The sequence below is a fragment of the Pseudopodoces humilis genome, chromosome 1 (assembly GCF_049639895.1).
Source record: "Pseudopodoces humilis isolate 2021_Gansu_Grassland_sample_001 chromosome 1, ASM4963989v1, whole genome shotgun sequence".
NCBI classification, from domain to species: domain Eukaryota; kingdom Metazoa; phylum Chordata; class Aves; order Passeriformes; family Paridae; genus Pseudopodoces; species Pseudopodoces humilis.
In genome coordinates this window covers 107,118,736-107,695,451 of record NC_142200.1, presented here as the reverse complement: position 1 = coordinate 107,695,451, position 576,716 = coordinate 107,118,736, and the positions used below count along the sequence as shown (strand labels likewise).

The 576,716-nt window shown below is 38.7% G+C and overlaps 5 protein-coding genes and 1 long non-coding RNA gene across 16 annotated transcripts in view; 3 read left to right on the top strand and 3 right to left on the bottom strand.

The window, feature by feature from the left end:
* EIF1B (eukaryotic translation initiation factor 1B) overlaps positions 1-6,793 on the top strand; it is a 9,579-nt gene extending 2,786 nt beyond the window's left edge. The window contains exons 3-5 of one of the 2 annotated variants that reach the window (XR_001331210.2): positions 305-406; positions 966-1,147; positions 2,502-6,792. Coding sequence is in view for 1 of the 2 variants with exons in the window: in XM_005519031.3 (XP_005519088.1) it covers positions 305-406; positions 966-1,010 (147 nt within the window). In the remaining variant the exon portion in view is untranslated. Of the gene's footprint in view, positions 1-304; positions 407-965 lie in introns of both variants that reach the window. The other variant, XM_005519031.3, reaches the window with a different exon arrangement.
* A 95,173-nt stretch (positions 6,794-101,966) lies between these two features.
* On the bottom strand, positions 101,967-107,279 carry LOC148185189 (uncharacterized). The gene is made up of 3 exons (XR_015774388.1): positions 107,221-107,279; positions 106,476-106,591; positions 101,967-102,251 (listed from the first exon to the last, which is right to left on the bottom strand). It is a non-coding gene; the product is annotated as an uncharacterized LOC148185189 (long non-coding RNA).
* Positions 107,280-135,111: 27,832 nt separating this feature from the next.
* CCK (cholecystokinin) lies at positions 135,112-141,767 on the top strand. Its single transcript, XM_005519032.2, has 3 exons — positions 135,112-135,219; positions 136,679-136,936; positions 140,981-141,767. Exons 2-3 carry the CDS (start codon positions 136,681-136,683, stop codon positions 141,115-141,117), a joined length of 393 nt encoding a protein of 130 aa, XP_005519089.1. The 5' UTR covers positions 135,112-135,219; positions 136,679-136,680; the 3' UTR covers positions 141,118-141,767.
* Positions 141,768-146,277: 4,510 nt separating this feature from the next.
* TRAK1 (trafficking kinesin protein 1) lies at positions 146,278-245,063 on the bottom strand. 4 transcript variants are annotated; one of them, XM_014248532.2, is made up of 17 exons: positions 244,957-245,063; positions 223,412-223,704; positions 208,631-208,825; positions 185,937-186,013; positions 182,602-182,718; positions 176,932-177,032; positions 176,038-176,146; positions 174,180-174,258; positions 173,666-173,796; positions 173,083-173,157; positions 171,730-171,867; positions 170,017-170,093; positions 167,746-167,982; positions 166,504-166,820; positions 161,932-162,261; positions 153,241-153,343; positions 146,278-149,250 (listed from the first exon to the last, which is right to left on the bottom strand). In XM_014248532.2, exons 1-17 carry the CDS (start codon positions 245,040-245,042, stop codon positions 148,452-148,454), a joined length of 3,264 nt encoding a protein of 1,087 aa, XP_014104007.1. In that variant the 5' UTR covers positions 245,043-245,063; the 3' UTR covers positions 146,278-148,451. The 4 variants fall into 4 exon arrangements, with proteins under 4 accessions (XP_014104007.1, XP_087920279.1, XP_087920276.1 ...); XM_088064153.1 differs by lacking the exons at positions 208,631-208,825; positions 223,412-223,704; positions 244,957-245,063 and adding an exon at positions 201,559-201,856 and having other exon boundaries at positions 162,046-162,261; XM_088064150.1 differs by lacking the exons at positions 208,631-208,825; positions 223,412-223,704; positions 244,957-245,063 and adding an exon at positions 194,149-194,483.
* Positions 245,064-277,708: 32,645 nt separating this feature from the next.
* On the top strand, positions 277,709-492,380 carry ULK4 (unc-51 like kinase 4). Of its 5 annotated transcripts, none has more exons than XM_088055074.1 (37): positions 277,709-277,907; positions 279,182-279,383; positions 281,633-281,732; positions 283,566-283,705; positions 285,017-285,176; positions 286,662-286,763; positions 287,585-287,668; positions 288,305-288,380; positions 289,001-289,096; positions 290,902-291,023; positions 291,141-291,210; positions 293,522-293,621; positions 294,065-294,169; positions 296,276-296,336; positions 298,234-298,415; positions 299,924-299,970; positions 300,758-300,836; positions 312,359-312,466; positions 316,799-316,882; positions 324,223-324,384; positions 331,010-331,192; positions 335,998-336,125; positions 343,039-343,172; positions 346,014-346,135; positions 346,450-346,506; positions 349,528-349,579; positions 349,673-349,767; positions 358,408-358,459; positions 358,559-358,703; positions 364,191-364,283; positions 374,549-374,597; positions 402,889-402,994; positions 425,639-425,805; positions 429,037-429,135; positions 437,133-437,318; positions 489,176-489,264; positions 492,161-492,380. In XM_088055074.1, exons 2-37 carry the CDS (start codon positions 279,246-279,248, stop codon positions 492,237-492,239), a joined length of 3,852 nt encoding a protein of 1,283 aa, XP_087911200.1. In that variant the 5' UTR covers positions 277,709-277,907; positions 279,182-279,245; the 3' UTR covers positions 492,240-492,380. The 5 variants fall into 5 exon arrangements, 4 of the variants coding, with proteins under 4 accessions (XP_087911200.1, XP_087911196.1, XP_087911211.1 ...); XM_088055070.1 differs by having other exon boundaries at positions 290,899-291,023; XM_088055085.1 differs by lacking the exon at positions 331,010-331,192 and having other exon boundaries at positions 290,899-291,023.
* Positions 492,381-494,027: 1,647 nt separating this feature from the next.
* CTNNB1 (catenin beta 1) lies at positions 494,028-515,774 on the bottom strand. Of its 3 annotated transcripts, none has more exons than XM_014248525.2 (16): positions 515,499-515,773; positions 502,385-502,445; positions 501,773-502,056; positions 501,380-501,633; positions 501,051-501,289; positions 500,760-500,961; positions 500,288-500,432; positions 499,707-499,810; positions 499,284-499,622; positions 498,862-499,020; positions 497,843-497,962; positions 497,539-497,689; positions 497,328-497,449; positions 496,075-496,135; positions 495,096-495,316; positions 494,028-494,804 (listed from the first exon to the last, which is right to left on the bottom strand). In XM_014248525.2, exons 3-15 carry the CDS (start codon positions 501,990-501,992, stop codon positions 495,108-495,110), a joined length of 2,325 nt encoding a protein of 774 aa, XP_014104000.1. In that variant the 5' UTR covers positions 501,993-502,056; positions 502,385-502,445; positions 515,499-515,773; the 3' UTR covers positions 494,028-494,804; positions 495,096-495,107. The 3 variants fall into 3 exon arrangements, with proteins under 3 accessions (XP_014104000.1, XP_005519091.1, XP_014104001.1); XM_005519034.3 differs by having other exon boundaries at positions 501,773-502,000; positions 515,499-515,772; XM_014248526.2 differs by lacking the exon at positions 495,096-495,316 and having other exon boundaries at positions 501,773-502,000; positions 515,499-515,774.
* Between the last annotated feature and the right edge of the window lie 60,942 nt (positions 515,775-576,716).

The window sequence follows — 576,716 nt, the reverse complement described above, 5'->3', positions numbered from 1 at the left end:
AATAGTGTGAAGTTGAGAGGCCATATCTTATGACTTTGTTTTTCATTATTGCAATAATTGTTGACCATTTCCTTCTGCACAGTAGCTAATCCTGTCACTGCCAAATCAGCAGTTTAGTTTGTGTATGTTTGTATCAGCAGATATATTCCATTTCCTCTCAGAGCCAGTAAAATTGATTTAACCTTTGCCTGGCTTGGTATCAAAATAGTAAGCAGCTTCTGAGACAAAGTTCTTCTGAGAAGACTGACTAAGCAAAATCACGACTTACGTCAGATGTCTTATAATATGGATGTTTCTCTCTTAGAAATTCGCTTGTAATGGTACTGTGATTGAACATCCTGAATACGGCGAAGTTATCCAGCTGCAAGGTGACCAGAGGAAAAACATTTGCCAATTCCTCTTGGAGGTGAGGGACTGCAGATAAATATCTAAACCTCTCTGGAAGCACTAGGGTGACAGGTGGTACTGATGCTAATTAACCAGCTAAAGATGGCCACTGTAGTTCTTTTGTATTTTCAGCCAGAAAGTAAAATGATACTTGCAGAATGAGAGTAAGCCTCTGGTAAGAATCAAAGCACTGTAAAATGCCTTTGCACGGTTACAACACGCCTCTTGTTCTCTGACAGTGCAACTTGAGCTCTGTGCTTGTAAAATCAAGTGTTCAATGCAAACCATAATCGTGAGACTGAAAACACTGTAGAGGAAAGAGGCTTACTCTGATGCAAATGATGATGCAGAGTTGTTACACCGTCAAAGAATAACGGATGTCTGATAAGATTTTCTTTTTGTTTAGTCAGTTCTTCCGCTTGGCCCAGAAACATTCTGTAAACTAAAAAAATGTTTCATTGAGTGTATACATTGTATAGCAATTTCTTTAATCAGAGTGTGAGATTAGGGTAACTTGATTTCGCTGTAAGAGCCTAAATATGTAAGCTTTACTAAAATGCATTGTTTCTCTCCTTTAGATTGGCATTGTCAAGGAAGAACAACTGAAAGTTCATGGTTTCTAACCTGTACTCTTGTGAAGAATCCTGCAGTATTGGTCTTACCTATCCTGGCTCTTCAGTGAAGAATGCGTCTTTGCAGTGAATGGACTTCCCTGCTACCTGAACATTTACAATTTGATTTGCATGACTGCATGAAACAGGTGGTGTATAGGCTAGAAACACATAAGAAAACTTCAGTAAGATGGTAATGAAGACCCTTGAGAACTTTAACACATTTCCAATGGAAATGTATTAGCGATGATTGTTCAGTTTAGTACTCTCCACCTGAGTTAAATGTGTGAGTTTTATTCAAATAGTGTGTGTTGTTGCTTAAAAATAAAAGTTTATTCATATAATTTCTGGGATATTTGAAATGCTTTAGCTTAAGTTTTAAACTAGCACTGTAGCCTTGCTGAGGAATGGCTAAACTGTTTTGTGGCAAGTGTTAACTCACTGCTGATTGAAGAAATTGGAAAATTGACATGATTAAGTACTAGCTGATTAATCAGTAGATTAGCTTGATGTGACCTTACCCTGTAGCTGTAAGACTAGTGTTTTAAAAGCCTGTACTGTAGGTGTACCTTAGTAGCAGCATAATAAGACATCAGTTGTTTGCTGTGTAAGTAACTGGATCTTCTCTAAAATTTATTGCAGTGATTATGAGGAATTAATGTGAAGCAAAGTAGGGGTAAAACAAGCTGAGCTCCTCAAAGCAAAACATTTGGGCAAAAGTCCCAAAACATTTAAAGGAAGTGGATGAGGTGTTGTATCTCCTCTGTCACTGAGTACAGGGAAAAGGGAATGTGTTGGCTTCTGCCATGACTGTGCCATGGCAAGCAGAATGCTTGACTGAGCTGGTAGTGCTAGCTGCAGGAGCAGGGAAGGGAGCAGGACCTACACTAACCTCTTCCCTGTTATGAAAAGTCTTCCTAGGACTGATGGTTGACATGGAGGGTTTTGTAATAGAGTTTAGGTGTTGCTACAAAAAGCTGGTTCTTCTAGAAGGCAATTATTTCAGCATTACTGGAGGTTACATTAGGTTTGTTCCACCATGCCTTTCAGCTAGCTTTAGTTAGCTGTAGGCATTTCTTGTTCTGCTTGTAGGATATGTCTCATGAAGAATGAAATTAATTCACTTGGTGAAACAAGCAGATGTTGTCTTCCTTTTGAGGTGGACATGGAATTTTTTTCTGAAACAATTCAGAACATGCTGAGTTGCAAAACCATTACAATAGTGGGAAATGTTTAAAAAACTTCATGTCATATCATGTATTCTCTGGAAAGAAAGAAAGAGATATTTCTTTACTTCTAAGACTTAGTAATAACTTAGCCAGAAAAGGAAAATTATTAAATTGATAAAATAATTGTTTACTACCTAAAGTAGTAAAGAATTATGCAAAACTTATTATTTAATATCACATGTTTATACTTCATTTCCTATTCATATTTGCCTTTCTAAACAGAAATGTTTCAAATTTAACTTATTTGAACTGGGTTTTTTTTCTTTTTTTTTAGATTTTTGAGTTCAGAAATGAACCCTTAAGGCACTAGCAACAATTAGGGGAGCATTATATGACGATTCCTTTCTCCGCCTGGTCTAGACAATTCCACTTGTAAAATTCCAGTCACTCAATCTCCACAAATTCTGCCTGATGTTACAGATCTTATCTGTTCCAGAGAAAGGATGCTCCAGAAGATTGTATACAGTTAAGGTGCAATTCGTTCAGGAGGAGGAAATGCCTCATGCAAAGCTCAAAATACCCACATACCAAATGGAAATCCAAAAATAAATCTTATGCAAGTCTTGCAGATGAGCAGAATAAAGGCATTCTACTGCAAGTTTACCTAGTCCTGATTCTTAACTACTAAAGTAATCAGTCTTTTGGGGGTACATAGAAATTAGTGGTTATCTTTTTATCACATGCCAGAAAAACTGATGTTCTTATTTAAAGCTTGTTCTCCTGCCCAAGAGGAAAAGCAAGCAGTACCTTCTATTTTGCTGGTATTATACAAGTTCTTCTAGTGGGCTTTGAATTGAAGATTAATGACTAGCAGGTCTCATGTTACTGAGTCAGTCTTCATTTCATATGGCATCCCATTAACTTTTACTACCTAAGCTTGAGTCATTTCTCCATAGTCATTCTGCTTGGAATAAGTAAGAAAAATATTTGGTTTTCTTCCTCCTCATTTAAAAATCCTTTATAATAAGAAGAACCTCGCAATTCATGGGTGGCTTGGGTGAAGATGCTTGTGTTTTGACCTTTGAAAGGCAAAAGTATAGGGAGATGGAGTAAGACGTAACACATTTGAAGTTTCTAGAAGGAAATTCTTTTCTTTCTAGAAGGAAAGCAGAAATTTTTGTCCATGAGTGTTTTAAACTAAAACAGTGTTTCTAAGATTGTAATTAGCTTTGTTACAAGCCCAAATCTTTTTGTATGTTGTAGATGAAAGGCTTCAAGAATATCATGTTTTGTCATCTTATTCTGAAACTTCTTTGTCAAAGCTAAACTTCCTTGGAATACATATCTATGTTTTAAAAATGCTGAAAATGAAGGCTTTGGAAAATAACTGTTTAAAGTGCTGCCACAGAAATCTGTTTTCAGAATGAAGGCAGGTTTCAATCTTTTTATCTATTCCAAAATAAGGTAAAAAATGTTGAAGGATGTGGCCCATAATTGTCAAGGCAGAAAAAAGGAGCTTATAGTAGAAACTCTTTTGAAGTCCACTAGTAGGACTTGAGGCTGGCCAGGCTCAGACTGCAAAAAAATGGTGGTTTTTTGTTGGACTGTTGTGAAGTCTGTGTCCTTCATACCTACCAATCAAGATTTCCTTCTTAGTGATACTTAGGCTTAATCTCAAGGTGTTATTGGATGCAGAAACTTGTTTTGAATTCACAGCCTTGTGCATAGTTTTATTGGACTGTTCTAGCTGACTCTGAGCTGATACCTTGGAGTAAGGTGTTGCATAAATAAATTCACTAAATTGTCTGTTCTGAGTCTACATCTGCTTAAAGCAGCTAGGAGCAATGCAACCCTCGCTTCCCAAATGCTGCTGGCAGCTCTTGTTTGTAGAATATGAAATTTAATAATTTAAGTCTGTAAGATGCCTACTTCTTACTGTCTGAGCTATCAGGCCCTTGACTGTCACCTATGGTCTGCTAAATCTGACTCTGTGTCTCAGAGATGAGCATGAGGAGCACGATTATGGCCAGATAATTCTCAAGTGGAGTAACCTCTGAAAAGGAATGCCTGGGCTGTGTGTGCATGCTAATCATTGCTTCAGTGGCTTTGCTTGAACCTTTATTCCTGAACTCCATTTTTTGCACAGCCAAAATTAATAACATTTTGTTTTGGAGAGCTTCTTTGGAGGGGGAGGAGGGAACTAGTAAATAGTCTTAGGAAATAAGTTTATATCTGAAGTTTGTTTCCATTAACTTAGATCCCTGGACTGAAGACCTCCGTAACATCATTGTTTCTCTCTCTCTCTGTATCTTTAAAAATCTTAGTTAGATATCCTTGAAAGTTTGGCATTTAAGGCTCTATGTACATCCAAAGCCGTTATAAAACTCTAAAATACAAAGTCATTGAACTTAAGTTTCAAATATTTGAAATACAATTAGACAGAACACCTCATTTTTTCCTATACTGCCATCCTGCTTATAGTTGGTACATCTTCAGTTGCCCTGAAGATGCATGTGTTATTTACAGTCAGGCAGTAATCAGATATCCTCTCCTGTAATGCCATACCCTGTTTGTAGGCTTTTTAATTTTATCTGATGTGCTGCGCTCTTACAGGCTGTAGTACTCTAATTTTGCAGTATAGGCCAGATGTACCTTGAGTTCCAGTCAGAAATTAATTCCTTAATCCTTCTGCTAGGCTCTCGTGTACAGAATCTATGTGTTACATCTTTAAGTGGCTGAATAGTTCCTCACACTCTGTAAATATGTATACAAGATTGATATTTAGGCTGTTAAAGCAGGAGGGAGGTGTTCTTTACAGCTCACCCTAAGACACTGTAGGAGTTACTGTCCCTTGTATCTGTTCAGTGTTGATCAGTATTACTGAGCATTCCTTTAACTAATGTGCTGCTGACACTGGGGAGTTGGAAGTGGGCTTAGAGGGTTGTGTGTATTTAAGTACCTATGACTTTCTACATCCATACTCAATCAGGAATCTGTCCCCTGGGCATGGCAACACGAAGGTTGTTTTCCAGTTGCCAGATTAAAAGCTCTTGAGATCATTAAGGGAAAAATGGCATAGCCATTTCATGTTTGCTGTATAGATGTTTCATGCCTACTGTTTCCCATTTAGATTAAAAATACAAAAATAATCTCAAAAGAGGATTTGTACTTGGCTTGCCTTTTTTAAGTTTGCTACATGCCTGTCATTGATCTCTTAATGAACAACGTGTATTGGAGTATTGCTACAGAGCTGAGACAAAAAAAGTCTTTTAAAATAAAGTGTGCCAGTGTTATTTTATGTATGCTTTTCTAAAACAAATGGAATTTTATGCTGTTAAGGAGGAATTTTTTTTTTTTTTTTTGTGGAAGATAAAAGTAGCAATCTAATAGAAATGTGTGTGATCCTCTTGTAAAATCAGCTTTGATTTTATATTTACTCCCTTAAATTTCTAACATAATCTGTATTAACCAACTTAAAAATACTTTGACTTGTCCTACAATGTTGTGGCTCTAAAACAAGATGATTGGCTTCTATTGGCTTGAGGTGCAAAACTTTGGGTAGAAAAGGATCATCTGATTTCTTGAATAAACAGAATGTATGGTATTTTAGGATAAAATCAGAAATGTGCTCAAGTTTGGTTTCAGCTCTTTCAGAATATCTTGCATCTGTGAAATGTGACAGCACATTTCTGAAATGAATTTGGGGCCTGATTAAAAGGACTTGTGTATACAATAAATGGGGTTATTTTTATTTTTCTCTTTATTTTATTTACAACCCATCTTTGCTGTGATTATGACAAAAAAAAATAAATTAAAATCCCCAAATCAGAAAACCCACACAACACATGATCCAGGCTCAGCTCTCTGGCTTCTGAGTAGCTGAATTCAGCAGATGTGGTTCCAAGTGGAATGGTCCTGCTCCTCACTGAGAGGATTTAGCTGTCAGCAGTGTTTGTGATCCCTCTCACCATCAGGCATGGACACAGCTCTGTTCCCGCAGTACTCTCAGACAAGCCCTGGCTATCACAGGATTGCTGACCCCAGGGAAGGGGTTGTACTAGAGCTGTTTAAATGGTTCTCCCACAAATGGAAGGTTGCCCTTTTAGGTAAAGTCAGCAAATTACATAAATGCACTGATGTGTAATTGGACAATAATTTGGGGGTAAGAAGGGTTAAAATTGTCTATTCCCAAGGATCCTGCTGGAAAGCTTTATTGAGGAGCAGCCCCTGTCATAGAGGAAGCAGCCTTTAGCTGCTCTCTGCCAGAGAAATTTCTGTGAAGGGATGGCTCCTGGCTACACCCCAGTGAGCAGACATCGGTGTGAGCACACCTGTACTCGGTAACTCCAGAGAAAGATGGCCCTGCAAATTGATACTTGTCACTTTCTGACACTGTGTCTGTGACCTACACCTGCAACCGAGAGTGCACATCTGGAGATGAATTTCAAGGTACAGAACAAAAACACTGTCCAGGTTCCTTTAGTAAATAGTAACCCATAAATTAATCCATACATTAGTTAAAATAAACTATGTGAGTGAGAATTCAGTATGAATTGCTTACATGCAATATTGAGCAGAGTATTTTCTGTGCTTAAATGCCTTTCTTTTCAGAAAGATTGCTGCAGTGACATGGAGAAACTTTCTGATTGTCTAGTAATGGCCTTACTTCATTAAAAATATTGTGAACTTTGTTCTGTTTGAAACTAGCTGGACCTGGAGTCATCACTCATCGCTGCCATTTGTGCTAAGTTGTGTTTGAGGATACTGAGGGGAGGGACATCTCTTGGGGTCATCAAATTGTTTCAGTTGTCCTGGTAATAGAAGTCAGTTCCAGTACTGATTTAAATCAGCCTACAACTAGATCATCCTTTGGTAACCCTATGGAAGATTAAAATCAGATCTGGAGAGTTTGAGGGAAGGCGGTGTTTGCACCCTGCTTCCATGCAGAGCAAGGCAGAGCCCTTCAAGTTGCTGCCACCTGAAGCCAAGCCTGAACGTGGCAGCATCTGCTGCCTTATGTTTACACTGTGCAAAAGCACCAGTGCTATTTCCGAGTCTTGGCTGCTGCTTCAAGTGGTTCAGATTGATACTCAGCTGAGCCTCTGGTGGTAAATTCAAAGTATCAGTGTTCTGGTCATGGGATGTGACCTGGCCACCCAGAAAGGGACATTATTGTGTCCCTCTAATAATTAAATTACTTTTTTTTGTTTGATAAAAGTAACATTCTAACTTCAGGGCAGTACCCTCTGAAGAGGGAAAATTGTAATTTGTTTGCTGTAGAGATTACAGGAATAAAACCACAAATCATCAAGGCCAACATTCACCTAAATCACAGGAGGTGATCTTTAGTCTCCTATTAGTTTCTAGTATTTTCTTGGCTGTCTCAATTTGATTTCAGACTAATAATATTCACATTGTGGTATGTTTTCAGGAGGAAGACCTTAGGAGAGCTTTAAAGGAAAGCTTAGCTTAAACAACTGAGTATAAAGAGACAACAAAGTAAGGATCTTCCAAGTTAATGAGTTAGTTGTTATATTTCTGCAATGAGTCTTTTAAAATTGATGCCTGTCTTATATTCCCCTAAGAGGCATTTCCTGCCCACAAGAGTTCCTACTGCATTCATTTCAGTTCCCTTTCAGTGGTTTCTCCCAAGTCCTCATCTGGAAGCTTTTTGAGACCCTGCTGCAACTGGTGGTGTTTTGATGGGCACTAGGAAAATGCAAATTGCCTATGACACCCCAGGACAGGCCACCAGCTCTGACTGCTGAGCAACACAGCTGTTGGATAGAAACAACAGCCATGGCAAAACCAGAAACAAAAGGGTTGGTGCTTTCTCTAGTGGTTTAGTGGTCTGACAAAGTGATTGCTGGGAGCAAAGGGATGGGTTTTTTCTCAGTTATTTCGCATACACTTACCAAGAGAAATTGCCCTGGATTTAATAGCATTCGATAGACCCTATTCTCAGGATTGTGTCTTGTGGTGCTGATACTGGCAAAGCATCCACTGACTTTTATTTTTAAAAATTTAACTTGACCTCTACTTTTGAGCTGAATTTTTTCTATTCACTGAATTTGGGCCATAGGTGGCACAGTTTCATTTGCTCAGACCAAAAGTTCTTAGAAAACCAGCAGCTAGCCTCTGTCCTCACTCTCTCCACACATTTTTGCCCATGTGAGCATATTTAAATACTTTGATTTTGGACATGAAGACCTCTTATGCATGTATAAACACTTCTCTTGATGTCATTTTTCTGATATGTTCTGCATTTCCTTCTGCCATCAAAGAGGTGTATTTTTTTTAGGTTCTGCAAAGGTCCAGGCATGAATTAGCTCAGAATTCTTTTTGTTGTTGGGCTGGAAATACCTAGGAAATCTAGATTTTCAGGGAAAATCCAGAGCAGATGTGGACTATACAGTCATACAAAGCCTGTTTTGAAAGAGTCACCTTATACATTTCTGCATCTTTCATGTGATATATTACACAGGCATATAGTGGGTTTCTGTCTAATGCTGCTTGGCTGTCCCTGGTTATGCTCTGGAGGAAGTCTGCCTGTGTTCCATAAAGAAATGAAGGTACAGTGGGAAAACTTGCTGCTGCTTCTGCTTTGATCCTGCATGGGTAAGCTGTTGAACACTGTGAACTGAAGTCTAACACAAAGCCAGGCTGCAAAGCAGTGTAGATTGGGCCACCATTCCCTCTGCTCTACTGCCTCCATCCTTCAGTTCTGCCTTGTCCTGCTGGTAAGGTCTCCCGATCAGGGGCCATATCTTAGCCCTGTGTAGGTGAATCACCAAGCACAGTGACTCTCTGCAATCAGGGGACTGATACATAAATGTAATGAGTAATTTAGTAGTGATAGCACTAAGTAAATAATGGATCCAGCTACTAAAGAAACTTGTTTGATCTTTTGACCTCAAAAGTGTTTTTGTCCTCCTGATGACATTTTCCCTTTCATGTGTTTTGTCATTAGTACTAAAGTACCTTCACCTTGCTTGTATTCTTTGTACCAGAGCAAAATGTTATGCCAGTTAATGCCATGTCTCTGTAGACACTTCATGCAATTAATGATGATGCGTATGAGTCAAGGAATGGGCCCCGGAGCATCAATTCAATCCTGCAAAACATGGAAGATTCTTTTCACCTGATATTAATTACAATTGTTCCTTAAGTTTTTTGGCTTATTAAACAAGCAAGTTTTATCAGTTTGAAATATGTTTTAAGCAATGCCTATGTAAGCGTCCAGCTTGCGATTTCCAGTCCCTATCCCTAGATGTCACTGGAAGACAGCATATGCTGAAAATAGTGACCCTGAAGCCAGGAGATACAACTAGAGTTTAGATAGGGGAAAGTGGAAGTCTGGATTTGGTAAAATTCACAGGTGGTTGCAGGCATTACCCATGTGCAGCTGTTTCCCAACCTCTGTATGAGAGGTAGAGGATCCAAAAACTTGTTCTTAGATACCTTCCATACAGAGGCTGCACCTCATGGATGACTCCTAGCTGTGCAGGACTACCACAGAGCCCTGTGCAAGAGATGTGTGGAAGAGTCCCAGTGCATCAATTCAGAGAGAAGAAAGAAATACAATGGGAGAAGCAGGGGATGACAGCTACAGCTTCATAACAGGGGAAAGTCAGCTCATGGCAAAGTGTCCCAGAAAGAGGCAGACCTGCCTTAGTGCATCTCCACAGCTTCCACCAACTAGTGCTGCCCATCCTCAGACAGCAAGCCAGTGCTAGGGGGTGAATCATCAGTAAATTACCTGCTTTTGGGGCTTAAACAGTCACTCCTTCTCCACCCAATTCTCTGCTGGCTGAGAGAAGGAATGGTCTTGAGTCTGATGTAATGAGTGGAGAAGAGCTCAGTGTTTGTGTGCATGAAGGCAAGAAGAGTGACTGTGTGCCAGACCCAGCTGTATACAGGAAAGAGTTGTGATGATCCAGCTGTTCAAAGCCATTCAAAAGACATGGCAGAATTCAAAGAAAGAACCTTTAGGAATCAAATGTTTGTACATGATTGTCCCCTCCAGTGCTACTTCAGGCTGGCTGGTCCCATAAGGGTGTTTGTGTGGATCTGGGTATGGACAATGTCTGGGAACCTGCTCCCTTCCTTCAGCTGTAAGAGTTTGAGGCAGCCCATTAGAGATGGGCTCCTCAAGTGCTCTCAGCCATTTGAATTTCAGTGGAATTTTTTTTTTTTCTTGAAAGGAGGCTGAAACCAGTTTTTAACATCTATGGAATCAAAACTATAACTGACTTTTATTAAAACTCTTATAGAAGAGAAAAATGCTATGATTTGGTGAATACACCTAGGACTTTTGCTAAGAAAGGATAAAAGTTGTTACTACATGATCTTTAAGGAAGTCAATTCCTTCCTGAGCTGAAATTGTACAAAGTGTGAAGTGTATTCAGCACTTGATTCAAATGTTGTTATGAGTCAGAAGCAGACTTTCTCTTGACCTTAGCAGGATTCAGGTAGATAAAGGGAGCTTTGTAAAACTGAACCTTCCTTTTGTACTTTAACCTTTTTTATTATTCTTATCATTATTAGGAGTGAAGAATCAGCTACAGTACAATGACTTTACAAGATTCTGTGATTAGAAAGTATGCTGTGCCCACGAGGCCAGAATTTCTGAAACTCTGGAGCCAAGTTACATACGATTGGAGTTGACTTGCATTGAGTGAGAACCTGGTTCATGGGCATGTGATTGCAGTCAATACCAAGATACAGCTCCAGAGAAATGTGTTGGTAATTGGAACCTGTTTTCCTAAAATAATGTATGTCTTTCTGATTAAAGCAGGGATGTGTTTCCTGTCTTTGCAGAGAGTGTACAGGAGTGTAAGCCAGGCTCAGTGATGGAAGGAAACAAATTGGCCTTTCACCAGCACCTGCTGGAGTAACTTGGTTCGTTCCACCCCCACAGAACTGAGGGTGCATTCCATGAGAGTAATTCCCTACCATGCAGCTGTAAGGGCTCATTCCTGCCCAAGAATGATGATTCCTGCCCCTGCCTGATCTCATTGTCAGTAAGACCTCAAACCACAAGTAGCATGCATAAGTAGCTTGGCTCCTGCAGCCTCCCTGCTGACATCCTTGCAGCTGTATTACAGAGCAAGCTCTGCTCCAAAATGTAGCGTAACATCCTCAATTCACATGTGGAGGGACTTGCTGATACTCTGCAGGAAATCTTCCACATAAATAAATAAATAAATATACATAGCATTTCCTGCAACGTAAGAAGGTACTGAATGATTTTTTTATTTTTATTTTTTTTTTCCTGGTATTGTGATATACTGGTTCTGTTAAGGACAGCTATATGGAAAGTTCTAGCTGCTGATGGAAATATTAGCCCTGAAGTAAGGGGACTTGTTGAGATGCCTTATTGCCTCTTTCTTTTGAGGCTTGTAGAGTAGGCCAGGTCATTCTGCATTGTCACTGTCAGATATGGCAACTGTAGCCTACTGCATGCTGTGATCCCATGGACACTTAGTTCTCTGGAATAATGACAGCTGCTGCAGCCAACAGGCAGCAGCTCATTGTTTCTGGGACAGGAGCAGTGATCTTTCTAGCACAAAGTGCTATAACCCATGACTTGAAAAGAGGAAAAGGAGAGCAAAGCAGCCAGCAGCAGAAAACTGTCACTGAGTTCACACCACTGAGACAGATACTGTTCCCAGTTGCATTCAGCCTGGTCTTGAGGAACAGTGGTCATTTCAGGTGAGTGCTTCACAGTAGTATTTAACCTTCATATACATTAATTGAAGTATGTCAGGCATGAAAGAGATTTAAGAGTCAGGTGGTCTTATGTGAGCTATGGTGGTCCAGTCCACATACCTTGCTGTATAGGCATGGCAGGCTCAGACATGTAAATCACAGAATGACTAGGTTGGAAGAGTCCTTCAAGATCATTAAGTCCAACCCATGCCCCAACACCTCAACGAAACCATGGCACAAAGTGCTACATCCAATCTTTTCTTTAAACACATCCAAGAATGGTGACTCCACCACCTCCCTGTGCAGACCATTCCAATACTTTGTCACTCTTCCCATAAAAAACATTTTCCTAATATCCAACCTGTATTTCCCATGGTGCAGCTTGAGACTGTGTCCTCTGGTTCTGTCAGTTGCTGCCTTAAGAAAGAGACCAACCCCCACCTGACTACAGCCACCTTTCAGGGAGTTGTAGAGAGTGATAAGGTCACCTCTGAGTCTCCTTTTCTCCAGACCGAACAACCCCAGCTCCCTCAGCCGTTCCTCACAGGGCTTGTGTTCCAAGTGCTACAAATCTACAGCTGAGACTCCTCTCACTCAGACAGAGCTCAGACAAAGCCTAAAGGGGTTTTCTACTTTTCTGTATGAAAATACATGAAGAGAAAGCTTTATGTTTATCTGTTTCCCACAAAGATGTACATGAGGAAGAGTCTGGCTGAGCTACTTCATAGGGAAAAAAGGTCGTCTATCAACAATGCTGGGAAACAGGCTATGAATTTGTGACTGAGGAGGATCTGCTAATGAACATACCACTGAAATTAAAGTTGCTTTTAATTAAAGTGAGTTGCTTCTACTAAGAGTAAACATGCTAGTTACAATACTAGGAATTGCCATCAGGCCAGGAGCCTATGGTAGTCAACACTGTGTGATATTACAAGATAGTGCTCCTCTCCGAATGACTTGAACAGTCATCATCGTTTGTGGGTGTAGAAACAGAATTTCAGAACCCCAGGCTTGATGGTATAGGCCTTACATGATTCCCAGCTGCCTCCAAATGTGAATTGAGAGATGACAAAGTAAGCAGGCACAAAATCCTGATTCAGGAGTCAGTCTTCTCCCACTGACTTCACTAGTGGCTATGCACACCCAGGCATGGATACAGCCCACATGTCCAGCCAGCTGCTGCACCACCTTGGGGAACTACCAGTATTAATTAAGAATAGGTTCCAGCGAGTCTCTTAGGTGCCTGAGTGCCCATTGATTCCTGTGGGACTGCAGGCAACTAAATATATGTCTCTATTTGACCCAAAATTTTCCTAATCCTCTCACTGCCTTCCCTTTCAGGAAACTGAATGAGTGGAATCAGCTTGTTTGTTTGGGAAGCAGAGAGGGTCCCTAGGAAGAAAGGACATGCAGACATGTTACCCAATTCTGGAACATATTCATTACAAGGTACAGAATCCCAAGCCAAATAGTTTTCAGGTCAGATAGATTAGAATATAATCCTTAACAATTTCATTCCTGGTCTAGATTAAAACTATAAATATAACTTGAGCATTGCAACTGCTGCAAGCAACAACTTGACAGGGACCAAGTCCATCAGTCTAGATATCAGAAAACCATTTGGAATTACATTTAAGCAAATTGTTTTGGGTCAGTTTAATTGAAGTATTGCCCTTTTAAATGTTGTGTGGTCTCAGTGTTACTTTATCAATATAAACATTTTATGTAAGCTTTCTCTCTCCTTGCTAAAGACAGAAAGATACTTTAATTCTTTCTATAAAAGGTGAACTTGGTCATGCACCGAAAGTATGGATCTCTTATCTCCTGGGTAAGATCTGGCTGGTTTCAACTTTGTTACAGAGATTCCCACCAGAGACCAGCTGTAAGTCTCTCCTGAGGTCAGGAGCTGCATGATAGAACCCAGCCCATGGCTGACTTTGAGACCAGTAGACCTGGTGAGCAGGTATCCTGAAAAGAAGTTTGTCTCTAGGGTAAGTTATAATGCTGGAAAACATAGATACGAGGCTCAATTGGTCTTTTGGAGTCTTATCCATTGAATTCTGGAAGATATCATCCATAATTTTACAGTCATTTCTTTTGAATGCAAAATAGTAAAGATTTCAGGTTTGGATTCACAGCTGGGAACACAGAGCTAAATCAGTGTTATTTCTGTCTCCAAATTGGCAGTTATACAACAATTTTGACAACTGGGGAAAAGGTAGCACTAAAGCTGTTTGCTCCAACTGAAGAACTGGACTGATTTGTATTGCATTATAGAGGGGTTGTTCTGAAGACTTGTGGCATTGCTTTTAATTAAATTTTGATGATTGAGACCCAGCTGGAAATTGATTCCCTGATCAGCTCTATTTTAAGGAAAGAAATTAGGTCTGCCTGTTGTTTGGATGAAAAATTGAGGTTTCATGGCAGTGGTAACTGTTCTGGAGGCATGGAATGGAGTTCTTCTGGAGGTTAGATCTGAAAGTCATGAATAGTTCATATATTTAAGAAAATACCTTTTACAAGTAAAACTGGATACTTTTAATAACCCAGACAGGCAAGGCCTAGAGTTATTTTAAAGGCATCTTTGCATTTTTTCAAACTTCCAAGATTTCGCTCCTTCCTCTACCAGCAGCAAGTATCCCTCCCCAGCATGTTGCCAATGTCCTGTCTTCTTACCAAAACCAGCAGTTTTTATTGGGGATTTTTCCTGCTGAAATACAGTGTTTATCTGGTCATCTTTTCAGCTCCTCTGACTCCTTGTTGTCTTCCTCAAACCTCAATCCTGTTCCTCCAGCCCCTTTTCAGCAGGAAAATCAGAGCTCAAAAGCAACTTCCCGATAGTTCCTTGGTGCTGTGCCAGGACTGGAAATTCAGACTTATGGGTTCAGGAAAAAGGATGACCCCAGGTGTCTGCAGATCACTCCTAAGGAACCATGGAGTTGGGAAAAAAGGTGCAGGGCTGACATTTTCATATTGCTGGAGGGAGAGCATCAAGCAAGGTGATGGAAGAGGTGGGAGGGAAGGGTCTGGTCAGCTCTGTCCATTATACAAATTCTGGAAACAAAATGAATGCTTGGTGAACCAATAAATGCACCCCTCTTCAGCATTAACAAAATACTTCATTCTAGACAAACCCAGTCTCTCTGTACACCCCCATCAAAGAAACCAATTAACTGAAATCATCTTGCAGAGCATGAAATTTCCTTGGAATAAATTGTTTAATATCTATTTCTGCTCTTACTTTGTTGTAAGCCACTTTTCCCAGAGGTGAGTAATTGAAAAGCTACTGGTAGTTTAGCAATAATGTTTAATGAACTGAGAAATTATCTGCTTGTAGGAGGAGTAGTAGCTCCCTGCATATTAACCTCATGAGCTGGTTAGTGAGAAAAGAAAATATGTTATGGCATGGACCTGCAGCTTTCAGTCTTCAGATCCTGGGCTGAAGTAATTTCTACCATAGCTAAGCCAGGCACTCAGAGAAATATTGCCTGGGTCTGTCAGGCTAATAACAAAACCAGGCTCCTTCTCAGTGGGTTCTCTGTTTGAGCATTAAAGCATTACTCAACTTTTTATCTCTCCTCAGAATGCCTAGCCATGGAAGTTACTGCATACCTGGGATTTTAGCTTCATTGTTGAAAATGATATGTTTAATCACAGGGAAAACAAGGGCTTGTGAGGTTATCCTGTGCTTTAGAGCAAAATCCTGGAGTGACTAGAGGCATTTTACCACAGCATAAACTCAGCAGTGGCTGAAGCTGATGAAGTTACCATTAGGGAGTTATTTCCAGGTAAAAGCCATAGTGCCTTGTCACCCCTACAGCACCACAAGGAGAATAATATCAGGCATTGGTGAGTGTAAAAGCTTACACCCCGAGATAGTATTTGATTTACTGGCTGACAGGGGAGATGGCAGAAGGGATGGACACAAAGGGAGTATTCCCTAATATTAATGCTGTTGGGGCAGTATGTGGTCCCTGTTATGTATAGAGAGAGGTTGATATAATTTTCAGCTACCCTCCTGAAATGTAGCTCTTGGAAATATGTGAATGAACAATTGCTTTAGAAAAGCAAAATCTCTGCAAAGAACCTGGCATGACAACGGGGACCTCCAAATGTTTTCTCTCCAGCATTAAATAGAGCTTTTTCTCATACTTTTGCTTGGGCTGAAGTGTTGGCAGCTTTCATTTCAATGCCCAGAGAATGTAAAAAGCCACCTCCATTGCAGGTTCATTAGTACAAAAGAGAAAGAAGATTAAATCTGGAAGGGGAACTGAATGACCTAGTTCTAGGCCTTCACAATGAACACCCTTGGTATTTTATCTGCACAATAGGCAGACTTTTCTACAACACACTAAATAAAATAGTTGGTCTGGCAAGAGGGAAAAAATATGACAGTAGAAAAATGGCTAGTATAAGTATGAGCTTCAGCTCCCCCAGTAAACCCAACAGTAAATCTCCAGTCAACATACCTGAAATGAGTGTCATCTGACAATGTCAGCTTTTTTTCCATTTAACTGAAATCCAAATTCTATTTTAGAGTGATGGATGTGGGGAAAACACACACTACAAAGCTATTTTAGATTCACTTGGGCCCCAAATATTAATTTCTATAAATAGTGTCAGCTGTGGTAGTGGTCTGTTGCCACATTTGTTCAGTCTAATATTCTCGCCCGTGGTTACTGCTGTTTCCTTTTGATGTAGTTTAATTTCTGTAGCTTTGTGTTCTATCAGTTATAGCTAAGTAAAATTAGATTGCAATTCACTTATAACACAACTAGCAGTTCTGGTCAATTAGAATGCAGTTAAGTAATGTGCAAATCTGTTATGGTAGAAAGCAATGCTGAAAGAAAAACTTGGAATCTCAAGTGAAAGGACGCTGCTGTGCCTGTGCAGTCCTCTCCAGGCAATTTGAATTCTGCATATATATGATGTAGACAAAGACCTTCCCTGCTGTTTGCCAGGATGGTGATACCTGAGTCCATTTCTCCCTTTTGCCAAAGACCAGGGATTTGTGGTCCACTGTTGTTGATGGCTGTACCAGGTGGACTTTTCTCCTGTCACTCCAAATCTGGCTGGCGAGAGGAGGCCTGGATCACTCCTTGATGTTGTGTCATGGATTGTGTAACCCACAAGCCATCAAGGAATAGGTACCACACAGCCATGGCAATAGCCCTCAACCTTCTCCTGCAGGACCTTTGGCATGAGACCTCTCCAAGGGGCTGGGACAATGCAGCAGATTTAGTTTGCTGCTACCAGCTGGACCCCCAAAACAGTCACACCCACTCAGCCTAGAGCTGAGCTTCTCCCTCTCCTGGATGCTCCTGGGTACCATGGCAAGTGTCAGCTGCTGGATCCAGAAAGCATTAGAACTGACTGCTGGCCCCAGTGTCTGAGAAAACACTGTTGGTAGTTTTGACCTTTTGCCTCTGCACCACTAGCCAGCAGCCACAGGGGACACTGGCACTTGTGGGACCCTCAGACTGCAGGGTGATGCTGAGATGAGATGAGATGAGCTGAGCTGAGCTGAGCTGGGAAGGAGGACTTAGCAATGAGGGCAGGCAACTGGTAATGAACAGGGAGTCCTGCTGTAGATCAGCAGGTCCAGGAGAGTCCATGCTCTAATGGAATTAGTCTAATACACTGTACCAGCAGGAGGTTATGCAGTCTGGGCAGACATTATATGGCAATAAAAACTGCACTTTTCAGGAGCTCGTTCAAGCAGAAATAGGATTAAGACCTGCCACTGCTTGCAGGTCACTGGGAAGCACCCTGTACAACTGAAAACTATAAGCACAGCCTGAAAAACAATTACCTAAGACACCTTCACAGTCTATTTGCTCAAACAAGTTCATTTTCATTAGGCCACTATCTGGAAAATCTGTGAAAGTATTTTCAAGTGGTCACTGACCACTGGTGGTAAATTGCTGCAGATGCAAGGTGCTTGTGAATATCTTCAGACTTTACATTGCAGGGCTCCTGTTGCAGGCACCTCTGGAACTACAGGGGTTTTGAAATGTCCCCGTGGCACTGAATAAAAAAGATGCTTATTGAATTGCTCTCACAGTTGTAAATCATGATGATTGCTAGTTCAGAGACATTATTGTGGGTCCCACTGAGAGTGAAACTGGGAGTGTTAAGTGAGAGCTTGAAAACAGAAACACTCAACCAATAGCAGAGTATATGCATTGCATGCTTTGCTTGAAAATGAGGAAGGGCTTCTCAGCAGATAAAGCAGATCTTTTAATATCATATAAGCCATTTATTCACTTAGCCATGTCAGAGCTAACAAAACCAAATGTTGTCAACTCACAGTTTAATTGCAATGCTGGTAAGCCTCGTGGTAGCTCTTAGGGTTTGGTTTGGACAAAAGAGAGCTGCTTTATTGAAAAAATTAGGCCTTTTTCAGCTGTTAGTCCATTATCAGTTACACAGTTTTAAGTTTTATAACAAACATAATTCAATCAACCTCCATACACCCCGATGTGAACATGCAATGGTTATGTAACTTGTTTTTCTATCTCTAATTCAGCTGAGTCACTTTCCCATAGTCCTCTTCTACTTAGCCAAAGTAACAGGCCTGAACCATGATTTTAAAAGGCCTTCCTTTTTTAAAGTTTTACTTATTGGTAACAGGTTTGTTTGATCTATTTTGAAGTCAAAACAGCTTGTAAAGGTAATCAAGTAGATTTTGATTCTTTTGTTTACCTTGTTTTGCTTTTAAATAAGTGGTTTACTCCTTCTGCTTGAATGAATGAATTCTTGAATGAATGTAAATTCCTTACCCAAGAACCTGGCAGAGTGTATTTGAAAGACAGAATTGTACAAGGTTTTGTAGGCAAGCCAATGTAATCTGCTCTCTGAGGTGCCTGATGGGGATCTCAGGGCAGTCTAATTTAAGGAATGTGGTTGGGGATAGAATGTTTAAAGGCACATCATATGTCTGAACTCTTTTCACTCTCAGAAACATCCCCTGACAGAAGGGTTACACTACTCTTTGTGTTCAAAGGGGTTGCATACTGTTTTTTTTTTGCATTCATTCACCTCTGGCAGTTTGCTTTCTGTAATTCTTCGCATGAGTTTCAACCTGTCTGCCCATATTTAGGGGAGTATTTGCTGGTAAACAGCACAAGTGGAAAAGGCAGTGGAACACTGAGGAGCTGGTGTTTTCTAGCAAAGTAAGCCCTGGAAGTTTGTTACCAGTGTGTTCATGATCTGTTCAGGGCTGAGAAAAGCCTTTAGCTGTCTGCCCCTTAGTGAATTAGATGGAAATGAGAGAACTCTCAATCTCTGCAAAACAAACCTTGAAGTTTTCCCAAACACTCTGAGCCTGGCTTTTCACAGGAGGCTGCTCAGATGATGCAGTCATGGAAACTCACTTTTATTCCATCTGAGAAGTCCTGTATTGGGTAGCCGGAACAACCAGATGTGACCCAGATGTGATACAGTTGGTGCAATGTCCCATGGGAGACACAGGTGGACAACACAAAACAGGAACCTGCAGACTCCACTGCCCCATGCTGTGGGGCTCTGGAGGACTCTGCAAATTGTCTGCTTGAACCTTATTTCAGTGAGGGTTATGATGAGGTTTGTGTGAGTCTACATATTAATGAGGCATGCAATCACTGTCAGTAATCAGTCAACATTATATATACAGATATCAAGTGTTTGCTGTCATGTTGGAGAGCTCTAAAATGAGCATATGTGTCTTTTAATTTTATTCAGCCAAGCAGACTTCTATCTCACATGAAATCTCTTAGGAGAAATCCTTAAATCTGTCACTAAGCTGATGGTCAGTTTAAGGTGTTTGTGTTGTTATATTTTTTTCCCTCAAGTATGCATTTAAAGCATCTTTAAGTAGAAATTAGTTTTCTGTGTTAATAGTTTCAAGCAGCAGTTTCAACTACAAATCTTCTTTTCTCATCCAGACCTGTTCCTGTACAGCAGAAAGCTGCATCAATATTCTTATGTACTGCAGCAGGCCAGCTGGATAAATGAGTGCATCTATGAGAATGAAGTAACCATTAAATTTTAATGTTGCTAAAAGAACAGCAGGAAGCAAAAATAATGACAATTTGTTATCATAGCTGTCCTGGCAATATTTTGCACAATTAATACTACTTTTATCAATACTTTGGGTGTCCCTTTCCTGCTAATGGGGCCCTTCTGGTAACAGCTGCACATTGAGAGCAATGAAAGCCGAGAGTAAGAGCTGATCTGAAGGTAGGAAAAGAGGGGGTTCAGAGGCAGAAGATTGTGAAATGAGCCACGAATACTTGATCTACTTAGGATGAAGGGCTCGCACTGAGGTCTCTTTGACTTGCTCCAGTGTTTTCCTTTTATGTCCATATTATCACACCAGGCATTTAAAAATACAAGCACACAACAGAAAGATGGCAGAGGCCTTCCCTCTGTAAGCTGTGTTGAGACAAATATGTCTTCCCTTGTTTGGATGTGCACAGTAACTACTCAGTACATTTCGATATAGATAGTTGTGAGTGGCTCTTTCCCAGGGTTACAACAGAACATGAATTTAGGTGGCCACACTGATTCATTACCAGCTTCCAGTAAGATAATGTATGAAGCGAACATGAAAATCAATAAGACAAGCAAAATAAAATAGCTTGAGATAAGCAGGGGAGACAGAAGAAATCAATGCCATTCAGCTACTATATGATGGTGAAACAGAGTCCATAGAAGATTATATTAAATTCCAAAGTCAAATATTTCAAATACTGATCTGTAACATCTCCTGTGACAATAACTGTAACAGAGATTGGCATCAGTATATTCACATGATTGCAGTGAAAATCTCCTGACAATCAGTGATCTCTTCATCCTACAAACTATCACAGTAAGTTTATGGCTATGCCAGGTTGTGTTTTCCAGGAATAACTTTTATATGTTTAGTATAGGGAGATTTATTGATAGAAGATCAAATATTAACCTGCATTTCATGACCTGGAAAAAATACATCACATTCGAAATAAAGACATTGACTCTCTTCTAATTGCAGTTGTGAGTGTGCAACAGATACACAAATAAATAAATAGATAATACAGCAAGGTCCTCGGACCAAAAGTGATTATTAATTTCATTCAGGCCACTTGCTCAGACTTTTTGGAAAGGCTGTGTATTGTCAATAGGAAAACAAACTGAATGTTTTCTTTCTCCACTTTTTTTTGCATAGTTTCTTATTTTTGTAAGTAAGCAGCTTGGCACTGTGAGAGTGAAGGCTTCTATTTCTTTTCCCACCTAGGACCATATCATACAGTACATTATCAACATCTGATTTTAAATGCATAATGCAGATGGTATTTTTCACAGTATTTCTCCACTGGCCATGGGGTCTCTCTCTCTCTTGTTCAACATTTTTGGGCCACACCCCTGAACAGTGGTTATTAGAGTTTATTAGATTCTGTTTGCATTTTGAAACCTCTCTTTAAACATTCTTTGGAGAAAAGACATAGAACATGATTTAGCTTAGCTCAAGAAGTATAATATGAAGGCAAAAGTAGTGTATTACCATTAAAGAAAGTATTTTTTTCAGGAGGCAGTAGGGGCAGCAAAGGTCTGTTCCACAGCCCTGTGAAAGAGCCTGGCTGCTAAAGCCAGTGACCCTTGCACCAGCTGCCCAGGACACCTGCACCTGTAGGGCTGAGATGATTTACTAACACTGTAAAGAAGATGGAGACATTTGCCTTTTTGCACTCATTTGCTAGTGAAGGGGAATTCCTGAGAATATAAAAATTTTCTGCATGGGTCGCCACTAATTCTGGGGGCTTTTTTTTTTTTGTTACCTTTTTTAGTTTTGCAAATAAGAAGTCAGCCTTTATTTCCTCTGGCTTTTTACTCATCATCATCATCATCATAATCATCATTATCATCATCAGTCCTTTTAAATCTGTCAGCCACTCCAACCTTGGGCTTAACAGCTGAAACTGATAAAATGTCCTAAAACCCTAGGGGCTGTCTTACTAGGACCTTGCAGCAGCAGAAAAACTAAACTCATAATGTGTATTATTTTCTTCTCTTGAAGTCTGCAGCCAGACAGTTTACACCTGATTTATTTCTAATAGCACTTGCTGTTAGTGTTTTTCCCTTCCACTGGGATGTAGCTGACATTTTTCCCGTGGAAATGGATTAACATATTTTTCTACACTGAGCAATATTTTAGTACCTAGATGTAACAGCCTCCTTCTGTGTTGACTTTGCTCCAATCATCAGAGAAATGAATACTTGTTTATGCTGAGGTTCCCATCTGGAGATATATCGAAATTCTCTTTGAGGTTTGTCTTTTGAAACTCAGGAGAGTCCTGCCTAGGCTGGTCACTCTGTAGTAAAGGCTGAGGTTGCCTTTTCTTGAGTTTGTAGTGTGAAGTATTGGAAGATACAATCCCTTGTCTTTTTGTATCATTTCTTGTGTTGCTCATTGTGTTACTTAACTGTTTGCATGCTTACGACTCATTTAGTTTCTTAAGGAAAAGAAAAACATCCTGACAACATTGACTTGCTTCTTTTCTGGGGCAGGTTTGCTAAGCTTCCCTGCATTCCCACCTTATGTCCTGGGGGACTCTAAATATAAGAATTAATCTGGTGATGTGACCCAGCTCAGAATGCCAAATTGGAATTTTCACCCTTAAATGTAGAGCTATCTGGGATGATGCTTCCAAATGCAGTATCTTAGTTTTCAGACAAATACACAAAAGTGTGTCCCAGCTAAATTTTGTTTTTCAAGGAGGAGATCATAACTTCTTACAGACTACACCTTATGAAAACCTTGCACTACATAATAACCTTTGTGAATAATTGGATTGTACTTTAAACAACTTTTTCAATGAAATTTTTCCAGGAGACCAGTTTTCGTTTATAAGGCATCAGTGAATGTATTTGTGAGGAATTCACTACTGTTACAGATTTGGCACCTTATTCATTTGTGTTAGAATGCTTTTTCTTTATGTCCCATGTTATCTAAAGTATTTCCAAATATTGCCTTCAAATTGTCTTCCTGTAGTCATAGAGAGAGTAAAACTGCCTTTTTTATGCAGATACAAAAGTAATAATTTATCTAAGCAAGAAGAAAGCACCAACCATTCCAAATAGGTCTTTTAAATCAATTTTCCTTCTTCCATTGCCCAAATAATGCAATTCCTCAGATTTTCATTGCTGTAAATAGACATGCACTCAAATGTCACTGCATTCATTTCAGCTGCATTACTCTGATCTGATGCAACCCAATGACAGGACAGCACTTGCACTGTGTGAGACATGAGGCAAAAATGGGAGCATTTCCATCAGCAAATGCATTCATTTAGCAGCAGATGTGAAATGTGGCATTTACAGGAAATTTAAATAGATCTCTTCTTTGGAGAAGGTGTATCTTTGTATGTGTGTTTTAAGTGTGTTTTAATTTATCTCTGGTGACATTTGTAATTCTACCTATTCTAGATTTAGTATAAGAAGATCATATGAAAGCCAGTTAATCTTGTCTTTCTTTCTCTTTCTTGGGGGAATGTATGGTCTTGGTGTATTTTAGGCAATTGTCTGAAAGTGAGACAACTAAAAAATTTGTCTATCTGTTCTATGCACCAGAAGCCACCTATCTGTGACTTGCTATTTGCAGTCTCCCATCTCATGCTGGCAATTTTCAGGAAGGGAGCCAAGTCAGAAACCAGCCCTTATTTCTATCACAGCAAAAGGAAGACATCACTCCCATCCTTCTCCTCCTTCACCTCTGCATCATGCACTGGAAATTAAGAGGATGTCAGGAGTGAGTCAGTGTTCCCAACTCTGCAAAAGTCAGTCCTTCCAGAATATCTTTTGAGTGTAACTCTCCTGTTAGTTACTGTGGGGAAATAATGCATTGGCCTTAAAATAAATCATCTCTCAACCTATCCCCACGCACACATATGGTCTGCAGTCTCCTACATCTTGCTGGGGTTTACAATACTGCAAGGAGAGCTGTGACAAAGCAGAGCCAAAAACCTCAGGGCTTTTAGTCCAACCAGCAGGACAGATAGAGGTAGAAATGGAAGCAGGAGCATCTGAAGTCTAATGTGCCCATGAAGGTCAGAAAAGTCTTTGTTAGTGGCTTTCTTGCTTGCCACAAAGGACCTTGTAAGAGTATGATTCTGCAGTGAGTTTCTTGAGTATTTTGACAGAATGTTTTCCTGTCTTGATTAAGGAGGAGCCTTAATCCAGAATCACACAGATAGGTTTTTACGGGGTAGAACAGGAGCTCCTGTAAGTCTGACAGAGGCCATGACTGAAAGTTTATTTGCTTTCATTCTCTTTCCAGAGATGTAGTGTTTTCACTTTTCAGAAGCATACATTAGTTCTTTCATTTCAAAGATCACAGACAAGTGATTTCTTTGAGGCTTCTCTGCAGAGCAGAAGAGGCATCACTAATTGAAGTTATAACTGTGAATCATGATTTTTTTGCTCCTCTGATTCAGGTACAATATATTTTAGGCTTTCAGCTCCTATGGCCTGTACTGCTCTCTCCGTACGTGCAGGCTTTCCAATGGTGTGAACACCTTGTGCTTAGGGTGGGCAGCACTTCAAGGCTACCCGTCAGTGCCATGGATGGAGACAAGTGTGCCCTCCAAAAAAATACTAGTTTTGGGCTAAAGAAAATTTCCAGCTGCAATAAAAATGGGCCTCACTTTGTTACCTGTGATGGAGCCAGGCTGTTTTATACCAGTAAAGAAATTACGAACCAAGGACAAAGCAGCCTTAGGAAAAGACATGTGGAAGGTAATCACTCCTGTTTTGCCAGTAACACAGTCTGGTTTAGAGCTCTTTTTATATGGAGGCTCCTTGCTCTTTCCAGTTTAACTGGAAATCAGAAGACTCCATATTCTATTATATCAGATCTACACAATGTTTGCTATCCTTGGGGAGGATCTTCATCACACAAAACTACTGCCATTTCAGATACCTCTGTGCATTCTCTGGGATGTCCTAGGCAACCACAAAGCTCCAGTACCTGAGCATCCATAAGCTTCTCATAATTTCATTAAACATTCATTACATCTTCAATGTGCATTTTCTACAATTCTTTGTCCTACCTTGTGCTTCATCTTATAGTAATAAGGCTTTTTAAATACTCTATTTTGGAAGATATTTGTTGCCTTCTTTTTTCTTCCAGAAGAGGGAAGGAAGGCGAGAAAATAAAGGCAAAGATTCACAAGAGCCCTTTAGCTAGGTATGCTTGGCATAACCTTATCAATAAAAATTATGAGAAATGAGAAGGATGATGGGGAAGGCATTGTTGAGAATATTTTGGATGTGGTGTTAACTGTGGTGTAAAAACTGTTGTCTTGTCCCGTGGTGAAAGCAAGAGGATGTTTATCCTTCAGCTGAGCCCCCCAGCTTGTCCATCCCACTCGCCATCCTGCACCAAGGAGGCAAAGGCTTGGCAACAAGCAACAAGTACCCCAGTCCTGTGGTTTGCCCTGCTGCTCACCAGTTGTGGATCCTTATGTTGCTTTAGAGGGAAATTAAAGCAGCTCCCTCCTGTGGGACATGACCCTGTGTCCCCTCAGGCTCACTTTCTCGTGGTGCTCAGCAGCTTTGCCGACTGCACAGGTTTTGTTGGGCCACACCATCAGCACTGGGAAGCGGAGCACAAAGTAAATCACAGAGGGCAGATTAGACAACTTTTGGCATTCAGTTCTTATCCCTATAACGATTCCACTTTGGAAAATAAAGTTCTGCACATACCTTGTATATGCACTGTGTTAAGACACCTCTGATGAGGTGTAATTTAGTTGCTCCTACAGCAGAGTGATGTGCAGGCTACTTTGCTCTTTCCAGGAAGCATCAGCCAGCAAGGAGGTGCAGCAGAATTCCCTTTGCCCAGCCCAAGGGTACCCCTTGTGCATCTGGCCCACTTAGGTAAGTTTGAGCAGCCTGTGGTGCCTCTTCTGGCCTTTTGTGATGGTGAGGAGAGTCCGAAAACTGCATGCAGGCAAGTATGCAAAGACAACAACCACTCCTAAGAAGCCCTAGAAAAGAAATGCTGTTCTGAAAAGAAATAAAAGTATGTTATATAAAAAATGGCATTGTTCTTGAGTTTTCCTGCTCTATGTGAAATTGTCTCTTTTTTTCCAAAGAGGAAACACAGTCCTTAAATTAGATCTCACAGAGATGCTGGCTCCAGAATTGTGAAAATTAATACACAAGCAATTAAATTTGAAAACAAAAAAATCCCAACAATGAATCAGGAAAGAAGTCACTGGCATTAAAACCAGAGTTATGCAAATTAAGCCATAAACTCTCAGCCAAATTTAGGAAATTTTTTGATCTTTAATTCACTTCACTCTGCCATCAGAATCCTTCTTGCCTACTTTCCCTCAGGATAGAAGTCCATCATTAAATAATGGATGCATAAGCCCCTCTTTTTATTTCTTCCTCTAAATAAAATTCTTTATTGGAAATACTGGAGAGGAGCAAAAATTAAGGATGAAAAGAAACTACAGTGATGGTAAGTGACAAACAAAGCCAGGGCTTGAAGAATTAATTTCATTCTCTGAATTACACTGATCTAATTTGCAAGGTCATTATATGCATCTTTGTTTAAGAATTCTGGAGAGTCCTACACATAGAGAAAGGAGTAAAATACAGTCTTCATTTGATGTGAAGTTTTGATTTACCTGTTTTTTTATAAACAGCTGGACCCTTGCAGTATTACCTTGCAGGATCAGTAGATCTATCACTGTGCCATTGCCAAAAAAAACCCTCTGAAGCCACACCATCCATGGGAAAATGGAGTCGTGACGTCTTCAGGTAACTCATCAAAATTTGTTATATGAAATCAAGGGAGAGCTGCAACTTTTCAGGGTGGCTGGTGAGCTGTGAAATTTGTACTTTGGCTTTAATAATGTTGTGTACTTTTATTAATTTACCCTAAACACTTCAAGTGATCAGTACACATGTTACAGCCTGGACCGTGCTGCTCAGTACTGAGATTGCCCTGCTCTGAGCAGGCCTTCATGGCTCCCAGGCAAGGTGTTCCCTTCTCCCTGGGAAGGGATTTAGTGGCAGACTGATTGGTATTTAAGTCATGGCCCATAGAGATGTTCACAATTATCTAGAAAATATATCCACAGCTGTTAGTGCAGCTAGCTAGTTAGAAACATGGAAAGGCAAAGTCAAGTAGGTATAGATTAGAAAAAATCACAAAAAACTTCTTCAGTAATCTTGGCTCAGTTTGTCATGGATATGGGTTATGAGACAACCACATCTTTGGCATGAAGTTTAGTGGGCTCAACACCTTTTGCTTTTGCAGCCACTTGATTTCCAGGAAAGTGGTGATGGAGAAAGGGAAGTGGTGATGGAGAAAGGGAACTGCTGTCTCTTTGTCAATAGAGGACTATTCAGGGCAGAGTTACAGCTGTTCATTTTAACTTCAGGAAGACCTCTATACTTTTCAGCAGCTCAGCTGTAATTAAAAGTAGTAATTGATAGGGGATTAAAGGCTATATCATTAAAAATTACTTGACCTTACCACTACAGATTATTAGATTACTGAAGATAAGGAGGCACTTTCCAATAAGACTCTTTTACTCTTCCAGATTATTCTTGACAGCTCCTTCAATGAAAACGTCAAGATAGCTATGTCGAATGCCCTTGAATTAGCAAGGCACATTATCATGTTTGCAAATTGTTGCCAAATTACACTCATCAAAGGGGTATTTTACTCCACTGATTGTTCCCCTCAAAGTAATACAGAACTAAGACTCTAGAGATGGATGTCCTTGTGCAGTGGCATTTTTGTCGTGTTGCCAAATCCCATTAATCTTCCTTCGGTTCATCTGTGCTTCTAAAATACCTGTGGTATTACTTGCATTTCTGTACTATTATGTATTATACTTGTCAAACACATATTATCTATACAAGCAATAAACCTTGAAAGTGGCATAGAATTACAGGCCCTTTGTAGAGGGGATGAAGGCTTTATTGTCATTCATTATACAAAAAGATTAATTAAAGGACTGCTGAAAGAAATGGTTTGAGAGCCTCTTCAAAGTAATTAATGTAGGGAGTCCTGCATTAGCAACAGGCTGATTATGTTAGACCAGAACAATATCTGTGGAGTTTTGGGTTTGATTTTTTTTAATCTTTCTAAGTAGCGCAAAAATAACAAGTGCTGCCAATTAATAACATTTTCACAGTCTGTCTTATGAGACAGAGATAGCTATCTAGCTAACTGGCTAGATGCATAAAAAAAAAATCATACCTATTTTATTTGTTTGGAGACTGCATAGAAATTTCACAAAAATATGCATAGATAGTAGTTATATGTATTACTTAAAGCCCTATTTTGGCATCTGAGATTTGTGTGAACATCTCAGTTTTAGTATCAAAAATATTAATGGTCCATGAGATCATGTTCTTCCTCTTCCTTTTTTACTTTCCCTTTTTTTTAAAAAAAAAAAGGGAAAGTAGAATGCAAATAAAAGAATAAAATTTCTTTCTTTTCATATTTCATAATCCATAAATTGGTCTCACTTTCTTTAAGTCTTTGTAAATACAAAACTCAGTATGCAAAACTGCTCTCCACAGCAGAGATGTAGTTGTTTACTATGTGTCATCTCTTCAGCTTGTAGCAAAGAACAAACTCAAAGTAAGCATTATAATGCTGATAACTGAAACAGGAAGAAGCACAACATGCTTTTTTATCTAGAGCAAAGTGGAAGGAGTGCTGGTGCTCAGAGACACAGACTAGAACAGAAAAATACACTATTTGAAGTGCCCTGCTTGGAAACTTCCTTTAAGAAACTGAAACTTCACTTTTCCTGGGTAATCTGACCTTTGGAAGGAAGGTGGAACTTTCTTCAGAGATGACGTTGACATCAGTAGGAGGTAGGAGGGTTGAGCTCCCTTTTTTCATCTTTGTTTCCTGTGTGCAAGGTAGATTTAGAGGCTCCTCTTAAGAAACTTAAGTTTTAAATTGCCTTCCTGTGCCAAATTTTAGATTCAAGAAAGCACATACATCATTTCACAAATGAGGGCCTGTATGTGGGGCCTTAATCATACAACAAAGTGTGGAGAACCTTGCATGGAGCTGGGGAAAAAAAATTACAAAGATGTACATGCACCATATGTTCATAAAAATAATTTCTTCATTCATTTCAATTTACCTTCTTATTCTGAAAGTCCTGGGCCTGGAGAAACAATGTATCTTCTGCAGTATTCCAAGATATGCCTATTTTCTCACTGAAAATTCATGTTCCAGATTTGCCATACAATGCCTAAGATAAAATGTAAATGGTGATTATCAGAGCCAGCATGTAATCAGGAAGAAATTTTATTCAGGCGAAAATCAAGGACTGGTGCTGTACTGTCTTACCCCAACTGGTGTGCATCTGCATCAAGGAGATGCTTGAATACCTGGATTTCACAGCTCTTTACACCTCCATGGTGGCAGGAACCCACAGCCAGTTCTGATTCATAAAGCACAACCAAAACAATAAGAAGAAGCTGCACCAGCCTTTTTTTCCCCTCTAGGTGCTCAGCATTTGAAGTGACCCAGTTCAGCCAGGTTAGTGGGGAACCTGGGATCAGCGCCTTCCACAGAGCACATTGTGTTCCAATATGTTCAGATAAGTGCAGGTGCCTTCTCTTCCCCTAGGTTACAGATTTGCAGAGATTCAGCACAGAGAAAATTAAAAGGTGCAAGTGGCATTCCTTGCTGGCCCTGTCAGAATTGTTGGGGCTTTTTCTTAACCTTATATCGATCCTAATGAATGCAAACCTTGAAATAAATAGAAATACAAAAATCACCATTTCAGCTTGATGTGTGGGGTCTCTGATAAGTAGTCTTCTGTGAAACCCTGCCATTCACTTCCTGACTAACTGCTATTTTACAACACTTTCAAAAGCTGGCTTTTATAAGCCATTTCTTATCATTATCCACTTATATTTTTCCTGTACTTGAAGCACCAAAGAAGCCACTCACTCTGTAGTCCCTGCATCCCCTCTGCCAGCATCCCAGCAGCACACAGCATGCATATGTATATTAACCAAGTGGAAAATTCCACTGAATGGGAGCTTTCATAGTACTCTTCCAGGCTTATACCAGTTTCTGTAAGACAGGGGAGTAGAGGTATTCACTTTTAATGCAGCAGTTTGCCAAGGTCATTCATTATTCACTGATTCCTGCACTCCTTCCATATTCTGTGGGAAAGCCACATGTGAAGATGGGCAGGACTCCTATTTGATGCACGTCCAGGTGTGGGAATTAAGAGCCCTGGTTTGCTCCATGACACCTACTGTCCGAGGTCTGATTTATCTTCCTCTCTCAGTTACAACTCTTAGAGATTACTCCTCCTTAGCCTACTTATCTTTTCCTTCCTTCCAGTAACAATTCATATGATCTCACCCTATCTCCCAGGAGTCATTGCAAACCACCAAACACTGACAGATAAAAATGTTTGGATGGAAAGGGAGCAGCTCAGACTTAGCAAATGACCAAGGAAGGGATGCACTGTGGCAGTGATGGAGATGCAGAGTATCAGTCGGGATGGATAGGCACCATGTCCCACTGGCCCAGCCACAGGGAGGTTGAGAATGCTCATGGATGCAGGTGTGTGCTTGCTGTCCCCACAGAGCTGACACTGGTTTTGATTTTAAGGACTTGAGGAAGTGCCACATCTGAGGAGATAAAAAGGCAGGCAGTGAATCATGTTAGAGGAACATTAGGGTTGCTGAGAGGTCTACATGCAAACATCTAGAAACTCCGACATTATGTTACTCTGCAGAAGTGTGACAGGATCCTTCTGAGCACATGCACAGCAGTGTGAACTTAAATATTCTGTTTGTCAGTGATCGCTCTGCAGCATTCCTATCCTACACAAGCAGCTGCTTTAATACTGGACCCAGGCTGAAGGATAAGAAGGGATTGCAAGTGCATAAAATACACCACACAGGAAGCATAGCAGAGCCTATTAAAAGCTTCTTCATTCCCCTTCTTGCAGTACAGATCCAAGAGAAGTATGTGCCTCTAAAACCAATTAACGGTAGAAGAAGCTACCAACAGCATGAAAATAAGCTGCTTAAAAACCCTGCTTATAAAGAGACACAAGCTGGGTGCAGCCCTGTGCTGTGATTGCACACAAGATAATGCCTGACTTAGCTGATGGGCAGCTGCAACCCAACACAATCCCTACAGTAAATAACTGCACTCAGCCAGTGCCACCCCGTGCCCCAGTCAATGCAGATGGTAGCAGTAAGGCAAGCAAGTGCCATGGCAAGCACAGAGCCTGCAGATTAATAGCTACACAGTAATAACAGCTATAAATTCAATCTAGCACGTGCCAATCCAATCTGTCATTATCTTGAACCCTTTGAGCCCCACACTTGACACCAAGAAGAGCTGTTGTAGTTTAACCCCAGCTGGCAGCTAAATACCACACCCCTGCAGGGATGGGAGTGGGAATCAGAAGAGTAAAAGTGAGAAAATATTTTTGGCTGAATTAAAGTCAGCTGAACAGGTAAAGTAATAGCTGCACATACAAGCTAAGTAGAGCAAGAAATTTATTCCCCACTTTGTATGGCAGGCAGGTGTTCAGCCACCTCCAAGAAAGCAGAATTCCATCACAAGTAAGAGTTACTTGGGAAGACAAAAGTCATCACTCCAAACATGACCCCTTTCCTTCTCCCCCTGCTTTATGAAGCCACATGGCACCAAAAACCCTCCTCATTTTTCATGAGCATGGGAAAGCTGTCTGATGCTACAGTACTGGCAACAGAGAATGATCTAGAAGAACAGGATTAATGTTGTAGCATGATGTTGCAAAAAACCACAAAAAAAACCCCCCAAACACCAGTGAATCTGTAGCAAATGGGAATCAGGAAAGTTATGAAGCTGCCTCTGTATTTATGAAACTAATCATAATTTCTGGGTATTATTATTATTTTCACTTCATGGTCAGCAGTTTAGTGTTTTCCTGATTGCATGAAGACTGCATGCAATGTATCTCTGATACAGATCTGTGCACCAAATTCATGCCATTCCTATGTCTCATACTGTCAGCCTATAGCTCAGCCTAGCTTTGGTAAAAATCACATTTTTAATATAACAATGGAAGAAAAGGTACTTGTCTTGCAGTCTGGCCTTCTCACTGAGCTCTTATATAACCACAAGTGAAAGCAATGCTCTCTGCCAATTTTCTGGTATGGTCTAACTATATCTTCCTGGCTCAAAATAATTACTGTGTGACCCATATCATCACCCCCAATAGCTGCACTATTTCTGGCTAGGTTTGACACTCAACTGTAGTGCATCCCTTTCCCCCCATTCTTTTTCAACAATGAGAAAATGGAATCTGGATTAATCAAACCCTGCTGCTCACCACCTGCAGCACTTGCAATTTCCAGCTTTCAAGGCTACAGTGGCAACAGGAAAGGCTCATCAGGGCATGGTAACAATACGATTGCTTGGAACCAAGGGTACAAATACTGGCCACATCATCACAGGAACAGGGAGGCTGCTTCTTCTAAAATGAACTCAAGGCTAAATACCATCCCCTTGTAATTACTTACAAAATTATTAACTGGGAACAGATGTGGGACAGATCAAGGCTAAATTCTCAGAAATATAGCTATCGCTCTGCTGGGTCCAGTTTATGGGAAAGCATACGTAGAGCACATATTACCAGTGCCACTTGCTACTCTGATCATTGACAGAGCTAAAGGGGCAAGCTAAGAGTGATACCAGCCCAACAACCCTAAATCTTTTTCCTTTTCTTCAGTGCTTAAGATACACGTTGGTTGTAGTTACAACAGAGCCTTCTCACTTTTCTCTGATCCACTGGGAGGGAAGATGCATAAAAAGTACTTGGAGAGCTTCTTCAGGCATCAATTTCCAGCTGATGAAGCAAGTCCTGACTTCACTTGAACAGATGAGTTTATTGTCTGTAATCATTACAGCAACTGGGCAAGAAGTAAGCCCAAGCTTACTACACAGGCTTCTAGGTGAACAAAAATGTTCTTGACAAAAATCAGGTGAAACTTAAACTCTTAAAATTTTCTAATGAACTTAAAACCCAAAGAAAATTACAGTATAGGGAAACAGATAAAAATTTCAATTTTTTAAATTTCAAGTTCTAGATACTTTTTGAAGTATCCTATTTGTCCAGATGAAAACTTTTTGCTTTGGAAAACAGCATTGTTTGCATTTTACTGATGATGTAGTGAGGCATACAAGGGTGTTGAATCTCATTGGGTTTTAAAGCTGAAATTTATTTCAGTTGATGCCTCCTTATAGTAGGTTTTGTTTACTATAGATTGGCCCTTCCAAACAAAATATCATAAAAACTTTTCTCATCTCTACATAAAATATCAAAACAGAATTCATCACAAGTTCCTAGTTTTAGAAGGAAGCAACATTCAACTCAGTTTTGTATAACTCTTCTAAAACAGCTACATTTGTTTAGATACACCTGAAAATTTGGTTTCCAGGTAAGTGATGGGAATACTGAAGTCCAGAGAAGCACCCTGGTGGTGCCTGCTGCTGCACCCTGTAACAAAACTTGACTGTTTCTGGTTTCTGAGTGACAGGTTACTCGATATTGAGAGGGATTCTAATAAGCTCCGCAACTGATGGCACGTCTGGAGAATGAGCTTTGTTTCCGCTCTGACTAATCTGAAGGGAAAGTTCCCTTCAGCTCCAAATGCTGTGCCTCTGTTCTTCTCAGCCAGTTACCTAACAAGGATGAGCTCCCTCAACTATATTTTTTTCAATCAGGTAGTCAGTATTATGCCAATATTTCCTTATTCCCCAAAATCTTGAACACTGGAGAAGTTAATTTTTGCCTCTTAGGAAAAAAAACTTCCTCTTTCTCACTTCTCTCTTCTCCTCTCTTGCCCTTTCTCTTTTTATACAGTGTAATGTAAACTTTTTCTCATTGCATCCACACACAAAAGAGATGAGGATCTATTGCACAGCTCTAAGCTAATTTACACTAGTTAAAATTCTAGCACTGCTAGACCATAAAACTCCTTCTTAAATTTAACAACAAACACATCCTTAAGGCTTAAAAATGAAATTATATTTGACTTTGAATAAATATCTTTCTTCTGACAGTCTACTAACAGGAAACAGCGGGAAATCACAAGAGTTTATCTCAGTCAATGCAAAAAGTAAGAAAAAGTCTGAGCTGACGTTTTCCTCCAGCACAAGCACACAGACACACGCTTTTGCTTACGCACAGACGCCGGGACTCGCTTTTCATAGCAGAAGGGCCTCACTCACACGAGACGTGTGCAGGAAAGCTCTACAGACTTGCAGTTCCAGGGCAAACGTATTTCTGCATGGATGTGCCTTGCAGCATTTTCAAAGATTTCATTACTCTCAGCCAAGTACAAAAAGAATATTACACATTTGATATTTGTGGTACGTGGTGTCACCTGTTACAGCTAGTGCATTTCAAGCTGCGATTACAGACGCAACCGCCTCCTCTAGGGTTTAGTGTTCTCATCCACAGCATTAAAAAATGTATCAAAGTCCTATGTGTGTAATCTGTTATAAATAATTCTTGCCCTGCAGGTTATTTAACTCAGAACTGCCCTATGCAATTAGTGGTCAAAGATGAAAAAGTAGGAAGCTATCTATTTAAGAGTGCAGCATTTGAAGTACATATACTCTCATGAGTAATTGATTCCCACAACACTTTTGGTTCAGTAGCCATGAAGTCATACACAGAAAATGATACATGCATGCCTACACATGTATAAATCACTGTTGTCCTACATCAAGCAGTTCACAGGAAATGAAGTCTTGCTAAATATTTACGAGATTGTGGAAAGACTCATATTTTAAAAATTAGTAAGGGAAGAATTTTCACAGCAACAGCATGACTAACTTTTACACACAGGTATTGCTGCTGAGGGATTCAATACCTAATTGGCATTTCCTTCATGGTGTGCTCTAACTGCTGGAAATATCTCATTTGGATATAAGAGAAGCATTACTTCCTGGATGCCAGGACATGAGCAAGGCATCATCAAGTAAAATTCAAAAAAGATCCTTTTTAACAGTTTTTTAAGGCTCCAAGACCAGCAAAATAGTTCTACCTGAGAATTTAAGGAGCAATCTTGAATTCTGCAATTTCACGTGGGATAGCTTTAATTTGTTTTTAAACATCCTCGCTATTCCAAAGACTATTTTTTCAGGAATTGTTTAGAGCATATTTTCCAGCAATATCTGATAGGGTTTAGACAGTTGTATTTGACAAGTTCAATTAGCTGGAACTATTTTCGTGGTGATCCATCTGTCCTTTAAATTAGCAATTGAAAGGGCCTGACAGATGGTTTGTGGTCTGGTTAATAAGAGGAAACCCTTAGCACCATACTTCAAGTACTGTAGGTCTCAGTCCCCACCAGGTCCAGAAAGAAGGGAATCTTCCAAATTCTGCAACAAGAAGCAGAAATACACCAGCACTGGGACACGCAGACATTCAGGTGCAGCCTATGGCCATTTCAGCTGCATGAGCCAACTGGTGAAATCATGGTAGCACAAGATACAAAATTTGAACTATGTGATCAAAATTCCCCACTATTACTGTGTGTTTACAAGTCACAATGAAAGGAGAATTTATAAATACCTATGTACCAATTATTTGGCACAGAGAGACTTCAGCAACATTTTGGGGAAGAACTAAACAGTCCAGTCAGAGACAGGGTAAAGAAGGGAATGGCTGTGCCTACTTCAACTGACCTAAGCAATTGCCCCTTGATACATAACCCCATTTCTAGTATGTCTCCAGGGTAATAACTATGGCTCTTACAGGACACATGCTTTTAATGAAGCCTTTTGAAATGTACTGTTTTGAGCACAGCAATCACAAAGCAAATCTATAGCAGATGAAGGTAGGTGAGAGCAAGAAAGCCCTGTTCAAACAAGCTCAGCTCACACAGGAGGTACAAGTGGTGCCACATTTGTGCTGAGAATCAGCCAGAAAGAAACTCCAGGCACCAGCAAATGACACCATGACTGCTGCCAGCATGAACATGTTTCTGGTCATGCCACCAGCAGCTTCCATTCCCTGGGTCCCCTCCAGCCAGGCATTAGCTGCCATCTGCCTCTGAGCAAGACCCAGATATTGCCACCAGCTTTGCTATGGTTGAAAAGAAGGAGGCTCTGCTGGTCTTTCCCCAGAAGTGAGGATATGAGTTCAGAGAGGTAGTGAGGTGAAGGAAGGTAAATTTGTTGATATGCAGCACTTGCTTTGCTTTACAGAGCTTAGAAAACAAGCCCACCAGTACACAGTAGAGTGCCTGTATAAATTCACCCCCTGACAGTGCAGCAACACTGCACTGTCACTGTCAAGTACTGCAGGTGCTTACAAGTTGCAGCAGAAATGGAATTTTCCCATAGAGACTTATAATTCTCTTTAGGTTTCATAGTCCTGATTAATGCAGATACTCAAAAGTGCGATGGCAGCATTCAGACTCCAGTGCAAGGTAAAAATCTGAAAGAGAAATCCCTGACACTATTTCTACACCCCAGCAATGCAGAAGTGTCTTTTTCATGTGAATTTTCCTGTACAACGGGTGAATGCATTTTTACAACATATTTCTTCCAAACTTGTGAAAATAGCAGAGCACATGAGGAAGCAGAAATTTCTCTCAATGTCATTGCCAGTGAAAGGAGGGTGGGTTTCTTGATTAACAGCCATCCTGACTGGCAAAACATGTATGGACACTGCCTGTTCTCTTTGCAGTATGAGGTCATTATGGAACCCCAGGTCTCCTGGAGGACATTCACCATTCTGCTCCATATATCACCCTGGATAGCTCTCAGCTCAGACAATAGACTTCAGGATCTAGAAAATATGTTTTCTGCATTTTCTTTAAGGGTGGGTGTGGCAGATTCTGACCATCTCCTTCTGTAAGGCACCTCTTGGTCCACCTGAGGTAAGGGATACAGGCCCAGCACCTTTCACTGCTTTTTATGGTATGCAGTCAACTCACAACACTTCCATCTAATAAAGGCTCCGGAATGAGCTTTCAGGAAAAAGTCTACCAAGAGTGTAGGGAGCGAGAAAATACCTGAAGTGTGATAGAGGGAGAAAGGTAGCACATAGAAAAGGTAAAAATTAGTTTCAAGATGTTGTGTGCTTTTGGAGATGTAACAGGGGAAAAGCACCAGACAATCCTAACCTCTTTAGGATGAAAAACTGAGGGACTGTAGAAAAGCCAGTCTTTGGTGATGAAGATCCATTCATCTTTGGATTCATTTGGGCTGTGAAGGGCTTCTTTATCAACACAGTACATTGACATAAAAATAAATTAAGTAGGAATGAAACAGAGGAAGAGTGAAAGAAACCCTAACAGGCAGGAAGAGTGAAGGCCTTTTATTACGGCAATTGTTTTCCTCTCTGCAAGTGATGTTCTGCTATAATGCATGGATCAGCAAATGGCAAAGTCCATACTGTGCTGCCATTAGAAAAACCTCCATGCAATTTTAAGTATTTGTAGCAATCAGGTTCCTGAGGGAGAGGAAGGTTGGGAAGAGACAAAAAGGGCAAATGAAAATAACTTATTTGGTTGATTCACTCATCTTTTTTTCTGAATATAATGTCAAATATACTAACCGTGGTTTCCCCTGTAAATGAGTCACTATCCAGTTGTCTCTTCTGCAGTGACTCTAAATGAGGGAAAACTGCATGCAGAGTGAATGAAGTACAACTGTTTAATAGTATCTTGTCTCTTATTGTAACACATACTGGCACTCTTTAGCTCTTTTTCTTCCAAGAACTTTCAGCATGGGAAAATGGTTCCCATTGTCAGAGATGGGTATCTTAATTTACAGGTTTTTGGAAGGATGCAAGTCCATCCCCTTTGCGGTTTGCATGGCAAAATTTTGGTAGTGGTGTAAGGAGCTACAGGGGTGGATTCTGCAAGAAGCTGCTGGAAGCTTCCCCTGTGTCTGGCAGAGCCAATTCCAGCCAGCTCCAAGACAGACCCACTGCTGATAAAAGCTGAAACCATCAGGGATTGTGGCAGTGCCTCTGGGAGAACATATTTTTTTGTGTGTTTGATCCCTGTATGGGTCATTCACTTAAGAACTGGATTTGATGATCCTTGTGGGTCCCTTCCAACTCAGAATAATCTAAGTCTATTAATGAAAGGGAAAAAACAGGACAACAGCAACTGTATCCAGAGAAGAGAGAAGTGAGAATGTGTGAGAGAAGAACTCCTCAGGCACCAAGGCCAATGGAGGAGGGGAAGGAGCAGAAGTTCCCCTGCAGACCGTGGTACAGACCACGGTAAGTCAGGCTGTCCCCTGTGGGGGTCCACAGTGAGGCAGAGATCCACCTGCAGCTCACAGAGAGACCCATGATGGGGCATGATTTCCTGTAGGAAGCGTGCCCTGGAGCAGTTTTGCTGGCAGGACTTGTGATCCCACAGGGGACCCATGCTGGAGAAGTTTGTGTTTGTCTCCCATGGGAAAAGTCCCACTCTGGAGCAGAGGAAGAGTACAGGGAAGGAGTGGCAGAGACAGTGTGTGATTAACTGATGGTAATCCCCCGTTCCCATCCTGCTGCACCTCTGTAGGGGAGGAGGGAAAGAAAATTAGAAGTGAAATTCAGCCTGGGAAGAAGAATGGAGGAGGTTAGGGGCAGAAGGCATTTTTAAGGTTTGGGTTTATTTCTCACCATCCTATCCTGATCTGATTTGATAAATAAAACCTATTTCCCCAAGTCATGCCTGGTTTGCCTTTCATTATATTTTCTTTCCCCCATCTAGCTGAGGAGGAGAGCGATAGAACAACAACTGGCATTCAGTCAGGGTTAACTTGTCACCAGGGAATTTAAAATATTTGTACAGGGTTGCAAACATCTGTTTATCTCAGTTAAGTGGTCAGGTTTTTCATTAGGAATGCTACCTTATTTTGTGAGGTAGTGCCATGACTAGCAGAGCTCTTCTGAACTTTAACAGGGATAAAAGTGCCAGTCTGGGGAGAGGGGATTGTTTCGTTTTTTCACTCCTATCAAGCAATTTTTGCCCCACAGCTTTAAGCTACAATCACGTCAGTGGTGTCTATATGTTGAAGCACAGTGAAAAGAAGGCAGTGCAAGTATGAATTTTCATGGGAGGTTGTTTGAGGTTTTTCAGTTGGTTTGTATATTTTTTATTTTTATTTTTATTTTTTTAGTCTTTTTGGTTCTGTGGTTTTGTTTTATTTTTCTCTAGCAGAAAAGCAACACAGAAACAGCACCAAGCAGAGACAGGGATAAGGAACTAAAAATTAAAAAAAAACAAAACACAAAAACAAAACAAAAAACCCCCAACAAAACTAAACAAAAAACCCAACAGTGACTGAGAACAGAAGGCAGCATTAGTGATAGAGAGCAGAAGGCAGAACAGACATGAGACGATTCATAAGAGAAAATGAGGAACTCACAGGTCAATTGCCAGAGAATGCGAGGCCAAGAATATATCACTGCTAGCCAGGAAAAGGGTGCAAAACACAAGGGGGGAGGGAGGATAGTGTCTGATAATCTTTCATATGGGAAGAGAAAGATGCTGCATTAGAACAGGAAACAGCTCAGAGGAAAAGCAGCACTGTTTGGGGATTTGGCAGGGGGTTGGGTTGTGGGTCTTTTCCAGAAGAAAATAAAACACTTGAGATGAGGAAGGTACAAGTTCCTTTCAGACTGGTGTCATGCATAAGATTTTGATGGAGTTCATTATGGCTTCACTTAGTAAAAGACTGACAGTCTCCAGGAAGAAAACTCCCCAGATCTCCTCTCATCTACAGCCTGACACTGCCACCCCTTCCATTTTGGCCCTGTTTGCCCAGTTCCAGCTCAGTACCTATAGCCAGGGAGGCTGGGCATTTCTTTGGGTAGGAGTGTGGGTAGCCAAAGCCTCTGTGAACAAAGCAGGATGAAAACCCACCTTCCTTCACTCCCTGAGAGAGTGCTCTGAACTTGGGTGGGAGTAGTGTAAAAAGCAAGTGTCCTGCCGTATGCCACACCTTCTCCTCCTTATTTTCTGGTTTGTGTCACCATATTTATGCACTATATAAATACAAAAAAAAACCATCCTGACACCTGCATCCTCAACAGGCAGAGAATTTCTAGCTCAGCTTTGTAAATCCTACCCCCTAACACAAAATACTGGCTACCACCATGCTGATGACTGTAACATCTCTCATGGGCAGGTCCCATACTGTTATTTTAAGTAAAGACAGGGAAGGAAACAATTTCCAAAATAAGAAAAAAATCCTAGGTCTTGTTGCTTGCACTACATTACATCATGCTTCTGTGGAGCAGGCTTGGAATTGCCAAGGAGGGGAGCCTTAAACATAGTGATTTAAATATGACTTCTCAGCCAAGTTCCTGTTGATGATATTAATGACAAGTCTGCATGTTACTGTGCCTCTAAATAAAGGTAGTGTAAGAGTTTCAGCCAGATTACCTTTTTCTGCTTGGAATAGTTATGTTGTATTATAGTTACACTACTCAGCAAATATGACTGCCATGACCAGTAATAGATATTGTAAATAGCTTTTCTGGAATTGTAAGCTCTATACAGCTAGTGTTCCTGAGAGACTACATCTGATGAGTACTAGGAATATGTATTGAATAAGTTATTCAATTAGGGCTATCAGTATTGTGTAATCAAAAATAAAATTTATTAAATACAGGTCATTTCCCCTCCTTGCTTGACCTGCATTAATCATAATGCAATTGTCTGCATACTACTCTGTTGAGCTTATTGGCACAATACCTCATTTCGAGTTATTTTCATATAACATTATTTTTAATTTCTGGTGCATTCTGAACTGAGATCTGATCTGAAGTAACACCTCCACACAAGCCTCTGAGAGCATCTCTCTTCCTTCCATGGGCTGCAAGTGAACTCAAGTGTAATGTAGATGATGCAGTCTATTGTCTAACGCAGCAGCCCACTGACCTCACTGTGTTAGTGACACCAGCCATCAATTTGCTAATTCTAAAGTGAGCAGAGGAACATGACATATATCAAATTATACAGCATGTTAATTATGTGTATGAACAAATGCACTGCCTTGTCTCCCTCTGAGGTCCCGATCTTCAAGTGTCACTTTTTAATGTCAAGAATTAATAAAGGAGATGGTACCTTCTGTCAAAAGATACTGCTACTGACATGACTAGGGGGAAAAAAAACAGAAAAAAAATTAGGAAGTAAAAGCCTTTCTTCAGATTTGAAGTGAATTTATTTGATTTAATGCTAAATAAGGGTGGAGAATGATCATTCTGAGTTTGAGTATGTCAGACCAGTTGAGTGAGGTGGTGGTGTTAAGATGAAGGTGGCAATAAATTCACTATACTCTACAGAAGAGAAAGAGACAGGACTGACACACAAAAAGTTAAAAAAAGAAAGGAAGTATGAATGAATGAATGAATGAATGAATGAATGAATGAATGCTTATGAAACATGAAATTGTGCACAGACACACAGGAAATGCAGTGTGACATAAAATGTGTGACATAAATGCAGTGTGACTACAAAGTCTAAGTGACTGATTTTTTAAAAGGGATTATAAAATGACACTTCAAGCACTTCATTGTAGTCTAAGGCTATGTCTTCTTGTAAGACTTTCTTTTTTAGGCTCTGTCTTGATGTGAACCCAAGCACAACCATGACACAATAATAAACCTTCTAAAGGAGCAGTCACAGTTGCACAGATAATTTAGAGCACAAGGAATGTTTTAATTTTGAACAAATCTATTGCCTGTATAATCCCATTGGATTTAAAAATTCATAGTTTCACTTCAAAAACAATAGTTAACTCTATAAAGCCTTGACAAGTGTACCAGCAGCAGTGTAAAATGATCAATATTGCAACAGAGTCTGCAGTCCTCACAGTTTAGACAGGGAATTAGTGCAGGAAGTAAAATGTTCTCAGAGGCATTGAAAATCAAATGCAAATTACAGTCTAAAGGTCAAGACCAGAGAACATTAAATACAACCTTTTATACGCCATAAATGCACTGAATATATTTCCATCTATTTTCATATAGATAAAGGGACTTGCATTCATTCACATTTTAAAAGCCTTTTTAAAAACAGTAACCCTGTATGGAGTGCTCTGGCTCCATTAACTCTCTTTTGTATAGTTTGGGGCAACAAACCTGGGATGCCAAGGGTGTGGAATAACTCAGCACTTCATATTAACTTCAGAAACACAGAACATTTACCTTTGCTGGGTTTTGACATCTTTTTACACTAAACCTTTCATTTTGACTTAATGATTGCAATATTTTTATGTCCTAAATGGAGAACATTAATGTTGCTAATCTATTTCTTGCCATGCTCTGCTTCTGAACAATTATCACTAAACCTCCACTGGCACCATAAATTTACAAGCAGGGTATTTGGAGGTGGAAACATGGAGGAAGGAACCTTTATAGTGACATTAAAATGATCCCTTAGCCAAACACCACCATAAAAAAAATATATGTTGTTTGATCAGATGATTTCTTTCTCACAAGCTCTGTTCATGACATAGTATTTGGCATATGGTTTCTAAAAAACAAGGGAAGATTTGAAACACACTGCTAGAAAAGCTGGTAAAAAAAAAAATATCTGAAAAACTGCACATTTATCAGTCAGGAACTGTCAGAAGTTGTGAGGTAAGGAAAGCGAAGGAGAAAATGCATAAGAGTCTCAGATGATATATCAATTGTTTGCTTTAATCCCTCTTTAAAAAATAGAAAGAAGAAAGAAGGCTGCTAGTATTATTCCTGTCAAAACTTGGAGGAGCTAGCTGTCTCTTTACATGGCAGCATACATTGTGCAGAGCTCAGTCAGTCAAGCAGAAATTGGAATAATTCCAATTCCTATTGTAATTATTAAAATAATTCCTATTGATACTTCCTGCTGTAAAAAGGGAAAAAGTTTTTCTTTTACAGTATAGTTGGGCTCATATTTCATATGTTCTGTACATAACTATTTTGAAATTTTATTTAATTATATTTGAATTTTCTGTAAAAATGCAACCTGAATAATAAATGATTGAAGCAAAACTTTACATAGAGATAAGTAGGAAATAGAAGAAGTGTTTTTCTTCCACTTCTGCTGGATGATGTTTAACACTACAATCTAACATAATCAATAGAATAAACTTGACATTTTTTATATAAAATTAGTTTCCTCCAGGGACCCGGGGGGAAAAAATTAACAATAGGATTTAATTTTTTTTTCTGTAGTTCTAGCTTTAAAAAGCTGTTAAAAATCATCCAGAGTGGCATTTATTATTATTATTTTCAAATTTTTTAAATAATCCATAAATTCTAAAACAATTTTTATTCTTCTTTCAGGTTTTCTCATCCTGAGAGAGAAACTTAGTTCATATCATTAAAAGAAAATAGGGCATCACACTTGTGCAAACTAATATATTATTGCAGCTAAATGCTTTATTAACAGCCCTCTGTGTATGCTGGTGTCTGAAAATGCTGAAGGAGTATTAGGCAGAGGAATGTGCTAAAATATTAACCTGTTTTCCCTTTTTTCTTTCAACTTGACATGTACACACACACAAAACATGGAAGTAAGTAAAATTTTAAAGTGTCTGCTGTCCTGCCACTTGTAAAATACAGCCCCAAATCCTGCCTGAACATCTAACTTTGTTTCTTGAGTGTAACTGAGGTCTCTTCTCCCGCCTTCTTTCAAGAGCTGCACAGGGATTTCCTGTCATGGGCAGCAGTGTGATCTGCTCCTGCTCAGGTGTGGACATCTCCCAATCCCTGAGCATTCCCAAACCTAGGTCACTCAGGGAAAGAAACTGGATATTTCTCTGCCTAAATATCCTGATGAGGTAGAAGAGGCAGAGACCTTTGCAGAACGTACTATGTGCAGGTCCCCATAGAGGCAGAACATGTTTAGAGGAGAGGAATAGGATGTTTATGTTTGGTTTTGCTCTTCATTTGCCCCTCAGCTGCCTGTTAAGGATCCCTGGCAGACCATTTTTGTACCTAGTCTTCCCTACATGAAATAAAAGCACTCAAGGGACTGATTTGCACCTGTGGATTCTTGTAAGCAGCTGTTGCCTAATACTTGGAGAATGAGCATGGCAAAACTTCCACCTTTTCACAGGGCTGGCAATTACTGGGGAAAACCAGCCAACATTAAGAAAGGAGGGATGCAAAGGAAAAGTGCTCTAAGGACATGTATGGCCAAGATCAGAGCAACCTCCACATTGCAACTAGTAACTACATCAAAGCTCTCCCAAAGTGAGAGGCAGGCATGGGAGAATATGACCAGAAGACATCAGAGCATCATCAGTTTCTTCAGTTTGTGTCTACATCTGCTCACTGGAGATCCAGATTAAACATCTTAGATTAAGTAGAATTTATAGATGTTAATTGAAATTTCCTGGGAGAAAAAAAGTTGGATTTCACCTGAAAAGACACAGTGGAATTTTTTCAGGAGGACTTTCCTTCCTCATAATGACAGGCTAAAAGCGTAGGTCAGGTTGGGACAATATTCCATGGGCAGCAGCTAAATCCCACGAACAGAGATGTTTCTAAAGCTGATACTTGGAGGAACAAGACCTAGCAGTCTGGTGGAGTTCCCTAGCTCTTCAGTGGTGACATGAAGAGAAACCCAGAAGAATTTACCCCTTCACAGTGTTGACAAAACATTAAAGCTGGGGCAGTTTATACAAGCAACAAGACAGGTGCAAAAAAATATAGGAACCTTTCTCACTTGATGAATCCATGTGAGCAAAATAAAATATTTACTAGGAAAATATAAAAGAGACTCACCTCACTTGCTGAAATATTCAGTTGAGTTTCAAGGGTACTTTTAAAACATTCATTTGAAAGGTTTTTCCAGGTGAGAAAGACACAATTGTTTGGCACTCTCTCCCAGAAAACAAATGTAACTTGTGCTTCATCTCCTTTTTCTGCCCTTAGGCCTTCAGCAACTTTTGGACTTGCCCGTCCACACCATCCTTGCTGTTTATTTTAATTTCATCTGAGAAAAAATAAACCATCTCAGTTCACAGAAGAATCAACCCCTGCCTTTAGCTATACTATTCCCGAGATAAATCAATATATCTGCTTCAGCATATCAGTTTCCCCTATACTACCTGTCTGTTATAAATATTTGCATCTATAGATTTCTTTATAGGAATTCTGACTACTTCCTGCCACAAAGGGACTTGTTAATTTATTTGAATGGTTACATACATTCCCACTGGTGTAGGACACAGACAAAGCAGTACAAGCTGTGACTGCCCATAAGCAAGGGAAGAGCTACATCCCCGTCCAGAGAACCTGAAGTTGCCCTCCTTCACCATCAAACCCCAGGGCCACCAAGCCCTGGGCTAGGTAAAATAGTTGCAGTGTTACCATAGCAACACTGGGCCTAGTGCTCCTAACAAGACTCACAGAAATTAAATTGGTCCTGCTTAGACTGTGTGCACAAGAGGCAGAATCATCCCTTCTCCCAGAAGAGTGAAGGATAACCAACAAGCCCAAAGAAGATCTTTCAGCTCCATATATCCATTCAGGTTTACAACAGCACATGTTCCAGTTTCATGACAGGTTTAACACAGGACACTTCTGCACATAAGACCTCAAACAGCACTCAGCCCGCTAACCTTCATCACCACTCACACTACCACCCTTTGTCTCTCTGGCACAGTGCTGTTTATTACACCCCTAATCTTGCTGGAAATGTATTAGCATCTTTAGGTGTTTCTCACCACTTCAACAGACCCATCCCTGAACTGAATCAACCGTAATCAAAAGGGAACATTTAAGACTAAGAGCTACTGCATTTCCAGGAGTGACCTGGAATCACTTCAAGCACAGCAGCAAAGGCTGTATAAAGAAAAGGGCCAGACCATTCCCAAGATCTGTTTCTAGCTAGAGTTGCTGATCTTTTAATTGCACACAATCCCTGGTTACTATTACCAAAGAGAACCCAGTAGCTTTTATTTTAGCTCAGAGTTATTTAGCTTAATTACCCAGCAAAAGACCTCGAGGTAGGTATGTAAAATGTAATTAGCATATTTTACTTGCGGCAGCTGAGTTGTTCAAAGATATTAGGGATTAAAGATTGCAGTGAGGTCTTATGTGTACACATTAAGCAAGCACGTGCAGTCTTCCTTTAAGCAATGCGCACCAGCTCTGCATGAGACTTTAAAAAAGGCATTCTTAAACGTACCTTAAGAAAATCTTAAGAAATAAGAGTTTTGTCTTTGCTGTATTGCAGTCTTAGGCCAGGACAATAAAAGAATGCTGTTTGCTTTCTTTGTGTACTCAGGAGACCAGAGGTAGCACAGCTGCTCCTGTTTCCATTTGGCATTGCAACTCCATCATTTTTTCATGGCAAGGCCAATTCTTAACTCTGAACTGTAAAAACTAGAAAAATAGTTTGAGTAAATTAATGTGTACCCTGAATTGCTCAGCAAGTGAAAATGAGACTGAGACAGAAATATCTTTCTTCCGTCAATGATGTGTCTTTTGCTACAAATCAAGATATGTCTGCATCCAGCTCTTACTGATACTAATAGAGGAGTATCTATTAAATGCCTTACAGGCCCAGACTGTTTTCCTCACCCCCTTTCTGAATTTTGATAGAAAGGATTTGATTTAATGCCCACTGGGATCCACAGGAAGTCTAAAAAGGGAACTGGACACAGCCCCAAAGCTCGACTACTCTGATATGGAAAAATGCTAGAAACATTGCAATAAGCAGTGCTGTTGACAGTGCAGTCATTAAAATAATGAGTATCAGACATCTTGTGGTCTCTTGTGAGACTTGTGGTAAGGTGTCAAGAAGTGGCAGCACTGGAAACTGGTCCCACCTCAAAGACTTGGGGAACTTTGGACAAGATTTATATCAACTTCTATTCTGTGGAGATTCACAGATTTATCATTCCATGGAAAGACATGAATGCTCTTTTCTCTGACAGAAACTGAAATTTGCCACCTGTTAAGAGAGAGTAGCTGCTCAGCCACAGTTAATTCAGTCTCAGTGGTTCAACAAACATATTTGACCAGCTGGGTCATCTTAAGCTAGTGTTTTCTCTATCCAATATGAAAATAAATAAAGTCAGAAAATGTCAATATATTGCACTTGCATCAACTCTGTTCCAAATCATAGAAAACATAGAACTGTAATTTAAGTGCAGTTAGATTTAACAAGACAGAGAAGAAAATGGGAAAAATCCTCAAGCCCAAGTCATAAGCAGTAAAGCTGAAAGCTTAAAAGAGAAATTATTAATAAGGATTAAAAAAAAAAAGTTATTAATGATGCTTTAAATCTTCCTTTACATCTGCTACCAGACATGACTTTCATCTCTTTCTGTGTAAAGCAGTACTACTTTGGAAGATGTCAAGTGATCACTGAGGAATCAAATGTTGATAAATTTGTAATAAGGATACAATAAGTAATTCACAAAAATTGTATTCATTGCCTCAGAGAACTGACTTGGTTCTGTCTTAGTACAAGTCATTGAAAATTAGCATGGCTGTAAATCTTTCAATTCATATTCCACTTAGGGATCCATGTCCATCTTGGAGCAGAAGAGTTATTGCACAGTGACAAATTTGCTTTGTCTACAACATGAATTCAGGAACAGCACAGCAAAATTAGATCTTCCACAAGGTGAAAATCATTAAATACCATGTGAAAATTATTTAATTCACAAGTGCCACATAGCATTCAATTTAATGGGTATGGACAGCTCATTTATTTTAAAATATTTGTGTTTGTCAAGCCTGTCATGAGAGCATGCACCCTTGAGGAAAATTTTCTTTTGCCACTGCTACGGCATCTCAGACAGAATTTGCCATTTGATAGGCAGATATTATTACCTTGGCCTTTTACAATGGCCAAGGACCTGTTTAGCAACCAATCAGTCCAGTGGGGCCCCCCATATCATTGAAACAGACAGGAAAATAAGCCTAAACATGAAGAAAAAAACCCCATTTTGACAGTGAGAGTCACCAACCCTGTCACAGGTTACCCACAGAAGTTGTAGAGTCTCCATTCTTGGAGATATTCAAAACCTGAGTGGCTATGGTCCTGAGAAACCTGCTCTAGCTGACATGCTCTGAGCAGGTGTGTTGCACCAGCTGATTTCCAGAGGTCTCTGTGATTTCAGACAGGTTGTGAGTTTGTGAACAGTTTCTAGCTCATGTTTGGCACCATGAGAAGGCTCTTTTCCTGCTGCCCCCATCCAAGCACACAGCACCATGCACAGGAGACCCTGATATAAGAGCTCAGCAGTAAGCAGGGCTTGTGGTGCCTCCACGACCAGCTGTGATTACACAGGGAAGGAAACATCCCTCTCTAGAGTACACTTCAGAAACTACAGACTGAGATTTGGGACATGCTTTAATAAAAAATTACAAGATTTTTTTTCTCAATCCCCCCAACAAACCAACCAACAAACAAACAAACAAAACCACAACAAAGAAGAAAACAACAGTAGAATCTAGGGCAATTTCTGCCTTGGCTTGCAGCTTTGAAACCTCATATTAACCACCTGTTCCTTACTGCCTTTGCATTCTCTCCAAGATGCTTTTCTACCACATCTATTTTCCATGTTTCTCCTCCCACAGCTTTTCTTATCCTGCATCTTGGGTGATGTGCTCCATGTGAGGACACTTTCCTTCCTAGGTCTACTTCTTGGACCTTACTGTCTCACTGGAATCATTCCTGTATTATAGGCAACTGCGGCTTCTGAATGCAGAGCATATACCTGTGTATCGGTATGTGAATGTATGTCCCATCATAATGGAAGTCGTTCCTGGAGAAAGAGCTTAATCTCATTGAAATTAGGTTAATCTGAAATCAGTTTTTCAGAAAAGACAACATCAAATTGCTAATTTGACCATTTTTAACCTCTTAGGTGAGGTCAAGATTTTCAAGAGAATGACTACTCTGCTGTCTTTGAAGTCAATGGAGATTTATCACCAATTGATCCCTTTGGAAATTATTACCTTAATGGAGATTAATAACAGCAATCAACTCATGATTAAATCATCATACTGAGGAATTGCCCTTACATTCAGCAGACATTTTGGGAGAACAGAAACTCCCTCTGCATCTGCCTCATGTTCTTGGACTGTTGCCAGAAACAGCCCTTGTGTTTATTCTTCTGTCAAACAAACTGAATAAAAAAACCAAAGCTGGGAAGGAAAGAGGCTACAACCTCAGTAATTCCAGAGCCTCAGCCACTAGCCTGTGATCTGGCAGGAGAGACACGTTCTTCTGGACCTCTGCTCACCTCTGCTCTTGCACATGCTCTGTTTGCATCAATGGCACTGCTTATACAAACAGCGCACGGTGGATTAGATCCACTTCAGTATCTGTCCAGGAAAGCAGAAACAACTCAGGAATTCTAATAGTTTCTGCTTTGGGTCATTTGTTAGCAGCCTCTTGAGAGGAAGCAGCACTGCTGAAACACTACAGGTTTCCAAACCTCCCCCAAACCCCAAAACAAACAGCTTGAGAAAATAACAATGCTTTCAGGTGGCAAATCCTTTGCTGGCCCTGCAGAGAGAGAACTCCCTTTTTTTTTTCCATTTATACTCATGTGCCTGTCAAGCAATACTCATGGCCAAATATAAATCTATCTGAAACTGCAGACACTCCACAGAGGTGGAGTGCCAGTCCCAGGACCTGTCTATGCACCCTGGGCACAGATGCAGTTCATTTTCATTCTTTTGGAATCTGCAGTCTGTTTAAATATTAAAAAAAACCCACAAGCATTTGACAGAGGTATCACTGTCCCTAACTGCTGATAATACCGCTGTCAAAGAGATTTCTTTGGCTTTGGGGAAAATTGCAAACATGATTCTTTTAGACTCACCTAGCAGAAAGATCTACAGTGTTGCTAACATTATTTCTTTCTTATACTTTTTAATTTTATTTAACGGTGAACAAACCAAGCAGGGGAATATAATAAAAATGAATGGGTTGGGAGCCTGCTTTGAAAGGGAAGCCAATTCTGAAAAAAACTGCAATGAGATTTCAGCAAGGCCTATGTGCTTCTACTACAATCCATTTATTTTGCTGCTGATTTTGATTGTTCATTCTTATCTGCAAGCTTCCTGAAAGCACAGCTGTGTACAGCTACATTCATCTCGTCTACAGAGCAGCACGTGACTGAGGCACTGAGACAACAGGGGAGTAACTTGGTAGGCACCCCATGGGCAGAGAGCAAGGTGGTCACTGCAGAAGGTGATCAAGAACACCAAGAAACTCTCACTGACTGTGCTGAGAACGTTACAAGGACTCTTTGTAGGAGAAAAATGCAACTTCCTTAGGGGTGCAGATTGCAATTCCCACATTCCACACAAAATAAGCCTCCAGACCACAGAAAATCTTGGCCTTGAGAAGGATCTTTTCGTACATTACACAGATATTTTTAAAAAGTGCACTATATAATGACTGTAGAGTTGCTGTACAAAGTCTCTATATTGTACTGTCTGTACTGAATTTTACCTCTTTATTATCTACACTACTTGTCCATGATAAATTAGATGATAGTGCAGATTAGAATGATTTGCTGCAAATATCCCCTGGTGCTCCATTCAGAAACTTCCTGTTATCTTGTACTTGACCTCCAGATTTCATGGGTGTTTTTCTACTGAAAGGGAATGAAATGGAAAATACCTATCACCATTCACACTTTGTTCTTCTACATCATTTCACTTCCAACTACATCCCTGCTGACACAAAGATACCTCTCAATTCCAGGAAACCTTGATGTCAGAAATAGAATGGATCTTATTCAACAGAACATAAGAAGTTACAGAGAGCTGTTGCTCTGGGGGAATTTCTCTTTTGGGGAAAATTTTATTGTAACATTCATGTTTGTAATTCCTTTTTTTTTTTTTTTTTTTTTTTCATTAAAAGAATTTCTAATCCTGGCATGTTTTCTCTCCTTTTGCACTCTGAATAATGACCCAATGAAAGAGGTGTAAATTCTTCTAGTTTAAACATATTTCTCTGAGTTGTTTTAAATTTGCTGCTTTTATAATTCTACTGGACAAGCATTAGCTCTTTCGAAGAAATGATAGAAAATACTAAAAAAACTTAAAGTTTTTTACTTTAAAATACTTAAAAACTTTCTGTGGTGTTCAAAAAGCAAGTAGACTATGAAGAGTTACGAGAAAGGAACCAAGAAGAAAACAATGTTGCATACCACAGGGTAAATATTTTTCCCCATATTTTAATACATTATCTAGTTTTGATTACCCAATTTACCAAAAAGGTCCAGTAGAAAAATAATTACAGATTATTACAGCAATTACAGCAAACAAGGCTGGCTAAAGATAAGTCACAAAGAGGAAAGCAAACTCAGGTTTTCTAGAAAACACATTTTCTAAGGTAAGTTACACATGGGAAATGTAGAAAACTCACACTACTTCTTAAAAGTGTTCAGAGAACCAAAAGTTACAGACCTTAAAAAGAACTGCTAACAACTTTGCGGACAGCTTTAGATTTCTAATACTTTACTGAAAGAACTACTCTCCCTCTTTTTAAAATTTTTCATTTTAATGGTAATTCTAGCCTGACTTCTCTCCTTATTTATTCCTACATATGCTCATTAATTAGGTACAAAGGTATGACGTATCAGACAGGAGAACCTGGATGTGTTGGCCTCAGTTTAACAGTACATTCTGTGTAACAATGCCATTTTATGCACACTTGCACACCAACACACAGACACACTCCAGCACCATCAGTGCATAGATTTATAGTCAGCCTCTTTGTCTATATGACAATTCACATGAAGATCTGCTCTGCAGAAAAGTTTGGGATTTTTTCTGGTTTATCTCTAAAGACTTTATCTAGGATTGTCAGGACACATAGAAGACTGGAAAATCCATAGAAAATTTAGTCTTGTTTCACACAGGTGGACTTGAAGATAATAAAGCTAAAGACTAGTGTCAAAATAAAATCATTCAATTTGTAGATCTTAGTGTCTGAAAAGGAAAGAAAATATATGCCAGTATTTACTTCTTAATGGCTTTGGACAGTTTGGCTCAAGTCCCTTCTGCAACCCTGAATGACACTGGTTGCTTTTAATGAGCAGTTTAAAGCTGAATTTTTATCTTGTGAATGGATTGCTGACGTCAAGAGCCATAATTCTGTGTACATCTATATTTGAAAATGTGGGGTTTGGCTTTGTTTTTTTAAAGATGTCTTGATGAGATGTTTGTAAACACCAGGCAGTGTATGTCCTTGCCCTAATCTTCATTGACATTCGACCATTTGCTTTGCTGTCTTGCACAAGATGCATGTTGACATTAGGCTGCCATAAACAGTTGATGATTGTGGAATTAATGGGCCAGGAAGAGAAGGCCATGTTGTAAATTTAATCCTCATTCTGGATTACAGGTTGATCAATGGTACTGCATTGTGGCTGCCCTATTGATATGGGAAGCTCAGGATTCAATTTAATACTTTCTTCAGTATTGTGAGTGGCACAATATTTCTTTAATGTTGTGACAGGATTTTTTTTTTTTTTAAACAGGCTGGCACAGCTTTGCTTTCTGTATACTTTCTGATCAATTATATCTGGTGCAGGATTAAGGTATGCCATTTGAAACAATTTAATGATTGAACTGAAAGGCTCTTATTGAAAAGCTTTTTCTTGAAAGGGAAATGAAGAGATGATGTATCTCAGAATGAATTTTGCTGTCTGTAGTAATACCTCATAAACTTGATAGAGCTCTTTTTAGACATTAGAAAGAAGTAGGGTCCCTTTTTTGATTCCATTTAGTTTTTCACTGGTAACAGAGCTCAGGGTGTTAGGTGACAATGGCATCTGTTCCCAGAGGGCAGTCTGTCCTAGCTGCTTCTCCATGAGGCAGAAGGCACAGACCATAATGTGCTTGCCCAGTTTCCGTCTCTCAAACTATGCACAGTGATACCTGTCTTATATTTCTCAGGAGCTCTAGCACATACTTCCATTTTTCTTTGAAGACACTATTAAAAATCCATGTTTGTCAGGTCTTATCTCATTAGCACACCTCAAATTGTTTCCTGAGAAGACAAATATTAGGAAAGAGATCTTTCAGTGTAGTCAATTTTCTATGCATGAATGCACTTGCAAAGGTGCAGGAGAGGCTCAAGGGGAAACTCGCTGGAGCACAGCAGAGAGATTCTAGCCATTCTTAGGGGTCTAGAAGCTTTTAGGTGCTTCTAGCAAAAGGCTACCCAGCAATTAGTGATTTCCTGTGTGCATTAGTCTTTGAACAATATTTCTGCAGATATTCTGCAATAACTCAGGAGATTCCTCAGTTCTTGGGGTTTTTCCAAAGTTTGAAAACAAGGCTGTATGTTTTCAAAAGCGAAACAAGATGTTCAAAGGTGCTGGCCTGTTTTAAATAGTTTATTATGTCTGGGTTTAGGGAAGAAGGATATTACTGAAATGTATCAATTCATCACGAACATAGTATCTAAAGGCTAAAGGGTCACAGCCTGCAGCCTAATGTCACCTCAAAATTGTCACTCACCACAGACCAGAATAAAAGGTTCTGTTTTTACAAAGCTTTATCTTCTCTTGAGGAAGGATTCTCTGGTGTGTTTTATGATCTGCTTCCCCATTATTATCTGTGGAAGGAATGAATTAGTGGTACTGACTTGCAAATATTGGTTGTATCCAACGGAGAAGAATCAGTTCTGATTGCATCACTTTAGGAGGGCAGTTTATTGCACAAAATAGATGAGCTGTGGTCATGGAAGGTGTATTGCTACATGCATAAAGTAGCTCTAATGCATAGGGAAAGAAATTGGGTTTTACACCTGAATGCTGTTTTTAAAGTAACGTAAAAAATTCTTTTTGCTTTGCAATAACAGTTATCTTTCCCTTTAATATTTCATACAGATTTTTTTCTCCTTAATAAACCTGCTGTTGTTGGACTGAAGCAGACTGGAGAGGATTTGCTCTCCTTGGCAGCTGCTGTGTACAGCTCATGCTTGCTCAGGGCCTGGCTCTCCTAGAGATGCCCTGGAGCTGCCCTGGCTCCAGTGAGCACCCTGCCAGTTCCTGTTGGTATGAGGGACAGCAGGGTCCTGCCATCAGCTCTGGACAGAGTGTGTCTGAAGGTGGAGCTGGACACATCCTCGACCCCGCTGATGCCAGCAGCACCTTTAGCAGGTGTCTCAACACGCTCAGCTGAGCATTGTCACTTCCACAGCTGGGATGGAACATGCAACACGCAAAGCTCCCTTCCTCAGGGGTAAGGAAGCTGGGAGGAAAGCGGTGCCTGTGAGGTGCTGGAAGAGCACAGCAACACACTGCACACCTTGCTTTGAACATGCAGGTACAAACCCTGAACGTGAAAATGTCTACTCTAGCTTCCTCATGTCTGTATTAGAGTTAAATTGCTGCTGTGTTTTGGCCCAGTGACAAATCAGCTCTGAAGAAGTAGCCTGAATTCTTGGTTTGGGCCCATTTTAAAAGGAAGATTTGAGTCTTAGAGGCTGGTAGTGTCTCTGAAATATATTCATTTTCAATCTGTTCCTTGCTCTAAACAAACCAGAGAACAGATCAAAGGGGCTACTCGTATTTTCAGGCATTATCTGCATTTTTCCATCTCTGGGAATCCATACACAAAAAACCATGATCCAATAAAAAAGGGAAGAACTGAGAGGTCAATAAGGAGGGAGGGAGGGAAAGAGGAAAATGTATCAAAGGCTTGTTAGAGAAGGATTCCTAAATAGACAGATGAGAATAACATGTTATTTCTGCCAAAGCAGTGAAAAACAGATTGCAAAATAAATTAATAACAAAGGGCAGCATCTGGAGAAAAGTGGCTGCATAAATATCTGATTTATTCCAAGGGGAAATATGGCAAACCCACAAAACTGAATCAGAATATATTAAAATTTTAAGTTTCTCCTCTAATGCTCATCAGCCTGATGAGCTGTCATTTTCCTGTACATTGCTCAAATTTTGTAGACAAAATAAATTGATGTGTGGATAAGATTAATCACAGTTTTTTAACCAAGTTTAACATGTTTTACAAGTTTAATTAATTAAAAGGGAAGAGGCCATTCATAGATGGACACCCATCTCAAAAAGAAAAAAAAAGCTTGCTGTGTGATCTGACCAAACAGGAATCTGATTTCTACATTAGGCAAGCAGGTGGAAATTATAAAAAAGAATCAGATCAGTAGACACAAGGTAAATATTTGAAGTAAAGCAAAATCCTTTATAGAATACAGCTTCATATTAGGAATAACTTGAGTACTATGACCAAAGATGTTTTTGTTATTATAGTTTATAATGCCTTGAGAAGGTTGCTTACTGAGTGCTTTTCAACACCCTGTTTTCATGGAACTAAGTAAAGTTGACTAAGAATTTAGATTAGAAGATTTATATTGCCAGATTGAGAATCTATGAAATGACAATCATAACTTTTAGACAATGATAGAAATTTATGACCAATTTTTAAAATGGAAGAGGTTGTCAATGGCACCAATGCTTTAATCCATGATGATCAGCAAATTAAGCAGTCCTAGAGTAAATAGTGATATAGGATCATTTAGTACTGGACAAAAGTATCCAGGATGTTGAAAATGACTGCAGAAACTCACGATGTTGAAAGGCTGGTGACATCTTGGTAAAACAAAATCATTTAAGAAGAAACATAAATGATACATACACCATGATGGACTCTAAATAGGCTATATTGTCTTAGAAAAAGGACTTGAACTCAGTGTAGATGGGTCCAAAATTTAAAGGAAAAATAGTTACAATTTAGAACCTACCCAGAAGCCTCCAGAGGCTACACATCAGAAATAGTGGCCATTGCTCTAATAGCACACATTGACAAATAACATGAGCAGTTTTCATGACCATAAGTAGGCTATTTAATTTATAGGGAAAAAAAAGAAATTCAGAATATCCCAAGTATTGTTGTCCCAAAACAAGTTCTTTCAGCCAGTGTGCAAGAGGCCAGTCCCCATGCAGAGATGAGGTATTTGATTTATTTACAGTTCTGCACAGAAAGGAATGCTGTGTGCCAAATTCACAAAGCCAGCACCACAATTATCAAAACTTTCACTACTTAAATATTTTAGCAAACAAAGGCATTAATGTTTCCTTGGCTAGAAGTTACATAGTTCTCTTAGTAACTAGTATTCTATATTCTATAGGTTAAATGATTTCTTCTCTTCTCATGATAATTAAGCCACATGTTCAGTGTTTCTCTTGGGTTGGTGGGTTTCTTGAGTCAGGGGTTTGTGAGGCAGTGGTTGTAATCTCCCCTGCCTTTTCAGCTGGAGCTGATTTCAGCACAGCTGCTGAGTTGGCTTTAATAGTTTCTTCCTTATCTTGGGTGTTCTGCCAAATGTCCTTGTGGCCCATGAGTTCTGCATTCTTTGCGTCCACCAGCAGTGGTTCATCCTTCTCCCCAGTCTTTGTCAGCCTCCCCCTAGGTCTGAGATCACTGAGGCACATCAAGCCCTAAACCTTAACCAGGCAATTCTACCAACAGGTAATCTATCTTACAAACACCTGGATATCAGTATGTCCCAGCCTCTGAGCTGATGAAAATCACCTTACACTGTATACCTGCTTAATAACATCCTTCACCTGCAAAATACATTAGATTCCCCAGCACTGGTAATGTACAGACTTAGAAATCAACCACTGCCCGTAAATAAACTATGCCCATGTTTATGTGTAAAAACGACAACAGGACTCATAAAGCTGGCAATGCCATATCTGTAAGCAAGAATTAGATATTAACTGAATATAGTAAAGAAAAAAACACTGATTCCAGAGCAGATGGACATTACGTAGGATGTTTAGTAGCCACTGTATGTCATCCTAAAAAAATAGGAGCTTTGTTCTGGCAGGAATATTTCATGGAGAAAGATAATTAATACATTCTCAACAGGACAACATCTTTCCATTTACTTTCAAAATAAAAAAAAAAATCAAAGTTGTTCTCAGGGGAAACAAAGTAAAAGGGAAAAAAAAGCCTAAAACAGCTCAGAAAACAAATAAACAAAAAACCCACAAACAGATCAAAAAATTATAAATTGCTGGTGCCCCAACTTCCTTCTCTATTTCCATTTTCCCTGCAAGGATTAAGCTTCTCCAGTCTGTTCTGAAGAAAGTGCCCTAGAAATCTTACTTTACTAACAGCACAGAAAGATCATGCATGACAGGACAGCATCAGTTCTAACAGAGGCCTGAATTAAATGAGATTACATCAATTAACATTGGAGAAGATAGTGCTAAAATTCAGGGGTAGTGTCCCTGAACTCTGTGAGGTTGTGCTAATTTAAAGTAGTTCAACTCATTCCGTGTCATCAGAGGAAATGAATACTAACTTATAATTAACATAACTAAATATGAATGCACATGTCAAAAACTGGAAATTAATTTAAAGTAACTTGCATATGTTGCACAGCTATTCCAGTGCCCATTTCCAAGAAATGCTGCCAAAGATTAATTACACAAAAAATAAAACTGCATTAAGGAGCTGGAGGCTTTAGGATTGTATTAAGGTATGCAGTAACCAGTGCTATGGTTTCTCCTTTTCACATCATTTGAAAAAGTGTTTTAAGGGAGATAGTTGTAGAAAGTACCAGACTTGATAGCTACAGGCAAAGAAAACCCTCATCTACAAATGCTATTCAGATGTTCTTCTTTGCTCAGTCTTAGGGCTCTGAGGCTCTTTTTTTTACCTGCCAATCCCTAACTTTACATCTATTCATAACCACTTTTTCCTTGCTTTCCTACTGAAGCTGGAATAAAACATGAAATGGTTATGTGCTTTCAGAAGTTTCTGCATCAAAGACATGAAATATCTCTGCCAATGAACAATAGTGAGCTCCTCCTTCTCATTACACTCACATCTAAATTCCCTGAGGATAACTCCAGAAACAGGAGCTGTTACCATCATAAATATTCCAGTGTAAAGAACATTCTAGAAATATAATTGACTGGGTGTAACTAGTAAATAGAGAGAGAGGTGTATTACATGGTACATTAATCAAAGAGTTCACTAGAACTAAATCCTTGAAGTGGCTAGAATATTGATGAAATCACTGACTGGTTTTTGCTTCTTTGAAGAGACATGACTGTTCTTCAGGGCTTAACCTGACACTGAGCTCCTCAATTTCCTTCTAAGTTGTTAATAACACTAGAAAATCACTGTCACTTCTGGCAGATTGTGTAATATGGACACAAAAGCAGTGTGCTCAAACAAAAAAAATATTTGGGAAATTCCCTCGGGGGCTGGACATTGGTTTCTCTTCCCTAGTTCAGAAATGCAAGAAATTTTTTAGTTCAGTTAGATTTAGACCAAAATAATTTTCTCCTTGACCTTTCTCTCAAAGTCTGCTTTCTACAACCTGCCTCTCTTGGACATATTAAACAAGACTTTTTGGGTACTGTCATGGGGTGACTTTACCTTTAAGGTGGTTTTGGGAGCTAAGGAAGTTGAAGCTGCTGGTGGCTGATGGGAGTCTTTCCTCCTGACCAATTATCAGTCATTTCTAAGAATTGACAGCAGTTTTAACCATTAAAAAGTGAAGTCAACTTGTAAACACCTCCTTAAGATGTAAAGTCAGAGCACTCATGCTCTCTTTGTTTCCTGGCTGTGAAAGGTAGCAGACCTCTGGCTGGCCTCCCGTTCCCTGCCCAGGCCATGCGGCCGGGCGGGGGCTGGGCTGGGCCCAGCGGCTCCCGGCCGGGAGATGGGGCCTGCGGGGCTTGCCCCGGGCTCTGGCTGGGCCAGGCCGGTCCCTGGCTCGGCTGCAGTTTTTTTTTTTGCTGTGACTGAATTCACCAGAGACTGCCGAGTAAAGAAAGGAAAAAGCTCTGGACCTGCGGCGTGCTGAGACAGCGACCACACTCTCCAGAGCAGCCATGAAGAATCTTCCATGCTCCAGCTCCTGCTCCGGCAGAGATCACAGAACCATCTACAAAAGCCTGGGCAAGATTTTAACCCTTTCATTGCCCAGATGAGACTTGCAGATTAATCCTTTTATCCAGAGAAAGAAAAAAGAGAGTAATCAACATGTAAAGAGACTTTATAAAACTATCAGAGACAGTAAAGAAAAGAATTAAGTTTCAGAAAAGGTAGAGAATAAGGAGATGCTTTATGAGCTGAAATACCTTTCTGTTGAGGCTATGGAAATGGACAATAAGGTCTTGAAAAAACCCCTTTAATTCATGACAGCATATAGGGAGGAAGAGAGTGTTTAAAGTGTAAATTTTGAGTAAAAAGTAGAGTGATTGTGATACAGTGAAGTGCTGGAATAGAGTGAAGCGAAGATTTGAAGCCTTGGGGGGCAGTGAGAAAACCTGTTTTCTAGTGAAGCTCACAGAGACAGATGAAGAAGACTTTTGCCTTTGAATAACTCATCCTTAAAATGACATCCCTAGACTCATGGCCCATACACACCTCAGAGTGATGTGAAATGGGAGGAGTGGGCTCTGATAACAGCAGTTCTGGGCAGCTGACATCAGGGCAATAGAAAACTATAGCAGAAATAGTTTTCTTGTGAGAAACTCCATAAATTAGCAGAAAGAGACTTCTGTTTCTCTACAAAGACTGATGAAAAGACTGTAGCAAGAATTGGGACTGTTTTAAACACCAAAGTTCCAAAGTTTTTGTCTCTGTTGTCATGTGAACAAGGGAATGGTGGGTAGTAGGGGATAAAAAGGGTTTTCTAGAAGTTTATTCTGGTGTTCTTATTCTTGAAGTTTGTTAATAAACTTTCTTTATTCCTTTTAAGTTTTAAGCCTGTTTTGCTCTTGTTCTAATCCATATCTCACAGCAAAAATAAGTAATCTTTTTTAGTTACTGGTTTAAAACCACGACAGGTACTCAGAAAAGGCTTTTCAAAATACAAGCTATTGCCTTAGTAAGATGCAGAGATCAAGCAATTCCTTCAGAAAGCTGCAAGGTAGAAATCTGCACTCAGTTTATGAATGTGTCCGTCTCTATCATGAGCTTAAAAAGGAGAAGGGACAATAACAAAATAAGGACCAGGACTTGGAAGAGGTAACCAAGTTCCAGAAAGTCCCTTTATCAGCTACACTCAGTTAAGCCTGAATGCAGCACAGAATTTGCTCCTTTCACATTATTTTCGGAGCCTGCAAATTACAAAGGGCTGAAGAGTGAAACAACCCAAGTGTCAGGAGCTCACAAGTCGTCTGATTTTCTGGACAAAAACTTGGAATTACCAGGTGATGAGTACAGGGACAAGCCTATTCAAAATCTTGGTGAGGCTGTTCTGCTGTTCCTTGTCCCAGCATCCATCTACAGCAAACCTAATGGGGTCACTGCCACACAGATGCAAAATCAAGTATTTCTGTCTTCATGGCATGAACCAGTAAAATCTGTTTAGAAAAGCAGTCCACTAGAATGTATAATGGTCCAATGGCTTAAATGAGAAAAAGAACTGCTAATTTACCCAACCAGACGTTACAGTGCCAAGGCCTAAAATTTATGAGAGTGGTTCTGAAAACAAGGGAAAAGATTACACCTGGCAGCTTCCCTGACAAACCTTGATTGAGCTCCTTGATTGAATGTGAAGAGCTCATTCTTTCACAATTCGAATTCAGAAGCATTAGGAACAGAGCACACACACATTCTTTGAATGCTCTTCTATTTGGTCAGCCTTATCTTTGCTCTCACTTGCTGATCTAAAATAACTTGTAATATTCTGTATTGTAAAGGGATTATTAACTACTCCAGCCACACTGTTTCTGAAAAGCAAGATTCTCCCATCCCTATCCCTTCTGGAAGGATAACAACAGCACTATGGCAAACAGAATGGTTTGAGTAGGAGAGCACAATTTTAAACAAATTCCTGCTGCACTGTATTACACTCTGCAACAGATGGATGAGATATCATTTTACTGAACATAATTTATTTCACAAACTCAAGGGTATGAGCAATCCTCTTCTGCCTGTTCTGCTGTGGGGCTCATCTCTCTCTGGATAATGAGATACATGGATACAGTTTTTATGAGGAAGAGACTTGATTAGACATTAGAAAATGCATTCTTACCTGTGAATGGAACAGATACAGGATTCTGATCTTTAAGGTAGTGGACTAAAATCCAAAACTCAGCTTTTAAAGACTGTAGTGGTACAGATACACTACAATGAAGAATATTTGTCTGGTTTTGCTGTTGCTTAAATCTGGGTAAAAAGAAAGAACTGACAGATACAGATTTCATTTTGCTGATGTCTTCTGCAGGCATTTGGTGGAAGAGAATATTTTTGTTGTGGGATAGTGGTGCGAATATATGTGTTGTAAGATGAGGCTGAACCTGATAGTTTTCCTGTAAAAATTAGTTTCAAATTTTCAGTGGTAATGGTGCAATCTGTAATCTGAATACTTAGAAAACGGGATAGTCCTGACAGAAAAGAAGGATTACAAATACCTTATCTACTACTTCCTCTGTCTTATCAAGAGGTCTTGAGAGGGGGGGAGCTCTGGAAAAATATATGCCATTAGTGAATTGAAAAAGTTCCCCTGGAGCAGGGATAGCCTTTGACCTGTGGAACTGGGTCCTACCAGCTGTATGGAATGAGTGAGACAATCATAATTAAACAGCTATTGTCTCTTTTAAACTCTTTTAAACTGAAGGAGTAGTTTGCATGAAAAAGAAAAGTGGTTTCTCACTATAAAGGGAAAATTATGTTCAAATAAGAGGATTCTCAACTCAGGTTATTATTTTTAATACAGAAAAACTGTCTGATTACTTGAGTCACTAAGGTGTATATTTATACTGTTCAAGATGAAGATACCCCAATTAGTTAGAGTTTGGGTGGTAAAAATCATGTTTTCTGACTTTTCATCCTTGAGGAACTCCATGCTGCCTTTCACATTTCTACTAAACTCACAGGAATGTGGACTTATGTCACTCCTCGGTGAAAGCTGAACTTAATTATGTATTCCTCTTCTTTATGTGGCCTTTCTCCACTCCCTGTCTAATATTTAGTACAGGAATACTAGCACTAAACTAATTTACAGGAAGATACAGGAGGAAAAAATGTTTTCATGACTGTGAGAGGTCTGATACTATACTGGAGAGTTTGGATTTTAGCTAGTTGAAAATGACACTACATTTTGGAAACAATAATGTTACTGAACTTTGCCAGGGAAGCTCTGAAGTGAAATCAGAATTTGTTTCTCCACTGCCCACTTAAACAGATCCTTTCCCTGCCTTGCCCCCAGCTGATGTCAGCACAGACTTGTCATTGCTCTCTTGATCTCTCACATGAGTTAGCTTTCACTCACAGCTTCACTAGCAGTGCAATAGCAGCAGCAGAGAGCTCACAGACTGCTCAGCTCACCAGATGAGATGAGTAAATACTGCTGTGGTCAGGCAGAGCAGAACTTCATGCTGGTACAACTCCAAGCTGTACCAAACCAGCTGCTTTTAAGCCATCCTTGGTATAGGCACACTTGCTATAGCCTGTCACAGAACCTGAAGATTAGTAAAAGTCAAATTCCATGTTGATTTGCATCCTATGCAGTGCCACAACAGGAATAAACTGTGTTGCTGAATTTGAGTCACTGAATATAAGTAGAACGGACATTCTTTGGAAAGCATGGAAATGTTCTTTATTCCCCTGCCACACTTTAATTGGCAATTTGTCATACACATCATAAGGATGGTGATGAATGGGATTCTTTCCCCACATTCAATTTTCTTAGCCAATAACTAGGGAAATAATAAACCAAATTCTACTTGAAGCTACACTTGGCGCTATCTCATTAGGTTGAATTATATTAAAGAACAAGTTCCTGTAAAGCAGCCACTCTTCAAGCTAAAGGCACTACAGTTTTAATTTTTTTTCCCTCCAGGTGTATTTTGGAAGTAATTACTGCATCTCAAAAGTTTCTAAAGTAAATAAACTATTCAATTCTGTTCTCATATTTTTTTTTCCTCTTTTCTATTTTCCTTAATATAGCACAAAACCCACTTTCATTTCAATTTTTTTTCTCCCCATGCTCTCATTATGACTTTTCATTTATTTTCCCCTGTCTGCCTCTCCTTCATCAATCCTGCCTTCACCATTTCTCCCTTCAGATTCTGCTACGCAACCTGCTGTGCCATTGTAGCTTGTGCCATTTTGGATTCACCTTCTCAAAGGTGCGAAGAGAGAAATTCCCAAGTGTGGGTTCATTTCACCCACTTTCAGGTATTGAAGGGCTGAGCCTGAAGCTGATGACCCTTTTAGAAACTCATTTGTCATCCATAAAAGAGAAATGAGCACTTCTAATGACTGATTTCTCCTATCATTAAAAGGACATCCAATGGATTGCCTTCTGCACAATGGTACTACTCCTAGCTAATCTGTGGATAAATATAGCTGAGATGAATTCTCAAACTGCCCAGGTTTGACACTGAGAAGGTCTTGTTGCTGTGCATGGCTCTAGGGAAAAAAGAGAGACTGAAGCAGGTCTTTTGTTGACAGCTAATTGATTGCTGAGCACCAAACAGTAACAGCAATAAAACAGAAGGTGGCAGATGGGTCAGTTCAAAATTCCACAAATTAAATCCAGCTGCAAAGGCATCTACTGCATTTATTTTCTACCTGTAGTCAAAGAAAAAATGTCTAAAAGGAAGAAAATTTGAATTTAACCACATTTATAACTATAGCTAGATTTGGAATACTCAGTTAACTCAGATAGCAATACCTATGAAAAATATTAGAAAGATTCTGCATTTTAACCCCACATACAGAATTGAAATTGGAAAAAAAATTGAAAAACAAGAAGATTCAAAACTGAGAGACACTGAATCCCTTAGAAGAGACTGCACTATTGATAGCAACCACTGTGAGTTCTCTTTTACACAATTCTCTTCTATACCACAAAGGCGGACCATTTGGCAAAGCAGTTCTGATTGGTGAATCAGACATCATCAACTCTGTTCCCATCAAGAATGACATGGAGAAGGGTGTGTATGGTAAGCATAACAGTGTTCAAACTGCTACAAGATCTGAGAGGGTGCAAAGCGTTTGCCATCTCTCCTGGGTACTAATGAGTAGCTGATATCAGCTAGAAACTTGGTATATGTTCAGTAAAAACTTTCTGAAGGACACTTTGGAACATTTACAAGGGCAAAACTTTCAGAAGGTTATTTTCCTCTGCCTTCCTTTCAAAGCTAAACAGATTGTAAATGTTTCTAAGACAAATATTCTGCCAAACACTCTGGTGAAGTAGCCTGATACATCACAACTGATCTTGTCCTTCTCCCCATGCACTCTTCTACCAAATCAACAAAACGTCAAAAAGAAGCCTCTCCAGCTAACACACCTTGAGGACAGTACCCACAGTTTGATGGACATTATATCTCAAACAAATTCAGTCTTGAGGCCAATGGAACAGTTGCACTGAGTTGCTACTGGAGTTTGTACTACAAAGGGAGAACATAAAACAGGTTTTTTGAACCTGGTATCACAAGAAGGCTTAGACCCACCTGGAGTGCTGTATCCAGCTCTTCAGTCCCCAGCACAGGAGGAACACCAGCATGGAGTGAGTCAAGAGGAAGCCACCAGGGTGGTCAGAGGGGTGGAGCACCTCTCCCATGCAGAAAGGCTGAGAAACTTGTGTTTGTTTAACCTGGAAAAGAGAAGACTTAGGAGTGACCTCATTGCAGCCTTCCAGCATCCAAAGGGAGCCTACAAGGAAAATGAAGAGGATCTATGCACAAGGGCATGTAGTGACGGGTCAAGGTGGAATGGCTTCAAACTGAAAGAGAGTAAGTTTAGATTAGATATTAGGAAAAAATTCTTCACTGTGTGGGTGGTAAGGCACTGGAACAGGTTGCCCAGAGAAGTTGTAGATGCCACATCCCTGGCAGTGTTCAAGGCCAGGTTGGATGGGACTCTGAGCAACCAGATCTGGTGGAAGGTATCCCTGCCCAGGTCAGGGGTTTGGAACTGGATGATCTTTAAGATCCCTTCCAACCCAAGCCATTTTATGATTTCCCAATTCTATTCAGGCACTGGGCTTTGAAGCCCTGATGATCTTTTTCCTTTGATTTAGTCTAGGCAATGGGTGTAGATGGCCTGATGCTGGCAGTGGGAGGGCTGTAGGGGTGGCTTCTTTGAGAAAAGACCAGGGTTGCCCTGTGCCAGACACAGCCATTTCCAGCCAATGTCAACATATTCATCACAGGACACAGCTGAAACAAGCAGAGAAATTATATCCTTCATCCCCGGAGACAGATAGAGCTAAGATAAGTGAAAAAAACCATGTGAGTCATAGCCACACAGCCAGTCTTCTTCCAGACACGACTTCTGCCATGTCAGAACACCATCTTTGCCTAGTTCCATCCTGTTGCTTCTTGGGTTCTTCAAGTCTCCCATTTCTGCTTTGTTCTGTGACCACGGTGGGGTGCACCTGCATGGATCTAAGGAGTGTTTCATACTTCAAACTAAATAAAATAAAGTTTTGTAACATGGTGCATTAATTGAATTAACTTTTACTGCAGTATAAATAAGGAGCAGGATCTTTTGCATCTGTACAGTGAAAGACTTTGAAGCAAGTCTAAGATTTAAAGGGGGAAACAGCAAGAGTAATCAGAATACAATTTCATTCATGGGTCGAATTTATTCTTGCCATCTCCCGAGGTTGTCCAGAATTTACTCTGATCCACAAAAGTCTGAAGCAAAAAACCCAAATTTCTATTTCACAGAAGCACCATAAAAGTAGGGAGTCAGGAAAAGAAAAAGCAAAACACAAGCAGCAGAAGTAGACAGCACATCATGAAGGATGTCCTTTATAATTTTTAGTAAAACACCTTTGCAAGAACCTTGCTCTTACTTGAAATATCTGGGAAAAAAAGCACATGTAGCAAATATTTTTATTTCTCAATCTTTTTGCATATAGCTAGTTTAGAGGCAGTTGAAATGCAGTCAGCTAAAGTATAGTCTAAGCGAGTCTTCTGCACTTGAACTTTTATTAACAAGTGGGAAATAACATTAGTTTTAAGATTTCTAAGGGTTCAACAGTAGCTGTGCAGGCAGTGGAAAATTAATTGACTGACAATTAAAAAGTACAGAAAACCAGAGAAAGTTTTAAAATCTCAATTGGAACATGAAACAATGGTCTAAACTGCTTAACTATAGAAAAGATTTTTGAGCATAGATCAGTGTCAGGGAAAAAAAAGATACAAGATCTACTGGTTGCATCTGTGCCAAAGTGAATTGGCATTTATGGACTCTGGACTATGATGGTAATTATCCATTGGATTAATTTACTTGGGGATCTAGAGATTACCTTAAGATGTGTCCAGCTGTCTTTGCAGATGTACTACAGACTGAAGAAGAGCTGGTGGCTGATGCAGAGAGTACTGCTGACATTGTTCATCTTGCACAAGATAAAAGTTGGAGGTCACTAGTCCTAGTGTTTCATGGGATCCTTAACACTAGGAAAAGGCAGGAGGGGGGTTACCCACTTTCTCTATATAGATACAGATGAAAAAAACTTTCCAGTCTAACCAGCAACTTACACTCTGCTCACTTCCCAAAGCTGCATAGCTTGGCCTTCAGCTGCCTCTTTAAGAGTGCTGAAGTTTTATGCTCACTCAAAAACTTAAGCACAACGGATTTATAAAACTGATTTTCTTCACCAGTATTGGTTTTCATGACATCCAACACCATTCCCATCAGGTTCCTATCTCCTTTCTATGTAGCCTTTTTGGGGAGCTCCAAAAAAAGACAAAACTCAGCACAGGCAAGGAAAAAATATAATAGTTAAAATCTTGCTCCAAGCACTTTCCACAGATTGAAAGCCTGACAGATGCAATTAGACTGAAGGTCAGTAACAGATTTGATACTCCCTAGAGACCTATTTTTACCAGGCAGATGACAGTAGAATTTCTGAGGTTTATCACATTAAATCTCCATTTTCATAAACACATCTAAATATAGAAATTAGATGAGCTAAAAATACTACAGCAAAAGGGTTATGAATGAAAGCAAAAGGGCAGCAAACAATTTACTTAACTCTACAGCAATAGCTTCAACCATAACATTTCCCTGAATGACTGACCTGTCTTGCTCTCTGAGGCATCAGTTCACTGAGAAATGTAGAATTTTCATACAGTTTTTCAGATAATTGGTGAAGATGAGACTGAAGAATGTTAAAACCAGAAATTTTTATTTTTACACCTAGGCAAACCAATCCAAAGCTGTCTTACAGAACCAGAAGAGAGCATATAGCAGTGCAGAGGGCTAAGTGAACAGATCTTACCAGTAAATATTTAGGAGAAACCCATTGGATGGTACATCAGCACTGTCAGTGGAGTAAGTCCCCAGGTCAAACAGTTTGGATTATAGAAGTAATATTTTCCTGTGTATTAGTATTTTCAAGATGTGTTTATATGCTACAATGATATAGAATTAAATGATAAATCAGTTAAGTTTGGTTATGCCTTTTTCATTCTTTAAACTTATGTGGCTTTTGCATTATGTGGCGGACCTACTTGCAAACTGCTGTGTTAATGGAGGCCAGTGTTTTGTATTTGTGGAGTGAAAATAACAGCCGATTTTACAGGAATTTGCATTGCCATGAAGCCCTGTAAAGAGCTTTGGGAACAGCTGTTCTGTGAAGCTGAGTTTTGGCTTTATATGCAAAACACGAGACAAAGTTCACAGAGCTTTTTTAATCTGTTCTTCACGAAAAGAGCATTTTACCTGATACAGGGCAAGAAACTGCTGATTTCCAAGTTCTAAATAAAAACTCCTTTTCCATCAATGAATTGTCCAGCCCCTAAGAATAACATATCCTTATGCAGGATGATGCATAACGTGCTGAAGAAAGGAGATGCTGTAGAAAACTAAGGAAAAATTAAAAATACAAAACCTGTTAATTTATGCTCCAGATTATGACACCTCATAGCCATGACAAACTAGGCTTTGACGAAATTACATGATTCAATCTAGGCCAGCAAGACCAGGATAAGATGCAGCGGAGTTTTTTCTAAGGTGAGCCACTGTCTCACTCCATGTGATTAGAGATGTTGGCTCTAAGCTGTTTCTTGAAAAAATTAAAAAGTCAAAGTACTATCACTTATTTAATTTTTAGATCTACAAAGGAGCAACAGATTGGAAAGGCTTTCTTAGAGCTAGTTTTCTATTTCAGTAGCTGTGAATCTAAAATGAAAAAAACAAACATGAAATATGAAATGGAGTACAGGATGGCTTGATGAAAAATTAGTTTTCTACGAAGAGGGCTTACTTCCCTACCCTAGAGCCACCAAGAAGCTCCACACTGGGAAGAGTCCAGAGGAGGAAGAGATGAAGGAGAAGCAGAATAGGAAACATAAGAAGTCTAAGAAATATAAGAAGAGTAAGAAGATAGTAGTAGTAGTAGTAGTAAATAAAAATTACAAGTCAAAGAAAAAGATGAATATGAAGAATAAGAACAAATGAAGGATAAAAAGAAGAACGATAAGAATAAGAAGGATAAGAAGGATAAGGATAAGAAGAAATTGTAGTAGTAGCAAATAATAATAAGTCTAGGAATGAGAAGAATAAGAAGAACAAGAAGAAAAAGAAGATGAAATAGTAGAAGTAGTTATTAAATAAAATAATTTTAATGACAATAATATTAATAGTAATATCATGTAAAGATACACATCTGCACAACATCTACAATCACAGAATCGTTTGGCTTTGAAACGGCCATAAAGATCATCCAGTTCTCCATCTGATTACCTTCTGCTCTCTTGCTGTCTCTCTGAGACCTCTCTCCTATTTCTTTCTTACTCTCTACCTCACATTTCTTTGCACGGGATGCAAAGGGATGCAACAGATCCAGAGGCTGTTGCAAGAGGCTGGGTCAGCCTTGGCCCCTGCCATGGGAGGTACCTGGGCATTCCCGCCTGACCCCAATGTATGTCAGTCACTGAACTCTAGCTTTGCAGGGAACCCTCACCACCAAGAAGGCGTGATGGACAGCATCAATGGGATGCCACTGGCATTCACAGAGTGGTGAGGTTTTCCACTTAATCTGTCTCTGTCACTCTCTCTCTCTCTCTCTGTCTTTCTCAATCATTTCCTGTTCATGAAAACCCATACTGTTGTCGGTAAAGGACACTAAATGATTCACACAAACGCCTCTCAGAGTTAGAACAGGAACGAAGAAACTTTATTCTCTGACTCCAATATTTATAGATTCTCGACAATGACCAGGGATTGGATAACTAAGTTAACACCTTTCCAAACACACTGGTCATGCAAAACGTCCATCAAAAGACGTTTCTTAGAAGGAATGCCATAAACAATTGATGTTTATAGAACTTTCATGGGAAAGTAACTAAAACTATGAAAATATTATCAGAGGGCTTTAGTTTTCAGGGCAACATGCTATTGGCTGGGGCATACGATGTCGTTTGCACCTTAATTTGAGCAGAGGCATTTCGGATCATTTTAATGACCAGATTATAACAAGGGGCTAGAAGCCCCCAAGTCCAAGAGCGGCTCCATGACACTTCCAGAGGGTTCAGCTGTTGCAGGGGTGTGGGTGTGACGCTCTGTGACACAGGCGTGATGTGTCAGGGCCCTCAGGGATACAGAACAGTTGTGGTGCCCGGAGGCCGTTGTGACATGGCAGAGCCACACCCTGCCTACCAGGTGGTAGCTAGGGGATACAGAAGCCTGGAGTGCCCAGTCCCATGAGAGCCGCTGTGTCAGAAGGAAGCAGCTCCTGGGATCTGTGCACTAGAGGACGTGCCAGACACAGAAGGACAAGGTGAAGCCCGATCTCTGCCCCTGCTTCCAGCCCAAGCTGCAGCCAGGCTCACATGAACTTAGACCAGCACATGAGCTCTGAAATCATGAGCCAGGCTTTCCTTGAGGGCCAGGAATCCAGCCAGCAGCCAGAGGAACAGAGGGATATGGAGCAAAGCATGGCTGTGCAATTGGAAGCAGCAGCTCCAGGAGAAAGGGAATTGGTCCCAATCTCTGTCCCACGCAGTCCAAGCTTCCCTCCCAGCCCCTTAGCCAGCCCACTGCCATCCCAGCCCCTCAGTCAACAGCTGGAGGAGGAGACAGAGAGGGTGTCGGTCCAGGCACAGCAAGAGAGTGAGGAGGGACTATTGGCTTGGAAGCTTAAGTTTTCCCAGTGCAAAGATGAGGAAGTCACACAGCTGCTCCAAGCAGATGCCCGTAGCTATGAGGACCTGTCCCAAGGGGAAGCCTGCAGTGAGCAAGAGCTCTCTGACTGGGATGAATGCAAGGAGCAACAGCTGTCCCTGCCAGAAGCCTGGAGCTACAAAGAACTTTCTGATTGGGAAGAATGCTTGGAGCAAAGGCTTTCCCACAGAGAAGTCGCTAGGTCCCCAACACTCTCTGACTGGGAAGAATACAGCGAGCAAGAGCCGTGGCACCAGGAAGTCGGTAGTTTCCACGAAGTGTCCGACTGGGAAGAGTCCATTGGCCAAGAACTTTCCCACGAGGAAGACTCCATTGGCCAGGACGTGCCTAAAGGGAATGTTAAGCGACACTCCTTGCAGTCAAGTTGGGATGATGACAGTGACAAAGAGCTGGAAGAGGACAGCTGGCAAAGTGTGAGCAGCCACAGCATCGGAGACAAGTCCCTGCTGCGCGAGGATGAGGAGTGTGATGGAGTGAGCCTCTTCGAGCTCTTAGAAGAAGTCAGAGAGCAAATACTGGGAGGTTTTGCAGGACACAGGCTGCCAGTGCCCGTCCCTCGGGAGGCTTGGGTTGAGAACCAGCCACTTGAGCTGTGCCCTCAAGGGCCACTTGGTGCCTCGCCTCCCCATGTGGAAGCCCAGGCCCTGGGCTGGCAGCTGGGCCCCCGCAAGAAACGTCCCTCCCTCTTCAGACGGACACTGCGGGCGCTGCGCAGCCTGTTCCACTGGCCCTGCCGGGCACCACAGCCTGAGGATTAGTGTCCGCTGCTGGCACCGTGACAGGCCCCACGGATGCCAGCTGGCCCGCAGAAGAGGAAGAGGATAAAGTAGAAGATTTAGAAAAGAAAAGTAAATAAGAAGAGGAGAAGAAGATTTAGTAGGAGCAGTTAGAAAGATTAAGAAGAATATGAAAGAAGAAACTGTAGCAGTAGTAAATAAGCATAAGTCTAGCAAGAAGTAGAGTAAGAAGAATTAGAAGAGTTAGTAGAGTTAGAAGAGTAAGAAGAGTAAGCAGATTAAGGAAAGAAGAGTAAGAAAAATAAGAAGAGTAAGAAAAATAAGAATAAGAAGAGTTAGAGGAAGAAATTGTCATAGTAGTAGTAAATAGTAAGTCTAGGAATAGGAAGAATAAGAACAAGTAGAAGATAAGAAGATGAAATAATAATAGTCGTGAATAATTTTAATGATAATAATATGAATAGTAATATCGATTTAATATACACATCCACACATACTCCAGAATCGTGGAATTTTTTGGCTCTGTAATGGCTTTTGATGCGGAGTAGGAGCCAGCTAGCTCTTCCTCAGCTCCACACCGTGAGTGGGACACACCTTGGGAGCAGGATGACCTGAGGTGCAGCTTGGAACAATGCTCTACAGCACTTTATAGCTGTCAGGCACAGTGTGGAGGCAAGAACGAGGGGAAGGTCCTCTGTACGGGTTTCAGGGAAAAGATTAATCTCTGAAGGGCCCAGGGACAAAAGACACAGAATACAACGGTACATCGACTTCTGTACGGGGGAGGATCAAGGGGAGGATACAAAACCAATCAGGGCTATCCTTGGGATGAGTACAAGGTGGGACCTTACAATGAATCAACCAATGGGAAAAACATGGGAAGGGGAATAGGTCACGAGGACCAATGGGGCATTAAGGATTAGGGGATTTTCAAAGGGGATGTCCGAGCAGGGGGTTGGCGTAAGGGAGGATTGAAAGGGAACATTCGGGAACAAGGGACAGGATTTATAAGACTGATAGGGAAGGTACTGGAAAAAGGGGTTGGGATACAATGATGGGCAGTGTAAGGGAGTAGAAAACTTTGGGTTAAAGCAACAAAGCAGAGGGGTAACAGAACAAACTACTTCTACAAGGACTTCAAACTTATTAGAAGAAAACACACCACAACAGGCTTTAAAGATCATCTAGTTCTCCATCTGATTACCTTCTACTCTCTTGCTGTCTCTCTGGGACCTCTTTTCTATTTCTTTTCATATCTGTACATCACATTTCTTGTAAATTAAAATTTTTATGTTGTCATCGTATTATCTCTTTTGCACCTTAATTCAGGCAGAGGCACCTCTTCCTCATCAGATCATAATACGTTCTCTATCCAGCCTGCCTTCATAGCAGAGGTGCTGCAGCTCCCTGAGGATCTCCATCACCCTCCCCTGTACTCATTCTAACTAGTCTCCATCCTTCCTGCTCTGGGCTTCCCAGACATGGGTGTAGTGTTCCAAGTGGTCTCTCACAAAAATGGAGTAGAGGGACAGAATCACCTCCCTCGACGCGCTGCTCTTCACTCATTTCCATGCAGCCTAGGACATGGGTGGCTTCCTGGGCTTGGAGCACAGACTGCCAGCTCACCAAATCCCAATTTGTTTTCATTACACTTTAAAATTTGCATCTGGAGGAAGTTATACCACTTGATGTCTTTCACAGCTAAAAATTTTCTTTGCAGGTCATATTGCATTTAAGACAACTATGGTTAACTGCATAAGCAAATTTTTAGGCCATATTTCACCAGCCTAACATGATTTTTCTAAGCCTAGAGGCTGCTAACTTAAATATACTGGCTAAATTCCTGCCTGAAATAGCATCTCTATTTTTTTTTCCCTTGGCAATACCTCACTGAAAATTGAATTCCAGACTAGCTGCTTGTCAGTGCACACTGTCCTGCCATAAGGGCATTTAATTTTGATTTGTATTCCATACTGACAAATAGAGTTTAACATCTTGTCGCTTAAAGATGTCTGAAAAAGCTGCAACTCACTTTGTTACTATTTTAATTAGAATTTTGTCTGGTTACAGATAAGTTTTTCTTCCTCTTCCAGAAGCAAGGTGTTTGTTAGTGCCTCTTCACTCCCAGGCTGTGCTAAGTTCAGCAGCCTTGCTGCAAGGCATGATTTAGCTCTTAGTAAAATCAATGGATGTGTTCCCATATCTATTTGTTGTTACAGAGCCAGGCCATAGTAACATTTAGAGATGGTGAACATATACATCTGCCTCATCAAAAAACACCAGCTTGAACAATATTAGACTTGTTTGAATGACAATAAATTTCAAGTGTATTAACAGTTGTCAGCTCAGGCCTCTCTAAGCAGCCACAGAACTGCTCTACCTTTCACTGTTGTGATGAGATACACATAGTGGAATTTCACAGTCCCAGGCACCTCCAGAAGGCATATTTTAAGTTTATATGTCCAAAACCTTCCCTAGAGTTCCCAGTAACGATAATACAACTATTTTGTAACACATGGTGAAAAATCTGCACAGGAGAAATTAAGAAAAAAAAAAGTACACAGACTTCTTAGTATTTGACTTGTTCCTATCATGTGTTTCCAATATAGCTTTAAAAATACAGACTTTTATCTTACCACTTGCCTGTAACTTCATATAAACTATTTTCCCAATTTGTTGACTCAGAGTCTACCTGTACTCAAACTACTCACAGCCTGTAATGCCATAAAATAAGGTGATTCTAGGATTCTTTCCTCTTGACTGAAGTGTAGATGAGTGCTGATATAAGGTATTACACAAAGCAAGAACAAAGAATGGGCTGTGTGTAATCTGTGGTGGAGTCTTATTTTATAAGCAGAACAGCAACTTTCAAAATAAGGACTCTTCACTCCCTTCTGTGACTTGCCTGTTGGGGTTTTTCTTCTACTTTTCACATGCGGTATAATTTGATCAGTTTTTGAGCAACTCTTCTGACTTCTGCTTCCAAAGGAAATTCAATTCCTTGCTTTCTTGCCTTTTGTGCCAATAGCAGCAAAATATAGCTGTGTTTTCCCCTCCCATTCTCTCCTCTCTTGCTGTTACCTTCCAAGTTACAGCTGAATTACCATACTCTACTGAACATCAAGGCAAGCACTGAGTCATTGGTTTTAATTACCCCAGGGTACAAAAAAAAACTTATATAGAAATTAATTTAATTCAGGCAGGAGAGTCCCATCTTCAGGTTATCTACTTCTTTTAAGTTTTTCTTGTCACTTTGTTCTGCCTGTTTTGCCCCTCCATGACCCCTCAGGAAAAATAAAAGTGGTCCCTCTGGTAACAGAGCAGATCCCTGCTCTGCTAATCAAATGGAATAATCACTTACACTATCTATAGTACAACATTAAAAGGCCAATTAGATCATTACTATCTAAGAGAGTAACCTTTCAGTTTAATGGCATCCTCAGATAGTAGATTATAAGACTAAATAAATTATTCATATTAACAAAATAAGTCAGCTAAGGAGGGGAGCAATTTATTTTCCTGAATGGATGACCTGAGCATCATAGAAACCAAAATTATGAATTCCTATTTAAATACGGGAATTTAAAACAAACAAAAACAATCAGGGCAGCTATGAAAAGAAGCAGATAAATTATTTTAATTTTTAAGTAATTTTAAGCAGAAAATAACTCAAGGCACTATTACTCTAGGTGACAGTGCTGTGATCTCATTGGGAAGCTGATCAGAGAAAAAGCAGCAAGGGACATCATGAAGTAAATCCATTATACGCTTGTGACAGTATCTCCTGAGGGGCTCCCCTAAACTCAAGTGTAATGTACTATTACAAAGTTATGGCATCCTCCCAGCCTTGGGTCTCTTCTAGCTTGTGCCTCCCATCCTTCAAATCTAAGGGCACTTTCAAAATTATATTGCCACAGGGCTGATCCACAGCATTAGCTGCACACCACAGGACTGGACTCTGTCAAAGATTCACATTGCCCTGATGGATGACTGACAGAGGACTGGAGCTTAGACAATTCTGCTGGCTTGAAAGTGGAGGGAGTGAAGCCTATAGCTTGTCAGACATTAGTGTCTGAGTCCAGAAGTTTAAAAGAATCATCATCTTTTCTATGGCTCATTTCTGTCATTACTAATTTTCTAGCCATAAAGCTAACTTCTTCACTATACAACCTTTTAGATTATTTCTATATCTGTTCTTAAAAAACTCTCCTACATAAGGTTCTTCACAGTCACAGAACACGATTTTATGAGACATCAATTGTCTTTTAAAAGAGACATCAAATAAAACTGCAAAATACATCCTTCAATCTTTTCTATCTTTTGCAATTCACAGCAAAATTTCCACTTAAATCAGTTCAGTTGTCACATGTTCATATTTCTTGATCACCATTGCTACCCTGTGCCTGATATTCTATAGCGGGTTAGCATCTTCTGCTGCCACGTTTGCAAACTCTGCCCAAGTTCTGACATCTGCCCTCAGCCTCCTACATGAGCCTCCTTCCTGAGGCAAAACCCCATATTTATATTTGGATTATTAATTTACATTTTTATCTGTCTCACATTGTGCACTGTCATTTCTTGCTGACCGACTCTCTGACACCTTACTCAGCTGCCTTAGCTCTTCTTCACTTTCTAAATTCAAATTCTTATATGTATAAAGAGCCAAACAGTAACATGACAGTTGGTAGAATTGCTCTCCTCACTAGGGATGACGTATGTGTCAGCACTGCAGAACTCAGAGACTCTAAGGCCAAAGGCAGCTTTGTAACTAACCCAAATGATTGACCATACAACAAAGGAACTGTCCAGAAGAAAAGAATACAAGAACAGCCATTTCATATTTGTTCAAAGCCTGAGCCTAATACATGGTCTCCAACACAGGCTAACTTTAAACATACAGGGAGAAACACAAGAACTAGGCAAGTATGAGAGACATTACAGCAGTTTCTGCATTACTCTACTACTGTAATTTTTATTAGCTTGAAAACTTACTGATACTGATACTGAGGGAAGGACTCTCCTCCCCTAATGCATGATTTTATTACATCATTTACAATTCTGGTTTTGTGACACTGAATTTGAGAACATCTTTTCTAGATTCTTTCACAGAGCAAGTAACACTGTAATTTGCTGCTTTTTCTCTCAATCCTAGCCCTGACCACAAGAATGACTGAGTTAATGGAGAATTCAATCCCTGGCAAGCATACCAGCCTTGGAAGTTTATGGGGGAAAAAAAGTGTTTAAATCAAAAAAGAAAAACTACTAAAATCAGGAAAACAAATTAAATAGAAGTCAATAAATACTGTTCCTGTAGTAGACTCCTCATTTTGATTCAACTTTAAAGACTACTGCTCCCCATATAATTAAAATTTTCAATCTGGCAACCATGAAAGGACTTCTTTTTAAAACAGGTTGCAAAAAGATTGTTCAAAGATCATTCCTATTCTATGGACACATACAACACTATAAACAGATTGTATACAGCATGCAGAGGACACCAGTGGCAATGAGAAAAGGTCAGAACTTTCATAGAGCCTACACTAATTCTGGCTACTGGCTTCACAAAGAAAGAAATCTTTCAATTTACTTTCAATTTGATCACTTGTACACAAACCATTGGAGACTATCAAAAAGAAGTGAAAGCTGGAATCCTCCTGTCCTGTTGTCGTGGGTTTAAAGCATTTGTTGAAAAAAAAATTACTAGAAAACTTACTCATTTCTTGCTGTGAGATACGGATTAGAAAAAGAGCAAAACAGGTTTAAAACTTAAAAGGAACAAAGAAAGTTTATTAACAAAAACTACAAGAATAAGAAACCAGAATAAAACTTCCAGAAACCATTTTTCCCCACTATCCAACCATTCCCTTGTTCACATGATAACAAAGAGATAAAAAAACCTGGTGGTTAAAACAGTCTCAATTTGGCTATAGTCTTTTTATCAGTCTTTGTAGAGAAAAAGTAGTTATCTTCTGCCAATCTATGGAGTTTTTCACAAGAAAACCATTTTCTTCATGGCTTTCTATTTCTCTGATGTCAGCTGCCTGGAAACTCTGCCATCAGTTCTCTCCTCCCATTTCACACCACTCTGAGGTGGTTTTTTTGGGCCATGAAGTCAAGGGGTGTCATTTTAAGGATGAGTTATTCAAAGGCAAAAGTTCTCGTCATCTGTCTCTGTAAGCATTTCTGGAAACAGAAATTTTCTCTTTGCCTCTTAAGGGCTATGAATCTTCAACTCTTTTTCTGTTCCAGCATCTCAGAATATCACAACTACTTCACCATTTGCTTAAATCCACACTTTGAAATACTCCATTCCCCCCCAATATACTTTGTCATGAATTAAAGGAGGTTTTTCAGAACACTGTTGTCCATCTCCATAGCTTTAACAGAAAAATATTTCAGCTCATTAAAGCATCTCCTTATTTCTCTCTCCATCTTAAGTTTAATCCCTTTCTTCACTGTCTTTGATAGTTTATGGTGTCTCTTTACATGTTGATCACTCTCTCTCTCTCTCCCCCTCTCTCTGAGAAAAAGGATTAAATCTGCAAGTCTCATCTGGATAGTGAAAGAGTTTTGCTCAAGCCGCAGGTGTTTATGGTGCTAGGTTCCAGCTCAACAGCGCTTAGAGCCAGGGACTCCCCTGGGAAAAACTTTGGCCACCCGGAGGCTTCCCGAGAGGCAGCAGCAGAGCTCGGCCCGGCCTAGGGCCGGGAGAAGCTCTGCAGGCCCCATCTGCTGCCTCAGGAACTGCAGCAGGCCTGGCCCAGCCCCCGCCCGGGCAGGAGCCAGCTGGAGTTCTGCTGCCTTCTACAGCCAGAAACAAAAAGACAAAGAAATGCCCGGGCTTAGGTCTTAAGGTGGTGTTCACAGATTGATCCCATTTTTCAATGGTCAAAATTACTGTCAATTCTCAGAAATGGTCAGTGATTGGCTAGGAGAAAAACTCCCATCAACCTCCAGCAGCCTAAACTTCCTTAGGTGTTTCTCTTTGTTTTCCCTAAATGCCAATCCAACACACCCGTGTAGTGGAGAATAAAATTCTTTATGTTGCTCTCTAACATTTGCCAATGTATCAAAAAAAAGTACTCAAAAATTTGGTGCAGAAGTCAGAATTCAAGCCAGGTACCCTCTGTGGAATGGCAAGAAAAAGATACATACTTCATAAACAGAAATGTCTGGAAAAGGACAAATGTTTATGGAGGTGGAAAAGTATGAGGAGAAGAGGGAGGAAAATGTAACTCCCTTGAGACAGTTTTCACATTTAAAACTACAATTTCTTGAAGGAAATATAAATTACATCTCAATTCCACAGATGGCAACATTCGGTACTAGCAGAGTTTTAAGGTATGTATTTTAAAGGGGTAATTCTTTGGTCCCCAAGTTCCTTGTGCAAATCACATGCAGGCTGAATGGGACAGCTGTTTTATCCTCTAATGATTAGAGCAAGTGCCCAAAAATTATCTCCTTTGCTTGAAGCAAGTTAAAACTTCCTCTCAGTTCGTAAGAAAGCAGATGAAACTGGGCAATGGCACTTCTTACCTCTGCTTTGAGATCAGGCAGCATCGTGCTGTGTAGTGACACTTGTGTTGATTAGAGGGAAACCTTTGGTGGTTACAGAGTCCAGCAATGAATCAAATTCCTGATAGTTCCTCGGAATTTTGTCAGCTTTTTAAATAGTGAGTGAATGTGAGAATCAAGCTCCCAGCACCTGAGTGAGATGAGATTTCTTTTGTGCCAACCTAAAGCCCACAAAAGACCATGAGAAGCACCTGGAAAAGAAAAAAATATCCCAGAAGGCAAGCTATGTTTTACCTCTCTGGTAAACAACATCTCCTGATGATAGCAACAATCTCCTCTAGCAACATCCACAGTTCTAGTATAGAAAACAAAACTAATGTGGGAAACAAATCTCACTACTGGCCCTGATCTAATCCATTATGATCATGAATACTATTCCCTGTAACATTTTCTTTTATGATTTCGCAAGCTCTTGCTTGCTCTAGGCATTTCCTCCTTTATATGGACAAACAGTACCATAAGCTCAGAGTTCCTACTGTCATTACTGTTTCCCTTACTCATTCAGTCCTAGACTTCATCCCAAACCATTTGACACTCTTACAGATTGCAAGGACAAAGGAAAGGTTGTGGTAAGTTGAAACTGCAAAGAGCAGAGGAAATGGTGCAGAGGAAGCAACACCAAAGGAAGAGAAGAAGGAGCAGTTGCAAATGGAAGCACTGTTCTGGAAAGATGTAGGCATAGTAATGATTATCCTGCAGCCATGAGCTTTTGACCGCTACAGAATTTGCACTGTGAAAACCCAAAAGAAGGGTAAGTTTTCAGGCCTCTGTCACATCAAACAGGTGAATCCAGTGTTGGTCCATCTTGTTGAACTTGTCTTTGTCTTCCACTCCCTCTATCTTCACCATCCTGAGGCCTTTGTGTTCTAATATACAACTTCATTGTATACACATTTTCAGTGATCTGAGACAACAGGGCAGGAGGGAAATGGGGAAGAAACTGATGAAGAGAGATGCCTGAAAATAGACCTGTGGAAAAAGAGAGAACAGAAAAAACATGGAAACAGAAGACAAGGAACAGAAGGAATATCGATCCTAGACTATGTGGTGAAAAGGCCCTGCATCAGGCTTCAGATGAGATGTGTTTGAGAACAAATGAGTGGTCAAAGAAAATTGCTCTGGGAGTCCTTGCAAGAGACTATGGGATCAAAGCAAAGAAAAAAAAAAATGGGATGAGAAACAAAATTTGAGAAGCAGACTACAATGAGCTGAATGAGTGAGCTGAAAATAGGTTGATAGGAATCAACCTCAGAAGTCCTCTGAGAGGAAGTCTAATTATGCAATTAGACTACAAAAATCAATCTGGCATTAGAATTTTAAAGAACAGAATCTAATCTATGTAAGCAAAGAGATGGGACAAGAAGAAGGAGACAGAACACACTAGGGAAAACAGGAGTGTAGAAGATCGAGGTACAGCCATAGAACAAAGTTTAAAGCCATAGGGACACAGACGCCTCAGGTAGTTAGAACTGGATACAAGATTCCCCAGTGTGAGTAGTCCTCTCCTGTATAAAGGAAATGTATATTTCATCCCTTGCTAGAGTTGACAAATATTTATTTTTACCAGGTAACTTCAGGAGTGGATGTAAACATAGAGACTACAAGTGAATGGCTGTGTATTTCTGATAAAACACAGAGAAATTCCTAATTTGGTTCAAGGCAAGGGTATGATCTAAAAAATTATTCTTACAAGCTTCTGGTATGCACCATGAATTTTGTCATGTGAATATCCCCAATAGTAGGAAAGTTAAAGATTGAATTTCTTTATAGATATTAGTCACATGAACATAAACACAGGGCAAATGTTGCAAAAATTTTGTGTCTTGATCTGAAACCAAAAAAAGGCTCCAACCAATAGGATAAACACATGGAAACTCAGATTTCTCAACACTAGCAAAGACCAATTAGCTGTTCTTTCAATATTCAAATGTTTTGGAGCACACAAATGCACTAGTGCTATCCCTGCTATCTAAAGTGACACGAAAGTAACTTCCTAGATACGGTTAATCTTTTGTTTAAATTTGATCTACCATACAGTGCCTTTGCCCTTTAACTAATCACTTGCTCTCTGATTAATAATTTAAATACTGTTCCTTAGGGAAAAAAGAAATTATAGTTCCATTTGCTCATGCTGTTTATTGGTAAACATATTGTGCTAGTCTTACAAAGTGAGCTTGAGGTATTTATTTAAAACACTTAAGGGAGAAAGGCTTCAATTGAGGCTGTCCATTTATGCACACAGATGTAACAAAAAGATATCATGTTGTACAAATAGTAGAGTCTTTATTTGTCTTCTTTACATTTAATATTGCTATATAAGCAGTTCATGTAGAGGTGATCCTAATTTATAGCAAGCAAAGGTATTCACCCTAAATCCAACAAGTGACTTGGATCCTAGGGACCTGTTTTGAGACATGCTACATCTAAACAGTATTGTATAGGGACAGTCTTAGGCAAGGTCTTTTTATTACTTCCCCATTCAGATTCACAAGTAAAGGAATGATAGCATTATCAAAACTTCTAGACAGTTTTGGTCCTTACCAGGAGAAAGGTTGGAAAGGAAGTGTACCACTTGCTTCTCCTCTTTGCACTAAACATAGCATCAGCTTTTGAACGTGTTTCAAAGAAAGCCTTTTTCAGACTGAGATGAAAATTTGTCAGTTCTTCTGCATCACCAGCAGATAAATAGGTCAAAAGTACTCTTACTTCATGTCAAAGCAAAGGCATCTTAAGTTACTCGTGGTTTTTAAATTACAAAGGCAAATTTATCTATGACAATGCCAGCTATCCATGATATGCCTACTTCACTTAGTATTTTCCAGTCAATATTACTGATCAGCTGCCAGAACTGCTTAGTCTCTTTCCTTCTTGAGCTCGTTATTACATCATTACCAAACAGCCTTTAATCCTCTCGTGACAAAGCCCACTGTACCAAAAGCTGGAAGCAGTCAGCTGAACTTCTCCAGTGTTGTTTTCCTTTGAAAGCTCACTTTTACCAGGAGAGCTGAGACAGATCTTCACCAATACAACTGTGACAGAACTATGCGTCTGTCTTAGTTTTCAAACTGATTGAGACAAAGTTGACTTTGGCCAAAAAGCAAGTGTGTGTGTGTGTGTGTGTGTGTGTATGTAAGATGCATCTGAAATTAAAAAATCCTAAATGAAAAAAGACAGCCATAGTTTTTACTGTATTCAGATAAATCCATGCTGCAGTGAGAGAGGACTAATGGATCCCAGTACATCCACCTTGTACATGTTTAAGAAATTTTCAATGTTACTTTATTCTGTGTGATGCGCTGTTACTAGAAAAGCATAATATTAGGCCAGGAAAAGCCCTGCAGGCTGGGACTTTCTAGAAAAAATAGGCAACATGGGGGATGAACCATCTGCTTGCTGAGTAGATATCCACATCAAGAACAGTGTTGAAGTAGTTTTACATTTTATAGCTAAAGGAAAATGAAAAGTAGATGTACTATGGCAGGATATACTGAAAAATCCCTTGATCAGGGCTTGAAACCCAAGGAAAATGGGTAAAAAGATTCATAGTGCTGCCTTTCCTCTCTCTCTCTCTGTCCAAGTTAATTGCAAACTCCTGTTGATTTCAATAGGATGGGGTTGTCCGAGGGCAGCAGAGGAACAAACCGTCGAAGATAATAGCCTGGCTTATAGACAGAAATGAAAAAAACTTTAGATTAGTATCTGCCCTCAAATAGTTTAAGCTGGATTTGTCCAGAAACACTGTTAGTGCTAGGAACATTTTACATCCATTAAAGGTAACATCATAACACTGCAGTTGCCTCTTTTAGCATTACATCAGATTAGCATTTGTACTTCACATTCGTAGAAAATGACATTAATTTACAGGAAGCTGAAGTACTACTCACAAATACATGATCTGACTGGAGCACAAAAATCTCTCTGAGGTAACATAGTTTCTGAGTACTTCTCAGCAAAGAATATGAACATTATCAGCAAGATAGTAATCTTATTAAAAATATATGAAAACCCTATTTTTATTTCTATGTGCAGTACATTACCATTTTTTCAGGAGAAAGATTAGGAAATGGATTGCTCTGATACTTATGCTCAACAGGATAGAAAAGCATCAGGTCACTTGAAATCTCAAATGAAAATCAGCCAAAAGCTATTACCAAGAGTAAATTTCAGCACTTCTCTGATCATATTTTGTCTGTCACAAGCATCAATCATCCATCAAACAACATTCGTCTACATGCAAGATTCACAAGACGGTACATAAGGTTGAAATTCTGTGCAGGACCTTTCCAAATTCTGATTCCTGGGGCTACAAGCTGAGCTGATTTTTTCTTTATTGTACACAATATGTTTTCTCTTGTGATGCCTACAGACTGATGATGACACTGTGAAATAGTTTACTACTGCTGTAGGCAGTACCTCAATCCATGAGGACTTTAGCAAGACTCCTCATTGAGTGGTGTGTAATGCTAGGGAGCATGAGACTTGTATAGATTCTCCCACCACCCAACTTTAACTCCCTTAAAGTTTTCTTCAAGGCTTTCCTAGTCTGACTGTCATGCAGTTTAACACAAGGGCAATAATGTCTTTCTGGTAATGCACTGGATCAGTGCATTACCTTATTTCGATGTATGTCATATAGGTCAATTATGTATGCTATATATTATTTTCTTCTAAAAGGAACTAATTTACCACACATATATTTATCGGAACAGACAAGCATTTAACTTCTTTTAGCTAAAGGAGTGTCCTTTTATAAGACCAAACCTCCTGCTGTCATGGCCTCATTTATTCTATCAGTCAGCTTCACACTGCTCACCATTATCCTTTTACTCCACTCTGATGGCTTAAAGGGACTGTAAAGCTGATGTAAATTAACCTTATTTCTAACCTGAAGTTTTTTCTTTGCAGTAAATGAGAATTGGGCCCATTAGGTCTTTTCTTTCTTCATATTCACAGAGCCTGACTTTGGATCTTACTAACCTCATATAAGGTTTGAATATTTTGAACACTAAATGATATTACATAGAAGTAAGTACTTGCAAGGAAACAGGATCCCAGAAAGGTTGCTGGAAAAGTAACTCCAGGAATAAGCTAAAGATAATTTGATTTACTGCTCATTTGTGCATTTTTTTTTTTTATGAGATTTTTCTTTTTGCTGCCATGACTTTAGAATTCATTAGACAAATACTATTTAAAAATAAAAACAAACACTGAATAGCAGATCTCAATTACTGTTATGGATACTGGAATAAAATTACAGGGATTACAAGAAGGTGTCTATGTCCACTCTTCCAAACTGGACATTCACAGGTTATTTGTGGACTATCCTCTGCTCAGATACCACCTGTGAAACAAGTAGTACCATCTCTGCCTAAGGCTCACATGGATCTTCTTTCTGTCTACCCTTAAAGGACATATTACCTTGCCCTAAACAGCACAGAAGCATGTAAATCAAGAGATTTCTGCTGATAAATAACATGAAAAAGAAATACATTTTGCATGATAAAATAATTGGTGAAAATCTTTTCATTGCTGCATTTTCTTTACAGCTTTGTGCCATGGCTACTTCACCACAAGACAAAGTCTTTCAATTTATTTTCACTGTTGCTAAGTCACAACCCAGTGGAATCTTCAGAACCACAGTGCTGCATCTTTAGGCCAAGTGCTTTTCATTATGATTCAGTGTAAAACTACAAGGAAATATGTTGCATCTACTTGTCTACTAATGATCCAGAAAATAATGTAGATGCTTAGAACTCTGCCTGACACATTTGCTACTCTGAAAAAATAGGAAAATAGAAGTGTTTAGTTGGAACTATATTTTATTGTACACAGAAACTATATATATATAAAAAATTAAAAGGGATGGCTTCTGACTGCATGATCATATTAGAATAATTTCACAGTTGCTCTGATTTAATCTCAGGGAGAAGAAAACATTGGCAACAAGCCACAATTTATTTACTGTGCTTACACCAGAAGTGACTATAACATTTTTAGCATGTCCCCTAGGACATACTAAAATAAAATCTATTTTATTTCCACTCTCCTTTTTTTTTTATTTCTTTCTCTTTCTGCAAATTTTAAGAAAGGACATTCTATGAAAGGATGTGACTCAGCCTGTCTCTTTTATCCTTTATCCAATTCATTCCTTTAGGGATTAATACTTTTCACAGAAATGTTGCACAGGAACAACATTTAAGAAGGATGTAGAAAAAGTGCCAGCACTGAGGCAGAATTTAAGCAATATGCTGGTTGATTGTGATGGGTAAGGACCCAATCTTGAGAACAACTGAGGTCATTGCAAATTGCATTGACCTTAATTGAACACAAACCTTGAGTCTGTAAATAGTACTGTCTTCATACTTGCCTAAATATATCTTAACTTAGCATTAGAACATAATCCAAGCAGCTGGTTCTCTAAATGCTTCACTGGCACAAATGAAGCAATTACCTTTGACACAAATAACCTAAGCAAGATGAATTACAGCAGACCCTTTCACATGCAACACCAAACCGACTATGTCAAGTTATGAATAGCACTTCATCAGTTTATCTTCACTCAGAATTGAGCTTTTTCTCTGTGCGGAGTTGATCTCCCCATTCCACACTAAGAATATATCAATTTTCTGCATGTCAAGACCTCCTGAACTCCTGCAGAAGCTATATTATACCTGAACACGCTCAAAAATCCATGTAGATTTAAATTAGTGCTTTATCTCTGACCTTAAGTCCAGTGAACTTTATCTCCATTTCCTCTGCACTCTCACAAGTCCGTCACATAAGGACAGACACACGGCTACACGGAGAGACAGAAGGTTATAAGGTCAGACACACGGCTAGACGGACAGACACACGGATACACAGACAGACAGAAGGTTATAAAAACAGACACACGGTTATAAGGACAGATACTGCTACACGGACAGACACACGGTTATAAGGACAGACACAAGGTTATAAGGACAGACACATGGCCACATGGACAGACACACGGCTACACGGACAGACACAAGGTTATAAGGACAGACACGGCTACAAGGACAGACACAAGGTTATAAGGACAGACACATGGCTTCACGGACAGACACACGGTTATAAGGACAGACACACGTCTGCACGGACAGGCACACTCTTATAAGGACGGACAAAAGGTTATAAGGACAGACACACGGCTTCACGTACAGGCACACGGCTACACGGGCAGACACACGGCTACACGGACAGACACAATGTTATAAGGACAGACACACGGCTACACGGATAGACACACGGCTACATGGACAGACACATGGTTATATAATGCATTTCCTCATTACTAGCCCATCAAATGCCCATGATAGCCACTTTCCTATTGAATGTATTTGAATGAACAATTTTCCATTGTTCAACCAAAACTAATTTCTAATAGTTTTCCCCCTTCTGCTTAACCACTACGTAGTCCTGTAGAACATGCTCTAAGAAGACACTAAATTCAGATGTTTCTTCAGTGCTCCATAAGCATTATTTACATGTTTTTTTTGCCAAAGTTAAGAGATAGAAATTTGTCATTCCCCACATCTTAATTATTTCCTTTTTGTCTGAGATTGGACATTTGAACTGAGGTGATTCCCTGAGCTATGGCACTTTTTTTCCCCAGATCCACCAGAGTAACAGGTGACAGAGACAACTGGTTTTTTTAATAGAAAGCATTACTACAAGAAATCAGGTGAGGGCTGATGATATCAAACAACATGGCAGCTATGCCTTTGGTCCATATTTTGGTTTTGTTCTTCCTAAAGATTTTCTTGGGCTAGAAAATTACATGAGGATTTCTCATCATTAATTCACATCCTCATTTTTGCCCTGGTAAGACCTTACCCCTGTTGAAGCATTTCAAAATATGCCCTGAAGAAGGGCATTTTGCTTAGTTATGTTTTTTTGTTTTAGAGTGCTTTATAGGTCTTTTATCATCCTGACTGAAAGGGAATACAAATGCTAATGAACCGTGCACTGTGACACAGAAAAATAGAAATATGAAATTACAATCATATAACTTTCACTTTCAATTTTAGTGTAGGTTTTCTTTTTTTATGTATAAGACACCTGAAATATTTCTGAGACAAATTATGATATGGAATTTTTAAAAATTCCAATATCTCTAGTATGTTACCATGACACAAAATGCTGGTACTAACCTTGTGCCATACCAATTACTAAAAAATCCCATTTATTCCACATGACTGTGAGCGTGCAGGCCAATGGCTACAGAGGCCTTTATGCCTCCAAGGTCACCACTTAGAGAGGGATCAATACTAAGGCCAGGCCTTTGTTCATGGCAAGAGAACATGCTCTAATCGCAGGATGACCAATGAACACAGGGTAAACACAGAGAAGTCAAAGCACCTAAGATTTTCCACTATATAAATCTTCTGTCATCTGCCACAGAATGAATATAGTGCTGACCTTTGTTTTTTGGGCTAGCTCATCTAATGACTTGGGATAAAAAACAGGAAAACATTTTCGTTACTAACTGTAACAAGGCCTCAAAAATTACACCTGACAACCTCACATCAAAGTAACAGCAAAACAAAACTCATGTAGAGTTGGTATTTTTCTTCTTTCAGATGCAGCTTTGCAGAAAAGGACTTGAGGGTCCTGCAATGTGCTCTTGCTACAAAGGTGGTGAACAGTATCCCAGGCTACATTAGATAAAGTATACAGATAAAACATTAGATAAAGTAATAGATAAAGCAGATCCTCTCTACTCAGCACTGGTGAGGCCACACTTGGTGTGCTGTGTCCAGTTCTGGGCCCCTCAGCACAAGAGAGAGATGAACATACTGGACAGAGTCCAGCAAAGGGGCTACTGTTACTAAGGGAGATGAATAGACACTGGAGCATCTTTCCTAGGAAGAAAGGCTGAGACAGATGGCACTGCTCAGCCTGGAGAAGGCTCAAAGGCATCTTATCATGTATAAACCCATGAAGGGATGTGCAAGGAATACACAAGGGCAGGCTCTGTCAGTGGGATACTCAGTGGGATGTGGTGACAAGAGGTGCCCAGGTGATAGGCACAAACTTAAACATAGGAAGTTTCCCCAGAACAGCAGAAAGCACTTTTTCACTGCAGGGGTAACTGAGTACTGACACAGGTTGCCCATAGAAATGGTGGAATGAATGGTATGAATGTTTCCCCAGAAACATTCATAAGCCAGTTTGAACATGACCATCAGCAACTGGTTCCCAGCAACTTTAATTGAGCAGGGAAGTTGCTCCTAGAGATGCTCACCTAAAGATGACCTCTAGAGGTCCCTTTCATCCTCAACCATTACATGATTTAGGGAAATATAGTCTGAAATTTCCAGTGATCGTTTCCTTAATGTGTTGTGATATCAGCTCAGGTTTTAGCTTGTTAACAGAGATAGTGATGGAAGTGTCACTTCTCATCAACACACCCTTCAGTCTTGGTTTCAGTGCCACCAGCAGTTTAATCATGAAAATAAATGCATTAAGCACCACCAACACCTTTTAACATCTGCTTCCTCTGACAACTCTAAACAACTTTTTATGATGCTATATCCAGACCATTCGAAATGTGAGGTTATGCTGATTGTTAAAGGAGTATGAAGCAGGCACAGTAAAGGAAATAAAAGCAGTTTTTGTCAGTTTGTTCCATTGTAACATTGAAAATATGGCTATTCCCTGCAGAGAAACTCATGACACTATCACTATTACAAATTGCAGACTGAGTTAGACAAAGATAAAGTGACCCATACCAAAACAGCTGGCAGCACCATCATGTGTTGAAGCCTATATCTAATGCTGGTTTCATTGAGAACATAGTGATTCTTACTCCACAGACCTACATTTTGCCTTCAGTGGTTTTGTCTTCTTTATACAGGCTCTTCCTTTGTGAGAGAAAGTTGCATCCAATAACATAAGCAGTTGCACTGCACTTAGCTTTTGAAGCTGGCAATGACTATGACAAATGATGGATAGGAACACATTTTAGCACTAGAATAAATTAAGTCCTTAACAGAGGTGATTATCAGTCTCATTCTGGTTTTTCCTAAACACCATTGACCTCATACTTCAAAAACACTTTAGCGATGCATCTGCACTTAGCCAAATTTGCATTTGGGAGCTGTTTTCAAATACAAGATTAGAAGCAATTGTAACTTCAGCATATGGAAGGCACAGGCAAGTACAGGGTGCTACTTATAGTTGCCATTTTTTATCATTCAGAACTACTAAGACATACAAGTGAGAAAAAAAATTTGAGCTACAGCATAACCTTCCATCAAGTCAAAACCGGAAAAAACAGTGCTCCTGACAGATTTACCTTTTGCAGAAATGTTATGGAGAGGTGCGCTGAAGCTACTGACAGTGTTGTTAGGATGGTTTCTGTGGTCCATGGTGCGATTTCTGTTCAACAGCAGCCTTCTCCCCACAACACAAGACCTTCGACCACTGTGCCACACACTGTGTACTGCAGGCTCAAGCAATTTGGTTGAGTGACAACTAAGCAGCCTCAATTCTCATTCCACTTTGCCAAGAAAGGAAGATATCTTATGTAATGTTTTGAGAGAACTCACTGAACTTAGGAGAACATGAGCCTTCCACACACAAATATCATCCCAAATCACTGTGACTACTGCATATGTGGAATCTCAGAAAAACACAGGAGAGGGAAAAGTTTTTTAAAAATTTAATTTCACTCTATAATAGGATGAAACAAAATATGCAAATTTCTCTGTTTCCATGGCACTGAACTGCTATTTCTAGCTATTTTTATTTTCCAAAGATTGCAAGTCAGATGGGGCTCAATCCACCTAAGGTTACCAATAGAAGTGCTCAGGAAACAATTACCATCAGTCCTGGCTGACCAGTTGACTGGCAGTTAGCAAATGTGACATCCATCTGTAAGAAGTGTTGGAAAGAGGATCTGGAGACCTATAGATCATTCAGCCTGACCTCAGTACCAGGGAAAGTCAAGGAGCATATCGTCTCGAGTGCCATCATGCAGCATGTACAAGACAACCAGGGGATCAGACCCAGCCAGCAGGGCTTTATGAGGGGCAGGTTCTCTCTGGGCAACGTGATCTCCTTCTATGACAAGGTGACCAGCTTAGTGGACAAAGGACAGATTGTAGATGTTGTTTATCTAAACTTCAGAAAAGCCTTTAACAGCATTTCCTACAAAATTCTCCTGGAGAAACTGTCTGCTTATGGCTTGGTCAAGTCCACTTTTTGCTGGGCAAAAAAACAAGCAGATGAATGGCCAAGCCTAGAACTGATGGTGAATGGAGTAACATCCTGTTGATGGCCTGTTCCCGGGGCTTTATCCATGATCTGGACAAGGTGATCAAGTGCACTGTGAGTCACTTTGCAGGCAGCACATTAAGTTGGGTGGGAGTGTTGATCAGCTGGAGGGTGGGAAGGGTCTACAGAGAGATCAGAACAGGCTGGTTCAGTGGGCTGAAGCCAGTTACATGAACTTCAGCAAGGTGAAGTGCCAGGTTCTGCACTTGGGTCACAACCCCATGCAGTACTACAGGCTGGGGGCAGAGTGGCCTGGCAGAAAAGAATCTGGGGTTGCTGCTCAACAGCCACTGAACGTGAGCCAGGGTGTGCCCAGGAGGCCAAGAAAGACAATGGCATCCTGGGCTGGATCAGCAACAGTGTGGCCAGGAGGACCAGGGCAGTGACTCAGCACTGGTGAGTGGTATGTTCAGTTTTGGGCTCCTCCTGAAAAGAAAGAGATTGAGGTGCTGGAGCATGTCCAGAGAAGGGCAACAGAGCTGGAGAAGAGTCTGAAGCACATGTCTGAGCAAATGAGCATTTGAGGGAGCTGGGTGTTTTTAGCTTAGAGGGAAGGAGGCTGAAGGAAGGCCTTATCAACCACCTGAAAGGAGGGTGTAGTGAGGTGGGGGTCAGTCTCTTCTCCCAAGTAACAATCAACAGGACAAAACAAAATGGCCTCAAGTTGTGCCAGGGAAGGTTTGGATCTAATACAAGGAAAAATTTGTTCACCAACAGGGTTGTCAAGTATTGGAACAGGCTACTCAAGGAAGTGGTTGAGACATCATCCCTCAAAAGACATGTAGATGTGGTATTTATCCATGCTTTAGGGATGGACTTGGCATTGTTAAGTTGGACTTTATTCTCCTAGAGGCCAATCTAATTGAGTCTATAAAAATTTTGTGCTTGAAATATACAAAACTGATTCAGTTAACATCTGATAAGGCTGGTGGTTAGACAACATTTAAAACACAGGGACTCTTGGCCCTTTCCTGTACGGTAGATCAATAAAATTGGATAAAAATGCCTACAAGCCAAAGTTTCAAGATTCTCCTTGTTTATCTTCGCAAGTACAGTCAGCACAGTGAGAATGATTCCTCCCTCTCTTGTGGTTTGTACTACATTGTATACTAAGATGAATGTTTGTTTTTTTTTTAATTTACTGGGAAGTCCTATACCTTTTGTCATGACATTTACTTGCTTTGGAGATGATAAATGTCTCTGCCTTAGACCCTTTATGATTGGTTACTTGTCTTTCCACGATGTGAGCAGATTGACAGTGACACAGTCTTACAAGGTTGCTCTTCTCACTAAATCACTGTGTGGGAAGAGTGTCAGAATCAACAGCCAGCAATATGTTCTTGTGTTGGTTTCCTTCTGTCGTGTACACTCACATTTAGAATACAGATGGGGTTTATTATTCTTGAGTTGGACTTTATGCACACATTCTGAGGGGTCATCAGTGAGTATGTAAAACCAATACAGATTACGTCTTTGACATAGTGCAAAATGCCATAAAAGTGTCTTTTTGCAGAGATTTTCTGGGAAAAGTTAGAAATAGTTTATGGAGCCATCCACAAAATAAGGGTCACAAACAGGGCTTCAGAATTTAGATCAAAACTGTGAGAAGTGTGACATTTTTATGCAATGGTGACTTCCAACACAGACATACACGTAAGTGGTTTTTAAAGCTATGAGAGTCTCTTTCCATTTTCTTCAAAGGATTCTACTGGATGCTCAACACAAAGAATTTATGCAACTACAGGCTCCTACTTTTGACACTTCTTGGCTGAACTATTACAACAGAAATTCAGCTCGGCTGAGCACTTTCCTATAAGAGCTTAATTTAGAGAGATTACAGCTTCAATGCCTCAATAATAATAATGTGCAGAAATCTGTCTGGAGACAGGAAAGAATATTTTCAGTGATGTATCATTATTCTTTCCCTAGTTATTGTACTAGAAGCACCAAATATCTCCAAACTTCCTCAACAGTCTCTTTTTAACAAATTTCTTTTTATCTTCAAAGGACCATTTGGAATGAGACAACTGCCTTTCTACACTCTGCTTCCTACATGACACTTTGCTCTCACCTAAGCTACCTTCAAGAGAGCAATTTTTTAACATTCTGAAAGAGAACTCTGTATTTAAGATGAATACATGAACAGAGTTCAAGCTGAAGTTTCTTGCAGAATAAATACATTTCCAGGAATTTTTAGGGTTAACTTGTTATTTAAACACAGAATGCCTTAGAAGAGGTTGTGATTGGCACCACTCATATTATTAAGCCTCACTAAGTTAGATGCAGGTAGATATTTGGTCAGCAAATGTTCACAGCAACTTAAGCCATGCAAGTATCAGAGCTTAACTTAAATCATCTCTTACAACAATCTAAAATAAACTGGCTAAGTGTACACTGAATCACACAAGGAAGACTTGGAAATTCTCTTCTGTTGATAGGTCAAAAGAGGCAAAAAATTCTAGTAAAAGGACAGCTTCAAAATTTTTTGGATGAGTATTACATATTTAGCCACCAGAAGCATCTGCCAAGTAAACTTGTCTCTGCCTTGCTAAACTGTTGTTTCTCTCTTCAGAATAAGACATTGTAGTACTGGGACCTTTCAGTGGCTGCACTCTCATTGCTTCCAGCATAGACTTCAACGTTAAGGCTGATCCTAAGGAAAAATTGGCCCTTGGCATTTTGAGCAAGAATCTCGCCTTGATCGATAAAAAGCAAAGCCAACTGCTCTCTCTGCACCCCAGTAAGACAGTCTGCCAGACATGCAAACTGTGCTTTTCTCAAACACCTACGCATAGTTACCCATTTACTCAGTTCTCTGGGTAATCAAAATAAAGAGTCTTTCATGAGAAAAGTCTATCTGGAGGAATTTCTGCTATAGATAAAGGCAGGAAAGATTTATCTAATGTCTCATGGAAGTCAGGTAATGAGGTTGCCTTCTTCTGCCCTGTTCTTGAACAAATATTCCCACAATAACAAATGTGCTGTAAAGACAGGGAGAATTAATCCTAGTTGAAAAATGGGCTGGTAGGTTCCATGCTCTTTCAAGGAGAAAACTGTTCTTAAATTGGTTCAGCTATACCAAAACCTTGCCTTTGAAGCCAACAGATGCAGATATGAATTCCCAGCTCTTTGATGCATTTGAAATGAAATAGGCAGATAGACAGTGAATACATTCTTATTTTTAGGTCATTTCTTCAGAAAGTTAGAAAAATCTGTGTCCTTTTTAGTTACCAAACTCTCCAACAGTACCTGCTAATGGAATACTTTAGTTAAACTGGGGCAAGAACAAGCCAGACAGCTTATCCTTCTGTTCAAACTTTAATTAAAGGGAAAAGACACTTTTATGGCATTTTGCACTTTAAGTTGTAGAAGCCAGTTACAGTGCTAGTTATGAGACAGGTACTTGCTCTTTTGAGAGCACCAACAACGTTGTCCTTGTACTAGATTAAAGGGCTGCTTATTGGAGTGCAGCAAGAGTAAATCACATTCCAGCCTGCATCGTCTATAGCACACTCAGCTATAGGGTGCCTTACAGTGCCTTTGAGCCCAGGCAGACACCAAGTAAAATGCAAGCTTGTTTGATTTCAATACAACTATTTCACAGGTAGCAGTGTGTGATTCTTTAGAACACCACTGACACAATTACAGAGAATCATCAGTCAAGTTCTTTCCGTGTAGCCTGGTTCTTCAGGCAATGTGCTAACTATTGGAACAAGTCTGACCATAATGTACATAATAAAGTACTAAGTAATTAAACAGATTGCTCAAATAGATAGTATGATTCACAATGTATGGAATAAAAATAGAAATTATCAGAATATATTGTAGTTTTACCATTTTGGCCATATTTAAGTCTTCTCACGCATGAGCTATTCACAAGCATTGTAGGCTGTTTTCTTTTATTCATCAGTCAAGAATGCTGTGTGTCTGGTAGAAAAATAAAAGAGGGAAGAACCACAGTGGAGGCTGGAAGCAACCTTAAAGATTATCTAATTTTGATCTCCCTGCCATGGGCAGGAACACTTTTCACTAGACCAGGTGACTCAGAGCTCCATCCAACCCATTCCTGAACACTTCCAGGGATAGGGCATCCAAAGCTACTCTGCCATGAATAAGAGCAGAGGCAAATGAAAGACTGGGAGGACCCACAGGACCACACCTCCTTAGCAGGCCAGTGTCTTTCTGAGACAAATAAAATAAATACTTTTTCTTCCTCAGCCTTTTGATAGCACATTGTTACTCATTGTGACAGATGAGATTATAGAGACAGTCTCATTCTCCAGCCAAGATCTCACTGGAGAGTCTGAAGAGCTCCATATGACTGAGAAGCGATATTAAACTTGTATTCAGACATTTACTATTGTTTCTATAGGCAGCAGCTACAAGGTCAATTTTAGCAAACCAAGAGAAACTGAAGACATGGGAAATGTCCAAAAACTCTACAAGTGAAAGGTACTAACATCTCCAATTATAAAACTGATACATGAAAGAAGCAACTGGCTGGAAGACATTACCCTCCTTGCAAGGTGAGTGGCCAATATTGATGTGTACAGACTTGCAGAATAGTTGAGGTTGGAAGGATATCCAGAAAGCATCCATCTATATGAAAGTGCCATCCATCTGCTTACACATCCAAAATACACTTACGCATCCAAAATACACTTACGCTTTTCTGAGAGGACTGAGGCTACACAGAACTGCCCACAGTAGACAGAGGTGAGCAAAACAGTGAAGAAAATCTTACATATCTGTGTGTTACTCTGCTGCTGGTAATCTGGGCATATTCTTCCTGAGATTGCATTCTGATGCACTTCCACCAACATCTAAGGAGTCTGTTAGCCCTCATATGGAGACAAAATTCCCTGCTGAAAGGTTCAAGGTAGTGGCCAGAACAGTATTCTGCTGGAAGATTAAGATCAGGCGTGCCTTCTCACCAACCAGTGGTCCTATTTCAAGACAAAACACACCCAGGCTTCTCATTATAGAAACAGTCCCACATTGAAGTAAAATAATGCAATTTTAACCTATTCAGAACACAATTTATGTGACATAATGAATAAATTTCTTCTGGGTGTCAACAGAATATCACAGCCCTTTTTTCTTGAGTTGTCAGCTAGAAACTAGTGAAACAAACTCCAGAGCACCCAGGTTATGCAGCTCCTGACTTACAATGATGAGGTAGACATGAAAAAATCTCAATCAGGTGTATCATCAGCAATGGCATTGTCATCTTGTATCTTCTAGAAAAATACATGAAAAGGCAAATCTAGCAGAACCTTCCAAATAATACCTTCTTAGAACCTTCTGACAGTGAAGCCAAGGCAAAATTTGACTTCAGAATCCAGAACAAAACCATATTTTACAAAGAACTGACATCCCAAAGAAACCAATGGAATAGTTTTTATTATCTTTGATGGGATGACAATGCTTGTCTCTAAACTCCACCTGCCAACAGTCATGAGATTTGAGCTGTGGCTCGTTCCCCACCTCCTCTCCAGAGGTTTCCTAAAGGAGTGCATGAAGCCTGGGAAGTTCATTGCATAGGCCTCTGCCTCAGCACCTTTTCTGTACACACAAGCCAATGTCCAGGCAAGCTTCCTGATGTCCTTATGTGCACATGTATGATGCACCTTCACCTTCTAGTCATAATAATTCATCATATACCCTATAAAAGGGATTATATGGGGTTTTTTCACTGATTATAGGGTCTTAAGATATCCTGCCTAATTTTCCACTAAACTGACATACATTATCTTATTAACTTTGAGCAATATAAACAATGTATTATAAGTATTTTTGCTGTCAAATAATTCAAATGATCATCACTATGTGCCACTAAAATGAGGCTGCTTTTAATACACTTTAAATCTCTTGCACATAACGAGCCTTGTGTGTTACTTTTCAATTTCCAAGACAAGTCATCAGCTTCTATGTCAAAGGCTGGTTCAGGAAAGATAAGTGCTTTGTTTTCCTCTAGTAATTTCTAAAATTGTTTGGGAAAAAGAAGCTGATTCCCATCAACACTATTATTATTCTGTCACACTAATGTTCTGCCATAATCTGTTGGCAAAATTGTTCTGAGAAAAAGGTATGTTGTGTTGATACAACCATTGAGGGGGGAACTGTATTTCGGGTCAGGGAAACAGCAAAAGGGATTTCTCTAGATATAAGAAGTTGTGAGATAGATTCAAGGCATCCCAATCACGCTCACATAATGCTGTAGGGTCACTATGTGTCACTCAGAGAAATTAAAGTGAGATTGTGCATGTCTGTTATTTTTTGGACATGTAGTTTTAAAGCGTACTGCAATGTCTGACAATGACTGTGAAGCCAGACTCAAGCCAGGACTGGCAGAATAATTTAAATATTTAAATCAAGAAATGTGAGTCATGAAGAGAATAAGAATCCATAATTCCTTATGAGACCTTACAATGTGTTACACCTAATAACTAGAAACAAAAAAGCAAAATCCTGCATGAACAAGAACTTTCTATATAAAAACAAGACTAGTTCTTGTCAATGTAGATTAAAAATCACACAGATACCAATGCTTCTCTATTTCTCAGAATGAGAAGAAGGTACATGAGGCCTCTCAGGCAATAAAAACAGGAGCAGTGCCTTCTTAGATAAGAATTCCAGTTTAAATAAAGGATGAGTGTCAGTAGACAGACAACATCCAATAAATTTTAATTCTGACAGAGTGGATCCCTGACCAGGTCCCTTCATTCTCTCATGGCATCAAAAACTTTTTAGCTGAATGAAGCAGAGATTCTCTTAGAGACAAATAACTAATACTCAGGGCTTATTTACATTGATATATAACTGTGTGTGTCTATTTCTCGCTTCGTGCACAAATTTTGTAGTTCTGATCAAAACTCACAGTGTAGTGCAAATCTCAAAAATTCATCACCTCACCTCATGGAGGGGTAGCAAAAGAAAACATATTCTTAGAGTCCTCATTGTGAAAAAAAAAAGTAGCATGAACTCCCTTTTCATTAGACAGCTGTCAATCTAACATTAAATACACAGCCTATACCACTGCACAGATAACACCCACAAGAAACCAGGTTTCCTTCAATCCCCTCTTCATAAAACAGCTTGTCTGATTTGGTGATTGAATACAGCCCACTACTTGATTTATCCATTACAGAGTCAATATGACTACCAGACAGAGAGCTATTTCAAATTTTGTTGACATTTTCCAGGCAAATTACAGAAGAACCCAGTGTTAACTGCATAGACTCAGAGAAAGTGGTCTCACCTCCTGAACCTCCATCATCAAATGAATGAACATTCCAGACCTCAGGAAAGGCTCAGTGAGGACTAATGCAAACTCATGTGAGCTCATGTAGCAGTAAAAGGATCCACATAAATATGTGAAGTCCTTTATCAGTAGGCTTTATTTCACATGATGCTCTTGCCACCCTTATGGTGCTATCAAGCAGCTCTTTGAAGTGTATCAGATTTCTCACAGGGCTGCAACAAAGATAGTAAAGAAACCTGCTTTTGGTCGTAAGGTGGTCTGAACTAGACAAGGAATAAAGCATTGCTTGTAGTGCTCTTACTAGGCTCAATGACTCAGTCAGTATCCTCAAACAAATAGTACAAAAAGCAACTATTTCTATTCCCAAGCGTTAATTGGAAGGAGTAGCAAAGTTGCTGCAGGTTATCATAAGTGTTCTTCAGAGCTACCCACAGCAGGCTTGTCCTACCAGTGAAATAACTGTTCTTAGTTCACAAAGTGGTGTAATAATGACAATTTACTACAGCAGCAAATGGCTTCCTGGAGTTTTTTTCTAATCTTTTAATAGGAGAGATTTTAGTCTCCTTTTGGTCAAATTCACACATAATATGAGGAGTGTTAAGCACATTTGATAGTGTTCTTTCATGTGCAGTTTTATATAGGGGTTCTACTAAATCTCATGCTGGGGAGTTGTCTCTTTTGGCTGAGAAAATGCTCAACACTATGCACAGCATTTCACTTTAGGTAATTTCACTGCTAACCCAGTTTGCACGCAGCCAGACCTGTTAAAGAATGCTGGCCCTGGTCAGCTCTCAGGGCAAAGGTGCCTCCTTACTCCTGCTGCTCCTTTCTGTGCAATGTTTCAGTCTATCAGTTCCTACATTCCTAGGACCAGGAGGGAGCATTTTATGGTAGCCAGAATACTCACAGCTGAGATTAAATAAAAGATTATATAGCAAACCAGCGTCCAATTGCAGCACACCACATTTGTTGAAGAATGGCTTGCTTCTTGAGGTCATAGCTCCTTGGAGCCTGCACAAGCCTGACTTTGAGCTAGCATGAGTCCTTGGCAAAATATTGTATCAAAGAAATGAAGAAGACTAATTGTTAATAAGACAACGAAGAATAAGAATTTAAAATGAGAAATCTGCTAAATGTATCTTGTGAATGTATCTTATGAAGTTTGTCAGGAATTCTGCAGAATGTATCCTATATAACTACTTAATGTATCTTAATAAGTTTCACTAAAAAGTATCTTATAGAGCACGAGTGTTATGAGCTGTACCAATAGAAATGTAGAAGTTAACGCATGAAAAATAGCAATTATCCAATCATAATGGAATACAGATCGCATGTTACCTTTTCAAAATACTATAAAAATGTAGCTAAGATTGTAATAAATTTAGAACAAGCAGCTAAGTCATACTGAGTCGTCTCTTGATTCCTGAACCCATCTCCTACACACATTGGTGCTGAGTTGTCATTTTACTGGTGCTGTTTTCTATTTAGAAAATAGAAAATTTCTATTTCTATTTAGAAAACTATCACCTAGTCTAATGATAAAGGATATCTTTTCTCCACTGTAGAGCAATTGTGAAACTACAAATCATCTGCCCTACCATTAAATTAGCTACAGTTTAAATCTTGTGGTTTTAACTTTTTTCCTACTTTTGGTAACGTTATGCAAACAACGATCCCTGTGCTTCAAAATAAAACGGGTCCTCTGCTTTTTTAGGATTTGACTGTGCATTTGAATCTTGCCAGCAAGAAACATTTATGCTTGAAATTTCTAATGAGGTGTTTAGGACTTAAATGATGAGTGCTGTTATTTCTGTTTTAATGATAGTGATTTTTCAGGAAATTTACTGGATTGTTGGTTTTCCAGAAATTTACTGGAATCTGGAATGAGGATATACTGGAGCCCTATTGTCACTAAGTACCAATGCTGCTGTCTATATGTCTCCTTTTCTATCTATGTTGAGGTCATGTCTGCTTTTGGAGTAAGTAATTTTTGTTCTGTTACAAAAAGGATCACTCTAAATGAAGAGTCTTACATAGCTCCAGGAACATATATACAGAATAATTATCCACCCTCTGAACTTCACTGTGGAAAAGAATCAGGCTTGACTGCCAGCATTGTTGCCAACTCAGAACTCAGTTTAGTTCCACCTGTGCTTAAAAAAGGCTTATCTGTATCTGACCCTAGACTTGAACATCCTCAGATGTAAAAGAACATCCTCAGATGTAAAAGAACTTTATATCAGTGCTTTCTGTCCATATCATATACAATGACACTGCTGTTTCAGACAGGTTCACTGAACTTATTGAAGAGTAAATAACTCATTAAAACTGTATGCCTTCTACAACAGACACACAGTGCTACATTAAAGAGGAAACAGGCTTCATCATATAGTTGTAATTATAAATACTTTTAAAGTGTTGATAAATGTTTAATTTACAATTTAATGATCAATAATTTTTTGGGTTATTAAGGTACAAAAAGTCTATAGCTTTGTTATAGTTTTGTTCTGCTATGCTTACAACTGACACAATGTGCAGTGCTCAGGTTTGTAATAGCTATTATTTGTGTGATTGTCATTGGTAAAGCATTTAGAAATGAAACATTGATACAATATTAAAACTGGGAAACTGTTCTAGTCTAAAGAGCTTCCTCTACCACATCTTTCTTACACCGCTATCAAAGTCCTAACATTTCATGCCTCGTATTGCCTTCACTGTCTCTCCCTTCCTAGGGAAGAATGTTGATCAGTACAGCATTTTGGTTTTCAATAAAAATTTATTCATTTTCTCTCATGCAAATCTTAAAGATCATTTAAGAGAGAAACATTTGCTCTTTCTTTATGAATCTGCTCCTTATCACTTTTATGCATGTGGAAATCCACATCAAGGCCGAAGTGCTATCCTTAGAACACCGTGATCTGTTGCTACACAATGCTACTCTTAAGCATGAGATGAATTCTGACAGAACATGTGCAGACACAGGTCCCACTGGGAAACTGATGTTTACATAAAAGCTAAAACAGTTGGCAAGTCTGAATTTTTTATGATAGGCATGATAAGTTTACTCCTCTTAACTTCCTCATCGTAGAAAAAGGTAATACTAACACTTCAGTCTGGGACTTTGGCCAAGCCTCACCTCTGGTAGTTATACGCTCAAAAAATCACAAAAAAATAAAACAGGTTATGAAAGTTGGTACACAGATACAATGGCTATTATGGAGAATTAGTAATATTGTATAACAGCCTCATTAAATACAAACAAAAAAATATCAGCAGTATGAAGCCTGTGTTAACTGAAGAATGAACTGGTTAATGGAGAAAAAAAATGAGGAAGACAGCCACCAAGCCAACAGAGGTGAGGATCTGACTGAGTGTTTAGTACAGATCTAAAAACCACATATGCTAAAACCATGCAGATGAAAAAGTTTAACAGAGTTCCATAAAGTGCTGGACTGAGTGGAGAGACCCAGACAAGTAAGTGAGCAGAGCTCCTATTGCGCTTGTGGGCAAAAAGGGCTTATTGTGACCATTAAGGGTCACCCTGGGCTCCAAGTAACTGTCTTGTCTTCCTGTACAATATCAGTGTGGTAATTATTGTGTTCTTTTCCCTTTTATTTTCTTGTAGGATGTAAAAAATAATAAAATCATAGAGCAACTTCAGAAATCTATTCATAAATTGAGGGGAATACCTTGCAGTGAAAACCCTGTTGTATAAAGAATATTCTGTGTTTTTGTATTATATTTTCAACTACACAGTGGTTGGCTCTGACAGAAATGAATACAAAATTAAGCTTAAGACCAAATCTCCCTCTGTGAAGAGTGTTAACACATGGACTAAACTAAAAGAGTCAGACCCTATATTTCAGAAGTCATTTTGACTAAAAAAAAGATGCTGCTCAGATGATACACTATTGGTAAGCACTTCAACTCCGTTCAATTGGTGATGTTTTATGGACTAATATACTGAGGAGGGTAGAATAAATAATCTAATGGTTCCATCTCACCTTGAATCCTTCATGTTCTTTTTTACAGCAAGAAGAATGGTTTCAAAGATTAAAATGCCAGTGGATAAGACTGTCACAGTCCTTACTTATTTGTACAAGGATATATGGCCCCATCTCTAACTCCTCATAGCTGCAGTAAGTCTTAATCTGGCAGAGGAATAAACTGCCTCTCTCTTGCTGTAATGAAGAGAAAAGAGAAAAATGTTTCAGCTGCTTTCCCCACTTGTGTAAGACTGGGTGAAGGCAGTCACAGGAAGCTGTGAGGCTTCCCTACATTAATGGAAGATATATTTGGGCTCAAGGCAGGAAAACACCCTTCAAGCAGGCAGCACTCCAATAGTGATTCAGATGCATTTTCACTTTTAAGGATTGTGCTTTCACAAACCAAACACAACATTTCAAGTGCTCCAGAGGGATGTATACTATGACCCCACACTCCTGGAGCTCCATGCTGTGAGGTGCTGAATGCTCTGCACAGTCCTGAAGATGGACAGTGTACAGCACTGACACAAATAGACTCAGCCTGGGCATTTAAATTTCAGCAACAGTGCTCTGCAAAGGTTCCAAGAGCTGCATTTCTGAAGTGCCTGAAGCTGAGTTGAAGATACAGTCATGGATCCCATCAGAGTCTTTTGAGTAATTATGAGATTTCTCACAATTTAGAGCACACTAATGACAGAAGCTTCCACATTAGATTATCAGAATATTTTCCTGGCAGTTATAATGACAGAAAATAAAGAAATATTCACTCCCAGTTGTCAAATAAACAAAACAGGATATTGAAGACACTTCTTTATACATTAATACAATGGCTTAGACAAGTACTTAGCCTAGTGCTCCCCTGCTAACCGACAGTTTCTTTTGCTAAGGTTTTAATTTACCTCCATTTTCCAACTCCTAGGTAAAAAAAAATTAGGAAAAAAAAGCATAAAAATTAAAAAAAATACTTAAATGATATTTTCTATTCCTTTCACTGATGAATAAAATCAAACAAACTCAACAGTAACAAGAACAAAACCCACAGAAACCCAAACAACAACAATAAAAAGAGAGACGGCAAGGAGAAAATAGTAATATTCAAAAATATCAGATATTTATATTGAAAATCAAATGAAAAATACATTTAAGTTTTTGTTCAGTTGCTTTAAATGTCTGTGGATTAATGTCTCTGATTATTCTTCTGGAACTCAAATTTTGATTAAACAACTGTTGTTTCCAGTCTTCATTTCAGTTCTTTAATGCATGACTTTGAAAATTGCTTGATCTTTGTGAGATTTGTAGGTTGGAATACACATGGATGTCAGCTTCATGCTCATATCAGCCTTTAAGTGGAACACTTAAAGGACAGGAAGTCAACTAGAGAAAAAAGATTAAATATAGTTATGGGGCCTAATTTTTTTAAAATGCTTCAATCTTCCTATAGTCCAGTTTCTGCAACTCTCATTCACACCGTAGCAAAATGACATGGATATTAAAGTAATATTAAAATGCTTTAAGACTGAAGTCCTATAAGAGCTGATAGATCCACTTTTACAAGACTCATCATTTAAAATTAGGCCAAACACTGTCAGTAAAGCTTGCATAGCAAGTACACTTTGAACACCCTACAGAGAGTTTGCCTTGCTTTTAACTTTGTGTGAAGGTATTACATCTCAAGGACAGGAAAAACAGCCCTTCCTCCTTAAAAGTTTCTTGAGCAAAATATTCCAGGAGAGTTAAGAAAGACAAGGACCATTATTGAATTGAATTATTTGTCAAGATGGATGTTTGGAAAGAAGATTCCTCTTAGTCCAGGCCTTTGCACTGTGTGCTCAGGGTTGCGTTCACCGTCCCTTCTGACAGATCCATGTAAGGTGACAATCACAGAATCCCAAAAATTCAACAACTTTCACATCTGGCCACAAGCTGCCATTGACACAGAGGCTGAACAGTGCTTTTATGAAGAGCTGCACATCTGGAAAGCATGGAATTACTGATTCACCAAATTTAGGTGAGTTTTAATGGGGAAAAAAAAAAACAACTTTGGAGCTTTAGGAAGGACTCATCTCTAGAAATACCAGCTGGGTATCGTATCAGCCATTCTTATCTTTGGGTGATATAAATGGAAACCAAGAATTTGAGAATCCTATGGAAAGGATGCTATACAATGGATATAGGATAGGCAATGCTCTGTTTTAAAGGTTCATGTGAGCAATAAGTGTGGACATATGAACCACATGTATCAATACAAACACATTTGTTTTCCAATGCTTTCACTTTTTTTTTTTCAAGTGACCCAGCTGTTATGAGCACCTTTGGCATTAAAGGACCTTGGCATTAAGCAGAAAAAAATAAATCCACTGAAATATTTCTTTGTTGAAGCACTTTAATATTTATGTTTTCATATAAAGAAACAAAGCTAAAAATCCCTGCTGGAGGGAACTCTACTTGTTCTTACTCCAAAATTCTACTAATTTTGGTAAAGAATTTTTCTAATCTTGCCAATTAGTTCTTTTTCACTACTGCTACCATCCTTCAAAAAGCTGGCTTGCTACAGTTCAAGACTCTTAAGCAATAGCAAACATAGGGATTTTGTAAATCAGAACACATTTTATTCATGCTGTGTGCGCTTCTAATTGCATAACATTAAAGCAGAACCTGTAGGTAGGTGAACAGATAAAGAAGAAACTCCTAAAAAACCCAAGCAATTAGGCTCTGTTCAAATCAATCCCATAAAACTTAGGGCCCAGAGAACACTGGACTTGTTTAAAATCTGTGTAAGGGATGCTGTCATCTGAACTGTCCCACCGAAAGGCTTCACCTCCACCATTGCACCATTCTTAATTCCTGTGTTTTCAGCTGTTCTATGATATTCATAAATATGGAGTAGATCAGCTCCTTAACAGAAAAATTCTCATCCTCCTCCCTCAAAAAAAGTGAATTTCCTTTATTTATCCACATCCAGATGTGATTCCTTAGTGACCATGAGGGCAAACTGAACTTTGAATTACTTTTGTATGTTATTTATTTGTTCAGTGTATTCCTTAAAGTGAGCCATTAATCAGAAAAATCATGACTCAAATGCCACCCTTGCTAAGCCCAAGGGAGGTTGATGAGTAAATCAGAGGCAGGAATGTGTCTTTCAATTCCCAGATTCTGCAGACACTGACTTAACTATATCAAATTTGCTCATAAGCAATTTACTGGGAGTAACACTCACAAATTCCCTTACATGAATAAAGGATTCATAAGAACACAGTAATATCCATTTCCCAAAACATTTTCCATTCCCTATCAGGGCTAGATGCTACCATTTATTTATCTATAATTTAAGTATGATTTTATTAATGAAGGAAATAAATGTATTCATTCAGGGAGAAAGCTCCCATTTGTATTGATAAGGTTTGAGGTTATCTTCTTGTACACTGTATTTTATCTAGGTCCTTCTCAAAAGGCTTTAAAATGTTCAAATGTAGAAAACAGATATGGAGAACACACTTGCAGAGTCAGAGCACAGCTGAGGTTAGAAGCTCCAAACAACCTACACAAAGCAGGGTGGACTACAATTGGTTGCTCAGGCTTTGAGGATCTCTGAGGACAGAGACTCTACAACCTCTGAGTGACTTATTTCAGTGTTTGATTACAATTTAAAAGCAAAACAGACTATTCTTACATTCAAATACAATTTTCCCTATTTCATTTTTCAGCCATTTCCCCTTGTCTTGTTTTCATGTCCTTCAAGCCACTGGAAAGAATCTGCCTCCATATTTCCTTCTCCCATCAAATGTTTATAAAAAACTTGATAAGTTACCCTTGAGCCTCCTTTTCCCCAGGTTAAACAGTTCCAGCTCTCAGCCTCTCCTTGTATGACAGGTGCTCCAAGCCCTGATTCATACCCATGGACCTTCACTGGTCTTGTTTCATTATGGCTTTTTGTCTCTTGGGCCACAGAACCCAGAACTGTGGTATACCACTCTGGTTGTGTCCTCAGCAGTGGAGCAGGATGACCAGACCAGACTCCTGTTTCAAAATTCAGCCTCCAAAATCAAGAGTCCCTGTGCTCATGCACTTCATGCCAAAATCATTTTTGGTCCCCCAAGCTAGAGAGAGAATTTGCTCCCACTCTCTTTCCCAGAAAAAGTCTTGCTTATGCCTCAGTCCTCTCCTGTAACAAACCTTTTTTCTACCTCTCCCCACCAAGATTCCCTTACCTTCCCCTTCTGCCTCTTGTGGAAGGATGCCCATGTGGAAGTCCATTTGCTATGTACCAGCTTCTCCCCTGCACCAGTTCTACTCCCAAGTGTCTCTCAGAAACTCTAAATCTTTCCCACATAAAGATCACACTCACAGAACTTTGGGAATTTCTCACTTCAAAGTCCCCCAGTATTCCCCAAACCCGTCTTTGCTCTGCCATTCTTTATGTCCTTTCCATAACTGCCCTTTCCCCTTGCATTCCACACAAGTTATCTCCTTCTCCTGCCCAAGAGAAGTCCCTGTGAGGGCTCTATACTCAGCCTCACCAAGGATTCCCTGTCATGCACTTTAAGTTAAGGTTCTGAATTTCTGCAATGCTCCTGGCCCTTTGCTTCTCTGTTTGGAGAATTAAAGTATATTTGAGGTTGCTAAAGCAAATGTTTAGAACACACCTGGGTCCTTCATCATCACTTGAATTTCCCCCCTTTTTCTGCAAAGCAAATTTGTTGGACACCAATCACTCCCTGAAAATTTGCAGTAGAGAAGCAATAGACATTAGTCTAGAGACACAATGAGCTGCACAATTTCCTCACACAATGTCGGTTTTACTGGCAAAATTTGCAGGGATTGGGTTGCAGCACTTAAGCTATACTGATACAGAGTACAATCATTGTCAGAATCTCAAAGTCCAGTATAACCCTTTTGCAGCAGAAAACAACATTCCTGTATCACTACAAGTTCTTTTGTGTGATAAGCTGCACATAGCCCAACTCTGCTTTACCCCTCGACTTCAGTAAGGCAATTAGGCTAATGCTAATTATCTTTGCAAACCTCTCAGGGCAATTTTTGGTAAAAAGCAACTGCACTTCTAAGCACATTCTTGTGCAGCATGTGGCCATTATTTTTTGTAGTTTTCAAGTTAATTCTACTTGAGCTTAATGTCATAGAAACAGCACTTAAGATTCTTTGGTATATATTCTTGCTTCTGTTTTACCACTTAAGGACTAGAGGTTACTTCAGGAACAAGGTTTTACCACCATTATTCTGTCCATCACAGCCTGCAGTCAAAGCTCAAAACTGAAGGCATAAATTGGGTTGCTGCTTTGAACGACTGAGAAATAAGCAAGTTTTGCACAGTAGGCAAGCATTTGAAAAATCATTGGAAAATTTTCAGCATTAAAAAATAAAAGAAACAAACACAAAAGCCAAAAATGAAGGGAGTATGTACTGCATGTTCACAGTATGATCTACTGTATGGTCAGCTTCCCCTGTGAGCCTTACACCACAGACTCATCCTTATCCTCCTCACCTTGCAGGATTCAGGATCTGCCTTTTTTTCTTTTTCAATTAAAAAAACCTCATCTCCTTCAGTGTAGTACAAGTTCTTTCCATAATAATTATCATTACCTTTTACAGAAATAGAATTAAGTATCTCATCCATTACTTTATTCTTGCAAGGCTCTTTTTCCTCCTGGACCATAGCTACGTAGCTCAGAGAGGCTTCTTGCAGGAAATCTTCACACCTGAATAGAAGAACAGAAAAAATGTCTGAAAGGGACTGTTGGGCTACACAGTACTGTCAAAAACCTACTGCCAAAGAATTTTGACAGGTACATAAAAACATATATTCAGATATGAATATCAGACTATATTCAGAGTGGCATGCATGTAACAATTGAAGCTGTTCATTAGCCTTTTTTAGTGTTCTTTATGCTTCACTTAGAGTCACTGTAGTTTTTCTTTTTATATAAAAGGACATCCTAAATTATTTGGACTGCGTACTCACAGATAGAAAAAAAACAGAATAAAACTGACAGCCCTACAGTTTCATTTTATTTGTATGAGAGCAGCAAGAGAAGAGCAGTGCCACAAGGCATAATAAGCCCGGAACCGAAGGTGACCACAACACTGGAAATACCCTCACTCATCAGGGCATGTTCCCAGAGGGTTTGAACATAGCAGGCAGCCATGGTGATAATAACAGAGTCTATTTACAGTCTCAGGCAAAGCAAGGTAATGAGCCAGGGCCAGGGTATGACCTGGAAACCCATACAGCAGATCAGGCCAAAAAGAGCTAGAGATAATGCTGCAAAATGGGTCCAATACCCACCCAAACAAAAGGACTAGGGAAAAAGGCACCTAGAATACTGACCCAGAAATGCTCTAAGAAGCAAGACCAGAGACAAGACTAGAGCTGGATATACCTGTTAGATAGCTCAGAGCAAGAGTGAGTGCCCAAGCCTCAGTTTAAATGGAGCTCCTGGGATTACAGGCAGAAGGCATGGGTGGAGACCCAGGTGAAGCTGGTCAGGGTCACTAAGGGATATTAGCGCCCTCACGTCCCATCCATTGTTCAGTGCCAGATTATCACTGGTGTTAATATTCAGTATCTTTCCCAACAACTTAAAACATGCAACAAGATACAGCCTCAGAAAATATTTCAAAACAGTTTGGGTGTATACTAGTCCCTCGACCAGTCTGAGGCTGTGAGCATCTGCTTGTAAAGTCCAGTGTCTGAAGCACACGCGTTACTCATTCTGGGAGCTGAGCTGCCTGCACTGGAGTTCATAATTTTGAGAAGACAGGGCTGTTTGAGAAGCCTTGGTCATCCTTGGAGCTCAGCTTCAAGGAGTTTGAGTAGAAGCTCTGCTGAGCTTTATCTCAAGGCTCCTGCCACAGCCTGCACTGCAGTTGTGCTTGCTCCCATTTTTTCTCCCTTATGGACACATTGCTGCTTGCAGGCAAAAATCCCAGTCTACCATGAACATGTCCTGGGAGCAACTCAAGGCCAACTCAATTCTTGGTTATTGTATTGCTTTCCCAGTAAGTGCCACAGACATTGTGCCATGGAATCTGAAGAGTGTTTTACTGAAAAATATACAGTGCTCACAGATTATGGCTAAATTGCAGAGCATGGCCATGCTCCCCATCTTCAGGATTTAAGTAGCCCTTGATCTTATGTGGGGTGAGACCCAAGAGGACGCCATATCCCCTTCCCTTTCTGCATTCACAATTTAAAGAGGCAGACAGCAGAAGGAAGCTGTGTGATGCCCTCCACCATGTCTCTCATGTGAGAGTGGGGTGCAGAACAGCGCCCCACAAAATATAATGCTCCACAGCTGATGTAGGACCACTGAGACAAGCCACAGTGAACACTCCAAGCTAGTAAAATGCTCAAGTAACGGTTTAGAGAAAAGACTCCAGACATAGTCAAAGATAAAATATAGACCAGAGTGACAGAATCACTTGGGATGGCATTTAGTCCAGCTTCTCTGCATTGAACAGGGACATCTTCAACTAGATCAGGTTGCTCAGCTTCACCCAATCTGATCTTAAATGTTCTCAGAGCATCTACCATGTCTCTGGGCAACCTGTTGCATTTTCACCACACTCATCATGAAAGTATTCTTATATCTACTCTAAATCTACCCTCTGATATTTTTAAACCATTACCTCTTGTATTGCAACAGGCCCAAGTAAGAAGTTTGTCCCCATCTAAGTACTGAAAGGCCACAATAATGGCTCCCCAATGCCTTCTCTTCTCCAGGCTGAACAACCCCAGTGCTCTCAGCCTTTTCTCATAGGAGAGGTGTTCTGTCCTTCTGATAATTTTTGTTGTCCTCTTCTAGATTCTCTCCAGCTAGTCCAGATCTTTCCTGTACAGAGCTGGATGCAGATCTGCAGCTGAGGTCTCAGCAGGGCAGAGGGGCAGAATCCTGTCCTTTGCCCTGCTGGCCATGCTGCTTTGGATGCAGCCCAGGACTTTCTGGCTCCCAAGTTCACACTGCTGTCTCATGTCCAGCCTCTCACCCACCAGCACCCCCAAGTGCTTTTCCCCAGGGCTGCTCTCAATCTGTTCATCCCCCAGCATGTGCTGATACCAGGGGCTGCCTGGACTGTGGTGCAGCACCTTGCACCTGGTCTTGTTGAACATCATAAGACTCACACAACCCCAATCCTCAAGCTTGTCCAGGTTCCTCTGAATGGCCTCCCACTCCTCAGGTATGTCAGCCACAGTGCACAGCTTGGCGTCATTGGGAAACTTGCCAAGGATACACTAGATCCCAGTTTGTCATTGATGTAGACATTAAACTGTACTGGTCCAAATATGGACCCCTGGGTGACACGACTGATCCCTGGTCTCCATCCAGGCACTGGGCCACTGATCACTACTCTCTGGGTGCATCCATCCAGCCAATTCCTTACCCACTGAACAGTCCACCCATCAAATCCACCTCTCCAATTCAGCAAGAAGGATGTTGTGTGAGACTGTGTCCAAGGCCTTATACGAGTGCAGATAGATGACACCCTTTGCTCTTCCTTATCTACTGATGGAGTCACTCCACACCTGCTGGCTGAGACAGAAAGTTGTGTGGGGAGCTTTCCCAAGCTGCATAGGGTAGTACTAATTGGGAAAGGGAATTCAGCTCCCTTGCTCTTCTGAGAGATATGCCTGAGAAAGTTAGACAGGAGACTGGTGCCTGCACCATACTGAGAATGAATAAACCCAAACAGTTTCTACTCTAAAACAACAGTCTGGTATAATATAAAAGGTCACTGAGCACTGCTCATGTCTTTTGCAATGATTCTCTTAGAAAATGGATGTATTTGCAAATTTCTATGCTTGTTTTATTTGAAACACCAATGGCTTTGCAATCAAATATCAGCCTTTGTAAAACCTCATCAATTTATTCTTCGGATTAAGTACAGCCATATTAATTAGGCTGCATAACAAATGCTTGTGGAATCTGAATACTCTGAAGGACCTGAAAGGAATATCAATTTGGTTTGGACAGGCTATTAAAATCAAGTCACTTGGGAGTGAACTGGAGATTTAAAAGTCTCCACCATGACTTCTGGAGCATATTAGTTCTTTTATGCAAGACAGTTCAGTTTACCTTCCCCACATTCCTTCACTTTTTATCAAAATGTGCTCACTTTCAAGAGTCTGAAGCCTTATCTCACACTGGCATCACAAGTTCTCTGATTATGTTAGACCTCAGATTTAATGCCTCGTTCTTGCATGTAGTTGTGCAATTAAATTAGGCAGATCCCTGGAACAAACTGCTTTACCTGCCATATGCTCATTCTCCCTCCATTTAGCAGCAGCACTAATTTCCTGCTGGTAGCTTTCAGAAATGGAAATACTTGCTAGTACACAGGAATAAGGTACTTCCATTCCAAAAAGGAGACTCTGTTTTCAGCATTTGACAACAGGCAACAACCAGCTAGACTACATTGTGGCACAACAAGAAATTATCCCAGCTAAAGCACTTCATTCTACCTTGACACTGTGTAAAGACCATGGACATGTCATTGAGGGACTGGCCTTTGCTGAGGGGATGATAAGCCAGGTGCAGACCTGTTTTGCAGACTCATTTGAGCTTGATTTTTAGCTCTTCATTTTGAAAACGTTGTTTGGCCCAGCCTTTACTAGGCACCTGAGAATTCACACCAAACTAGAGACACAGGCATTTAGATGTTTTTTGTCTCTGCTGCTCAGACTGTCCAATGGACGGAATCCCTTGCTCTGCAATTTGGGTGGCAAATGGAGATGTTTGGCTTTTTTGGTTGAGCTAATGGGAATAGGAAAAAGGCAGTGCATATCTTCTCATTCCATTCCAAGACTTGCAATGGAAGAAGCAGACTTTTCAGGTTCCATTAATTACATACATCTACAAAGTTTATTTTTCAGCAGAAAAAGGCTGTGATTCAGATACTCAACATTAGCAATTTGTTTGCCTGGAATAGCAACTCTTCTCCCACCAAGCAATACCAGAATAGTTTTGTTTCAGACAGTATTTTGGCACACTGCCTTCACTGGAAGAAAATATAGCTTATTTGGAACAGAGACCCCTTTTAAAATATGGTTTTCATTTCATCTTTTCTCATTTTATCTAAGAAATTACATGGCTGTCTCAGCCTAAAGTAGATATTAGCAGCTAATGTGTCAACAAACATTGCACCACCACTGCTCATTGCTCTGCAAGAGAATGTCAAAGAAAGTGAAAAGGACATCAGTCATTGAGGGCCTGAGATGGAGGATGTAAGAAATGCATCAGGAAAAGTTGAGATTTCAGCACAGACTGTTAGTTCCAGTAGACGAAGGTAGACTTCTGCCTGAAACAGATCTAAATGCCTTAGGAAGAATCCCCTTCATAGCCACATTGTTCTGCTTGTTGCTCAAGAAAACAGCTGGAAGTTAGAAGGGGGTTGTCAGATTTTAGACAAGTTCAAATCAGGTGCCAGAACCCATGAACTTTTGTTTCTCTTCTCTGTGTATTCAAATACAAAGTGCAAACTAGGGAGTGAGAAAGAATTCATATTCTCTTGACATCTAGTTACATTTATTTGTAAATAGTCAGTAAAGTAAAACCTTAATTAGGATCTGCCCAAAAGACCACAAGGGACAATTTCAGGTAAAAGTGATTGGTTAACCTTGGTTGAATGACAGGTGTCCACCAAACCACTCACACCCTCTCCTTAGCAGGAGGAAACAAGATGAAAAATCTTATGAGTTAACAACAGGGAGATCAGTTGTCAGCATCACAGCCAAAACAGTCTTGGCTTGGGAAGATTAATTTAAGTCATTGATAATTAAAAATAGAGTAAGAAGGTAAAAATAATACCACTCCACACACTCCCCCCTCCCCCAAAAAATAAATTAGAACAGAATAAAACCCATTTTCCTTCCACTCCCAGGCTCAGCTTCATTCCTAACTCTTCTACCACTCAGCCTGTCCTGAGAGATGCCAGGGGATGGAGAGTGGGAGTTAGAGTCAGTCAATAATATTTCATTTCTGTTGCCTTTTCCTCCTCACACTGTTCCCTACTCCAGCGTGGGATCCCTCCCACAGGATATAGTCCTTCCCTAAGTGCTCCAGTGTGGATCTTTCTCATGACCTGCAGCTCTTCAGGAACTGGTTCATCATGGGTGTTTTTATGGGGTACAGTATCTCGGGAGCAGAGTGCTCCAGCCTGGGTCCCCCGTGGGTCACAGGCCCTGCGTGTGTTCCTCTGCATGGGTTTCACCTCCTGCCAGGAGAGTGTGGGCTCTGCACAGGCTGCAGCTTTCTTCAGGACACATCCATCTACTCTGTGGGTGCAGGGACACAACCTGCTTCGCTATGGTCCTGCCACAGGCAGCATCAGGAAGGGTAGAAACTTCTGCTCTGGTGGCTGGAACACCTCCTCCCTCTTCATACTTGATCTTGGTGCTGCAGGACTGTTGCTCTTCCATTTAACTCACTCCTCTCTCACAGCTGCTGTACAATGTTTTTTACCCTTTTTTGAAGGTGTACCACACTGGTGCTACCAGTGATGGGCCCAGTTTTGGGCAGCAGTGTGTCCAATTAAGGGCTGGCTGGAACTGTCTCTCTCCAATATAGGGGCAGCCCTGGTCCCTTCTCACAGATTTCAACCCTGTAGCCACCCTGATACCAAAATGTTCCCTCAAAAATCCAGTCAGACAATGCAGGTAGGAAGATACAGCTAGAATAAGATGGATAATATCATATAGATGTGGCTTGTCTCCAGCAGAGAAACACATGCAAATTAAGTGGAGTTTTTATTTAAATGATTGAATATCAGTGGAAAAGTCAAAGAGAAAAGGATGTTCACAAATACAACCATGCAGATCAACTTGCGGCAGCAAGAAATATGCATATGAATTGACAGAGCCAAAAAAGAAAAAGTATTTATGAGTTTGTAGGTAGGGAAATGATTTTGTATGCCAGAGAGAGCTAGAAGGAAAACCACATTAGCACATTGGTAGGGCACTGCAAATCAAAGGTTCCAAGCAGCGACTGTCTAGGCAATCCAATCACTGTCTAGGCAAACCATTAAGAAAGCTTTTGATTCCTTGTGAGAATGTCTCAGTAAAACAAATATGAATTATTCAGTCATGTCCTCATGTTGTTAATGCTGTGAAAGTAAATACAAAAAAAAAAAAAAGCCATAATACACTTACTTAGCTACAAGTAATTTTCAGTACACTAGCAATGTAAATTGTTTCTGTTAAAAACAACCCCAAAACACCAACTAACAAGCAAAGGAGAATGAGCCCTAACAGTACAGAAGAGGACTCTCATTTGAAAACAAAGTGATACAGCCATTGCAGTCAGCCTGTAGCATCAAATTTACCCAGAGATCTACAGTACATTCATGGCTGGTCACAACACCACAATTCTAACTGCCTCCTTGTCTAGGACATCTATTTATTGCAAATCTTCAAAGTGCTATTTCCATAAAGGTGTTGACTTAGAAAGTAATACAGGCAAGAACTAGCTACAGGTCTCATCAGAATTGCACCTTCTGGGAAGGACACAACTAACAGATAGTTTTTCATAGCATACATACTTGATAGAAGCAAAATAAATAAATAGAAGCAAAATAAATAAATTCAAACATCAAAAGTGATAAGTGATAAATTCAAACATTCAAAAGTGATAGGACCCACAATCTGCTATGTGCCTTAAAAAGGCTTGGTATAATTCCCACTGAGAATAGCGGAAAGATTCAAGGGAAATTATTGGCAGCAGCAACTATATTCTGTATGAATTCTCATTCTTTCATATTTAAACACAGCAGGAACAGACACTGTCAGGTTTTGAGTAGGAGAGTTAAAAAATGCCGGAGTTGGGGGTCCAATTTTGTCCCAAAGGGAGTGAGGTTAAAATGTTCATGTGCTTTTGACAACCCTTTCCTATCCAAATACATATATTTTTCCACTGGGCTATTATTTATTTAATAAAACTAATAAATATAATATGGTCCAAAGCCAAATAAAACCCAGACTCTCAAAGGTACTCTGTGGCATTTGTGACCCTCTGACTACAGCTCAGCACCTCTTGGAGAAGGTCTGGAGTGTGTTCCCACCTGCCAAGTCACTCCCACATTGTCTTTAGCTACATCAGCAGAACAGGCCACAGTGTCCACAGCTCCAAGGAAGACCAGAGGTGTCCTGGCCACCTCCTTCCCTTCAAACTACTTGGGCAGGAAGAGCTGTCCCACACAAGCATTCCATTCCACACATATTTTCAGGCTGTGCAGTATAAGCACCTTTGCATCTCGGCAGATTTCCCATATTCCCAAGCTGTTGTTACATTTCCCAATTAACAAAACCAGGACAGAAAAACAGCAGAAACGTGTGCATGGCTATTCACCACACTGGAGGTGACTGCATTTCCAGGACAGCTGGCAATCCCCTTCAAACAAGCAGGCACACAAGAAAATAATCCTGTTAGGCACTTGAAGAGTCTTCAGGAAGAACAACTACATGGAAGGTTTAGTGCAACAGTTTTGGCCTAACAATGCTATCAAGAAATCTTAGAGCTAGACAATTAATGAAATAGTCCCCTTCCTTCAATAAAAACTCAGATATGATGAGCTACCTCATATTCATTTAGTACTCTTAGAAGTTACATAAAGAATAGCTGCCTTGGGAAGTGGGAAGCTTTAACTATTTTTTGTGTTACTGTACCACACAAAGTTCAAATGAACAATACAGTAAGAGTGAAGCGTCTTATCAAAACATGGATTCCTAAAATCTTTGTACGAAAAGTGAGATACATAGAGAAGAGCTTTTTGCTTAAGGGACAGAGAGTATCAGTCCGAATGCCTTGCCTACATCTCTCAGGACTAAAAGACATCATTTTGTAGCTCATAACATTTTTTCACCACAGTAAAAGTGTTTGAAATGGTACAAGGAAGATATTCTCTGAAGGCCTTCCTTATCTGTAGATTCTCTGGATTTGAATTTTGTGTGCACAGGAGTTGAGTTGATTGGTTTTTGGCCAAGCAAGCAGTGAAAAATGGAGGAGGAGATAAATGCAGACTGAAAACCAAGCTCCAGAAACAAACTGGATTAGCACTGAAAGAAGAGCTTGTGCAAAACACAGGCTGCATGAGAGGTTTTGAATTGTAAGCAAATACATAATCTCTCTGTTTCCCCCTTTTTTGAAAGAAACAAAACCTCACACACTCTTCAAAAATGATGAAAACTGTACACAGCATGGATGCAAATATGCAGAATAGGTGCACTCAATAAACTGTCATCTTCTCAGTGCCTTGTTGGTGCCTGGCAAAACATGATGCCTTGTGCAGAAGCTTCTAGCCTATATTTGTATGTAACACAGGAAAGAAAGATTCTGCAGATAAGGCAAAGAAGAGGGAGGTAAAAATACTTATCAATGTGGGTGAGCTTTAAACAGTCAGTAAACTAGCAAAAGATAAACACAGTACCAATGCTCATGCTCACACATTCCAGCTGCAGAGGAAAAGGAAACATAAACGAGAGAGAATACTAGCAGAATATTACCCAAAACTTTACAGGGAAGAGGCCATGTGCAAAATATATGCAGTTTACCAGGAATCACTGCCAAGATGCATTTGCACTTAATCTAGTGGGTGAATGGTACCAAGTAACCCTTCTGCCTTCTGTCAGCAGAACATAGGAAATGTTGAGAGGGCACTGGGGGACATAAAGGGAGAAAAATGCCACAAGCTCCTTCTGCTTCAGCTGAAATACTGTGGAAAGATATAAAATATGTAGAAGAACTACTGCAAAACACAAATCTAGGGATGTGGCTATTCACACAGTTCTTAGAGCAGTGCTGGCATGAAAAAGAATGTCAAGAAAGAACACTTTTTTTTTTTCCCTTTTCCTTCTATTTTTCTGTTCATTCCACCACATTGCTCTGTTTTCTTTCTCTGTTCTGCTAGACACAGGCTTCTTTCTAGAACTACTTTCTTCTTGATAATATTTATTTTTTCTTTTTATTCTTTCTTGTCCTCCTCCTGCTTTTTTATTTGTCTCATTTTCCCATGATTTCTCTTCATTGCCTTTCTCTTCCTGAATTTCTCCCCTCCCCTCTCCCCACGGTGGAGGCAGTACCTAGGAAGCTGTGCCAGCATAAGCCTCCACAGTGAGCACCCATTAGGAATATAATTGGCTTGCTTCACACCTTTGCAACCAATTCCCCACGCTGCAGAAACCATCTACTCAGTCCTGGGGTAGAGCTACACAGCCTCAGGTGCCTGCTAAAGAAACGAGGTGACTCTGCACCAAACTTCCAGCAAGATCTGTTGAACCAAATGATGATTTGTGAAATCCCTGGGCAGGGTCAGGATCAGGAAAGCACCAGGAAGCCCAGGCTAGAGTGGGAGTCAAGAAAGTTGTGAGACAAAGCAGAGTGCAGGATGCTTTTAATATCTATGAATGAGAAGCGAATGCAGAGGGAAGAAACCTGTACATAAAATCTCTTGGTGATTTTGACAATTCCCTTTAATGTGGTTGGACTTTGGAGAATAGGTCTGATAGGCTGTGTTGTTATTAGCAAATTGAACATACACTGACCACAGGCTCAACACAGCCCCATAGTCATGGATACAGTCCAGCTCATTAGTTCACTGCCAGGCAAAGTTTTGGCTCTGGCCACAAACCAGCCACCCTGACCTCTCAGAAGGGAGTGTGCACCAGAGATTGCTCCAGGACACAGCACAGATGAAGGCACTGTGTTCAGCAGGGGAAAGAGAATTCAGCAGGTATGGGCATGACCTATGGCATCCCACTTGCCTAAGAGCCAAAGAACTGCCATGGATCTTTTTATTTACTAGTATAAATCCCAGAATTACAGAAGAGTTGAGGTTGGAAGGGATCTCTGGAGGTCAAATGGCCCAGTCTCCCTGCTCAAGCAAGGCTACCTAGAGCCAACTGCCCAGGTCCATGTCCAGAGGACTTCTGATTATGTTCAAGACTGAATACTTGACAAGATCTCCAGGCAACCTGTGCCCAGTCACCCCAGCAGCAGAAAGAATGTTTCAGTTTGTGCCCGCTGCCACTGATCCTGCTGCTGGGCACCACTGAAAAGAGCCTGTCTCTGTTCTCTGTGTGCCCTCCTTTCAGGTACTCATTGTTTATTAAACCCCCCCTCAAACCATCTCTTCAGCCTGAACCATCCCAGGTCTCTCAGACTTTTTTTCTTAGGAGAGATGCTCTGGTCTCCTAATCCTCTCAGCCACCCTTCAATGGACTATCTCCAGTGTGTCCATCTCGTACTAGAAATCCAGCTGGCAGGCCACCATGTACTGGTACATGGATATGTAGTATAAAAATGTCTTCATTCCTTAGCCCAACCAATAGGCACAAGGGGCAAGATTGCGCCAGTCTGGCTTTATGCCCTACCCAGTCCTCCCAGACTCTGATACTATTCACCATCCTCAGCCTTTGTGCTGCTTTGCAGGCACATGAAACAAGTCTTTGGCTTCATGCTTAGAAACACCACTGTGAGGACTCCAGACCACATCTCCAATATCCACACACCCTGCAGAAAACAAGGAAGAGCAGGGGCAGAGAAGCATCCCATTAGGCCCAGAGAGGATCCAGAGCCTTTATTCCATTTAATTTCAGAATGAAACTGATGACTTGAGGAATTATTATTTTTCCCCAAGTAGAAATCAAGCATCAGAGAGCAAATTTGAATTTTTTTAGAGCTCACAAACAAGTTATTTTGTTTGTTTCTTTGCTGGGAATAGAGCCAAGGTCCAGTGATTAAAGTTAAATTTTAAAAAGCACTCAAGTATTTGCTACTTTAAAAGCTGATTTAAGGCATATAGTGCTATAAGCTGTTAACTAATGGAAACCTCTGTCACTGTGTAGTTTTCTGTCAAGACAGACACCTCTTTCACCGTTCTTTAATGTTTTTATCATATAAGACTTTATAAACTTTTAGAGGTTACTGTCTCTTCCTGATTATTCCTCACTAATATTCATAAAGAATTTTTTTCTCCTTTGAGGGCCTATACAAAAATAAAAGGGAGGACAGGATGGCGGTGGGGGAGCTCACCTGGGACAATTTCACTTGTAGAGGATCAGCAATTGCCCCAAAGAAGGAACCTTCCAAATCCTGCCCTTAACTCACACATAAGATCCAAAACAAAGAATCTGTTTCAATGGGAGATACACAACATTTGCAATATTACAGACCACTAATCAAAATCTTCAATTAGCAAAGATCCTCCAGAACAAGGCCCAGTAAATTCATGAGAGGGGAAGCACAAGAGCAGCTTTCTATCATCATACAACCCTAGTATCTTTGGAAGTAATTTTGCATCCACTGGGCCAGCAGAGATGCATAACAAGGACCCAAGGCAATATGATAGCATTGTCAAACAATAACATTCCTAAAAGGGGGCTTGGGTTTTCCAGCAGTCCCCACACCAACATGGGGCTGCTGCCACTCAGAAGATACAGCTGCACTTCAGCTACGACCCTGTACTGGTGTGATAAGACTGGAAAATACAAAAGCTTTTTCTCCTAGGATATTCCAGGATATCTAAGAGGAAGAAAAAAAATATAGTATCAGTATGGCACTCAGAATTCCCTGGGCAACAGGGCAACAGAAGCTACTAGGTCAAGCTTGTGTTAAGACAAAAACTTTGAAACAGGTCATGTCTATAAAGTATAACGTGTAGAATATTTAAAGGCAAACTCCTAAGGGAAATAAAAAGATAGGTGAAGTTAAACATTTAGTTTTTTACTCAGAAAACAGTGAATTTATAGTGATAAATGGTGGGTATCATACAACATCTTACAGAAAAGAGCTCTGGCCTTGTGTTCTGGTATTGCATCTGGAGTCATGGAGACAAAGCTAACAAAAGATGGTAAGGGAGCAGGTAATCAAGGGTATGCACCCCACTGTGGCATCCAGTCTTTCTCCTTTAAGATGGGTGGAATGTAAAACTCAGACCAGTGCTACAACAAAGTAACGTTGAAAACTAACCTTTTCTTCATGCCATCAGGCTGTAGACACAGAAATCAGCATCTGTTTTGCTTGCATGCCTTTATACTTAGAGTATAGAATTCAGTATATAAAACATGCAGTTTAGCACATGAAGAAAACATGATTAATAACATTTTTACATTCTCTACACATGCTACATTTCAAAACACTTGTCTTTTTCTTGGGTGCAGTATGGTACACAGTAATTAAAACATACTTACCACACCATGGAATTAATTATACGCTCAGTGATTCCAAGAGCAGGACTACTCCAATGTTCCAGAAATAGTTATAGCAGGATTAGTACTGAAATACCACAATAATTAACCAGTAAACTGGGATAATCCTGTAAATCCTGTAAAGGAATGTCATGATACAGAACTAAAGTCATTGAAATATTTGGGTTTTGGCTTACAGTTACTGGAAGATCATACACATACGCAGATACATATAAGGTAGATATCCACTTCTGCAGGAATACCTTTGGCTTTCAAAATTACTCACACACTGTCCCATTGTGGTCTGCAATCTACAGCACTGTAGAGTATTAATGAGGCAAAATAACAATATACACCAAACAGCATGTGAGGGTAGGCCTCACTTTAAGGTGTACAGTCGTCCCTTGCAATGGCATCAAATCTGTCTGGTTTTTTATTTCCCCAGTCATATCTCCAAGGTGAAAAAAATAAAACAGACAGCAATGAGAACAGAAATTGCCCCAGTGGGAGTTTTGTCAGGAACTGTCTGTTTCTAGCTTGTTTCATCTCAAGGCACTGAAAGAACCCTCCATCTTTCTTCCCAAAACCTGGTTTCCAATGGAGGACTTTAGACTAACATGGTCACCACCATCACAAGGGCAGAGAAGTGGTGGCAAGAGGAGAGAGGCTCGGGTATTTGCAGTTAGGGCTAGAGGCAGAGTTTAAGCTAACAACATGGGTTTTTCTTCAGCTTCATGATCTTAAAATATTTGTTTTTACTGATGATAGATTTTTTTCACTTTCTGATTTATTTTAAATCTTTTAAAAACTATTTTCCTTTTTCTGCTCACTGATTTTTTTTGTTTTATCTCATAGAACCTATCTCATTCAGCATGTGAACTTTACATAATATTCAGCTCTCTGTTCAATTCCTGACCCCTGAAGTAACATGTATTTTCTTCACAGCCTTGTTGTGAGCTCCCTAGGACATTTTTTTTCTCTCTTGCATGTGTTTTACCAGAATTTAACAAAAGAGCACTCTAATCTCAGCAAGGGGTCTCTAGTTACCCACCTAATACTATCAGCATTTTATTGGGCAAATAAACTAAATCTTCAGCATTCAAACAGGACCAGAGTTCATTCCACCCATCAAAAAGGTCTAGCTATGAACCTCTTATCTATCTCATTCCCAAATTCTCCACCTTCATCATCTCATTTTATTTCAAAGGAAGTTCTGTGTGTGCATGTATGTGTTTTTGTTCTTGCTTACAAACATATTGGGCCCACAGTCAACCCTAAAAGATGTGTTATTAACTAAGAAAGGGAGACCTCTTCTGTATAACATTGATTTTTCTGATAAACACTCCAATTTATAAAGTCTTTTAAAAACCCCAAAAAAACCCAAACAGAGGTACTTTTCTTTATTATTTGACTATGTAGGAACCAAATTCTAACTTCCCCAGGAAAGAAAGACAAAAAATGTGTGGCAACACATTTAAAATAGTGAGAAGTCCATGAAAAGGGCAGGACTGTGTTTTTTTAATCCTGACTTTCATCTTGATTGTGAATGAATTGAAAAGCAAATAGGAAATGAAACCAACAGGCAAAGACTGGCACTTTAGATCAGGATTGATATGCTATGCAGCTTCTTTCAATAGAGTTTCATTCAATAAGAGAGTGAGAAAGCAAGTTCCACTTACCTCTCATTACAGGTAAATGGGAATTCATTCCCATTTCTGCACTACATCAGTCCAGTGAAAAGTACCCACAAACTGCAGCCTTCAGAAAACACCAGATGCACCCCCTCTCGTTGTCCTTCACTTTTCTGTTACTCAAATGGCATCTTCTCACCTCTTAAAGAAATGCAACATAAAATTTTTCAGGTTACCTTTGGTTTTACTTGCAAAAAAAAAAAGGGAGAAGAAAATCACTGAGTTGAGACACAATCTGGAAAGATGTCCTTGAAAATTCCTTTCAGCTATATTTATTAAACCAGGCTAGGGGAAGATCTGTATTCATATCAACACAGGAAGGATACAAATCCTGCTTTATTTTTTCATGGTAGACAAAAAGGGTTCAGCACACAAAGATGTAATCAATCCTTTTACAACTAATTTTGATATTTGGGTAAGAGACTGGAGTCTAACAAGGAGTTTTGGCGATTTGTGCAAATTTTTCCTTTGCTGTGGAGCAAAAATACACTGCTTCAAACGAGATTTACATGAGCTCTGATTTGGATACAATTAGAGTTCACAAAAAAATAATGACTACACTGTAGAGATAATTACTTCCCACTTTCCAAGTTAGTTGCTTCCCACTGAAAAATGCTGTTCAGTCAAAAATGATGCATATGGAAACATTGTGTTTAATTAAAAGGCTCAAGATCCAGGGTAGAATCTGGAGAAGGACAAAGTAACAAAATAATTCTGCAGCTGGGTCATTCCGTGGGAATGGATAGAAAGTTCCAAACCCATTGCATTTGATTTGAAACACAAGCCGAAAACCAGAGGTTTCTCAAATCTCATGTAAATGACCAAATCATAGCATTGCTCACTATTCTTATAATTTGGAATATTCACTCTCCTAAAATAATCATCTTGTCCCCTTTTATATGTCTTGCCTTTATTTAATGCTAAATTTTATTTTATTTATTTACATTTTCTATTAAATAAAATTAGTGTGGTTGTGTGGTTTTCCAGTCTGTGTCGTAGATACATCTTTTTTAAACTTGACTTTTTAATAGTTTATGACATTGGCAATTTGTGAGGAATAAGAGCCAATATTCAGCTGTTGTAAATCAATGTTCCTGCAGCAGTTTCCCTGCAGGTCCATTGATTCATAGCAGTTGATCTTCTGATGAATGTATTCCAGTCAGAGAATAGACAAGGCAAGGCAGGACCTTAACACAGCAAGAAGCAATAAAGTAACATTGTGCCAAAGCCCAGTAAAAAAAAGGTATCTTGGGAAATGGCTGGGAAAACACTATAAACCTCCTCTGCTTATTAAATAGAATGAGACAGCTCTATCAGTGACTGGAACATCAGGCAATATTTATTCTTTCCTTCAATAAACATCAATTATAGGCTTGGTGGCACATCCTCTGTTCAATAGCAGATATCTGAATGCAGATTTCCTCTTTATACATGCTTCAGTATTCTTTGCACACACACACACACAGAAACCTGAACACGTGCTCCTGGGTGTGGAACTCTTCCTGCATTTAAAACCAAGCTGGCAATTCTTAATATGAAATAGACATAAAAATCAAAGAAAGGAAGATGTTCTCCAGCAAGAAACTACTACCATGATCTTAGACAAGACAGTCCAGGATGTTTGTTTGAAGTGCCAGCTGGGTATTCCTGTTGGATAAGATACTAGTAATTTCCACATCTGAAATACAGAAACCTTTCCTGATGCTTACAGAATTGTAATTCTGCTAGAAAGGGATGGCAAGAGAGGGGAGGCTTTTATTTTCTTCATTATTGTCTAGGTTTTAACAAAACTATCAGAAGTAGTTCTTGTTCTGAAAATTAAAGTTAAGTAATAAATCCCCAACTCTTCTTGTCCTCCAGCAAGGGAAGCACTACATTTAGTTTTGTTTCAGTCATTTGGTATGTCCTCTGTCACTCATGAACCTGCAAGATTACTGAAATAGCTTTGATCAGCTGTCCAACAGAGGCAAATCTTGCCATCAGTCTTAAAATATCAGGGCACATCTAAGATAATCTGGCCTGGTGTTAAAAAAGGCCTAGATTGCCTTCAGCTGTCATTAGTACTAACTGTGAAAGATTGCTATTGGGCTACAAGTGAAGACTGATACAAAAGAAACATTTTTACTTATTTTAATCTTTTAACGTATTTATCCTCAGAGTCAGCAGTGCACTCCTCTTTGTCTTATCATTAATGTACTTTTCCAGTGATTTCCAGTTATTTTTCATGTCCCTCATTAAATGCATTACATTCTGTTCACTAACCCTTCTGATACCTTTATCTCTGCCTACCCACGCTGTACTTTGAGACTTGTCCCAGCTCTCTGACCTTCCCTCCAACTTCTGGTTTTTTATTCCTTGTGTTAAAGTTCAATGAAGAACTTACAATTTAGCCAAGTTAGTTTATTTACACATTTATTTTCCCACTGTACCCTTAAAATTAATCCACCAAAGAGCTGTGAACTAACATCATCTTGTTTTTCTTTCAGACCTGAGCCTCACAAAACACCCCATGAATTCCCAAAGGTAACTGAAATCCACCTTCTCAAACAACTTTTTGATTTTCCTGTTTCTCCTTTGTCCTTCCTGGAAGATGAGAAATACTGTCACTTCGTGACCAAATCCATACCTTTGATCTATATATGAATTTCCAGTTACTCAAAAAGTAACTGCTGAAAAAGTGCTTTTACCCATTTTGGGTTGAAAACATACCAAAACATACCTAGCACTAACTCCTTGTCTCTCAGTCTCAGAGTATGTCTGCGCTGTGAAACTCCTGGCACATTGCTCACCTGTGAAGATTTACCTTTAGCCCCTCTGATCCCTATATGAATACTGTAAAAGAGGAAAGCAGACTTCCAAAGTGAAAGACAAGACCAATTTACCTCACTTCCTTCCACTGCTACAGAATTTGGAAGGAAGAGGTGAAGGTCCACATCCTCTTCCTCAGCTTCCCATGTGCTCCATTTCTGAAAAATGGAGCAATCTCCAGCAGCCAAGGACTTGTGTCATCAGTACAAGGGGGACAGAGCAAATGCAAACAATTTTGTCAGAGCATTCTCAGACATGGCATAAATTCACAGCTCTAAGGATATGAAATATTCATGTAGATACAATTACAAGAGATTTCATTATTTATCATGTCCAATCATTCATATCCTGTTACAGACAAAAGAATAATTTTGCTATCTAATCCATGCAAATCCCAAATTAAACAGAGCAAAATTCCTGTGTAGAAGGGAGAGCAACAATTTTTGTTTTAGCTGAACTTTAAACTTACCCTGGTATCATCTGTTGACTTCAGCCTAGTACAGAATGTTTGATCCAGTAACTACTGACTTGGGTAACTCAAAATGATGCCTCAGAATATTGCTTGATAAAATAGGACATACAATTTCTAGAGAAGAACCTAAAATTCTTAGTGAGATGGCTATCTTCCATTTGGAGATTGCAAAGGAAGCAGACTGTAGCAACCAGAAAGAGTAGAGAGCCATGCAAAGTCAGCATTGTGTTCTTTTGAACATATGAACAACATAATGCAAAAGGACAAGGGTGACTTTTAAATTTTTTTACTTCTCAGAAGTGTCAGACATTGACTTCTGTAGCTTGGCATCTACAGTCCTTACCCAGCTCCTGTCTATGGACTTCATCTCAAAGGCAAGAAGCCAAGATGACATTTTGTGGCAGAGTAGGAGGTGGAAACTCAAATGGCAAATTGAGCCATTTTGTGCAAATTTATACGTGCAGAAGTTGTGTACAGCCTGGATGTGGCAGTGATACCCATTCTTCTTAAGCTTTGGCTAACAAGTAATTCCAGACATATTAAGCTAAGGATGCAGAGTACATTATGTTCAGCAGTCTGTACCAGGGGCAAAGCAAATTACTCCTGATTGACAGAAAGTAACTATGCAAGATCAAAAGAAGAAAATTCATTACTTTTTGGTGAGAAAAAGATGAGCTTCATCATCCTTGGGCTAGCAAGAAATACCAAACTCATCTATAAAGATCTTCCTTCCATTTCTCTCCACTTAGTTCATTCCACTGTGTTAGGTAATTTTATCAATGTATGTGGCATTTTCCCTCTAATTAGCCTGGTTTTAATGAAGTTAAGATGCAAGTCAAAGAACTATGAAAAATATTTTAAAAAAACAAAACATTACATTTGATTTTAGAAAAGCAAAGGGGAAAATAAGAGCTCTCCAGCAAAGGGGTGTGTGAAAATGCACTACAGCCACTGTGAACATGGACAATTCAGAGATTCTCTCCTGCGGCTCACAGCAATATTTAGAGGTGCTCAAATATTTTCAGGGACTCCTGCAAGAGTTACAGCTTTCAGTGGCCATATGAGAAGTGCATAAGAGTGGATATGCCTTGCAGTGTGAGGTCTTACAGACAAGCAGTTGGCTAGGACATATGATTCTGTTTGACCCTAAAAGGGCATAACCAAAACACCCATCGATTCTCTGCCCCTTTACTCAGCAGTATATTGGACAAAATGTATAATGCATGATGCTATGCATACTGTATCTGTCTTCCCAAGGAGTTTTTATTGTTAGGAGGATATTTTTCAGTTTCTTTAATCTATGGGTCTGTCTCATGAATATTGAATGTTTGTTTCCCTGAACAATATTATACTTGGAAGAAAACACCCTAAATCCATCCTAACAGTAAGTGTCCCCAGGGACAGGGAAGAACAGATACAGCTAAAAGCCCAGCAAAACTTTTACAATTGCAAACACTGATGAACTGCAGTATTATCTCTAACATAAGTACATAACAAGGTTAATAATGTCCTCCACTTTTGCTGGTGTTCTGGTTTTCTGGCTGAGGCATAATGAAGAGCCAACACTATTCTCAACACTAAAACTATCATTCCCCTGTGTAAACCACTTGTCAGAGACAATGTAACCACACTGCAAAAATCTTACTCTTGGAATACCTGTTATTCACACTCAAGGTTTGTGTGCAGCTTCTCATAAAGCATGCTGAAACCTTGTCAGCATTTAAAATATCTCCACATTCAAGAAGGCCAACAAAGGTAGTGATTTATGTTAGATCTATCTGTAATTTTTTTACAATTTGATAAACCAAATCAGGCAGAAATTTTCAAGAATGAAGATTCAGAAGCCTCCAATCCATCTGCACTTAACCATCAGTGCCAAAGCTTCAACATGTCTACATCACTGCAACAAATGGTTTGTGGAGCCCTGCTTCACCAGGGCATTCTTTATAACAACTTACTCTAGACACATTGCAGCAGGCCTCAACAAGACAAACTATTATCAGCAAAAAAGTCCAGTTGAGGATTTTTCTTTCCATTTTGTTTTGAATAAAATATTAACTGCCAGACAGTGCTAAAGGCTCTCTACTTGGCCTTAGTGAGGCCTCATCTGGAGTAGTGTCAGTTCTGGGCTCCTCAGTATAAGAAAGACAAGGAGCTACTGGAGAGGGTCCAGTGGATGTCCACAAGGATAATTGGGGGGCTGAAGCATCTCTTATGATGAGAGACTGCAGGGGCTGGGCCTGTTCAGTCTGGAGAAGAGCAGACTGAGAAGAGATCTCATTCATGTATATAAATATCTTAAAGGTAAGTGCCAAGAAGATGGTGTCTGACTTTTTTCAGTGGTGCCCAACAACAGGACAAGGAACAGTAGACATGAACTAAACCACAGGAAGTTCCACCTCAGCGTGAGGAAAAACTTCTTTACATTGAGGGAGGCACAGCACTGAACAGGCTGTCCAGGGAGGGCATGGGATCTCACTCTCTGGAGACACTCAAAACCCTCCTGGATGTGTTCCTGTGTCACCTGCTTGAGGTGACCGTGCCTTGACAGGGGGTTGGACCAGATATCTGCAGAGGTCCCTTCCAACCCTAACAATTCTGTGAAATAGCAATAAAAGCTCTTGCAAAGCTCTCAATTCTATAACCCTTCCCAGTGCATTTTAATATGAAATATCTTGTACTCTCTGTGAAAGTTAAAATCAATTTTGGCATGGAAAAAACATACATACCAGTGTTCAGCTTAAGATGAAAAAAGAAAAGGATGAGGAAAGAATCAGTGACAAGAATGCTCACATGGACTGGAAAGAAAAAATTGTGCCAAGGGAACCTCCATTATCACCTTTCTGACCTCACACACTCACACCCACCCACACACACATATATATAACTTAGCCTTAATGAGCAATTGGCTTTTGCCAGTGTTCTAAAGGAGCAGGATTTGACCCTTAATCAAAATCTGGTCAAATCTTATCCACAAATTATATTAGAAATATATAAAAAAAAAGAATGTAGCATGAAACCTGGCTACTCCGTGCTCCACAGCACAGTCTGGAAGGATCTGTGGTTGCTACTATCCTGACAAGACATCTGTCATGCTGCTCTGGTCATCAACTCCATCACAGAACAGCACACAGATTTTTGCCAGTCTCTTTTTACTCTCTTGGTGGAAATCTCTTGTGAACATATTTCACAGAGAAAAGAAAAGTATACTCACCTGAACTGTAGCATCACTGAAGAGCTGTACTATGTCTGAGCCATGCTTGGGGGCTTGCACAGAAACACTGTTCACTGTTGAATATCACAGTCAAAGAAAGCAGTATAAAAATAAGGAAAATCAAGGTAAATCATAAATAATTAATTTGTACCAAAAAAAAAAATCCAAATTTTGTCTTTCCGGCAAGAGCATAATTGTCATAAAAAATGATCAATTTAATTTTTGTTAGTCTTACAGAAAGTTCTTAGCTCTTTGTTTTAGTTAGCAATGAAGATATAAACAGGTGAATAAACATTCACCAGATAAATAAGTATTCAGGAATTATTCCTGCTTACAAATACAAAAAAATAAATGGATTAAGATCTACATTTCCATTTTATTGTGCAGTTGTAGTAATTATAATAATAGCATTTTTTAATGATTAAAGGATTGTCTTTGAAACAATTTAGGATAGTGACTCAAACTCATAAAAGTAAAGAGTTTTCTTAGGCAAAACCAACAAACCAACCTGAGCTTATCTCTCTGTTATGTTAAAATATATCTGAAGCATTATACATTCATATACATATACATATACATTACATATACATTGTGAAGCGTGGGCTTTATATTCAATAGTGTCCTATGATCTGGTGACCAATTCCACTTCAAAATGTTTTGACCAGTTTATCATTGTATTATTTATGGCTGGAGATGATAGAGTGTTTTCTGATAGACTGGTAACCCACTTGAAATCTTTGCCCCTCAAGCCTGAAGAGATTTGACACAATTTTCCTGGAAATAAGGATCTGAGAGCGCGTTGTTCATGACCTGAACTCTTTCATGAGGATGTTACACATTGCCAGCCCAACAATTCCAGTCGGTGGCATGGATGAGCACTTCAGTATGGGCCATCCTGACCAAGTAGCCAACAACCACATAACAGAGCCTACCTGCATCCAAACAGTGGATGCTGGACTGTACTGCCAGAACAAGAGGACAATATGTACTGCCTTTATGAGGCTGATGGCTATAAAGCACCTGCATTGCTGTCCTCCCACTGGCATTATCTCCCAAAGAACTGTGTCCTCACACAGAACCCCAGCAATCATGTGAGCAGCTAGGTCATGTCACTGAATCCCCAAAAATACAGAATGTATGTCACCATGCAGGCAACCACCACCATTAATCAGATCAGGACAAAGGTGTGATGGCTTCAGTAGGGGACACCCAGTCTGCTCCTCTCAAACACGAATTGGAGCAGGTGCCTGACACCCCTAGCTCAGCTCAACTCCAGCAGGCTGCTCCTAACAGTAAGCAGTGTATATCAAGGCTTGTCTGCTTCCAAAGAATCACTCCCCTTAGCTTTAGTTGTTCTGTCTGGGTGATGATTCTTGTCTGTTGTGGATTCATAGAATTATTAAGGTTGAAAAAGACCTTTAAGATCAAGATATACATCAATATGTGCTCTTAGTCCCCAGTGCTTTCAGAATACATTTATACCTAATAATTCAGAAAAAAAAAAAAAAAAATCTCAGTTTAGAAGAGTTTTGTCTCTTTTTTTTTAAGGGAAGGCTCACTCACTAAGGGACAGTAGGGAGATTTTTTAAGAGCTCTGAGTTAACTGTTTCCTTTTCCCCAGAGTTTGAAGATGTTGGACAGTTTGAAACAATCTGACCTCCTGGAGGTTATGGTCATGATAATGATATGGTGGTCACAGAGGTAAGGTGTTTCTGAACATGGTAATACCAGAGCACAAATAAGAAAGCATTGGACATGGCACACAACACATAACCCTCCCTCACTACATCCAAGAGATATTGCTGGGCAATCAGTGTTAGAGCAGCCTTGTCAAAAGTGGGGAATTTTGGCTTCATCCAGTGGGCAACTTCTAGGACTTCTAATTGTCTTCTATCAAGTTCCTTTCTTCAGCTCACTGCAAGGCAATCAGAGTTGGTATCCAAAGAGCACTGTTATTTTTTAATTCCATTCTAACCAGTCAAAACAACTGTGTGGCACTTATACCTTCCATGGGTGTTTCTGGCATTTCTATTTAAATAGGAATTGTCAGAATAACAATTCATATTTTGCATCCAGGTTAATTCAATTTGCTTCCATATTATGAAGAATAATTTAACAGCAGAAGTGAAATAACAAGACTTTAGCTGTCCTATCTACTTACACATCAAACAAAAACACTGTTTCTTCTGAAGGACACTAAAAAAGCTCTTATTGGCTGTCAGGTCTGTCCAGTGTCAAATTACCTTGCAATTCTTACATCCTGATTCTAGTTTTAGCATAGATGAAAACATGCAAATGTTTGGAAGACAAAATGCTAAAATGTTGTACTTGCTATTTATATAACTTCCCTTTTTTAGGTTTTAAACTGCTTGACAAACTTGATTAGTGAAATATTCACCTTTCCAAAGAGAGTAGTGTTGAACAAACAGTGTCTCCTACAGCATTCTGTTAATTCCAGATGGTGGAAAAGACAATTTTGTCCAGGTCCAGGCAGAGAGGTGGAGAGCACATATGAAAAGCACAAAGTATTTTGAAAGGTACAATAAATTTCCTTTCTGTAGTAGTCTATTTTTATAATAAATTAATTAATACATATATTAAAGTGTGCTGGACTGGCTTCTCCTACATAATTATAGAAAGAAATATTAATTATGGAATAAAGTGTAATTGTCTAAACCATAAACAATGCCATCAGATTCCAGTATCTGTGAATACGTATTTTAGTCACAGTATATAGCACTATCACAGCTCCTTGCTAAAAAAAAATATCTGATGAAGCAGGTACTTCAAGTCTGAACAGCAGAGGACTCAAGGTCTGTTAGAAACTTCTCTGAAGAAGGCCAAGGACTCTCCTGGGATGCATGACATATATCTGAGGTAACAACAAGCAAGAGAAGCTCCAACATAATTCTTAGAGTACTGCTGAAAGCACAGAGAATTTGCCAGCAGCAGGCACTTCGTGTATCTCTGTTACTTTTATCTAGCACATTGATTTCCATTTTCAGCTTGCACAAAAGCTCCTATGCTGCAGTCTGTTTGGAAGATACAAACTGCAAGTTCCCACAGAAAATCAGTTTGGTCATTCAGAGAGGAAAACAAACAAACACATGAGAAAGATATAAAAAAGCAAGTGATTTGGGATTGGGTGGTCTCACAGAAAGTGACTGGGTTTTTTTCTGTTCCACTTTGCCATGCCTTCTGGAAACAACAGGGAACAAAATTTGAAGACATCACAAAATTTTTCCAGTTGATCTATAAGGAGCTTGCATACCAAGCTGCCTGATTATCGTGGGACATGGGTCAAAATCTGATTTTCTAAAAAATCCAGCCCTTCTCCTTGGAAAAGGGATCGTTCCTCTTATTTTCCTTCTTTACACAACTGCAGGATAGTGGGTAATTATAATTACAATCCGTGAATTTACATTAGTGCACATAGTTCACACCAGGGGTACGCTTTTGAAACAGACTTCTTTACTGTGAGGCTGGTGAGGCACTGGCACAGGTGAGAACCTGGTCTAGTGGGAGGTGTCCTTACCCATGGCAGGGGAGTTGGAACAAGATGATCTTCAAGCTCCCTTCCAACCCAAGCTAGTTTATTTTATTATGATTATTCTCACTTGGTGCTCTGTTGACATTGCAGAGCAGTCTGTGAGTGCTCAAACATCCTCAGCACCAGCTCTGCTGATCTGCTTCTATGGGACCCTTCTTTAGGTATATTTGTCAGGGACTAATATATTAGTCTGAGGTACTGCTCTGTGAAAGGAGGTCAGAACTCTTCAGGCAGAGGACCCAGATCCCTTACTGCTGGTCACTTGCCCAAAACCAAAATTTCTCACTTTTTGTGTTGGCTCTAAGTAGAATTCACATTCCTCCCAAGTGGGAGAAAAGAGACTGCCTTTAAAGAATTCACACAGAAATTACTGAATTAAAATTAAAAATATTTGGAAAGACAAAATACCAAAAATTTAACCTCTGAATCAATACCCAAAAAAATAGCAGAATGACATGCTGTCTTACAATATATTCTCTATTTTACATCTACAATTCATGCATTTGGTCCTAATAATCTGTTCACTAATTTGTCTGTTAATTCCAGAAAACCATACTGTTCCCTTCCTTGCTATCCTCTGCCAATTATTCCTACTCATTTTAATCCTCCAGAGTGACACTCCATCGTCTTCACATTAAAAAAGAACAAACAACAAAAAACCAAAAACATTAATTTGACTGAACATAACACAGAATATTACCTATTAGTGTCAGGGTCCAGATGGGAGTAAAAATGCCCTGCATAGTGATAATCAGAAAAAAATGTAATACTTAGGAACAAAAGAATGTATTTCTAGTCATGCACCTGGACATGAAGCCACCTGGTCCCACAAGGTGTCTCCAAGGCTGTGTCTCCAAGCTTGCTGCCAGTGACACTCACCTGCAGGCTCTGCTCCAGCTCTCAGCAGAGGGACAGGGATGTGAGCACCATGGCTTGTGCTCTAACTATTGGTGCCAGCCATTCTCATGGCAGGACAGACATAAGGAAATCTCTCCATCCCTCTGTTCTCATCCTGCCTTCCTACTTCAAAACTCCCAGCTTTGTGCTGGCATAGCACAAAATGTATGCTTAACCATACACAATCTTTTGCCACCTCAGCTAAACAGGAGAAAACCTTTGGCAGATAAATAGAGAAAGCAATTCAGGATAGAGGTGTCTTGATTGTCAGGGGGAAAGGTTAGAGAAACTCAAATCTTTTAAACACACTCTTGCCAGAAAACAAATTTTTAAAAGCCTGCAATATCTAAACTATGGCATCTTTCAGCTTCCTCCTCAGGGAGGTATCTATATTAGCATTACTGCCTTGCAGGGTTCACTTCAGGTTTAAATTTGTTTTGCATATATAGTTGGATTCTTGCAATATCACTCAAGCTTTGGTGCAGTCAAAGAACTTTCCTTCCTGGAGATCTAAGGCTCAAGGCTTGTGTTAGGGCAGCCTCTGTGTCACCCCAGCTGTGATGGTGGCACAAGGCCCTGCTGTGGCTGACACTCTACAATCCATGGCACACACCTAGGCCAAAAACACTGCACCTGGAACCTAGAGGTCACTGCAAACTAAATCCCAATTCTTTCCTTTTGTGCCACATCAAAAAGTAAAGTATTATACAGTCTGAGTTTCCACAGGCAACTCACCTCAGAGTCCTGCTGTCATATTTGGTCGTGCCAAGCAGGCTTTCTGGTCTTCTATCTCTGCTCAAAACAATTCTAAAATGCCATTAATTAACATATATTTACCAAGGACTGAAACTTTCCTACAATTTCAAACTGTCACTGAAGAAAAAATCAGTAAGTCAGAAAATAATCACCAAAGACTGTACATACAGGTATTGAGGAACTCAATTAGGAAAATCCAGTGTTCAAAAGTCAATTACCCAGGCTATATATTGTGCAGCACTGCTAACTTCAACAACTTGACATCATTCCTGTTTTCCTTATTACATTTCATATGGTATTGCCCTTCTGTCTGTTCATGAGCACAGTTAGGGAGTTTGGTTGTAAACCAGCACAGGTTGTCACACATATGCACACACATACACACTCTCTCTCACTCCATTTGTCCAATCCTGGATGTATTTATAAGTGAACTGATACTCCAAATCAGCTCAATGTAAATGTAGTGTGTATTTGTTCAACCAGGCTAATATGTCAGACTTAAATGCCTGCATTTATATCTGTCTGATATGAATTATGCATGAGCATATATTAGCAAGCGCTCTCTTTCTCTTCTGTTAAGCTTTGAGCTGGTCCCTTGGGAACTCATTATCTACAGTGGGTTTCACAAGGGCTTGATGTGACTCTACCAGAATTGTTATTATACCTTCCCAGAAAGCCTGTGATACTCTTCCCAGACACCTACAGTCCAATTCAGAGTCGACTATTCAATTGTCTAATAGCACTGAGTATTTTTCTCACTGAGCCAAAGTAGTGAAATTGAATTATCTGGAATATTACCGGCTTTTTTTTTTTTTTTTTTCCAGAGACAGACAGAGCCATTGGACAGGTACTGCTGGAATAATTTCAGGGCTGTTCCTTTCCCTGGCAACCTGCTTCGACTAACTTTTCCCTTTTCAAAAGAGGTTTTCATTTCGCTTTTTTTTTAAGCACTTCGGGATGGCGACTCTGCCCGATGCCAGCGCCGATGTGGGGGATGAAAGGCAGCCGGCAACTCAGGTGCCTTATCCCGCTCGGCAACACCTTGTCAGCAGCTGGGAGGCGGTGAGAGAACTGCTCCCCCGCCATCCCCGCCACCTCCGAGCCTCCCACCACCAGGGGACCAGAGCCGCTCCATCCCTCTGCCGCCCGTCCCGCTCCATCAACTCCTGCTCCTCAGCTCGGGCACCGCTGGCCATGGGCAGCCAGGGCTGCGGGCGCTGAGGAGGTGGCGGCAGGGTGTCTTTTCCCACGTCCCGCCGCGGGATTTGGTGCCTTTTCCGTGGATCTCCGTCCCTGGCGCCGCTGGATCTCCTCGGGGCCGCGGCGCCCTCTGCGGGCCGCGGCGGGAAGGGCGATGTGAGGCCATGCGCTGCGGGAAGGATGGGAGCAGCGCATTTCCCGCCCAGGAGCCCTGGGTTAAGGGGTTAAGAGCCCACACCACCCCTGTGCCCTGCCTAGGTGGGTCTGAGCCCTCTCAGCTGTCGCTTGGGCACGGCCGGGCCGGCGCTCCGAACCCCCCCCGCACGGTCCGCGCAGCACAGGCGGCTCCCAGCCGAGCCTCGGCGCTGCCCCGCTCCCTTCCCGGACAGGGAAAAGAAACCTACCCACTCGCTTCCCTCCAAACTGTAAACTTTAAGGCACAGATTCGGCACCAAGCCGCCTGAGCCCAGCGCTGGGTCCGAGGAGCGGCTGCTCCCTGGGGATGAGCTGTGCAGAGTTTGGGTGGTACCGCACGGCTGCCCCAGCCGGCCCTGCCCGTCCCTCCGCGGCCTCGGCGTGCCAGCCCGGGCAGCCCGAGCTGGAGGGCGCTTCCTCCATCCCCCGAGAAGCAGGAGGCAGGCAGGGAGGGAGAGTGTCCGGGGCTGCTGCGGACACCTGGCGAGCATCGCCTCAGGGCAGCAGCGGCCCGGCCGAGGGCGCGGGAAGGGACAGCGGTCCCTGCAGCGGCCGGGGGAGACTCTGGTACTTCTGTTCTCAGGGACGGAAAACCACGCCAAAAGCATCTCCATCCATGGCTTTCTGCGGGGATCGTCCATGGCTTTCTATTTTTTTTTTCTTTTTAAACAAAATTAGTGTCCCGTCTTCCCGAGCAGATGTTTGGAAGAGCCTAGGAGAGGAAAGGGAGGATGGAGGAATTTGTGCCTCCGGGCCCAGGTCACAGGAGAACGGAACCCAGCGCCGCAGACCCCGCGCCTGCCACCGCCGGTAAAAGCGCGGCCAGGGCGAGCCCTCCCGCCTGCGGGCGGCTCCCGACGGCCGGAGCTGCCGGCGCTGAGGGCTCCACCTGGAGCCTCTGGCCGGGGCGGGAGGTGCGGGCATACCCCCGGTCAGGAGCATTTTACTTGCCCAGCTGCAGGCCAGCCGGGGTTTCCAGCTCCTTCGTGCCCAGGCGAGCGCTTCCCTCCGGGGGGAGCAGGGAGCGCCCGTCGGGGGCCGGCCCGTGCGGCAGGGGAGCCCCGCGGAGCCCGCACTCCTCCGCACCCCGCGGCACTGCGGCGCCGGCCGGCGATGGGGAGGGAAGGAGCCCCGCTCCCCCCGTGGAGCGCACACAGCCCCGGTGCCGGTCCCCGGGCGGGGGAGGCGGCAGCGGGGGGCTGAGCGGGCGGGGGCCCCGGCTGCGTCAGAGATGTGTAAACACCGCAGCGGTGCCCGCCGCTATTTAAGGGGCCGAAGCTGAGTCTCCCCCGACTTCCCTGCTTGGGCACACACCCAAGGACTCACTGCTCCCAGCTCGAGCGGGACCTTGGAAAAGCGCAGAGGAAAGGTAGGGAGCGCCTCTTCTGAAGGCACCACTGCTGAGGGTGGGGAGGCAAAGGGAGTGGGGATGCCTGGCGCTCACCTGTGCGGCAGCTCCGAGAGCCTGTGCTCTGTGCCGGAGGAAACGCTGCCCGGCGGGGAGGAAGAATTCCAGCCGCTCCCTCCCGATGAGCGCCGACCCCAGCGCGGGGTGCGGCCAGCAGGGCTTCCCACCGCTGGGAGGTTGGGAAGGGAACCGGCCAGCGGTGGGGAGATGTGGGCTTTGGAGAACGTAGCAAGGACATGAATGCTTAGATGTATGTATATTTATTTATATGGATGTGTGTAAAAAATACAGGACTCGACACAGCTGAAAGGGTGCAATGTACCTTCGGTTTCTGAGTACCCAGACCTAGATGGGTACATCGCTAATAACCACGTTGGAGTGACATTTCAACTTTCTTCACTCATCTCCTGAGAATATTTTAAAACCCCCATGTCTTATTTACTGTGAATTATTTCGATCTAGTGTATGTGTTGAGCAAATAAACTTAATTTTATCCCCTTTAAAATTTAAAGGTTGTGTTAAGTGTACTGTTAAAGAACTGAAGCAGCTCAAAAAATCTCACTTAGCTGAAATAATCCATGTGTATATATAAATTAAAATTACTCCCAGAGCATGAAATATTAGGTAGTTTGTTTCCTCTAAGAATTGAGAGTAATTTCACTGTTTCCAGGAAAAAAATATAATTTCAGCTTATGTGATAAAACGATTCAGTAAACCAACATTGTTTTGTTTAGTACCCATTTAAGAAAGCAGTAGAAATCTAAATTCTCTGTTTAATATGAAGATTATTAGTTGCACTTTATTTCTTACAGCTTTTAACTATACAGCTTTTACCACTCCAGCTATTAGATCAAATGCTTTGGGGCAGCAGGAGTATTAGGGTTTTTTTTCTTCCACTGGGGCAAGTTTTTGGTTTTTTCTTCCTTTTGTGTATGATGAGATGAAACCTCTTGAATGCTAAAGTTCAGATCAATGAAGGTTGGTAGAATAAAGGCTCTTCATAGAACTTGTCACAACTGATTATCTGTAGTAACAGCAGGGTTTTAATGCAATAGCAAAATACTGAAATGTTTGAATCATGAGTTTCTTCGCAGAGATGTATTCAAGTCCCTTAAGTTTTTTATGAAATACAGCTTCCAAAGAAAGAAAAGAAGTAAGAATTGGGTAGATCAGGGAGATACAGCACATATACTAGGCTGGAAGAAACAAAGTTAATTACCTGTACCTTCCTCTTTAGCAAGGATATTTAGCTATTCACATATGTGTTTTCCAACTTAAGACAGATCTCGCAGTTAAAAACACCCAACACAAGCCCTGGTTTGCTCCAAAGCCAGCATCCCCAATGGAAGATGGGGTTAGGGATTGCACAAGGTGTAGTAAATCTGGTCACGTAACAGCCCGCTGTCCCTTTTCTCCCCAGCAATGTACAGCGGGCTATGCATCTGCGTGTTCCTCGCTGTGCTCTCGCTGAGCTCCTTTGGACAGCAAACTCGGGGCTCACACGATGGCAATCCTCTGCCTGCTGAGCTGGAGCAGAGCCTGACAGAACATCAGCGGCACTCCCGCGCTCCATCATCTGCCGGGCCCCTGAAATCCCTGCCGCGGCTGGATGCGAGCAGCGACCAAAGAGCCAGCATCGGCGCCTTGCTGGCCAAGTATCTCCAGCAAGCCAGAAAAGGTACCGGTTACAGCCTGCTTCTGTGCCACTGGGATTTCCTGCAGGGGTTCCTAGGATTTGAGATAACCCTGTCATCATCTAACGTGAATTCCTAGAGAAGACAGGATTTAGATTTTGCTTGGTTATCCCTGAAGGAGACAGCATTCCAAATGCTCTCTCCAAAATCCCTCCCAAAAAAAGGATTTATTTGTAGCAGCCTCTGACTGAGAGTCATATAAAGATAAGTGGAGAAAATGTCACCCACCTCTTGGGTTATAGTCCAGCTTTTATTTTTAACTATTTTCATTGCCTTCTTATGTTGGTGGTATTTTCAGTATGCTGTATCTCAGATAAAGTAATTACGTTTTCTTTAAAGTTTTTAATTTACTTAAAATCCTCTCTCCCTCCCTCTATTAAAGCTAGAAGAGCAGGAAAACTTTTCTGAGGATAAATGCAGACCAAAGCTAGTCTTACCTCAGGCAGAAATCCCTGTACCAGGGAAATATTCTGAGTATTGGATTTTTCATACATTTTTTCCCAGAGGAAATTGCAATAGCATGAAAGCTTTCAAAACACAGAATTCATATTTATTAGTGCAATAATTAAAAGCAAGGAGAAGTAAAAGCTTCAACACACATAGATTCCTGGTAGATTATTGGTCTCAGGCAGCCTGGGAGCACAACCTTGCAGTTATCTAAAACCCCCATGGCACTGTGTAATAAGGACATGAAGAATCAGTAGAGCAATGGGATTACAGGGCATCCTTATAATGAGATTTATTAGTCACATGAGGAAACAATTGTATTACATAAGAGAAAGAGTAAAGCTATCCCAGCTGACACCTTACAGAATATATTTTACATAGGCAGAAAAGCATGCCATCAATGCTACCAGTAAAAATGATGGCTTAAAATCACTGACCACTGCAACTTCCCCAGGAAGACATTTTCCCTTTTGAGCTGTCTCATCTCTCTATTGCTCTGTGTCTCAATGGAGTAACACCGTGGGCAGCCTAATTGCTGTGGCCTTTTGGCAGCCAACCTCAACGAGAGCCACCAGAGAAATTTTGTTTACTCATGAGAGCTTCACTCCAGCCTTTGCCTTGTTCTACACAGAAAAGACATCTAAGAAGGAAAGAGGGTTTCAAGAGAAGCCAGTAATTAGGATTAGGATTACCTGGATATATAGACATTGAGAAATAAATTCACACCCAGCCCCAGACTGTGCTTAGGATAAAGTTCACTTTATATAAGTAAGAACTTTCTCCACATAATGCAGATCATTTAACCCTCCCCTCTTGACATCTTCCCTGCTGACCTCTGTGCTAGGCCAAGTTCTGTGCTTATCTGTGATGGTGGTCTGCAATTAAGAGATGCCACATCTGGCTTTGTGCATTACATATGCAGCCATACACACTCCTCTGTGTACTCAGAACACAGCCAAATCAGAAACAGCAGAAAAATGAACCACTGTCAATAGTGCCTGAAGGATTTCATCTCATGTTAGCAATTTGCACAATGTCCATTAAGGAACTTCTAGCTGTTCATGCAATTTAATGAAAAGATAATAAAGATATGAAATTCCACAATTCAGTGCTACACTTAAGGCTGTTACTGAACAAGAATGTCACTGCAGGAGTCTGCAAAGCAGAATCCACATTACCTTTCCCCAGCACAGTCATTGTTGCCCACCCACATGGAAACTGAATTCCTTATAGTTTATGTATCCATTATATTCTCTTAAATATGTGGCTCATATTTCCAAATAGATTAACCAAATAAAGCAAAAAAAAAAAAAAAAAACCCCTTTGGATTTTAGATGGTCTTTTTCTGTAAATATTAATATGAGGGACAATTTCCTGCATATGTGTTATTGACATATATAATTACTCTTAAAAGATTCTGGAAGCAAATTGTGAGATTCTGGTGATGTGACTAGGCTAGTTGGACTCTAGTTTCTAAATGTAGTTGCCGATTACAGGAGAGAAAAATCACAGGAAAAACAGTACTTAACCTTCTTTATAACATACATACAGTGTTCCTGTCAAAACATTATATTCTCATTTAATGTAAGGACTCTGGGCAGTACTTCAGAAATCTCTGCAGAACACTCACAACTACTGTATTAGTCACCTGTCTAAACCATAATAATCACTGGAAAATTCCATCTGGGGGGAAGGAGAAGCTGGGCTTTTGTTAGTGTTAGCAGTCACCTGTAGTGGTGCTTGCCCTCCTGATTAATAGAAAGGCTGGTTTTGTAAAGTATTTCTAGTTAAAACAGCGCAAGAGCTAAATGCTCTCAAGGGCTTAGGGATTGATGGCAGCCCTGTAGCTGAACTGCTACAATTTTGAATATGTTTGTCATACACTGATTCTGCAGTTCCCACATGACATCTCTAGTGGGTTGAGGAAAGGTAATTAAGGTGCTGTTAGGAAATTTGTGACCCAGGCTTTCAATTATGTTCATCTGCAGGCTTTCAGCTTGAATCTGGCACTGTGTAGAAGAGATGTTGTAGCTCTCAAGCCAGTGACAGGCACATTTAATGTCCTCTAAGGAGCCCTTGACTGGCCAGAGAGCCACCAGGGGAGCCTTTACAGCCCTCAGGTCACGGCAGGCTCAGAAGTCTCTTAAGCACCAACATCTGAGTGATGGTTCTGTGCTGCCTGAGCCCTGCCTGGTTATTGTGCTAAGGAGCCATTGTCATTACCTTAATTACACTTTTTGGATTATGAATGTGAACTTCATGGAGTTTGAGCATTTAATGATATACATTCTATTCTAGGGAAAATTAATTTTTTTGTCGGTTTGTAATAGGTAAATGTCTTAAACATGGCTTTTTTAATGTGTGTGTGTACCTTCAACTCCCTGCACCCACTAACAAAGCAATGCAGTTGATTTTTGTATTACTGGGTCATGTTCATTATAAAGCATTATACAAGGAAGACCTTGAAATATAAAAGCACAGAGTCAACAGAGGTTTCTTCAAAACACAGGAAACTGAAAGTAAAGCAATTGTATAGATTTGGATATATGGGATTTAAATTGGGGTCCTTTTCCTTTCTGATAAATTTAAGTATTCCTCAGTCTGCATTGAATGCTAACGTATTTAATCTGTCCCTTCCTCACTCAAAGCTTAACTCCATCTAATCAATTATATCAGTTATATATCAATTTTGTCTGTTTTCAGGGAGTACAGGGAGAAGTAATTTACCTTCCCCTGTATTTTTTACTTACATCATGTGATGCTGTGAAAACAGGATTGCGGCCCATTTTTAAAGCATAAATTCTCCTTGCAAATGGTTTGTGTCTCGTTGATGCCTTAAACAAGGCATACAAAAGGATAAGGCAAGATCAGAAATCAGCATCTGACCCTGCTGTGAAAAGAATTATGAAGGCTTTGGATAAGTAATGAAAAGATCCCTGACATTGTAAAAAAACCCTACATAATTCTAGCAATAGGTATCTCCAACTGTGAATTCCAGACACAACTCTCTCCGTTTCAGGACTATTCCCACTTTTCCGCAAAACCTAAGATTCATAACTCTACCCTGCTTGTTACTAAATTTGCACTGTAAGAGCTCCTGTACTTACATTTATGTCTTTTTAAGCAGCACAGGGCTGTGGTGTCTCAGGCTTGAGCCTTCTCTCAAGAGTTATTTTGCATGTAGAGCAGCTTTCCTAATATGAGCAGGCAAACATGGGGCTTTATAGGAATAGTTAGAAATAGCTTGGACTCTCTCTCTCTCTGTCTAGTAAAATAGGAAGGAAAAAGGAAAAATCTAACTATATTCTTTCCTGTCAGACAGGAGCAGAATGTTCCTGCAGCAGGAGTTAGCAAATGATCTGTTAATTTTGTGCTGAAAAAATCCAAGCTGCTTCCAGGACATTACTTACAAGGTTTCTATTGTTTTCCCCAATGAAAGACAGTGGTGTTACATGGCCTGTATTAGGTCCATCTCAACAATTGCACACATCTGCTAATGAGCACGAGCCAGATCAGAACACAGGTGAACCTGGAAAATGTGTCCTCTTAACTCTCTGCTCTCCCAAATGCTTTTTCCTTAGGTTCCACTGGAAGATTTTCAGTTATGGGAAACAGGGTACAGAGCATTGATCCTACTCACAGGATAAATGACAGAGACTACATGGGCTGGATGGATTTTGGACGCCGCAGTGCTGAAGAATACGAGTATTCTTCCTGAAGAGCACCAAACTATAGCAACAAGCTAAAAAAAATATCACACTCCCATGTCTGTACAGAAAGAGATAAATCAATTTGTTGTCCTCTTCAAATCAGTGTTTTAAAGTATTTAAAATCATGTATTTGGCATAAGTTTATCTGTAAGACTATACAATGCAATATATACATATGCAGAATTTTCCAGAAAATGTTTTCTTTCTTTTGTGGTTTCTCATACATTGATCCTATATTAAAATGATTTCACTTATCCCTCCTTGTCCTGTCACTGCATGTTGCTGGGTGTCTTACTATAAAGAGAGGCAGCATAATGCCTTCATTTGGCACTGTAAATATATTCCATGGGTTGAAGTCAGATTATCCACTTTTCAGAGAGATCTTGTGTCAGTCCCAATAGCTTTGAACTCTAGGGAACTTGTCCAAATATAAACACAGCAGCACAATACTGCCAGAGAAGACCAGCTGTTTTCATGGTCACATTGTTTGCAAAGGACTGAGTTATACATCAAGCTCATATGTTTGCAGTGAACAGCCAACAGTGCTAAAACAGTGAAAAAGAGGAATGACACCAAAATATTTCATCGTCCTGGCTTATTTGTTTTATGTTGTGAATTCAGTGTGAAAGTTCTGCTGATGGCTACAAATCACAGAATAAACAGAGCATTCCCTGCTGTGTGGTGAGCCAAGCATTCATTTGGGAGGGGGTGAGAACAGGTTCCTGAACAGAGCAGAAGGTGATCCTGAGAGGGAGAGGGATTGGAGCAGTCAAGTCACGGCATCCTTTCAAAAAAGTGGTGGCTCCCAACTATCACAGAGGTTGAGCTGGCTATTGCCCACCAATGTGGAGAGAAGGAGGGAGGTTCTGCCCAGCTCTTACCTGGCTCAGAGCAGGGCAGAGGGCCCCAAGTTCAGAGCTGGGCAGTGATCCCAGCTTGTGCAAAACCAGCACCCTGCAGTTGCTGCAGTCATTCCCATCTGCCGCCCCCATGGTGGGCAGGCTGCAAAAAAAAGTTTTACCTGCACGCTCCTCCTCCATCACAGGTAACCAACCTCCCTGCAGCTCCTGGGTCTCCTTCAGCAGCTGGTTCTCACATCTAAGGGATGCCCTAAATTGTAAAAGAGGTGATTTTTTGCATTGCATAATTCAGTTTCTCTCAAATGTGTGCACTAATACAAAAAGGAAAATATTTGTCCCATGCAGGAAACTAGATGCTTGCCAAAGGAAAGAGGCAGTAATTTCTACAGAAGTTGATAGGCAAATGAACTGTAGAAAACAGTGCATAGAAAATACTTGCACTAAACCAAAATTCTACTAAAAACGTTGGGAAACAAACCAAAATCGGTGTGCCAAGGGCCAAGCACAAAAATCCTTTGAGGAGCTACTCCCAGCAGCAACTGGGAGAGCAAACAGCACTGCAGAATCTCCAGTGAGAGTTCAGCAAACAGTATGGGGGGAGTTTTCTTCTCTAGGAACACCAAATGTATTTTTATTGTTGGGTTTGGTTTTTTTTTTGTTTTGTTTTGGGTGGGTTTTTTTGGGTGGGTTTTTTGTTTGTGGATCTCATCCTGGAAACATGGAAATGCTTTTCTGCATTTCTTTCTCTCAAGCTCTTCCCAGTCAACCAGCTTCCAAGCCACCTAGCCTGGCTTTTTTAGGTTCCTTTCCAAGCATAATGAGTCCTAAATTGCCTGAATTCTCTTCTTGGTTTTGGTTATTGCTCACAGCAAAATAGTGCAAAGTGCCCATTTTCCCCAAGACATTGAAACAAGGGACTAAAACCAATTAATCTATATTTTTTTTTTTTAACTGAGGCAAATACAAATAAATCTAAAAATGCATATATTTATACATTTACCACCAAAGTGATGTGTCTTTAAAAGTAACTGGGGAGAAAACTCCATTTCTGCTTTGCTTTCTTTTAAATTCATGTCAGGAACATTCAAGCAATATTTTTAAATTTTTCCATTCCTGGCTTATATTGATGAAGGTTGTAACATTATAATATTGCGGGGGGCTGGGCTTGAGTGATGTTACAAATCAAGCCTTCCTACTGCAGAATGTTGACATCAGGAAAAAACCAAACCTTTTCTTTTTCTCCTTTGTTTCATTTCCTATAGGCAGACGGATGGAGAGACAAAGAGGTTCTTTCCCATTCCTCTCTTCTGAAGGTCTCTGCAGTAGTTATGAAGAAGGACTGTGACTCTGGGACAGAGTGCTGTTCCTTGAGGCAAGGGGGAGCTGGCTGTTAGCAGCTGGCTATTGGCAGCTCAGCAACATCATCCTTATTATCATAAAGATGTCCATCACCTGCTCCTCTGGGAACAGGGGAAATCCCCGAGATGGGAAAGGCTGCTGAGACACCATTCAGCTCTCAGATGACCTGGAAGTGCTAAATTGAGCTAAAGGGGGGAGACAGCAAACCTGGGAAAGTCACACAGCCCTGGTAGCTGCAACCCTTATCCCATGGCATTAGTGAAACCACTCTTCAGGCTGCCCTGTTTTAACCCAAGGGGAACAGCACCTGAGGAATGGAGGCTCTGCAGCTGGGTAGGAGTCCCTTGCATCCAGCAAAGGCTTTGGGCTGAGAAGTGCCCCACAGATTCCAGCACACACAGCAGTGCATTGACACAACCTCCTGGTGCTGTCTGGGAGGTGAGATTTGAAGAACTCTCTCAACATTTAATTTAGCTTGATCCAAATTTATCTTTATGAAAGCATGTGCATAGGTGCTAAATTTACACTGGCAAAATAGCAAATCAATACCTTTTTGTGTTTAATTGCAATTTATTTTCTCTATGCGCTTGATTCAATTAATTCTGTTCCAGCTTTATTAACTTTATTTCAAAAGAGGTGCCGGGCAAATCTCCATGAATGGAGCAGCTTGCTGCAAACTCCACATAAATTATTTGGGAGAAGCTTGTGGTTCTGCTTTTGCAGAGTTGTGCATACAACAGCTGTGAAAATGGTGCAAACACCAAGTGCTCGTTGTGGGAATGAAGGGAAACCCAGGCAAGAGAGGGAGTACCCATGCCTGGTGAGGGGGAAACACTCCCTGGGAGCTGGGGCAGCATGTGAGGGAAACCTCAGCTGCACCGGTGCACCTGACCCTGAACAGTCTCATCTCCCCTGGTATCTCATACAAGATCACGTGCGGAGCCTGCTCTCCTCTCCCTGGCTTTGATGCATCCCCAGCTGCTCCATCCTTGCTGTGTGTGGGCTGGCAACATGCCCCAGCCAGATGTTCCCAGCTGCAGCCCAGCTGTGCACATTCCAGCAAGCCTGACAGCAGACCAGGCAGTCCCCTCTCCAAGACCTGAGCGGACGTATTTGCAAGTCAAACAAGATGAACGTTTAAACGTCCCAGCAGAGCAGAGAAAGGTTTCTCTGTGTGTTCAATTTTTGTATTCCCTAAGTTCATTAAAATTCCCTTAAAGCAAGAAAAAACTGGCTGTGTGCTTGTTAAAGCTTTAATCTTTTCTAAGTACCTGTGTCAATTGAACAGCAATTGGATTCTGCACAGCTTGAAACCTATTTTAGCAGGACAGAAATCTCTGTCATCTTTCAAATACAAACATTACCGGCTTCTCAAGTGTATGCAGTTCCCACATAAAAGCCCACTGCCTACATTAGAGCCAAGGACATTGCTCAGCACCAGTAACTTTCAGGCCTTTTATTTTCCTTACCATTCTGTGGTTCAATTGGCTTGTTAAGTGAATTAAAGCAGGTCTGAGCAGCACCCAGTGAGATGTGGTAGCACAGCTGGACGAGGCTAATTCTTTAGCGTGAATACAAGCCACAGGCAGCAGGTGCTGTCTGTACCAAAGGAAGGCAGGACACATCTCACCGGCATTGCTGGACTTTTCAGTTCAATGTAGAGAGCTGCCAGTAAATGTGTTCAGGGAGATGGAGGAACTCTTAAACCTCTGTGCACAATAGCAGTATGTTGTGGGGCCATCCAGTGCTTAGGATACATGTAAAAGGAAGAGGGGAAGAGTCTCAAAAGGCATTTTTAGCCAGTCCTGGCTCTCCAAAGAATATCCTGTGTTCCAGGATCCATCTACAGCCCAGTCTTAGACACAATCCTCAGTACCTCATCTTTCTCTCGCCTCCAACCCAGCTTTCAGAGGAGAATTACCAGAAACAAAGATACATCCAGCAAAGCTCCTGAGATACTTGAACATTGCAAAGGTGGAGGACAATTTCAACACTCTCTTCTGCACATCTCAGAATCAGCTCTCACCTTCCCCAGTCTGGCACTTCCTTAACTCATCCTGTTCCCAGGCAAGGAGGGCTGGGTGCACAGTGCTTCTCCTCCCTGGATCCCTCCCATTAATCATTAACTTTCTGACCATGAGCTCCCCTCAGCCCCAGAGCTGTGCAGAGGGGAAGGATGAGTGTCTGTACTCATTGGCAGTCCCTGGCTGTGCCCCTGGCACCAGCCCCTCTTGCAGCTGGCATAGGCCACTGCGTCACACTGGTGCAAGCCCTCCATGAGTTTATTTTGGCATTACTGCTGTCCCATTTTCTCTCTGTAGCAAGTATGTGATATAAATGTTATTATTTCCCTCTCCACCTCACACAGAAACACACACACACATCTTTCTCAATGAATCTGTCTAATCTTTCTATGGGTTACTGCCTGATTATTCCCTCCCCCAGGGAGCTTTTTCCATTACTTAGCCTTCACTACATGTGCAGGTATTTTGAGCTCCTCACTACCTGATGTTTCATCACTGTAATGTTCCCTCCCTCAGTAACAAAGATATTGGCTAACAGCAGACCTCAGTCCTGTCTCTGTTGAAAAACACAGGATGTTTCCTCCTTATTCTGTACTTTCACATTTTGTTACTAAAGGTTTTGCACTGCATTAGGCAGGAGAGTGCAAATTCCTCAAAATACAGAAACCATACAACATACAATTCTGCATTCTCAATTCAAATTTAAAAAATCAAAAAGCATACTTGCTTCTCTTTTTTTCTTCTGACTCAAGTTTCACTGATTTCAGCAAACAAAATCTGAAAACTTTTCAACCAGTTCTAAGAATTTAAAAAAAAACAAAGGATGGCCTATTATTTTGCTTTAACTAGGAGTTGAGAGCAAAGGATCAAGGTGGAAGATTTATCACCTTAAAAGAATAGGAAAAAGTTGAATAACACACAACAATGCAACTTTTCTGTTATTTTATTGATATTAGTGAAGAAAAAATTAAATTTCGTCATTCTGATGTGTTACAATTGCTTTCTCTGGTGGGTGGACAGCTCCTACAGCTTATTTAAAGGCTAAATAATACTTCCTGATTGCATGATTAACTTCTACACTTTAAATTCTCTTATGGTATTGCTTTCTTCCTGTGGGTATATAAAATGGTCCATTAAGTCCATGACTTTTTTTCAGAATCAACTGTTATTCTATCTACTGGTTTAAGATACATTCAAATAAAAAGATACTTAAATTTACTTGCAATAAGTGCACACATACAACAGCAAACAGAGCTGATGGCATTTTACTAAAACATTGTAAGTTCATAGAATAAATAGAAGTCTTCAAACACATGCTGTAACTGACCGATGTGTTTTTTTTTTCTTTCTCAAAAAATATCCTCAGTGTCCATAGCACTACCGCAATAACTACTTCATTCAGAAAAAAACAAACCACCCACCTATCTCTCGTCACAAAGACTAAAAGACAGTTTCATTTATACAAGAAATTATCAGTGCTAATAATTTAGTAACAGTCTGGTACAAATGGCAATTCACGGCAATTACATGTAGTGTGACAATGGTAATAAACGGGGAGCTTGATTTTAGATGCCACAAGTGCAAGGAAAAGAAAGTGGATGCTAAACCTTCCCTACTTTACTCTTCTCCAACCCCTCTTCCAAAAAATATTTATGTCTCAGCTCTGCTCTAGAAATGCCCTCCAGTCTGTTCAAGTTCCAAGGTATTTCAATTCCTTCTACAAGCACCCAGTAGAAGGTTGGAAGAAACAGAGAAAAAATTGCTATATAATTAGAATTGCCTGGCAACTAAAGGTTGCGTGAGGTCTTATGTTTCCTTTCTGAAAAAGCAGAGGGTTTTATGTTTGTATGGCAGGTATTTTCCTCATTTTAAAAACACTGCGAAAATAAAGCATTTCCCCTATTTTTACCTATGGTAGGGCCTGACTTTAGATGAAAAAGGTTTCTCTGAAAAAAGAAAACAGAAAATAGGTGGAGAATATTGTCACCCTGTTTACAAGGCCATGGTCTCTGACATGCATGAAACACAAAGATCAGCATGAGGGCTGCAAGCTGCTCTTTCCTGCCTGTACCATTCCATTACTAAATGTTTTCTGTGGTTCTCTGCTGAGGTTTCAAGGACTCACCTTTTCCTAATACTGGTTTTGCTACATGTTCTTTTATAACATTCTTATCTGTCAATCTGTTCCGCAACGTGGACTTCTAGGAAGTCACTGCCATGTTTGCCTCATGAGTTGTGAAAACTGTTTTCTTTGGGCGCACTGACAAAGCATGTTTCAGTGGCAGCAACACATAGTAAAGCATTTTCCCTTCCACAATCCAGTGCAGCATTGAAGAACAAAACAAAACAAAAAAACAACAAAGCAAGAAGTTGCACAAAGTGTAAGTGTGCCAAAGGAAACAGCCGTGGTAGGAATATGTCAATATCCCAGGTACCCAGTAGGCCTGCTGACCTCAACACAGTATTAGTTCAAGTTTATAATCTTGGGGAGGAGGCAAATACAGAACAGGAAAAAAAAAAAAAAAAAGGTTTCATCCATTCAGGCATAATAGCCAGGCACTCCAATAACTCAGCTCAACTCATCTACAGAGGCAAAATTAAAACTACCACGTTAAACTGAGTGCTTTTTTCAGTATTTAACGAAGCACAAATGCTCCCATGCTTCAAGTGATGTAAAGAGAGGTCTCACATAACACATTCAATAGCTTCCCATGCACCTTTGACTCAAGTTAGGCTAGCTACAGAATTCACGTTTTTTCTAGTCAAGTTATTTTTTGTTGGTTTTGCTCTTTTGTTTTTTTTTCAGTGCATCTTAAAAAAAAAAACCTTTTCAAAAGGTTAGCAAGTTAACCTTAATACAGCAATCATAACATAGAGCCTTTTGCACTTGATTGAACAGTAAAATAATCCAATTAGTTACAATAGATCTGGTACATATTTACACATTTTATACAAAGTTTACACATTTCTCCCATTAGGCACGAAGTTGATTTGTCAAACTCAAGAGGCAATGAAGGGGTGGTAGGGAAAGGAAAAGGAGATTGGAGAAAGAATCTGAGTATCTTAATTTAAAAAGACTAGCTGTAAAAATAAAGTCCTTCATCGTAAGCTAGTTTGCTTCGGGAGCTTGGTTCCCATGAGGATCCCTGAAGTGAGGGACGTTGGGCCTTTCATCTGCATGCTGGAACCCACCATGGTGGGGAAGCTCCGATTCCTTCGGATGCCAGTGTTCAGCTGGATGCCCCCAATGGCACTGGTCACGGCAGGGCAGCCCAAGGGGAGACTGTCAGGTGCCAGGCCTCCAGGAACAAGGGCCCTCACTGGTCCCTGTGCCCCACAGAGAAGAGGTCCCTGGTCATCAGTTAAAGGAGGAGCTGACGTTTGCCCTGAACTCACAACTTTGGCAATACCAAACCTCCTGACTTTGTCCACGAGATTAAGGTTGGAAACAGACACGTCAGTTTGGCTCTCACTGTTCCTGATGTTCTTTTTATTCCTCACCTCCTTCAAGATTGAACTAGCAGGCTTTGAAGCCAAGAAGTTGTCATAAGGTGGGCTGGTGCACTTGAACTCAAAAGATGGAGGGGAAGAAGAAGGTGTCTGCATGGGTGAATTTGGTGGAGTGGAAGGAATGATCGCCATTTTCGGGGAGTACGTGTTCAGCAGGGTGCTCCTGCTGGCTCTGTCCCAGCTCTGTGGATTGTACACTGCTGCTGAGATGCCCCTTTCCTTCAGCAGCCACACCAGCCCCAGGGATGTGCTCATTGTCGTCGTGGATTCCCGGAGGTTGGTGAAGGATTCGGCCAAACTCAGACGCCGAGGGGTGCAGGGAGTAGCCACCGGGGTGCCTTTCAAATTGCTAATGCTGCCACAAGCTGGAGTAGGTGCTGCATTAAGGCTGAAAGCAAAGGAGCAGTCAAATTATTCTCTCCACTAGAAAATTAAAATTTACCACAGGCAAGATTTTTAACCCTGAGCAGGGCTTTTTATCCGTTTGGAGAGCGCACAGGACACTGACAGTTCCCAGCCCCCCACAAATGTGATTACAAATTCAAAATTACCAAATCTTACAAAACACATCTCCATTTTGCACACTTCAGAGCCCAGTTTCACAGGATTAATGCCACTGCCAACACCCAGCACCACATTTCCCTGATAAACTATATACAGCTTTGTGATCAACACCTTGACTTTTTCTTCCTGATCAACTGGCTGTCACAACTCCCAGTTGCTCCTAAGAGACAAGGAAATGCAGAAGACTGGACCAATGGTATAAGCAAGACATCTACATTTCAGTGTCACTTCTGAGCACGCAGAACTGAACACTCATTCACTAAGGCATGGTGTACTTAGTTATTCCAGAAACAAGGCATGTGGGATATCTATCACACTCCAAATTCATGTCTGTTTGAGAGAATCCCAAGAGCTACATGCACCTTCAGGAAAAAAAGAAATCCAACTTTTGCTAACCATGCACAAATTATGGTCTTTGCCACAAGCACACACACACAAATTAAAAAAAAAGAAAAAAAAAAAGAAAAAAAAAGAATTCCACAGTAGTATTTTCTAAGCATGGATTCATCCCCTCTAATGGTATTCAAAGGGTCTTGAGCAATGCAACACTTGATGCTAACAAAGGATTTACTGATGTGAGCTCACCACTGTTCAAAGAAGGAAATCTACTCCCTCACCTTGCCAGGTCAGCAAGTAGAAGACACTCAGCAAAGAGTCAGACAGAAAGTAGAGCCAGTGCCAGACAATGGGAAAACTAAGTAGCTGGGAGGGGAAGGAACAAGGGAACTCCCCTTTTCAGCAGAAAAGGGACTTTTCCAGAAAAGGAACTTCCCTTTTCAGCAGAGCCATGCTGCTGGATTGGCTTAGCCATAACGTGCAACTTTAAGTTAAGAGGGATTCTCTGCACCAAGAAAAGCCTCTCAAAGAGCCCTTTGAGACAATCTGATTTGATTTCCAAGAGAAGACCCTGGCCAATGACTAAATTGCATCTCTTTTGCACATATGGACAAAAGGGGCTGAGATGGTGTCTTGACTAGAATTATCAGTCTCATCTCACTTAATATTAATGAACTCTGTGTAGCCAGCACTACTGTGCATATCAGGTTAAACACCCTGGAATGCTTTGAGCTGAAGCTTCCAATGAGCTTAAAACATCATCTAGATCCTTGGTTTACAATGAACAGGTGATGTGAATTCACGCAACACTGGAAACCCTATCCCCTAAAAATCAGCATATCTTTAAGGCACTTCTTAATTAAGAAAATATTAGCCTGATGCTATGAAATCTCAAGTCTTCTTTCCAAGGCTAAATAGGATCTGACCAACATGATCTCTAACTGATTTGGAACTGTACCAACCTCTACCATAAGCAGGTGAAATTGAGGAAGCTGAACTGCAGCTGCAATTCAACAAGAGGAATCCCATATATTCCTCCTGGTATACTGTAGTGGAACACTTATTTGAGAGAAGCAGCAGATGTAATTAGAAATGCAGCCTTGCTAAGTGGCTCTGGACTCAGTCTGCTTGCACCCCCGTGTGTGCTGGGGCTGTCAATGCATGTGGCAGATGTGCTAAGGCACATCCTGATGTCCTGTCCCTTCTGCCTGGGCTGAGGCAGCAGCAGGGGAGAAGGATCTCTCCCAGCAGAGATGAGAAGGCCACACACACTGCAGCAGCACACACACTCTGAAGGCAAGGCTAAGTGGAAAGAAGCTAGTTCACAATTCTTCTCTTAAGCATTGATTAAAGCTGGACCTTCATAGTTCTGATTCCAGTGGAACTAAAGAGCAGTAGCAGCCACTGTGGTGCATCTCTCATACAGCTAAATACAGAAGCCTTGAAAAGCATGAGGGAGAGAAAAGAGAAAGAAGTTACTGCATGAACTGACTTTCTACAAGGTATGACCATATACATTTCAGAAATCCAGACATGTGGTGTAAATTACCAGGCTTCCAAGATATCCTAATCACAAGATGAAAACTATAGCACACCAATGGTTTATTAACTCCAACACCTTCACTCTTTCCAGATACAGGTTTCAGTTGCATAGACATGTAGATTAGTATTTCTACGAGTTTTTCAGCACAGTTATATGCTGCAGCACAATTGAAAAAACAAGCCATCCCTGCAAGAAAGCAGTTGCAGGTGTTGCCTTTTTTTCCATTTGATCATTTTGGCACTGCTTTAACTGGGAAATATATTTCCCATCAAACTGACCAACACCACAGGGCATCCTGGACACAACTGCAGAAACAGACTCAAAGTGGCCTCAGCAACTCAGCCCAGTGACAGTCTCAGAGTTAGATTGAGAAAAGAAACAAATAAAGGAGCATTTCATTTAGCTGGATGAAATTTAGTCAGGTTAGAGCAACACCTGGGGTAGCACAGGTTAAAATGCAACCAGGTAGGTAAATGCCAAATCTCTTGGGGTTAGCTGGTGCCACACACACTAGCATTCCTTGTACATGACCCTGCCAACACAGATGCTGCTGGCAGTGCTGCTCACCCTCGACCACGCTGGGTCACAGTGTCTGCCCTATACCTCCTCTCATCACAAAGAGACATAACGCAGTTTCTCGTCCTCCTCACATGACCTGTGAAGAATCATTTATAGTTGGTAAGGAGGAGCTCCTTAAACATCTGCTGAAAACATCATTTTTTCTTCTCTCTTTGTTCTCCTGAATGAATGATGAACTTCCATTTAACTAAGGCAGCTGAAAATGCACCAAATTTTGCTATCTTTTCTGACTGATTTGTTAGATTTAGTACCCAAAGAGTTTATTAAGATCACAACTGACAGCGATTCAACAATAACAAGAAAATTAAAATAGAACTGCAGCCATGTAAGAGAATCTCTTCGGTAATTGTGCTGAGGGAAAAGACAGAAAAGAGTAAAGAAAAAAATAGCCAGGCCACTAATAACTAACTTAGTTCAGAAAGGGAAGCAAAAAAGTTACATTTAAACATCATATATTTTCTTTCCATTTGACAGGTTTTCATATTCAATACCCTTACTTTTCATGCCTTCATAGGCAGTCAGTGCCTATCTCATGTCTAAATAAATGTAGACACAACACCTCTGCATGGGAACCTACACATTGGTACACTCCCACAGAGGAGCTGGAAGGGGCAGAGAAAGCAATGAGACATTGTCCTTATAAACAGAATAGAACATTCTGTAAATCCCGATTTTCTAAAGGAAGAAAGCTCCCTCTTTAGGTATGAAATTGACACACACACCCCCTCTGGTACTCAGATCTTCACCTTCCATAAGGGCACAGAACTGCCTTCTGTTGGCATGCAGTGTCTACACTACCAATTGCTATTGCATCACCCGCTCATTACTTTCAGTCTGGCAACTATGATTTAATTTCCAACATTTACAGCAAGAAATAAAGTAGACATCTCCCTGTTTCCAATTAAGGAATATGTCCTCCTCCATTCCTCACATAGCTCCTGGATTTCCTTACCTGCGCATCCCTTTTTCTGCTGAGAGGAAGGATTTAGACTTCCTCCCTGGAAAAACCTCTCATCTCTTTTGCTAAGAGATTACATCCTATGCATTCACATATGAGGACTACAATTAATCTAAGATGAGGAGTAGTCAGGTTTGGATATCAGAAGCCAATATAGTTATGTTTGACACTGCAGTATCTTAACTAGAGAAAAAAAATTTAAGAAACTTTGGCTTTTTAAAACATCACACATGCCTCCCAAATTCAGGCTGAGGTAACTCAAAATGGAAGGAATAATTGGTGGGTGTGTTGTAATTCACCAATGCAGTCAATGCCTACGCTTATTCTATTATTTTGCATTTGTTTAGAGCGGAAACTCTGATAGAGCTGGAGGCTTTGCCATCATGAGAATCCCTTACCTTGGCGTGACTCGTGTGAGTTCATCGGAGGGGTGCAGAATGCGGCAGGTGGTGAAGGTGAAGGTGGAGTTGGTTTGTGACATGCACTTCCCAGGATGAGGTACTAAATTAAAAAAAAGCAAATTCTTTGCATTTTACACAGAAAAGGGAAAAACCAAACTTCTGTGTGCTGATAAGACAGATGCAAAAAGTGATGAGGCACCTTGATGGGATCAATGCAAGAAAAGTGAAATGCCCAAGTACTACAGTGTTAAACAAACACTCCTTCTCCAAAAGAAACACCTCTAGGACTCCAAGGCCAGTGCTAAAAAGGTCTGCTGAAACTTGCCCATGATCACAAACACTGCAGATTAAATCTTGTTCAAACCAAATTTAGGCCAGACGGTGCTTGAAATGCTAGCCCAAATCTAAACCAGCAACTAGAATCAATGGGAAATCACAAGCAAAATTTTCTAGTACCAGCTCAGGAGCACCAGGATTTTCTAAATGTTTGTGCCTTTCAGCTTTCAGATTGATCCACAATAAGGTATCCCCATTACTTCTCAGTAATGGATCCATCTGACTAATGCTACAGGAATACAGATTGTTGGGGTGGTGAGGGGAAGGACACAGATTAATTACTGTTTCTCTGACTTTTCATATCCACAATATGGAAAGTGGTAGTTTTTTTGGATCCACTACTGTACATCTGTGATACTTCCCTTGTGCATGTGATTAGGTTCTTTAAAAATGTATGTCCCCAGCTGCACAGTATAGCAGTTTTTGAGTATTTGTAGACAGGGTAGCAAGTAAATTTCATAACAAATGTGGTTGTAAAACTGCCACTCTGTGATAGATCAGTGATTTGGGAAAGAAGCAATATAGCTCAGTTTTAAAAATAAAGGACTTAGGCCAACTTCTTTCTTCTTAGTAGAAATACTTCTGTGGCTGTATTAACCTGCTATATAATGCAGCTGTGGTCACTGCAAAATAACTACAGAATTTGAGCCATGCATCTGAAAAGCTGGTTGGAAAACACCCAGAGTTAAATATTACATCAAAGATATCATGATTGCATAGGTTCTCTTACTTAGTAACCAAATTTAGCAGTGGTCAAAAGACATGCACAATAAAAACCATGTGCAGCTCCCTCCTCACAAGTCCTACCCATCCCTCTGAGCCATTCCCTGATTAAGCCACATTTTAATACCACAGTACACAACTATTTAACATATTGCAAAAGACAGACAGACCGACCAGTTAGACCAGACACCATTCTGAACTCCCAGAGCAGCTCAGCAGAAGCAAGGCAAGTCTTAATTGTGGCTGTGTTCCCTTTTTCACAGTTCACAAGTATCACAGCTCCAAAACAGTGTGTGTGGTTAGGTAGCCCTTTAAGAACACATATAAGCAGTGTGTGAAGGGTAGAGCATGGGCAGTGTGAACAGTGGAAGCAGAAGTGGCTGAGCATACAGTGTGAGGTAACTTCTAGTCAGTGCTGGAATGTAATGTACGGCTGTACATTAGAGAAGGATATTTCCACGGACCCACTGGAGTGTCATGTTAACACACTCAAATGTTAGCACAGCATAACATAACAACAAGCTCTACTTCACCTCCAGAGATGGCAATTAGGATGCTTCAGGAATCCAGTTGCTTTAGAGATTAGTGTGAGCACTACAAAAGCTATTACAAGGGAGCACAGCCTAGCAATCATGATTCTCTCCATATTGTAGAGAGTTATAAGAAAATCTGGAGAAAGAACTCAAATAACTGGACATGAAAAAATTGGTTATTTAGAGAAACACAGGACTTTTAACATAAATCAATTAGAACAAAGCAATTATCCCTGGATGATGAATAGAGAACAGAATAAAGCAATGCTGGTTTGAGATTGCAAGCTCAACCCAAAGCACATAGCTGTAATACAATCAGAGCATTTTCCCCATTTGTAATATCCACTGGGCATCCCCTCAGATTGGAGACAGGCACATTGAAGAAACATAGCTGCATTAGCAAAAGCAAGACTCATTGCTATTAATGAGTCAAAGATAGGAGAAGGCTGCTAAAAGTAGAGAAATCACTAACTCTAATCAGAGGAGACAAAGTGAAATTATGAAAAATATCTATCCATTTCCAAGGATGTATTTCACCCTCAAATACCACTAAGAAAGTCCTGTACCAGCTTCATCCTTCATCAGTCAACAATGGGTTGTACCATACTGCTGTAGCATTTTCCATCCTTTGGGCACAGTAAAAGAGTGAGAACCTGTTGCTGTAAATGAACAAAGTTTATCAAATAGAAACAAAATTATTAATTTCTAACTTGTTAATTTTACATATGAATGGCCATCTCCTGAGTTGGTATAAGTTCATGAAGAAGTAATAGATTTTTCTGTTAAGAAAAACTACATTCACATTTACATTTATCAAAGTATTCTCTTGAATATAAATATCTGCTCCATGTAACTGTCTGAGACCAAATGTTTTACTTATACCCTCTTTTCCAAAGTAGTCATAGTTTAACAACAAGGCTCCATATCTGTATGAAAAAGAATCTATACATAATTCAGAGCATAACAAAATTTACAGAAATATCATGTAATGTCATCCATCAGGAACCCTGTGCAAACTGTTAGTGCATTTTCCCCCTAAATGAAAATTAAATCTAAACTAAGATTTCTCTTGTATCATGTTTTAGCACTTAGGAATTAATGATTCTTCACCTTATTAAGTTCTCTCAAACAATTCATAGGCATTATGGAAAATGCAAACCATCATAGCTGAAAGGGACTCTTCTGTAAGCACAAACACTATTGTAAAAACACCTTTTAAAATACTGAGGGAAAAAAAAAAAAAAGGCAGGTTCCAGTCAAACTGAGCACAGAGAGCTCCATCTTCTGGCAAAACAAACAGGGCTTTCCTCACAAATCACAAAGCTGATTTTATCTATTTCAGAGATGTCTCAGATCCAGCTTCAGGACTCAGAGCCTGTGGGCCATTGTGCTAGGTGTAAACAGCAAAATAGAAATGTTTAGGACATGACCTTCTGCCCAGGGAACTCTCAAAAGACCATTTTATCTGGATTTTCAACCAGCTTGTGCTGGTTACAAAGTTACAAAGCAGGTAAACAAGTGGCCTGCCCCCACCCTCAAGAAGATGTCAAAGCAAATTAAGTTTGAGCAAGATTTGTAAGAGGTAGTTATACTAAAACACCCTTAATTTTTGTACCATTGGATCAAAATTCAAATTTGTTGTTATGCTGAAATAACAGTGAGGAGTTAGAGAGCTTAAGGTGACCAGTATATCTTTGCATTTTTTTACAAACACCTATTCTGGCACATACAGATTTATTAGGAAATTAACCTCAAAAAAGTTGGGAAATCTTTAGAGTATGATTTGATCCAGACTGGCACAAAGTTAACACTTTAGTCCAACGGTGAAGCAAGCCACTCTGCTCCATCATTTTTTTGGCATGTTTCAAGAAAAGGGGGGAACCCGGCTCCCTGCTGTTGGAGCAGGGAGTACACTGGAATTTCTTTAGCACAGGCTGTAGAAACAGGGATGGAATGACAATCAGACTGAGGCATCCTTAGAGCAACAGAGGGTGTTCTAAAGAATTAGAAGTTTATTGCTGCCTGCTTTAAAAGGGAATAATGAAGGAACATTAGGAGACTTTTTTTACTTTCTACAGTGTGATCATCGAGAATACAGGCTGTGGACTTCACTTTTGCCAGTGTGTGTCACTAATTCCATTCTTAGGTGAGGTGAAATTACTGGAAACTAGGTCACAAAACCCCACTAGGATCTATAGGACAATTCAGTGGTTTCATGTAGTGTCTAGATTTAGAAGAGTTCATCCCCTCCAGGTGGCTAAAGGTGAGAGCTCTAATATCCAGTGCTACCTGTACTGAAAATGCCTGGCTGACAGAATAGGAGGAATGTGGAGTAGGCTGGATCTGACGCCTGGGTGAACCACTACAACAAAAAAGGAGATAAGTGATAAAAACGGCTGTAAAATGTTAACATGGTGCTCTGCTAAAGCTGTAACTGTGAATATTCAAAACCTCCAAGAATTCATGTGTCTGCACCAGGAGCATGACTTTTGTTATGTTCCTTATACAACAAAATTATTTTTTGAATACCTGATTTTCCAAAATTCTCATTTATTTTGCCTTTGGAAACAGAAAAAGGAAAAACTGAACAAAGGCAGGTATTCTTTGGACAGGGTGTTCTTCTGGCTAAGATCACTTTCTCTCATGTCTATAACCATTGAGCATAGATGGAAAAAAATATTTAACGTGGCTTCAACATAAGTTTATGCAGGCTAGGATCCCCAAATTAAAATTCAAGCGTTTTAACACCATAGAAAGCAACTGCTGACAGTCTTCTCTTAAAGAAATAATTACTGTGAAATATTCATGCCATTTGAAAATAAAATACATTTAAATATGCATCAATACCTTAGTTCTAAGAAGAGTTACAAAATTTATTGCTTTTTTGTACAATGATAACCTTTTAGAAGCATGTATAGTAATCCTGCTAAAAACAACTCAAACATAATACATTCATTATGTGTTCTTGTGATTTTAGGCCTCTATTTGGAAAGTCCTCCATGTCATGGTTAAGGTCTAAGCATGAAGTACAAGAGTGCTGATCCCGTAATGCTGTGCACTTGTCTATTCAAAGCAATCAATCAGTGGAACTAACAAACACAAATACTGAAAGACCAGTTTATGCACCCAGTACTAGCAGGCAATTAGGCATACACTGCATCAAGTGTAACGCTTCCAACTTCAAAATCAGAACATTCATAACATTATTAAGTGCTTTGAGTGGCTGGTGTTTCATTTGTTTCTTTAAGGGAAACATGAAAGTCAGCGAATTAAAAAACCACAACAAACCAGACAAAAAACCAACCCAAACAGCCCCTCCCTCCAAAACAGATTCTGTACAGTTTTGTAATATACTAGTTTCTTTCACAAAACAAAAAAAAAATATTGAGGTTACTAAAAATTTGTGCTGCAAAAATTACTTGTCCTAGATGATTTTAAGAATGCTTTGTCCTGTAACTTCTCTATAATTCCACTTATGCTGAAAGACTACACAAGTGATACACAAATCTCAACCTACTCCTGTGTATTACGCTAGAACTGTAACTATGGAATTTACAATCCTCCATAAAGTTAATGCTACCCACACACAGCATGTAACTCCAACAGACTAACTTCAGACCATAAAGCATGTGTGCTAACTTCTCCCGAAATGTTCAGTGCCACAGCTGGGATAGAATATGCATTTGTGGTGAAGAAGCTATTTTATAGATCAATAGGTTCTACAGGTTTCAACATAGAGACAAGAAAACACAAGGAATATAACTTTTCCTTTTTCAGTCAGAATGGTTTCTGACTCTAGCTATCCCAAGACCAGAATATCTATCACAATTGTTCTGAAAACATTTGTTTTGGCTACAAGGTATTTTTGGCACCAGCAGAGTTTGCTCTCCTGGGCCTGGAAGTTAAAATAAGCTCCCGGGCTCATTTTGAGCAGCACTCTGCACACACAAAATGGCAATATGAATAGTACTTGTAAGTACTGTGACAGAGGACCGATCCAGTGCAAAAAAGGCAAGATACAAACCTCCAAGCATACAATCAACTGAAGCAGAAACCTGCCCAACAGACTAAGATGACCTGCAGCTGGCTGGGAAGGTCTTTGTAGGCACTGTATTACTAAAGACCTTTTGATCTGAGGCTAGAAGACCTGTAGCTTCACTGACACATTTTATGGCCAACAGCAACTGTGAGATACCTGCTGGCTTTTACAGACCTCTTGAATGAGATTTTTCCACAATGGAGCCATCCTGGCTTATAAGCAAAGGCACTATCGCTAGAGACTGTGTGCAAGTTTTTTCTTTCCTTCCCTTTTTATTTTACTTCCACATTCTCTAGAAAGAATTTATGCTGTATGTTTCCAACTGGAACCAATTCCCAACTGGAATCATGCAAGCAATGATGTCATAACCTTGTACTCATGATGGGGTTGTGATGAGGTGCCACATGTCCATATACACCCCTACCTGCATTGCATTTCCTACAGAGAGATCTAGAAGAAAGAATGCTGAGGAGAAGCAATGAGAAGCATGGCTGCACAATATTTAAATACAAAATAAATTCATAAGCTAAGCATGCACCTCCTCCTCCCAAAAGATAATTCTTCAGTGGGCAGATTGTGGATCCTAAGAAGACTGCTCCATTAGTAAGTGCCAAAATCCACAATCATCTCCTCCTCCTACAATGCCTGACAAATTGTTTCAACAAAAAGCAGATACAGTGTCTTTACACCATTTGAGCAACACAACCAATAATGATATGGTAGCTCATGGATACTCCTAAATCCTATGCAACAGGACAATTTGAAAGAAGGCAAAAGAATGGGAAATTAAAGTTCTCAGTGCACTTGTTCATTCTAAACAAAGTTATTAATTTTGACCCATTTATTTCTGTAATGTATTAAAATGACTCAGCAAATAATACAAGGTGCTAGAGCAATTTAATTGATTTTTATCTTACTTTGTCAGTTTATAAGGTAGGGAATTTGCTTAAAAACCCTGTCTGAGATAGACTTTTCCCAGGAAAAGTCAGCAGTAACAAGTTCATAAACAGTGACCTTATTTCAAATCATAATGGAGACAGAAAATGGAAGGAAATACTAAACTTTCTTACCAGTTTGTAATCATAGAGAAGGCCTACATTTATTGCTCTACTACAAAGAAAGAAGTCTATCAAATTAGTACCCAGAAATGTTAGACTAATTTGTTCTTTAAAAAAAAAAACAAAACCAAGGAACTATATCTATAAACCTTATCTATGTTTAGCCATGACAATGAGTCTTTTACTTTTTTGACATGTTCCTGTGTTGAACATGCTTAGAAAATTCTTAAAAATTCTTAAAAATGTAACCCAAGCAACATTTTTTTGCACATTTATTGTACCCTGAGTACATGAAGAACTGCTTGTTCCCTTCCTCTCTACAGCAACACGTTTTAAAATTAATCATATCTTTTGTTGAATCTTTTATTCCCTAAATCCTAAAAAAGCCAGTTATTTCAGTCTTTGATTATTTCAGTTATTATCTCCAACTTTTCTTGCTGTTGCTACTCAGACTCTTCAAAATTATAAAAACCTGGATAACAGCCAAAATGGTATACAACTGCCTGAAGAGGCATTATTTATTTTCATATTAATTTTAAAAAATAATATAAATTTTCTTTCTGGGATTTCATAGAAGGACAACTTTTGCCAATGGAAAGTTGAAGGGTTTGGATGTTGAAGCACTGGAACAGGCTGCCCAGGGAAGTAGCTGGGTCACTGCCCCAGGAGGTATTTAAAAGATCTGAAGATATGGCACTTAGGGACATGGTTCAGTGGTGGACTTGGCAGTGCTGGGTTAATGCCTGGACTCAATTATCTTAGAGGCCTTTTCCAGCCTTAATGATTCTGTGATTCGAAGTTTAACCTTAATACAACTGACTGTAGAAAGCAGATTATATTCAGTAGCTGAAAGCACTGAACTGCCATTGCAGTGAGAGCTGAAGATACTCTGCATGTCATGATAATAACAGAAATGTTATTGTTTAGCCCTGAGACAATCTAATCTTCCAAAGACCAGCCAAATATTAAATTATGATTTATCCCAGAAAAAGGAGAGGGAAGGAAGTGTCTTCATTTAAAGTAGTTATACAAAAACAAGAAGTCTGGAAAAAAAAGGAGTTCTGGCAATTTTCTGATTCTGGACTAAATATAATTCTTTACCAGAGGCAAATCTTAATGAAGACTGTATAGCTTATTAAAACAAAACCCCCTCAAATCCCAAGAACAAGAGAGAAACCACACAAACTCAAAACACATCTATTGTCTTGAGAATCTGTAATCTTGTGCAATAATAAACTGCTAGTGTCAGTTCAGAATATCTAATAACTCATGCAGTACTGTGTCTCTTAAAAATATTTATGTCTTAATACAGTATAAATAGGAAGGACAGGGTTTAGTAGTGTGGTGGAGAAAGAATTAGGGAAATGTTATTAGTCACTGCATAAAAACATCCCCTTAGTTCTTTATCTCAGAAGGACTTTAAAAACAGGTAACCATACCTGAGGTAAGTGAATTAAACTTTCAGAATTTCTTTGGTGATTTTCAAGGCACTCCGTTTGTTTCAGAAAAGGCAAGATAGAGGCACCTTTAGTGCACCAATCATTTAGTCTTCTTTTTTTCCAAAGTAAAAAAATCTAAGACATGGCATCACCTCTTATGAACTGTCAGAAGAGTATCTGCACTACAGTAATACAAAATATATGTAATCTGTACATTAAACACACTTAACAGCGTGCACTAAATACACACACAAGTTGAATACATGCCACACAAAGGTTTGTGAATGAACCACTTCCTTTTAGCAGCCTTCTCTTATCAAAATAGAGTAAAATATTGACCACAGATGCTGTTACTGAAAAACAAATTAAAAGATTATCAAAGAAATGATTTTTGAGCCAATGTTAGAATGGTTATGTTCTAACCACTGCACGCACTTATCGTGCAGACGCTACACACAAAGCAATATTATGGATGCTGTTCTGAAGAGACGTGAGAATGGCCCAGTAATCAAAATCCTGTAAAGATGTCAGTTTTACTGGACTTAATGAGTTTCCCTCACCAGACCCCTCATCATCGTCAGTCGCGGACTCCTGCATCTCCTCTGTGAAAGCCTGAGATTGGCGGGGGTTATTCTTGTTCTCTGAAACAGTCACTTGTGCTTGTGACCTCTCACCTGAGGTCTCTGTGTGCTGAACTGGCGTCGAGGTAGTTAGGCCCTTGTAAGAAATGTCACCTGTCTCATCTTCCTCATAGTCATTAAGGCAGTACACTTCATCCAGGTCCAGGTCTAGAGTCCTGAAGCCCTTAGTGACAACCCCGGGCCTCGGGTCCAGGATCCCACCCAAGTGCGGCTGAGCCAGCTGCTGCCAGTGGTGCAAAGTGGCAGAACCTTGAAACGGAACAGAAAGACAACCAAAATCAATTAGTTAGCAATCCAGGACCTAAAAGACAAAGTCTCATTTCATTTATCCAGAAGACCAAAGGTTTGGGAGCTCCAAACCTTTAATGTTTCTGGGGGGATATGCTACAGCACAAAACTGCTTCACCTATGCTTCAGCATTTCCACACCAGTGTGAAACAAACTGATCACATCAGCACTTATGCAAAGCCTGGTAGTGAGAAGCAGCACACTTGTGCACATGCACATCCCCTCCCTGTAAATATCCTCATCCTCTTCAATTCACAGGATTAAGCAGGAGTAGAAAGAATTTACATTTTAAAAGTTGATCTGAGCACCATCACAGAAAGCTCTAAGAGGAACATATACCACATATTCCCACATTAAGCTCAAACTAAGACATGTGCTGAAAACATGCCAGAATTTTCTACCAGTGGCTAGCAGGAGGACAAGTAGTCACACAGATTGCACAGCAATTTTAGCTTTGTACCATATGTTAGAAAACCCCATCAACTTCAGGCACATGTAAGCAGACACACAACTCAGAGCTACACGTCAAGTCTAAATACCTGAGTGGGCCCTATGCTACAGGAATTCATCTACTACATAACTAAGTGCTACTGTACCTGTAGCTTTATCCTTGGCAGAGAAATGTTTTGAAAAAGGAGGCTCATTTTACAGAGAAAAGTATTCAATATTCAAGGATTAATAGGAGACAGTTAGGAACAGCAATGGATCAGGAAAAATTGATATATACACCAAGATGGGCCCAGTGAAGTCAGGGGAGGATTTATTTGATTCCTCAAGAAGCAATTAAACACTGCTTGCAAGGGCCTGAATTTTCCTGTGTGCCCACCATCACTGTGTTGAAAAATGTGACTTAAAATCACACATGTCCTATGACACAAACAAAACATCTTTCCCTTCACCTCTGCCAGATCAAATCAGAGCAGTTTTTGATGCCTTATTCCTGTTCCTTCTCTGCAAAGCAGAATACCCACTCATTCAACAAGATGGAACACAAATGTCTCATCTATATTCAAAGACCAAGAATGTTCAATTTGTTGCACAATGTACATAAATACCTAAACAACTGTAATAACTAGACAAGGGGTGGCTCTCATATACATTTTCAATCTGAGAAGAATCCTATGATAGGAGAAAACTGTCATTTCACATATTGCACTTGAAGAAGCTTACTGTTAATAGGAAGTGAACAGGGAAAAACTCTTTCTCTAGAATGACTGGGAACAATGGGTGGCATTTTAATTGAGCCTATCTCACTTTTTAACATCTGTAATTTTTTAGCTCAGAATAAATTGGTCTGCTAGATTGCTTTGGCTAATTACCCTATTTTTTTTTTCCTTTTATTTAAAGTAAGTCTAGAGGGATTAGAGAAAATTTGCACCCTTGAGGCTCAAGAAATAGAAAGTATTACAACCCCAAAATGAGAGAAGAGACATCCTTATAATTTGTATTTGTTTCTGAATTGTCACAAAGGCCAAGTTTTTGTTTTCATATAAAAGAAATACCTCAAAATGAGAAGAAGTGAGAGACATTGTCAAGCCTTAACCTAGGAGTAGAGGTTTTCTGTCAGTCTACTCCAACAATTAAAGAACAAAGGAAATCAAAATTGCTTTCTGCACTATATGCAAGTATAAGAAGTCAATTAACTTCTACAGGCTAGCTTCTGAAGATGTAATCTTTTTCACCTTAAAGCACACCAAAACTTACACTTAAAATAAACTCAGTAGAATATAAGCACTTCATAAAAAACATATTTTCATATATATACCTCATATTTTTCCATAGAAAATATATATACCAAAATATCTGCATTTTGAGCTTTAACGTTTCTATTGAAACTACAGAAATCAAAATGGCCTAAACTCCATCACAAACAGGAGTATATCTGAGCCTAATCTTGATCTTATAAAATGCATGTAAGGGAGCTTTAATTTCCTAAACAGAAAATGAACACAAATGTACAAGGGAATCCAACAATTATAAATCCCCAATAAAAAGAAAAAAGAGAAAGTTGCAGAAGTCAAAAGAAGAGGGAAGTACAACGCTTCTTTGGCCTACATTCAGTCCCAGGCTCCTAGCAGATGGTTTTGTAAATTACCATTACTGTGTAGCAGTGGGGCATGCCACTGAAGGAAGAAGGAATATAAGAACAAAATAAGTATATGAATGGAGTAATTTTTTTCTCTATATTCCTGATATCTTTGCATGATTGCACATAGGTTTTGAGGATCAGAGAAACCTTAGAAATTCACAGAGTGTTGCTCCCACAATTGCAATCAAGTGGATGAAGACATAATCAGTCCAAGTTTTTAGTTTTCCTACAGATAGTATTATTTCATGCTTATGACTGAAGAAGTCACAGGTGCATAGTAAAAAAAAAAAAAAAAAGCAAAACAAAAAAAATCCCACTGGACTGTAACTAAAACAATTCACATCAAGCAATCCTTCTGTTTGACTACAAGAAAGCATGTGTTGTTTTTTAAAGGTGCAAAAGAAAATTAATTTCTTCTCTTCTGTCAAGTGCTTCTGTCACTTTTTTTCTGAGGGATTTAAAAGATTGCTTTAAAGGAGCAGAAGTCATTAACCTATAATAAATTTATTATAGAACTAATTTTTATTTATGTTTTATGACATGAGCACCCAAAACAATAATAAAACCAAAGACACAACTACTAATAGCAGTCTGTAGGTACAGCAGACTATTTTTCCCCAGTAGTCTGAAGGCATCCCTGAAGTTGAAAAAAAAAATTAAGGCTTGTGAAAAATATTTGGAAAAGAAACTAAGATGAAATGAAGAACAAAATCATAAAGATATTTAGTTAATAAAAGTTAACAAACATAAAACTTATGAAACAGGCAGACACAAACATGCTACAAATGAGATCTAAAACCAAACATGAGAAGTACTTTAAAAGGTGCAATAATTTCAAGAGAGAAATGACCCAGTGAAAACATTGAACAAAACCAGGGAAAAAAAAAAAAAACCCAGACAGACAGAAAGATGATAAAGACTTTAAGAGTTTACTGGAAGACAAAAGCAGATATAATGGGATGGTGACAGAAATCTGTTACAGTGGTAGCAACTGGAAACTGAAACAAAGTGGGATCATCCTTTCCCTCATGTGATACAAGAACTTTCATGACCATTTAAAAGCAACCATGAAAACAAACTATTAAAATCTGCTTGACAGTGTGCTATGGCTATGATTTCAGTTCAATAGGTAGATACAGTACATCACTTTCTTCAGGACATAAGAATGCTGATTGTTGCTTCTGAGTACATTTCATGCTATATGCTCCTTATAGATGAAATAAATTTGTTCTAAAAAGATGATAAAAAGCAACTTCTGCAATTAAAACACACACAATGCAATGTAATACGAGGGCGGAGGGGGGAGAGAGGGAGAGAGAGAGAGAGAGAGAGAGAGAGAGAGGGAGGCCAAAGCTAAATGATGTTACCTAGTGTATCTGTGAAGTACTACAGGAAAACCTCATTTGGTTGAAAACCTGGAGGAATTGACTCAACTAACTTCCAGCTACAACCTGAAAGAACTAAAGAAAGCCAGGCAGACTATACTACATGTGCTTTGACAACTTTTTTTAAATAGTCTATTGAAAGGAACTTTGAAATACAGCTCTAGCCCTCACTACCATCTATCTCTATCTCACCTTTTTCTGAGACAATGTATGAAGGAAACTTGACTTAAAAAAACTCCACCTATTTCACATGTGAAACACAAAGCCATAGTGACTTGTGTGACCACTCAAACAACCCATTAAGTCCAGAGATAATTTTGAATCACTGTAATAGTCTTATTAGACCAGCTGGACTAACCCAAGTAAGTAAAGGCCTTTCCAGATATACTAATTTACAAAACTCTGGTTGTTTAGATTTCACAGACTTATCCACCCTCCTTTTCCAATTATGACATGGTAATATTTAGGTCAGATGTAAAACTGCACTGCTGATGTGCACATGTGGCCTGCAATACTCATTTTACTGCCTTGGCTGGGATTGTTTCCTAACACTTTTAAGGCTTGTGGAAGAGCATAGTAGTTAGAAGATCTCAAACCAACAGCGTGGAGTACTGTCTCTAAAGTAAAACGAATATGTATTGCAAAGATTTCCTGCTTTCCGGTGATGGATTAGAGACCACAAAGAGTCACTAATAACAACAGATAAAGGCCGAGGCCCTTTGTTATCACCTTCTAGTGGTTTCACAATCTGAAGCTTTTCTGGCAGGTAGGAGCGACTGCTGATAGACATTCCTGAATATCCAGTGAATTCTGAAAATCTGGAGTGAGTTCCCAGTGACATGATGCTCTCTGTGGGGGTAACGGAACCACTGTGGAGTTCTCCCTTTTCTGCCAGTTCCCGCAACTTCCTTTCCTGCTCTTCCTCAAAGAATTTGCGCTCCGAGAGGTAATTCTCCCGCCTGAGGGAGAGCCTACGAAGGGCAGTCTCTAGGTCACTGGAGCCTGGAGTCCCTGGAGTTCCAGGCTTCTTCATCCTGTCTTCATTTCTAAAACATAAAGTGGGACACAGAAAAAAAATTTTAAAAAAAGTGTGGGAGGGAAAAAAACACATTCTTAAAAAAGTTTAAAACTTCCACATGACAGTTTTGAGACATTCACCAACACCTTTACAATACTGTGTCTGGGAACAACTTGCTACTCATCTGGAGAGCTCAAAGGCAAACACCAAAACTTTTGTAAAAGTTTTGCCTGGAAACTCCTGGTTGGAAACCTGCACTTTACTTAGGAGCTTCCTCCTAAAAAGAGGTGAGAATCGTCTTTGTCTACTCACTGTGTGTCTTTCACAGTCATACAAACTCAGGTAAGCAAGCCCCATGGTAAAGGGCCAATGTTGTACGAACACCACAGTGAATCACAAGAGTATATTATACTAACAAACATACATAATTTTGAGGTATTAAGCCATTTTTACTGGAAAGTATATACACCATAATATGGAACTGTACTGGGGGAAGAGACAAGTAGCTAGAAAAGCAAAGTTCTGACTGGTTTCATTCACAAGTTTTCATATTAGGAAACCTACAGGTGCACACTTTATTTATTTTTAGGATCAAAATGTTAACTGTAGCTGTATCTGGGATCAGAACTCTCTGGCAATTATGCAAAATGGTGAAAATTTAATTCTTTTTAAGTGCAGACCCACAAAAATAAAGGGTGGTTTTACACCATCTGGTGATGTTGCATCTCAGAGCAGGTCTGAGTTGCAGACACTGACTGATACACAAGTGCTTTCTGAAAGCTTTCTTTCTTTAAATAAACTTGAGTGCTCAGAAACTATAAGCACAAAATAGATTTTGAAGATGTATGCCACTGTGGTAACTGCACTACGTAAGACAAAAGGAAGAAAACAGGAACACTTTGCCTTTATGTCAGGAACAAAGCAAAAGCAAATTCCAGCGCTATGGTACTGACCCATTGTCCGAGGACTCTGTCTCTAAGATGATGCTATTGGTCTTGTTGTCTATCACCATGTTAGAGATGTCTCCCCCATAGAAACTGGAACGTGGAGTGCTGACACAGCTAGAAATGACTGAGTTCATAGCAGAGGACTGGTTAGAGCCTGGGATATTCATTGGTGACGGAGTCATGGACCTCTGCTTGACAACTTGATTGACATTTCTCACTGTCTCGAAGACTCGCTTCTGATGGCTGTAAACACACACAGTTAATAATCACTCAATAAATTATTACCATGAGAAGGAACAGAGGAAACAGGTAACAGCTTACTAACAGCCCTTCCTATTCACAGATCTAACAAACACTTTGGTTTTATATACAGTTCTGTAAAGCAGTATGCGTAGGGTCCCATACTAGCTACAGTCTGGTCATTACATTCAATACATCAACATAATTCTTCCATCACCCTAGAATATTTTTGATAGAACATTTGACAATTATGTGCATGGACTCTTACATATATTAATAAAAAATAAGTGAAAGAGCATTTCCATACACAAGCTAAAAGCGCCATAAAGCCCTTATGTAAAAATGAGTTTTTAAAAACCAGACTTTACCTCCATTCAGCTCTTAACTATAAACTGGCTAATCCATTTTAAAAGAGAGTTTGAATTTACTCTCCTGAGTATCTCCATGCAAGCAAGTCTTGTGTCTTTTCTCTTTGAGACCAATTTCCAACCCCCTTCAATAGTACTTTAAAAAAAAGGAAAAAAAATCCCAGAAATATAATGGACCAAGACTTGAGAGAGGCTGCCAAGGCTGGAAACCAAATTTTTAACCTACTTCTACAGTTCATTCTTCATCACCATTGTCTTTATACCACAACAAACACTGTTCACCTGCTTCAAAGACTGACATCAGATGACATTTCAGCAGAAATTTCTTGCCAAAATAAAATTATTCTACATCATGCTGCAAAAGTACCACTGCTGCTTTGTTTTACAGTTCAACAGTGGCTGAACCTAAGAATAACACATTCCTTCTATCTCAAAGGTAACACTGTCAGGTTTTAACAGTGACTGCATGCCTTAGGCTATTTAATGTAATTTAAATTTCTTTCCCTCTGTCCATGGGTGCTCAACAGTTGCACCCTTTGTGTGGAAGCTCCAGGTCTACAGCTGTACATCTTTATGAGGCTGTATCTACGAGTATTTATCAATAAACAGTCCCATGGAGCTTGAAGTTACTACCACTGCACAAATAAATAAAGCCAAGCCAAATCACGCAACCAAAAACAAAAAGTATGCTCCTCTGGTACAGGCAAAGTCAATAAGGCATTCTAAAGAAGTTAAACTAAGTTAGACTATACTGGAAGGATGAAAGGATCCTATGGGGATTGAACATGCTCACAACTTTCTGATCTTATATTTTTCTAACCAACATTTCACTCTGTCAAAGCCTCATTTACAGTTCTTGGCTCAGGCTCAGAAAAGGTCAGTGTATGCGTCAGGCATTTTGTAAATGCAATTAGAAGGTTTCTGGGAAGTGCCTACTGTACCTTCCCTGACTGTCCTGTTTTGTAAACTTGTTTCTGTAACAGACCCTGTAAACTGGATTAACTTATTTCAAATTAAACAATCCATGCTTTGTACAAATCTGTGAGATAAACCTATTGGAGTACACGTGCAACGGGCATCAGTGAGACCATTTCTGCCAAGCTGTATCTATCTATAGCTTTGGGGCTGTTGCAAGCACTTAACTTGTTTCAAACTACTCTCTTGTTGAATTAAACAGAACTTCAGCACAGGCATAATGGGCATCACACTAAGTACCATTCCAAATCCCTTACTGCCCTGATGTTCTTCCTGTAGAAACTGGATTAGATCAATAGTTACCTGGTAACTTAAGTTATAGAACTCACCAAGAGAGAGAAAACCCACTAATTTGAACTCCTCCCCTAACTGGTAACTGGACAAATCTAGCATGGTAACACACAAGAAAACAAACCTTTTCTCATTCTCAGCACTCACCATCGAGAAAAAAAGTTTACAAGACATGGCAAAGCCAAAATATTGATGTTTTCTTTTGGCAGCTTTAGCAGAAAATAAAAACACCCCAAAACCTAGGCAATTTGTTTTCCTTTTTCTCTCTCATTCACATTCAGATAGAAATATTTCTTTCTAAATATCTATTTCAACTATTTCCTGTTTTTTTTCTTTTTTTTCATCAAATAATTAACTTCAGATATAACCAATCAATTTAGGAACCAATTCTTTTCAGTCATACGCCAAGTCAGGAGAGTCGGGTTCATCTAAATGCAGCTCCTTCCTCATTGACCCTTCTATCTCTGCTGCCAAAGAATCCTGTTAAAAATAAGCACAAAAGAGAAACAAATATCATAGTATTAATAGGTTGGCATGACAGAAAATAATAAATTACTTATACAAAATAATAAGTGATGAAGAGTATTTCTAGAAGAAAAAAAGAAGGTTTAAACAAGAAAAATGACGGGAAAACTAATGTAGATATTTAAAGTACTGACAAAACATGGCTTAGTTTAATTTTCCCACAGTATGTACCACCTGATTATGCATAATATCTGCCAAAGAACCTTAAAAAAGCACTGTAGGCAACAACATGATCCAGCTTCCCAGACTGAATCCTATACTCAGTAACACTCACCTTTCATGCATAAAGTTTTGTTCTTTATGTTCTCATTTAAAATAAACATAAAACCCACAGCATTATCCACCCATCAACAAAAATGACATGATTCCTGGCATAAAGTACTATACACTTTCTCCATAAGGTTAGATGTAACAGGCCATCAACTCTCCATAGCTCGTTGCTAAGTTTTACTGCTGGGTGCAAGGTCTGAGTATCAAACAGTAATAAATCTAAATGATCTTTTGTCCCATGATTCAACATTTGAAAATCATTTTAACAGAAAAGACATAAACCTATCTCAGCACAAGCATACTCTCCACAGATTTCAGCCGTATTTGTGCAAGCACGATTTGTATTATTTTTGCAAGCACAACTTATATTACTAAACATCTGCACTTTAATTTGGCCATTGTTCAGTCTCAAAAGGGAGCACAAAAAGGCAAGCTAAGCCTTTGCTGGCAATTTACTTCTTGTGAGCACAAATAAAATGTGTTCTTCTTCAGCAGTAAGACAAGACAAGGCAGGCCAGATTTTGCTACTTGATTACATTAAAGTATTGCAAAAGAAGCCACTGATACCATTGCCTTCAGAAGTAATCTAACTACTCTAGAGATACACAGACAAGCAGAGTAAGTCACTGGACACGTTCTTATCCACTCTTTTTTTCTCATTTCATTGAGGGTACTGCCTACTCCCTGAGCTTTAAATGTCATAGTCACATGAAATCAGGTAAAGAAAGTTGAAAACGCCAGTGAAACCACCATAATTTGTTGCCATAATACAGATTAGCAACTAACATTCTTATAATGAACCACTGAATTTTCAGTCACCATAAAACAAGAAGGAATGCTTTTAACCCTGTTCAAAGGTTTAGACTGAAAAACTAGAATGTATATCATAAATTACTAGAAAGATGCTATGTCTGGAAACTATTGTTACATTATTGGGAAGTTGTATCTCCAAGGATATTGAAGATAAACAAGAAGCTCCTAATGAACATCAGCCACAACAGTACAGGAGATGTTTAACAGAGATGTATAGAACTGTGTAAGAACCTGGTAATGCTACCCAGGTTTCACAGCATGAGCACAGACAGCTGCAGGTGGCATGTAACACAGGAGCAGAGCTACACAGCACCACTGTTTGCCTTTCACCACTGCAAACAACCAGGTATGCAAAACTGATCACTCAGATATCCTTTTAACACCATACAAATACACATTTCATCCATGCTTATGTCAGACCTAGCATCCTATCCCTGAAGCTTTAAGTTAAATGCAAATACACTTCCTTTGCTTGGTGTGTGCTGGTTTTGTCCTTAAATCTGCTTACCATAGGGAAGAGACCAAGAGAGTGGTACCGACGTGATATAGCATTTGGCATTGTCTTGTTCCTAAGGTTTTTCAGCTCTTCTTGAGCCTCATGAAGCATTTCCATGCACTCTGCATACTTGTCTTCCAGCTCTCGCAACTGTAACATAGAGAAAACAGTCCAAGACCTTATGGGGTGCACTATTACCATAAAAATCCTGCAAATTCTTTTAATATTGGTAAAGAATAACGGGGTAGGGAAGAATATCCCACTTTAAAGGAATTGATCTCCAACAATTGAGTATCACTGAAGGATCATTAATAACATGGATTAGGAATGGGAAGGCAGGCAGGGAGGGTCACAATGTGGAAGGAAGGAACTGTTTGCTCCATTTCCTTCCCTACATGAAGATATTGTCAAGGAAAAGACACAGAGCTAAAAAAGTATCTTTAGTCTGATCAGGTTTAGTGCTTAATCACTCATGATGACCACAGTTGCAAACACCATGGTCTGAGGACAAGACTTTCCACAATGGTCTAAAGAACTTAGGAATTTTAAAGCCAGGACTTTCATGCATAAATACATCTACACATATAGCTTTCAACAGCATAAGACCATGACTTATTTTTATCTTTCTCAGGAAACATATCTTATGTAATCATTGTACAGATGTCTGTGTACCCTCAGAGCTGTTGGGGTCATCAGCCACTTCAACTTAGTTTGGCAAAGGGGCAGAAGTCTGGAACACCACATTCCTACAGCTTTCATAAAAATCAGCTATTTGGTTTAGAAAAAAAGATCTGGTTCATTTTCTTTCCTAAGAAAGCAATGGTTTGAGCCCAATCTCTGTTGAGCACCACAAATACAAAAGGTCCACCCATTGGAAACGCTTCTCTGGCCATTCTCACCTTCATCACCAAGTAGTGCAAGTGTAAGAGACATCCTAAAGGGATCAAGCTCTATTCATTCCATCATGTCCATTTTTTTTCATGCAAATGTAGCACCCATAAGACAACCAGAAATACTGGATTGCCTTATGTTTATACACTGAACAAACAGAGCAAAAATGAGCTCTTCCATGTTATGTCACTAGTCAAAATAGGCTGAAATTACTAGCCTAGAGAAGTCAACCTTTAAAGGCATTCCTGTACAGCCCTTAAGTCTCTGTGTTTCAAACTGTGTGTCATTTGAAGGAGCAGAGAATAGGAAAGAAAAGGGTTTGAACTCTACTAGGAATATAAATGTTCCTTCATTCCATATACAAAGGTAAAAATATTTAATATTTCTGATCCAGCTCAGACTAAACCTCTTACAGCAAAGTGAACAGCCATTGCTCTGCTACTAAATTATTGTATTACTAAGTAATGTACTCACCTCTGCTGTGAGCTGTCTCTGGGCATCTTTAGCTGCTCCCAGATGCTGGACAAGTTCCTCATTTTCAACTGCACACTAAAATATGCCAAAAAATGTTAGAAATACTGTGATGTTTTGTCCTGTGATATTCATATCCTATACTACAGGTAAGTAGGAACATTCTAACTTTTCTCACCTCTCCTCTGCAGCAATATTAATCTACACAATGGCTTAAAAATGTTTAAAATGTTAACACAAGAACACACAGCATTAGAATGCACCTTGCTGAATGAACCTCCAAACAGGTATGTGCCCACTGAAGTACCTGCACCGACACTCTTATCTTACCAACACCACTCAGAGCAGAATTTTGTATCTAATATTTAAAATAATTTTAAATATTGCATTTGATAAACCATATATGCATCTTTTAATAAATTGATGGTTTCTAGTTAAGTACACCAGATATTAAACACCAAACAAGGTCATCCACATAAGGAAGGTGGAATATTTCCTTTAGGCTCTATTACAGAGAGAATTTTAATCTGTCCTCCAGTTACATTAGTAGCAAATAACAACAGCAGTCTCTCAACTGGATGCTTACAGCTTTTGCCTTTTTCTGGAGGTCGACTATCTGAGAGAGAAGATGAGTGATTTCTTCTTGCTGCCGGGCAGCATCTTCAGTTTTCTTTGCTAACTCTTCAGAGATATTGGCAATCTGGATGTTTGCATCTCCTTTAAGATAAGTAATTACAATTAACATCACAAACCCAAAATCAGAAAAGTAAGCATAAAGATGTTCTTTTGGAACATCACTTGCTTCAGCAGAATCCTACCCCCAGTTCACAGTAAAGTATTTTTGAAAAATGCAGCAGGACACAAAACCAGACAGGCATCAAGTGCACATGCTGCAGAACATTTTCAATGCAAAACTATTTTTGAATGAGAAAGATTTAGCTTTCAGCCAACATCTTCTGCTGTGAAATTTCAGCCAGGAATTTTTTCCTCATAACCATTTATGAAAGGAAAATAAGTACCACAGAAAAACATGACTGACTGATCTGTTTTGTTTTTTTCACTGAACTATCTCAAAAAAGTATAAAGAAGTAGGGACATACTTAGCTCTTTTACACAGTCATTGACAAGTTGTTGTTCTTTCTCTTCATAAGTAATTGTTTCAGTCTTCAGCTGACAGGCCTGTTCAAGAAATCCACATCAAATATGCTACATTAGCACATTTGGTTTTTGCCAGTCTGTTGATGCACTTCCATCTGCTTCAGAGAGACAAGCTATTCTAATCACTCCTTCAGGAAGACAGTGAGAAACTACAGTTTTTGCCTGCCCTCCCACATGTTCTGAAAAAGAGGCCAGGTGAACATTCCGCAGAGATATTACTGTACGGAGAAACTTGCATCACTATCACCATATCCCCACTAGATGTCACTTGTGTATTTTGCACTAAAAGTAAAAAGAAAAAGAAAGGCTTGGACATACAAAATACTGTCATGCAGAACTTGATCTGCTCACCTAAGCAAAGCTAGGTATCATCAAAAACTACATAAATGCTTGGTTTAAATAACTGAGTTAAAAATTCAAGTATTTAGAAAACATGCTATTTGATCCTATTTGAAAAGTTCTGGCACTGTAAACACATCCCACAAAAAACCTTAGTCCTACCTCTTTCCCTGCTTTGTCTTTTCTACTCTGACTCTAGGAGTGCCAAGAGCAGCATGGCTGGGGCCAGCTGGTGCTGTCTGGCACCACCTCGGTGGGTCTGTAATCTATTCCCAAAGCTAGGGATATGCACAGACACCCAATGACTGCATCTGCAGAGAACCACATAGCTCACAGGTTTCACATTTGGCTTCATCCTGTGCCTTGCTGGCACAGACTAAATCTCCCTGGATGGGAAGGCAGTGCTGCATGGGGTTTCCTACCAGCTCCTCATGCAGTGGCTCTCTCAGTTCTAACGTTCATTACTCTCAGACCATCTATTGCTCATCTTCCTTGTGCAACTTCTCAGTTAAGAGCACAGCAGTCTCCATTACGTGGTGTCTTGTGCAGAGGTATGGCACTACCTATTTACTATGAGCCCTGCATTTGCAGTGGAAAATGGCAGTAACATCCTGTTTTCATATATTCACTCTTAGACCAAAAGTATCTCTTCTGATATACTCTGCTGCATGTTTGCAAAGTGGTAATATGATCCCAATGTTTAAAAGTTGGGTTGAAAATATAAAATTTTTCACTTTGTATTCTATTATTAAATATTAAAAAACTGTGTAATCTGTGAAACAAACAAAAATAAAGAGCAGTACATTCTATTTAAAATGTTAACTGCCTGACTTGAAAAACAAAAGGAAGAAATGTAATGCAGATTTAGGCTAACAATTATTATTTTGACAAACACTGAATTGGTATCAGAGCCATGCCAGCCTAAGAACTTGAGATCTGCAGCTCAAGTCACACATATCTGCCAGGTCAACCCTTTAAAACCTGTTTCAAAGTGCAATCCTGGATTCCAAAATCTGCCCATTCTGCTGCACACTCTCACTGCACAAACACTGCTTTGCATATAGCTTAATTTGGGAAGAATTTCTTCACAGAAAGGGTGACCAGACATTGGAATGGGCTGGAATGACCAACCCAGGAGGTGCTCAAGAAAGGACTGGACATCACACTCAGGGCTCTGATCTAGTTGTAAGGTATTGATTGGCCAAAGGTTGGCCTCAATGACTTTAGAGGTCTTTTCCAACCTAAACAATTCTGTGATTCTATGTAGCTTCCACATTTCAGCCTTTCCTTCATTTAAAAAGATAAAATATGGTGATTAAACAACTATAGAGAGATCTGCAATAGGTGTAATAGCATATATTTTAACTTAGACCCTCAGCTTTTAATACAAGCTTCTCAATACCTGTGTTTTGGCATTTAGATGAACAACTATATTAAGTAAAATAAAGGGAACAATTTCACCTCAGATCTAAGCACAACATTTTCCTCTTCAAGGTCCTTGAGTTTCTTTTGAAGGGAGTCCAAATGAAAGTAGTTCTGGACAGAGGAAGAAGATTCATTCCTCTTCAGCCTTGTAGGAAAAAGCAACAATTTAAAATAATTTTTACATGTATTATGGCCAATCTCACAGAAGCATAGACTGAACACTGGTCTCAAAAGCAAACAGAGACACATGAAATACAGCTTATTCATGCCAATACTTTTGGGCAGCAATAAATTTGCAGTGAATTTCAAAAGAGAACATTTAAAAATTTTATTTATTATTCCACATATTACCTATGAAAAAGTTATTCAGCCAAGGCTATGAGAAAAAAAAACACATTACTAGAGGGAGCAATCCAATAGCTCCTGATTAATGCTGCACATGCTTCATCAGAATGCAGCAATAACTCTGCAAAGTCAGAGAGCCCCCGAGAGCCTGGAATGCTGTTCAGCCAGCTAACTGCCTGGAACCCAGGCTATAAGCCATGCTTTATTTCTTTCCCTTGGCTTGGAATTTTTCCATATTGGCTTCAGAGGTCCTTCAAGCACAAATGCAGCACGTCCTAGCACATGCAGATGTACGTGAAGTACTGGGCTGCTGTCAGTGTGACCCATGGCTGCCCCACCACAACAGTGACTCAGTTCCTCTGAAAGTTGCAGCATCGTGTCAGCAGCCTCCGTATGTACTCTCCTATCTCATGTAGGCACCTGGATAGCCAGCTGGCTCAGTGCAAATCCTTCCAGCTGGAGCCTTGCACCAAGTTCTGAGTCCCATTTATAGTTCCAGCCAATACAGGAGCAATTTTACCACTTTTCAAAGTTATTAAATCATCCAACAGATGACAGTTCAACGCTGCAAATCAATTGACTTACGGGGTGGAACAGACAGACTCCGGTTCACTTTCCTCAGCAGCACTGGTATAGAACTGGAGCAGTTCATCTTTCATGGACAGCTCATGTCGCAACTGAGAAACCTGCACAAAGAAAGAGCTCACAGATCAGTACGCTGATTTTCCAGACACATTTTAAAGCAAACCCACCACAAATTAGCTCATTATTCACCCTCCAGGCACCATCTTGAACTAAATCAAGAGTCCAAGATGGAAACAGACCAGAACCATTTCTTTTACTTCTTAGAAAGAAGGGAAAGTGTATCTTTTAAAGTAGCCACTAATTTATTTTTCTTCCTGACTCACTGTGGCATTAGTCCAGATTCACATGCACGGTAATGGATATATTGCAGTGATACAGCACGAAATTAATGTGGCACCATCAAGTCAAACATTGCTTTTATCCATTCTGTGCGATGACTGTTGCCTCCTGGCTTGGATGCCGACTCACAGGCCTCAGATGCAGACATTTCTTCCTCTCCAAGTGACTTCACATTAAATTACTGAAATGCTTGTGTAGTAAGGTTACAATTGCGATTCAAGTGCCTGTTGAGCTGCAGAACACCACCACACAGTGGGAGGCTGCTGTTCTGAGGCTGTTCCAACAGTGGAGGTTGCAGTCAGTTTCTGGGTTTTTTTAATCTGGCAAAGTAGTGGGATTCCCATACTTAGATCAAAAATTAACAAAATATCAAAAGTAGGTGATTAAGATCCCCTGTAATTGTGAGCTCCACAAACGTAATCTTTGTTACTTTATATTGCTGTTCTCCAAGAAAAAGGTTAAAAGCCCAATTAGACAGCAGGATCTACACAACTTCACAGCTGTGATTTAAGATGCCAGCAGCAGGAGATTACTTTTATTTGCCTTGCGCAACTATAGACAGCATTACTAATCAGACACATCCATTCCCTACCATTTGCACTGCAAGACTTGGCCCTCAGTTTGCACTTTCCCACATAAAAAATGCACAGTACCTTTCTTTTTATTAAACTTCTGCTTTTCATATTGTAAGCATACTTTTCTTTGTAATTATTATTAGAAAAAAACCCAGAGAATATCAATGACATAGATTTAAACTCCATTTTCATTGAACAAAAGAGCAGACACAATCCAAAAAAGCACTTGAATTGTTCAGAATTTGAAGCAAACAAGGTCATTTACTTAAGACAGTTCTGCATAATGAGAAGTGGTAAGGCACCAAGTCCTCCTGAGACATGGGTTCTAAACAGCAAGGGGAAAAAAGCTATCTCCATCCAGCCACATTTTAGAAAACTATTAAATTAAATCTGTGCATTGATTTTTGGAGGCTTACTTTCTCCTTTTCAGGAAGAGCGAAAATGCTGAACCAAAAATAACAATTTACTTCCCTTCAGCACGTTATAACTCAGCCTCTTTAAGAAGCAAGAATTCAGATACTGTCTGTGGGTGGACACTAGATCATCTTCAGCTCTTGCTACTGTTTTTTTTCTATGAATTAAAAAGACTGAGGATACTATTTTTACTGCCATTTCCGAGCATTTCAATCCGCCAAAAGAGGATGAGCAGTCAGAAAGGTTGATCTTTTAATGGAATGGGACCTGAAACAATAGGCACAAACCGAAACATGGGTGGTCCCTCCTAAACATCGGGGGCAACATTTAAATTGTGAGGGTGACTGAGCACTGGCACAGCTTGCCCAGAGAGTCTGCGGGGTTCTCCATCCTTGGATGTAGTCAAACACCATCTGGACACGGTCCTCAGCAATGGACTGTAGGGGGCCCTGCTTGATAGGAGGGTTTGGACAAGAGGACCTCCAGAGCTCACTCCTCATCTTAATCAAGCTGTGAAACTATGAAACACTCACTGCAGTAACTTCCAGCAACGCCTGCCTTTGATGCAACATTTTGTGGTCTGTTAACTTCGGTGAGCAGCTAAGCACCCACCACCTAAGCACACAGTCTGCCCCACAATCCCCATAGGATGAAGGAGAGACTCAGAAGCTCAAGAGCAAGAAAAGCTTCTTCCTGAGACAGTTTAATGAGTGAAGAAAAGCTTCCCATGCAAGCAAAGCAAAATAAGGAATTTATTCACTGTTTTCTATGTGTGTTCAGCCACTTACTAGAAAGTGGAACCTTGGCACATAGAATTGTCACTTGTGAAGACAAACACCATAACTACAAATGTCCCAGATTCTTCCTCCTTTCCCTGACCTTCTATTGTTGAACATAACATATGGTGTAGAACATCCCTTTGATCAGCTTGGGTCAGCTACCAGAGCTGTGCACCTTCCCAGCATCTTGTGCAGATGGTGGACAGAGTGAAGAGAGGAAGAAAAAAAAAAAAAAAACCAGGCTGGGGAGGCTGGGAGAGGCATGAGGGAAAAAGAAAAGAGCCTGGTGGATGCTGTGCAAGCACTGCTTGGCAATAGCCAAAACATTGTTATCAACACTGATTTAGTCCTAAACCCAAAGCACAGCACCATGTGGGCTGGTGAAGAATATTATCAGCATCCCAGACAGACCGAGTACAGATTTGCACGCTGCAAAACACTGGACTTGTTTTATGACCAGAAACAGCCTGTTCTATATTCTCACAAGCCACTGCAACATGTGCCCTCCGGAGCAAACACTGCCACATTAGTGTTGCACTACCTTGGTACTGTTACCGAACAATAGAGACTGAGCCTTGATGTGCATGGAACAAGGCCCACGACACCCCACGAACCAAGCGTGGTGATAATTAATCTTCTCAGGCTTTTAATTGCCTCTGCTGAGCTGACAGCTTTACTCAGCTTCAGAACTAACTCATGAAATAGCTGCACCTATCTTAAAACTATGTAAGTAGAAGATAAAAGTATCCTCATATAGAGAACAATAGTTCAAAGACTTGGGACCTAATTCACAGGAATCATGAAAAACTGTCTCAAGAGTAGAGCTGATTTGTTTTCCTGACAGTAACTAAGTGCTTAACAGGTTAGAATTACTCAAAAGGAAGACACCCTGTTACACTGTATATAAAGAGCACACACAAAAGTACCAAGTCAAAGAGCATTTCTGTCTTTCCAATATTACTTTCTACTCTTGATAGACCAAAAGCAATGATCCCTTTCTTAAACCACCATTCCAGATTATAATTCAACTTTTTCCTTTCCTCTCACTTTACACAGAGCAAAATCAAACCTGGACTTTGAAACCTGCTATCATCAAAACTCAAACTCTGACAGGTGACCTGGAACTCAAATAACAGGTCTAGTGGGCTGTATTACCCAGAAGTTAACACAGGTTTGAGGTGGTGTTATTTGAGGACTGACACTGCATTTTAAGTGCTGCCATTTTAGCTTCCGTATCATAGGACAAAATACATAGAGGAAAAAGAAGCAGAAACTGGGAAATTTAGAAAGATTAGAAGCTAAAACTTAGCTACTCCATTCCAAATACAATTAAAATCGTGCAGATTTATGGTTTACATTTCTTTGATACTGAGCTCTAATGCCAAAGGAGACAATATTAAAGTGTAGGCAGCACCATCCCAGAGAAAAGGAACATGGAGCTGCAGCATTTGTACTGAACAGCAGATAGACACTATACCTGGGAACTACACTCTGCTGCTGAAAAGGCAGACATCCATCTCTGTATGCAAAATACTTTACAATTAAGAACATTTCCTCAGTATAATGTTTATGCTTCTAGAATATAATAGTGAAACAGTAAGCTGAGATTAAAGTGTCTGTGCACACACTAAAGTGCTCGCTTCAGTCCACTCAGTCTTGTGTTCTTTAGTACAGGAAAAATCTCAGTTATATCAGTTTTTACTGAACATGATTACAGCCCCTTCTTAAACTTAGCAGTGCCCAACAACACAAAATCAAAAGGCAAACCCGGGAATCTGATGCACTTTGCACAGGTCTTTATAACTTTGATAGGTACCTATTGACATGGCATGTTACCAGCACACAGGAAAAAACTCAGTCTGCTCAATGGAGTGGACAGAAGGTTTTGTCACAACAAAGGTCAAAGAGATATAAAGCTAAATTATTATTATATATACATATACATATGTATTATTATTATTATTATTAGATAATGATACATATACCTTAAGTAAAATCTTAATTTTACACCACAAAGCAGAAAGAATTTGTCCCTGTATTACAGAAAACACATCTCTCCAAGACAAACCATTTTTAGGCAATTTTCATAGAATTTTAGAAGTATCAAATAAATTCCTTTATCTCTTGCCCTTGACGACAGTTGTCTTGTTACTGTTCTGTTCAAAAATTCAAAATTCAGTTTTAATAGAAAATCTGCAACCTACAAAAGGCAGATTTTCAATACATGGAAGTGTCATGACTAAAGTCTGATGAGCTCTGCTTCAAAAGCATCCGTTTCTGAAGGAGTCAAAATAACAGTGTGAAAGAGGGGTGTTGACAGAACATATGGCCCAACATACCAAGCCACCTGGAAAGGGGCTTATTTCTGGTGGCATTTTTCCTAATGCTGCTCCTCAGTCCCACTAAATAAAAACAGATGTGGACAGAGGCAGCTTGTCCTGTCCTCCACCTTTCTCAATCAAATTTTCCACTCTGGCTGGGTGATATGAATGCACAGTCCTGCTCAGTCACTTTGCACATACCTAGTACATGTCATATTGACCAATATACAAATAAATTGGTCTGCCTCATGATGAGATTTGGCAGCAAGCAACAGCACTCCTTTGGGGGAGAACAGAAATAGTTTTCCATGCTGAAAAGGGTAGGCCACATCAAAGGATATTATTTTATAGTGGGTGCTCCACCACCATTTATCACACATCATCGATTGCTCCATCCATACTTTATCCTTTATGTGAGATGTTTATAATGCAACATCTCACACCCCTGAGCAGTGTTAATTATGAACCATTTTTAAAGGTTTTACTCCACTGTGGTTCATTGTTCTTTTGCTCTCTGTCTTGCTCAAAACCACACATGGGTGAGATTCAAAAAGCAAGGTCACTGCCTCAGAATAGGAGTAACAACACTGGCTCCCAGCTCATTTATTAGGCTGGAGTTTAGTGACAGTGGTATTTAGATAAAGAGCTCTTTCAAAGCACAGGTGCTACTTGAAATGATATAAGCTTTCTGGTGTGTTTTATTGATCACACCACTGTGTGTACTCCCAGCCTAGTAAGTCAACCATATACCCTGGGATGCATCAAAAGAAGTGTGGCCAATAGGCTGAGGGAGGTGATTTTTCTCCTCAACTGTTCTCTGGTAAGCACCCAGCTCTGAAGTCCTCTGGACAAGACAGACATGGACCTGTTCAAGCAGGTCCAGAGGAGGGCCACAAAAATATTCCTTTTCCTGTAAGGGAAGGCTGAGAGCATTGGGATTGTTCAGCATGGAGAAGGTAATGCTCTGGGGAGACCTTACTGCAGCCTTTCAGTACTTAAAGGGTGTTTATAAGGAAGATGGGGACAGACCTTTTAGCAGGGTCTGTTGTGATAGGATAAAGGGTAATGGTTTTAAACCAGAGAAGAACAGATTTAGGCTATATATAAGGAAGACATTTTTAGCAGTGACAGTGGTCAGACACAGAAGCAGGTTGCCCACAGCCAAATCTATGGACAAGGTGAAGCTAGAAGGAAATTCCCCCCTATCATTGCATGTACAGCATTCAGGCATAAAAATCTTACCTCTTCTCTGATGTGTTCTACTTGTTCTTCCAGGAAATCATTTCTTTCTGTCAGTGATTTATTCTTCTTTAACAGTGACTGGCCAATCCGAGCAGCTAATTCTAAGTCTCGTTCTTTCTGTGAAGTATTAAGAATAGAAAGACAATTTCTATTTTTTATTTTTTTTTTTAATCACCGAAGGATCAGAGGGAGGGTAAAATAGCCTTGAAAGGGATGGAACAAACATTTCAACAATAAAAAGATTTTTTTCCTTCTGTGAGGGTTTATTTGTTCAGGGGTTTTTACCGATTTTCCTTTTCCACTCTTGCATATCTTGAAACAGCAATATTCAGAAAAGACTGACCCTCCCTCAAATAATTTTTCAGTTTCCACTTGCTCCACTTACAAATAAAAGACCATAAGTTGTGCAGGAGTAGAAGCCAGTTCCACCACAATGAATGTTCAGCTCCTATTTTCGTGTATGCCGTCCATCAGTGCTTTTGTCTAAAAACAGATCCTAAATATTTCCTTTTTGCAGATGCCCCAAACTACATTAAGTGGTTAGTCTCATGTCATGGCCTCTTCCTCCATGACCACAGTACTGGAAATCACCTGTTTTTATAGTTCATGACAGGTACCAATAAAAACTAGAAGCTTATTCTGTTGATGACATGTACATATGGATGTCTCAGCCTTGCAGAAGCTGGTACATGGGATTGTAATCTGCCTGGGAGAGGATGATGAACTGCATAATATTTTGCACTATTCATAAAGCATTTTTATCTATCATTTTCTTATTTACCTACTAGATTTTTTAAATAGTGGTAAAATGGTGCTGTGGTTAACTCCCTAACGTACCCTTAGTTCAACACTATTTGAGGAGGAATTTTCTCCCTGTAACTGAAAACACTGTTAGGAGATTACTTACTGCCCCTGACTACCACCAGATTTTATGACTAAATACTACCTTGTGTCATGCATACATTAATGACAAAGCCTACAAAACCTACAGCTACTATTCACACAGATTTGAAGCCAATGAATTTGAATGAAGAGGCTTTCATAATGGAAAAAAAAAAGTTATATAACAACCAGTAAATAAAAAGAAAGATTACTGATCAATGCTGTATCTGCAAATAGCATTTTCCAAATGGTTTCTAAAGGTCAGACTTACATTTGCATTGAAAGCTAATGGCATTATCTAGCCATAAAATCTGTAAGTAATCTTATGTACAATCTTTCAGAACAATAGGTGCCACAAAATAAACTAAAATATGTTTGGATATATTTTAAGCCAACTTATTGTTCACTAATTTGGATCACTTCATAAATACTGCGTGGAAAAAATATATTGCTGAGGTTATGACTATGCAAAGGAGGAGCTCTCTAGCAGCAATGTTTTTTAACTTCCAATTTCAGGAATGTAAGTGCGTGTCCAGGCTCTTCAAATAACATCCCCAGACCTCCTACACAATTTTTAACAATTCAGCTCTAAATTTATGTTTGGGGACAGGCCTCTAACTCACACAATGATAAGGAACTGATTTATTACAGCAGTGTGTAAAAAAATAATACTGAGAAACAAGACACATTTATACTATTATTAGACAAAAATGAGAAAGAAGATTCATGAAGAAATCTGCTCCAATTCTTACCACATACCCAGGCAGTGCCACTCCCTCTCCTCAGTTTCAGGGCTATAGGCACATATTTCTGAAATATCTGCACACATGCTGTTTCAAGATCTTCTCTTTCCTATCTTCCCAAATGCTGCACCTTTCACTCTATCAACATTGTAATACAAGCACCTGAAGCTTGCAAACATGAAGGAAAGACAAGGGATAGCTTTTGTTTTTTCTCTCACTCATACGTGTGAAAGCAAGAGGAGTTAAATTCTGCAAATGGATGCAATCTCTTATGATAACCATCATATGGAGATCAGAGAAAAGTGCTGTAAGTGCACCTATCCCTATGAACAGAGTAATTTCATCAGAAATGATGGTCAAATAAAACAAAAAGGCTCACTGAAAGTATTTGTTTTAATAAAGTTTGACACGTTATACACTCCCTTATTTTTCCATTACGAACATCCAGATAGGAAAGTATACGAGAAGCTTTAAAACACTGGCTCAGCAAGTCCTTCAAGCATTGCTCCCGTGAGTGTAATGCCTGGATCTATAGACATTTGGCTACAGGGACTCAGGGGAGAAAACAGTTTGGCAGAATGCTGCCATCATTACTAGAAGGAGCCATGGACCAAATGCAGTAAATCTCAGCCAAACAAGTCAAAGGGAATGGGACAAACAAGTTAACAGACTATTACTACAAGGTGATGAATTATTCCAGGAGAAGTCTTTTGGGTAATACATCAGTTTTAACAGGTAATTTGTACAGAGGTGTTTGAATGGGTCTGGCTCAAAGCATAAAATGTAAGACTCTGTTGCATTGAGGGGTATCCAGAACAGGTGGGAGACATTAGCATTCATTCCCATGCTTGTTTCCTTGCGGAATTAGAGTAATAACAGATCACCCAATTGGCTGGAAAGACCAAATTTTTGACATTGCTATTGCAAAAAGCAAGCAATAGAGTATAAAGGACTAAATTCCAGTCAGTCATGAACTAATACAATTGTAACAATTTTCTCCTAAAGAATTACTCATAAACATTCTTTGGAAAATCATTGCTCAAGTTTACTGCAGAAAAATAGCTAATTTTAGACAAACAATTCATCATTATATTAATTGAACATAAGCATAGTACCATGACAGTTGCTTTTTGACATTTCTTGAGTGCTAAGGATTACAAGAACACCAATTTTCATAATAATGGTATTAAAAACTCACAAACAACAACTAAATCAACCAAACATAAGGAAAAGAAGGAAAGAAGACAAACAGAGTACTAGATATTTTCTAATTTTGTGTCCATGTACTTCTCTGGAAAGAAATTAACTGCGAAAATTATTATGAAAACAAGCCTGTGAGCTTTTATTATTTTCTGAAAAGAATATATCCATCAATAATGATACTCTTAGTTTTACATGTACTGTAAAAATGTGTCATTTTAAGATGATTCCTCCTCCTTCATTAGGGCAAGCATTTGGCCAAGAACAAGTTACATGGCCTCCCTCAGCTGAAAAATAACCAGAAGCAATGAATCTATTTGACCGAGATAAAGAAATTATCTTTATTTAGAAAGAATATTTACCTTACCAATGAGATAAAATGTACATACACTTAGAGGCCTTATTCCTCCACAATGGAGGACAATCTACCAGCAACGTTTAGTAGTGGTACCACATACTTTCAGTACTACTCATACTGTATACGGGTCCTTAAACAGATGTAATACTTGCCTCTTCAAGAAGACGTGTAACAGCATCTATGTCATTGTATGTTTTAGTCATCTGGCCCACTCTTTCAGCACATAAAACTGCAAAAAAATAAAGCAAAACATTAATCAGATAGGCAGTACTGTTTGAGGAGGATCACAAAATATTCTGAGCTGGAAGACATGCACAAGGGTCACTGAAGTTCAACTCCCATCCTTTGCAAGAAATACCTTTCCAAGTTGAGGTGTGCATAAGTTTTCATCTAAAAAACTGCTTATATCAACCTTTGGATGAGCACATCAAGAGCTAAAACCTCAAAACAAACAAAACAACAAACCTCAACTCCCACCCCCCCACCCCCAAAAAATCTAAGATGAATGTGATACCGGTGATGCAAATGCTCCTCTTGTAACAATTTGTCAGTGGCAGAACAAACGTAAAATGTTAAAACTTTCTTCTCTGAAGAACAGTATCTTGAGTTTATTAAAAAAAATAATCAGGAAGTCAAAGCAGGTGTTCCTAGATACATAATTAGGATTCCATCATGTCACCTGCTCATTGTATGACATGCATTAACTTCATGAATAAGCAACTCCAACACTGTTAGAGCACCATTCATTAGAAAGAGACTATGTCATATTAAGTTGATAAGAACTGGGTTTTACAGCACAAGACAGCAAAGTATGCATGCAAAATAAGAAATGGTTTTTGTAATACCCAGCCACACCACAGTGACCACAGTACCACCCATTAAAAATATTTACTTAGACTGGTTGAGATTGTTAATCACTAAGGTGGATCCAGGAGCTTTGTCAGACTGAAGAAATTATGCAGAAGTTCAGTCTACCACCATAGGTGATCCCTTAAGAAGCTACGCTGACTTATCTAGAAGTCAACAAGGTTTTCGAAAAATTCACCAACAATCACAGGAAACAACAGCACTTTCTGCTCTACCCTTCTATTCTAATTTTTCAACTACACTTTTCCCTCAAACCCTTTAATTCTGGCAAAAAAAAGGACTGTTACTGAAATTCAGTGGATCACACAGAATATGAGATATCAGGCTGCTGTAGCCTGAACTGTTCTTCAGGGGATTTACCCTTGGCAATGTCACTTAAGGCTCCGTCTGGCAGATAAGCTAATGTTGTTCTAGTGCACACCAAGACGGGGGAAGAGACAGATCAGGCCTAATAGGATTTATATAGCAAGGAGAAAAAAAAAAGTAGAACTGTACAGTAATATTAGCAGGAGACAGTCTGTCACACTAAGGAAACAACATTACCTAATTCAAAAATATACATTCTGCATATATATAAATATACAGCTGATCACAACTAATGCACATTGATAATGCATCAAATGCAACAGTACTTAGATATCTGTTGAAATGTTGGAGGATATTTTTCCCTACCTAAACATCAGAAAATTGCTGAAATTATGGCAAGAAATTAAATTTCTTCTTTTATTTTCCCATTTCTCCAATTCTATTTTTGCAGATCACATCCTAAAAACATTTATAATATTTATTGACATGAGTAGTGTCAGTGAACTCCAAAGAATGCTATACAAAAGTATTCAAAATATGATTGCACTTATCCAAATAATAAGTCTGAAAGTGGTAACAGTAAAAAGTTTATGCTTCAAAGTAACAACCTGACAAACATGGCACTTCACTAGAAAGAATAACTCCACCACTGCAGAAGTAAAAATACAGTACATCTGTAAACTACAAACTATATTACCCAAAAGCAGACTAATAAGGATTCCAAAGAAAAAGATGCAGTAACTTACAGAGAGCATTGGCTATAATTAAAAAAGGGGTTTAACAGAAGTTTTATAGAAAACTTCACATAAAGACAGAAGGTGTAATGCTCAGAAGACTATTCATACACACACAAACTGACATCATCGTAAACTCAAATTTCTTTTAAATATAGTCAGTTCATAACTCATGCCATAAAACATCTATCAGAAACCCTGACGCCAGCAGGTTTCCAATACAACTGCACACTAAATAGTTCCCTTGGTTACAACATTCCATCACTACTATAAAATAATCTTTGACAGTGTCATTAGCAAGCTCATTTCAACTCTGTACCTAGCACTAATAAACACCAATGAGCAGGACTATGGCAACCTCACATCTTAATTCAGGTAAATGTATAACCTTCCTAACAGCCAGCCTGATAAAAGGATGGTGTTCCCACAGACAGAATTAAGTCACTCAGCTGGGAGAGTGATAAAGGTTGATTTGTGTGGAAACCCCCTTGGTTATTCCTTCAGAACTTGCCATTTAAACTTTAACCTGGAAAGGCAATACCACAGCATCATAACAACAGACATTAACAGCAGCAAAGTAGAATCTGGTCACCAATAGCTTTTACATCTAGAAATTTCCATCAAAGTTCTGTTGGTGATTGTCAAAACAGAGATCTTTGTACACTACTCTGCCAGTGTAAAAGGGTTTCAAAGCAGATGTGTCCTTTTATGTATCCTCTTCATACAACTAGAAATAAATTCCAGTAGGCTGCATATAATAAAATCTGCCAGTCAACTACTATCCATACTACACTACGTACAATACTGTGGAAACACGGAGCTACTAACTAAAAGGAAGGATTTCCTTTTGCAAGGAGGGAAAACTTGTAAACAGATGCTGCTTTCAATTACTCAGAAATCAAGGCTTGCAGGGAAGAGAAGGTGAAAAGTAAGGGGAGAGTAGAATTCAGAAACATAATTTTAAAAAAATCCTAAAAAGTGTCTAAATATCTAGTTATTCAGCCTACACAGACTACAAGATAACATTTGGCCAATTCCTAGTACAGAAGTTTTTATTTCTTTAGTGATCAAAAAATCTATCCTTGAAAAAGATACTCTATTTTGAAAAACCATTTAGAGATGTGATCAGTGAAGTATTCAGCAGAAAAATACCCCTCACACACTACATATGTAATGGATCCTGCATAGTAGGTTTCTAGCCTGCTGGAGGTTTCTGATGAGAGCCTGGTAACACTGCTGTAAAGATAAAACGAGCAAATGAAGGACAGTGCCTTGTAATGTAAAACCTACAGTGCCAAATTACTGACCTCTTTTTGTTCACTCACACATCAGCAGTTTTATGCTTGAGGGTGATAGGGAGCACTGTGTCTAAGTGCATGGATGCATGCAAACAGCCAAATCAAATATACTTTGCACTTCTCAGCTTATGGAGAAGGCTGATAGACAATACAGAAAGAAAAAATTTTAAAAATTCACAAATTTTGGTAAGTGCTTTGAAGCTAATGTCACAGATCCAAAACAGGAAACAAAGAACAGAGAAAGCTTCCATCACATTATTTTCATGACAGCACTAAATACATGGTACTGGAGACACAATTACAGTTCAAAGTATTTGGGTTTGTTTTTTTTTTAAAGCCAAACATGCAAATGGACAAACACTACACAAATCAAGCATTTCCTCTGCCTTGAAGTACCTAGCATCATCTCTTTATGTCATCCTAAAGCCTGCAAACTTACTTGTAACCACATTCCTGTGTTTCCCAAAGTAAGTACAGCTGAAAGGATGTACCCTGCATTTATTTCTTGCCATCTAGTTAATGGAACACTGATTCCCAAGCTGAAGATGTGCCAGGACATGGAGAAACACAGGCAATTTTCTGGATTTCTCCCTGAAAGTCACCTATTCAACAAGTATGCTACTTAGAGTAAAGGATGCTTTCAGGGACAGCAGACAGCCATGGAAGTGAAGGGGAACAAGAATACCACTATTGGAAGCTTCTTCAATGAGCCACCACCTACCAAACAAAGAATTCAAGTAGAAGGAAGAAAAATAATATATCACTAGTGCCAGCAGTCATGAGGATTTTTCCTACTACCAAAATTTACTTCATCAGAAATTCCATTAGAGGAAATGAATACTGATACTCAGGAAACACATATCTCTTGCCATTTAAACACCTGTGCTTCTTATTGGCAAGGTGGTGGGAGGGGACAGTGTGTTTTGTCAAAGCACTTCCCTACCCAAAGCCTTTAACTATGGCAAGATCTGCTATATTCTTGCTCAGTCATGACAAGCTCTGCCTCACAAACAGCTTCTGTCTTGCTGCCCTCTGCTCACAGCTCTGTCCAAACACCAAAGATACAATGGCAAGGGCATCGCATCCTGAAGGCTGCTCATGGAGCCACACAGAACACACATGGCAAACCTGACTGAGCAGCCGTGCTCCCTGCTGCTACTTGGCAAATGTTAGCCATCAAAGACCCTGGCAGATTCAGACTCCTCAGCTCTCGATGGATTCATCCCTCAAAGGCTATTTTTATACACCAAGGATAAAGCACCCACTAAAAATTACAGCTTCAGTTCCAGAGCCACTGATAGTTATGCTCTGGCACAGGTGAACACTACATTAGCTTGAGCCAAGCACATGTGGAATTCTGAAACTGTGCCACATTAGGTACATCACCTTCCAAATAAACTTGGGAAAATTATACCTCAAATGTTCTGTCAGCTGTTACTGACTTTCCACAGTTAAGGATAAACATGGTAGCTTCTCCTCCAGCGCAGATGTGTTTTTGGCAGCCCTGGCTAAACTGGGGCAGAGGCTTCAGGTCTGCTGCTGCCTGCCACATTTGAGACAACCCTAAGAGTATACATCCATATCCATCTAAAGAGCTTAAACATTTTAAGACACTCGTGTCACCAGAGCTTGAAGAATGTGCTTCTGAGTCACAACTTACTAGAAATCCAAATCCTAACAAAAGAGCCCAGCAGTTCCCCCAGCCTCCCCCAGCACGCAGGGAACAGGCCAGTCACTCCAGAAGGCAGACAGGGAGGTCAGCGGTGGCGTGACCCTGGTTAGAGGGATAAGGAGTGGTCACGGCACGCCAACTGCTTCACAACTGTCAGGTCACACTGTGACCTGGGTGAGCTCTGTGCAGGAGTCTGGAAGAACATAATGGTGTGAAAGATACATAGTCAGGAAGTTCAACAGACAATCCAATAGATTTGGTTTTTGTCTTCTTCAAATGCTACAGCATGGCTTACTGTAATTTCAGTGGCACAGTTTGCACAATAATCTTTTAATATTAAGCTGCAGGTACTGATTCTTCTGGAAGAAGATAGTTTATCTTGCTGTTTAAGGCTGTGGTTCAAGGAGTGTTTGTTTACTGCCATTTCTCTCATAGGGTATTCAAATAGCTTAGTAAACCCAATATGAAAGCCTCACATACAAACCTTTGTTATTACTTAAACTCAGGTTTGCAAAAAACCCCCAGAAACCAACAAACCACTGCTTTTACTTCTTTTCTAAAGCCTCTGCCTGAAACCTCAGGCAGGGAGCAATTTCAAAGTACTTCCTGTAAGTAGGACATGAACTGCATCAAATTTTCTAGTGATGAATGAAAAATCAAGTTAAAAGAAATTTCAAAAAGAGCATCAGACACTTGTTCCTTCTATTAGCATAAACAGATCAAATGTGGTAACTTGGAAAATACAGACACAAAGTGAAATTAAGAAAATAAGAAAAAGTCTCTGGAAAGAACACCTTAATTCTCTTAACTGCCTTAATGCATACATCATTTACAGATACAGCTCAGGATAGCTCTTCTCTTCAAAGTTAATTTTTTTTTTTGCAGGATTTTTTACTACTAGCAACTGAGTTACTGTCTTGACATTCTCTTCCATTCATTTCTCATCAACAAATGTTTAGACTGGAGTCAATGTAACTCATAAATGGGTGAAAAATTTAAACCAGGATCTGTACATCTTTAAAAATCCTAAAACGAATATGCAAGCCTGTAAGCCACACATTGTCAGCTGTCTCCTTTCTTAAATATGTGATCTTTTCCTATTCCAACTCTTTGGGAGGGAATGGTTGTGCCAAAGCTTTCAAGAATGACTCCTCCCCATCTTTTTTGCCCTAGCATTCACAGAGTCCAGAGCTCTGAATGGCCTCCATCCTACTGTATTTTACATTTTCTGAAAGTCAGACCCCTGATGTAAGGTCTTAATAGTGATCCGATGACTTGTTTTTTTCTTTTTAATTGAACTTGAGACAGATTCATTGCCTGCATTTACTAAGTACTTTAGATAACTAGGACTTTTAAACTACTACATTAGTAAATGGAAATGGATGCCATCATAGGTCCTATGTGTCTTTTCCTATCCCAGTTGCAAAAGCAAGAATCAAAACATAGCTCCCTTTCAGAAACAGCTGACCCAACAAATCACTAATCAAAGGAAGCTGATGGGTTGTCCTTTCACAGCTCACGTTCCTTTATGAAGAAAATCTGAGTAGACACTATCAACAGATATCCCTGAGCAAAGTTTCACTGCAGTCAACCCCAAGGCCAGCTTATCAAATGAAAAGTAAACATTGCTGTCAACTTTTAAAGGACTGCTCTGCCCAGACCCTTATGAAGGTGCTTTCCACTCTCATCGAGAGAGCTGACTGTAATGCTGCCAGGCATAAATTTAGTTCTGTGACAGGCTCCAGAAACAGGACTGAGAGGAGTTACAGCATCTAAACGTCAGGACAGAGAAAAACCTCACTACATCAAAATGACTATGCAAATAACAGTCAAGTACACATCCTGCACATGGAATAGGTCAAACAGTTAAGGAGTCTTGTCTTAATCATACAATTTTGATTTTCTTCTTTTCAGTAATTATAAATGGTTGAAGTGAAGCATATCCTCTGATTTCCCATTTCTGGTACCAGCTAAAACGTTTCTTTTGTTCAGGATGAAAAGGCTACATGCTGGTGTTTCCATCTGCTTTACTTACAGAATGGACTGACTCACGCAATCTCCTAGAGAAATACTACCCTTTGCAAGCACTCCCACGTGCAAAGTTACATAGAAATACCATATATAGGTTTTGTGTAACGGTATCTCTGCTACACTGAGTGTGTAGGTGACATGAACGCATAAGTGGAGAAGAAAAGGCGTCTTTAGAAGACATTTCAAACACATACTGAGCTTTTGAGGGAAAGACACTGTAGAAAGATAGGGCTAAATTTATCCCAGATAGAATTCAACTTTTTCTTTTCCCCCTCTCAAAATCAACAAGAACAGCTTCAGACTGTTAGATCTGGATGAAAGGTAAAGTCAGCAGAAAGAATAAGAACAGCATGATGCATGCTTCAGCAATAATTTAATTGCTAAAAAAATAGGAATAAAATACAAAAACATGTCAGCTGGCCTCTCTTGATAAGCCTCCTTTCCATTCCAATCCCCAGTTTTAGATTTTCTTTTTACCAGTATTTTCTTCAGCACCTTTCTTTTTTGCAAAGACACACAAATCTGAAAACCAGGTTAGATATTTGATGGTGAGGGATTTTTTACAAGATAATTCTATGCAATGGCATTCAAAGAGCATGGTTCACTCACCAAGAACTCTGGACACAGGAGCTGTTAACCATGAGGTGAACAAGGATGTAAATGCATAGCACATTGCATTTTCTGTGCTAACAATCCTTCAAAGCATCCTTACATTAGCTTTACAATAGCTTATTTGGAAGTAACAATTCTCTACCATAAGACTACTGCTTCAGAGCAAAATTTAGAGCACCTGAAATAACAGGAATGGGGCATCCAGCTTTTGCTACCTGAAACCCTAAAAAGGGTTACCAAATCGGCTCAAAGCAGCCCTAGAATGGGTTTCCTCTCTATACAGTAGGTGCACAGGAGGATTTTCAATGCACATACATTCCCACTTCCCTCTGAACAGGCCAGTTGCCCATTATTTCCAGAAAGTACAAAAGTACATTTTGGGGTTGGTTTTCATATTGCAAATTTAAATCACAAGACCCCACACTTGGATTATTTCTGTCTATGCGCTTTCAAATTCATGGATAAGCACAAAATTGCTGCTCTGTTCTAGAAGCACCTGCTGGGAACGACAACCTAAAATATACAGTTTCATAAGACACACACATTGTGCACATATAAAAAATGCACTGCAATTCCAGAGAGAGAACATTTCCCAATTTCTGTTTCATTAAAATAAAATAAGTATTGCACAGCCTATATCTGTTGATCATGCCTTTCTTCTTTAAAGAAGTATACATAAATTAAGATTTATCTTTAGATATTAGATGAATACATCATCCAAAATACTGGCTACACATGTAAAAGACAAAATTTTGTCTATTTAATCCACAAATATTACTCAAATCACTTGTATGTTGCCACATGCTATCACCATGAAAGATTAAAAACAAAAGGTGAAAAGTACCTTCTTCCAAGATATCAAGGCTCTGCCTGTTAGAAGAGCGTTTCCTCTCATTTTCCTTTTCATAGTCATATTCATAGCTTTCCTCTTCGTTTACTGACATTGCTGCAGTTATCCCAGATAGACACGAAACGATGCCTTAGTTTCACAGGCGATAGTAAGTCATTCCCTCGGAGGCTGTATCTTTGGGGAGAGCAGAGCAAGGTCTCCACAAAGCAGGATACCATCTTTCCTCACTTACATGCTCAGCCGGGGAACTCCGGAGAGACTGAGCACTTGTCCTTAGTGCAATAGCTTTGACTTGTACAGATGGGCTGGAGGAGGGAAGAGACCATCTGTCTAATAATTACTAGAAGGTTTATGTTGCTCCTCAGACCCACGCTGACAGTAACCAGTTTTTGCTCAAAAGCCCCACTAATATATTTCACACAAAGTCAGTGGGCTGAAAGACCTTCCCTGACACTCCTCACATCAACAAGGCTCCCTCTCTTCTGCCCCTGCTCTTATGAGTGAAGTGGTAGCTCCCCGCAGGTGTCTCAACACGGAAGTCTGACCCAGCCTCTGACTGTCACACCTGGGGAAGGGTGTGCACCAGCACAGAGTCATAAATCACCTCTCCCGTTGCCCAATGCAGCAAGACCACACCGGAGCTGTGAACAGCCTGAGCTTGTGCTCATACAGCCAGTCCCACCTAGCAGAGAGATCTTGATACCCAGGGCTATTGTGCAGTACAGTCTGACTGCAGGATGCACCACACGCAAGAAGCATTAAGTGCAGAATTAGGCTGAGGAAAGGAGCTTTTTTATTGCTTCTACAAAGGAGAGATTACACTGGTACAAAGAACTTAAATGACATATCCCATTATCTGTCAAATACCATGTCTTCCATAGTCATTTTTCTCTTCAGTCTACTGTGGGAAAAGAAATATCTCACAAGTCCACAAGTGAATTTATATGGGTGCATGCATCTCTTCTTTGTTCAACAAGAAACTAATCTCCTGTGCTCTAACCTCTTGGTTTCCAACAGGCTCTACTTGCTAATCTTGATAATGCACATAGGGCAAGCTAACTTTCTTATTTAACTTTTTGTAGCCATAGATATTTAATGTTTGCTAAGTTGCCTCCCTTACTTGCCATGGCAAGCAGGTGCCCTTTGCTGCTAAAGCATTCCTGTCCACATCACGGGGCAAAGCATTTGCAGGCAAACTGGGGGCACTGCAAGGCAAAGGCACCTCATCATCCTCTGAGGGGACAGAACTGCTAGGAACAGACAGACAAACATCACAACCCAGCAGAACTTAACAGTTTGGGTCATGTATGAACAATTTCACTATTACCATTTCTCTAGTGGTAAAGAAAAAGAGGGTAGGATGAAATGGGAAGGAAGCAACTACTTCTACACAATAATGATGAATGATTCTGTTCTATGTCTTAAACTCTTGATATTTATATGCAAACAATGCAACAATGTTTACATAAATAACAGCTAAAGGATATGACACATATGTAAGTGGTTGCTGAGGGAAGAAACACTAATTTCTGAATTAAGATTTTGCCACTCAAAGCAATTTGATCTTTGACTGCCAAAATTTAGTGTAATATTCAGCAGCAGCAATAACCTCAAGAACTTGGGGAAAAAAATAGGATTGTCTCCTTCTCCCCCATATCATAACATTAAAATATGTAATTTTAGTAATAATGAGGATTACTTCTAGTTTCTGAAGCTCAGAGCTTTTGTGTCTTCAGTTCTTCCCTGTAATAGTGAATCAAGTCTTTAAAAAATACTTGCAATCAGACAGTAAGGGTCATAAATACCTACTTGCCATTCAGTAACCATTTATCACATTTCAGAAATAGCTAGAAAATGGAAATTGAGAGAGTAACCAAAACAATAAAACCTATTAAAAGAATGCAAGAAGCACTTTTCAAAGCCTAGGAACAGAAAAGTCCACCCCTGTCAAACACCCTGTAGTTTTAATAATCCTGACAAGCAGTCAACTACAGCTAACCATCTAACTTATGAAGGACACACTGAAAGGAGGTATGTTGCTGTCCAAAACACATGTCAATATATGGAGAGTAATTGACCATTTCCACAAATTGGCTTCTGAACTGGGACTTATATCAACTCATGCCACACAGGAGGACTCTGACGTTCAAAAGCTAAGAGAAAGTGTTGCAATTCCTATTTTGATATCAGCATATGATAAATGCCAGAGCAAATTTATAATGGGTAGAGAAGGAATGTATGCCCCACCCTCACACTATCAACTCATTTTTCATGTATTCTGCATTACACCCCCTTAACAGTGCAGGAACATTTACTTGCTAAAGATTACGAGCCAGGTTTCCAACAAACACCAAACAATAAGCAGCTATGGATACAAAGAAAAAAAAAGCTACATTGTATTCCATTCTGAAAATATACAATCTAATCTTGAAAGATTCAAAAGAGATTTTTAATATTTTCTGTAAACACACACTCAGGGACTTTGAGAGTATACTAGAATGAAGATTTTTTTTTTATGGGTTGCCACTGGGAAGTTTATCCCCAGTCTGAATTAGCAGCTGAAGAACTTTACCTCGTGTCAGGAAGCCTGTTAAGGGGCTTGCAGTGCTCCAAGCACACTCCCAGTACAACGGCTGCACTGAGGTACAGAGTATATTCAGCAGCTCTGCCATGAAACAGGAAACACACAAACTGGGAGCTAGCCTGAAGAAGGGTGAGGCTGGACACAATACAAACAAACCCTCATATCCTGACTCATTATTTCCAAGGAACTCCAACACAGTCAAATCATTTTAACTTTCCCTTATCAATAAAAATATCTAACTTCTGCACAATTCACTGTTACTAACAATGTTGCTTCTAGAACAAAGAGATTCTCTGTAAATCAACAAGTCTAAAAACAGCAGATGAAATGGCAGCACGTGGATTTAAACATGCTGATGAAGAAATGTGGGTATTTTGGGGTGGACTCTTCAGGGAGGGAGATAGCATACATTCAATAACCAGTTTTTCTCTTAATATGTACAGTTCAAGCAAAGTTAGTTTGTTAAAATTTTTACAAGTTTCATGCTTCCCACTACTTCAAAATCCCCCAGAAAATATCTTCTGTCATTCAACCAAAAGGACAGCATGTTACTCTTGCAGAAAGGGAAAGAAATGGAATGAATGGGAAAACACTTATCTGGATACGGAACAGAATTAAAAAAAAATATCTCTGTGCTGCAATGTGTGCTGCCTTATGTGGTTTATGAGACTTGATAGAGAATCTAGTCAATGAAGGAGCAAAGAGAAAGAAGTGGCATGGCAAAAAGCAGAAAAACGAGAAAATTATATCAACAATTACATGAATATAAGCAAGGTTCAACTATATTTATCATGTACAGAGATAGAAGACATGAGAACACAATGAGAACAGTCTGAATGAGCATTTTAGCTGCATACCTACAGAGCAAGAGCTGTTTCAGAAACTGCATGTTAAAGGCATTTGTAAGATTCTCCCAGATTTCAGTAGCATACCCAGTGCCAGCATCCACTAAGATTCAGAGAAACACCAGGCTTACTCTGTCCACAGGGATGGATAGAAAAGGGACCAATGTATGAGGGAGATGATGGGTCACCATGCTAACATGAGCAAGGCAACAATAAGTAATCACCCATAAGAGATCAAGCAGAACAAGCAATAACATTGTCTACTATTGTTAAAAAGAATGTTAGTGAGCTTGCTGATAATTGTATCACTGGAGTGGAAAATAGAATAGAGGAGAGAAGTTCTAAACAATAACTGCAAACATAACAGGTGGTAAAAATGTTTCAACCTGAGTGGGAAGAAAATATAGGAAGGGATGCTGGAACAAGATGGAGTGGCTCAGGCAAACATAAAAGTGGTTAGAAGGTTTAGCACGTGTAACAAACCAGGCACACTGTGGGTCTGGCAGAGGAAGAAAGGGAAAGACACCATTTCCTCCACAAGAAATTGCAAAAACTCAGCGCCAATGAAAGGAGGAGGAAAGACCTGATTGCACATTCACAAAATCATCTGGAATTGTAGGCAACTGAACTCATGCATTGTTATAAACTGCTGAGGTAGAAATAAACAAGTAATGGAAGAAACCACAGGAAAAATAACTTGCTCTAAAGTCAGTCTGGATTTCTCTAGAAAGCATTGTTCATTAGAAAAATATTGTACTGAGAAGCAGGGAACAAGCATCTTCATAAAAATTTCTATGGATATATTCTTATCTTTTTGTTGACTTGTTTGGTAGTTTGTGGGGGTTTAGTGTTAACTTTTTTCACCCCAGCTGCATGCAAGATTTTTAAGAATGCACTTTTTTTCTATTAAAAAACACTTAGATGAAACTAAACTTTTATACTATTATCTTTCTTAGTAAGATAGGAAAGTTTCAGCTTTTCCTCTTTATCACTGGTTCTATTTAAGTCTGCTATGAAAATAGATATTTTCCTGCTGAAGTACAGGCCTAGCTCTTCCCCCATTCCACCTACACAATATATTTTGTTAAAGCCAAGTAAGGTGACAAGTGTCATGCATATTATAAAATATTATAATTGAAAATATATGCAAAAAACCATAGTGTAGTAGTTATTTATAGAAGTCCCAATTTATTGTAATGTTAGTTAACACCAGTGATTCAAATAGAGTATGACATTTTATTATCTAGTTCCATCTACTGCCACCAAAAATAAACTGTGTAAAGTACCTTATGTAAAAGAATTAATTATACCAGCCCTAGAAAATCTCTGTCAAGATTTATAAATTGTAAATTTTGAGCATTTTATCTTTTGCAACGTATTTATAAAATATCACCACAAAATGCAAGCTGAAGACATCTTTACTGTCACTCAGCACAGAAATTCATTATGTCTGAGGTAATAGTGAATCGTTTCTTTACCTATTAATTTAAATAATAACATTAAAACTTTACATCCTCATACAATTTTAGACTGGGTTTTTTTTTCTTTGAAGAACAAGAAAGATATGCTGTTAAAATAATTATTAAATAAAGGAAACCAAATGAAGTAATGTGTTTTAAATGGAAATCTGAGTCCCAGAGGCTCTGACAAAGAATGTACGAACAATTTCATCAGAGAAATAATTCTGCAGGATATTATCTTGTGAAGATTCCTATTACTTTTAATGTACCACCCACTATTTTCTAATGTTATATTTATCGTGAATGGTGAACTGGGCAGGATTCATAAATAAATGCACACATACATCTGAGTTCTGGAGAGTCCATGTATGGCAGAGAAATTGCCTCTCTAACTGTGCTTCAATTTGTCTTAAAATAGAAATTCCAAACACGTCAGCTGAGCTGCCACTGCCTATCTCACTATACCGAAGGTAAAAAGTATATCAGGAAAATAACTGGCATCAACAAACATGGCAGAAAAATAAAAAAACAACCAAGAGATAGGCATCTCTTTTAATGTGTCATCTGCTTCAGGTTTTTGGAAAGCTCTATTTTCTACTAAAATGATGCCTTTTTTCTGCTACCACAATTTAGAATGCCTTTCTCTGTCAAGGGTAAATGCCTTAAACACTATTTTAAACCCAAATGAACATTCCAGTATCTAAGGCCAAAGACTGTGTCTTCCACTGCATCTCTCAAATCTTCCTTTCTTTCACACATCTGAACTCAAAAAAGCAAAAGAAAGCTAAACCCCATAAATGCAAAAAAGCATTATGCCTTACCTGCTGGAGAGATATTTCCCTATCAGACACTAAACCCTTCTTTCTCTTAGGGAACAACTTCCCAAATACTTCAAGCAGACAGCCAGCACATACTCCAGCTGACACTGCAGATCTCGGCTCATGGAAGAAGTATTCTGGGCAGGGGCTGAGCACTGACAGGAAAACCTGTAAGCCCAGAATCTGACCAACCACTACTGTGTACCTGAGGCTCTCATCCCACAAGGTATTTAAATGTTTGCCCAACACCTGTTGCTTATTCCATTAACATGGAACTCCCAGTTTCTCCAGTGCAGCACACAGCTTAAAACAAAATGGGTGAGCAGATCAGCTCTTAGCTCAGACATTCATGCACACCACCCTTCCACATGACACTTCGACCAGACAGACAGAGGATCATAAAAATGAACAACTGGGGGGAAAAAAAAGCTACCTGTGGGAGCTTTAACCTGGGGAAAGATACAGCTTCTGTTGACCGTACAACTAGTCTGTTTCTTAAGCTTCTAAATGCAGGCCAACTCAGGCTGTTACATCATGCAGATTAATCAGATGCTACAGTATTTACTAGGGTTAAACCTAGAGGATAAAGGTTACATAATGGATTCAATCCAACTTAAAATGGTCAGATCTCTCAAATAAATATGCATCTCTCTCTTTGAACACCTGGACAGGGATAATCAATCAAACAAAAGATAAGTTCAAGTGTAAGTTCAAGCTTCTGAAACTGTTTTCAGTTCCAAAATCTAGTACGGAGAAACAAATGGAGACACAACACTCAAAAGACCATTAAAAAACCATTCAAATTTTGTCACCTCTGGTATTATTATCAGAGCACTATCATAGATTTATCTTTGTATATTACAAATGTACATTATCCTCTGGGCCTACACTCCTTCCTGCTTTCTGTGCTTTGCTTCACTGTGATCTTGCACTTGCCTTATTTAAGGTAAGCTCTCCAACCGGAATAAAATCCATATAAAACTTCTGCATTCCCAAAGGCTGCATTTTGCTTCAGAGTGCCATCAATAAGGGATCTTGATTTTTTCTTGCTGCAGAGAATACAGTTTTAGCAATTTCTTACCCTATTATTGTGTGCCTTCTATCAAAAGCCTGATGAAAACATTTGGTTTCTTGAAATAATCACCCTAGCAAACATTACATAAAAATTGCAAACAGCACAAAAGATAATGCTTGCCAGAATTTGTAATTCCTCAATTCAAAAAGTTAACATTCTCACTTTTAAAAATCTACATTTTTAATGTCTTTCACAAATAACCAGAGAGAAAACATGTACTGCTTACTAACACATCAAATATATACATATTAGAGGATATTGGTAATGCAGAAAAAACACACACTTCAAACTTGAACTAATAATCAATCTTACCGTCAGTATATTTAATATCACCTCAATTATTATAGACAGTTAGCTTTTCGAATATTCTTTCCCCTGCCCAAAGACAGCTCATACAGAGCATACGCTGCTCTGCCACTCCCTTCAGAGAGGAAAAAGCTGTACAGCAGTCTCTTGCAGCACACTCACAAGAGATGCTGAGGTGCAAAAGAGGTGCAGGCATCTCTGCTACACCTGGGTGTTGCCTTTTTCTGGGTATTTCCTTTTTAAAACCATTGAATAATGATGCTCCAGTCTTACAAGATCCAAATTCTGCAACAAGAGACTAGAAAGAAATATTTACCATCCGTGCATTCTTCATAATACCAGTCCAGTTCATAATAATCTGCTTCAATAAATTTCTGCATAGTCAGTATCCTTCAGTGACATACAAGAGATTTCACTTCGCTGCTAAGGTCAAGTGAAATGCAGCCATGCCTTCCTGCCTTTGCAAAATGCCAGAGCACAAGGCAGCTCACGGGAAGCTGAAAATGAGCTGCACATCTTCACTGAGGCCGCAACTAAAATAAAAAGGGGGGTGTGGAGGGTGAATTTGGAAGGGAAAAAAAAAACAAACCAGAAAAAGGATGCAGAAAGGAAGCAAATGCCCTGATGGCTCCTCTAATAAAGAAGCTCTGCACAGGAGCCTTGGATGGGTGTTAACAAAATCCTCCTATCAAAAGGCTGATGCGCTGACGTTGAGGACACACACCACCAGCCGGCTGGTTCTAACTCATTCCCTTCCTCCCCAGTCTCCACATCTCTTTCAGGCTAATGTGTTGCCATGGAGACAAGCTGGCTCCAAAAGTGATGCAGAGATGAAGAAAATGCATTTTGCTGTTTCTGGCTTTACAGGCTAGAAGGAGTCCTCCATACTGGAAACAAAAATCGTTGATAAGAAAGATGATACAACTCATTGCTACTGCTCACAGAACAACAGCATCACACTGTTGCAATTCACCGGAGACATGCAGTACATTAATAATGAAAATCTAGTCCATTACTCTCCTCCACACAGTTTGATAAAAGCCTGCTGTCCCCATGGAAAATTAAACTGTGTTACTGCTTTGTTACACTATTCTGGTCTGATATAATAGAACCCTTTCTGCATGCTGCTGTTAAGAAATGTCAAATGAAAAAAAAAGAATCAGCAAAATCAGGACAGCAATACCTTTCTCCTTGCAAAAATAAGCTAATCTGCTTCGACTTTTTGCCCTCTCCATGAACCACTTCCCCCCGCCCCCTTTTTTTTTCCCAACCATCTAAGTTTCACAGCTGAAGACAAGAGTTTAGGCCAAATTTTCACTACTCTATTCCTAAAAATGCTGAAGGTCATATTAAACACAGGTCAGACAGACTAGAACCTGGGGAACAGATGGCATTAAATCATCAAACAGAGCAATTCAAAAAGCATGTCTGAATATGTGCAGGTACAGCTACCAAGTCGGCTGACATCCATTTTGTTCAAAACCAGCACATAGTCTTCACCCATTTCTCCCCCTCTTTTAGGAAATGCTATTCCTTTGCAAACACCAGTAGAAACAATGGGATAGATTAAGTTGTGACTTAATCTATCCCAGTAGATTAAGGTAGGAGGCCATACTGGGTCTGACCAAAGAAGTCTTTGCTGTCTGTCTAGCCAAAGACTTCATCAACAGGAATAGCCATGAGCAGGCAATAGAGAGCTGTCCAACATTTCCCACAACTGCCCTCCCAACATCTGATTTCTTTATTTTCAGAAACAGCCTGAGACAGATACAGATACTGCCACTTTTAGCAATTCTTGAATGACTTATCCTCTCTGTTCTTAAGCCCACACACATTTTTAGCATCTCCAACGTTCTCTTGCAAGGAGTTCCACACATCTACTGCTCATGATGTATAAACCCCTCACCTTTTGCTTCACAACTCACATTTACTAGTCTAATTTGATCTTCCAGTTCTGGAAATCTGAATGCTCAGTCCATCTCTCCTTTTCAGTCACTCATGATTTTGCAGATATCAATTAAGTTCACTCTCATTCGTATCTCTTCTAGGCTGCTATCACTTATTCTACTCCCCGAATGGTACCACTTTGCTTTACTGTAACAGAAATAGGTAAGGCACAGTCAAGCTATGCAGAGGAAAATGCTTTGGTTTCTTGACCACATCAGTATTTCAGCTTTACAGGTATAAGAAATTATACCTGTATAATTCCAATCACCACACTAGCTTTGAGCTTTGCAGAGTTTCAGTTATGCATGCTCACAAGGAAAAAAACTATACATGTTATTAAATGCAATTAAGGCTACACTGTTAAAATATTGCCAGAGAAAAATAAAGGTTCCTATGGCAACATCAACTCAATTGCTCTGCATATAATCTATCTGTTCCACTTGTATTACTTTTGTCCAAGAGGTAATTTCAGTCTGGTAATGTTATTAAATAAGCATTTAAAATAGAAAGAATTAACACTGTCTACCACCTTAAATTGCTGCAGGGACAATCTCCTTTTTTTATTTGCTGACATTTTAAACAAAGGAAATCTTCAACATGCTAGAATTTTCTTCCAACTGTCCTTCTCACAGCACACACACTTCCCTTTCAATGAGACAGGATAAAAATAGTTCAAAGTAGGGCCTTAGGGCATTTCTGTTTGTTTGTTTTATTGATATTTTTTTACAGATCTGATTGGAAGCATACTGGTGTAATTCAGAAAGGCATTACTTTCCTGTGGAGAAAATCACTTGTGTGGCCAAACGATTTTAGAACTCCTCAAGAGACTTGGAAATATGGAATAAGTGTATTATCTTCCCAGCATGAAGACAGAAATCCTGGGCAGACAGAGTACTATATATGCAGGTATCCACTCACAAGCATCCCTTCAATTACATGAGGAATTGCACTCTATAAAGCTGGCAGGGCTGTCAAGTTGAACAGGAATGTGTGACCAAGCTGACAAAGCAGCTGCACACTTGCAGAACCTACTTTTAACCTTTGCAGCCCTACATTTCCTTCCTATAGGGGTGTATCAGATTAATTTTAAAGTAAACTTATCAGAACAGTACATTTTTCAGGTGGACTGATTCTACAAACTTTGAACCTCTGTGTATTCCAATTTCCACATTGCAATGCTACATTTGGTTGGGGTATTACTGTGTTACTTACCTAAAACTTCATATTCAATGGGGCTAAAGAAAGACTTAGGGTAGTAGGTCTGCAACTATAAGGAAGCTGCATTTTCCTATTCCAAACCTAAATACAGTTATTCACATTTGTTCAGCATTCCCTTTCAGCTGCAAAATTGTGTTCTATTTTTTAATGTTAACTTCTAACTAAACAAACCCCTCCCTTTTTATCTGTTCTCCTAAGGGCAAAACATACAGATTGATAAGGAATTCTGGTAGCCAACTGTGAACAGCTAGACTAAGCATTCCTTAAGTTTTTGGTTACAAAGGGGTTTCATTAATCAGAAAAGATGGCTTGAAAAGCTCAAGAGCCCTCTCCTTCCTTTTTGCTGAAGCAAATCCATGCCCTAGGTCAACATTAAACTGATGTGCCTAACTTACCCAGGTTATAAAAACCACACAAACCCTTCCATTTGTCTGAAGAGAATTTTTGACAAAGGTACTTCCATCTACAGCAGTACATGGAAGACTGTAGTGCACTGTGCTGCTAGGGTGCAAAGCAGCAGCAAGTCATCTCTGCTGACAAATAAATCTTTACATCATTACATAGCACGTCACTATAAATTCTGTGTTTTCAGGCTTAGTCATTCCCAACTTTTTTCTCCAAACCTTTTACAATTCTGTTAAGGATGCTTTTTGAAACTGGAGTTGGATGGAGTATTTCCATGGCAGCTGCAATGGATTACCTCCCATTTGATTACCTCAGGGTCACATTTCTTCTCTTGGCTACAGCCTCAGGATGGTTCAGATAATTAAACACCATATCGCATCATCATTTTCTACAGTTGCCAGTACAGTCACCACCACTCAGGATAAAGTTGCCCATCCCATTAACATCATCTGGAGTCCTTTTTTATCAGAGCAGTAGCTGTACAGGCCATCACCATGCAATGTGTATTGATCACAGTCAAGCATTGCCAGCACACATACTTTGCAAACAGACAAAGCAAGCATATTTAAAAGCCCAACAGATTTTTCAAGGATGGGCTGTCACACTTATTTCTAAACTGGAATAATTTACTGAAGTGAAGAGTTACTAGTGTTTTCACCTTCTAAAAGAACACTGACTAGGAGTCATCCTGTGACTACACATTTAGTAAGGGCAAGAAACTCTGCAACTTAGGACAGTGATTTCTTCCAGTGTAGTATTTTATTTAGCAAGAAGTATTGCTTTAGCAGTAACGAGTAGAACCCAGAGTAAAATCTAGAGCACTGAGGGCTTTATTAGAAGCAGCTTTCAGAATTGGTACTTAGAAAAATGGGTGCTTCAGATTTGATTGACTCTTCTTCATCAAACTAGGATGACCATCCAGGGCTTCAAAATAGTACAAGTGTTTTCTACAGGTGGGACAGAGCTCATGGCTTCACACCCTAAGGGCACATTGACCTCACCTGATATGAGGAAAAGACTCCTCTAATGTAGAAGAGGGTCAAACTGTTCTCCCACTGAAAAAAATTATTTAATATGTGATGGGCAGTCGGATGAAATTTAAGTACTTACTGACAAAAAGCTATTTTCCACATGAAAGGATTATTTCTCCCTTCCCCCTGATAATTACTGGAGAGCACTATTTTTGCATTTGTATAAAATCAAAATTGATGTCTTCGACAACCTTCCTGCAAAAACAGCTGTGTAGTCTAATTAAGGTATCACTGAGCACACTTAAATACTGTAAATAAGACCATAATAGCAAGAGCCAGACATTTAAGGGAATACACCCCTATCTAGAATTGAGAAAATTGAGAATAAAGCTTTAAAGAAACAAATTTTGCAAACTGTTCACCAGCTGGAAATAATGTACATTACAATGTCCTCCTTTTTTTTGGTTATATTTTATGTGGAGACAGCAAAAACATTTGTAAAATGAAATTGAGCTTAATACCATGCTCGATTGGCTAGTCAAAAATATCACAGCTGCATGGTTATGACCTATTTTTCTAAAAACACAGAAAACCCACTGAGAGACATGATTGCAGCTTCCTGGGAGAAGAAAGGAATGCATTACACTGAATGAATATAGAATAAGGGAGCCCAGAACGGAACCAAGTACTCCAGATTTGGCCTCACCAACGTCAAGTACAACTCCCTCAAAATGCTGGCACCACTCTTGCCAATACAGCTCATGATGCCATTAGTCTGCTTTTCATCAGAGGCACTATTTCTGGCTCATGTCCAGCTTGGTGTCCACCAGGATGCCCCAGGTCCTTTTTAGCAAGGCTGCATTCCAGCAGCTGGACCCCAGACCACCATCTTCTGGTGCATGATGTTGTTCCTCCCAGCTGCAGGACTTTGCACTTCCCTCGGCTGAATAGCACAAGGCTGCTCTTGACTCATGGCTCCAGCCTGTCAAGGTCCCTCTGAAAGGGAGCACAATCCCATCATGTCTCAGCCACTCCTAGATCCTATGTCTCACCCTCCCTAATGCTGCGCAGTCTGCTGACTTCCTCTTAACTTCTCCACCCGGTGACAGCTTTTCCACAGCAGCACACCTCCTGCATAAAAGGAGGTCATCTCTCTCAACCTCAGGATAGGGAGCAGCTCTCTGGGCACTTTCCAGCAAACTGACTCTTGCAGGGCTGCCTTCCCATTCTGAAGCTTTGTCTGAGCTAAAGTCTCTGCTCTGAGGGACAGGTACTCCAAAACCTGGAGAATGCACCCTGAGGCACACTGCTGCCACATATGAAGACTTAGGTTATTCTGAACTCAGATGAGGAACCCTTCTTAGTACCATTCCAGAGAAACTACTGTATCAGTTGGCTATATCTGACCATCCCTAATAAGCAGCAACTCCAAAGAAGGCTAAGGACACCCCTGGGTCAAGAGCAGCTGACAGCTTCTCAGAAGCTGCTAGGACCTCCCGAGGCCCACAGTCCTGTGGCTCACCTTACCTTTATCTTGCAGCAGTGGGCACCCTCAGTTTCTCAGGTAGGAGGACACTGCCATGGGGATTTTAGAGTTCCTTGTCCCACTGGCAAAACATCTTTCCCATGGTTATTGCAACAGTACACCCACACAGACATTTTTACTTGTGAGACAGGCCTAATCAGGTTACTAAAGACCTTGGAAACCTTACATTTCAAAATATTTATTTAAGCTAGCTTCTGCCATCACTGTAACAGCACTAATGGGCTGCAACAAAACCAGGGGTAGTACACTTGATTCCACAGATCAGCTTCAGCTCGTCTCCCCACCCTTCCCACTGTCTTTGTGTGATTGAAGGTAGGTGGAGAGCATATACATTATTTACTAAAATACTTCATGCCCTTTATTGAAGCATGAATATCAGAAACTCAGTTCTTTATATTATTAATGCTTTTATTTATCAGTTGTGCTCCTTACAAAGTGATTGTTCAGGTGTTTCAAAATGCAATGAAGCCATCTTTGCACAGGTTTGTGCTGAGCCCTGTAACTCATCTCTTCTGAACAGTGCCTCAGTAAGTCTACCTAAATCAACCCATTACTATAACCCATGTAAATCCAGTGCTATTGCTTTAGCATAGCAGTCATTGAGATGAATCACAGAAGTCTTCTCTAATTGCACACCTAAGTCAACACCCATAGTGGAAGAAACCAGAGAGACATGAACCCATTCACCATGATAAGGTAGGTACAGGCTCAAACAAAGGAGACAAACCACAAAGGTCACAAGTCTACCCGTGTTCCCACTAGGCACGAATATTTTTTTGTCTGATTGTATGAATATGAACAGAAGAAAGAATGAAGGGATAGACCATCTCAACCAAATGGTCAGTCTGGTTCTTCACAAGGCTTTTCTAGAAGCTTAAGCTGCAGCAAAATGATTTAATGTCATTCTGTGATAATGGCACATAGTGCCACTAGCCAACAGCAAAATGTGTCAGAGAACACATTCAAAAAAAGCAGATATGGAAAGAGGTCTAAGATTTCCAAGCTGCACAGATGCAGAAATTTCAGTCTCTTTGAGAGAGATCATAAGCAAAAAGAAGCATTTCAATTTCTCCAGCAATTGATAATGTGGAAAGGTGCACTCACAAATACAATGTCTGTTCTTGATTAAATGTTCCCTTCATTTTTTATCTACCACAAACTTGGAGACCAAAGCAGTAAATCACAAACATTTCTCTTGCTCTCCACAGCTTTCAAAGAATTGCACAGATACTTCAAAGAAGGTAACAAAAACAGCACTATTTTATTTGTTTCTCGGTACAATTTCTGAATTTTTGACTTACGGAAGTATTTCAAGGTCTCTTCTATTTGCTCAGTTGTTAAGTCAATATTCGCATCAGGGGAAATGAGAGGTGTGTGAAGCCAGTCGTCGTGGTCATAACCATAGATTGTATCTGCTCTTAGCTTATAATGAGGCAGCTGCTCTTCCAGGAGACTGATGATTTCAACTTCAGGAAGATTGGTACTGTTGCACACATCTGTTAAGGGAAAGGGAACAATCTCTGTTAGTACACTGTACATACAAGCCTTCAAAGACTTCAGTTTGTTTTGATATGAACAAGATTTTAATGCGTGTAAAGAACAGCTCAACATAAATAAGTTTAGAAGATATGCCTGGCACAAATTATCCCAAAATATTGTATTTACTAGTAATACAAGGGCATGCTCTCTTAGTGACAAAAAGCCTCACATACCTCCTTAACTTGGTCTTGGACTACAATTTAGTACTACTGTATTTTTTTGCCTTTGCTGCTGGCAGATTTTTCTCAAGAAACAGAAATCCAGGACTGCAATAGCAAACATGTCACAGTTCACACCTCAGACACACTGGTAAAGATGATTACAGGAACTTCAGGGCACCTTTTGTCACTATCTTGACTTGCATTCTGTGCTATGGCCCCCCATGCTCACAAATATATCAAGTTTGCACACAGTTCTAAAAATGGATACCGACAGCCAACAACAACTGCAAAAATGTTACAAATAAAATTAGAGCTTTAAATTTAGGCCAAGAGGTAGCTGAGAAGTTTTAACACAAAAACAAACCCAACTCAAGATAGAAATTTTTTTACCATGAGGATGGTCAAACAGGATCACAGGGAGTCTAGAAGTCAAGTAAACAATGCCATGAGTAAATACTCTGAAAGACCTGCTTTTAGTAGAAGTCAGAACAGATTACCCCCTGAGGTACCTTCTAATTTACATTATATTATAGAATTTTGAGTGTGTCAATACCCAAAACAGTCAGGATAGTTAAGTTTAATTGTCATATACATATAATTAAATACAATATCATGCTAAATATTTATTAAGAAACTAAGTAACCCATGGTATGTTTTCAGTAAATACTTAGTGCATCAATCTGAATTTTCCATTTTCACACCAGTACGAAAACACCCCCGTCCAGCACAACCCCTACCCCCACACACGAAGTAAGAAAGAGCTATCCTAGCCTTTTTTGGAAGAGCAATGCAGCAGAGCTCCCTCTTTAACCAGCGTTATAGCTCTTACAACTCTTGCTGAGACTCACTCCAGAGTAAAACAGCAAAGACTGTCAAGGCCCTGAGTGCTCCCATGTACCTTTACACTGCCATGACCTCATCAGAGTCCGCAGCCAGCACATTCTGCCAGGAGCCCCATGTCCACCCCAGGCCCTGGTCCTGCCATGTGCAGTGCTGTAAGCAGGCCTGTGCCCAGCTCTGGTCCCTGCTGACTCTGACTCATTGGCCAGGCTTCCTGGATTGCTGGCATTTGTCTGATGATCGACCCCTGGCGAGCCAATTTGAACTGCTGCTGCCAGCACCTTTACTCTACTTGGGAACAAAGGGACTGGGCTGTGCCCACAAGGATTGTGCCCTTCCCATTCTGTGAGCTGCCTGGAAGGCAGCCCTGTTCTTGCTGCTTCCTGACAAAGGCAGCATTTTTTTAAGAGAAATTTATTCTTTCGAGATTGAGGTAGACCTGCAATTCCACAGTAACTTAGTGGAACTCACCTCTGTCAAAGAAGGGGAGGAAGGAAAGAATAGGGAAGTAACACATACTTCCCTATACTTCATTAATTACCTGGTTTTTTACCTTTCTAAGCCAGAAATTACATTTTCAAAAGCATTCCAAGCACTAAAAGTTGCATGAACATTACTATTCCATCAGACAACAGAGCAGAGAATACCAAGATGAACTCATACTGTCAATCTCCTGCCTACATACTTTACAAAACACTGATGACTAGAACTATAATCCACTTGGGAAAGTTGTATTGTACCTCATGGTTCAAGGAGCTTGCTATTACCTATCAGGAGCTATTCTCCTCTGCCTTCATCCACAATTTTCTGCTAACTCACATATGTGACCTTCCAGGCCTCCCTGCAGTTAGATGCCCACATGTACATCTGTTTTTATAGAGCTCTGTGCAATGGGAGAATCAGCCTGCACACATCATTTTAAGAGGTCTCAGATGTGGCTTACACAGAGAAACAAGATCTGCTCCCCATGCTTTGAAAGATGAGAGCCAGCCTCTAACTAAACTTCCTTTTCCCCTGGCTATCTTTTTAATGGCTGACAGCATCATCACAGTGCCTGCAACCATCTGACTGCAGAAAAGACAGCTGATCTTCTACAAAACACCTGCTGACATCCACTAGACATTCAAAAACCTTTCTGGGTACATGAACACAAAAATAATTTTCTTTTATACATCTATCTTTGGATTACCTAACTGCTCTCAATCTCAAGAATATGGAGTTGAATTTTTTTCATTTGGGTTGTTTTGGAGGAATTTTTCTGGCCAAAATGTTCATTTTTCCCTTCAGAAAAATGCAAGAACCTCTACACAGCCCAAAATTATGGTCTTGGGAGCAAAGAAATAAAAATTTTGAAAAATTCAAACCTTTAGGGTCTTTCTCTTTTTTATTAGGATTCCAAAAGAAATAGACTTTATAGATGAGATGAGAAAGTTTCAGTTGTACAGATAAGTAAACTGGCTTGTTTCATCCCAAAAACTAGTGAAAAATGAACACAAAGGAAGCGACCAATAAAATGTGAGGAGGAAAAGAAAAACCCTCATACATGCACACACAGAAAAAAAAAAAAAAACATAGAGTTTTATTGTGGAAAAGAAATCCACTAGAATGTGAAGGCCAGGCAGTAAAGAAATAGGAATTATCGTGGAAAACAAGTCAACCAAGAAAATTTTTTTACTCTACCATATAATAAATCCCGAGCGTTTCCAAGCAATTCAAAAGGCCTAATAACTGGAAAAGATATTAATGAGTAATTGGAAAGGCAACTTTTTTATGATGCTATTATGATGCTATTGTCTTTAACTTCTACCGCAGTTTTAAAATCTGTACACCAGCAGGAAATACGAACAGGCTGTGATGTAACTGCCTATTTAGAAAAACAGGACAACATAATTACATTTGTTCATAACTAAACATTACTTCACCACTTAAATTGTGGCAATATTCTCAGTGCAACAGTTACACAATCTCTCCCCCTTCACTTTCCCTCCCCTCCCTTTTCTGAGATGCACACATTTGTTACGAGAAGATACGCACACTAACATCATCCCCCATCCTCAAACACCAGGTATATTTTTTTTAAGACCCTGATTGTGCTTCCAGAGAAGTTGTTCTATTATTTCTGATTAGAACTGCAAAGATAAACAATTAAGTAACTTCTCTGTTAAGAACACCCAATACATCATCTGTGATTGTGATTTATGATTGAGTTAACCGACATCCAACTGATAAAAAAGCACTTCCTCTTCTCCTAGTTGGTACCTTCATTTTATTGAGAAAAATGTAACACCTTACACTTAAAATGATGAACTGACAATTAATTAAAAAATGATACACCAAAATGTAGCTGAACCATATCCTTTTGAGTTGCTGTTATGGATTCTGGGGTTTATAACCTAAGCAATTTTCAACTTTCAGTTTTCTGGAAAAAAAATTTGGCAAGCAAATTTCTACAAGCATATCAAAGCCAACTTAAATAGTTAATTTATTATGAACTCATGATTCTTAGTAAAGCATAGATCACTCCAGGTTCTGCTTAAGCTCTTGTAACTTTATAGCTTTCAGTACTTCATAGAAATAATTAAATATTTTTTTAAATTAATAAATTAATAAATTTCACTCTTTCATACTATTTTTGAAAGTAACATGTTCTACTGCTTTAGTTTCTTCTTAGCTTAAATGCATGAACACCCCTCACTTGTTTTGTTGCAAATACGTATTTCCCCATGCCCTATTCCTCAGGAAATGAAGAAGCTGCTCAGTCTGCTTTCCAGTAATTTTTGACAACATTCCTCCTTGTGCTCTCCGGTTTCTAAAAGAGATTAAAACAAATGTTTTCAAAGACTTTTGTCCTGGTTAATTTCTTGTTACAGTTTCTAATCTTCTCTTTCCATAAAGAAGACGCAAAACAGGCAGAACTCTCCAGCTCAGCTCTCTTCTGCATATTTCTTTCTACTTCAGTATCCCTTGGGTAGTTATTAATGGATTATCTACTGGCTTGTTTCATATCTTTTCGTACACTGGCATTTGACTGGCTGATGTGTTTCTCCCTGTCTGGATATATTAAACCTCTCTACTCCTCATGCCTCTCAACTTAAGGCAGCCAATGAAGTTTCACTGGTTATTTCAGCTTGCTTACATTTCCTTAAAGGAATTTTTATCATGCTTGCTGATCAAGGTACCTTTGACTTTTTCATCAGTTCACTTTCTTCTAGGCACATCTCTATCCACACAAAATGCTCTAAATATAGTAAACTAACTCTTCACTGTGAAGACTGAAGTGAGGGTGGGAGCATGGCTTCTTCCTTCCTCCACTTTTTCTTCTTCATTTTTTTTTCCACACACAGAGAAAGAAATAACTTGGAGGACAACCATGTGCATGTGAGGATAAGAGTGCATGCAAGGATAAGAGTACACTTGGTTTTCAGATGCACACTTACATCTTTCCTCTGCTAAAAAGTCAGCAAGGAGTTGATCATAGAGAAAATGGAGTGAGAAGTCCAAAACAATGGGAGCTGACTGTATGGAGACAGCTCAACTCCTCAAAGAATGCCTTCCGCCCTCTGCACATAACAACACAGATCATAAGGCATTGTGTGGGGTGGTCACCCACTGCTTTTTGCATCCTGCACTCTCACAGCCAGGCAATACATTAGGTCACTTCCCATAGTTACATACATACTTAGCTGTCAGTGTTACTTAGGTGGGTGGAACTATGCCAGCATCTCATAAACAAGCAATTCAGCCTCAGTCAAACTAACTTCAACTCCAGCTAAGTTCAACATGAACCACAGGTAGACAGCTTTGAAAATCTTATTCCTATTAACATGGTCACTTAAAAGCATCTCATCTATCAAACTCTATTCCCTACCAGGCTTTTGGGTTTCGTCTGTTTATGGCTACAGATGTATCTTCCTGTAGGAAAGAAAAATGTGGTTTGACTGATAAAGAAGGAACACTTACTCAATTTCAGCATGAACTTCACATTAGAACTAATGATAAATTCAGAGAATGAACTGAGAACAATGAGAAGGGACAAGGGCATGGGGAGTGTGGCAACAAAGAACACCCCAAAACATGAACAAAACATGCAGAAAATGAACTATACAAATCTCAGAGCCTGGTATCTGCAGGAACCTTTACAAATACAATGCAAACAGCTTATCAGTACAGTCCTCACAAATAACATAAAATACATAGCTTCTGCCTGTCTGCATTGTGGTTCAAACCATCCCTGATCTTCATGGTTTTTCCGACTTGCTTGTGAGCAGAGCTCCCCTCCCAAGGTTAGAAGGCCTCCCGGGTCTCCACAGAACCTGCTGGCAGTACAAACTGCCACCTGCTGGCAGAGCTGCCTTAGTACCCGAACCCCCAAATCCTACAGGCCATTTTGCCAGCCAGTTTCCTGCTTTCAGCCCACTGCTATAAGTGGAAAAAACAATCGCTCATAAACCCTGCCCTGCCAGGAACCATGCTAGGGTCAGGGCTCTCCCCAAGAAGGGGCATTCCAGACCACAGAAGTCATGACAAGAAAGGCCAAATGAAAACTACCCAGACATAGTATCATTCCCAGAGCACAGCGCCCCTGAGTTGCAGTCCTGATGGAAGTCAACACCTTGCAAACAGCACAAAGTGGCTGTGCTACCCAGAAGTGCCTCCTCTGAGCAAAGGGAAACAACTGCTGAACAGAAGTGGTGTGTGCAGCAAAACTCCACTCTGGGTGGGACCTTAGAGAAGGGCTGGGTTGCTTGGCAACCTTCAAAACACAAGCTTTGGTCATCAAGTTGTATCACATGCCCACCCTGAGCATCTCCCAGGAAACTCCACCGCATCAAACTCCAGCAGCTGGTGCTCAGCCCACAGCTAGAAAGGGGCAGTCTAAATATCCTCTCCTTAAACGCAAACAAAGCAAACAAAAAAGAGAAAAAAAAAAACAAACCCAAAAGCAAACAAAAATATGCCTTAGTAGCATTCTCAGGCAAATCTTTCTCACAAAAGAACTAAAACATTATAACTTGTCACTACCCTTTGAGGCAACTGAGGAAAAAGAGAAGTAGATACAAGCACAATAACAAAAGAGACAAGAGAAACAAGGAAACTCTCCACAGAAAGCTGGCAGAATAAAGGAATCTACTATGTTACTTCATGGGACCACATACTCCTCTCTTTGGTTTTCAGTCCTGTCCCATTTCCCACACACATATTACACTCACCCTTGACACTTAAATCTCTCAGAGTTTTTTTTAAGTTCCTCTGTTTTAAATCTTTGAGAATGGACAGTCAAAAAATAACAAGTCCAAAAAAAAAAAAAGCACACAATACCTGCAAAGGGTCACTTCCAGTGCTGGCTCCATGCCAGCTAAGTAAAAGTAAGGTTCTCTGCAGAAAAGAGTTACAGCATGGAGGCTGAAGTCCAGCCACATGTAACACAAGAAATCGAAGTTCATCAGGATGAGGCTCTTCCATGCCAAATACCAGAACATTTTGACTGCTAATTCTGCTCCATGTGACACTGAGATTAGTCACCTAACCTAGATCAACAAGCAGCCAGGAGACCATGACTACATTAGCATTCTGCTTTTTCAGAAGACCCACAAGCCTAACCATATTCCCATGATGGAAGCAAGAAGGATGGTCTTTAAATGTTTTTCCAGCAGATTTCCTGGCTGCTTGGAACAGCCCAATAGCTTCATCTTGCCCATGTTTTTTGTTCATTTAGACACTGATGGAAGGAACTCGTCATTATCACCACAAACAAATCCACATAAAAATGAAAAGCAGAGGGAAGAAAGTTCTATCACACAATTAGGCTGCTACCTATGCTGCTGAAGAGGAAAACATAGCCTGCAGTCATCCATAATTTGAGTTCTATAGGCCCACATAGACACAGTCATTAAGTATTGACTGAGGTCTATAATTACAAGTATTTATTGAGCATTATTTAGCAAACACATGTGTATGTATAGAGCAATTGGCAAAACCCCAGAATTTACCATAGTCCTATTAAATGTCAGTTCTAGGATGCCCAGAATGTGGCTAATTGTACTGAAGCCTTTCAAATAATACTGCTGAACTCGGGACATGTGTTTCAATGTAAAGCAAGTAGGTTAGCTTCTTGGGAAAAGAAAAAGAAATAATAATAATATGTAAAAAAAGTCTGATTCACTGACTTGTCCAAAGGGAAAGATAGCCTTAGCATTCTTATACATCTGAAGTGACACTGCTAGCTGCAAAGCCAAACATCCGGAAGAAAAGCCCTTCAACATGAAAGCTGTCTCACACCTCTCAAACTCAGACTCCTCAAACAGCCATGGCAGCTTTTCTAACTTGACTGCTATGGCATGATATGACATGACTTGAAATTGCAAGTCCTGCCACACCTTTAACTGAAGTTGTTTAAGCAGTGGTTCTTCTGCCTCTGAATATGGAAAAAACTGCACAAAATCCCAGCTTCCACAGGAAAACAAAAGGCTCCATGGCAACCTCTTTTTGGCTTGGCCAAACACAACTGCTAAAGACTAGGATAAAGCTGAGAATGTCAACGCTAACAAAGATGAAACCCCTGGAAAGTACAGTTCCAGTGTGAGGAATGCCATTGTTTACTAGGTTGAAGTCTCCCTGCTTTGGTTCCATCCTATATACACATTTCTGCTGGATGTAAAACCTGAGACAGATTTGGTGATTTGGTTCATTAAACTATTAGGACCCTACAGTACACTATTCCATAATTTAAATAAACTTTGCTTTAAATCAAAGTATGGAAATGTTTCTCTTTCTAGATAAATGCACCCATAATCATGACTTTGACATTAAACAGAAAATAAAAGGAAATTTTGCCACCATGGCTATTCTTTTAGAATAAGAACAAAAGCTATTCATGTACCAAAGGCATGCTGGCAATGCACTGTTCAGCAGCAGTAAGAATAAACACATTCATTAACCATTAGGATCTTCCAGCTGCCAAGAGAGACTGCGAATGTCTCAAAAACCCATTGATAAATCACTGACTATGATGAAAACCCTGAAATGCAATTGTCCTGCTTTTCCGTGTTGTTCAGCCCAGCTGAACAAAATGTGCCAGCCACTAAACAATGACTGTCAACAAAACTTTCACAGAATCACAAGCAAAACATGATAATTAAATCTTATGTAGCTTGCTCTTTACAGATGCTTACTTTAAGTGAAAAATGTGTTGCTTTAGGATGGACACACACACATACATTGAGGGAGAAAGGTAAAGCTGAACTTCATATATTATGGAACTAAATTATGGAATGAAAATTATTTTCGCATATTTAAGTGCACCAATAATCAAATGTAACTATTTAGTCTTCCTGCACTATTCATTGCACCACAACAGGAATAAAAAATGAAAACCAAAAAAAAACCCTGGAAAATCTACTAGGCACTGACCTTCAGCACTTTCTCCAAAGAACAAACCCAGAACACTGACAAACACTTACTGTATTCATGAACCCCTACCTTGAATAAAATACATATTTAGGAATGATAAATGCTTCCCTAAGCAAGGGAAATCTAAGAATAATGTCTTTAAAAATGTCACATCGGATTTGTAATTCCAACAGTTGCTTTCATAGTGACTTCAGAATTGACAGTTTACACTAGAGAACATGGATCATATTAGAAAGTTTGTAATATTATTATTACAAATAAGTAAGAGGGCTAGCTAGGGAGCACAGCAGAATTCTGCTTAAGAGAAAACCAACCAACCAAATGTCATCAAAACACAAAAACATAATCCTTGATAAAATAAAGACATATGCCAAAAATACAGGTTAAGAGGTAGTGTAACATCCTGACACAGGAGAGGAAGCAGAAAAAAACACCAGATTACTTGAAAGGGGTAAGAGCTGGAAAGCAACTGTGGGGAGGATGTGAGGGGGGGAGAATCTGTGTGAAGTCGACTGAGAACACACCAAAAGCCAGACAGAAAATTCAAATTAGAGGCAATGATGCAGCAGGCACAGAGAATAAAACCATTTTGTCAGAGTATGCTAGACAGAAATAGTCAGACTCATAAAATTGCTCCAGTCATGCTAAAGGAGCTATCTCATGTTAACAGGACTGGCATTTCTGGAATGCTTTAGAGAAAAGAAGATGGTTCAGAATTTAGCAATCGCTGCTTACAGAAGTGTCTGGAAAGATGGAGAAAAGACCAAAACTAGATCAAGCTTACAGGATGAGACAGTGGCAATAACTTACAATAAAGTAGATGGGCTGAGGAAAAGGACCAACATTCTCATAGCTTTACTTAAAGGAGAGACTAAGAGAGCTGAGAGAGGAGAAGGCAGGGGTGTAAAAGCTATGAAGGTTTTTTAAAATCATGAAGATAACTTCATAAGGGTAAAGAAGAACTGATATTTACCAAAGTCCTGCATAACTAGGACAAATACTGACAGAAACTGCAAGATTGGTGTCACTGCACATAGAAGCAGCAACCATGAACTTCCAGGGTAAAACAATCTGCAGATCCAGATAAGAAAAAGCTATGGACGGGTTCCAACACTAAACAGTTCTGCACAATGAGGGTATTTAGGCTGAGAGTAGACTACTGAGAGTGGCTGGGTATGTGATCTCCATATCCAGTATTCTGGAGTCAGAAACACAGTCCAGAGATGGCTGGTCCAACACAGCAGAGAATTTTTTTATGCTCTTTGCTTGAGTTCCAGCTCTACCAAGCAATATTTTACATCTCTTCTCTCACACTGACAAAACTGAGAAAAACGTGGAAGTCCTACCCCAAACCAGGAGCAGAAAAAGAAGCAAATGCTAGAGAACAAGCAAAATTAGTTGATGTTTCCATAAAGAATGGTAATTCGGTGGAAGAGAACAGAGTCTCTGTTTCATACAGGAACATATTTAAAGCCTGAGTTAGGATAAATCCAGGATGAAAACCCAGAGAAAACTTTCTGCACCCAAATATTGCCAGGAGATTTTGTGAATGAGGCTTCACAGCGAGAGAAAGTTGGCTTCTCTGGATGTTATATGACTCCTTCCACTGCAGTCACTGCAGTAATGTGCAATTACACAACCCACAAGGAAGTTCAAACAATACCAACTCTTCTCACTGACACCTTCCTGCTGAGAAAAAAAAAAGACATTTTCTGGTTTGACCCCTTTGTTTTTAGAAATTAAAAAACCAAAAAAATCTACTTGTGTTAATTGCAAACCAAGTAAGACACAGAACAGGTTATTACCACAGAGCATTTCCCAATAATTCAACAGCCCTCAGGAAATTGTCCTGAACAGCCAGAAAACACACTCCTACATGCATTTAGTAAGAGTAATTAGTACAATGAACAAATGAATCATGCAAACTAATGAAGGAGCTGGGCAATTTAAATTACAGTCCATTCATTCTCTCCCTTTTCAGAGAAGGATGAAGGAAACCTACATGGCATATTAAGCAGTTAGCTTTTGAATTACTAAGTACACCATACCAAAATCAGTGCAAATAGTAAGTATTCAGACATGCAAAAGCAGATGAAGTTAACTTACTAAAGATGTCTAAGGATACTGTGTTAAGCATATTTTAAGAGAAAAAAGAAAAAAAAACACAACCAAAAAGCCTCACAAAAATATTCTGGCAGTCAGACAGCTATCACAAGAGTAATATCCAATGATATTTCAGACATCCATTCCCACTGTACTCCCCATTTCCAGGAGGACAGAATTTGTCTGACAGCAGGTAACAGATAAGAAAGAGGCAGTCTCTGATGACTAAGAGGCTTTTGTAATTCATAAAATTGGGACTACTGAGCAAACACAACGGGAAACAAAAACAATAACAGAAAGAAGCAGCATTAAAAAATTCTTTGAGCATCAATGGTCTTGAAAAGCAGAGTAGTGATACTCTGCTTTTTCATGTCAAGATTACAGCCCTTCCTGCTCTACAAAAAATGGGATGGGGGTGGTGGTTGTTGTGGTAGTGGTGTTCGAGAAGAAAGCCCCCAACTCCAGATGCTGTTTTCATCAACATCTGACTGAAAGTATCCAAATCTTCACTGCAATTAAAGAAAAGACAGACCCTGAAAAGCATTTCCACTCCCGTTCAAGCAAAAGGAACACTAGATGGTGCTACATCCATATTCCTACCTCTACACTCTTGAATGAATGAGAGCAGCAAGAAAAAGAAAAGTTAAAAGGAAAGAAAAACAACTAGGACACAATAGGTGCCTCCTACATGTAGCAGCACCATGCCACTTCCACACAGTGCTGCCCCACTGTCCACCAACCTCAGGGCTTGAGTCTTCTGTCCATTTACCTGCAGGAGCTCCACAATCAATAGCAAAAGAAAACTTGAAGTCAGACTACACTGATCTTTTCTCCTAAATCTTGCTAACAAAACCTACAATGAAATACTACAAAACAAAAAATCTATTACAACTGCTACTCAGTCAATTTTCAGGTTTAGTGTTTAGAAAGTATATGCTCCACCAGCACTTTTTTTCATAATAGCTCTTAAAACATTCACAAACGATTTTTTTCAACAGATCAACTACTTCGTTTGCCCTTCTGTGCTGAAGTCAGCACAGATTCAAATGCATTTACCTGCATAAAGCTTCACTTGCAGCACTCACGAGCTTCGGATGGTGCTTTAATATCAAATTCAGTGGGAAAGGAGCTTTTAGAGTGCTGTCCCTCTCAGAGACCGGCTGGAGGAAATTTTTCACCACACTGTTTTTGTCGCCTATGTCCAGCCCTAAAGTGCTTATTGCCTCTGTTATGCCAACAGAATTGCTTTTAGGCCACACAATAGAACCAGTCAGAGGTGTGACCTAACTAAAAAGTAACTCTCATCTCCTCTGACACAAAAGCACAGCAAGGATTCTATCCAGACCAGTTGCCTAAAATACCTCTAGTTGCACTCCCACAGAAATCTGCTCAAGAACAATTCTGAGATGGTTTGGGGACAAGAAATGTTTAAGCTAACCCTGTATCCAAGAATACATGCTTAGAACAACCAGAATGTGCAATGCTCTCAGCTACATTGAATCTGCTCTTGGGTCCCAGGCAGGAAAGATGGTGCTGCTGACAGAGAATGCCAAAGTGCCTCTCTACTGCAAACACAACGGGAAACAAAAACAATAACAGAAAGAAGCAGCATTAAAAAATTCTTTGAGCATCAATGGTCTTGAAAAATTAAATAGCAAAATTTGCATTTTAATATAATAAATAAATATAATTTATTATTAGCTCATTACATTCCTAAAAGCATCACCACACAACACTCTGCCTCAGTTTCCCATTCTTTTCTTAACTGCACTCAAGCCTTTATTTGCAAGAATTTTTGCAGATAACTTGTACAATAGGCTGCAGGTGTTAATTTAAGACTAAGAAAGATATATATAGATTACCCTGATTGCTGAATTTGAACTCCAGGATAAGTCAAGGCTTGGCACCAGAAGAAAAGGTAGAGAATATGCAGACTTGATATAAGCAATTTTTTCCCCACTAAAAAATTTAAAAATGCAAATAGTGCTAGCTTGTCAATCAGAACTAAACAAAGTCTTCATGTTGAAGTCATTGACAATCCTGAAAATTCAATCAAGTATTTATCTTTCAGGTTGTTTCAAAGGTATACGTTGCACACCTGCACACAAAACTGATAAAGACTTTACAGAGGGAACATGAGACCAATTCCTTACATCCAGTCTATGCCCTCTGACACCTTTAAAATGCACAACAGAAAGCTGAAACTCAAAAATCCATAAACACCAAAAAACCCCTCAACTAACCAAGCAATCAACAAAAACACTGCCTTTTCTACTGCAAATCACATCATGTTGTCCTCAAGTCACAAACAGTATAAATCTGACACCACAGAACAGCAAACCCATTCAAAAAAACAATTTAGGACCAATCTGTAAACATCACTTGGCTGACAGCTAAGCACAAAAAAGGAGATTCAGAAACAATATCAGGCTTGAAGGAATGTGAAGTAGCAAGAACACGCACTGGCCTCCATTTAATAAAAACTTTTTAAATGTTAAAAAATGAGTTTGTCTTGCCTTTCAAGAAACTATAATCAAGAAGGCATCTTGATTCACGAAAAAAGTTGGTTGTCTTGGCTTGTAGTCAGAAACAGAAAAACAAAGTTAAATTCTTATTAACAGGGGAGGGAGGAGAGGGGCTGAATTGGAAACAGGACACGGCCAGCAGAACAGATTGCAAGATCCTTCTATAAGGGGCCTGGAAAACAGAGTTCTATTACCCAGAATGCATTTATGTGATGTGCAATTTCTAGTCTACCTAACGAGCAAATACCTACATGGAAGTCAAAAAATAGGAGCATTTTTGAACTAATCAGTTAAGGAGCTCTAAATCATAAAAACAAGGAAGGAAGGATGGCAAGTATGGTTGCTTAAACAAAACATTTATTTTATAAGATGCATACTTGACTAAGTGACTCCAGTGTTAATCCTGCTGCTTGCCCTCCCAAGCAAATCAGGGTGGACTTGAGAGCACCTCTGCCCTTCTATTTTCTTTTATTTCAGAATAGCAGCATTTAGTAACTACACAGCTGTTGGGCTGAGCTAAGCTAAGGTATGCTACTAAAGCAACTGCTGACAGTCACCATTAGCTAGTTCTCTGATTCAAAGACAATTCTAGAAAGGGCTGAAAGTAACTCAGGATAAAAGTATCTGGCTGCCAATTAGAACAGCCTTAGTCTTATTGCTGTTTCTCTCAGACGTCTCATTTCTCCCTTCCAAAAACTCAGCTGACTCCTCAAACATTCCCAAAAGGACTTAGAACTCACAAGGTCACGTTAGACTAAAAGAAGCCTAACAGCTCAGCCAACAAACCATGCATTTGTAATGGAAGCAGGCTGTCATTTCATGGCCATAACCATGACTAAATTGAGTTACAGTGATTATTCAAACACAGAAATTTGGATCAGCTGACCACAGCACTAAGAATCTAATTCTATTTAAAATATCATACTTCAACACATATTCCATTTATTTGTATGAATCTATAATAAGGTATTCAACCCTTTCATAAAAGCATGCAGAAGAAGCTATCCCATATACATAACTTTCACTGTTCCAAAACAAATGTAAATAAATGAAATGGCTTTGAAAAGCAAAAACATGTAAGTAAAAATGTTAGATCCTATTTCTCCCACAAAGCAATTCTCATATGAAGATAGAAATATAAATTGTGCTGAACACTAGGACAAGCATTCCATAAACTTTAAGGTGCAGTGTTCCCTTCTCCTCATCCCTAACTCTGGTTATTTTCCAAACACACTTTCAAATCGTTCCATTTCCCTAGTATATAAATAAAGTAACCGCGTTTCACAGCTGTCATTGGTCTGGCCTATTTGCAAGGACCTTAACCATTACCAAGTGCTTTCACTGAAAAGCCTGGTGCCTGTGAAATCACTTCTTGAACACGAAAAAGTGTGCAGGACAGTGGCAGCAACATCCATGAAGCAGATACCCCACCACTAACTTAAGAACAGAAGCATAACTCTACATTTCCACATGCTCACCATGGTAAAACGATTTGACTGCTTACCTGTAATGGTGCAGGCATCTCTGTACTCTCTGCAGTCTGGCACATCATCTTCCACGCCTTCGCTTACATAGTGCTCCTCGTGAATGCCGGTGTCGCAGGCTAGGACTGCATGGTTCGACAGCTCCGAGGGAGGCACAGTGGCGGCCAAAGTGCAGTCGTGCAAAGCTGTGGCGTCCAGCTTGGCAGGTTTCACAGGCTTGTACAATGTGCCATCAGGGGGACCAGCACTGGAGACTGGGGCTGGCTGGCACAGATGGAGCTCCTTCTCTTTGCTAGAGTTGGCTTCAAGAAGTCTGCAGAACACAAAAGAAACAAATGTTCAATTCAAGCCATTCCAAAGAGTGAATGTCAGGACAGATGATTTCTCTTCACACGTGGAGCAGCTGCTTATCTCTGCACTTTGCACCTTACACAGTAGCAAAAGGCCAGTCCTCCTACTGTGTTTTTTGCCAACAGCTGATTAAACATCCACATTTTTGCCTACCCCAACTTGCAGTAAGCACAGTCCATTCACCTTGGCTCATTCACAAACTTTCTCTCATGTCACCCAGGCTAAAGTCCTGTGTAACCCAGCATCTATACGAGCCAGGTCATACAGACAGGCTTCACATCCCTGGTTGATTTACTGGCACTTTAATAACATCACAATTTGAAATCAACTGACAGCACACAAAACAGCAATGATAAGAAGTTCATACTATGCACAACAAAATATACTAATACACAAAATATACTAGACTTTCCTCTCCACTCTACAGGCCAGCCCCTCGCTAACAGACTGGCAGCTGGCACCTCTGCTCCCTTTACAGAGAAGACAGAAAATAAAACTCAAGGTGCCCTAGATTAAAGAACTGACCACACTGCTGCTCCCTAGCACCTCAACCTCAAACTGGGAACAAAGCCCCTCAAGGCTGGATACTTATGTCCCCAGCAAGATGGAACTGACCAGAGAAGAAATGAAGAAGAGCACATTTCTCCCAAAACTTAACCAAGCCTTTTGCATAAGGAGATAAAGGCACTGCAAATACTGGTGGTAGGGTATTGCTTTTGGTTATGAGCAGCGTAAGGAAAGATGCAAATGCTCTGTACTGCTAGGAAAGGAGAATATTATTGTGGGATTGCAGAAAAACAGTTTTGGGAAAGGACTTGAAAGACTTTATATATGTAATAGCTACAATGCATAAGCAGCAGCTGAAGAACAAGCCACACAGGAACACCCAGACAACATGGGAAAAACAGGAAGACAGACAGCAAGAAAACACAATTGCACTGATTTACAAGCAGCAGGTGTGGATGCAAGTCCATATGCAAGTGCAGCAACAGAACATGCTATGTTCAGTGCTTCACTGAGAACCAGAACAACAGCTTTCTTGAGAATTCTATGTGAAAAAGGCTATCTCTAGTCTCTGGAACATGTCCAGATACTCTTATTTTGCTGTTAAAGTTACACTCAGTATGTGGGCATTTTTTTTTTTTCTGGCATTTCTAGCCAATAACATTATTGTTCCACCAAAACATGACAGTATTTCTAGAAACTCACTGCAAGAACCAAATACCAGTCCCAAAACTATCAAGACAAAGATCAGGTGTTTAGACCATCTGGGAGTAAGCTCCAGAAAAGTCTTGCAACAAAACTGGAACACTAACCAGCATCATTTTTCTCTACCTATTTTTTCCCTTCAGCACAGGCTAAGAACAAAAAAGCAAAATTCTCTCCCCCTTTCAGAGGGTCTCAACAAGGATACATTTGCACTGAAATCAGAACATCATAACTAGAAAACAGATGGGCAATATTAACTCTTGGAAAAAACATCCTTATACATAAAATAACATTTCATTAAGTTTCCCTCAATTACATACATTTGTATTCCTGCATGGTATCATTTAACCTGGAAATACTTCTCACACTCAAGAGACTCAAAAAATGTATTTTGTAAGGACCATAACAGCTAAAGGAACATACTAAATTGAATGATAAATTTATACCATACCCTAACAAAAATGACACACTACTGTGGCAGCTGCAGGAAGAGAAAGTTTCACTTGAGTGCTTTAACAGAAATTGTTATGGTTCCCCCGCAGAGCATCCATTATTCCTGTACTGTCACAGTACATACTGAAAAGAATAATGGGTTACTTGTACTCATTACTTTTTAAATGGTCCCCTTTCAAGTATTTCTTTAGAAATAACAAGAGGGAGATTACTGATATTAGAAATTAGTTGCTCAAAAGAAGTTGGAATCAAAATGCAAATCTTAATTTTCCCCTCTGCATGGAAGATAAAACAGTTTAACCTATAAACAAGAAAAAGTATTGGAAATTCACAGACAACTGATTAGATGGGCTCAATTTTGTCCTAGTTGCTACCACACATCTGTGAATTACCTTTGTTTTGGGAAATTGTTAGATAAATTTGTTGTTATGAACAAGGCCATGACTAGGATTAAATAACTAAAACACCAACAACACTTTTCAGCTTGTTTTGCCCTCCTCTCTGCTCCTTCCCAGGCCCTGCCTTAGCAACCTCAGGAAGCCACTGAGAAAACACCACTCCTGAATGAATAACACTAATAACCAACATGTGATTTGTGTGCAGACTTCAAGTGAGTTCTGGGAACTCAAGATCTTCTGAACAAATGATATCCAACATCTGACATACCTAACAACCATTTCTGACTCTCTCCCACACAGTCCTCACTAAAAATATTTTTGCCCAGAAAATAACATTACAATTTCTATTATAAGTTTGTGTTGAATGAGTTTCACCTCTTAACATTCACTCCACTGAGTGAATGGAACCAGTTCTCCCCCCTTCAGTAAGCTCCACCCCAACCCTTGGCTCTGTTAACAGTAAATAGAGATATGCATCCAGGAACAAAAGCCATCAATGCTCTTCCTTCACACAAGCTGTTTCACTGTTGGAACTTATGAAAACTAGAAGAAAATAAGCTTGAAAGCACAAGGAAGGTACAAAAGCTAAACCCCACAAAGGCCACAACAGTCAGTTTGTCTGGTCTACTACAGAAACACATGGAGCATCTACACAAGAAAGTTCAGGTTTAAGGAAGGGAATTTGCCTTCATCATAAAACCTTGCATCACGGAAAAAAGAAAGCCTGCACAAATGTGTGTGCCTGCTCCCTTTTAGACTTATTAAATATCTTCAGTCTCCATGAACACGGGGGAGAAATGTTCACTCTTCTAAAACCTACAGAGCCACTGTTTGCATGGCCTCCCTTGCAAGGCAAATATTACCACCTAATCCAGGCAGTGCACACTTGTCCTTAAACTTTTAGGTCTTCTTACTGCAGAAAATAAAAACAAACTGCAACTGAGCACTATTTACCATATTGTCAAAACAGCCATGAAGAGAAATGGACAAGGTAGCTACTGTCCCCAGGAAATACAACATTAATATAATTATTTAGTCAGTGTCACCTGCACATACAGTATTCATAAACAAGATGTTCAAATTGTTATTGAACTCCTTGGTATTTACTCCTTCTGACATGCACATGAAGATATAAATCATTATTGTAGTTTTATACTTAATCTGACATCCAAACAAGTGCAGAGTCTGTAAATCAGATTAGAACTTTTATTAACAAAAATTCAACCCACTTCATTCTTCCTACTGCATATGTTAACAGCAGCCTATAGAATTTAAATAAGTCCTCTCCTACCTAATATGACATAATTAAGCTTCTGCCTTAGTGTGGTAAAAGCTGTATTGTACCATTTCTCCCAGTCTAAATACAATGACAGTTTGAGGCTAATAGACAGATGTGGGACTAAAGAAATATTTAATTTGGAATGTCTGAACTAAATTCTTCAGTGTAAAACTGTTTGCTGAAAGAGAAAAACTTCCTAAAGTTTATCATCTGTATCTTTTTAACAAAGGTCATTCTACTCTGAAAAAAAACCCTTATTTGTCAGTTGTTTGTTGAAAGGCAATCATTCCAACCTTGCACTTTGTTAGACTGATCACACAAGCACAAAGTGGTGTTGCTCCTGCACACCACCTCTGTAGAATGCTCAGATTTTGGTCTAACCCAATAAATGCTGAAAACAGAGTACTGGCATGATTACTATATCAAGACCTTAAATTTTACATACAGCCAACACCTCTGCAATCTAATAGTACATCCAACATAACAGACTGGACTATGACTGCAACGTAACCGAGACTCGTCGAAAAAGTACATTTGGGTACTGACTGTAGTGTACCAGTGGAAGCCCAGATTACAAAAGGCAAGTCAAGAACTGAGATGTGATTAGTCAGCACTGTGTTCCACTTAAAAAAATAAACAAAAATCCATCTTCGCCAGTTATCTAGGCAAAGCAGCTCAAAGCTAACAGACACATTTACATCAGACAACAGCCAAAATTTGATGGTTTTGAGATTGAGGGAAAAAAATCTCCACAACAGTCAGCCATTTCTGGGTTCTGGACATGAAATTAGTTCCTTTTTTCTTTGCAGTTTGTTTTGTCAGGAAAGGATTGAGTTTCATACACTACAAATTTTATATACAAGCAAATAAAGTAAACAATTTGCTTTTTCATTGCCATTTGAGATGAAGTTTTTCTGCATTCAGCACTAAATAGAACTTAACTCTGAATCTAAATACACAAATTACTTTAAGTAATCCTTCCTCCATCAAAAGCAGAAGATAAAGAGATATTCAGCCATGTGCTTACTTATAGCCCAACAATGCTGAATAAGTTATAGATAACTTTGCAACATTATTCTTACCACCATCTTGGACTGCAGCCACAGCAATTTACTGTAGTCACAAAACATCTGGAATTACTAATGTGCAACCCAAGAGCCACATGCTGCACCCTTTGGTGATTATTAAGCTTTGAAAAATTTTTAATTATCCTGCTCAGATTTTGTGATTCAAATACTACTTTTATTCAATAGTTTAAAATGGCAACTGGGGTACTGTGAATGTCTGCCAAATGAAAGAAATACTTCCTTAACAGAAGGAAAAAAATATCTTTCCAGAACATCTGACTAAAATCTTCCAGGTCATCCTTTTGCTATGCATACTCTCATATGTAATTCAACTATGCTGTTTGGTCTAGAGCAGAAGCAAAACCATTTACTGTGAGCTGTCTGGTTTTGCATAACAGCTCTGGTATATATGAACAATCAATTCCCTTTTGAGTAAGAATATGAAAACTCTTCTGCAAGATGCACTTCAAATGCTACTTGCTGTCTCACAGGGACATGAAACTTCAGGTAGCCCCGTGGGCTACATCACTGACAAGTCATTTCACATGTACCTATTAAATTTTCTCCTTCAAGAAGCTTCACACTGCACAGGGAAGTGGGGACATTCAGCCCAAGGTGACAAGCTAAATCTAATCTAAAGTAACCCCCTCAAATCAGTAATGAAGATTTATGAAGCTCCAGTGTTTTGATCTAGTCACACACCCCTACTGACCAAAGTGTTTGCTAATTTAGATGGAACCACAAGGTATCAAGGGACTGAGAGAGCTTTCTACTCTTCACATCTGCACGGAGCTTCAGAGCCCCGATCCTGTTTTCTCTTTTACTAATTCACTAATTCTCATTTATTAAATACTAACTGCTGCTTAAACATATCAGAGGGTTTTAGAATGTGCAAATTCCACCCTTTTATATACTTCAAAGAGTCCCACCAGAAATATCCTTTCTTGTTTTGTGCATCATGTTATAAATCTACTAAACACCTCTGTTTTAAACTAAGTCTGGCAAGTTTACTAAGCTGTTTAAAAAGAATCCTCAAGGGTCTTATCTACCCCTCACCAAAAAAAAATTCTTCAGATGCAAAACACTCCATGTAGACACTGAAGCAAATCAAAGCTATGTATGTCTTTATACATATGTCTCATCTGTAAAAAGATCAATATGCTTATCTACCCTTGTTGTTTGGGAAAATAATTGACTTTGGGAAAATAAGCAACTTAAAATTGCTTTAAGTATTCAACTTCTTATTTCTTTCATAATGCACATTTTGAATCTGTAAAAGTTTGCTCTTTTTTTTAATTTAAAAACAATTTCTTCACTAAGTGGGTGGGTTCAAAAGCCAGTCAAAATGTCTTCTTCCATTTAAATACACTTTATCAGACCTCAAAGAAATGACTATGTGCAGAAGGTCTTGACTTTTACACATACACACACACACACACAAACATTCACTGTTTAAGTTTTAGATAAAGACTGAATATGATCCCAAAGAATTTACTGAGTTTTTTTAATTATGTGCTTTAGTATATACTCTCTTATAAACCATGGGGCTTAGCTTCTGCTCAGAAGCTGCTTTTTAAACATTCAGAATGCTGACTGCTTAGTTAAAACTTCTAACTCAAGGGACATAAAGAGTCTAAGCATCATAGATCAATGACAGAATGTGAGAAGCACTTCATTTACCTTCAAACACTTTACATAACTCATGTTACAAGAGTTCTAACAATTTTACAGTAAAAACTAAAGGGACAAACTTCTTGGACAACTCCAGACTGCACCCTTATCCAAAATTTTAAAGCCATTCAAGGTTCTTTTAATCAATCTTCTTGCCTAAGTTTCCTAGCTTTATAGTACATTTGGATCATATTCCACGCTTTTAGTTGGTTTTGGATTTTTTTCTCCTTCATAGTGGGGTTAGGAACACTTCAACCTAGCCAAATGCAATCTTTCAGGAAAGTATCAATACCCAGTGTTAATGCCACATGCCATGAAGGATCTTCTCAAGGTATATGCCTCACTAAGAAAGGCTTTTCTGCCTCTGAAAGTATAAAAAATGTTTTCAAGCTGAAGATATGAAGAGTTTCTAAAATCACTTTTATAAAGCTTCCTAACAAACAAGTACTAAGCTGATGAAGGCATCCAAAATCAGAACAATACCTGATTAACTGCCAGTGGCACGGTAATGTTATTTAGAATAAAAAAATCACCACAAGAGAACAAAAGGCAGAATAGCATCAGCAATAACCAAAAAGCTGCTTAAACCATAATATAACCATGTACAGCTTGAAATCTCACTCTCAAAGTCCCCAAAGCTGCTGCTGTGACCTTGTTTAGCTTTATTTGACCATTAAGTCATCAGTCAAGACAGTATGTTTTCTGAAAAAACGATGCAATCAAAACATCACAAATAACAAGCCTCTTTAAAGAAAACCACACCACTGCTCTCCACAAACCAAAGTTTCTCACCACTAGGATTTGGCCTTCAGAAGGATCCCATCAGTCTCTTCTCCCCTCAGGGCAAGGGAGAGTGGAAGCCTACTGTAAGAAAAGCCCTGGGTTTGACCTTCGCAGCTGTGAGGGCACAAGTGTGCTCTCACCCGGCTTTATGTAACACTGCCCCGCTCTGCTCTCAAGTTCCTTCAGGCAAATATTGCAGGGATCTATAAATAGTTCTTCCTTGTGTAAGGCTCACATTACACCAGGAGCTTTGTACAGCTCCCCCTCCTTTTATTAAATATAGGCCAAAAACCATGCCCTCCCCACCATCCCCCTCTCTCAGTGAACAAATAAAACTGTAAAAACGTAAACGGTGCCTCCCCTTTCCTGCAACACCTTGTGCTCCTGGCTGGGAGATCTTCAGCTGTGTACCTGCCTTGGAAAGTGAAAGCTGTTCAACCACTACCACTAGTGTAGAGTGTATGAGTACTGCATGTGCAGAACAACAAAGAATTAATGAGGAAAACACAGCTCAGACGCATGGCAATGCAAAATATAAACACCACAAACATGGTATTTTCTTTTCACACCCATGCGTGTGCAAGGTGTTCACTGAGGTAGATCACTATGAGATGGGTCCAAAAAGGCATGGACGAATACTTGCTGAAGATAATAAGATCTTAAGAATTAAAACAAAACAAAACAAAAACCAAATCATTTTGGATTAGGCTGCTGTTATATTTAGTGTGTATGGACTCCAGCCTCAAACACAGTGAACACAAAAGCTAGAATAGAAGATCATCAGTTTTGGTACGCAAACACCATGTCTACCAGCATATCTCCTTGTACCACTGAAAAAAGGCAGGTATCAAAGATTTGTCAGAGTTCAGGTATGGGGAAAATGACTACACCAACAACAAACCAGGTCCTCAATATGGGTGGGAACAGTGATAACAGAAATATGAAAAGTTCTCTTTATTTATACACCACAAGAGAATGGAACTCCCCACTTCTTAACTTCACCACAAACCTCACAGGCTTTCAAATGAGTTTTGGATACAGCTTTTCTGCTAGTTGGGGAGAGCTGTTGATTACCACAAACTCTCTAAACTGCAGCAGCTGAGGTAACATCACTGTCTCTGCTCTTGAGTGCTGAGCTCACTTCCTAGCCACAGGACGGAGCAGCGAGAGCACTTGCCCAGAAGCAGAGCGTCACAAATGCACTACGTACACATGAACTAGCTAGTTGTACAGAGGAAACAAAACAAAACCCCCCCAAGAACTCTCTGAAAAATGGCTGGGCCTAAGACAGCAGGCAGTAGGTAAAGATATTCAAATTAAAATCTGTTCCCATTCCAAGCTAAACCCCTGATGAGCCAGCCCAGCCATACTTTGTCCCTCAGAGCAACGCTAAAGAGTAGGGGAAGACAGCCAAAAGACCATGCTAGTATGCTGGTTTCCCACCGCCACTACACTACTGTTTAATCAAAAATACAATAGACCTAATTGCCAGCAAGTTAGGGCCAAGAGTTTTAGTCAAGTAACTCTAAACAAAGAACAGACTGGCTCAAACCAAATATTTATAATGGTTTAAAACCTGGGGGAGAGGGGTGAATTTTAATCTTGTTTTGCATTACTATTGTTCTTCTCCTGTTACAGGAGGAATTTCTCATTTCTCACTCTCTCAATGACTTCTAAGAGTCTAAGTGTACCAACCTATGGAGTTGGTACACTTTAAATTTTAAAAAATACTGATTTACAGGATTGGGAAAAAGTGTCATTATTTCAAATTGCAATAGCTGACCTTCTGAAAATATGCAAATATTTATATTTATATATATATAATACATTTATATATATGATATAGCACAAGACTGCTGCTTTTGCTTACTGTTTCTTATTGCACACAGTCAGTGAGAGCAGGGATAAGAGGAACAAAATTCTTTGCAAATGGCCCAAAAAGAAAAACCTAAGAAAACAAGCACAAAACTCAAAAATCTCAAAACCCACACACCATAACTCCTGTCCTGATCCACTTATTTTCAGACTGTTTAAAGCTGAATAATTATATAAAAAGATGATTAAAAAATAAGACCAACAAACAAATCAAAACCCTCTCTGTTAAGTAAGAACATCCTACTTTTTATTTTTTTCAGAAATTAAGAAATTTAAATATCCTGTTGCTGCTAGAAGCAAATTCAGAGACAGCTACTGGGAAGCTTACCTCTAAGGACAGTCAGACCACCAATTCCTGCTCTGAGTAAGATGCTAAGTCAATCTGCTTTGGCTCACTAGCATCACTGGCCCTTACTCTCTGGCAGCGAGCCTCCCCACGTGCTCGAGCAACTGGCACAATCCAGTGAGAGCCTCCATCATTCTTCAAGGTTGCCTTACAATCCTGAATGTGCACAGAGTTTCTCAAAGCCTATCCCACAATTTCTTAACTGTCTGTTAATATCCCTGTGCCCCATATCCATTTTCTTTTACCATCTCTAATTAGGTGCATATGGGTGCAATGCTTTCAACCATACACTGTTATGTTTGAGAGGACATGAGTGAACTGAACGCAGCTCTTGTCACTGGGTCTATAATTACAGCTCTTCTCTAAAGCTTTGGGCTGGGGGGAATGCAGATCACAGCCCTTTTCAGCCCAGAGAAAGCCAGATCTCCAACACCTGTTGATAGCTGAACCTCACAAGCCACTTTAGGTACCAGTGTTGAGGAGTGACATAACAAGACCACAAGATCCTACACAACTAACAATCCAGAGCCTTATACCAAAGCCTTGGTCACATGCCCTTCCCAGCAACTGAGACATGTGCCCCTGACTAAGGAGGGTGCATCTCAACACACACCATTCCAACGCAGGACTGCTTCCTTCCAGCTCCCCTAGGGGCTAATGGCTACAGCAAAACAAAGCCATTTCACAGCCCTTCTCAAAAGGCTACAATGTAGTTTAAAAACTGGCACAATTATCCTGTCAAGTCATTTTTCTGCTTCTGATGCTTGTGTGTAAACATCAAGAATAAAATAGGAAAATAAAAATTTAAAAGTTGCTCTGTACAATCAGTATGTTACCATATACATGTGTTCTTGGGAACCTAGAAATGTTTATCTTAACAACAGGCTGCGGAATTTTAGGAAACTGAGCCAATTATCCGTGGCTTAGTGCCATTAAAGTCAAAGTCACACAAGCAAAGATTTTAAAACAGTTTTTTTAGAATTCAAAGGGCATTAACATGAAGATGGCAAGAGCAAAGCTGCGATACAGTCTTACACTCACAAAAAAAACCACCAACACCAAACAAAACAAAAGAGAAAAAAGAATTCTCCTTACAGAGGGAAACTACACAAGAGCTTAAGCTAGGGAGTATAAATACAAATTAAATACAATACAAACTCAGTTTTTGCTTCATTTGCAGACTATCTTACTTAGATACAGACTGAAGTTGAAATTTTGCATTGTGGCTTTCTCCAAAGAACTGCAAGAAAAGAAGTTTGGATTTACTCAGTGCAGATGGTTCCAGACCATTTGGAAATTGACTTTGGAAAATAGTTGTGATAACCATTAAACAAGGCACTTTCTGAAGCTGTCCTTAGATAAATTCCTGTGTGCATGTACATGTTCTCCAAAACGCACAACAGATAGTCCTGGACACTAAACCTCATGTAGCAGATTCATGGCACAGGCAGTAAGAAAGCACTTGACCAAACTGCCCCCTGACATCTCCTGCTTGACTGGAAATCTCGATTGAGACTGAAAACTACTGTAGGTGGACTAGACAGGTTGACCTGCTTTACCATTAGCCAATTCAGCTCCCCACTTATCAGTGTGCTTATGACTTCCTTGGATCTTAGCACCCAGTCAGACAGCATTCAGTCTACCAAGAGCTTCAGGCAGCCAGCTTTCCATGAGGAAAACAGTTCTGAGACAAACCTTTTTTCTGTAAGTTAAGGATTTTATTCTTTGTGTTCACGACTGAAATTTCTCTGAAAGTGGAACTTTTCACTACAGTATGAAAAGCAACCCTCTCTTGGGCAATAAACGGAATTGAACCAATTCAGTCAAATCTTACAGAGACATGCTAAATGTGAAAGTGCAGAGAGCAGCATATAGCTTTACAAGGTTGGAAAACTGAGCATTTGAAGCACTTTTTATTCAGTTGAAAAATATTTTTAAAAAATCACTAATGTTGCCCATCTGCAGCTTAAAAGAAAGCTTCTCTCAAAACAAGTATATTATGATGATTAGAAATGTCTTCCTTCAAAATGTTTTTTTCATGACCTAACTTGGCAGAGCAATGGTCCTATCAGCCTCAGAACCACAGTTAGAATTCATTTCCCTTGACTCATACATACTCCAGCACAAGGAAAATTATCATTCCCAGCACTCAGCTTTCTCAAAATAACTGTAATAAGACTGGAACATCTTCTGGATTTTAAGTACCCATGGTTACATTTGAAAATTATACCTTTTGAGATCACAGGAAAGTATCACTAAAGCAAAAATAATAAATAGTCTATTTGAAAGACTCACATTTTTGGTTTGTGCACGAAGAAGTGAGCTTCAGCCAAGGGAGTTGTGGAAGATTCAGATTTCAAGAGCAACAGGTAAAATGGAAAGCAAGGCCTACAAGTACAATCCTTAATATAAACACAGGATTTCCTGAAAGGAACAGATCTCTCTACCTACTCTTAAATGCTCTGTGTAGGTTGCTCATTGGATATATAAATTCATATTTGAGCTAAAAAAAGTTAAAAAGAAACCAAGATTTGACAATTGAAGCCAGTAATATTAAAAAGTGCTTGGAGACAGTGTACCCTCAACTTCATTATTTAAGCCTTCATTAATTTTCAGTTCTCTGTCCAATACGTTCGTACAGCAGACCTCAAAGCTTTATCATATCTTACTGTCAAGAGAAAATATGAAGCTCTCCTTTCTATTGAAGAAGGTCTGGAGAGCAATTCCTTGCAACTTAATGTGGCAGAAGGAAAAAATGAACTTGTGTAGAAAGGACTGCATAACACATAATTAAAAGAGAGAAATTTTAGAAAAATACTTTTATATTCTATATAGATGTAGGCACTGACTTCCCTGAAGTGAAGTGAATCTACTTAACTTGTTTTACAGTTCGTGCAGAAAAGCTTTTGATTTAAATTTAATCATGCTTTAAGCATAAGCAAGGTGAAATATTATAGTATATCTGCCTGGAAGTTTGGGCTCAAACACAATTTTCCATAAGAAATGCTGAAGTAACATTAAAAAGTATGCCCAATAATGGCAAAGATCTCTTAGCTATCACTTGCCCCATGCAAGTAAGTTTCAGCATCGTTTAACAAATTATTGATCATCTCTTTGGTCAGAAGAACATAGCAGCCCAGACAATTCATGCAGCAGTTCAAGCAGAACACAAGACTGTATTCTAAAGTGAAAATTGCAGTATTTCCTCTACAAGAATACATGGAATTAAATATTGTAGCTATTCCTAGTGCATAGTAGAGATGTGACCACACTAGACCACCCTCACATCCCTTGCTGTTCCGAATCCAGATGCGGTTTTCAGAAATACACTTATTCACCTGTTTATTCACCCATACCAAATGCAGAGTCCAACGAGACCCTCAATTTTCACCAAGAATCATTTTCTGTTCTTCTCAGTGAAACATTCTGCCATCACTTTAAAACCTTATCTTTACAATATTACATTTCCCTTTTGTGCACTTTAATGTCTCTGTAAGGTCCATGACTCAGTTTTCACACACCTGTCCCTCACCATGGAAACAGAAAAGGAAGGAAAAATAGAATGTATATACCTCAGTTATGTTATTCAATAAAAACACCCTATTGATATTCATCATTAGGTTGGAATCTCCATGGCCAAAACAGGAAGCACAGATAAGTTTCCCGTGACTCAAGCCTAGCAGTAATTCCCTTGTAAACTTCCATCATCACCACACCAGTAACTGACAGGTCAAGGCCAAAATAAGCCACCGTCCTGCAGTTTAGAAAGGCAGCCAGCTTTCAAGGAGCACTAAGTCTAGCACAATCTCTGGGGTGAATGTGTTGGCAGCAACAAGCTGCACCAGAACTTTCCTTGGCCTCTCTCTCTTTTAACAGATTTCTGTGGTAGGTTTGCAGTTCCACCACTTGTGTCCTTTCTTCAAAGCTGCTGTTCAGTGCAGACTCCGCAGGCACCGACACCCACAGCAGCTGCCTGCACAGCCCCAGCCCGCAGCCCAAAGCGTCTCGGTGCAACCCGAGAACGGGACGCTGCCGCCTTCTCTGCAGGGGGAGATGCTGCTGAAATGCTCTTCCCCAGACTTGCTCTATACACTGACTGCAGGAGAAACATGAAGGGTTTATTAATAAGCAGGAGGAAAAGGTCAGCAGCTTGACTTGGATCCACGACTTTCTAGGCTACGATCACTTGCACAGTATGCCAGACGGGTCAGGGAAGAGACCGGCTCTGCCAGAACACACCATGAAACTCCAAGCAAACACCACAGCATACAGTCTCCCACAGAATCCTACTGCTAAATTAGTGCTCATACAGCCATGTTGATATGGAATAAAAGGGAGTTTTACAGGTCCCACTGACTTCTGATAATTCATACTAAATCTACAGTGAGGTAGGGAAGAACAATGTAAAACAAGTACAGACACAGACAACAGATCACTGGCAGTACACTGGGTTTTTTGGTGGGTCGTTTCGGTTCTTTTTCAAGTTCTCAAAAAACTTTTGTATAATAGTGCCATTTCACAGATTTCCATTCTTCCTCAATCTTTACACTGTGATCAGACCTGAATGCACTGAAGAACAAAGCTGTTCATTTTCAAAGGGCCCTATATAGAGATGCCAATTTATAGTGCAATTAAGAAACCACACAAACCTCAAACACACAGCTAGAATGAAGACTACTATCTTCTTGATGCTGCAGTGCATCTGTGACTTATTGGAGGGTGTTTAGGTGCAGGTTTCTGAATTCTGACAGATTTTTCCTCTTTTCCCTTGTACAAGTCTATTCTTATTCAGTAAGAAGCTTGATTTTGCAGTCATGCGTCATAACTACATCACTGAAGATATATGAATCTATTCTGCTCAGTTCTTTGAATTTATACATCTATTTACAAATCCAGTCAAAATAATGTAGCCTGTGCATTAGCACACGGTGGCAGCATGTATTCCTACAGATAAAAGCAGGAAGGGAATTTGAGCATGCTCTACCCTTGTTCCAAATATGCATGCAGGTAATAACAGCTGCACAGTGCTGCCGGGACATTCACAGCATCAAGTTAAAGGCGACTAGAGAGGACACTGATCACATCATTTTTATGTTATTCAGCACAATCATCAGTCCCAGCAGAGACACACATGCCATGAAGTCTTTAAAACCAAGTATTCCATGTTTAGCTACCATAGTACAGTTCACATTCATCACCAATTCCCTTTGCTGCAAGACAAGAGACACTACCATAGCCACCAGGTTTTAACCATTATGGCCTGCGCTATTCAGACAAATTACAAACAGATGTTAAAGCAAAACAACTTCAACTAAGCAAGTTTGCAAATTATCCAGAGTACATCACATGTGGGCAGAAAACATCCAACTCAACAAAACTGAAGTGCCATATACAAAACTTTCCTACAAACATCCTGTACAGACAATATAGACACTACAGGGCACCACTGGATGAAGCCCCAAAAAATCCTCACAACTGCACATATAACACAAAGGTAGGCCATCACACAATACTGTGAGCAGCATCAATGCCTATCAGTCAAAACAAAGAGATGACATTCAGCATGAACCCATCCTGGTTCCCTCAGACTGGTCTGAGGAAACACAGGCAAATACCTTTAAAGTTATTTTCAAGTAAGAAAGGGAGAAGTTTTTTTATATCAGATAAATGACACTACTCCAGTATAAAGAAATAGTATGGTGGAACATATAAAACCTACCCCAAAACAGTAGTAAGAAAAAGAATGCTCTTCAACATGCCTGCAAAACTTCTCTTGCATGGAGTGTTACTTTATGAACACTGTCAGTAGCAACTGTCACAGCCTACCTTACTTCATTTTTGGTGTCCTACAGCAGGGAAATACACATCACTGAAACGCGTCTGCTATGTGGCAGCATTCCCAGGTATGCCATTTAGAGAAGTCCCAAATCACTTTGAATCCCATTTAAAATTCTCCACCCACAGATTTTCTTTGCAAAGATAAACATCAAAGAAAAACGCATTCACTCAGCCATGCATGTGGAGACTGAAAGACTGGGGGTGACCTTTGATTATAGCACTAAAACAAAACACGTATTAAAAGTAAGAAAAAGCTGGAAGAGAGGAAAAGCACAGTGATTTACTTAGGTGAGTTGCACTATTCTGACATCTGGAAAAACAGCAGCTTTCAGCACATAAGCATTTAAACTGGTGGACCCTCTTGTGCTTCCTGCTATTTTTCTACCTCAGCAATCTTTTTACATAATAGTTCTATGAATAAAATAGGTCAAATTGAGCCTCACGGGAGTTTTACCAAATTTTAAATGCTAAAAAGCTGCTTGTAGCTGAGAATTATGGTTAAATTAAAGGTTTCACAATTTAAAACAATTTGCTTCTTCAGCAGCAATGTTGTCTGCATTAACATTTCTTGGGACCTACACAGTCAGGAAAAGGTCTGGTATATTAGCAAATGTAGTGAACCGACTGATATAACTCTGACTTCAGACAAACTGTCTCAGGTCAGAGCCTTTCCACTATGGCAGAATGAAGAGCAGCACCTCTCAGATTCACTCTTGTTAAAAAGTGTCTGATGAGATCCAGGCAGCCCTTGAACATCATCATAGTGAAAATGGAAGTTTCCACTCATGCAATTCTACCAATTTTGCCTCAGTAACACAGAGATTATTCCCAGCCAAACACAATTTTACAAACTTGAGAAATGTGCCTTTTCTTTTGCAAGTTACCAGGAAAGAACAATGCAGTCAAAAATAGAAAAAGATGTCTGGGAACGAAAGGTACCATTTTCCCTTCTCCCATTCCAATCCACTGGCAGGTGGCTTCCTTTTCCAGATCTCCACTAGGGCTCTGTCCCCCTCAGTGACTCTAAGAGTTTCACCAGACTGCTAAAAATAACTTCTCAACTACAAGACATGCACATTATCAGCGGAAAACATTTCTGCAAATTTAGTAACAGCTCCACAGCTCAGTCTGATGACAAGAGAGACTGAAAAGGCAGACTAAAGAATGGTTGCTGAGGCAGGGAAGCCTTTACTGCATGCCCATCCATGACCACTACAGACAGAACATATTTTTTTCCCCAGGTGACAGATATTTTACAGGCCATCTCAGGAAGTTTAGGGTTTTGTATTATAAGCAATACTCACTGGAAAATCTAAGTATGTTAGAATCGTACTGATAATTTGAACTTAATGCACTTAAATATATTTTGCTTTGCAATTCAGCAATCCTCCATGATTGTTTCTGTGGAAAACTTCAGAATTAACATGCAATAACATACGTAACTTTCTGTAAGCAAGTGGAAGGCTCTCCACATTCACAGTTATTTTTCCTGCTATAAAACAGTAATAAAACAGACAGCAGGTTAAAATACTTGCCTAGGTCACATCTGTATGGATACCTGCATCATGGGTTTTGCTGCTTCACTGCATGCTGTGATCACTACAGAAGAATGCACATGAAATCCTTTATTACCCAAAGCCCTGAGCTACAGAATCAAAGGCCAGTTCGTCTCCAAAACGTATGCAAAATATGTTTCCACCAAGCCTGGAAAACAGAGAATAATTTTAATGGCACTTTATGAAATGAAGAGACTGCTTCAACACCTAAACTACCCAGTCACTTGTTCATCTTACAAACTCTGTGTTTCTGGTTTTTTAATTCAAAACAACTTGCTGTCTCTCAGAAAAACACAGTAAAAGCAAGACTCAGAAACTTCATACACAAAACTGTCCTCCCTGTGAAGATCACTAACTTCTGCAACTTCTACCACTCAGTGCTACAGAAGAATACTATGACTTATTTAAAAAGTATGAACAACACGGTTCTTGTGTCATGACACCAAAAACTCTGCAACCAATCACTTGGTCTGACTCTTACTCCTCCCCTTTTTCTACATGGTTCATAGAATTTATCTTTGCTCACTGAGAACTTCAGTAGTGGAACATTCACCATCAGTTTAAAGAGTTTTTGAACATGAAGGTGTCCTACTTACTCTGGTATTGTCAGGATGTTGAGGTATTTCAGCTGTTCACATGGAGGGCAACACTCTTGCTTTCTTAACATTACTTCCTAAACTAAATGTTCCAGTTATGAAATTAAAGATCCGTAAGTACAATTACGTGTCATAAACAGTGATTGCACTAAGGAATGTAATTTTAGGAAGACTCAGAGTGATATCAACACCACCCACTCCAGATATGTTTTTTTCTTGTACAGTTAAAATCCCCAGCTGCTTCCAAACCAACAGTATGATTTTATCGCAAATAAATTTCCAGTGCAAGCTGAAGTGATACTTGAAAACCTATTTTTTCATAAAGTAAAGATTTAAGAGTATGGGTGGCTTTTATTCCTAAACCTGATGGAGATTTTAACAAAGCACAACTTTCCATGGCTACTGTAAACACCGAGGGAATCCAGCCGTCCATTTGTTTTTCCCATGACACTTCCATCAGAGGGCGGGTCACATCAGTTACACTGTGACCTTCCTACTGATGTTTTGTTAATGACCAGGCAAGAAACAAGAAGTTTTCTGAAGAGAGTTAAAAATCAGTGTACTGTTGATGTAATAGCTATGATTTGAAGCTACAATACTGGGAGACATACAGATAAGCTAGTTCTAAGACAAAGAGAAAGAAAGAAAAGAAAAAGAGTAGAAATCCTAGTGATCTTGCATCTTTCAGAAGTCATTAACACTTCTCGCAAAGCAGAAGGATATCCTGACCAGAGTCACCACTTATTTCACTTATTCCCAGTCAAAGTTATCAGAAGGAGCACAAAAAAGATTACTGAAGATTCCACTGAAATCTGAGCAAATCAAAACAAGTGCCAGTATCAAAAGGCCAATTTTCCTTTACTCTCCCTGGTACAGTCAGGTGTAGTTGTGCAGTAACAGCAGCCATTTTACTGCATTTCCTGAGAATAGTGGGGTTAAAGGTAGGAAGCAAACAAACAATCTGATCAGGAACAAATAAAAATAAGCTCAAGGTCTCTTATATCAATACATGTCTATATTAGAGTTTCTACATGATATCTGAGCTGTCTATATTAAGCCTCTCAAGCCAGTCTTCCACTAAATTAAGCTCTTGAGTAGCTTGAAGTTCACATGATTTTTAGAGCCTATCTAGGCAGCTATTCTTTCTGCATCTCCTCTATTGAAAGTATCTTTGTCAGCTACCTTTTTCACCTTCAGTTCCAGTTCTCTGATGAAACCTTGTATGTGAGAAGTCACATGACATCAAGAAGCATATTTCATCTCTTTAAGAGAAAAAGGAATTCACAATGAGGTGGGATCAAAGGCCAAAAAAAAATCCCAGTTGATGAGAAAATAGTTTCAGTACTTAAGAATCTAACATGGAACCCAAAAGGTGAAATACACTCCTACCACTTCTAATTCTCAGGTTTTCCCAGTTATTCCTGTAACAGCCTCATGATGACTTGAAGGCAAACTGTACTGCTCTAAAAGACCACATATCTTCCTCAGTCTTTAACTTCACATTCAAATAGTCTCAGAGTAATTCCAACTAGAAATCCTAGTTACAAAGGCTAGTAAATGTACTAGAAATCAGTCCCAATATTTTCAGTTCTGTTTAAACATTTAAGTTCTTCAATTTCCTTGCTAGACTGTACAGACTGCAAGTTTTAGTACAGACCTACTGTTTGCTTTCAGCCAAGCTCCCTTCACACATGTAGAACCAAACTGCTCGCTGGACAAGACCTCTTGTTTCTTACAGCACGTTTGATACAAATTTCATCTGTGTTCATCTTTCCTTCTTGGTACACAGTTAAACAGTAAGAACCATTTCTTTCCATTGCGCTCTATTTCATAGCAGTACGTACATTTAACAGCAACACCTGTGATACACAAAGTGGGGTGTGGGAGGAAGTTTAGGGTTTGAGAAGAAGCAAGTTTTTTGAAAATATTTATTTTAACATGTTCCTTCAAAAAGACTTTCTCTCTACAAACTGAAAATTGCTCAACACCTGTGCAAGGGAGCTGTTCCTCTGTATTTTAGAGATAAACAAAAAACAGCGAGGACAAATCCTGAGCCACGCTGTGATGAATACAAGCACCTTACTGGGATGAGATTATCTTAAACTAAAAACAAAGGTGGGTAAGTTAAGTAAACAGGGAGAAAAATTCATTGTATTCACTGTACCTCTATGTTCTTTTTCAGGAGGTGAAATGTGAATTTACAAGAGGAAAAAAAAAGTGAGCCATATAGAAATGAACAAGAAGAACCCATAAGATGTATTTCACTCAAGAACACTTTGGATTTTTTTTCAGTCTACTCCCTAAGGACATGGGCTTCTACCAGAATTTATGTGCAATTCTGTTGAAACATAATCCTACCTGAACCAGTGGTGACAGAAAGGGAATTAAAAGTAATCAACAATAAGAGTATTCTTTTTGCCTGATACAAACTCCATCTCTACCCAAGTAAAATTACATTCTTGTACTTTGCAACGTCATGTCAGAGATTCTAAAAGCTTTACAAAAACATCTAGTTTCCTTCCCTTTGCTTTCCTACAATAGCCTGAAAACAATTGTAGCACTGAGTAGCACTAAGATTTTTGAGTGTGTTAGTCCACATCCAAAGTATTTTTATAAAGTTTTAAAATGCAAAGCTATTAATTAAGAAATGTCAGCTTCCTTCAAGTCAATCAATCACAGAGCAAGGAACAGCTATTATGGGCATTGTCCCAGAGTTCAAAAGCTCCCAATGATAGAAAGGCCCTTTAAATTATTTTGGAATTTGAAATGGGTTTTGTGAAAAGGAACATGTAAAAAGTGAAGTTAAACTTGTTCTTTTTACAAATCCACCAAGCATACTCATTCTTTTCATGGAGTTCAGACACAGCCAAGTTGTGCAGTAGCAAAAAGAACTAGCAAATTATAAAAAGTTGCTCCTTCTTTGATTGTATCTATGAAGCTCAAGTTGCAGGGGGGAAAATCTAGAGAGCTTTGCTGCCTTCCAGCCACCACAATACAAGAATGTAACTCTCCAACAGCAATCTGATATTCCAGACCCATTCAATTTTATAAAAAAACCCTGTTCTTAAGAAACAGTTCTACAAAGAAGACAGTTCATATTGCTCATAATTCATGAATAATTTTGAACTGGTTTTCTTTTTTTTTTCTGTTTTAAAATTCTGGTTTTTAATTTAAATACAGATAAGGAAAGCAAACTCAAACCACATCCAGAAATTAAGCTTAATAAAATTATAACAACCTTAGTCCAAGTCCTCACATTTCAAAGGAAACACGCATGTCTAAGCTCCTTATATTGCAAGAATTTTCATTTTAACAGAATGAAGTCCAGGATACCAATTAGACAGGCATCACTAAAGGTATCCTTCAATAAATGGGCTAAGAGCTACCTAATTACCTATCAGAATATACAAAGATTAATACACATAGCATACAAATATTAACACCAGGATTAACAACAGAAATTGGTGACAAATTAATTGCCCTACAAATATAGGATGAGTACCTCAAACAACTGCAATTTCTTTGCAGCTGAAAGCCTGCAAAAGTATGCAAGTAACTTCTCTTTCCTGTTTCCAACATAGCACATATTTAACAATAATAACGCAACTTAAAGAGACCTGATGCCCAAAGCAGTTTTACCTGAAACCTTAAAATATTAGCTCAGATTCCTTCTGGTTTATTCTCAAAAAAATCCCATGGTGGTAAATAATATGCCAGTTTACTAATGTTAGGGAGGCAGGGAGGGAGGCAACCATAGTAGACAGTGATCTTTGACCCACTGAAGGAGTTCACTTTCACTAACCTACTTTTGAACACCAAAGTGTAAGTCTGTACCCCTGCCCCACCAGTCTAAAGCTGCATCTGAGAACACAACACCAGCTCAGCTCAGCAGTATTTGAGAAAGACACCGGGCAGCGTTATGCAGCGCAATAGCCGAAAAACAGCATTCAACTAAACTGCTGAGTAAGGGAAAATGAAAAGTACTAAAGCAGCGTTTGCCATGTTTCTTTTGTCAGAGTTAATTTAAAACATGGCCAGCAATGCTTCTGCACACACACTACATGCATGCAACAGTCAAAGCTCAGCTCTGAGAGCAATAAACAGTATTGGGGGATTACAGCTCTGTAACAGCCCCTGCTGTACCTGGTTTTCAAGTCCTTTTGCTCCTGATCATCTGCATAGCATTCTTCTTTTCTTGTGTCTCTTTTTCCCCACCAGAATCTCACCATTTGGCCAGCAAGTGTTGCTTCTATTTGTGTTTCCCCCACATGAACCGTTCTTGATGCTGTAAGGTCATTTGAATGCAATCCTAACTTTGGCTCACGCACAAGTTTCCTCACCCTCTCTTGGCAGAGCAGTTACACAAACTACCAAACTGAATCAAACAGGGTTAGGCTACTCCTCTTTTCAGTCTGCTGCATTAATCCCTTTATTTTTTAAATGTATATTACAGTATCTACATTCGTAACCACATACAAAATTTTTAGTATGAGAACAAAGCTGTATAGACAACCATACACAAAAGTCCTCCGGACAGAACAGAAGGTAGCAAATATTTTCCTTCTAAACATCAGGAAAACACTGCAAAGTGCTTCCAGAGTCTTCACAAAAGTAGTAAGATTTATCTACAGAGCAAAATAAAGCCATACTTTAAAATTGCATACATCGTGAAAGTCTAAGGCTTTCTGGTGCATGTGTTGAAACACTCATGAGAGAACAGAGCTATGAGCTCATCTGGCAATCACACATGCACTCCAACAAATTAAACCCCTTTTTCCTGAAATTACCCTTCAAGGTAAAGCCAGTCAAAAACTCTGCCCATCTCAAAATGGCATTTTTATGTAGGGTATGAACTGTCACTTCAACAGATTTCTAAGAATTTGGAAATATTTTATCATTCCTCAAGAAAACTGTGAGATATTTCCTTTCTTAACTTCTCCTCCAAGACAAGCCACAACAATTCTTCTCATCCAGCTTCCTGTTCCCTCACATGCAGGACAAGTTTGCCATTGCAGCCACCTCTCCTCTGAGCAGCAATTTTTTTTGTGGACTGATTCAACTGAAAACAGTGTCAAAACAAAGGATGTCTAAACATTGTCTTCCAGGGGCAAGCCTCCACCAAGGATAAACTTTTGAAACTTTGTAGATATTAAACACAACTCCCTCTGTGAAACAAGTATTCCAAACCTGATGCTCCTTCAGACATAAGAACAAATAACACAATTTTAAGCATTTTTCATCTGATTTTGCTTATTAGAAGTCACCTCCCCGATCATGTCTAACTAAATAGATTTTTAGAAGTTCCATTGTAATTAATCAATGGTTATTTACAGTGCTTCCCATTGTATCAAGCTTTTGGTTGCTGGCAACTCTAATAAAAATTATCCTTTTAAAAATTCCTTCTAACCCAAACCATTCTGATTCTATGATTATTCCTCAGTTCCAAACTGAGCATAACTGTATGACTGGATAACATTCAACCTTTAGGATACATGAATTGTCATTTACTTGATCATTGAAGCTGCAGGTATTCCCAATGCCTTTTCACACCACTGTTTTCCTGCTTCTCAACAGTCTTGACTCCAACTTTTAACATACTAAAGTGCAGAACTGTTCCAAGCACCAGGCTATGATTAAAGCAGACTGAAATTTACCATATGGTGAATGGTGAATTTGATGAGGTGATTTACATTTGCAAATACAATTCTATTCCCATGTGCATTTCTATACTTCATCGTAAGTATGAACTGAAACACCTGCAGTAAAAGAAATTAAATTTGAGCCTGACAGTGAAACAAGATTTAAAGTAAAACAAAAAATTTTTCACACAGAACTGAAGTCTTCTTTCTTCCCAAAGAATGCAAAAAAGAAAAAAAGAAAGGAAAGAAACACAGCAGTAGACCTTCAGCAATCAGTTAAAGACAACCCAGAACAAACATTTGCAGCAATATGCAAATACAGCACTTTCAGTGGTCATGGAAAGGATTAAAATACTCTTTTAAAGGCTGAAATTGCATAGAAAAGTGTTTCTTTCCAGCAACATGCTGAATTAAGAGAGATTTCCTGTTCATACCCTTTCTGTACAAGTCAGGATTTCAAGAGATGTTCCCTCAAAATCACAGGAGGTAATAAAGTATCTTATGAAAATCTTTTTTTTTTTTTCCCCATTAATTTTTAAGTTAAGTTGCAAAACAGTTTTCCTGAGAGCTAAGAATTTTTCAACCAATACTTTTCTTCTGGGTTTCCCAATGAGTCCATGTAATTACCATCTCCCATCTGTCCTGCCCATGTATCTTCAGCAGCAGGAACATTTGCTGACATTATAATCAAGAATGAACTGGCAGTAAAATTATTTATCCTCTGCCAGACTGTGCCACTATTAAATATCAAGGGACATAAATTAGGATTTAACTCTAGTTGACTGGCAACTAAATCTCGTATACATATAGACAGATGTAGGCTATTTACACACAGATTTTTATGAGGTTACCTTGCTGACACAATGCAACCTTCAAAGCCTCAAGACATTAACCAGGTGTCTCCTGCCTACCCATAAAACACTGTGTCAACATAATAGCACCAATCCAGCACTGCATGACCTATACCATCCATCTACTTACAGTGCACATCTTCAAGACTGTCTGCTTTGTAATAGTACAGCAAAGTTATTTCAAGTAATTTAAATCTACCGTCTGGCACATTTATCCTTTGATAGTCCATCTGCTATGGGAAAAAAACACCCCAAACAAAAAAACCCCACCTTTATAATAAGCCTGCAAAGCACAAAAAATTATTGATTTCCTTTACCTACAATGTGTTTCAATTCAATGTTTCCAAATTATTTTATTTTATTACTAATATAACTTTCATTACCACCTTAGCTTGGTGGTAAGGAATGAAAATATCATTGTCATTAAAAAAAAATCAAGAGAGATTGAAGGAAGGAGTCACTTGCCTGTGGTAATAACGAGTGCTGTTTTACTAATGCAAGGTAATAAAAGTTTATCCTTTGTAGTAACTGGTATTGAGCCCAGTGAGTGTTAAGATTCAAACTGAAATAATGAACCAAGAAAGTTTACAGAGAAAACTATGGATCATTTTTCTGGTGAAGGATATCCCCTACACTGCCCTTTCATACCCACACAAGCAAGTATGTGTTCAGTCCAAAACCCTCCCCCTACAGCTTCTCTGAAAACACTTTATGTAGGCAGGATAAATTATTACTCAGAACTAGAACATTTGGAATGTATCTCAGCTTTTAAGATACCCAGATACAGTCAGTAGAGAGCAGATTATTCTCTGAGCAAGTAGGCAGAGTTGTAGACTACCTTAATATTAAAAGTATAAAATAATTAATATGGCTACTATAAGAAAACTGTAAACCAAATACAAAGTTCAGAATTTATATAAAAACATTTAAGCTAAATATAGACAAAGTTCAGAATTTAGACAGATTTAAGACCTTGCAAAAATAGGCTTGAGAAACACAGGAACTCTCCGCTTTCTTCCTCACCTAATGCACATTTGTGGTCTAGTATCAAAGTCAGTTAAAAGCAACACAACCTCAGAAGTAAGACCTAAACAAAAGCAGCATTTCCCCCAAATACTCCTCTTCTGTCTTGGCAGTCCCGCACCCTGAAAAACAAAAAACAAAGCAACCACCATCCTCACTCCCATCCACCAAACACACAACTGAAGAAAAACACACAGGCCTTTTACCAATCTGCACCATACAGACAGAAAAAAAAAAAACCTGTGGGCAGAAGTAGAAAGCAAAAGATCCTTCCCTGCCTCAGTTTTGAATAGTATTCCTATGGCAGTACCCAGCTCACCTCAGTCAGTAAGTTACACAAGAATGTCAACCAGCTGAATTCACCTGTTCAGATAACCAGCAGGGAAAGTTTTACTGAGGATTAAAACAAACCAAAGACACCCTGAGGTCTCCTCCCTGCCTCTGTCCTTCTCTACACACCCACACTACACAAGACACTTGTAGCTGCAAGTGTGTCTCCATGGGATGTATCAAGTAAACAAGTGGCTTCCAGTTTGAACTGACTACTGTGGGTCACCCCTCTTATTTAAAGATCGAAAGAACAGGTTCTTCCTTACTCTGGAGTGTGCAAATTTTCTTCCTTTGAACTACATCAAACAATTCTTGCCTAGGTTTTACAACATATACTAGTGTGAACAAAGCAGGAAGTTCCCGTTTAAAAGGAACCTTACCATTCAATGTTAGCATGAAAGGGCAGAGTAGAAGACAAGCAGCGGTGCTTACACAGGGTATCTTCATGAAAATGGCTCTTGTGGAAAAGAGGAATTCTTAGAGAGTTCAACATTTGACAGACTTGCGCAGGAGCCCATGCCAGGCACCTGCAGGGACTGGCTGAGGAGCAGAGATCAGAGCCAGGTACAGGCAGCCTGCAGTAAGAGGCAGCAGCTGCAGAGGGCTGCATCAAACATTCAGTACATCTGCCCCGATCCACACGGGAGCCTCATTTTCCAGATGGCAAACAGGTACGAACGACTGTGGTTTTTTTCTGAAATCAGTTTAAAGAAAGGCAGACGGCACAAACTGAATAGATTGTCAGCTGGTTTGAAAGAAGAACTTACTTGGTGTCATCATGATTATGTTAAAAGGCCCCAAGACAGTGTCAGAAGGTTCCCAGTAGAAAAGCAGACAGTGTGCATATGCTGTCCCTCAGTCAGGCCCAAACTCCTCCTGCCTCCAAATCAATTATTAAATACTGGCTGTAACTATTAAAACCAAAATGTTTCAGAATAGACATTAGAATAAAAGCAAATATAAGAATTCAGTATTTACATTTTCACCCACAATTCTACAAAAAAATTGTGTGTGCTTTAGGGGGTAGATAACTTAAGTGAGAATTTAGCTGCTACTTTTATCTTAACATTAGTGAAGACAATTTCAACAAACTTCTGCATGCCTCTAAGCAGCCTAACCTTTGTTCAGCCTGCATGTGCCAATCCAAAACACTAAACTGATCTCTTCATTTTTCAAATGTCACCACTTAACCATCAGTTTTGTTAAGTTTATGTAGCAGTAAAGTCAACCAAAGGTCCAATTCTGCCCTCAGTTACAATCTAGTAAATCCATTAAGTATAACTGTGACACTTTGTATTTACACAACAGTAGTAGTGCAGTAGAGCAGAATATAGAACTGAAAGTTACCTACTAGAAGACAATTTAAATTAATACTATGACTGCTTAAGTTTAATTTTTTTGCTTGGTTGGGAGCTGTAAACACAAAGTCTTCACCAAGGAAAGTATCCTTATCAGTGAGATAAGCTAAGCTAAATTACTTATACTCCAACAACCCCATCTAACCACACATATCCACAGAACATCTAACCTTTCCATTTGACAGCCCAGTGTTGTACTCAGATATGGCACCATTTAATTATGAAGTGGATTGCTACAAGAGAATAGGACAGTTAACTTACTGCTGTTTAATGAGCACACTCTTGTTAGTTGTGAATACATTCACTGTACTCATTAAATCAGGAGGCACTGGAGTTCTGAATACATCATTAAAAGGATCCAGGAATGCTGCTGCTTTGTTCAGCATGACTACATGCTCTGCTTGACAGTTGGAAAATGAGCAAGAAATGTAAGCCCCTTCCTGTTAGGCCAGCAGATCTAATTTTAAACTAGGACGAGGGAGAGAGAGTGGGAGATCTGCTTCTTCAGAACTTCACTCATTTTAGAACAGATTTCTCTTCCTACTGCTTACTTGAAGCAGAAACATACTCAGTACTGTAAGATAGCAATAAAAAGGAAATGTCAAGCTTGTGGAAGGGAAGGCTATCAAAAAAAAATTAGTAAACAAACAAATCCACAGTCCATTTTCAATACACCCAAGGAGTATGCATTAATCTATCAACCTGTCAATTAGCAAAATGAGCCTTCATAAAGTGAATACACATATACCTCTAACATAGTAGTTTCCACACTATTTACATTATACTGATTAAGGATGAAGAAGAAGTAAAACTGACTAGTTGGCTCCTGGACATTCTCACAGAGGAGACTTGGAACATATGTTCAGCGACAGGATGGGTTTTGCTCCACCTACCCACAAAGATACACACGCACATGAGGGACCTGTACGTCTAAGGCAATCTAGAGTTACAGAGAAATTAAAATGTAACTGTCAATTGTTCAGCTCAAACCCATTGCATGGAAGCCTTTCTACCAAAAGAGGTTATGTGAACCAACATCACTGATGGCATCACTGGAGCTAAGTGATTGCAGGGCATCCTGGAAGTTAAGATTTAACAAGTGCAACTGCTTCCTCTAAGCACATCCTTCAAAGAGGAAAACACATTTCTGCAATGTGTTTATAACAAATCTTCCTTATCTCCTCCCATCTCGTGTACAGAGAAGTGAACAGGCTGCTAATGTTCAGAACTGGGGGAAGAGGGGGGAGCTGACCCAAGCTTAATACTCTCAGTGCAAGACTGTGCAAGACTCAGCCACTTTAATCCAAGCAATTATTTTTCAGTTAGCAGTTGATACTGTAAGAAGCTATATCAATACTCAATTCTAGTTCAACAAGGGCAACCACCTATGAAGGCAAGCTTAATACCACAAGCACATTTCGCTCAATCTCTTTCTATCATGCAGATGTCATAGTTCACCTCTTGCCTGAGAAAAACACGTTCTAACCAGTCATGTTAACACATCAGGACTTTGCTTGCCCCAGGCCTCAAAACAAGCCCCTGGAGCTCATCAAGATCCCAATTTTCCCACTTTTACCAACAAAATAATCTTCAGGAAAAAAATCCTTCTGCTTAAGTAGTCAGGCTTAATGCAACATGCTATGACTAATCCTCTTAAATTTTCTCTTGGTCCCACACTGTAATCTCAGTAACACAGGAGAAACTGTTCTTTTCATAGGAGCTAAGTGACTGTGTGGACTGTCACAATCTCACTCAAATAGCAAGCGATTACTCACTGCTATCAACTTGAGTTATCAACACACAAGTTTCAGCACACAGTCCTGCTTACTTGGGCTGCAGGCACAGAGCAGTACTCTCAAATGACCAGGTATAAGCTGTAGAACAGCACTCACCCACATCAACCACCACAGACTTCTGGGGTCACACCTCATTGCTCCCCACAGTGCAGTACACAGATGCACTTAGCTGTTTTAGACCATATTGTGGAAACACCCTGAAGAACTACCTGACTGTCAAGTGGTTTAAAATAGCACTCTCACCAGAAGGCAGAAAGATTAACAGTTTGGGGATAGGGAAATCAGAAGGAGAAATCACATTCAGACTAGACCTATCCCTTATCAGCAATATGCACCTACAAGTGCATCAGATCATTTGATTAAAAGCCCAGTTCACTGACTTAAGAATGAAGAAAACCAAAAACAAACTTTAGGTCACCCACACTGTTTCCTTGGTGTCAGATAAAACAATGCAGATAATGAGTACTTACATTTTCTCATTAATGGTATAGTCTGTTCTTCTAACATCCAGCAACAAACATGCACAAAGAAAATGCATGTAAAAGAGCCTCAATAAGAACTGTGTGTTAGATTGCTTAATTTGGGTCCTTTTCTCCTTAATCATACTAAAAAGCTCTGTATGAGAAAACTGCCTCAGAGTTCAGAAGCTGAGAGATGGACACATAGAAACTCATAAATAATAAATTTCTTAAGTGTTGCATTTTCTTCCCTTTGTGCTCAACACAGGGCAGCTCATGCACCATCTCAGCTGGTTTAATTCAAAAACCACCGCATATTTTGATGACTGAAAGGATGATGTACAGAGAACTGTTTAAACATTTGTTGTTCTGCTTAGCAACAACACACTTCCATGGCTAAAAATCCTATAACACAAGATATAGAGACATACTTGTTACCTATTAGAAATAGTTTGCATTCTTCAGCCCCTTATATACTTTTGAACTGCCATTAAGTCAGACTTCCTGGCAGATACCTCCCTTCTGCATTTTGTACAACACAGAGCATGTAAGAACTCCACAGAGCAGCTTGTGATTTATATTTTGAGGGTATTTAAACAGAGAGAAAATAAATTACACCTTCAAAACAAGACACACATTTATGACAACAAAAAGAAAAACCGTGCTTTTGTTCATGCTATATGCTGTATCACCATAACATAATAACCAATACTTCTGTTCAAAGACTTTAATCTCATTATTAATAACTCTTTGCTCAGTGTTTATTACGTCTTCTCTTGTGTCTCATCACCATCATACAATATCTTTGCAGGTACAGCTTTGCATTATACACATACACAAAAAGTAATCCAACAAGGGTCCTGTCTAAATGGCAGTGGTAAGGAAAACAGAAAAAAAAATACTTAAATGGCAAAACACATGCACTTCCAAACTTGAGTTCTGGCAAGATCCTCAAGTCCTCCTTTTCAAGGAAGGCACTTGTATTTACTCTCATATGAACACAATTTTTGTTCTTGTTTCAAATACTTCAAACTGCTTTTTAATACATTCAAGTTAACGTAAATATCTTGTCCAGGTACACAGGGGGGAAAAAAAATTTAAAAATCCATTGAATGGGAAAACATTTTGTCAGAATTTCTTTTTCCTTGTATTCCACTGCACCATATGTGGGGGCTGGAACAGAACCTAAGAACATCTGCCATAGACTTTAAAACCCCTAATAATAGCACAGCTGGTGTCCTCACCCTAATGATCTCAGCACAGACTCATGTGGCCACTCCTGACTCTGGCCCCCAATCCAGGCAAAGCACAGAAACCCTCAAGGGTTGGACATGTTCATTCATTCTTAACTCAATTTGCATTTTGCTAAAGAACCAACACAGAAAGCAAGCTGAAATCCTTACATTTTAAGCCTTTCAACAGTCACAGTTTCCATAGATTTCCCCACACTCCTTTCATTGAACTCCAGTTTAGCATTATTCCAATAAAATGAAGCTCCTCAACAAAATAACTGCAAATATCCGGGATCCACAGTTAGAAACCTAAAATGTTAAACTGCATTTAACTGTATTACAGAGGTTATTTTTGCCTTTTTTTCTTCCAGTACACTCATGGACTATCTTCATTCCTGTCCATTTAGTTTACTTACAAATGAATGTTTCCACCAGCTTGCTTTTAAACATGTTCAAAAGTGCTGGTTTATCGAAGAGAAAACCCATATTCCAAAGGAGGAAAAAAAAAATCCAGTAGAGCACAGAATTCAGAATATGAAACTATGTTTAAGCTCACACAGAGTCAGCATTGGACACTAAGAGGTATTTATCATCCAGATGTTTTAGTAAAATGTCTATGATTTTCCATGCCCAAAGGATGCAACTCTGTGAAGATGGGAACAAAGAAAGCAGTATTTGGGTGGGTGTTTCTGAGACTTTCATTCCTTTCAGTCCACACTCTGCCCCCTTTATTTTTTCATCTATAAAAAAATGTAGGTAGGTTCCAGCAGTCAATGGGCATGAGTTCAGTTTAACATAAGGAGTGCAGGTGGACCCGTGAAAGGCACATTTAGTCACTGGCAAAGCACGAAGAGGTGGCTACTTTAGCAAATTGCTGTATCCACAGTAACAACAGACAGAATACTGAACTCCAGATTCCAAGAACAACCCATTTAATCCGACTACTTTAAAATGCCAATGTGACACTAATATCCTCTCCAGAAAATGTTTTCTTTCCTGTTTCTCATGAGGGGGAGAGGGGAGACAAATCCCAAAAGCAGAGAAAGGCAACACTTTGTAAATTCCCACACTGTCCAATAATATTGGCTCTCTCAAAAGAACAGACATTTAGCAGATAATCGTTCTTAATTTGTACCACATCACTGAACAACAAAAGAAAAGAGAAAATACAGAGCATGTTACTTGTTAGTTTTATAAAAAAGCACAAAAGTCTGAGAAAGGACAAAACACTAGATCAGCATAGCTACAGCAATCAATTTGGCTGTGAGAAACATTTACAGTCATGCATCAGTTATATGCTCTACTCCATCTACTACCCTCTACCTGATCTGTAACTCCTCTTAGAGATATTAAGATAAAGACACATTCTAGGTAGCATTTTTAAAACAAAACCATAATTGAGCAATAAACTACACATATGCTCTTATTTCTGACTTGACTGTGAAAAAATGTGTATTTTAAGGAACTAGGCGAATTGTCCCACCTTTTCAAAGTCTAAACATCAGCAAAAACTACATCAATGGAGAAACAAAAACCTGCAGCACAAGAGTATCTATAGAAAGAAAAAATACAGCCTCAAACAGCATCTCTTTGACCATAAATTCTTAATTCAAATTAATTCTTAATTCCAACAACTATACAACATATACATATACATACATATACATATATACAACACATAAAACAGAAGGCTGTATTTATGTGGTTATGCTGTAGACTTCTGACTGCAAAGAAAAACCTCCTTCAATTTTATACTCCAACTGGCGAGCTTACTGTGCAATGGCAGCAACAGCTGTATCGCAAGTGTTGACTGTGGCCATAGCAAATATCTGAGCTGTCACCAGTAATGAATTACACTGCTTTTTAAAAATAAATTTGACATCAGACACATTAAAGAAGTCTACTGTTGCTGTGCTGTCGCTGGTGTAACAGATACAGTAGCCACATATGAGACACACGATGTCCTTCAACTTGGCAGAAAGGGGCCACTGTTCACAATAAAAGCATAAGCTCTCAGAGGCAAAACAATTTGCAGAACTAACAAAGTTCTCCTGTGTAAGCCATCCCAAACTGCTGGCTTGGAGGAGGTACGTACCTACTGCTGTCTCCAGATTTTGGCTCCTCACTTGCTACAAGCCAAATTTTTTCACCCCCTTGCTTCTGGTGCTATATGCTGTAGCTACAAGTCTTCTGTGACAGAAAGCAGGTACAGACAAGGAGTCTTTATAAGTGGGTTATTACTTCCACACTTCAAAGAGACTGACCCTGCCTATCTGCACTACTGCAGCCAATGCAATTATATCTGCATAAAGTTTCCAGGTGCTCAGCCTTGCTTTACTCATAAGATCAGGCTACTGATAAGGAAAAGGCCAGGAATCATAACCTGCATGCTTTCTAGCCCATCTGCATGCTATGTCCTTCCTCTCAGTAACTTGCAATTTTCCCAGAACACGGTTTTCTCTTCCTGAGTATTTCAACATGTGCCCTTATTAAGCAGCTGTCCTGACAGAACTTGTATTTTTCTATTCAGGAAGCTACAGGCTGGGGTGCAAGACAAATAAGTCTGTCATAGGACAAAGACCGACACAATGCAAACATTGTATAATTGCAAAGTGCAGTCATTGATAGACACAGTTACCACAACCTGTAATAATTCCTGCCTGGCCTCATTCCCATCTCTCTGGAAATATGTCTCTGACAGTAATGCTGCACACAGTCTGCCCAAAATCAGGGGTGGATGGTGGAGCTGTTCTAACATGATAAACTCATCACAAAGCTCACAGATAACATCAGATCGCAGTGCAGTTATGAAGTAGACCAGAGGCCTTCCAAGCCACAACTAAACGTGATTAATGAGACAGATCCCTACTTGAAACAGCCTTAATATTCAGAATTACAGTTTGATTCACACCAGCTATCATTTTATATAAAGAAGTGACAGGTTCCAGTGAAAGCGACTTGGCAAAATGTAGCTCAAAGAGTAACAAGCTCTTAAAGTACACACCATGCAATAACTACCTATATCACTATGTATCTTGTGCCAGTTGCTATCCCCATCTTGAATAAGTATCAACAAAAAAGAGTTAACAGAAGCAAATAGCACACTCACATTACTGCAACTTTGTCCTGACTTGAACATGGTCTGCATACAAGAAGCAAAACCTGGACAAAAAACCCAAGGCAGCATCATTATGCTCAGCTGCATTTACCAGCACTGAGCAGAGACAGGCTGAGAGACTAAATTGCCCTCCTGTTTAAAACACCTCCCATCAAACTCCTCCACTTGCAAACCCACCCTTCCAGATACAAATGTTAACAAATTCAAAGACAGTGTTGCCAAGAAATACATTTGTTCCTTTCCTACCTTCTTCTCGTTTAACCTGCACATGTGCTTTACCACAAAGTATTATACCCCAGGGCTCAATAAAAAAGTGGAAGCATCAGTGCTGAAGTATTAGAAGAGCCTCTTGCAAGTGCAAAAGACAGTTATTTCATGCTCCGATTTGCTTTGTGGTCATTTGGAAGTATGCAACTAGGAAAGCTCCAAAGAGAGTAAAACAAACATACACTGGGTGCAGCTCACGTCAGCAGAGATCTCTTAACCTGAAGGTCATATTGTCAACACCACAAATGTGGAAGCAGCTGCTGACATTCTGACATGGTCCCTAAACTGCAGCATGCAAGATCCAGGAGACTAATTCAGAGACACATTTGAGGTGTCCAGGATTCCAGACTCCGTCAAGGATTCCACTCTTAACCTCCACAGCTGGTATACTGTATGTACTACCTATACTTAGCCAGGTCACCCTACTGTATCTCATACTGGGCTTTTTTGTTTTGTTTTTAATTAAAAAAACCAAGAAGTTCAGAGGTCAATATAGACTTCCAAGACAAAATACTGGCCATTTGGACCAAACGTCATGTCCTCTCATGATCCTTCCAAATTCCACTCCCTCACCCTCAAAACACACCCACCCACCCAATAGTACTCCTTTCTCCTTCTCCAAATTTTTTCACTTCAGGCAGGGTAAGAGGGATCTTCACACAGAAAGAAACAAGTAACATCCTGTTTAACCCTTGTGACTCAAGTCCGGGTTTGGCACTACAGAGCGTAAGTGGCAAACTATGCTGAATCTACACTCATTTTGTTGTCTTCTGCAATTATTTCCCAAAGAGGAAAGATAATCCTCAAGACACAAAAAGCAATCAACCAACCAACCCCTTTAAAACCAATAATTCACATCTTCATGACCTGGACTTTACTCAAGGAATCATTCCTGAGCTACAGGGCCATATTCTGTTTCTCATAATTGACAGGCATTTACATCTCTAAATATCCCAGTTTCCAACTTCTATTAAAATCTATTCTCCAAAATGTTACTTAATCCACTTCTTCAGAAATGCTTTTTTTTTAAGTCAGTTTTAGCAGGCACTTCATGAAGGTTTTAGGCAATACAGTTAGGTAGCACAACTTCTTTTGGTCACCACAAAAACTTCTTGGTATCTTTTGTGAAAAGATGGAAAAGAAACTTATAAAATAGTTATCTGGGTTTCAGCTTTCTTTTAAAAGCTAAATCTTAAATAAGGATTTATATGCAAAGGAAAAAAAAAAAAAAAAAGGCTTGCGAATTTCTCTGTAGGAGCTCTTTTAAATAAGGAGATAAAGGAAACTCTGTAACAACTGACATACAAAACAAAGCCAGAGAAAAAGTATAGTCAAAAAAAGAAAACAAAGAAACAAATAAAAACAGGGAGAAAAAGTAGATTAGCCAAAATGTCAGAATGCATAAAAGATGTTATCAAATGTCTTCCCTCCCTTAAAGAAAAACTATGCCTTAATATTCTGAGATCCCAAATTCCTTTCATTTCTTTGGTGGTAATGGACTATAGTAGGGAACAATGAAGTGCCCAAAGCAGTCCCTCCCAAAATCCATTCTTCAGCTTCACATATACTCAGTTCCCAACTGGCACGCTGCTGGATTACAGGACTTCTATCACAAACAACAGGTTCCAGTTAGATATCAGGGCCATCGGGAACAACTAGTTCCCACTCAGAAGAGTAATTATCTGTTGTAGGATTTTCATCAGAGCCATAACAGGCTGAAGCTCTCTTCATACTTTCCCAATATCTGAAGTTTGAAATAAGTATTTTATAGCTGTTCAGTCTAAGGGTTCATTAAATTAAAAAAAAAAAAACAAAAAAAAAATCACCCAAAAAACTTTTATTGCCCACATAACTCCTTGCTTACCTTTTCCAGGGAAAGATCTGAGGAACAAAGAATACAGTTTTACATCTGCTATAGCAAGTCATGTTAACTGATCATTTTCCTGACTATGCAGCCCCTCCTATTTCCTCTTACTCATTTCTCCCACCGCAATATTATATCATGTTTTATCTTCAAGTTATTCCTGCTGGTCATAGGATCAAAACAATAGGCTTGCTCCTAGGTGCATTTAGGAATTTCCTCTAAGCCTTCTTGACAAACTAATTAGTGCTAATTTAAAAGATAAGAGAGACAGGACAGGCTAGTCAATCTTCCCAGTGCAAACCTGTTAACCAAGACTATTAAAATGATGTTGGTGGCTTTCTTTTATTAAAAAAGAAAACAAACAAAAAATCCAAAACAAAAATACCCCAACAAACCACAAAACAAAAACTCCCACATAACTAACAAATCATTCTATTTTGACGGCATTAACTTTATTCTTAAAGAGACCTACATAACTTAATTAACTCTCATTTTTAAAGAGACCTATATAACATAATGCCCACAGGTTGAATACAAGGAGTGGTATTATACACCTAAAGCAAACTAACTGGCCTTGCCTGCACATTCCTTCATGTTGCCTTTCTGCCATCTCCACCATTCATCTACCTCCCTAAGAAAGATAAGCTAGCAATAAAACTAAAACTAAGGAAATCTAACCAAATTTTCAAGCTACGTTTTTCCATTTCCCTCCCTGGTTTATTTCCCAGGGGCTAACAGTCAGTAGGAAAGATGTGTGAACGAAGGGGTACAACACACAGCTGGTAGGACAAGGCAGGACTGATCCTAGCAGAGATGGCAAACTGTGAGCCCAGGCTAATCTGGTTACAGAAACACAGCCTTCAGGCACCTCTAGCTAATATTAGTGTAGGCTGTCCTGAAAGCACGCTATCACCCTACTGCACACTTACCCTGAAGCCATATATCCCTATTGCTCCTTTTTCCTGACAGTGGCATCAGTGCTTCTACCACTACACATCAATGTGATCAGGAATGCAGCCTGGTTGAAAAGGCTAAGCCAAGAAGATGGGAGTGTCAAATCACTCACAGGCACTGGGCTGCCTTCAGCTGTGTGGGTTTTCAAATACTGGTGTTGCAATGCATCTTTCCAAGCTTCATTGCCATGAAAATAGCAGTCCCTGGTGGGACTCAAAACCATCAGTGCACTATCTGCTGTGTGTGCTTAATCATGACACCACAGGGCTGAGGGACACCACTAGGTGAATGCACAGAGAAAGAATTTACAGATCCTACACAAGTGTCAATCAACCCAAGACTTAACAGCAAAAAAAGATGACGTTTGTTGCCCAGATGAATCCCACTGCCATGCAAAACTGATGCTGACAAGCTGACTGGCAACAGAAGAGCCAAGAAACATCTTTCTTGTTGAATTCATACCTACTGGAAGAGCAGCTCTTAATCTTAAATCTGCTAGATTTACAAATCCAAAAAATAATCCATTATTATCTAGTAGAAAGGAAGAAAGATCAGCTTCAATCCCAAGGTTTTTTAAAATGAAAAAATTAACTGTGATGAACAATAAGGACTATTTAAAAGCACAGCTTTGTCTACCTGAACTGAAACCTCTGTCTAAAGACCAATTGACAAGTCATGTGAAATTTTTTTTTTTAAAGAAGCATCAGCTTTAACAATTATAAGAAATTGATTTCAGTTCTTAATTCTTACTGTAAATATTCACATAGATCAACATAATGCATTTCACACTACTTTTTGATAAAAACCCCAGAACATTCATAGTCACAATTCATGGCTATATTTTGGGTTGAAAGGGATCTTAAAGGTCAGCAAGTCCAAACTCCAGCAATGGGTGGGAATGTTTTTCATTAGACCAGGTTGCTCAAAGCCCCATCCAACTGGGCCTTGATCACTTCCAGGAACAGGGCATCCAGAGCTTCTCTGTGTATATCATTTAAAGTCCTATAAGTATGATAAATTTCCTGTCATCAGGTCTATTCAACAACCATTTGGGAGCAAGAGTAAGACTCTAAATATTCCTTTAAGAGTGAAATAAGATCATAATAAAATAAAGTACACTGTATTTAAGAAATCCATTCTCGTATTCAGGATCTATACTCAACATACAGTGACATCTATCTGCCTTTTCCACCAGGGCTGAGCAGCTCTTCATTACTTAGGTAACCACTGTAAACTGTTAATTCTATGTTTATTGTCTTCAAATTACATTTGGTTGTGATCTTTGCCTTTACATACAAACATTTCTAGATTTAATACATTACTCACTCCATAAAAGTTATCTATATTTATATTTTTAAAGACAGTAATACCCCCATAAACAAAACAAAAAATATTATTGTCCTTTTTTCCAAGTCAAGAATCATATTTCCCCCCTCTCTTTCCTGCTATTCAGTATAATAGTACAGAGGGACATCAATGAGAAAACCTTACAATTTTCTTCCTTTATGTCAACATACAGCAGGTGTCCTCTGAAAGCTGATAAACAGTACAAAATGGGTGCAGTGTTTACTCTTGGAGGGTGGATGTTAGTAAGTCAGGCTTAAGAAACTGAGACTGACTTACCTTGAACATTCATCAGTGAGCCAAGTGAGATAACTGCATATCTTGGAAGTGCTCTGTTACCAGCCTGTGAAAACCAGGCTCCCATTTCAAACACTGATCTTTTTCATAGCAATATCCCATTGTCAGCTTAACTGTCCACCTATTTTACTAGAATAACTACTGCAGAAGTAGCACCATCTTATTCTGCACAACCCATCTACCAGACATGTGTTTAACTTCTGTAAAAGGCACTCAAATTACTTGAGCAAGTTGTACACTCCTCAGGGAAAGTCTTTTGGGCCACCTGGAATTTTTCTTTCGTAAGAGAATTAGTAATGCAAACTATCAACCTTAGTAATGTAGGAAAAAAAAAGGGCAGGTGTAGCACACATGTCTACTGAGGCTGCTGCCTGTTTCACATACCCTGACAGGCCTAGCTACAGAATGTGCCAATCCACTGACCCCAAGAGACTGATAGCCTTTAACAGATATTCACAAGAACTGGATTTAATTCTAGTACTGGCATGACCCCCTGAATTACCTCAGATGTCTTAATCTTGCTGCCCTCCTTCATCCATTGCAAATTAAGAGAAGACTGATTTTTGTGATTCATGAATGCTGAAACAAATTCAGTTCATTAGAAGTTTGCATTGAGTATTTTGCAGCTCTTGCAATGTTAAAGGGCAGAGTATTTAGGAAAGTTGCATTTGCCTGAGGTACAACAGTTCCTAAACAAAACCACATCTAGTAGATAAAAGCAGTACAAGTGAATGTCATGGAGAAATCAATGTCTTCTGCAGAAAAAAAAAAATGGTAGCAAAACATACATCCAATAGTTTGACAGTACACGCCTCTCCGGACTTTGGGACAAAGGACTCAGCCAGATAAACACAATATTTAACTTTTCTCACCCTTTTCATTCTAATGGCTTTTGATGTCTTGCAAAACCACAGTTTTTGAGAAAGCCTCTACAGGGTAAAATTCTCATGAGCAAATACAAGAGTAACCAAAGGTTACAAACATTTCAGACAATCAGACAAAGCTTTTTCAGTTGAGATTGCCTTATATAGGAAACATGGCTCTCAGGTCAGTCACAACTCACTGGGGGGTCAAGCCACAAAATACTCATCTACCACCTGACAACAATACATGACCTTCAGGAAATACAGGCATAAAGGACTGATCTTAATATGGCCTTCATACATGCAGGTTTGCAGAATTCATCACAAGACCAAAGGCTCCAAGAAGGTAATATTTTTGGTTAATCCCAGTCTCCACCCCCTCCATAAATACCTGAAAGTGATCATTACTGCAGTATTACCTGAACACAACAGAAGCCCACAATGCACTGTCATCTGTGACTACAGCAGACCTATTGCAAAAACACATATTTAAAGAAAGATTGATTTCCACCTCATAAATTTCCACATCAACAGTACTTAGTACCTCCTCAGAAATAGCTACAATGAGCAAACATAGCTGCAGAGAAAAAAATTCCATTTTAAACAGGCTTAAAGGACAGTCTAAGGATTTTGATATTGTTCCAATGCCTTCCAATTCTGCTAATTTTACAGGTTTCACTGTGGCAATAGGTTTTCACAGATTTGAACTGCAAGGTTTCTGCTTACTGCAGAGGAATGTCTGCTGCTCCCCTGTAAAGTATGCAACTGTGCAGTATCTGATAGTGAAATTAGGCTTTCTGGGACAGGCAATGTTGTTAGTAACACAAGCTCCACTTATATAAACATTAGAGGACAGTAAAAGTCTTCATTTCCCATAGCAGACACTGATGAGATTTTTTTTTAAAAATACCCCTCTCTTGAAACAAGACTGCACTTCAGTCCCCCTAGAACACCAAATTGGGGCTGTTGTCAGACTATAATTCATACAGGGTCCTGATTTACTTGAAATTAGATTCCAATATGACATTACCAGCAGCTGCCTTTAAAAAGATGAAATTTGGACTTTACATGAACATACAATGCAAAAATGCACTCACTGATTTCAATTTGCACTAGTCAATGAAGCTCTTCTAAGAGGCACATGTAACTAATTCAGTGTATCCATAGTTTTCATTCTTCCTCTCTAGGCTATAAAAGTTTCCACTGCATGAACATTTTCCTAACCTTTGGTTTCTGTTAAAAAATGGAACAAGTCATCTCAGCATTAAACTTCATTGAAAACTAATGATGAGCAGTTTTTCTGTGTTCTGTTTGAAGCATGGAATTATTACATAGCAGAGCAGGGGCTTTAATTGGGAAACTAGATGAGAGGCGATCCCTCCCCTCTAGCTGGCACTGGTGGGGCTGCACCCAGGGTACTGTGTCCAGTACTGTTCTGGGTTCTCCACTACAAGAAAAAGATGAACATACTGGAGAAAGGACAGTGACTGGCCACTAAGAGAAAGAAGATCAGGGCATTTCTCCTATGAGGAGAGGCTGAGAGGGCTGTGACTGATAACTGGAGATAAGAAGGTTCAGGGATATCTCCTCAATGGGTATAAATACCTGCAGGGAGGGAGGACAGAGCCAGACTCTTTCAGTGGTTCCCAGTGACAGGATCACAGTGATGGGCACAGACTGAAACATGAGCAGTTCCCTCTGAACATCCAGGAACATTTTTTCCCTTTGAGAATGACCAGGCACTGACGGAGGTTGCTCAGGGAGGCAATGGAGTCTCCAGCCTTGGAGATATTCAGATACTATCACGACACAGACCTGTCCAAGTGCTCTAGGACGACCCTGGTTGAGCAGGCAGGTTGGACCTGATGACTTCCAGAAATCCCTTCCAATCTTAACCACGCTGTGATCCACCAAAGAAGCAACCTTTCTACGGAGCTCAGTATTTCTTCCTTCTGTTCATACAGGTGCTCAGAGCCAAGAACATGCCATAAGCACAAAAATATTGTCAGCCTCAGTATCTCATCTACCAACACACAACTAGTCTTGGTTATATTAAAGCTTGGAGTGCAGCAGTTTCAAAATCAGCTCATATTCACTAGAGACTATCCTCTCCTGACACCAAAGTCCCATCCACTTACTACGCTTCCTTTGCTCCCTGCTAACAGCTGCTCAGCTGCCCAGGACAGTCAATATGAAAATAAACATTAAAAACATATCTTGCCTGCATCAAGGACTCAATTCCAAGCACCATAATATGGAAGGGGATACATAGCCATGGGAAAATTTGCTCTTCTGGGCAGCAGCATGGTCTAATGTCAAAACAAGCCAATAATGAAACTTTGCAAGGGCCTTTAAACCAAGCTCTTCCCACATTTCCTTCCTTCTTTCTAATACTCTGCTACAATGCTCTGAACTTCTACACACAAGCAAAACCAACAGGGCTCTAACATTGTAATCTGTCAGTATCATTACCAAAAAAAACCCCAATGCACACACAAGAAAATATGATAGTTATAGAGCAGCAGTCTCATTTGGGTTTTCAGCATCCAATGGAAAACAATGTTAGACAATCCTAAAGAAACTGAAAGACAAGGCAAAGAATCAACTCCAGTACAGCCACTCACTGATTTAACTAAAGCAAATCTGCCAACATAATTGAATCTAAGAATTATCTCTGAGCTAATCTGCTTGTGGTATCAATAAGCCTCTCAGCTGGTCAACCATAAGCAGAATGACTATATGGCAGGACTTTCTGCACTGTAATCAATAGGCTCCAATAAAAACAGAAGTATTGATGATTCAAAGTTCAAATAGAGGACAGTTTTAAACAAAGAATAGTATCAGTGAACTCCTGAAACATACTTAGGAAACATCAGGCTATTCACTACAAAGTAAAATAAAAGTGCTTGTAAACTCACAGCTATCTCAGTCAAGCCACATAGTAAGCAGGAAGGCTTTGAATCAGACACCAACTGATATCTTGGAAGGCCTATGTTAACAGGAAGTTCATTCTCAAGATTTTTATCTCTCCAGTAGCACTGAGCCCACAACTGAATACACAAAATTGAGCCCTCCATACAGGTGCAGCATTCCAAGGTGTCAGTGGTATTGCCTGTGGAGTTTTAATGATACATACATGACCAGGGACACATACCTTAACACCAGAGACACTGCAGACCACACACCAGTTTCACAATCCAGCCTTACACAGCTTCATACAATAACAGCTGCCTACAACTGATATGCCATCACTGTCATTTAGTGACTAGAAAGTAGTTCTCCTACTTAGTATGACTTTACGATAACTCTGAAATCCACTTGGTGTGCAGTCACTAACCAGAATTAGTTCCTTTTCACAGCCTTTCTGAAGAACACAAGTGACAATCTCACTCCCAGCAGAATCAAGGAACAACATGAGCATCACAGGGGATGATGCCAGTATGCCTTTAGTCATTTTACATGCAATTTAAGCATGTAAACATCCTTTAATGTTGGTCTTGGTGACAACACTAAGCTTCTTACAGAGGCAGAACTGGCAGGTACATCTGGAGAAAAGGAATAGCTCAAAAATAAAAACAGAAGTAGTTGCAAAAGTCTAGCTATCAACGATATTTTTCTGACCAACAGGCAAAAGCACAGCTCCTATTTCCATATTGTGGTTATCACAACTGCCAGTAATACAGACCAGTTCTACCGGTTTGGCTGTTCTTGCATTAATATGGAAGTATTGGGAAATAAGTAGTGTGTGAAGTCAAATGACAGTTTTGTAAGAGTTAAAACAGGGTTATTCAAAGATACACCAATTAAGTACCCAGTATTGGAAACTTACTAGAGCGGGTACTCATTTTAACTGAGGCAGAGGGAAAGCTATATGATTCAACATTTTAAACAAAGAATAACAATTCTCTGCAAATTAACAAGAAACCATCAACCTTGAGTATCACTTACAACATACAACATCCAAACAACCCCAAACAAATTATGTCCTGTAAGTGTTATTTCTGGTTCTGGCAGTAAGAGCACTAAACCACCCTATCTCTGGAAATCAACAAAATTTTAAAGACTTAGGAAAGAAATGTACTCCAAACAAATGTAACTCATACACTGCCTCAGTAGCACTCATTCTGAGAATCCTTTCTACAGAGCTATCAATAAAATAAAAAAGTATCTTGCATTCAGTTTGTAGTCTATCACAGCAGAGTGGGAAGTTTTAGCATTTTTCCTTTTCAGTGGCAATAACAGTAAGAAAAAATAATATTGATCAAGTACACATTTAAAACAAAAGTATTTAACCTGCACTAATTTCTGCAATACTAATCTCATTATTCTATCCCAAAGCAGATTGGCTAAAGAATAAATAAAATCCTTAGAGCACACTGAAAGATTAGGATCAAATCACTTCTACAAGAGCAGCTGGTAATCTGTTCCAGGAGACAGAACGTGTGAAGCAGCAAGGAGCTCAGGCATGCGCTGCAGCAGAGAGGAACAACGGGAGCTTCCATCAGTTCCAGGCAAATCCTTCCAACCTGATCTTGCTCTCTGGTATGTGCAAGTTCACTTACTCCCACCAGCTCTCACCTGTGTACCACAAACTCTTAGAGTGCCAAGTTAACATCCATTAATATCCATGGCAAAACTTGTGCATCACATCCTGGTCCTGCCTCATTAGTCAGGACTCTGGATTAAACCTGTCAGATGTTCAGAGACTGCTACAGCAGCTGGATATTTCACTGAGATTTTAAGCACCCACATATCAAACCTGGGGCATATATAAATGCATGTGCCTAATAACATTAATGCTTCCTTGACATTCTGTTGAGCCCAGTGCTCTAGAACAGGTTCCAGTAAGAATTTTTTGTTCCTAACCGAATAAAAACTAATAAAAGATGAACAGATGATTTTGGTCTGGTATGGGATTCTTTTGCACTAGATCCAGAGATCCTACTTCTTTCCACTACTGTCATCCATCATGCAGTTCAATCTACTGACAAGTGGGATCTCATTCATGCAATTGACTGAAACTTTTGTTTTAGTTCAACAGAAATTTAAATTCTTTCTATTCTGTCTGTTCATACAGCTGTCTGGTCTTCACTCAGTAGTTCACATTAAAAGCTGAATCGCATTAAAAGCTTGCTTTCCATTAGGATTTTTACCATCACTGTTTTCCTCCCTTGCAATTATGCCCATTGAAAAACAGAAGTAAGCTTAATGGCTTAATATAATTTTCTTATTGTCATCACAGGTTGCTCTGACTCAGTTAAAATAGGTTACAGTGCCTCAGAGAAGGCACAGTACCTGGGCTTGGAGACAACACTCCCTCCCCTCCAGGCTTCTTCTGGTAACTCCAAAAGAACCCTACTAGGACAGGCATGTTTAAACCCAGAGTAATTCCAGCACAGGCAGAAGCCAGCACACTACAAACAGTACATGCAACTGTGTACACACCAGCAGCAAAACAGGCACATATGGCAAACTGGTCATCATAACTGTTGTTTGGCTTGGTTTTATTTTTTTTAGTTGTTGTTGTTTGCTTTTTTTTTATTGTTGCTTTCCTGATTGCAAAAACCATTACACCCACGACTTAATCTCAGCGGACTGAAAGGTTCAAATAAGGTTACAGATTCCAAGGCAGAAAAAAGTGTCTGCACAGAGACTTCTCCTGAAGTCGGAGAGAGGAAGAACATGAACCCTAGCTCCCACTCTATAACAGATGTTTCCATTTCTTTGGAAATTTCCTAACTCTTGCCTAATTTTACCTGAAAAAAACCTCACCTATAGATGAAGTTTCAACACACTCAGATGCAAACCAAAAGAGGCACCAAGATCTCAAACTTGCTAAAAACCATAATGTAGTATTTTAGCAATTTTAAAAAGCAGAATACTGCCAAAAGCTATCCATAATCCTCAACGCTGAAGAAATCGACTCAGAATTTGCAGGTCCCCCTGCGATGGCTGGAAAGCTACTTCTGCATGCAGGGGCCCTAGTATCTGAGAACAGCAGCAGTTCAGCAGTAAATAATGGAGAGTCACAACTCTGCGAGCGATTCTTGACCTTCGGTACGCAATTCCACTCATGTGCTTCTTTCCTTTAAGGGGATGGAAGGGACAAAAGAGCACAGGCAGCAGAACCAGGCGCAGCGCCGCCCCCGAGCCAGCCGGCTGTGAAGGTCGAGGGGCCCGAGGAGAAGGAAGAGCGGCTGCACCTTGCTCAGCCCCCGTTCCGCTGCCCGGCGAGCGCTGCAGGCCTCGCCCGCGCACCGCGGCCCCCGCAGGCGCCCCCCGCACCCGCCCTCTCACCTGGGGCCGAGCGGGACCGGCGCACATCCCCACCCGCGCCGCGCCCGCCCCGCCCCGTCCCCCCGCGCCCTACGCCGCACTCACCCCGCTCCGGGCCCCCCGGGCGGCGGGGCGCGGGCGGAGGCGCCCCCGCGGGCCGGGGGAGCTCCCCTGCGGGCGGCGGCCACCTCCGGGCTGCTTCCCCCCTCACGGCTCGCCCCCTGCCCGCGCCGCTGAGAGGCCGCGGCGAGCGGGGCGGGCAGAGCGCAGGGGCTGCAGTGGCCGGCTGGCTGCTGCTGCTTCTCCCTCCTCCTGCCGGCGCCTCATGTGCCCTCCTCCTCCCGGGTCTCTCCTGCCAGGCCGCCGCCGCTCCAGCTCCCCGCTCTCCAGCGGCGCCCGGGGACCGCTGCGAACCCCTCTGGCCGGGCAGCAGCACACGTGCGGCAGCTGCCGGGAGCTCTCCGCCGCCGCTGCCGGGCGCCGGGCTCCTGCGGCCGCGCAGCCTCCTCAGGAGGCGGAGCGGCGCGGACACCTCGGGGGCTGCGGCGCCGCCCGCCGCCGGCGGGGCAGCAGGAAGGGGCGGGAGGCACAGAACGCCGCCGGCGGCCACCTCGGCGGCCGCTGGCTCGGTAGTCGCAGCGCTCTCTTTCCCGCCCCCCGGAGGCCATTACCTCATGGCCCAGCCCTGCCGCGGAGGTGGGGCCGAGCGTCGCCCGGCAACCGGTCCCCTGCCGCGGGACGGGCTGGGCCAGCGGGAACAAGGATGTCCGCGGCGGGAGAGGTTTGCCGCCGTCAGGAGCAGCCACAGCACGGCTACGGGCAGCGCTGCCCGGCATCGCTCCCACGGCTCCCGGGACACGCACAAGCGACCTGGCTGAGAGGGCATGAATGATTACAGGATGTATTAAACACCAGAAAATCCTCAAAGGAAAAGATTTGCTGTGAATGTCCCATATACAGAGAAAAGTCTCAAGTCCAAGTTCTTTTCCACTCTTTTTGGTGGTGTCCCGCGACAGGACAAGGAGCAGTGACCATAGACACAAGAAGTTTCACCTCAACATGAGGAAGTTCTTTACATCGAGGGTGGCAGAGCACTGGAAGAGGCTGCCTGGGAAGAGTGTGGAGTTGCCCTCTGACGACATTCAAAACCCTTCTGGATGCGTCCCTGTGCAAACTGCTCTAGCTCAGGGTGGGTTAGACATCCAGAGGTCCCTTCCAAACTTATCCTGTGATAAATGTAATAATTATTAAAGAAAAGAAAAAGACAGAACAAAACAGGAGTTCACATATCTGCAGCTCACAGAACCATTTATTGGAGGAAAGCTTGATTGTTTTTGTCTGCCGGCAAGAGAGGAATTGAATTGCATTCAAGGTTACAGCTGGTAAGACAAATAAAAAAGAAAAAAAAAAAAAAAAGTTGCAGTCTTGCTGGTGGTGACAGGATTCCAGAAGTGTGGAATAACCTCCAGAGAGTGTAAATGAATTCAGGGCTTGACCCCGAATAACCCATAAAAAAGAAACCATCCAACCCTTCACAGATGAAAACAAAGAGAACCCCAGACGGGGATGTATGCTTTTGGGTGACAGAAAAGAGAGAAGAAATATTGCAAGTGCAACAGGATTCTCAGGCAGCCGCCGTCCGAACAGGCGTGTCTACAGATCAAATCACCTGCTAGTGATTTAAATGGGGAATGTGACTCAATCTAAAAGCTTGGTGCTGCTGCCAACAGGAGCACGCTGCTCTCCCCACTTCTCCTGTGGAGGAGCCAGGCACTCCTGGTTTTCCCAAGGGCTGACTCTGCTGCTTAGGATTCCTCAGTGGGTGACTCAGTTTACTAACCTCACACAGAACTAACTGTATTCTTTCCTTGTCGGTTTTCTGCCCTGTTAGTGAACTGAACTGATTGACCTTAACATCATAGAAATATCAGGAGCACAAAAGATGAGTTTACACCATTAGTCTGGAAGGAGAGGGGCCCACCTCTATGGTAACCTTGTGCTCTTAAATCATCTCAGTAGTCTCATCTAAATCCTCCCTAAAATAGAAAGTTCATGTTACTGCTAAGAAGTCTAACAGCACAGTATCACTAAAAAGGTTGGTGCCTTCAACTTCTCACCCTTATCTGAGTTCTCCCATTGCTCCCTTTGTGCCTGGTCTTGAATACGTGTGACCCTTGCCAGTGAGCAAGCTAAATCAGGAGGCTTTAAAAAAGGGTTGTTTTCTGATTAATACTGAAACAGCTAACAATGAATTCTGATGAATGACAGAGGTTGCACAAGGAAGGAAACAAGACTGGGAGGTTGCAAAAGGTGGATGGAGCCCCAGAGCAGCAGCTGGGAACCTGTTGTAATGTGTAACATAAGGCTGAGGCAGCAGTGAGGACTAATGGTCTGTACAGAGAAGGAGAAGTAATTTTGAGGAACAAGAGTTTGCTCTGAGCTGTACACACTATAAATGAGAAGCAGAGGGGTAAAAAAAAAAAAAAAAAAGCTTTCAGTTCCAGAAAAACAGAGGAAGACACAGAACAGAAGCACCTTGGAATCCAGCCCAGGAAAAAAAAATCAAATGCTGAGGGGAAAAAAAAAGGAGAAGGCAGGCAGAGGGAAAACCAGGAAGTAGAAAAGTGAATATCCACACCAACAGAGAGAAACAAGTGTGCATGGTTGTAGGTTTCTTAATGAGAGGAACCAATTGACCTGTCACGTCTGTAAGGAACAAGGATTTGAGATGTACTGCTGAGACTGAAAAGACTCTTGTTAAAGTGAGCAGAAGTCCTTCACAGTGGGAGAAATGGCAATGACACGCACTGTTTACACCCAAACACAGTATGTAAAAAAGAGAACTTGGGGCTTTGGTATTGCCAGGCCCTTGCATGAAAGGTGTGCATGTGCACACTGGTCATATGACATGGTAGCAATTGTTTGGTGGTGCTGTGCCAAATCCTCCTGATGATTTTTTGGTTGTGTAGTGCTATAGTACACGTAAGCATACTCCACTGCATTTCTATCGCCAGCTCAATTTATCCATCTAATAATTCCAAATCTGATAATTGACATGGTAACCAAATACTTGCAAAAAGTTTCCTAGATTTCTCTGCTCTCTTTCTGTTTTCATTATCTTTTCCATTTTCTCTCTCTTCTTCATTTTATCATATATGAAATTATCATCACATGATAGTTTCATATTCATTCTCAATTTTGTTCCCTTGATTACATCTCTAGAATAGACTTTATATACACCCTGGTAAAATACAGCATCTTTCAAATGTACTTCTCAGTGAACATGCTGTTCTTTTTCTTGTATTCCTCACCATTTGCTGTCCACGGGACCTCCTTTCTAGGCCCTGTAAAGCAAACAAAGAATACAATAAAAGCTTTAAAAGCATTTGAAACCAGTTTAAGAAATCTCTGATTAGTTTGCCAGCTGAAGACTCCAATTGCAGCTGTGATTGTGGGGTGAAAGATTTTAATCTCAGAGAACAAACTAATTCCAGAAGACATTAACAATTTTGGAGAGAAAAAAAAAAATCTCTAAAACGTACCCTGTGTTTCTGAATAGCTATATCATGGAGTTAAGAAGAAAGTGCTTTCTCTTTTTGTTCTTCCTGCTGGTACCTGGTGTTACTGGCCCCTTTCTCACACTTTTATATCAGCATGAACTAAGTAATGCTACAAATCCTTTGAAAAGATCTATGAAGTGTCTGCATAACACTGCCTGTACAACATTGTTTCTCATTTAAATGATGGTTTTTATAAAGCTGTCACTGCTTTTAACTGAATATCAAAACACAGATTCTTGCAAGTTGTTTCACTGAGCACGTGAAAATTAAAAATGTAAGTACTTCTGGCTGATTTTTTATCAGTTGATACTTGTGGGTTTTGTTTGTTTCAAAGGGGGATTTTTGGTTTTTTTTGGTTTTTTTTTGTTTGTTTTTCAAGACATTATGCAATGTTATCTTTGCTGGAAGAGTCAAATCAGCAGAAAAGCTTTTCTGGTTCAGAGCTTTGTGCTTCTTTCAGCTAGCATCAGGCAGCACCAATGCCTTCCCCTTCTTCAACTGCATCTCTGCTGGAAATTTCTTACCTGTGAAGGAGTTGCATCTTTCAGGAGCAGTACTGAGTTATGGAATTGGCTTGAAATGTTATTGTGGCTGTGACCTAAGGGGAGCTGATGCTGATTTGAGCAAGAACACATGGAAAATGAGAGACTAAATAAAAATAAAATAAAAAAGTAACTTTATAGACCAGCTAAAGGATAAACACAACCTGAGGAGAGAAATAAAATGAAGAGGAAAAGATTTTAAGGAGAAAACTCATAAAAATAATTCCTGCATAGTGGATCACAAATAATAATTATGACAAAAGAAGCATTAGTTCAGATCTTACAGTCTGAGAAAAAAAAGTAATGGAGGCAGTGACGCAGAGGATGGAGTTTTGCACATATTTTGCATTAATGAGGTGCAAGCTGGAATAGTTTGTAAAGCTCAGATTAGCATTATAAGTGAAGTCAAATACACAAACAAAGAGGAAATTAAATGCAAGATAGCTGGATAATGATAAATGTGCCAGGCATGCATTTTGCAAGAACAGGAAAAAAAACATGTAATCAAGCAAAGTCAAATGAAAATTACACCATGGAATGATGATAATACTTCTATCATTGTGAATTTTAATCAGAAAGCAAAAGATATCTGAGTATACAGTCTGAATCTTCAGAATATGCAACATAAGCAGCACTGCTTGCTGCTGAAACAGTGAATTTGTATATGTGATACAGAAGCATGACTCTCGTGTGAGTACAAACTGCTGTAATGTAATGTAATGTAGTGCAATGTAATTGAAGAAAACAGAATGTTCTTCTGCCATGTTATACCTAGAACAGATGCAAATAATTCAATCAGCATAGCATGCTTCACATACTATCTATTGCATTAGAATAAGGAATAGTTTGAATATTGAAATATGCACAAAATTAAATAATTTTACATAATCTCAAAATTACATAAACAGAATGGTAGTCACTGAAAAAGAAAAATATTGGCAAGGCCTATTCAGCTTCCCTGTCTCAGCAAGACAGTCATCATCATAGCAAGCCAGCAAGTAGGTTTAGGTGTTGGGAATGCTGTTAGTAGTGAATCTTACAGCAGAAAAGTATCAACTCTGCCAGCCAGGCTCACAAAGCCAGTATCAGAGCTGACTATACTCAGGAATGTAATATGAGAAATGCCTGGCAGAAACTGTGGTAATCCATTAGAATTAACTCCATCTCCTTAGCAGTTAATACAGACAAACAATCAAACAAAAAGGAAGTTGGTCCTGACTACAGTATCATATACAGAGCAGTTGCTGATTTCCCAGGGAAACCAAATTATTTTGGGACTGTAAAAATAATCTGTAGTATGCCATTCTTTAAAGGTATTAATTCAGAGAGTATTAAAATTTTCAGCATGTTTCACCACATCTCTTTCCAACCTTAGACATATGGAAAGCATTGAGACCATAATAGAGGAAGAGGAAACACAAACATGGCACTCACGTAGTATTGGTGACCTTGCAAGTTGATACAGTGAGGTGAGATTTGGAGCCTTATTATCATACAAGGAACCACTAATAATTTTGTTGCCTCAGCAGTGAAACAAAACACAAACTGTTTTGCAATAATGTTTCAAAAGTGTAGAGGACAACTCTTTGTGTGAGAAAACAAATTTTCAAGCAAGAATCCCAGGAAGTACCTAAGCATTTGAAAAGTCATTGCTATTTCCAAATATCAGAAATATATGATACTAAAACAGTAACATTTGAATTTATTTAATGAATTTGACATGGACCAATAAGTACAACAGAGTCGTACCAGAAAACCAAGGTGACAAAATCATAACATCATAATATCAAAATGATAATATGATAATCACATATTAATGTTACCATAGAAAGACAACAATTAAGAACAAAGTTGCACTCAAATGATGAAAATATGTGCCAGTTTCCAGAGGATGTTGAAAAATAATCTGAAAATAAAAAGCACAAGATAAAGATGTGCCCATGTCCACCATTCTGACAAAAAGGTCAAACACCAGAAAAGTGGCTCTATGCACTTCCCAGGAATGACAGTACTGTCAAGGCAAATGGAATACATAAGAGTATTTTATTTGAGCCACTGAATCATCATACCCTAGATGCCGAGAATAGAAATTCTCTTGAGAATGGGGTCAGTCTGGAATAGAAATAAACACCATGTACTAACAAGATGGGATAGAGCATGAGTAATCATGATATCTGGAAAAAAAATAAAAAAAGGACAAAAAAGAGAAGTTAGTACATATGGCAAAATAAAACAGAACTGTGCAGGCATTAGAGCAGACTGAAGAACACATTTTACAAAACATGGAAATACACCTTAAAATTATAGGCTACTGGTCAGACTTTTGAGAACCAGGCAAAATGTCAGAGGCTTATGCAGTACCCATTGAGGGTAGAGCAGTGAAGTGTTTAAGCATGCCTGAACTATGTGCTTGCGATCACAAGATCTCAGTTTGCCTTAAATTAGATCATATATTTATTTGAGAACAAGAATTTGATTACATCTGACTGTTCCGTCTAATAACCAGGCAAATAGCAAGGCTGAGTTTGCTGCACAGATTGCTAGGAGTATTGAAATGGTGCAAACAGAACAGAGAATAGTTTGCATTCCGTTCTTGAATGTTGAAAATATTCCCACAGAAAATGTCATTGCAGTTGAGTACAATGCTTGAAGTCATGTTCAATAACTGGATAAAGGAATAATAGACTGAAACAGTAAGTAAGAGGCCAAAGATAAGAGTCTTATAATTATAACCCTGATATGTTTTTGTAATACTTTATTTCTGCAAGATAAGTCTCATACCTGAAGCAATATGTTTGAAGAGAGAATCCTCCGTTCTTACACCAAATCAAAGGGAAAATTCCCCATCTGGAGTATATTGAAACTGTGCACACAGAAGCTAAGAAACATACAGACATGTAATGAAATGTATATCAACAATAAAAAAGTGCCCATAGCTCCTTATAAGGAGGGATTGGAAAAAAAGGTGGTATAAGTCAACATGTCTCCCTATGTCTGCCTTTAATTATACTGAAAAATTATCATGGAGACACGTAATTTCAAAAGCTATAAACCTCTGGTTCAATTGTTACTGAAAAATTTTTTTAGTGTGTTTCTCTCACTCTATTGCCACTAGTATATGAAGATCTCAACAGACTTCATTTATGTTAAAGGTCATATAATCTCACTCCCCCAAAATGGGGTATTTAAACCCTTTGCATAAAAACAACCCTTAATCTGGACTAATTTAACAGAAAGCATATACAGGACAAAGCATGAGAAATCTGGAAGAAAAGACAGTAACTTGATAGTTACTGTGGCTTAGTTTTATCTTCTTGGACAGGGACAATGAAATTGTGACTTATTCTAAGACGTGGCATTGAACTGCTTCCAGGACTTGTGTGCAACTGAGCTAATGCTCTATTCCTTCTTCTTTATATCAGTCATTCTTATCACAAACACAAATAAAATACAGGTTTTTCTGAAATCTAAATAATCCCTCTTCAAAGCATACTTTTCTTGTGCTTATTAATACACAGTGATGTCTAGTTACGTATTTGGTTTATTTATATCTAGTCAACTACTCATTTACATTAAAAAAAGAATGGAAAAATTATCTTACTCATGCAGCTTCAAAGCTGTAGCTTCACTGATAATTACAAGTCACCTCTGCAGTTACTGAAAACTTACAGTGTAAAATGGGACAAAGCACAAATTTTCTCAGCCTGTCTTCATAGGGGAGGTGTTCCAGTTCCCTTATCCCTTCGTGGCCTTCCCTGGACTTGCTCCAATACTTCCATGTCCTTCTTATTTTGGAGGCACCAGAGCTGGATGCAGTACTCCAGGTAGGGTCTTACCAAAGCAGAGTACAGGGATGGAATTGCCTCCCTCACCCTGCTGGCCACACTCCTTTAGATGAAGTCCAGGATACGTCTGGCTTTGTGGGCTGCCAGCCCACACTGCTGGCTCATGTTCAGTTTTTTGTCAACAATAAATAGGGGTTTGGGTTTGGGTTTTTTCCCTCCCCTTTCAGTATTACAGGGGTTTAAAGTCATACTGAAGTCTTCTCAAGAGTGGGAGTAAAAATCCTGACCATCTGTTGTCATGCTGCCTAGAAGAAACAGTGAATTCTTCCTTTAAGTGTACTACTTCTTTTATGAATATTTGTTGAAATGGATCGATGCGTTCAAGCCTATTAGGGGGTCAAGATAAAGGTGATACAATGAGGAAAAAAATAGAATTCTTTACAGCTTGCTCTAGAGCAAATGTTTTTAAATGTTTTGTTAGAATCACAGATGGTTTGAGCTGGAAGGGACCTCAAAGACCATCTAGTTCCAACCCCCTCCCGTGCCCAACCTTTCACTATACCAGGCTGCTCAAAGCCCATCCAACCCGGCCTTGAACTATTCCAGGGATGGGACATATCCAGTTTCTTTGGACAACCTCTGACGGTGCCTCACCACCCTCACAGCAAAGATTTTTTCCCCCTAATATCTAATCCAATCTACATTTCTTTCAGTTTGAAGGCCCTTGTCCTTTCACCATAGTTCCTGATGTTGCCCAAAAGAAAAGAGATTTTTTCAAGGGCCTTACAAAACCAAAACCAGACAAGAAAAGAATGAAAAAGAAAACAGAAGCCCATAGGATGAAAAAACAAGTGAAAACTCCACGTTACTCTTAAACACAGAAAACGCTTGTTTCAAGGGCTAAGTTTTGCCACAAGAAAAGTGTCCCTCAATTCGGCGCCTGCAGAAGGCCGTGGCAGGGCTGAGGACGCTACCTGCCGTTTTGACTGCGAAGGTTGCATAGAGCAGCCCCACCAACACGGGCTGCGGCAGCAGCCGGACCTTCCCCGACCGACCCGCCAGCCTCCGGCACCCCCCACGCCAACATCCGGGAACCCCCCGCCCGCTGCCCGGTGGTCTCGCCCTGACGTGGCCGCCCCTCAGCCCAATGGGGCTCCGCTCTGCTTCCGGCGTCCGGCGCCGTCTCCTGGAAACGGGCGTGGGGTAGCGACCATCCGAGTAGGGTGCGGGGGGGTGCCGGGGACGCAACCCGGTGGGACCTGGCGGTGCGTTCCAGCTGAAACAGAGGAGAGCAAAACACTCCGGTTCCCGGAGTCACCTTGCCTGCTGAACCGGTGCCTTTCCCGCTCGCCTGTATTTTGTGGCGCGCAGGGACCAGTGCCCGTCCGGACACTGCAACCGGGGCATGGGAGGCTCCGTCCCGAGGGCGGGGCTCCGCCGTTTCGGTTGATGGCGGCGGCGTGCCGGTGGTCTATCCCGCGGCGCACTACGGCTGTCGTTCCTATCCTTTTCCGCCGGGTGCACCCCCCGCGCACAGGTACGGCTGTCGTTCCCCTCCTTTCCCGCCGGGTACATCCCCGGCGCAGGAACGGCGTTCGCTTCCCTCCTTTCCCGCTGTGTCTATGCCCCAGCACAGGTACAGCTGTCGTTCCCCCACCCTTCCCCGCCGGTTCCACACCCGCACACAGGCCCGGCTCTCGTACCTTTCCCCTTTCACCGCGCACGTCCGCGGCCGTTACCTGGCGGAGCGCGAGCGCCCAGCGGCCCCTCACCGCCGCCCCCCGTCCCTCACCGCCGCCCTCTCTCTCCCTCCGCCGCTGTCCCTCGGCCCGAGTGCGGGAGCGGACCCGAGGCGGGGCTGGAACCCCCCGCTGAAGCGCTCCACGGCCCCCTCCCCTGTGCTGCAAGTGGGTCGGGAGTCAGCTGTGTCTCCGGGGCCGCCGTTCAGCGCCTCAGGCCTGACCGCCCCCGACAGAGCCGGGAGCGCAGGAGATCGTGGGTCGTTCATGGGCTGCTCGGTTCGGAGCGGTTCTGGCCATTCCCGCGTAAAGACCAAAAAAGAGCGGTTCCCTCTCAAAAGAGAGGGAACCGCTGGTCCTGTAGCCAGCCCAGAGCAAATCAGTTCCCTCGGCGCCTGGAGGGTGCTCTGGGTGCGTCTGTGGAGTTTCACACCTGCTCCGTTAAAGGTGGTGGCTTGGGAGGCTTCCATGATGGCCTTATTACCTCTACTTTTCACTTTTTGTATCAGTTTATCTGATCTCTTTTTACTTTATGTCAAAATCCATCTGTTGAATGTCTGTTTTGTGTGTCAGAGAAACCGTGGGTGTCCCATCCCTGGCAGTGTTCAAGGCCCAGTTGAATGGGACATTGAGTACAGTGTTCTAGTGGAATGTGATCCTGCCCACAGCAGGGGCATTGGATCAAGATGATCTTTAAGGTCCTTTCCAACCCAAGCCATTCTATGACTCTATGATTCTATGCTCCATTGGTTTGGGTACTGAAATAAAGGAATAGCCATTAGTCTTGAGAAGCAGAGACTATTCTCTTTTCTCTGTAGCCTTTTGCACTTTTACAGTTATACTATTTAGAATTTGTATCTACTAGCTTATTACTTTTTGAATAAGATCTTTGGAAGTGTAAAATTCACCTGTTCAAAATTTTGATCACATTTCCTGAGAGGACCTCTTCTGTAAAGTAATTATATTCAACCTTTCTGGAAGTATGGAATCCATATTCATGATAATTGGGAGGGTGAATAGTATACATGGATAACCATTATATTTGAAGGCTTCCCCTTTCTCCTTTCTCTAGGTTTATTTGCTTATGGTACTAATGTACATGTTTCCAGTTTTTTACCTGTGAATTATCCTAAAGCATGGAGAACTTTGTTTTGTATGAGGAGATTGGAAGAGGAAATATGACAGTTGTTTATAAAGGAAGAAGAAAGGGGACAATTAATTTTGTTGCCATTGTTTGCAGTGATAAATGCAGGAGAAATGGAGTAGCAAACTGGGTAAGTAATTTGGTTTCTTTTCCTGCTAAATCTGGGAAAAAAAATACAGCCTACAAAATTCTGGTGGTGTAAGTTATAGAAAAGTGCCATGTGCTTCCTTAGATGGAGTTTGTCACATTTAGATCAACTTCTCAAGATTTTAAATTCTTATTCTTTAAATACCCTTCTTTTAATGTATTTATTTCTTCATGTGATTTTATTGGTTTTTAGATCACATGCATAAACCCATCTTTACAATCTTACTGTTTCTGTGATGTGTCAATGAACTTGTAAAAATAGTTACGTGTGGTGCTTTGCTTTATTTTATTATTAGTTGTGCAAATCCAGTGGTAGCAGTATCTTCCAGTAAAAAATCAATTTCTTACTTAGCCAGAAGAAAATACTTTGATGAAAAATTACCATTTGAGCTAAATTTCTGGTTTGTAAAACCTTGGCAAATCTTTAAATATGATACTTTCTGGAAAGGAAACTTATACAGTTACACAGTTCAAATATTTTATTTTTCCATTAGGCACATTTTGTTTCTGTAGTGGGTTAACCTTGGCTAGATGCCATGTTCTCACCAAAGCTGCTCTCTCACTCCCTTCTTCAACTCAACAGGAGTCAGAAAATACAGTGAATGGGTAAAGATAAGAGCAGGGAGAGATCACTCACCAATTGCCTTTACAGGCAAAACAGACTCGATTTAGGGAAGGTAATTGAATTTATTGCCAGAGTAGGCTAATGGGAAATAAAACCAAATCTTAAAGCACCTTCCTCACACCCCTCCGTCTTCCTGGGCTCAGCTTTACTCCAAATTTTCTCTCCATCCTTCCTTGCCAGAGATGCAGGGAGATGGGGACTGCAATCAGTTCATCAGACTCTGTCTCTGTTGCTCCTTCCTCCTCATGTGCTTCCTCTGCTCCAGCGTGGAGTCCCTCCCCCCTCCACAAGTCCTCCACAACCTTCTTCAGTGTTGGTCCTTCCCAGAGGCTGCAGTTCTTCCTGCACTGCTCCAATGTAGGTCCTTTCCACGGGATTCAGTCCCTCAGGAACAGGCTGTTCCAGTGTGAGTTCCCACAGGGTTACACATCCTGCCAGCAACCAGCATGGGCTTCTCTCTCCGTGGGTTTGCAGGTCCCACCAGGAGCTTGCTCCAGCACAGACTTCCTACAGAGTCACAGCCTCCTTTGGGTGTCCACCTGCTCTAGATTGGGGTCCACCACAGGCTGCAGGTGGATCTCTGCTCTGCCATGGACCTCCACGGGCTGCAGAGGGACTGCTTTGCCTCACTGCTCTTTATGCAGGGGCTGCAAGGGAATCTATGCTCCAGCTCCTGGAGCACTTGCTGCCCCTCGTTCTGCAGTGATTTTGGTGTCTGCAGGGTTGTTTATTTCACACGTTCTCACTCCTCTCCCCTGCTGCTGTTGCACAGGAGTGTTTTCCCCTCTTTTTAAATGTTATCCTGGAGGTGCTGCCACCATCACTGATGGGTTGGCATTGGCCAGCAGTGGGTCTGTCTTGGAGCTGGCTGGGATTGGCTCTGTTGGACACAGGGGAAACTTCCAGCAGCCTCTTGCAGAAGCCAGTCCCGTAGACCTCCCCACCTGGATACCAAAACCTTGCCATGCAAAACTGATATAGTTTCATATTCCCTCTCATTGTTTCAGTGATCATTCCTTGGGAACTTTTTTGTTCTTAGAAGTATATTAGCCTTACAAGTCTTCTTGGGGATACCTTGCATACCACTCTAGCAGGAAACAGAGACTTCTGTAGTGATTAGGCCATGTAGGTGTCATAGAAAGACAGATTTCAGGGTCACTTGAATGGTTTTCCTTGTCTGATAAGATTAAGAAGGATGGGAAAGCTTCTTTTCGTTTCCTCTTGCTGTATTATCTCGTTTGTATTTTTGAAAAAAATAAGATAGGAGTGCAAGTTTGATTCCAAATTCTGATTTTCAGTTTGTTATTGTTTTAGTAATGCAGGAAGGTTAAATGATATTTATAACTTTGAGTTGAGAATTTACTAATTTTTTTTTTCTGTATTTTAAGAACAGGTGAGTTGGGCAGGGTCTCTGAGGAATGTTATCTTTTCTCAACGTACATGTAACACTAAAATATTTGAAGAATAATGTTAGTGCACTAGGAAAGGCAAGAGAGCAAGTAGTTAATCTGGAGTAGATTGTATTGTTTCTTATTCCCATGCCTCAAGTCCATCTATAAACATTTATGTCTTTCCCCCACTTAAGTATGTTAAAAACTTCACTCTAGATTCATCTGACTCGGGGACTCACACATAAGAATATAATGACATTTTATGAATGGTATGAAACCAGCAGCCATCTCTGGCTTGTAGTGGAATTATGCACAGGTAAGATAAGCTCAAAAGGTAAACATTTATAGAAAGAGTATTTCTAAGAGATTTTTTACAGCTTCTTTACAACAAATGCTTAGATCTTTGAAAAAAAGTGTCATTTTCTGATTATTAACTTGAGAATCCTGTTTATATATAAAAGTGTTTTTGCTCTTGGAAACAGTTATAGAAATCAGTTGAAATCAGGCTTCTCTTCTGCTTCACTGTATGCCTCTTTGAAAAGTTAGTTGAGTTACATAATGTTGGTTTTTAAGAGCTGAAGAGAGAAGGCCAATCAGGGAACATAAAAGCAAATTGTGAAAAGTCAGAACGTAGCTCATTACTTGAGAATTACAAATTACTTGAGAAGTTTTCTAAGGACTGGCAGCTTTGGCATTCTCTTTTAAAAGACATCAAGGAGAAAATAAAGTTATAATGTACTAATGACTTAATATTGTTCAAATTAATTTTTAACCAAAGGGCAATTCAGCAGCTAAAGTGAATGATTTAATTTTTTTGCCTACTCAGTATAAGTATTTTGACTTTCATGTTAAATTCATCATTTGGGAACTCTGAGAACCCAGAACTGCTTTAGGTGATTCACTTAGTTTTGATAAGTTCTTATCAATGCATTAAAGGAAAATTGTAAAGCTTTCTTTAATTGTGATGACTGCATGTTTTAAACTGACAGCATGCTTTCCTCCATATGGAAAGGAAAGAGAAGAAAGCCAATATGCATGTGATGCATGTTAAGATTTTGGTATCTGGAGTTTGTTTAATAGTAAAAGTCCATGTTACACCCAGCCTTTTAATTTATTCAAAATTCTGTTTGAAAAGTTACTGAAGAAGAGAATTTAAAAGTTCTGAGAAAATAAGTCAGGTTATTCTTTCAGTGATTAAAAGTGGTTTTAATGGCTCATATGGAGGCTTGGGTCTACTTGCTTACTCTAACTTTGGGGTACATATTTAAGTTATTAGACAGGCAGCCTTTTATTGTTGAACAATTATGAGGTGTTTTACCTTGCAGTTTTATAATTTGATGCAAGGTGAGTCTCTTGGAGCTAATTTACTTATACGTAGGTGAGTGTGAAGCCCAGTGAAGAATACAGGTGATAGAAGATATAAGTGAGGGTTATTTAGAAGGCTTTGTAAGTGTAATCTAATCAGAAACAAAGGAAGGGTTGGTTGGAACTTAATATAGAAGGAGAGTGGTGATTTTGGAAGGACAGAGAAAGGTCTCATGTTAGGATAAGAAGTCCAGAGAGCTGTAGTTAAGACTTGTTGGTACAGGAAGCTGGGGTTTGTGTGAGAAACCTGGAAAGTGAAATACAACAAAATAATTTATCTTTTGGACCTAGGACCTCAGACTGTAACTCAGTTTTACTATTTCTGTTGTCTCTGAATTCAGTGGAAAATGGCCTGACCTTAGTTTTAGCAATTGTTCACAAAAGTTGATAGCCTGCTGTTGGTATTATTTATTTAACTATATTTTATTTAACTTGTGCAGCAGGAGTCTGGATAAGGAATTTTAATAAAAGCATGGGGTACTATTACATTGTGACGTGACACAGTTTCTGGATTTCTTTTTTCCCTTCTGTTTAATTTGTTAAATAATATTGAAGTAATTTTGAAGTCATGCTGTCAGTTTTATTCCAGATAAAATTAAGATTTTGTCACAGTATTGAAAATATTTTTTTGTACATCTTAGATTTTTAAACTGTTTGATATCAATAAACATTTTTAATATCCACTGATACTGGTTTTTGATTGACATCTTTTGAAGAAGTTTATGTACTTGGGCATTACTTGTGTGACCTCTTTATATGCTCTTGCTGACTATGTGTGTTCCAGGTGGTTCTCTAGAATCTGTCATTGCTCAGGATGAATGTCTACCAGAAGATGTGGTGAGAGAATTTGGTGTTGAGCTGGTTACTGGTTTATACCATATTCATAAGCATGGGATTATCTATTGTGAATTGAAGCCTGGAAAGGTGAGGAGGGGTATTATCTATAGGGACACTGGGTATTAATTTTCATGCCATGAGCATTTATTTTATTATTTGTATTTTATATTTGGAAGAAGCTTACCTCAGTTGTGAGGTCAGTTGAGTTTTATAGTATAAGTGAAGACAATCACAGACAAGTCTGTAGCATGAATATTTTATGCTATAATTGATTTCTTTCCTTGCTGTATATCTGATACAATGTGATATATTTGTTTTGGTTTGGTGTACTGGTTTAATTTAATGAAAGATTTTATTTAAGTTCTCTGTCCTTGGACACATAAATTTGTTATTATTCTGTCATGCGTCAGAATATTTTGCAGTCATAGAAAATGTTAATGAGGGAATAAAATTAACTGAAGTTTCTTTATTAATAACCTTTTTTATTGTTTGCATATACCATGGAAATTATCATCTTATTCCTTTATAAGAACACAAGTTTTTATGTAGTTTCTCATTTTGTGTATGTGCATGTAATGTAAGTAGAGGTTTGCCAAAGTCTGTGTTTGTTTTTAATTCATGTAGTCACCAGACTATAATAAAAAATTTTTGCTTAACAATAATTGGTCTTGATCTGTAAGTGATCAAGTTGCCATTTCTCTGAATCTTTGGTGAAATCTTCCACAATTCTACTCAGTTCCTGTCATTTGTGGACCCAAAAGCAGTAAAAATACATTAATAAAGCACAGTGTGTGTTACTCACTTTGTGTTCCAAAGAAGAATGTTGCTGTAAAGTGCTCTTTTCAACAAAAAGTAAAACGCTAAAGTTAAGGCTTCTTCTGTGCCCTGCCCCCTGCTTCTGGCCGAATGGGCTATTTCTCCAAACAAGGTTTTTGGGATTATGAAATTTTTAGTTGCAAGAATAAGCAGTGACTAGCCAGAGAAAACTCTCATCATCCTTGGACAAAATCTGTGGAAGCTTCTGCTACATAAAATGAGAAAATTCCTTTTATTTTTCCTCAAATGATGCTGTTTGCTTTTACTAGACTTTTATTTTCCTATGCAGTTTTACTCTAACTTTCTTTTCTCTAGTAACATCATTGTTTATATAGATTTAATAATGAGTAAACAAAAGTGCACATTGAACCTCTTAAGGGTTCTCTTGGGGTGCTTTTGATTATAAGAAAAAAAACAGTATTGGCATTGACTTAAAACCTTCAGTGGTTTTGGTTATAGTGATCCTCTCTTAAATGGTTTGAGATTGTGATTATTTTTATAATAAATGATTTCATATTTAATGCTGGAAATTTTAGTTTTAGTATGTGATACTAGCATATTGGATTTTGTTTGTTTTAATAGATTCTGTTGGAAGGGTCTGGCACTTTGAAATTTGGTAGTTTTTGCTGGGCTAGAGCAGATGGTGAAGACTCGAAAAAAGATTTTGCTTTAGCTGGAGCTGAAGAAGATGAAAATATTAATGAAAGCACTCCACAAAGATACTTTAAAAATACAGTTCAAGGTATGAGATTTTTACTAGAGAAAATTAACTTACATCAAAGAGATGGAATGAAAGTTGGAATATCAGTGATTATTATAAAGAAAAATGATTTAGAATTACTCCTCTTTTGTCTCAGAAAAAATTGAGCTATGGAATTATTTATGGACTTAAAAAGTTTGTGCTGTGCAGGTGCTGTAAGGTCTGGAGCTAAATTCCATTAAGTTAGTGTTAGAAGTATACAGAAAATTCAGGAAATACTATACAGCTTCTTTCATTGGGCACTGCACTGCTGTATTTTCATTGTCCTTTTTTATGTGGTCTAGGTTATTTCTCGTTTGAGGTCAACTCTTTCACTACCTTAAAGAACGACAATTAAGTTTTAAGGTCTGAGAAAGTTACTGTGCTTCAGTTTCAACAGGCAGATCCACACAGATGCAGTAGACTGCAAATACTATTTTATTTTGTTACTGTGTTATTTCTTTCATTTAATAAGAAACATTCAGAAACTTGTTTTTAATCTTCTTAATCTTTTATTGGTTGTTATCTTGGAACATCTCACAGATTTGTATTTCCAAGATAATGATGGCTCATATATCAGTTACTTTTATCAGAAACAACAGAATCTTGGTAATATTTTATGAGAGGTCTCTTTGCTGTCTCCTTCTGAGAGTCCACACTGGAAATAATAAGACCAAGATCAGGTCTTTATTCTGGAAGAAATGCAAATCTAATCTCTTTCCTGTTGCTCTTCAGAACTGTTTTGATATGTATTACCTTTTGTCACTTAAAGAAATAACACACAAGAAGAAAAGAGCCCAAAATAAGTTTTTTAAGGGACTTTGGAATTGGCAGTGTAAATTTTTAGAGATTTTTGAGAACTGATGGGAGCTATTGTAGAAATAGTAACTGTATATTTCATTTCTGTATTAAACAAAAGTGATTTGTGAATAAGCTGCTATCATTTGATATGTGATGTTTTCACAGTGTTTTAGTGGGAAAAGGGCCACAACTGTTTAGATAAGTGATTTCATTGTCTAGCTACCTTGTTTTTGTAACAGAGCTTTCTAAGTTCGTGAAGGTTTATTTCTTGGGATAGAGAAATAAAAAAAAAAATAAAAAAGAAATCCCAAATTTAATATAACATAATTATTTTTGTTACTCACATGAGAGTGGTTTACCATTCCGCTCGAATTGCTTGCTCTGAAAGCTGTTAAAGGAGATCAAAACATTCTTTGCATTAATTGCTGTGTTTGAAAATGCAGCACAAGTCAGTTTGGTAATAGAAGTGAAATAAACAACAAAATAGCATATATAATCCTACATAATCCAGTTACAACACAGAAGTTCCTTTGAAACTACTTACATTTGCTATTTCAGTTTTCTTGTTTGTTGAGTGAAGATAATCTATGACTTGGTGAAGTTTGGAGACAAAGTTCAAAGTGTTAAAAAGGATGAATGCTGAGTGAATAATCAAAACACATTAATTTTGCATTCTGTGTTTTGTAGGCTTTCCATTTTACACAGCTCCTGAAGCAATAAAGGGAGACAATTTCTGCAAAGCCAGTGATCTGTGGTCCCTGGGATGTTTACTCTATGAAATGTTCTCAGGTTGTAAATTTGTGTATCTGTATTATCTGTGATAATGGAAACATAGGTCATGATCCCAGAGTAAATTCTTATGAACTTTCTAGGGAAGTTAGGACATAGAAAAACTTAAGAAAGATTTTGAAGATTTCTTGAAGAACATACTAACTGTGCTTAAGAGACAAAAAAAAGTGTCTTTATGAAATAATCTGGTGAAACAATGCTGTTACATGGTCCTATTGACAACAATACTAACCAACATGTAGGGTTTAAATACTATTATTTAAAATTATGGCAGCCCTCAAATTCTGACAGTATAGTGCTTTTAATCTCATTGGTATTAAACTCTGTGTGCAGTATTTTAAACCTTTGAAAGAGAAAACTGCCTCACTATTGTAAAACTAGAGTAATTTGGTTCCCTGCACATGAAGTACCTTAGCTTCATATAGAAGGGAACTTCATCACAGAAGATAATTACACTGCAGCCCTATTAAACCTTAAGCAAAACACTGATCTGTTGGATCAACACAGTAACACAGATATGGAGATTTCTGCCTTTTCCTCTTACCTCATTTCTGATTCATACAGGGCTATTATGGTCACCTCCATCATGCCTTCTTTGGTGCCTCTTCTGTCTGTGGTTTCTTTTGCTGTTAATGATGAAAGAATTTAATCCAAGATTTGGAATTTAAATTGGCAAGAAAACTTGAAAAATAGTACTCAGACTGAGGCTATTTATTTCTTTGGATGCTTTCTCAAGAAAATGAGCTCATGATAAATCCTTGCACCTTACAACCATTTTGAAATTTGCCTTATCTCTGAAATACACTTCTGTTTGTTTGTAGGAAAACGGCCATTCTTGTCAGAAAGCCGTTCGGAATTAATTGAAAAGATTTTATCTGAAGATCCATTGCGACCAGGGCCAGAGGGTAGGGTTCTGTTATTCTTTAATGGATCAAATCACAGTAATACTTACAAAGTTAAAGCTTTGGTTTGCCCTTTTTCTTCTGAGGCTGGTTGCAGGAATCAGTTAGTTGTCCAAAGTGAATGTTAGCAATGCCTTCCTATGATAATTCCCTGTTAGTGATGAATGTTTGTTTTTCTTTTGACAGAGACGTATATAATTTACTTCTAATTTTTAACACTAAATCTACCTGCTGGAGTGGAATTTTTGGTCTTGGTCATTCTGGGAATCAGTGTTATTCATAGAGATCCTTATATATTAGCGTCTCTTTCAATTTAAGCAGATTTTAACGCTACTTAATTTCTTCCTGGTGTCTATCTGATAATTGGAGGATGCTATTTTTTTAAAGTTACAAGTTTAAAAACATTTTTATTGGTTGGATGACCAAGCATTAGTAGTTTGTATGTTCTGGGTGTTTTTTGAAGATTCTTTGAAATGCAAAGAGTATATATTTAAGATCCTTTATACATTGAGGTTTGTTTTCAGATGAAATTACTATCAATAAGGTTTTTTAACATGATCAGTAGATAATTGTGTGGTTTACATTGGTTGATGGTTGTTTTTGCTCTCCAATACTGATCTTCAGTGCTTCTATTTACAGGTTCTGCTTTTCACAAACCGTCTGCTGAGTTCATCAGTTTGCTTGATGGGTTACTTCAAAAGGATCCTCAGAAAAGGTAAACTGCCTAATCCATAACAGCTGTTTATGTTGTCACCTCTGGAGAAAATAATTATTATGATACTGTATTGTATAGTATTTTGTAGATGACAAAGAATGCAGAAAAAATTTCATCTCTCATATAAAAGAGCACTGTGCTTTTTCTTAGATGAAGATATATAGAATTGACGTTTTCATTCAGTGCATTTTTTTTTATTTGTGTACCTGTGCTAAATAGATAACTTTGTAATAGAATGATAGCCAGTTTTGAATTGGATGGCTTTGCTTTTCCAGAGCAAAGGGCACATGTAATTTATTAGGCTTTTATTTATACCTGATACAGTTCCATTGTTAAATAATTTAGGGCTATAAGTTACAGGGTATGTCAGATAATTTACATGTGGCATTAACGCTGCAGTTTCCTTTATTCTTATTCTCATACATCTGTTGTGTGAATGTTCCATTCTGATTTAAGGCAAAAAGTTTGCCGTTTAAGAAAACTTACTTGTTTTCCAAATAAAAGCAAACAACAGGATTAACTGCTCTGTAGTGTCACTGGGTTCAAAAGCTAGTCTGGTATGTCTCTGTGGAGTTGTACTTAGCCACTGCTTTTACAGTTTGTTTGTTGCTTTTCCAAAGGCTGAATTGGACAGACCTATTGCAGCATCCATTCTGGAAAGGATCCCTTAGCCATTGTGGTGGTGATTCTGCGGACAGACAGGGCACAAGCTTAAGGTACTGAATGTTCAAGGAAGATTTCTTTTACTAAATATAAGCAAAGATAAAAAATAAAATATTTTATTGCCTGTAAATTTTATAACTTTTGAACTTTTCTTAGAATTTTCATGAATTAATGAATGGGGTTTTACACCATTCAGTGGGTAGTTTTGGATGCTTATGAATTGTATTATCCTACTAGTGTATTGCACTGTCCATTCACTTTCAACACACTCCATCCTGCTGGCTACAGAATGTGTTGAAATTAACTTCTGAGCTAAATTATCTCATTTTTATTTATTTGTTTATATATTATATAATATATAAATATTGTTGTATGAATCTGACTTAATTTAAAGCTTTTGTAGAATCTTATAAATATGGGTCATTTTTATCTTTCGTATTTTTTTTGTTTTTATGTGTTAGGCTTAGAGCCTCTCAAAGCCTATCAGTGCATCATCTTAAAGCTGTGGTTCAGCCTTATAATCTTGCAAATGCAGCTGACCCATATTCTTTGTGTATGACATGATGCATTAATCTAATAGTAGGGTTTTTTTTCTGAATTTTTAATACTCTACACTGCTACATATGCAGGAACACCCAAACCTTTTGTGAAAATGGTTTTTATGTATTAAAAAGTTAGTTTTCTTCTAAGCTCCTGTTACCTTGCTGGTTTTTATGTTTCTAATTTTGAATTAGGACATTTAGCATTGTTTTTTGTGTTACTTTGTTCTAAATATTTGCAAAATACTTCATATTCCAATCTGGGCAACTAATATCAAAATAGTTTTAGAATGCTGAGGTTTTTTTGTTGTATCTACTTTAACATTTTCTCTTCATGTTGTTTAATACCTGTTTCTGATACTAGTGCTGCAGTATTTTTGTTATTATGTTTCTTATAGTTTGAGATACAGCTCTTTGTCTTCTAATTGTATTACTGGTTTCACCTGCAATAAAAAATTAATATTTAAAGTTTATATTGTGAACTAAGATTTTATTCAAGGTTTAAGCAAGACTTATGTCAACATCCTGATAGTGATAATTTTGGGGAATTTTCAGAGAACCAGAGAAACCTTAATCTCCTACAAAAAATTGGGCCATTTGGCCATACTCCTAAGGTTTTTTCTAAGGCCTCTGAAATATCTGCTGATGTGTGCACTAACTGGCAAATACGAAAAATATAAAACGTTGGCTTGACATGCAGCAGAAGCTCAATACTCTCTCTCTCTTTTCCAACTGTGAGGCCCATGTATCTATTTTATTTGCGGTGTGGGTTTAATAATTGATATCCTGGAGAGCCTTCATTAAGGTTTTATGACCCAGTTTCATGTGAGTAATCTAAGGACATGTTAAAAAACACCCAGACAACCAAAATCAATAAAATTGCATTTAAGTATGACATTTAAATCATTACATACACAAAAATGTGGTTTTAATCTAGGCTACAGACTTCATAATTTGACAGAGGTTTGTTGTGACTTTTTCCTGTGAAGATTAAAATTTCTGTAATGTTTTTAGTATTTCTTTAGTATCTGTATGTTATTATGGGGTAATAATTTAACTTTTTTAATGTCCTTCATTTAAATTCTAATGCTAGAATTTTTAATATTCTCCAAGTTATTTGCTGTAAACTTATTTTTCATCATTGCCATTACCAATATAAAAAGTATGTGCAACACATGTTTAAAGAGGATATTGTTCTAGAGAATGACAGCTAAACTGTATGCTAACAATTGCAACAGATCTTGGATATAATGAATTGATTTTAATATCCATCCTCTTTTTAAAAAGATCTATAATTAATATAATTTATTAAACAGCAGAGAAGACACAGAGTCATCAATTTCTTGGAGTGCCAAAGAGTCAGTGGATGCTCATAACAATCTAGATAACCTGTCATCCTCAAGGGCAGGTCCTAAACCATCAAGCAATTCTTTCAAAATAGGTAATATTGCTCCTTATGTTATTTTTTAGTTATTTTATCAATCCTACCAACATATTACTCCCTATGTTTTATTTGATTTTAACCTCTGAATACAAGGTCATGTTCTTTTTTTGTTAGAAACTCATACTGAATTGCGCCCCAAAAGTGTAGTTGATGGTGAATCAAATGAATCTATATTTCTTCTCAGGTATGAAAACCTCCTTGTAATCGTGTATGTTTAGTGTTGTTTTTTTCCTCCACTGTCTCTTCAAACATTTTATTATTATGACTGTAACATTGTGTTTGTGTCTCCTTTTAAGTTTTCTATTACCAGTTAATAAATACTAGAATACATTTGAAGAGCTGGGAAAGCAGTGTGTGTAGTTAAAGCTTATATGACGTTATTGTTCTCATTTTTGAAAGTAAACTTTTGATTACTTAATTGTCTGTCTAAACAGAAAGCTCTGATCTGAAATTTGTTTAGACCTTTCTTACTTCATGCATATAAGAATAGGCTTGGAGAATGATTTCTTTAAATACATAAGAATAAGCATTCAGCGTATGATCTGTTAATAAATTCTGCCTGCAGCTTTTCATCACCAGGCATTGGTAACAGTCTATTAAGTGCTACATGGGTATTAAGTAAAAAAATAGTGATTGATTTAACAGTGATTTGTTTTAGTTGAGGCCTGATTCTGAAACTCTCCTAGCTTTCAGGCCAAGATTATCTAGTGAAATCAACATTTCTCTTATCAACATAAAGCAGAAATATTGCAGTTTGAAAATACTCTTTTAAGCTTCTTGTATAACCTGAAATTTGACTTCTGTACATCATACTGTGTACAAAAGTTAATTTTAGTTGGTTTTAATAAAGTATTAATTCTTATCTCACTTATAACTTTTATCATCACAGCTAAACATATATTATTAGTAAATTCAAGTAGCATTTGATTTAGCCAACTGTTCAAAAGAAAGGCTACAATGGTATTAAAAATGTTATAACCATTTGGTTTTTATTGGTGGAATCCAAATAATATTTTTTTAGCAGTGTAGTTTATTTTTAAGTACATTAATTTAAATACAAAATTTGAAATGTAATGCAAACAAAAGAAATCTGTTCTGAAATTCTCTTTCCTTCAATGGTATAACTTTAGAAAGCATTGTATGTGATGTCTAGTAAAGTATTAAAACATTGAAGTGAAAGAAACTTGCTTACCTGGCACTTTGCACCAGACTAATTAACTGCTGGAGTGGTTAATCAGCTTTTAACAGGAGCAGTGACTTCTTCTACTTGTGCAAATGGAATAGATCTCATTCATTTTACCTAGTTTAATTCAGCAATCTCTTGCCTTAATCTGAGAAACCATCTGAGAACTGAAAAAATAGGTACTATTATCTGTATCTCAAACATATATGAAAGAAAATTAGTTGAATTAATTGAAAAAAAATATTTAACAAATCTACACCTTTTGAAACATGTCAACTTAGTATCATTTGTCCAGCCTCCTAGCTAGAAATCACAAGGGTTTTTTTTTTGTTTAGGAACTAAAATTCCAAGCACATCCTGATACTTTTTTTTACCATAAGAATTAGGATATTTCATATATTTTTATGTACATAATATTTTGGCATTCCTTCATTTTGCCCTTTAAATTTAAATTTCTGTTGAAAATAGATGGAAGATGAGAACTATTACATTAGTTCATTTGATCACTGATTTCCTGAGTGTCATCAGTTTTGTTTGGTCATTATATTTTTAGTTTAGTTTGTTTTTTTCTAATAAAGAAATCTGATTTGCAACTAAATGTGTCTTTTACTTTCTGCTGATTAAGAAAGCATGTTCATTCGAAGTTGTTGATTTAACTAGTTTCCTGGCCTGCCAATTAAGATAATTCTAAAGCTGATTTTAAATGTTTTAATTTAAATTATTGTGTACTATAAAGCCCAAGTTCACTAGCAGCATTATGACAATTGCAACTTGGCAGTATTCTGGTCTCTCCTGTCTTAATTTTCTAATTAGCGGACAGGATTTTAGAAAGAAGAAGCAAAAGGTAAACCCAGTTCACAACGATACACAAAAATTAGGAGGTTTTTAATTCCCATTACTTAGCCAAAACTTGGCAGTCAGAAGAGAATAACATAAAATAAATTGCAATATTTTGTCAAGTTAATATGCTTTGTTTAATTTGTGTTTTTTGTTATTAGGAGTTAAGGTAATAATGGTTTAGCCTCCAGTTTGTAAAGTCATTATGGCTGAGAAAATAATCAAATTACATTCATTTAATAATTTCAACAAAATACCATCTTCCCATTTCTAACTGGCAAAGAAATCCTAACCTTGTCAGAACACATTTAAAGACAGAAATTTTGTGTTTAGTTAATGGAGCAGGCAGAATATTGTGTAATTTATGTTTGTCAGCTTTGAAAATTTGCTGTATGGCATGAACAAAAAAGTAGTTTGCAATGAAACTTAATCTGTAATCTTTTTGTTTTTTATTTTTTTCTTTCTTTTGCTGAAGTTCTCGTCCCACGCCTAGAACTAACTCTGCAGTAGAAGTACGTGATGCTACTACTATCCCAATCAAAAATTCTTCACAAGGAGATTCGTGCTTGAAAAAAGTGAGTAAAAGGTATACATTGAGGGATGTGTTATCTCTACAGTCAGAGTTTTAGCCTGAACTCTGTGGCATAGTCACCTTTCTTTTGCATCCTTCCACAATTAAGTGTGCAAGTTGTTTGAAAAAAATATTTACAGAACTTCAGATGTAGGAGTTAAGAAAGATTCTTAGTCTCCTTTTTTTTTTTCCCCTAGTGCATAAAAGACAAGTTACCTTTTTCCATCTCAATCTACATTTTGACCTAATGCTTTTTCTTCTGGTATGTCTCTCTTACCAGATTTTTTAGTTGGTCCTATCTGCTATATAAATAAAAAGCAAATTGGAGTATGTTTCCATGGCCAGACTGCTTCATATAATATTGAAATGAAGTATTTTGTGAATAAACATGAATTAACTCTTTTTTGGTACAAAACAGTTTATAAAAAAAGTTTGTTCTTGTTCTAGGCTGAAAATGTGTGCTCAAGTCAGCAGGATATGGAGTCAAAATTGAAGGACCTCATTTATACTGAATCTGATCTTATTGTGACACCAATCATTGACAATCCAAAGGTATAGAAAAATAAAATGTAAGATTCAGGAACTTGTGGTTGAGGCTATTTTTGCAGATAAAGTTTTAATCAGGGTGAAACTCCTTTCCTACATTTTATAGTTCTCATTCTAAAACAGTTCCACCCAGTTATCTAGCAATCTGTCATACAATTTTTTGGCAGTCTTTATAATCCTATTGTGTTGCTAATTTATAGAAATGAGTTATTTTGGGATTGAATAGTACTATTAAGTAATATCTTACAAGCAATAGAAGCTACTAAAGGCTGTGTTCAGTGCTTTTGTAGATTTGTTTTCCGATAACTTGCTTTGATATCTGTTAAATGAACACAAAACTTTGGTTTATTATACTGAAAACAAAGGCATCTATGAAGTTTTCTAGATTAGGAGTTAGACTTTTACAGAATAATGTTTGTTACTATTTAGACTTCAACTGTGATGTTTTTATTCAACATGAATTTATTTTCTCTCTTTAAAGAACACCTGAGGTTACAAGAAATGTCTATCTTATTTCTGTCATTTGGATTCTAATATGCTAACAATTTGTAATGAGTCTCCTGAGCAGGAAATTCACACTTAAGTTTGACAGTAAAGAGCAAACAAAAAAAGAAACAGTGCTCTGCATTGCAATGACAATGTACTGTGCATTTATAGGAGGATGTATTGGTAGAAAGAATGATAGGCAAGAGCCCCTTTATCTTCCTTTTGTTTCTGTGCCAGAAAAAATGAAGCAGTCTTATCAGTTTTTATCAACTTTACTCATCAACCTTCAACTTATGAATTTTACTTTACTTGTGAAGAATGCAAGATTTTTTGTTGGAAGTGAGCATCTTAACTCATTAGGAATATCTTACAGCTTTTAGTTGCTGTATTGCTTTAGTATTAACAATTCTTTTGGTTTGTTTTAATCGATTTCTTAACGCTTTGAAAAACTAAAAATCTTACACAGCTAGGTAAGTAACTACCAAATAATACTCTTTTAATATGTTTGGGGTGAGAGACATTGCTCCTAGTGGACACTTTCAAAGGTAATTATATGTTTGAATGCTACTACTGGTAATTTCTCAGTTCTGTCTCAGGACTCTGACACAAAGCCTTAGTCTGTAACTGCTCCTCTTCTTACTACAAGTATAAGAGATGAGATTAGGGGTAGGTGCACATACTGATGAGCACATGTAGACTAATCTCCTTAGCAAGCAATGCCAGACTCAGAATTAATGCAAAATAGCCCACTAAGTTCCAGGGACATATAATCAGAGACTGCCTGCTTGGTGATGACTCTGTAGTCTGCTTTTCAGACTAAAGGATGATACTGACACCTGGTAAATCTGAAGAGCTTGCCATTTAATCTCCTGGAAAGGGATTTGCTAGACGCTGGCAAAATATTAAAAGCTGAAATGTCAGCTTAAATTGTAAAATTTTCCTGTGTTCTGCAGATCTGTGGAATTGAAGACCTTTTTAAGAAAAATAGTTCTCTACTTACGCTAAGACTTCATCTGTCAAAGGCTAAATTCCATTACACAGTTGCCTTTTTAAAAGTTCTTTATTTACTGAAAATCACACTCAAACGCTCAATTACTGAGCAGTCATCCAATTTCATTAGCTAAAAGAAAATTATGGTTTTGCAGGGGAAAAAAACCCTATACCTGATGAATGATTAGCTGTTGATAATATAATTTTTTATATTCAGGAATGGTCTAGTGTATATATGTATTTACTGTATGGAAATGAACTGCTAAAACTTTTTGTAAGCTATCATCTGCATAGTTCCTTTCAGTAGCTTTTGAAACCCAAATGCAAGTATTCTTCTGCAAACAAACAAGATAAAAATGTAAACTGAAAAAATCCTGTGTAATCCCATTTTAAAAATCACGTAAATGGAAATACTAGCAATATAATTATATAAAAAAACATAGAGTTAAATCTCAGATATTTGCTTGGAAGAAATACATACCAGAAAACAATGGAAAATTCCTCAGTAATGAGCAGTAGCATGTACACCCACCCATCCTGTACAAATTTTGCTTCATTGTATTCTAACATTCTACTACTTGGAGATTTTCTAGAAATGTATTAAAACTAGTTGTAATGTGTTGGTTTTTCTTCCAGATAATGAAGCATGTACCAGTTAGATTTGACCCGAAAACTTTACATATACCAGCACATTCAGGTATGGATCTGCTGAAGATTCTAACAAGTTCTGCATGTGCTGCTGTAACTCACTGTTGTAAGACCTGTAACCTCTCCTTGTAGATTATACAAGGTCACAGTTTCAGAACTAGTTTTTCTGAAACTATAGTTGTATATGCAATATTTTTAGCTAGACCAATTTTGAGTAGACTTTTCAAGTACAAACACTTTAACAATATTCCTTTCTATTCTGCTTTCCTGAGTTATAAGCCCAGGCTCAAAACTTTTGCCATGAGGCAGTCATCAGTGTTTAGTTTGGGAAAACTAGCATATTCTTTTCCAACTGAGAGATTTAAACTGAAATATTCAATCAAATTTATTAAAATTTGACAAATGCAGGTAAGCAAGTGGCAGCAGGATCTTAAAATGTGCACTCTTGATCAGCCACAATACTAGACAGCCTTGCCAGTCCCACATTTAATCTTGAGGTGTTATGGCACTAATGTCCCAAAAGATAATGTGAAGTTGTTTGGGATTTGTCTTTTTGTTGTTGCTAATTTTCAATGTCTAGAAATATTTCTGAAAACTAAAGCCAGCTCATTGTCATGTGTGTAATATTTCTTCCCCTGGAATATTTCCTCTAGTCTTTTAAAGGAAAATACTGGACTGTGCTTGAAGAGGGTTATCAGCCAGATATGTAGTTTTTCTAGAATTCACATAGCACCTCTTCCTAGGCATAATAGTTAATCTTTTCTTACTATAAAGGATGTATTTTGAAGAGTTCATTTGTTGAAGAAATTTTATATTTGGAAGGGAACACAACATTCCCCAATCTCTCAGTCAAGACTGTAATCAGTCTTAATTAAAAAATATTTTAAATTTGATTAATCCAAAGATGATCAGATTCCACTGCCTAATGTTTCATATTACATTTAAGTAATTATCACACTGATGTTCTGATATATTTAATTGTTGTCAGCATTTATTTAATATGGGACAGTGTTTTTTATTGTTGGAATGCATTCAGAGTTATAGCTTTCTTCTGGACAACTTTCTGATAGTCTTTGAAGATACTGAATTTGATGCTGCTTGTCAATAATGATTAAAGATAATATGGAAAATTTAAATGAATACCTGGAAGCCAAACCTATTTCCAACTCTACTAATGTATATTTGCCTGCATTAGGAGGTGGTGTTACTTGACTGTAAAATCGGCATAAAAGACAGAAAATGTGCCTTCAAATAGTCTATACTGGAGCATAGCAGAATGGCAGATAAGTTATTAATAAATACCGAAACTGAGGGAGTATATGGCTGCTAGACTGAAGTTAACTGTTGAGGCTGATAAGGAAGTCTGAAAAAAATCTCAATTCATGTGCAATGGTCAATGAATTGAACCACAGGATATATGTTAATTGTCCATGTGACTTGATTTTTTTATGCTCCTTTGGAAATCATCCATGTCCTGATTTGCTAAGGCTTAGCTACATGGGTACCTACCTGTAGGAGTCATTAAAGATGTTTTCAGTTTATTTATTGTGAGCAGATTTCATTGATTTTCTTTAGGTTTTCCTACTTTACTTATTAAGAAAACTTTAGTTATTAAGAATTAGTAATTATGAAGGACAACTTCTTCCTTTCCTAAATATAATGCAAATAAATATTTCCTTAAATGAAGGACTTAGCAGGTTTGCACTTACAAATATGTTTTGAGGCTTTTGTTGCTGAATTTTTATCCTTTATTTCTCTTCTTGCTTCCTTTTTGACTTCTGTAATCTTCAGACATGAATTCTAATATGTTTCTTTAGTATTTTAAGTCCTAAAATTATAATTAGATTCAAACTTTGGAACTTACTTATTCGTGGTGATGTTACTTTGTAGTGTGTTAAAACTACATCAAAGAATCATTAACTATTTGTTATCCTCTTATGGTTTAGTTGAGAAGCTGTCATCTATGAAAGACATGGACTGGAATAGCTTCTTGAAAAGAGTGTGTTCCCTGCTTGATTCCAATGAGAAGAATACAGGGGCAGCACGTTCTAAACTGAACTTACTGTACTACCTGTGCACTTTGGTTGTCCACAAGGAGATTGCAAACAGGCTAATTAGTTCTCAGCTGGTAAGGAAAAGAGCTTTGAAGGAATCAACATGGTTTACATATTTGCCATTGTATCAAAAATTAGCTGCTTTTAGTTGTGTTTGGAAAAGTCAATGGTGTACTGGCAAAAATACGTTGCTGATTAAAGTAAAAAAAACCCAAAAATAATATTAAATTCCATATTACATTTTTTAAAAGAGCTGAGGGAAACGAATTATTTGTCTTAGATTTCTGATACATTTACATATACTTCTTTTGCATTAGCAAAAATGTTGAGGTTAAATGTTTAACCTTTATGAAGAGTGTAAAATAATGTATGATGAAAAATTAGTCTTTGTAAATCATTAAATGGCAGAGGATACTGTAAAGAGTTCATGTATGAATTGTTAAATTAAGTTTATTTGGTCATATGTCTGTAAAGAATAGCAAGAAAGCTTTCTAAAGCACAGGCAGTAAAACTTTCAGTAAACAGGGCTTCAAAGAGTGACCATGCTCTCTGAAGAATCTGTTTTGGGGTTTCATGTTTCCAAAACCATTTTCTCACAGACAAATAATTTTGCTAGTATGGTCTGTAGTGGTTTAACGTATTTCTTCAAGTCTTGCATGTGCAGAAGAGAAATAGATTCCTCCCCCACCACTCCCTGCTTATATAAAGGTATCCCAGAAGGTATCCTAAGATGAGCACTTTTCATTTTATTTAATAGGAAATAAATTATTTTGCTCTCCTACATTTGTAATAAAGTACCTAAGTTAAAAGCTGAGATGTGTTATTGTTGGAATATAAGATACTAAAGAAAAAATTGCACTACCAGAAAACTGGATGAAGAGCATTTAGGTTGGAAGGAGTGGTAGGTCTTATGCTGTAACATTCTTGAGAAACCCAGAAACAGAATTGCTGGAAGGAGTATTCTATTATCACTGGAGAATTTGGAGCAAGGGGAGCAATAATACAGTAACTGAATAGCCTACTGAATGAGTTATTCAGTTATAACTGAATAACTCATTTTAGAAATGAGTTAGTAATTATGCAGTTTGGTTCTTAAATGGCTGATTATATATGTTAACATTCATTATTCTGGTATTTGCCAACTATTTTGATACAGACTCACAAAATAATTTAATATGCTCTATAATACTATATGCTGATCTCTGTGCTTGTAGGTGAAAGAATCAGACCTTTTTTCTCTAAATAGTGTTACTCAGATTTTAAAAAAAGACCTGACATTAAGATACATATTTAGTAGTTTAGTTTAAGGCAAAAATATAGAAAAATACTCATATTTTTCCATTCAGGCTTTTTAATTTTTAAAATGAAAAATTTTAATTTTAAAAATTAACACTTTAATCAGTGTTTGCACAGTATCTGCAGTATTTGTATGTGATAATACTCTTAGAAATCTCCATCCAAGTATATTTTTATGAAATTTCTTATATTTTGATTTCTTGTTTATAATTTGTTTATCATATCATTCATCATTTATCACTTCATTGAAATTCACTGATGTTTATTTATCTTCTTTAAACTGTAGTTCCCTATATTGATACAGCAGTTGCGTGCAGCCACCAACTGGGATGTGTAAGTAACAACTATTTTAAATTTATGTGTTCAAATGCAGACGTGTCACTGAATTTTATTAAAGATATTTATTAAAAGGTTATTTGAGGAGTTTTTTAGCCTGCCAGACTGCTGTGGTATCTGACTGGCAGTATAATAATATAAAATGGAATTTTTTCACTGTTGAATTAATATAGCGCAGGATATTAATATTAATACAGGAGCAAAGATTATAGAAAATCTCTAAAATTTTATCCAGATAATATTGGATTTAGTATATCAAATAAAGTTACTTAAAATCACTGAATAAAATAACTCCATACCACAACAGAGTAAAATAACTATAGTGGTAATACCTGTCAGGAACAATTCAATGTGATAGTGCCCTCTGCTGTTTGTTTCATAAACGTTGATTTTATTCCATTTTTTCCCTTTAATGAAACATTGAAAACTGATTTGCTGATTCTGTTTTGTCAGCTATCATGAAATTCTAAATTTCAGGGGCTTTCTGTATTATATAAAAAATTAAGATGAGTGTGACTATTAATAATGCTAGCAAACTAAAGAACCTTGACACTTCAGAGCTAGAGGAAATAAATGTCTTTATGCATATATTGCTAAATTGGGCTGAAACACTGAAATAACTTGTTGATACAAAAAAATAGAAATAAGAAGAAAATCTGAGGTGTAAATAGGACATCAAATTTTTCTGTCCATAGCAACCTGTGTAGAATATAAACAAGATATAATTGTTTTTGTAGTATCTTGTAAATATATTTCCCACACAAAATATTTATTTGATACACAGACGTGCTAATGTTGCTCGAGTGATTGGTTTACTGGCATTACACACATCTGAACTTGGCGAAAATGTACCTGTTTCTGAGGTAACTTTCCTTTTTTTTTTTCAGAAGAGAGTTTTTTTAATGATATTACTATTTATGTCAGAAGCTTTCACAGCTTTTTTTGTTTTGAAACCTGCTTTATTTTTAACTCATACATGTAAAGTTTAATATAATCAGTTAATTAAATGTAGAAATTTGCAAGCTTATTCTGTGTTGTTGTAGTTCTGATCTTTACTAACCTGTGGCCACCAATGATAAAATTAGCATTTTTCTCTCCTTTTCCTGAAATCAAGTAGATGAAATGAAATCAAATGTCATACTTTTTGTACAAGTAGAAAGAAGAAACTGTTGATACATTTGGTTATTGTGAAATGTAATTATTGTAATTAATATAAAATAGTTTAACTGATTCTTAGGGATCTTTTTTCAAAAAAGAATTTGTTGAGATGGGACTAATTTGAGGTTTCTTACAGTTCTTGAAGAACGTGTGTAGTGAAGGGCAAGTAATTTTCTTTGGAGAAGAAAAGTGTTTTTAATTCTTGTTTGATATTACATGGTCAGTAGTTGACTTAAACAGAAGACTGATTAGATTTAGTGGTATTAATGTTGTTTTCTTGCATGTGACACATGCACACAGATTGTGAAATCTTGACAGAACATGCTATTTAATGTCTGTTTCAAGTGTGAATGTGACATTTCTTCTTCATGAGGTGAAGCCAGAACTTCAGTTTAATAGATGTTTGAATGTAAGACCCAACCGCAAAACACGAGCTGTAAATATGCCTGTGTGCTGTGTAGATCTGATGTAGGAGGATACAACCAGTGGTTAATACCTGACTCCTTTGTAAATGCAGCTGAGGGAAGTTTTTGTTGGTTTAGGTACCTCTGGGTTCTTCTTAATGAATTTTAGAAATGATTGTGATTATTTTGCTGTATTTCTTAACATTGGCTTTCTGTAGTGAAAGCTGAACTCAAAACATTCTTTTTGTTACCTAGGGTTTGCTGTTTGTTTTGTAAAGTTCCAAAGTGGGGCAAAAGTCCTTGTAGTTACAGTCACTGAAGTTTGGTCAAAGTCTTTCAATACTGACAGTTTCACAAGAATTGAATTCCAGGTCACAATTTAAGTATGCTCTTTTATGTGGCTGATTTTTTTCTGATATTTAACTTTTTAAAGTTAAAATACTCAAAAGTAATTTTGAGATGTCCATATGGCTTTTGGCTTAAGGTGTTTGTTCAGGAGGTTAGCACTAACATGTTTAGCAATAATTTCTCTAGCTTCCCAGTTTCCATCAGAAAACACATATCCTATGTCAACTTTTGTATTTAAAAGCAATAGATTGAAGTAGTTATACATGATAATATTTTGTTCAAAATGTTTCCAGTGCTTTTTTTTTTTTTTTAATTTGAACACACAAGTCATTCACAATTGGAATTTAGCATTTTTAGAAGTATCCATATACTTCAAAAATCAGGTTAAGTCCAAGACCAGTGACATTTAAATTGAAGGACTAGAAGGGAAAATTAACTTCCATTTTAACTTTCTGGCCGCATTCTTATGTTAATTAAAATTAGTTTTTATATACATTCATTGAGAAATTAAGAATATTTTTATAATTAAGAAGTCTGGGTTAAAAATGCATCTACTGTGCTTTATTTAATGACATTCGTTCCAAATTTTTTTCTCTCGAAGTAATAATTCTGAACTAAAAAATATTTTAGTGCTTACACAAAATTAGAATGATCAAAAAAACCATTGAATTCTAATATTTTCCTGTGTTCAAATTTATTTTTGCATATATAATGTAAAATAAAATAACTGTGGCAGTACACAAAACTCAATAGTTCATTTATAGGAAAAATAAGGAGTAGTTTAGGAATTTCTCATCTAGACTCGTATTCCCCTCTGCTCCCTTCAGAGGAATCTATGAGTTGGTTGAGCTTCCTTGTTAACTGTCAGCTATTTTATGTTGTGTGGTGCTTAAAGAAAGCCAGCACAAAGCAAACCTTTCTATCAGCATTATATACAGAAATAAATATAATGCTATAATTTAGCCTCTCATATGAACCATCTGATGCTCAAGGTAAAGTTTATTGGTGGCTGTTACAATTTAGGAAATGACAAAATCAAGCCGTGTCTTGAGCTGAGCAACATAATCTAAAATGACACTCTGTGATCCAGGTCTTACAGTCTGAAGATGTAGGTGATCTGAGTCTTGGTGGGGTTTTTTGTGTTTTCTTTCCTCTTCCATTCCTAGTAACTTCTAATTTTATTTGATAACTGTTTGATTTTTTTTTCCTGTTAAATAGAAGTGATCGCCTCTGGCTCCAAAATTTATTCCCAAGTGTGAAAAGTCAATTGAGAGCTTGTGAATGTGAGATTCTGGAATTATTTTTGCTCCCTATGTGTACCATGCTATTTATATCAAGTCTTCTTTCCAGTTGTTATCACTCAGTCATGGCCTCTTTGCAGTTTTTCTGTTACTTCATTATACACTCATCACTTGGGATTTCTTTTGTACTTTTAAAGTAGCACAGGACGTGGTAGAGACTTGTGCAAGTTACCACTGCTGGCCCTTACATATTAAAAAACTGATTCTTTATTTCTACCCCATACTGCCTTCTACCCATTTAGACATTTATTTAAGGATAGCTCCTCTATCCTTGATGTTGAATCTGTACCATTAAATTTTTGTTGTTGTTGTTAAAATGGTTTTATAAATAGTAGCATTAATCCCTAAAGAGGCAGAAAAAACTTTAGGAAAGAGAAGGAGCCTCAACCTCATTTTAAAGGCTGAAGTAAACTTTCACATAATGCATGCCAAAAGCCTTTAATTTACTTGTCTTTGAAAAATTAATGTTTTGGGTATTTTTAAAGTTCTTTTCTCAGGCAAGTGGGAAACAGCAGTTTTCTTTGAATGTAACCACCAGAGGTCACTAAAACACAAAATAAAATGCAAGTAAACTACTGTTCTACAGACTAGACAAGTGTGGAACTGTGTACTATCTCTATTCTGTTGATGTATTCAAGTATGTAGGTCATATTAGCAAAATTAGAATAAATGAATATTTATATCTGTAAATTCAATTGCGTTTGATCTATTTCCAGTTAAGTATTTTTAAGAAGTATTTCATTGCATTGATTAGAAAAAAATTACACTGATCTTAGAATACAATAGGGGAATTGATCTCTTGTATAACTGCAGATGAAGACATTTTACATGCCATTTCTTCTATTGTGCAGCTGCAATAAAAGATTTTAATAGGTCATATTTTTTTCCTGACATAATATAATTTTTTCCCCCATGGAATTGCCCTTTATAAATCTGAAACATAATTTCCTCTTATTTATTGCTAGTTATCTTAGAAAAACACCTAAACTTTAAAGTTTTATTTTTGTATTTAGAATTTGAAACTAGTTACTAAAATTCAGTGGAAAAAAAAAACATTCTTTCGAGGATTCTGTTCTTCATCTCACAGGAAAAAAAATTCTTCCATAGTTAGGAAGACTTGTTTCCATATATATCTAATTTGGTGTATTTATTAACAGAAGCTATTGTCCTTTCCTTTCTGTGGATATACTGGGCCCTCTGCCACCTAGGATGTCTGATGTGACATTTCAGACTCTATTTTACTAAGAGATGATAGAGTAACATAACAGTTTGCCTCCATGTCAGGGAGCAGAGTCCTTTGTTAGGAGACCACCTTGGAGTTGTTCTCTACTGGGCCTTTTTGGTGGCAAAATCTAGTCCTTTTCCTTACCTTTTTCAAATTTGCTGAATGGGAATATCAATCTTACCCTATGGCCTAGGCAGTTATGCCTGTTTTTTTTAAAAGACCTTGATCCACTGCTCTACTGAGTGTTTAAAGGGTTCAGAGAACCTGCTGCAGCCTTCACACTGTGAGTTCCTTTACAAAGCCTTTGGCTTAATGTATTCCATGGCCAAATTAATAAACTAAATGTCCCATGAAGGATGACAGCAAATCAGAATATCTCCATAATAAAAATATAAATATAAAATATAAAATAAAATATCTCCATAATAAAAATAAAAATAGCTTTGTTTCCTTTGTCAAAGTGATGAAATATCCAGATTTCTGTTTTCATCCAAACTGAAACTCCGTATAATTTGAGCCTTTTTATTTCTGATTTTTTATTAAAGTTCAATTTAGTGGTTGTTTTCCACAGCTGGAAAGCAGCTGTATTGTTACAGGTGTAGTTTTATGACCTGTAACTCTTATATATATTCTAGGTAGCTCATTGTGTCTGAATTGTTCAAGGTCTACAGTTTGTTGTCATTCACATTCTTACAGAATGCCAATTTTAAGTCCTATTCCTAGCTTACCTCTCTGATAAATCCTGTTTCTAGGCTTGTCCATGTCTGCCCATACTGTAGTGAGTTTCAAATAAAAATGGCTTGATTTGACCATTTATTTCAAACATGTTTAGTCTTAATGTTGTTTAATTGTAAAATGATTTTATAAGTCTTCTCAAAATGATCATAATTTTAGTGTATCCTTGCTTTCTCCAGGTTTTCTTTGTTTTGATCTGATATGTCTTATATGGAAAAAAAAAACAAACACAAAACAAAATTCTCCTGAATTAAAAAAATCCGTAGGAGATAGAATCTGTAGGAGAATGGATGCATGAGTATTTACACATCTTCATGTATACACGTATTTTGCAAATTTCTTAAAACCTTACAGTTAGTATTCTTACATAATCAGGATTGTCACTTAATACTTTGGTAACCATGAGAAGGCTTCCATTTAAGTTTTTTGAATGGCTTCTAGTAAACTTTCAACCTCTGTGATAAATTTATTCAATTTATTTTCAACAACTTGGTTAATTGAATTATGACTTACATTGTTGCCTGGAGCACATGGCAGGAGAACAAATGAAAAACAGACATTTCTCAGGTAAATTAGAAGAAACTCATGGTGTGTTTGAGCAAAGTTCTTCTGAATTAATAAACAAATAACAGAAATATAATTAATTTAAACAGTGAATATATCAAGCATGGCAGTTCTGGATTGTTGGAGAAAAATTAAGACATTTTATCATAACCGAAGATTCTTCTTTTTCCTCTCTCAAAAAATTATTTTTATCAATCCAATTAATTTGGCTTGCTTTATGTTTGAAGTCCAAACCAACCAGTAGTAGAAAACAAGAAAATTTTCAACTAGGAAGGAGAAAACATACATTGCTGATTGCAGGATTAAGTACATTTTTTTATTTTCTTAAATTAATTGCCTGACTGAAGAAAAGACTGCCATTTAAAAAGCCATGTAATTGGCACTGTTTTCATAGTCCATTAAATTTACTCTTTCGTTTACAGGTGAAATAGTACATTTTTCCATTAAAATTATGCTAGTGGTACTGCCAGTATATCTGTTTGTAATAGTTTCAGTTTAGTTCTTATGATAGTAAAAACTGATTGTTGTTCTTAGTTTTTTTTTCTACAATTGTGTTACTTTTGGGATGATGATCATCTGTGCCTCTAGGACCCTTTCCTTCAGCAGAAAAATACCTGTGTCTCTGGAAGTGATATGCATATATGTCATATTTGTTATATACACTGGAGATAAATTTGGGGTGTGAAAGGCTGGATGGACTAGATGGAAAAGTGTTTCTGTGGTTAAAATAATTTAGCAGGAACATTTTATTTTTCCTGTGGAAAAAGTGAAATGATTTCTTTCCTTACATTGCTACAGTATCAGCAGAACCATCAAATATATTCAGAAAAATAAATGTGCAATTGGCATTCTGTCCATGAACAAGAGAGACCACATGGAAAAAAATTTTGTGCCTAAGCTTCTTGACATGGAACAAATTCATTTTTCCATTAGCTTTGGAAGACACATATCTGTGTAAGGCCTTAAATATTTCCTGACATTATTCTGATATTGTTTATGTGATGTTTGCAAAGTCACAGCATATAATATTGCAATTCTATGTGGTATGCTGTAAGTTGTTGGTTTTTAGTAAAGTTTGACATAGCTGAGAATTTGTTTTTTATGTATTTTTGGTTCTTTAAATTTCTTTTACACCAAACAGCTTTGGGTCTATGCAAGTTGTTGTGCAATTTGCACACTGAACTGTTTGGTTCTTACAACTAAGTGCATAGCTTAAAGAATTAACCTAAAGAGAGCCTTTCTTCCACTTCTGTTTGTGTTGCACTTGTGAATGAATCATATCATAGGCTAGGAACAGGAGAAAACAATCCAGACTTTTCCTCTTAAGCACACACTTGCTTGACTGACACGATTAGGCTACAGCATGTTTTTGTGATAGAAATTGCACACTGGTGGTAGCTGAAAAGCCTAATTTCCTGCTGTCTTCTGATTACTGCACTAAAAGACACTGAAACCAGACTCAGTGTTAGGCAAGACCACTTGTGTATTAGTTGTAGTCTTTGCTTTTCTTTTAAATACCAGACCTTTCATCTATCATCTGGGGGAAGAAAAAAAAAAAGTTATTTTAGTCTGAAACACATTTTAAAAATAATTCTTCAGGGAAGAACTGTTGTTTTGTCTAGTTTGCATCTTCATGGAGCAGAATGAAGGAACTTGCAGTACTCAAAGGGAACTAATTTCAAAGAAAATTAGTGGAAAATCCCCTATTTTTATTTTTTTTTTAATATGAAATATTCTATGTAGAAATAATCAATCTAAAATATTCTACCTGTATGTCTTATTGCTGGGCATTGGTCTTTGAATGTCATTAGCATGGCTTCTAAAAAGTGGATAAAAGGACCACTGCTTGGAAGAAGATGATGACTTAGAGTAACTTCAAATCAATTTATGAATAGAGTAAAAACAAGGAAGTGAAAAAAAAAGAAAGGAAAATACCACTTCCTTGGATGTTCCTGCCAACCCTTATTGAGTGGAGAGTCATTGCCAGTTTCAGTTTGCATTTTTAGATGTAAACTAGCTTCAGTTGATCGCCACTGACTTGAGTTTTGAAGGCAGAAATCTTTACTTTTTGGGCTCCTGAGCAATCTTTTTCTTTGCTTGCCTTTGGCAAAAATGGAAACAGGATCTTTGCTGTTAGAGGTAAATATTTTTACCTGGTCCTTCCTGTGATTAAAAAGCTTCAAACTTGAGGGCTGGGATAGAAATCAGACGTAGTAGTGAACATCTGCTACTGAGCTCATGAGATAATATGACTGGCATGACAGACTGGGAGAAATAATAACTTTTTTTTCTGTAAAAAATAAAACCCAGCACCCAAACAAACTAACAGACAACCTCCAAAGCTTAACAATACTTTTACATCCATTTTTGATTTGTTAGTAAACATACCAGATTTATAAGTTAATTGATTCTATTTGTTTCTAATTTTATCCTTTTGGGACCTTGAATTGATTCGAAAGCAAGTTGAATCTCCTTTTGAGTTCATGACATCTTGTTTGACTACTCATCTACTAAGACTTCTTCCTTTCATTTATGGAAAAGTTGAAAAGAATTTTCATAATGAGTCAATTTTGTGTTGTATGCCACCTGGAAAAATGACATTTCCATCTTACATTTTTCCCTAGAGGAGTCGCAATATGTTTTTAATTTTCTTTTTCTTTTTTTTCTTTTTTTTTTCTTCCCCCTACATTCTGGACATCATTTAGGCCACATCCATAGTCTGGTAGTCAGACTTTTCTTCAGTCCTTATTTCATGACCCAATTTGAGTTGAGATGTTTTGAAAAAGCTGGTAGGTTTTTTTTTATATACCCTTTTGAATTTACTTGAATATTACTCTAGATTCTTTTCTGGTTAGTGGCACTAAAACCATGGCGTACTTTCTCAACCTGATGAGAGAGTTTTCTCAGAGGAAAGTCAGATTGCTTTGCTATTACTTGCCCATGTTACATGATGTATGTGTACTCACAAGAAAATGAGCTAAAATATTATTTCCATTATGCTAGAGGTATAGACAGCTTTTATCACTGTAAGGGTTTGCAGAATTACAGATATTTTAATTTCCACTAATACTTGCAGACAGTCATACTAATACATCAAAGATGTAGTAATATTGTAAATCTGTACATTGCCACTACAACTTAAGGTATAAAATACCTTAATTTTTGAATATACTGTAATTTTCACTTCTGGACTTGAAACTGCAGGGAAACTTCTGGATACATTCTGAAATAGATTGAGAATCTGCCATAGGTAATAGATCAAATCCACATTCTGTTGTTGTAAATTAAGGCAATGACTGTCAAGATATGAAATTTTGTTCTTTCTTTTCTTTTTATAACTATACTATATCTACTCAGTTTGACGGCTAGGGTAAAAGGTGTAGATAATTTATTAAATTTAAGATGTTTTTACTAGACAGTGTAGGACTTGCAGTTCATTACTACTACTTTCTTCTATGAAAGGGAAAATGTAGGCAGGTTGAAAAGAAAAAGAAGGTAAGGAGAGTTCATTTGTCAGTCTGTAGTTAAAATAAAATAAATTTGATTTTTCTGTTGTGCATTTTCCCACACACACTGTGTTACTTTCTTTACCTAAAATTTATTCCACCCTTTAACATTGAGTCAAAGTGTCTTGGCAGATTTTTTTTCAGGTCTTATATTTTTCTTTATGAAAGGATGAAAGAATATTTTAAATCTTGTGCAAATCACTTTTGTTAAGATTAGAAGTGTCCTGTCAAGAGGAGGAAACAGTTTGTCTGCCTCCTTTTAGGTAATTTGAAATGTGTTTGTGAAATTATGAACAATTTATCTTAAATAACATAAAATTTATTTTATAAAAATATTTGTGTTTCTGTATAAATGTCCTTATAATACAGATAATGTATCACAGCTTCCTGTTCCGTGGCTTCCATTGCAGAGGACGCAAGAAGGACTTAAATAGATTATTGGCACAGAGAATGCCAGTTCAGCATGTGACATACTCTGTAAACCCCATTTCCTGCATTTGTATAATATTTGATTATTTAGTTGTTTTCAGTGAAGGGACGGAAATCACAGGGCAGTTCTCTACTCTGTGTGCTCTCTAGAGAAAATGCGACCATTATCTGAGTGTGGTAAATAAAGTCTTATATACAAGAGATTATGAGTGTCATCTGTAATGTGTGGTAATTATTTCGTATTTAGTGCCTTCTGCCATAGTACTTAATTCTTGTTATGGATCTTCTTACAGTTACTAAAATTAACCCTTAATGGAGAAATTTATTATAATATATGAAGATAAGAAATAAAGATTTCATTCAACTTGTTTCTCTTTAACGAAGATGTCATGATTTTAGCACAAGTCAGTCACTAATGGCTCAGATTTCTTCAGACACATCTTCCCTCTTGTTTAATGAAAGTTTTTTTTCAAATGAAAACTTGAATTTATTGCGGTGTTGATCAGATTTTTGGCAAGTTTTTTTTTAGTGCACAAGAAAGGAAATTAGTTCTTAATTTAATTTTTGTTAACTCAATTTTACCTTTTTTTTCATTCATATTTGAGGAGAGTAGGAATTGGATTATGATTACTTCCTTCTCTTATCACTTTGTAATAAAAATAATAACTAGAATCTCTTCATAATAAAATTAATAACTTGTCCTAGAATCTTGAAGGAGAGTGAGAAACAATACTTTCTGTTCACCAATATGAAATATTGTTCTTGGATTTAAATTTCATTCATATTAAATCTTAAATTCTTAATTTTAATGACAAACAAACCCCAAACCAGAGAAGACAGATAATCTACCTAGTACATTTAATGTTAATGACTGTTTTGTTAAACTTTGATTTAAGGCAGCCAGACAGAACTCAGCACAAGTGAATATAGTGAATATGCAATTTACTGCACACAAAGGTTAATTCATGGTTTTATTTAGCAGAATAGGATTTAGAGAATTGTAGGACTGCACATACAAATGTATTTAGATAACGTGTCATCAAAATTTTCCGATATATTAACCATGCTTTGAGAAAACAAGTATTGTAGGTGCAAACTAGTATTAGTATTGATACAGGGTTTTCTGCTGGTTGAGATTCATGATTAAAACTGATAATTTTGAGCAGCCTGCCTTGCTCCTTTATGGCAGATATACAAATTGATGTGTATTTTTTTCAAGTCCTGCCAGCAAACAAACAAGTGTAAGTTAGGTGTCATGGTGATTTGATGTCCCTAGCCAGTCTGCTGGAGCTCTTGTCAACAGCCTGTGATATTACACAGTTCATCAGTTTTGTGTAGTTAAATACTATATCATGGTGGTTTCACCCTCAGTCTAAAGAGGCAAAGTTAAGGGATGATAACTGGGTATGTGTAATCCAGTAATCCAACAAAAAAAAACAGTGACAAGGTACTTTTAATGGTATTGATTCCACAGTCAATGTAGTTCTCAAAATATATTTCATCACAAAAGCAAGAATAATTCTGTATAGTTGTAGAAAAGAAATATAATAAAGGAGAAAATGCTGACATTATGTGTTCATCATTCAATGCAGAATTGCACTTGAATCAATTTGACTACTACTTTCTCAAGCTGACATATTAGAATCTTTAAAACCTCTGATACATTTGTTTCTTAAATATGAAAGTAAAGCTGTCTCTGGAATGGCATGCTAATTAAAGATACTGAATAAAATTTGTAGAAATGCGCTGAAAGGAGTTAAAGAAAACAGTTAATGAGCATAGCACTACTTTAAAAAGATGGGGAGAAGGTCAAAGTTTGTTTAGTAGATCTTTTTGCTTTGATTTGAAGACTGCATTTCCAGTTCTGATATGATTCTGCTGTACAAAGATTGGAGTTATGAAGCTGCTATAAGGTCAGAAGGTGAAGTAAAACAAGGGAAGTTGAATATAAAAACTCCTTGGTGCTCCAAGTAAGAAAAAGTGCTTTACTGCCAAATACTTTTGCATGGGAAAATGATTTCTTCCTGGGTCACCTGCACAAAATTAATCAAATTTTCTAGTTTCCTTCTAACTTCTCTTTATAAATAACACATCTATACATACATATACATATATATATGTATTTAAATATATACACATATACATACACACACACACAGGTGCATGTATGCATAAATGCTTTGCAAATAGAAGTTCATAAAGTACAAAGAAATAAAATTATATGTCCAGGTCTTACATCGTTTGTCACCTGTAAACTTGGAGATCAGGAGACTAATCTTAAATAGTTCTTATTGTTTGATAAAACATCTACACAAAAGACATCATTAGAGGTTTCTTATTGTTTGTGCTTTTTGTAACCTGATGGTGAAAACTTTCAGATGTTCTGACAGAAACACAGGAACAGCAAGTAGGCTTTTCTTTTCTTGGCAAATCTATTTCTGTTGTACTGAGGGAAATGAAAGAAGAGATAGCTGATAATTTGTCACCTTGGCTAATTCCTTATTTTATTTTTCTCCATATTGCATATATAATGTTTTGTAATAATTATTTTTTTCTTTCTTTCAATGCTTACTAAATCCCTTGCAAATGGCTCTTCAGCATAAGTGAAGAGTGCATCAGTAAGATGGCATTTGAGATAAAGCTTTTTATTTTTAGCAGTACGTTTTCCTTGACAAAATGCACGTGTTGATCTATTGATTGATTTTTTAAATTTAGGCAATTACACTTTTAACTGAACTAATCAGAGAGAACTTCAGAAACAGCAAATTGAAGCAATGTTTCTTACCAGCACTTGGGGAGCTGCTTTACCTCATTGCCAGCAAGGTAAGACTGCAAGTGATCCTTACAAATTTGGCAAATGTGAAAAAAATTCCTGTGGAAAAGTAGACGAAAAAATCAAGTTACTTAGTCATTGGTATAGTCAACAGTTTCTGGTCCTTTTGTCTTCTCTAATACTTTTTCTACTTTTAAGAAACATGCTGGTCCAATCATTTACTTCATCTGAGAGTAATTAAACAGTATTCTTCAAGTGTAGAATTTTAACTTCATAAAAGGATTTAATCAACTACCATAAACACTGCTGGCCTCCAAGTGGCAGATCTAAGGTTCAAACATCTAAGCTAGAGATGTTGATTAAACAGGATGTATGAGGACAGCCTATAATATCAATAAATTAATATATTAGTGTATCTATATATCTAGTCCACATTAAACCTTATTGTAGCATGGTTGGATTCACAGCACTGTGGAAAAGGAAATTAAATGATCCTGGCTAATTTCAAATGGACTTGTGTTTATTCCTGATTAAAACCGCTCTAAATGTTCAATATAGAAATAGTAAATTCATGTTAAAAGTAATCAGATTATTTGTAGAAAAGAAATACTGTCCATTTTAAAATTGAAATTGACAGCTCTTTTAAACCATCCCATTTCTTTTCCTTTATTCTAAGAAAAAAATACTCTTACTTAACAGAAACAAAGGTGTCTTTAAACAGAAAAAGTCTTAACCTTGGCTTCTCTGAAGCCTCTGTATTACCTGCATCATCTAATAGCTCTGAATGCTAACATGTTAGATATACAGAACAGTTGGTAATGGAGCAAAAGTGGCAAATGAATCATTACTCTTGATTCTTTACTTTGAATTATCATGGCTTTAGTTATGGCTTTGTGCTGAATTTCCAGGTTTTATTTTCTCTAGCTCCTTTGCATGTTCCACAAAATGTAGTGGTTGCCTTGGTTTTTGTAGAATTACAAGCATTGTCCTAATTTTGTTGGGCAATTGCCAAAGTATTTGTCAAATACATGCTCAGAGAACTTAGAATGAGAAATTATGTCCGGAAAAATGCATCCACAGTCACAGTTTATATGTTTTAATACTTGCTCAGTTTCCTCAGGAGAAAAGATTTGTACCTGCTGTCATCAAATAAACTTAAAACTCCAACTTAAAAATGATATTTGGCAGGAATATTTTCTATGGCTTTGTTTTATTTTGCAGTTAAACTCCGATAGCTGAAACAATTCTGTTAACACTGGTTGTATAACACCAAAATGATGTGCACAGATTTTTTCCTTCTGAAAACGTGAACTAACAAATTTTTCAGTCTGTGTGTGAATTTCACAATGTTTGGAGCATTACAACTTGCATAATTGTAGCAACATTTTATGTTTCAAGGTTGGTTACATACACAGACACACACACACACACACACACACAAATATTAATGAGTTGCATTATGTTACAGCTAAGAAATTGTTAGAGTGTAGGAATAAATATTTGGACACATATGAGCTCAAGGTACCATGTCTTGGTAAAATTTCCAAAATATCAAAAAATTCAAAAATATCATTGTGATTTGTCTGCTTGGAAATACTAACTGTTCAATTTTTTTAAGAAAAGCTCTTATCATTTTTCTGTTCTATATGTATTTAACTCAGAATACTGTAGTGTTCTAGGCATTTCGTTGCTCATTAAAATGCTGAACAATAGTGCTGAATGACCTTGACAAGATCATATACCAAGACAGGGGTAATATAATAAATGAAACCAGAAAAATTATTGCTAACTTATATCTTTAAACAGCAAAGCTTTATGACTTTATTAATAAAGAAAAATAAATTATAACGTAATTCATTAAGGACTATACACTTGTTTTTCTTGTTTCCTTCTATTTTGTGCTTTCTTTGGCCTATTTGTTTGTTTTATCAAACTACTAAGTATTTTTATTTAAACTGTAAGTTTTTGGGGCAAGGCTGATTTTATTTATTCATTTATTCTCTCTGGGGTTTTGTGAAGTGTGTCTAGGTCCAGCCACAATTTTAATACTAAATAATTGTAAAGATTATTTCTATTTCATATGAACATTTCGTAATTCATAAATTATTAAATACTTAAAGTCAAGTTCAGCTGTTTAGGTGCAGGATGATTAATGCAGTAAAATACAAGATTACTTTGCACTTGTATGGCTTAGAAAATACTGAGATATGTCCAGATAATCATAATGATCCTGTGCAATCCTAAACTCTGATATTGTGTGTGTACTAGCTTATGAGATCTTGTAAGTAAGATCTTACACTCCATCTCTGCATTTTTATTCCAAACAGAAGCCAAGAGCAATTCACAAGTAGCATGAGCAGACTCCTGGGAGCATGTTCTCATACTCTTGAGTGGATTGCCTTGGGGGAAAACTTTCAAGTTCTATGTAATATTTTTATTCATTTTGTGTTGTTTGTGTTATTAGGGTGCAGAACCTAAAGTTTAATCAAAATCAACATGGGCTGTGAGCAAAAAGTAGGAAGATTCCCGAGTGTTTTGTGATATATTTTGGTTTATTAAGTATCAAGTGCTGTACGTTATGTTTAGGTAATTAAGAATGGTACTAAGTTTCATACCCCCTTTTCCTTTTTTAATTTCTAAATAGAGATTAAAAATTGCAGGAAGTCTTTAATTGGTTTGAAGAATGGAAGAACCAGTAATGGTTTAGGATTGCATAATTTCTTAAGGCTTTTTATTTTACATCACATTTAATATGTATGTTTACAAAAAAACTTGAAAGAATTTCTGGTTAAATTAGGTGAATACAATAAGAAATAGACCCATGCCAATTCTACCACAGATTATCATTTTAACTAGCCTTGTCCTGCCTCTTCCAGGTAGAAAAGATTGCACTTTTGCCTGTTTGAAAGTAACCTACCTTTACTTTCTTGAAACTTGGACTGTGTTTTCTTAAACTTACACATAATGCCTTGGAAGGCAAATGGTGATTACTTGTCAGCATGTTCTTACTCAGATAAGATAAAGGAGTTGGAATGAAGTGGATCTGGTGTGTCTTGTTTGATGTCAAGCCACTCTTTTTATTACTGTTTATATTGTCCCATACGTTGTAATAGAAAGTTAGCAGAAATAAAGCTTACAAATGGGATATTTAACAGACTCATTTTCTCTGTGGATATATGTGGAAAATAAGGTTTTGTTTTCAATAAAGAAGGAAAATTAATTTTACTAGACAATTCAGTAATTGTCTTCCATGCTAATGTGCCATGCTGTAATTAAATGCCTGAAATGATCATATCATATATGTTGAATTACTGTAAGCCACACAGAAATCAGCAAAATTAGAAAGTATCACTTGTTTCTGCATCATTAACCCCCACTTTACCTATCCTGTCCCTTTTATTAAAAACAGTTTATTAGAATGCTAAAAATAATTTCAGAATATAATTACTAGAGTTCAAGAATTCTGTAGTTTCTGAAGAAATTACTGTTTGTCATCCATTGTCTACTTACTAAAACAAGTTTCTCATGACTTTATGGCCTGTCATCTTCACACCATCTAATGTCTATTATTTCTCACTCTCTTTCCCGAATGAGGCTATATTTTTTTCCACTTACTAATAGCTCTGTGTTACTAGCCTGGATATGGAAGTTGTTGCAGTTAAATCTCAGTGATATCCAAGTGTCCCATTTTAAACTTAAAATTTTACCATATGCTATTGCAGGGACAGGGGGAAGCTAAGTTCACTTCTAATGGAAGAATTAAACACTTATTCAACTAGTAGTAAATTAGCCTCTCTAACAGGATGATTTCAAAGAGATATATATTAAGATCTTGAAGCAGTTTTCATATGTACTGAAAACTATACCAGACAGTAAATTTTCTTAATCACTCGGTATCTCCTTGTATGACTTGGAGCATTTTTTTCGAAAGAAAGTTTACTTTTTTTCTTTTTACCTACCAAAAAAAATTTAATTTTGTTTGTTTGGTATAATTAAATCACATTTAAAGAGAAGAATTTCTATTATTAATAGTCAGTTATCTCTCTCTGAAGTACTCAAAATAGTTGAGAGGAATGAAGGAAGAAACACTTTTTTGTGTCTGTGTGAATTAGAATGAATTGATGAAATGCGGAAATATTAGGACAAACTGTTACAGATTTTGGGGACTACTTAAATAAGCTAATAAAATATCAATCTCTGTGCTGCACATGAAAGAACATTCAATAGTAATAATGTCCTGAAATTTAATATATTAAATTGCATATGTTAATTTGAAATGTGTATAATATGAACCTTATTAAGAACATGCTACCCATTTTTTATGTGACTGAGATTGTTGTGATTTTTTGATTTAATCAGTTGTGCCGTTGGCTTCATTTCAGGAGGAAAAAGGGGAGCACCCCAGGGAATGCTGGGCTGTTCCCTCAGCTGCTTACACTGTGCTAATGAGGTGTCTTCGGGAAGGGGTAAGGCTCTTTCATGGTCCTCAGTAGAATTTCTCCACAGTAATAACCCTTTAGGCATTGTGTGAGGATTGTAGCCTGAAGCATTGCAGTACCTTGTCAACCAAGCATTGCTCTTGAATTTAAATAATCATAAAACCATGACCTAAGCAGGAGATTAATGCAGTGTTGTTCTCTGTACATTCAACATTTATGTATTGCTGCTTGTGTTGGGGAAAATGGGATAGTAAATATAAATTACTGTTAATAAATGTGAAATTTATTAATGATGTAGGCATCTTTTGAGAAATGTTCTGACAGTTTGTGCTGTCCTCTTGCAATTTGATTTTCATACATCATTGTAAATCTTTGAGCAAGATTTAAGTTTCTTTCTTGAAGTGGATGATACACAGTTTTTTAAAACTGCATTGTTATCCTACTGGGTTGTCAGCATTTTTTTGAGGCAAAAAAGTAGTATTTAGGTTTATTCTCATACATGTGCTATACTGTGTTCTTCACTGGTTTTGGTGATGGCTTAGCTGTGCTAGAAGGGAAGAAAAATATGCATATAGTTCCATTTGTAAAATGAAATAGAATTGAATGGAAGGTTTACATTCACTGTTTGTATGAGACCACTTTATTTTTGCCCAAGGCAAAGCTCAAGGCAGAAAACATGTCAGAGGTTGCTAGAAGGTGGAAAGCAAGAGGAAATACCTTTTCTCTTTCCTTTTTGAGATCTTTATTGCCTACAGATTGTTATTAATAAAGGAAGAGCCTAGATGCATTTTAATATCTTCAAACCTACATGTGACCAAGAACACGGAACTGAGTTTGTATTGTAGATGATTTCCAACTCATAATTAGAGTAAGATGTCACTGTAAGGCACAGTAGTGAGATGCTATTTAATTATAAATTTAGTTATGGAAGACTTGCTGTTTCTGAACATACAGTGTGCAGAAACTAAATCAAGACATCCATAAGACATTAATTTATTCCTATAAAGTAAAATCACTTCTTAGTCCTGATGCATGTCAAATTTTTCTTAATAATTTATCTTGATATATTTTTTCTTGAAAAAATGACACAAAATAGAAGTACATTTGCCATGCAATAGTTCAAATTAAATTTAATTAAGCATAAATTTAAAATTATGTCTGGGCTAGCCAAATACATATGTGTACTTTTACACTTTCTGTTTGTGAGGATGCTCATTTGCAATGTAATGTATATTTTCTAAAAAGATGTTTGAAGCTGTAAACTACACAAGACTTCAGGATAGAATGGACCTTTGGAAGTCATCTAATACAACCTCCTGTTCACACTAGGTCTAAATAGATCAGGTTGTTCAGGGGCATGCCTATTTGAGTCTTGAATGTCTCTAGTAACTATGGTCCCACAATCTCCCTGAGCAATGCCTGCACCACCTTCATAGAAAAAATATTTACTTGTTTATGATTGGAGTTTTCACTTCTGGCCATTGCCTCTTGTCCTGTGGCTGTGCAGCTCTGAAAATATTTGTCACCAGCTTTTCTTTATTACAAGTAGGTAAGATTTGCATTCTTATATTAATAATTAAAAAATATATATACATAATTACAGAATGAATTAATTGTAGTTGTTCTAATCTCACTTGTGAGTTAAGTAAATGTTACATTGGGATGTTTTCTGAAATGATTATGGGCATATTGTCTCAGTATTTATGAAAATGGCAAACTAACTTTTTGTAATAAGGTCTGAGCTACCACAGTACATTGTATATGCATTGTAAATACTCACTTCTAGTTCTTATTGCCAGTTAAGAAGCTTTATTTGATGTATTTAATAAAAATTCAAGAAAATAAAACCAGTTCATGTCATTCGGTACTATGGTCTATATAGTTTTGAGTTTTGTAAGCTAAGTTCACTGTTCTTGAGTTTAATTATGAGCTACTCTGAGGTGTTCTTGGACTTCTGAAGTTTTATAAGATTTGTCATTATCAAAGCAGAATTGCCGTTTGAAACAGAACAGTAGAACAGGAAGAAGTTTGAAATATGTGTGTGTCCCTTTTATTTGCCTATAAAGGAACAAAATGTTCAGAAAATGCAGGTAGTGTCATTTCCACATACCTTCTGTGCCTGAAAATCTAACAGTGACAAAAAAGTGTATGGGTCAGTGAAAGGAGTTTTAGGGTGATGGAAGTAGAAGATTGGGAGAGCCTTTTATCTGTAGGGGAGCACAAGTTCAGATTTCTTGCATTTCAGTGTTGTTATCTTGAGATAGAAGCTGATTTCAACTCAGGCAAAGAACGGTTGAGTTCAGTTATGTGTCAAAATAAGGGAATTGTTGCACTCATAAATAAGGAAATGATAGGCTTGATTTGACATCTTTAGGCTTTAGTCTAGGTATAATATTGTGGTCTGTCAGAATGCATGTAGTAAACATTCTGATATCTATTTGCTAATCTTTTCCAACAACTGTTTCCAACAGTGAAACAAAATGCCTGTTCCAGGCATCTGTATTTGTTTAGGTTCAACTTCTAAATGTTTGTGTGCAATCTCTAAGATAGGAAGGTCCTGATTGCTGTTGCTAAAGTGTATAGCTGTCAGAATTCTTATGTTATCCAGTCATGGAAAATACTTTCTGTTTCAGAAAGCATATTCTTATTTATTATTGAGCACCTAATGCTAATGTGACAACCATTTTCCTTTTATGCATTTTACTTCATTAATTCAAAACTGCTTTGCTAAAGTTTCCATTATGTACTTGACCCTGAATGGGTAATCTTGTATCTGAGTTGAGTCTTATAATTGACTCTGCATATATTTTTTTCTCTTTATTATATTTAAGGTTCAACCTACTTTTAACTAAGTGAAATCTTAACTTTAGTTTCTGTTTTACATCCACTTCTATTCAGTCAATCCTTTCACCTTTTTGCTTCTCTGATTTGTCCCATATATTTGCTACCCCCTTCCTTCAGATCCTCTCTAGTTTTAGAACTGATAATCTTTCCTATATCCAAACCATATTTTGATGTGTTTTATAATTTTTCTTCTCTGATTTGGTGTGGATTATGTTGCTCGAATGAGGTCTCTCAATGAAACTAGACAGTGAAGTCAGAACTTTTGCAAGTGCAAAAGCCTCCTTTTTAGTCTTCCTGAGAATGGAACCATTGAAAAATCATTCAGAAACTTGGTATCTGTCCATTTCTGCTCATAAATGGCACATAAATATAAAATACACAATTACATGCAATTTTAGTAATAACTTCATAGAATCTCAAAAATATGTACAGGCAATACACTTGCATGGTTAAATTTATATATACATATTAACTGTATCTGGCTTTTAAAAGGTGCATAATTATATATATAAAAATAACCCTTTCATTTTATAAAGTGGCACATGGAGAATATATTTGAATCAGAAATATTGAATAAGTTTATGGAGGATACTTTTCTGTCTCTTGAATGTGCAAGATACTGTGTAAGCAAGACTTTTAATGAATGAGATCTTGCCAGAAAGCTATATAGTGTACATTTCCCTCTTCCATATGGACTTCTTCCTTTATGAGGGAGTAAGATATAAGTCTGAGGGCTTTGGTTTTGAACAAATGAGAAATTTTAATAATAAAAGAAATATTTAAAAAATAATTGCCAATATAGAATATAAGGCTGTATGTTTTATAATGTATATTTTTAACCAGAACTGTTCCTTGATAGTGAATTTGAAGGAGAGAGGAGAATTTTGAGGAGAGGAGAATAAAATCACTACTGTTTTCTCAGAAAGTGTAGTACAGCCTATAGTATCACAGGGTCAGTTTGAATTATATATATTCTCATTTTTATTTCTTTTTTAGATGTCAGTTTTTTTTACTGGCAGAACTGCCTGTAGGATAAGAGTAATTCTCTGCATCATATACATTATCACTTTAATTTCTTCTTTAGATATCAATTCTCCAATTTACTGCCAGAATTTTAAAAAAATCATTAAGGTATTTAAAAGTTTTGTTTCTACATTATTTACTGTTCACTCTGAAGGCTTTATGTTGCAAGTTGTTGCCAAACTAAGATTTAATTCTTGGAATCATGAATGCTTTGGAGGATGCAGCTTTACTTCATTAGGTTATATTTGTAGGTATTTTATTCTGTCTTCTTAGATTAAAGGAAGAACTGTATTTAGAAGTTGATTTAGAAGAATTATGTGGAATCCAGTGTTACTTCCTAAATCCTTCAGCTTTTAACGTTTATTTATGAGTGTTATGCTGTTACTCAAGTGTGTATGTACTATATGTAGTATAATATACCACAAATGGACCCCAGCACCTGAGGTGAGGCTGCCCCAGCTCAGAGCAGAGCAGGACAATCCCCTCCCTTGCCTGGCTGGTGATGCTGTCTCTGATGCCCCCCAGGCACTTGGTCCTCCTGGCTGCCAGGGCACTAGTGACTCATGTTCAGCTTGCCATGGGTGGGGACTCCCTGATCCCTTTCCCCAGCACTGCTCTTCAGCCTCTTGTTCCCCAGTCTGTTCGTACATCCAGGGTTGTCCCATCCCAGGTGCAGAATCTGGCACTTGCCATTCTTAAACTTCATATGGTTGGTGATTGCCCAAGACCTCTTAATTTGTCAAGGTCTCTCTGCTGGTCCTCTCTGCCTTCAATGCAACTTAGTTTCATCAATAAACATACTTCAAAAGGATCGTAAAATATTTTATCCTAAGTTTTATCAAAATGAAGTTATGCTATTTTTTGATAGTATGTCAGTTAGCATAGTGACTGTAACTTCAGTGATTCCAAAATTTTTGCTACACTTTAAAATTTATAACAGGCAGTAAAAATATCCTGTAGATTCAGTTATTTCAAAAAAATGGAAGTAGATATTTTATGATGTTGATTTGCAACACCCCCCCCCCCCAATTAAAATGGAAATATTTGATTAAAAGGAGTTTCCTTTCAGTTATTTGCATATTTTATCTTTCCAGTATTTTAATTTTCACTCAGGGCTCTTTTTCATTATGTATCCCTGACTTCACTGGAAACAGAAATATCTGCAAGTGTTCAACATGACTGAAAATTAGGAGCTTTAAGTGTGCTTTATAAAACTAGTTGAAATGTAAATCCATTAAAAATAAAGTATGTGCTTCTTTTTTTATACAGTTCTATTCATAGTTTCAGGTTTCATGCAGTTCATGATGTGGACAGAGAGTTACTTATACATGGAACTCATATCTTGAAGATCTATTTCTGGTCACTAAAATAGCTTACGTCCTGGTAGCATCATGGGATGACTCCTTTACTTAAGAGGCCAAATATTACTTTTGATCAGGCTTCCCTTAGAATTAGACAGCTAATTAAGTAGAAGATGGTTGAAGTCTTGTTGCTTAGATAGTTCTCAGGAACAGGTACCAGAGGAGCTGAAATGGAAGGTCTCAGGTGACAGCAAATAGAACTACTTTGGCAGCATCATTGAGCTTTTAGAGCACAGTGATGATGCATGACCAGTTTCTAGTCAAAGTAGCTGGACAACCTGGAACAGGGCATAACTCATCCCATCAATAGCTGAAAATAAATAAAGCACATCTTCAGTACCAAACTTTGCAAGGGAAAGCTGTAATTGCATCTGGAAATTTGTTAACATTAATAATAGCTATTATCCTCTATATAGTGCTTTGATTATGATTAATGGGATTACCATTCATTTATTAAGTGTTTATGCCTGCTTAAATTAGGAGTGGAGTTCCAATTGGCAGTCTTAATAATCACTTCATATGTAAGAGAGACTTAACTTGACAGTTGTTTCAGTTACAAATTTGAATGTTAAATGCATCAGTCAATTTGATAAATGCATGTATTTTTACCCAAACTGTACCCCCCTAAAAAAACCTGAAAACCAGAAGTATAATTCACACAAAAATATTAAAACTGAGCATTATTTATAAAATGTTTTGAAAATTTCAATTTTATTAAACATGTATGAGTATCTGTGTATTTAGGTCTTTGATAGGTCAAAATAATGCAATATTTTTCAGTAATCAAAAATGTAAAAAGAGAGAAGCCTAAGTTCTCTTTGGTTTTATAGCTGCAAATAAGAAGGAAGACCACAGAATTCAGTGGAGTTTTTATATAAGAGCGTAACCACTTAAGATGGAAATTGACTTTGGTATTTCTGTTAAATATTTTGAGTAGAGTTGCAGTTCTTTGGAAAACAGGAAGGATTATGATGAAAAGGATGAACAGAGCCTTTCTCTCTTTTTTTGACAGCATTATACTAGAGTTTCCAAATATTTCTATATCTGAAATCTATATTTTAGGTCTACTAAATCAGTAGAAGGAAAAGTGGATATGGAATATATTTTTAATGAAGTATAAGCTCTCCCCTTCTGCAAGGTTTTTATTCTACTTTCTGAAATGCTTCATTATCATTGCTCACAGTTGTTGTTGGATCTGATTGTAAAGATAACTGTTAGAAATCCAAAGCTTAGTAGGGTAAAATAGAGATCAGATTAAGAAAGAAATCAATTAGATATTATGATGAATTATTTGTGAAGCCAGACTATAAGGACAAATTGAATTATAAAAATTATATTCAAATTCATTCTCCTGCTGAATTCAAGATGCTTTTTAAGACATTGTTGAAAGACTTAACTTTTTTTGTAGTTCAGTACTGAGATGAGGTGAGGCAATGCACAGCCAAAATAATACCAGCAATGTGTCTTCTAGTTCTGTTAAAGACTCCAATTTTAAATGAAAATTATTTCATTAGTACTAAAAATATGAAGATTCAGAATCTCATATAGAAATTTAGGGCTTCTTGTAGTAAATGGGACCTAATAATTTATCTTAAGCATTGGTCAGGATTGTCTGCTTCAGGAGAAAATAAGGGAGTTATGGATCAACTTAATTTGCAAGAAGTCTGTCTCTATCCTAGGATTTTTTGACTCTTCTGAATAAAGAGGGTTTAATGTAAATTTTTTTCCCTAAAGTCACTGAATATCTCATTATTTTTGCATGTTCTAGTGATGAGTGTTGACACAAATTCATTCATTTATAAAGCACTGATCATGGAACACTTCTAACATAACCATTGTTTCATTTGTAATGACTGCATTTAATTTGGAATGATTATTTGGAGATTAAAGGTTTTGTATTAAATTTTACTTGTATTAAGTTGTCTTTGCATTAGAAGGCAAAGTGGGGGGAAGTAGGGTCTGTGAACATAATTTTGTCATCAGGTGAGGTTTCTTGAAAACTTACTTTTACAAGTATCAAAAAGAATTAAGAAACAACACTAAGATAATATACGTTGAATAAAATGTGGACATAGGCTGTAATTTTTAAAGAAATTGGAAACATTTGCAAATGTGTTTTCCTTCCTCTCCTTCCTATAGGAAGAGCGTGTAGTGAACCATTTAGCTGCAAAGATAATTGAAAATGTTTGTACTACTCGCTCATGCCATGCACAAGGATTTATTACAGGGGAAATTGGACCTGTCTTGTGGTACCTTTTCACACATTCTACAGGAGATTCTTTGAAGATAACTCCTGTTTCGGTAAGGAATTTCCTTTTGTGGTAGTGTAATGTTTGGCATTTAGTCTGAAAAACCTTCTGAATTTGCACTGAAATGTATTTAAACATGTTTGCTGTTTGTTTGTGTTTTTTATATTTCAGACTACAATAAAATATATTCGAAAAATATCTGAAATTGAAAATTGAATTTATTACAGTCCAATGCTTATGAATAGTTCTTGTGATTCATCATTTTCTAGAACATATATTTCCTTATGTTGGTAATAATGAGTTATGTTTAAAAAGTTTAACCTTTAAAAAAATCTATTATATTCTTGCAAAATTGAAATTTCTCTTTTTATATGATGTTTCAAATTAAAATTGCTTATTTTCTTTATCAAAGACTTATTTAGAAGACTAAGTTGAATTAATCAATTATTTTTATAAAATTGTCAGGGCCTTGTCTTTGCCTGGAATTTTTAAGGCAATATAGAATGATAAGACAAATAGAGTGATAACATGCAAGCAGAAGGTTTGGAACAAAAGGATTTATGAGGTAGAAAATACTTAGCAGGACTGTGAGTTTAACCATGTCTCTTGGACTTTTTACAAGAGCATGTAGTGACAGGACATGGGGGAGTGGATTAAAATGACAAGAAAATAGGTTTAGATTAGATATTGGGAAAACATTCTTTATTGTGAGGGTGGTGAGGCACTGGCACAGGTTCCCTGGAAAAGTTGTGGCTGCCCCATTCCCTAGCAGTGTTCATGGCCAGGCTGGATGGAGATCTTGCTTTCAAAATGGAAAAAGGTAGAGTCACTGCTGCAGCAGTATGCACATAGACACATCTAGAAAAATGGTAATAAAAGAGAGAGAAATAAAAACATATTTGAAGTGTGGCTGAAAAGGTAAATTGTATAATAAATTTATAATTTTTAAAAATATATCTCTTTATTGATTTTTTTACCTTAGTGTGTATTTGTGGCAGAGTCTTGCCTGCAATATAAACTGCTCAAATATTGGGAAAATGTCTTGACATTTTAGAACAGGAAATCTATTTAGTAAAATAATTATTATAAAAACCTTTGCACTGTAGCATCTGAAATTCTTGGCAAAAACAGTCTTAGAACTTCCATGGGTAGAGAATAGTCTGTCTCTAAATATGTAAAGTATATGTGTGAGTCTGGCCATTAGGCTGTTTTTTAGAAAGGGTCTTTTTGAGACTTCACCCATTTGATCTGTGAGTTCTATGTTTAGATCATAACTGCATGTATGGGAAAAGACTGGAGATAAGAGTTATGATTTCCTTACTGAGTTTTTAAAGTAGCCTGCTTGATCCCTTATCCTATCACTACTTTTGCTATAAGGGTTGTTTTGTATCATGGGCTTTCTATTCTTGTCAATCATTAGACTGGACAGTTGTTATTTGTTTGCTACTAGGTCATAGTATTTTTTTTTTTTCTCTTTCAAATCATGCTGAAAGTTCCCTCTTGTTTCTCTGCTATCTGCTTGGAGAACTTTGCTTTGTCATTTACCATTCCCTTGATTCCTACAGCAGACTTCCAAGGCCTGCTCCATTTGTAGAGGCCAGTTGGTCAGTTATGCCTGTCTTGTGTACCACAGTAAGCAGCATATCCTGGAGAAACTGTCAGTCTCTATTGCGTTCAGCGAGCTAAAAAAGATCATCAGAGGAACTATCAGTGGGCTTTTTCATTTTCTCTTTCCCTCCTGAAAACTCAATTTCTTCTTGGACAATTTAGTATACTTGAGGTGGCTTGAGCTTTTTTATGCTGAATAATTTATAAGTTATTATAAGTTATTATTATAAGTTATAATAAGTTATACATCTGATTGTCCAGAATAAACTTGTCATCACCGGAGATTCAATATGACTTTCTGTAAAAGTGGGCTTAGAGGTTACTGTCATTAATGCCATATGGTTTGCTCCCTTTGCCTGTGGATGAGTGTCAAGAGACTATGAGAAGAATGGGTTGTTTGTCTCCCTGTATCCTCTCCTTCATTTGAGAGCCCAGGTCACTGGATCCCCCCAAGGCTGTAAGGTTCAGGTGAACCACTAAAAAGCCTTTGCTTTGTCACAGTGTTTATGCTATGGGTATCTAGCCTCTTTAAAGCACTACTGATGAGAAGAAAGTTTTCCTGCTGGAAAAACTGGAAAGTAGCAAAAAATGAGTAAGAAGCTAAAACCTGAAATTGCTGGTGTTTGTATGATCTCTTCCAAGTGAGGAGATCGAAAGTATCACAGAATATGAGTTCCTCAGTTCCTTCGCCTCTTGTTGCTGTAGGTGTGATACAGCAGCCTGATCTTTATGGGCTTCCTGTTCAGCTAGGCCTCTTAAGTGCAGTGAGTCTTACTGCGATATTTTTACTCCACTTCAAAGCTGAATCATCTGGCACTCAAGGGTTGACACTGGGACTTGGAATGACATTGATTTTGCCAATCTCTTACTTCCTGATTATTTTTCTTGTGTTTGAAATCTTTGTGTTACAAAACTTAATAGTCTTCAGAAACCACTCCAGAAGCCTTCTTACAGATGACATCTGTTAGGATGAGCCAGTGTGTTTTAGAAGGTCATGATAACTGCAATTACCAGAATTTCCTAGAGAAACTCAACTGATTTGTGAGACTTCCTTTCAATAGCAATTGACAATCTAGGTAAGAAAGATTTTTTTTTTATCACTCTGTTACCATTTCTTTCTTGAAGTTGCCTAGCAATGTGTTCTTGGGTGTTGAGGCCAGCAGTTTAAAAAGACAGCCAAGTTGAGTGTGCGCGCTGAGATCTTCTAAGGCAAAAATTTCTTCAGCATTTTGTGCATATCTGTGATATAAATGTACATATGGACAACAGAAACAAAACCACAACTGTTCCCAACTAATGTTTGTTTCCTGTGAAGGCAATAGGCTTACTGAGGATAATACTTTTTCCCTTGTGTGCTTACTGATGTTTCAGTCATCCTGGAAGTAGGGCTTGTTCCAAATTCACATATTGGAGAGTTTGGATGAAAGCAGTTGTGAGGAGAGTTGCAAGAGTAAGATGTGTTCACTGTTCTATATCCTTGGTGAAACTGCTTTCTTCTAGTTTCTAGAACTAGGTCTTTTCTAGGTCTTCATGGAAATTATTGCTATTCATGTAGCTGAATCCATCTCCTTTTTTCAGACAGATCATTTTATATAAGCACTCTTGGGTCTGAATGGGTTCCTGGATTTTCCTCTCCACTGTTTTGGGGATTGTTTCCTTTATCAGAAGACTGAGGTTTAATACTTTTACATGAAGTGAATTCAACAAGGAAGCTTCTAAAGTAGGATGCACTAAGGTGGTACTTTAATCCTTTTGCTGCTTTGTAGTGAAACACTAAAGTAAAAGGTAGATAAACTTATTACTCAATGTCTGATATAAATCATGGTTATGTATTAATACTGCTGTGGCATTTAGATCTATAATCTTAACTTCATCTGATAACAGTCAATTAATATTGAAATCTAGTGCAGGAAGATCTTTTCCCAGCTAAAGTTTATGGAGATTTTAGTGGTTTGCTAATTTAAAAAAGAAAATACTAATGTATTCTCCAGCTATAGCATACTGTATAATTTCTACATTCATTAAATTATTGCTACAGATATGTAGACAGTTTTATCCTGCATGACCACATAGATTGACATCATCTGTGTCCTATTTCATTTTATTATGCAATTATTCCTGCCTTGTTTGAATGTATCCTGAAGAATTTATGCTTAACTGACATCTGTATTAGAATGTTAAAATACATTTCTGTTAAGAAGTACATCTGTCATATCTTTACTTAGAGTTAGCAGTCTGTCTGCAAAGTGTATCAGCAGTAAGGGACTATGGAATTTTACGTATGATTATTTCAGTCAGTAATAAAAATATATCAAGAAAATTCTCTGTCTTTAGTCTCTGGAATTAAGAAATGACACTTTACTTTGTCCTGCCTGTCAGAGGTGGCAAACAGGGACTGTGTCTCACTATTTTTTTCTCACTTTGGAGTCAAACATACCTCAGGTAAATATCACAGATTTTGCCTGTAGGTAAGCTGTGTCTTTTTATCATTTTGCTAGACTCAGAAAAAAGAAATCTGTAAGATGTCAAAGTGATACTCTGACAAGCTCAGCAGCAGGAAGATTTTCTTTCCAGTATACTGAAAGTTTTTTATTTTTTTTTAAAATAACTTAAAATTTTGGTTCTAAGAGATAACTTTTTCTGCTGGAAGAGTAGTAACTAAACATAAGCTACTTAAATGGAAACTAATTTGGGAAAGCTCAACACAGTCTTTTTGGGAATTCGGTTTCTTTTGTTATTTTCTTAAGTAATTTGTTTTGAGTAGTTTCTTTCAGAGACTTGTGTATTGCAGATACTTTAGTGCATTCATTCTCAAACTTGAGAGAGTCATGGAAGATACCCTGAATGGGTGAATTTTACCCAGTCATGTGTTGCCTGTAAGACTAGAAGGATAGGGCAAAGATGATCATTGAATCCTGGAGTATCTCAAGTTAAAAGTGATGAGTAAGAATCTTGAGGCAAGGTTGGAGCTGCTGAGAGAAAAGGTGCTGGTTAAGGCTGCACAGAGAAGCCAATTCCAGGAGATGTTCTGCTGAAGCCTGACTCTCATTAAAAACATGTCATGTTCCAAGATTGCCTGGAGATGATGGTGTGAGCTCTATTCTTACACCTTTCATCATCCGTTTACAATTCCTGCTCCACCACCTTTTGACCTTTCTCCATCTGTTCTCTCCCAATACTGGATCTACTGAAGTGATTTAGAGTTCTTTGTGCTCTATCCCACATTTAAATTCCATCTTCTGCTTTTCTGCTGAAGTGTTAGGTTCATTCATACAACAGAGCTTTCTGTGACGTACAAACTAATGGGAATTTAAAGCTTCTCCTCTTGGCTATTGGTGGGCTGGAGCTTTTCTGCTACAGCCAAAACTGCAGTATTATCCTAGAAAACAGCCTATGATGTCTTTCCTGTGAGGTTTTCCTGTGAGGAAGTAATCTGGTGGCCTGTGACTTTGGTCACCCTTGTTTGGCAAGGTCTGTAGCAGAAATCCAAGGCAGTGGAAAACCTGCACACCCCATGTTAGCACACTAAGTGAGCTCCATGTTGCTTTGGCACTGCCTGTCCCTAGGTCCCAGCAGTTCACTGGTAGTATGACCCTCAAAGATGTTTTTAGTGAATACACATACCTCCTGCCCACTCATTTTGAAAACTCTGAATAGAGGTGAAGAGCTGGATTGTATCCTGGGGGAAATAGAGCATGCTGTACTGAGGAACTGAGATTGAATGTCTGTGTTTTAGAAGAGAGTAAAAAAATAATAAAAGAAGAAAAGTAAAAGGCTGCAATCGATATGGTTCCTGGACCAGAAAGGACAAGGAAGAAATGGAGCAGAGTAGATGAATAGCATCAATAAAATGTCTGTCAAGTTCGTGATTTACTGTCATTCATGCCTTTTTTCTTCTTTTTTGGTTTTTTTCTAGTTTGTTTTGAATATTGTTTCTTAGGGCACTGGTGAGCTGGACAGTTTCTGGTGTTCTTACGTGGAAAGCTTTTCTTTGGTGGTAGTATTCTGTGTAATTGACTATAGTTTCTCTTAAACAAGACCTTACTATTGAGTGCACACCAAGTAAACAGTAATTTCTAAATATAGCTGGTCTGTAAAGAACAAAGAAATCATAAATATTGTCTACATTTCACAAAAGCGATTCACCTTCAGAGTTTTTTCCTGAAAACCAATTCAGATTTTCATGTGAATCCAGTATTTGACGTAAGCTATTCTTCTATGCTAACAGTATATTCAAGCCAAAGAAAAAGAGATCTTTAATGTTTAAAAAGTCTTATTTTCTTTATCTAGAGAGAACAAATGCAGTTATAGTATCTTGAAGGTTGCATCTTCATAGGTATCAAATTGGAGATAAAGCTGCCCTGAAGGTTGTTTGGTAATATTTGCGTGGATAGCTAAGTTACTAGACACTGAACAGGTTTGTGCTCACTTCACTGGAGCATGGACAGTATTTACATTTTCTATTAAAATTGTTTTAATCAATGATATTTGAAGATCAACCATTTGGAGAATAGTTTGAAAATTTGTTATACTAACCCCTTTTTCTTAATAAGTACATAGATCTGAAGTAGTATCTAGAGCTAAGGATAGACTTTAGACACTGAAATACTACATACCACATTATTGTCCATAAGCAGGGAGAGAGAAGATGCCCATCTTTATGGGTGCCCATAATTCCTGTGGCATGTGCCATGTCTGTATTTTCTCTCCCTGTACTACTTTCTAGTACAGTGTTATCTGATGCTGTTTATATTCCATGCTTGACAAAAGACTCAAGCATGGGCTGTGATGCTCCATCCTTATTGTTCTCTAGAGGAAAAGAGTAATGTGACTTTTTGATATGGATGTTGGTGTATGAAATATTTGAATTTCAGCTGCACAGTGTATAGGAAAGTATTTAGAAGAATTCCACTATTGTAAAAATAGTGGTCTTTTACCTAATACTTGTCTTAGGAATTAATCTGTGTGAATTCTTTTATTCCTAAACTATTGGAAAATTCACCATATGCTTTTATTTTCCATTCCTTTTCTTGAGATAATAGTTTAAATTTTTTTGTTTGTTTTTGTAGGCTTTATGCAGAATTACTCGTTCCTCACCTAATGCTTTCCAGAGTGTCATTGAAAAAGTGGGATTAACAGCTGTACTAAATTCCTTGGCAAATGGAATATGCAAAATTCAGCAGTATATGCTCACTATGTTTTCAGCAATGTTGTCATGTGGGATTCATCTGCAGAGGCTAATTCAAGAAAAGGTTTGAGTTCAGATTAATATTTCACTGGCATGGAATTTCACAAAAGGAAAAGTTAAATTTGATACTGCTAGTGGTTTTGAGTTTTCAAAATACGTCTCAGCGACATTTGCATATCTGAATAGCAGGAAACAAGGAATGTGATTATTTTATATTTCTATTTACTTAAAATCTAACTTATAAACTGTATTGTTTTTCGCTCTCTCATGGATCTTTGACAAATGGTTCTAATGGGTGTATAAATTGGTCCTGCAGCTAGGATTCAATCAATCCAGAATACCCTAGCCTGACCATAACTGATAATGGGACCTAAGGAAAATCAGTAAGGACTCAGTAAAGACAACTATTTAACATAGCTGTTTTAGACATTTAAAATAGAAAATAAGGAGCGTCCTGATTGAATCTGAAGCTGTACTTTATGCTCTCCTTAAAGGACCTTAGGCCAATTTGTAAGTGAAGTATCTTGCAGAAATTAGTATTTTAATACCTAATGCTTTTTTTTTTAGTGTCACTGACTAAAACAACTGGTTTTGATTTATGTCTACTATAATTTTGGTAGAAGTGGTTAAAGTTTTCTATTTTGATCCCCATATTATTTTGTATTAGAGAAAAAGTGTTTATTTTTTGGCAGTATATTTGCATAGTTCATAAATGAATTCTGGAAAGGATAAAAATCACAAAGAAAGTAGGAACTCTTGCTCTTGTTTTCATCAGATACTGTGTTGTATGTTGTAATCTGACAATCATCTTGACTATAATAATTTGTTGGGCATAAGTTGGGAGAGTTTTATTTCCATACATATTGTTTTAACAATTATATTTAAATTAAAAAATAATCCCACTCATGTGACCTGAAATCACTCATTCTCTTCCTAAAATTAATTTCTGTACCATGTTGGATTTGCCAGTGTATTTTTTGAGTGCATGTCATCTGCCTTAAACTTTCCACATCCCGTAAGAACAGCACTAACAGGTGGCAAATTGTCCTGTAATGTTTAACAAACATGAGTTGATGGTATAGTCAGAGGAGCATGGTCAAAAATTATTCACTTGAACATTCAGCAAAAGAACACAATGTGCAGCTAGCCTAGGGCAACGGCATGATGTTTTCTGTGAAGAATTTCTTCTTTATATAGGATTTACATTGCTAAAAGAACTCCTATACTGATACTGAATTTCTTCATATGGACAATTGCTAAAATTCCCTTTCTGATATTGCATTTCTTATGAACAATTCAAATCAAATTTTGCAGATTAGAAAATTGAAATACAGGCAAATGTAGACATTCCTTTAACAGCATATATCAAATTAACAATAGAAGTGGGAATAGTGCCCAAAGCTGTAAGTAAAAAACCCTGTACTGTCAAAACTGTTAAAGTAAGTCTGGTTCTACTGCATGTGCCCACATTTGGTAATTGTAACTGCATTGCAGCTGAGACAAACTCAAATCTCATAGAATGGTGGTTTTTTTATGAATGAGATTAGGTCAGTTGGTTAGTGCCTGGTGGCAATAACACCAAGGTAGTTGGTTCAATCCCCATGTGAGCCACTCACTTAAGAATTTGTAAGAATTTGACTTGATGAGCCCTTCCAAATCAGAATGTTCTGTGATCTGGAAATTAGACTGTATGATTTTGGAAGCTGAAACTATATTTCTGTTTTTCTTGAATAGAATCTAAAAATACAAATATGCTCCTGTATTGAACTTTCAGGTGCTATCACGTCACATGGAGTGATATTATTTTAGAGCTGAAGATTGAATTTAATAGTCCATGCACTTTTCAAAATTTCACACTCATGATGCACAAGTCCACCTTAATGAGAGAAGGGAAGAGTGAATAGTGTTGGCCTAGAGATTATTTTCTGTTCTGTAAAATTCTTGCATAGTTAAGCTTAAGAGGCAGAAGGACCTCAGTGTCACACAGAATGTAGTGACAAAGAAATGACTATCTGTTTAATATTGGCACAAACAACATATTAAATGACACTTAAAGATATAAATTCAAGATGGATATAGTTTAGCTTTGTGTATGTTATCTGGAAACACCCTTACCTTGTAAGACTTAGGACTTGTTTTCTTTGGTCTTCAAGAATGACAATAAAAAACAGTTACAAAAGTCAGAAATGCAGTTCTGTGATCATCTACACTAATACAAAATTTCAGGGAACTACAATAGCCAAAAAGGTCTGGGTTTTGTCCCTCTCTGATACAGAGACTTTCCATTTTAGTTTCCCGTTTTGGAAACTAATATATTTGAAATTATGTTTTTAAAATAAAGCATGGAAAAGGAACTCAAAATCAAGAATCATGAACATATTATAGCAATAGATTAAAAATTCCCCACTGCTAATTATTTTCATCTGGCTGGCAAGATTCACCTTTAGATGAGAGAATTTTTGAATGCAGTTAGGTTCTTCCAGAGGTCAGATAATGGGGCAAGGTGTTTTTTATTTGGTTTCTTTTTTCCTTAACCAGTCATAAGTATAATTATTCAAATAATACTTTTTATGTATTACAGAAGTATATTGTCACAACTGCATTGTAAATGCATTATAAGCATTGTCCTCATATTTCAGTAGCTGTTTTCAATTCGTCTTTTACCTGAATGTGGACCAAGTAACTACCACCATAGATGATAGTTTTGTCAATATCAGTATAAATTAATAAAATTATAAAAATATCTTTAACAAAATATTTGTAACTCTAAACTTATAATATGGAGGCATTTGCAAAGCATAGAAGGGAAATTAGAAAATACATAACTATGCAACAAATGTTTGCTATTGTAATTTCTGTTCTTGTATAGAGAGATAGTGGTCTAGCTGTTTTCCTCTTATGTAGCCAATTAAAAAACATCATTTTTTTTTTTAAATTTGCATTGTAGTATTACTCAGTGTATCCAATGTAAAGTCATAATCTTGTTGCAGTGTGTTCACTTGAAATGAAAAGAGTGTCCTATCCTGCAGAGTCTCCATGGATACATCAAACTTTTGCAGGGGAGAGAGGAATAATATAACAGAGAAATGATAAATAATTTATTTGGCAGTATTTGAGTGATTTTTGGCTTTTCTGATACACTAAGTCCTGCAGGTCAGCAAAGATGTGTTTGAGATTTTCTTGGGATAAACTGTTACTGTTTTGCAGTCTTCAAACCAGCCAGGAAAGCAAATTCCAACAGGTCACATTTATTTCTTAAATCTGATTATTAGAACAGTCCCAGATAAGTCTGATGTAACTAATTTTGTCTTAACCCATGCTAACCCCCACATGTAGCATTGAAATATTCTTGCTTTCCAGAGTATGAGGACTAAAAGTAGATGTGCTGTGGCTTGTAGTTGCATGTGTCTGTCATGGTGTCCTTGTGCATGGTCTATCAAGTCCATTTGTGTTAGCATGGTCACTGTTGCATTATATATATACTCTTTGACTATGTCTGAGGTTTTATGGGATTTCTGAACATAAAAATATTGTTGTTGTTAAAAAACCCTTGAAAAACCAAACCACACTTAATTAAAATTCAACCTTTGCATTTATTAGATTGTAATTTAAGAACTTGACTGCTGCAAGTCATACTGGGGGAGCTACAAGTCATGCGCTGTGAGCTGTTGAAGTGTTTAAAGCAGTAAACTTTTAAATCCCAAGACTGAGAAATTCTTCTATTTATGAAATAAATTGTAGAAGTACAGCAAAACAGTTCTAGAATAATGAATAGCCATAATTAATTATAGAATAATTAATAGTTTGTTTTTCTGGGGTTTCTGTAGTTACTGAATGATGACTGCTTTTGAAGGCAGGGTTAAAATGGTGTCAGAATAAAATCTGATGGTTTCTTGGTCAACTCTTGCACTCCTGCTCTTTTTCCATTCTCGGTGAAGATGTATAGTTAATTGTTGCAAAGGATGTCTCTAATAAATTACAGTCAGTGTTGATTTGCAGTTATTCTGTCATTAAATGAGGAATTTGAACAGTAATATGTATGTTAAATGTGCATCACACAACAGGATTTTTAACTTTGTACACCACATGCATACACTACTCATCTCTCCTATTGTCAGTCCCTTGAGAATCCAGTTCGACTGTTTGAAGGCAGGTTCTATTGTTGAAGCCATTTGTGCTCAGTCTAATTTTTGCATAGAGCCAGTTGACACAGTTTGTAAATCCTTGCTCAGTTTTTAATTTTAATTTTGTTTATCCTACTTCTTTCTTTTCAAGTCCTAATTTTATTTCTTCCTTGAAAAGATGTTGTTCACTTTCTGAATTCAAAATAAAATTAGATTAGATAAGAACAATCAAAGAAGGTAGAAGCAATATTACCATCTATTTGGAGTATCTGGTGTATAATTTGGGGTCTGATGTAGACAAGATTGTATCCAACTAAGGTGTAGTTTTTAATATTCCTACATATAAAGGAATGAATAGCTAAAAAATGTAATCCTATTTGTGCTTAAATACGAATGTATTCTGAAAATAGTTCAGCTTTGTTTTAAAATAAATATAATAAAATATCCTATGTTTATACTTAAGGTACGCCATTTAAAATTATAAGTTTTATCATCTTTTGTAGTTAATTTCCTACTATTTTGGACTTGGTACATTAAATAGTGTTTACTTTTTACTCCACCACTTGTGAAGATGTTCAAAGCAGCTTTATGCTAGGCTAGTCAGTCTTGGACAGAATTTATTTGCTAGTGTTCTATGGATTTTTTTTTCCCCATGAGTGACATGAAAATGAGCAAACTTTAAGTGTATACAATCTTACAATACAATGCAAGTAACCTTAACGTATTTGTGTTTATTTCCACCAAGGATTTTGTGACTACAATTACTCGTCTACTTGAAAGTCCTTCAACTTTTATTCGAGCAAAAGCCTTTCTGGTCTTGCTACAAGTTTTAATTAATAACAGGGAGATGTTGCTCCTCAGTTGTCAAACAAGGTAAGGTGATAGTGGAAGATAATCAAAGGTATAGTCTTTAAAATTGTACCTAAAATACTTGAAAATGTGTGGTATTTTTGAGTCAGTGTTTTAGAAGTTAATTATTTTGTGTGTAATAGTAATCCTTTCATTCATGAGAATATTTTATATGGGATCATCAGGTGACAGTTCTTCACAAGGATAAAGCACTGTCTTGCAAGGAGAACGTCTTTTAAAGTAACTTATGGTCCCAGTGAGCATTTGCATTTTTGGGCAAAAGATATACTGCAACAGTAAGTTGTTGCTATGGTGGGAAAGCAAAATAAAAGGTTCTACTATGTGTCTTCCTCATCTTGGGGTTTGTTGTACTCCATAGTCTCTTCAGGGTAGTCACTTTCAAGGTAAAATAATATTTTTTGGCTGTATATGTTGTGGGAGTGATTTACATAATGACCAATAAATTCCTGAGACTTTTACATGAAATGTTAATTTTTTCTATGTTTTAGAACACTTTGCAAGAAATTACTGAATCACCAGGGAGTTATTTGAATTTTTTTGTCTTCCGTTGGGACAGAAACATTCCTGTATCAGAGAGGAGCAGATTAGACTGTGTTAGAATATGAATTGTCACCGTGTTTTGAGGTGATTGGAGAAGTAAGATGAAAGAAGTTTTAGTTGGGATTTATATCTTCTACTGTTCTGTAAGAAGAAGAGTAAAATGAAGTGTAAACATAGTTTTTACAATTTTGAAATAGAGCAGGTTTGGAACTGAAAGTAAAAAAGGATGAGGTGTGTGGGTAGCTGTAAATCTAACCATATCTACAGCAAATATAACATTATATCTTATATTCATGTTTGAGAAGAATTAGGGTGCATAGATTGGAATTAAAGGAAGGGGCAGATGAGTTATACCACTGTGAGAGGACACCTTATGGGGTGCTAGCATTATATATATTCCTTCACTTGGAAAGCTGTAGATATCCCAATATTTGTAGAATCATAGAGAATAAGTACTGATTCCAAGGGGCTTCTTCATGTGTACGTTTTTACACTCCCAGAAATGTTCTATCAGATTATGTGTTCTGGTTAGTGTAAAATGCCTCTAACGATTTGTAAGTGACTTTTTGAATGGCTAGATTTTTAGTAACTAAAAATGTAGATTTTTAATAACTCCTGCTATTCATGTGATTGATGTACCATATAGGACTCTCCTGTGTTTGGAGAATGGTCTGACAGAAATCCTGCACAGACAGTTACTATTTGTTTATATATACCTAAGATATTACGTGAAGGAGAATAATAATTTTATCAACAATTTTCTTCATTTATAATGCTTTCCAACCAGCTGCCTTTCTGAAGAGAATGTTTTGTGAATTTGGAATATGATTTTATATTATGACTTTTGGCTTTATCCTACTGTTTTGTTGTGATGCTCCAGACAGGGCTGATCAGAGACCAATACATAATGTAACACATTAGGTAAAATAAGAGGCAAGCTTATAGCAGCTTTATTGAGATGATAAACTGTTTTTCTTCATTTGCTGAATTTTCTTCATAACTGTTCTTTAGTGAACAGCATGTCTCCTATCAGAATAGATCATCTAAAACCTTTCTCTTACATCCAGAAAGTAAGGTAGCTACAGAGAGGAGAAATGACCCATTAAATCTAGAGACAGTTGCATTCATAATATCACTATATAACTCTGGAATAATCTTAAACCCAGCAGAGATACTCATTGACTTATACTGTTGAATTCCAGTTGGAGTATTTTAGTTAGGTATCTTCAGTTGTCTGACTGAAAAGTTTCTTCAAAATTAAGACTCATAAATTCTAAATTGCTAGCACAGGAAGCAGAAATCCGTTGGGTAACTATCAAAACTACTTGATATACTCAAATTCTTCTTCTAGAGGTGTTTGATTTGAGAGATATAAAGAGCATGTAGTAAAATATACATAATTCCTGGTTAATGGTTTGTCTCCAACAGCTGCAGCTAAAGCCTGTAACAGGATTTATATTGCTTTAGATGATAAAATCTGTTTATGATAATGATAATCAATATAAAGCAATTTTTCAGTATGCATCACTTAAAGGATGATGCAGATGATAAAACAGTAATAACTGTTTCATGGCAACATTGCACTGAAAAATGCTTTTGTTTAGTTTGGTAATTATGCTGGTTTTGGCTGGGTTAATTTTCTTCATGGCAACTACTGTGAGGCTGTTTGTGCTGAAAACAGCCCCCTGGGCCTCATGAGCATGGGGACTGCCTCAGGGCCAGCATCCCAAGGGCCTTGCTCTGGAGAGCAGTCCTTCCTTTATTTGGCAGCAAAGTTGGGGCGGGGTCTGGAGTGTAAGTCTTGTGAGGAGGAGCAGAGAGAACAGAGGTTGTTTAGCCTGGAGGAAAGGAGGCTCAGGGAAGACCTTATCACTCTTTGTAACCACCTGAAAGGAGGCTGTAGCGAGACAGGGGTTGGTCTTTTTTTCCAAGTAATGAGTGATAGGACAAGAGGAAAAGGTCTTAAGTTGTGCCACTGGAGATTTAGATACCATATCAGGAAAAAATTTTTTCACTAATAATTTAGACAATAAAATCCTGTTTCCACTGGTAAACTTTGTGATATCTGCCCTTGGAAGTGGTTTGGGGGCTGAAAAAGCATGTGGCATGTGAGGAAAATAAGTTTCATCATTATTCATCTCATTGGGACGAAAGGGCATGGGACAGGGAGAGGAGAGAAAGAGAAATGGAAGGAAGAGTACGAAAAGAGGAAGTGGAAGGGAAGGGTAATGGCAAGCTTATTTTAGCTGTGCTGGTGTTACCAAGATGGACTTCCTCGTGTTTTTCTTCCAGTTTGTGCGAAGGCACCAGGAAATAAAAGGCAGCAGAAGTAGGCACTTGCTGAAAGTCCTTTTTATGGCAAGCAATGGTGCCTCTAGTGTCCTGTGTTGCAAGTCTTGCTATCTGGAATGCAATCTTAAGACCACCTGCCTATTTGTTTTTGCTGTTTACAGAACCTATTGGCTTTGGCCATGATGCTAGCAGTTGCTATTCACTTTTGAGTATTTGTACACACAGTCCCCCCATGCATGTCCCTGTAATGCCTATTGATTAGCTGAGTTTACAGAATCTGGTTGCGAGTTTCTTTTTGAACCTCTTTTCAAAAGTCTCTCCTTAATCAAAGAGTATGGAAACACCTTTATAATTCCAAATAAGAGTGGAGAAACAGCTGATCCCAGCTGATCAAAGGGATATTCCATACCACGTGGTCTCATGGGGGAAAGAAGAAGGGAAGGACACTAGGAGTGATGGCACTTGTCTTCCCAAGTAACCATTACATGTGATGGACCCCTTTGTTCCTGGAGATGGCTGAACACCTGTCTGCCCATGGGAAGTGGTGAATGAATTCCTTGTTTTGCTTTGCTTGTGCAGATTTTGAGTTCTGTGGATGAAAAATATTGATATGTAATAAGAAATGTAATTTTGAAGTTAATTCATTGTTCCACAACATTGAGAAAATTCACCTGTTAGTCTTTTTTCCTACCTGTTCCATGGTAGTCGATTCCATACCTTTGGTTCTTCCACATGGGATGCAGCTAGAGGAGATACAAGATCCTTTACGCTGAAGTAGCACTTGTTTACTTACACTATACAAATTAATTAATTTTGTTAATCACACTGAGTTTTCTAGTCTTCTTCTTTTCTCCTTGATTTGCAGAGGCAGGCTACCTGTTCTTCATGGGAGGGATACAATCTGAAGTTTTATTGAGACTTTTCATTTCACCCTGCTCTGAACTAGCAGTGATTTCCAATTAGTCTCACTGAATTGTTCTTGTATCTAAATGGTTTCAGAGGATTTCCTAGCTAAATAGCACTGACTTGGAGATTGAACTTCTCCTCCCAAACGTCTTGTTTTCTACTGTCTGCAGAGATGGACACTTGTGGAAAGACAGGGTAGTATTCCTGACACATTTCACCGTCTGCAGAACTTTAACTATGTACAACAGCATAACCTTTGAGCAAACCCTTTCTCTGTTTCCTGTGCCCACCTCCCATATTTATTAAATTTTCAAATCTTATATGTGCCCTGAAAGGAAAAGCTTTGCCTGGAAACCTACTACAGTCTCGCATCTAGCATAGCCTGTTTGCCTTATACATCTAAAGATTGATCTAGAAAAGTAGTGAGGAAAAGAACTGAAAAGCTTGGTGCTTGGTCAGATGGGAAAACATGGAAATGGAAAGCAGGAGGGAGCAATGATGTAAGTCAGTGATTTCAGGGAAAAAAAAAAAACAACAAACCCAGAAAGCTCGTATCAAATTAAAAAGAAGAAAAAACTGATGGAAGGCAAGAAGTAGAGATTAACCCTCCTAATAGCATGATATGCCATCTGATGCTACATCTCTGTAAAATAAACAATATACCTATATTAAGTATCCTTTCAAAATCTTCGTAATTTTCTGTTAGTAGAGATTGACTAATAACAATAATAATAAATAATAATAAAACTAAAAAATAGTCCTTGATTTCTTGGGGTAAATAGACTGTATATGTCCTCAGAGAATGCATGACCTTCTTTAGTTTCATGAAGGTCTGTCATTCTCTGTGAACTTAGTCTCTTTTCTTCATGTTGATTATCCTGTTAAGAGAACAGTTCTTATTCTTTTAAGTAGTAGACCTCGTTCCCGTTCCTATCACTCCAGACTGTTAACTCTGGAATTTTCCTTTTAGTATAAAAGCTCACTGATGGCCATATCTTGCAATACAGACATTTGAATTTATATTTTTTAAACCAAATCTTTGCTTCATAGACAGTTGTTTACTCCTAATCATATTTAGCTCATTTGTACTAATATCTACATATTTTTTCATGTATTGTAGAGTGCAAGAAAAACATGCACTAAATTAATTGAATAACTGTATTTCTATAGGCCTGGTTTGCCCACTAGAGAGAACACTGAGATTCATTAAGGAATAAAAGTAACTAATTAATTGTTCTATATATGACTGAGGAATTCATCAAAGGAAAATAGAGATTCTAGTGCTTTGCTGCCTACACAATTTATATCTGTACAGTTTTCTAGGGACAATGTTTAGTTGAACTGAACTATCAGGGAAAATACAGTTGTGCATATTTTTAGAAAATCTATGTGAAAGACAATTTTGTGAATAGAGGAAGAACATAAAGGAGAGAACTCATTTATCTTTCTCAGAATAAATGAACCTACTTTGTATCCTTCTCAAATGTGATTAAGTAATAGAACATGCTTTTAGAAAAGAAAAGAACCTCCTTCTCCCAAGGAAATAAAACCACTCATGTTGAAGTCTATTTGACCCATCTTAAGTAAAACTCAAACAGATCAAAGTGTATTTCCATATAGAATCAGATGATTGTTAAATCATGGAACTGTTTTCTTAAAAAAAAATGAATACAAGCTCTGATATTTTGTCATCTTTTTTAAAGCTAAACTTTTTTTGAATAAAAAATACTTGGTTGTCTGGAAAGGCTAGAAGGCCATTTTATTTAAAACATTCAAATTTTTATATAAAAAAGTGTAAAGCTTGTAAAATTCTATTTGTAGCACAATGTCAGATTTTTAAGTAGTTCCTTTCTAACCAACAAATCAAAGTTCCTGTAATTTAATGCAGTTTCCAGACATTACAAGAATAAAAGCTGTCCTCATGGTCTCTGAGAAGTGCTACTGAATGTGTTGCATCTGGGCTTTTGCACAGGTGAAAAGTAGTTACTCAGTGGGTCTTTTGATTACTCTCTCTCTTTGTAGAATAGGTTAGGAAGAATAAGAGTGTAGTATTCAATCATAATCGTATTGTTTAGAGACATAATCCTGTAAAATGTATTCTTAGGTACTTTTTACTTTATTGAGTTAATCATCTTTTTGATGGAAAGATGTATTTCCTAGTAGTATTGTTATGAACACTTGAGGCAGTGTAAATAGGTTATTTTCATAGTTCTGTAAAAACGCATTGATTACCAGAAGGATATATAAAAAGACAGTACTGAAGTACATACTTAAAATCCAGATCATGGATTTCTCTCACCAGTGATTGATGGTTCTTTGCACAGGACCCGGAGGGAGTTCGAATGTGAAACAAAGATGTCAATAGTATGGCCCTAAAGGGAAGTCTGGCCCTTCTGTCTATTCAAATAAGCATTTTAAAATTTTGCCCGAAGCATTCTGTTACAGGTGTATTATTAAAGCAATCTCTTGTAAGTTAGCCAGTGGCTAATAAATCAGTTACCATTTCACTGTGAGAAATGTCATTCTGCAGAATGGCACAGCCACAAGCACGTACCAGTTGGAATGTGTGCATTGAGTTTTTATTTAGAAATTGTGAGCACTATATTTCTAGAGAAAGGATGTAAGACTAGTTTGGGTTTTTATCTCTTTCAATATGGCCATTCCAGCTAAAGCTAACATTTTAATAGGCTGCTGTGGGATCTATGTAGTATGATTTTTCTGGACTGAAAGATATATCTCTTATTACATTCACTTTAATTATCCTTACTTTTGGAATTCTTATGTGTTGAAAATTAGTATCTTTAGTCTTTCACTTATATTGCACATATTGATTACATATTTCAAAATAAAATGGATTGTAAAATTAGTCTGTCTCTGCCTAAGTTTGCAGAAAGAGTCATTCCTTATGTTAACATCATGTATTCATTTAAACCAGTAGAGTTGTGCTCACTTAAATTAGTTTAAGGGTTTATTTCATTTCTTTCCTCAGTAATATGTGTTGGTTTTAGAGTTTATTAAAAGAAAATTCTAAAATTTCAACAAAATTACAGAGCCAAACTAATGTATTGTCTTTATGGTAACCACAGATACCAGAAATGCCTGGTTTAATAGTTTTTTTGAGATATAGTGTTATTTTCTTTGGTATGAGAGTTAATGTTTTGCACTTGTTTAAATGTAGACTCATGATGTATATTGAAAGAGACAGCAGAAAGACCATGCCAGGAAAAGAGCAGCAAGGTGGCAGTGAATACCTGTCAAAATGCCTGGATCTTCTCATCTATCACATTGTGAGGGAGCTGCCAGGAATTCTAGGTAAATTCAGTTTATTAACCAAACAGATCTTGCCTTTGCTAACAGAGACAGGTATCTCCTTATATATATAGGCAGAAAGACTGTATTTTCTGATTACATAAAGTTTGCATGATATCAGCTTCCAGAAAATTTTTGGATATGTCATGATCATTTATTTTGTATTGGAATGCATGATTTTCTATATGAATGTTTTGTGTTTGTGGAATGGTAAGCCTCACCAACTCAGTCAGGAGTGAAGCCCAGAGGTACAAGAAGTTTTATCAATGTACTACAGATCTTGTGACATCTATAAACATTGTACAATCTAAGAGCAAATTTGCCCCATAAATCAGAGGCCTGGGAGAGATTCAATGGCATATGTATCTGAGTACATGTTAATTGCTTATGCTGAAATTTATATATTGAGTATTTGCTACAGGCAATTTTTCTGGAAAATTTCAACTTAGATACTTCAGTTGCTTTAGATGCCTGAAACCGATTTTCTTAATGCACACAAGGTTTATTTTCATAAAATTATTTTCTGATGAGATGATACCTGATGTATTTTTCATCTTCTCTACATTAGCACTAGGATATTGAAAATGTAATGGTAGCACTGCAAAGGCTAGTAGACCTAAATGTCATGATGCTATTTTAAAAGAAACTTTACTTCCTCTGCTAGTGCAAATTTTTGCCTTCCTGCAAACACCTGATCCCTCTTTTCTAACTAAATATCAGGTTTGCATATTGGTTATATTTCAGAATGGAAGTCTCAGACTATAAATGTTGGAAGCACAAATTCACCTCCTGCTGTTTATATATACTATATGCAACTGATATAGTAGGCTCTGATATTTCTTCAGAATCTGAAAGTTTCAAATACATAGTTACTATCAAAATACATAGTACATCAATTGTTTAGACATGTAATTCCTACTAATTTACAATTTCAATGCATTTTTGAAAACTGATATCAAGCATAATTTCAACACTTTGTTTTCTTTTCCAAGCTGGACCTGTGTGTTGATTGTTTTCTGTAATATGAAGTTATCTCTCTGTATTTGTCCCTATTTGTCAGAAGTCTTTCTTTTTATTTCTATATGATGAAGGAGCATGTACTGCTTGAGGTGGTAAAAGCTATGGGCACCTAAGAATAGTAATCAGATTTGAAAAGTGGAACAGTGAAAAGCAGTTTATCTGTTGATTTAGAATTAATCCTAGCTGGCTTTTTTAATATGCATTAATGTAAGCTCCTTACTGATCCCATCTTCTTCCACCAGATGTAGCTATAAACCAAATAGATTAACAAGTTGTAGAAATTGACCTTAAAGATATATTTGAACCAAATAAATAAATTGTTAATTTTCTGGTTAATTAAAAAGCTTTTGGTTGTTGTAAATAAGGAAGTAATTTTATTTCTGCATTTGTAATATTTAAGCTATTTTTAGGAAGTAGATGTAAATTGTTTAAATCATGCTAGAATTAAAGGTAGCCATATCTATCTATTTATCAAATGCAAAATTGCCAAATGTGATGGTTATATATTCTTTAAAATGTAGAAAGAGAGATTGTTCGGTAAATCAGGTGCTAATCACAGAGAGGTCATCTTGAATTACAGTATTGGGTGTAATTCAAAACAAAAATGTATTGATGAAAAAAGTGTTGTGTTTTATGTATTTGAAGAGTTTTAAGCAACATTTTCTTTTTTTTACCAGTGAATGAGTCAAATCTTTAAGGCCTACTTTAGTGCCAGGCTATGTCATTTCTGCTTATATTGAAAACTGCCATGGAAACAGAAGAAAAGCATTGGTATTATTCAACATGATTAAACTCTGACTGACTCTGAAAAGAAGGGCCTTTTCTGGCCCAAAAAATCATATAAAGTCCCATTATTTATTTGCTTAAGATATACGTGAATTCCCTTTTACAGTTTTTAGCTGCTGTCTTTTTAGGGGCAAAAAAATATAACAGGTGCTCTTTTAAGACAGCATTTGGCTTCTAGTATTTTGTGGTTATAGGGGAAGAATTTTCCTTCTTTTCATATGAGCTAACTTTTCTCATGCTTCTCTGTTCTTTATCCTATGCAGAGGAAGTCTTATTTTTGTAGACAACAGGAAGCATGCAACAAATTTAGCATAATGTTCCTTGATTTATATATGTCTCTACTGAGTCTGAAGTATAATTTTCACTATTGCAATTAAAATTTTGTTAGCTTGTAATTATGTCTGTGGTTTGTCAGGGAGGCAACTAAGTTCTCTCATTGATCTGGTGCTATCTCTTTTATGAGAATTCCTGTAGCTTTAGGTCACTTGTGTCACAATTTAATCGGTGTATGAGAGAGAATGTGTGTGTGCATGGCTGGTGGAAGGATCTCTTTTTTTGGAGGGGATGTTTGTGGGTGTTTTTCCTGTTGAACTGTGAAGCAAGGGAAACATACTACTTCAGCATTGTCACCTCCTAATATTGGTTCATTCAGTTCTTGGTTAGCTGAAAGTCATGAGAATTTCAGGTTTTACTTTGCTTGAAATAGAACTTATGCATCCACATAATTTAGCCAGTATATGTCCATTCTGCCAAGAGCTGTAATTTCATCTTTACTTCAACACTTACTTTACACTTCTATCCTCACTGTTTTGCCAGAAGTCACCTTTGCCTGTCCCTGTAGCCAGAGTAGGGAATTGACCTGGCTGAAGACTGAGCTAGGAAAGAAGTGCTGGATTCATCATGAGCATTACTTCTGTCAGACAGAGAGGACAGGAGTGAACAGAGGCTACAGGAACAGAGATAGATATTTTATATTTCGTTTGCTGTTGTTTAGTGATGTTTTTATGTTGGGTCAGCCTGAAATGCTGTTTTCTGTAGGTGACATTCTCAGTGCCCTAACTAATGTCGCAGGACGTAAACACCCATCAACAGTTCAGGCCAAACAGCTGAAGATGTGCCTTCCTATGATGCCTGTGGTGCTTCATCTTGTGACATCCCAGGTAGATTTTTTTTCTCCCCAAAATTTGTTGCACAGAGGACAAACTCTTACAGTTTCCTGAAATCTAATTTCTGTCAGTCATGATCAGAATGAGTAAAGTAGAAGTTTTGTTAATGCATAGATATGTTGATGAGTATTCCAGCTATGAAGCAACATTTGATAAATATGCATTATATAACAATGGTAATGATGGAAGCAAATGCATATTTTGTCCTCTTTCTTGTTTTTTAACATGTGAAATAATTGTTTTACTTTTTCTGGTCATGAGATATGCATTTATGTAATTTTTTTTCAACTTTGGCTAATTTCAAATAGGTGTTTCGTCCCCAGATAGTCACAAAGGAGTTTCTTTTCAACTATGGCATCTTACTTGTGAGTATAAAGTAGAAGATAAATATTTTTACAAGATATACCTATGCATAAAATTTTGGAAATTACTTTAATGAAATAAAATTACATTAGATTTCTAAACTGGAGAGAGAAGTTTATTCTGAACGTGTATTTTAAGCTTTGGCTGTATTCAAAACTTTATATATAATCAGAAAATACTTTCTGTAGAATCTATTTATTCAAAAGGAAACTATGTACATATTTGATAAACTGAGAATTTCCAGTGAGCTTTATTTCTGAATAGAAAAGTTTAGCTCTAAATTGCAGAGAATATTCTCTCTGAAATTTCATTCTAGTATTTTATGAGCAGAAATGAAAAAGGAATTATAATTAATCTATATTTAAGGTATTGTTTCATCTTGTCACATTTTTCTTCTTACCAGTACTTCTAAACTCTAGTTGATGGAAATCTATGGAGCTGAGATACTGAACTCATGTTGACATTTACAAGCTATTTCTGACATTACCCATAGAAAAGGAATTTTTTAGCTGTGCCATTGGGTAGTATAGGAGAAATGAAGTAGTACAGTTCTAACGTAATTTTTGCATATGAAAACAATTGTTTATGCTAAATGAGAAAAAAAGGATATTCTAAATTGCAGATTAGAGCAAAGCCAATTCTTTTAAGTGCATGAGTTCATAAATGACAACTAGGTATTTATCTCCAAATAGCATGAAGAAACGGTTTGCTTCAAACAATTAGATTCAACCTATGTGTTCCGATTTTCTTCTCTTTCTCCTTTGACTCTTTATTCCAAGAAAATATGGTTTAATTTAGCTCTACTAAAATATTTCTGTAAAAATTAGCATTAGAATGATGAAAAAAAATTCGAAACTGTAGATGCTGAATTACAAAGCCCTTTCTCCCTTTGAAGCATTTGCAACTAGGCAGTAGATTTATTACTGGTTTTCAATCAACCTTCTAGAAGGTGAAATTCTTCTGTCAACAATATAGGTACAGCAGACCAGGTACAATGAAAGTTTTCTTTTGATGTTACTCCAGCTCGTTTGAACTACTGACTGAGGAAGTCAGGCTAGCACAGCTTTCCTCTCAAATCAAGGAGGAGCACGTCAGTGTTTCCTGCCTCTTGTCCTGTCTCCATTGAAAAAGACATTCAGGAACTTATATACACTATTTAAATTTACACATGAAAAAGGAAGGGATAGTAATATATCTGAAAAATTATTTTTTAAATTTTAGACCACTTTATGTAACTGTGTTATGATATGACTAATATAATTACTTCTGGAAGAGTAACTATCCATTCTATCAGGCAAAAATCTATTCTGGATATTTGTGTTTAATTAACATTCCCACTGACACCTATAAAGGGACATTTGATCATCACCTTGTACTTTTTCAAAATACTATGCTATAACTGAGGCCCCTAAGACTTTAACAAGGAAATATTTTTGTTTGTTTTGTTCTTTTTTTTTTTTTCCTGATTTATTCAATAGTCTTGTTCTCAACAATAAGAAATTATGCAGAGAGGAAAGATGTGTGCTTGGGATCTGGACAGAAAAGAAGAGTTATTTTCCTGTAAAGGTTGTTCATTGAGATTTTTTTTTTCTTGCTGCTTTGAAGTTACTTCCATCATCACTGTAATTTTCAGTAGTGTTGAGCAAAGAAATTGAGAGGGAGTCGGGACAGTCCTTTCATGTTTTCTGCTGTGAACAGAAGTACATGCAGGACACGCCATGCCCCAGAGGCACAGTTAATAGCAGGCTCCTGGGGGTGTGCACAGGGCACAGACTCACCTGTAGTGAAATACACGTACACCATTTCTCTCCATTGCTTGAGAAACCCCAGATAGTTGCATTTCTTTAAATTACACATCTTTTTCCTGTGTTTCTAGTATAAAATTAATAAGCATTAGTAGCCAGAACAATTTTTGCACCAACTACTTTGATGTTCCCAAATCGGTCTTTAGACGATGGTTGTGTAAAACTGTCTAAAAATGCGTAAACAAAATAATTTGCTCTCTTCCAAATCAAGTTAATTAGATGATACCTAGTAATTTTCTTCAAATGATCAGGAGGATAACTTTTTTTTAGAGAAGTACTTGTTTTTTATTACTCCTTCCAAGGTGCTTTTAAATAATGAAATATATAATTGGTTTCTAACTCTGTTTTTAATTAGAGAAGAATCCTTCAGATGTTTCTTACATATTGTGAAAAAGATAACTCATGTAGAAACTTCTTCCAATTTAATATGTAATAAGGAAAATTTAATTGGTAGTGAAATATAAACTAATGTAATTTTCCTAAATGCTACATTAGTAAAAAAGAGCATACTACACATTCTGCTGAGAATTTTCCTTCCTTAGCAAGTCTTAATAACATCTTTTGCATCCAAATGGAAAAAACAGCTATGCATAGAAATGAAAGTAAAAGAACAGTGGGTATTATTGTACAATATTTACTTCATCTATATTATTAATATTATATTGACCCTGTGCCTTAATATGATGAGTAATTTAGGTGATTTTTAATAGAAAGTTATATATGCATTTTTGCATGTTCTCCTGAGTGTAACTGCGTCCCTAGCATGTGTAGTATGCATAGAGATCAAAAAGATGATACAAATAACAGAAAATTGTGTTTTCTGAAGGGTCTTCCATCATTTTAGTGAGTTATTTTGACATAGCCACATCCAAGGTAGTTCAAAGTCTTCTAAGAAATTACAGTTTTCTGTTAACTGTGAAGACATGAAATTAATTATATTTAGCTAGAAATATTATGATTTCTGATACTAGTCAGAGCAGTAATCCATACTATACTCCACATTTAAGGTTCCAACAGCATTACAGACTTGCAAAATTACAACAGCTAGATCATTGGTACTTTCAGTTTTAGTTAATTATGAATATTTATCCTAATGTAGGTGTGATAATATTTTGTATTTACACAGTTTTTCAAATAATTTCTTGTAATTATTCAGTGATTATGCTTTTTAATATTTTTTCCTAAAGTGTTTTAACATAAATGCTGCTTCTTTTGTAGGAGTTCATCAGATCAGTAGATTCAGGAGAAACAAACTTGGATAGAGCAATAGGTGGGGTAACCTATGATGATATTACAGTAGTTTTAGACACAGATATTCTAACTATTGAATTTTATGAAGGAATATGATTACTTTTACCAACAGGGCAAGCCGCATCAGAAGAATTGATTAAGACTACTTTATTGACCTTTGAAGCAGTAACAGAACATCCCAGCTTGCTGATGACCCATCGCTTGACTGTAAGTCTGACAGCAATTTAAATAGTTGCAGGCTAATAGGCCTAATTCCATTTATAAATAGAAAGTTTTGAAGATTTAGAAACCATTTAAAATACGGTTTAAAATGTGTTGTGGTTCTGTTTGACAGGAAAAATGCTAATTGTTTATAGAGAATTTTCAAAGAAGCAGCAAGGCATTCAAAAGTATTTAGTTGAGAAATTAGAGGGAGAATGAGAAGGACTTAGAGTTTAGAAATAGTGGTTCTTGATTCTGTTTCTTCAGCTTCAATACAAGCATGTTGCTATACATTAGCGAAATTATCACCACTATTTATGCTTTCTACATAAACATGCTTTTAAGAGCAACATGGCTTGGAAGCACCACCTCTGAGGATCAATCCCATTCTATCATATGAGAGGGGTAATAGATATCAGTAGGTATCATACCATATCATATCATATCATATCATATCATATCATATCATATCTACTGATGAGGTTTTGTGTTTGTATTGGAATTAAATTAGGGGCACACACTCAATATAGAACTTACATCAAGAAAGATATCAGCAAATAAATAAGAATAAGGGATGTTAGGGATTGTGCAAGATAAGAATGGGTGATCTTAGAAATCAAGTGCTTTTAGAAGTTGAATCCTATTTGGTGTGTGTGTTAGTTGAGTATTTAAAGTCTTAATAAGTGAAACAATAAATCACAAGTGAAAATAGTAAAATTAATCCAAAATATAAATTTGAATTTAAATAAGTTTAATAGAATTTTCTTCATGAGTGCTCACAAGAGTGTTAGGCAAGAAAATGGTCCTTATGCAAAAAAATCTAACCAATTAGTAGTCAGAGAGGGAATAGTACAGAACTGTTCAATTTACTTTAATAGGGCAACATTGTCCTAGAAATGAAATGTTAAGTGTAGGTGAAGTATGAATGCCTACTGATATCTCCCTACATGCCTGTCAGCCTGCCTCTCACTATATTTGTATCCTTCTAGAATCACTTCAGTTTAAAAAAAATAATTGCTTCACTTTTGTGAGTTACCAGTGTGCCTTATATTGATATAAGATAATTTTTTATGGGGGGTCTGTCAGCAGAGACTGAAATTGCGATACCTTGTACCAGCACATTAAAGAAAAGTCCTCCATCTGTTTCGACTTCAATGGTTGAAATGGTTAATTTTCTCTGGAAGAGATAATTCCTCTTTAGAAATCTTCTTCCCCTGTGCCCATCTCCACATTTAGCAGAACTTTTTCCTGAAGCCAGGAAGTGACTATCCTTGTCTGTGTTAAGTAACCCGTGGGTCACAGCAGGGGAGTTTTAAAGTATCTGGATTTCTGGAGAGCAGTTTACTTCATGTTGAAAGTTTTAGATGTTTCTTTAAAATCCATCTTAACTTCTCTGTTATGTAGTTAGAGCTGAAACTTCCTTCCGTACTGGACAGTGCTTGTCCAGTAATTCTGACACATACCACTTTTGTAGTTTCCCTGGTTTAGGTATAAAATTATATCCTAGTCAATGAAAATCTTCTCATTGTGGGGTTTTTTTTGGTTTTTTTTCTTCTTTTTTTTTAAGAAAATCTATTACTTCACTCACTGATTTTCATAAATAACAGCTCTTGCTAATTTAAAAGAGCCCTCCTGACACTTAGCAAATAGTCATTCAGACATAAAGCGGAGAAATTTTGTATGCCTTGCATTTTGTATGTTAAATTCAAGAAATTGTCCATTGTAATTAATAATCTCTAACCACATCTGCCACTAGTGGTGCAAACAGTAATTAGTTTAATACTATTTACGAAGTCTAGTGTGCTAATTATACTTGAATGTACAGCATACATTACTTTAGAGGAAAGTGGTACTTCATCTTCTATGATGCATACAGACTATTTTTGGAAATGCTGTTGCTCGAGGGATATCTTCTAATTGCTGCTGGCTGAGCATGACTGGAATCTATGAATATAAATTCCAGCACACAGCAGAACTTCGTGCTTTTTTAAAATGTTGAAGCAAGACATGTTCAAGCTGCCAGATCAATATTTATGTATAACAGTGGTTAATAGGACTCTTTTACTGGAGAGAAATTTAAATCCTAGGCTGAGCTTGGAAGGATGAGCCTGGATTACTCATTTAGACCAAGTTGTTTACAAGCAGGATTTTAGGGAGTGATGCTGGGTGAAGGCCAAAACCTTCTTGAGAGGATGCAATTTTTTTCTACTCTTACTGTGACATTTCTTCAAAGTCTCTAATCAGAAATTAAATGCATTTCTAATAAAGTTTAATTAATGTAATGAAAAGTGGGGCTGTATTGAGCAAGCAGAACCAGAAAGTTTTTCATTTGAGTTCTGTTTTTAGTTTAACTGAAATGAAAATTGTTTAAATTAATAGGAATTTAAGAGCAACATTTTAGTTTCTTTCCCACTTTGAGAAGAATTACTTTTTCTGGGTTTTAGTTCATGTATGATTTACTTTTATGTTCATACTTTTAACAAAGAAAGTAAAATAAATTGTGGGGTTTTGTGGTCAAATTTCTGATTACCATCAACCAAAATCAATTATGCAGGAGATTAATTTCTGTGGAGACTGGCTGTGTTAGATATTGCTAAGTGTGATAAAGTCAATGGAAATTAATTGAAAGTGCTTAAATGAAAGACAGCAGTGAGCAGTAATTTCATTTTGCATGCACTTGTGTGTATTTTTACAAGAGATAAAGTAAAAAATAACAGTAAGTGTGACTTGGCAAATTTTTACAAAACTAAATTTTCAGGTATGCAAATATGATGTTGAAGGTCATTAAGAGTCTGTGTAGACTGGAATGAAATATTAACTCCAGTTTCTCAAACTGGCACAAGCCAAATTTCTTGTTTCTTTCACCTACCTAAAATGTAAACATACTTACTAAATTCAGATACTGTTACAATAATATTGATTTTCCAATTTTGGTAAAGATTTAGATATAATTAACAGGAAGAATTCGTGCTGGCTGTATAATTTCCATTTTTCTTTTTTGAGTTAAGTATATTTATTTGCCTGAAAAAAGGACATATGCAAATTCAGAGCACTTAGAAAAGTGAAGCTCATGATGGCAGATGGTTCCTGTGGGAGTTCTTTCTATACTCCAGCTAGCTCCCAAAAATGATCTGTGTATTGCACATATAATCTTTTACCCAAAACATTAAAGTAGTTCTCTGGTTAAGGCAGAATTTGTCAGCAGTGATTCTCTTCCTCAAGGTTTTAAAACTTACTTTTAAAAATCAGACTAAAATGAGGGCACCTAGAACATGATGAGTTGCTTGATGGGAAGTCAAGGGAAAAGTCGTATGACAGGGAAACCTAGTGTTTGACAATATGAGTTATTAGTTTCAATAAAGATGACAATGCAAGGTAACACAAGGGTTAGAAACTTTTGCAAGTGCATTTTTATTGGTTCAGCATCGGTGGTGTTCTTCATCCACAGGCTATTCTAATCTAACCACTGATCATTTTGTCAGTGTAGGATGTGACTATATGAACATGTTGTACAGAAGTTTTTCAATCACGTTCCCTTTTCAAGTAGATTAAAATACTACACTGCATGTGGCTTTCTGTTCATTAAGCATGAGACTTTTTTGTGAAACCAGTTCTCTAGTAATTGACATATTGAGTCAGTCAATCAGTGCTGTCTCTTCCCAGAAGTAAGAAAAAGCCAATTATTTAATGAAAATTCTGAAGACTTTTAAATAAAAATTACAGAAGTGTTATTCTTCTTTCCAACCCATTCTAACATGTATTAGATTATTTTTTCTGTTATGTTCTGGGAGATTACTGATGATTTTAAAACACTGAGGATTGTGCTGTGCTTCAAGCAAATGCTTTGAGAAATTTGAAGGCAGAAAGAAAGATGATTTGGGGCTGGAGCATATCTGTCATGAGGAAAGGCTGAGGGAGTTGGACCTCTTCAGCCTGGAGAAGACAATTGAGAGGAGACCTCATTAATGAGTATAAGTATCTAAAGTGGGGAAGGGAGGAGGGGGGAGAAGGGGATGAAGACAAACTGTTCAAAGTGATGCTCTTACCTCACTAGTTAAGTTTTCCTTGCAGAAACTACTGAACATTCTGGAGACAGATGTTCTGGTTCTGGATAGAATACTTGTATTTCCAAAAATATTTTGATGAAGTCATGCACCAAAGACTTTAAATTCATTAGTGGTCCTTCCCTCTTACCCACAGGCTAATCAACTTCTAACTAGTTAAAATTTACCAAGTGGAGAATAGAGATCAGTTTCTAAAAATTTATGTATTTTAAAAGTGGTGGCTTACAAAGGTTTGTTGCAACATGTGCTGCTAATCCAAAAAAGAGAATGAATAGGGAGGTGACAGAACTGACTGATGACACCAAATTATTCACAGTAGTGAAAATTAAAACTGACAGAGAAGTTGCAGAAGGTTTTAAGATTTGAGTGAAAGGAAAATAATGGTGTGCAATACTGATAAATGACAAGTAATGGACATAGGGAAGGAAATTTCTACTGTACATGTGCAGTGTCAAACTCTAAACTACTTGTAACTTCTAGAAATCTTTCGGCATTATTTTTCTATGGAAGTGGTAACTTTATACTCAGCAGTAATCAGAAACAACTAGCTTATTAGAAATCACTAGTAAATGATCAGAGAAAAAAGCAGAAAACTTTGTGCATGGTGCATTCAAGTCTCAAATACTGAATGCAGATGTGGTCATTCACTCTCAAATGGAATGAAGTTTATCAAGAAAAAGTACAGCTCGATGATGCAAGTAGGGTCTGAGTAGAAAACTTAATCTTGGAAACAAAGTACTCTAGTGCACTATTATGAATGGCAAGGGAAAGATGAATTGAAAAATAATCATTCATGCTTTTTGTAAAGTAAGAATATGTGGGTGTCAAGTTAGCTGCTTTAAAATAAGCAAGGATATATCTTCATAAGGCATAATTGAAGTGTAAAATGAGTGCTGTAAGTATTGCACATGCTAAAAGTATAAATACATTTAAAATAGGATGGGACAAATATATGTGAGAAAATGCTAAATGCAAAAATACAGATACAACATCAGCTTAGGAAGTTTCTTAATTCAAGAGGTACTTTTTAGAAACTAGAGGTGTGTGTTTATCCTTGGTCTATTTCTCATACTGTTCTTCTACTTCATTCCAGCTGTCAAAAACAGGATTACCAGGTTTGAGCTATGGTTTTTTTGGTCCTTTACATATATTTATATTTGGGGGATATGGATGTAGTGTGTATGGATGTTTCTAGAATTTCATTGCTGTTTTGGGTACTGATAACAGCACAGTTATGGCAGCACAGCCTTGGAATGTCATAATTACAGAATTATACAGTGGTGGCTTTGAGCAGCTAGGGGTGTATTGCGAACTGAATATCAGGCTATTTAAAAGATGGTAGGAACTCATCTAGAGCTATAATCATATTCATCATATTTAGTCTGTTTAAGCTTAAAAAAGAATAATTTCCTTTTTTTGCTAAGCAATCTTAGTGATAAAGACTGAGACAAAAAACCTGTATCTGATTTATCATCATGCATAAATGGAGATTTGATTCTACACAGATATCAGCAGCCATTCAAAAGAGGAAGAAAAAAATCCTTATTTGAATATTCTTCTATTTATTTCAGTTCCAAAATACTAGTACCATTCTTCTCTATACATAAATGACAGACACATTTGAAATTTTTACTGGAGAATTTGTTAAAAATATTTTATGTACTGTTGCACTTCAGTTTATTTCACCTTAATAATCATGTGCAAAGTTCATACCTTGTTTACAAATTTATATACACATTAGTGAAAAACAGTGACCCAAATGGCATGGAGAGAGAATTCGGGTTGTGGCGTTAGGAAGTATCTGATTTAAGGTTCATATAAAATTTAATATATGCTTCCCCCTTCAGCATATGCATTCTGATATGCCTTTGCATAACAAAATAATTTTCCAAAGGATCAGTGCTTTATTTGGTTGATCTCCCCACTGCACTTAACTAACATGAGTCAAACACCTATGGAGAATTCCTTTCTAAACAGTTTGTTTACTAGAACTGAAGTTTGTATTAGAAAAAGTTCAGAAGAAACTACAATGGTCATTTAAGACCTAAAGAATCTTTACAATTTGTCTTTACAATGACAATTGAAAATATATTTATCTTAAAAAATACTTTTGACTGGCTTAACTACATTTACTATTGTGGAAAGACTGCTGTTAATGCTAGATTAAAGTGAAAGAAGATTTTAAGTTTTAGAAATTGAAGTTGTGTTGTACTGTTGTACACTGCCATCTTAATCGGTCTAGGTCTGAGTCAATGCTCCTGCTGTTGAGTGATTCATAATATCCAGGCACTCTAGGTTGGTTCAGATAATCAAGAGCTGTTTCTTTTCCTCTTTTCTGTTTCACACCTTTAATTTACTGCTTATATATGCTTCATTTGAGAAGCTTTACAGTAGTTGAACTGGTTTCTTGGACTGAAAGACCTTAAGTATATACAGTTTTTTTCTTACCTCACTGGTATAACTGATACATTACCATTTGGAGAACAGCTTAGAAACCTGCACTAATGGAGTTATTGGAATGCAGTGCAGTTTTATTATTTAACCAAAAAGACAATGAAATATTTCAAAATTATGAAATGTTACTAAAGTCACAACATCTGTGATATATAGTATTATCTATATAGGTATAAAGGCTATTTGTACTTGAAGAGTAGTTTGGCTTCCATACCTCAAGCAGAATCATTTTACTTCTTTTATTGAAAGTCTGTAACAAAACTGTTGGAATGCATGAAATAGAAGCCTCTCTGAGTCCCTCAGAGAGAGAAAAAAATGCAGGGATTGAATTGAAGCCTTTAGAGAAATTAAAATATATTAAGCCACAGACATGAAGTAAGAGTGCAAGTTTTAGTTTTAAGTAAGTAGAAATATATCTTAAGTGCCTTAAGAGACTGTGTTATCTAGCAAAAAGCCCTAAAGCCTAGTTTTAAAGTTCAGTAGTGTTACCTTTTACAACATTAACTTAGCTCCAGACATAACAAAAACATAGCAAAAGATTGCTTGCATTTCTAGATAGAATAGATAGAGCTATTTACATAAACAGATACTATTCTATACATAGATTTTGGGTAAGAATTTATACTGCTTTCGTACATTAGAATTAAGCTCAGATTGGTGCAGGAAGAATGTTTTAGAATCCCATTTTTAGCTGATTGGATGATATATGAGTAAAATCCTCCTGTATTGGGGTGAAAGACAACACACAAGAAAGAAGAACAAAAAGGGAGCTTCTGCTGCTCCTGCTTCTGCTCGGATATTGGGACTTTATGCCAGAAAGCTTTTAGCACAGACTTTAATACTCTGAACTTTTTGCCTTCGAGACTGATGTATTCATGCAATAAACAACTTTACAACAACCAACAACTGCTGTTGTCTCTTTGAAGATCCAAGATCCATGAGAAACTTGACAAAAAGCATTTTGTAGTAGCTTTTTCAGAAATTAGAAAAGCTAAAGTAAATGAGTCCCTTAATATCAGAGATTGATTTAACAGAGTCTGCCAACCAGCAGTGAAATAGCTGCTAACTGCAGTTATTGCTGGCTAGAGGCTAACTTCAGTTAGTGACCTTTTTCATGCATACTTTCAACTTCCATAGATGTTTCTTATTAGTAGCTGCATGTATCTAGGGAAATTTTATCTTCTCATATTAATTACTGAAACAAAACACATGGGGGATTGTAACTCAGTCTTGTTACGCCAAATCATAGCAGTGAGACTCTACGTAGCAATTTTATTTGTATAAGTAATTCCTGGGACAAGGTGTGGATCCATGATGCATGCTTAAAAATTGCAGGGCTGTCCATCCATCCTCTCCCCAAAACCCAAGCATGGTCTATCTAAATAAATGATATTTTAACAGTGATTTAAGAATTAGAAACTGTATTATAGAGAAGACTAATACTACACTATTTTTGTAACTGAGCCATAGCCTAGTTTATCATCAGTTGATTTCAAATGGAGTTAAGCTGACTAGTCCTATGATAGATGACAGATTTGTAACAATATCCTCATGGACAATAAGAAATTGACTGGGTTATATTTTTTCATAGTGCAATTCTTTAATAATGTAAATTTGCATTGTAGTGGAAGACTGTGTATTACCAGAAGGAAAGAAGTTAAAGTATTTTCAAGACTCTATATTAAGCTTAGGGATATTTCATTATAGGTAGTACATCTTTTCTGATGTATTTGAATTCTGTGCCATTCTGTTTTTTATCTGAACTCTATTCAATGATTAGTTCATGGATTAAAGCATCAGGATTAAGATACTCTAATACTCTTTTTTTCTCAATATCTTACATCTTCACTGAATTCTGTACTTTAAAAGTCCCTGTCAGTGAATTATACCAAAGTTACTGTTGTTTTCTTTATAAAAATGCATTAATGTCTGTAATTTTGTGGCAGTTTACTAGAGAAAAATTAACTTGGTGGCTTTGTAAGGGTGATTATGCCTGAATTTCCATGATAATTTAATTCTTTGATTGAGGGCTCTAGCAGCAAAATAAACATAGATGACAGTGTATCTCTGTTCTAGCTTTTCCCTCTGTGAATGATCTAAGCCACATCTTTCTAATTCTCTGTTTTAGGTTGAAGACTGTATCCTCCCACCACTTGTTTCTTTGGTCCACAGTCAGAATGGTAAGTATACAGACACATCAGCTACAGTTTCCATGAATTCCACAGTTTGTTTTAATTATATTTCAGTGTGGTCACATTCTTGGCACCTTTATTTTCAAGTGGAATGGAGACTCTTCAGCTTGCGGTTGCTCTCAGAAACCACATCTCTGCTTTTAAGTCACGAAGTCATGGCTGAGGAGAAAGTGGAGAGCCTCAACTCAAACAACAAGCTTCTGTCTCTCATTAGAGATTTACTGCTGCCTCAGTAAGTATAATATTGCTTCTGTAATGGGGAATAACTTGATATGCAAACAATTTTTGACAGTGTATTTGTTTTAGCCATCCTTTCTATGGTTAAGTTACTAAGTCAAAAAGGGAATAGCAATTAAATACTGCCAGAGTTCTTTGCCCAACATCTCATCCTAAGTTTATTTAGTATTTTGTCGAATGCAACACAAACACAACTTCTGTGTGATGCACATTTCTGATACTGTGCCTCTGGCTACTCTTAGAGCAAAACAGCATTCCCTCTAGCTTTTGGACTGTGATTTAAATACTCCTCTTTGTTCTTCTAATAAAATCAGAACATTCTAACTACAATATCTTTTTGGGGTTTTTGTTGATATTGTACCTTTATTTAAGATGGTCTGAAAACATGTGGAATGGCATATAACTTTTTTAAAAGAACAGTACATCATGGATTAATCCTTCATGGTCCACCTAGAGGTTATTGCCTCTAAACTGCTGGCCTTTCCTGCTGCCCCAAGCAGCAGAAAAACCCTACAGCAGAGTAGATGAAACTACAGCCTGTAGGCCAGATACGGTCTGGAACTTAATTTACATGGTTTATGGTCATATGAGGCCTCTCATTTCATGCTGACTTTCAGGTGAGCATAAAGAGAGCTCTCTGTGTTACGCAGACATTGACTGTGAGCTGGTAACATATGTGAGTAAAGGGAAGGAACATGAAATGAGTACAGTAATGATGGGTCATCAGTTGTATTTTACATTGTTATAGTAATGCTACAGTGTATTTTCCTATGTGGTCCTCAAAAGTTAATAATGGCCAATATTTAGCTGCCCTAAGCAAGAAAATAGTTTTCCACCCCTATATTAAATAAATGGAAGAAGGCTGGAGGAATGGATGCTGGATTATGATCAGAAACCCAGTGTCTTTTCCAAATATGAGATTTTCTCTGCTAATTGAGTAATGCTCTTGCAGTTTAAGGACCAAAGTTTTATTCATGCAAGGTATTTAAACTTTTCTCTGTGACAGAACTGGATGGAAATCTTACAGAGAAATTTATTTCCAACACCTTTCTTCACATTTTTTACCTTGTGGAAATATAGAATGTATCAGTACAAATTAAAATGGCAACTGGAAATACTATTTTTAAATTAGGGTATATGCATTATTAAAAGCTGTCAGATAATTTTCTTCAGACAGGGGAAGAGACTTGAAGTCAAAGGAGATGGAGTTCTGTCCTTGCTCTCAAACTTGCCATTTGTAGACATGTCCGTCTTATATACTGTTTCTCATTGAACTGGGGGATGTGTGTTTGGAGGGATGTGTCATGCTAATTACAAATTAAAAGGAAAACAGCCAATAGAGGTCTGTCTCCAAACTTACTAGCTCAGTTGAGTGGAAGGGCTTTTCGGCCTGAGATTAAATATGATCCTGTGTTGGGGCCTTCACTTGTGCCATCTCAGCATGTGCTGTGCGGCAGGTGTATGGCAAAGGGTCTTGCAGCAGTTCAGAATCTTGGATCCAGGGTTTATGTAATTCCTGAATCAGTTTCCCCATCTCCTTAGTAGAGATGAGAAGGGAGGGGTTCTAAGAGTCAGCGTAATCTACTTGTAAAGATAATGTAAAGCTCTATCCTGAGAAATATGGGTTACTTGAAAACTTGCAATCTCTTGAAGCTGAGATAGAGCATTGGAGGCTGAAGAGCTTTTTTGCTCATACTGTTTAGTCTTTCTGTTGCTGGGTAAGGGATGGGACAGAATCTGACTCAGCTGGAGGACAATCAAAAGAGAAATGTGATGGCCATTTGTTCATGGGCAGTCTGTGGAGGGAAGAAGATATTTCTACCCCTTTTGAATCTACTGAGAACTGAGAGGTGTTGAATGTGGAAGGTAGTGACATCCAGTTTTCATGTTCTTTTTAAGGAAGATTGTAATCTTACACATTTGTGTGTATATTTTATTCCTATAAATATCCTTCTCAAATTAATTTGTTTAAATGTAAAACTGACTCTTGAAATAGAATGTGGGTCACTATGCATAAAATATAAATAGACTTAATTTTGAGATAAATGCAGGAGGGCAGTGATTACTATTTTTTCTCATCTTCTGCATTATCAATGGTAATTCCATTAAATATTTGTGCATTTACAGATCACAAAGTTACCTTCCTCATAGGGTTTTGATTTAATTGAGTGAAACAGTGTCATTAAGTTTCAGTTCATTGAAAGATTATTTTCCTGAATGTTTCATAACCAGAATGAAACCTACAGCTATAGACAGTGAATACATGGCAAATGCTTTATATATAGATTTTTTAATCAAAAATTGAAGCATCAGATCTATTTCATTTTAATTCCTAATATTCCTAGTTATATGTCATTAAAAATTGAGCCAGAATCAGCAAACAGAGAGAAATGTGTAAATAAAATTTTACTTCATTTGAAGGTTTATGTAGCTTGTTCTCAGTAGGCTATCAAGCCAGTTCTACAAGTATGAAATCCAGGATACTTGACATCATATTATTTTTTAAGAGCTTAAGAGAGTCTACATCCCTTAATCTTTTGGTCCTTTTGTCAAGGTTGTTTATATAAAAGATTGACAAAATAACTCCTTAGAGTGTAGTACCCAGAGTTCACAAAACCCTTATAAAATGCCCTCTACGGCTTCTGTTACTAAACTGCTCCGTGTTATGAAGTGGCAGTGAAATCATTTGATGACTCATTCATTTGATAAAGTATCTCAAGCATGGTGTATTTTCCCTTCTAAGAAGATTCATATATTCATAGCGCCTAATGGCCTTTATTCAGGCAATGTGTTTATATTAATTGCTAAGACATTGACTCTAGTAATCTGTGTTTTCTCATGTGGTATTTGGTTTGATGGATCACTGCACCTTCCCTTAGAAATATCCTTTTCTTGTATTTTCTTGCGGGAGGGGAGAAGAGAGTTTCAAGGAAAAGGAAGTGAAGTGAGACTTTTTTATTGAACCTCAAGAAATTAGGATGCTAAGTCTTCTAAGTAATAATAGTGTCTCTCAAGCGTAATACTTAGAAAGCTTAAAACTGTTAAGGTGTACCCTATTAATGGATGATATTGATGTGTTTATATAAACAAGTATATTGCCAAGTGTTCGATTTTTAAGCTATCATGGTTGATTCATTTGTTGCTACTGTTAGGAATTACAGTTTTGGAGACTAAAATCCATGTCTTATGCAGTGAAAGATGACTTCTGGCACCTGAATCACCTGATATCATCTTTGATTGTTTCAGAAGATTTAGTTATGGACTCTGAAAAAAAATAAAATTGCAAGTCCCATTATGTTTGGTAGGAATATGTATTGCTCATATGTAGGGCTCTTGGAATCAGTGTCCACTAATGTATTGCAATATTCTCTTATTAAGAGACTTTTTACTGACCTGTGAGAAATGGATTTTTTTGGGGAACTGGAATCTGTTCTTTGTAAAAGAGAGAGTTTAACCACTAAAGACCTGAAGAACTGATAATTCTGTAGATATTCTAATGTGGTTTGCAGCCTTACAGTGGCACATTCAAGTGTGTAGTAGCCATGACACATTTCCCATAGGTTGTGTGCTTGTGTAGGAGTGTGAAGGAACTCCCACTCCCACAGGCTACATCAAGGCTGCATGGCTAGCGTGCTTGTCCCTCCTTGCCACAGGCAAGCAAAGCATCTCCCTCTAGATTTCCTTCCTACACAAGTCAGAATGCTGAGGTGTGGTGCCTACAGAGAGGGGAGGAGCCAACACACAGTAGGGTACATGCTAGCGTGAAGGTGGTGGGAAGTGATCCAGGTTCCTCAGTTCAGACAGCACTAGGGATCTCAAGATGTGAAGTAAAATTTTTGGTGATTTGCATGATTCCCCCTCCCTCTACCAGAACACTACTGTTTTTTTCTTTTTGTGAAAGCATTTTGTTGCTCATGACATGGTAACCTAGCATGTTACAATTCAGCCTTTCATTTGTTCTTGATTAATTCTTCATTGTTTTTTTGCAAATTAAGTTTTACACTTCCAGTTCTATTACTTCCATGTATTTTGAGTAGTGTTGCATTCTACTGCAATAGCTGGGTCTTGTCCAGGGAGGTTACACAGCCACCAGTGATGGACATGGGAAGGCAACGAGATGGGTCTCTGGTTAAGCTCAGGAATCCAGTTACTGGGACGTCACCAACACAGGAACCAACTCAGCTTTGATCCAGAGACAGAGAGCCCCAAACAGAGGCTGGGTGATGGGTTTTGTGGGACAGAGCCAGGGTGGAGTTTAAGGTCAGGGACTAATAGGGACAGAGTAAGGGAGAAACCTTGGGGCGCAAACCCAATCAGAACACCCTGGGCTGCCACCCCATGAGGGGTCCAGGGTGGAGCAATTCTTCCTGGGCTCACTGGGCCCATCCCCCAAGGCAGAGAGTGGAATTTACTTTTCCCTGGCTTTAAAGCTATGCCTCTCACTTTAACACTTTATCTGAAACTAAATCTTTGCCTCCCTGGGCAGGGGCACCCCACAGAGTAGGCCTAGTTGAAATCAAAGACTGTGTTTTGACATAGCTAAGTCTGCGGTTTGCTATGCTTACATCTTTCTCACTTCCATTATTGTATCCTACTGCCATCCACATACATTTTTGTTTAAATACAGTAAAATTAGCCCTGTGTGTTGCGTGGGTATCTCTAGAATGTTAGTAGCTACAGCAAGATTCATTTTGTTTTTCAGCAGCCTGTTTTCCCTTACCAAGATTTCCATGAGGTGATACTTGGAAATGTTTCAAAGAGGTTTTTTTTGGTTTGTTTTCCTTCACAGCTCTCAATAAACATTGCTTTGGATTACTTTTATATTCTTCTGGTCTATATTACTTGGAGAAATGGATTATGCTGCAGTGAAAGCAATGTTTTTTGAAATTTGAGATAAAATATAAACCTTAATGTGAGTTTCTCTCAATTTTGAGAAAAATAACTATGTATACAAAATATAGAGTTTAATCATATGTAATTTGGTTGATCATCTTCCTAAGCACTCAATAAATCTCCTACCTGATATTTTGAGGCTCATTTACTACTTGTCTCTTGAAGAATAGATTTTTTATGTATAAAATAGTATAGATCAATAAATAAATCTTATGCATGTAGACAAGATGAATATCTTATAAATATATTTTGCTATAACTTACAGTTACAAAACATGCATGCTTTATATATATGACCTGCACATCTATATATGTACATATCTACGTGCATATATATACACATGCACAGAAGCATGCATATTATTACATATTTTATAACTGACTGCTTTTAAATTTAATCTGATTTTAAAATACTGTTTCTAGGTGAGTCTTGTTTGTTGCTTTATACAATTTGAAACAGCTTTGTATTTCCATTGTAGTTATAAAGTCTGGAAATGGGAAATGATGATTTTTTAATATAATTTTTGACGTGTATCTCTTGACTTTTTTTTCCCCCGCTGTTTCTGCCCCTTTCCCACCTTGCCTTTCAGGTATGAGCACCTTCTGCTGGCTCCAGACCCTGTACCAATGTATGCTCTAAAATTGCTGGTGGCCCTGACTGAGCGTAGTCCTGCTTCCGTGAGGTGATACAACTTCATATTCTCTGTTGTTCTGTCTTCCTTCTGTTTCAATTTCTCCTTTCCTATTAGGAATTAGCAGATCTCACTATTGTACTACTTTGACTAGCACTATGATTTAGAAAAATCATTGGAGAATGTTAGTTATAGAACATATCTTTTGTATTAATATTATATGATCCTGGTTATTTTATGTGGATTTAGCCAATGAAACATTAAAGACAAAATTGGAAGAATTTTAACATTAAAATTATCTTTTAAAATGTACAAAACCCCAAACCAAACCTAAAATATTATCAAAATTGTTGTTCAGCTAAACGTATTTGTGGACAAAGGTGATGTGCTTGTTAAATATTTACACCAGTCAATTCACTTGAAAGCTCCTGCATCTCCTGCAAATATATCTACCCTTAAAATTCCTAAATATGGATTTTAATTTTTGGTATAGGTAGACTTAATATGTTTAGAAGTATCTTAATATCTCTTCCTTCTTGTTCCAAAATTTAGACTGTGATGGACAGAAAAAAATCCCAAAACTGTATCATACAACTTAAACTGTGTGAGTTGATCATAGCAAGGAAGGATCTGTCTTCCTGGATATGCCCCAAAAATGTGATTATTCTTGTCATTGGCCATTGTCTATTTGTGGTGTCTGATAGTGTTATGGCTCAGAGGTTGCTGAGCATTGTACTGTCTTTCTTTGATTGATTGGAATCAGCACAAGAGAAAAAAAGAACCATAAGGAAATTTAATTTGTTTTCCCACTTTTTATTACAAAAGATGAAACATCCTCTTTTAATCTTTTATGATGCTACTGGGAATGGTGCTTTAATATACTAAGTAGACTACAAATTAACTAGGAAATAGAGTGGCTTGAGATTTTAAATGTTTTGAATTGTATAAAACAGTTTTCATTATAAAGAAGCTGTTCATGCTAGTGTAGGATTTTACATATTCTAGAAACAAAGAGAACAGCTTTCCATTTTTAGATTTAACCCACAGTTATTCTAGAACTTTAAGAGTTAAGAAAAATACTTCTGTAACCAGAATGCTGGTTTTATTAGTAGCACATTTCCTCTCTGTACTCAATTTGCTTTACTTGAGAAATCATAAGTATTTGGCATTATGTATGGCACAATCTACCAACATAGCTAGATTGTGGATGCATGTTCATCCTCATGGTCATCTGACATCACATTGGAATTTTTTTCTTAATATTATTAAAGAGCAGCTGCAGATATTTAATGAACTATTAATAATTTGAAATACCAGTATGTCCAGCACTCATATTTAAGGACTGGCTGTCAGATTCCAGATTATAACCCATCTATAATTGCTGTGTTTCTCACATTCTTTACAGGTCCTCTTTTGCTTTCACTAAATCATTTGTTTGGCTGGGTTTCTAAAGGAGCACAGTTTAGGCAATTCCCTTGGTTTATCTTTTTCCTTATTCTTTGGCTTCCCAATAAATTTTGCAGGAAGTAGCCAATGCTTCAAAAGCACAAGGGAGGTGAATAATATATTCATATTAATACAAATTGCTGGTGAACAAAATGGAAACCAGGTACATGCCATAGTAAATACTATATCACAATTGGTTCTGTTTTGGTTCAATGAGTAATTAATCAGTATTCATGAAGCTCAAAATTACTCAAGGCATATGCTCTCTTTGCTCCTTTCATTAGACAGATGGAAAGTAGCTCCAAAAACTGTGTTGGGGAGTAAATAAATATCACTGGACACAAATCCTGTGGGATTTAACTTGTTATTTGTGGAAAAACTCTACTGCATTTTAGTATTGATGATACCGATGGTGATGGGAATCACTGCGTTGAGTCTCTGTGGCTTCTTCAAGCTTACCTTTTATCCACAATGCCTGGCTTTCAAGGATTAATGCTTTTTCCTGCAATTTTAAATGAATAAAAGTGGTAGTAGCAAAAAGATTGTAAAATGGCAAAATTTTAAATTAGTATCTACCTTGCTGTTGCAATGTCTTTTGAAAATAGTTATTAATAATACTATTTTGAAATAAAGAGTGAATTGGAAGGAGGACAAGGGCTAGTGTGATTTTATTTAGTTTGTTCCATATGAAAGCTTGTTCTCAGACATGTTCAGCTAACAGATTCTCACTTTCTTGCTCTTAATTAATTCTACTGATTTTCTTGCATCTCACTCTTCTTACTGTCAGCTCAGGTTTTACCTGTTTGCTCCCTGATAGAGGCATCTGCATTTGAGCAGTTCTTATTTTAGCACTTGAAAGGAGACAAATGCACTCCATTTTTTTGTTTCCTTTTTTCATAGCTGATACTGTAAATTAGCTAAATTGTGATATTAGAGGAAAGACATTCCATCTTCTTCCTACTACTTTTGGACATTTCTGTTTTCTATTACAGGTTGTTTGTTATATATGGCATAGACACAGATATTCAAATACAATTATATTTTTGATGTTTTTTAAGCTTATGATAAAATAATGTAGTTACGTGTTTCAAATTCCTTTAATTAGTATTTTATAATACAAAAAACACTTTGTACTCTTTGCCATTGGTCCACTGTTGAGGTAATTTTTAATATTCTCTGTTGTGGGAGCTCTTCCACTCCATTGCTTTTCAATTTAGCAGTGAAAAACTCTACTGATATCCCATTAGTGTGTTACAGAATTAGATCTCTCACCAATGTAAGTTCTCTCTTGTGTAGGATGGTAGCTGTAAAAAACCCCAACTTTAATGTGTTTCTGGGGACACTTTTAATTATTTGGACATCTGATCCTATGAGCATCCAAAGGAAGAAAATCCAGTTTCAGAAAAGGATAAGTGTTTTCTTGTCTGTTTTGACCTGAATAGCTTAGAGTATAATTGAATCAGGTACCCTTTTGTACCTGCGTTTACATCGCACAATTGCCGTCTGATACAACTTCACTTAGAGTTTGTTTACTAAGAAAATAGCAGATATTGGAAGAGTTAGCTTTGAACCGAATTTGTCCATCAGTTGCCTGTTTTATACTTGGCTCAGAGCAAGTAGTCTGGCTTTAAACCTTTTAGTAGTGTTCTGTTGTGGCTCTCCCAAATACCTATTGCCTTGTCTTCAAGAATTTTTAGTGTTTTGTGATAAAGAAAGATTGTGAACATTAAAACCAGTGTAAGAATTAATAGCAGAGTTCATATTTAGCTATATTGAGACTGCTGATTTCAAAAGAAATCACAGATATTAAGGAAAGTTTTAGCTTCAATTAATGATTAATTTCCAGACTACTGTAAATCTGTATTAGTCTTTTTTCCCTTTGTGTTAATTGCTCTTGGTGAACTCTACCTGTGTAAAGTGTTTTCGGAAGAATAGGACTCAACAGTGGGAGCAAATGTCTGCAGCAGGCTGAGGTGTGATTTAACTATGCAAAGTCTGCATTTAGAAAGAACAGTATCATATGTAACTTGTCCTTTTGTGCATATACACACAAAAAAATTATACCACCGTAATGTGTAAGCTATATGCATGGATAGGAAGTCAGACATAATCTGTAAAGGGTTGGGTTTTTTTTTTGTTTCTCCTTTGAGTCTTTTATGCTCTTTGCTGTGGTCTGTAATGATCAGATTGCTGGGGTTTTTTTCCTAGTAGTGAGGAGTTTATGTGAATTTCTTAGTTTCTCTTAAAACTAAGATATACCCATACCTATATGATATACCAATTAGCTGCTCTTAAATGTTTTGACTGTTGTAATAGAATCTATACTGTGCTACTTGCAGAAACTTTTACTGGGTCATGATTCTTAAGCTGCCTTTTGACCTTACAAAGAACCTTATGAAATGTAGCTGTGTGCTCTCTTAGGCAGCTACTTGGTGTACCTTTACTCAGAAACTCATAGCATTTGGTGACATTAATATATGTATCTGAAAGCTAAACCTTCTAAATTATGGAGTCTAAATTTTATGGGTTGCTAAAATAGACAATTTTGGTTGCAAGGGAGACAGTAAAGGTAATAGAATAGAAGTGGAAGTAATGTCAGATATTGCATCAGATAATGATCATGGAAGTGGGACACATTCCAGTATTCTATTAAGGTCATTTCCTGAGGGAGAAACACCTAACTAAAAACTAATAGTAAGGCACCCTTAGATGTATGATGAGGGACAGGAGACCAAATGAAGTAACCTTTCTCACCTCCGCTCCTTAAAAATAAATTTTCCAGACAAACATTAAGCTGCAGTAAAAAAAAAGAGGAAAAAGCATCAGAAACCAAACAGGAAGGTTCTGAAGATCAACAATAAAAAAAATCTGCTGCTTCTAAATGCTTCTAAATCTACCTATGAGGATGATAGATGGATCAACCTCATATGTTGCAGCATATTGTCTTGTCTAATCAAAGTAACTGTCATAGTGTCTTTGGAATCACCCAAAAATTCGCCAATTTTCAAACTTAGTTTATGCTTTTTGTACCTATGCATTATCTATTAAAGACCATAAAAAGCACATAGGGTGTGTTAGTTATAACTTGATCATCTTTTCATACACAATTATGATCTACATCACTGTTTAGTTATGTTCCACTATATTCTGAAATGGTCTAAAATCTTTGCCCTGGATTTCAAAAAACAAACAGTAAAAAACCCCAAACAGAACCAAACCCAAACTCTTTGAAGTTCAGTGTGGTGTTTTTAATTGCTAGGATAGTGATTCAGTTAATTTGTTGGTGTTGTGCATAGATTGTCTTTGAACCTGATGTAGTTTCTTTGCCATTATACTAGAGGACTAGTGCTTTAGTGCTTTCCTTGATTAATGTGGTCTTATATTAATTGCTTTAAAATCACTCTGTTTTTCTCATTAGTCATTTTAATTTCCTAGTTTAATGTTGAAATGCTCACTTTAAAAAGTAGGCTTATCTCCTTCTAAATTACTTTTCTGTTTTTATGTGTTGTTTTATTTTCTATAATGAATATGGATAAAATAAAATGGAGTAGTTCTGATAGCAGGTAAGCCTTAGGGCCTAGTCCAGCTTAACTGAACAGTAGCATTACATGTTAGAGGTGTACAACATTAGTGAGAAAATCACAATCCAGATGGATTTAGGGAGATTGCCAGAGGATGAAACTGTTTTATTAGAACTTTAGGGAATGTTTATGTAGATTTAGAACCTGATTTTGATTTTGATTATGCTAGTTTCACATCTATGGAAATTGAGTTGTAAAAACCCTGATTTTCCTTTTAGAGAAGTAATGGTAATGTAAAACAGCAGAGAATTTTTATGAGCTTGCTGTTCCTATTGTTTGGTGTAATGTTTGCATCTATGCTGCTTTGTCAAAAAACATCAGGCAGGAGGACTTGCCCAGAAACAGACTCTTGAAATGTTAAGTTTTGTGTCAGCTAATAACACTGTTGTCAAGTCGCACATCATTGTAATTCAAATCAAAGGCAGTGGTCAGAGTTCATTATTGCAAGGGAGTTCTCATAGTCTAGTCATGTACAGATTGTAATACTAATCACCATTTTTAATGTAAAACACAATTCCTAGTGTTACATTTTATAAAAGCTCCCCTTTAGTAAAGAAATAAGCTATTAACCTTAAACCTGTAATTTTGTTTCCTCTTTCGTGTTGCTGATCAATTACTGAATGTCTAACTTGTAAAAATGTGAGACAAATATTTGATGTTACTGTTAAGTGAATTTTTGAAAATAGTCACATTGTAAGGTTCAAATAATGTAAAGCATTACAAAGGAGCAAATACCATTCATTCTTGGCTACTTTTACTTTCAATAGTGAATTTTTGGCTTTCTGAATATAAGTAGCAAAAAGAGTCAGATGGTTGGGTTGCTACAGCTAGAACTGCAGACTTAAGTGAATTCAGTCCTGCCATGTATCATTGGTACAGCATGAAACAAATCTAAACCACTGTCCAGTCTATTCTCTTGTGTTCAATAGTAGGTGCCCAGAGAAGATTACAGGAAGGAGTCAAGTGTGTGGAAATATTTTCTGGAGCCACCTTTCTTTCTCAGCCACCTATGAGGTTTTCTTCCAGAACCCATATAAGATGATGTGGTGTTCTGTAGATGGTAGCTATTAAGGAGTAATCTTCATTTATGTGGACTGAAAGAGATATTTCACAAGTCACTTCCAGCATAAATAGTTATTCTATAACATAACCACATGTATGTAAAGATTTATCATCTTCAGGTGTTCTGTTTGTATTTCTTTGTCTGAGCTGATCACTTGCTACTTAATTTTGTACCATTATCTTACAGTTAAAAAGAATCACACTACTCCATAAATTTCTGGAATATTTTCTCCTTTAGCTGTCTCTCACAGCCTTTGCAATCTGAACAGTCATGCCTATTTTTTAAGAGCCCTTAGTAGGGCTCAAAAATCTGTCATAGATTTGACATTTCATCCCGTTAAAATGAATGTCTTGGTACTTGCTTTGTGCATATCCACCAGTTCAGTTCTGCAGAATAATTTCTACTCATTCGTTCACCTTAGAATGTCTGCAATTCCCAGATTTCCACACCTCCTCATCCAACTTTTCTCTAAAGTGTCTCTCTGATAACATCACATTTTTTGTCTTTTAAATTTTTAAGGTATCAAACCTGTAAAAGAAGCCTTTTGTGCTTAGTGTTGTGCAGTAGATTTTTGTTTTTCAAGAATGGACCTTAGGATTTCTTAGAAAAACAGATCTCACATATTGTTGGAAAACAAAATTGGAGGCACAGTCTCATTCTGAAAATTGTTAGTATATTAAAAATTCAGATTGTACTGATAGTAAGTCTTTTAAAATCAGATCACCAGTTCTTTTGAGCCAGCAGTATTTATTTATATATAGATTTAAATGAGATGGAAATAGTTAGTATTTTTATTTAATATTATGATTTGCATATGCATATCATGATGATTCTGTATGTTTTCCAAACAGGGTAGGATCTAATTTAATATAAATTATGTAACAGTCTATGAAGAACAAAAATACTTGTGGTTTAGAATATGGACATTCTATGAAACAAATCCAATAGCTAAATTTCTCCTTTACCAGCTTTAAGACAATTCCTATTGACTTAAATTCCAACACATAAAACTATGTAAAACAGCAATGAAGAGTGTGATAAAGTCACTCTCTTGCTTGAGCACATATATGCAAAGTTGGGGTAAATCAGCTTTAAGCTTTGTCTTAATGCAGTGCTTGATGTGACTTTATGCTTTAGCTAAGTTATGTGTATAATTTTCTTTCAAGGCTGCAGCTTTTTATTGTTTCAATCATAAAGGTTGGCAGGTGACCTTTAAGAACAGACCTATTGGCGCTAGTTTTGTCTTAACTTATCTCAGCAAAAAGTATAGCTGACTTTGTAATGCTGTAATAATCGTGACTGCTTCCAGTGTTTGAAAACAATTGTTTCATAATTTATTTAAACTAGGATTGCTTAGCTATTCTTGGTATTTGATTGTATTTTACTGCTAATGTGTTCACAGTTTAAATGCTGCTTATGTAGCAAAGCAAGCAGCTTTTGCTGGGGTAAGTAATTCCAATAAGCCCTAAGCATAAGTAGGCTTGTACTGGCAAAACTTCATTTTGTCAGTATGATTTCTGTTACAGTAGCTGCTCTTTTTGGGAGTCTGTGGTGTTTAAATGACTTTCTTTACATCCAGTATTGTAATAGCTACATCAGCAAAATTCTGTTTTGCAGGCATGGACTATGCTTTTAATTTAACTAGTAGATTTGGCTCTGGAAATGAACCTCAAATATAATAAGTCTTCCTATCTGTAATCCTGGGACTCTCTTAGGACCTGGCTGTGTCCAAGCTGCTGTAACTGTCTATTTAAGGGTTATTAGATGGCCGAGAGGAGATTAACTTTCATGTTCTCCTGTCCTATGAAAGTAACTTTTTTCCATTGCATATGAAAAAAAAAATTCCCCCAATTTAATAAGAAGAGAAATAGTCCTTAAATTTAAGCTTCTAAACTTAGAAATAATGAGTTTCTTTCCTTACCAAAACTCTTTTCACTCTGTTGAGGATAACATTTCTGTATGCAAGAAAAAATGAGCACATTTTTTTGAACAAGGCTGTTACTTAGTTTTGTTAAATGTCTGTATGTGGGTGCATAAAATGATACTGTTTTTTTATGTTTTGAACAGTTTAGTGGATGTGTTTTACTTGTCTCCAAGTCCACATGCTAGTGCTGTACAATGCAACAGATCTTACTCCCACCCTTGAATCATATCGTTTCTCTACCATAAAACCATTATTACATTATCATTATTTAGGTGAAGGCAAGGATCAGAGAAATAGAAAAACAGTATGAAAAAGTAAACCATTATTCATACATAATGCATATATCTGCATTACTTAGAAGTAATTCTGAGTTATTCATAGATATTGTTGATCTCTTAGCACGGCTTTCATTCCTTATTGTATTTCCTTTAGAAGACATAATTCCAGCAAATGTGAACAGCCAGGACTCTTACGGATGGCATTAATCTAAATTAAGCATTTCTTTTATAACCTTTGGATGTCTGTTCTAACCCCCTCTGATTTTTTTCATTAAGTTCATAGAGGAGAATATGAAATTCCTTTTAACTGCTTCAGTTCACGTCCAGTATTTTAGCTTATACTATCCATAAAAATAACACCTTCTCCTCTTATCTTATTGGACATGAATTAAACTCTTAAATGGAACTATGTGATTTTAGGTATATAGGAGTTCTTTTTTGTGAGTTGCCCCCTGCCCAGGGAGGCAAAGATTTAGTTTCAGATAAGCATTATTAAAGTGAGAGGCATAGCTTTAAAGCTCGGGAAGAGTGGATTCCATCCCTCTGCCTCGGGGGATGGGTCCTGTGAACCCAGGAAGAATTGCTCCACCCTGGACTCTTCATGGGGTGGCAGCCCAGGGTGTTCTGATTGGGTTTGAGCCCCTGGGGTTTCTCCCTTACTCTGTCCCTATTAGTCCCTGACCTTAAACTCCACCCTGGCTCTGTCCCACAAAACCCATCACCCAGCCTCTGTTTGGGGCTCTCTGTCTCTGGATCAAAGCTGAGCTGGTTCCTGTGCTGGATAAATGGTTTCCTGAGCAGAAGCCCATCTCGTTGGTGTCCCATGTCCATCGCTGGTAACTGTAGCCTGCCTGGACATGATCCTGCAGCCCCAGAAAGCAGCACTTTTTAACAAATAGTTTACCAAACAGAATTAATCTGATTATTGTTTTACCAGAAGCCATTCTAGAATTTTACACATTAAAGCTTCAAACATGAAATTAGATACTTATTTTAGTCAAATATAACTCCTGTTTATTCACAGTGAACTGTGTAATATAACTTTGTGTTTTTAACTGACATACTCCTGGCAAGACAATTTTGTAGTGTTGTACACTGAGATCCCAGACATGCCCTCTGTGTTTGAATTCCGCATTTATTACATGGGCTTCTTAATTCGGTCTTGTCTTTGCTGTGTCACAAAGCTAAACCAATTGTTTATGAAGCATTTCAGTGACATTATGGTGACACAAGAAAAATTTTTTAAATACGCAATAGGGTGTTCTCTGCAGTGTTTGGTGAATAGGCATTTAGTATAGTGTGTAAGAAAAGGTTACAATCATTCCAATTAGACAATATAATACAGTAAAAAGCATGTAATAATATGACTCATATGTCTTCATCGTGTGTGAGACACACATGCTTTACCAATACAGTGCTTTGTGCTCTAAGAATAGAAAACACTGCATTAATGTAAAGTATTACTGATTTTTGAGAATATTCTTTCTTTAAGCATATATATGCTGGGTTTTGTCTGATTTTGAAATGCAGGAGAATATAAGTGATTTATTTTGGGCCACTACTGCTCAGCATTTTCAAGGGTCTGACAAAAGTATCATATGTTAAACCCAAGAAGTTAGTTAACATGGCATTCTTTAAAAAACACACACCATATTTATAATTTCATTGTGTGTGCTGAGTCTATTAATTCAAACACTTAATGGTGCACTCTGTTTCATAGTATGTGTGGTGCTATAGTTGCAGTATTTTATTAATTACTGCCATTAAAATATGCTAAATTAATTACTGTTCTACCCACTTGAAAGCAGACCTGGAAGTAATTTCCAAAGCAGTGTAACATTGCTTTTTCTGTTTAATGTCTGAAAGGAGGTTATTTTTGTTGAGAGCTAGTCAAAGGCTAAGGTTCTGGGTCATGGATCTTGTCAACAGCTATTCTAATGCTCTGTTCCTCTTGTGAGTTTAGTATGTTAAATAAGAATTCACTTCCTCGGTTTTTAAATAAATCTTAAAATATGTTTTTGCAGCTTCATGGAAGAAATCCATCTTTTTCCAGTTCTTTTTCAAGTAATCTTGGTAAGAATAATTTTTAATATAGATATATATTCTAATAGATGTCCTATCTCTGAAATCATGTCTAACTAGTAAGTTTCATTAGCAATGTTGATAAAATAATATGTTGGTAAAATCAAATGGAACAGTCTAACAAAACAAAAGAATCTAGAGTAAGCAGACATCTAGGAAGTTCTTGCTAACTAATCCACCTGTTTAAGAAGTTTCTATTCTTTTTTGAATCAAAAAATCATCTAAAAATAGAATTAATGAGCTTTATTCTTAATTATAACTATATATTTGCCAAATCCATACAAGAAATGCTGAGGAAGTTGCATTTTTTTTAATAGCATCAAATATAAATTTAATACTGGTGACATGGTAGTCTCAAATCCCACTATTTGCTTTTAGAATTTCTTTCAATATAAAGTATCAAGGATATGATTTTGAGATAGTCATATGTGGAACTTCCACCCCTAAATAGAATCTGCCACTTGTAAAGGTAATGAAAACTGTAGGTTTTGTTTCTCTGAAATGTTGCAAAACAAATTTGTTAATGAAGAAGAGAGATATTTAGGCTAGTTTGGAAGCTGGGTACTGTGCTCTCCATTAGCCTTCTCATTGTTGAAATCCAGTCTTTAATTATTTTTTTAATTTCAAAGCTCCTGAAGTTGTATCAGGTAAGTGTCCTGTCCTGTAAGCATGCTCCTGATGAATACTAAATATGCATTATAAGTAAATACACGTAATTTATGTAGTGCAAGCAGATTTTATACTTGCTTTTGTGTAATTCTTGAAATTCAGTCTTATTCAGGGTAGATGAGGTTCATAAATGGGATTCTGAATCAACTTTGATATTCCTTTCTTAAGTTTCAGTATTTTAATCTTTACTCTTCCTTTGCAGTGATTTATTTTACTGTCTGTCATTTTGAATCTCTTTAATACTGCATACCCAGATAAGCCGTTTTTTATTAAAGTAACCTTGTTAGTGATGATGAGATATGCTTTTCTAGCAGCATACAGAACACAGGCTTTATGATATTTTGTGTACATATATGTACAAATTTATTTTTGTGATAAGTATTGAGAATAAAACCATTCATTTTACTGCAGTTCATAAATAGTTTTGACCTAGGATGAGTACTACTTTTAGGTAGTAATAAAAGAGGAACTCAGTAAAATCTGGAAGTCAAATGTTTCATATTAATATCTTTAAATAGTTAGTTAATATTTGAAATGTCTTAGGTGCTAGAATCTTGACATTTAAATATATATACATATATATGTTAGTCTATAGCTATGAATATTTGAACATGGTTATGATCTCTCAAAATATTCCCAGGTATTGAAATTTTTTGTATAATGCATCTGTAGTCATGGAATTTAAAATGTGTTTATGCTATACCTTGTAAATAGGACAAAGTGTAGTCAGTCATAAATGCTCCCTCCTGACCTCCCCACATGCAGTTTGACCTTATGAGTTCTAGAAATTGTTCGGTGGTTTTTAGGGAGTAAAGCAGTTTAGCTCAAAATTGTATGCATGACTAGTGGTCTCTCAAGGTTTCACAGCTCTCTTGAACCCCTATGGCTGTCTTTGAGCTTATGATTGGAGTTGGAGAAAAATTGTAACTTTCAGGGAGAAAAAAATAATTCCCCTTTCAAAATGCTTTGTTCAGAGTGGACACTTCTAATTTCTTCAGTTGCCACATACAGCATTTGAGCTTTAGCAATACACTGGCTGTGAGCTGTGGTCTTGTTTGGATCAAGGAATGCGAGATGTAACACCAGAAACAGCAAAGGAGGGCAGCAACAGAGGATGTTCCTCTGTTTTCCCTTCAGAAAACTGAATTCAGCAAAGGAATGTTGGGCAGTTGGTAAAACTCAGGAGCCGGCACTAAATCAGCCTGGAAGGATTAATCATTAAGCTGTTTTTCTTTTGAACAGAATGGATTGAACAGGACAGATTAAGAAGCTCCTTCATTGAAGGTTTCTGAAATAATTTTCAATCATATGGGTGAGGGGAATTGCATATAATTTTGATTCCCATTATTCTCCATAAACTAATCTTCATCTGGGTTTATACTTTTACTGGTTTCAAGGATCAGCACAAATAGTAATGTTGAGCTCTGTGTTATTATACTTAGATCTTTACCAGACCCTAAACTATTGAATTATGCTTCAGAGTCAATACTCTATTTTATACTGACAGTAATTTAATGTAGAGCTATTACTATGTAGCCCATGTTTTATTACTAGAACTTAATAATTTCTATGCCAAGACTTAAAATCCAATGAGTATTTTCTATGTATCATTAAATATAGCTCATGTTATTTCCTGCATTGCAGCTGATGGGACACTGACTCTCTTAGACTCTGAAGGGAAATACTGTGGGCTCAAAATTGAAAAGCATTTCCAGGAGCAGTCTTTGTTTCTAGGCTGTGCTACAATCCAAGTGGGATTGAATGTACTAACTTTAATCTAGCTAGCACAGTAGCAAGGACATGATGGCTTGCAGAAACTGAGCAGTTCACAAGAAACAAGTTTTAATATAGCTGCTTTTCACTGCTCATCAGTGTAGAGTTATACTAACTCTTATACTGCACACTACCCAATGTTGTGATCTAAGCAGTAACACTGAGATTTGGCAAGTTTTTTTATCCTCGGTCATCTCTCCAGACCAGTTAGATGTCTGAATTCAGTCAAAGCAAATGAAAAATATCCTTTTATGTCACTTAGGACTGCAATTTTGTAAATGTTATAGTTGCAAAGCAAAAAGATCTGGATTAGTGAAAAAAAATCTGTTACTGTCTACCTAAAGAGTTGTTCAAAAATAATAGCCATAGTTTATCTTCACCTGAACGAGGGTTTAGTCACTGAGCTAATTAGTAAGAGTCTTTAAATAGAGTTCCAATTCCCTGTAAACCCTCTGCACTCATTCATCTCTCAACACTCAGTTGCATTTAGGAAGTGCGCATTAGTGATGTGGTTTGTGAGTATGTGAAAAACCTGAATACAGTTCTTCATTACAGAACTTCAGAGGTGAATTTCATGGTTTACTTGAATGCAAATTAATTTCATCAGTGCCATGATCCCAGATCCTGGTGCTAGTGGTTATATAGATTATAAGTAGTCCTACAAAACAATATGAAGGTATGACTGCAATATGAGTAGAAATCAATTTTACAATAATGTCTAATGTGGTCAGTGAAAATGTAATGATGTGTATCTGTGGAAAAATGGAGACATATTGGCAATTTACAGGTATTTTCAGGACAGTAAGGGATTGAAAAGCAGAAAGAAAGCTGACGTCATGATGAGAAAAAATGAAAAGGTGAAAACCCTCCTTGGTAGCAACATTAAATATAATGAGCCAAATTCCATAATTATGTAAATAATGCCAGAAGTCGGGTTGATATGATGTATAAATATGAAATGCCGCTGTTGATGAAGAAGGGGTTTTAGCAAGAAAAGTTACTGTGAGATATATTTCATGCTTTACTTTCTTGTTGCCTTTTACTGCTACATCCTTAGTATTCTGTTTCTAATATATTTTGCAATGTCAAACTATGTCATCTGCCTTCAATATCAGTTTATATCGTACAAAATATTGATTTTGGTTATTATGTTACAATGCTGGAATGAGGTTGATAAAGGATTTGGAAGTGTTTTACTGCCATTTTTGTAAATTGTGCCTATTTGTAGTATAGATTGCCACCAACATTTTGCTGAGTAGCAAGCAATGAAGTTGACATAAATGTTATTTTCTGTTTTATGTTACTTTTAAAAGGATAACATCATAAATATTACCTGGTCTTCATTTAGTGTTACCTGAATGTAAGCTGTTGCATAGAAAAGAAATTCTGTCTAGTTGATGAAATTCTATTTTTCTGCTGCTAAATTTTAAAACTAAAGTTAGTGATGCTTGTGATTAGGAGCTCAGTGCTACACTATTTTTAAAGCCCAGTAGTTAATTCTGTGCTTATCCTATTAAAATTTCTGGTGTAGCTTTTAGTCACACCAGCACATTATCACAGACATCAGTTTTTGTTATAAATTTTTTTTTTTTTCAAATTCCTGTATCTTAACATCCAGTTAACGTTTAAGGCATATTCTTTCAATAAAAATTACTTTATAGTAAAATTGAATATTACTCTATTTAAAAATGATATCTTATTAAAAATGATCAAAAGTAGACAGTGTCTTCATGTCTAAACTGCACAATCTATTTTAAAGATTCAAATACAGTGATTGTTTTATTTATACTGTCATTCTGTTCTTAACACAAGCAAGTCCACCTCTTCTGTTTACATTGTGAAATAATTAAAATTCATTTTAAAATTCTATATTTTAAATTACTTTCCTTCAAATATAGTGGAAAGCTCTTAGATATAGAAAATAGATTTCCTTTTGCATTCTTGTTCATATATTTTTATTTTTCCTAGTTGTGTACAGGTTTGAAATTTTATACTTGTGCATTTGTCCTTGTGCATTTTGGGATGGCTGTATTGGACATCTTAAATTAGAGGATAATGTACTAGTCATGGTTTTGATAGACTGCAGTCAACCTATGCTTCAGCACTCAAAAAATGCTTCAAAATCCTTGTTATGGTGGCAGTCACTGGTCCTGCCTTAGAAGGTGTGCTTTGCTCAGTTTGTTGTAATTGCAGTTGAAAATAGAGTTCAATGTTACATTTATCACTAAGGGAGAGGGTATGAGCTAAGCATAGCTAAAAGAAAAATTGTAACAGTTACATAAAAATTAGATAATTGATAGATACTGTGCACTTTAAAAAAAGAAATAAGCCGTGCCAGCTTTCTTGTGTAACAACTTCTTTTCAAGAAAGTTAATGATTTTGTGGGAATTTTGTCTAAGTAGAGGATACACAGCCATGGATAACTAGCTTCTGTTGGTAAAGGTAGATCACTTAATTTTTTTTTTTTTTATTAAAAAAAATTGTAACCAAAGTCCTTCAAAAAAAAAAGTTGAGAAAAAGAAGTTGTATAGCATCCAAGTGGAAGCAATGGTTGGATTCTGTATTTTGTTCTGATTTTTAATGGGAGGAGAAAGCCACAGAAAATGATTATGGCCAGAGATACCATTCCTTGTGATTCAGTTAAAGTAACAAAGCCATCCACTTAGAATGATTTAAAAATAATAGTTGTTTTATGGTCAGTCTTACCTCTGAAAATACTATACAAATGGAGAAAAAGAACACTTGAGAGGAAAAAGAAGAGAGCCTTATCATTCCTCTTTTGCTTGGTTTCTGTTTTTTAGTGAAAGATTACAGTCATATAGCATTTGAGGGAAGAGGTAGAGGTATTTTCCTGTCTAGCAGCCACATGGATAATAAGTATAGAGGAGCATGGATCAGAGTTTATTGCAGAATTTGAAGCATTAGTTTACTTGTGTCTGTTAAAGAAAGCACCTCCTAGTCCAGCATGGTGCAGATCTTGTTGGTTGTCTGAAAGAATGGGAAGAATGTTTCTAACTCTTGCAAGTACTCATAAGCCATCTAGGATGAGTACTTGAAACAAAAGACTAGGAGGCTCTTTCTCTAGTGCTCTGTAAAGAGTACAAGTTTATGCTGCGGAACTCATCTGCTGGAGAAAATTAGGATAGTAAATTTGGCAAATAATAAAAGCTCTAGCATTTTGTGTGAATGGGCCCTTGGTTTTCTATGCTATAAATGAGCTTTGACTTAAAGCTTTCAGCTCTGTGCTTGTATGAGAAGATTGATTGCTCTCGACATCTCACTCCAGTCTGTATGCATACTCAATCCTTAATTTAGAATCAGATCTCTAGTAGAAAAATCAACGCAAAGGTATCTGGGAATGCATAGCCTACATGTGTTGTAAAGAACAGGAAGTACTCTATTTTAATGCCTTTGTGTGTGGTATTCTTGTTCCGCTCTGTATTTTCAGTGCTGTTACAAAAGTGTTCAGTGCAATGGCTCTTTTTGGTGTATTTCACCAGTTCATTACTGCTGTTAGGGAAAACCTGCATTTATAAGGTATCTGAAATTAGATTCTAGGAGTGATTTTTATGGCTTCTACAGGATGGACATTTGTTATAGTTACAAAACTTAAGTGTATCCATAATGAATATCTCTTTTTTTTTTCTTTCTCTGAAGTATGCACATTTCTTCAAATCTGCTATATTTAATAGTCAAATTGTATGCTGTTGCAATGTATTTAAAACTGCTGTGACAGTTTAGGAATGTATGAGGATTTTTGAAAGTGAAAATGCCAAAACCCTATTTTAATGGGTAGCTTATAAAGCAAAATAATTGCTGGTTTTGAAAGACATTTAACATCCAAAGACGGGTTTAGGAGAAACTAGTGAAAAATGTAGAACTATCTTAGAATTTATGTATTTGGAATGAGAAAAAATTACAAGATACCATTTAAAGAAGATTAATGTAACGCAAGTATAAAATTTACTATGAGTAGAACACTTCACCAGTGAGAATGTATGTCCAAGCAGACATATTTCCTACCAATGCATTGAAGTCTTGTGTCAACATTCAGTAAGGTATTATATTTATTCTCTTTTTAATGCAAAATCAAATTAATAGGAGTATTTCTGTAGACCAAAGAAGACACTGTAAAATGCAATAGGGTACAGTATGTTAATTTCCAATTTTCTAGGAATAAAATATGACTCCTCTCATAGGAATGGTAGAATTTTTCATTACCCTATTAACTTGCTTAAGAACTTTCAGTTTAAGGATGAGATTCCTGAGACTACTTATCTCTTTTAAATTGCTGACTTGAAAATAGTGTATACTTAAAAGGGATAAGTCTGCGCATCTGAATTTGTACTCCTGGAAATAAACATGTCTAAGTGGAGCTCTCCTGAGTATTTTTTAGCAGGAATAAGAATCCTGCTGATAGTAAGTTTTATTTCCAGAAACAATTTTTTTTCTGTAGTTTTAGTGATCTTTTAGTCAGCAGTTTCTGAAGAAGTGTTTATACATATAAATGTTTGATTAGTGCTGAATTGCATTGTTAATCTGTTATGGTCAACTGATCTCTCCAATTATTAACACCGTACATGGAATGAATTCTTAATAGTTATTCATGTGTAACTATCATGTTCTTAACAGATGACAACAAAACTATTAGAACCCAAAATGCTTGGTATAAAAGCAATTTGTGATTGCAATTAATAACAAGAACCCATGACATTTGATTTCTTTCCCCAGATGTTGTCATGTGATATGCAGTGGTTTTGCATATGGATAGAGCAATTACAGAACCATATTATTGTCTGCAGCTGGAAGGGACTAGTAAAGATCATAGTGTTCAACTCCTGCTTCCTTCAAAACTACCTTAGTCATCATATAACTAAGAGTGTTGTCCAGATGCTCCTTGTAGTCTGTCAGGCATTGTGCTGCAGCCACTTCCCTGGGGAGCCTCTTCCAGTGCCCAGCCACCCTCTCAGTGAGGAATTTTTTCCTAATGTCCGATCTGAGTTTCCCCTGATGCAGCTCCATTCTGTTTCCTCGTGTCCAGTCTGAACTTCCCCTGACACAGCTCCACTCCATTTCCTTGTGTCTTATTGATGGTGACCAGAGGGAAATCAGCATCTCACCTCTGCCGCCTCACTTGAGGAAGTCATAGACTGCAATGATGCTGAGGCCTCCCCTCAGCCTTTTCTCCTCTAAGCTGAACAAGCTAAGTGATCTCATCTGCTCCTTGTAGGTCTTGCTCTTGAGACGTTGCACCATCTTATTCATCCTTCTCTGGACACACTCAAATAGTTTGATGTCCTCTTACATTGTAGTGCCCAAACCTGCCCCCAGCACTCAAAGTGAGGCTGCCCCAGTGCAGAGCAGAGCAGAGCAGGACAATCCCCTCCCTAGCCCGGCTGGTGATGCTGACCCTGATGTCCGCCAGGACACACTTGGCCCTCCTGGCTGCCAGGACACTGCTGACTCATGTTCAATTTGCCATCAACCAGGACCCCGGGTCCTTTTCCATAGCTGGTCTCCAGCCAGCTGTTCCTCAGTGATAAGGTCAACAAAAGTTCCCTTTGCAGAGGCATTTTCCAGCAAACAATGGAAAAAACATTTTTCTTTTTCAATATCATTGTGATGCATGATAGACTATCAGCCTGTTTGCTATAACCACAAAGCTTAAGAGTTGTCCATGCTGTAGTCAGTGGGTGGCAGCAATTAATGAAGATGTCTCCACCTAACTTTGAGCTAACAGCTGCCAGCTTTAAACAGAGCTGGAATTATTAACTTTCCATCCATCACACTGAGAAAATTATTTTTATTTGGGGTTTGATATTGGGTTTTTTGAATGGTAATAGCTAATTTTCAACATTTCTTGTAGAGTTGCTTGAGTCAAATAATTTTGGCTGTCTTTAATTCAACTTTCTTTTTGAAGTAGTTAAATGTGTATTTATTACAAGTATTTTAGAACAGGTTAATGAAAAAACTGAAAACTTGAAATACATGATTTGTGGGATGAAGAATGGGCTTGTTGACAGAGTAATGAGAGAGTTAAGAGAACTGCTACCTATTCCTGCTGCTGACTCACATTTATTATTTATTTTGACCCTGGTAAAATTGTGTAAACACTTTTTTACCATATGCTTATTGTGCTTCTGTCCTTTGAGTGTCCAATGAACACTTTTACTCTGAGAAAACTCAGCAATTGCTTATCATCATTCTGAAACTATGCCTGTTTAAGGTCCCGACTGGATCTTATTCAAACAAAATTCTTTAATGATTTTTTTCTTATGGTAAGGTAATGTCTAAACTATAAATGTACATCACAAGAACGTAGGGCAGATGAATTCATTAATATTTAGAAGGTATTCAGATTTTGTTATGAAAAGCACTAAGTAAATATGGGCAGCCTATTTTATGACTGTATGTCTGAATAGATCTATCCCCAGTAGGATTGCTGATGGAGAAAAATGTGAGAGGAAGCAGAGACATCCTTTAAATAATTTGAATAGTATAAATTGATATTCTGCATAATAAAATGGGTTTTAAAAAAAGAAGTATTGCTAAAGCATATCCCTCTGTCACTCTTTCTTATCTGGAAAATTACTTTGAACCAGTGCTCCTGTTTGGGGAGGGAATAAAATTATTTACTAAATCACCTGGAGCTCCACTTCTGAGAGAAAATTGAGTCCATAGCATTTGTGACAACATTATGTTCTTGTATAGGAAGGAAATTCAGCTATTTACATCTTAAAGAAATTGCTTTCTAATGCTAGACACTAATATTTTACTGTGTATGCTACCCAGCTGGTTTTTTTTCTATTTTATATGCAGTGCTAAGGGATGTAAGAAAATTCATGTATTAACAATATTCTTATGTGTTTGTTAGTAGTTATTTATTTATCTATCCTGTCCTAAAAGTTGAAAATTGTACAGATAATAAGTATGAATCTAAAAGACTGTAGCAAGATTTTTAAGCTAGCTATGACATACTGGGTAAGAAAATCGTAAACAGGTAGTGAAGTGCATGGGTATCTGTTCTTTGAAAAAATAGTGACCATGATTACTGCTGATACTTGAACACATTTCTGAGTTTTATGATGTTGTGACTGTTTTCCATTTCTTTGATCTCACTTTTCATGTTATGTATCTCTGGTCCTCAATAAGCAGGAAAACATACTGGTTTTGTGAAGGTGGATTTTTTCATAAATGTTTCTACAGTAGTCCAGACTGGATAGGTATTCTGTGTATTATGGTATAATGTCTTGCAAGTCGTCTTTTGAAAGAAAATATATTCACAATTTCAAACAAACAGCTATTACAAAGTAATGATCACTGTTGTCCTTCCCTGGCAGGTCCATGCATTTATCACATCATTGCTCTGACCATTCCAAGGACATTGCACAGTGTTTCTCCAAAGTGACCTAGAGCCCAGCTGGGGCCTCTGGCCTTTTTGCATCTTCTGTTGATTGAGACAAACAGGATGCTGCAGAATACATGGTGATGATGCAATTTAAGCTCTGTTCAAAACAATTAATGAGTAGCTATAATATTTATCCAGAGTTATGGTATGAAGTATGGAATGATCCCTTCAAGGATGACTTAAGATCCAGCACAACAGTTGTTTTAAAGGTCTCTGCACCTGCAAAGGGTAGAGCATCTGCTTGTTACTGTGTGCTGGCCCTTGGCTGTTGCTCAAAATCCACTAGGTTTGTCCTGTATTTAGAGCATTGTCTGTTGTCCTTTGGACCTTGCTGGATGCTGGTAGCTGGCACTTCACTTACATCCCTCCAGTTACAAATGCAGTAATAGTGGTTACATTGAACAACTCTTAAAAGTTAGTTTTTCTTGGAAGGTTAAACTTGTTTGGAATACACAGTTTTCAAATACTGTGTTCAGAGAAAATATTAAAATATGTTGTAAAAGATGTAACAGTGTTTACCCTGAACCTTTGACATCTTTGAGCAAGCCCACCCTGATGATCAGGGGGTCTGGAGCACATGGAGACACATGGAGCACACATGGAGAGGATGAGAAAACAAGTTTCATACAACCTTTGCAAAGAAATCTTGAAGGGGATCTTTTTCCTGCCTGTAGCTGCCTCATGGCAGTAGTAGATGAAGCCAGACTTGACACAGCAGTGTACGATGGAGGGACGACAGGATGAATACAAGCTGGAAGATGGGAAATTCCAGGTTAATATAGAAAGAAACTTTTTGCTGTGGAGAGGGTGGTCAAACAATGGAATGAGAGGTGAGAGAGGTTGTAACATCTCCACGCTTGGAGACTCTGTGCTGTGGGAACTCTCAGGGCCTCTGAACAACAGATCAGTATGATTTCGCAGAAGCCATTTATTGTTTACAGTACATACTTCTTTATACATTTTAAAACTACTGTTCATATGAACACACTGCTTTTCATTGGTGCCCCTGTCCTGTGCATGGGCTCTGCATGCATTCCTTGGGGCACAGGATTGGTTATAGTCCAGGTATTTAACCACCCTCTGTTACATGGCTCTTGTGGTCTTGTTTTCTTACTTTTCAGCCTCTTCTTTCTTATTTTTAGAACAGCTTATGTCTCAGCAACCTTGAAAAATTCCAGAGGGTATGTTAAGAAGTTCTACAACAGTTTGGCTGGTGCACACTATGGCCCAAGCTGTTCAGATGCATTGCTACGCTATGCAGTGTGAGCCAAGCAGCCAGCCAGACTGGAGAGCTCCAGAGGCACCTTCAACCATATGTTATTCTGTGATTTGATTGTCCAGTCCATCTTCATAAAAACCAACCAAGTGAACAAAAATTACCCCACGGGTTATCTCCTAGCATGGTAGCCACCATATACTGAGCCCTATCTGTACTTAGAACCATTAACTCCTCTAGAGTTGGATCCAATTCAGTAGGCTTTCAGGTGAGTTTGGATTTCTGAGCTCTTCATCTTTTTCCTGCTTTCTAATAACTTGTGTGCTTTGACCTTTAAGTAAGCATAGTGGATGGACTGAAGTGGCAATGCTTATTCAGCTGGCTTGGCTCCCCTCCCATTTCTTCTTTATCTGAGCCATCTACATTTTATACTGTAGGTATACTGCATGAGGGTGGTGTTTTATGAACCAAATCCAAGGCAGACTGTAGTTCAGGGTTGAATGGATGGGTGTATAAAGTCACTGAGTGTTTCTGCCAACTTGTTTTGTCTCTCAATACACTCTGACATTTATGCAAGATTACCCAAAATATGAGTCTTATGGTTTCTTAACAGTGTTCTAAATAGGTTTTATTTTAAATTTTGGGATTGAGTAGTTTGAATATTATTGTGGAGGATTTTTCCTAATGATTATTTTTTTACTTACAAACAGTGCAGCTCTGACCCTTAAGAGAACATGTTAACTTCAGCTTTCCACATGACAGATAAAGCTGATACTATTAGATTTTATTTCTTGGAAAACAAGTTTACTTAAATGTTAAGTAAGACCCTTTTTTTTATCCCTATGAGCTTTAGGACAGTTAAGATTTGTAGAATATTGAAGTATGTAGCAAGAAGATTTTATATTATTTAGGTGGAGAATCATGTATAAAAAATACTCAAACTTCTAAAAGTATGGAAAATACATGGCTTTTTGACCTGATAGGGAAATAATTTTGCTTTTATTTGTCACTTTATATTGATAGAAAACTTCCATAAAAATTCTTCAGTACTTCATTTTATAGTACTTTGTTCTGTCTAGCCCCTTCTATCAGGATGATTCTGTTATTTTTCCCCCAGTCCAGGCTGAAAGAAGAGCTTATAATCTTTTTCCATACTCAATGAACAATTTATCAGGAATTTCATTTTAGATGACAGATCAGTTTGTCAGTCTTGGGAACTTAAGGCAGAAGGGTATTGAGCTTATGTTCCTTAGTGATGGATTTCACCAAGAGCAGCAGGAGTGAGAGGTCTGGACTGACCATGACCACGGACAGCCCTGAGGCTTGGCTAGAAACACAATTGGTGCTCATGTTCTCGCCCTCTCACTTTTTCAGCAAACACGGTCTTTTAAAAACTTTTAAAAGTTCACAATGCACAGGTTTTAAAGCAGGGTTTTCCCCCTATTAAACAGTATTTGGTTGGGTAGGTTTTGGTTTAGGTTTTTTTGTAGTCATAAAGCTGTTCAGCATTCACATATTCTTTCATCACACTTGATTTGAGCCTTTTTTGATAGAAGTTTTGTGGATAACCTTCGAGATCTTGTGATTATTCATGTAATTAAAATCCTCTCAAGTTTCTTTGGCACCTAATACTATGCACTTTCGGTTTAATTTGCACCCCTTTTCAAAGCAGATATGAAACCTGTATGTATTCTGAAGTATTGCACAATGTGAGACTGCTGTCTACAGTCACAGCTCTGTGTATGCAGTGATGCAAGATGTGTTGCCATTATCACTCAGGAATAAGATATTGTGGTTAGATAAAAACACAGTCTAATAAAAATATCCTTTAATCCTTTGTCCTGGTCTGGAAAACACAGTGAATGTTACTCATTGCGAGATGAAGTATTGCAATGGAAGGCAGAGAAACATTGTGCATGTTACGCCATATGTGGATTTTGGATTTTCCTTCTCAAAATGTTAACAGTAGAACTGAAAACAGTGTAATGAAAAAAAAACAAAAACAGAGATGGTCAAAGGTCTGGAATGGCCACTGTGAAAGAGATTATCCTTCTGTATGCTTAATCTGGAAGGTGGTGGTTGAGGGGCAAGTGTGATTTTACATACACGTGCCATAGTCAAGTGAATAGGGAACAGTATTGCTGCTCACTGTTTCTACTCACACAAAATCTGTATTATAGGAAATGAAGAAAACTTGCAATTGGGATCTGAAAAGTTGACAAAAGGTCAATTTCTTTTTTCTGTAGGGTTATGTTCAGCTTTCAGCTCTGCTCCATGGCATCCTCAGTTTATTTGAATTAAAAAATAGACTGCACAAATTAATGGAACAAAAATCCATTGAGAGCTATTATGTGTATAAAATCTGCTTCTGGCTCTAAGTCCTTGGGCTGTGAATTTCTGAGGCTGAGGAAAGTATTCAGTATACCTGTCATGTAGAACTTCTTCTGTTGTCAAGTGTTTTAGATATGTTGTTAGGGTAGGTAGACCTTCTGTTTCAACTGAGTGAGATTCTGCTTCATATACTAAAAATGAATGCATGGGAACCTTGCTATATTGTGACATTTTAGTTACTAGCTGCAGAAATTTGTCTTACAACTCCCATTTTTATATGTGAAACCAGTTTAATTTTTTATGACTTAAACAGATTGACTTGTTTTCTGAAGAAAGTTGTTTCTTAGAGAAATTAGCTAGTTAAAAATACACAGCTCTGAGTTATGAGGTTAATTTTCAGTCTGTGCTGTTTATTTGGCTGGCTGTGGAGTTCAAAATTAACAGTAATTTGGGAAATTCACAAAGAAGTTTGGATGTTCTTTAAGAATTAGCATTTAGCCATTGTTTATGAACAAGTTTCAGAGTTGTCAATGTTTAACATAGCACATTTTTGCAGAATTTTTATTACATCTAAGTATCACTCAGTCATTCTAATTAAACAGTTTTCCCACTTAGGGAAAAAATATTTGGGAGGTGTTTTGGGATGGCTAAAGAGATAATTGTGCTTTTTTTTAATTAGAGATTTAACTGGCATCATCATCTTCAGAATCCATCTTACTTCCATCACACCCCTTTCCTCCAAAAGTTCATAGCATTTTGTGCCTTTCTCCTGCGTTTTAATTTAAGCGATGCAACTAAAGTAGTTAATCTTCTTGATTGGTAACTGGTTCTGCTGTGAATAAGATTAAACAAATTAAATTCTTTATCTTTCTTTGTTCATCCTCCCCCACTTTTATCAGTAACTGATAAATCTCACCTCCCATTCTCTAAGCTTTTTTCCTATTCTCACAGTCTTTCAGTGCCCACACCTTGGACACATTTAATTTTGTTCATTTAGTTCTTTTCCCATGGTCAGATTGTAATTTTGTAATATTCATATATATATATATATGTGTGTGTGTGTGTGTGTGCATGTATGTAATATATAAAATATGCCCATATAACATGTGTATATGGTACTCTCAAATTACTTATGCTAGCAATCTCAAAATCTTTGTGACCTTGTAAGTGTTCTTCATACTGTGTCGTGTGATGTAAAAAAGGAGAAAAGTGCCTGGTGCCAAGAGTTCTGTGACAGTTGATTGCAAACAGCAGAAGAGGGAGTGGGAGAAGAGCTTGGGAAAGCCAGCAGGGCTACTTTAGTGTGTAACTGCTGGCTGGAGTGCAGCTCTGCAGCATTCCCTCACTCCCACCCCTCTCCCTGGGTCAGAGCTGGAGCTGAGGGCCGCATGGTGACCTATGGAAGAAGAGGGGCTGTAGCACCATGATGCAAATGCGTGAAAGGCAGGTGCTGCAAAAAGACAGATTATTTCTAACATGAGACCTCACAAGTCTAGTACCAAAACATGTCCTCTCTGACCTTTAATTACCAAGTTATAGGGAGAAATCATGACCTTACCACAGCTTCTTTGAATTTTATGAAATATTTTAAATGGGTAATACAGAAAGGAATCACCATTAATGTTCACCCAAGCTGATTAATGTCTACATTTAGAAATTAATTTATTTTTGCTGTAGAAGCAATATTAATGCAAAATCTCACTTCTTCCACACTCCATGTTTGTCAGGCTGATTAAGAGCAAATTGCTAATTTACTGTTCCTGCTAATGTAAATGTCAAGACAAAGAGAAAGCATTTAAGGGAAAATATATATTGAAGTAAATCTGGGATACATGTTTTTCAGCGTAAGATTTATTGATCTTGTGACCAGTATTTTACTGTGACATTATCACTGTTGTGTAAAACAGCTGAGGTACATCTTTTAATCTCAACTAAATAAATATTGGCATAGGAATGTGGCAGTTGCTGACTGTACCTTTATTGATGAGCTGCATTCTGATGATTAAGGCATTGAGCTGTTGTGTGCTTCACAAAAGAGTTTGTAAAAGAATATTGAATGTCCATGAATGGTTTCTGGCTGGCAGATGTTTCCATATCATGCATCTGAACTCTGATCATTTATCTAGAAATTTGTCTGGTTTGGCTTCAGTCATGTATTCTTTGTGCATTCCTTGTGTTCATGTCTTCCTGGAGAGTTTGTATTGCAGGGTGATAATTAGATTTTATAATGTCAGTCTTTCACAAAGCAAAACAAATTAAATCTTAATATTCTACTTTTTACTTTCTGTTTTTAACTGTAGTCATTTACTCATTGTAGTAAATGCTTAGTTTCTAAATAGATTTTGTTTCTGTAAAATGTTTTTATAGGCAAGCTGAAAAATCATTGCTTTGCTAAGGTAAGTCATTAGCCATATGTATGCAAAAAGATTAAGCTTACCGTGACACAATCTTAGTTTACCCACTGTAACTTTCTAATTGCAATTATAATAGAGCATCATCTCAAAGAATCAGCTGAGAATTTGGTAATTTTTTTTTCTTTCCTCTTAGATTTCTCTTCTAAGTCCCCTGTTTATATTACAAGTTTCACTTTCTGCCCACTGGATGTTTTGATCAAGTATTTCTTTACTGATCATATGGGTACAGGAAGAAAAGTTGTGCCCTACAGCTCTTTCTTTCTATTCCATATTTTCTTTCTATTTCATATACTGGGTTCCTTTCAAACTTCTGACTACCAAATAAGATAATAACCTGTTCAAACATGCTAAATACAGTGACTGACAGTTTACACTCAGCAGTTAAACTGAGGACCCCAAATTGATCCCTGTGGCAAATACTTAAGCACTGTTTGGTGGGTGACATTGCTTTTAATTTTCTGTTGCTGTCATGCTATTTGATATGGATTTTGGCAATAATTAAGGTCTTTACAAAGGAAAAACAGATTTCTTTCATTGGAGTAAAGTGCAGTATTTCTCTTTGGTGCATATTTCATTCAGCTAAAGCAGTAAGGACGTGTATGAAGGCTGATAGCTCCTTTCACTGCAGAAGAGAGCCAAGGATTATTCTGTAAACAATCCATTTCTTACTGTATATTCTCAAGTTCTACATTTGCTTGCCCTGTGTCAACTTCTGGCACAGGATTTAAATTCCCTGCACGTAGCTATCTTTAGGGCTCACATCTGGATGGCACTGCAGGAGCATATTGCTGAAAGCAAACAGACTAGCAGTTCTGATGGTAACAATGGAGTCTGAGAAAATACTGCATGCATGTATAAGATTCCATTAAAAAGCAGGGAGTGAGAGGGATGTCTAATGCAGTCCATTTAATGCAGAACTCTCCAGAGAGTGAAGTGGGGATTATGCCTGCTCCTGTGCTTATTAAAGACTAGCATAGAGGATGCTTGTTGGGCGAATGGTATCTCCATAACAGACGCTCTGATAGTCATGAATACATTTCTAATTATATCTTAATGACCTCAGCCACAAATAGGAAAACAATCTTTGTCTCCCTGAGTGGTTACCTTAGTGGCTGCAGGATTGGCAAGGTTTAGATTTTCCATCTCCTCTCACTAATCCCAGGGGGCTTCATTGTGAGAAATGAGACTTGTTTATGATGGTGAATTAGATTGCTGTAAAAGGTTATTTCAACAGACAGTTGGGAAATCATAATAGAATAATTTAGTAAAAATGGGAGCTAAAGTATGCTTAATGAAACATGATTAGATTTAATTTTCTTGCTATTTCAATCATTAAAGGTACATTATGCTTTCTCAGACCTCATTTGGGCTCTTTGCCATGGACCCACTCTTAGTAACAGACTGAAACTTGCATGTTCCATTAGGATATGAAAATAGCTAATGATACTCTAGTCTCCTCTCCCTGGCTTTTGTAAAATTTCTGTTACCATCTTTTCAGATATATTTTAGCTGTTTCCTCTTTGATCCTTTTATTCCCTCACATCTATTGTACACATTTTTCAATATGAATAACTATTCAGGGAGTATAGATTGAATGAAATGAAGTAAAAGACCAATACAACTACCTAATAATTGTGAGGTGGCTTATTATGAGTAATTAAAAATAGTTAATTTAGTTATTATGAGGATTCTGTGTTCTAACAAAGTTCATGTTTCTATGCTGTCTTAATCCAGTGGTATAATTCTTCAGGTTTTTGTGGGCTTATTTTGGGTTTGGTTTTTGAGGGAATTTTTAGTTGGGTTTTGTTTTTTATTATATTTCTTCTTATTGTTATTCTCTATTCTTTCCTTTTACAGTGCGATGACACATTGTGTGCCACCACACGTGGGCTTAAATTTATGTCTGGCCTGTAGTGTTATTAAATTTAGTTCTCAATATTTTATGCCTCTCTCTTAGCATCAAAATGCTACTTTGATCTAAAAATACCAACCCTTTTCAGGCTATGAATTCATATGAGAAAAAACTGCTCTTTGCTGGTAGACAGCTTGGGTAGAGCAGCAGAACCTTGCTGATTAGCTCAGCTGGTCAGAGCACCAAGGTTGTGGGGTTGAACCCCATTCACTTCAGAGTTGGACTTGATGATCCTTGTGGATCCTTTCCACCTCAGAATAGTCTGTGATTCTGTGGTCATGGCTCAGTTTGTTTTCAAGATTCCAGTCTGTTGTTTGGGGGAGGAAATATAGCGGTTATTTCAGTGTTCCATTATGTTATTCCAAGTAGGATGTGTGTTTCACTGAGAAAGGCTTCTTTTATTCAGGATGAGTTTTCTGCCCACAGTTGCATGGGAGGTAGAGGAGAAAGGCAGATCTCAGGGTAGCCAGTGTCATGTCAATCAGGAATGCTTTAGGGGAAGGGCCCATGTGCAGATCCAAGTTCAAAATCACCCTAGAGGAAACAGCTGACTCTGGGTTTCTGAAGCTCAAAATAAATATTTTGACTACTAAGCAAGATGTTTTACTAACATCTCTTGTCATCTCCTACTGAAGTTGCTTCAGTTTGTATATACTAAATTTCCCTTGTCGCAGAGCATACTGTTGATCTGGATTTCACTAAAAATGAGGAGAAATGAAAGAACTGAAGTCCTCTGCATTTCTTGTAAGATAGGGAACCACTGTGGAATACAGGTGGTGCGATAACCTAGAGAGTGTGTCACTGCACACTGGGAATGTTTGAAGTCTTAAACATTTAAGAAAGCTGAAAGTCTAGCCTCATTCTTGAACAGCATAGAGTCACAAGTCATTGATTTTTCAGCATTGCTAGAGTAGTTTCATTTGAATTTCGTATATCATAGGTGAAATACTTTATGAAAAAATGTGAATGCATGTATATTCATGTGTCTGTATACACATATTAAATGGATCCTGTCTTATAAATAGATGTAAGTTCTCATGTAATTATTTAGTGCCTGTTTACTACTGAAATGAGCTATATGAAGGACAAAAAATCTTCACTCTTTAGGGGGTTGAAGGCACTTTGTTACATTCTGAAGGCACTGGAATCTTCTGTGTTTCCGGGCAATAATTGCCTTAACATTGATGAAAATCAGGAAGATTTGATTTGAACCTATGCCCTACATATTGGTGAGAAGAATGTATCTCTGTCATTAAGTGGAATTTATTTTCGTAAACTATAACAATTTTCAAATCTATATTCTTGAAGTTGATTTCTTGAATCAGTATGTAGGTATTTAAATAGAAATGACTTGGGAAAAGAGATGGGGTGAGGCTACGAAGAAAACTATAATAAATTATTTGGAGATTGCCCTGGAAAGATGTACAAAAAGAAAAATGCTGTTCAATATATTCTTAATAATAGTAATAACAAAATGCAGTACAACTTCCTCTGTCTTTGAGAAAGAAGTAGGACTTGCTTAGAAGAGCCTCCTGTTTTGCTGAATGTAGCCATTTCTGATTCTGTCTTTGAACCATGTTAATCTCTGATGAAAATGGAATAAATCAAATGTGACATCATATTTAGTGGCAAGAGGTATACTTTTTTTCAAGTCATAGCATCTGATACTGTTTTGCGAATGCTTATGAGAAGCAGAATTAGTTTCCTTTCCTAGTATTCTTGTAGATGTGAGTTAAGCTTTTAAATTGTAAGTTGTGCCATTGTTCTTTGCAGTGTAGGAATTGACTTTAGAACAGGTGAGAGTTTTCAGAAGTGGTGCTTGGTTTGTGCCGGGCAAGTGCACAGAGTGTTTCAGGGAGTATCAGTGGGGTATCAGGTGACCCTGTAGTGCTGAGTGACTGTAACTTTTTCAAGCTGTCTATTGTCTGGCACTGTTGATATTGCCACCATGGAAGCAAGGCTCGGGCTAGTCCAAAATTCACTTTGCTGTATTCTTGTTTATATACTCAGTGGAGCAATTACTATTTTTTCTCTTTTCTTCATAGTTAAGTATTCTGAGAGGTGAGAACTAAATCAAAGAATCATAGAATAGTTTGTCTTGGAAGGAATCTTTAACTATCATCTAGTTCCAACTCCCCTGCCCCGAGCAGGGATGTCATTCACTAGACCAGTCTGCTCAAAGCCCTGTCCAGCCAGGCCTGGAACAGTTAGAAAAATGGGCAGCCATAACTTTTCTAGGAAACCTGTGCCAGTGTCTCGGCGTCCTTGCTGCCCATAGTTTCTTCCTTATATGCAATCTATATCTCTTACTTAGATCCCATCTTAAATTCACAAGAATAATAATCTATTAGCACATAAAAATTTATTATAAAATTCATATCGTAAGTAAATTTTGAAGTATAATAATTACTATTATTGCTATTCTTGTTAGTTGTCATTTCTTTCTCCATTTTACTTCTCTCTCATCAGTTCTCTTTCAGATGCTGTTCTATGGCTTAGCATCATCAGACTATTGCTGGCTAAGGGAACAGTTGTCTTTCAATATCAGTGAATTCCAATGGCTGGAAGATAAAATTCATGCAACTGATATTGCATTCATGCTGTTAGCATTTTATAGAGATAAAATGTGGACGTCACTTCATAAGTATGTTTCTGAAATGTATGTATGTGGAATATGACCTACTAAAGTGAACTCCATGTTCACTTTTTCTGGGGTCACAGGTACAGACAAAATAAGAATTAAACACAAAGCAGGAAGAAAATAAATAAAAGAATAAAAATCACAGTGTAATGAAAAAATGCTATTTCTGTCCCAGAACAACATAACCAACATACAGATGGCTTCTTTCGTTCTGGTGCCACAGGCATAGCTAATATAATATAGCAAAGCAACCTTTACTATAGAGTCTGGAAGCTACAGCAATATCATGGAAAAAATTTAGGCAAGGAGAAGGTACGGTCATTTAACCTTGAAATTCTCATTCTAGTCTCTAGAGTTATTTAGTTGTTCTTTTTAATTTTTCATCTTGACTATATACTGCTCTTTTTGGTAAACAGTAATAAAGCAAAATTATGTTAATCTTGCACAGAATTTAATTAGGGAATGGGGTTGGTGGCTTGTTTGTTGGACACCAGGTTAAGCTGATCAGCGGTTTATACGTCTGTGGGAGATTTCTGGATAACAGTAAATTTCCTTCCTCTTGTGTCTATGAGAGAAAGAGTGTTTCTAGTATTTACACAGAATAAGAAACTACTGCTCCTTCCAAATGTACCCAGACATGATTCTTAATACTAGACTAATTTACTTTTTCCTCTGAAAGCAGTGAAGCTTTTGATAGCTATATAAACACTGTATTTTTTGGCCTGGATTGTAAAAATACTTATGTCTGTAAATTGACATTAAGAGAGGTAGCAAATGCTTCAAGTCTCATTTAGCTTAAATATGTGTATCAAGTCCACTTAGACTCAGTAGAGTTTTAATCACTCTGGTGCACACACAGAGTTAGGACTACTCTGAATTCTAACCTTGCTCTGCTATCTTTGTTCAGTTCTGTTCAGACCACAGAATCCACCTCAGCTCCTTTTATTCTTGGAGTTCATATCCACAGCCTTGCATAAGAAGAAAACACATTCATCTTCAAGTTCTTGAATAAATGCCAAGATAACACTGTGATGCATGGGGTATGAAAGTGTGTTTGTGTAATACACATACTGTTTATCAAGAGCATTAACTTGAGAATAAAGATTATATACCACTAATTTATGGAAGAAGAAACTTTATAGAGATAGTTTGCCCATAAACTCCATTCCTGTAATTCGCAAAGATACTGTAACACACTAAAAATGTTTTTTGTTTTCTGGGTTTGTAAGTATTTAATAATATGATTATGGTAAAGATTTGCTAATGTCCATGGTCCTTAATTAACTGATCAAAAAAACCCCAAACCAACAAACCCAACACATACCTTAGTCTACAATGCATTCTACTTTTTTTCAGTGTTTAGTCATCTGGAAACAAAAATGCGAAAATGGAGGAGACACCAAATTCTGTAGTCTTCTGCAATGTCAAAAGGAAGAAACAAGACTAGTGATTTGAAAGTTGCTGTCATTCAAGTGTTGAATCAATCATGAATTGTCTTGTCATGATTATGGATATTAAGCACAGAAAAATAAGGCCAAATAAAATGTCCCTCTAATATTTCTTTAGAGTGCACGTGAATTTCACTACTAAGCAAACACCCTTATTGTTTAAGAGATAATATTTATTAAGTGAAACACCTCAAAAAACCACTTAATTCATTAGTAGACTTATTTAATAGTTTTTTTACACCTAATAAACAGTGTTTTGCAATGTAGAGTTTTCATTTGCAGCAATCAGTTCTTAATTTCTCTTGCCTTGACTGCTTAGTGTCCTAGTAGGAATATTGTTTGCTTAGAGCATAATTGCTTGTCTGTCTAAGGATAGAAACATGAAAGAAATGCCCTCTCTCTCAAGGGATAATAATGGTTGTGTTACTTTCCAGCATTTCTGCCAGTTTGTTCACTGAGGAATATTGTTAGTGCTCCCCTGTTTCCTGCCATGTGGTTTGGTGCCTTGGTATCAATTAACAGATGTAGCTACTCTAGGAGTCACTTGAGTGGGGAAAGGCTGGGAGATGAGTTTCCTAGGGCATCCATGCACAGTAGCATGTGCACTTTGAGCTGAGAAGATTGATAGCTGGTAGAGCCTGGTTATTGAGTATGCTGGTTTTCTAAATGCAAGTCTCTTGGGAACATGCAAAATTTCTATGAACAGGTGTCCGCAGATGAAATGTGCAGACTGACTTAAAAAAAAAAGATATGAAATATAAAGAGAATTTTCTAATGTCTTTCAGACTAGTAATCAGCTACTTAAATAATCCCTAAAATAAGTAATAATAATAGAAATTGAGGAATGATATATTCTGAAGGTGCCAAATATAATCAGACTATACCATTATTCTAGCAACAGAAGATTCAGCAGACATTTCCTTTTAATTTAACAACCCTTCATTGTTTTCAAGTTTAATGTAACTTGAATAAACTAATCAACTTTCTCTATTGCAATTACAGACTGAGTAAAAATGAATGTGTGGGAAAAAAACAGCGCTTGTCAAACTAAATAGTATTTTGAGGGTAGAAGGCATAAAGCAAGGAGTAAAGTCAAAAATATTGAACATGTAGATGTGTTTTTCCTACCACTTTTTGACAGCTTGAATATATCTCTCAACCCAACTAAACTATAGTAGAGAAAAGCATGCTTTCCTCATCCAGACAGGTTCAATTTCTCCATACTTCTTTGTCAGCCTGTGGCTTCTCATTCACCTTTTTCACCCACACCACTTAATTTTAAGGAAGTCTGTGAGTACAAAGAATAAAACATTCAATTTGAGATTAAGAGGGATAATAGATACTTTTTTTATCTATCCTTTTTACTTCCTTGTAACAGTATAGCTTTTCCTCTGTTGGTTTTTTTTTGGTCAGGTTTTTTTTTTTTTGGTTATGGAAAATGTCAGGAAAGGCTTTTCAATCCTGATCTTGCACACCTCAGCAGGCAGCAGAAACTGAGTCAGAATCAGTTTTTGATTTTAAATACTGCTTTAGCAACTAGTTAGCTATGGATTTGGGAGTAGGTTCTGAGGCAGAAGAAACAGCGATCCATTCCTTAACAGCTGATGATGAATTAATGAACACAGAGTGTAGGAGTTTTCTTGTGGTGGCAAATGTCTTTTGCATCAAAGCAAAGTCCATGTAGAAAAAAGATGTCCACTGATTGCTATCTGTCATTCTGAGTCCTTTAAGAAGTAGATTTTAATGAATGCTGGAAATGCAAGTCCAGTAAGTGAATATTTTGGTATGGTAATTTTTGGCATGATGTTTGATTGCAGCTCCCAAGTGACTTTGCAGTTCAAATGATTCACTGCTACTTGGGAGTCTCCAAAGCATCTACAGATTTATGAGTCTAAATATGAAGTTACTGATGTGGTGGTATCTTTTACTTGTAGAGTTTCATTGCTTCAGAGCATGCCACCATGAATTCTTCCAGAATACGGAATCTTCATTGATACCAGGAAGTTTATTTCTCCAGAGTGATGAATCTGTATTGATTTTTTTTTTTTCCATACTGTCTGTTCAGTTGTGTGCAAATTTTTCTTTTTAGGAAACATCTGTGTTTTTCACAATGAATAGTTCTCATCCTCAGGAAGCTAATTTGCTTGACTACTTCTTTCTAGGTAATGGGGAAATTTATTTTTATATGAAATTGCTTCTGAGTATCCTCTCTGTGAAGGAGCCTGACTCTGCATGAAAGAGGAGCCTACTCAGACTCCCTCTATTGACAGTAAAGAAAATTATCTGTGAGAGTGGAGTTCTTTCACTAAAGTTTTTAGGTGCAAAAGGATAAGCTTTGAGGTTTCATTGCTTCTAGAAATTTAGGTGCAATTTTGTAGAAAGAAGAAATGTTACCCTATGTTAAGAGCTGCTGCTGAGTTGCTTTGCAATTCATCTGTAAACAGTGAATGTAAGATTGTGAAATTTTGCATTGCTTGCTGCGGTGGGTATTAGAACAAAATCTAATACTAATTCTACTGCTTCCTGTTGGTTGATGCTTGACATTCTAGGTTTTTATGAATGGATTCCTTTTTCCTTAGTTAATCCTTCAAAATCTCTACTTTTCCCCTATACTCAACTGCCTTTGCCTAAGCACATATTGACTAAGAATGCAGATGCTCTTTATTTTTCAATATTCCAGCAGGAATTTCTGTGAAAGTTGCAAGACTTAAAATATTCATGTGTGAAGTGAATATGTCACTGTTGTGAAAAGCATGGTCATTCTAGAAATTGGCTGTCAGATTAGTAATTGCTCCTTTTTGTGTGACCATACCCAGAGGGAAATAGTTGAAAATACTAGTTCTGGTAGAGCTGTTTTTGAAAAAGTCCAATTTTTGAAAACCAGAGTAGCAAGGCATATGACTGTGCTTATTTCTGATTTAGATAATTAATAAGGAAAATAGTATTACCTTAATGTTAGAGACCCATATTTATATGTTTGCAGTTTGTGCACAGCTGGTCTTATGAATAAAAAGCCACAAAATGTTAAAGATTAAATTAACCAACTAGAAACTGGTTCAAAAGCAAAGTAATAGCAAATCAAAATAAGCTGGGTTGAATGAAATCTTAAATGATGTTCCTGTAAAGAGGTCCTTGTTAACATCAATGTTTTAGTTTATTTCATCTCAACTATACCATGATAAAGAATCTTCAGATAAGAATGGCATCTTTTAATAAATATAACTTGAATATAGTTCATTTCTATAATTTTCTTCTTCCAATGGACTTAGTGTTTGAAAACAATCAAGCCTCTATCTTCTTATGTCTCCTAACTTACCTGTGTTCATTGATCATATATAAGCTTGAGAAGGAGAGTTAAATTTTAAAATGATTTATTTATTTAAAATTATTTAAAATTTTAAATGATTAAATTTTAATCACTCTGATTATATTGAATGAGCAGAAGTACTGTGGTATGTAGTATAAGATTTAATTGCAGCATATCTGTAAACATAACATTTAGGGCTTTCTCTTCTGGGTTTTTACATGCATAAGTAGGAGACATGTATGTGAAGTCTCCCAAATTGCAAACCTCTTATCACAAGTGCAATCTCTTTCGTTATCTAAAATGTAATTAAAGTACTGTAGTTTGCCTAGTACTGTTCTAAGTTCTAATCCCCTCAAAGATAAAGTCAGCTTTAGCCATAGTATCTTGCCAAGATTCCTGCTCCCTCTTTGCTAATTCACACTCTTTTACCTAACTAGTTTAAATAAATACTTCAACTGATTTCTTTTGTGATAGTACAACCCTTCAAAATTAGAATGAAAAGTTTAATGGCCTAAATACAGTTCAGTCCTGTTTGAAAAGCTTGATTTATCTTCTGTGGTTTCTTTTTTTTAATACTAGTATTTCCTTGTTATGCCCTTGGTATTTCATAGCTGTCCTTTTTAAGCACTGGAGCAATTAGTTCTGAGAAGGCTGATTCTTCAGGGTCCAGTGCGTTCCTGCCTTTCATTTGCCGAAGCTGTACATTTTAATGAACTTGTTTCATCTGTGTTGCCAAACACTAGAATTTTACTGCTTCAATTCTAATTATCTCTGCTGGCAAATGCTATGTTTTATTAAAGCTGTCAAGTGCACTGTTCGTTAAATGTCCACAGTCAGTGGTGCTGTGCACACAAATTAGATCAGCTTTACTCCTTGATAGATTATGAAGTTAAATATTTTTATATAAACCTCTAAAATTAAGTCTAATGGCAATCAGTGATGGCTTAGATAAGTAAAACATACCTGTAGCTTCTTGGAACCTAATATCTTGTCAAAACCCATCATGGAACATACATTAAATCACTAGTCATACAGCTGAGTACACCATTTGCATTATTATTTAATTCATTAAGATACGATTTTCCTTCCTTAAGATATCTACATTGCATCTTGAATTATAATTTATCTGTATTTAGGGTAAGATAAATTTTGCTATTAGTGCTTTGATATAAGTGAAAACATCAATGCTGGTCATTCAGCAGATGGTTGCAAAGAACAATTGCTGTCCATTAAAAGCAAAAATAGCTTCACTGAAATGGTGCTAACCTGGTGAATGTGAAAGATTTTTACCATAAACAGCTTACAGCTTCTCTTCTAATTGCATATCTGAAAGGGGAATTTTACTAGAAGGTGTTTACTTCAAATATATGAAGCAGTAATAGAAATATTGTAATTGCAAAAAAAATATTTGAGTCAGCTCTCATTTTGATATTTGAGGATTCTTTTTGCTGTTGTTAATTTTATGTTCTCAGTGTAGGTATCATTACCCTCAGTAGTGGAACCAGTCATTCTTGCTATTTAATGTGGTTTTCTAGGTATTCTTTAAGATAATTAAGACCATATTGTGGTTATAGACTACCAGAAAAATACATTTTTTATCTTTTGAAAATAATATTTTTCTTATCCTTCAGCTATCTGTAGGAAAATATCTTCAAATTTATTTTTAGTAGCATGGCCTTATGGTATCTGTTTTCTGTATTGGTTACCTTACCTTTGAGGAATCTGGTGTTTATACTTCCCAACTTTGCTTTTGAATTTATCAGGCTGTATTTCAAACCTTTAGAGGAACAGATATTTATTGTGTTCTTTATGGAAATCATAAATAACATCTCAAAATGCTATATAAAGTAAATAGAATTTAAGAGCTCTTGGATATATATTTTTAAGGCTTGGGTAGGAAATTACAGTCCTTCAAAAGGCTGTGAGGCACTTTTCCTTGTCTCTTCTCCTTATGACCTATTTTTTGGGCACTTTATTATGAATAGAAAATTTACATAATGTGAAGTTGAGTATGTTTATGTATTTAATTTTCTGTTAATATATTATACCATAACATATGTATTTAATGGTATTTGTAGGAAATAATGCATTTTATTTTTTTAGTGCAGAAACAGAAAATGTTCCTTTGACTGTATTCAAGAGCTGAAGTGATTTTTGCCATTTGAAATGCTTAGCTTCAGACAAGTTTCATCATGTTCAACTTGAAATTTTTTCCAAATTGCCTACTGTCAGACAGGAGATGGACCCTAATAAATGGTGTATTCTGTGGCAGTAAACTAGTTGAGCAATACCAATTTTTCTTAGTTGTTATTTTCACTTTAGATGTATGTATCTATCTGGCTTTGAGTCTGAAAATTGGAGAAAATATTTCCTGAACTTCTAGGGAGATCTGAAAAGTACTCAGGATTATATTTGCATCTAAACTCATATTTTTCAAGGGTTATCCTATTTTGGCTTCTTGGTAGTTATCTGAGTTATTACTGTCCCTAGTGTGTATGTAAATTCATATTGGTTGCACTGCCTTATCCACACTTTTCAGCCTGAGTGTGCAAGTGTGGTGAATATAACAGAAGAAAATAAATTTATTTATAAACCTTGCTGCCTTCCTCTTTTCAGTGTAGTCTCAACAATTGTGAAAAATCACTGAAGCAATCATTACACATAAGAAAGACATTAAAAAGTGATGCAATTCAATACAGTCAGAGGTCTTTAATGTGTCTGTGAAATTATAAATATATACAAGGGAAAAAAGATAGACTTATGGTGGGGTTATCAACCTGAGACTGAAAAGAATAACAATAATGCCATTAATAAAGGACATATCATACAAAGGGAAATATTTCTGGTTCTGAATATAGAGATATTAGGTTGATAAAGCTCTATGCCATTTTAAAAAGTCCGAACATTTTAGACCTAGATAAGAATTGTTCTCATTTAAAAGAACATAGGAGAAATTTTGGTCTAAGGTTAAGGTTATAGATCAGGGTCCCTGAAACTGATGTTATCTACTAAGATATTTGACTGGTTTTTATTTTAAATGTTGAATTTTAAGGGATTGAGAAAGTACTGCTTTTGTATTGTCACATTTTTTAAGGTAATAGTCTTCTAACCTTGCAAAAGAAGTACTAGATTTGTTTTTTACTGTTTTGTTTTGTTTTTGCAGAGATACCGGGACAGTATATTTGGGAATACAATGCAAACTGTAATTGCCTTACTGAATAATATTGTTGCTAACAAAAGTATGAACATGATGATACTCTTTGAAGAAGGTATGTCATCTTTATTCTCCTTTATTCTCAGATGTTTCCCAGTCTGTAGTATCTGGCACTGTGTGAAACTAAACTATTTATGTAGATTTCGTAGTGGTTGTTAGATAATTGCATTATAACTGATGTCCTCTTCATCACTTCCTCTTCCTTCCTTACCGATTTGATTACAAATTTAACTTTTAGAAAGTTGTTCTCCCAAGAAAATGTGCTTACAAAAGAATTACTGACTGCAAATTACATTATGCCTGTGAAGAATGCCTTGGGAAGGAAAGCGTGGGCTAGAGTTCTGACCATAACAGTGCAGAGTGTAGAGAGACTTCTGTAAAGTCTTCCTTTTCTTACTGGTTAAACCTGTGAAAGGATAAGTTATACAATATTTGTATTTTAAGAAACTTTTAAGAAATATCTTCTGTTCCAGTCCAATGATGTAGACTAATGGGGTGGAACCCAAACTGACTATGAAGTCTTAGTCTACAAAGCATTGCATGTCTTCATGAAATGCTTACCACCTAAGCTGGGTAATAAAACACTGGCACAAGTTGTCTGGAGTGTGGTTGGATACCCCATCCTTGAGAGTGTTCAAGGTCAGGTTGGATGGGGCTCTGAGTAGCCTGATCTAGTTGAAGATGTCCCTGCTCATTTCAAGAGGTTTGGACTAGATGACCTTTAAAGGTCCTGTCCAACCCAAAGTGTTCTATGATTCCATGATTCATTTCACCGTGTTTTATTATCTAAGCTCCTTTTATTTAGAAATTGGTTCTGAAGAAAAAGTTTCTACTACTGAAAATCGATATAAATTACAAACTTGTTTAGAGACATATATTTTGATAGCATTCCTTCTGTTTACCATGAATGTGTGAGTGACGTCTAGCAGTACAGGTGTGTGCTACCTTTTGTACTATTTGTTGGTACACGCATGTACCAGCCTATGAGTCCTTCAAGACAGGTAGTAGGAATCATGTCCTCATTTTCATAATTACCATAGTAGTTAAAAAACTGACCCAGAAAGCAAGAGAGCTGAATTCCTGAACTTTTTTAGTCTTAAGGGATTGAATGGACAATGCCATTATTCAGGAGACAAACTGGGATTTGACATTAGTGCTAACAACATGTTCCTCTCCTCTGTTGCAAACAGATCCACTCTGAAGTTAGTGGTGTATTAGTGGAGAACAGAGCCAGGAAACAAACAAACAAAAAAAAGAATAGAATAGTATGACTAATTGGGAAAGAGCTGGTTCATAGGATTTCTGATGCTTTGGTTATTTCTCACCAAACTGCCTACCACTGTTAGAACCGCTTGGGGTTTCTAAGGATTTAGATGTATGTGCTGCTTTTACTATCTTTAGGCATATCTGCGCTCTCAGGCAAAATCCTAAGTTGGAATTGACCTGAATTGCAGCAGGGTAAGTTGTTAAAACTGCACAATGCAAAGAAGTTTGTTCAAGTCCCACAAGCACTGTAACCACATAATTGTCATGCCTTACTTGAAATAATACACTCTGCCTTTCTGTGTGGCAAATTATGTGCAAAACTGTTTAACAGCATGGCAGAAATGCCTCCATTCCCTAAATATCTCTTCTTTATTGTCCTAGAGAGCAAATTCCTGTGTGCTTTTTATGCTGCTGGTAGTATGTCTGTGCTCTTTCACTTCTTGTCTGCTCCAAAAATAAAACACATCTCTTCAGTCATGCTAGTTTCCAAATAAAGGAAGCAGGGTAGAAATAAAGTATTTTTCTTCTGATTAGTTAACACTAACTTGGGCTCACTGAACTACAGCAAGCACACTAGAGAAAGCAGCACAGCAGCCAAAAATAATTTATCTCAAGTCAAATGTCCCCATCTTCTCTCATCCATTTTCCCCACTGGCTAATCTTCAGAGTACTGGAAACTTGGATTTTGGCCAGTGCTTTATTGATTTAGGATCTAATTGTCAAGTAAAGAACTTCTAAAATTTGGTTTGCCAAGGATGTTATGAGAGTATTGATCTTGTAATTGCAGACTGTTAGATTTTCTTTGAATTAAAAGGGGAGAGAAGTTATTCTGTGCGAACTGGAGGGCTTTATATCCTTGGCGTTACCATCTGTAAGTATATAGTGTTCACATCAGGAAAATGCCATAAACTACTGCTGCCATATCTTTGGCATTTAACTTCTCATTTTTGAATGACTTCTGTGTGATGGGGAAGAATGCAATCTAGTAAAATTAAAACTGAGCTTCCTCTTGCAGAAAAATATCCTGAAGTCCAAGTAGAAAACTGAACATGAGTCAGCAGTGTGCATTTACAGCCATCAAGGAAAAAGAGAGCTGTGATGAGAAAGAAAAACTGGAAGGTTGAGGAAAGTGATTATTCTCCTGTATTCACTGTAGTGTCTAGTTTTGAGCTCCAAACTATAAGAAAGACATTGACAAGCAGGAGAAAATCCAAGGGGCGACCAAGGGCAACCAAGATGTTTAGGAGAGTAGATCACATGATGTGTGTATTTTCAGACTCTGCCTGTACTATTATATGAATGGATTCCTTCCCAAGTGCAGAGCTTTGTATTTGCCTTTGTTAAACTTTAAAAGGTTTCTGGCAGCCCTTTTTTTTTTGAGCTCTTGAGCTTCTTGAGCTCTTTCGAATCCATCAATCCTTCATTACATTAGCTGCTTTCTTCATTTCAATGTCATCTGTAAACTTGCTGAACATGCATGTTAATACACCCTATTAACACTGTGTCTGTGCTGTTAATGAAGGTATTCAACATTCATGAGCTATTCTCCTATGTTTAAAAAAAAAAGTCTGAACACAGAGTATTATGGGTCATCAATTTCCCTTATTTCCCTGTTACAGTGTGATAATTAATTCATGTATATACTGAGCTTTAGAAATTAAAAACCATAGATACTTGCTGAACATTAGAAGGAACTCAGGTTAGGTGGTCAGTCCTGTCAAGATTTTTGTATCTAAGAGTCAAGACATTAGCAATGAAGATTTCTTTCTGATTTTGTTCATGCCTTTTGTCAGCTGCAAAGAAGCTGTATTTTTGCAGACAGATAATTTAGACACCCATGGCTGTTTCTTTTTGTGCCAGTTAGCCTTCAAAACTCAGAACTTGCTCAAAGGAGTTGTATGAAGTGATAGATTTATTTTTTTAAAGGACTGTAGCTTACATGTTTAACTTTCCCCTTTCTCAAGAAAATCTTGCATGATGGCCCTTTCTGCATTACTACTTTTGTGATTTCCTGCTATTAAAAATTATATGGTTGTGTATTTCAGCAACTTTCATAGAAGGTGGATTGCCCATTATTAATTTCTCTCTTCCCTGAACTGTGTCCTTTTGTGTTACAATACATCAGACATGTACTGATAATCACTTAAAATGTTTAAAGGTGAAATGGAGAATAACATATGCAACTGAAGTCACAGAGGGAATTTAAAATGGCCTGTACTTGTGTTATCAGCTATTAAACAATTGTTCTGTTAACATTAATGACAATTTCCACTTAATAATCAGCCGGGAATAATATGATTCAGTTTAATTACCGAGAATGGTATTCAATAAGGAGACTAGGATTAATATGGGGCCCCTTGTGAATAGTTAAGGAAAGATATTAAAAAGCCAAGACAATTGTGGTCATTTTCAGCATGGTTTTCTAAGAGAGTGACACTTACCCTCTCTTCCTCTGTCTTGGCTTCTGCCTGCTAGTCTTTCTTTCCTCCCTTCCCCATCTTTTGGTATCAGACAATTTTAAGTTAAGTTCACTTGAGAGAGCACAGAGGTCCAAATATACAAAAAATGTATTCAATATATAATATCAGTATCTGATGACAGAGACACAAGTTAATGCCATAATTTAGGGAAAGACAAAAGGCTTACCAATTAAATATTCTTCACCAGTATATATCAAATAGAATAATGCTATATATGACATGTACATTACATGTCATGCTTTTACATTACATACTGTAGAGATCTATTAATTAATACATCTCCATGGCTTTTTCAGTATTCACTTCCTGTTTTCTTTCTAGGATGCTTGCAGTCTCCATTTTAGGTTTGTAACCACTGAATTTAATGGTGTGTTGGTCAATGCTTGAGGAGGGTACCCATGAAATGATCCCACAAGCTCGATCAGTGCATGGAAGCCACTCATACCGGAGGGCATGCTTATAGTTGGGTGATGAAGGAAAAAGCAGCACTAAGGTTTCAGAAAAAGGGACAGGGAGTCATCAGTGAGGAGGATGGTGACTTAACTGCCATGGAGATAGGCAGAGATACAGGATGCAGATCTGTACGAAGATAGGTGTTGTTCGTTCTATTGGTCGTGAAACAACCAGCTATACATTACTCTGTGCCAATCATATTGAAAGGGTTGATGTTTGTTGACTAAAATGAAAACCCTGCTCTAGATGCTAAAATGATGAGTTCCTAAGTAGATGTTGTAACAGTACAGTGGCTGTTTCTATGGACAGGCACTAGAGCAGTCCACTGAAAAGACATATTGTCTCTCTTAGATACATGTCTAGTGATAAGCACTGACAAATTTAGATAAAGACAAACCATGAAGTCAGGGTTGGCTGCTTGGTAAGTGGGTGGTGTGAGTGTGCAAGGCTGCTTCATTATGTGGATGTGATGATTAATAAATTGCCAAGTGCACCACAGCACTTAATGTAGTGAAATTCTTGTACTCAAGTACAATTCACAGATATATAAACTTTTTCTTTTGCTTTCACTTGAGTCTCTTTGTTGCTTTTCTTTCTTTACTCATGATTTTTGGGGGGGCTTTTGGTTTGTTTTTCACATAGTTTGTACAAGTTAAAAACAGAAAAAGCTGAATTATTGTCTAGTTAGCAGTGCTTTCCAACTCAGAGAATGGTTTCTCCATGGGTAATTTTCAAAGGCGAGAAATGCCTTCAATCTAATGGTTGCATCATTTTGTTTATAGGAAGAGTTTGGGTATATCATTTTATATTGGAGAGAAATATCTTTCAAAGACTTTGCTTCACAAGGATCTTCATTCTGATGAAATGAACAAAACATCTTGTTGGAAAATAAATCTTATAGGCTGCAGTGGATAACTTCTAATAGTCTGTCTGCAGCTATTTATTCCTGATAATGCATTAGTTTTACTACATTTATATAAAAAGCTGTTTTCAGCACATTTAAAAAGTAATTCCAAATTTCCACTGCTATTCGAAGCTTATCTAGTAAACTGTTTTCAGCCCAGTATTACTTATGAATGAGTTTACATTTTTAGCTTCTCTGAATCCCATTATACTCTATAAATCAGTCACTAATTTTTTTGATGATGGTCATGTAAGGAGATGATTTATAGATCAAGTTCAATACACTCATGCTGAATTGAATTACCTTTCCCAGACTGCTGAGTATCTTGTGCTTGGTCACGATACTGAAGTAACTACCACTAGTAGTATAAGCAGAGATGTTTGTCTGAATGTTAAAAAGAAGTTTCCATTCTATGGTAGAGCAAATCCTAAACTTTATGTCTTAATGATATTGACTCTCAGAAACTAAAGTAAAAAGGGACATAATAGGGTTTAGAACAATAAAAATAGTCTTTGAGTAGTGTGAAAATGTGACCACTATTAGTAGTCCATGGTACTTTAAGCAGTTTGTTCCTAAGGAAGGACGTTTGGAGGAAGTGTAAAATGTCAGCGACAGCAGTCAAAATATTCAATATCATACTAAGAAAGCATGCTAGGTGGTAAAAGCAGGGACAGTTATTAAAAAGCACAGATCTGCAATAAAGTTTGTAGTCAGATAATCATAACTCATTTGCACTTCATGAAAGATCAGCTTTCATGGCTGAAGTATCCTTATTCATCTTGTGGTCCACTGCTTTGACTTTTCATCAAATGTCAAGAGATTAATTAGATTTCAAATATCTTTGTGTGTTGTATTCTTAAAGTCTATTGAATACTGCATATCCAAAAAATGACACTCATGAGACAAACATCCAACTTCAACCTTTTCCTTGAGGAAAAAAAAAAAAAAAAAAAGAAAAATAAAAGGAAAAAAAAAAGTCTTTTAAATACACATATCTTTACAAAGCAATAGTTATTACTACCATAATGATGACTATGAATTCTGAGCTCTCTAGATAGGCCCCAAACATTTCTAACTTACCTAAACCTTAGGAGAATATTCTTCTACCTCTCACTTCCTCAGAGATAATTAGATTTCAGCTTCAGTCTCCAAAAGATATTTGCCCATGGTGCCCATAGCACACTTTTTTGAAACAGTTTGTAACTTCCTAGCCAGCTCTCTCGTTACATGCTACATCACCAATGTTCATGAAATTAGGCAGTAGATTGCAGTAAGTTGACAACCCAGATATTCCTCCCTGCTGCACCCACCTATGCAGTAGTCTGAACTATAGTGCACACTGAGAAGGCATTGGTGTGTCATTACATGTGACAAACATTTTAGGGGTAAAATTGAGTTTTTGGAGTGGCTGGCTTCAAAGTTGTAGCATTTTCTTCTAAAGTGGGAGAGTTTAGCTGTCTCTTAAGATGGCAATCAAGAAGAGGAACATGGATTAGTCATACAGGAGTCTGCTTGCAAGGGAAAGGCAGTACTTATAAAATTCTATAAAATACATTGCTTAAACTAATATGCTCTTTAGAAAAAGTAACAAAAAATAAAACTCACAGACTTCGTCTGTTAAGAAATCAGACACACATTCAGACTGGTTCTGAAGTAATTTGCTCATTCCTTACTAGCTTCTATTTTTTCCTAGGAGTCTCCTTCAGAAGCTTTAATGTTTTTACAATATAAAAGTATTTGTTTAGTGACTGAAGATAGAAAAGGTGTTTTATAGCAGTGCTTTATATCTGCTTACTGTAAAACTTAGTTCATATGCAATTTATTGTGATTCCAAATAGAGTGGCAGAGAGAGTAAGTCAGGGAAATCAATATGAGTGAGAACCTGAAAGCATTTTTTCTGTATTTAGTCGATGTTTAGAAACAAAATGTTCTTAATTAAATGATAAGAAATAATTTTAAAATACAAAAAATAAATGTATCATCTTGTCTGAGTAGTTCCAGATGTTGTTTCTGTATCAAATGGATGTGAGAGAGACAGTCCCTTGCTTAGGGGTACACCTTGTGTACACCACTGCCATGCAGAGCCTTTTACAGCTCCTTTCACAGTACTGTAGTATTTTGTTTAGCTCTTGAGTACAGAAGTGTGTCTATGAACATCTAAAGATAGTAGTCCTGTGTTGTGTGTCTTGTGTTCACTTGAGTTGCAGTTTATATGAGAAGTCAATCATAGTTGAGCCTGAAGAAGTTTCTTCTGTAATGTTTCAAAGCTCAGAATGGTTTTTAGCAGTATTGACATATTTTTCTGACCCAAAATGCCAATCACTCAGGTGGAAGTGTGTTACACCACATAGGTAAACTTAGAAGCCTAGTATCATAAAAGATACGTGGGGATCATGTCAAAATAGCATAGTAGTAGTGAAGTCTTTGAGGAAAAAATAACCTGTGTCATCCTGTGGTATTTATCAATGCAGCCATCTGAAAAGGATGAAAATAGAAATGGTAATTGCTGTGAGGAACACTTATGGCATTCATGTAGAACCAAGCCTCTTGTTGAGAATCATATCCATAAGGCACAAAATGTCACAGCATGCTTGCTAGAACATCAAAGGATAAAATAAGTGAATAAGGGCTCAACAGGTTGTTACATCTTGTCTCTCTAGGGCTGTACTGTAAAAGAGAACGGGCGTTTCTATGGCTGGAGTAGGTCCTGATGCTGTCTGTCCCTGTGGCCAGCCAAGCATATCAACTTATAGTGTAGCTGGCTGCTTGAACTATGTGTCTCATTTTAACACCTAATTGATAGAAAAGAACAGAATAATAATGAAAAGTATTTAAAATCCTATCATTCCATTGTATTCTAGTCCAGGAGGCTATTTGCAGACATCTGATGGTACAACTGATCTGCTTAGTTTAATGGTGGGACATAATTCAATAAATATAGCAATTTTGAAGCCTAGACTGTCTTTAAATTTCTAAGATGCCAACCATAATAGATATTTTCTGTACCTATCCAATACCTAGACAAATTTAAGATTTAAGGTTTTGGCAGAGTGAGTACTCTGATTGGTACTACTTGGAGGAAGAAACCTAAACTGAAAAAGTAAAATTTTTTATTAAAATGAAAGGCATAGATTTCCCATCAGGTTGAGGTTGTGGGTATCCAAAGGTTTCCTGAAGACAAACTCAGGACTGTCTTCAGTCTTCAAAGCATTAGCTCTTCTTCACCCACTTAGTCATGAAAATGGTATTATTTTTTTTCCTCCTCTCTAGAGACTGTGGTCTTTGCATTTACTCTGGGTGCCTCTTTTCCTGCAGTTTGATTCAAGAATTTTCATTTGACATTACGCTAGTATTCCCATGAACTGTAGTTTAAATAATATGTATTAGCACTAGTGATTTGGTCAGCGTGAGGAAAAATGAACAACTAAGTAAACATGTACTTATCATATTAGTTACAGGTTAAATATTGACGATGCAAACTATTTGTTGCACATAGTAAATTAAATTTAATTATGATTATATCCCTGTGTATCTTGTCAGATATAATTAGTAAGCTGAAAGGTCATTTTAGGAGATGAAATTAAAAATGTAACTATATATTTGAAAAGAGACACATTTTAAATACAGCTACTATATTACTACAACCATAGGTTGTAGAGCTATCACATATGTTCTGTTCTAGCAGTTAGTTCAGTCTCAGTAGGAAAGCTATGTACCATGCCAATTTGAGGTAAGTGTAAAGTCACAGAAGTGCAAAGTACTATACACAAAATTAAACTACATCAATCATTCTGTCATAGGGAAAAGGCTTCTTCAAATGCACTTGTATGATCTTACTGTAAGAAGTTCATGTTGTCAGTTCTGGTTTTGTCAGAACCAGATCTATCTAGTGGACAGATATATGAAATATGAGGTTTTTCACTGCTTTGAAGAATGGTTTGGGGTTTTTATTTGTTTCATTTTAAAAGTCTTCAATAGGTGTCATAGCTCCAGTGCAACCAGATGTTTTTGTCTTAGTTATTTTCAGGAAAACTGTGTACTGAATAGATATGTTTAAACCATTTGTGGACAATTAAACTTGAAAATAATTTCCTCTTTAAAGCAGAAAGGGAATTACATCATAATAGAGAAACTGAAGATATTTACATTTTTAAAGCCTTTTGAAATTCCCAATTTTTACACAAATATAAAGCAGTAGTCTATATTACTTAAGACTTTTCATGTGATGTTCTTCCTCTTCCACCTATTTTTTTTTTTTTATTTTTCAGACTTTTGCCTAAAATAACATTTAGATGTAGTCTTTTTAGGATGATATGCTCTTTTGCTATTCAGGATCCAATTTTATAATATTGTTTAGCTTAGTTTTTCCAAATGCTTTAAGTTACATTTTAATACGCATTTCATATTCAATAACTCATTTCTATAGTTAAATTTCTTGGGAAGTCTTTACATATGGATTTTCCACCATCTTAAGGCAGCATATATTCAGGTGTTTCTTCAAAGTTATGAGGTGTTCTCATACAAGTTATTTAGACAAGTTAACACTCCTCAGCTGATAGGTTTTTCCTGTGGCATTTGATCAATGTCTTGTAGATCTGATAGGGTAACTAATATTGTGTATAGTTGTATACATGATCATATATATTTTATAGCAAAGTATCTGCATGTATTCAGTTTGTCTAATTCAGCTGATGGGGGAACCTAGTTTAAGTGCAGTTTAAGCCTCCAGCTGAGGGACAGTGGTTATTTAAACTGCTGTGACAAAAATGTAGATGTCTACCTGATGATGCTGTTTCTTTTTAAGAAAATACATTTCATAAATGTAATCCAAACTTGTCTGTCCATGGTTTTTTTAAAAAAAAAATCTCAAAAAAAATATCAAAATATCTCAAAAGCTTAAGCTTTTTCCTAATTGAACCAAGATGGTATTTATGTAAGATGGGTTTATGAAGACAAATCTGTCAGCAAAGACATGTTGGAGGACATGTCATGGGTTTCCAATCTGAGCTTTAAGCAAGTCACTTTTACTTTTCTCTTAAAGAGGCCCTAACTTGATAAACATTGGGGAGTTTTGTTTTATAAATAAGGTTTAAATGTTTCCATAGATGTCTCTGTGTTGTTAGAAGATACTGCATCAGCTAGTTGTTCCTTCATTTTGGTCAAGGAAAACGTTGTGTGTTTCCCTTTAAATTTTTCAGATTAATGGGAGAAGAAATAGAATATTTATGTAAAGTCGAAGCTGTCTTCTGTCTTTTAAGAGAACAGAAAAATGGGAAGATTTTTTTCCCCTCTACCACCCGCCTTTGAAAAAGATAAGGGAAAGAAACTTTTTGTTCACCTGCATCCATTCAGTTTCAACTTGTCTAGTCTTTCCTGAGGGCCATTCTTTCCTTACTTATCATGTTTCTGGTTGCTTACTCAAAAACCTCTAATCCCTATTCCACTGAGTCTTGGAAAAAATCCAGTAAAGTGTTGTTAATGGATTTATTTACACTTTTAAAATATCATATTTCCTAGCTAACGTGTCCATATTGTGACATAAAGCTTTTAGCCGGTGATGCAGCCATGAAATACAACTTATTTCCCTGGATGACAGCAGAACTAATGCTACTATATGTATTATATAAAGATTGGAAAAACAGTAAAATTATCCATGATGGCTGAACAGGTTTTCCAATACATATTTTTGTTGGATAAGCACAGAGAGATATCATATATCTTGATCCCATCATTCGACCCAGAATGCCATGAATTGTGGCTTTATGCCATTATTTATCTCACAAGAATAAAAAAAGCTCAAACTGTTACTTACTATGTGATTTCTTCAGAAATTACATTGAATGTTGTTAAGCGAGCATGTGGTTCAAACAGCAACACCAGAAGATGAATTTAGAGGTAGGATTTTGTCTATACTGTGAGGAAAAGTCATAAGCAAGATAAGGAAAAGGCAGATAGAATACCCAAATTAATAGATTATCAAGTAAATTTACAGGTTTTGACAGAAGACATAAGGAAAACAGCATTGCCTACAGGATTTTGCTTGCTTAGGCAATGGGTCAGGCAGTCCCTGAGACCAAGTCTGTGCATTCTGGTGTCAGTCTGGATGCAGAGAGACCCAGTTTGGGCTGAGTGCAAGAACTGACTAAGGGGCTCTGTTGCACCCTGAGAGAAAACCTGTGTTCATGTAAGGTATACATGCAGTCCTGCACAACATGCAGTGCTACAGTAACACATCCAGAAAGCTTAAAATGACAACTCCTGGCCATAACTTCCTAATTTGGTTCCCTGGATCTGGCTAGTGTGGGTGCTCCCTGTGACATCCAGGATCCCAGGCTGAATTGTAGTCACTCTCCCAGTTCAGTGCAGTATTCTGGCAAATTGTGCAAAATCTTTGAATTCTACATGCCCTGAAATTGTCTGTCTTGAAAATTTAACTGTATATGCCTCTCATTTCTGGTGTTGACTTGCTGCAGCTTCTGTCCAGTTTCTTGCATAATTTGTTGACAGTCCAGTTCCAGAGAGTCCTCCAGCTTTCCCACAGGGCTGCATTGACTTGACATAGATTCAGATTGACTAGGTCCAGGCTTCAGTTTTTCTAGCCTACTTCTGAAGTCCCTCACTCTAAAAGCAGTCTTCATTTTGGCTAGTCAGTTCTCTCTTTCTAAAAATGTTGATGAACAAAGGCAAAGAACAAGCTAGCTTGAACAGAGGAGAGTGAAAGTTTTGAGCACGTCTCATCTACTTACTGGTAGGAACTGCATATTGGTTCCATCTGGAAAAGTGTGCATTCCTGTAATGAAAAATGTTGGACATCCATACATCTGTTTGACATGCTAACTATCTCTCTGAAACAGAAGTCTTTCTTTGCATAAACTGTATTAAATGTGCCATGATACCACTATTCTGTAGGATATCTATTACAATCATGACTCCTAGATGAAAGCAGTGACCTGTGTTGAATTTGTTGCAGAGTATATGGTCTTAGAAAATGCTGTGGATATTACTTGATTGTTTCAAGCTACTGTTAAATTTTATCCTTTATCCTTAATGTTTGTCACTTCACTTGGGATAACATGGGGGAGAGGAACAAAGGAACATTAGTCCTTCATTGCAAACTCCCCTTTTCTCCCCACCCCCATTATCTTGTCAAGCTGAATCTCTTTGCCTGAACTTGCTTTCTAAAATCAGTGGTCTGGGAATAAGCAGGTTGAAAGAGAAATATAGATGTGTAGTGAGATGTAGGTGCATAGTGGGACTGCCCAGGGAGCATAAGAAGTGACACTTGAAGCACAACCTGGGGCAGGATGCTGAAGGCTCCTTGATATGAAGCAAGTTCAGTAGACCTACTTACAGTAAACCTACTGTGACCCTGTAAAAAAACACCAGTGTGCAAGAGAGCAGGCATGGTAGAGAGAAAGGAAAAGATACAGTCATGGATTAGCCATGGCTGGTGACTGAGCACCACTCAGCCACTCAATTAGCTCTCCCCCAGTGAGGGGAGAGAATTGTAGGCATAAAAAAGAGGGAAAGAACTTCTGTATATATATAATATATACATATAATATATACATATAATAATTAAAAATATAAGAAAAAATTTTTAAAGTCTAAGGAAAAGGGAGAAAAAACCACAAGCAAACAAACCAGAGAGAGAGAAAAATAAATGCAAGAAGAACAAGTGATGCAAATGAAAACAATTGCTTAACACCAACTAAATATTGCCCAGACAATCCAGGAGCAGCATCCACCCTGCCAACCTCCCCTCGGTTCTGTCACTGAACATGATGCCATATGGTGTGGAATATCCTGCTGGTGAGCTGTGTGCCCTCACAACTTCTGTGCACCTCCAACCTGTTTATTAATGGGTGCGGTGAGGAGTAGAAAAGCCCTCAACTCTATGTAAGTGCTGCTCAACAATAACCAAAACATCCCTGTGTTATCAACACTCTATTCAGCACCAAAACCAAACCAGAGCCCCTGTGGACTAATATGAAGAAATTTAACTCTATCCAAGCCAAAACCAGTACTAAACCTGTGCTTGCATACAAAGTTTTTCCTGCTATTCTGTTGCACATCTTCACACATAAATCCTGGCTGTCTAAATCACCCTTTTCTGTGGCCATCTCTCTCACTGTAGTTTTATCAATGTTCTTAACTTCTTTTTCACTTGTGAAGAAATTGGTCATCCTTGAACAAACCAGTGTTCAGATTCTCAATTAAAGCATTGGATTAGCAGCAGGATTCAGATTGTTGCTGGGGAGGGCAGTATAGTTCAGTGTTTTTGTTTTACAACTTGGTGGTTTGGACCAAGACAGTCTAATAGGCCAAACCATTCTCTGTGATCTCCTTCCAGAGTTTATGCAGAAGTTTTGCCAGGAGTCTAAGCCAATCTGTTAACATACAGACACAGGCTTCACTACTCCTAGCAACAGCTACCTGTATAGAAAAGGTACAAGTTATCCACAACACAGTGCCATCAGACCCATGTTCCCATTGTATGGATCCCACTGAAATAGGGAAAGGAGGTATGGAGCACAGAAGTCAAACACACACAGGCTTGCAGTTCTTTCAGAGCTAGGACTGCTTCTTACAGTTCTTGCTGAGCCTCTTGATTAAGTAAGCTGAGCTCTAGTACCAGCTGACCTAACTCAATGTAGTCTTTTGAAGTCAAGATAATTGGGGAAATTGGGATCAGGTAGCTGTGCTGACAGAAAATGAAGGCCCTGTTGACCTAGGTTGTGCTAATATCAAGTATTAGGTAGAGCATTTCTGGCACAGCTAGCATATAGCCAGTGACAGCATGATCACAGTGTGATGGGTTCCAGCTCCTAGTGGTAAGGTTGAAAATCATGGATAGGTCAGGGTAGAAAAAGCATACTGTGCAAGCAATACAAGACATATGTCTGAGCCAGTTAACAAGAAGGATAGCATAATCTGAAGCGAATAGTCAATGGTTAGATTTTAGAGATTTAATCAGGTGTGCCATTATTAGTATGGTCATATGATAGCAAATAAAGGGGTCTGCTGGTCAAAGTTATCCCAACACTTATTTGGAAAACAGTTGATGTAACAGAGTACTGTCGCTCTATTAGGAATGGCGAGGAGAGACGACACTGACTCTCTTGGAGTCGGTTAGGAGAATATCCCTAGTTTATTACTTCAGGCTTATTTTATAGACTGATTCGTGGAAAGTACAGAAAAGAAACTCTTATTGGTTAGCAAACCACTACATCACCATCATTGGTCGGTGGGGCACAACACCCTCTGACTTTCTCTTGCAAAGAAAACAAGAAGTAGAAAACAACACCTGCAAGGATGTTTTCTGTCTCTGAGGATTGTTTTAATTCTTTCCATGAATTTCCCAGGCCACTTTCTCAGGCTGGACTGAAGAGAGCTATATGACCTGCAGTTTCACAAGCTCTCTGTTACAGAGTTAGCATCCAGAGTACTCTTAAGGCAAATGTAATTTTGGGCTACAAAATATAATTTGTTCATAACGGCTAAACCAGATTTGCTATCATGTAATATCCTGACCTCTGTTTAAGCCCTTTGATAATTTAAGTACAAATACACAAAGGCCACCTTGGACAGTTGCAATTACTAGTTGTCTGCTTTAATTTCTGTTGTAAACATAATTGATGAATAACACAGGATGTTACAGGAAATTGTGGCATAGATTCAATTCTGTTATAATAACCAGCAGCAAATTCCACTTAGTGGATACTCTAGCCTTTGCTCTTGTTCTTTTGTACCATTGTAGAAATAGTAAAAGACTTAAAAAACCAAGTACTTCTACTCTATGTTTTCATCTTATGGCAGACTGATGTAAATAGACCAATAGGAATAAATATTTAATATCTTTTCTTACAGAGCATGACTTTTCAGTAGAGAAATGTATAGAGCTTTTACCCTTATCATTTGCTGAATATATGTGGGAACAGTATTCAACCATGGTTTATTTCTGCAATTTAGAACTGAAAACTTCAGAGAATTTTCTGAAGCCAAGGTTCATTTGTCCTTATCAGTCCCAGCCCAGGGCCTCTTGAAGGCCAAGCTAGAGCAATTAGTGCTGGTAATGTCATTCAAAGCTGTTGAGTGCTGTCAGTTTGTGACAACAGTTTAGGGCTGTATCTGCATTCTGAGGCTGTTCACATCTGGTCTGTATGGGTTTTGTTAAAAAGACAGCTCTCTAACTTTGAATGTGGTCTCTGAAGGATTTTGGTAGAAGGGAAAGTTGATGTCAAAACAGAAGTGTAAGATATTTCAAGGAGATAAACAGGGTTTAATCTTGTGTGACAGAAAGTCTATTATTAAAATAGAAATCTCTTTAGAAGAATTTCTAGTTCTAAATTAAGCCCAGTATATAAATTCTGCTGTATTTTATCACATGGTAATTGTTGCAGACATGATCTTTCAGAGCAGTAAGTCAAAAGTCTTTACTGAATCTTTACTGACTTCGAATCTTGCTGAATGCACAGCATTCCTAAATTTACACAAATAATAGATTTAATTTAGTGAAGAACTTTGCCTAGCTTTTGCCATTAATTTGAAGACCTCATGCAGTCTTTGTATTTCTAAAAAAATATACACTATATATTAACTCACAGTGTGCAAGCAGAAGTTCTTTCATGTAGCTGTGCAACAGCAACTGCTAATATCTCAGACAGGCTTTAAAGGAGGTTTTCAAGATGGTTGTCTCTCAAAGAGTATCCTACTGGATATTCTTGCTCCTCATGCAGATCATTAAAACCTGTTTGGAAAATCTTATAAGCATCATCTACCTTCTGTCTGACAAAACCAAGGGACCTTATTTTAGTTTACACCTTGTAAGAATAAAATAGGGTGTATTGGGGTTTGACTTGAAGTACAGCACGCTGTAGAATTATTGTGCTCTGTAAAAGGAACCACAGGCTCTAATGTATCTCTGACATGTGGGGAGACATCTAACTGAAAAGTTGCTACAGAGTTTGCTTAATAATAGCAATGATAGTCAATCCAAACAACATGATTTTATCTCACTGCAATCTTGGTTTATTTAATTTTTAGTATTTTATGATGCAAGGTTGTGCTTGAAAATAGTGCACAATTGATGAATTATAAAACTGTAGCAACAAAAATGCTTAAATCCACATGAAAAGAATGCAAGTTAGGTGTTTAATATATGCACAGTTGGTGACAGAAGAATTTTAAACATATACCCTGGGAAGCCACTGTATTACATCTATCTCTATTCCTCCCCAGGTATTCCAGCTAAAAGGGTCATTCAAGGGTGTGAAGCTGCTTCAGGCAAACTAGGGTGCCAGCAGCATGGTATCCAAACAAATCAAAATTGGCTGTTCACATAAAACACTCTTAATTTCTTGTCAACTCTGTGAATAGGTCTCCTGGATGTTCTTACAGTCCATAGTTATGTAGTATTCACTCACACAAAATTGTAGAAAAATATATACTAGTTCTGATATAGCTAGAAAGCATTTGACGTTCTTATAATTGTTTTCTGAGAGAAGTTACTTTCTGATCTTTCATTCCATCCCTGTTGAACAAGTTCATGTTCAATGAATTGTACTCCTAGGAATGAGGACTATCTTGGTAAGTCTTGACTAGAACAAAACCCCCCTATCTCCAGAACTTTGAGGCTATGTACCCATATGCGCTGTGAAGTGTTTCAAACATCTTGGATGTCTTTTCTGAATGAATTATATAATGGTTGAGTCAATCTGACACAAAAAACTGAATTCAGTTGAAATTTTATCACAGATGGGAAACTTTTTCCTTTTTCTTTTTTTATTTTTTCATTTTCAAAAGTAGCAACAAATCAGGAACTCTCAAGGTATCAGTGATTATACTTTCAGAAATACTCATCCTCTGTGTATGGCATTCTAACCATGTCTTTTCACAGAGAACAACCACAGTCTAGCCTAGCTGAACTAATTTGTTATATTCTATTATTTTTATTATTGACCAGTCAAGCGTATTCAACAGTACGTGATTTTATTATTTCTAAGTTGTTCAAGTTGCATTTTTACTATCCTTTATTACGGACAGATACTTTTTCTTATTAGGGAATCCACCTGGTTTTCTATTTTTTAGTTGGTTAATCTATACACCTGCTGGTCTTAATCAACTGCATGTTTGATCCATAGATTAAATTATAGAAAAAAGCTGATTTCTGTGTTGGTGGGATTCTCTTAGGTTCAGAAGAGTTTGACTCCTTGGGGAGTCTCCAATTGTGCAGTCTTTTTTCACAGGAGAAAGTTGCTACCTCTAAACTGCCTTCTAACAATAACAGCTAAACACTGCCACTCCAGGAAAAAGTAGAGTATGTCGTGCTTTGACTTGAAGCAGAACCATATTGTTTCTTAGAATGTCAGGTTGTTATTTCTCTCAGGCAGTCACACTCAAAATAACACAGAATCTCCCAGTCTACCTTCGACCTAGCTGTAGTGAAGGTGATAACTGACTTATCTTCCATGGTTGTCATAATCCTTTCCACATCCATTTTCTTGTGTGTGAGGGAAGGACTGCCTTGGGCACCATTGGTGAATGCCCTACATTCTGTGTTGTAGAAAAAGCTGAGCCACTCTTCCCACGGAGTGAAGCTCTGAAGAGACTTGACCACTTCAATGTGACAAATTCAAATGAGATTTTTGTCCCTTAAACCTAATGATTCTTTCTTCAGTCATAAAATGTCCAGTCATTCTACCAGTTCTAGGAACAGACTAGTCAGTATTTGCAAAATTTTCTTCTTTAGACACTATTCATTTTTAAGATCAGAATACAAAATAATTTTCAGGGCAACAGTCATGCAATTGATCTGCTTAACAGCCAAATCATTTTTTTTCCACTTGTTGTAACATTCATAACTCACCAAATTTTGAAAACATTGATGATCTAATTTTCTATCCTAGTTTATTCTTACCACAGTATTAGTACTAACACAAGTAGTTCCTAAAACATAAATAGTAACAAATAAGGAATAACACTAAAAGCAATGAGCCTTTTTTAAAAACGCCGTTATCCTAAAGATACCATTTCCTTTATGTCACCTGTTTTCAGTTCTTCAGTACAGGAAAACTTAAGTAGTAATTCTGTGATGCAAAGAATGCAAAGTGAGTCCCAGATTTATGTTGGTAAATAAGATTTTATGAAGAATCTTTATGTCATTGTGGAGTATCTTAAGTGCTCAGGTACTTTCACTTATTCCTGTGTGAAAGAATCTGTACAGTCTTGTGTTTCTTCTTAGCAATATTTTTTGAGTTTCAGCATTAAAATTTAAAAGATTATAAAATATGGTTTCTATTTAATCTGGCAATATTGTTGGTCCACTCTGTAAGTAAAAGAAGGAAAAAAAGTCTAATGCATGTACATTTGGAAATACCCCTGGGGAGTCAGTTGTGTAGGTGTGGTACTAATGGGAAAAAATGGCTCTCCAGAGAGCAAAGTGCAGAGAGGAACAAAGAGAAAGCTTTTTTGCTGGACTGAGGGTTTTGCTGCTGGCTGCTTGGCTGCACAGTAGCATTGTTCGGAGGAAGTGCACCTGCTCTAACATTTTCTTCAACTGGAAACAGACAGGTTTGTTGAATGCTCTAATTGCTGGTAGGAATGAAAGGATTGCCTAGAAGATTGCTTCCTAGACTGTCCTTTGATGTTTCGTATGATTTGGAAGTGAAGATTTCTTTTCCTTTATCCATCTTACTAATAGGTGAGGATAAAAAATCTCCTCTCAGCTTTCATTCCAGAAGGTATCATGGCATATTCAGTCTGATTAGCTGTATCATGGGCCAAAAGACTCCTTTTATCTTTTGAAAGGTGTGTAAAACACAAGCATAGTCATCACAGTCCACATTCATAAAGCACTATTAGCTACATGTTCAGTTCATTGAAGGGGTCTCTGTTCCACTCTGAACACTAGGCTTGTCAAGTGCTGTAAATCCATGGCTAGAAATTTTGGATACAATCCTTTCAATAGATATTATAAATCTTGGACCACAGTTAGAAAAGGTTCTTTGTTTAATTCCAGTTACGTTAATTTATAAATACAATAATTCCAGTACAAAATGCAATTTTTGCCTTATTTTTCAGCAAAATTTGAAGCTGAAAACTGCAGTGAGGCTTGATAGTTTGAATGTCTTCCTTTTACAGATAAATATAAGGCATGACTAATGCCCTATGAAATCTTGTACTAAATTCATACTATAACTGAAGCTACAAACAATACAGTGTGATGTATTTTGTGTGCAGAAATATGCAAATTAATATAGTAACAAAAAATTCTGTAATAGGTTAAATTATAAGGTTTTATTTCACTCTCCTACTAGGAAATACCTAGCTGAAAGAAATCACCCATGTAAACTGTCACTAACAGCCTTCTCTTGAGAGGGTGGACTATTACAACATACTTGGAAGCACCATGATACTTGAATGTAGGTTGCTTGTCCAAGTAGAAAATCCTTCCTCAAGTGGATTTTGTTTACATCTCCTCTATGCTACAGATTTTGTATTCAGATCCATCACTTGCAAAGTTCAGGAGTGCATGAAGTGTGTGCCTTTTCAATCAGAGCCTATTTCACTTTCCAATCAAGAGTTGAGAATTTATGCATAAGAAACCTATGTCTGTTATATATGACTCTGAAATAGAGTGTCTGAAAGTTTTAAAGATACATATTGGTTTAGGCTTTATTTAGGGAATTAAATTGTTCTTTAATCTGTTGTAAAATTTGAGAGAAAACCTTCAAGGTATCTTCTGGAACTTAGACATCCATATGTGATTTTTATATTATGATTTACTGAATTATAAATTCAATTTCCTTTTTATAAAATTGCATACTTTTTTTCCAAACTATCTGTTTTGCAATTCTATTTTTTGAATGCTGAAACATGTCAGTCTTGATCTTTATAGCTGCCTTTTGAGCAAACTGGTTACAGTGCCAGTGGTCAAGGCCATTAGACTTCTATGGAGTTTTGTCATGGTCACTGTAAATTACACCAGCTTCCCAAATTTCTCTTCTGAGCACAAAATGTGTGTACTTTGGCTTGTGGTGTTAGCAAGGAGTATATTTACATGTCTACAGCTGTGGCCTCCAATTTTCATTTTGTTGTGACATGATGAAGTATTTTAAAGAGTATGTCTGGAACTTTATTTACTTGGCCAAGAGGTCAGTCTTTTGCTTTTATCTGTGTAACCAAATGTTTGTCAGGTTTCTGTATGAATCATGCAGCATGTTAGGTGCAGCAGTGTCTTATTCTAGTGTCGTTATAATAAAGCTTGGATGTGCTAAAATTTCCAGAAGTATTTTAAGTAAAAAAAAAATTTCCCCTCAAAATTTTCAAATTTGGCTTGCATATCTTTGTACATATAGCTCTGTGTGAGCATGTATCTACCTAATTGAAATTCATTAGTTCTGATGTTTTAGTTACCTAGGTAAACCTGAATATCTCTGATGTTTGGAGGCAGGAATGCTAGTGCACATACCCTTAGGATGTAAGCACTTCAAGACAATAAAAACTAGGTAATTATATTATTCATATCTCAATGGATGGGGAGAAGGTTGAGTGTTTGGTTCACCTCCTTATTCACCAAACAACAGAAATGAGTTCTGAGACTCTGAGACAGTCTGGTACAGCCAAGGGAATAAGCAAGTGTTTCTGTTCAAAGCTGAAAGCAAAAGGGTTGCACATCACAGTCATGGAGCCTGGTGTTTTGTTCACTACTAGTCATTCCCCTACTAAGTGTTGTAAGTGACTACCACCTAAAAAATTCTTAATGATGACCCATGCAATGCAAGACCGGCTTATGAAAGTGGCCTTCTCAGCATTCATCTCCAAATCACCATCCTAAGGGTTATTTGTAAGCCATCTGGAAAGAATGGGATGACTCATTCATTTTGATGTGGCTGTTGGTTTTGTGGCCATATACAGGGAGAAACAATGTGTACTTGGTCATATCCCTGCAGGCAATTTTTCAGACTTCACTTTGATAGGGACCAAGTCTTACTGGACAGTTTCTTTATTCTGATTTATTCTGTTGAAAATAGTCACAGACTGACCACAAGTTTTGTATTGGGTAGACATGCAATTATGTCTGGTTTTTTTCTTCTTGGTGGGTATTGGTGACATCACTTAAATGTGTCACTGTCAGACACGTGCTATCTGATTTTTGTATGAAGTGTTCAGAACTGCAGCAGAAATTTCACTCTAAAAAAGAAGAAGGAAATTAAATGTGTGAGATTAGAATTTTTTCATTTTGAGAGCTTTTTTTATTTAGACAAAACTCCAGGAAATTCAAAGCTTGTCCTGAGCTGTCATCCATCAATAAACTGTTGTGAAAGAATAATGCTAGTAATCATAAAACCACAGAAGATGTGAGATGTAAGCAGAGTAAGTCTTAATGTTCCAGAACCATAACTGTATTCTAAATGAAATGTATTTAAATTCCTGAGGAAAGTATTAACAGTGAGGAATAGGAGAAGAAAATATTTTGTAGGAGGTTTAGTTAATTAATGGAGTATATTTCAAAGCCAAAATTGTTTAAATCCCCAAAGGTTTCACTGTCCTCAAAAGCTGAATGGTGTAAGCACATAATGTATTCTAAGTGTCTCATATTAAGTGTGTTGATGTTCGTTAAAATGTATACAACAACTTACTTCCTTGAAATCAGTGAAATACTTAAGTCATTTTTTGACAATCATTAGGACTAGAAGCTAATAAACTGATCCACTGCAGTGTTACTACATATGTGCAGCCAAGTGACTGCATAACAAATTGCAAGTTTAAAAGATGGTTTGCAAAGATATTATGGTTGTGTTGAGAAATAAAGTGTTTCTCACCTTATGAAAATCTGAAAGAAATATATTAAGATCAAATATAATTAATTCAGCCACTTTGTATTTGAAAGTAAGAAAGATTCTGAATTGAATTGATATTGCCTTGAATTGGATTGGATTATATTTTTCTGCTATGTCAATTGATTTGCGGTTAGGCAAGCTACAGGGGCTGATGTTACTGAATTCTAAAGGAGCTTAAAGAAACCCCTTCAAAACAAGATATTTTCAGGAAAGTTTTTACTACCATCAGTAAAACAAATATTAACATTTTAATATAGTATGGCCTATTTAATTTATAATGCTTTTCTGAATATATTTTTTGTTAAGCATAGCACTATTTGATTCTATAGGTAAGGTTCTAATAGACAGGACAGTTAAGAAACTTTTGGCTCAGCCAAGCTCTAGGTTCCACCTTGAATGTCACTTTGTAGCTCCTTCGATAAATTCTTGTGACTAGGGGTGTTGTGAAAGAGACTTGTGAACATGCTACAGAAAAGTTTAGGATTCAAAGTAGGTTTAAATTTAATGAATCTATGCAATTAGCACATTTGATTGTATCAGTTTAACTCTCTTCATTACCTGGTCCAAACAGAACAGGAGAGGAGGTAATTATAGTCATGGAGAAAAAGAGGAAATGTAATAAATATTTATAAAACATGTAAAATTTGTTCTCATAATCTATTATTTTTTGTCTAGGTCACCTTCTACACTATTCTTTTTCTGATAGCCTATTTATTTTTTCTCTGGTTTTTTTTCTCTTACTTTCTATATAGGACTGGTTCATCACGTCTGTAATCTCCTGATAGAAGCTATGGCCCTGTTCTTGGAGGCAGATGATAAAAGGAGCACCAAGACAGCAAATGTACTGCTTCTGTCCTTACTTGACATTTTACAATGCATGTTGACGTATACAGCAAACATTGTGCGCCAGACCCTGCAGGTATGGGATTTATTCATGGGGACTTTACTCTCTTAAAAAAAATTTTAGATAACTTCCTATTATCCTTAATAACAAGACTCCCACTATTCTGACTTTATGGAACTTTTAGTGTGGTGAAAACTCAGTTTGTCTTCCAAGTTTCTGTTTGAACCACTGCAAGTCATGGCATTGGTGGTACTTCCTCCTCCAAAAAAGACATCCTCCTCCTTAAAAATGGAGCACAAAAAGATACAATTCAAAGAAATTTCACATACCCTCTATGAAGGAAAAGCATTTATAATTTTTTAGATGTGATGTACATCTATCAAATATTGCTTTTCTTTTTAGATGATCTGCCAAATTTTTAAGTTAGTCAAGTCAAATTGACTTGTATATTTGCGCTGCAAACAACAACATGTACTCTTCATGTTAGGTTTTTTATATTCTTGGGATATTTCATTGAAGAAAAGATATCTCTTAGGTGAAATATATCTAAAAGATGGAGATTCGAAAGATTGCAGATAGGTTGTAATATCTTTCAGGACATGGCTTCCTTAGTCCCCAAAGACCCTCCTCTGTGGGTTGGTTGTTTTTTTGTTTTCGGTCTGTCTTCTTTGGTTTGCAGGGTTTTGTGGTGGTGGGATTGGTTTTTTGTATTCTGGGGGAAGTGTTTTCTTAAGTAGGCTTAATATAAGAGGTTGGTGTTGAAAATTGTGCCTTTTTCTTTTTTCTACATTGATTTACACAAGCAGCTATGTTATGAACCAATTTCACTGTGGGGTTTTTGGTTTGATTTACATGTGTGATGGTACAATACCTTGTCTTAAGTTCTCTATTAACAGGTTCTGTAATGATATTTTCATCTTAGAATTACTTCATAGATCAAATTTTGTAGGCTAATTTCTTATTGTCATATTTTTTGGCATCACTCTGTGTAATCACAAAGAGCTGAATTCTGTACTTATACTCCATAAAGAAGTGGTGAGGCAAATTATTCTAGAGGACACATGGGAAGAGAGAATCTTGCACATGGATTGGTAATACTGAATTGTCAGTTTTTATTTAGATTTAAAATGAAATCTCTTAGTTTGAAGCCAAATTCTGTTCTGGCTTTACTTGAATACAAAATTTGATTGATGCACTGAAACTCCAGGTCTAATTTTGTTTATCTCTTGTCAAAGTAAAGAGATAAACTTTGCTTTGCTCTTGAAGGCTAATGAGTGACAAGGAGCAGCTGGAAAACTGAGTTTTGAAGCATAGGTCTGTTCTCTGCCCATATAATATTAACTTTACAATGGTCTTACTTGTCTTGGCTTATGTGGCTTGACAATACTCATCACAGGACCCTTGAGAGTTCTATATCAGTACATATACTCTGTTGAATGGTGGCCATCAGTTATTGACTACATAGTATTCCGCTATTCATGTGTTACTAAATGCATCACTAATATTATTCTTGGACTACTTTTAATGAGATGTTTTGAATAAGATACCATTTAAATTAGAACTTGTAAAACAGAATCAAATCTTGTATTATCTGTTTCTGAAGCTTAAGTTGTCTTTTACAGATGGTAGTACCTTCACTTGAATCCTTTTTATTTAAATATTTTATGTGTAAAGTGATAACCTTATCCAGCTGCATAGGCAATACATGTCACTTTTCCATTGCACTTAAGTACTTCATGCTAGGTTCAGGAGAAGAATTTGCTCTTCGTGGTCCAACTACTTTCAGATTAATTTGCATGTCTGTTTTGGAGAAGTTTTATCATATGTCCCAGAAGTGATCCACATTAGCTGAAAAGAATTTGCAATTTCAATTTGATTTACGGACTCAATTTTGTGACTCTGGCACAGGTTGCCCAAAGAGGCTGTGGATGCCCCAACTCCAGCTGTGTTCAAAGCTAGGTTGGATAAGACCATGAACAACCTAGTGAGATGTGTCCCTGCCTGGGGGAAGGTGTGTGTATGACTAGGTGATCCTTAAGACCCATTCCAACCCCTTACATTCTGTGATTATGTGATTCTACAACTTAATGTAGGCTTAACAATGGTATTGTGTGTATCCTTCATATACACATAATTTCTTTAGTGCTATTGTTCATTCTCTTTGCAAAGACACTAATAAAGTTAAAGAACATAGTCAAAGATTCCTGATGGAAGGTGTCTGTCCTCTCATCCATGGACTAATGAGAAAAGCTGTTTTAAATTTTGCAGATTGAAGGTGGCTTACTTCCCTTTCTTCATTAATATAAACGTTCAATTTTTTGTCTCCTCTGCACTTTTTGTCCTTCTTGAACTTCAGCATTCCAGGTCATTGTTGTGAATCTCAGAGATGGACATACCAATGTGACTTATTGCCTGGAGAAACAGCTCTTCAGTTCTTTTTAATTTAGAATTTCTGTCCAGAAGAAAGGCATTATCCTTTCAACTCATAAGTATCAACAGTGGAGTTTGAGCAGGAGTGGCACTTGTTTCAGGGAGTTTGCTCCTCTGTTCACTAAACCAAATGAAAACCTCCAAGTATGACACTTGGACAGTAATTTTTAGGATTGAGCTATAAATGAAACACAAGACAAAATATTTTTAAACGAGTTCTTTAGACAAAATGTTTACTTTTTTTCATATAGCAGATTGAGTGTATAGGGTCATGGTTCAAAGCTGGCTCAAGGTAATGACATTAAATGAAAAATCCTGTAAGCCAACCTCTCAGGAGCCCTGGGGCAGGGATTGGTCATAAGGAGCACTGTCTAGGATAGTAGTATATCTTGATCATGGGGGCATGACAGTGGTATTACAAATAGTAACTGATCTTATTACTTGAAAATGTTATTATTCCTATTTCAGAAATAATTTAAATTATAATATATTGTGAATATTTCAGGATACAGAATAAGGCAGACAGGAAAAATAGGACAATATTGCTGAGGATCCTAAATTTTCAGTCACCTTGATTATCTTGGTTTGAGGTATCTTTTGCAGATACATTTTATTGCATTTTGCTGAGGAAGTGTCATGCAGGTCAGTATATTTATATTCAGCCTGTACAGAATGGCACAACAGCAGGGGCCCCTTTGCTTTGTGCTTATTGTCACAGAGGAAGCATAACTGCTTATTGGGAGCCCAAGAATACTTAACTAGAAAAGAGTGCATAAATCTTCAAACTTCATTCACAATTCAACCACTTAAAGGACCTAATTTGTTCCTCAGAACAATCACCAAGGTTGCTTTTGATTTCTTTCGTCTCTTCTTAAGGCACAGAAATCTGGTGCAGGAGGGGACACACAGGCTGCCGAAGACCTTCTGCTTATCAATAAACCCCTGACGGAACTGATTAGCCGACTTATTCAACTGGTGAGAGTTTGCTTGTTTGTAACCTTATGGAATATTGCTGAAGTTGGAATTACGCAACTGAATTGGACGTATTAGAGCTCTGTTTACTGGTTTTTAATTGTTTATGAGCTCCCATCTAGTACTCTAACACTTTGTAAGAAGTTACATGTCCCACTGACTTGCAAGTTACCAGTGATGTCAGAGGAAGTGTGATTGTCCAGAACATAGAAGTGGGATGAGGGGCAGACTGCATTTTCTCAGTTTGGATACGTATGTATAGCCAACATTTAGTCCTTCAGAATGGACTAGTCACCAAAGCATAGGGAAAGGATGGCATTCAAAATTTGAAGCTAATAGTACTGCTTCCTTTAGAAAAGTCAGTAAATGCAAAATTAGTTTGTAGTGAGTAATGCATTTTAATATTATTTTTCTGGGGTTTGAGCCTTCTGAGTTTTCTCAAGGGCTTTGTTTTATTTCAACATGATCCTGAGGGATTTATGAGTGGGAGTGGTCTGTAAACATCTTTGAAGTGTGTCTGCTTGAAGGCAGTCCTTTCCAGGGTTTACTAGGTGTCACAGCCCTGCATTGAAATCTCAGCAGAGTGCTGCATTGTGACCCTAATGCATCCCATCAGCTCAACCTCTGTCATACAGAGATCTATATTTACTCTGTGTGTAATGGTTTGTAGTAGAAGAATGCTTGTTGAGCTGGACAGTGCTTTTAGAAGCTGCATCCGCCTTTTAGTCAACATAAATCCATTAAAATGGTATGTGAGAATTTCAGTGTATCACAGTATCCTTTCCAGGTTATTTCAATTAGAGGTGTTTCAGTTTCAGTGTTCTCTTCCAGACCCTTTTTTTTTCCATTTAAATAGAGGATTTCAGGCTTTTTTGTGGTATCAGTACTGTGATCCTTCTACTATCTTTAGCACTGTCTGTCATCTATTTTAGGGAAATGTGTGATTCCTTTTATTATTACTTTTTGGCATTATATGTGGTGCTAAGTCTTCCTTTGATGGATTTATTTAAACCAGCTATTGACAAAGGCTTTTTGGAAATGTTCTCTGAATGACCTAAAACAAAGTGACTGAATTTCAACTATTTAATTTTTCACCTTTATAAATTATTTTAATTATTTTTATTGATTTTTTAAATCACTATATTTGATAAATAGTATGACATGAAGAGATGTAAATGTTCCTTTAAAATGTAACTAGTCATAAATTTAAATGATATTAACTTTTTAAAGAACAGAAAATTAGAGGCAAAGCTTTAACTCAGCCCATACCACCTGGAAGTCTTTTATAAGTTTTTAATTAAAGGATAGGATAATTGTACAGTTAGCGTGTACTGATTAGATTGTGACTTGCCCTTGTATTTCAGAAGCATGGCTGTAAATTACCAGTAGGTTTTTGCTTTGAACTGTATTTCTGCAGATTCTGGTTTGTTTAAAATGCTTATTCTAAATCTTCTCATTTTAACATACATGTAAAAGATAAAGACCCTCAGTGCCACTTCTTTACATGGATAGATAGACAGACAGATACATACATACATACCTACATACATACATATGTATTGTTTTGTTTTGTTTTGAGTTCTGTAAAGATTCTGTGAGTGAGGGATTTTCTCTTGTTTGGATCTTGAAAGTTACTTCAGCTAGGTTGGTTAAATTTGATTTTTCAAATATTTTTTTCCCACTGCTGTATTAAACATTTCCTGTTAAGTTTGGAAGAGTTTGAGCAATGGAAGAATAATTTTAGCACTTAGGAAGCACTTGTTTAAAATGGTTTATACTCTAATCTCTTTAAATAGAAGTAGATTCTTTGTGAGGTCTAGAGCATGTCTCAAGATGTATGTGCTCCCTACCCCTCAAAATGCCTCAGGCCTACCTAAACTGAAATTCTGTGAAGCTGCCAGTGGTTGTTCTCTGTATTCATTGGATTGTGTGGCTACATAACCCCTTATTTCTGTTTTGAGGCATTCAGTTCTTCGTGAACTTTATTTTCTGGAGATAATGGAGGTCTTAAATTTTGAACTAATTATTACTTTAAAATATTGAGTTAAAATTATTTTCTCTGCTTTGCTATTTCTGCTTATCTTAGCCTATTTATAGTTTCTTATAGTCACATAGTTTCCTAGTCATATTGTTTCCTAGTTCCTAGTGTCCTGGTTCCTAGTTTTCTAGTCACATCAAGTAATTGTTTTTCCTCACTGAAATGTATATCCCTCAAGTAGATTATTATTCCATGTCTCATTTACTTGTCTTTATTTTGCTCAAGTTCTACATGTTTTTCTCTCTCAGTAATCCCTCAACAAAATCAATGTGAGTTAAATGTCAAAATGTCAAAAACTTTGAATCAGTTTTCCCTTCTGTAGTTGTGATTTAGTCTGTCACTAAAGGCATAGCAAAGCAAGTTTCAGAAACCTAAATCGCATTCAGATGAAACTTCAGAGATTTAACAATGTAAAAGGAGAAATAATTACAAACAAATAGAAATGCTGCAAATATGGAGAATTCAGTATTTAATCCCAAGATCATTATGACCATAATTGATCAACAAGAGGAAAAAAATTGAGCGTTTAGTCTTCTCCCTGGCAGTTTTGTGTTTAAAAGTTAATTACACTTACCTTCATTGCATAATGTTTCTTTGCTTAACATAAATGTAATTTGAATATTATTCTGAAACCTGCAGCAACTGTAGAACATACAAAACACCTTCTAATTTTGATGTACCAATTATACTGAAAAAAAATTACTTTAGAAATCACTTCAATGTGGATTTTCACATTTTCAGAAACTATGCCAGTAGCTATAAAAAGGAATTTGGTTTTGTGTAGGTCCTAGATTCAGTTTCTAGGTGTAGATCTTCCAGTTGTTTCTGGAGCCTACTAGACTGCCAGGAGAGAACTTTTCTTGACTTCTGGTGGGAGGCTTCCTCATTATAATATTATTGGGAAAATTTGCACTTGATTACTGTGCTCCGTATGTTACTGTTGAAAGTCCAGTTAGTCATGTCCAAACGTGAAGAGGACAAATATGAAGCCTCAGTGCACATGGATGAATGGGATGGTCTTCTCTAGGCATCTTTTGTCTCTATGTTGCACTGTCTCTAAGGCTGTGCCCAGACTTCGTTTTCAGGGTACATGAAGTTATTTGCAAATGAATAATGAAAATGACTGCAGAAGAATGATAACTGTAGAATTTTATTTCACATTTCTTTCTCTAGGAATACAGACTGCTCTGTGGTCAGAGTGGAGAGACATATGTTTATATCCTATATTTGAAGTATTATACAGAGCTATCCTAAAAGCCAAAAATCTCCAAACAAACACACCAGAGGAAAGAAGAAAATGTTGTTACATGCACAGAATTTTAGAATGGGGATTTAGTTTCTCAACAATTATCCTAGATTAAAATAAAGTGAATATATATATTTTTTTCCCTTAGGTAGGAGAATGGCCTTAAGTAAAAATATATTATTTTATTTTTTAATTTAAAAGTGTGCATATTTACTAATAAGAATAGCATAGTAAAGCTAGCAGATTAATAGTGGTGCTTTGCTTTTACATTTTGTACATTTTCAAAATCATCTTCCCTATAGATCCCCGTGGTGTTTCCTTTACATCATGTTCCGTAATCATATTAGTGATCTAATGAATATCTTTTATCATAATAAACTCTCTATGTGTATAACCTCATTAATGCACCAAAATAGTGTCCCCTCCGGGTAATCCAGGCAGTTTCATTGTAGCTCTAAAATTAGATGCTGAAACAATTCCAACGGTGTGAAAACTGCCACTTCAGCTCAAATGATCACACATTTCTTGCAGTGGTTTGCAATTCATGAACACGCTGCAACTCAGTCTAAAATGATGGAAATTTTGCGAACAGAATGCAGAAATATAGATGTGCAACAACAAGGAACTTCCTGCTCTTCACCACATTAACTCTAAAATACACAGAGCAGGTTCTACCTAGAAAGGAAAAGAAAATAGAATTTTGTGTTATAAGCTTGTTTACAGGAAGTTATAACATGGCCATAAAAATTAAGCAAAGAGTAATACATTGCTTTCATTGCACAGAAGTCTTGTCATGAGGTATTGTTTTAAAATAAGTGAAAAATAAATCTACAGTTTTCAGTTAGAGAATGACAGAATTTATGACCTTAGCTCTTCGGTAATTTATTTTAAGGTGCTTGGTTGTCTTCAAGCTATGCACTGGCCAAGAACATTAACAGCTGCATGGAAAAGTACTGCTAACTTTTCTACCTTGCTGAAGGGCTGAATCCATAATCACCTCTAAGACTGATAAAGGAAAAGGAAACTTCATGTAATTATGAAATATTAAGGGGCAGATACTCTTTCAAAGTGTTAGAATTAGTTTGTTCATGGGTTTCTACTCTCCTGAAATAGCAAAAACTATAAATACATTTCAAGCAAATGTACTTCATACCAAATTGAATTGTTCTGATTAGTAAAATAATCAGAATGCTGTTCTATCTAATTAAGAGATGAACCATCCATCTATATTCATTGTTGAACAACATGATTATGTTTTTCCTGTGTTTATTAAACATGCGATATTATTTACATGAAAGCTGAATTTTCATTCTTGGTTTTCAGTATTTACAGATATTTATTGTATTTTCAGCCACTGATTTTGTTTTATACAGCTAATGTTCTTGAGATCCCCTACTCTTTATAACCAGTACTAACACTGACTGGCAGCCAGTGCTAAATTTCAGGTTACCAGCTTACAACTTTTGACATCTAAATCACTACTTGTCAGAAGTGAAATGGCAAAATGGTGAGAGTTACAGAGAAAAATGCTGATGTGGACATACTTAAATAGGAGCATTGCTGGGAGTTCTTCTTCCATCTTAATTATTGATGACTTAGACTGTAGGCCAATGATTCTCATTCCCTTCAGAGTAAATATGGCCTTTCCTATTCCAAGCTTGTTTTTCTCTTCATATGAGACCTGTCCTGCTGTTGTTTTGCCTGAGTTTTCCCAGGGTAACAGCAACTTGCTCCCCAATGTCTAGTTAACACTGAAGCTCAAAGGGACTCTGGGGAAGAAGAGCCCGAAGTACAACAGGGAGTGAAAAGACTTCATTGACATTGGTGATTGAGTAATGTGTTGTCATAACCGGCAGATATTGGGAACTTGGGAACGATATTTGGAACATGGTCACTGAAAGCCTGTGAGGAACAAGACTATATATGATGCCAAGACAGACTGGATGGAAAGTTTCCGTTCACTAGATTGAAAGGGTTTTTCTTTCTCTTGTTGGGAAACAAACAACAAAGACAAAAGGTTGGTCATGCCAGGAGGAGAATCAAGGCCCAAGCAAAGCCACTGGCCCAAGTGGCTCCTCATCACCTGGGGCAAAGTGTTCTACTGCCTCACTAACTGGTGTTCCTGCTGTAATCAGCCTCCCTTGGGTATAACACTAACCAGCTGGACTTGCTTAGCTGCTTCCTTGACAGTCATGGTGCTGGGAGGAACCGCTGAGGTTTGTGGTACTCTATGGATTTCTTCACACACATTTGTTGTAGGAGCAGTCATCTATGGAGATTGACACCTTTCCACTCCTCTGATATTTAGTGAATATCTTGGAAAAAAACCTTGGGATCAGTCTCACTTCCAAGTGTGACTGTTGTGATACTGACTCAACATGGGATTTTTGTGCCTGTGGAGCCCCAGGGAATTAACCTCCACTGCAATACCCAGGCAAGGATATATCTGACCAAAACTTCCACTTGATTTTTCATTTATTACCTTTGTTTAGCCAACAAACATCTGAAAATTGAATATAATCCTTGTACTGTGATCTTCTTCAGAGGGTGATTGATGTAGCTGCCTACACTGATCTAGTAACAAATTAACTTGGAATGCTGCTTTTATAAGGTGTGAGAGATACACATTAAAGTAGTTGTCCTTCCTTTCTCTAATCACATTTTATTTCAATGAAGGAAATAAAAGTTGTCTCAAAGCCCCAAGTGAAATCAGCAGATTTTTTTTCAATTTGTTAAGGATTAAAGATATAAATGGAAATATAAAGCTTGTTACTATTTTAGCTTTTCCTGCTTTTTAGCTTTGCTAATTGCATTGATGATGTTATTAGAGATGTCTGGATGATGGAAAGGAAATAATCAAGTAAGTGGCATTAGATTGGAAATGAAGAAAAAACATATAGCAAAACTGAGGAAGAAATAGCTGTTGTGGACCTGTCACTTGCATTGTATTAGGTCAAATAGAATGTGATATGTCTTGGGGCTATATATTCAGAGATTACATCTCTGTTCAGTCTGTTTCAAACAGCAGCTCTATGAAGCTAGTAGAAAACAGGATTGTATTTGCATGCAGATCCCTTGGGAATTGCTGCTTGAATATTTGATAAATGTATGTCTGATGATGTGCTCAGATTGCTTTAAAGTAACTGTATGGGTTTTCCTCAAAATGAAAAATATTAGGAATTCCATACTACAGATTAAATAAGTAATCACTATTGAAATGATCTGGCATATTGCATAAGTGGTTGGACAAATTATAGAATTATTTTCCTTTTATTTTCTGTGAGGATAATCTGTTTAGATACTGTACTTCCATCTGGCTTCTTTGGTGTAAATAATACTTTTGGAATTAAAAAAATGAATGGGCATGATGGGGTGTTTTTACACTTCTATACCTAATTGGTTAAGACTACCACTGACATTTTGTTCAGGTCATAGATTATAAAGTGAGGAAAAAACTATTGCAATGATTTATTCGAGGGTTATATATAGACAGGATTTTCCTAAACTAATTCCTCATTAGAGTGAATGGTTTTGTTATTTTTTTTGAAAAAAATATTTTTGCGATATTTGAATTGCCTTTGATGGAGAATGTGTCTCAGTTCTAAGAAAGTTGTTTCAGCAGTTAATCGTTCTTATTAAAGAGAGAAAGAAAAAAAAGGAAATCAAAGTCTTGTCTTTCTTCAAATTGGAATTGCTTTGTCTAAATTTTTGAGCTATCCCATCTTATCAGTCCTTTTTCAGGTAAAGGAATTAACCTATCCTCAGGCTGCTTTTTCCCAGATCTGACTGAGAGGATATGATGAAGTCCACTTTAACCCTCCCTCTGATATGCTATAGACACTGAATTCCTTCAGTCCTTGGCTATTACGTTTTCCAATCTGTTGTCCTGTGTTCCCAAGAGACCGCTACGAATTTTTTTCACTTGCATTTGTGAACTCTCTGTGCTGATGCTAGGCGTTGTGTTCCTGTTGTCATTCCAAAATGTCATTCTCAGTGCCAAATACAGGCCTAATATAATATCTCTACTTGTTATTTCCAGGTTGTACTTTTAGGAAATATATAACTCATTTTGATAGTGATGTCATATTATCAGAAGCTCATTTAAAGACGATCTCTAGTCACATCCCTAAATCTTTTTTGTAATTTTGCTTCCCAGGAAAGAATTTTCCATCCTAATGCTAGGGCTTGCTGCGGTGTCTGATCTTCAAAGGAGTGCAGAAAAGTTAGAATTCAGGAAAATATTTCAAATCTTCAGAATGTACCTCCTAATGTGACTGCTTAAAATCCATTAAATAACTAGATAGCCTGTGCTCTACCTCAGGACGCTTGATTTAGTAATAATTCAATGACATTTTATGGTGTGCATGATGGAGAAGATTAGACATCATGGCTATAAATGATGCTTTCTCCGATTACCGCTTCTGTTTAAAGTGGAATAAAATAACATAGTTGGGAGCAACATTTCTGGTGCCATTAGGATGTCTGACAGAATCAGAGTGCAGATATTGTTATATTGCTGCTTAAAAGTAGATATATTTTAATTATATTTCCATCACTTTGTTAAGCTTATTTTAGTGGAATTTTGAGTCAATCAGCTAAAAATTATTCTTTCCTGTTGCAATGCAAATATTAATACTCTTCCAAATCCCCAGTGAAATGCAACTTTTCTGGAACTGGAATTTAATTTTTGTTTTTTAATTTTTCATTCATTTTTAGCTTCCCAATGAAGATACTGAAATATTTTTGAATGCCTCACAGTGCTTATTATTGCTGGTTCAGCTGTATGGAGGGAGCAATCAGGAGAGTATGTCTCCAGAAAACATGGACAGCTTTGCTGAAGTCCTGAAGTCCAAAAAAGATCCACGAGAACTTAAGCTTTTGTTGAAAATTGTGAAGAGACTGGTGAGTTGACATCTAACCTTTTTCAAAGTCTTCATGTTTCTTTTATATAAGTTAATAATTTTTGGGCTAGTTTTTCCCCTCTTAAAGGAAAAAAAATATTTAAAAATAAATTTAAAAACAAAATATGTTAAATTGAATATCATGTCTTTAAATTCTACTTTTCTGGAGAAGATAGCTTTCTACACTTAAAGCCTCTTTCAAAAATGTTTGTAGGACCTCTCCTATTTCAGTTAACCATTCAGCTGTTTAAATAACTCATGCTATTTTTACATTTGTTTAGTAATTCAGCTCTATAAGGTATTGAAACCATTTTCTGAATGGCTTCCAGAAGAGCTAACCTTGTAGCATTAAATATGTGTTCAGACACACTGTGGTTTATTTCACAGTGAATAAAAGGCTGTTTTATACTTGGAATAGATTTGTGCATGGGCTGTTGAGTTCTCATACTCACAGAGCTATAGGGACCACTTGTGCTGGAGTGGCTGAAATGTGGAGAGCCAGGCAGTGAGAATCATGCAGGGGCTTATTCTGGTGATGTTATTGACATGTAGGAGGTTCACTCTGTCGTGCTCCAACACAGTGGAATGACAGCAGCTTATATCTTTCAGGTAGCTTAGGAAGGAAATCTTTTGGTATCTGTAGCATTCTCCCAGATAATACTATAGGCTTTTATCTTGAAGTGTCTTAATAAGAAGCTTTGCCTGCATTGTCAACAACCTTGTATTGTTTGAGTGTTTTATCCTTTACTCTCCAAAAGCAGGAGCTTTCAGGTAAAAGAGGGTAACTGCCCCAGTGTAAGAGGCAGGAGGGCCTTCCATTTTGCAAGTGCAATGCTGACTACTAGAGTGAGACCATAATCCATGGCAGCAGGAATTAAAAGGAAGCAACTCCCTTGTAGAGATTTCAGAGATCTTGTCCTCTTTCTCCTGCCTACTGTACTTATATCCCAGGAAAGTAAACACCATTCCCTTCTTCCCTGTTTTGCCCAATCCTATCTTGCCCTGAAAGAAGCATGAATATATAAAATTAAAGTTGATACGATATTTAAAATTCTGAAGATACTTTCTATTAATTCTAGCTTGTGCCTCTGCTTCTCTTTCTGAATAATTGTTGTGATACATAAAACTGGTTTTGCTTTTCTCCAAAAGCAATATGAGCAAAAAGGCAACAAAGTGTGAGGGAAGGAAAGAGAAATGAGGCTGCAATTATACATATCTAGATTATTTCCTTTTAGCATAGCTACAGACTTGTTTATTTCTCTCCATTTTGAGGTCTAGTGTTCAAAAGTTGACCTAGTGTGCAGGATACTTAATACAGAAACTTCTATTGACTATTTTAAGAGAACAAAGCTATGCTGTCACCTTTTGAACCTTGCAAGTTCCTGTACTTTATTCCTATACTCTATACTCCTTTGTATACCTGGTACTTGTTATTTATAACATCAGGCATAGATTTTTCTGTAATTATTGTAATGAGATCATACAATTTCTTTTGAAAACAGGGTTCATAGATAATTTGACAGATTATTTAATAAATCATATGTTATTTCTCTAAACCTTAAAAAAGTCCTGTTCAGAGGAGATTATTATCTTGTCAAAATTGTCATAATCACAAAAGACATTGAAATATAATCATATCATATCTATTTAAGAAGGATTCAGCCCACATAAGTTGTATTTTAAAGCCTAGAGCACTATTTTTCTTTTTAATATCTGAGCAATATTTTAATAGAGGGATCAATGCATGCGCCAATTTTTATTGTTGCCAATCAGTGCTTACACAGAGCAACTTTTCAATTTGTGGTTGCATTGCTGGTACAGGCACAGGTATTGCTTATGTAAGACAGGAATATACAAAAAGAGCTCCATGTGGTTATGCTACAGATGCCTTTGTAGCATGTATTGCTGGAAATATGGAGGGGAATAGCAGTGTGACTTCTTAACCTTTATCCAAGTGTTTTACATGACTGCAGTGAGACAGTGGAGGCAGATATATCAATTTCAGAGTCTTCAGTTTAAGGCATATCAGAGCACTTGTTGATGTACAAGATGTCCTTACCTTGATGAAATGGAATCTGGCATCTATGTGTTGTTATAATTTAATGATTAAACCACCGTATTTTATTTCCAGTGGGTGGAAGATTTTTTGGAAAAAGTTGGAGATTTGAGTTTGTAGTGTTGTTTTGTTCAGGTTTTTAATGATCATTGTCAAATTTGACCAGGAAATTGACTGCAGGGCAATATAAACTTCTTGCAGCACTTTCGTCACTAATTGTTTTCCTACAGTTTTGTTGCATGCATTTCTTAAACAGAAATAAAGATATAGGCCAGACTTTGTACAGACTTAATACCGAAATCACTATGAGCATACCCTTTTATAAGATTTATTTTGCTGTAAAAAGGAATCAGGAGAGAAAATATGCTTTGGGTTAACTTCTGTAACTGTGTAAGTAAAGATCAACTAAAAGCTTTAAAGAGGCAACATTGACTGTCTTCTTTCTGCTTTTTTATAACTACCTCTTAGCTTTCAAAGCTTTGAGCTCTGTCAAGCACAGGTTAACCTGCTTTCTTACAAGAATGTTCTCTCACTGCCACTGATACAATGAACAGAAACTGAATAAAATTATTTAATTGAGGAACAGGGTTTGGAGGGATTTTTCCTTCAGCCTTTGCACTAACTCTCTTGTTCTGATTGCTTCATCTTGGGTTAGACAATGCTGCTATTCAGATATACTTCATCTTTTTTAGAAGCATTTTTGTAACTGATTGATGACATCAGAAGAGTGATCTCTCGCTTTTTTAGTTCTGGAAACCTCTCCTGCCACTTGTCATGGAAATCACTATCTCATTGTTCCATCTTTTCTGTGAAGACATAGTGCATCTTATTATGAGTCTAGTAAATTACCTAGATCAAAATATATATTTTTTATGAAGCAGGAGAATTTTTCATTTGGGAAGCAAGTAGTTGAGGTTTGCTTGCTTTATTGAAAAGTTTTTAATTTCTTTTTTCTACCAGAGGAAAAAAATCTCTCTGCCATCCCAATTTATCATCTAGTATGTAATGTAAGGGCATTTTTTATAGAGCCAGCCAATATCTTTCTACTGGACACATAATCACTGTGGGATTACAGCTCGGTACTCACAAATAAATTATTTCAGCTTTCAGAACAAGAGAACACTCTTTTTTACTTCCACATAGTAATAAGGAAAAATCCCTCAGAGAAAAATGAGTAAATATTAGGCTTTCTGCATGACAGTGAAGAGGGAACTTTTGTTCCATGACTTTTCCCATACATACTATTCAGAAAGGATATTGAGTTCGACCTAAGTCACACCTTTTTCTCGTGATTGTCTTTCTAGAATCTCATTTTCACTAATTTGGGTTTCATAAGTGTCAAAAAGTTTTTAATTTTTTTTTTTGTGAGCAGCTAAAACATTTAGGATGTCATGTACATGTCCTATATCCCATGAGAATATGTATAAGGATTTCTTAAATCATTTTAGGCTGTGTAGTAAAGACATTAAGGCTAGAATGATATTATATGGACTGTAGCAAAAATCCATAATATTCATAAACTTCATTGTAGGACTATTGAACTCTGATTTGATTTCCCTGCTATTTTGAGCCATAGCAAGAGCAGCACTATGTACCTGCAGGCATATATACTACCCTTTTTCAAATGTACCAAAACCTGGGGAACCACTGATCACTATGTCTAAGATGTTATTCAAATTATGGGGTTAAGTGTTCCTGTCAAGTAGATTAGCAATGATATCATCCTCAGTTTTTGCTGCATTTGTTCTCTTGAATAGACAGCTCAGTGTTTGTATATAAAAATATATGTGTATATTTTTACTGCAATTACTGCAGATTAGATCCTTGTTATATTAATCCCTGTTCATGCATTATGAAGACATTTGGAGCTTGGAGAGATACACAGTCCAAGTACACAAATGTTTGATTTAGAGTAGCAGTTCTGCAATCCCTCAGTAAGTTGAACTTCTTGGTGGAGGTTTGCTCCTCAGTAGATATGTTCCCACTAGTATGTCTATAGGGAACTTCCCTCAAAGAAGGTAAAGCAAAATCCCAAGAGTTTCTCAGATAGCGTCCCATTTGCAGCTTCAGCTCCAAGGACTCAGTGCCAGAAGGAGGTGTTTATGCAGCAATTCCCAGAGGTGTCTGTTTTCCCATGGTCTTAAAAGGCTGTGGAAACCTGTTGGCATATCTCCTGCTGAGGGAATGCAGCACTCAAATAATCTCAAATTAGCTGGAGAAAACTTTTTATGCATCTTATTCCTGATCTGAATCTTTTAAGTGGCCTGTAATTAATTTCATTAGTTGCTAAACTAATCCATAATATTACATTGCTCTAAGGAATAATTTTACGACAGCTATGTTTGTTAGACTGTGAAGACAATACTCACTTGTGGGTTGCTGACATGCATAGGTATATTCACTATAAACAAACAAGTTTTCTTGAAATTGTACATAATTTTTAAATCCGGGTGACTCTTACAGGAACAATTTCTGTCCTTCATTAGTGTTAATCTCTTATTTTCAAGTTATTACCAAACCTGCATCCGTTCTTTATAGACCATCTTTTGTTGGCTTCAGTCTGCAAGGGTAATATCCTTAAGACACTACCTTTGTGTATATGTTAAAAGGGAGCATTTCATTAGATACAAACAATTTAGATCCTTCCAAATAATGAAGAGGCTAATCAGCATTATACAGATCATAACAAGATGTGTTGCTCAAAATCCTTTGAAATTAATACATGGGAAGGAAAATTCACCTTCACCCTTCCTGCTGTGTGACGAAGCTCTGTCTTTTTGCACATTCAGGCAGGGGTGTTTTTTTAATAGTTCCAATGCAATTGGAGAGAATGTCCAGAGATGAGAGATGGGGAAGCCTCCAGCTCCCACAGTAACTTGGCAGTCTTCTGCCATGGTGCTTTCAGGCAAAGCCATACCCTGACACAGGGGCAATAAGGGGAGTGGTGAAATTGTCCTGTCTCCAGGGGCAAGTGATACTGTTCTCCCCTCCTCCTCCACTGGGTTTTCATCTAGTTGCAAAATAAGCTCCTAGTATGGCTTTTTGAGTTTTCCCTATGGTTTGACCTAAGTACAGTCTAATGACACTTTTTAAATGAAAAATGTTACAGTGTTCCTGATGAATATGAACAGTCTGCTGAGGTATCTGTGAGTTAGATTGCTGGGCCAGGCCACTGCCGTTGCTCAGGAAGCATTACATTCAATTTTACAGTAAAGGTTTAAGAAAATTTTGTTTAAATTACACAGAAGATGAATGCAGCTAATCACAACTATTCTAATACAATTTAAACAACAGATAAACCATTATTTAAATAGAATGAGTATAACTAGTATAATTTAAACAAATTAATAGTTTGATGGGTATAGTTCTCCTGTGGCACAGCCCCTATGCAACACTTTATTGTTTACCAGAAAGAAAATTGAACCAATATTGATTAATTTATCTGAGTAATTTGGATTTCTTTGTTATATAAGTCTTACTGAAACTGAACTTTTTGTTCAATTTGTAATATCATATGGGCTCTACCAAATGCCCATGGAAATGAAATATTGTACTTCTACTATTAAAACCTGATAGAAAATTATTTTTTTTTAAGCTTAGTAAAGCATTTTCAGTAGCTGAGAGGAAAACAATTAATCAGTGTGATTTTTGTGTAGTCAAAACTTAATAATATTCCACTTTGTTGTCTTGCATTCTACAAGCAATACCAGGTCCTAAGATATCTATTATTTCATCTATAATTATATGCTTGCTATTAAGGATAACATAGCTTTTCAAAAAACACCTTTAAAAGTTCTGCATGAAAATGTTATTTGTGTGTCTAGTAATACTTAGGATATCCAGATGTGAGAGATATGCTGAAGTTGATTTACATTTGAGATCCCATGACATTCTTTATAGTACTATACATGGTTAATTTTACCTGGCCTAACTAGATTCTGATTATTGAAATCCCAGACATAGTTTTTCACTATCTGTCTGATATGAATTTTCATTTTTAATCTGAAACTATTAGATATCGTTTTACCTTGGAGGCATGTGCATGTTTCATCTGTGTGCCTGCCGTACGGAGTTTGTGAAGGGCTTACTTCAGGCTCACTAATACTTTGAGAAACTCATAGAGTGTTTTCAGGACGCTGAGTAGTAGGACAATATGCTAGCAGTGTCCTTGTCTTTTTGTTTGACATTTGCATTCTATGCTTTCTGCTGGAGAAGAGGGAAGAATAGTTTGATACTTAGATTTACACATTTGGTTAGAGCACTGATAGAATTTTAATAGGCCTTTTCCATTTCTGATGGCCTTCCTTTTAATTTATCTTTTTGATTTTTTTATAATAATCTTATTTTGGTTGGCCAGAATTCTTAAGCACAGCATTCTAAAGTTAAATACTGATGGGGTTTGTTCTAGTGTTTATCTTTCTGTCTTAAGAAATGAAACAGAATGGGTATCTGTGAGTAAGTCTCAGTGACTGATGTAGTCCCTGCAATTCTTATCTTCTTCCATCTTGTCACTTTGGGTCCTGTCCAGAAGCTCTGTAGCTGATACCAGATTGGAGAAAACTTTGCTATTTTGCACTAGATGGTACAGGAATGCTCTGCTTTTTTTTTGTATGTTTGTTTCTTTTGTGGTTTTTTTTGTTTTGTTTTGTTGTTGTGGTTTTTTTGTTTGTTTTCTTCTTCTCATAGAAAAAGCAATATTTAAATCTTGATAAGATTGTCCAGGGTTATGGAATCGCTTATTTCTGCCTACGTCAGAATCCCGTTCTGCTGTAGTACATCTCTGACTACATTTGCTGCATCAAATGAGATGTAGGATAATATCAGTTCTGTGGCTGAGAAGGCTGGGGATGGTGAATGGTAGAGCTACTGACTCACTTTATGTGATATGGTCTATATCCCTGTGTATCTATAACTACAACCACAGTATTTTGTATGTGTCTTGGGATATTTTTCAAAGTGTCAAGAAACTTTTAGCAGCTGTGAGAATCAAAATTTTATTTTAATTGGATATAAGGTGAGATTTTTTTTTTTTTTTTACTGCAGTTTATTGGAGCCACAAAGCCTGTTGTATCAAAAATACTAGACTTTGTGGAACCTGTGCTAAAATCATGGTCCTCAGATAACATTTTGTTTAAGAGAATCTATCAACACCAATCAAATAGGACTGAATTATTAAAATATTCTCTGAGCTTGAATTTTAATACCAAGTTGCACAGATTTCCATGTTCTGTAGCATTAATGGGAGCATATGACCTTTAGGTACTGCTTTCATAATTACTATAACTGAATTTCAGTAGTCTGTAGACTGGGACCTCATTGTGATTAGCTCAACCCAAGCATAGTAAAAAATAATTTCTTGCTCCAAAGAACAGTCCAGCTTCTTTCCTGTATTCAGAATAGGATCAAGGAATGGCCTGAAAATGACTCTCCCTAATAGGAAATATTTTGACTCAAAATTACCATCCTGGGTAAAACAGATAATTGAGCAGGGATAGTTCTGTGCAAGCAGGTATGAATGTTTGACTAGTTGATTACCAATATAAAATAATCTTCATTTTATTAAAAATTTAAATTCTTATGGTCACAGGAGTATTTTAAAATCCTTAGTCTTTATGTGAAGTTGTTTCCAGAAACTAAAAGAGCTTCAGAAGATTTTGGTTGCCAGTGCTGAAGATGAGATACAGTTACATGTAAAATGGTTTACTATTACTTTTTGCAAACTTTTATTGCAAACCCTTCAACAAGATCTCCCTTTTCCATTACATCCATTCTCTTTCTCAATCTTCTTGCTGGCGCATTTACTAAAGGTGAAACAGTCTGTTACATTTCATTGTGTCAGAAAATTTTAACTACAATGTACCAGGATGAAATCTAAAGTAGGAATTAGATTCCCTACTGACGAGGAGTGCTCCTTCCTTTGACATCTAAGTCACCTAGTAGTGGACAATCAGAGTAAAAGGTCTTGACATAACCTCTTTGTTAATCCTCATTGCCGCCTTATTTTCCTTGTCAATGTTTCTTTCTATTGAAACATTAAAACTATGGAAAATCTATTGAAATCTATTGCTTTTTAACTTCTGCACTTTAACAAGGCAGTGAGCAAACATTAGCTGTGCTTCAGTTGTCTGTATCCTTGCTCTCTTCATCTTATAAGACTAGAGCATTGCTAAAAAGCTGGTGTTTTCCAAAAACTTGCCATGAGCAAATTTGCAGGTCATACAGAGCTTGATTTTAAAAACAGTGTATGGATGCAGATAAATGAGGAATATAGTTGGAGTGCTTTTATTGGAGAGGGAGACAGTCCTTGGCCATCAGGCTGTGAAGATGGGGGACTCTGAGGAACGCAAATTAGGCAAAGGAAACAAAAAGCCTGACAGGGAATTTCAGATATAGGTTGTCTGTCTGATGGAAACTGTGAGTAAAAATATAGAAGTGCCACAAAGGTATGCTGGTTGTGGCAATGACACCAAGCAATATGACCATTTAGAGCAAAATGGTGGCACTGTTTAAGAAAGATCAAAGAGGAAAATTACTTTTTAGAAGTGTCAGTCAAAACCTAAGTACAGTGGAAAAAAGCAAAATACTTTTTTTTTTTTTTCCCCTGGGTATCTCATGCAACTAATGGCTGGTTAATGCATTTATTAACAAGTACCTACTTCTAAGGTTCCCCAACAGAAAGCCCATGCTCACTCCAGGCTAATCCCTGACAATGATAATTGTATCTGCACTTTATGAACATGGTGTTCCACAATTTCAGATAACTGTGGTCTGTGTAAGTATTTTGAAACAAGGTTATGTTTAAAAATAGCATCTGTGTACACTGAGGTTAGGTTTTCAGTAGATTTCTACAGCAACTGACCCCCCTCTCCAAGTTCAAAGTGTTTCAACCCAGCATCTTCAGTGATGTAACATCAACATTTTAAATTATGAAGACTCTACTAGTTAAACATTCATAAAGTTCCCAGTGCCATCATTTCTTTAAACTATTAAAATGCTGTTTTTATATGAACATCATTATAAATTTATAACAAACATAATTTGTGGTGATGCAGTGTTCTATGGGTTGTGAATTACTGTCCTAAATTTCACACAGCAGATGCTTTCTCTGGGATGCAGCGCCTCGTTGATGAGTTCATATGATGCAGCATAAGGGTATCTCACTATTTGCATTCCACCTCTACTCTGCTTATAAAGCTTGCTTTTTTAGACCACTCAGAGCATTTTAAGAGTGTTGAAGTTGACATACAATTCTCAGTCTTGTCAAAAGCTTATGATTACCTAAATTCTTTAATATCAGTAAAAGAGTAATTCCTCCAGAAATATGTAGTGCTCATTAGTAATGAATCAACAGATGCATGTCATTTTACATCATCCAATAGCTCCAGTGATTGAAAATAATTTTTTTAAGGATTTATATTGGTGTACTTAATTGCAAAAGAACTGCTGTGGAGCATAACCCCAGTGTACATTGAAAAGTCAAAATGATACATTCCATAGTGCATATTTTACCTCATGGATGAAAATCTGATTTTTGTGTTGTAAATCATTGGAAATTATAATGTATAGAGTTACTGCATATTAGACTCACATCAGAAAAAGATAATTTAAAGCAAAACTTGCCCTGCCTATGCTAAACAGAATGTACATATTAAAACCTGCCATGTATACAGGATGTAATGCATGTGTATGTGATGTGAGGGAGATATGCTAAACAGTGGAATCTACCAGACTAATAATTTAAACAAAAAAAACATTATTTGTAACAGCAATTTACTGTTGTCCCATTTCATCACTTAAAAATAGAAGAAAGAGTCAATGGAGAATACCCTTTGTTCATTCTGACTGAGTGCTTCCTTTGTGGCTTTTCATGCAAGAGGCCAGTGTTTCCAGGGAAGTGACAGCACAGGGCTCTCTATGTATCCTCTGGGCAGAGGTTTTCCCTGCAATGGGCTTGGGGAGATAGAAAGGCAGAATTTCACAAGGGAGTTTGGGCACGGTGCTGTTTGTCCTTAGTGCTGGAGCAGAAAAGCTCTCTAGAGCTTACTAGAAAAGCAGCTTTTGTCAGCTGTAAAATTTTATTTAAGAGTCGTTATTGAGTAGTAGTAGTAGTTTTATTTTCATTAGTCTGCACAAAGCAGGTTAGAGTTAAAATCAATGTCACGTTAATCTTTTACAATCGAATAATTCCCATGGAAATGAGTATGTTAACACAGCCTCATACAGCTACTTTTCTGCAAGGTACTACCAGTATTTAAATAATTTTTAGCATATGTGATAAAACAGCAGGTGTGCATAAAGCGTAAAAAGAATTGTGGTTTATAAAGACCAGGGCTCTCTTGTAATTTTAAGCCATTAGTACAGTTTAGTATTTGCAATATAAATGGGGGTGTATTCACAAAATGGCACACTATATATATTTTCAAAGTCCATAACTCTAAGATGGCTAGGAGTAGTTTGTGCAACACATATCAGTCAGTTATGTGAGAGCTTGGCTCTGCTAATATAGCAATATTTCTTTTAGCTTGGTGAGGAAAATTCTTATTGCTGAAAAAAATTACAGGTGTCATTGAAAGACCTAAGTAATATGCCCTCAGAATTGCTGGAGTGGACTGTTGCTCCACTGAAGAGCTTTGATGGCATCAGAGATGCTCATGCAATTTATTCATGTAATTGTAGTTCTAAGATGAACAATGTATTACATTTTGAAAGTGATGTTATTTAATCATGATTGATTTTATAGTCTCTTCTAGTGTCTATATCACCATTATATTTGATAGGATCTTTTTCTTGACATGTCTTATTCTACATTTCCACCTCTAGTTATATAGTTTTGATTCTTCACTCCATTCCTCAGTTCCAGATGCCCCTGTTTTTTTTTCTTGAAACCTACTTTTTTTTTTTTTTTTCCTCTTTTAAATGAAGCTAAAATAAATGGATTTTGGAGATGGGAGAACATTTTTTTAATAAAAATGTTAAAATGCCTTCTCGCATCTTACATTTTGACCACTGCAGATTTCAACAAAATCTTATTTTCCCTCTTGCAGCTTCATACTTCAGTTTTGCATAGCTATTTATGATCTCAAGAGCACATAATTGCATTAGCATACTCTTATGGGCTTGTGTGTGTGCACCTATTAGGCTTATATACTCTTCTGTAATCCTTTTAAATTTTCTCATTAAATTACTATTTATCCTGTTTTTCAGTATTTCTGTCTACATAATGGCTAAAAGTTTTAAAAAGTTTAAGGATTTTAAAATAGCTTAATTTTCCAAACTTAGTTACAGAGATTCCTAAGAAAATTTAATTTCCTGGAAGTACTAATTACTTACTCATGAATATCAGACCTACAAAAGATTTGGCTGCCAAAGTCATTAGGTATTTTAAATCTTTGTCCTTTATGTCTCTTATAAAAGGATTGAAAAAGAGACCAAAGAGCTGATGAAGGACCAGAAATATCATGGGATATGAAGTATTTTGTTTAACAATTTTAATTATATTAAAGTTCCCTCAGTTGTACATTTCAAGAAGACAAAATATAATGAAGTAGGATGCCCTGTTATGAGACTAAGTTATCTGGAAAGCCTGATAGTCTTCCTAAAAACAAAACTAGAATCAGTCAGTTTTCGGGTTGTGAAGCTTGTATCTGTCTTTTTTCCTCACTCTGCTTTTAACAAGTTGTTTTAAATGAGAGATGAACCCAGTAATCAAGCTTTTGACACATGAAGTTCAAATAGCCTTGAAATGAGGTGAACCAGATTTGTCTATCCCTACTAGAAAATAAAAGCACCCAAACATCAATCTGCCAAGATTGTTTTATCCAATTTTCCCTAATATCTTGTAGAGTACTTCAAGAACTTAAAAAATTATGATACTTCTATTTGAACCTGGATGAGAAAGTGGAATACAAATGTAATTGCTCTGGCAGTGATTTAATGACCCTGGAACATCTGGGGGTAAGGCCAGGTGCAAAGAACAGTGGCAGGATGTGGATTGGAATGTGAAAGGAGCAGCATTGACTACTGCTTAGCACCTGGATGTGAGAAGGAAAAATAATGATGTCTTGGAATGGGTAGAGGTGAGAAATGAAAGGAGTGATGAACACTGTCTTAATCTCTTGGCAGCGCTGCAGTTCTGAATGTAATTCCCAAACAAAATGGAACGCATTAGATTTTGAGACTACTGAATTTTAGTGTGATAAGAATCTCATGTCCTGCTCTGTACAGCCTGTCCCCTCTGTAGTGCTGCTTTGATCCACCCAACCTACTGGGTGTCCAGCTTGCAGTCTTTCTGTTCCAGATGAAAGGAAAAAAGGTTAGAGTTTTTGTTACTTCTCATGTAGCTTTCTTTTCTCCCTTCTGATGGACAGGGATGTATCTCCTACTCTGCTGCAAAGAAAATGGATCAGAGCTGGACTTCTATTATATAGTGTCCAAAGTGGGGAATGCACTTCAGTGAAGCAGTGTGTATTCTGAAACACTGTAGGGAATGAGAAGGGGCAACAAAACCATGATGAATTATAGTGTCATCATTGGATGAGGTGTTCTAGGGATGTTTTTCTAGTCACAATCACATTAATAGTGAGAATAGCAAGTTACTTGAACCCTGATTCAAAAGACTCAATAGCAAAATATTTAGCGGTAATCATGCTAATGTCATGTGGGACACAAATGGTATAGCCCATCAGTTTGTTTTAAGGAAAGCAAAAGAAGTTTTTCTGTTCCAAACAGAAAACCAGCCAATATACATGAAACAGCTGGACAGCAGTTGGTCCTACACTAATAAAGCAGCTGTAGGTGCAGAGGCCTCTGCACCTCCCAGTCTTCCATGAGCCCAACTGCTCTGCAAGGCTGCCAGTGCAGACGCGTTCACCTACGCAGTGAGCTCCAGCATCCAGGTTCCTCCATGCTCCAGCCAGACCTGAGGCCACACTTGCAGTACAGAAAGTATGTGTGTCTGGCCTAGAGGCCACTGCAGATGCAAGCACTGCCTTTGTGTCTCAAGCTGTGGTCTTGGTTTTGTCTGGAAAATTAAGACATGTAACTAGGAGGATCAATCTGATAAAAAAAGTGAGTTTGTATCACTTGGTCGGCTCAAAGGACTCTTTCTTCTTAATTGTTCCCTGGACAACCATTCTTTTTTGATGCTGTGTCTTAGCATTAGTCAGTGCTGAAATAATTTATCAGACTAGTAAAAATTATTTCAGACCAAACAAATATATTTCCTAATGCCAAGTGCAGAACAAAGGCCGGGAGAGAAGGGAAACTTGTCCATACTTAGTTATATATCTATCCAGATGTAAGAAAGACCAGCCCTTAAATTCAGTGATGGTGCTGGAGTTGCACATTATGGCTTTCAGTTCATCACTACAACAAACCTGAAGAAAAATTCAGGGAAACAGGTTATATATTTCTTCCATAATTAATATATTGCTAGATATAATGTTTGAAATATTGAGGTGCTTTATGAGAGAGTTGTCACAGCTTTCATATAAAAATAGAAAAATCAAATAAAGAAAAGTATAATATTTCTGCCACTCAAATTGCTTGCAAAGCTCATTATTTTTGAGTTATTTTCCTGACATTAATCTTTTCACTAAAACTATGTGGTTGAAAATAGAGGGATAATTAGCATTTGCCCATTTATGAGAAACTGCTAGTGACAGAAGCTTATTTATTGTTGTGTACAATTAAAATATGATGTGAACACATGAGAATTTACATTAAAACAAGATTGCAGCTTGTCAGCAGTTTCCTTTGTTCAGCTGTGTGTTTATTAGGCTACAGCTGCTCACCTACTTTTATATTATAGTGATACCAACTTTATAGTGATACCAACATATTCATTATTGGAGATGTCTAAACCAGTTTGATTACACAACATACAAAGCAAAAATATATCTGATATAATCTGTAAAAGAATTAGATCTGGAAGTAAGATTATATACCAACAGGGAAAAAAAACCCATTCTTGTTTCATCTCTTTATTGTTTTGCGTGTGTTTGGGGTTTGTTTTTTTTTTTTAAATTTATTCCTTGCAGTAAGTGTTTATACATAGCACCTAGGGTGATTTATGTAGATTATTTTGCTAGCTTATTTGAACAACTTCATGCATCTGCAAATAAACAACTTGAAACCTGTCAGAAAAAAAGCAGACACATTTTTTTCCTAATTCTGTCATTATACAAAGTGGTTTCTGCAGTATAACAGTTGGTATTAGTTTATATATTTAAGGATCTTTGGGTCTCATAGTCCCATTATTGGGAGTTTCAGCAGTAGGTTCCTTGGCATAGATAAACCATGGTGGGAGGTCACAGCAAAGGACACTTTTCCAGCTCCTGTAACTGGATGGGTGGTGTTTCAGAGCCTACAAAATGGAAAGCAAAAGTTTTGACTGTCATTAGTACCCTACTGACACACAACATCCTAAAGGAAAGCAAAGCAAGATACTTATTTCTTTCTGGCCTGGAGGAGATGTGATCAAGCATGGAAGAGCTGTTAGCAAGTCCAAATAAGAAATTTTAAAAGAAAGTTCTAGGAACCTTTCTACTCTGAAAAGTTTTGTGCTTTTGGGAACAAAATAGGATCATCATGTCTTCAGTGTACCTAGGGGCTGACATACCAGCATTATTAACTTGTGCTACAATGGTTCATACTGTTCTCCAGTCAGAGAAAATATTGGTCCTATTAATTTCACAGTTTTCTTTTTTGTCACTACGTGCAAGTCCAGCTACTTTATGAACTTTCTGAGAAGATCAGTATCAACTTGCTCAGCTTTCATGTTTGCTCCATGTCTTCTATAGCTGTCAACGTTATTTCTGTGTAAAGGGTTTTATTTCTCATACTTGGAACTGTGTGTAAACACAAAGTCATAGTCTGTGACTTTGACCAGAATCTTCTGGAGCAGAAGCAGGATGAATACAATGAACAAACACTTTGGTCACTAACAAAATTAAGACTTCAAGCATATACTTCATTAATATGAACAGAAAGAACTGTGCATAAGTATTTTCTTCTGACTTTCCTTATGGGAAGCAAATTTCCTCTCTTCAGCTTGTTAGTATCTTTTAAAAGTTTCTTTTCATCCTTACCACCTTATTTGTTACTTTTGCTTCAGATGGAAAAGTAGCAAACTCTTATGTGTTTGGGAAGTGTTCAGGTACTACTAGAGTTATGACAGTAGCCAACCCAGCATGCTCAGCAATTGAATGCTTCCTGCTGCTCCAGTATGCACTGCTTCAATTACTAGTATTTTTGGGTGGGAGTTTTTGGGGAAAGGGATCTATCTTTCCTTTCTGTTACTTCTGCTACAACTTCCTTTGGAGAAAAGTTTCCCAAGTCCTGTGAAGTCTCACTGCCCTGTATGAACTTTCAAATTCAGTTTAAATGCCAAGCAGCATTTACAACTGTGGTCTAGATACACTTCTGATTTTAATGTAATATTTCTGCCATTTCTTTTTATCTAAATGTAATATCATTGACGTATATTTAAATGGATTATGTTCTCATAAATTATTGTTTCATTTACATAAAATAGTTTATGGAAGAATATCTTGATATTCTAATGCAAAAATTATGGTGCTTCTAGTTAATTAATTAGAGGTGTCAGTAATTTTCTAGAATTATACCACATACCACATAATCATCTCCTTACAGTACTCTCCTAATTCTAATCTCAAAACCATTGAGCTGAGTATGTGGGCAGACTCTTCTGCATGACACATTAGTGGTTTGTCCTCTGATGGTGTTTTTACCATTGCAGCTTTAGCTCAAATCTGATTATTAATTTTAAAATGTGAAGCAGCTCATAGTGATCATTACAAATTCCTGTGAAGTCCCAGAGTAAAAAAAAACAGAAATATTTTAATGTTCTTATGTTTGAAAACTGAGGTTTAAAGAACTCAATAGTTTTAATATTGTAGAAATCACCCACTCATGAAAGTTTAATCATAGATTTTTAAACTGGCTGTGATCTAAAGCAAAGAAGGAAGGAAGGGGAGGGGCAAGATAGAAGACAGGTAGAAATATCCCTATACGAGAGCATCTGAGATTAACCTTGAACAGCAGAATTTCTTGGCAGGGATTTGTATTATCCCTTCTGCATACAGAAATGAGATAGGTATGATGCTCAAAAAGTGCACTCTCATCCTGCAGTTTTCAAAAAAGAAAATGGATTTGATAATGTCATTGAACCCTTGAAGAATTAGACAAAGTCCTTGGAAGCCTGAATTTTAAATAGTGTTAATTAAAATGTGACCAATGATCTTTTATTTCTCAGTTGAATTCGTATTTTTTCTTTCATATTTTTATTCTATCACAGGGATTTTTTAAATTTTTTTACTCCTTAAAATGTACTTCTGCTTTTAAATGCAGCTGGTATTGGTTGGTGTGCTTCTACTCAAGTATCCCAGAAATGTAGATAAGAGAGCAATGTGATATGGTGTTATGAGAGGTTTCATGTACTTCTCTCAAGAAATGCATCCTTCACTTATGTATGTGTTTGCAGTGTCACTGAGGAGGGAGTCTCATAGTTTTAATCCTTTTGATTTCTTACTTTTTCAATCTTGACGAACAATCATATCAAAGCAAAAATCAGATGTTATCCTAAAATGTTTTGGCTTACTGAAGATGTAGATACATAGACTTTGGTTAAAACTTGGGAACTGGTAACAAAACTCAAAGCCAATGTTCATTTTCTTGCAGCACTTGTGGAAACAGCAGTGAACATTGACAGGATGCAATGCAAGTCAAATTAATTTTTGCAGTGGCCATTAATAAAACAGTATTTCTCTTTACTGAAGCTGATGTCTGTTAGGCAGAATGTTTTCATGCAAGTAAGAAAAGTTTCAAGAAAGTAAATGAGTGGGTTTGTGACAGCTTATATTTTTAGCAATTCAATGTCTTTGTAATTTTGAATGGCAGAATACTAGTTGTAGTACTTCAAAAATATTTAAGACAAAATGCATTCCCTTTACATACCTAATATAAGTACTTCACCTCTGAAGTTTTCAGCCTTGACATAGCTGTACAGCTGAACACAATTTTTTGGGAAGGAAATATTTAGTGTAGATATTTGAATTTGGCAAGTCTGCCTTTCTGAACCTGATTTTAATGTATGTTTAACCAGCATTGGTTTATTGATCAAAGAAAAGGACTGGGGAGGGAAGGGGATTAAGCCAAATGAAATACCATTAGAAGGAAAAAGTTTTAGCAGAAAAGAGAAAGTTTTAATCCTAAATGAAAAATTTATTTCATTTTTATATTTATTTTAAACATTTGTCCTTTATGAAATTCAGTTAAATTTTAAACAAAAATTGTTTTTATAAATGGTATACTAAGACACCTCCTAGAAAAGATTGCAGTACAAATTACTTTGAGATGTTCAAAGCTCAGTTTTGTTCCATTAGTATTATTGTGGTTTTAATACCAAGGAGATAGCACATTTTACCAATTAATTTGTGCTAACGATTATACAGATCTGTGTTAATAATTGAATGGATCTTCAATAAATTCCAAACACCTATTTCTATCATTAGTCAAATGAAGGCTACTTGATTCTGTATGACCATTTTTGGCCTTCAGCTAGTGGATTCTAAGTAAAATGTATTTATTGTGTATGTGTGGATATTATTGCAAGTAGAAACTGGAGAAGTCATTGGATTTCTGATAGGATGAAAAACAACTTCCCCCATGGAAACCAGACAGTGGTTTGCCCATGAAAACCATTTAGCTGAAAAAATATCAGAGAACCATCTTTGTAAAATATCTGTTTTTGATTGAAGTGACAATTTGAAACTACCTGTCTGTTAATTTAGCTATTTCACCCTTTTGTACATCAGTAAAGAAGGTTTCTTCTTGCCTATTAACAAAAAATATTGCAGTATTAATTGTAGCCTTAAGCCTCTTCCAGCTCCTGTGTAAGAACTGACTAATCCAAACAATAGAGGGCGATCCGTGGTTTGTGCAAGGAATGGGGCTCAGCTGTCCTCTAGGACCATCAGTTTCCGCACGATGTTTCTTGGTAAAGTGATGCATTCAAGCTGTCTGTGGTTCACAGCTGGGCTGCAGTTGCTGCAAATCTTTTTTTTTTGCAGACTGCTGCAACTTGGGTGTTTGCTGCATTAAACTCTAGAGGAATTAATTTGGCCAAAGAGTACTACTGTGTGCACTCCAAGCAGAAACTGTACTTCATGGCAAAGACGACATTGTGTCACCCTTGAGGAAAGAAAAAGGAGCTTTTCTAGACTTGGTCAAGACAACTGTAATGGGAATATGTGAGCCAGTTTTATCTCTGCCTGCAAACACAGGCTGTGAAAGCATCACATCCTTGGGAACAGAGGGGTTGAATTGTGTGTATCAGCATCCCATTGCTCATTCAAATGTACACACGAGAAAACTCACCTTCAGTTGTGCAGCTTTTCCTTGAGATTCCTGTTTTTGATACAGGGACTACTAGTACAATTCTGAATCTGACCACAATCTTAAGAAAATACTCCAATCCAGATGCTTAGGTTCCCAGTGCCAGTGTTGGGTTGTCACTGGTGCAGAATGAGGCAGCTTGATTAGTGTATGGAGGGGACAGAAAATAATGGTTGCTTGCTGATTCACCCTGCATTGCTTTTGGGTGACAATTGGAGTCTTATTCAAGATGTTTATTTGTAAGATTTCAGATTGGGTAAGTCCCAAACCATCATTGGCTTCTAACCCATCTAAGGACCCATTCTTCTTTGCTGGAAGCAGTTGGTCTTGTCTAGTGAAAACATACTAATCTGAAAGGTTATTTTTGTTCTTGATTACTTTAACCTGCTCCATTTTCCACTCAGAAAAGTGAAACTAATTTGGTTTCTGTTTATCTCACTTCCAAGCTTTTTTTTCTTTATCCCTGGTTTTGGAGCTTTTGTTTTTCAAAAGATACCACCAATTTCAAGCAACAAAATTATTTAATATTTCATACTAAGGCTTCTGTCAATTGTTTTGATAGTGTCAGAATAGTTTACTCTTTCGTTTTTGGTTGTGTTAGCCAAGATAACTATTGACAGAATCAGAAATAAAATTCTTGATTCTTAGTCCTATAATGTGACCACAAAAAATAAAGCTATATTAAAAAGAAATTTAGAGCAGTTTAGAATAAGGGAGGGGGGGAGTTAAACTTGTGGATATAGAGTACTAATCTTTACAGATGCTATTGGACAGTAAGTGTTCTCCATTCAATTCTTGGAAGAATTAGCATGCAAGAAGATGAAACTTAGCAGAACTCAATTTTATGTACTTTCAATAGGAAATTACAAATTATCATTGAGCTCAAACAGACATATTGATCCAAAGTGCCATTATCTCAAGCAAAATTGAAATAATGTGATTTCAATGAACCTGAAAAGATCGGCAAATATTCACACAGTCTTCCATATTCTCTTATGTTTCTACCATTTTGGTATCTTTTGGCAGCATGGTATGAGTGTTACAGGGAAGAGATTTAAAGGCATATTCTGCTGAGATGAAGGTTTAAAAACTGTTCCAGAGAAGGGATTCATAAAATTATGTGCACTACAGAACAATGGTATTGTCTCTCTTACAAACAGATTTCATGCTGAGATACCTTCATCTTAATCTGACAGGTGAGATGCAAACTAGAGATTAATTTGTATTTTGAGAGGTTGCTACATAAATATGACAAACTTCTTGTTTGTTTTTGTTTTTGTTTTTTTTTTTGGTAGCACATCTCTGTTGGGTCTTTTGTACAATTAACCACTTAATAATCTTCCACAGCACAGATGCTGCATGAAATAGACTTTCTCACTTATTTAAGTACTTTTCATGTTCACTAGCTTAAGAAAGGCTGAACTTGTATAAACAACCAGTAACACAGCAGAGCTGCCCCAGCTTGTACAAGGTTCTATTAGTGAAAAAATTCCAGTAGTGGGGAACTTCTACATCTTACTGAAGTCAGTGGACTTTGAGCTTACTTATTGCCTTTCCTGATAAGGCCCACAAGTTCAGTGTTCCTATTTTCAGACATACAAACCAACTGCTTCTTTGTAATAAAGGGAGAAAGTTCTGGCTGAAGATATGGAGGTGCTAGTAGAGATGGCTGTGTTTAGAAGTGTGTTGTGACTTTCCATCTACTTCTCATTTTTCTTTATCATAGATTTGTAAATTGAAAATATGCAGTAGGTCTCCAACAGGGTTTTAAATATAAAAGGCTTTTAACAGCCATTGTACTACTGTGGTTGATAAAGCAAATGGGAATTACAGAAGCCAAACATTTTGGTCAATATATCTAAGTTGCACTCTAATAATGGATTACATTAGCAGAGATGTGTTCAGAAGACCAATCTGAAGATTGTTTGTATTGACTTGTGAGGCCCCCTGCTTTCCCCATGGAGAGAATATAACCACTTAGAGGGGTGAGAAGGTTGGGACTGAGGCCAGGGAGACCAGCTGGCTGAGATATGCATGGGTTGAATCAAATATTGTCAGTACTTAAAAAGCAATGTTTCTTCATTTGCATAGTGAAGTGTTTACAAACTGTGGTTAGTTCCATTTTTATTGAAAGTGAAATATTCTTCTTCTCAACCATACTCTTAGAAAAACAAAAAAACTTTTTTTTACAAGAATTAATTTCTCCTTGTGTCAGTCCCTTCCACCCACACACCCTGCATAAGAACAGAGTAATTTAACATGACATTCAGAAAGAAAACAACAAACACCGTTTACAATCAAGACATCAACCTATGTTTTAAAATTCAGATTATACAAGTTCAGTACCTGAATTTGCATAGAAAATGTCTGGTTTGCATAATAACTTGAAAACTATTTTCCTTCTCTAATATTTTGTTTTTAACTCCATTCAGTTGTAGTTCTTTCTGGAAGCTGCCAAAGCATTAATACTTAATTCTGGTATTTTTTAATTCTGATCAAAATATTTGCTTTGGTTGTTTTCCATCCTCTAGCATTGCAGTCGGATCTTTTGAAGGCCTCTGGCATCTGAAAGGTTTTCCCCTGCTCTTGCCTTTTTTAAAAACTGATTATTTAGGCTTTTCTGGTAGAGGTAATAATGGAGATTGGAAACTAAGTTTGAATCTGAGATTGTCCCAAGTACTTTCTTTAGACCAGAAATTTAACTTTTGAGTTTTTTTTAGAGGACTTATTTTGTAAGGATTTTTTCCAGCATGTCATAATAGCATTAAGTATGTCCTTTTGTTCAGTCAGCAAGGATTTTGTATGTATGACACACTGTAGCCAAGCTGTACTCTTCTCAGAAACATATAATTATAAGATGTCAGGAAATTGTAGGTTAGTGTTTGTAAGAAGTCTGGCACATGGAAGTAACTCTGACAAGCCCTGTTGGTACTTAGGATTTTCTTTCTCTCCATAGATAATGCTTAGCTGTGTAATTACCTTCTTTGGAGAAATCATTTCTTTTCATTCCTTTCCCTTCAGTATTTTTTCTTAACTTAGTGCTTCAGTGAACAATGTTTTTTTAAGCAAGATAACATTACTGTAACTTCAGAAGGGAAATACTTGCATGTCTGTGAACAATCTAGTCCAAATATAGTACTGCAGGCTTTCCTGCACCAATACAAGTGCCATAATGTGAATTAGGGGAGGTAATGCCTGTATCCTGGTTTTCTTATTACAGAGAAGCATTATAAAACTGGAATGATTCAGACTCAAGGATTTTAGTTACTCAAAAGAGTTGGACCTATGAGAACTGTATTCCTTAGGAAAGAGTAGACTAAGAGACCATACTGATTTATTTTGAGAAGGTAAGAAAGGATGAGCTGTCAGGTTATTTAACAAACGTAAAAGTAGTACAGGGAAATGTATTTATTCCTCTGTCAGGAGATGGGGACTAAGGAAACACATGTAGGTTTCATTTCACTTGGAAAATAGCTGAAATATTTAACAATTCATCAGGTGTAGCAATCCATAAAGTTACTTGTTATTAGTAGTTAAAAGTAACAATGAGCTAATGATCCAGATTTATTAAGGCTGAAGTTGAAATTAAGGTTGGAGTGGAGTTCAGATGTAAGTACTCAGAATTTCAACAGTTTTTCCTAGGAGAAGTCATCTGCCAGAACCAGAAACAGGTCACAAGTTTGCAATAGATCAGATTTCATGAACTCCATTGTTTATTTATCACTGCAGGTATTTCTGCAAATTGGATCTGAAGTTTCTGTATAATGGCTTTTCTAATAGGCTTTTATCAGAACAGATCAGAAAATAGTTATGAGTAACCAAGAGCCAAAGATATGAGTATGTTTGAATAGAAGTAATGGAAAAATATCCCTCTGTCCCACAAGCATAATTCATGTCAGAGCAGGGTATAAAAATTACTACTCTGAGGTCTTGTCATGCCACACTTAGAAATGTGCCACTGTAACTGGGCTGGCAGAGTTGTGGTGCAAACCTTCCAAGTACTGATGTAGCATATGCTGAGAGAAAAACCTGTTTTTGTTGGCAAAGGCAGCAGCTGCCTCAAATCTCTGAGTGACATAAGCCACCTGACAAATGCACTCTTATCTCGGTCTAGCTGTAGCATAAAGCATAAGGATCCAAATAACCTGCTCCATTGAAAAACAAGCAAACAACCAAATCCCAGAAGTCCCACCCAAGAGAGACAAATGTTTTGGAACAGCAGATAGTGGAAGTTAAAAACAAATCAGCATTTAGAAAGATGCTGGCTTAAAAAGACAAATGGTGCTGTATACCTAGCAGAATATTGGTGTGCTGCCGTGACTTTAAGGAGACCTATATGCTGGGCTGGAAGTAAAGGTTTCCTATCCATCTGACATCTCCAAAAATTATTTTCAGATTACAACCAGAATTTCTTCCTCTGCTTATTATAACTTGCTTTTGAAGCTAATTTGAACTTTCTGTGCTGATTTTGTACTGCAGTGAATGAAGAAGAGTCATGATTAAATCATCAGGCTGGGAGAACGGTAACACACAGTCTGGTATACAGCAGTATCTCAAATCACTGCATCTATTTTTGCAGTGACTGTTAGACTGAATATTACATGAAATCAAAATTCTGATTTAGAAAGAAACACAGGTTTTAGCTTCTACACAAGTCAACAAGTTTATATAAAGACTTTGAAGGAACAGTTGCCTCACAGTTATCTGTCAACTAGGAGAAATAAGGAGTGGAGGAATAAGAGATTTTTTTTAATGCTAGGAGTTTTCATAAACCAGGGTGTGATTTCACAAGATTTCAGCTATCACAGCAGCTGAAAGGGAGTGGGCTGACTCTTCTCTTCCTTCCTGCCCCTGCCATGCAGTTCTCTCTTTGCCTTGCATCAGCTTCTGTGCTCATGGACCACAAGATATGCCAGTTCCACCTGCTGACCTGGCAAAGAACAGCTGCCACCCTAGGTAGTTTTCTGCCACTTTAGCAAGCTGATTTAGTTTAATGTGAAATTGGGTGACTACTAGAACCCACCTCTTTTTGTAATAACAAAGTCATAATTTGTATCAAGAGATTTAGTAAAGCTGTGCCCTTAGTGTGAGGTTTCACAGGATGCTAGAGCTGTTTTTGCAGCTTGCTGCTGTCAAAAAGAATCCCCCAGGTATGTGTTTCCTGCTGCTTTTCCTGTGTTTGGTGCTGCCCCCTTTTTCAGCTGGCTCGACTCACTCAGCTGGCAGAAAATGAACCCAGCAAAAGTGTGAACAGCTTTATGTCAGTTCAGTGAACTGAACTGGGAGGTATCAGACAAGTGCCAGAGCCAGCATGGCTGTGGACTGGCACTGGGTAGACTCAGCGGGGAAGAGGAGAGGAGGGAAACCTTTTTCAGCAGCAGAGGAATGCAAGGTTGGCTCAGCTGGCTTGTGAAACCACGTTACTTCACACAGTAACACAACCATTTTCTCATTGTGAAGATGCACTCTGGTATGGAATTAATTTTGAAGATTTAAAAAAATCTGTCATTTAAAGATACTAAGAAAATGTATGCATTTCCCCCCCCCCCCCCCCCCCGCCACACACACAATTAGATGATCCCAAATCAAAGGTGAAAGAGAATAAACAGAATTGATGTTTGGGGGTGTTGGGTGCCACAGACTATCTAGAATGTGTGCAGAGTAAAGGAACTTTTGTTTGTTAAATTTTTAATGCAGTCTAACACTTCTGCAAGGAATGCTGAGTTTCCTTGTGTTTCTTCCTTGAAATGAAGGATGGACGGAAAGAGTTTCTGTAGCCATTAACACCCTAATTAACACCTTACTCTTCTTTCAAATGGGTTGGTAGGAGAGTTGATGGAGCTGTAGCAGCTGGAGGCAAAACTTCCTTGGCGAGTAAGCTTGCAGGATGAAAGGGAGGGAAATCATAAAGAAAGAGCTTGGTTAATGTCCTGAAAAGAGAAAGTATAAAATATTGAAATAGAGCAATGAATAAAAATCAATATTAAAATACCAGCGGCTGGATGAGTGCTGCTGTCACTTGGCGTGTTTGTTGGAGGCAGTACTGCTGCACTGCAGGCTGGAAGGAGGCTTGCCAGCAGAGCTGACTGAGGGAGCCTCCTCCTCCTCAGCTCCACAGCAGAGAGCCGCCTTAACTCCATATTCAAATGGAAATAGTCACTGGGGCAAGGCAACTTTTTGTAGGGATAACTGTGTCTGTGGGAAAGTTCTTGCCAACGTTGTTAATGATACAGTTTCACGATTGCTTTAAGCCAGCCTGTGTGTGGGCTGGCGTCAAAAAGGGAGGTCCCAGCCATGTGTTTCTGCCGCCTCTCTGGTGCCAGTGTGAGCGTGAGCGGTAAACTGTAAAACTAACCTAGGGAAAAAAGCATGGGAGGGGTTGGCCAGATCGCATCCCTGATTTCTCACCATCTGATTGCACAAATGCCAGCGCTGGCACTGGGGAGGTTGGCTGGGGGGCGGAGGAGAGAGAGAGAGGCCCTTCAGCTGCAGCTCCGGCTCGGGCTGTTTTACAGCGATGGAGAGAGAACACGCAGTCTGAGGCGGGGAGTCGGGATATTTTATTATTATTCTAAATGAGTCATGTCATTGTAGCACATTTCAGGATAGAGATTCTGTCCGGGAGGCACTCGGTGCTCAGGAGGCTGGCCCGGCTCTGGCTCCATGTAGGTCAGTGGGGAGTGCGGTCTCTTGTTCCCAGCGTACCACTACAGCTACTGGCAGCAGGAACGCAGGGTTTCCTAATTAATTTTGCTCCGTGTAATACAGCACACACCTAAGCCTCTGATGAAGCACAACCATAGTTTCCAGTTTAACAATGTATCAAGGTACACCATTAATGTACAGCTACATATGCGAAGTCCTGTCTTATGTAAGCAGTAACACACAAGGTGTGTTTTAGTCAGCCGGTGTGCATTCATCTTGGATGTACTGGGGCAGCAGTGTTGCTGAGGGCTATAACACACCCAGGGTGTGGGTGTATTAGCTGACTAATCCACATTTTGTAGTGTTACTGTGCTTATTAAATACATCGAAGGGAAAATTTTAAAAGTAAATTAGAATCTGAATTATGGAGAATCAACCCACTGCATAACTGGAAGTGAGCAAAAACATCTCAAAGAAGTAACCGAAACTGCAGAGCTATTTCTACCTTTGAAATTTCCCTTTTGTGTGCCTTCCTCACAGGTAGCAGCCAGAGGTTGATTTGTCTGTGGAAACAGCTGGTCCATGTTTACTGAGCCATTACTCCCTCAGATGCTGCCATTAATCTTGGTGCAGTTGTCCTGGTCTGAGTCTCAGCTATAAAACTGCAGCCTACATATAAGGGGAAAAGGTTCATGGAAATTCACTTTCTGTATATTCTATCTGATATGAATTTTTCTTAGTTTTAGCATGTATCTTAGGAAAGAAACATTTTTGCTCACATATTTGGACATTGAAATTTCAGAATGATCAGTTAATTTTTAATTGAATTAGTAGTTACCTGCATCATGTGCAGGTGATTTTGCTAGGAGCTAGATCAGGTCTTAATGATCAGTCATGTTCAGTTCATTGAAGGAGAGGTATAAGCTGTGAGGTGCACAGAAAGCAGCACAGTTCTGCTGGGGATACTGCTCTCAGCTTCTTTGGAGTCTGCACTTCTATCTCAGATGTTTCTGCCCTGTATTTTTCAGTATGCCTATAGCCAGCATTCAATTTCCATCTCTGCAATGTTTCTTTCTCTGAGCAAGAATGAGCCTGTTATTGGCTATTTTAAAAATACTAGGTTGTTGGGTTTTCAGTCCTTTTGCAGTTTAAGAATTTTAGTTCTTAAAGCTAATATTGATAATCTTATATGAACACCTGCTTTTCTTCACCTCTGAAACTGGGGATTTTTTTTTTTTGGCTTGAAGAACATCTATTGGACATTTAGTGTTGATCTGGTGTTAAAATGATTGCTCTCTGTTTACCACCCAGTTCTCAGTGTATCAAGGATGCTTGGTTATATTAATTCCACTATTAATAGTGTCTTAAAAATTAAATAACCTAAACAATAACCTTCCATTCCCCCAAAATCATCCTAAAAGTTCTTCTAAAACTTTATTTACCTATTCTTTAAAACAAATTGCTGATGAAACTTTAAAGTATATTATTATATAGACTTTGTCCCTCCTATGACTAGAGAAAACTAAGAATTATTCTGCTGATGTCAAAGCTGATGTCCAGGATAGTCAGCTAGTAATAGTCAGATAGTAATATACTTTTCCACTAAGAGTGCCCAGGTGCAGTCAGGTATTGTATCTTGTGTGGTACCGATATGCCTGTGCACAAAAACAAAGGAAGTTTCACTGCCATGCAAGCACAGTGTTTTATTGTCCTTAATTTACCTTTGCAGTTGACAATTCAAATATGTTCTTAACCTAGTAACTGTGCTATTTTGATATGGTTAACCCAATATTTTGCTTCTTCTCTCTTTACCTGGTTGTTTCAGTTTGGTTTTTTTCCCGCCATACCTTGGGCCTTGTCTAAGTTCTACAGAACTTGCCAGACCTATACTTGGCTTTGCATGCTTTGGCCTAGTTCTTAGTAAGCCTGACCTTTGACCACTGTTCAGAATTCAAATAAATTATATAAGTGGCTGTTATATCTGTGAATCATAGCATCATTTAGGTTAGAAAAAAACACTGAGATAATCAAGTCCAACCATTAGCCCAAGAGCACCAAGTAAACCAGTAAACAATGGCCCTAAGCATCTGCCCAGTTTCTGCTTGTACTAATGCAGTATTTAGCTGGTTTGGTTGCACAATATTTTTTTTTTATTTCCCAGTTACCTTAAGTATGATAATAGGTAAGCTGTTTTCTTACTGTGAATGTGATGCTTTAGAAAACACCACCTTTACTACTTAAAACAGGAGGTTGTAATATGTGAAGGTGTTTGGTGTTTTAAAAGTCTTCCTGAAAACCACAGTAAAAGAAAATTGTATCTTTCAGAATGTTCTCTTTTATGATCTGTGATCCTCAGTTAAGAGTCCTTAACAGGACAAAAATAAAAACTTAATGTCCAGTGAACGAGTAATTCCCCTAAGCAATTTGATAGAAGCGTTAGAAGCAATCCATTGTGGTAAAGTCACAAAAACTGTATTCCAGTGATAGAAGGTGGAAAGTTATCTTAATTATTTATCTTCAGTCATGGCAAAATTACTGTAAGCAGATATGAAAGAGGAGTAGTTGGTATCTACCTCTGCAGCTTTAAGACTGGAAAATAAATTACAGCCTATGTTAATTGGAGCTCACTTAAACATGGTGCAGAATGCTATTATGTCTGTGGTATGGCACTACAGTTCAAAATCAAAATTTACTTGAAAGAGGTTATTGAATTTTCCCCTAAGAGTTGTAGTTCAGCTCCTTCATTTATCTTGATAAATTGTAAAGTTGGTGTTTAAGAGAATGAATGAATGAATGAATGAATGAATGAACAAATGACTGAAAAAATTGCTTTCTATCATTAGGGCAATTTACATAGTATAGAACAAGCCACTGACGTGGGTATATTTTTCCTGCCCAGTGTAGGTGTGAATCCTCAACCGAAGTTATTGCATGTCTTAATCAGTTCTCCTGTATGTGATAGTAATATTAATGGATATCATTTCAGAGGAAAAAATCATTTATATTGACTTGATGAGATCCCTGTGGTTTTAGTTTTATTTCTAAAAATGAGTAAATCTCCTGCAGTAAGATTCTGTATTAATTCCAGCTTATTCTAAAACTTAGAAGTTATCTAATATCCCAATTACTGTAGTAACTACTTTTTGTTTAAAATTACTTTGATGAATATTAACATTATGAGTAACTTGATCCAAAGGAAAATAATTTAATTTGAGAAATTTGTGAAGACCAAAGCTCCTGTCTTGAGTTTTGCTTGGACAGATAGGTGAGGGATAGCCACTCATGGTGTGCATCAGTCACAAGCTCTTCTGTTCCTTTGTCCCGGCTAAGCTGAGGCTACAACAAGAGAAACTCTTAACTCTCAGTAGCATTATATCAGCAAATCAAATCATCACAGGCTCATCATGGAAAGTTGAAATGTGGAGGTGTGAGTGGGTTTGAGGCTGTATCTGGAGAATATTTTTGCATTAGAGATGTTGGATCACACATAGTTGGGAATTTATTATGAGAAAACTTAGGATCTGTATTTTTATTTTGTTCTGTATGTATTACTACCAGTATTCAGTAACTGATTCAATATTGCTTGAGAGTATAAAACAGTGTACTTGGGCAATACTCCCATCGCAACGTTGCAAATTATATTGATTTTTATTAATCTGAATTTCCTACAAGGGAAATAAAGTTAGAAGTCCAGGAGAGCCATTGTTCAACTGGAATAGAAAAAGGGGAACATTTCTGGGTGTGTCCATTGGGTCTGCTCAGTGCAGCTGACTAGGCTGAATGGAGGTGTTTTACAGACTTTGTGTACTGCTATTGAAACTGTGGTAGCAACAGATATATTTAAACATCTGTCATCAGTCTTATTCTAGTTTGATTTCTAAAATAATAGGGAGACAGGGAACACAAACAGCTGTGCTGGGAACTCTTTATGGCAGCACAATGCTTAGGAGAAACATTGTGGTGATGTTAGTGAGACAGAATATACTTCTAAGCATATTAGACACAAGACAGCAAAATAGTAATTTTTTTCTTTTGTCTTGTGACAGAGACAGGGATTAATATGGCATGTGTGGTTGCTTATTATTGAGGTTTTCTGACTTTCTCTGTTGTATAACAGTTGCCTGTAACTTTAGGATGATTCTTCTGTGATTTTTCATAATAGGTTTTGTCCTCAGGTTGAAACTTTCCTAAGCCATTCTTGATGAAATTTTCAGTTTTCTGGAAGATTATGAAGAGGTATTATGTTATTATTATCCGGTTGTAGTTTTTTTTAAAAAAAACTCTAGTGGCTTTTGTTTAAGTCTTCTTTTCTGAGAGCTTACTGCCTATGGCAAGAATTTGACTTCTGTTTTGACACTGTGGATTTGCTACCCCATGAAATCTTTCCCTATTTGAAATGTTTTTAAAAGCTTGAAACCCTTAAAAAAAAGTGGCAGCTTCTTATGTGCTTATTAAAGATTTCTTTCATATTAGAAACAAGTATCTGGAAATTCTGTTCTCCCTGAGTACGCTAAAGTTTCTTGCAGTAAGCAGCTGGTTGTATGGTCCCACAACAGCTGCTACTTCCATTTAAACATTGCATACATCATCCCAGTCTGAGCCTGCACCTTATCTTCCCCACTCCTCAGTGTAGTAAGATTGTAAGTATGCCATACCTAAAAATAAGTATGTTCCAGTATGGGGCAAGGGAGTGAAGCAAGAGCCTGCACTTCATGATTCCTGCTTTGGTGAAGTAGTGAACTAGAGCTACAGAACTGACACTAGAACTTCAAATTTCCCAGTATATTCTGGGTCACAAGAGCCAATGGTCTGGAAAATGTAAATTTAATGCCTGAGCTAATGTTTTCATGTCTGTTGATTTATTGTGATCTAATGTTTGAGTTCCCACTCATTGGTCTGCTTCATCGTCTCATGGAATCAAAGCAACAACTGGAGCAAAGTCTGTGTTTTAGCCAGCTCTTTAAAATGTGCACTTCATTTCTTACATGTGTCTTTTCTGTGCTCAGTTTAAAAGTCTGTAGCTGAAAACTTTGCTTAATGTTTTAATCCATCTTAAAAGCTGATTTCTTACTGGAAGGCTATAAAAAATGGTATCTGACTGATCTTTTAGTTATTCTAGATGGGATGCTGTGGTTTAGTGCCCGAGTCTGACATATATTCAGGAGCTGAGGGATACAACCTTGGCAGTTGAAGAAATCTCAGTGAAAGTGAGGGCAGCTGAGCAGTATGGCAGGGTTGAACCAGTTTTCTCATTTAAAGAGAAGTAGAACATTTCAAGTTTATGGTATTGTCGTGGTTTTAAACCAATAACTGAGAAAATTACTTATTTCTTGCTGTGAGATATGGATTAGAACAAGAGCAAAACAGGCATAAAACTTAAAAGGAAAAAAAAAGAAAGTTTATTGACAAACTACAATAAGAACACCAGAATAAACTTCCAGAAAAACCTTTTCATCCCCTGTCTACCCACTATTCCCTTGTTCACATGACAAAAGAGACAAAAACTTTGGAACTTTGATGGTTAAAACAGTCCCAATTCTTGCTACAGTCTTTTCACCAGTCTTTATAGAGAAACAGAAGTTTCTTCCTGTTAATTTATGGAGTTTCTCACAAGAAAAACTATTTTTGTTATAGTTTTCCATTGCTCTAATGTTAGCTGCCCAGAGCTGCTGTTATTAGAGCCCACTCCTCCCATTTTCACATCACTCTCAAGTGTGTATGGGCCATGAGTCTAGGGATGGGATTTTTAAGGATAAGTTATTCAAAGGTAAAAAGTCTTCTTCATCTGTTTCTGTGAGCTTCAGTAGAAAACAGTTTTCTCATTGCCTCTCAAAGCTTCAAATCTTCCAGCACTTCACTGTACCATAATTACTCTACTTTTTTACTCAAAATTTACACTTTGAACACTCTATTCCTCCCTATTTACTGTCATGAATTAAAGGAGTGTTTTCAAGACCTTATTGTCCATTTCCACAGTTTTAACAGAAAGATATTTCAGCTTAATTAAAGCATCTTCTTAATTCTCTACCTTTTCTGAAGCTTCTTTTCTTTCCTGTCACTGGTAGTTTATAAAGTCTCTTTTCATGTTGATCACTCTCTTTCTCTGTCTGGATAAAAAGATTAATCCGCAAGTCTCATCTGGGAAATGAAAGAGTTAAAATCTTGCCCAGGCTGTTGTAGGTAGTTCTGTGGCCTCGGCCGGTGCAGGAGCTGGAGCCGTCTGCGATGGAAAGCTCCTCATGGCTGCTCTGGAGAGTGTAGGCGCCGCGCCCAGCCCGCTGCAGGTCCAGAGTCTCTCTCCTTCTTCACTCAGCAGTTTCTTTTCTGAATTTAGTTACAGCAAAAAAACCTGCAGCCGAGCCAGAGATCGGCTCGGCCCGGCCCGGCCGGAGCCCGGAGAAAACTTTTTCTGCAGGGCCTGCATCTCCCGGCCGGGAGACGCTGGGCCCAGCCCAGTCCCCGCCCGGCCGCATGGCCTGGGCAGGGAACGGGAGGCCTGGAGCTCTGCCGCCCTTCCCAGCCAGGAAACAAAGAGAACCAAGAGAGCTCTGGTTTTACACTTTAAGGTAGGGTTCACAAGTTGATCCCACTTTTCAATGGCCTAAACTGCTGTCAATTCTCAGCAATGACCGATAATTGGTCAGGAGAAAAGACTCCAGGCAGTTCCCAGCAACTTAAACTTTCTTAAAGGTAAAGTAACTCCATGACAGGTATGAAAGTCTTAATTAATCATAAGGCCTTCTGAATGTCCATGTTAACAGTGTTTTGGTTTTTTTTTGGTGGGGAGAGGTTTGAGGGGGTTTGGATTTGGTTTGGGGGTTTTCTTCCAAATCTGTAACTCATGAAAATAATTTTCAGCCATTTCAGACACACCACTAATCCACTAATGAATTTGGCATGTGATTTACATTTATGGACAGCTTTCCTTTCTAGGAAAAACATTTATTGATTTGAGCACATACTAGGTGCCTCAGGTAGTCCCTCTGTGATTTTGCAATTCTGAAACACTGGTTAAATATGAGCATAATTTTTAATTAGCTTTCCCCTGTGCTGAACTTTCTGCAGCCTGGTCTGTTCTCCATTACTTTGCTGGTCAGAAGTTGCTGACCTTTCGATTATGCTGCAAAATCCATCTGTTGCTGCAGGCTTCTGTAAAGAGAGATGTAAAGAAATATTATCTCCTGTCAGTCAGACATGTAAACAAACTTGAACACAGGCAGCAGCTCAGTTTCCAAGATCTGAGTTCATTCAAAATAAGGAGGGAGAGGAGAAGCTGTGAACCAGTGCTCCCTATCCACTGGAGAATCCTTTCTCAGCTGTTGTGCCCTACTAAAATGCCACTGTCCTATTTTCAAATCCCCTTGCTCTCCATGGGAGAAGCTGCTCTGTGGATAACCCTAACCACTAATTAAATCCTCTCCTGTGATCTAGGAAGACAAAGGTCATAACCTCCATTTGCTTATCTCTCTGTGCCCTCCCCAGTTGCCAGCTTCCAGCTTGTTCTTATGGCAGTCTCACCCAGGAGAGTTCCTTGTTAGCAATCTGATATTTGCATTTTTTGTTACATACCCATCAGCTGTCTATTTCCATACCCTAACCACTCTTTGACATTTTCCCTAATTTAGTGTTTTCTGTACCACAGCCTTTAAGACTGTCTAGAGAACTTACCCTCATTTTTTTCCCCCAATGTTGGTCGGTGATGACTTTGGTTAACTGATAAACTACAAGTTAGTGGCCCTAATGTTTTAAATGTCGTCATTCCAGTAACTTTTACTCATATAAATGCCACTGATGTGTCTGAAGTTTCTGAGTCAAATTTAAAGTGAGACTGACAAATAGTTCTCCTAATTACAGCGCAATGAAGTTCTTGCTCCTTCACTTGCATTACGTTAATTGTCAATGCCTTTTAATTATGCAAATTTTCCTCCAGTAATCTAGTAAGCACACTGTACTCAAAACTATTTTGGTTATGTTCTCAAATGTGTTTGCAACATTTTCTAATTTTAACTTCCTATATTTTATTATTCTCTCAACTCTAAACCCGTGGTTTCTGTTTCTCATTGAAAAGCTATCATATCCTAGCTTTACTGCACTGGCATGTCCTGGGGCAATAATATTATTTAATCTGTTGTCTTTATTAGAAGTTTTTATTTCATTTAAAAAATGAAGAAAGGTTCTGCTTTTCTTGGCTCTGAGCATCTATTCAGAGGACTTCCACAGTATTTACCCATAACAAAAATATCGTCTTCTCATAGTTTTGTGTACCTTAGTCCTTTCCACTGCTTTATTATACTTTCAAAAAATGCTTCCCAGTGGTGCTCACATTAAACAAGAGCAAATACACCCATCATTTGTTCTCAGAGTCAAAAGCTAGATATGATGTTATGGTATATTTGTGTCCTTGTCATATATATGCTACAAGTACATGGTAACAACACGCTCTTCAAAACCTTCTCTCATTTCTGTTTCCCTGAGCAAATTCAGAAATGGTACTATACAAGAAATGTCACTCTGAGAGTCAGTTTTGAGGAGAGTCCCTCTGGAGTATGAAATTTTTGGATGGAAATGTGATAAAGGATGGACACAATTAGAAGGTGTCTCATCTCCAGGAGCTTTATCCAGGAAATGTTTCAAGGGAAATTATAAGAAATAATTTCATGCTGATGAAATAGCCTTCCTTCATATGAGGTGTCCATCAGAGGACTTCCTATTGTCTGCAGTCTTCTGTCTTAGAATGTTTATGTCCGTAAATAATGAGGTGCTAAAAATAGCTTGTTGGAAATGCATGGTGGTAATTTAGATTATTGTTTGTGTTGTTCCACCATGTTGATTAGTATGTGTTATTTAGCAAATCAGACATCCAGGTTATACTCTGAGGTGTGTCCCTCTCAAAAACTTGTCTCATAAGAGACAAAGATGCAACTCTTCATTTTTAGGGGTAGTTCTCATTAATAGCTCAAATGTTCACCAAATGAACATACATCATCTGCAATGGAGGTAGTAATTCATCACTATTTACAAAGATTTTGAGAAATTACTGTAACTTTGCATAAGAATTCACTTCCTAGACTGACACATGAAGTATTCTTCTCAAGAAGAGGGAAAGTCTTGGACTTACACCAAAAAGATCACTTTTCAGACTTCTGATTTTTGCCTGTCACACAGTTTGATCATCTCAATCTAGTTCTTCAGTATATAGAATTGTCTAAAAAAATTTAAGGTGTTACAAAAAGATATTTTAGAACAATTTGACTAACTGAGTAATAACAAGTCAGCTAGTCCCAATGGTAATTGTCCAAGAAATTGTTGAGCCTGTGGTTCTGATGTGCCGCCTATCAGGTAAACCATTATCTAGACTAACATTTTTTAAAAGGCTCCAGGGATCATTGTGGCAATTAACTTTGTCTTCGGTAAGGCTGAACTATTAGGCATGATAATTGGGAAGGGATGAGTAAACAGAAAGATAAATACAGCCAATTACTTAAGATTCAATATAATGTCTGTGGAGAGAAGTCATATTTATCCAGTTCCTCCAAGTGAGTCAATAGTGTATGAAGAATTGTAACCTGTTTGATATAGTGGACTGGGAGTTTGAAAAAGGCGTTTCTTAAGGCTTCACAATAGAACTTTCAAAAGCAGCTCTGAGAAGCCATGAGACTGAGAAGTTTTTCTCACAGATTAATAGCGGCTTAAATGGTAGAAAATAAGAAATGGCTGGTATTGCACCATAAATGGAGGTTATTTCCATAAGCCTGCCAGGATCTTTGCTCTGCAATACATTCATAAATTACCTGAAAAAAGAGGTGTAGAATGATATGACAAAGATTTTTTTATGATACAGAATTATTCAAAACTAAGGCTGATGCTGAAGAGTTGCAGACAAATCAAAATATTGATTGAATGGGTGACAGAATTGCAGTAACATTCGGTAATGATAAATACTGGGTAATATATATAGAGAAAAATCCTCCTAACTCTTATACAGGCCTTGAGGCTTGCTGAAGATTGATTCAAGAAAAATGTCCATGAAGCCAGAAATGAGTAAGAAGCTCCCCTGTGGCTGGTCTGGCCCTTTTGTGGGCTGCTAACTGGTGCAATGGGCACAAGCCTAATTTTGGCTACAGTCAGCCTTTAGTCATTATTAAAATAGCCAGTCAGATGAGATAGGCTTTGTAGAGGCTTTTTGGAAGTTTGGGCTTGATAGGAAGATGTTTTCTTCATAGTGCAGGTGCTGGGATGTAGAGAAGATGTGTGCCATTCCTTGTGCTGCAGCAGCAGGAAGAGAGCCAGTTGGTGGGGGGCTCTGGCAAGTTGTTATCCAAGTACCTAAAGTTGTCATCCAGGAGCCTAAAGGCACTTGCCTTATCCATCCTTGAGTGATAGGACAGTGTAAAGTCTGGGTCCAGAAACACCACTGGGCAGAGGTACGTTGATCACACATCCAACTTCTTTGGGATGAGATTGAAACACGTGCGTACATCTAGTCCTTGAAAAAGGGTACCAGGAAGCTTGTTAGCAGCTTTCTGGCAGAGAATTACATTCTTCTGACAGACTCACAGGAAATGCAAGAACAAAGGGCTCTCTATGTACACCTTTTCTCTCTGGATCAAGTTCATTCTGGCTCTTGCCAAGCTTTGTGGGATTGACCACAAATGGAGACTCAGAAGAGCTGGAGCTGCAAGAGGAGGATTAGGCAGGGAAGATAACACTGAATGCTGATGTTTCAGTATCTAGGTGAAGACCTAATTGGAAGGAAGGGAATCTTTCCTTCCTCAGATGACATAAATCAGACCCAAGACCTTGATTTTATGGAAAGATTATAGCCAAGTACTTGTATCTTTAGAATGGATTTTTTTTTTCTGGCACCTTCTAAGGTGGTCTCTTCCTTCTCACCAACATTGTTCCAGAGGACCATAACCAGGGCCTTCTCAAGGACTCAAGAGTGCTGATGCTGGTGGTTGTTACCTTCATATATTACTATCTCTGCACATAGGTGATGAGTGCAGCAGTGACCTCCTCTGATGATGTGAAGGAACCTACCCCTGCCATGTATTAAGTTTGCTGATTTTGTCCCGTAGGACAAATTTCCAGCACCTGCTCATGGGTGTCTATGGAGGGATGGCAGGGAAAACTGGGTGTGGAATGATCAGGATACATAAGGCAGAGCACAAGGGGAAGAAAGTAGGAAAGGATTAGCAGAAGAGGAAATGGTATCTTCTCTCAAGATGTCCCTCTTTATCCCTGCTGAGGAGTGTTTCTTGTATTTGGTGGCTTTAGCCAGCTGTAAGACCTGCTGTAAGCAGCATCTGAGAACCTACTGGAGCTTTTTGATGACACTGTGGAAGGAACCATCTATGGATAGTCAGCAACTTCCATTATTTAAAAAGACCACATTCCCTCTTCCTGGTCCAAGGGACGCTCCCTAGATTTGTCCTGGGACCTAGCACAGGAAGAAGCTGTTTTCCCTGGTAAGACATGAACTTTGTAGAGGGATCATTTGAAAAACACAGCAAAGAACTTATGTAGTCTTTCCCATTCCATGTAATACCACCAGCACATGGCTGGGTCTTTCTCTGATAACTGGTGTGTTCCCCTTGTGCATGTGTGTGGTGAGGGAAGTTCTTGCAGGGAGAAGCACCTTGGATTATGGGGGGAAAAGAGCACTTTTGGAGAGGAAGGAAAGAGGGGAGAAGGCTGTATGAGTGGAACAGGTTCTGGTCATGTTGTATCAATTAATGTGTGCCCAACCCACTGATTCATATGCAGGTAAGATCAGTCCATCTGTTTGCTCAGGCTGTGGGCTTGGTTTGCACAGTAGCCATCTGAGATTGGTAGTCCTGTCATGTACCAAGAGCAAAGAACTTGAGGCCTAGGAGGTGGACTCTCAGTCTGACCCCGAAGTCAGCACAGAGAAAAGGTAATATGTCATACAGCTGATCTGTCACAAATCCCATTAGTAAATCAAGAATCACAGTAATAAGAGTTGCAAATAGTTCATAAGCTAAAGTATGTTCACACAAACAAAATGTCTGTAAAACAGCTATGACTAGTTAGTTAATTAAAATGATAGATTTACTGTAGTTTATGAGTGAAACTAGATTCTAAATTCACTGAATACATAAATGATTGGAAATGATTAATTGGCTTTTATTAAATGAGAGGGAGGACTAGAGAGTGCTATGTTCTGAGCAACTGACTTCTGATTATGACTGCTCCTGCAGAATAGCATTGTAGAAAGTCATCTGAGTCACTCATTAACATCTACCACTGCCCTTTCTGTAAATTATAAGTCATTAAAGCCCAATATAGCTACTCTGGAACTTAAATAATATTTTTTTTACCTTACTGAAATGTTTTATTTGATTTTACTGTAGTAGTCTTAGAGGTTTAAACTTAATTTGGGTAGGTTGGGGAAAGTACCTGATCCAGAAAGCCAAAGCCTTGTTTTATATTACTGTATTGAGGGATAAAAATTAATTTAAAGTGTTTCATTGTCAATTCACTTCTTGGTTTCACTGCAAAGAGTGATGGTTTTCCTGGCAGTTCCACATGTATTTTCTAAGAATAGAGTGAGAACATCATCTCATTTTTTACAGATCATCAGACATCCACCAGTTGGGGGAACTTTGTGTTGGGTTGAATTTAAATCAGCAGTTTAGATGTGAAAGACTCAACATCTCATTAGCAATCCCTTGATCCACCCAGTTCCCCTGGGTGCTGTTTTAGAATGATAATCCAAATCATTCTTTAAATCTTTATAAGCAATCAGTTTTAAGTGCAACTCTCAGAAGATAAGACTTCCTGCTAGTTAGTTTTACCAAAAAAAAATCCCAGAACACCCCAAACCAAAAAAAGCAACACAGGTGAGCTAGGGGCTTTGATCAGACAGGTATTCTTTTTAAGTCAGATTTAATCATATTAGATTTTGTTTCTACATGTCACTATGCTAGGGAATAATCCAAATATAGTATTAAAAAAAGAGTAAAGAGCTTCAAAATGAACCTCTTAGACAATTTAGATTGGCTTGAATGCTTGAAATAGTGCAATAAATCTATTCTTTAATGTACAAAATTATTTTTATTCTGATACAAAGGTAATTTTCAGGTACCTTAAACTTACCAAAAAAGGATCATAGACTTGGTTGAAGCAACTGTCCTTCAAAATCTCCTTTAAAATTCAAAAATCCTCTGACAAAACACTGAGACTTCCTTTAAAATCTTATTGTCACTCGTTTATGATAATAATTTCCTTAGTTGAGTGACACTCATGTTACTTGTTCTCTCTGTTATGTGGTCAGGGTCTTCGTGGGTCTTTGCTGAAAGCTGGATTTGCTGGTGTCAACAGGAATTGACTTTATTCCTCTTCCCAGAACAGTAATGAGATCATCACATCAGCTTGGTGTTGTGACGTGATTAAGTTTGCACTGTGACTCAGTTACCTTGTCCTGGAGGACAAAGTTGTAAAATTGGTGGGCATAGGAGCAAAAGGCAGGATCTTGTGGCAGGCATCCAGGTGCTTATTCTGCATCTGAAACCACTGTGTTTTTAAAAGAATACGGTATAAGAGTATGTAATGACTTCTTGTTTAACAAGCATCTCTGCCTGCATTTCTGTAACTGTTAATATTTAAATTATTGACCTAATCAGGTTAAGTGTAAGGGCTGCAACATCTAATTTTAAGGCACACCTTGTTAATGGTAATTGTGCAAGGGTGAATGCAAAACACTGGTGTAATTAGCTGCACATCAGCAAAAATGTCTGAGGAATTTTCACTTGAAACCTCTGAAAGAAAACAAATGGCTTTATGAAGTTAAGAATGCTTTATTTGTAACCTGTGCATATTTAGTATGAATACATTCATGCGATAATAGTGCTTTATGATTTTTTTCTTTTTCCATAGTCAAAGTCAGAATGAAAAGGAAAAATACCCAGTTCACAGCCTGATTAGATTTTGGCTGAAAGCTGGGTTGTGGGTAGCTGATTTTTACACAGTTTGATAGGCTTGTCTCTTCAGCTGAAGCCAAGACTACAGAAGTGACAGTGCTGTAAGCCAGGTGTGAGGTTCACTGCCTGAGCTGCATGGGCAAAGTTTGTGAGAATTGGTAGTGCTATCCATTCCTTGAGTACTATGTTCACCTATGAGATAAAAGCAAAAATATATAAAATAAGAAAATGTTTGCTCCTCTGCTTGTACTGAAACATATTTTGAGATAACAAAAGCTTTCTCCCTGAAAGACTTAATCATGTAATTCAAGATTGAAGTTTAACTTGTCTCAGCAAGCATTTCATGGCAAAATAAACACAGCATCACAAAGCTGGTTAACATTCAGCCACAGCTACTGGCCTCATATTTATTAATTTTTTTCCCTAGGACTTGCTCTGCATTTTTAGAGAAAAGTCACTTCCCTAATTTTTTCTCAGTAGACATTGACTTCTAGGCTGTTTGTTCAAGATAAGCATCAAAATGAGAATGCAAAGGTCAATCTGCTGCATTAGAGAGTTACAAAGAGAAATGGTCAGTTTGTCTTCCAGAGAATGCCCTCCAATCCAAATTAAATTACTTCCAATAGTATAAGGGTTTTCTTTGGAAATTCAGAGATTTTGTGTTTACAGGACTGACTCTGCCTTTGCTGTGTACTTTGCTGAAAGTTTTCTTCTCATCTTTCTACCTCTTTACCATTTAAAGACAAAGTCTGTGAGGTCATGCTTAAGGCTCTGAGATGGTGGCAGCGGTGGAGTTTGCCCTGTGTGGTCCGCCACTGCCTTGGCTTCACTGTCCTGCCTCTCTGCTGTCCCTACTCCACAGACCTGGAAACCCATCTCAGGCCAGCATTTGTGCAGTCACACCTTCATTGGCTGTTCCATCTAAATTTGGAACCAGAGCAAGTGAGATTAAAACAGGGATCTTATTCTCCCCCTCCTGCTTTTGGGACAGGAACCACTGGCAAAAAAAAAATAAAATAATAAATGGAACAGACAGTAGGAAAATGGGGTTTTTCTATTATTTTATTTTTTTTTACTTCAACAATTAAACCAAATAAAACCCCTTTGGACAACATAACTGATGACATAACTAATCTAAATTAAAATATGTTTTATAAAAATAAGGATGCATTAAAAAATAATCCATCATGGTGCCACCAAGGCAAAGGAGTTGAAGAAGTTTTTGCTTGCTCAGTTGGAAATGAATGCAACCTTTGCCGAGATAACAGAACCACCAGTATGGGCTCCTGCCATCTCTTACAGCACAGACTGAAACAGATCACTGTAAATCACCAACAGAGGTTCAAGCCAGCCCACTTAACACTACCATGTAGTGAAAGCACATATACATAGGTTTCACATTCTAGCTAAGTTGGCAATCTCTTGAACTGCTTTTGCTGAAGTGCTTGTGATTTCTTGACTCTTTACTTAATTGCATTATTTTAATTTAGCTTAAATTTGTTTAACTACACAATGGAGGAGATAAACTGGAGTATCTGTGGTAACAGTGCCAGACAGAGCTTTCTGTGTGGAGAACATGAACAATTTAAACAGATATTTTATAATTTCTACACTCATTTCTTGACACTGGTATATTCCTCCTTGCCTTGTCCCACTTTGGCAATCACAACTGGGCATTTGCATTGGGACAAAATTGTCCTTGCCATGGCTGCAGCCTGCACAGACAGCCAGTCTTACTCCCCTCATTCCATCTTCCGTCAAGTGTTATGCAGAATTGTCATGCATCACCCTTTTTCTTACACTGCCAGGGATGAGTTACCACCTGCTTGAGTTTTATCCTTAAATGAGTGTTGGTCTTCCCTGACCTCTGTAATTAAGAGTAAAGCATTATGTTGCCAGTCATGGCACTAGTTAGAGACATCATGTTGGACTCACGGCCTTTGTATCTTTTTTCTTCTATTGTTGATAGAAGACTGCCAGGTTAAAGATTGGGATCCTAACATAATAAGAGCACTTCATGCATTTGTGGAAATGGCAGCTGATAAGAAAAGATGAAGGTGACTGCACAGCATTCTGTTGAAAGAAAAGGGTGATTTATCTTCTCCTTGCAAGTTTGTGCTGGAAATCATTTAACCTTGTCTTAAAGCCCATTTGTTTTTGCAGTTGCAGCAAAGAAACTCCACAGTGTTTATATTCATCTGTATTTTGAAACCTAATTATAAAGGAAAATAGGATGGTATTATGTTGGAGGTATCTTCAAGAATTTCTCTTATGCACAGGAGCTAAAACTCAGCAAACTGAGAAAAGCTTAAGAAAGATCACCCAGGAACCTTTCCCTGCCAGTCCTTGATGAAAGTGACAGTCAGCCAAGTGTGAGTTGAGGCAGAGAAGAAAATTGATGTGAACTCATCAAATCAGTTGTTTCTTGATGTCACTAAAACAGCAGAGCTCATAAATGAAGAAGTGTGTGCAGTCCAAACACAACTTAATGAACAGGCAAGTGTTGACAGAACCCAAAACCGGAATGTATTGACAACTTGTGGTTATCTGCAGTGTGAGGTGCAGTGAGGGAGGATGACCTCTGAAGTAGCCGTGAATGCTTACTCACAACTTGGCCTACTGAACCATTCATTCCATGTTAAGTATTGTTATGTTTATTTGGAATAAGTAGTGTAAGTCTGTAAGTATATGTGTGTCTGTGTTAAGTGCACATTTGGACTGGCATTTTGGTTGATGGTTGTTTTCACAACTGACATTTTTCGGTCAATCTGCAACAGGTGCTCTTTAATGACACCGATAGGGATAGGAAAATCAAAAATAGGATCTGTTCCTAATTTTGGAGAGCACCAAGAATGAGAAGTCTTTATCCCAGTGGCTGGCATATTGCAGACTCAAGTTCCTGGGGGAAGGTACTTATCCATTTGTTTGGAACATATTTGCTTTCTGAGATAGCCCCCCAGAGATTATCACTGTGCTGCTATTTGGGTACTGGGAGGCCAGTATGGTTATGAATAGGTATAGGAGATGTCTAAAAAGCAATACTGCCATGGGCAGCAGTGAGAAATAGGCTGTTTTCACACAGCTGTTTGGCTTTGGGTTGTGTAGTGAAACTGGCAGTTCTGAAACCTGCAACCTGTTTATTCAACTCATTATTCAAGGCCAGTGTAATTCCCAATGACTACCACTGTTGTTTTCGTTATGGAGTCCTAATTCATTGTTTCTGTGGGCACAGAAGTATTGCTGGACTCATTTGGTGTTTCAGCACACTGTAATTTCACATCGTGCAATACTGTTGAGATTGCCAAGCTGTGTCATCTGTTGGGCTCATCACTATTACTTCCTTTTGACCTCCTCTGTGTAATTACACACGGATCACTGACTTGCTTCTGTAAAGATACATAAATACAACTGAACTTGTTAAATGAAAAACAGACTAAAATGATTCTCTCCAAGGTCAGTGAGAACCAATGAGGTAGCTGTTTGCTCTCTGCCAGACAGCCAGAGCCATCTGTCACATGACAATAAGCAAGCATCGATTTCAGAAGTGCATTTGTTTTTATGACAGTTTTTATAATTTTATGGAAATTGAACCATTATATAAAGCATAATTTTCCTCAGAAATTGGTGTTTTATGGACTTGTATCCCTGTTCAGTCATTTACATTCCTAGTTTCATTTTACATGAAGCATAAATACACTAATTCTTTTTTCCCCCAATAACAAAAATCTTCAGAGCATTTTTCTGGATTTTGGCAGGAGGAGGGGTGGTTTTGTTTTTCTCCTGTATATGCAAGACTAATCGTGTTTGGTACTTGAGGAAAACCTCAAGTTGTCTGAGTTTTATGTGCCCCTGGAAATCAAGTCTGTAGGGGCTACAAAGGAAGTAATGTTTGATGCTTTTATATTTAGTTCAAAATCATAGTTCAGAATTATTTTTCTGACAAGATTTTGCTACTCTTTTTATTCTTTACAAATGGATTTTTCATCATCTCTGTTAATTCTTAATTTAACTCATCATATTTCTGCTTTTCATGGAATAGTAAATCTAACTCATCAAGCCAAGTTGTAGAGATATGAAATTATTGGAGTCTTGTGTTCAAGTCCAGATTATGATAAGCACGAGCATGAGCCATCTAATTTAGTTTCATTGTCCATGGAAGTTGATCAATGCTATACAGAGGTTCTGCTCAGGGAAAGCTAGGGATTTTGCATACTAGATCAGACTTTAATTGCACAGACAACTTGGACAGCACTGTTCACACCACTCTGCCTTCATCAAGGCATAGAAGTCTCTTATCTTTATGTGGAGCATTTTAAAGCGGGACAAAGAACAATGTCAGGCTGTAGGCTACAAAATATGTAGCCATTTTTTGGAGGCTGTATGCATTAAACTTAAAATTCCTCAGTTAACTGAGACTTTTTGGCTATTCCTAGGGGTTTGTCCATTTCACCTGAGCATCACTGCATGGCTGTTCAAGGGTTTGTGCCCTTAGACATAACAGCATTTATTAAATTGGTAATTGCTTGGCTGCTTGCATACTTCTCCTGCATGGCAATTGCCATTTAAAGGTGAGCACTTTCCAATATCTTCTGGGTGTCACTGGCTCCCCTAAGAGTGAGAAGATGAGTTATTTGTGCTAATGATTCTTACCCTTACAAGTGTGTAAATGCTTAAAATTATTTGAATTGTCAAATCATATGTAGTGGGCTGACTTTGGTTGGATGCCATGTGCCCACCATGCTGCTTTATCACTCCCCAGCTGGACAGGGGAGAGAAAATAAGATGGAAAACTAGTCATAGTTTGAGATAAGGCTGTTCACTCAAGCAAAAGTGAAGGTTTGCATGAACATGAATGTGTGAGTGAAAGATCTTGATTTAGCTGTACTAGATGAACATGAAAAGATTGTACGTGAAAGTAAAGAAGGTCATCTCTAACCTATGGAGCATGTCAATGAAAGTTTGATATAACTCCAAAGAAATCTTTGCAGTTAGACTGTTTTTGTGATTTTACAGGGAAACATAAGGGTTGACAGATGTTGAAATTTAGGGATCTTATTCACAGATTGAATTATTAGGCCATAAAAGACAGTGTCACTGCAAAAAGAGTTACGGGAATCAACATTTAAGAAGTACTGGGAGTTACTTGTCAGAAGATATTTTAGGAGAAAATCTGATTAGAGAAAGACTATGAAGGATATTTGAACATGAGAGATTCAGAGAATGATGAACTTTAGGGGAAATCTAGATGTGCAGTGGATTTGTGTGTTGTTTTAGTGTTTGTTCATAACTATTTTTAGTTTGCTTTGCTCCACGACAACCGGGAGCCTCTGTAACAACTCCTAAAGGAACATAAATGTAGGATCTGAACTGTGGTAATAAAAAATTCTTCCAGTGGATTTCCCTGTTTCTTTTTAAGGAGGACATTACAGGAGACTACCAGGGTGAGGTGTACCTGGGAGGTTGTGGTCTCACCAGTTCCTGCAGGGTGAGGACAGGCAGCTGCTTGGAAGCTGCAGGAAGGGGGATCAAGGGCTTGCAAGTTTTGTGTAAGTTCAGGATGTGGCTCAGTTCGGCTAAAGCTGATATTTGAGGCCAGCTGGGATCATTGCTTGGACAGAGCGAAACTGGTCTGAAGTAGTAACCCAGGGAGTCATTGGCATGCAGGTGACAGATGAACCTCTGTTTGCAGATGAGATCACCAGCAACGGGCTGGCAAGTGCTTATTTCCAATGTCATATAGATGTTTGGCTGGCTTCTGAGCATGCATAACTTGTCAACACTGCAGCCCTGTGTGGAAGTCTCCTATAGCACCTTTGAGCCATGTTTTGCCACATAGAATTGCAGTTTACTTTTGCTAATAAAGCTGTTGTGCTCAGCTGGTTGTTTATGGATGTAAAGAGGCTGCCCTATCCAGTTCTGTTAAGTCAAATATTTTAAACTCACTTATTAAAGAGGGTGGATATAATGCAATAATGGATATTTTCTGGATTATGGAGACATTTCTGAAAGTGAGTTCAGGACACCACTTGCGATAAAACCAAACTTTAAAAATCAAACAAGACAGAGAGTACCTTCTGTTCAATAATTACCCTGCAGTTTTACAAATCTTCTCTTATGTTCAGGCAATGCCCCTTAGAGTTGGTAACTTTACAATTTTACAACAATCACAGACAATGCCTCTGTGAGCAAAATGCCTTCCCTGCTGAAGGGCAGAGAATAGTCTCAAAGTGAATAGGTGTCAAGAAACATCCAAAATCAATTAACAATTATCTGTCATGCAGGAGACATGCCTTGACTGTCTGTGAATAGTCCTCGAGCCAGTGTGGTGCTCAGACTGCTGGGAAACTGGGATGATTCCAAGTTACCCGTAGGAATGGCTTTGAACTTAGAATAAACCTACACACACACACACGAATTAGAAGAAAACAAAACACTTCGAATGAAATCTTGGCCTTATCAAAATCAAAAGGTGTTTGTTGACTTCAGTGGAACAAGAATTTTATCCATAAACAGAAAAGATTCTTGAACTCTAAAATCAGAGCTAAGCTGTCTGATGTAGTGTGGGGTTAGGTTTTTTTGGTCACAGATACCTGCTTGTTTTCACATGTATTTGCAGGATCTGAAGGCCACAAAGTCTTTGTAATTGTGTGTCTGCAATCCCTGACTGCAATATGCTTGCCAAAGCACACCTGGAACACTCATGCTTTTGTAAGTTTCATTTCTTGTTTTTATGGTCCAGCAGCATTGCTCAGGCCTGTTCAAATGACTTGGCAATTAGTAACATAAATATAACTTGTCCAACTTGATTTGTTCTTCCCACACACACATTCTATGCCTCTCTCCAGCTGTAACCATGTATAGAGAGAAGAGTAGCAAGGAAGCAATGCCATGAAGATTTTTACCCTTTTAGAATTAGGTCTCCTACACTATGAAGAGCAAAAATAACTTGTGGCTATCCTAGTGAGAGTATGATGGCCCTGTAAGCACACTGCCCTTGGATGTTCCAGCACAGCCTGGCAAGAGTTACCATTAATTCTCATTAAACAACCTGTAAATTGGCTGCACCATAGTGCTTAAGAGGGTCCTATCCCACAGACCTGCTGAGAGCATGTGTAACTAATGTCAGAATAAATGCCTCACAAAAGAGCACTGTGTATATCTGGGAATTTTGTTGCTGGTTTTAGTTGTTTGACTTTTGTATTTTAGAAAATTGCTGCCACAGATGTAAAATTGCCCTAATAGCTAGAGTGCTTCCCTGGTTAATGGGAGTTCATGTTTAACTTCTCCAACCTGAAGAGCCATGCTGCCAATTGCCTCCCTGCCAAGTCCTTGTGTTATTCACACCCTGTGTGGGAACCATCCAAACCTCCCTGCCTCTCCCCATCCAGTGGAAACCCTGCTGTAGCACCAAAACATGACCCTCACTTGCCCAGAAAAGGGGAGAAGACTACAGAGAGCCTGGGAGCCCATAGCCTGCTGTGGGAGCACTGAGAAAAAGCACTGTGGTCTGTGCTGTCTGGACTGTGAGCTTTCACTGGCTGTGTTAGCAACCCCAGCTCCAGAGAGGAGAGTAAATTTGGGTCACTTCATTCTCAACAGGTTTCCATGCCCTTTAGCAACAGCACTCCCCATGCACTGTGCAGGTGTCTTGGTCCCTGCTTGGAACTCCTCTTTGGGGGATGATAATTAAATATCATCATCACAGCCTCTACTTTATAGAGTCTAAATGTTTTATTGGGTCTGGCACTTTGGTACACAAAGGCAGGGCTATGTAAATTTGTAAGGGTGTGCAGGCCTGCAGAAGTGAGAGATCCACCTGATCCATCACAGGCAATGATGAGTTCATTTATTGTAATTCCTCTGGGCACTGCCAGCTTAGTCTATATGTTTGGAGAGCAATTTATAATGAAATAAATGCTTATATTTAATAAGTCCATAGCCAATGGATCTGCTGGTTTTAGTTCACCTGCATGAGTTCCTGGTTGCAGTATTTGCTTGGTTATTGTGCTCCTCCGTTCAGAAGGAATGGCTGCATATTTCTGGCCATGTCATCGTGAGTTGCGAATGACAAACCAAGTGACATGATTTATTTGATTACTGCAGTGCTTGTGAGGAGTTCAGCATTGACAGCCTGGGAGGAAAAGAACCATTAAATGCCCTGGGATAGGCATAAGATGGGTCACAACACTAGAAGGTTTTCCCCTCCAGCCCAGACATTGTGCCTCATTTCTGAAGTTACTATCCCATTGACTTATTTGCCAGGCTGTCACATCAGCTATAGCAATGTTTTTAACACCGCTATATTTCTTGACATTTGTTCCTTAAAAAATGGGAATAAGGTCACACTAAGCAGCTGTGAATAGCCATCAACTTTCAGTCACCACCAGCCTGGATGACATTTGAAACAGTAGCTTTGGTTGGGGATGAAAGGCTCTGTGTCCTACTGACAGTGCCTTCAGACAGTCAAAGATGGAAGTAGGAATGAGAAGTCTGAGATGCATATTTAAAATTTCAGGAACAGCACGTACTATGAAGACATTATTTGAAAGAGCATCTAGAGAGCAATAGGAGTATTCTCAATTATTTAATGTTTTTTAGTCTGGAAACTTAATTATTAGTATTATATTTCATGTCCTACATAGGATTTCAGTTAGTCCATAGGAAAAATGTACTGCTGATTGTTTTTACTGCAGAATTAGCTGAAGGTACAAGTTCTATTCCCAGAAAAACTTCCAACAAGTGGTAAGTGATACTTTATTCATAGCACATGTCAATATTCAGGTGATGCTGACATTGGACTTGTGAGTATCTGGTAGTTCTGATAAATCAACCCACAGCAGCTTCTGCCTTACCATGTGGCTGCTCAGCCTGTGCCAGTAAAGCTGGGCAAGAACTGAATATCTATAATTAGCTTAATTATATTAAATTTTGATGAAAATGTAAGGAAGCATTGCTTTATGAGGTTAAAATATGTGTGTTTGGGAAAGAGAAAGAAACAGTTTGTGAGAAAGAGGTACATTTTGAAGTGTCTTGCTGGTATCTGTGTATACAGGCAAGGTAGTAGCTTATTGAAAAGCATCTGCTGAGAATGCAAATGGTGAACATCACCAGCAGTTGTTTATTTGAGAAGATGATACTTAAAGCTGACTATGCTCCCAAGACATTTCTTCAACCAAGAAATAGCTTCAAATAAAAAGTGCCTTATTTTTGCATTATTTCCCAGTCTGCTTCACAGACATCATGGTTCACTTGAACCCTCAATAAAGAAGGATTTCTTTCTCTTAAACATGCTGAGAGAGTAGTTTACTGCCTAGGTCATTTCTCTCCTTGTAAATTTAAAAATGTGACTTACGACTAATCAGAGAAAGCAGTTCAGCATAATGAAACAAACCTTAACAGAAGTAATTTGCCCTTAAGTTTCTACGCTTTCTTGAAATTTGAATTGCAAAAATCCCTTCTTAGAGTAAGAATGCAAAACTCCTTAGTTTATTAGTAAAGTAGATATACCAGTGGAAATGTTTTATATTATAACTTTTCCTGCACTCATCTTTAGCAGCACCATAATATCTGAATAGTTTTCTTGAATTTTTGGAAATACTGATCATTACATATCAACCATGGTATTCCTTATGGCTCATTCTTATTTAACAGGATTGAGGAGACGAGAGGAAAGCTGCTGAATGGTTGTGGGCTTAATAAAGAAAAGTAATTTTGAAATTCTTGTTAAATTGCAGTGAGTGTACCACTAAACTGAGATTTAATTAAATTTTTAATTAAAGAAATAACTATTGATTATGTAATTGAATCTGTGTTGCAGCCAGCCCTAACAAACAGCAATATTACAAGAGATCATTAAGCTAGTTGTTAAAATTCCAAATGAATGAGAACTACAGCTGGTGTGGATAAAAGCCACAGCAATGGTGGGTAGAAGAGGAAGATAACAAAGTGAAAAATACATTAATTTCTCAAATTTTGCTGAATGGTGGCTTTATGTCCTGTCATCATTTATTATAATCTATGGAACAAAAGGAAGATGAAACTGGAACCATTTTTAAATAAGAAACATGAATAAAGTTTCATCTTGAAAGTGAACAATGATTCAGATAATATTTCTCATGAGCTCCTGTGAAGCAGGATGTAATCTGTCGTGTGCAAGAGACCTTCAAATTGCTCAGGCAGCAATCAGATTTACTCAGACTGAGATAAAGAGCAAATAAGAGCCAGTGATCAGAGCATGGAAGTGATGACAAAAACCATAGGCAGCTGTGGCTGAGCTGACACCTGGGTGCTGGGAGCTCACCTTGTATTCAGCCTGTAGTTTTCCTGCTAGCATAGAGTTGGTCCCTTCCTAGGCCCATGGAGTGGGTGCCTGCTGGTGGATAGGAAGCTTTTTTCTGGACACTGATGATGAAGAGCTGGTATGGAAGCCCCATCTGCCCTCATAAATCTCTGCAACCCTGTTTGGTTTGGGCGAGTTCTCTGGGGACATAGGTGCCACTGCCAGCTAGACAGGTTGTTTCTTCACCAACATCCCTTGGCTTGGATGAAAATGGTAGTTGGCACTTTCAAGAAAATGTGTTCTAAATTTGTGTAATACTTAATTTAAATGGACTGGAGGCAGCTCATGTTGATCCTTTCCCTCCTTGTGCTACCACGTTTACTCCTGAAAGGTTCTTATTGAAGCATTTTGGTAACCCTGGGAGTAGCCCCTGTGGATGGATACCATGGGAGCCCATTGCTTGTGGATGAAAGCTGCTCTGCACATTGAAGTCTAACAGGGAGGTGATGAGAAAATCTCATGGGTATTTCTGTTTCAGTCTTTTCCAATTTCTGTGCATATAAAGCCATTTTAATCTTTTCTATTCAAATGCATTGTATGCACAGAAATGTGTTCTTAATAGTGACTCAAGGCATGCTGCAGCATGGGCAGGCTTATAGTCAGACCCCATGACTCAGTTGGACTAAGTTATTGTTTGAAAGAGATCATTTTCGAATTAAACCTTTTTATTTGTACCAGATTTTATAGTTGAGTGTATTTTTAATGTTCTTTGTATGATGCCATTGGCTATTTTGTGAGGGTTTGTGAGGGTACAAATGTCAGCACCCAAAAGTTAGGATATAGTAGAATGAGAAATATCTGTAACCTTTGTTGGACCTGGTAGTTTTATGGAGCAAGATTCAGTCCTAGTGAACCTTCCCTATGAGCTCTTGGCTATTTAAAGTGTGCAGATTGAATAAGGGGCATGAATGTGGAAAGTGCAAGGAATGTGGCAGTGGCTGGTAAGCAGGAATTGCAGGGAAATGTTTGGTAGACGTATGACCGCTTTTTAGGAACAGAAAACAATGTCTTGCAGTGAAAATACTTTTCTCCCTGTATTGCTCCTATTATACCTTGTGGTGTTCTTACATTCAGAACCCAGATTACAAAACATTCTCTGTGTCTATCAGGTAACAAATAGAGAAGACTGGCTTTTTGAAATATAAAGTGACAGATATAAACCTCAAGAGAGTAAAAAGGTTTAACCATCTGTAATCAGGATTTACCAATGTTTTGTGCTTAGGTAATGGCGTCACTGGGTTTTTTCCAAGATGCAGGATATGTTTTGGTTTACTTCAGGCAGGTCCCTGTTCCCTCTAAGGGCTAAACTACAGGATGCTACAATTATAGATGTAGTGACACTGTTGCAGAATCACTGCTGATAAATTATGGTGGGATGGCAGCTGTAAATACAGCTTCTGTGTGATTTAAGAGGGAGACATGAAGGCGTGTTGCCCAGATGCTTGATCAATGGTAAATAGAGCTAGCCACTGCATGCTAAAGCTTACAAGTCCTTGCCAGATTTTGGGATTAGAAGTCCTTATTTCAAGCACTAACTCCTCCGGTATCAAAATAATCAGCTGGTCTGGTCCTCCCCTTTCCTTTCTCTTCAGCCAAGATTTATTTACCTTTGCAAGCAGGAACTGACATGCAAACCAGTTTTTTTTGGTAATTCTTTTGAGATACAAGAGCTTTTCAGCAAGCTGCCAAGTATTCAGTGTCAGTTCAAGCTACAGTGCATGAAGCTTCATGTTGTGACCTTCCTGTTCACCTGCTTAACCATCGGGAAATGTGTGGCCTTCTGGAGCTGTGTAGTTGTGCTACTTAAAGCTGGAGAAACAATAAACCAGTCATTGTGGATTCATGTAATAAACCACACCAGCAGAAAAATCATCTATAATCAGGATTCATTTGACACAAAAGGGCAAATAGCTTTGGTCACTCAGCCCCCTGCTCTGTAGGTGACAGTCCAGTGCAGGTAACACTCCTAATGACTGAGGAGGGACAAGAAAAATTTTCATAAGCAGTTGCCAACTTTGCAGTGATTTTGACCTGATTTCTCTTAGAGAAACCCCACATGTCCTAATGTGAAGGCTGGTAGAAGCTTGGTTACTTTTTCCCTGGAGTGAGAAATGAAAATAACTGTCTCCCCAAGATATCCCTGGGATTCAGATTAAATGGGGCTTGTATTTGCATTGCTACTAAGGATGAAATCAGGATTGGCAGACTGTGATATATGAATTTGCACACATACAGGGACTCAGAACGTGGGTGAATATTGTTAGCTAAGCCAAGACATTTTAGATGGTCTCTTCCTAAAATTCAGTAAAAGGGACTTTCTTATGGGTCTCTTCAATGTCACATTCCATTTACAGTTGTGATAAATGCTGTAACTTGTTTCCTTCTTTCTTATCCCACAAAAATGACAGAGAAGAATCTTTTGCTAAGCTTTTCATAAAGGTTCTTTCTTTTTGTTCCAGATAACTTCAAACAAGAAGCACTCAGAGAGCCTGAAGAATGATGGTGATGCTCTTATCCAGGCTCTAGAGAGCCTGACCGAAACTGCCAGGTGAGTTCCCTCAGGCTTTCAGGAATTTCCAGGGCTGAGAGCGCTTGCCTTCTCTTTTGTCTGCAATGGTCTTCTGTAACTCTGTGTAGTAAGAGCTTCTCAGGTTTCTGTCCCTGGCCCCCCTCCCTGCACTGCTGTCCTCCAAAGTCCTCTCTGTCAGAGCCTGCGGCACACTTTGATCCCCAGCTGCTGCACAGTCTGGCTCTGTGCATGTGTCGATTCTGTGGATTTTTTATTTTATTTTTTTTTTTTAAATATTATTTTATTCCAAACCTTGGTCTCTCTATCAGGGGTTTTTGGCAGAGGGGTTTTTAACCCGTGTTAAGGTAGCTGTGGTTGATGCACTTGCAAGCTGATTCCTTTCAAATGTTCTGCTGAAGAACAGAACTACTTTTGTTCAAGAATACCTGTGGCTTCTGCAGGAGGCACGAGACTTAGGGGAATGGCATGACCTTCTCTGCAAGAATAGAGGTGCTAGTCCCAACAAAGCCGCCAAAGCTTAGCTCATCTCCTATAGACTTTTCCTTATCTAATCCCCCTTGGACATATGAATGAGTGAATGAATGAATGTCTGTTCTCTGCCTCTCCAAACAAATTTTATGCTTCTGCTGCAGGCTGTTTGGCTTCATTTCACTCCTGGTTGAACTAAAATTCATAGAGAAATTGTAGTTCCGAGGTCAGTTTTTGAAACACTAAGATAATCTTTTCAGTGCTCTTTGTCCTCCCAGGTGCAGGCTTTTGGGAAGACTCAATGTTATGGCAGAGTATACTGTGTGTTGGAAGGAAGGAGGGGTGTGGGCAGACATGAAGAGGAAATGTTGGGATGTGGCAAGTATAAGGAGATGCACACTGAGGACTAACCAAACCTGTTGAGAGCAGTCAGCATCCCTCTCGCACACTCAGCTGCTGACTCACAGGGTTTTGTATGACGCATTAAATTGTCTCACTAAAATAAAATGTCAGCTCTCCCCAAGGGAGACCACGGGCACCACCACTGAAAATGAGAGCGGGGGAAGAGGGGGTTTTCCTCTGTTAGAAACAACTTTCACTCTGATTGTTGCATTTCAGCATTAGATGCACCAGACAGCCCAGTCATTGTCTTTGAGTTCTGCTTTTCTGGCTTCCTCAGTAGTCTGTTACTGTCTGTACATTTCTGTGTGCAGAAAAGCACATGCTACAGAGCCCAAATAAACAGCTCTCACTCTAATTCAACACAAGATGCTCAGTAGATCAATTTCCAGCTGATGCCATTGAGGACTGTTCTGATACATTAAGGTGAGCCAGGTTCCTCTGCTGTGCTGAGCTCCTGCACTGTAACAGCAACAAGGGAGCCCCTGAGAACTCGTGGATTTCATTTCCCCTCCTCCCCTTCTTTAGGGAACATATGTCCCTATCCATTTGCCTCCAGAGGAGACTCAGAGAGATTCAGCCTGGTTCTTGGAGCTGTAGTGGATTCAGACATGCATAAATTGGCAACAGGCAGACAGAGGAAGCCTGAAGTTAGGAAGCTTTATAGATTTAGCTGAATGGACATCTGTTTATGGAAGGTAGAGATATTCTGCCTTCTCCTCAGAGTTCCTTATGTGGCATTTTTCCCAAAATATTCCCTGTGACCTGATAAACTTGGTCTCCTCACCTGCACTTTGAACCTGGTTAAGGAGCCTCTCTGTATCTCCTGCAGAACTGGAAATGTTTTAGAGGCAGCTACAGCTGATATCCTGGATCTAAGCCATTCTCGGGGTAGTCTAAACTCCCAGGTCCTGCCACCCACATATTACCACTGGTTTGAATTGCTTGAGGAGTGTTTTTGCTTTGCTCATTTCTTACAGACGGGTTTCTAATCTCTCCCTCTTCCTGTGTGTCAGAAGGGGGATTCCAGCCAAGCAGTCACGTGCCAAGAGAAGGGCACTGGCTGGATTGAAAGCTGCTTTCCAGTGCTCCCCTGCCACCATGTAGCAGCCATGCATGGCCAGGCTCTCTCAGTGATGCTTCCTGAGCTAGTTGGAACAGGCAGATTTAAGCATTACATGACCAACCCATTTTGCTTAGTAAAATTGTACCTGGAATCAAATCCATGCTTTAAAATGTGGGATCATGGACATTTATTTTTCAGTGAAGGAAGTTGCTAAGATGAATTTGCTTCAGATAACTGAATTTTCTGATTTAAACTGCTGCTTATTAAGACATTGGCTTATGTATTTTGAACTGATCATTTGGATTTTCTGGTTAGCTCTGTATTCCCAAAGTGTGTAGTACCAGTAGGTATTGTCATTGGCAGCAATCAAGGAAGTTGCAGATAGATCTGCTTAGTCTTTTCTAAGCTATAGATGAGGGATGTGAGTTCACAAAAAAACAAGAAAGACTTGATTCTGTGGATTCAGAGTAGTGTTACAGCCTCTGTTCCAATGCTAGAAAAAAAAAAAACATGCTTCCAGAAATAAAATTTAGGCAAAAGATATATATAATAAAACCTTAGGTGAGGAAGTAAAGGGCCCCAGCCTCCTTGCAGGAGGTGAGCAACCCCTGGAGTGGGAGTGCCTGCTTGGGCCGAGTGGTGCTTTTTGTGTGTGTGTGAAAATACATCCTTCTGTCAAGCTGGAAGTGTGTGTGTGAGGAGTCATGGGGTATATGATAAATTCTACCTGCTTTTTTTTACAGGGGATATTGAGTGAGGTAGCAGTTACTAGGAGTTTGAGCTGAAATTCATTTCTACACAAGATTTGCTACAGAGCAGAATCACTGGTTACATGTTACTGCTTAACAGAAAGCCCTTAGAGAGTGCAGTTAATGGCTACTCAGAATTTTCCAGTGTAGATAAAGGCAAATGTGGAATTTGAACAAAACATTTTTTTGCTCCTGAGGATATCTAATAAATGTTACTGGTTTTAATTCCTAGCTCTCACGCTGACATTGCTTCCTTGGCATCTGAAATTCTGAGAACGGTGGGACGTGAAAATATCAAGACTCCCAAGTGAACCATTTTTGACCAGCCTTCTGAAATGTGCAGGTAGTGTACCCTGCTCAGCACTTTAGTCCTGCAGGAACACCTTCAGATGAGCTGAGCAGGTGTAACTCATTTAGCAATCTGAACTGCAGCATATGCAGAATTTGGGCTGGCTCAGGAAGGGAGGGAAGCTGGTTCAGGGGCGGGGGGGGTAGTGGTTTGTTTTTTAAACCCCTGTGAGGATGAAATCTTGGATCCTATTTTGCCTTGCTGGCATTACATGATGTAGCTCAAGTATTTGATAGTTTGAAAGTGTAAATTAAATAAATAATAGAGTTACTTGGCAATATAAAGTGTTTCACTATTTCAAGCTGCATTTAGAAATGCTCATTTATCTTTTGGACCAGGCGATTACCTCAGTTGTTCATCTTAAGGGGTCACCTCATACTTGTGACTGGCACTAGAACATCAAGACAGACAATATTGTTCACCTCAAGCAACCAGTACCAACCACTGTGATCACACAGGGGACGTGTGTGGCATGCAAGGATGGTAGATGTTACCCAGGTTTCTACTCAGCAGCGTTTTGTGTGCCCCTCTTTGCATAGCACTGCACAGCTTAAGCTACACGGGTGTTGTTCTCAGCTGCCAACGCTCCTGACTGCAGTTCTTTGAGAACAGGTGTGATGGTGACTCTGGCAGTTTGTCAAACCCCCAGTAAAAGCTGGTACCCTAGAAAAGATCCTTTAGAGCTTGCAGATCCCACAGTGTGTGAAGTTAAATTCTTTTCCACATGTGCTGTGGTTGATGTCTGTCAGTCTGTCAGTGCACCCACCAAGCATAGGTGCCTGTGAGAGCTGCTGCTACACCCCTTTTCTTGGACAGCCCCGTTACCCAGAGTATGTGCATACAAGCAAACAGCCCCAGGTAAACAGATTTCACCTTTTGTGTCTTACAGGAATTGTTTTCTTACATTACTTCAAATACCATTATCTTTCATAGCTTGACAGCTGGAGTTATTAGCAACAGGGAAAAGTTAAGTGCTGGCTATTATTTGGTGTAGTTTTACAGTAAAAGGCAAGTAGCCAAGTGTGGCTGAGAGGAACAAAGTTGAATTCCTGGTGTGAGCCCTCTCCCTCTGCAGCAGAAGGGGAAGCTGGCTGGTGTGGCTCCCTTCAGCTTTCAGCATCTTGAGCGAGGAGCCTCTGTAGCCAAGGCCTGCTCTGATCTCCTGCTGGCAAACTGCTGCCTGCACTGGAAGTGCCTGGGAGTGCTGTTCCCACAGAGCTGGTGACAGCTGCACGGTGCACATGTGCAGCCTGAGCCAGCAGTCTCAGAACCACTTTGGCCCCTTGCAGTCACACGGGTGCTGCCGCAAGGGAAGCCAGTTACACACAGGTTTCGTCTCACACGGCAGCTGAACACTGAGGACACCTAAAAAAGGCTCTGACCCAGCTGAGAGCTTGTGGGCAAGGGCTCTTTCACTGACCCTTATTGTTGGGCACCTCTGAGGGGAACGGAGGCAAGAGGCTGCTCGCCCTTTGTGAAGCCCAGGGAGATGTGGGGCTGGCAGACCTAGCACAAAGTGGAGCTGCCTCACATCTGGCCATGCTGAGGAACCTGCCAACGCAAAGCAGGGGCAGGCTGGTGCCACAGAGGACTGCAGCAGGAAACCTCCAGGCTATGAAGGGTAACTGTTCCATAGTGGGATCAAAGAGTTAATTATTCTTGGCTCCCTCCACTAAAGTGGTTGTGCAAGTCCCAGACTATTTCTTAACACAAAAATATATTTTGTGATCTGAAATAATTTGACACAGAATGAATTAAAAGTTTACTTTAATTTTGAACCATTTTATAACTGCATTTTTCTCATGAAGCATCTGTATCACAGCAGGCTACAATAACTTTGGGATAAAAGGCAACTGGTAAACTGTCCAATACAAGGTTCCAAATAAACAGTTCTTACTGGCCCCTACCCAGACATATCCCAGATAAAGTTTTTGATCAAAAACATGAAATAGATCCACCTGCTTATTTTAAGCATATTAAAAAGGAAACTAATTGGACCATTTCTATTTGTCTAGTTTTTTTATACAAAAAGGCTACACAATGTTACACTTTATTCAGAATACAGTTAGAGCGATTATGAATTAGTGTTCTACACCTTTACTCAATCCTTAAAAATTAGAAACTGCTGTAGCATATTCACTATAACTTAATACTACAAGAGACTTTTAAAAAAAAACTAACAACAATTACTGCAAAAAGAAAGGCTACTTCCAAAGCAAGCAAGGTCAGTACCATTACAGAGATTTAAAAAAAATAATAAATTTTTAACAAGCAAGGCTAGGGTTTGATAAATTCCATCTTGCAATTCATTCTTGTGCATTCTTCGTTTCTTGAATCACTCCCAAAATCCATTTGTATTATTACTCCTCGACCAAAAAGGACCAGAACAAAAAGTTTACTTCAATTGTTCCCATAGGAAACTCAGCTTGGTTAGTGTGTCAGGCACTTTCTGAGATACTAGCCCACCCCTCGAGCCCTCTCAGCAACTCTACAGGCCAATCAATGCAAGTTCACTCAGATGATACAGCTGCAAAGAGAAAAAACACAGGTGTCAGTGCTCCCACGTTGTAAAGGGCGGTTGTAACACATGAAGACTGCATGAAGCCGGTGCACAAGACATTACAGTTAATTACTTCCACACTTCACGGCAGAAGTCAGTTTGGAGTGTGCTTATTGTTTGTTTCCAGAGCATTTATTCATTATTCTGGCACACTGGGACCCAATCAAGCCAATCCCTCCCTGCCAACCAAGTCTTCAGTCCAGTCAGCTGTTTTTCTCTTTTTGTTTTGTTTTTAAATTCAAGGTTGGAGCTTCTTACCTAAAGGATGATTTACAGGTCAGTATCGAACCAGGCCAACTGATTACTGTCACCTGGAGGCAGCCCATCCATAAGGTCCTGGGCATGGCCAAGATCTGGCAGACCATCAACTGGGTAGTCAGCACCAGGGTGGTGGCCACCCATTTCATGTTCCATCATAGGGTCCATACCCAAGGCATCCTGACCGTATCCGCCAGAGTGGAAAGAACGGTAGCTAGGATCTAAGAAAGTTAAAGGTGGCAGAGGGAAAAAAAGCATAATGTTAACAGATGTTAGATGCATCAGAAGCTGCAAGTATCAGTGTGTGAGGAGATCATGTAGCCATCTAATTGTTTTCTAGTTCAGCCAAGTTCAACACAATCTGGTGCCTGCCCTTAACAGCTAGTCCATTATTCGGAAAAGCCTTCCAGTAGGATTCTGCAGACAAAGCACACTGCAGTCAGAAGCACGAGCAGATTCCAGCCAAGCCATTAGTCTGCACAATCAACAGTACTAAAACTCAACAATACTACAGCAAAACCAGGCTCCAAGACTGTGGACTTGCTTCTGTAAGCCTAGTCAAAAATAGCTCAGAATCCTTAGGGATAGGCTTGCACTCAAATCTATAGACACTTACAGACTAACGCATTCAATAGCAGCTTTGTTGTTTTTAAAAAAAAACTGCACTATTGGAATTGTCAAGTCCATTTGTAAGGAATGGAAAAGATTTCTGGAAACAACAGCTCAGCAGGAGGTGTTCCCACAGGACTCAGACAAGAGACAGTGGTTTTGCATGTTCATACGGCACCCATTTCAGTGCTGCGCCAGTGGTGTTGCAGAAACCAGTTATTTTAACTGGCAGTTCCCCATTTTCCTGCCAGTTTGCAATACCTTGCTGAAGAGTAAATTCACTCTTCACCCATTTTCAGTTCTCCTTTAAAATCTATGACTTGACTTCATCCAATTGAAAGTTTAGTCAAGGCGAACAGAAGACACGTACCATCTGGGCGGTATCCAAGAGGCTCTCCCTGGGCACCGATATCCAGTCCGAGATCTGCTGTCTGTGTGTTCAACAGAGAATTACAAAACAGTTTTAACATCAGGTCTTTCAGCCAGCACCAGTAATTCTGGGTTTAAGAAGCTGTGAAGCTTGCCCCAAACCTCTTTAAACAACTCCTCTGCAGTGAGCACTGCAGCACTGCTGTCAACATGAAATGCCTTTTTAGCTAGTTATCTGCACTGAACATGTGATAGCCAGATTTAGGAATCCATAGATCACTGGAAGGAGGATTCTGTCTGAGAGTGGAAAAGATGGGGCAGGTCTAGGAACACTCCACAGGTACACCTGTCCAGATCCTGCAAGTCAGATATTCCCAAGCCAGCAACAGAGCTTTTAAGAGTTCTGAAGGAACCTCTCCCATTTGTTCAATTACAGAAGTAACTGCCTGCCTGCAGAGCAATTGGCTAACTCCAATCTCAAAGAGATATTCCATTTTAGCTTTTCCCCCCCACGCATTCCTGTGGTAGATACAGATTTCAGGAAAACAGAAATGTAAGCACTAAAATAGTACAAATTAAAGGTTACTGCCCCTTATGTAGTAGATACGTACAAGACAAGACAAGCTAGGCTCCCAAATCTTAAGAACTTGTGGGAAGACAAAGAATGAGTGAAGCCTTCCCTGTATTCCATACACAGAGATTGACTTCAAGCTCAATTTACTGTGTAGTCCATTAAAAATGAAAAAAAGCCATGCGTGATAATGAGCCTGCAAACATATTCAAGTCTGAAATCTCAGTTCTCAGAACAAGTTGCATTTCCAGCCCAAGATTACTAATCCTGCATTGTTGGCTTGATGGAAGCCTCACAGGATATGTTTTATATTTATGCTTCCCTCATATCACTCATGTTTCTATTTCTGCATCCAGAGTTCATTAGGTTTTGACAAGCAACACAGAAAAGTACAAAGTTCTTGTATACAGCATTGCACACTAGCACGCATAATGAGCATTAACACTTCAGCAGCAGCAGAGAACAGACTATTCCTGCCTGCCAGGGAAAAAGCAGCTTGAAGGCTGCTTACCACAGGTTCACTGCACCTGAACAGAGAGAGAGTAAAGAAGGTACAGCCACTACACAGCAGTGTAAAGCTGGGCCTGCATCACTGATGGCATCTACACTTCACTGGTGGAAGGAGGGAGAACACAGAAGTGAGCTCTCCCCAGGGAACTGTTAACACAGATCACAGAACTCACCTCGTTCCAAGCCATTGGCTCGGTCCGGAACAGGGAGCTTGTCAATTCAACCGAAAGTCGCTTCTTATAGTCCTGTGGTTTGTCCTCAGACATTCTGAACAGCACTGCAGCTGCGTAGGTTGCTGCCAAAAGGAAGAGGGATTTTAGTAGAGGTCAAGACTTCTATCAACTCTTCTAACACAAGTATAAAACCAGCCTTAAGTTCACTTACCAACACCCTCATTCCTAGAATGAAGCAATTCTGTTAAAGGAGCAGTTGCACCTTCAGCTTCAATTGCTTCAGCTGCCTCCTTGTCTTGAGCCAGTTCACAAAGTACGCCAGCAGCTACTCTCTGGATATTCTCGATGGGAGAGTACAACAACTGCAACCAAAACACAAGGGTTCTTTAGCTCTTCCACTTGAAACGAGCTCTTCAGCACAGTCTGACTTAATAGAGTTCTATCCAGGAAGTGCAAGAGCTGTTTTACTTCTTTTCCCGATATGTACTGTAGTGCTGTCTTGAGCTCTCACTTACCTGCACAAATAGTGGAATGGTATTTAGACCCCTGATTACGATTCGATTATGAACATCACGTGCAAGAATGTGCAGGGCTCCAGTGCAGCCCTCGACTATTTCTTCCATACGCACACCCTCCTAGTTAGGGAGAGAAAAGGCATTTTTTAATTTGAGATATTGTATGCTCTCTTCTTAAGTGATTGTCAAAAACCCAATCAGCAGTTTCAACGAATCAACCAAACTCATCCCCCTTCTCCTAACTGCTGGCCTTCAAACTTAAAATCCCAACTGTGAGTCAACCCAGTTTACCCACCCAATTTCAGTACGTGAAGTATTCCAGTGGACTGCCTCTGTGAATGATTTTTATTATGAACTTCCCCTCTGATAACACCATCTCTTTTTCTACAACCTGGATTAGCCTGGCAGTCCCTTCCTGCCTCTGCATGAATTAACTACATTATTAGTTATATGTTAATTACATTAACTCTTGTACCAGTAGATGCTGTTTCCATTTGCTGTGCTAAGCAAACCCCCCTTTGTTAATGTGTTTAACAGGATAAAAATAATCAAATTGAGACTGATCTTGTCACACTGACCTGGAACCCAAAGAGGTTACAAGTATGGAGCCTACACAACTTCTTAGTACTTTTACAGCTCTAAGCACCCTTGCAAATGTGCAATAAGCTGTGATAGCATTCTTAAACCCCTATTCTTCTGAGAAGAAGGAGGGAATTCTGGTTTCTTGGTAGACAAGTACTTGGCTTGCCAGAGTAGGCAGTACCAGAATTTCTGTGAGTTCTAATATTCAGAATTAAATGCTCAAGAGGTTATTAAAATAAGAACCAAAGTTTTGTCATTCTGATTTACGAAAAATTTCAGGTCTGCCAAGACAGAGTTATCAGCACACATTAAATAATGTGAATTAGAGCAAATAGGACAATAGTTCTTTAGCCCAAGCACTACAGGGCTGAGGTGCACTGACAAACAAGGAGTTGGAGAGAAGTTTGAGAGATACAGTGTCAGGGGAGGGCACTCACCACGAACTGCTGTTGTGTCCCGCCCATGGAAGTGCGTCGCTGGGTATCCTGGTGTGCTCTAACCAGCAACTGCACTAGTCTTGGAATAGCACCTTGTTCACGCAGCGGGGCGTGGTTTGCAGGACACAGAGCCAGGTTGCGGATCAAGCCAACAGTAGCCTGCAGTTAAGGAACAGGTGATAAAATAAACACGAATAAAAGAGCAGGAGGGATGTGCTTACTGTTAGTGACTTCTTTTTTTAACCAGTTCATCTTGTGTTCTCTAAGAGAAAACACTAAGTTGTTCAACTGAAGCAATTTCTCCATCAGACAAAGTGTATCCCCAACACCATGGAAACAAAGTATTCTTTCACTTTCAAAATTACATTTTAAAAAGCAACAGTTTTCACTTTCAGCTCTGGCAGCTTTGAACCATTATTTACCTTGATCAAAGGCCAATGTGAGGGTGGGTGCAACAGCTTTACCACCACTGGGAGTCCATAATGGAGACGAACTGCGTTTTGAGCCATCTCCGCTTCTTGGTGTCTGCTGGTGAGGTGACGGAGCGCACAAATCGCAGGTTCTGTGATGTCTTCCCTGTCTCCAGCCCGGAGAACTGTGCGCACAAGAGCCTCGATGCCACCAACCTGGCATACCATCATCTTGTTCTTGTAATTGTTGCAGGTAAGGTTAGAAAGGATGCCAGCAGCACAAGTCACAACATTAATATCATCTGATCCTAAAAGCTGAACTAGAGTTCCTAGAAGGCCTTCCATGCCCTCCTGCAGAAAAAGAGGGAAGAAAAGTTAATTCCTCTTTTCCACTATGTTGATTTTTGCTCTTGATCCCTCAGACATGCCCTTTACCTGCTTTGTTGCAGCATCTGACAGATTTCTCAGAGTCCAGAGACAGTTCTGGACAAGACGCTGGCTTGGATCTGTGAGGTGGAGCCCCAAAGCTTGCATCCCACCTGGAAGATGGTACAGATTTGACATGGTTACTCAGATTTGACACTATACTCTGATGTTCACCTTGTGAGAAGTCATGTCCTTCTCCTCCTTGACATCTGAGTGCAAAATACCGCAAGCTTTTGGATCCTTCTTGTCCTTAATATCACAGTATGGCTGGGCCCTAGCCCTTCTTCACATAGGAAAATAACTCCCTGAAATTCCCTGTGTGACACTGGGCCTTTTAAATGTGTGCATATTCTCAGGGATGCATCCTGACAACACTCAGCCCCTAACATCACCCAGTTAACAACAGTGGAGTTACTAAAAACAGCCACCCTTTTATACTTCTGTATACTAAAGGCCTCCAAACATGGTTATGGACTTAAGGACCAGCCCAAGTTCATTTTTTGATGCTGGCAGTTGCTGTTCTTGGTGGAATTAACTGATCCCAAAGCGCTATGTAGATTTTTAAGTTATCATGAGTACAGTGTACTTACCAGCCTCAACAATAGCAGGTTTGTTGCTGGAGCAGACTGACAACACCTTCAGCACCCTACTTGTGGTCCACAATAGTTTCTCATAAGTATAGGTCCTCATTATGTTTACTAAAGCCTGGGGCCCACCACTTGCCAGAATAATCAGCTGAAAGACAGCAAAAATAATATTTGTCTGTCACTTCCTACACATGTCAGCAGATAGTAAACGTTGCTGGCTTACACCCCTCATAGTTACAGTTCCCTAAAAAAACATTCCCATCTGCTTATGTGGACTGTAAGTTTTACAGTCTCACTATAAGCACAGCAGCATTTCTGCAAGGTAATTCCTGTATCCCTCCCCTCTTACAAGGTCAGGACTGACTGACAAAAGCCAGTGGCTGAAGATTCAGTCAGGAGTTCAGTACACAAGAACTGTCAGGCCATTCATCACAAGCTTGCTCATTTTAACTACTTCAGCACCAGAGACACCTACCTTACTTTCTTGATTGCCATATGCTAAAATCTGAAGGCAGTCTGTTGTGATGGCCAAGAATTTGACATTTGTCTTGTTGAGCAAGGCCACCATTTTCTGCAGCCCACCAGCGAGACGGACAGCCATCTTGGCTCCTTCCTGATGTAACAGGAGATTGTGAAGAGTTGTTATGGCATAGAACAGCACAGAGTCCACTGGGGACCTAAAGAAGGTAAAATCCTCATGAGTACCTGCTCCTAGCAGACCCAACTGCAGAACACAAGTACTGCCTCATAGTAGTAGTGCACATACCCCAGCATTTTAACCAAAGCAGGGATGCCTCCTGATTTGAAGATGGCCAACAAGCCTTCACGGTGATGTGAGAGGTTGTGTAGTGTCCCTGCAGTACACCGGGCTGTCTCCACGTCGTTTGTGTTTTGCATGGTACGTACGATGGCAGACACCATCTGAGGAGATCTCATAATGGCGTGGCGAGATGCTTCCTTTTTGGACAGCTGATGAACCATAACTGCAGCCTTGTTCACCACCACCTAACACAAGTGTTTGAATAGAGCTTTCAGTTTTAAGGTCATTGAACGTGCCCCAAAAGCAAGCTTTACCCAGGCAAAGAAAATACTTACCTGGTCCTCATCATTCAACAGTTTGGTCAGTTCTGGGATTGCACGAGTTGCAAGTTCAGCATCATCTTGGTAGTTTATCAAATTAACAACAGCATGTTTTAACATCTGGGATGGCTCAGCCAGGCGTTGCACATTAGTTGGATGAGCTGCATCAAACTGTGTGGATGGGATTTGCATTCCTTCATCCAGGGTTTCAGGGAACATAGCTGCACGCACCCTCTGAGCTCTAGTCATTGCATACTGGCCATCGATATCTGAAAACAAGGCAAGTCATAATAACCTCAAACTAGGAATAAAACGCTCATCATCCATACTGGCAGTAATTGAGTAGCTAGGTTTCTGTATTGTTAAACTGCATGTCCAAGCAAACTGGTGTGATAGAAAAGGCCTTACCTGCAACTTGCTCCTGGGTGAAGGACTGAGAGAATCCCTGCTCCCACTCATACAGCACTTGTGTTGTGTCCACATCTTCTTCTTCAGGATTTCCCTTGCCACTCAAGGAGGGAGCAGTTGTTGTGGCACCAGAATGGATACCAGAGTCCAGATATGATTGCTGCTGCCAATGACTGACTGCTGCTTTTCTGTCTGGCTCCATTGCCATATCCAGCTCCATCAAGTCAGCTGTAAGAAATCATTGGTGAATAAGTCTAGTTAAATTACTCCAGCATGTATTAATCCTGCAAGAGATGACAGAGATTTTAAATTAAAATAAAGTGTTATAAACAACTTCCTCAACCCAGTACTGCAAGTGAGCAGCAACTTGAAACTGAGGCTTTATGTTGAACCAATGCAGACGTGTAAACCTGAGGAACAGCCTGAACAATCATTGCTATTGTGGCTCTCCTGACCTTACAACAAATTTGTCTGCAGGTTTGATTTCCAGTGTAAGGTAGTAATTACTCTAATAGAGCAGATGTTATTCAATCTAAGTGACTGAGAAGTTAAACAGAGAGGGATAAGGAGTCTTCCAGATTTTAGTAACAGAAATTGTAATGTATTACGTACCTTGAGTTGCCATGTTCCTTATTATGCTCCCAGAACTCTTTCTTGCACCCTTTCAGAGATCCTAAAAAGGAGCAAGGTTAGAACTTATTATAATCAGAGCTAGTAAGACAGGATTTCACATTAGAACACTGGAATTGCAAACTAAGACTTGGCACATCTTGCCATTTCATCACTACAGTGAGTATCCTCAAATGTTAATTAGCAAACCCCCGTGGACAGACACGCAAAAGAACATGGTGTATCACCCAGACTTCTGTCAGGTTATGTGTAAGATACTCTCAGCACTGCAAGAGAACAAGAATTGAAGACTGACCATGACAGAGCTATTTTTTACTCTATCTTTGCATTAGATGAAGTCCAGACATTAAATTCCAGAGTTTGGAGATGCCACAAAGACAATGGCTAAATGTCAGACTTCTTCATTTCCCTCGAAGATAAGCTACTTAGAAGATACTAGAAAAACTGTCTGATACAGGGCTACATGAATTTTCATGGGGACAGTTGAAATGACCGTGTAAGGCAACCTGCACAAAGACTACCTGGAGAGTTGTAACTGCACATCCTCCTTCTTTCCCTTCCTGTGCTATAAGAATAAAGGTTTCTTCCTACAAAAAACTCTTCCTTGAAGTTAAAACTAAAAATTTGCACACACATTGAGTCACCAAACTCACTTTATTTTTTGCACAGAAAGCAAAGATAATTGGGGGCAAGAAGGCTTGATCAAGTGTCCTATCTAAATTTTCTGTATGCATCTCCATTCAATGTCACCAAGCACTTAGGAAGTATTTGTACCAAAAATCTGTACTTGTCTCTTCAATAACCCAAAAATAGAGACTCAAGGCTACAGCTCCACAATGGATCACTTATGTCATTTGCTCCCCTTTCCCCCACAGTCCCACACTGTTTCCAGCACAGAGCTGGTGACACCTTATTCTGGGAGCCAGCCAAGCACAAACATTTGTAGTGGTAGCTTGTGCAGGGAGCAAAACCATCCCTTGCAACCATCAGCTTTCACTGTGCTGTTAGGTGTTAAGAGCTGTGCCGACCAAAACATTCCTGCACGATGAAGTAAAGGCAATACACTAATCCCTGAAAGGACAGGTCTGCAGTGCTGCGTCAGGAGAACAAAGTCCACCTGACCCTGGATTTGTGTAAAGACAGATTTCCCAGTTTAAAAGTGTCCTTCACGAGCACCTTTTTGAAAATTATAATTAAACAGAGGGCAGGCCTGCAGTTTTAAAAGTCTCACTGGATAGGTGGGATAAATTTGTACTTCACTGACTCTGAGCCAGCTGCAAGATACTCCAGCAGCTCCTGAGCAATCTTGTTGCTTGGCTGTACAAATGCCAGTGCTGTTTGTCCTGACTCTGCACTCCCCAACTTTTGGCAGCAACCCTTTCCTGGTTTTTTTAAAATGGACAGTAGGTCTGCATCTGCAGAAGATAAACAGCATTAAGCTGATATAAGACATTTCACGACATACAATAAGCATCCTGCTGTGCAGCTGGAAACTCTGAACTGGTCCTTCTCCACAGTCTGGAAGAGACTGGCCAACTCAGAGTCTGCTCTTGACAATGGGCATAGAGGATGTGCTGAAAATACAGACACTTTTTCCAGTCCCTTACCCATGGATTCTTCCAACAATTAACATGCTGTTAGGAGCTTGAGAGTAGTAGTGGCAAGGGGAAAGAAAAACTTAAGTCACGCTGTCATGTCAGTTCACCATTGATTAAAAAATTCTAATGAGTAGCTAAGTTGAGAAAGTGCCTATACAAACACTTGATAGCTCTTCACAGGTCTTCTACATTACTTTGTGAGTTCCATTAATACCTTCCAAACAGAAAGAAGGGAACAGCAGTAAGATTTGTATCTTTGCTCCCTGTAGTCCTCACTCTAAGTCAGATGTGATACTTCCAATAAAAAATTTGGCATTTCTAGCTGCTATATGAAATTTTCAATATGCTTAGCACAGAATAGATTCATTTTTACAATAAACTTTCCCATCACCTCCCATCAGGACTACACTGAAAAAAAGATCATCAAACTGGTTTTGAAGTTGACTGGTTTATTTACCACTATGTTAAGACCAGTGACCATGCTTTGAGATGACAAATACAAACTCAGATTTCCATATGCAATAAGGGGCTTGGGATAAGCATTTATACTTTCCTCCACTGTTAAATTCTGCATCAATGAAGACAACTGGTTTAAAGCAACTGCACTCTGAAACTGGTATTTCAATTTCAGCAGACTGAAGAGATCAGAAGAGCAGCTCTACCATGAGGTAAAATCCAACAGACCAGAGTAGCCACTGAACAGCAGCACTGTTCCAAAACAACACCAATGAACATCTAAAAAATAGCAGTGAAGAATACTAAGTGTTCAGAAATGCATTACCAGTCAGACATTCAGTCTTTGGAATGCTGACCCTTGATCAGCATACTAGCTGCATCTGCAAGTTCCAACATCCTGATCTGCCCCCCAGCAATTCGTGGTAGGTTTTTATTATTATTTAGATGAAGAATTTGGTTTAATCCTAAAAGTTCAACTAACTGCCAAACAAAAGTAGCCAGGGTTTGGTTTTAGGTTTTCTGCACTTAAACAGTCTCTCATCTTTTCCTTCACATTCTTTTCTAGTTTTCCAAAGGGGTAAACTGAGTCCAAGCAAGCTGCTGACTTTGTCTTCCCATTTGTCACTCTCGGGGTTAACACACTTACAAAGGGAGTGACACCACCAGGCTAGGTACAAACATTTGTGCTGCTTGTTTTCTTGACAAACTGGATCAGTACAAGGTTAGCCAAACATATCCCAACCATCAGGAAGAGACAGAAGGCCTCAGTACACTTTACAAACAAACCTGAGCATAGCTGCAAGCTATTGCTCTGCAATTTTTGAAGGCTAGCAGGCACTCAGAAGTGGCAATTCTGATAAATATTGTCTTATCCAGTTCACATAAATATATTGCTAGGAGCTTTGGGACTCAACTCTTCTCAAAAAACTCCTCCAGCACCATGAGACTATCCACTTGCTTAGCAAGCATCAGCAGCTTTGGGTTTAAATGAAGGCTGGGGCTTTTTAGACCACATATTAAACAAGTCACACAAAGAGCAATTCAAGACCTCACACTAGGCTGTATTACATAGCAGCTGCAAGCTTAGAAGGCACATGAGCTAATAATTTCTAATTACTATAGAAGACAATTCAATTTTCTTGATTTTCAAAAGGGGTAAAAGTATTATTTCTGATCATGTGTTTTTATTCATTTCTGATTCTGATGAATAGTTAGGCATACACCAAGAAAGTCAACAAGCCTACAGTAACTCTGAAATCTGAACAATTCTTTTCTTTAAGATTGACCCAAATTACACCTGAGTGATCTGATAAGCAGTTCCCTCTCCACCCCTGCTACTCTTAGAAAGCAAGTCAAAGTCTGCCATAAATCCTTTGAGAGCAGTATGTTATTAAAACTTGCATGAGAAATCCAGACTGATCCATCCAAACACTATGAATTACTGCACACCCCTCCTGACCCTGTTATCCTGTTCTTTGTGTCATCTGGGACAGGCCAAGCACCTGGATCTTAAAACTACCAGTTCTGAATGATACATTTGCTTACACAGAAGAAGTAGATCATTGTCTGACAGTCACAGCAGTTAAAAATGTGTATCACCTACACACAAGGGAAGAAAAATATCTGTAGTGAAAAATACTTTTTCTCCACGTGCTCTGAAGTCATTGCAACCATTCCCAAGGTGTTACTGAAAGCATCCTTTAGGTCTGATTTTTTAACTGGTCTTAGCTGCTTGCCAATGTTGTTACCTGTATATCAGCTTTACAAAAATCCATAGCCAAAATATACAGGCAACAGCCGTTCCACAGCTAGTAACACCAGAGAGCACTCATTTCTATGACCCAAGTCCTTATATTTCAGTTCTTAATATAGCAGAAGCTTCCTAATTAACCTTCATTTTCAAGTTGGGAATTTGGAAAATATATCCAATTAAGAAATTAGACAACAAATCACAACAAAACGACTCTTTAATCTTTCCCTGGAATTTGATAGCCTGTTGTCTAGAAAACAAAATGTGGGGGAAGAAGAATCATCCAAGTAAGACAATACTGGATGTTGATGTGGAAACATCAGGAAAAAAGCTTTTATGGTATAAAAGCACTTTAGGCAGGAGTGGCTGAACTGTCTCTAGGCAATTTTTGATCTAACCTAAGCCCCAGATACAAACATTTGCAACAGACAGGACCTACTTCTACTGATCTTCGCCTTATGAAGACATGATCCAAACTGTTGTAAACTTCTAATTATTCCTTATCCAAATGTGAATAAAGTTCTTTCCTCCCATACCCATTCTGCAGGTTCTAAAGAAAACAGAAGAATTTTTATCTGGCTTTACTGAGCTCTGGTAAAAGTACCTTTGTAAGTAATTTTGGAGGTTCTTCATGTACCAGATGCTTTCTATAAGACTGGTAAGAAGCCCTGCAAGGACAGTTTTGGTCATGTGTGTTTTAAGGAATGTTAGAAGCTTGTGGAAGGAATGACAGCTGGGGTTTACAATTTTTTGTAAAAAATGAACAGAAGATACTTTATTTGAAAATAGGTACAGAACGTGCTTGAATTTCACTCTGAAGACTGCATTTTTAAAAGATTTATTTTTCTTGTACAAAGATACCATAGAGGATTACAAACAACAGTCTTCCTGAAATACATTTCCACATCCAGTAAACAAATACTGAAGGGCATTCCCATAATCTGTCTCAAAAAGTAGCATTTGCAGTCCTCAGCCACCTCATCCCCTCTAAAAGAAATAGCCACATACAGTGAGTGTAGATTCTTTTGAAGTTAGTTATATGCAAATATTAGAAGGCCTTTACATTTGGCAAATTAGTCACCCACCAATACTGACTTCTGCACACCACTGCTTTAAGGACTTGAATGGGCAAAAGCCACTATGAAACTCACTGCAAAGTGGCCCTTGAATAATGGTTATGGGCTGTAAACTATCGTATCAAACAAGGCAAAGCACCACCTTGATATTTTTAGAGATAGAAAAATGAAGGTTTACCTTATTACCAGTACTAGGAACAGCAGTATAAACCTTCATGTATTTTATATTAATGTCAGGCTTCCTTCTGCTTTTAACAGGGTGATTTTTAATATTATGTAAAAATGTCTTCAGATGGCTTATGACAGGACACCTTAACCTAGTGAAAGAATTTTAGACAGTATGTAATATCAAAGGGAAACAATTCAAACCATGCAGTCTTTTTCCTCTAAAAGGAAAAAAAAAATAACTATATGCTTTCACAGCTTTAAAACTTTTCTATGTCTTTTTTGGGGGTACATGGTATTAACATTCATCCATAACCTTCTCTGCTACTTCAGAAGAAGCACCATGGCAAGATATGAAGCAGGATTACTGTTTAAGTGCTGTGCCAAGATGTAGCAACTTGAACTATTTCAGAAGTTCCATTGAAAACTCCAAGCTACCAGTAATCTTGACCTGAATGCCACAGCCCCACACTGAAATCCATCTCACTGATCCTGGACTGCAACTGAACAAACTCATTTAAACTTAACCTTGTGGCAAAATTGCTCTGGTCTTCTCCAATCAACATTTGTTACTTCGCATCGTTCCCTCCAACCACTAAGCTATTCTTGCTTGGTGAAGTATTAGATAGTGTTATTAGTATTTAGCTAATCAGATCATAATAAATTTGACTCTGAACCCAGAATATGCAATAGTGCTAAAATCGTCTTTAAATTCTCTTAATAATTCTTAAGACTGAAAGTCTAAGGTTTGCTTTTCCTAACAAGCTTCAGGCAATTAAGAAATCTGAATATCTGCTTTACTGACCTCAATGGTTAAAAGGTTCCAATTTCCAAGCCTTAAACATCCTTCAGACATGCTGGAAGAAGCAACTAACTAGGTCAAATAATCCACAGATTTAAAGTGGGAGAGGGGTGCAGATCTGCCCATGCCCACTGCAAGTCAGCTCTATTTCAGCCACTCTTCTTCGTTGCTTCATTTCCAATTCATTATTTCCTTTTTCCTTCAGGCATCCCAGATTGCTATTACATCAGTTGTTCTGGCTTCTCAGCCTTTGTCTTCTGCACTAGAAATTATCTAAAAATTGCTTTCTGTAACAAAGGCAGAAAAACCTCCCTACACTAGCTTTTTTAAGTGTTCTTTTTAAGAGTTCACTTCATGCCACACACAAAATAACATGTTGCCTCTCTATTTTCAGTTATGTCAGCAATCTAAGACCAAGAGTACAGAACAGAGTTTCTATTCACATGCCCATTGGCTAAGGCAAACAACATGTAAATGTTTCTTTCTTGCTAGACTTCTCCAAGTCGATTACAACTGCTTGATGGAACTGAAATGCAGGCAGTCTGCAAGTAGCCTTGACTAGATTTAAACACTGGGTTAACTGTATTTAAAAAGAGAACATAGTCCTCAAAAAATGTCTAGTGAAGGAAAGACTTAGGTTACACATCTCAAAAAACTTGACGCTTGTTTTGGAGTCAATACAGTCTTGAGCAAATGTGACAGCGGAGGGAAAGGGACCACAAGAACTTTCCAACAGCTGTAAAGCTCCAGCCTGCCACACTTCACCTCTGGAGCACTACAGTGTTCTGATATGACAAGAACCTCACCTGTTCTACCTTTCCTCCTAAAAGAGAAAGACTAGTAAACAATCATACTTCCTACCCAACTTGCAATGTTCAACAACTCCTAAGTTTCAAGTGCACTTGAGACTATAACAAGTGCAGCAAGAGCCAAATTTTAGGTGTTTTGCTCACCTAAAGTACAGAAAGCCACCCAGAATGTGGATAGTTTTAGTCAATCACTGAAGAGCAACTTTGCAAGGACTGACAGTTCAGATTACAAAAGGTATCAGAAGTGGAGGTCGGAGACTTCACTGGCAGATGGGAGGGTCTCTTCCAGCTGCAGCCCTGTCAGTGCTGTGCTCTGAGCAACTAACACAGCATGAAGGCACTAACAGCTTGTGCAATTCATCAGGGTCTTCACAGGTACTAAGGTTTAAGTACCCTTTTAAAAACAACTCATTAGAATTCTCAATAAAGCAAGATATAACAGTGGTCTGAGAGCCACTGTCAGCCAACAAATACCTCATAACTAATGTACAAAACAATGAGAATCTGGAAGAAAATTCAGAACAAGCACATCAGGAAAGTTACTAAAAAAGAAATAAGAAAGTTCATCCTGGCCCCGATCTACAGTATCATTCTAGAAGACAAATTTTGAAACTGTAGAACCTGCTAGGAAGCCTCCCCAAACATGAAGCTGGCAATCATATAAAGGTTCTCCTTTTGAAAGAAAGGAGATGCACACTACAGACACTCCAGAGAAACTCTGGTAGAATTACAGACTGATGGGACACACATGTCTAAATGGACTTGGTAGCAGTTACTTACCACCATAATTTCTTACCAGCTGTCCCCTACATAATTTTGCTTGACGCTGGCCAGAGGCACATGGCTGGACATCCTATACAATGTAAAGAAAGCACCTCTTCACATAGTCACATAATCTTACTTAAAATCATACTGCAGGAGCTGAAATTTCACAGCACTGGATCTTGTAACTTCAGAAATAAAGTGTTTGGATCCACAGCACAGTTATTTTGCCCTTTACCTAGAGAACATCCAGGAGTTACAAGAGGTCTGTCAACCCAATCTTTTACATTCAAAATTATGGGCAACTATACCAGCAGCTTCCAACAGGATCTGTGAACAAAACACTATCATTTGTCTTTTCTAGAAACTTCTGGTTATTTCTGAGAGCTATTAGCAGCAGCTGTGTTCAAGCTGACAAATCATCAGGTCATGTTTAAATGTAATGATTTAAGAGAGCTTTTCATCAACAAGTAAACCACAGCACTAGCAAAAACTTTTACTTTATTAGTTGGCAAAATAGACCTCAAGCATCTAAGTACCCTCCTGACTGTCCAAGATGGGAGCTGATGATAATCTTAAATGTTATGATGTGAAAACTGTTTCAAATACAACTCTGGTATTACACATCCAACTTGAGAACGAAAGTAATGAACTTCCTCACATAAGGTACATATCAATCCTCTGACAGCAGTTTGGAGCTCAGTATTAGAGGATTGGTAAGACAGTTTCAAGTTTATGAACTCACATTAAGTCATAACAAGATTATCAATCCTATTACTGTCATGTCTCAATTACTTTGACCAACTAAGCACCAGCACCACAAACAAGTAACCTCAAAAGAGTTACTAAGTTACTTCTGTTCAACAATGGATTTGAGATCTTGGGATCACTGGCACACATTTCGCACTAGGGCTTTGTGCAGTATTTACTGAGATTGAGTATCCTCATGGCTGGTCAAAATATTGACAGCAGTTTTATTATCACAGCTTAGAGAGCTCCTGCCTTCTATCTGCAGGACACAGATAACTACATTATGCATACTCCCATCTTCCTTGGTTAGGGATGAGCCAGTGCTTCTATTCAAGGTTTAGTCTGCCAGCAGGACTCCCATAATAAATATGCAATGGTTTACAGCTTTTGCTCCATGTGCCCGTACTTATCACTGAGTAAAGATGACTGTAGTAGAGAGCTGGCAGTAGACAGGATCAAAATTCCTTCTTTAGGTTTAACAAGTCACATACAAAAAAAATAAAAAAATAAAAAAAAAACCAACAGTTGCCATTGTGACCATTTAGAGGCAACCTATGATAATTGAGACAATTACACCACATTTCATTTAAGACTCAAAGTTCAGGAACAAAACCACTGCCAGCCCTCAAGTTTCCCTGCTCACACAGTTTTGTGTATCAAAAAGACAAAGGTTCCACAGTAATTTATCATGTGCATCACTAATAACAGTTCCACAATCATGCACATCACTAATAACAGACACTGTTACAGAAATACCTTTCTGGCCTGTTTGTGCCTAACTTGAAACACTCATTTCCACACCAATACACGAACAACTTAGCAGACCATGTCTCTTCCAAATGAAGAAGTATCTACCCATAATCCAGTTTCTTCTCAGACTGCAACCACATAGTCAGCCCTGAACTTGGATGCTAAACATTAATCTCCACAGTTCAAGAAACCGGAGTGATTAGTCATAATTACACTGTCGAAACACTTATGAATCTGAAAGTGGCTTGTCCGTCAGAATAACTCTGTATTTACAATAAGGCACACCAACACTCCAAAAAGAACTGTTTAAACAACAAACACACTAATGAAGTCTGACACTAAAATATATTTCTTTAACTCACTCTTAATTAAGAGAAACTGACAAGGCAGCTGCTTTTAGCAGCACCTTTAGGAAGTTAAGATTTCTGGCCACTGGAGGGCACCTGAATTGTTGCCAGGACAATACAGAACTACTTGCTACAGTTGCTGCAGAGTTGGCAAACTTCTCCAATTTATACAAGTCTATTTAGCACAGTAAGTCAGCCCAGAAATGCTGGTTCCAGCAAATACACGTACAGTGCACACGGTGCATTTGCCAACTCCAGCAAAATCCAACTAGCTCATACTGCTTTTTAAATGCAACAACATAGAATATGAGATTAACTCTTTCACATTTCTACATCAGCCCTCAAACAAGGCTCCAAAGTTAATTTAGTGTTAAGTAACAGAGCAAGCACTTCACTTCTGCAATACCAACCCAGCCAATGTACATTGTTTCCTATAGTCAACTTGGAACATGAACAAAAAGTTCTGCTGTAAAGTAATATTTGCATCCATACTTCCCAAGGCAACTAAAGCACAGGATTAATTTGCTGTCACATCAGAGTTAACAGACTCATGAGGTCAGGCTGAGCTACAGGTATGTTTCACCTGCCTACTTCATCCACTTGTGTTTGTTCATCTTTGTGTTCCACAAAGACAGAAATGCCAGAATTAGTCTTCCATTAGTTCTCTCCCTTGCACCCTTGCACTTGAAGCTACCTGTCAGTGAAAAAAGAAAAGCCACAAAACCCTAAAACCTGAAACAACTTTTCTGGCTCCTTTCTTATCCTGAGAAGCAGCACAGGCTACACAGTGGCAGCACAGTTTAACACATTACTGTCCTGGGCTAAAGCCTGATCACAGACCACAATAAGTTTTACCTTGAAATCAAGTGCCAAAACCAGATATTAAAAGTTAACCATTGTCAGGCTGCCTTATGTTGGCAAGTCTAGCCAATTCAATTGGTGTTTAACAGGAAAATCAGAAATATTGCTCTGCCAGGAAAATAATTTAACCTAAAGAGACAAGAAGAGTCACACACAATATTTACTGCCAAGGAGTTTGCCATTTCTAGGCTCCCACCCAGTCAGCCAGCAAGGCACTGGGCTCAGAGCTTGCAAGTGCACGTTCTGAGGACCCAGGAACAAGTCACAGCTGCCTGCAGAGTTTCTCACAGGTTTTATCAGACTTTGTGAAGTATGATATTCAAGATAAGTAAGGTCAGTCCTGATTTTCCTGCCATGGTATGCAGGCTACCACAGCCACAGAACAAGTTTTGCTGCAGGCAACTGCACGATCGCCACAATCCCTGCGTTACCAGTTTAACTATGAATTAATGTAAGTGATTTTGGTTACTGCTGTATTTGCACACTAACCTGCCTACTAGACAATACTCAGCCGAAACATCATTGTCCAGGAGTTTCAGACTGCACATTCATACTTCAGTTTGAGACAGAAGCCTCCAAAAGCCCCATTTCCTGCTCCGTTCTTTCCATTTCCCTTTCTACTCCGAAAAACAGCAAAATCAGAACACCACTAGTACTAACCTCTTGCCTTAACATCCCCTGAACCTCAGGTTTAACTCTTCAGAACACAGTATTTCAATATGCTAATTCAGATGTAGAGTCATGATAGGTGGACATATGTTTCAGAAAGAAATCATGTCTGAAGGGCAACCAGGCTTCACAGCCAAGGTTTGGTAAACCAGTTACTGACACACCAGAGTCAGAGCAAAATGCTGGTGTGTCCATGCAAAGAGCCCAATCTATACATAGCTTAGGCAAGAAAAATGAAGCTTGGGTTGATAAGGCTGTAACACAGCATTTGAAGAACTGATTTTTCAAATCAAGCTTTACTCTATATTAAATCCTTCCTCCTAGACACTATAGCACATAGCACTGTCCTTTCCAACATGGTATTTTTACTTGTTTCTCCTCCAGACCTTGTGAAATGATCAGCCATACAGACCAAAGTGAATATTCCCCTGGATACCACTTTATCCCTAAACAGAAAATATCGGAACTAACAGATGAGCAAATATGACATTTCTTCAGAACAACCCCAAAACAGTAAGACACTCAATATAATTTTGTACTGAACAGCTGAATTTAGAGAGCCTAAAACTCTTGCCTGAATACCTAAGCCTCATTTGTAACAGTACCAGTCATTAGACAAATCGCACAGCAGTCACATACCTGCAGCTGTCAGCACCTTTTTATAAAAAGTGCAAGATCAACATTAGGTTCCTGGACTATTAGGTACTGAAATTCACATTATGACTTGGGCCAATACACACCAGTAAGTTTTGCCGCTTAGGCTTTTTTTTTGGAGCCTTGCAGTAGTACCTTTTTGTCATTCAAAAGCAAAATCCTAACTGGGAAGTTGCTGTCTGGTGCGCCTGAACTTAGGAGCATGAAAACCCCGACACTCTTTCAGCTAGTTTTCTCCTCCTCGCTTTTACTGTAGTTTCAGCACATAAAGATCCTGTTTTACTAAAACCCCTCCTTGATTTCCGTCCGTCGACCTCAGCATACCAGCCCAGCCTCTTTCCATTCACCACTTGCATACTTTGGGGGATGGGAGGACCACAGATGTCTGGAATATACAGAGTGTCAGAACAATGGCTGCTCCATGAGAAAAAGATCAAGAAGTAGCTGATTAAAAAGATCAACACTGCTATTCCTAAAGTCACAAGTAAGTTGCCTGTGGCACCTTCACACAGTCTGTCCTTTCTGTCCAGAAAGCATAATCTTCAGAGAAGCTTTTTGGGAAGAGATACAAAAAAGAAACTGTCCAACGTCTTACATCGAGTTTTAACTAGGGAAGAATTCAAGGTCTTGCTAAATTTAAGAAAACTTGCTGCGCTAGGAGCAGCTAATCATGCACAATAGAGATGAACTAAGCTTCGCTAAAAAAACAAAACAAAAACAAACGACAAACAAAACCAAAACCAACAAAACAACAAACCACAAAACACACCTGGAGACCCTGTTCCTAGAGAAGTAAGTGCCCTAGATAGTTCTGGGAGTAACCGCAAGTTGATCTCCACACCTCAGGAACGCTTTACTTTGGGAGGCGGGAGCCACGGTGGTCCCCCCAGCCGGCCACGGGAAGCAGCGGGCGCTTCTCCTCGCAGCGTGGGAGCCCCCACACCGCCCGCAGCCCTAGGCATTCCCTACAACACCCTGGTAAGGTGGGCGTTAAAAAACTTAATTTGACTGCTCTCAGCTCCGGGGAAGCTTCATTTCGGCGGCATCCAGAAGGAGCAGCATAGCCTCTCCAGCAAATATGCAATGCCACTAAGACCGAAACCCCACAAGGCAACAGATTAGTTATCTCCCGCTGACTGCAGTGACCGTGATTAATTATATTCGGTACAAATAAACCCGTACCCTGCTCTCTTCCCCCTCCTATCGCCAAAGGGGATCTGCAGCCCACCGGCGAGTTAGTACTTCCCTAAAAATGGAAGGGGAGGAACCTTTAAAACGATAATGAAAAAGGGTCATTAAAGTACTCCGGGCTCTGCTGCAAACGAGAGCAGAGCCGGGCGCAGGGACTCGCCTTCTCCCGCAGACCCGAGCAGCCACCCCCTCGCCCCAGGACGAGCTTCCCAAGAGACACCTCGGGAGCTGCAGCTGCCGCTCCTGCAGCCACGCAGCTGTCCGGACCTCCCAAAAACAAGAGCCCTCTCTCTCTTTCTCTTCCTTTCCTGCCCCCCCACCTCTCTCCCACCCCCGCTCCCCCCCTCCCCCAGCCCCGTCCTTCCCGCCGGGCACACCCTGGACCCCCTCACGGCCGCGGGGGGGGGGCCCGGCCCCGCTTTACCCCAAGTTCCCGCCGAAGAAAGCGACACTAACGTTGGAAGGAGGAGAGAGCGCAGGGTCCCCCCGGGCTCCGGCTGCTGCTGCCCGGGCGATCCCGGTCCGGTCCGTCTTTTCTTCCTTGTTCCCACTCCTCCGCCGCCTCCTACTCCTCCTCTCTCACGGCGGTGCCCCCGCCGCTGGCTCCCGGGTGGCGACCGTACGGGGCGGCGGTGTTTGTGTCCCCCGAGCGCCGCCGCCGCTGCTCCCAGCGCCGAACCGAGCGAGAGGCTTAAAATGGCGTCGCTCACAAGGAGGTTCTTATAGCGAGCGCCGGGCCCGGCTGTGTATCCTGCCGCCGCGGCCGGGCCCCGCGCGCGGCATTCCATAGGCGCCCGGCGCTCAGGGCAGGCAGAGGGAGGAGGAGAAATAGTGCCCGGCTCCCAGGGCGGAGGGAGACAGGGAGCGGGGAAGCGGCACGAGGTGGGGGGAGGAGGCCGTGCCGGGCTGGGCAGGGCCGTGCCGGGCTGGGCAGGGCCGGGGCAGGGGGAGTACGGTGGAGACACCTTATTCCGGAGGTGGGAAAGAAGGATCCGAGTTTCCGGCTCGGGAACGAAGTTGCTGCCGTCCTGAGCGGTGTAGAGGCGGCGAGGGAGGGGATGCGACTGAGGGGATCAGCCCGGGGTCCCGCTTTGGGAAGGGAACAGGGGGTGAGTGGGGGGCAAAAGGCCATTGTGACTCTCTCCTACTCCCTTCCCCCTCCCAGTCTAATTTGGAGTTTCTTCGCCTAGGGTTTTTAATTGTTTTAATTTTTTTTTATTATTTTTTTTTTTTAATGCACGGCATCAACTGTAGCGAAACTCCGTCTTCCCAAACGTCCGCGTCGCCAAGAAGTGCGGGAGACGCTCGGGCTGCAGTGTATGGAAAAATCGGCCCCGGCGCTGAGATGGGGCAGAGCCGCCGAGCCCGGCCCGGGGCTCATCCCGGAGCCCGGGGGGGGAGCCCGGGAAGGTGGCGGCGGGCCCCGCTCACGTCGGCGGAAACGCGCTCCCGCTCTGCCCCTGTAAATATTTGTCAGGAAGCAGTTGCCAAAGAAAGTATCTCGTTATGCAATTTTTAATTTTTTTTATTTTTTTAATGGGAGAAGCGAACTTCCCCCCACCTCCTCCCCGCCCGCCCCTCGCTTCTTTAGCGAGTGGTAAAAAACAGGAAAATACGAATTGCACAAGGTTTTTTCGCGGCGGCGTGTGAAGGCACGTCCGTGGCGGCCTCTTCTCGGCGTGCTCGGGCTTGCACAGCAGGATGTTTTACAGACTTTTTGCCTGCACCGTCTTGCACTGGCAAAGTCTGTGTTTAACATACCGGGAGGGAAAAATACATTCACACCTCCCTCCACATGAAACAAGGACCGTATATACCAACGTGGCTGTGGAAAACATCCGTTGCCAGCGAAAAATTGATATTGTCTTGTTCCCGCAGTATAAGTTTGCTTTGGCGGGCGCTGATGTGGGAGATTTAATTCTTGTTTTGCTTCTTGCAGCCTCTTGTCCCCCACCAAACTCCAGTTTCTGCAGTTCTTGCAGCGGGGAGATGCGCGGTTTGCATCTTTATGCCTGCTTTTTCCCGTTGACAATCCTGTTTTAAACAGGCTCTAAGTTTCTACTTAGGAAGTCGCACTTAAAGGTTTGGTTTTTTCCCCTTTGATTTATTCACTCCCATGTAGCCTTAGACTAAAGGAACTTCTTTCACAGTGCTTCTTGATTTTCACGTAAGCTGCTTTCTTTTGAATTTGGAGCTTTTTAAAACGGGACTGCTCCTGGGCTGGGGGTTTGCTGGGAGGATAATGTAAGGCTTGCTGCATACAAGAGACAAGGTGGAACTGCCAATGGGGCGAGTGCAGGAGAGAAGTTCCAAGGGTGGGTTAGCTGTCACTACTCATATGACATTGGAAAGGCAACGGTGGTATAAAAAATCCTGTTTCCCTCCCAACTACCCCTGCCATTGTAGTGTGTAGCAATCATCCACCCACCAGCCTCCCTCTGCTGTGGGCAACTTTTGGTGAGCACTAGTAAGGAAAAGAAATGCCACTTGGACAACCCTGAAGCTGGAGAATAGAGAAATGCAGCTTTCCTCGTCATGCTGTTTTCTCTTAGGACAGTTGCCCATTTTGACAATGGTCAAAAGAAGGGCAAGAATGAGGGCAGCTGTTGGCAAGAGCCGACAAAGAAAATTCTGCCAGATCAGGCCAGTGGGCTGTGAGTGTTCATCACCTTCCTGGGGAGTTATTTGGTGCATGCAGCTATGAGCGGAAAGACCTTGTTCTTGACACCAGAAATTTGATTCCAATTTAAGATAAGAGCCAGAGAAAGTGTTCCCGAAGACTGGCTTGAGCAGTAAAAAAAGGGGAAAGGGTGTGGGGGAAAGAGTTAATTTCTTTGTTCATCTTCCTTTCTCAGCTGCCTTCTTCTACAACCTTGAGAAAATCTGCTCTGCCTTAGTTTCACCCTCTGTAAAATGGGAATAGTAATACTGACAAACCCCTCCTTTTAGATCCCTGGATCAAAGGTACTATATAAGTTCAAAGTGCTGTTTCTATAGGGCATTATTGCCAAATTCACTATAAGCAATTCCATTGGGTACTTGATAACAACAGTAGAATCAGTCAAACGCCCTTGATGCATTGCATGGTCCCAGATACCTTTCAGAGCCTCTTTGTGTGCCATCCCACCCCCTGAGGTCTGCAGGGATGGGGCTTTTGGAGCCTGGATTTTGCAGGAGCAGGAGGGGTACAGTCCATGTCTCTGCTTCTGGCCCCTGAACTGTGGAACACTTTTCTTTTTGACCTGACGAGGACAACTGGAGCTAGACCTTTTAAAAACAGGTTTAAAACATACAACTTAAATATATATATATATATATAAATTTTGTAAGGCCTTCTGTACCTAATGATTAACTCTTGTTGATTTTTGGATGCTTTACTTCTGCATGGGTTGTTGTAATTTTAATCTCTATTTGTTTCACTGCAAAGTGGTTAGGATAGTTTTGCATCTAGACACATTGCTTATAGAAATTTTGTTCATATCAGCTTTGCAATTTTTAGCTATTGGGTAGCTAAATGTTTTCTTAAATTTCTTCCTTAAAAAATCCCCAAACCCTTACTCCAGAAAAACAAGTATCTTAATAGCCGAATTGCAATTATGATTAACTTGTCGGTGCTCTCTCAATTATAAAAATGTTTCTAAAATCCATTTTATATTCCTAATTTTTCTAAAATACAGTGTGTCAAGTTTCACTCTCAAAACAAGAAGAGTAAATGTTATATGGGATATTACAATGTGGTGCTTCATCAGTAAATTCACAAACAGTCTAGTTTTTCTTCCTCTTCTACTTTTTTTTCCTTTCCTCCCCAAGAAGCACTGAGTGTGTCTATGCAGCTTCAGAAGTTTCCTCTAAGCTCTTTTATACTTTAATAGGTTTGTTTTGGTGGCAGTTTACTAGAAGAATATGCTGTAGACATATTTTTTTTCAAAAGGTCAAGCAGTCTCCTAACATGTCCATTGTGTACCCTTGCAGTAAGAAATCCTCAGTGCAAAGGAGAGCTTCATGGTTGAATTTTAAAAGATAATGATTTAAATCTTTTTGTTAAGTCTTTTTTTTTTTTTTTTTTTTTTTTTCATCCTTAGCACTGCTTTTGGAGAGTCAACTTTTAGTACGGTAAAAAGTAGGAAGCCCATTAATTAAAAATAAGAAACAGTTAAATGTAAACTTAGATGGTCACCTTTCCTATTGCAATCCTGGTATAAGGAACATAGTAACAAATGAGTAGCTATGGTACTAATATAAGGACAAAGCAAAATTACCAATTACAGAAATATCTAGGGCTCTGGGCCTGAATCTTTGATTTCCCATATGGATCTTAAAAATGTATGCATAATTGGCTTCTAACTGTGCATGCTCTAGGAACATATTCAAGAATCAACTACAGATTTTTTTTTCAGACACTGACTAAATATATATTCACTTGTCAGCAAAAAGATACGTCATTCTGATCCTCTTAACCAGAAAGCAAAAAAGAAAAGGAGTCTTCTTCCAGCAAAGTGAGGTTGTAGTGAATTTAAAAAGTCACGTAGTCTCACTTTCATACAGGAGCGAAGGGGAAAAGAGAGGGGGATGCTTGCAATATTTAAGCACTCTTTGAGATACAGGACTAATCAATGTAACTTCTGCCTCATACTTGAGACCTACGTTTTATTAATACACATCAAGGTCTTTACTTTGCTAAGTAAATAGCTCTGCCACTCAGGCTCAGCTTCAGTGGAAAAAAAATTGTTCTTTGTGGACAAAAGAAAACAGAATTATTCAAAATAAAAATAATGGTGAGATTTTACTTTTCTCAAAAATTATGCAAAATAAAAAATAAAAAATGTGTGTGTGTATCTGGGTGATTTTGAAGGAAAGACTCTACAAATTAGTAATAAATTAGTACAGAAGATAATGATCAAAAAATCTTGTTAACTGGTTCAAATGACATAAATTGGAGTAGTCTAAAAATGTTGCTGCAAGCATCAGAAATAGAATTGTCATTGGCTAGCAATTTGATTTTTCAAAAAAAAGTTGTTCTTACCCTTCGTGTTCATTTTGAATAAATGCAATATGCCTTCATACTTCCTTCTTTAATTCAGTACTCATGGATTCCTACAACAGTTTATTTATCAGGTGTGTTTCAGAAACTAAGATTAAAGTCTCCAGCTGATTTAATATCTGAGGCATTACTCATCAGAATATCTGATTACTGGCATATTAAGCAACAGAACAGACTAAACATGAAGCATTACATCTTTCAATATGTATATTTTAATTCCTACTATCCAAACAAATATCAAGATGGCTTTATATTCAAAATTTAATCATGTGAGCAAAAATCCACCACACTGATCAAAACATTGTCATCATCGCGTCTATGACAGCACCTAAGTTTTCCTTTAAAATTTCTGTGTGCTTGTCTCTTAAAGGTTATGGGTCTCACACTTCTCGTTTTAAACAATTGCAATCATTGTATTGAGGCACCCGGCAGAAAAGACATCCAAAAACACAGGAAAAAACAATACCAGTTGCAGAGGTGTGACATCGACCTCCGTCTTCCCTAATCAACCTCTGTCCACATGAAAACCCTGGTTTCTGAGAGTTGTAGCCCTTTAATTGTCAATAAATACATAGCTGTACTCATATAGGAAGCCGTCTTTAGGAAGGTAGCTGATCTATAATTTTGCCTTTTCCTTTCGATAGCTTTAGGCCAGATTTCCTTATTCCAAGTAACTGGCTCTAACATATAATCTTAAAACATAAGATAGTAAATCATTAAGACACGATTTTTCTGCTCAGACCACTCTTTCTTAATTATCATGCAGTCTGAAAGTATGAGACTATCAGAGTAGTAGTTTTATTTGAACAAGGCTGTGCATGGATTAGGGCTTCTGAATTTCCTTATGCCGCAGAAAAATTCCCTCTCCCTTTCTAGCTGAAAGCCCCGAGCAGCTGTAAACACCTCATGCTTTCTAGAGGCTTGGCTCCCCTAACGCAGCCTGGTCATCTTACGAATCCACGGGTCAAATGAATTTCAATGACCGATGATCAAAATCTTCCTTAAAGCCTGCAGCATGGAGGTGGTGGTGGTTGTAGCATTTGTGCAGTTATGGCAAGGAAGCGCTGCGTTTCTGAACACCTTGGTTCTCGATTTCTCACCCGCGTGAGATATGGGTGACACCATACTCCAGGCATATTTACGGACACCGTTGGAGAAAGGGTAGGAGCGATGGAGACAACAGCTAGAAACTCCAACGCCACAACGCGATTACAGTATGTTTTCCTTTCCTTGCTCTTTCAATTCACAGTAAATTTCATTCCAGCTCTTAGAAATCATTATTCTTTCCCCCTTTTTATTTCAAAATGGTTGCATATTTTTCATTCACGAAAAGGTTAAAGGCGTTTCCCCATCGCAGGAGGGATTATCTTACCAGAGGATTCTGGGACTGCAGATGTATACTGCGGCAAAATCCTAAATTCATCGGCAAAAAAAAATCATTTCCAGACCCCAGCTGCTAAAAATAATAGAATTATAGTAAATCATTGATAAGATTAAAACATAAAGCCATTTTTACGTTCCAAAGTGCTCTAAAACATGAGTCTTTTCTTTTAATTCATTTCTTAAATAATGCAAATTTTAAAGTAGCTTTTCTATCCCAAGCACGCAGCGCCATGAAATCGATAATTTTTGATCTTTTGGTTAGTAGGCAACATGGTGAGCTATTGCAGTGACTGCAGGCAGCAGACATGTTCTTGTCAGCTAAAAATTTTCATATTGTTTTTGAGCCCATGGAGATTTGCGGATGGGATACAGCCAGTTATACTTCAGATTGCACTTTGCTGGGGGGACGTAAACCAGCACTGTTTTAGATGCATGTATAGATATAGATATATGTTTTAAAAACAAGAAGCATTACTGGATTTTAAACAAAAAATTATGTAAAAAGAATGGCTGGTGTGATTATAATCGCATCATGCAGGGTCCACGGTTTCCATTTAGTGAAATTTCGCAGAGGGCAACTTCTTAAGAACATCCCTGCTGTGCAGAGTGAAAAGCATGAACAAACCAAAGACAGAATTCATCTGTGTTTATATTTTACAGACAATGAAAAACCTACTCTTTGTATGCCTTTTTTTCCACCTTATTATTTCACGAAAACTGCAGCATTTTCCCCGCCCCCACCCGAACACTCACCACCCCAGCACTGCGGTGTTCGGTCTTTCTTTCTTTCTTTCTTTTTTTCCATCTCTTCTTCTTTTTTGCTTTCACAAATTCTGCACGCGCCATCTTTGTCTATTGTTACTCTTTTCTAATTTCTCTTGCCCATTCTCTTTCAAATCAGCTAATAAACAGAAGGCTAAATGCCTGATCAATGCTTATGTGTTATATTCTCTCCATCTTTTTTCTTTCTGAGAAATAAAATTTAAAAAAAACCCAAAGCAACACCCCACGCCCCAAAATTTCTCTATTACCATAACCTGTTGTATACAGTGGTGACAAAAAACATTATTAACATAATAGCAACAGCTGCAGCCTAAATAGAAGCTATGAGATAATAAATGTGCTACAACAAATTAATTTGCTGCAGGTGCTTGTGCTCTGAACTGCGTAACCCAAGCCATTTCAAGTCTGAATACAATTATTATTCCCCCCACACGCTAAAACAAAGTGCAGGGCAAAATGTCCTGTTATTATAAATATCTTGTCCTGTCCCCCGAACATTTTTACCGTCAGTAAAGAGTGGAAGAAAGGGTTTTAAAACCTTAGTAGAAAGCTGTGGCATTTAAAAATATTTAACAAGGCTTCAAGGCATGTCCAGGCTTGAAGAGATAATGTCTGTTTAGACATTAATTTGCACCTATTGTCTCTTAACCAGAGCTCTATAGGTAAGGACGCAGGGAGGTATTACATACGTGCAATTGGCAAGGCAGGGGCTGTAAACATCTCATTAGTAACAGATGCATATTTGTGTGTGTTGGCTCTTCCATTTACTTCATTGCAGAGAAAAAAAAAATTCTCTTTGCAATTTGGCTTGTATAATGAGCAGTGAACTAAGCAGGGGTTTTTACTGGGTTTTTTTCTTCTGGTAACTGTAATGTTTATGGAAGCCAGTTACTAGTTACCGTACAGGCTTGTACCAGTAGCGTGTTGCAGAATTCTTCAGACTACAAAGATGGGAAGTTAGATGAAGCCAAGTGGTCTCTTTTCATTTGGGCACTGTGTTGCAAAAATTAACCACGTGTTTCTTTATCTTTTGCCCTCCCCACTTTTTTTTTACTGTTCACAGACCTAATTGTCTGAAAGTAGGTGAAAAGACAAAATTAGGGGCTCAGCTGTGCTGACTTTACTAGCTTTTTTCATTGCCACAGAACATGCGCTGCTTTTTTTTTTTTCTGTTTTCTTCGCAAATGGAATTAGAGAACTTCTGTGTTTTAAAAGATTGATTGTTCTCACAGAGTAACCTTGAAACGTTCTATCTACAGTCATGAAAAAAGTATCAGTGCATATCCTAAGAGAACTAATCAAACTAATGCCTCGCACAGGACGCTTGTGCCCTGCACTTCGGCGCGGCATCACGGTGCTTGGAGGAGCCTGAGGAAGCCCCGGTGCCGAAGCAGGGCAGGCGAGGGGCTGCCCAGGAGGCTGGTGCAGCTGCAGAAATGCACTGAAACCCCGCAGCGGTGATGAGGAGCGCCTGATCACATGAGGCGGCCTGGGGAGGTCAATGGGATTACTCATGAGCAAGTGTGACGTTACACAATTTATCCCTAAGCTAGAATTTGCATGTCTCAAATCCCTTTTGCCCAATGAAGAAAACGTATAATCAGTTAAGCAAAGATGCGTATACCATGCTAGTGAAAATGGTTCTGGTTTTAAGGCTGCTTTTGCATCAAACTCCTGTTTCGTTTTCTGCAGCTTCTTCATGTTTACTCCAGAGATCTGATTTTTAAGTTATTGGTTGGGCTCAGTTTCCATCTATGTCGGCAGCAATTTTCTCAGAGTAACAACTGGGATATGGATTCCTAAAATTGAGGCATTCATCTCCATAATAGTTCATGTTAATGTGTCTCCCAGTCATCACCCAAGTAAGTAAATAATGTAGCATTTCTGTGTATGAAGCACAGGGTGAAAATGCGCTTTCGCAAACTTCCTTCCAGGTATTTCCACAGCCTAGTCAGTGTCTCCTTTCTCCTAAGTAAAACTGGTGACACAAATGAGTGGTGCTCTAGGCTTTTTCCCTCAGATTCCTGGTATTTTGCTTTTAAGAGTCAGGGTGCATTTCATGTTCTCAAAGGATGTCCATATTTTGCTGGTAGGTGATTTCAGTGGGGGAATTGGATCAATATTTCATAACTTGTGCATCCATCTAACTGCTTCATGCTGCTGGAAGTACCCAAGCACTGCCTGGCTGAGGTTATCAGGACCACATCACACAGGGTTGGAAAATACAAATCAAAACTGGAGATCTGAAGCAGGACTGAGGGACAGGTTTTCAGGTTATTTAGGCAGCTAGTGGAGTACTCCATACCCTCCCTCGCTCCTGCTAGCAGGTGCTTTAGCAAACTTGCTGTCTGCCAAATAAAAGGTCTTGCTTGGCATTCAGCAGGAAAACTCAGAAACTATGGGTGACCTAGGTCTACCCAGCAGAAATGCAAGTGTTGGGGAACAGCGACTTTGCACAACAAAACACTACACAGTGGAAATCATGGCTAGCTTCATTAAGAAAGCACAAGCAACCTGTTAATTAAATGGAGGGTGAGAGAAGTCTGTTCTTACAACAAGCTGTTTATTTTCCATCATAAACCACTCCTCCCTCAGCAAAGAATGAAAATAAAGAAGGGGAGAAATGCAGGTAGTTAAATGTAGGACAACCTGTACAATGCAGGTAGTGTGACTGTCAACTTTGTATTGGTGTATATTTGACTGTAACAAAATAGAGATTATTTTTGTTCATGAGCTAATGTGACTCAAGATTGAGCTTTACTGTAGATGTTGAGTGTGAGCCTAATCCTTGCTGGTGCTGAGCATCCAATCAAGAGAGCATTTGTTGAGAGTTAAGGGATGCCAGCAGGAGTATCCTCATTAAAAACTAACAAATAAGCAAGCCCCAAACTGAGCAAGTGCATAGTGCTTTATTGTATCTGGTAATATCTGCCCTCCTGCATAATTATAAATGACATTTTTTTTTATTTATCTCCTCTAAGTTTCTGAAACCTGTGCTTACGCAGGTTCCATTTCTGCAAGTGTATTCTTTAGCACTAGAAATGTGAACATGAATGCATGAGTCTGAAGCCCTTTCCTGGACTATATTTATCCATAGATTCACCTGTTCACTGTTTGGGTTTGTACAATAATGTTTTGTCATTATTTTGTGTCAATATTTGCTACTGAGCTAGCTCTGCCTTTTTTCTTCCACCCAACTTTCTCCCTGTGCACAGCCAGAGAAGTGTGATTTGAATGAAGCCATTCTCAGAGATACTGCCATTTACAGCAGCATCACTGACTGTAATTTGTGAGGCAAAATCCACAGGCTGGAGGGGAGACAGCATGTGGAGGTACTGCTATGTGTGCCCAGGGGTCCCTGCAGCCCATCCTGAGCCAGCTCACTCGCCAGTCCAGAGAGGGCTGCGCCACATCTCAGGCCACAGGTGCTGTATGGCTGGAGGGTTTTGAGCTGGGACATGGCTTGATAATTTCTCAGCTCTTCTTTTGCCCTTCTGCAGGGCTGGAAAAGTCAGGCTCTCTTTCTTTGCATCAGATTTCCTCTAGTACAGAGGGATGGCTTGCAAAGTGTCTATGGCTTGGAAAGTGTCTTTGGGTGAAGCTTTTAGCTCTGGGCACCAAAACCTCTAGAGCAAGAGAGGGGAAAGGGCTCTGCCAACTTTGGCACCAGATTTATTTATCCCTGGTGCATGTGAAATCCTGTGGGACAGAAACGAAGGTTTTATGGTTTCTGGGAAGCCCTAAGTCAAAAGGCTGGGTTAGTAGCTATTTCCTCCTCATAAGCTTCTTCCTTTGCTCTGTCTGCTATTGCCTTTCTCAGCCATCAGGTTCTTGCTTCCATTTAGAAGCCACACCACTTCTCAAATTAGTATTTTTTTGAAGCCAGTTAATACCACTGCACAGTGGAGCCATTCTGCCACATAAACAACATGGTGAGGCTTCCCGATGTGGTGCATGCTACAGAGAGACTCATATGGCTGAGCTTGTGCCGTGGAAAGAAGAAGGAGCTGATCAGGAGGTCTGTTGTGTGAGAGATCCACAGTGTGAACAGGAAAAACCCAATGGGGGAGGGGGGACATCGGCTGCCAGCACATCTCCTTTGAAGATCTCCATAGCTCCAGAGAGGATCAGGTTGCCAGCAAACTCTCTCTTCCCAAAACATCCTGCCCCTAGGAAAAGGAAAGTGGAACACAAATTGCCAAGGGCCTTTTGTAATCAACCCCTCACCCTGTGAGTCTCTCATCCTGCCACTGCCACCATGGAAGGTCCTGTAACAGGGCAATAGTCCCTTTTAAGGCTCTGCTGTAGCTGGACGGAGGGGCAGGGGCACATTCCCCATTTATGTAGGTCACTAACCTGCTTGTTGCATTTGGGATCTGAAGAATTTTTTGGTGGTGCTGGAAATAGCCAGCACCCGAGGATTTTTTTGCTTTCAAACCCATTTCTTTCTAACAAATTGTCACACCAGGTGAGTAGCAAATTTCACCCATGTGATGTTTTGTAAACTCTTGGGTTGCATAATTCAGTAAGTGACTGTACAAATTATATGGTCAAAGACAAGAGAGGATATGATATCCTAAACAGGTCAAAATGGGTGAAAAAGGGTAAAAATAATGGGGTTTTTTGGTATGAATTTTCAAAATAATGGAGGCTTGAGCAAGAAAAAAGAAGAGAAGTTTTTGGCATGGGCACAGATAAATATGAGTTTCACGTTTTTGAAAAGTACAGATGATCTGAATCTATTCATTATTTGAAATTCATATCTGGTCCTGCGCAAGAAGTGTAAAAAACTGATACTGACTTTTAGGAATGTCCCTCAAGACCTTTATACACCTACATTCTGTTGCTTTCCCTTTCATCCTCTTGTCAGTCAATACTTAACCCTTTTGGATTCTGACCTTTTCGTAGTGTGAGGGCTCAGTATGGAGCTGATCAGATAGTTAAAAGGATATTCTTGCATATTTTCAAGAATCAAAGCAGCACACTTGATTTACTGTGATTTGTGAGTTATAGTATTGCAAATACACAGGAGCTTGTTCATTGAGGCACTAAGTCTCTCAAAATCTTCCCTAATTTGCTTCACAAACCCTTATTTATTTGAAAATTCATCCCATATTTTTTTTTTTATTCTTTCTTGAACATTGAGTCAGATGTTTAAAAAGCACCCTCTATCAAATCAGGAAGTATAGAAGTTTCCATTTGATTTGCACACTCATTGTCCCCCTAAACAGAGCAAACAGATTACAAGGCTCGTGGGTAAGATAATATCATTATCTGATACTATTTTTAAAACCCCTCTAACCCAAATGGTAGTAAATGTGTAAAATAATGACTAAACAAAAATGTTTAACCATCTCATCTAAAACATTTCTTAGTATGTACCAGTTTCAGGCTCATAGTACTATCCTTGACAGTCGCCTAGTTTCAGAAGTATAAGGAAATTGTTACAGAAAAGGTGACAATAATATGTCTTATTGGAACTGAGAAACAAAATGAAGCAGCTGTACATCAGAGAGAAAATCTGAACCAAGAGACTGATAATGAGTGTGGCAAGTAATTTTTCTTGCTTGTGGGTGGAAAAGCCAGTGAAGTCTCCGTTTGAAGACAAAGCACATAGTAATGTGATCATAAAAATCTCCTAATGGGGACTATGTGATGTTTCGTAAATGTATTCCTTTCAATACATCTACACACAATCTTTCAAGGTTGCCTGAAACGGTGCAGGGGATGTGATAGCATCGGCATAGCTGGATGTGTGCAGAGCTGATACTCCTGTTTTCTTATTATTGCTATTATTTGCGCTGTTATTATTTAATACATATATTGCAGCAGGCTCTCAGAAGCTCAGATAAAAAACATCACCCCATTTTAGCAAGGCAGTGTGCAGACACTGCCAAGGCACTGTCTGTGCTCTGGAAAGCCTGCAATTGATGGAAAGGAGTGACATTCAGAGGGTGGGGAGACGAGTACCATAATTATGGGTGGGGCTGGTAGTATTACCTGTTATTAAGGGCTTGCCTGACACTTCCCATTTTAAGACCTGTTTTTGGTGGTTTGTAACTGCTTAGTAAACTTTAACCATTTGTCTTTCACCAGACTTCCGACCTTGGCTGCCAGTGCAGCTCAGTCATTGTTAACAGGCTCATTTATTTCATTTAGGCTTTGGGGATGGCAGGGTTGGGGCTGACAGAGGAAGCAGCGGCTTTAAAAAAATGCAAACAATTTTTGTCATTGTGTCTGTCACTGTTTATCTGAAGTAAGGACTCAAATATTATCATGTCACTGTTTCCTTCTATTCCTCCAGCTGTCTGTCTGCACCCATCTCTGAGCTTTTGGCTTAGATTTGGCTTTTTGTTCTGCATTTGTACAGTACCTTACTCAGCTGAGTGCTGGTCCATGACTGGTATACCTATAAGCAACAGAAGTCCCAAAAAAATACTCTGGTTTAGTACAGAACAATTGCTATTGGGAGGCAGAGAAATGTTCCCTGTACAGAAATCCTTCACTGCCTCTTCCTTATTGATTGTGATTCTTGAATTACTTAAATTCCCCCTCATACTTACAGTGCTGGAAATGTTTAATATTCAAATATGAGTGACTTCTCTTGTCAACAACAGCTACTTTTAGTAAATGTTTTTTCTAAAAATAAGGAGGCTGCTTTTTAAGCTCTGTTTAAACACAGTGCTGGTGCTGTTGGGGGATCAAGCTGAGGAAAAGCTTATTCCTTCTACCTGTATTTTTGAAATCAGCACAGAGAGGAAGGGAATGAGCCACTGAGTTAATATTTCCACTGGAAGTGCAAAACAGAGGGCCAAAATTCATTAAGATTGTTATACGAAGTCAATATGACCTTTCTCTTTGTATTTTGCTTCCTTCAATTGACTTGAAATTGGACTAAGCAGCAAACACTGTGTTCAGGACTTGTGAATTTCTTCAGCAAAGGTCAATATTTTCAACTGAGGGGATCATTGTTTCAATAGTGATTTTTATGTTACCTATAAAGCCTCACAGGCCATTTCATTCACCTCCTTTATAGTCAGTATTTTTCACCCCCTTTTAACTAAAGAGTTGACAAAACCAGACATGATTTGGTATTTTAGAATAAATGCAAAAATTACTGGATTTTTTGTTACATCAAGTTTTTAACACTGTGCTTTCCATACCTGAAGCCAAGTCCTGCAAACTTTCAGGTTCTGTTTCAGGTTCTTTTGCTTCACTTTTAAATTTAATTATGAGCAATTTTGCTCCCCTGTGAACATCCCTGACTTTTACAGGAATTGTCCCTACATTTAACCAAGTCAATAATGCAAAAGTTCGTAGGCTGAATGTTTGAAGCTGCCCTATTGGGATTAAAGATGTTTTCCTAAAGGCAGACCTGTGTTCTCTCCTTGTAACCTGGTTATGGACCATGTAATCTGTGGCACACTTTTAGAGTGTAATCATACGGAAAAGTCCTCGACCAAAAAAAGCAACCAAACAACACTAGGGTTCAACAAGCCACAAATGTGCTTTGAAATTTGAGTGTGGGCAGACCCAGGAGCAGGCGGTGCATCATGCAGAGGGCAAGTTTCTGTTGATTTTAAAACACAAACAAAACCCAAAAGAAACCACTATACCCTCTAACAAATCTGATTTTACCTAAGAACTTCACGTGGCTGTGACTTGTGATTAATTTATTCTTTCCTTGTTGGGTCTATTAGCCTCTATTAGCTTTCAGTGATGTAGCAAAATACAGCCCTTCTACACCAGTCTTTTAAAGGCAGACCCATCCTTGCTCACAGGTCTGCCAGCTGAAAAAGCAAAATTGACTGGTTTTCGTTTTTTAGATCATGGTTTTCACACCTGCATGTGCACAAAACTTCCTGCAGAGTTCAATGGGAGCATGTTATGCAGGGATTGAGAAAAGAATATACCCTGGCTTGCTGGTATTTTTCCTAGGATCAGGTGGAGAGGTGGTCTTTGCTGACACCATGCCAGGCTCATGCCGACTGCTGCAAGTGCATAGACTCATGGAATTGTTTAGGTTGGGAAAGTTGATAATAAACCTATTTCTGTGCAAAAGAGCTTATTGCTAATAATTTCTATCAGCTTCTAACTACTGGTATGTTTTGGTTTTTTTAAATCAGATGTTTTCAAAAAATTGTGGTTTTTTTCACTTCACTGTTTTAATGTAGTGCTAATGGTCATCAGCTCCATTTGACTCATCCAGCCCAGAAACCAACTTTCCTTTTCTAATGACAAATGCCCTTTCCTAATGATAAAAGCTAAAGTAAAAGATAAAATAAAGCATATTTTCCTGAACAGCTTGATTTTTTCCTCCTAGATGGGATTAATGTGGAAACATTACCCAGTAAGACACAGAATCTGCGAAGAGCCAGGCTCTAGTTGTGTGCTGCTGGGAGGGGGCACTCAAATGGTGAGTGAATCTGCTAGGATCCACAAGACAAATTCTCTAGAAACCACCAGCCCTAAAGTGATGATCTCCATCCAATGCATAGAGGCACATTTGAAGAGACATATTTTGCCAAAGTATCTCCCTTGAGTCCTTCCAGTGAGATACAGCACCTACAAGTATGGTGGAAGGTCCTGTAAATGTCCCTGGGAGTGTTAGACATTCTCAGACAAACTCTGCACTACAGCACTTTTTTTTTAAGAATAAGAAGGAAAATAAGGAAAAATAAATGAATGGCTGGTAACATATATCTGTATCACAAAGGAGGCATCCAAATTGGCTCAGACCATCAGAGGGCCCTGAGGGCTAAATTGTTCATAAAAACCAAAACTTACCAGGAGCTGGTCTTTCCTCCATGGCAAGGCTGAGTGAGATGGAAGAACCTGAATTTCTTGCTCCTCCTTTGTGTGGCTAGACAGGTCTTCACCAGCAATTGTATTTCTTTCATGAGCTTGAAACCCACACTAACATTTTAAAATAACAAGCAATAACTCTGCAAGCTTCCAAGCTTTCCAAAAGCCTATTTATAGCCTCATATACTCATATATGGACAACTAAATTCCTATATATGCTGACATTCCCAGCTGATTTTATTAGGTGAGCCTCTGTTAGATCCCCAGCCCCAAATGACATTTCCCATTCTAGAGGAACCCTCAGACATGTTTGAATTCTTGCTCTAATCCAAAAATTATTTGCAAAATACTTATCTTTATTCAAGTGGAAGTGCCAGATTTAATGATGGTCTGTATGAAGGAAGAAAGCTAGCTTGATTTCTCAATTCAGGTCTGCCCAAAATCTTTATCATGCCCAGTAATATAGGATCACATGGGAGTTGAATTTCTTTGTCACCTCACCTAGCATAGCTTGTAACTGTCTTCTGAAACATCCACTTGGAAAGGAAGTCAACAAAAATGTCTCTGATGCTCCTACCGGGTTATCCCCTCTAAATCATATTTTCTGGAATGGGGGAAGAAAAAGGAAAAATCAGAGAAGGCTTCATCAAATTGTGCACTAGGAAGCCAAAGATATTGCTGTGCTTAGCACATCTGATGCTCTTCTAAAAGGAGTCTCATCTCAAATTTAAAAAATTGCTTGGGCCAAGGAACCCAGCAACACCTTTGGGAGGTTCTTCTACTAGTCAAACATCAGCACTTCTAAAGTCTAGTCTCAACTTGCCCAGTTTCAACTTGCAGCTTCTGGGTGGTGTTACCTCCATCTTCTGTACCACACAACCCAGTATGAAGTTTTGTTCTTACAGGCTGATCAAATCCAACCCTTCATTTTCCTGGCAATAAAGTGTCAACCTTTTACTACATGAGGCAAATTTTCTGCACCTACGCTGCTTTACAGTTTATTAACACCTTTCTAGCCCACAGACACCAGGATGGAATGAACTGGCTGCATCTAGACCGTGTCTGAAATGCTTACAAGGTGATGTGGTGGTCTAAAGCTGTTTGGGTTGTTGACCAGACTCACACATCCACGTAGCAACCTCTGGGACACCACAGCATGGAAGCTGGTGTTCCTCACTGAGAGCCCATATTCTGGCAGCCCTTAAGTGCCCTTGGACATCCCAGGAGACAAACTCTGTATCCCAAAGTTCTCTCACCTGTGTGTTAAAGATTTGGTCTTCTGGCCACTACAGCTCCTCAGGGATTGGGTATTCTCTGTAATCAGGCTGTCTTTGCTTTCCAGGACAGAGTCATATTCTGTAATAACCTACTACAGTCACAGCTGCTTTACAGCTTTATCTTGGGGTGGATTAGAAAATGTGCTGTTTGTTTACTAATAGCTCGGCCCACATCAGTGACCTCTCTTCTTTCTTCACCCCCAGTCTTTGTGTCATCTGCCAAATTTATAAGAAAGGATTTTATTTTTTTTTTCTGGGTCACTGATAAAAGTGCAAAGTAAATCAGCTGTTTTTGTTGGAAGAAAGGGCCCATGGGACTGTCCCTTGCAACTTGTGGGTTCTTAAAAAAATGGCTTTCTTATATATCAACCACAAACTTTCCCCAAAGGTAAACTGCCTAGGAAATGGCTCGTATCAGTATCCCACTGGTATTCCAGAGCACAGCTCTACTGCACAGGGAGAAGAGATTTACGCATATTGAATTCACTGTTACTACTTTGACAAATAGTGTAATCCCTCAGAGCTAGTTCCTGCATAATCACTTCTGCATGTTTTTTACTGACCTTAGAAACAGAACTAGAGATAAGAATAGTTGAGAAGATGGAAGGCAGCTTACCAGACCCTTCTTTGCTCCGGGCTGAGACAGACTGCCTGGAAACTGTTAAAAGATGTGCTCCAACTTCCAGTGTTTTCTTCAGTTTTGCAGTGACAAGGACACCCCTTTAAGGGTTTGGGTTAAAAGAGGGATGTGTTTTGAAGGTATGCAAAAGGAAGAAAATGTGTTTTTATTTTGTGTAACAGTCCTAACAGGTATCTCTCTGTGTGTTTTAATCATGGTACAGACAGAACTGCCTCTGTGATGCTTTCATGCATCAATTTCTATTCAGAGGGAGTCAGCCAGGGCTGCAACCCCAAACAGATGGAATAAGTTTAATGATCAACTGAAATGGGAGGCAACATTATCTGGTTTAAGACATTTTAATGCCTTATCTTCAAGAGCTTGAATTAAGGTTGTGATAACTCCATGTTGCCTGCTCCTTTTGATTAAGAATTTGCAGAACTGTGTTCATGTTGTGATTACACATCTGCGAGTATCTGTGACTTCTGCTCCCCAGCAGGTTCTCAAGAAGCATATGTCTTCGAGTATCCAAGTGCCATCAAACCAAAGTTTGTGGAACTAATTACTCTTTATTTCCCAGAGTCCTTCTCCTGACACTTCTTTCAAATATAAGATTTTAGTTTGTCTGGATTTTTGAGTTCTCAGAAACAGCAAAGCCAAATAGATGAGATCTGCATTTTCCTCTAAAGGTGAGGGTTGCATGAGAGATCACATAGTGAAATTTTAGCTAACGAAACTGTGATAATGTCAAATGCATTTTTTGTCCGTCTTTGGGAGGAATATAATGGAATTGACTGAAGGCTCTGCAGATGGTAAAGGCTGTTCATGTGTTAGCAATATGGATTCTGGGTGCTGCTGGGTCTTCAGACTTACTGTCATTAAAGCGTTTGTAACATTTTCAAGGGTTACAGCATGAAGAAATCTGAGCAATTTCATTTACCAGTCTGTCAACAAGTTATCTGAGAAACAAGAACTGGGTTCTCAGATCAGATTGATTTATTTATTAGCAGAGCACATTATATGCCCATATTATATACAGGGCACACACTTAGACCTTTTCTGCTAAAAAAGAGATCCAATCACAACATATACTTTACTTTTCATGCTCCAGCAAATGTGCACCAGCATGCAATTTTAAGACTTTGAGAGAGGAATGAAAGCTGAATAACATGTTTAACTTGATTTCAGTTTTTCATATGTGCCTCTACCCAGTACTTACTGCATCTGTTTCAATACCTAAATGCATGGCAGACATGGAGAAGCAATTGGGATTATCTTGTGCTCCCCCTAAAACACCCCACAACATATTGCTAATTCACACTGTTCAGAGACCACCCAGTGTCTCCAGGACTATCATACACTACAGCTGCTATTTTGTGCAACATATATGCAAGTGCACTGAGTAAAACTCAACTGAAATTGTTGAAGACCACACACAAGAGTACATTGTATTGTTTTGTTCATTAGCTAAAAGAGATCCCAGCCTGAAGAAACATTAAAATTTTTCCAGTGGTTTGCCCATGATTAGTGCCTCACTGAGGTTCTACAATAATTTAATTCATTATAAGCAATGTCATTTTATCAGTAGCGTGCCACATGTATTGCCTGTGCATTTTCTTAAAGTCTAATTAACCTTCAATATCGTATGGGTTAGTTAGTGTTGAAGGCTTGAGTGTTGGGGTTGTTTTAGCTTGTGTTTTCTTTTAACATCGACCTTTTCAAATTTCCTCCTAGATAATGGGATATGACTTTTAAATGGAAGATATAGCTTTCAAAATGATTCAACATAATAAGAGATAAAACAACTGAGGAACAGAAAAAGCAAATAGTGCCTCTGACTTAAAAGGAAAACAACTATCAGTGCCCCTAGCAATTGTCTAATTTGGAGACATTTGAAAAAGACAGGTCTTAGGAGGGAAAAAACCCCTTAAACTGAACATCACTGCTTCAGAGTTGTGAATTTCATCTGGCATGAATTAAGAAGGGTGCAGATAAACAATATCTGATGTAAAGCTTCACAGTGTGGAGTTAACCCACCAACAAATTTCAGCAGGAGGAATGAGCTCAGGCTGGACCAACATTCTGTGTGGCAGCTTTGGTCCCACATTACCAATTTGAACACAATGAATTGTCTTGTACTGGGAGAAGAATGGCTCTGATTGCAAAAGAAAGCTGGGGTATACCCTGCTCTGAGTTGCTGTGCTCTGGCCACATCAGCTCTTGGGTTAAAACAACTCAGAAAGACCCATAGTTCCTGTGGCATAGTCTGAGATCTACCCCAAGCTGTTGCACTTTCAAAAAGGTCTGGAGGATCCAGACTGAGGTGGTGATGGACATTTATCATTCTCTGGAGTTATCACTGCAATCTGAAAACAAGATCTGCTCTTAGATTAGAGTAGGGTGGGGAGATCACTTAATAAAGAGAGCAGCCTTCAGCGTGTGCCAGAAATAGGTATGATCTCTGCGTTGTTTTGACAACTCTCCAGATTTTATCTACAGTATTAAGAGCTGTTTGCTTACTACTACCCCCTCCCACCCTCCCCACCCCCACCTCTTTTTTTAAGGAGAGAAGTCTGGATTTTTTGGTGGTAGAAATACCTGGACACTATTTCCTTAGCATACTCCAAAGGCTCAGATATCAGAAGACAAATATAAGAAACACAACTTTATTTATTTGGAGGCTTTTATCTTATGCATTTAAAGGAAATTTCCTGATCGTTTGAAAACTCAGACATCATCTGTGAAGACTCAGGGTTACCAATACTATTAGCATACCCACTGAAGAGTTTCAGCTGATAAAGTTGTGAGTGGTGTGCTCTCTGGTGTGCTCTCTCAAGGGAAAGTCAGGCTCAGGAGATGAGGTTTGACTTCATTTACTCCATGTGACCTTAGATTGCTGCTTAAAACAGTCTGCTCTTTGTTTCTCCAGCTGTCAAATGAAGATAATGATTCTTACCCATTCTTAGGACAGCACTTTGAAATTTATAAATGAAAATATTATTTATACTCAAGAGGTTCCCAGACAAGGAAAATTAATGATTTCCATACTTGCAATATATTTCTTCCTTGCATCATTCCAGTCTGGAATGTCATGTCTAGTTTCTGGCACTCAAACACAGTGAGGACAGCATGAGAGACAAGTACTTACAATGATTTTATACATATGCAGTCCCTCTCTGTAGCAGGCCTTTGTATGTAATTTTCTGTATATACCCATATATATGTGCATGTATGTGTGTGTGTAATGGACGCACAGAACACACTTGAAGTGAATGTGAATCATTTCATGTTCATGAGGCTGACTCTCTTTGTAGTGCTCAGATAGCAAAGCTGGTAAACATTTTGTGTGACTTTAAAAGGCCAAAAACTATCAGTCTGTTGCCTAGCAAAATATATACGTTAAAAATATTACTAGTTAAAAAGATGATGTAATATTTGTCACAGGAGGATGACAATGGACTTCCCTAATACAATATTAAACTAAGGTCCAGTCTGCATAATTTTGGTTTCTAAATAGGGATAAAAAATCCCAGTGGATCTATCTGAAAGGGTGATCAGCTGCCTGGGGAGCTCCAGGGAAAAGCTCTTTCTTTTTCAAGATCAGATCATTGCACTGGGAAAGCGCCTCTGTGAGAGTCTAATACCCAAGATAACATGAGATCTGTTGCCCCCTGCAACATGGCAACTGCACCTCCTTCCCCAGCCAATGGACCAGAGTGGAAACTCACCTCTGCCCTGTGCTTAAGTTAGCTCTTCTGTCGTGTGGGGGCTGAACAAGAGTAACAGGAGAAGTGTACACTGAAAATCACTGCTAAATACAACAGACGGAGAGCCAAAGCAACTCACATCCCTGATCAGTAATTTATAACAAAGTCTGCACAGCGTGGAGAACCAATTGTTTGAAATCGATAGAGATTTAATGATCTGTGAAGGTAAAACAAACCATTCTGCCAAAAAGCAGAAGGTGCTAACAAAACCTTCTGAGTGCTGGAGTTCTGGGGGAGGTGATGAGCATCCTGCAGTGGGTGCATGGGGACTGCCGGGGGGCTCAGTGCAGAAGCCCTCTTTGACCAGCACCTACAGTCACTGCTGAGTGTCTGCAGCATCAGGGGGTGGCAGGTCTGTCTGCCTGAGGATCTGAACATTTTTCCTGACTGAAGTGGTGGTCATCCACCTCCTGATGGAAGTTCTGGGCCTGGATAAGGAGAGAGGGGAAGATGCTACATGAAGAGGGTGTGGCAGGGAAACCGTCTGAAAGCAACAGTTCCAGGGAGGCTTTAGTAGGCTTAAACCCTGCACAAAACTGATCTAAACACCATTTCTAGCAGATCCAAATAGTCTCCCCAACACTACAGCTTAGGAATCAGAGACTGCAACTTAGGAATACTGACTGATTTCTTGTTTACGCTGTGTAATGTTTCACTGCTCTGGCCAGGCAGAGGTGAGACTGTAAGATATTTAGCACTAGAGTCATTATGAGGCCCTGAGGTGTACTTTAGGAATTATCTGGTCTTTGGCCAAACACTACATTAGACAGTGGGGCATATTTATTACTAAGTGTCTTGTAACACCCTATCTCTTTTTAAGGTTTCTAAGTCCACAAAAGTAGAAAGAGACAGACCCACTAAACCATCCAGTCCATCTCCTGTCCAGAGCAGGATTGCTCTCTTGAGTGCAATCACTTGTGCTCTGCCAGCATAGTTTTAAATGCATCAAGAGATGCATCATTTAATTTATGAGAGTAATCAATACCCTAAAAGACCTGTCAATAAATTTTCATTCTTTTTTTCATTTTTTTGTCATTACAAATATCATCCTGTTGCAAGTTATGCCCACTGGTGTTACTAACCCTTCTGACATACACAGATGTCTATTGGAACTTCCCCTGTTCATTGCTAAGCCAATACTTACACCTTTAGGGCCAGACTTTTACACACTTGCACATAATATTTTGCTTTGTAAGTAGGCCTGTTAAAATGTAGGGGAAAAGGATGGAATAAAAATTAAAGTGCTACTCCATGGGAATAAAAGGTGCCCCAATCCACCCCTAAACTATTTTAATCTTTCCATAAAGTCAGCCCAGACAATCCCTTAGACACTATTGTTGCTCTCCACTGAACCTGCCCTTTTAGATGCTAATAAGGTACCCAGGAGTGAATTTAGTATTCCTAGTGTGGTCACACCAAAGCCATATGGAGTGGAATCTTTTCTTCCCTTTTCTAGGAGGTGATGTCTTTGAATTTGCAGCCAAAAATTTCCCTTTCTCTTTTTTTTTTGCTCAGTCACATTTAATACACTCTCTACTATCACCCTCAGGCTTCTTTCAGCATTACTTTCCTCATTTTCCCTTCTGAGGAATAACTGAGTTTTGGATTATTTTCCCTAGATGTCTACGCTCAAATTTCTTCAAGTTGAGAGTCCTTCTGTTATTTTCTTCCCATAGGTCATATCATATGTCATCAGCTATTAAGTACAATTCTAAATGTGGATTATAAGTTATGGATTTCATTTTCATTGATTTTCAAGGGGGAGGAAGGAATTTAAAATTACCAACATGGCTGAATTTAAATTCCACCTTTCTCATCAGCAGCAGAAATAATGGCAATTTTATTCATTACAGCTTAATGTATAAGATGTTATTTAAGTTCAAATATTTTCACAAATACACAGCTGAGAAATTGAGAATCTTCTCCTCAGTAATCCAGAAAGTAAATACTTCAAACTTTTATTCATAGCTAAATGAGAATTAGAAGATGGCATATTTAGGGTGTACAATAATTAAGTCTCAAGGAAAACAAGTGTGGGAGTACTCTTTAAGATGGGTGTAAGATTGACTGGGAGAAAACTGTAATTTAGTAATTACAATTCATTCTCAACTCCGAATGCTATATTTGGCTATGTTATATGTAAATGATTTTAAACTAAATTTGCCACTGATGTAAACTGAAAAATTAATCCAACTGAACTATGCATTCTTTAATGGGTGAAGCAATTTTGTCCTGTTCTTGAAAAAGTTAAAATAACATACAAAGATGCTGTCAGTTACAAAAGTGCTGCAGAAAAAGAAAGTGTCTGTTACACATGGAAAAATTCTCCACTCAGTTGTACCTAGAGGGAAAATTCATTAAAGTTGTCCTTGTGAAGTTGAACACAGTTTGTTGCTTTGCCTGGATATATTGAAAGACAAATAATCCATGTTTCAGCTCCATTTTAGAAAGCAGAGGAGTTCCTGGCATCAAGATTTCCTCTACTTCAGATTAATTCATCAGACTGGATTGCATTTTCTAATGTAATCAAACTGATACGTGTCCTAAGTTCCTATGCAAAGGCATTACATGAAGATGGAAGGGTGTAAATTCACTTGAAAGAGGCTACAGAATTAACTGTGTATCAGCAGGCAAACCACACCGTCACTGTTTATAATCTCTGTGAGCACATCGCTCGGTAGGGAGCATTTTCCAGCATTAAGAATCAAATATGTGTGTGGCAGGGGAGGGAAAAAAAAAAAAAGCTAGAAAAGGTATGGGATATTTGAAATGGTTAATTGATGTCAGTTCTGCTTGAGCATTTTGTGAAATTAATATTTATACCTTAGTGGATGGTGCTGTTAATTGCTTGGCATTCCTATGCTAAAATAACTAAAATAAATCCAGAATTTACAAGGAAATTGCACTGTTACACTTAGATCATACTAGACCTTGGTAAATTTTTGGTGCAAACTTTTTCGCCAAAATGTCTGGGTTTGTGTGAAATTATTTTAAACTGCCAGTCTTCATGGATCTTTTTCTTCTACAGAGAGCAAAACAGACACAATATCTGAATCCTTCCAAATACGGTTCTTCAAAAAGTTAATTCAAGTCCAAATGTTCTTCTGTAGCCATAGTGAATAGACAGAATTTGGCATAAATTTTCTCAAAACTGTTCTGGTTAACTTCAGCAGTTGTAACAGGGGATCTCAAGAGAGCTACTCTGTCTCCATGACATGAAGACCCATAACTTTCTTCTTCAGCTGTTGCTAAAGCTGGTATTCCCCAGACAGACAGAGAGATTTGATTGTAAGAGTTTTCACTGTTCCAGATAAATTTGCTTTCTGGGTTGATCCAGCTCATCTCACACCCCCATCTTTACAAAAGCTTAAGACAAAACATGTAAGATTTTTCTCAGACTTAGCTTTCTTTGTCTCAAGAGTCTTCAGCATTTCATGGGCTATCCCTGTATCCTCAGCCAAGTGCTCTGCTGGGGTTCATGACAGTGGACCATGACAGTACTGTGTTTGAGAGGACCTAGTGTGACCTTGTCACAACCAAATCCATTCAAATCCAAACTCAAATCCATTCCAGGCCCAAGTGGGGTGGTAGGGGGAGAGTTGTTCCTTTGCCCCAGCTATCCTGGGCAGGTGTCCTGTGCGACTGCATTGAGGACCACCTTGATGGGGATGGAGGCACCTTGCTGGCCATGGAGGAACACACAAGGGGCTATTATCTACAGTACTTTTGACACTGTAATTTAGCTTTCTTCCAGGGAAGTTACTTGAGATGTGATGAAAAGAGCTGACCATCAACAGGTATTTTATTCTAAGATTCCCACCAAAGGTCTTCCTCCTTCCCCAGATCTTTCTGTTGAGGAGGCCTCACACAGACGTCTGGGTGAAGACTTAAACCAGACCCAGTTTCAAAAGTGAATATTGTTTTCTTTTTCTGGAAGAACAGCCAGAGTCTGAGATGATGATACTGCTCCAAAAATTGCAGTTCCTGAGTTAATTAGCTCACATGGCTTGAGGTTTTTAACACTGACCATTACAGAAAGCCTGATAACAAAGGGCAATGATAAAACACAAACACTTTAAATTAACACAAGCTGTGCAGGAACAGAATCACTAGGATGCCGTGTCTCAGTTTTAAGGAAATTCTCCCAGAGATGGGAGGTACTACAGTCTGTCTTTTAATTTGCCCTGCTGTGTCTGATTCTTCCTCTTTCATATGCTAACTTCAATTCCTTTCCAGGAATATAGACAATTTTGCATATTCAAAACTTTTGGAAAAGTATCCAAACCTTTTGATATTTATCCAGACCAGATCTAACACACAGGCTTCCAAGCAGTGATGAAACTAGTAACCAATACAGCTAAGTAATAATGAACAAGAATAATTTAAAAATGTACTACAATAATAAAACTTTAATCATAAAATAAAGTTCCAAACTTGAGCTGGGAAAATGGAAAGACCATTTAAAATCCAAATGTGGGTTCCATAATAAGAATCCCCTATGTCACTCTTTAGTAATGGCTCCAGAAAGTATGGCAGCATCCAAAACTCTGTAGAACTTTGTCTGAGTTTGTATTTTCTAAAGTAATTGGCAGAAGTCTCCTTGAAGGGCAAGCCTTGGGCTTGGAAACATGGGTGAGTGCTACCATGGCCATGGTGGATGGGTGAGCACAGGAGAAAGGCCTGACGGGAATGGACACACCTGGAACAGAGGGATTTGGGGTAAAACAGCAGCAGGGGGTGGCACCTTGCAGAACAGGGATAGCAGCCTCTGGGTGCAGCCTCCACGGCTGGTGCAAGCTTGGCTGTGCCCTCAGCAGCTGGTGCTGTGGCTGGTAGCAGAGCACAGCTGGGAGCCTGCAGGCCTTTGTTCCACTGGTGTGGGCTGGGCTGGGTACCCAGCTGGGAGGAGTGGGAGTTACTTGCTGGGGGCTGTGGCAGGGCCCACAGTCACACTTGCATTTATAGATCTGAGTGGCAGCGGCTGGGAGTGCAGCACTGAACTCTCCCATTTGCCTTTCACACTCATTTGCTCCCCTACATAAGAAGGGGGCTTTGGCATCAATTACCCCTCTAGGACAGAAGTAATAGTGGGTAGCCTGTACCCACCCCTCAGCCACAGCAGGCTGTGCCTCATTGTCTATTCAGTTCAAGCCACCAAGCAGGGAGGGTTCCTCCTAAGGTGCCAGACCGGCAGTGGCTAAATTATAATGGCTGAAGCTCAGACACCAGTTCCCTCCTGTCGACTTTGTTGTCAGGAGATGGTAGCCTGGCAGATGGGTGGTAACAAACAGCTGGAAGGTAATAACAACATTTACTCAATGAATGAGAATGAGAACCCTATTTCGTTTAAGGTTATTCTCTGTTGGCGTCAATACAATGCCATAAGGCAGTGAATCCTGTGTTGGTTTCAGACCTGATCTGGGGAAGAGAAGCTTGCACAGTCCATACTGAAATATCACTGGGGTTTAACATCTTGCTTGCACTGGACAACTTACATATAGAGAGCCCTGAATCTCATCAACTGCATTTTTTATGTTTCTCATCATCCCATCCATCTTGGGGTCATGAGTTACTCAAAATGTCAGCTGACAAAAAGGAATACCAAGATTTAGTTAATCAGCTAAAACAAATTATTGAAAGGCTTTTTGATCTACCAAAATTTTTAGAGTTGTGCATAAGACCTGTTAGATGAGTACAGCTCTCTGGCCACTTTCCCTGTCAATACTTTGACTTTGAAAAGTGCAATAGGGCAAAGGATTTTAAGCACATGTTCAAATTTCAAGACAGTCCAAGAGAGCTAAGAAAATGCTTAAATGTTGCTGTAAATACATGGTCTGGCATAATTCTACAGCCTCAGCTTTATTCACACAGTCTGATTGGAGGCAGATTGATTTTGTCCTGCCGTGTTCATGAAAAAAGACTTGATTTTGAAAATACAGTGGTAGCGGTATGAATGGAGTCCTGGGGTTACCTGGAGACAGGTACAAACAAATTGAACGCATTGAAAATAATTTCTGTGACAATCGATTGCCCTTCAGAGTGGAAAATACCGTTATTAAAAGACATGGAAGCTGCCAGGAACAGAAAATAGCTATACATGCATATGTGTATATATAGCACAGCAATGAGCCATATAATTTTTAACCTGATGTGTGGAAATATTGGGATGTTCAGCCCAGAGACTTTGGGCTGACTCCTTGGCAAATCAGTGGAGCCTATTCCTTGATGTTGTGTCAGTCCTGTTTGGCCATCTCTTGAGTTTGGGCCCAGAGAATACTAAGGGATAGAGCACAGACTTAGAGAGACAGGATGAGGCTTTCTGCTCATAGAGAAGAACCCAAGCTATTCTATATCCACAGGCATAGCTCTCATGAAACCTTAGGAATCCCTTTGGGAGGAATGAGAGAGAAAGAAAAAATTCAGATAGGCAACTTCTTTCCTAACTACACCAGCCACTGCCTCCTCCGGCACCAGTGTCATGGTAGTGCCACCAGAGAAGAGGTTTTTGTGCAAGTTTAGTGCTGCCTGCACTTTTCCAACAAGAAAAGTGTTTTTTTCTGGCTGCATGTTAAATAAAGATTGTAAGCATATCAGGCAAAGTTGTGTGTATTTCCAGAAAGATTATTTGTAAGCCTGTAACAGATCTTCATCTTGCCTAGCCTCTGTAAATTTAAGTGCCTAAGTACCAAAGTACTGAACTATTCTATTTTCCCCAGTAATGCAAGTCAGTTAAAATGATCCAATGTGTTTGTCTTCCTTTAACCAGCTGCAAGCTTCAAGAAGAACACAATTGATATTCCTGTGGATGCAAAATCACATAATGTAATTTAGTGGCTAAATACTGATATGTGTTTATTAGATTAGGAACCTATTTCTTGCTATTTTTTTTTTTTTTACCATAATATCTTCAGGTATCCAAAATCTTTCTTGACATTTCTCCACTTTTTGCAACCAGCTGAATCAGGCAGAGGCGAAGTTGCCCTGTGCACATTTCTATTAGTTTGGCAAAAGCGCTCAAAATCCACCACTCTTTTTTTTCTGGCTCGTGTTTCGTTCTCTTCCTGAGCTGACCTTATGGAGACGTCTGTTTAAGTGAGCCTGAGCCAACGAAACACCAGGCAACAGACAGAAAATCTTAGTTTAATTGAGTCACCATGCCAAGCACACGGGGAGCCTGGTGACGCTGACAGAGTGCTGCGCAGTGCTTTGGAGGGTTGGCAGCTCCACCAGCCCCAGACAGGCTGGGCCCCGATGAACTCACTGACCCTGAGGTTCAGAGCCACCCTGCATGCGAGCAACAGGATGCAGAGGTTCTGCTGTGCGACAGGCATCCAGGCATCTGCCACATGCCCGGCGGAGCCGATGTGTCCCACAGCCCTGTGACTGCTCAGGGGCAACAGCTGGCTGGCTGTGAAGCAGAAATTTTCCAAGAAAGAGTAGTATCCCCTGCCTGAAACTGAGTGCGTGTTTGGGACGGGGGCAGTAGATTTCCATTAAATGGGAGCGTGTAGCACTCAAACGCAGAGGCTTGGCAGGTCTCCAGGGGCAGAGCCTCAGAAGTTACAAACCAAACTCTGCCAGAGCCCTGGGGGAGCTCTTTTTGAGAAAACAGTGAACAATCAGGCCCAAATCCCAGGAAGACTGTTATCCCCTCTGGAGGCAAACCAAAGAAAATGTTCACACCAGCTCTTCTGCATAAAAACAGGGTTTTGGTGTTATTTTACTGCCAGCGTAGTCGGTTGCCTGCCTGGAAAAGTTGATGCAGAGGGAGCTCTGCATCTTTGCTTTCTCATGTAAATTTTGTTTCCAGAGTCGTGGTGATAATGGGAACATCTTCAAAATCTCTGCTGAAACCGAGGGCCATATAGGCAAAAATTAAGCACAGCTGTGCCTAGTAAACAGTATTTAATAAAGACTCCATGAAGCGGGATCTTTTTATAAGTGATCCCGCAGTCATGTATGGGACTCATTTGGAGAACAAGATGCAGGCCATGTGTGGTCTCCCAGCACTCACTATTGACATGGTAGATTTTGTGATCTTCTGTACATTCCTGATATTTTTTTTCCTTGCCTTAGGCTTCTCCCATTTGTTCACTACATATGCAAACATAGCCTCCTAGACCAAAGTGCTGTCTCTCCTGGTTAGTGGCAATTTTGCCAATGACTTTTGTGGGACTGAGATTTAATAATAGCTGCTTGAAATATTTTCATGCCTGTTGAATAAAATAATTTCATACTCTGTAGACTCTCTTGCTTTGATATATTGGAAAATGAGCAACATTTACCGTCTCTGACAATTAAGAGTGCCACATTTTCTAGGTATGGTCTAAAGTGAGAATGCAGGCTGTAATTAAAAAAACTCCATGATGCACTGATCACCAAAGAAGCATTTGTTTATTCTGCCTGCAGTGCAAGTTTGCCATTATATTATAGGTCTATCTATAATTACATTAATATAAATAAAGCTGGAGTGCTTGTGCTTTACCCAGCTGAGGGCTACACTTGAGTTTTAGCAGAGCCAGAGGGATGAATCTAATTTGTTTAACAGGTCAGTCAGATTGCAACTGGCCTTGTGAAACAAAGGTGATGACCAGAGAGGCCAAAAAGAACCAGCCACCTACGGGCTCAGATCAAATGGGACCTTCTGCGTGGGGCCCTGCAGAGCACTGATGGCACCCGCACTTCAAAGGCAACCCACAGAAGAAAAGTGAGCCCGTGACCTTTGGTTCTTCACAACAAACAAAGATCAAGAGGTGGCTGATGGGCTTTCTTAACTCCATTTGATATTATACTGGGAATACACAAGCCATTAGGCCCTGCACTGGTTGGATTTGCTGTTTATCTGTTTTGACTAGAAGCCTTCCTGAAGGAATCACTCCAGATTTGGAGTTTCTCAAGTGCTCAGAAGAGCTAGGTGTGACTGGGAAGGGCTTCCTTGGTAGGGCACATACATTCAGCAGTGTGCAGCACAGTTCTGGACCTGTGCACCAGTGAAACAAGTTGGGCCAGTAAAGCACAGCCCTGCTGGCGTGTCTGGCCCAGGAGTATCAGGCTTGGAGGGAGGCTGGCTCTCTGACCAGTTTCATGTCCCTGATGGACACTGCTGAGTCAATAGAGCTCTGCTGGGTGGACCTGGCCAAAGTAATTTTGCCGTTCTCCCGGAAGGCATTTGAGTTACACAGCTAATGACAAAACCAAAAAAAAGCAGCAAATATAAATGCTCTGATTAAGAAATCCCTGCTCCTGTGTTTGCTGCACTTGCCTACATGTGTCTCTGTGACATTATAATACTGCCAGTTCTCTGATGTCCACCGAGTATTTTGGGGAGCAGAAGTGGTAAGACTCAAGTTTCTAAGGCAAGTATAAAAGAGATCTATAAATATGTCTGAACTCAAGAATTATAAACTATAAATGGAAAAATAGGCAAAAGACTACCACAATTTTTCTCCTCTGGCATCTTCAGCAATACCAGGGGAGAACAGCTTTACCACATGCTGGGGCCATCCACGCTGTGGGCACCAGTCCAGACCCCAGCTGTACATCAGTTTTGTTCTGACCTAGATGGGGTGCCAGTTCTGCCTGTCTGCAGGAGAAGCTGTACTTCTATTTGCAATGCCCTCAACCTTGCTCACCCACTGCTCGTGCTCCTGATCTTCCACTTTTCCTTCATCTTTGCAACTACTGCAGTACCCCAGCCCTGAGCAGGTGCTGGTCCTGGAGAACTCACTCCGTTGGCAGCAAAGCAGTGAGGGAAAGCACAAGGAAGAAGAATATTCACAGCCTGAGTCAGCACACCCTTCTCGCTCACTGTCCATTGCACAAACCCCTGCTGGAGGATGATGCAGGGGTAAGACTGTATGCTCAGCAAGGACAGGGGGGTAGGGCTGCTGAGGATACAGCCCAGCAAAGAAATCCAGAGGAAGCTGCAGCCTCAGCTCTCTCAGAGAGGAGCATGTAAGGGCACACAATCATGCCAGCCAGGAGTGCTGCTCGTTTCCACATGAGCAGCCACTTTTGGGGTCAGTTTTCTCATAGTTTTCCCTATGGCAATAGCAGCAAATGCATCCTGAGTGGCAAGGAGCTGCTGCAGCATTAGTTGCTGTCTCTTTCTTGATGAAAATACTAATGTGTGACCTGCATACTATGGAGGAATTGGCAATTTTACATCATTACTGGGGAAAAACATGGCAAAGATTAACTTGTCTCACTGTAGTGCTGGTGTCTCCTGGAGCAGGAATGGAAGAAAAGGCTTGACACCACACTGAATCCACTTTTGTCTTAGCAGGGTACTGGCTGCATCTGTTTGAAAGGCTTGTATTGTATCAGTGCTCTTTGTTATCAGGTTTCCCATGGTGGTCAGTGTTACATATCTTACATTGTTTGAGCTAATTAAGCCGGGGAATCAGGGAAAGCACATTTCCGGCGGGGATTTATTGCCAAAAGATATTTCAGCTGAAGGGGGAAAAAAGGAAATCTCCCTTTATGTCCAGCATTCCTGAGCTGTTTCATAATATTCAACATTCAGCTTCATGGAAATAAACTGACAATAACGTCAAGAACTTTGAACTTGAGCAGTTTTCCTCTGTTTTGTTGAATTTAAAAGCACCGTAAAGAAAACTAGGGATCTGTGCAGCCACAAAAATAAAAACGCTTGAATCACCTTGGTTGGAAACATGTTTGTTAATAATTTACAGACAAATGACTGTTTGCTCTCCAGGTGCTTTAAGCCAAAAAATAGAGTATTATTTTCACCTGCTTTTATGCTTCTTTACCAGAGAAGTGCAAGTGTCAGCCTTTCACATCTTCACAGGTATCCATTTGTAAGATGCCTGCAGGGGCAGAGGAACCTGGTTCCCTCCTGTCTGCACCCAGCACTGAAGGGGTGCTCAGAGCACCTGGCAGTAGGAGGGCTGAGCCCCGTCTGCGTGCCTGGCACGACAGAGCTGAAGCACCTTTTACAGCACCTTCAGCTGCCCAGCAAGTGCTGCCCGTGGGGCAGAGCCTGGGCTGCAGCCTGGTTGTCAGCCCTGGAGAAAGGGGAAGCTCTGCTCTTACGTATGGGATGTCATACACAGGTTCATTGTTAGGAAATCCTGTGTGTGTGTGTGTGTGTGTGAACAAAGCCCTGCTTTTCTTCCAGATGGTATTAATAATCATTGTCTGTGGGACTGGTGATGATGACAGTTTGTTCATTTTCACCAGTAGGTCTAAAAGGCTTTGCTGAAAAATGTGAGGATGATGATCCACTGCCTGCCAAGGTACACCAACAGCAACCAGGGATCACTATGGATGACTAAAGGCATAGAGTGTTTTGGATGAGAAGGTCCTGTTTTCAGTTTTGTGTAACTTCTGTTAAGCTCTGACGGTTCAGCATGTCTTCTCAAGCATGGTTTGTTGGCTGTTTGGTTTGTTTGTTGGGTTTTGTTCTGGTTTTTCATTTGTTTAGTTGTTGTTGTTGGGGTTTGTTTGGGTGTTTTTTAAATTTTTCTTATATTGGTAGTTTCAGCTGAAACATTTCAGCTCTCCCAAACATAATGAAAGAAAAGGATTTTCACCCATGGGAAAAGAAAAAGCTGGCAACTTTATCTTTAGAAAGCACTGGCAGTGTCCCTCATTTGAAGATGGAACTGAAGTCTGATACCATGGAAAGTCTGGTACCCCTGAAAGTCTGACACCATTATATTGTCGGTGAAAGAAAATTTACTTTAAATTTACTAAAATTTGATTTCTAGCATTTGCTAGGTCTCACATGCTCACCACAGAGCAGAGGATTTTAGCCAAACTCCCCTGATATTTGGCCTGCAATGAGCAGGCTAGAATGTGACCTGTCATTGCAGCCAGTTAATCCTTTAGGTCAAGTGAGAAGAGTCTTGAATAGAAGAGATTCCAACTACTGATGGCACATCTAGGTGTCAGTGAAACTGAAGATAACACTTCAGTCTTTCCTAAATTTTTTTAAACAGGAAATTACATGCCCAAACTGTTAAAACAATTGAGTTGTGATTGAAAAATCAGAGACTCAAAGTCAAATAGTAAGAATTTCACAATTAAGGTTTTCTTCATAATCCCACACCAGTCCCTTTGAGAAGATTTTATTATTATGATCCATCTTTAATTAAATGATGATGCTAATTCCTTTCCCTAAGTCCCCATGCTCATGTAGTGCAGAGGGTGTCTGTGCTGTTAAAATTAATGAAGACTGTATTGTAAAGAAAGTCCTTGGCTGTAGGGTCCTCACCCCAAGTGCTCCTGCAGCTGGAAAACAAAAATGTGCAGCCCATGAGGCAGCAGGTTACAAGAAGGGAGAGGATTACCTGGTGTCTTAGGAGTCTGACTGTGGGATGGCACATTTGCTCTTGCCACCACATCTGGATGTGGCGCTGACTAAGTCACTCAAAGCAGGCTTTTCACTGGTGGATGTAAAATGCAAAGCTGTCTCTTACAGGGTGCTTACTTTTGCTCTTCCCAGGCAAGACACTGGGCAAGCAGCACTGAGAGAAAGGATCCTCACCAGGATCAGCAGGCCAGAGCTCAGTGCTCAGTTTCCCTCTGTTTTTTTCCTGAAAGCAAATGAGCTGGGCCAAAGTGCAGAGAGCGTCGATACCAAGCTCGCATTCAGATAAGTGGGACACGTATAACGCACTTTGGTGGGGAGAAACCTGCTCTGGTGCATGCAATAAACCTTGGGAGGGAAGGAGGTGGGGAAAAGGTGGTGTGGAGCTTTCTGCAAAGTTTTCTTCTACCGTCACACCGATACACCGATCGCACGGATAGGCCCTTCGATTGACCTGCTGAGCTCACAGAAAATAAAAGGAAAAGCCCTCCAAAAATGTCCCTGGAGGTCAGAAGGACTATGAGTGCTATGTAAGCAGCACAAAGTCTGAAATCAACCTCTAAAAAAGCATCTCTGAGCAGATCATCTTCTCCCACCTCTTTTCCACTATGAGGAAAACAAGAGGAAGGGGACTGAGGGAAAGAACACTGAATACTTCCTTTGTTCCACAGAAGCTCAGGTGCTGAACTTGTTGCAAATTTTCTTATGTGCAAAAAGGAGCACCTAATATTTTTGGGCTGTTTCTCCCCTTGATCTCCAATCCCCAATCCTATTATATTGCAGTCCACTGAGATTCAGGTGACAGGTGCTAGACACTTGGAGAATGAGCAGCAAAGGCAGCAATGCTGCTTTCTCTCAGCAGCATGAGGATGAGCAAGAAAATAGGGTCCTTATTGACTCTCCATTGTGGCCATCTGAGTGCCCAGAGCAGAGCAATCTCCTGGGCTGAGAGCAGACAAGAAGCAGCAGCAGCATAGCATTTTCCTGAGGCCATGGATTGAGACGGAGCTGCTGCAGCCTTAATAGACACTGCAACAGCCATGGCAAACGTGACCTGCTCTATTATTGAATTGTGTGGTGCTGTTTTGCTTTTCCTTTAATATTGGTAATTATGCAATTTCTAGACAACTTCCCTGTCATAACCAGGGCAGCAATGCTGACAAAACAAGCTTTAAATAAGCACTTGTCAAAGTAACAGCTATTTTTGCTTGCCCTATTTAGCACTGTGTTTAAGGTCTACAGTGGAAATCTCAGACAATTTTAAATACATGGTGCAGTTACTTTATCATTGCATCAAAATATTCAAAATCCCTAAAGCCTGGAAAACAGAAGTGTTCTGACAGCACCTTTTGGTGGTTCCTGTCTTCACAGGAAGGTCAAAGCTTTTGCAGGACCTGCTTGAGAGCCAGGAAGCGCAGAAAAGCTTAGGGTACATGAGCCCTTCTTTCAGGCTCTAAGGATTATTGGGCAGAGAAGATTCAATATCCTGCTTTTCCCATCTCTGAGACCTCTGGAACGTTCTCTAGAGGAAAAGAAAGAACAAAAATAACACTGCAAGACTTAGCAGTCCTGCTGTTCCCCAGGTAAGAGGGAAACAGGAAGTACTCTCAAAGCCTCTTGGCTCATAATTAAGAAAACACAAGAAATCCTTCTTCCTTGCCTTCATGAGCCCTATTTGGGGCGATGGACTCCAGGCTCTTCAGGCACTGGGCTGCTTTGTCTGCCCAACGCTGGAGCAGAGGGCAGAGGTACAACCACAGCACCCAGCAAGTGGTTTCTTACCCGAGGTGCTGTAAAGGGGCATCTGCAGAGCCCCTCCAGCCATGCAGCAGAGCAGGGACGTGCACAGCCCAAAACTCACTCTTCAGGTAGGGAAAGGGAGGTTAGACAGGCAGTGACACAAGTGTGACAGTCATGGAGGAGTGCTTCCTTTAGGAAATAAAGTCACCGGCCAAGCACAAAAGGATTGCATAGTATCACATGGGAGCTATTGAATATTGGTTTATTTAGGCTATTCTCTATTTTTTGCCCCTCTGTCTCCAGACTTCCTAGCCTGTGTGTTCCTGGGACGTTTGTGATCCATTTACAGAGTTTCTGGAGCTCTGCTGGGACAGCTGTCTCACAGTTACCTTAAAAAAGTTTTGTAGAGGAGGAGAAGTGTTTTGAAAGATCTTTGCTGCGCTTATGAAGGGGACAACAGGAGCAAAAGCGTTTGGGGGTCCTGTGTTTTGAGCAACACCCTTGCTTTCCTCTCATTCACATCTCTACCAGCGGATGTCAGAGAGACAGCCAAAGCAAACATAACACATGGGAAATGGTCTGTAAGCCCAAAACAAAAGAGATTTTCTTTTATCAGCTGTTTCCTGAGTCAAAAAATAAATTATTCTATAACAGTGTATTTATTAGTGCACTATGCATAGAAACAAGGTAAATTATTTAACTTTTTGAGCAGAATTTAATTTATTAAAATAATCCTGATATTAAAATAATATCTTCTATGCCTATTTATCCCCATTGCATTCCCCCTCTTCTCTGGTGCAGGGAGGAAAAGAAAAATAGTAGCTAAGCAGGTTAGGCAAAAAAAAAAAAAAAAAAAAAAAAAAGCTTTAAATTATCGTAATTTAATGGCACCTGCTTTATTCCAGGGCGCCAGTTCTGCTGTGCTGCTGGGAGCATGCAGGGAGGCGGGTGAGGATGCGGGCTGACCCCGCGTTCCCAGAAATCCCCGGCTGCTTTTCTGTGGCTCTCTATCTCCTGACTCCTAAATGAGCTCCTGCAGCACCGGTCACCCACTGCTCCGGAGGGTGAGCTAAGAAGCCGAAAATAGCCTCTTTTCTGATAATGCAGGGCTCCGCTCATAAAGGCGGCATTCCGGCATCCCAGATAAGATGTACACAGCCTCCTTTGGTTGCGTTTGCAGCCTCCCGAGCCTTTCCCCGCCCGACAGAAGGGCTCACGCCGTGCTTTTCCTTATACGCCGGTGCCGCTGGAAGCGCCGCGCCGGGAGATGCTGCCGGCCGGGTCTGAGGGGCCGGGGCTGCCTCGCTCGGAGCAGAGCTGGAAAAAGAGACCAGAGCTGTGCTACGGAGCACTTGAGAGACACGAGGGGTGGACGGGCCCCAGGGGAAGGCAAGGGTGTTTCCAAGCGCTGGGGCAGGGCCATGGGAAACAGCTCCCGCTGCCCCACCTGCAGGCGCAGACTTCATGGCAGCTGTGGAGGACAGCCAGAGAGCTTTGAGAAAAGGGAATAGTTCCCTAAAAGTGTGGGAATGGTGGGCTCGCTGGGCTGATAATCCCTGGCCTAGGGAGGCAAACGTGATCTCTGGAATGTGCTAATCGTGCTGACAAGCATTCAGATGTATTCAGCTTGGCTGAACCTCTGGCTGCAGACACACCACGAGCAGGCGTTCGGAGCGCTCGTAGGGATGCATCTCCTAAGCAGAGCAGTGCTCCCCTGTGGCACCTGCGTTTGGATTTATATGAAACCGTGGATATTTGTGCACGGATGCCCCATCAAACACCACCAACTGGGCAGGAGTGCTTCTCTGAGCCCCAGCTGGCTCGTTTCTGAGTGAGAAATACAGAGCCTGATTATGCCAGTGTGTAATAAGTATATTCCAGAGCAGGGAAAAGAGTGGCCAACCAGGATTAGACAATGTCTCCCTTCACTAATCAGCTCGCTCCTGCACACTGGGATTAGGTTCTTTGCCTCCAGTAATGGTGCTAATTAGGAGACACTCGGAAAAGAGGAATTTCCTGTGTCTCTGGCAGCTCCTCCTCTTGCCACGAGAACTTCTGCACTTCACCTGGCCTGCTGAAAGTGGGCACAGCCTGTCCCCTCCATCGTACCTTTACGGGACAAAGAGGCCTGGAAGACGTGCTGTAGCGATCTCTGGGGAAACCTGCTGCAGTGGTGTGAAACACGTCTGACCTGTGCTGCTTCAGCACTCGGCTCTCTCAGGTCAGAAGCTGCCCTGGCACCATCCTGCAGCTGAAGTGCTGCAGAATATTCCGTACAGGATGAAGGTGCTTTAATGTATGCTGGCGCCTGGTTTTCAGCCGAGGAGTTTAGCATATGTTTGCATATATGATTTCAAATTCTAGTGTAAATAAGGCATAGATATGAGCTGATAACCATGTCCTAGGATAAAATATAACTAGAAACACTGGTTGCTTTAAGGTTTGATTATCATGTAGTCTGGTAAGTGTGAATTTGGACATAGCTGATCGGCCTAAAATATTAGCAGCAGTAATGTCTTGATCAGATGCTTACTTCTGGAGTATTCATACACAGTAAGCTATTTTTGTGGAGCAACATCCTCTTGGTTGTGAAAACCATGCACCCAAGTCAGATTTTTAGAATGTGTTACCCTCTGATTGCCATTGGAATAGCCCAAGCTGAACAGTCTGCCAGAACTCACATTAGCTGTGAGAGATGCTTCCCTGCCTCACAGGATTGTCCATCCAAGAGTTTTTGCCTGAAATTTCAGCAGAGATGGATTGGGTCAATGGAACACCAGTGTGATGCTGTTTTGTGGGGGTAGGGGCAGGTTTAGCAGGGCCATGGGCACAGATGCTGTGTTCTTGTGGGTTGAACTAACGAGACGTGTGCCTACAGCGTCACTAAATGAGCAGGCCTAGAGACAATAAAAACCATTTTGCTTCTTTTGAGTTTGTTCTGTATGTTTTTGGTTCAGAGAGGCTTCTGTTTCTTTCTGCTTGTATCAGCCTATGAGCACAAATAAGAGATAAAAGTCTAAATGCTCTGTTGGGTCTGAGCATGCAATACCTGACAGATGTGCATCTTGGATATTGTTTCTTTCGCTTTTTATTGATTTTCATTTCTTTCTCCTAGGATGTCTTTGGAAATGGAATCTTCTCAAATCCTGTGTGTGATGTGCTTGGGAGAGAAATGTTTTTCACATGCTGCCTTCAATGGGAACAGGCGGGGAAAGACTCAACTTTTTCCTTTTACCTCCTTGCTACGGTGTTGGTCTGGCCAGCAAAGTTAATGGAAATGCCCACACCTTCAAGAAAATGACAATGATTTTTTTTAACCTAAAGTCGAGTCTGTGGTTTCCTATGGCTCACACAGGCTCCACCAACCTGCTAACTTGTAATCTCAGTGCTTCTCACAAGCAGTATATGCAGAAAACTCTTTGTGGGTACTCTGCATCAATGACCAAGGAGAAGAGGTGTTTTCACTACATCAGCTAAACAAAAGTTTTTCTGCTCCTTCCCTAACTCAGTAACTGGAACTGTTTTCTTCTCCCTCTTGTGCCTGAAATCTCATTGTCTTATCACAAGTGAAAAGGGAGCCCCATGTAAAGTAGTTATAGACTTTGTGAATATTATCTTTTTTCCCAGGAGGCATGCCTTCAAACGCGTGGACCTGTGTAAACCTCTGAGAGAGGAGAAGGCTGAAGGCGGGACTGAGTCTTGACTTGTGCTATTAGACACTCATTTCTCATACTTATCGCTTCACAGTTCAGAGAGGAAATGCTAAGTAAAAATTCTGATTTTTTTTAATAAGGGAATGTCTAGACTCCATTCTTTCTAGTCTTGAATCAAATAATATTTTATCAGCTGCTTGTTCTTGGCAGTAAAATCCTCCCCTGAAACAATATATTTCTAGCTCTGCAACCTCTTAAAAAACAGTGGGTCACAAGTTATCAAACCAGCCCAGGTGTTACAGTTTTAACCAGGGATCCTTTAAATTGAATGAGAATGTGCCAGGATTTGTGGCTCCCCCAAGAAGAAAGATGTCAGGATAATGATCTGCTCAGGACTGCTCAGACTGGGATGGAGAGCTCGGGTGACTTGGGAAAATGGAAGACAAGAGTTAGTATCTTTCTCCTTCCCTCTTGTGCCATGTTTGTTTGTTTCAAAGGCAGTATTCTATCCTTTCTCAACTAGGGGTTTAGTGTCTGGTTTGAAACAATTATTATTATTACTAATATTCACATGAAGCAATTTATTTTACATCTAAGACTGTGCAGCAATAGTGATTGAGAATTCATGTCTCCTAGGCATGGGGTAAATGAGTGTAAACAAAACATCTCACCACTGCTGTTCAAAGATGTGGCCTTTTATTTATTTTCACAAGGGTAAGAGTGTCAAGTTATTTTTTAGAGTGTCTTTTTCTTGTGAGGTTACTGTTTGCAAAATTCAGGGCTAAGATCAGCCCTAACACTGCAGTGAACTGGCAGATCAGCTGCCACAAAACACTTTTACTTAGCCAAAGTATATGTGATACTGGCAGCTAGTAAAAGATTGGTCTCTAGACTCCATTCTGAGCAAGGTCAGCCTGACAAATGAACAGATTCTCCTTGTGTGTTAAATACTAATCAGAAAGAAGGGAAATAAATATTATAGCCCATCTCAGGCATGATACACAAAATATAATACACTTGGCAAAACCCTGAGGTCTCAATTCCTGAGCCATAGTGGAGAGCTAATTGAGAAGCCTTACAAGCTTGTCACACTTCATTTCTGACAGGCTGGCAATGTGGCACACGTGGTACAAGGCAGAGCAACCTGAAGGTTTGGAGCTGCTGTGCCCTGGTACCAAAGTGTGCAGCTGGTGGGTTCCTCCCCTGCAGCACGGCTCTGCTGTGCCCCCAAAAACTGAGCTACACTGAGCATCTCTGGAGGGAAAAGGCAGCCCCGGGGCTCTGCTTCCTGCCCCCTTCCTCATCCACACAGCAGTACTCCTGCAGACATTGTCATGGGCAGTTCTTCCTCCCCTCTGGGCTGTGGCCGCCGGGAGGAAGCAAAGCAGGAACTGTGGCTCTCTCCCAGAAAATATTTTCCTTGGGTTTCCTTCCTTTCTCTAGTGGGATCTTTTCAGTCTAATGAACCACCACAAAAGGTGGCTGTTGATAACATTGGGGGTGGGGGGGGGGGGGGGATGGTATGTTAGCTCTGGGGCCAAAAATAAGTATTTTGTAATAGTGGCCTAGGTTCCTCCAAGGGGCAAATATATGTTTCACTGAAAATTCTTGTCTTTCCCTCCACTGTATTTACTGACCAGTCAAGCCAAAAATTTCATGGATCTTAAACATGGGCACTTGGCAAGAGGAAAGGTCAGCTCATTTAGTGCTTCCTACAAGCTATCTTGATTTCTTGATGACATCAGAGGAGGATGGTTATAGGTGGAAGCTTCTTTAAGCATACAGAAGATAGGACTGGAGAGACAATTGTTTTTCTTTCCAGCAACTGGTGATTTTTGCCAGAGGATGTATTGCTTGTGTCTCAGTCCCATGCTGTGGCTTTTTATTTTTAGTTTGGATGTTGGCTATTGGCAATCATGATTGCAGTCTCTTGGAGCACTACTTCGGGTGACATTCATCTGGAGAATGTTGAAACATAGGGGAAAGAATTATAAGCAGCAGCTGCAAGACATTTTTCACCCCAAAGGATACAGAAAAAGCCAGCACAACTTTGAACCATGAGAGTTCAGCTGAGGATAGGAGCCAACCCTTTCATCAAGCTAGCACAAATCCCACAAGCAGACAGATCTGTGCAGCGCGGTGATTTCTGAGCAGGGTTAGTCTTGATCTGCTATCTCAACAGTGGATTTGGACTGGGATCAACTCCCAGCTCCTGACAACAGGCCAGGTGTGGCTCCCCTGCCAAACTGCCCTCTGCTGCTGGAGCAGCACCATGGCCATGGTGGCTCTCCTGGTCTCACAGCCTGGACTCAGCACAGATGGGAGCTGCCACATGCTCCCGAGGAGGAATAGTGAATAGAGGAATACTGAAGCTTCAGTTGTGCCCAAAATCTTCTTTATTCTGTTTCTGTGGACACTGATGGCAGAAAAGAGAGCTGGCCTGAGCTGTTCAGGAGTCTCCTCATATCAGGAGTATTCTTTCCTTGCAAATTGGATGTTCATTCTCTGCTGAGTCACAGGTAACCCGCCATGACTCAAAATTAGCAGGGCACACTCCATGTTGGGATTAAGAGGTGCCACAAATGTCTACTTATTTGAACTTAGCACTGGTAGGTAGCTTAGGTCAGAAAGGACCTTTTTGTCCAGTTCTATCTTCAGAGTGAGATCATGTCTGAACAGTCTTTGTTGGGATGCAAGGGCTGTTGCTGACCTGCCTGTGAGCTGTGGAGGGCACAGACTGGATACTGAGTGACAGGAACAGGATGTATTTAGGTTCACCCTTGAAAAACATGTGCTAGTGTGGAAACCACAGAGACTAGAAAAAGACATTGCCAAGCCTTTCCCGGCTCTTGCATTATCATTAGCTCCTCTTTACCTGGCTACCATTCAAAGCATACCCACCAAAGCTTTGCTGCTGCTGCTCAGGTTAAAGCCAAATAACGGAGGACCAAGCTACCCAATTGACCCACCACATCCCCCTGTTCTGCTGGGAGAGTTGAGACCTGCAGAGCAGGATCTGGGGCCACGCGCTCAGTGAAAAGGAAACCTGATGGAGCCTGAGATGGCTGCAGCCCTCCCAGAGTACTTAGGGGTTTACAAGTCAAGCTGGTGTTAAAAGAGGAGTGTAGCTTAAAGGCTTTTCTTCTTTTCTTTTCTTTACAGCTCAAGAACGTGTGTGGCTAGCTAGTTAGTCAGCTATCCATCCAGCCATCCCAGGCTGTTATTTTTCACAAAGATCCAGACATCTGTATTTATACAAACACATACATACATCTGTCAATGTTTTTTTTGTAGCCTAGCATTTATAGGATGTAAGACACCTCCCAAAGCTAAAATTTGGCACACTAACCATCGGTACATTCAGAGGCATTCATGATACACATTAGAACATGCATCAAGGCTTTTGCTATTTCTGCTGTTGAAAGCTAAGTTCAGTCCACATTAGTCCGATCACACTGTTTTGCACTTGCCTGTGGGCATCTCTGCTGCACACCCTTTGCTCTGAACTGCTGGAGGGTGCTTTTCCTCCCGTTGATATCAACTGCAGGAAAACCAGGTTGTGCTGGGGTGAGTGGGGGAACTGTGGGCAAAGGCACTGAAGCTTTACTGACGCTCCAGCAATCTCGTCCCTGGCTCCCCTAAAGCAATCAGGTCCCAGCTTGGGCTAAAGCACAGCCGTGCAAGCAAGCACAGGTTCAAAGTGCAAATAAATACATGCTTGAGGGCTCCCTGTAGGGATGGAAGGTGAGCAAAAACAAAGGTAGAGACATGGTAAACATACCCAGCCTGTCTGGAAGGAAGAACAGGTTTGCATAGGATGGGGAGCTGGGAGAACATACGGCGCTTTCTGAACTCTGGCAAGTCGTCTGATGCTTCTCGCAGACAGAAAGCACGTATTTAATTGAGGTGGGAGGGAGGTTTATATAGTCAATACTTGTTAAGTGTTTTGGCTTGGACATAGCCTAATTTAGTCATCTCCAAGGCTTTCACCAAGGTATTGGAGGAAAACTGTGCTAATGTCAGTGAATGAGAAACCACCATTCCCACATCATATCTAGACTCTTCCTCTGAACCTTACGTGTTTTCTGTATGTGTACACTTCCCCCCTCACCCCCTGCCTCTAATGTGTCTATCTCTGGTCTCCCAACAGCAGGCACATGGCATCAAAAGGACAGTGAACAAACTGGGACCAGTGATGCTGTTGTTGTGGGTAAACCAAAACTTCCGTGAGGTGAAGATGAATACTTTCAGTTCTCCCAGATGTACAGTCATTCAAAAAAGCAAAAAAGAAGAGCACTGATTTGAGATGAACAAATACAGACAGATGGGTCTTGTTATACAATTCCCTTTCAAATGGAGGCTCCAGTATGAGGACATTTTGGGACCCCAGTTCCTTTGACAGGGAAAGAGAGAGCTCCTGATCAGACCAGCAAGGACTCCCTGTTGCATTCAAATGTTGACTGTGGGAAAGCAAGGTGAGTGAAGTTTTGTTTTGCTTGACTGAGCTTTACAGCACCGGTTATTGTTTTGAAATAGTGAAGAGATACCTACTACATCTCCTGGGAAAGTGAGCAGCAGCTTGCTTTGGAAGAGACTGCTACTGTGGTGAAGTCCTCAGCTTAGCTCTCTATTTTTGGCTTTAGGTATTCACGTCTGCATGAATTTCCCCTGCAATAACAGCTTTGTGATTAAATGACTAGAAGAAATGGTTTCAGAGCATCTGGGAATAGGCAGAAATGTAATTATTCATTTATTGATAGATAGTGAGGTAGGTATTGATTTATATAGGATATTAAGTGCTCTGGAGCACAGGAATGAAATATTATTAGTATTTTGAAAGAGGAAAATATTGCCACCTTGTTTTCTACTTTTATGCACCTGTGGGGAGAGTACTACTTTGCTAATGTTAGACCGTTTGAATGCTTTGAATTATTTAGGGATTTTCACTATAGGCTGATGCAAGTGTAAAAGCCTGTCTGTGATAAGTTAAATTTGTTAAAAAACCTACATCTTCTTCCTTATGGTCCTTTATTGTTAGTCACCTGTGGTTCTGCCTAAAGGAAATACAGCCAAACAGAGAGTTCAATTAAGAAATCTATCTGTCTGCCTGCCCATATATCTGTTTGTCTCTTTCTCTTCCACTCCATGGATGATATTACAATTGCTAGACATTCCATTTTTATAATCTTTATTTCAAACTAGGCTCCCATAAGCATTGCATTTCAGGCGAAATATGTCATTATCCCTGTAACAGTGGAGCAGTAGCTTTATAAAGGGAAGGACGAGAAAATTCACTTAATACGTGAGTGAGTGAGTTCCTGTGGAGCAGAAGCAATGAAGCCCAGGAAGGGACTCATCCGTGTGGGTTTCTGATGCCTAATAACAGCCGAGCTCTTGTAGTCAGTCCTGCAGAGGATAAGAGAAGAGGGTCTCTCTTCTCTACTTAGTCCTTCATTTTCACAAAACCCATAGGGATGAGATATTTCTGAAAACTCACCTCTCTGTCAATGTGCCTGAAAACAAAAGGCTTTAAGAGTTTCCAGAGAAGACTCACAGATGGGCACTCAAGCAAGCCTAATTTGTGAAGGAAAACACCCTAAAAGTGAATCCATAATCCTTGAACCCTGTGTGCAGGAGCAACTGCAGCACACCCTAGAGGAGAAGGAAGAGGAGGGCTGCCATGGTATGCACTTATCCTATCTCATTCCCAAAGTGCAGCAGCACGTTTCCTGGTGCATGGGAAGGTGCCTCTGGCCTCCCCAGGGATATCCTGTGACCCAGAGGAGAGCCAAAATCATGGATCTCCAGCCCGTCTTCCCCTCATTACACTGTCCCTCTGCTCATTCAAAGGCCTCACCAGCCCCTTCCTCATCCTCCTCCAGGTGCTCCCCTCCAGAGTGCTACCAGTAATTCCCAAATTAATGGTAATTCCTCCTGGCAGAGGTTTCCCCCTTTTAGTTCATATTTTTAGAGTTCCCATATTTTCCCCAGATCTTCCATGGTGCAGCAGCAGTCCACCACAGAGATTGCTTTGTTGGCAGCCTTTTGCTATGTTTTATCCTATTTGTGGCAGCAAAACAAAATGCTTCTCATACTTGTGTCCTCTGGTGATGAGTATGTTTCAAATACATCATTGCTGCCCTGGGATTTGTAAAGGAACACATTTCTCTCCTCGTGGCGTATTTGCATTGACAGATAGGGGTTGTCACTGCCCACCAACATGAGTGTGCCAGAGCTCTCCTCCTGCACAGCACTAATGGTCAGTAAGGCCTTCTTTTCATCTCTTTTAGCTTTCTCTTCAGACTTCCAATAAGAGTTTCTCAAATGCCTTTTTTTTTTTATTATTTTTTTTTTCTCCAGAAAATGGCTAACAAATACACGCAGTTCTCCAAACCCCCAAATCTTTACTTCTTTTAGGCAATATTCACCATTTCTCAAGGTGGAAAGAAAATGTAGGGGCCAGATCCAAGATGAAGTGAGTGCCTCCCAGTTTGAAAAAGAATATACACACCACATAAATAAAATTTTAAGGCCTGACCTGTGCTTCTATTGCCACCAGTGCTGTCACACCAGTGCTGACATATCTGGGGACAAACTCAGGCTGAAGATTGGTGTGTTTTCATTTAGCCCAACCCACCCAACCCTCAGGCTCACCACCCATGTTTTTCTGTGCCAGCCCAGCTGTAGTAACCAATGTGGACCATACTGATGCCAGACAAAAATCATCTGCTTAAACCTCCTCCATGAATATCCTTTTTTTTGAGACCATCAGCTACACCTCTCTGCCCCCTGAAGTAGGAGAATCATGACTGTAAGTCAAGTCCCAGCCATCCTAAGTTGACCAGTCCAAGTGAATGGGAAGCATTCAGCTCTCTGCACTGTTTTAAATAAATCTGCCTAACCCCATACCCTTGGGGACTATCTACATGAGAAATCTCCTTCACATCCCATGTGTGAAATGATGGGGTAGTTTTCCCTAAGCTAAATAGTGTCCAGCTGCAGTGAGCTGAGAGAAGCAAAGCCTCACAGCACTTTAAGCCAGCTCCCACAGGTATGTGGCTTAAATTGGGATAAAGTGGCTGCTGGAGATCTCTCTCTTTTTGTTGAGGCAGCTTAGGTGGTTTCTTCAAGCCTCTATTTCTTTGGCTAAAATTTGCATCACACAGCCAGGAAGCTGTACCCAGGGTTGCACAGGAATCCAGGCCCTGAACACTGAATGATCAAATAACTTGAGAGAATATGACTCTGAGGAGCTCATGAAGAAAACACAAACCCACGGATATTCATCAAAACTGTGAAATTGGCAACTGCAAAACAAGGAATTCAAGGCAATATTGCATCAATCACAGATCAGTTGTAGCTGAGTTATAGGGCTACAGCAAGGCAGAAATTTCCTTGCTCATTCAAACTCCGATGTACAACCCTAAAGTTTGTGTCCCAACTGATTCAGAAACAGCCATAAACATCATCAGTTTCCCTAGTGTGTTAACATAAATTAGGATGCATTAGCCTAGATGATTCCTAAAAATTGTCAGAATAATTGTCAGAATAAGATTTCTCTACATTTTATCTCAAGACCTAATGCACTGGAAAATTTGACAAATTTTGAGAAGTTGCAGTGAAATGTTCTTTCCAGGAATAAAGAGTGAAATAATTTTGGAATTCCATTCAAAATGCTCTTGGTGTTACTTATCCTTTCAGAAGTAGTTTTCCATAAACACTTCCATGGATGTACTTTTATATCAAAACTCATACTGCTATGTGATTTTTCATCCAAATTAGTTCAGATAAATATAGAAATATTTTGAGTCAGTGTGTAATATTTGACATGTAGTCTCTCTGTCTACCTGGAAACATGAATAGCTTCTGCATCTACACTGTATAGTTTCTGTACATTTCTGTGCAAACTTCTCCATCTTGACCTTCCTTTTGGTTTGCAAGTCAGTGATATTGACAGTTTCTTCTTTTTATTTTCCCTTGCTTTAAAGATATGTAAACAGAAAAGCAATCAGCAGCTCCCTTAAGAATAGTATAGCTCCATCTCTGATCCAAGTACATTAATAAAAAAATGATTGGTGATTATTTCAGATGAGTGCCTGCCAAGACCTTGTATGTGCTACTTTTGAATGTTATTTAAGAATACATTTCTCATAGCTTGTTTCTTAAAGTTGCAAATAAAGTTCACTTCCTCCCTTCCCAAAATGCTTTAGAATATATTTTTTTTACCTAGGCTTTCCCATTTTTTCCTCTATCTTACATTCCTATGACCCAAATACTCTCCAGAAAGACATTATGACTAAGGTCAACTAGGCAGGAAAATTAAACCCTGAGAGCAGCCACAGAAGCTACCTTTACACTCACCACTTCTTCCAGCAGCAATGGTTAAGTTTAGCAGCCATCTATTATTAAAGAGACCAGGACACTTCAGCCTAGAGAGAGATGTCTGGGGCCAAGGTGGACTACAGCAGTGTGCTGCTATAAAGGCACAAATGGCTGGAGAAGATATAAACAGGATTATTTACTATTCTTGGCAGTGTAAATGGGATACCCAGTGAATTAATCAAGGAGTGGATTTAAAACAAATTGAAAGACATCACCAGCAGAGCCTTTTATTGGGAACATTTAGATGTCAAAGGTACAAACAGGTTTGAAAGTTTATTGCATAAATTTGAGGGTGTAAGATTGATTAAACATAATAAACAGAAATGCAACTATTTATCAGAGAGAAGATGAGTAAAGAATGAGTATTTACTATTTCCCAGCGTTTGATTTGGTGTCCAATAGCTCAGGGTGGGTTTGTTTTTGGGTGACCAGGCAGCAAATTTCTAACAAACACACATAGTTAAACCATGAAGCTGATTGCTAGAGGATGCCGTGAAGGCCAAAATCAAAATGCAATGAAAAAGTGATTGGACAGATTGAGATCAGAAAAGACTCTTGAGGGATGTTAAATACAACAATACAAAGACATCCTTCAGTTCAGCTTGTCAGAAGCTGGAAGCCTGTGGCAGAGGAAGGATGAATCTGAATTTGCCCTTTTCTTGCACATTTCCCGAAGCATCTGCTCTCACTGGCTGCCAGAGACAGCTTTCTGGGTGATTTGGTCTGACCCCTCTGGATGTTTTGCAGGTTGGTATCCAAATGATCAGTAGTGAAGTGGCACTTGGATCGTGCTCAAAACAAAAGTGATGCCGAAAGGCACGGAAAAAGCAGAGGTAGTTTACAATCCTCCCGCAGCCGTGGCTCGTTTGCGGGCTCAGAGGGACGACAGCGCATCCCTGAGCGAGTGTTACAAACCTAATGGACCTGGTCACTAAGCACCACAAAATTCTAAGCTTACCTCGCTTTTTTGCTCGTTTGCTTTTTAACCAAAAGTTTTGGCTGCAAGAATCACACGAACGTGGGGAGTGTTGTTACAGCTGGATGAAACCTTTGTGAGAAAGACAGTCTAGAGGCATCTTTCATTTAACACAGCTGTAAGAGGCATTAAGCACGTCTCACCTCCCCCTCTCCAGCTCCCTGTGAAAGGCAGCCCGGGTGCTTTTTAGGGATTTGTCTGCTCTTCGCAGCAGTGCCTGGGCCGAGTGTTGTATCAGGGGTGTGGTGAACATGCTTGTTGCTGTAGGGAAAAAAAAAGCTGAAGGTGTAGAGGGAATAACAGAGCTCGAAAAAGCAGAAGAAAGTTTGAACGGAGTCTGATGGTTTTGGCAGAATATTGGCATCAGTTTTGGGTGGAGGTAGTGACAAAAGGTGATTGAGAGTGAAGGGTAAGGAAAAGAATTGTTTTGTTGCAGTTATTTTGGCTCTTCCTGTGCTTAAAGAGGCAGGGTTTTGTACAGCCTTCCAAATAAACACAACTGCAGCAGAGATACCTGATTGCATCACCCATCTCTCCTCCTAACTGGAATAAGCTAGAAGAGTCTGAATTTTCTTTAACCACTCAGCCTAGAGGGATAATAAGTCATTTTTCAGAAACCAGACAGACAGGCATGATGGCCTGATTCTGTTTGCAGTGTGATGCACAGTGTTCCCACTGATCGCAAAGAGCTTTGACTTCTTGCTTTTTGGCACCTGAGTTTCCAGTGGTGAAAGAGAGACATTTGGGATGGCACCAAGCTGCACCAAGAAAAACTCCCTGGGCTGGAAACGAGCTCTGTGAAACAGCAACCATGCATTTTTCAAGAGGACCCTCACAAGGCAAATCAGCCTCAAGTAGTTTTTAAAGTGTGGCAGGCAAAGTCTTAATTCATGTTATTTTAGGAACTACTCTGTCCCCAGATCACCCAATTTCTGTGCTCCTGAGTCTGCAGAACAGCTGTGTAGGTTCAGGCTGGTAATGGTGGATGGGAGTGGGGAAGAGACTTGTTACCCAGCACAGCAATGCAAATCTGCATGTGTCCAAGAGCATCTCACAGATGTTATAGAAGGGGTGAATAAAAGAGGTAACCCCCAAAAAGGAGCAGTTCAGGAGCTCTGCCATGTGAGCAATTTTATTCCTGCAAACAGATAAGGGAAAAAATCTCTACCTGGCTTTGTAGCTGACTCTCCCTACTTCTTGGCTTTTCTTTTTTTTTTTCCCCCTTCTAGTACGTAATGTGAAATCATGTTAGGCCCAGAGCTCAGACGTGGGAGTCTGCGAGAGAATGGCAGCTCCAAGACTGTAAGTGGAGGTGACAAGTTCCCAGTAATATTAAACATTAACACTGAATATTTTGTTGGTATTTAACTCCATGATGTTTCATGTTACTGAGCAGAATCAGAACATCCCCTCTCACCCCCACTATTTTGTTCCTCACTCCTCTGCTCTCTACATTCAGAAGGCAGGAATGTGAGATGCCAGCTCCTTCAGGGTTGAAATGACTTTATACAAACTAACAGAAAGGGCAAGTTCATGAAGTGGAGACAGGATCTAATTCTGTACTCAGCTGAGACTGACTTGAAGATGGGGAGTACTTTGTGTACGAGGTGGGCATGCTTATGTGTGTGTATATATATGTATGAAGCTGAACACAGGAGAAATCCTGCTCATTTAGAAATCAGATGGTGGCAAGCAGCTGAGGGGGAGAGCTGGAATTTTAAAGTGATCTTTTAAAATGTTTATGTATATTTTGTTGCGGCTGGAAATGTCTGTTTGTACCTCAGGGAGGTTCCTGAACTTCCCACGCTGGGGAGCAGCTGGCCCAGAGGGGCAAATTTATTTCTGCTGCATGACAGGAGGAGTTTTATCAGGGAAGCAGATGCTCCAAAGCACCCAGTGCTCTCTATCTCTGCAATCAGAGTGAATGCAGGGTCCAGATCTGCTCCTCACACCCATCTTGGTGCCCCTTGCACTCACCAGCCCACAGTGGGTGCCCTGGCACGCAGCAGTCACCAAACCTGCCCTAGCTTTCGGGCCTTGCTTAGTGTGCAATTTGGACTGACAATTCTTTTTGGGAATACCTGTTACAGCAGTGGAATTGCTGCTCTGACTGGGAGCCAGCTTAGCCCACTGGGAGAAGCATTTTCTGTCAGCAGCTCCAGCATGGGGCAAGGATGTGGTGGGATGGCTGGGACTGTGGTACAGGAGCACATCCTGCATCCTGTCCCATGTGCCCTCTTCTGCTGCAGGCATGCCCTGCTGCATGGGGCAAGGAGGAGCCAGGAGAGGAAACATTCCTCTTATGTATCAGAAATGTAAACAAGGGTATATTTACCAACATTGCTGCTTCCCAAAGACCAAACTGTGCTACTTCTCCTGGAGAGGCGTCCTGGAGGACCAGCTCTGCTGCTGGTGGGGAGAGCTGTGCTTCTGCTGAGCTCAGCTGCTGTTGCCTGATAGCATCTGAAGAGCTGGTTGTTTCTCAGGTGTTGAGAGACAGATGCAAATACACACACCCCAGCAGAACTCCACAAACAGACTCCCAAACAGCAAGTGGAAAATCGGGATGGCTTGGGGAGAATGACACTCACCCAATTAATTTTGAGGATCCCTTCCTCATCCATTCCCTGATACTGCCAGAAGCTACCCTACCTTCTGTTCACTAATATTTTTCCTCCAGAATCTGCCATCTGCTGATCCCAAGCCTTTACATGAGGTGCAAGGTGCCCATGCTGGTGGCCTGAGCTCAACCTTTTGGAGTCGGGAGCGTGAGAGCCATGAACCAGGGCAAGCTCCAGCTTGATGGGTGAGGCTGACTTCTGTTGGACTTTGCAACACAGGTAAAAAGGAATGCACCAGGGTTTACACCAAACTTCAAGCAAACTCTTTTCTGAATGCTCACCTCAAAAGGTCAGCTCATGTCCACCTCACAGGATTCTGTGCTGCAATATGTTTCTCCAGAACTTTATGTGCACTGCCTTTAGGCAAGGGGCAGAATGAAAGACCCCCAGGGGTTCAGACTATGTAAGAGGAATGCTCTCACTGTCCCTGAGACAAATGGAGAGAGGGAAGGAGAAAGGAGGCTGCTGGCACACTGTGCTGTGCAAGATGTGCATATTCATTGTAAACAAGGAAAGGCAGGGCCTGAATTTCTGTTGCCTCTACCCTGGCAATGGTGAAGCTCTTAAGCTTGGTAGAGATATCCTACCACCCCAGGTAAGCGTTACTGCAATCAGGATGAAGCCTGCAGCAAATCATATCCCCTCCAGCTTGCCTTCTGTGGTCTCTAATTCACCTTTCAATTTACACTGTAAATCAAGATTAACCCCATTAAGGCAATGGGCACATACTAGCATAAAAGCTGTGTAAGTGGAAGGTGAATTGGATCCAGTGGTGTTATGAGGATGTTATGAGATTATTTACTGTGCTGTTAAGTAACAAGCACTATCCATGGCAATACCAAACAGAAATGGGGTGCTGGTGAGATGCACAACAATTTGCTGTTATTATTTGTACATTCTACATTTTAGGAGAACGATTTAGCTTGCTTCTTTTTTTTTTTTTTTTTTTTTTTAAGTAACCAATTTGTGCTCTCTCTTGAATACAAAAGGTCATTGTCATCCCTTTCTGTTTCTCACAGATTTTGTTTGTCTTCTAGTTCCTTTTGGGGGATAAGAGCTCTATTCTGAGGGTGAGCAAACCTTCTGAGAGCAACCAGCACAAAACCACTTAGGAGTTGAGAGAGTGCTAAGAAGTGGTGATGCCAGTGCATTGCCTGTGTCACACTGGGGACAACAGATACCTTTCCTGGCATATTTTGGTTGCAGAGCAGCAGTCGGATTCTGTGGTGGCCAGCCACAGCCTGATTGAAAAGATGGCAAAGATGCAAGGACACAGTCAATGAGGATTTACAGCTCAGGTTTCCTTCTTCTTCACACTCACCTGCACTTCTGTGTCCTGCTATGCTTGCAGCAGCACATGTTGATTCACTGGTGAGCAGGGGAAAGGATGTCCCAGTCAGTGAGATGCAGAACCAGCTCATCTCCAAAGTGCTTGTGGGGATGTGTGACCCTCACAGTGTGGCAACAGGACAGCTGTGAAGGGGTTAGCCACCATCCTCACTGCCTGCAGGGTAAAAGTGCTGGCTGGGACAGAGGATCTGGCCCTGGGAATGGGGTCAGAGCACTGCAGAGCTGGGACTCAGAATTCTCCACACGGGACACAACTGTAAATTAACAGCAGTGGTTAACCCAGCAGTGGTTTGTGTGCTCATCAGCGCATGCTAAAAATGCTCACAGTCACCAGCAAGGGTTTGAATCACTCAAATGCTTTTAAAATGAAGCCCTTTCTAAAAACATACCCTTCCTTTGCTTTTTAACCTAGCAGTTTAGAGGGAAACCTCTGAAATATCAGTTGTCCCCCTGGAGAAGTCAATCTCATTGCTGCTGGGCATTCTCTTCCCGGACACCCCTGCTGCTGCCCAGCTACGTGCTAAGCTGGAGAGAGGAACTGGTTTTGGTTAAAAATTAATCCAGATAACCGCAGTGATTAGTTTCCAGTTGCATCAGTACCCTGCATGGAAGGACTGATGCCAGCTGCCCCAGTGCCTGGAGCAGAGCTGTGCTGCTCCTTGCCTCTTGTTCCCCAGGTGCCTGCATCTTGCAAGTGAAATGGTTTCCCCTGGATGCCATGGACTTTCACATCTCCCCGAGACTGACTCTCACAGAAAGCATGAGGTCAAACTCATGCAGTTTCCCTGTTTCTTCACTGCCTTCCTGCATGTTTGTCTGTAGGGAGGCTCGTTGTGTCAGTGTTTGTCCTCTGAAAACAAGAGGGAAGAAGTGATGGCACAGACCACTGTGTTGCCACTCATGCTCTGTCTCCTCAGACTCATTGCACGAAGCTAACTGGGTCATTTGCTTTTGGTAGCAAGGTTGTTTTTCTTCCCCCTCAAGTAAAACTGGCTTTTATGTAAATAATTTTTGGACCAGCTGCACTGAACTAATTATCTGGGTCATTCAAATTTCTGCTTCTGGAAGTAATTATGGCCTTTGGGAGTATACTGTATAATACCGATTTATGATTGGAGACCGAGAGTCTTCCTTATCTGCATGAATACTATAAAGCAAAGTTAGCAAATCTTCCTTACATCCTCAGGGCCGCAGAGCGCTCCTCTTCCGTGCACAGAGCTCCCATTCGGTCTAATAAGCATCTCCCTTCTCCCCTTCCTCCACAGCACGTACTGAGGACTCTCAGGCTGGATATAATCAGCAGGCTCTGGTCTGCCATTTGGGACATTTGGCGCTCCAGCATCCTTTCTCCTTTTTTTTCTGCCTGAAGCTTTATACCCCATTACCTCCTAACTGGGGCATCAGAGAAAAACAAGGAGGAAACTTTACAGAGAGGGCAGGGATAATGTGAAGGGATGAGTAATTGGGAAGTCTGGATTCTCTCACATCCACTGAGGGAGGAATGAGTTTACACAAAGACACAGGTGTCCTAGATTTTGTTTGCTCTGAGACTGCAAGTCTGTAAGCTGCCCTACCTGTGCAGGAGGGCTGTCCTGCACTGCTGGCAGAAAGGGCACTTCAGCAGGACGAGGAGGGTGAGAGGAGGTGGCAGCTCAGGCACATCTCATTTTGAAGGGGCTCAGGGCCACTTTCTGCCCCAGAGGGAGAGAGCAGCCTGGAGCAGCTTGGCAGTGCTGGATAACGAGGAGCACAGTGCTGCTGTGCAGCCACCGCTGATTTCTCTATCCCACAGCCAACTCCCACGCTGAGGAAAGCTCATTTAGCTCTGATCCTCAGGCTCTCACTAAGAACAGGGACCAAGGGGCCAAAAGCTCAGAGCTAAAATAAAGCTGTCTAACACCAGGACAGAAGAGGACATTGGCCTAAAGATACAGTCAAAATCAATTCACAGAATGGGCAGGAAGTGAATAAATGTTATCAGCTTTATATTTTTTGAAATTTTAATTATATGATTCATACAAAATACGTAGTACATATTTATACAAAAACAGCAGTAATATAGCATATTTGTATGTGTCATTAGACATGAAGACAAAAATGAGCAGAGACTCAGACTACCCCAAGGTTTTTGAGGTCATCATCAGTTTATACCTGAATCTCTTAGCAGCCTCTGCCGTGGCACAAATACTCTAACTATCCTTTATTCTTTACTTTTTTCAACTACTTTGTCCCTGCTAACTATATCCAATGGAAACAAACTATAAGGTAGTAAAAAGTACCAAACTGCTGCTATCCCAGTGCTCAACTTTTTGTGTGCTGCAGCCTGCTGTATCTTGTGTCCAGCAGCCTGCTGTAGCCTGTGTCCAGCTTCACTCTCTTGGTAGAAGCATCTGCCCACTCTCCTGTGCTTCTTCTGATCCCAGAGCCAGCCCTGGGTTCACAGATAGGTCTCAGACATTTCTAAATGTCTATTTTACAGTAAATGCTATTAATTATAACAGCAAGCAATAATACTTCACAACTCAGAAAAAACACTGTAGTTAGCTGTGCCACTTATGTGCCACAAACATTAAAACTGAAAATAAATGAAAATCCGGTGTAAGATGATCAGAAATGGATGACATTTTAAAACTGAAATTTTCTTTGTCTATCAGGATCATGATTAGACAGGATGAAAAATTTAGATTTCTTAGTTACAAAGTTACAGGTTGTACTTACTGAGATGTCCTAAATGGTTTGGTCTTGCAGAAGTAACCACGTTTAAAAAAATCCAACCATCCAAAAACTATTTTTTAATTAGAATCTTCCCCTTAATGCGCAGCTAAGCAAGTTTTAAAACACTTGACAATGTTTTAAACAAAAGTGAAACCACAATGTCAATCAAGTAAGAAAAAGCCCCATCTGATCCAAACTGAATATAGGTGTTTTTTTGACTCACCAGAAAGGGTTGATTTTTTTTTCCTTTTCAGCATGACTGAAACCAGCTCGTCTCTTGCTTTCTCCTGATTTTTTTGGGATTGGCAGTAAGCCAAAACCTCATTTGCCTAGCTGTAGAAGGCATCATTAGTCATCAGCATGGTTAGGTGGGGAATAGCTGGAAAGTTAGGTGCTCTAGAGATCAGTATTAGACCCAATCTTATTTAACATTCTCACTAATGATCTGAGATCATATACTCTATATTATTTGTATTCCTTGACAGCACTCAGATTCAGAGGGGTTGTGAACCCCAGTGGGGAGACTGGGAGATTGAATAAATGGACAGAAGATTAATATCCTTTCAAATTGATCCAATTAAGGATGTTCATTTCAAAAAATTCTGGTTAATAGAGCTGAAGAAAATAGCCGCAAATGCAGATGTTAGCTGAAAAAACCCACTCAGCAATGGTGTTCAAAAAATATTGGATACTGAGTGGCCACAGACTGGAAAGGAGCCTGGAGTGCAATGTAAAGGCAAAATGCATCTCACCTATTTGGGCTGAACAATTAGTACAAATTATTTCAGAAAGCAGACAAACTCACGGGTAAGAAATCCATCAAAGGCTTTCATATTCAAAGTTCCAGACATGAGAACCAGGCCAGGAGATGTCTACAGACTGCCAGATGCCATCAGGAAAGGCTCTTACTTTTTTATTTACCCTTTCTATGTGCTTCTTCAATTCATCTGGTGCTGGCCATTGTTAGGAACACTCTCGTAAGACCCTTCTGGTTTAGTCCAATAGGACTGCTTTTATTTCCCTGTGATCATCCCTGTTTCCTGCAAGCTGAGGGCTCCTCTTCAAAAGGGGATCAGTAAAATGATGCTCAGATGGGCAGCCCAAATCAAGACAGAAGCAGGACCAGAGATGGGGGCATCACATGAGTGAAGTAACCTGCTGCTGTGGCCAGTCGCAGAACAATCTGCAAAAGAAAATTTCTAAGACTGGGAGCAGCCAGGGCTGGAGGAAGAAACCCTGTCATTACATGTTCAGACCATTTCTGGAATCCCATAAAAATGGAAGTGATATTTTTTGGTTGCTGTACAGGAAAAGCAGCTCCTGGTATAGCAAGTAACCGGCAAATGGGTTTAGTAGGTCTTCTCCATATTTAACCTCTCCAGTAGTTGTCTTCTACCTTTGATCTTGCTCAAAATCAATGAGCTCACCTAATCAATGAAGAACAGTGCATATAGATTGAAGTCAGCCCTATGTGATTCTTTGAAGCTCCCAAATGTCAACTGAAACATCGTAAAAACTTTTCCGAGAGTATTTATTGGCTCATTATTTGTAATGAGACTGGTACAGAGAGTCAAAGACACAGATCAGAACGTCTGCAAACAGATGTGTTTGGAACACTTATGTAAGTCCTGTGGTAGAGTGTGAGTCAATATTCCTTATGGATACATAATTGATAGCTGAGAACAAGGATCAATTTTCCAGTGAGCGTGGGAGGAGTGCTCCCTCACCTTTTCATAGTTTTCATGCCTCCAGGATCACTTTAGCTTTAAACAATAATCTGATGAGGGCTTTTTCCTCACTTTTTCTTTTTTTTAATGCTTAGTTACTTCCAAATATCCTCTTCTTTCCTTCTCTGTCATTTAAACCAAACCAAAACCTCTTCATCTCACATTAACTGCCTCAATTTTTCCCCTGAGCTATGACCACGGAATAACCTTGTGTGCCTTTGATGGTCACCCCTCCATCTCCTTCCCAGGAGGTAATGGCAATGCCTGACAGGAAATTCCATAAGAGATGTCCCTAATGCAGCACCAATGCCCCCACTCAGTGGCAGGTCAGATACACCCTGGGTGACAAGCTGTGTGTTGTGTGGTGGCAGCAGGCACTGAAGTGCTCTGCAGGACACAGACTCTTCCTTCCCAGTGGGACCAGAGTTTGCTGGGACATACCTGGGACAGGTAAACAGAAACAAAGGAGAAAATTACCCACTGAAGAGATGAGAACATGTTCTTAGTCCAAATTATCACACTGTTTTGCACTTGTGTTTTCCACTTTTTGTGGAGATGTGATTTTCTTTTATGGGTGGATCTAACCAATGCCAGCACTACTGGGATGCCCTTATGATGCCAAGCCCCCTTACAGCTTAGTAGGATTCAAGCCAATGTTACTACAAATACGATGCAAACCTCATGTGCAGGGCACAAGGAAGGGCCAGAGAGGGCACATCACTTAAAGCAGTTCCATGTGGACAAAAAGGGTCCTTACAGGCTACAAAATGCACCATTGGTGAGACTGGGCAGCAAGCACCTGATTTATACATCGCTGGCTTTTCACACCAGCCTGTCCTCCTGCATTTGGCCCTTTCCATAGATCTAAGAGTGAGCCATGCCCCAGAAAATGTAAGCAGCCCTATCTGAATAGGAAACTTGTTCTACAGCCAAATTCAGCAGAAGGAAGAGTGCACGAGGGTCTGGACTGGCATGCAGTGATGAGACTGTTTGGACAGCAGTGTCTGCAACCCTGCCTCCTGTGCCTGCCCTTCTGCCAGTATCACTGCCCTGACACGGTTAACACCAGTCCCACTGCTGCTCTCGCTCACTCAGCTCCACAAACTCAGCCTCCTCAGGAGCTTGCCCTTACATGCTGGGGCTGAGCCTGGGTGGCTGCAATGCAGGCACAGGGGCTGATGTGCAGGTGCTGTTGTGGGGCCAGTACCTCCTTGCAGAGGGCTGGGGACAGCCTGGGGCTGAGACATCCCACACCCCTGCATCAGGATCTGTGCACCAGAGTCCTGAAGTGCTTTTCTTCAGGGAAATCCTTCTGTCTTTTTCCACCGCAGACTCTGCACTGCACTGCATGTGCAGAAGTTCCAGTCCTAACAGTGGGAAGTGTGACAAAGACCTGCAAGGATAGAAAAGAGGGTTTTGCTTCCCCAAGTACTCTGGCTTCTGTTCTACAATAAACACCGGGGACAGTTTCCAAATTGCAGGAGATCCTGAGACTGCTTGGGAGTAGCAGTAGGTTTTTATTATCACTAATCTTTCATAAATCTTAATCCCAAAATAAATGGTATGGCAGTCCTGAATGTCAGGAATCAGTAGCTGTAGCAGTTTTGTTCACAGACACTCTGTGTGCATTTGGGAATGCAGTTGACAAACACCCTCTATTATTTGTTCTGGCTGCACATTGTTTATACTTTTCTTCCTGTTTTTGAAAAGAGAAATTATTGTCTCAGTGGCTAGATAAAGTATTTCTCTTACAAAAGAAAGCACTGGTTGAAGAGAAACACTTCTATAATTTTATTTTGTTTCTTTCAACAAAGGAGAAATAAGAGAGATTTCTGGGGCCTTTCACATTAATATTTAATGAACTACCTGAGAAAAGGTTTCAACAACAAATGGCTGAAAATGGGAGATAATGTGGTGTGATGCACTAAGTGCACTCTGGGAGTGAGTTAGTTCATACTGTCTCTTCCACCCAACCATTACAAACCAGTTAGGGCCAGCTCCTAATAGCCAGAGCCTCTGCAGCCAGTACAAGGCAATTACAGAAGCCACCCACAAAACAAAAAGGTCATTGGCCCTCCAGAATTGGAGTAAATTTGGTGACAAGGCAAAATTCTTATGGAGTGAACTGCAATTGGTCATGGAAGTGAGCACACCAAGGCTGGTGATACTCCCAGAGTGAGTGAGGGCTGACCACAGGAGCAGGTGCTACAGGTCCAGGGGGTATGTGGCCTCCTGGGACCGTCACTGCTGCACAGGTAACCTTTTTCTTCACAATGCTTGGTGGAGCTATTGGGGCAAACTGAAAGCCAGGGCAAGGAGGTGTTGTGAGTTATGAAAGTAATTCTCTGGATCCATTGTTAAATCAGAAATATAGCAGGGTTAAAAGATAACAAGGCTGTACAGAGTGAAAATACAGAGGACTATGTTGATCAATCTGTACTTGTTTATATTGAAAGACCCCTTGCATCCTGTGAGGGCAGACAGAGGCAGATGGAAATTCTCCAGCTCCTAAAGCTGCCAAGGAAGCAGCTGAGGGAAGTCTCCTATCAGGTTTATTTTCTTACATTCTGAAACATTTCACTCTTCTACTATGACCTTAGCTTATGCACCTATCTAAAGACTTACCCAGTTACATTCCTCATGCCCAAACTTCTCCTAAGGACACAGCTTATCCTCATCATTTCTGTCCATTGCATCCACACTGACAGTAGGCAGTATGGCTGTTATTGTCACCTATCACAATATTGTGACATATCATCTCTCATGATATACCAACCACTTCCTCAGGGAAGCTGAGGTGCCCAGAATACCGTGTTCTAACTGGGATCCCCACACAGCAACTGGCGTCAGAATGGCAGCTGAGTGCCACCAATATTGACAATATTTTGATGCTGCTGTTGTTAATTAGAAGAGCCTGAAGCACTTCAAGGCAATCTGAGAGCAAACAGTGTAGGTTTGCACCAAATCACAGGTGCAGCTCATCAGTGTAATAAGCCAAGAGACGCATTTGCAGAGCAAGGTTTTGCTGCACGTAATCCTCGTCTGGTTTCCTGATGTCAGAGGGGAAGGGACATTCCCATCTGTAGCTTGTGCCCAGATGGGGAGGCATGGCAGCTCACCCACAAGAGCCATTAAAAGAGGCTCTTCCACCTGCTGTGCCAGGGGATCCGCCCCGGCCATAAGATCAGCCAAGTTCAATCAGCACCCTCGGCGGATGTGAGCCCTTGCCACTTCAGTGAAGCCAAAGGATGAGGCGGTTTTGCACGAGATGAGAATCCACCTCCCTCCACCTTCCAATTTATTACAACGATTTTGGATAATAACAAAGGGAAATTCCCATAGTCAGAGGGGAAATGTTTTCTTCTCTGTCTCTTCCACTGCCAGTGGGCACTAGCTGCTCTCTGGCCAGACAAAAAGGCAGTAATTTAAACAAAAAATACTTGTGATAATGATGCGCTTTTTCAGTTTGCAGGCTCTGTTCTCCAGTGCTGACAGAAGAACTGCAGATTGTATATTGACAGAACCAAGGACCACCTGCACTGATTTTTTGCCAGTGTTTTCCTGCTCTCCCCACAAAGGAAGAGCTCTGGGGAGGTGGCTCAGCTTGCAGGGGGCCTGTCCACCAGATGTCTTCTCCCACTCTTTTCACCTGATGCTCCAGCTACACAGAAATTTTGGGTGAGGAACTCCTGCAGTCCATAAAAAGATTGGTGCATCTCTGTAGACCAAGAGAGAGGAAAAATTTGACATCTCTCCCCTCCTGAGAGGCCGGAGGTGGAAGGCAACAGTCACTGTAGATATCAGGTGAATTATGATTTCAAAGGAAGTTCATGGGAAGGTCACAGAGCAAAATCAGAGGTTATTTCCACCACAGAGAGAGATGAAGAGGAGCCAGCATTTCTTTCCTCAGCTTTTTCCTTCTTCACAAATGCGGGAACTATTTTGTCTTTTTTTTTTTTTTTTTTGGTTACAGTAGATTCCTGAGACAAAGGCTTTGGAAAAAACCCACTCTGCCTCTTGGGAAATTTCCATGGCAGTCACTCCTTCAGTCTCCTTGTTGCATTGGCCATGGTTTGAGGTGACATCCACCCTGATGTGGCCCTCCCCTTCTCCACGTGAGTTCTGATTGCATAGCAAACATCAAGCAAACCCGAAGACCAGCAACTTCCATGAAAATATTCCCACTGACTTCAAAGGACTTTGGATCCAGCCTCACAGTGGTCAAACACTAGACATACCAGAGCAATCAAAGCAGCTCTTGCACACAGCTGCAGCTGCAGGCACACATACAGGACAGTAGAGACACATGGTTAATGCATTTCAGCTCAGAGTGCACCCCAAAATAGTTACCCTCGTGGGTGCAGATGTTGGACTTTCAGATACACATATGCATGGAAGAATACATGCATGCATGTATGTCCTGGTGCATTTAAAACAGTCTATTATGTAAATCATGAGATTCATGTTACCAAAATATCTAAGGTCTAAGGCAGCTATTGTA

Coding starts and splice junctions, on each gene's coding strand:
- CCK (XM_005519032.2), top strand. CDS start 136,681: ATGTACAGCGGGCTATGCATCTGCGTGTTCCTCGCTGTGCTCTCGCTG. Junction 136,937..140,980: donor TCTCCAGCAAGCCAGAAAAG/GTACCGGTTACA, acceptor CTTTTTCCTTAG/GTTCCACTGGAAGATTTTCA.
- TRAK1 (XM_014248532.2), bottom strand. CDS start 245,042: ATGGTGAGATTCTGGTGGGGAAAAAGAGACACAAGAAAAGAAGAATGC. Junction 223,705..244,956: donor CAAAAGGACTTGAAAACCAG/GTACAGCAGGGG, acceptor TGTGTTCTGCAG/ACTTCTTGAAGCCAACTCTA. Junction 149,251..153,240: donor CTCACACGAGTCACGCCAAG/GTAAGGGATTCT, acceptor CTTTGCTTTCAG/CCTTAATGCAGCACCTACTC.
- ULK4 (XM_088055070.1), top strand. CDS start 279,246: ATGGAGAACTTTGTTTTGTATGAGGAGATTGGAAGAGGAAATATGACA. Junction 285,177..286,661: donor CTTTAAAAATACAGTTCAAG/GTATGAGATTTT, acceptor TGTGTTTTGTAG/GCTTTCCATTTTACACAGCT. Junction 298,416..299,923: donor GGCTAATTAGTTCTCAGCTG/GTAAGGAAAAGA, acceptor TTTAAACTGTAG/TTCCCTATATTGATACAGCA.
- CTNNB1 (XM_005519034.3), bottom strand. Junction 501,290..501,379: donor TGTTGAATGATGAGGACCAG/GTAAGTATTTTC, acceptor CACTTGTGTTAG/GTGGTGGTGAACAAGGCTGC. Junction 500,962..501,050: donor GCTTTGGTTAAAATGCTGGG/GTATGTGCACTA, acceptor TACCTTCTTTAG/GTCCCCAGTGGACTCTGTGC.